The sequence below is a fragment of the Thamnophis sirtalis genome, unplaced genomic scaffold (genome assembly GCF_051295495.1).
Source record: "Thamnophis sirtalis isolate CommonGarterSnake01/CBP01778 unplaced genomic scaffold, rThaSir2_p1.2 scaffold_4, whole genome shotgun sequence".
Taxonomy (NCBI): Eukaryota; Metazoa; Chordata; class Lepidosauria; order Squamata; family Natricidae; genus Thamnophis; species Thamnophis sirtalis.
In genome coordinates, this window is record NW_028261384.1 from 65,948,237 (window position 1) to 66,524,952 (window position 576,716).

A 576,716-nucleotide genomic window follows, 5' to 3' on the forward strand; every position below is an offset into this window, starting at 1 on the left:
CCGCCCAGGCCTTAAGCTCCGCCCACCACCCTCAGACTAATGGGGCTTGTGAGAGGACTAATTCTGTTCTGGGGCAATATTTACGTTGTTTCATCAACTACCAGCAAGATGATTGGGTGGACTTGTTACCGCATGCGGAGGTGGCTTATAATAATTCTGTGCATAGCAGCACTGGCTTCACCCCTTTCCGGGTGGTCTCTGGACAGGATTTTGTTCCTATTCCCGAAGTTCCTCAGGAGCAGCCGCAGGTTTCGTCGATCTCTGAGTGGAGTGATCGTCTTCAACGTGTTTGGCCTTTAGCACTTTGGACTTTAGACGCTACGCATCGCGCACATGAGAAACAGGCAGATAAGAAACGCGCTCAGCCTTCTGATTACAAAGTGGGTGATCAGGTTTATCTGACCACGAAGTTCCTACAAACTACGCAGAAAATCCAAAAAGTTAGGGCCTAAGTATGTTGGCCCGTTTCCTATTGTCAAGGTCATCAATCCTGTTTCAGTTTGCTTGCAGCTGCCTAAGCACCTCAACCGTGTGTATCCTGTTTTCCATGTTAATCTCATTAAACCTCTATGATTTTCGTCTTTACGTCCGCCGGTAGATCCGCCTCCTGCCCCCGTTCATTGATGGTGAACAACATTTTGAGCTTCGGGAAATTTTGGACGGCGGAATCGTGGTTCAGTACCTGGTGGCTTGGAAGCATTTTCCCCCGTCTCATGCCGAGTGGGTGGACAAATCGCATGTCCGGGCCCCTGAACTGCTCCGCCGATTCTATTCTGCTTATCCTGACAAGCCTTAGTTTTTCCACGTATCCTGACTTTTTCTCTCTCCCCCCCCCCCCGTTTTCACTTTCCGTTTCTTGTTGTCCATCTGTTTGTTTGTGCTTTGTCATTTTTCCAGGTCTGACTGCCTTTTTCCGGAGGAGGGCCAGATGTCAGCCTCTGCTTTGCTGCTGCTTTGGCTGCCATTGAAACGGGGAGGGAGGCATGGTATTTGGGAGGGGACTAACTGTTGTGCTGGAGGAAGATTCTGGAGTTTGAACTGTCCACCTTACTGCGCATGCGGAGGAGGGTTCCTGCCAAGGCCAACGGCACCGGCATTCCATCCTGGTGATGCCTTTCGAAGTTATCTCACACCTGACACTTGGGAGAATTATGATTGGACTGTAATTGGGATGCCAAGGGGAGGGGAATGAATTATCCAATATATTTTTCGCTTTCGCGCCTAAATAATCAGACTTCGCTTTGCTACGTTTCTGCTCATTTATAATTAGTAAAAGTACACTTGATTTCTATCAATGGAGTCTTGTGGTTTTCTTTCCTGATTATCTAATGAAGAAGTGCTGACATAATGCCTCTAACCAAAAAATTGTATAACCGACTATATGCCATTAACACCCCCCCCCTTTTTCCTTTATCTAAAGAAACAAAGTGTACTCACATTGGAACTCCTCACAACTCTGTGAAAGCTTTCTCTGCTGATTTCCCGCACCACCACCCTTTCTGTTGGTAGAGAGCGCAACTTGGTCGCGGTACGATTTGAAAATGATACAGTAATGAGAACGAGACAGTTTTTTCGCAGGCAAAAAAAAAATCCTTACTGCAGGTCCCCGATATTTTTCTTTCAATATTTCTCCGCCCGAATTTATTAAGATTTGGACGGATCTCAGATCCAAAAAGAAAATAAAAAGTCAAAAGACGTGGCTAGGGCAGCCGGGCGAAGCTGAAGCTGCGAGTTTTGACTTTTCCTCCAGACAACACAACAATTGCTAACAGCTCCAAGTGCCGGCGCCTTTCCCCGTTCTCCTACTCTCTCCCTCAAAGGGACTGATGGTTCGCGGCTCACCAATGTCTGGCCAGAAGGTTGCGGCGCTGGTTACAGTCGGAGCAGAACAGTCAGCGGCGGTAGCAGCAGGAAGCTCCTGTCAGCACACTAGGCAGGGGTCCCTCATGCGGCAGGCAAAGGCAGGCAGGCAGGCAGGAAAGCAGACGGTCGGCCCCGCCCAGCCTGGCGTCTCCCCCACCCTCCCCGCCCACCCATATCCCATCCAGGAGGGGTCGGTGAGCAGGAGAGCGGTTCAAAGCTCGGCCCGAAAACGGCGGCAGGAGCAGCACCGCGAGAAACCCTCCCACCAGCTCTTAATCCCGCTCTGTTTCCCCGCTTCTCTGCATTCCCAGCAACAACTTCCTGGCCGGATCGCTACCGCCGTGATCCTGCAATCGCCTCACGCTCTCCCGAGCTCTAGGTCACTAAAGAACCCGAGCTCTGAGGACGATGCTCTGGCTCTTGTGCAGCTCCTGGGCGGCGGCTTCCTTGCTCAGCTCTCCAGGGCTAGTTTTTGTCGGCTGGCTGTGGCTGCACCACCTTGGACTCCCCGTGACGCTAGCGTCTTCCTTCCTGACAGGTAAGGAAAACATCAGGGATACCGGGGGAAAGCGGGAAGCCGCACGCGCTTTCCACCCAAGCCTGCAAATGTTGCGCGCAAAGAAATTATGTGAGGCACTGATTTTCAGTCCGAGGGGCAACGAGGTTGTATACACTCATGGAGACGAGCATGTGTAGCAATAGACAGGTTTATGATTAGTAGCGGTTTTCTGATATGAATAAATTAATGTTCTAAAAAAGACAAACTGTTTACTAAGGTTGTCTCTTGATTTTTTTAAACCCTGTTATTAAACAAGTATGATTGTAATCAGCTAACCCGATTTGGAGGTAATCCTCTTTTAAATGTCAAATGTGCTTTTGGTGCCAAGCATCATGGAGTCACTTGGTGACTCTGCCACATGTGCATGGAATCTAGAGTGTTGATCATCAGCCTACTTGGCTAAAATTGCATTGGGAGGAATGTGTTGCTTTCCTAGCATCCTGAAAACTTGCACCAGCAGAGTTTATGAATTTAAAGATTACACATTGCATGTCAGAAAAACTGCACACTATGTTAAATAACATTTTGTTCAAGCAGGTGACAGATTTAAGATGCACACATGCCTGCTCGTGTGTGCACACACGCTGCCCTGAAGCATACATTTGCCTGATACTTGGTGCAAAAACATTCCAGTTCTAGACATTATGAAAAGTAGAGCGCTGCATTTGCCAAAATAGCAGTTGGCATTTTTTAAAATTTGGGAATGTGCATTTATATATAACTTGCTAATCAAATTAATTTGATTAGTTTAATATATTGGCAAAGAAAGACTAGCATATCATGTTCTGCTCCAAATTAGATAAGATGTTCATCTATTTATGTCCATAGAAATATCTGATCTACAGTTTTCCTAAATTATATTTAGAATTTTTGAGTTTTAAAATGCAGAGCTAGCAAAGCCTTTGTGGGAATAAAAACATATCTCATTAGACACATATTTATCATCATTTAATTTAAAAGTGCTTGTTGGTTATGGAAAAATAGTTATCTCTACTGTGCTGTTGGTGTCTTTAAATTTTTAGGACAGGTACGTTGTTCATCTTGAAATAACATTAAAAGTGCTGTAGTAGCTTAACCAACATATACTGTTGATATAAGTAAAGGAATAATATAATGAATAAGAAGTAATTCCTGCTCATTTCAGTAGGGCCTATTTCCATAATTATATGACTGCAGCATTTGTTGCAGTCTTGTGCACTGATGGTTTTTTGGCAAAGTGCAGATGGCTGCTGGACAGGCAAAGCGAGGAAGTAATATTGATTTTTAAATTTTTCCATACAGGTTCTGTTGCAAAATGTGAGAAAGAGGGAGAAATTATACAGATCCCATCTATTACAGACAACCCTTGCATAATGTGCATTTGCTTGGTAAGTGTGGATTTTTATGATAAGATGAAACAAAAATAACTGCTGTAATCGTATATGGCTTATCATTTTTCTTTGGACAGCCAGAGGTTATCTCACCTTCTGCACTGGCTGAAAAACTTTCCAGTTCCATAATCTTAGAATCATATCCTTGACTTTAGTATAGACATACATCTTTCAGCTGACTTTGCTCATGATATTGTAAAGGTGCCTAAATGTTTTGTTTACGGAATATATTTGTGTTTAATGCTATTTCTTCTACACAACCGCATCACATGCCTGCTACAGCGTTTATATATTTTTAATTTATAATGAATCTTTCTGCTAATCAAGAGAATGAAAACTCTGATATCTGAAACTGTACATATTTCAAGCCAAATTCTAAAAAAAGAGCTCACGAAGGCAAAATAGTCCTGGTGAGTTGGATGCCCCAATTTGCTTTCAAAATAATCATGGACGGTTTGATCCTACTTTCTTGGCTAGTCATACTGTCACAAAGAGACAATGCTGTACACATAATATTTCTGTAAAACATTTACACTCTGATGATGACTCTGGCTCTTGTTTGAGAGGTTCAGATTCCTTATTATTTAACTATGAGTCCAGTTTGTATTCAATAGTAAAGAAAATAATTCTATCTTTTGTGGACAACCCTAGTTTCATAACAAAAATACAGTCTGTGTAGATCAGACTCTGGGAATCATAAAAAAAAAGTATTCATGACAGTCAGAAAACGTATTTTAAAATAATGTTTAATCAATGATTATATAGGAACCACAGTGGAAAGTTGCATTTATAGATTTTGAAAAGTGATTTGATAGACTTTGGATTTTTTAATATTTATTTATGTATGCCAATCAAATGATGGTCCTGCATCTATTAGGTCAGAAAGAGAGACAAGTATTTCAGATTACTGCAACTTTTAAAGTTTTGTTATTAAGATAATAGCTCTGTAATTTATCATTCAATAATGGAAGAAAATGATGTAGGTGAGAAAACTAGAATATATTAATAGAGGTTTTGTTTATAGTTATAGATGTCTACAATCAGTTGTTTAATATGTATGTACAGTGTCTATGTACTTTACATACTGTATTAACAATTAACTTAAATTGTTCATATAAAATCCTGTTTAGTATCTTATTTAGTTTTCCAGCTTTGATTTGTACAAAATAAGGAAATATGATTTTAAAGTTATTTCTCATAACATTTATATTATGTTTACTGCAGAAATCAGATACTATTTCTATTTTTCTCAATCAAGGTGGTGTTGCTTCTCTATTATTATGTGAGTTTTTTTCCATTTTAATGTTTTTTTAAAAGAATCTTTCTTCCAGTAAATTAATCGACTAACTGACTTTCACCAAAAAAATACTATTAAGCATTGTGAACATTTATGTATGTTTAGCACTGGATTGCTTCTATTGAGTTTACTTGCAAACTAAATGCATATTAAGATCTATTTTCTGGATCTGGGTAGGATCCCTGAAAATATGTTGCATCCTTACACCCATAAGGTTGTGAAACAGGCACAAAGAACTTTACTGACTGGAGTCCCAAAGCAAAAGTTCAAGTACTTGTGAGGTGCACTTACACAATGCTTCTTTAAACTGGACCTCTGCCCTTTCCCTTCTTCTAGCCTCTGGTTTGGGATCTAATAGAGACTCCCATGACAATCTTTTTGCATATTTAACTGTAAAGTTTGCATATCCAACCATGCTTACAAAACCAACAGTATAAAGTTAGTTCACCGTCAAACTAGGAAAAAGCCTTATAAGAAGACGATTTCCAAAGAAGTCACTACGTAAAGTAAAATTAAACAGCCTAGCTGCACCTTTTATTCCATGAAATCAAACCTTAAAATACTATCAAAGATATTATAACTAATCATTCTCTTAATTGTGTATCATCTGGGTTGTCAAGAGTTAATTAAAAATAGATGCACAAAAACAAAAAAAAGTGAAATATCTCCCTTTATTTCTGGTTGTGAAGAAACTGAAGAATGCTTTGCTTTATGTATGAAAATACTTTAAACATCATTTTCCCACCTTCTAAGATATTTATTATTTCTCTGATTGTGTTTAATAGAATATTAATATCTACACAAGCTTCTTCTGAAAGTATAACACTCATTATAGCTTGAAACTCATTATTCATTATAGATTGACCATCTGTCAAAATGATTCTGAAATAAATAAACTTAAAAGGCAATATTGTTGTGGGCCATATTTTTCACCCAAAATTGCTTAAAACAGTAATTTCTGAAGATACATGAATTGTCACAGTCCATACTAGACTTTGCTGAAATGAGGTTAGGTGAAGTTTAGACTATTGTGGGAAAATCCAGCTGTTTTACTAAGATATATATGAATACTACTATTAATCAGACAGCACCAGCTTTATAAAATTCTTTAGGTGATTTATACTTTAGTAGAAAATTTAACTAAACACTTCAAATTACTATATAAGCACAAGTGCATAAAACCTGCTTATATTTTTTTGTTTGAATGAGATATTATTGGTACAGGATGATGGGGTTTTTTTTAATTGCCTCACAAAAATGCAAAGCAGGGAATAAAATTTTAATCTATTATCCTTTTAGCACACTTATTCTGATAGAGAAGGTTGGATCAGAAATTATATACATTGTATTTCCACACTGAAATCTGTGAGCAAGTTAACTGAACTCTGTCAATTTCAACTTAGTAAGAGAGAATTGAATTCAAAACATTTGATCTTAGTGGAATTACTTAGAAATAAATATTCAGAGTGCCACAGTGATAATTCTCAGTTCCTCCTCCTATTTCTTGTTTGCTTTCTACAATACTTTCTTCTTTGATGTTGCATAGCAATCTATATTTGCTTTTTAATCATTACTATGTGAATAAATCAGAGGACAGAAATATTTATCTTAAACACTCATGACATTTTTAAAATTTTGTTGTGCTTGTCAAGGTGGAACATAGGACTCCTCAGCCCATATGTTATATTTACAGAGGTGATTTGCAACTTCTATCTTTAGAATGATCACATGTATTACGCTTATAGTTCTCACTATGTAAGTGGATTTTATGCAAGCCAGACACAAAGAGGTATGATTTCCTATTAAAATTGTGGTCTCTGCTTGTGTAGATAAATATTGACACAAACTTTATGTTTCTACTCAGATATATTCTGATGTTTCAATCTATTTTGGATCATCTGTAAAGTATCTTCATTTATTTATTATATAGGATATTTAGTCTTTCCTAATCAGGTGTCTTCAGTGTATTGCTCTTTGGTTTTCATAATTTCTAACCTAAAAAAGATTAACAGAAACGTAACGCATGGAGGGCATTAATTTACAGTGAAACATGTTCTAAATCTTCAAAACTCTAAATACTAGTAAAGATAGCAATTTTTTCTAGAAGTGTTTTTTTTTCTTCATAGTAATTTATTTTTAGTTAGAAATAGCTTTGTCCATGAATTCTGCCATGAGATTTGGAAAACTTTCCCTATTCCACATAGTATGTCATAGTATAGCAAATTTGAGAATAAATAAATTATTTCCAAAATACAAAACCATGCCAAAATTGTGATAAGTTAGCAGTCATCATTATCATTAAAAAAAAAAGAGGTGTAACTTTTCAAATCCTATCCTTTCATTTTCTTCTTTCTCTGGTCTTCATTTGATCTCAGACAAAAACTGGTTTGGCCAGGATGCTAATGTAATCCATTTCAGTCAGCTCTGCCCAGATTAGTTTGGCTCTGCTTTCTCAGTCCTAACCCTAACCCTCTTCAGTTTACAGAATCATTTTCTATATACTAATCACAACACATGCCTAACTGACTACCATAATGATCCTGCATCTTAAACTGATCAAACTGATTTTAATGTTGGCTAGATTTTTTGGATACCCTTAGCTGGCAGTATGGCTACTGCTTCCTTTAATCTTTAAGTTCCACACAGTGGCATCATAATAAAACCCCATGAATAGAGCTGATTCTATGAGGCTTCCCCATGATATCATTGCCTAATCTCCCAACAAAAGGTCATGGCAGGAGAATAATCAACACAGCTTGCCATACCACATGATTCTTTTGCATATGTTGTACACTGTACAGTAGTATCTTAACCATTACCATGCCAGATCCTCCATGTTTCTTACATATACACAATTAATATTTCTTCTATACACCCACACAGAATTCAAAACTTTATCTCATATCTCAGGTAACTTAACTAATAATTGAAATTCAGAATTTAATATTTATTGGGCTTACTGAACTTTAAATAAAAAAACTACATAACCTTGAGCTTCTTTTCATAAAAAGCCTGAGTTTGGATCAGAGTTTGTATATCAGTTTAGGAAATCAGACTTGAACAAAACTGGCATGAATAAATAGAGCATTACCCTGTTAATTCTAGAGACATGTATGTTCATGGAAAATCTAATTATCCATCAGAATCAGTTTCTACATTTCGCTGTCAGACATCAGTTATTCAGGGTCTGATGGAGTGATGGTTATAACAAATAAAATAAAATAAATTAAAATTAACAATCAAAATAAGATATATATTTTTTGCTATCCAGCCTTCTGCAAGTGAGCAGGCCTTAGATTTGGGACACTAGGAATGAAATGAAATGTCTGATATTACATAATGTTGCCGAACATAATAAGAAAAGTAGATTAGGGATTTATTTTGTATGGAGGCTCTGGTATAACAAGAAAGGCATATAGGAAAAGAAGTATTTTAATGTAAACACTGGTCTAAGCACAATAAACTACCACATTTAGCTGAGTTTGGTTAAGCCTGGAAATAGATCACATTGCATATTGCAACATTTCATGTAAAATATGCTATATTTTGGTGTTATTTTTAAAAGTACAAACTTACTATAATGTAAAAAAAAAACCAACCCCAGTGAAATGAGATCTTGTCCATAATTATAGGATTAAAAACACTTGAGAATCCTCCACAAAAATCAACCTAGACTGGATTATTATTATTACTATTATATTTTTTTGAGTTTTTAGTGCTGGAGTATGATTATGGCCATGAGGATTATGGCTTGGGTGATGGTGGGAGAAACATGTAATTTAATTTGATGTGTCACTGACTACATAAAGCTGGAGCATTTTACCAGATTGCACTAGGATCCAAGAATAACCTTACCATAAGCTATTTCTGGATTTTGCTTTTTAAAATAAAACCAGATGGGGAAAATTAAACATCCTATTCAATGCAATGGGAGATAAAGAATGTTTGAACTCATTTGCACAAGATGAGGGTATCTGTGCACATACTATTTTTTATTGTTTCACAGTTAGCATGGACAACTTTTTCAGTGGTAGGTTTCAATTTATTTTACTACCTTTTCGCTCGTGTGCACAAGGCTTCTGCGCATGCGCAGAAGTGTCCGAACACATGGACGGAGTCTCCTGCCAGCACCACTATTGGTTTGCCCAATCCGACCCACCTCTGAACTGTTTGCTGATCTGGTCCAATCAATTGGAATGCTCTAAAAGTATGTTTTCATCAACTTTCAATCTAGGTTCCATCCAGAAAGATTGGCATAGGTCTTGAAGCGACAGAGTGTTATAGAAAAAGTGAGCAATGTATCTGAACCATAGCTGGGTTTGATGGTTAAATAAATACAGGTAGTCTTTAATTTACAACCATAATTGAGCCCAACATTTCTGTTGCTAAGCAAAACATTTATTAAGTGAATTTGCCCCATTTTACAACCTTTTTTACCATAGTTGTTAAATGAATCACTGCAATTGTTGAGTTAATAATACAATTGTTAAATAAATCTGGTTTTCCCATTGACTTAGTTTATAAGAAGGTCACAAAAGGAGATCACGTGACCCCAGGATACTGCAACTGTTATAAATATGAGTCAGTTGCCAGGTGTCTGGATTTTGATCACATGACCATGGGGACGCTGCAATGGTCATAAGTGTGAAAAATGATCATAAGTCACTTGTTTCAGTTCTAGTCTAACTTTGAACAGTCACTAAATGAATTGCTGTAAATCGAGGACTATCTGTACACCAAGCCAAGGGAGGGGAGAGAAATCCAAGGGACACATTGTATTTCAAGGTTAGAAGAATCTCTGCCTTTCTTTTCTTAGATTCCTCATCCTTAGGCCTACTTTTCATTAGAACAAGTTAGCCTATGTTGGATTTGTCACACCATGTGGGTGCTCAGTGAGTTGGTATCAATCTTCCATAAATGTCATGGAAAGATTTCAATATCTGGATTATATGACTCAAAAGTGATTATTGTTCAGTGACAGGGCATTCAGTCATTTCAATTCCTCCCAAAACAAGAACAGATTTATTATTTCTATGAGAATTAGGATTTAGTTAGCTTTCAAAAAGAGGGAAGTGGCTGTGCTATAATACACCCTTGCCATATCTTGGACCTATAGCCATAAATTGAAGAAAAGTTATAACAATCAATATTAAGAAAATAAAGTTAATTTATCATTTTCTAATTCTCACATTGGGGGCAGGATGGCTCAGCATTTCAATATGCTGACCTTGTCAGCTGGAAAGCTGACAGTGCAGTTTCAAGCCCCAAGCACTGTGCAATGAGGTGAGCTCCTGTTAATTGCCCTGGCTCCTGCCCACCTAGCAATGCAGGGACTAAAGCAGGCACCTACAAATAGATAAATAGATAGGCACTACTTTGGTGGGAAGGTAACAGTGTTCTGTGTGCCTCGGCATATACTTATGCTGGCCATATGATTACAAAAGTGTCTTCCCACAATGCTGGCTCCTCAGATAAGAAATAGGGATGAGCACTGAGTCCTAAAGTTGGGCATGACTGGACAGGAGAAATCTTTACTGTGAACTTTTAATTCTCCCATTAAAACAGTTTATGCAGTAAACAGAGTTTAACACATGTAGATGCATTGATTTATTTCTGACCTGTTTGTTGATTTGTTTGTTTGCTACAGACTTTTTTGTTGTAATACATAATGGTGCTATAACTACTTAGCCAAGCCAAAACACCTTGAAAGGTGACATCTATCTCAATTTTTACCCCAGCAACTTAATCTACCTTAATCAACCATCACTGTCTTGTCATTCCCAATTTTTTATCATCCCAACCTAGATGTTAACAAAACAAAACAAGTATGAAGCAAAATCTATAACCTGATCTTGGGACCATAAAATCACTTATGGGCAGCATTTAGGAAATGAGAAATTGGCACTATGTTGGCATGAGTTTAATTCAGAATGAAAAGATCATTCTGTAATTTAAATTTCTATATGTATCTATATTTGAATCTACGATGCAGAATTTGGTATTGCAGTTATAAAACTAATGTGAGACTCATATTACAGCGTTATAAAAACATATGCTTTCCCTAGCTGTATACTTGTAATACATGTATGACAAAAACACTGTTAATTTTTCAAAATTAACATTAGACTACTCCAAGTCCCCCAAATCCACAATGTAACATTAATTATCTCTTGATCCCAAATATTCTTAAATTCTTTGAATACTCTGAACATACTTAATAAACCCACTTTTTTTGCACAAACCTGTCATATGTCATCAATCAAAACAACAATCTTAGCACATCAGGATCCAATTTTAGTATTACAGGGTATAATGGGGTCCAGATAAAATAGTACATATTGAAAGAAATTCATGAAGTATACTTTCAAACTCAAACCCATTTTATTTGATAAAATATACATCATCTCACTTTTTCCAGAATTGAAATTGTTCTTACTTTAAGTGCAGAGGTGGGTTGCTCCCGGTTCGGTTGAACCGGTAGTGGAATTCAGGCCTTGGTCACAGGACTAACAGTGACCTAGGCCTGCCACGCTCTGGAACCAGTTCCTTTTCTGCCACTGGGCCATTTTGGTTTTTAGTGAGTGTGTGTGTGCAGTTCACTGAATGCATGAAGAACAGTTTACAATGAACAGCGCATGTGCAGCGAGCGTTGTGAGCATTGCACGTGGGTTGCAGACCGGTAGTAAAACCAGCAGCAACCCACCCCTGAAAGTCTTTCTTACTATAAAAAGTATACAATTTATTCTGCTAGATATCTCCAGTAGTTACTAATAGTGTTTACTGCTTCATACTGCTTTCCATCCTGGCCCATTTGACTCCTGTGCCAGCTCTGTGGGGCTTTGGGCTTTGAAGCAGTCCATTGCCTTCCCACCTGGCCACATGCCTGCTCTCTTTGCAAGCCTTGCACAGTAAAGAAAAAGTTCCCAAGAATGTGAGAATTTGTTAATTGCCTCGCACTCACCTTTAAAGCCGTGCCTAGTCATGGCTTTAAAAGGTTCTGGGCAGCGGGAAAAAGGAGCTGGCCCCATCAAACCTCATATGCCCATCCCGGGTGTCAGACTTGGAGAAAGGCCTCACTGTCAGATGATCTCCCTCTATCTCTCTATGGCTCTCTCTCTATGTGTGTATCTATCTCCTTCTCATGACTCCCTGGCTGGCTGTGGCAGGGTGGGAGGGTGCGCATGCACAGGGAGACCCCTCTTAAGCGAGCGCCAAAGGGCATCAAAGACGCAAATGGGGTGGCCATTTGCTCACTTAGCAGGATGCAAAAGAACGCGGCTTCTCTCCTGCACTAAGGCCCCAGCCACTGCCTTGCCGTGTCCCCCAACAGCTCCTCAGCCAGGTGCAGAGGACTCCAGCTCCAGCCCAAAGCAGCAGGAAGCTAAGACTGCCTTATGCACAAATGTGGCATGAAGGCACAGCCCTGGCATAATGATCATTTCTCCTCTAGTCGCTGAACTGACTGTGTCCTTTTGTGTGTGCATGCACGTTTTTTCATGTGCATAAGTATGCCTTTGCTGGAAGGGGGAAGGGAAGCCTTTTATCTGTTTTGGCTCCTGCAGTTGCCAAGTGAGGGGAAGCGAACTGAGCTACAGTCCTAAATGACTTCTAAAGTGCATGAAGTGGCAGGGTGGCTTTCTTATTCCCTGAGCAGAGCGCAGAAGCTCTGGTGACAGAGCGAGGAGTGATAGACTCCCCCAAATGCTCGATGTCACAGGCCAGCAGGCTAATCCTGCTGCACCATCACGCCCCTTGAGTGAAAAGGATGGCAGAAAAACAAAGTTGAGGGGAGGGGGCAAAGCCGAGGGGAGCGGGCTTGTGTGGGCTTTGCTTGTAAACTGCCTCTAAAGTTAAAAAATGAAGTAAGGGGAAAAAAGGTGATCTGTCAGGGCAAGCCAAAAGCTGCCATTTGGATGCTTTTGCTTCCCTCCAGTTAAAGCTCGCGCCTCAGGAAAGAGGAGAGCGGAAAGTCTGAATCTCTCCAGGTGCCGCAAGAGGAATGGCAAGCTTGTGGGGAAGGGGGATAGAAGAGAGTGTGACTGCAACAAGAGGGGGGGGAGGAAGGGGCAGTTGGTGCTCAGGGCCGTGATGTCAAACCCCTTCCTGTGCCAGGGAAGTGGATGGCTCTGTCCTCTATCAGGCTTGTGCAGACACATGCACATACACACACATGAAAGAGAGGGAGGGAGAAAGAACACAGAGAGATGGAGAAAGAAAGAATGAGAGAGGGGGGAGAAAGAGAAATGAGAGAGATGGAGAAAGAGAGAGGGGGGAGAAAGAGAGAACAGAGAGAGAGAGAGATGGAGAAAAGGAGAATGAGAGCGAGAAAGAGAGAGAGGGAGAGAGACCTGTTTAAGTGAACCTTATGGTCATTAAGCGAACACTTTGGTTGTTAAACAAGTCCATTTTCCCCAATGGGCATTTTTAACCGGAAACCAGAAGGAATTTTTGGAAACTGGCAAAAAACATAGAAAACCTCAGTCACATGACTGTGTGGGATGTTGTAACTGGTCATAAATTTTTTGTGTGTGTACATACACATACAGTATATATAGTACTGTAGATAATGTATCTATGGGTGAGCCTATACACACTTTATACTATATAATGTATGTACACATATGGCATATATACATAGGATTAAATAGTATATTTTGGATGTTTAGAAGTAGTAAATAAATAGACAGAGAAATTGTATCTCGTTGAGGCCTTTGAGGTGAGGTGAGGCCAGGCAAGGCACTCCTTGATTGAGTGATGTCAAGTTGGCCACCCCCAGTCACATGACCAACCAGCTACGCCCACCCAGTCACATGACCATGAAGCCACGCCTGCACAGTCACATGGCCAACAAGCCATTTAAATTATGTAACCACAGTCATGTTAGACATTATTTCTTCTATTATTAGGGAAGTTTGGGCTTAGAACTATCACTTGACTATAGTAATATTAGTGATCTTTAGCTAAAAATAAAATAAAATTCCAACAAATATTTTGTTTCAATTAGATGCTGCTTATACCTTCCATTAATGTATTATAGTTACTTGAGGCATAATTATTGAACAGTATTTTGTGTACAAGAGGGTTGGTTCAATAAAGTTGTGCTTCTCCAAACTGAATCCTCAATCTTAAAATAAACATGACAAAAATCAAGAACTGAAGAATGCACTGATAAAGCAGTGTCTCTGGAATTGTTGTAACAGAAACAGCAGAACTTGCTCGTGTACTGTACATATGAAAGAAATCACTGGAAATTGAGATTGAGCAGCTAATAGTTACATGTATAAAGTAATGTAATGACTAGATTGGTTAGCTTGGTTGAGAAATATTTATCGAACAACCTTTTTATAATTGTTAACAAATTGTGATGAGAAACATAAGAAGAAGAGCTATCTATTACTATTTATGACTATTACAAATGGATTTTTAAAAAACCAAATGATTGAATTCCATTGTGCAAAGAGTTGTGTGATACTTTTTATTCTTTCCAATCTGGCAGAATAAGGACCAGTGCTTAGGTCCTTCTATCTGTTTACCAGAAAGGTAGCTTGCCAAAATTAGAATAGGTGATGCCCAAATAGATCGTGGCATGGGGGAGCAAAAATTAACGAAATGATTGAGTTCACAAATGGACTAGATCAGAGTGGAGCCTGCAAGAAAAAAAATTAAGCCAAACAAATTCTCCAATGCATTGGAGGCAGTTAGGCAATGGCTTGCCTTTTTCCTAGTGACATGACTTAGAATGGAACTGTTGGAAGAAATTTCCTGAGTTCATTTCCCAGCTGGGAAGCAGTCACTGTGTCAGCGTTCCAAGTATCATGTAGAATTAAATCAGAGTCCAAGGCAAAATGATCCTTAAAGTTCCAATTTAATAAAGCAGACATCTTAGCACATCTGTGTTAATCCCAATTCTGGAAATGACATCAGAATTCCACTCAGTTAAAAGTTCATGATCTTGTCCCCACACCCACAATCCATCACATGGTTCAATCTTCTTCCACATCAGCCCCCACGACCAACTGCTTCCGGTCAGGTGCAAAGGTACGGAGACAAAAAATGACCTTGAGCTTCTAGAAAGGAATTTTTTATTTTTAAAACAACACATTCTACCCCTTGCTATTCCCCCCCCTTTAATGAGAGTGTGGCAGGTCAAAAATTCTTAAAGGGACCACTGCAGGCCTGACACACTGATGCTGAGAAGAAATGGACACAGAAGCCAGCTGCCAGAAAAGGGATCCTTTAATTCAGGAAGGCAAGAAAAGTAGTGATACCGCTCAAGCATTCCTGGCTTGCAAGCAGAGTGGCATGATAAGTTTATGGATTTTTATACCCATTTTCCTTTTGAAGTTTGTGTGGTTTGATGAGATTTTTTGTGTGCCTTTAGTTAAGGTGATTGCGCTGAGTTCTGTCTTCCAGCCGTAATTGGGTTAATTCTGTTCCAGGGGCTTTGCCTTTCCTATCCTGGGGGTTAATTCTGCCAGGAAAAAGGAGTTCCAGGTGTTATTTATGTTATGCCAAGATGGCGCCACCATTATTTATGTTATGTTATTCATGTTATTTATGACGTATTGGCATAACATATCCAGGGACGTGCAGTCACTAGAGGCAAGGGAGGCGAAGCCTCACCAGTCTCCTCAGGAAAAAGAAAGAAATTTAAATATATTTTTTTAAATAATTAAAGCCAAAATAGTTGCTACCAGATTCCAGGTCACAGTGGCTTGGTGTCTGCTTAGTGTTAACCAAAGCAGGAGGCGAGAGAACTCGGGGCCTCTTTTCCATAAGGAATTTTTTGCCTTCTAAAAGTTAAGAAAGAGTTAAAAGGCAAAGAAGTTCAGATGGAAAAGAGGCACTAATTCTCCCGCCTCCTGATCTGCAAGCAGCGAATCATGTCTTCTTGAGCACGCTTACGTTGGGCGGGGCGTGCTTCAGAGGAGAGAGGAGTGGGCGAGAAGGAGGAGGCTGGCTGTTTGTTGCAGACCTGGGCGCTTGGCGGCTCCTGCGATGCAAAGTGCCCCGCCGCCCCGGCCTGCTTCTCCAGGCTCCGCCGCTGGAAGTCCCGGATCGCCTCTGGGGGAAGGCTGGGTGAGAAGCGGAGCAAAGCTTCTCTGCGGCTTCCCGGCGCTACGCAGAGGCTCTCGCAGGAGTGTGTGCCAGCGGCCGGCGGCCCGGAGCGGCCCCGGCTGCGAGACCGCCGGCCGCTGGCACGCGCTCCTGCGAGAGCCTCTGCGCAGCGCCGGGAGGCCGTGGAGAAAATTCGCTCCGCTTCTCACCCAGCCTTCCCCCAGAGACGATCCGGGACTTCCAGCGGCGGAGCCTGGAGAAGCAGGCCGGGGCAGCGGGTGGGTGGCAGCATCGGAGGCTGCGAGGCACTTTGCATCGCGGGAGCTGCCAAGCGCCTTTGCTGCAGACCCGGGTGCTTGGCTGCTCCCGCGATGCAAATTCCCCCCCCCCGCCGAGGCCGACCGCTGCCCTGCTGAGCTGCTTCACAAAAGGATGCCCAGCTGAGCCTCACCAGGTATAAACCTCACCGCACATCACTGAACATATCTATATTTATGTTATGCCAAGTTATGCCAAGATGGCCCCGCCGACAGCAGCCTGCTCTCTGATAGTTTTTCTGTTTTTTATCATTCTCTGTGATTCACTACGGATTTCATATTCAAGAGATCAACTGCTAAGCATCAAGCAATGTTTCTTTGATTGACAGTTTTCTGTGACTTCACCCTCCCATTTTTACAAATGCAGAAGTATTTCTAACACAGAAAAAAGCAACTTCCTCTGAACAGTAGATAAACAAAAACAAATTCGAGGAGATGCCAGAGGTGAAGAAGGGGTAAGCGAGTGGGAATTTTGATAAGACTAAGGGAAAGTGAGATAACCCCCCATCCACACCTTCACTCTTTCTGAATAATTTATGTTCACTCGCTAATTCACCTCTCAGCGGCTTTCGATACCATCGACCATGGTATCCTTCTGCGACGACTGCGGGAGATAGGGGTGGGCGGCACTGTTTTGCAGTGGTTCGCCTATCTCTCGGACAGGTCGCAGTCGGTGTTGGTAGGGGGGCAGAGATCGTCCCTGAGGCCCCTACCTTATGGGGTGCCGCAGGGGTCGGTCCTATCCCCCCTACTATTTAACATTTACATGAAACCGCTGGGCGAGATCATTTGGAGGCACGGGATAAAATACCACCAATATGCGGACGATACACAGTTGTATCTGTCCGCCCCGTGCCAACTCAATGAAGCGGTGGACGTGATGAACCGGGGTCTTGAGGCCGTTAAAGACTGGATGAGAGCAAACAAGCTGATACTCAACCCAGACAAGACCGAGTGGCTGTTGTGTTTTCCTCCCAAAAATTTGACCAACATACCATCACTCAGGCTGGGGGGACAAAACTTACACCCCTCAGAAAGGGCCCGCAACTTGGGAGTCCTCCTGGACCCACAGCTGACTTTTGACCACCATCTTTCAGCTGTGACCAGGGGGGCATTTGCCCAGGTTCGCCTGGTGCGCCAGTTGCGGCCCTACCTGAATCGGGAGGCCCTCACAACAGTCACTCGAGCCCTTGTGATCTCCAGGCTGGAATACTGCAATGTGCTCTACATGGGGCTGCCCTTGAAGAGCATCCGGAGACTTCAGCTAGTCCAGAATGCGGCCGCGCGAGTCATTGTGGGCGCACCACGGTTCGCCCACATAACACCGATCCTCCATGAGCTGCACTGGCTACCTGTTGATCTCCGGGTGCACTTCAAGGTCCTACTCACCACCTATAAAGCGCTCCATGGTAGTGGATCTGGCTATTTGAGAGACCGCCTTCTGCCAATTACCTCCCTACGTCCCATCAGATCGCATAGAGTTGGCCTCCTCCGTATTCCATCCGCCAGTCAGTGCCGACTGGCGACTACTCGGAGGAGAGCCTTCTCTGTTGTGGCACTGACACTATGGAACAATCTCCCCATGGAGATTCGTACCCTCACCACCGTCCAGGCCTTCCGCACAGCCCTCAAGAACTGGCTAGCCCGTCAGGCCTGGGGATAAGTCTACTTTCGCCCCTCCCGAATGTTGAGTGAATGTTGAGTTTTACTGTTTAATTTACTTTTGTTCACACCTCTTTTTGTATTGTCCTACACTCCCTTTCCCTTTTGATTGTAAGCCGCCCTGAGTCCCCTCAGGGAAAAGGGCGGCCTATAAATGTGCAATAAATACCAAAATAAAATAAAATAAAATAATAAGATGGATGAAATATTCTTTTAAATAGATACAATTCTGATTTTTACAACTCAGCAGCTCTCTGCACTGAAATCTGGCTAAATGAGTCAATTGATGATGGCAGCCTGCATATCCCTGGTTTTCAGCTACAAAGTGCAGACAGAATTGCAGAAACATCTGGTAAAAAGAAGGGAGAAGGCTTATGTTTATATATTAACAACTGCTGGTCCCAAGATATAACTATACTAAGAAATTCTGTGATGTGGACTTAAGAGATATTAATTGCAAACCATTCTATTCTCCACAAGAGTTCTCCTCATTTCTCCTAATTACTGTATATGTTTTCCCACAAACTTGTATAAACAATGCATTACGAACCAGATTATGTGGGCTGAAGTTAACTATACAGATTCACTTCCCATTATTTTAGGAGATTTTAACAAAGCCAACTTAAGGAAAGAGCTACCAAAATATTTTCAGCATGTCAATTGTCTCATTAGAGGCAAGACTACTTTACACCATTGTTGCACAACATTAAAAGATGCTTATCAGGCTTTACCATGAGCAACTGTGGAACACTAATCATTGCATGGTTCACATTGTACCTGCTTACAAACGAAGACTTAAAACCATGAAACCAACAATTAAATCAGTGAAGACCTTGGACTGAGGAACTACAAGCTTGTCTTGACTGCACTGATTGGAATGTTTTCGAAGATACCTCTGCAGACTTGGATGAATTCACAGATACTGTAACATCATATATCAGTTTTTGTGAAGACCTATGTGTGCCTACCAGAAACCTGCAAATATACAGTAACAATAAACCTTGGTTCACAGCTAAACTTAAGCAGCTACATTGTACCAAAGAGAAAGCCTACAGAAAAGGTGATTGAGTAATGTAGAATAAGGCCAGAAACATATTAACAAGGGAGGTCAGAGCAACAAAAGGAAGCCACACTGAAAAGCTAAGGAATCAGTTTTCAAAAAATGAACCAGCAATCATGTGGAAAACTGTTAAAAATATCACTGGTTATAGCAAACTTCCTGTCAGGTATGCCTCCTTCAACATCCAAGAAAGGAAACCCAACTCCATTGATTTAGAGAAAAGGTACTTTTACTGGATATGAAATGAAATCTTGGAGCAGGGCATGAAATGCACTTGCTTGGAGAACAAATCAGTGATCACACAAATGACAGCATTTCCATTATTTTCTGGTAGCTTGACAATAAAGTCCTTCTAAGGGGCACGTTTTGGAGTAGTCCTTGAGGTTTTCCTGGTGGTCTCTTTGCCGCAGCACAAACAGGCAAACTAGCAATGTAGGATTCTATGTCTTTTTTCAGAGAAGGCCACCAAAACTGTCTTTTAACCAAATGTAAGGTCTTCACAAATCCAAAATGTTCAGCCGGTTTTGAATCATGGGCCTGTTGGAGGACAATGCTCCTTAGACTTGAAGGCACATACAACTTGGCTCCCACCCATGCAAGGACATCCTGCATGGCACGATCATTTGAGTGGGACTTGAACCATTCATCATATGCTAGCGCCTCCATCAGTCATTTTGTTAGTTCATTGGGCATGTCTAGGTCCACTTTCCCTTGGCTCCTGGTGACTACTGGGGCTGCTAGCTGCTTGGATGGAATGACTGGATGAATCACCTCCGATCTGGCACTGTTATACTAGGGTAGCTTGGATAAGGCATCTGCCATAAAATTCTTTCCTCCTGAGTGGTATTTCAGTGTAAAACTGAACTGATTAAAATGTGCCCAACAAACTTGTTTGGGTAACAATTTCCGTGGGGTTTTTAACGCCTCAAGGTTTTTATGATCAGTCCAACCTCAAACAGGTGCTTGGCACCTTCGAGGAAATGCTGCCAGGTTAATAGGGCCCTCCGGACTGCAAAAGCTTATTTCTCCCAAATTGCCCATCTCCTTTCTGCCTCAGTCAATTTTTGGGAGGTGTAGGTGCAAGATTGTAGGTTCCCCATCAGCATTTGTTTGAAGTAGCAATGCTCCTACCATCATGTCACGTGTGTCCGCTTGGATCACAAATGGTATATTCCATGTTGAGGTGTTTTAAAACCTGTTCAGCTGCAAAAAGTCATTTCAATTTCTCAAATGCTGCTTGGCATTCCATTGTCCACTTCAGGGGCTGACTAAGTCTTGGCTTTGCTTCTCCATTTAATTTTAAGAGATTCGTAATTGGCAAAGCAATACCAGCAAACGAAGGGATGAACTGGCGGTAAAAATGGGCAAATCCTACAAAAACTTTGTAGCTGTTTGCGGGTGCGAGGTGATGCCCATTCTGTAACAGCCCTGACTTTCTCTAGGTCCATTTCAATACCCTCATGAGAAATGTGGTACCCCAAATAGTCAATTTTTTCCTGGTGGAATTCACACTTAAACAATTTGACATAAAGTTCAGCAGTTCAGAGTTTTTTCAGGACTAAGTGCATGAGTTTCACATGTTCCTCTAGAGTTTCCATGCAAATGGTGCTAAGATTTTTATAATTAACACATAAGTGAAGAGAACCATCTTTCTTCTCTCGAAATAACACTGGCACGGCTACCTATGGCCTACCTGGCTAGATGAGCACCCTCTTTAGGTTTTTATCAATGAAGTTACGTAACTCCTCCAATTCGCATGGAGTTATCGAGTAAATCTGTGGCTTCGGGAGTTTCACCCCGGGGAGGATTTCTTTGCTGCAATCAGTAGGGTGGTGGGGTGGGAGCTCATCAGAAGTCCTTTCGCTAAATGCCTCTATGAGTTCTCAATATTCCTTTGGAATTTTCTCCTCCCCCTCCATTGTTTCACGCATGAATGCTGCCAATTCTTTGGCTATGCAGGAAGTTTTCCCTATTCCCTTTTCCAGTTGAGCAGAGCAGATGCATAGCAGTCCCTTCCTCCAATTCACCTGTGAGTTCCACTTCCATAGCCAAGGTAATCGCAGTATGAGCGGCCATTCCACCCCTGGGGTGATGATGAAACTCTTGGTGGTTCCCCATCCACATTTCTACCAGTTCGGATACAAAATGGGCCACCACTCCATAGCAACTGACCCATCCAACTTTCAAAAAGCAATAGGTACTTTCATTGTTCTCAGTCTCAGTCCCATTTTCTCCACCACTTTTGGGCTAATAACACACCTGATGCAACCAGAGTCTAAAAGGGCTAGCATCTTCCCCTGCGTGCCAGTTGAGGGTACCCTTAATTCTTCTGGGATGGTCATGGGACCCACATGAGGACTTACCAGGGGGTCATTATCAGAGTCAGTTTCACTTTCCCCTTAAGTGGCTGGGGTTCCCATCTCCTCTGGGCCTGGAGGAAGAAAATCAATGACTTCCACACCTTTCAAGGCTGTTTCATGATGTTTCACTGGCTGCTTGTTGGCTTTTTTCCCTCCAGCCGAGGTCAGTTTATGGCTAGGCTTAGAGTAGCAGTCGGCAGCCCGGTGCCCCTCCTTCCCATATCTGAAGCCTGCCAATGATCTGGGCTTGGTTGCTGGCCCCCCTTTCATTGCTCTAGGGGTCTCTCTCGATGCAGGGGGTCGGTTTTTGCTCCAAGTATTGCCCCCATGGTGTTGATTTCTAGCCAGGTCAGTTTCCGCATCATCAGCCAGCACATACTGTACCAATGCTGAAGGTCTCAAGGAACGTGACCCGACAAAAGGGCGAACGTCAAAACCATGCCTGACTAAACCGCGTCGCTAAAACCGCGATGTCATCAACGCGGCGACAACAGCGCGGAGACAACAGCACGGAGACAGAAGGGCGCTTTACAATAGCGTGGAGACAGAAAGTTTGCAAAAACGCCCCATTCCATGCCTTCAATCCTGCAATCCTGGATAATGTGAAGGATCGGAATGGGGCATTTTTGCAAACTGCTTGAAAATGGGGAGGGGGCATTTTGTCTCTTATCCTGTTTTCAGTCTGTGCTGACCTTCAGAACAGGGTGAGAGGCAGGAATATCCTCCTCCACATTTTCAAGCTGTTTGCAAAAATGCCCCATTTCGAGCCTTCAGTGTGAATATGTAGGTGAGAAGCCACCTCTTATAGGCATGAAAATTCCTACACTTGGGACATTGGAAGAAGCCCTGCGAGAAGATGCTCTGCCAAAGTGCAGGAAATCTCCCCCCCCCCTGCAGATCGTCCTTTCAAAGAGGAGTTTCAGTGGTTCCCCAAAGAAAGTCAAAGACAAAAGGCTCTTTTTGCACCATTGAGGAAGCCAGTCAAATGACTCAAATCCCGAGTTCCTCACAGGCTCCTTCTGACATCCCCCCCCCCCCGGCATCCTTTTGTTTAATAGCGATTCCTTTCCCCGATGAACTAATTGTGAAGTGTTACCAAGTGGATAATCAGTGCACCTGTTTTTAAACTGGGATGCCTCGTAAACCTTAACACTCATATGATATCCGCGCACACACGCATCAGTTTTCACCCGCAAGTCGTTTAAAGTAAACAAGATACCACCAATAGCCCCAGCCAGCCAGCCCACCCAGCCCATTCCTCCCCCACATGGTGAGCTCTGGCGGGCTGGACACGGGTGCGAGGGGCCTGGCAAAAGAAAGAAAGTGCCAGCCCGCCAGCAGAGGTGGGTAAAAGACCCGCCTCTACTGGCGGGCTGTCCCTCTCTTCTCAAACGAGCTGCCCTCCCTGCTTTTCCCCCTTTTCTTTCTTCTCAAACAAACTCTCTCTCAAGAGAGTTTGTTTGAGTGAAGTAAAGAAACAAACACACACAAAAAATACTTACAAATTACAATAATTTTGAATTCCTCCCCCCCCCTCCGACCCACATACCTTTTCCAGCTGTTTCACAGAGGATTTCAACTCTTCTTTTGTCTGCCATGATGAAAATGTAAAACAGGTAAAAAGAAAAAGGCAAGAGCTGCTGAAGCAAGGCTGGGTTAGCTGCTGCCAGAGTCCCCAATGGATGACTCTGCTTAACTGTTTAAAAAAAGCCTCTAAAAAAGTGCTCTCTACAGGAGGAGGCGAGAGAACCACGTGCCTCATCTACATAAGGAATTTTTCACCTTTTAACCCTTGCTTAACTCTGCTCAAGTAATCATAAAGATAAACTAAATGAGGCACGTGGTTCTCTCACCTCCTCCTGCAGAGGGCACTTTTTAGAGGCTTTTTAAAACAGTTTAGCACTAAGCAGAGTCATCCACTGTGACTCTGGCAGCAACTACCTCAGCCTTTTTCCTTTTAATTTTTTTTCTTTTCATGATGACAGTGGTGAGGCCCTGCCTCCCCTGACTGCATGTCCCTGAAAAAAAGACAAACACAAACTTTAACAGATAATCAGAACTGCAGAAAAAACAATTGCTACTAACCTGTCTTCCATTGAGGACCTGTATACTGCACAAGTCAAAAAGAGGGCTGTGAAAATATCTACAGATCCCTCACATCCTGGGCATAAATTGTTTCAACTTCTCCTTTCAAAATGACACTATAAGTCACTGCACACCAAAACAACTAGACACAAGGACAATTTCCCCCCGAATGCCATCACTCTCTAGACAACTAATTCCCATAACACTGTCAAATTATTTACTAAGACTGTATTACTATTATTTTTCTCATTCTTCCTAGTACCCATGTCATCCCACTTATGACTATAATCATTGCCTGTATCTTTACAATTTTATTGTTTTATTTGTTTCCTAGTATGATTTGATTATTTATTAGTAACCTATGACTATCCCTAAGTGTTGTATCTTATGATTCTTGATGAATGTATTTTATTTTTCTTTATGTATACTGAGAGCATATGCATAAAAGACAAATTCCTTGTGTGTCAAATCACACTTGGCCAATAAAGTATTCTATTCTATTCTATTGAATTCTATTCTATTCTATTCTATTCTATTCTATTCTATTTTTAATTGGTTTGAGTACTTTCAGAATCTGCCTCATAGTGCAGTTTTTTGTTATTCCTAGTACTAGCCTTTGGCAGTAGCCCAGACTTTCAATCAACTTGGACTGGGATTTTTTGCTTTAGGCTTTCTTAAAGGGGAAGGTCTGGCTTGAATCTTTCGGCACTGTTTTGTGAGGTTTCTGACACTATCCTTTTTTTGGGTTCACTTCAGAGGTGGGTTCCTACTGGTTTGATCAGTAGGAAAATATTGCAACACAGCAGAGCCATGAGGTGACTATGCTTGCTGCCTCCTGTACCTCAAAAATAGTAAGACCTCCCCAAAAATAAAGCACTTATTTGGGGGGGGTCAAAAGAAAATAAGACCCTGTCTTATTTTCGGGGAAACATGGTATGATAGAACTGTTGGGAAGAAATCAGCTTGGTCCTTAGCTGAGAGAAATGGTATACAACAGAAGAAAGAAGAGTGAAGCCAGCAGCTCGATAAGAAAATTTAATGGAGGCAGAAGCAAAAATAGTGTTTGATTCTGGGACAGCTGATCAATTGGTTTTTTCCTACAGCATTTTGTAATTTATTTATTTTTTTAATTATTTTTTTTATTTTTTTGTTACATAAACAACAGATACCCACAACAGTGGGGAAAAGAAAAATCAAAACAAAAAAGAACAAAAAACAAAACAGAGAAAAAAGAAAAAAAGAAAAAACACAACATGTATATGTTATAAAAAAGTATATCAGCTGGTTACAACAAGTTTTTGTGCATCTCTTCCATTAATTCATATTAATTCAAATATCTTAACTCAAATGTTTACCATATTAACATCACCATACGTCCACTTTTAATTGACTACAGTTGTTTAAACACCCTTCATCCTTAAATATACCAAAGATTTAATCCATAACCACATGCTAGCATTTCATTTACTTGTTTATAAAATCCTCCATTAACATCAAATCCTCATATCCTGTTTTGGCTAAACATATTGTATTTGTATTTGTATTTATTTGTCTTGTATGCCGCCCACTCCCGAAGGACTCCGGGTGGCTCACAATAGACAAGGGAAGAGGGATAAATAGACAAAGACAACACTTTAAAAACACAACATTCACAATTTCCGTGGGGCTGGATGTTTCACAAGCCCCTCGGCCTGCTGGAGCAGCCAGGACTTGGTGGCTTTGCGGAAGGCCGGGAGGGTAGTAAGGGTCCGGATTTCCACGGGGAGGTCATTCCAGAGGGCTGGAGCTGCAACAGAGAAGGCTCTTCTCCGGGGAGTCGCCAGCCGACATTGGCTGGCAGATGGAATCTGGAGGAGACCTAACCTGTGAGATCTAATCGGTCTGAGGGAGGTAATCGGCAGGAGGCGGTTTCTCAGGTACCCAGGTCCGATGCAATGTAGGGCTTTATCGGTTACGACCAGCACCTTGAAGTGGGTCTGGAGACTAATGGGTAGCCAGTGCAGCTCGCGGAGGATAGGTGTGACGTGGGTGTACCTAGGTGCACCCACAATCGCTCGCGCGGCTGCATTCTGGACTAACTGAAGTCTTCGAACACTCTTCAAGGGCAGCCCCATGTAGAGCGCGTTACAGTAATCCAGTCTTGAGGTCACAAGGGCGTGAGTGACTGTCTGAAGGGCCTCCCGATCCAGGTAGGGTCGCAATTGGTGCACCAGGAGAACCTGGGCAAAGGTCCCCCTGGTCACAGCCGACAAATGGTGTTCTAAAGTCAGCTGAGGATCCAGGAGGACTCCCAAATTGCGGACCCTCTCTAAGGGGCGTATAATTTCACCCCCCAGCCTGAGAGATGGAATAGTTGGCCAATCTTTGGGAGGGAACATCAGAAGCCACTCGGTCGACTTCCTGGGCGAGACCTTGCTGATGGTGGCAGTTTAACAGTGCTGCCCCCAGGTTTCTGGTTGCGTTATCTGCCTAGACATCTGGCAGATACCTCACTCTTCAGGCAAAGAAGAGCGGGAGAGAGATCCAGCTGGTAAGAGCTTTTCCTTTGAAGTTTGCAGCTTTTTTGGCTGTGAAGAGAAGGGGGGCCAGCCGAGGCTGAATCATTATCTCCGTGCCGGAAATCCCTAGCTGTTTTTATCACAGCTCAAAGTAAGATACCTCCACTTAGGACAATATTTGAACTATTTATCTGAATTTAATACAAGCAGAGTCCGTATCTGAGAACCTTATCTGCTTTTTTTTAAAAAAATCCTAGCTTCATTTTTTACAAGAGCTTCCTTCGTGTACTTGGTTTTTTTTCCCTTAAAAAATAAGCTCTTAAAATGGTGATGGTGCATTCTCCGTAACAATGCCACATTCCTAATTCTTCTGCAAAGAACAGTGATAAAAAAGCTCAAAGGGAGGAACAGCCGGCCAGCAGTTTCTTACTAATTAGTTTCACTTCTCTGAAGAGTTTACAAGACTTTCTTCTTATCAACTTTGTTAATATATATTTCTGATATAAAGAAGTCAAAATGGCGCTGAATATGCCGAGGTGCTTCGTTACAATATCTTTTTTGAAATCCTTTGAAAAATTCTAAAGAGCTAATAAAGGGGTGACTTAATACCCATTTTTTTCCGTAAGCTGCATAGCGAGCTAGTAGAGTTTGATTAATTGCTTGAAGATAAGACTAATAATGGCATCAAAATTAAATCCGGGGGGAAAACTTCCTCCTCCTCCTAGAAGCACATCCCCAATACCTGGCACAAAGTTGCCCCCTACTGGAGATGTGCTAATGAAAGAACTTTTTTTGGAAACCTTCAGACAATTCAAAGAGGAGATAAGGGACGATATAAAAGAGTTTAAGATGGATTTATATGATAAACTTGATACTAGGATTGCCAAAATAAATGATGATATGCTGGGACTTGTAACTGTATTGACAGAACATGTTTCTGGAATTGAAGATAACCTAGAGGTTCTTAATGAAGCTAATACCAATTTGACATCCAAAACTGAGGTGGTGCAACAAAAAGTTGAAAACGCTGAAAAACAAATTATTATGATACAGTACAGGCAGATGGAGCTCGTATTAAGAGTCGGGGTTGCGTGAGGATAAACAGGAGAACTTGAAACAGATTTTTTCAGAGGCTTTTGACCGTCTGGCGGGAAGACCGGGGTCCAACTGAGTGGCAGATTGATAAAATTTATCGTGTTAACTCTTGGGCGGCAAAGCAGAAGCAACTCCCCTGAGATGTAGTCATATACTTCGCTACAAGAGAGTTCAGAAACATGATACTACAAGAGTCCTATAACGCCAGGCTTCAAATTGGCGGCCAGGATTTGATTGTCTTGAAAGAAATACCACCTCAAATGCTAAGAGCCAGGAGAGACTATGCCTTTCTAGTGGAAGAACTCAGAAACCGTCAGATACAGTATAGATGGGATGTGCCATTTGGTATTATAATTACATTTGACAGGCAAAGATATTGTCTCAACTCTGTATGGAAAGCTCGAGATTTCTATCACAATATTCTGAAGGTGGGACATCCTGCATCATCTGGATCTGGAGAAAGACCACGAGAAGGACAAGATAGACAGCAAACCACACAACTACCAGACAAGACGGACCATTTCCCCCTCCCGGAAGGGCAAGGTGTCATGGAACAAAGACCTAGCCGTATGACTACCAGATGAATGGAAAAACAAGCTACAATGCAACAACCTCAACAATCACCGGCCATTGATCAAGAAGTTACAGCAACAAGCTCAGAAGCCATGGGAGGAGCTAGGCCAAAGGTTAAACAGGCCATGCAGGAGGCTCTAAAAAAGCTTCAGGCAACCAAAAATGACAACTAAGATTTTGACATGGAATGTCAATGGACTGAACTCTCCACAGAAGAAAAAGAAAATATTTCACTATCTGAAACAGTTCAAGAATGATATAATTTGTCTGCAAGAAACTCATATCAAATCAACTGATCAAAAATATTTGTTTAACCCCAAACTTGGTCAACATTTTGTGACCTCTGCTACGGAAAAGAAAAATGGTATAGTTGTATACTTAAGAAAAGACATTAAGGCTGAACTAATTGAAGCAGATCCCTTTGGAAGATATATCGCGCTAGACTTAATCTTAGAAGGGAAAAAGACATTACTTTTGGGAATTTATGCTCCTAATCAACAGCAAGACGGATTCTATAGAAATCTTCATGCTAAATTAGTACAGTGGGACTATAAGTCTTGTATACTATTGGGTGACTGGAACGGCGTGATTGACAGTAAAAGAGATAAGAAGACCTCTCGCCCAAATAATAAAATCCGAGCTAAGTTACCCAAACCTTTTTTTGACATGATGGACGACTTTGAATTGAGAGATATTTGGCGAGAAAGAAACGCAGAGGAATATGATTTCACCTTCTTTTCTGATAGACATCAATCCTTTTCAAGGATTGATTTTATATTAATCACTAATGATTTACTTTCTAGGGTAAAGAAGACAAAGATTGCGGCGAGGGTTCTCTCGGATCATAACCCAGTTTGGATGGAATTGGGAAGGGTAGTGCAGGCAAGAAGGTCTTGGAGGCTGAATGAAAACTTATTCAGATATGAAAAGTACATTAATGATTGTAAAAAATTGTTATCTGAATACTTTGTTCTGAATATGAATAAGGGTACACCCATGGAATTTGTATGGGATGCAAGCAAAGCGTATATGAGAGGAGTGCTGATGAATATAAACAAAATACATAGACATAAACAAGGGCAAAAACGAAAAGAATTGGAAGGGGAAATTAAAGGGAAAGAGTTGGAGTTAACATTGAATCCAGGCGATACAAAGGTTAAGGAAGCAATTATCATATTAAAATCCCAATTTGATATGTTGATCTCTGACCAGGTAGCCACTAGTTTATTATATGCAAAACACAACACTTTTTGTAACGCAAATAAACCGGGGAGATGGTTAGCTTATCAGATTAGGAAAAAAAGGAAAATTCGAAATGTAACCAAATTGATTTATAGAGGGAAGGAGGTGTTTCAACAGGAGGAGATTCAAAAGGCATTTCGGGATTTTTTTACAGAATTGTATAAAGGGGACAAAATTAAGGGTTTAGATATAGACAAATACTTAGATATAGAGAAAAAGAGAAAATGCCCCTAGTTAGAGAAGAGTACAGGCAAAAGTTGAACCAACCAATAACCTCAGGGGAAATCTTGCAGGTAATCAAACAACTAAAGTTAGGGAAAGCGCCAGGCACAGATGGCTTGACAGTGGTTTACTATAAAAACTTACAGTTAGAAATGGTAGAACCTCTTAGAGAACTATTTAATAAAATTCAAACGGAAGGTAAAGTGCGCCCATCTTGGAAGACAGCGTTTATATCTTTGATACCCAAAGAAGATCAAGATACTACCCAACCAAAAAATTATAGACCTATCTCATTACTTAATGTAGATTATAAAATTTGTACTAAAATACTAGCAAATAGGTTAATGGTGGTCATTCAACAATTGATACATACCGACCAAACAGGTTTTATACAGGGGAGACAGATGAAGAGTAATGTTAGACTAATCATTAATGTTCGCAGTGGTCCCCAACCTTTTTATCTCCGCGGACCAGTCAGCCTTTGATAATTTTACCGTGGCCCGCTGAGCGCGCGCAGGGGTGGGGTGGGGGGCGTTGTTCACGACGACACATTGATTGTCGTGGGGGAAATAGGGGGTAGGAGTATTAGGTATCTTTACTACCATATATAAAAGGAGATAGAAGAAAAAAGATTCCATGTGCTCAACTAATTTTTTTAAAAATCATCACTATATTATGGACTACAGACACATATATATATATATATATATATATATATATATATATATATATATATATATATATATATATATATATATATATATATATATATATATATATATATATATATATATAATATGTATTATATATTATATATATATATTTGTTATATTTATGCTGATAAATAAATAAAGGGAGACTAGTATAGATCTATTTCAAGCTAGCCACACCCTTACTGGGAATCGAACCTGTGCTCTATTGCCTCTAAGGCAGATGTGTTAACCATTGAGCTACAGGGCTCGACTCCTTATCAGCGAGGCCAGGGTGAAAGGTATATATTTAAAGTCACAACCCCTGGTATGCCCAAATATGGGAGGAAGGTCACACTTCCACTCTATGCATATATACATACCGTACGTATGTACGTACGTATATATATAATGTCCAAATAACAGGAAAAGCGCTTCAAGGACCAAAGTATATTCCTTTTTTGCAGCCTTAAGAGAACTCTCGTTTTTTGAGGCTCAGAACCAGGCATTCTCGTGGGCTGCAAAAAGGAAACGCGACCCGGGAGCGCAGCCTCCAAGAGTCCGTATCGCCAATAACTACGCGTGGGGGGAAAGGAAATGTGTTTTGTGAGGAAGAGAAAGAGCGCGCTTCACCGATGCCTGTTGGCGAAATTTTGGAAGAGGCAAGAGACTTCAGGCACTGAGCCCCCACCCCTGGCTGCGGCAACTGGAGCGGGCGGGAGGCAGGGAAGGGGTGGGCAAGACCGCCGCTTTTCCACCGTGCGCTGCCCCCATCTCCCCTCAAAAGACCCCCCCCCGCCCTCGGCTGCCCGACGTTCGCTCTCTCTCTCTCTACCTCTCCCGCCATTCCTTCTCACAAGCCAAGGCCGGGCGGGGAAGCCGCCAGGGCCTCCAAGGGCTCCGCTTCCAGCGCATGGTCCGCCCCCTCCTCGCCTCGCTTCCAGGCGAGCCGACTGAGGCGAGAAAGGAGAAAGAGGCGGAGGCGTTCACTGAGGGGACGGCTGACTCGGGGAGATGGCGGAGGTGGTGTAGTAGCGGGGGATTCTTCCTCCTCGCCTCACTTGCTCCTGTGCTTCCGCGCAGCTCCCCCCCTCCAGCGACGGCGCTGCATGATTGAAGAGTCGGCCGTTGCATGGCCCCCGGCCGCTGCAGTGATCATGGCCCCCAGCCGCTGCGCGGCCCGGTGTCAGGTACTCCACGGCCCGGCACCGGTCCGCGGACCGGGGGTTGGGGACCACTGCATTAGAATATTTGGGAAAGAACAACCAAATCCCTGCTGTGTTCATATTTCTGGATGCTGAGAAGGCCTTCGATCGAGTTAATTGGCAATTTCTGTTGAAGATATTGCAAAAAATGCAGATAGGAGATAGCTTTTTAAGGTCAATTAAAGCAATATACCAACAGCAAACAGCTCAAATCATAATCAACGGAAGTTTAACAGACCCTTTCCAAATCGGAAAAGGTACAAGACAGGGCTGTCCTTTGTCCCCACTATTGTTCATTATAACTTTGGAAGTATTGTTGAATAAGATACGGGGCTTGGATGGTCTAAAAGGGATCAAGATTAGGCAGCAAGAATACAGAGTCCGCGCTTTTGCGGATGATTTGGTCATAATATTGGAACAACCGCAGGAATCTAGTATGGTTTTAATGAATACGATTAATCAATATGGTCAAGTGTCTGGTTTTAAAATAAATTTAGGAAAAACCAAAATATTAGCTATAAATATGAATACTAAACAAAAGGAAGAACTAGGAGGGATGCTAGGATGTGAGGTAGTTAAAAAAGTCAAATATCTTGGGGTCAATATTTTAGCCTCAAACGGGAAATTATCTAAGCACAATTATGAACCACTTTGGCGGAGTATACAGATAGAGATATAAAAATGGGAGAAATTGCATTTATCTTTGCTGGGTAGGATAGCGGCAGTGAAAATGAACATTTTACCAAAATTTTTATTTCTTTTTCAAATGTTACCTATACTTAAAAAAGATGCGAATCTTTTAGAATGGCAGAAGGGTATCAACAAATTTGTATGGGCCGGAAAGAAGCCGAGGGTAAAGATGAAAATAATGCAAGATGTACGCGAGAGAGGAGGCTTGAAATTACCTAACCTAAAATTATATTATGATGCAGTGGCGATATCCGCAATTAGTGATTGGACCCATTTAACGAACGATAGAATACTGAATATCGAGGGACACGATCTGGTATATGGTTGGCATGCTTACTTGTTATTCAACAAAAAATTGGATAAGAATTTTAAAAGTCATATCTTAAGAAATGCTTTACTGCGGGTCTGGAAAAAATATCAATATAAATTAAATGATAAGTTACCCATGTGGGCAATTCCTAGACATGCAATTGAAAATATGAATATAGCACAAAAACAGGATAGAACCACCTACAGACAACTTCTCACCTTGGAAAGGGGGGTTCTACAACCAAAATCTTTAGAGGTATTGAAAGAGGAGAAGGTAGTTCAAACATGGTTCCAGTATGGCCAATTACAGGCCAGGTGGAAAATAAACCAAAAAACTGGTTTTATCCAAGTTGAGGATAATTTGTTTAAACAAATAAGAGATCAAAGTTTAATGCATATAAAGAGGATATATAATGTACTAATACAGATGGATTCGGAAATGGAATTGGTTAAAGATTGTATGATAAAGTGGGCTCAGAATATTGAAGAACCAATAATGTTGGACATGTGGGAAAGAATATGGGTAAGAAATGTGAAATTTACACAAGCACAAAACCTGAGAGAAAATTTTTATGAGATGTTTTATAGATGGCATTTAGATCCTAAAAAGCTGGCTTCTATGTATCCGAATGTACAGCCTAAATGTTGGAGATGTGGTTCTCTCGATGCTACATATTTTCATATATGGTGGACTTGTCAAAAGGTTAAGGCATTTTGGATAAAAATGTGGTGGATCATGCAAAATATCTTTAAAAGAAGGATAAAGTTTACTCCTCAGTTATTTTTACTAGGTATATGTACTGACTTTACAGCGGTAGAGACTAACTTGGTTCTGCACCTAATAACGGCAGCAAGACTGTTGGTGGCGCAATACTGGAAGAAGGAAGACTTGCCTACAACTCAAGAATGGACATTGAAAGTTACAAACTTAGCCGAGATGGCTAAAATATCGGCATATCTTAAAGACCATTCAAATGAGAGATATAAACGAGACTGGAAAAAATGGATTGACTATACACAAAACAAATACGGGACTAAGAAATTCCAGATAGCCTATGTTTAAGATTAGGAATAATCTAAACTGCTCAAAGTTAGTGCAATAGGAAGAAGCTGAGTTCAACGCAGAGATGTTATTGACTTCTTTTTTTATTTCCTTTGTCTTAATATATTTTAGACTGTTTGTTAAAAATCTATACCGTGTACCGGCTCTGGGAAGTCGAGGGGGGAAGGGAGGTGAGGTCTCAGGGGGGAGGGGGGATATATAGTATGTGTCAGATTTCAAAGTAATGCGATTGCACTTGTATACTGTTGCTCTTTAATTCCAGTGTAAAAATAGGACAAGCTGAATATATTAATAGATAGTAGAAATACACCGAAGGGAGGAGTAGAGGGATAGAAGAAAGAGGGGTAGAGAGGGTGGGAGAGAGGATTGGAGGGAGGGTGAGAAGGAAGGGAGGGAGTGTATCGGGAGAGAGGAGTGGTAGAGGGGGAGGTGAAGTAGGGTAGAGGGGAATGATGGAGGGAAAATGGAAAGTTGCAGGGGGGCAAAAGAAAGGGTGTATGGAGGGTCAAAGAGGTACATTGGGTTTCTATTTTGGGGGGTATTATTGACAAGAGGAATGGCTGTGTTTATTGTTTAATGTTATATGGCCCCGGTTGTGCACAGTATATATGTGACTGTACGAAAATGAAAATGGAAAATAAAAACACATTTACAAGAAAAAAGAAGCCACTCGGTCTTGTCTGGATTGAGTACCAACTTGTTTGCTCCCATCCAGACCCTAATAAACTCCAGGCACTGGCACATCACTTCTACTGCTTCGCTGAGTTGGCACGGGGCGGACAGATACAGCTGTGTATCGTCCGCGTATTGGTGGTACTTAATCCCGTGCCGGTGCATGATCTCACCCAGCGGCTTCATGTAGATGTTAAATAGGAGGGGGGACAGGACCGAGCCCTGCGGCACCCCATAATTGAGGGGCCTTGGGGTCGACCTCTGCCCTCCAACCAACACCGACTGTGACCTGTCCGAGAGGTAGGAGAACCACCGAAGAACTGTGCCTCCCACTCCCACCACTCGCAACCGTCGCTGAAGGATACCATGGTCGATGGTATCGAAGGCCACTGAGAGGTCAAGGAGCACAAGGATAGAGGGGTGACCCCTATCCTTGGCTTGCCAGAGATCATTGATCAGCGCGACCAAAGCAGTTTCCGTGCTGTAACCAGGCCTGAAACCCGACTGATAGGAATCTAGATAATCGGTTTCATCCAAGGACCGTTGGAGTTGAGAGGCCACCACTTTCTCAACAACCTTCCCAACAAAGGGAAGGTTGGAGATTGGATGATAGTTGCTCAAAATGACTGGGTCCAGAGACGGTTTCTTCAGGAGGGGTCTCACTACCGCATCCTTTAGGAGGAACGGGAAAATTCCCTCCCAGAGAGAGGTGTTAACAATCGTCCGGATCCAGCCACGTGTCACGTGTTGAAACTGAATCCATAAAGTATGCTCAAGACCTTCCCCCGGTACCTTGGCTGGTACCGTGCTATTGGAGTCTAGCTCTGTCCGAATCAGAGCGACTTTATCCGTTAAATATTGAACAAATTCCTCAGCTCTACCTTGTAAAGGCTCATCCGCATCCCTCCCTTTCAAGAGGGAGCGGGTTATTGTAAACAAGGCGGCTGGGCGCGATTCATCGGATGCAATAAGGGCGGCAAAAGGTGAGCATTTCGCCGCCCGTATTGCCACGAGATAGGCTCTGATAAAGGCTCTCATCAGTGCTCGGTCTGACTCAGATTTACTGGCCCTCCAGTGGCGCTCTAGGCATCTCTTTTGGTGCTTCATCTCCCAGAGTTCCTCGTTAAACCAAGGGGCCCTCCTGGATCCGCTGCCTCGGAGAGGTTGCAAAGGCGCAATCCGGTTTAGAGCCCCCGCCGCTGCTGTATTCCAGGCAGCAACTAAGGACTCCACCGGGTTGTGGACGATAGTGTCAGGTATTTCTCCAAGCGCCGTCTGAAATCCCATAGGGTCCATCAGGCGCCTGTGGCGGAACCACCTAATCGGTTCCCCCTCCCTACAGTGGGGGATTGGTTTTTGAAAGTCAAGCCTCAGTTGGAAGTGATCAGACCATGACAAGGGCAAGGTTTTAATGCCCTTCAACTCTAGATCACACCTCCACTGCTCCAAAAGGAATACGAAGTCAAGCGTGTGACCCGCTGAATGAGTTGAACCCCGAATTACTTGGGTCAAGTCCATGGCTGCCATAGAAGCCATGAACTCCTGTGCCCCGTCAGCACGTTCACCAAGTGTACGCAGGTTGAAATCCCCCAGAACCATAAGCCTGGGGAACTCTACCGCCAACTCGGCTACTGACTCGAGGAGCGAGGGGAAGGCTGTTGCAACGCTGTTGGGAGGTAGGTATGTTAGCAACAAACCCACTTCACCACCAAGGTCCAACTTCATCAACAGATTCACACCCGACAAGCTCCGGAGCAGGGATCCTACGAGGGACTAAAGACCTTCGGACAATGACAGCCACTCCCCCACCCCTTCCTTAGGGTCGCGGCTGATGAAGCACCTGAAATCCTGGGTATATTTCAGTGAGGGGGACTCCTCCCTCCGGGCCCAGCCAGGTTTCAGTAATACATACCAGGTCTACCCCCTTGTCTAAAATTAGGTCCCGGACAAGGGGAGCTTTATGAACCACAGACCTGGCATTTAGCAACAACAGCCTGAGACCAGGGCCCTGACAGTTCTCGCCATCTGGCCCTGGAATGAAACTAACAGTGCCGGAAGGAGGGATCTCTGTGACGTAGCGAATCCTCCTTCCCCGGTAATGGCTAGCCCTAAAGTTCCCGTCGTACCTGCCTCTCCCCATAGTGACCGTAATCCTCTGGCCCACCCCCGCACCTGTAGACCCCATATCCCCTCCCACAGCCTCTGCACCATCCAGCAGGCGATTCTTGTTACTCATTCTGGGACAGGAGGTAGGCCTGGGCCCCCTACCACTTCTGCAAAAGCACTCAGTGGAGGAGGCACCAAAGTGCACTCTCAATCCTCTCACACATACACAGCCACTCATCCATACATTCCCCACGTAAGTCAATGAAAACAAAAAATACAACAATAATGAAGTTAAAAAATGGGTACAATCATCAGCCAGGCATACCATTCACACCGCATACAAAAGAAAAATTGCGCAGCTGTTAAAGAATGTGCAAGTTCGAATAAAGTTTGTAGGTGGGTTCGCAAAAAGTCCAGTCCGGTGGGGTTCGCAGAGATATAAAGGGGGAAGAGGATTTTGTCTTCTCTCTTCCTTGCGTGATAGATGGTTCAGATGGTATTGGGATGGAGGGGTCCAAAAAGTTCCAGGGGGGCTGAGATGGAATCCCTTGACATCGACGGGCGGCAATGGTCGTACCAACCGGGACCAGATCACAAGTCCAATGTCCAGCAACCGTGAGCAGGGAGCGGAAAATAAAGTCCTGTATGAGTAAAAGCAAACCGAGGGCCAGGGAGGAAGAGGAGAGGCCGCACTGTAGAAAAGGCCTAGGGGGTGGACTAAAGGGCTGTGGCAACGGCCGCAAGGCCAACTGCCAGATCTTATACCGCCCCATATCAAACCAACCACCCCTCTATAAAGCCAGCCCACAGAGTCCAAAAAGATTCTCAAAGAGACAGGGGCACAGATGACGAAAAATGCCAGGGGCGTCCAGTGAAGTGATCCGCCGGAGCAGAGGAGGAGGGGGGCGCCTAAAGAGACTACGGCAGCCGAAGAATAGGCCAGCTGCCTTGTCTCGTCCAGCGCCGTTCGAGTCACCCACCTCCTTCAATAACAGTAGTCCTCCAGAAAACAGATAGGCACCAGGACTCCTCCCAATTGATGAGGGAAATAGGCTAAAGCTAGGACCATAAGCGCCATAGAATGTTCTTAGGTAATTGAAACGCTGAAAGCTTGAAATGGCGAAGCGAAGCCTTCAGCGCAGCGCCGCCATTTCCCACCAGCCTTGTCGAGTGCTCCGAAGAACACTCGGGGCTGCCACATGGGCCAGAGGACGTCTGGGAGCGTTGACCTTCCAAAAAGTCATTTATTTAAGTCCCCTGGATCTCACCCGGTTGCGGAGACCCCTTTTTTCAAGGCTCCGACCCAAACCTCTGCTTTATTTTGGGGGTTTTTCTGTTCCACTGGACGGAGCGAAGGAAGCCAGCGGCCATCCCACCTCGCACATGCGCAGAAAAATCCATAATATTTAATACCAAAAATTCCATCCTTCATGTATATAATTTATTATCATTCTCCTTTCTTTATTTAATTATATCGTATGTCATAGCATTTTCCTCATATTAGTTAAGATTTAACTGTATATAGTTTTATTTTATTTTTTATAATAATAATTATTGTGATTAATATATATATAGTCCAAGAATATTTCTAACCTTCCCTTCTCATATCCAATTATTATTTATCATAGCAACTCAACATAATATACATTACTATCATTATCAATTATTATTCAACTATATCTATTACAAATGAATTTAACTAGGTTTAGCTTGTTTTAAATTGTACTCTTCCATCTATCAGCCTGTGTCTCTCCAGAAACAGAACCGCCTTAATCCTGTTGCCATTCGTGGGTCGAATTCTCCAAACATCTTTATGAGCAAGTCCATACAAAAAAATCTTTGCACCTTTTTGCTTATGGTGCCTCTCATATAATGCTGCCGTCCTCCACTTATTTCCTTTATCAGTTTGTCTTTAATTCTCAGTGGTGGTATCAAAAGTTTTGCAGATGGTATTTCATAAAGTATAAATTCTTTAATGCTTCTCACTCCTCCTGCGCCCTGTCTTTCAAAGTAAATCTTCTGTGTGGCTGCTCCCTTCAGACATTCCATCTTTTTCTCCCTCAGAGGTAAATCAGTTGCCCTGAATATCAGCAAATTGAAAATCTTTATCTCTGACATCCTTAGTTTGTATTTGAAGAACATTCAAACGTTCAACATTCTCATTTTTCCCCTCATATTTTGTTGCTAGAAACAGCAGATAATCGAGTTTCCTCTCAATTCTATCATGTGTGGCAGATAATTTTTGTAGTGCCGAAGAAATCATTTGAATATAGGCTTGAATAGACGCCATATTTGTACGCAGTTAGTATTCTGAGGTATTTGCAAGTAAAAACAAGCTGGTAACTGTAGAATCTTATCTGATCTTAGCCCAATCCAGCCAAGCAATAAAAGTGTCAAGTTGTAAGGAGCCAAATTATAGTGAATTGGTTTACAGCCCACTTGCAGAGGATCAGAGGAGATGTTGGAGTAATCTATCCTTTGTCCGTGTAAATAGCATTTAAAACATTTAAAAAATAGGGTAACCACCATCCATAAACCAATAAAGAGATAGAAATTGCTGCTAGATTCTTTTGTTCTTTAATTTAAATTAGCTTGAATTTTTAGGCGGACTGTCTTTCTCTGAGTAATAAAATCACCTTACCAGCTGAAAACACTTTCGCCATTCTTTGGAGCTATCTGCAGTTTCAGTTAGCTTTGTGGCTAATCTGGAAGTCACTGGCAAAGGAGGTTAAATTCCAAGCCCCCAGAGACTTTGCGAACGTCTCTGGGGCCACTGGATCTCCTCCTACCTTTCACTGTCTCTCCGGGACAGCTTGGGTCCAAAAAAGGACCGTCCAAGTGCTTCGGAATAGGGGAATTTCAGGAATAGCCTGAAAATCCAACTTCTCACTGCTAAGCCCCGCTTTCTTCCTCAGCATTTTGTAATTTAGAGGTTTGTTTTGCATATTTTGTTATTTGATTTTAATTAGTTTGTCTTCGAAAGGCGGTATTCAAAGTTTGGGAGGGGTTCCTTTGGGGAAGTTGTGTCTTTTCTTACAATTTCCCACTTTAGGCCAAAAAAAAGAGGGCGTGGCCCACATCCCTTTTATTGATTGGCCCAAGATTGGGGATCAATTTTATATTTCTTGTCAATTTGACACATCATCAAGGAGACCTGGTGAGTGTTTCTGTGGAGGTTTTAAGATGCGGGAAGGCAGATTTTTAGGTTGTTTATGCAAAGTAGGAGGCACTGATAGAAACAACAGAAAAGGATCCCCAAACTTGTGAGCACAACAATTCCCACAAAAAAGTTGTTTTTAACCAATGTAGATAATATAACCAGGACAGGGGGCCAGACAGATTGAAAGGAAAATTTTCATATCCAATCCCTTGTTAGTTTTTTATTTGTTTGATGTCACTTTCTATGAATTGAGATTCATCAGAGAGATTAAAGTAACATAATCCTTTGAATTCTTCACAGCCATGATTATGTTGCAGTAGCAGATAGTCAGTGACAGTGACATCAGTGACAACAGAATCTCTGTTATAGAGCTGCAAGATAAGAAGAAATAACCGCATTCCCACCCTTACTAGACTTAGACTTGGTTAGTAGGGTGTGTGCTATTTATACTAACCTCAGGTTCCTGATCATTTATTGACTGGGATTTTTCTGGGTCTGAAAGCTCAGCCCAGCAATAACAATATGATAACTGAGAGGTTTTAGCCTAGGTCTTAGTGTTTTTAAGATTTCTAGTAGCGAGTTCTGGCCAGATTGTTTTCCCTGCCTCATCTTTGAGTAAAGACCACTCTTCACATAATACACTCACACACTTCTTCATTCCTGCCTGGATAGATCAAATTCTTTTTTTGATCCCAGACTTTTAGCAAGACCTTGAAACAAGAGTTTCCCATATTTTTAGGTGAGACTGTGACCCTTGTTCCTGTTACACACAGTGAGATTCCTTTCTTGACTCTCCTACATATATAGAGTGACTATTCTTTGGAGTCCTTCATCCCTTGGTAAGGAAGTCTTTCAGCCTTTACCCATGTGCCCCAGTTTCAGACCACAAAGGGGTCTGGGAGGACTTTCCCTTCTCAGAGTATGAGGAGGGTCCCTCCTAGAAGAGTGGAGCTTTGCTCAAGGGTTTTGATCAATTGCCCAAATGTGAAACCCTTCACACATCTTGATTCTCTTTCACATGACTTTCCTTTTTCCTGAAAGAAGGTCCCACACTCTGGCTAGTTCTCCTTGCTTTCCAGAATTTTGCTGGCCTCAGTTCAGTGGGACTCACAACAAACCTAGGGGCAGCTGGGTGGGCAGATGGGACGAGCGAGCATCAAGTAGGTGGGTGGGGTGAGTGAGCATTGAGCAGGCAGGGTGAATGAGCATCGAACAGTCAAGTGAGCGATCACTGGACAATTGGTTTGGGGGTGTAGTCGATTATTTACTGATTATTTCAATAATTTCATTCATGTAATAAATAAGTTGCAATCACAGTTTTATAATTATGAAAATTAATGAAAGTTTGATCTGAAGATAATGTAATACATACAAAGTGCTGCTGACAGCATTTAAGTTCGTACATAAAACTGTGTTTATAGGAAAAAGTTATTATGTTCTGCATAGAGATTGTACTTCTGAATTGGAAAGAACATTTATCCCATTGCTACTTGATGAAGATACTGGATTTTAAACCAGTGTTGTTGAAGAATAACAGCTTCTAAAAATTAGTCCATGAAGGATGTCATGTGAGTTGAGTGCAGTAGGTTTAAGCTTGCAATACAGCAATGAGATTATTGATGAGCTGTTTTTCATAAAGCTGTGGAAGGCTGAGAATTAATACATAGATTTGTTAGTATTTGAAATTGTGTGGAGAAGGAGAGTAACTTTCCAACTCATTCTAGAAGTGAAAGTGATTTAAATATTTATGAAAAAAATAATTTGCGATGCTCCATTGCTTAACCATCTTTTCATCAAAATATTCTTCTTCCTTTTCCTATAATCCCCCCTCTTCTGTCTATTAGGTTGTACAGACAATAAGATTTTACCATAGTTTACATAGTTTTAATAGCTTTACAAAACATTTTCACTCAATGAGTTTAGGAAACTCAGTCAGTCCGAAAAGTTGGAATATACTGTAAAGTCAATTCTGGCAGACCTGTGTACATTTTGGGGTTTTCAGGAAACTCCAAAAGTACACACTGCATTCACAACTTTGTTTAAAACAGGTCTCCCAGAGTTATTTTCTCTTTTTCCTATTGCTTACTACTATATACCACAGGCAAGATCATAAAAGAAAATAAAATCAAGCTCAGCTCTTCTTCTGGTTACAAGTACTTTCAAGAAACAGTGGCCATGGGCCTCTTGTTTAGATAATGTTGTAATAGAAAACAGATTGCGGCTACTTTCTTTAAGCAACTATTTTTATTTTGCTTTTGCTTTTCCAACCTCTTTAGACAGAGTTTCAACATTTATACAGAGGTAACAAATAACACCCTAATATGTTTTTCTGGGGCCTTGTACCATTTTTGTCATGGAACATTTCAAGATTTTAAGGTTAGAATGCACAAGATGTACAAGAAGAATAATCCTCGACAACAAGAAGACCATGTTTTTAAATGTCCTACTCCCTTCCATTGTAAAACTTCAAGGAGCATGAAAGAAAAGGGAATAAAGTATTCCCTGTGGTGTCTATGATATCCTTACGAATACAGCATCATGAAAACACTGTTGATTAGTAATACAGTGGGGTCATAGAACTCTAGAAGACCATTTTGTTCAAGAATATAAGCAATAAAAGACATTATTTCAGCCAGACAGATCAGCAGGGGATTTTGCTTACTTACTTACATTCCCTTTAATGTGACTCTGTTTTTGTGTTACATAGAACTGAATTTCTTCATGGGATATGATTTGTTGCAAAATAATCTGGGAAGCCCAGTGGGCTTTGTAACCCCTTTTGAAAATGAGCAGCTTCAAGGGCTGCTTTGTTTGGAACTTTGAGTACAAGCTCCGGCCATGAAAAAGCTCAACAAGGTAATATTGTCATAGATAAATTCTCCAGTGTAAAGATGTCTAAATAGACCTTTGATTTATAGGAGAGAGGAGGGAGAGAGAGGGAGAGGGGGAGGGGAGGGAGGGAGGGAGGGAGGGAGAGAGAGAGATCGCAGTCAAAACGGCTATAGCCATTACAATATTGAGATGAATAAATGCCATCATTCAGGTGAAACATAATATTAATTTAATATTGCTACAAAATATGCCAAATGAAACCTCAATCTTGTTTAATTGATAAAACACTGGCAGTTCTGTAGTTGAAGAGAATATTTGCGTGACTGTTAAGTATCGGAATTAGCAATTCTTGGCTATTTCAGCCATTTTAGTACTCTTTGTTACTCTGCTTGAAGACACAGTTGTCATCCTATAAGTATTGTTAGGGATAGACATAAGATACCGTATTTTTAGGAGCAGCAACAATTTTATTTTTATGAAGTTGGTATTGTATATTTTGATATAGTTGACATGTACAAGCATCTGTTTATTAGAATTTTGTTACGCTTACCAGCTGGATTCTCTTTCTTTAAAAAGTCTGCTTTATTTCCACACTAGATTTAAGCTACAGGGTCTCCCCTCCCCCCAAGCATAATCTTTATACTTTATTTCTGTGGAAAATATTTTGCATCACAGAACTCTATTAAACTTATGTTTAATCTCATTTAATTTTCTTTGGATGAAGTCTTACCTAGGATGATATCAAATCAATGTATCTTTGCAATAGTTTAATTTAAAAACACCTTGGTCTGTGGTCAAGCTTGTTGTACAGCTTTTTATACAATTTTTCAAGCTGTATGTTGAAAATTTCCAAAATAGCCACCAAAAATGTAACTCACATAAAGAGTTGTCTTAAACTGCTGAAAGAGAAGGCACACATAAATGGCTGTAATGGTAATAAATGACTGACAAAACAGTACAGTTTCTTTAGAGCAAATGGAAGGTTAATTTGCTTGGCTGAAACTTGACACATTTGGAGGGGGGCGGGTTGAACACTCTTGGCAAGTTTCAAGTGGAGAGAGGAAGAATAGCAAGAATATTGGGTGTTCTTGAAAACCTGAATGACTCAGAAACCAGCAAGCTGGGCAACTAATTAGATAGCAAGGTGTGTGTTTGTGTTTGTGTCTCTCTCTCTCTCTGTGTGTGTGTGTTTTGGAGACTGTCCTGGGTGCCTTAGGGCCTTGCCAATGACTGCTGTGCATTTTTTTTTTGATGTTGACAATTGCACTATAAGGAAATGAATACAATAACATGGAGAAGGCTGGGCATTCAGACAACTAAGAAAGTAAAATATTTAGGAATTTGGTTAACGGCAAGATGTGCAACCATTAAAAAGATAATTATTTTAAATTAATACAACAAATAAAGTTAGACCTGGAAAAATGGAAAAACTTAACAGTTGTCAATGGTTGGAAGAATAGCTACAATAAAAAGGAAATTTTTGCCAAAGTTATTATTTCTTTTTTTATATATATAAAGTTTTTTATTTATTCATTTTCATAACATATAACCACATGTATACTATTACATAACCAACATCGTATTATATTATTAAATGTTTACATCAATTTATCTTACCATCAACTCCCAAAAACAATTATTGGCTCTTCTGCTCTCCATACATTATATTTGTACCTTATCCATCACTTTCTTCTCCCTCCCTCCTCCTTCTCCCTCCCTCCTTTCTTTTCTCTATCATCCTTCTCTTCTTTACTTACCCTTCCTCCCCCCTTCTCTTCTCTCCCCTTTCCACTTTTTTTCTCTCTCCTCCTCTTCATCCTCCCTACCCTCTATCCTATCCCTCTCTTCTTCCCCTACCTCTCTTCTCTACTTCACACTCTTCATCTCATTTACTTGGTGTATTTCAGGCTCTGAGTGAGCTCCATTTTAAGTTGATGGCATTTATACTTCCATTTCAATATACATTTTTAATTTTAACATATATCTTCCTCCTCCTTTTTTAAAAGAGAAAAAAAGTATACATATATAGTAATTGTATTTTTAAAACCACCACCCCAGCCTATTTTTGCCCAAGATGTAGACCTGGTTACAATTCCCAGCTATTCTCATCATTATATTTATATAATTATGCATCCTTAAATGCCCCAAATTTGTGATTCTGTCTTTATAATCTCAATAATTTCCCATTGTAAGTATATTTCATGTTCCCTCTCCATATCTTGGCTTAAGTTACCCTTAATTGTCTTTATATAACAATCCTTACTGTTCAATGTTCATTACAATCCCCTTGATCTACTATATAGAATAACCAGCAGTACACATCTCACTTTGTTCATCATCTTAGGAGTTCTATATGTGTCATATATTTTAACCCATACTTAATTCTCCTTCCATTGTCATATTCAATCAATTAGCAACTCAGCTTAATTATCTTGTATAAAAGTGAATCATATACCTCTGCTTTACATTCTCCCCATAACAGTTTTATATTTGTCCATATTCCATATATTTTAACCTTTATTTAATTATTTTTCCATTATAATATTCCATCAGTTAGCAACTCGATTTTATTATCATGTATAGGAGTAAACCACATATATCAGCTTTATATTTCTCCATATAACAATTTCTAATTGTCTGATTTTTTCCTAGTAAGTCTTTTGTCCCACTTCTCTATTCCTGTCTTCTCCATTTTCTTTGTTTTGACATGTCCACCCTCTTCAATTTTCCCCAAGCCATTATCAAACCAATGAAATCTTTTGTATTTTCCTTTGTTGGGGCATAACCCCCCATCTTCAGTTTTCCCTTTGCCACTGTCAACCTCAGTAAGATCTTTTGTCTGCTTTTTATTTCCTTTTGTTGGGACACATCCCCCTTTTTCAATTTTCCCTATACCACTGTCAAACCCAATGAAGTTTTTTGTCTGCTTCCCCCCCTGTTTCTACTCCTTCATTATTCCTTCCCTTCTTCCTTCTCTTCTTCCTTCAGTTCCTGCTTCTCTGAGTACAAAATTCTATTTACACTTGATTTTAATGATTTGTGCATATTTTTATAATTTCACGTAGTTCTTCAAATTCCCACCTTTCCATAATGTCTAGTTCCAAAGTTGCAGTTAGTTATACTGTTCTTATTTCAAAGTTCTGGTCCACCTTAAATTTAGCTAATTCAGCTGATGTGGAGAGGAAGAAAGGCAGGAGCCATTTTGATCCTTTGTTTTTCCTTAATGTCCAGTTCTGAAGTTGCAGTTAGTTATACAGTTCTTATTTCAAAGTTCTGGTCCACTTTAAATTTAGCTAATTCAGCTAATGTGAAAAGGAGGAGAAGTGATCTTTTACTCTTGATCTTTTACAGAGAAAAAAAAACTTTGTATTTTCCCAGTTCTTGATTTTATTATTTTTTCCCCTTGTTGCCTTCCATCTCTCGTTGGTTATAGTTGCTCAAAATATATTAATTGGAACAAACTTGCATACAGCCAAATTCCGGTATGTTTCTCTTTGCCTCCTGCTTTTCCAGGTTCTGATTTATGGCAATTGGTTAACCCTAACCCTAACCCAAGAGTTTTGCATTCCATTCACCACACAGGCAAGATTAAGTTATCAATGAGAAAATAGTGCTTTTTTCTTGTTTTTTTTTCTTTATTACATTTCACCTCTCATTAATTGGAGTTGCTTAAGATTTGTTAGTTAGAAGAAATTTAAATGGAGCAAATCTCTTCGGTGTGTTTTGATTTTCATTTCAATCTCCTAGCCTCTTTTAAAAATACAATCTTTTCAAATCCAAAACCAAATTTAGAGTTTGTATTTGAGTGGGTTTGTCGCTTCTCTACTTTCTCCTTTTCTGTCCAAATTGTTTCAAACAAATGGCTCTTTTTGGGCTAGTGATTCAACCCTCCATTTCCCCCCTTCTTTCTTTTTGCCAAAATCCAGATCTGTCCATTAATATTATTTATACTCTCAAGGTTCTTTGCCTTTTCCAAGTTCTTATTTATAGCTGTGGGTTAATTAGATCATCTTACCAGGCTTTCATCTCATCCTGCACACTCCTGCTCAGTAGCTTTGGCTTCTTCTGCAGCCATGTTGCCATGCTGCCATCTCAATTCCGATTCAGCGAACAAATATCCAACCTATGGGGGACCTGTTGCACTCCCTCTAGGTCTGATGAGATGCTGCCTCTTCTTCACACCCCCAGGGGGGTTCTGATCCAAAAAGGATCTAGGAATTGGTTTGTCAGACAGAGTTCACATGAGATTCTTCAGAGCTCACACACCCCTTGTCCAGCTGGAAAACTTCCCGTTCTATCCTCCCAAAGTTATTATTTCTGTTTCAAACAATTCTGATAAAATTAGAAAAGAAGTTTTTTGAGTATTTAAATAAATTGATTTTAAAGTTTATTTGGCATGGGTAAAAAAGCAAGAATAAAATTAAAAATGCTACTAAAAATAAGGAGGGATTTGGTTTACCTGATTGGGAGTTGTACTATCACCCTCAGTGGGTGAAAGAATGGGTTAGTTTGAGGAACAAAAGAATATTAACTTTAGAAGGACATGATTTACAATTGGGATGGCATGCATTTATGTTGTATGGGAAAAATAAAATACATAAATATTTTCAAAGATATTATACTAGAAATGCTCTGCTTTTCGCATGAGAAAGAATAAAAGAGAAACATTACATGAAAATACTGGTCTGGCTATCCACAATGGAAGCACTAATACATCCAAATGTTCTTGGGCTGGAAAAAATTACAAGATATAAAGATATCCTAAATGAACAAGGAAAATTAAAATTGAAACAAAAACTGAAAAATCAAGGAATTGATTTGTCTTGGTGGCCACTTATGCAAATACAATCAAGATACAAGAAAGATGCAGAAATGTACAGATTTTACAAACCTTTAGAATTAGATATTTTTAGGGATGAATGATAATATATATATTCATATTCCAAAAATTTTGGGTACATTATAGAATTAGATAGGTGGCAAAAACTCTGGGAAATAAACTAAATTGACGATGTCAACAGCCTGCAAAGAAAATCTCTACAAAATGTTTTATAGGTGGCATCTGCCACCAGCAAGAATGGCAAAGATGTTCCAAAATATATGTCCTAGAAGCTGGAAATGCAAACAGATACCGGGTTATTACTATCATATGTGGTGGACTTGCCATATGGTAAAAAAACGTTGGTTAAAAATAAAAATGTGACTGGAAGTAATGATGAAACAACAAATAGAACTAAAACCAGAGATGTTCTTGTTGGGTAGCCTACAGGAGAAATATAATAAAAGAAATATATTTTTAATTTTACATGTGGTAACTGCAGCGAGAATTTTGTATGCACAAAATTGGAAAAATGAAAATATATCTATAGAGGAAAACGTAATAAAGAAAATACTAGACTGTACTGAAATGATAGATTAACACTAAAAATAAAGGATAAGGAGAAAACATTTTTTTAAACTTGGGAAATATTCTATCAATGGTTAAAAAAAGAAGCAGAAGTTAGAAATTTAGAATCAAGGAAGATATGAAAATAAAAATGAGGTAAATCTGCAATTAAATAATGAATATTGTATAATGAGGATAAGTAAACATTTTGATTAATGGATTTGGATGATAATGGTTATAAATGTGATGGTTATATGATATTTATAATGGTTGATATTATTAACTAATGATAGATAAAACTGAATAGAGTGTTTAATTGAATAACGGAAAATGTTTAATAAGGATATGTGAAGAATATGATGAATAGATTTTGAGAATAATAGTGATAGCTACTATATGTATGAGTTATTTGTATTTAAAAGAGATTATACCCAATCAGTACACTGCCATTGTGGATATGGAAATTTTATGTATAACAAAGAAAAGTGTAGAATAAAAATAATATTTTAAAAAATAACATGGAGAAATGCTTTAAAGGTGGATTTTTTTTAAAGTAAAAAAACCCAGAAGTTTCCCCAAGAGAGAAACTAGAAAGCTAGTTCACCATTGATGAAATAACATTAGGGGAATGCCATGGCAATTAATAAAAATAAAGAAAAGCAGATTATTGTTTACCCTAAAGATGCTCTTAAGTGCAGTTGTTATAAATTTCTGAATTTGAAAAGCTTGATATTTGATGACCTGTAGCAAATATTTTTCACAGGGATGTTTCTGTGGGAGAACTAAGAGGAGGAAGCATTATGGACACTGCCTTCAGAGGTGGGTTCCTACCAGTTTGGACGGGTTTGGCTGAACTGGTAGTGGTTTGCTGGCCTGCGTTGCCGGAACCGACATTGATCCAGGCCTGCCATGCCTCTAAACCAATTCCCCGGTTGGCACGGCATGTTTTTTTAATGTACTGCGCATGCGCAGACCTATTTATGGGCAAATGCACACACATGCGGAGCGAATTGCACGTGCCCCGAACTGGCAGTAATGCTGGCAGCAACTCACCCCTGATTGCCTTGATTGCTTTGACTGTTTGAATAAAAGCCATGTAGTTATCTGATAGACAAAAATAATATTGTCATTAAGATATTGTTATATGGGATGACACTCCAATTTTGAGTCAAGAATGTTCTGTAAGATATTGTATTTTAAAATAACATGGTGATAACTTGCAGTGGTGGGATTCAAAAATTTTTACTAGCAGTTCTGTGCATGGCTTGGTGGGCATGGTATGGCTTGGTAGGTGTGGCAGGGGAAGGACACTGCAAAATCCCTATTCTCTCCTCACTCCTGGGGGACGGATATTGCAAAATCTCAATTCCCACCCCATCCCACTAACCTGCTTTCCAGCTCCGTTCTCCTGTGCAGAGCAACAAAAGAAGATCCAGCCAAACAGCTAGCACTCGGGAGGCAGCGAATAGATAGAGGTGGGGCCAGCCAGAGGTGGTATTTGCTGGTTCTCCAAACTACTCAAAATTTCTGCGTTTTCTGGCAAACAGGTCAGAACTGGTTGAATACCACCTCTGGTGATAAGAAAATGTTAGCAAAATTATTGGATTATTGATTGTTTTCTCAGATATTCTTTCATCTGCAAGCACACTTAACTCTGAATATGTAGCCTTTTAATTGAGCTTTCTCAACTTTTGCTTAAGACTGTTGATTTGATTTCATGAAAATCTGAACTTTTTAAGAAAGCTGAAAACTGCTGGAATAATTCTGACATGTTTTTCTCCATTTAGCTCTATGAAAGGATCAATTAGATCAGCACTTCATGCCTTTTGTAATTTTACATTTAAAATAGTTTTTAATGAAAACTTTTTAAAAATTGGAATGGAAGTCAGGTAACACTCAAGAGTCATGCAGGCTTTATCTGTCTGATATAACCCAGGCTTTAAACTGGTCTCATTGCTTTATTACTAGGACGTGGAAACTTAGCTGGGGTAACACACTATTCATAGTTAATAATCATAAGGCCGAGTTTATAGCATCTAGGGTTAATCATATTCCAAGTAGTAGCAAGGGTTTACAATGGAACAGCTGTCCCCTAGCCATAGTAGATATTGTACCTGGGTTTATTCTATGTTTGATTTTGTTTAACTAAAGTTTCTCTGTATACATATCTGACTGCTTAAAGAAAATTCAGCCTAATATCACAGACTCCATTAACATAACTCTGTTTTAACAGGGAAATGGATCTATGTACATACATCTGTTTCTCTTACCCACCCAGAGTATGCATACACAAAAATTCAAGCACACATCACCTTTGCTTAATTCAACTGTACCAAGGCAGTTCCCTGCTAAACTCAGATGTGCAACTGAGCACAAGAGAAATTTTGTTTAAGCATTAGTCACACTGTAGGAAGTGATTATTTGGCCTTTAGAGAGTGTTGTGAACTGCTTAAACAACTTGGTGGCAGGATGAAAATTTGCAGTGAAATGGAAGGTCTTTGTGCAGGCATAAACCTTTGCTTTTATTAATGTGTCCTTTGGGTCAAAGTGGAATGCCAAGGGGAATAATTGTCGTTGGCAGAGATTCCTTGTAGACAGATCTGTAATACCAAGCACCGTTACCTAGGATAAACAGTACCCTGCTGATCTGGACACTGGTCCTTTCGACCCGATTCAGGGCTTACTGTCAAATTCTTATAGGAGGGCTTTTGGAGTCATTCCAGCAGAGGTGTAAAAATGAAAAGAAATTGTGGCTCGGTGTATTTAATATACCTTCTACACAGAACATTTGAACCTGAGTCTAATTGAGTGTAATTTTCATCTGAGCAGGTCTTGATGGGAAAGATGTTTAATGAAGTGCTATGGCAAATGCTTCTGCATATTTATGGTTGTAGTTCATTTTGATGGAAAAAAATGTTTTGGGGAACAAAAAAAAAAGCAATTTTGGAAAGCAAATCATGGATAGGCATGGAGTTTTTTCTGCACTTGGCTTAGCTATGAGATGGCTAAAGGAAGCATGTGTTCTATCTTCCTTTATCTTTTTTAACAGATTATTAGAGTTGGAAGGGACCTTGTAGGTCATCTAGTCCAACCCCTCCCAAGCAGGAGACCCTATACTAGGGGTGTCAAACCCGTGGTCCTCAGGCCAGATGTATCACATGCTGGCCATGCCCACCCCCATTTTAGCAAATGGAAAAAAAATCACGATGCATCACCTGATGATAACATGACGCTGTGAGATGTCCCACACCATTTTTTAAAAAATATTTTTTATTTTTAAATATATATATAAGTATTGAATACATGAACACTGTGGCATCTGAGTATCATTAGTTTTGATACACAATGATAATATTGATAGTGTTATTCACATTAATCATACAGACATAATTCTAATAATTATTCTAAATATTAAAATTAAAGTTGTTGACATGTTGGTATTTGCTCCACCCTGTATATAATCCTTCATCATTTAATTATTCAATATTTTAATACACAGTACTAATAACCATAGTAGCATAATAGGAGCAGCTTTCAACTTCTAATTTTTACATCTACATATTAATTTTAAAGTATTATATAGAAATATGCACAATAATATTTTCTCCCTTTCTAGTTTCTACCTCTATAATTCTTAATAAAACAGATTTTACATTAAGAAGTATTATTTTTGTAACCATTCTCTTGCCCATTTTAGTATTTCAATTCTTATTGATTTTTGGCATACTTCCTATACTCCTCCTTTGGGATTTTGTATTTCCAAGCATCATTCATATTTAGTCTAAGTATTTCCTCCATCTCTACCAGAAGATATCTGCACGGTGCTCAAAGAACAACTTACATCTAAATACGTAAGACAAAGGAGATGGTGCTAGATTTCTGGAAGCACAGAGAGGAACCTGCCTCACTGTATATCGAGGGGGGCTGTGTGGAGAGGGTTTCCTCTTTTAAATTATTGGGAGTGCTTATTAGTCAAGATCTCACCTGGAAAACAACACATCCCTGTGATTGGCAAGGTCCAACAGAGACTTCATTTCCTTACAGTCCTGTGAAAAAATCAGGTGAAACAATGGCTGATGACCTCTTTCTATCAGCCCACGATAGAAAGTGTCCTCACATACTGCATTACAGTATGGCATGCTGGTTTAACTGCTGCAGACAGGAAGGCACTACAGAGAGTGATCAATTTGGCACAAGAAACCATTGGTTGCCCTCTAACACCACTGGATGACATCACCATGTCTCGCTTCTTTAGCAGAGTAAGGAAGATACTCAGATGATTCGTACCTTGGTCAGTGTCTTTGCACACTTCTACCATTGGGCAGAAGACATTAAAGCCTAGCCAGCCAAACAAATAGGTTTAAAATAGTTTCTATCCTTGGGCTGTCAGACTCTTAAACACAACCACAATCACTCCACACATACAAGGAAATGTATGACTAGTTTTTCTTTTTCTTTCTTTTCCTGATTACTTGCATAGGGATTATTTTTATACTATTTATGTTGTTTGTATTTTTGTCATGGATTGCACCTGTGAGGCTAAAGCCAATTTCATTGTATACATGATGTATACAATAAAGGCTAGGCTAGGCTAGGCTAAGCTATACTATACTAATACTAATACTAATACTAATACTATGCTATGCTATGCTATGCTATGCTATGCTATGCTATGCTATGCTATGCTATACTATACTTTCTCTCACTGCCAGACCTTCAATATATCTATCTGTTCCACCCTCACATCAGGGATGTCTTCCTGTTTATCCTATGTTATTGTTTGATCTCTTAATACCATGATGGTGAACCTATGGCATGAATTCTTGTGTGTTTGCAGTGGCCTGGCAGGCCCTTAATTGGTTTATATGGCATTTTCACACCATTCTGTCCTCTAACTCTATTTCATAGGAACAGGAGCCTGTGATACTTATGACTCTACCCCGTACTCACAAAGAGTGGCTGTTATAATTCCTGGTGTAGTCCGGGGTGTCTATGGCAAAACCCCTAAGTTGTCCGCTAGATTCAAGAGGCCTCTCCGGTGCATACTCCGGATGGAGGCGGTCTAAGGTTGTTCTAATTTTATGGCCCATTAATAGTTCTGCTGGACTTATATTTGTTTCTGGGCATGGAGTGGCATGCTGCCATAGCAAGAATTTATTGATATTCTCCTACCAATTTTTGGCCCCCATTCCTCCTAAAGCCTCTTTCGTCGTGCGAACTGCCCACTCGGCCAGGCTGTTGGCTGCAGGGTTAAAGGGAGCTACAAACAAGTGGCAGATTTCCAGCTTGGCAAGGAACCTGGCAAACAGGGTGGCTGTTAACTGGGGCCCATTATCTGATGCCAACAAATCTGGTAACCCATGCATCATGAAGAGCTTCCTTAGGGCTTGGATGATGGCTTGGGATGTGGTAGACACCATTAACACTACCTCGACCCATTTAGAAAATGCATCTACGGCAATTAGAAATGTTTGTCCCTTGTATGGCCCTGAGAAGTCTATGTGGACCCTTGACCACAGGGCTTTCAGTTGCTCCCAGGTTTGTACAGGAGCTTTGGGAGCCACAGGCCTGGACTCCTGACATGGCAGGCACCCTGAGACCCACTGAACAATGTCACTGTCCATTCCTGGCCACCAGTCATAGCTGCGGCCTAGTGCCTTCATCCGCCCTATGCTCGGGTGACCCTCAGGCAGGGTGTATAGCACAGAGTCCTGTAGTGGAAGTGGAATGACCACTTTGCTTCCCCAGAGCAGGTACCCCTTCTGCATTGACAATTTGTATTGCCACAGGCTAAATGGGTGAAATTCAGCCCCTAGTTGGCCACTAGGCCACCCCCTTCTCACCCAATCTAAAACCTTGGACAGTGTCTTATCCTGCATGTGGTCTCTGTCCACATTAGCTGCAGTAATCGGAAAACTGAGGTTCTCGATAAGCAGGATAGCAGATGCTGGGCCCAGGTCTTCAACGGTGATGGGCAAAGGGTAACAACTCAGGGCATCGACATGGCAGAGGTGTTTCCCTGGCCTATGGTGCAATGTATAATTATAGGCAGCCAGGAACACAGTCCATCTGGTGAACCTTGGCAATAGTATTTGTGGAGTTTGTCTATCTCCCGCAATCAATCCAAGGAGGGGCTTGTGATCAGTCACTAAGTGGAAATGGTGGCCATACAGATAAGCATGAAACAGTATAATGCCTGCCACTATATCCAGAGCCTCCTTATTGAGCTGGCTATAATTTCTCTCTGAAGGAGACAGAGTCCATGAAAAGAAGGCAATAGGGGCTTCTAACCCAGAGGGTAGCTGATGGCTAAGGACTGCCCCTAGCCCATACGGGGAGGCATCACAGGCCAATACAAGTGGTAGTAATTCATCATACTGTAGGAGCATGCTGTCAGATGTGAGCAAGTCCTTGACAGCTTGGAACGCTGTGGCTTTCGCCTTTCCCCACATCCATTTAGCTGATCTGTTCAATAGGCAGTGCAAGGGCTTGACTGTGTGGCAAAAAAATGTTATAAAAATTAAAAATCCAAGGAAAGCCTGCAACTCAGGCTTGCTAGAGGGAGGTGGTGCTTGCTGGATTGCCCGGATTTTCTCAGGAGTCAGATACAAACCCTTGGCATCCACTAAGATATCTAGGAATTCCACTTCTGGGAAATCTATGTGGTATTTAGCTGTCTTTATCTACAGACCAATGCTACAGAACCAGTAAAGTATGGTCCGGAGGTAAGATAGCGGATACTAGGACATCGTCAAAATAAAGGACGACACCTGGTATGCCCTGGAGTAATCATTCCATAAAATTTTGGAATAAGCTGGGAGCAATGTTAACTCTAAATTGGAGCTTGCGGCATTTAAAAGCCTCCCTGTGAGTGATAATGGTCTGGACTTCAGCAGTAGCCTCATCGACAGCACTAGCCCCATTGACAGCCTCATCTGCTGCAATGCTTCATTCAGCATACACTTATAATCAGCTCAGAGACGTACAGAGCCATCCCCCTTAATTGGGGTAACTATAGAGGTCTCCCAGTGGGCATGATCGGTTGGTTCTAATACCCCCTGTGCTATCAATTTATCAATTTCCGCATCCACCTTAGCTTTCAATGTGAATAGAACCCTATGCGGTTTGAGGTGTCTGGAGCCACTTGGGGGTCCAAGTTAAAAGATATTGGTGTCCCTGTATACTTCCCTAAGCCTTTGCTAAATACCTTGGGGAACTCCTTGGCCAATAACTCTAAATAGGAGTTATGTTGAACTTGGTCAGTGCCAGTAACTCTGAATCATAGGACCTCAAACCATTCCAGCCCAAGTAAACTGGGACGAGGTAATTATCAGCAGTAATTTTTTTAAGGAACTGTTTGAGTTGCACCCTAAAGTGATAGCTTCCTAATACGTGAATAGAATTCCCTTGAAAATCTCTCAACTTCAATAAACAGGGCTTCAAACATTTTTTAGATAGGCTTGGAATGAGCCATTTAGCTCATTTAGCTCATGACACTATGGAAACTGCATAACTACCTTCATGGGGCAGGGATTTCCTTGTATCAGTACTGTAATAAATTTCCCCCCCTTTGGTTTGTAAGCAATCTGGTCAACAATAGCATCCTGCCCATCCTTGGGAAATCCATAGAAAACCTAGATTGCTTCCTAGGATAAGGGTTAGGACCTTACTCTAAATTATTAGGAGAATTGGCAGCCAGAAATGCTGCTTTACAAACTTTGGCTAAGTGACCACATTTGCCACATTGCAAACAGACTGTGTTGTTAAAATGGCAGTCTGCTCTAGCATGTTTCCCCACACACCCGAAGCAGTTAGTCTGGACAAACAAGGACTTACCCTGCTGACATTTCACCTGACCGGACTTGAACCGGTGCACCTCATCGTCTTCTTCAGTTGCTTCATCAAGGCTGGTTTCTTCATAATGCACCTTAAGAGGTCTACCAGCGGCTGCAGATCTGTTTTTCCTTGGATTTATTCAGTTGATCTAGTTGACATTTCCATCACTCTGGCTTCATCTAGAGCAGTCTGTAAATTTAGTTCAGGTCTGGCCAGGAGGCGGCGTTGCAGGTGGAGGTCTCAAACACCACAGATGATCTGGTCCAGAGGGACATCGTCGAGATCCCGGAAGTCGCAGTACAAGGTGACCGCCCTCAGTGCTGCCATATATTCATTAACCGATTCTCCCTCGTGCTGTTTCCTTATGTGGAAAGCATGTCTACAGGCATGTCGGGACGGTGTTGGAGCATAATGACTTTTTAACTTGGCCATCAACACATCCCATGGCACAGTGTGTATGGACTGAGGAGCCACTAGTGTCCCCACAATATTAAACATTTCTGTGCCACATAAATTCAGAAAACATGCTATTTTCCTACTTTCTGACAAATTAGTATAATCATTGGCTTCTAAGAAGCACTCAAAGCATGCTATATATGAGTTCCAGGTTTCTGTAGCAACATTAAACATCACTAGCATATTCATCGATGCCATTTTGAGGTAAACTAATTGGCAGCAGTTGGCCCGATAGGTCTTCTGTGACTTTTTTACTCAACCTCTCATCAACTAACCTCCTCTGAGAGGAATTTCAGCTCTGAGTGACTTTGGCTCTGTAATAGTAACCCTTGCCCGCTCTTGCCTGGAGCTCTACCTCAGAATCCTACTTTCATCACCAGTTTTCTAGTTAGGGAGAACACTGGGTGGAAATAACTGAGGCGAGCCAGGTTCTAAATTGCTAACAGGTTTAATGCTACAAGGTTGCCAACACGGCAATTTACAATGCACATGTCTCAGCTAATGACAACAGTTGAGACTCTGTTTGACAGCTCTTTATATATACTGGCTGTCAAACAGGTAGCCAATCAGGAGCGATTACAGTGCCCCCTCGGTAACCGGACTGGAGGGAGAACTAGCATACACAGCAGATTCTTGAACTCATTCTATTTTTCAGCTTCCAAATACTCTTTGCTACCCTTATCTAAATATCTAGTATCTTCCTCTCTGTTCCTAAATCCTATATAAAATTTTCCTTTTCCCACAGCATCTGAACTATCTCTCTATGCTTTCAACCACCTATTACTGATTACCTTTTTAAACAAATCCTTGAATACAAGTACAACATAATTAAGTGGTCTGTCAGACTCCTGAATGCAACGTAACATCATAAGTATGTAGTATGATAGACTTGCAGGGCTGGTGCAACATGCAACATGCTCATATTGATGGAATATATTATAATGTAATGTTATGCAAACACACATATATATAGGATTGTGTGTTTGTTAGTATGATTTACTGGGTTAGGGATTTTCTTTCTTTCACTACGAGTTATTGAGATGTATTTGTGTTGGGGGGGTGCACTAAGGGAGGTTCAGCCAATCTCATTGTACACATGCTGTACATTGACAATAAAGTTTTGAATTTTAAGCCCAAAATTTTGGTTGCCAAGTGGCAGTTAGAACAATTAATCAGTGGAACAACGCCTCCAAAAGTTGTAAATGCTCCAACACTGGAAGTTTTTAAGAAGAGATTAACAACAACAGCAATTTATTATTAGTCTTAGACCAGCGACCAGAACAAATAAAAATCACTTAGTATATATACACTTAAAACTTCTAGTATAAAATAATAAATAACATCTAAAATCTATAATAAAATTTAGTGTCTATTGTACATGGCCTGACTATATGATAATTGCAATCCCTAAACTATATGGCCTGTTGTAGGTTCAATGCTAAAAGGGAAGTGACTAAGCAATGCAAAGGTTTGCCACAATTGTTATATAACTGTGATGGGGAAAGTGGGGAAAAATAGTTTCCTTTGCTATATTTCCAGTCTAAATTAGACCATGGAAGGGTCCCTACAGAAGAGCTCTTTTAAGGATCATTATGTAAATAGAAAAGCAACTAACTTAGCTCTATTCTTAACTGCTAAAGCTGTTGCACATAAAAAACAGATGATCTCTGATCAATTATCAGAGCCATCATTTTGACAGTTTTGCTGTACTGTAGTCTGTCCCCATGAAATGCAAGCATGGAATAAGCTGAGACTGGGCATTGATACTTACTTGATATGCTCATTCTCATAGCAGGTGAAGACAGCAGTCACGTAGGGTTCACTCTGTCCAGTAACCAATAGGGCTGAGTCTACAGATTATAAAGCCTTCCTCAATGCTCTTCCCCAGCTTTTAGATGAAGACATGATGTAGACTGATGTGTAGTTGATATGGAGAAGGAGAATAAAGGGAAGCCAAGAAAAGGAAAAAAAGGACCGACCTAATCCTAATGAAGGAAAATCTTGACTGGAACAGGGCGGGGGTGACTGCTGTCTCCATCTGCTGTGAGAATGAGCATATCAGGTAAGTACCAATGCCCATGATTGGTGGAGACAGCAATCACGTAGGGACATACCCAAGCTAGTCCCTAATTAAGGGAGGAATCCGGTCCCCGTGGAAGAGGAGTCCAGAGAATGGACTTACTGTAAAACTCTCCTTCCAAAGGCCACTTCAGCTGAAGCAAACCGGTCTATCTGGTAAAGACCGATAAAGGGAATGGGAGAAGTCCAAGTGGCTGCCCTACAAATTTCCTCCACTGATGCCTGAGTAGCCCAGGCAGCTGATGTGGCCGCACTACAAATTTCCTCCACTGATGCCTGAGTAGCCCAGGCAGCTGAAGTGGCCGCATGTGGAATGAGCGATTATACCCTGTGGAGGAATGAGATCATTGGCTCTGTAAGCTTTAGAGATACAGGCTCTAAGCCAGCAACCTATGGTGGAAGAGGAGACTTTAGAACCCAGGGAAGCTGGCTGAAAAGAAACTAGCAAGGCTTCAGAACTCCTGAACGTAGCTGAACATTTGATATAGGTACATAAATCCCTGCAAACGTCTAGGGAATGCCACTTTTTTTCTAGCCCATGAGAAGGATTGGGACAAAAATTAGGGAGAATCAGTTCCTGAACCTTATGAAAGGCTGAGTTAACTTTGGGCATAAATGTCGGATCTAGATGGAGAACGACCCTATCTGCATGAAATATACAAAGGTTGCTTCTAATTGACAGAGCTGCGATTTCGGAGATTTGTCTTGCTGACATCACTGCGATCAGGAAACAGACCTTGAGTGTGAGATGTTGAAGTGATATGGTCCGCAATGGCTCAAACGGAGCCCTGGTCAGAAAGTCTAAAACTTAGGTTAAGTCCCAGGTTAGGTATCTGTGGACAGTCGGAGGATGAATATTGGTTGCTCCACAGAGAAACTGACGTATATGTGGCAGATGCGAGATGGGCTCACCTGTTGGTAGAGTCAAGACTGTAGAGAGGGCCGCCACCTTGATGTCTTAACGTGTTTGGCGAAAGACCTTTGGTGAGGCCCTGTTGGAGAAAGTCTAACACATTAGCCAGAGAGGCAGACAAGGGAAGAATGTCAGATGAAGAACACCACTTGGTAAACGGTGTCCAGGTTGCATTGTATATTTGAGTTGTGGAGGGGTGGCATGAGGCTTGAATGGTTTGAATGATACTGTCCGACAGCCCATCTGCTCTCAGCACTTGCCGCTCAACCTCCACACATTTAGATGTAACAAACATGCGTCTGGATGCTGGATTGAGCCTTGTGAGAGGGACAGTCTGTGTAGCGGAATGCGCCAAGGAGGTGTTACAGATTTCATTTCATTCATTTCATTTCATTTTATTTGTCTTGTATGCCGCCCACTCCCGGAGGACTCCGGGCAGCTCACAACAGACAAGGGAAGGGGGATAAATAGACAAAGACAACACTTTAAAAAAGACGCGGGGAAGAAGGCGGGTCTTAGCAGTCAGAAGACGGAGTTTCAGGCTATTCCTGAATTTCCCCTATTCCGAAGGAATTTTGGACGGGTCGTCGGACCCTAGCTGTCCCGAAGAGACAGTGAAAGGTGCGGGGAGATCCAGTGACCTCAGAGACGTTCGCAAAGTCTCTGGGGGGCTTGGAATTAACCCCTCCTGCCAACTCCTTTCTGGATTAGCTGTATGCTAACCGAAACTGCAGGTTGCCCCTAAGAATGGTGGAAGTGGATTCAACTGGTAAGCTGATTTTATTACTCAAAGAGAGACGGTCCGCACTAAAATTTAAGTTAATTGAAACCAAAGAACAGAAGAATCTAGCGGCGAATTGGTTTTTTTAAAATGGATTTTATGGCCGGTGGTTACCCTATTTATTAAACGCTTCAAGGAATTCTTCAACATTCCCCCCTGACTCTTTCTAAGTGGGTTGTAAAACTAACAAATTGGCTTTTTACGATCTGACACTTTTATTGCTTGGCTGTGTTGGTCTAAGAGATAAGATCACACAGCTCCCAGCGTGTTTTTACTTGCAAATATCTTAGAGCCTCTAACTGCGTCACAACATGGCGTCGATTTATATTCCCAAGGGCTCGTTTCAAATACTTTTTTCTGCATTTCAAAATGTTTGATTCATATCAAAGATTTGAAAAAAAATTGGATTATTTGACATTAAAATATGAAGAAAAGAACGTTGAATGTTTGAATGTTCCTGAAATACAAATGAAGAATGTGAGAAATGACGTCTGGTCTATCTCGGAGGAAGAAAGAAATGCAATGCTGGAAAGGGGGGCAGCTATACAGAAGATTCATTTTAAGAGACAGAGCGCAGGAGGAATGAGAAGTATTAAAGAATCTACACTTTATGAAACATCATTGGCAGATTTCTTAATTCCACCCTTGAGAATTAAAGTCAATTTGAAAAGTTTAACAAGCCTGGGACAACATTATTATCTCATCAGAGACATCCTGAGCAAAAAGGTGCGAAGATATCCCTGTTTGGATTTGCTTATAAAAACATTTGGTAAATCTATTCAACGAATGGCAATAGGACTGAGAAGGTTTTGTTATTGGAGAGACATAGGCTGATAGATGGAAGAATACAATTTAAAATTAGCTAAATCTAATTACTCTTATTTGTAATAGATATAGCTGAATAATAATTGATATTGATAGTAATGTATATAATGTGGAGTTGATATGATAAATAATAATTGGATATGAGAAAGGAAGGTTGGAAATACTTTTGGACTATATACAAAGGTTATTAATCACAATAATTATCACTATTAAAAAATAAAATAAAATATATACAGTTAAATGTTAATTAATATGGGGGAAATGTTATGATATATGATATAACTACATAAAGGAGAATGATAATAAACTATACTGCATGGAAGATGGAATTTTTGGTATTAAATATTATGGATGTTCAGCTAAAATAGGATATGAGGATTTGATGTTAATAGAGGATTTTACAAACAAGTAAATGAAATGTCAGCATGTGGTTATGGATTAATTATTTGGCATAGTTAAGGTTGAAGGATGTTTAAATAACTGTAGTTAACTAAAAGTGGAGGTATAATGATGTCAATATGGTAAACATTTGAGTTAAGATATTTGAATTAATATGAATTAATGGAAGAGATGCACCAAAACATGTTGTAACCAGCTGATATACTTTTTTTTTAATAATATATACCTGTGTTCTTTTTTTTTTTCCTTCCCTGCCTTGTCTTTTGTTTTTCTTGGCTTTTTTTTTTTCTTTTCCCACTGGTGTGGGCATGTATTGTTTAACATTATTATTATCATCAATATTTTTAAATAATAATTACAGTCAAATGAAAATGGATATATGATGATGTATGAATATTTGAGTTAAAATGCTTGAGTTAACATGAGTTATGTTTGTTGACTGTGGAGGAGATGTACGAAAGTTTATTTGTGACCGACTGATACACTTTCTATAGCATGTAAAGAAAGATGCTGTACTTGTTTTAAATTAAAAAATTTTAATAAAATTTTAATAAAATAATAATAATAATAAAAAAAAAGACGCAACATTCACAATTTCCATGGGGCTGGATGTTTCACAAGCCCCCCGGCCTGCTGGAGCAGCCAGGACTTGGTGGCTTTGGGAAAGGCCGGGAGGGTAGTAAGGGTCCGGATCTCCATGGGGAGGTCATTCCAGAGGGCTGGAGCTGCAACAGAGAAGGCTCTCCCCCGGGGAGTCGCCAGCCGGCATTGGCTGGCAGATGGAATCCGGAGGAGACCTAACCTGTGAGATTTAATCAGTCTCTGGAAGATAATCGGCAGGAGGCAGTCTCTCAGGTACCTAGGTCCGATGCCATGTAGGGCTTTATAGGTAACGACCAGCACCTTGAAGCGGGTCCGGAGACTAATGGGTAGCCAGTGCAGCTCGCGGAGGATAGGTGTGACGTGGGTGTACCTGGGTGCACCCACAATCGCTCGCGCGGCTGCATTCTGGATTAACTGAAGTCTTCGAACACTCTTCAAGGGCAGCCCCATGTAGAGCGCGTTACAGTAGTCCAGTCTTGAGGTCACAAGGGCGTGAGTGACTGTCTGAAGGGCCTCCCGATCCAGGTAGGGTCGCAATTGGTGCACCAGGCGAACCTGGGCAAAGGTCCCCCTGGTCACAGCCGACAAATGGTGTTCTAAAGTCAGCTGAGGATCCAGGAGGACTCCCAAATTGCGGACCCTCTCTGAGGGGCGTATAATTTCACCCCCCAGCCTGAGAGATGGAATAGTTGGCCAATCTTTGGGAGGGAACATCAGAAGCCACTCGGTCTTGTCTGGATTGAGTACCAACTTGTTTGCTCCCATCCAGACCCTAACAGCCTCCAGGCACTGGCACATCACTTCTACTGCTTCACTGAGTTGGCACGGGGCGGACAGATACAGCTGCGTATCGTCCGCGTATTGGTGGCACTTAAACCCGTGCCGACGTATGATCTCACCCAGTGGCTTCATGTAGATGTTAAATAGGAGGGGGGAAAAGACCGAGCCCTGCGGCACCCCATAGTTGAGGGGCCTTGGGGTCGACCTCTGCTCTCCGACCAACACCGACTGCGACCTGCCTGAGAGGTAGGAGGAGAACCACCGGAGAACGGTGCCTCCCACTCCCACCTCTCGCAACCGTCGCAGAAGGATACCATGGTCGATGGTATCGAAGGCCGCTGAGAGGTCAAGGAGCACAAGGATAGAGGGGTGATCCCTATCCCTGGCTCGCCAGAGATCATCGATCAGCACAACCAAAGCAGTTTCCGTGCTGTAACCAGGCCTGAAACCCAACTGATAGGAATCTAGATAATCGGTTTCATCCAAGGACCGTCGAAGTTGAGAGGCCACCACTTTCTCAACAACCTTCCCAACAAAGGGCAGGTTGGAGACTGGACGATAGTTGCTCAAAATGGCTGGGTCCAGAGACGGTTTCTTCAGGAGGGGTCTCACCACCGCATCCTTTAGGAGGGGCAGGAAGATTCCCTCCCGGAGAGAGGTGTTAACTATCGTCCAGATCCAGCCACGTGTCACCTCTCTGCTGGTCGAGACCAGCCAGGAGGGGCACGGGTCCAGTATACAAGTGGAGGCACTCACCGCTCCCATGGCCTTGTCCACTTCCTCAGGAGAAGCAAGTTGAAACTGAATCCATAAAGTATGCTCAAGACCTTCCCCCGGTACCTCGGCTGGTACCATGCAATTGAAGTCCAGCTCTGTCTGAATCCAAGCGAATTCCTCAGCTCTACCTTATAAAGGGTCATCCGCATCCCTCCCTTTCAAGAGGGAGCGGGTTATTCTAAACAAGGCGGCTGGGCGCGATTCAGCGGATGCAATAAGCGAGCATTTCGCCGTCCGTATTGCCACGAGATAGGCTCTGATAAAGGCTCTCATCACTGCTCCGTCTGACTCAGGTTTACTGGCCCTCCAGTGGCGCTCTAGGCGTCTCTTTTGGCGCTTCATCTCCCGGAGTTCCTCGGTAAACCAAGGGGCCCTCCTGGATCCGCTGCCTTGGAGAGGTCGCAAAGGCGCAATCCGGTTTAGAGCCCCCACCGCCGTTGTATTCCAGGCAGCGACTAAGGACTCCATCGGATTGTGGACGAGTGTCAGGTATTTCTCCAAGCGCCATCTGAAATCCCGTAGGGTCCATCTCTAATCTTGCACATAACGTCATTAAGTCCACGAACTATGGCTGGCGGGCCCAATGTGGTGCCAAAAGGAGAATTTCTGCCTCCTTGTCTAGCATTTTCTGTACCACCCTCTGTATTAGTGGCAGAGGAGGGAACGTGTACAGAAGGTCCGGGGGCCACGGGCACTGCAAAGTGTCCACCCCCTCTGCTCCCGGGGACACATACATGGTGGAAGTACCGTGGGAGAAGGGCGTTTTCCCTTGAGGCAAAGAGGTCGAGTACCGGTCTCCCGTATCTGTGGGATATCTCCTGGAAGAGGCTACATGAGATGCTCCACTCACCCTGGTTGACTTGAGTGCGACTTAGCCAGTCGGCCTGAACGTTGTCGATGCCCGAGATGTGGTCCGCCCTGAGGGAGAGAAGTTGGGCTTCCGCCAAAAGCCCCAACAACCACGTTTCCCTCATTAGCGGTTCAGACCTGGTGCCCTCTTGCTGATTTACGTGTGTCTTTGTGGTGATGTTGTCCGTGAGGATTGAGACATGGGTGTTGTGCACCGTGTTTTGGAACCTCTGAAGGGCTAGATGAAAGGCCCGCAGTTCTAGCCAATTGATCATGTTGGCAAGATCAGCCTGTGACCACAGTCCCTGAGTCATCCCTCACCAAGGTGGGCCCTCCACCCCATCAGGCTGGTGTCAGTGGTGATAGTTAGATGAACTGGCTCTCGAAAGAGAGTCAGTTGAGTCAATGCTGGGGAAAGCCACCACCCCAGGGACTTCCTCATGCGTGCGGAGGTGCAAACCTGTTGCAGAGAACAGCTGATGTCCTTCTTCTGGTACGGTAACAGGTACCACTGCAGGCAATGACTGTGGAGGCGTGCCCATGGTATGATGGAGAAGCAGGACACCATTTTCCCCAAGAGACGAGACAACTGGAGAAGTTGGGCTCTGTGATGCTGCCGGATTGTCTTGGCCAGTTCCTGCAGGCTGTTCCGCCAATCTGTTGAGAGGAACATTTTGCCCTGCACAGTGTCTTTTAGAGCTCCCAGATGAAGGATGCGGGTGTCTGGACTTAGAGAGCTCTTTGCCAGATTTATGGAGAAGCCTAGCCCTTAGAGAACTTGAATGGTAGTTCAAATGTCCCTGTGACCCTGTCTGATGGAGTGGGACAGCAGGAGAATGTTGTCTAGATATACTTGAATTCTGACTAATCTTGGGTGGAGGTGGGCAGCCACCACTACTAGCACTTTTGTGAATACCCTTGGGGCTGATGACAGCCAGAAGGGGAGGGCCCGGTACTGGTAATGATTTCCCCTGTACTTAAATCGAAGGAACTGCCTGTGTTCGCGGAGGATGGGAATATGAAGATATGCGTCGATGAGGTCCACCGAGGAGAGGAAGTTGCCCTTGTGGATGCTCTCCAGGATGGATTGCGGGGAGTGCATCTTGAACCATCGATAAAAGACATGTTGGTTCAAGATTTTCAGATCCAGAATTGGTCTCCATCCCCACAAGGCCTTTGGAACCACAAACAGCCGGGAGTAAAACCCCTGACATTTCTGGCCCTTGGGAACAGCCTGGATGGCCCTGATCTGAAGAAGATGGCAAACGGCCTATTCTACCAACTGTCTCTTGAGACTCTCCTGAGACACTGGGCAAGGGACAAAATGACTCAGGGGAGTGGAGAGAAACTCCAGGATCAGATCCTATATGATGGTCTGCAAGACCCAAACATCTGTTGTAATGTCCTCCCATTGGTACGCAAACACTGTCAGTCAGCCCCCTATTGGAAAATCCTTCAGACAGTCACTTCTGATGTCTGTAGGATCGATTGAAGCCCCCCCCTAAAGGATTTCCTAGGAGGATATCATTGGAAGGTCCTATTGGACCTATTCTACTGTTGGTTTGATCCCTGCATATAGAGTGACTGATGCTACGGACATGAGTTGGAGAAACCCCCATCCTGTTCTTGAAAGGGCTGGCGTCTAAAAAGTAGAGGAATTTTTATTGTCTGCCTTGCGGAAAGTCGATTGGAGGACCTTACATTTGTTCTTTGACTCCACTAATAACGGTTCCAAAGGGACCCTAAACAGATTACCCCCAAAAAAGGGAGATGAAGCCAGACGCCACTTGTGTCTGGCATCGGCTTACCAATTTTTTAGCCACAGTAGTCGCTTAGAGGTGACCATAGAAGCAATGGCTTTGGAGGCAAAGCGAGCTGCGTTAAGCGCAGCATCTGCAGAAAACTCGAGAGCTGTTTTTAATTTGTTTAAATCCCTGTGGGTCTTGTGTCTTTATTTGGAATCCTGCTCTGAAGTTGCTTTAGCCAAAGGAGGGCAGATCTGCTAAAAAATGAGGAAGAAGTGGAAGCCCTAATAGCCCAGGCAGAGGCCTGGTGACCTTTGACAAATGTTTGTTCTAAACGCTTGTCTTCAGCTTTAAGCGAATCCTCAGGAGCACTGGCAGCTGCATTAGGAGAGGCCAGAGCTACCACAGGCAGGTCGATGGCTGGAAGGTCTAGAGCCTTAACTAAGGCAGATCCCACATTATACCAGCACTTATCAAGAGAATTAGGTAGAGGACTGGTGCCAGGAAGGGCCCATTGTCTTTGCACCACGTTTATAAAACTCCTAAGAGAAGGAACCACCTACTTCTCAATGGTAGGTTCTAGGAAAAGAGGATCCTCAGAATCCCCAGTGTCAGAGGCTGCAGGCTTAGGATCCGGGGTAGGCTTAAAATCAGCAATCTTCTTTGCCTTAAACAGCAAGGACTGGAAAAGAGCCGGTTTGAACAATCCCACAAAGGCTGGTTAGTCAGGGGCCAGATCCTCGTCCTCTGTGGTGGTCTCTCATGAGGAATAAGACACGCAGGCAAGATGTCTCAGGATGAGAGCTCAGAACAGACTCTGAAACCCCCTTTTATTCTTATTACACTCATTAGCATACAATGTTATCACTTAGGGCCAGAGCTTGCCTGTGGCCAGTTACTTTTATGAGTCATTTATCCTGTTTTCCACATTCCCATGCGCTTTCATTGTTTCGTGTACACTATGGGACATCCTGTGGGAACAGGTCTCTGCAATTATTCCCACAGTCCTCAGAGAGGTCAGAATCTTTGGGGGGCTGCTGATCCTCATCGTCTGCTGTGGGAGACCTAGAAGTTGAAGGATTAGCAGAATGCTTACTAGAAGAGTGTTTCTTTTTACTCTTGGATTAGACCCCCTCCAATTTAGATTTAGAACTGTGGCCAGAGGATCTCTTACATTTGAGGCCCGCAGCTATCCCCTTTTCAATGGCAGAAGAGATGATGGCAGCTACATGAGGGGCAATAGCAGGAGTAGTAGCAGGGGTTGGTTCAAACCCCAAAAATCTCAGGGAAGAGGAAGCCTGAACTGCCACTGGAGAAGGGCCTGCATCCTCTAAGGAGTCATCCTCACTTTGAGGAGAATCAAAAACCCCTGTACCATCCCCTATCTGAGAAGGAGAACCAGGTTCAGAAATGGAATCCTCTGAATCAGAAGAAAGACCCACAGGAGGAGGGCTATCAGGAGATATAGGGATCACCTGGAAAGGGTGAGGGCTCTCTCTGCCATTCTGTGTGCGCTTGCTGGGAGCTGTCTTGTGCGATGCGGACTTGAGCTGCTCCTTTCCCCCTTTTTTGCTGTCCTAGGAGCCTTTGCAGGGAGCTCCTCAGCTGCCTCCCTTTTTCTAGAAGTCTGAGCTGATGAAGAGCCAGCAGTAGGGCTCTCTGATGGAGAGGGCTTGGGAGAGATTACTGCCCCATCTCCTGTGCTGGAAGCCATCATTAGAAGTCAAGCAGAAACAGCCACCCTCAAGGTAAACGCTGTAAAGGAGCCCTGTTATCGACCGTTGGCTTTAAAATGGCGCTCACTGCTCTTTGCACCAAAATCAACTGTCACACACTCTCTGCTGGCTTGAAACCGCACCTGCTGGACTTCCGGGGGAGGAGCCTGTCGCCGTCGGGAGCTCAACGGAGCTCTCCTCAGAGTTCTGGTCTGTATATCTAAAAGATCTATAGATATCTCCCCTTTCAGACAAGAAAGGGGCAGGGAGGAACTCAGTCATTAGAATTCTCTTTGTTGTTCACAGAGCACCTATGGAGGTCCGATAAATCCGAATCGAACCAAGCAATCCTAACAACTAGCACCAAGGAGTACATCAGGGCACTTAGGGCAGCAAAAAGATCTCATATTGCCACCTTGGTTGCGTCCGCTGAGTCCCGCCCAGCCGCCCTGTTTAGGATAACCCGCTCCCTCCTAAATAGGAGGGATACGGGGGAACCCTTGCAGGGTAGAGCTGAGGATTATGCCCAATTCTTAGCGGACAAAATTGCTCGGTTTCGGTCGGATTTGGACTCCATCCCTACAGTTCCAGCCGAGGCACAAGAGGATGAATTGGTAGACCACTTCTGGGTTGAGTTTCAGGATGTTGCCCCTGGGGATGTGGACAAGGCCCTGAGAGCTGTGAGTGCCTCCACCTGTGTACTGGACCCGTGTCCCTCATGGCTGGTTGCCAACAGCAGTGAGGTGACACGAGGCTGGATCCAGGCGGTTGTTACCGCCTCTCTTCGGGAGGGGCACTTCCCCGCCGCACTTAAAGCGGCGGTGGTGAGACCCCTCCTGAAGAAGCCATCTTTGGATCCAGCTGCCCTTAACAACTACCGTCCAGTCTCCAACCTCCCTTTTGTTGGGAAGGTTGTCGAGAAGGTGGTGGCCTTCCAGCTTCAACGGTCCTTGGAGGAAGCAAGTTATCTCGACCCCTTCCAGTCGGGCTTCAGACCCGGTTGCAGCACAGAAACCGCTTTGGTCGCATTGACCGATGATCTCTGGAGAGCCAGAGATGGAGACCATGCCTCCATCCTGGTTCTCCTCGACCTCTCGGCGGCTTTCGATACCATCGACCATGGTATCCTTCTGCGACGACTGAGGGAGGTGGGGGTGGGATGCACTGTTTTACAGTGGTTCTCCTCCTACCTCTCGGACAGGTCGCAGTCGGTGTTAGTGGGGGGGCAGAGATCGACCCCTAGGCCCCTAACATATGGGGTGCCGCAGGGTTCGGTCTTATCCCCCCTACTATTTAACATCTACATGAAACTGCTGGGTGAGATCATTCGGAGGCACGGGATAAGATACCATCAATATGCGGACGATACTCAGTTGTATCTGTCCGCCCCGTGCCAACTCAATGAAGCGGTGGACGTGATGAACCGGGGTCTTGAGGCCGTTATGGACTGGATGAGGGCTAACAAGCTTGTACTCAACCCGGAGAAGACCTAGTGGCTGTTGTGTTTTCCTCCCAATAATTCGATCAGTGTTCCATCGCTCAGGCTGGGGGGTCAAATTTTATACCCCTCAGAGAGGGTTCGCAACTTGGGAGCCCTCCTGGATCCACAGCTGACTTTCGACCACCATTTGACGGCTGTGACCAGGGGGGCATTTGCCCAGGTTCGCCTGGTGCGCCAGTTGCGACCCTACCTGAACCGGGAGGCCCTCACAACAGTCACTCGGGCCCTTGTGACCTCTAGGCTGGAATACTGCAATGTGCTCTACATGGGGCTGCCCTTGAAGAGCATCCGGCGACTTCAGCTAGTCCAGAACACGGCCGCGCGAGTGATTGTGGGTGCACCTCGGTTCGCCCACATAACACCTATCCTCCGCGAGCTGCGCTGGCTACCTGTTGATCTCCGGATGCGCTTCAAGGTGCTACTTGTCACTCATAAAGCCCTCCATGGTAGTGGATCTGCGTACTTGAGAGACTGCCTCCTGCCAATTACCTCCCTGCGACCAATTAGATCGCATAGATTAGGCCTCCTCCGAGTTCCATCTGCCAGTCAGTGCCGACTGGCAACTACACGGAGGAGAGCCTTTTCAGTAGTAGCTCCGACCCTTTGGAACGATCTCCCCGTGGAGATTCGTACCCTCACCACCGTCCAGACCTTCCGCACAGCCCTTAAGACCTGGCTAGCCCGTCAGGCCTGGGGATAAAGCTAATTTGTCCCCACCCGAATGATGAATGAATGTTGCTTACTATTTTACTTCTATGTATTGTTTCTGTCTATTGTCTGTACCCTCCCTTCCTTATTTTATGTAAGCCGCCCTGAGTCCCCTCAGGGAAAAGGGCGGCCTATAAATACTAATAAAATCCAAATCCAAATCCTTTTGTTTTTCGCTGTGAACGGAAAGGAGGTTCAACATCAAAGCTGAGTTTTTTTTTTTACTCCAGCCAGATCTTCTCAGCTGTTTTTTTTTCAGCTCAAGGCAGGTTGCCCCCCCTCAGGACAAAACTAAGCTATTTAAATTCTACACGAGCAGCGACCATTCCTGAGAACCCTTTGGTTTATTATTATTCAAAATACCAGCTTCAATTTTACAAAAGACTCCTTTGTTTAACTGCTTTTCAAAATGGCGATTTCATAGCCTTCGCAGTTGATATATGATATACTTAACTAGCCCCGTTTCCCTGAAGACTTCTCTTTGCTAACTGCCAAAAGTCTACTGAAAGTACTTTATTTTAAATCAAGGTGAGCAGAGACTTTGTTTGTTTGTTTTACTCTTTTATTATGGCTCCTAAGTCAAAGCAACCGAAATGTTTCTTCAATAATACATCGCAAGCAATTGCCATAAAGCCACAGCCTTTGCCTTCTACGCCCTCTACTGGAGATTTGTTAACGAAAGAATTTCTTTTTGAAATTCTTAATGAATTTAGAGCGGAAATGAAGCAATTTGTTTCGGAATTATGTGATAAACTTGATGCTAAGATTGCTCAAACAAAGGAGAATATGATCGAGGTTATAACTGTAATGACAGATTATATTGCAGGAATGGAAGATAAACTGGAACTTTTGGAAGAAACTAATTTTAATCTGACATTTAAAATTGAAAAGTTGCAACAGGAAATTGAAAAGTCAGAGACACAACTTGTTATGACAAATTATAAAAAGACTGCGTTTGCAATAAGAGTTAGGGGATTGCGTGAAAAGGAACAGGAGAATTTGAAACAGACCTTTTCGGAGGCTTTCAGTCGTTTGGTGGGAAGTCCGGGACTCAACTTTGATTGGCAGATTCAAAAAATTTACCGCCATAATTCGTGGACAGCAAAACAGAGACAGCTTCCGAGAGATATAATTATATACTTTGCTACAAAAGAATCCAGAAACGCGATACTACAAAAGTTTTACAATAACAGGCTGCGAATTGATGGACAGGATTTGATCGTCTTTAAAGAAATACCATCTCAAATGTTAAGATCCAGAAGAGATTATGCTTTCCTAACCAAAGAACTCAGAAATAATCAAATAGAGTACAGATGGGAGGTGCCATTTGGTATTATGGTTACACTTGATAACCAGAAACATCGCCTTAACTCTGTTTGGGAAGCCCGAGATTTCTACTACAAGATCCTGAAGGCGGGACTTCCTGAACCACCCGGACATGGAGAAAGACAAGGAGAAGCAGAAGAGAAACAATTAAACACACAATTACAAGGCGGGAGGTATCGTTTTCCCCCTCCGGAAGGGCAGAAGAGCAGAGAACAAGGATTTAGTTTTGCTTCCAAAATATTTGCTTAATGCTGATCCCCTCGGAAAATATACTGTATGGGACTTAAAAATGACTTGATGGATAACTTTGAACTTTTATATAAATTGCTTATGATTTATTTTCTAGGGTGAGGAGGGCGGAGATTGTGATGTTTCTGGATTGCGGCTTAGGTTGAATGGAGTTGGGAAGGGTGGTGCAGACGGGAGGGTAGTGAAGGTTCAATTAGAGCTTATTCGAAGCCAGAAAGTAAGGTGATTTTTATAGAAATTGTTATTGCTATTTGAATATAATGCTTGGAAGGATATATTCAGGGATTTTGAAGGAAGGCGGAGCAAATATGAGAGGAGTACGGATGATATAAAATATATATATGGACACGGGTAGAGGCAGGATGAGAGGAGTTAGAATGGAAACCGTGAGAAACATTTGAGATGTCTAAATTGCTTTATAGAGAAGGAGGTAAAAGGGACAAATTAAAGGTTTGGAAACGGACACATACCTAGATAAAGAGATAAGGTCCTGGCTACAGTAGAATTTTATTTGATTAACTCACTTGGTTTCAATATAGTTTGAAATCCTGCAAGTAATAAATTAATTGAGTTTAGGAATGATGCAAATTGCTTAAGTTTTAATAATGATGGGAAGCTGAGCTTAATGTAGAGAGTTTATTGATTTTTCCCTTTTTTTCCTTTTTTTGGTTCTTTTTTTTTATTTCTTTCTTTTTTCCCTTATTTTTAATCCTTTAATTCTTAATCTATTTGGTTTTAATATACTCCAGACTGTGCTTGATAAAGAGTCATGCCGGGAATGGGATCTGGGAAGTCGGAAGGAGGCTAGGGAGGGGGGTTCACGGGGGGGAGGGGGGGAGGGTGGAGAGATAGTTTCAATTTTCAAAACAATAAGAATGCACTTGTATACTGTTGCTCTTTTTTCCTTTTTTTTTCTTTTCCTTTTATTTCCCCTTTTTTTTCTCTTTTCTTTTAATTTTAGTGTAAAATACAAATTGAATAGATTAATGAATAGTAGGAATACACCGAAGTGAGGAGTAGAGGGAAAGAAGAGGGAGGAGTTAAGAGGGAGTGAGAGGGGAATGTAAGGAGGGTGAGATGGAGGGAAGGGGAGAAAGGAATGTTTGAGGGGGAGGGGAAGTAGAAGAGGGGAATGCTGGAGGGGAGAAATGAAAGTTGGAGGGGGAGAAGAAAAAGTGTATGGAGGATCGAAGTGTTATACTGGTTTTTCATGATGGAATAGAAGACAAGTTGTGTTTATTGCTTTTTTTAATTGCACAGTATATAAGTGATTGTACAAAAAGGAAAATGAAAATGAAATAAATTTAACATAGAAATTATGCTCTGAAACCGCACCTGCTGCAATCCCTGAGAGAAACAGTGATCTTCCTGAGAACTTTGCAGCCCCAGCACTGTGTTCTTAACAACAACCGCAGGGTTACCACCCTTGGGCTTGTCACCTGGGCAACCTCCAGCAATCAGCTCGAAAGGGAAGCATCGGAGCCTCTCTGCTGCTTAATGCAAGCTTCCGACGATCATTGACAGGAAAAAAGCCTCCGTCATTTTAAAATGGGTGCCCCAGCCGCACTTCTAGCTCTGCGGCGAGGGACAAAGCTCCTTGCTTAATAGAAGCACTCCCCCTGCCTGCAAGATCTTAAGAATAGCAGGGGTTGAAGTATGAAATTTTTAGAAATAGCCAATTTGTAAGAAAGAACAATATAATCAGAGAAATACAACTACACATCCAGCCCAGAACTGGGTGAGTAAAAAAGCTGGGGAAGAGCAGCAAGGAGGAAGCCTTTATAATCTGTAGACTCAGCCCTATTGGTTACTGGACAGAGTGAACCCTATGTGACTGCTGTCTCCACCAATCGTTCTGTTTGTTCTGTCTTTTAAGTGGCCACAAACTACTAGCAAAAGTGGCTTTTGATCACAAGGCAAGGAATGTTTCCCTTTTTGCATTTGAGCATCCAAGAAGGGAAAGGAAAGACAAAGAAAAAGAAGGAAAGAGGGGAAGAGAGCAAGAAAGCAAAAAGAAGGAAAGAGGGAAAGGAAGAAGAAAGTATGAAGATGGAAGGAAGGAGATTATAAAGAGAGAGAGTGAGGGTGTGAGGTAAATCATACCTTAGCACTTGATCACCAGGAGCCCTGCTGCCTTTTGTTCCCTCCTGACCTCCTCTTCCTGACCTCTCCTGATGATCTCCCATCCTATCACTGAGAATGCTTTGCTTACAAAACTAGGTCTTGTAAGGAGAGTGAGTGGGCCTCCCTCTGAACCACATACTTTGCTCTCCTGCATAAACCATGGACAACCAAGGAGAGCGAGCATAGCAGCAATGGGAGCTGGCCATGCCCACCATGGCCACGCCCCCCATGCACTCCAAAGCCAACCACAATGGGGCCCTCTTTGAAATTGAGTTTGACACCCCTGGACTAACAGACAGCCTGAGTGCTGCATGTGTTGCTCTGAAACTTACAAAGTATGAGCCAAGGTTATCAAAATTATCAGCGTGCACACAACAGCAAAAGTCATATTAATCAAAAGCATGCCAAATGCAAATGTTTACCTTTCAATAAAAAGAGGTTTGTATCATTGAAAATGCTGTCATTGTGGGTTTTTTTTCAGAGAAAAGACGTTAATTAGGTATGAGTTGTTTTTCTAAACTAAAATCTCATTATTCAGGTTAAATTGCCATGTTGGCACTCCGAAATAAATAAGTAGGTTTTGGGTTGCAGTTTGGGGACTCAGTTTCTAAAAGGTTTGCCATCACTGTTATATAACATTGCTATGGTGGAGAAGACACGTGTTTGCAACAAATCCCCAGTGCTGCTGCGCAGAATCTGGCTACCTGTGCTGTACTTATGGACCGTTCATCTTTAAGCAGCCACTAGAGATAGGTAGTGTCGAAACGGCCAGGATACCTAGCAGTTATTGGCAGAATATATTTTGTCCTAATCCCCGTATAAAAGGAACATATAAGGAGCATGTGGCCCATGGTCTCCACTTCTCCTGAGCCACAGGGACAGTGTCTTTCTGTAAATGGCATCCTTTTATACTTGTCATACAGGACGGCCGATGGAAGCACATGGCACCATGCAAGTGCAAATGCTTTCCGGAGGTTTGCTGACTCCAACTGACTAAGAACTGGCAGGAGCAACAACACATTTAATGGCATCTGGAGTCAGAAACTGTGGAGCTTTCCCTAAGTCCGTCTGCCTCTTGATGTCCTCCATCCTTTGTTGCAAGGTTTGTCTTGCTAGATTATGGTCCATCTTGAGTATTAATGCTGGGGAGAAGCCTAGTTTGGCAAGGTTGGACTTGACAGCCTTGATCCATGATGAAGAGAATTTGTCTTGGAGAATTAACAAATCAAGACCTTGCAGAAAGAAGTTATACCGATGCGGTATAAATTTTTTATTTGTTTCTTTCACCATATTGTATGGGTTGGCAGGTTTTTTTTATGGGACCAGTTGTCAACCTGGCCCCAACCCTCATCCTTTCACATCCGGGCTTGGGACTGGCAACGGCGGAGTTGTTTTTTTGTTGTTGTTGTTTTTGTTGTTGTTGTTGTTGTTGTTGTTATTATTATTATACAATTGTATCACAGCGGCCAGTTGTTTCGCCGGATTTGGCATTGGTTACTAGTCGGGCCCCACCCAGGGGCCTAGGACGTTGTAACGTATTTTCGTAATATGCGTGCAGATCCAAGCAGTGCGGCTTTTTGCATTTGACTGATGGTGATTTTGTCAATTTTTAACTGTTTTAAATGTAATTCCAGTGCTTTTGGAATAGCACCCAGTGTGCCAATTACCACTGGAATTACCACTGCTGGTTTGTGCCATAGTCGTTGAATTTCAATTTTTAAGTCCTGGTATCTTGCGATTTTTTCATGTTCCTTCTCAGCGACCCTGCTATCACCTGGTATTGCGATGTCTATGATTGTGACCTTATTTTTCTCAACCAATGTGATGTCTGGTGTATTGTGCGCCATTATTATTATTATTATTATTATTATTATTATTATTATTATTATTATTATTATTATTATCCTTTATGTATAATCCAAAGGGATTGCTAATCTTTCTTACATGGATACCATTCAATATTCATAGCCAATTATACTCATCATAACACTACACATTGTATACATTAGTAACATTATCAATTATTTAGTTAAGCTATATCCATAAATTTCACTAGGTTTAACTAGTTTTAAATTATATTCTTCCATCTATCAACCTGTATCTTTCCAATAACAAAACGATTTTATATCTTCTGCCATTTGTGGCACCAATCTTCTAATCTTCTTGATCAGCTTTGTATGGACTTCTCGTAGCAACTCCTTCCTTGTAAGATCTCTCATATAATCTTGATGCCCTCTTTCTGTTTCCTTATTCAGCTTGTCTTTGATTGTCAGCAGTGTTATCAATACTTCTTTCTTTCTTTGAGTCCATAAATCCTTTAATTTTTTCTTCTTCTATATCCTGCCCTCTGGAATAGATTTCCTCTCCATTTACTTCCTCTTTCAGTTGAATGAGAACTTTTGAAGATGCATCTCACATGACACCTTAGGGAGGTGAAGATTGGTTATTGGGTTGGGGTGACTGGGTAAAAATTTGATATATACTTGTTCACGTCTTTTTGGCTCAGATCTTGCTTTTCTATCGCTGCTATCTTTTCATAACCAGTAAAAGTATCTTTAATTCCATAAGCAATGGAGTTGAGAGTTTTCTTTCTTGGTTATTGATGGAGGCACGCCTGACACATGGATACATATAGCACTCCTAAGATGATGAACAAAGTGAGAGGTGTACTGCTTGTTCTTCTACATAGTAGATTAAGGGAATTGTAATGAACATTGAGCAGTAAGGATTGTTATTGAAAGACAATTAAGGGTAACCTAAGCCAAGATATGGAAAAATGGAGAGGGAATATGAAATATACCTATAATGGGAAATTATTGAGTTTACAAATTTGGGGCCTGTAAGAATGCATAATTATATAAATATAATGATGAGAATAGCTGTGAATTGTAACCAGGTCGACATCTCATCCCAAAATAGGCTGGAAGGAAGTTTAAAAATATAATTATTATATATGTATACTTCTTTTTTCTTTTTTTTTTAAAAAAGAGGAAGATATATGTTAAAATTAAATATGTATATTGAAAAGGAATTATAAATACCATCAACATAAAATAGAGCTCACTCAGAGGCTGAAATACACCAAGTAAATGAGATGAAGAGTGTAAAGTAGAGGAGAGAGGTAAGGGAAGAAGAAGGGATAGGAGAGAGGGTGGCGGGGAGAGGAGGAGAAAAAGAAGGAGTGGAAAGGGGAGAGAAGAGAAGGAGAGAGGAAGGGGAAGTAGAGAAGAGAAGGACAACAGAGGGAAGAAAAGAGGTAGGGAGGAGGAGAGAGGGAGAAGAAAGTGATGGATAAGCTACAAATATGGTATATGGAGAACAGAAGAGTCAATAATTGTTTTTGGAAGTTGATGGTAAGATGAATTGATGTAAACATTTAATAATATAATACAACGTTGGTTATGTAATAGTATACATGTGGCTATATGTTATGAAAATGAAAAAATAAAAACTTTATATACATACATACAGACATACATGTTCTGACCCCCCCCCCCAGACCACAGATTTGGCTGTTTGCCCCAGAATAAACCAGACCACAGATTTGGCTGTTTGCCACTATTTAATGAATGCGATAACCAATCCTTTGGCTGAAGGCCCAGGCAAACTCACGTTCAAGATAATCTGTTGGCAGCAACCCAGAAGCTCCAAGAAAGCAACTCAGATAATTCCACAAGACATGACTAGAATACAGATTTCTTCACTAAAAATTCAACTGGTTGTTTCCTGCAAATCCCCCCCCACCACGCCCTTCCTTATAAACCCTCTTGGAAGGGGCCCAGGCACAACCACCTGTGTGTAATTATCATCTATGAGACTGCCTACGAAGTTGCTGCTTCCGTTTCTCAGCTCTATGCACTCTAGCATCTGATCTTCTCCACTGCTCCATGCCTCAGGCACCTCCTGATGGCCAACCAGTCTCTCTGGTCCCTGCTCCGAATCTGAACCCTGCCCAGGGTCCTCCATATCTTCCATGGCAGTCTCCATATCTTCCATGGTTCCTCGCTATCCGAGTCCATCAGCAGCTCAACGGATCCTGCTGGGCCACAACACATTCATATATAATAAGGACTGAAGAGAGATGGTTACCTAATCTGACCCTCTGAGAGCAGCCAGACATGAAATCTATAATCCAAAGGCAGATTGAATAAGAAAGTCCAGAGCCATAAGTTTAGACACTAGTCTATGTGGAAGTAATGTGTTAAATGTAGAGATAAAATCTACAAAAAGCATCCTCACATAGCCCTCCCCCCTTGCTGTTTCAAATGAGTCAGAACAGTGTGAAGAGTGATGGCTATAGATCTATTTCTTCTGTATGCAAACTGGTATTTATCAAATGTATCTTGGAAGACCGGAAATGATTTGCCGGCAGATCAATTTCTCAAAGCACTTCATGATGATAGGAGTGAATGCCACTGATCTGTAATTGTTGAGGTTATTGAACTTCTTTGTCAGCGTTACAAAGGTGGAAGCCTTCAAACAAGATGGAATAGGAAAAAATACCAATGGAAGATTCTGATAAAGACTCCAGCCAACTGATCAGCACAATCTTTAAGCACTTGGCCAGAGATACTGCTTACCATCCACTATACCTATTTTATTTTACCACCACTCTACTTTTCCTTCCTTTTCTCCCTTTCTCCCTCCCTTCTCTACTTTCTTCTTTCCTCCTCTCCTTTCCCTTTCCTTTTTCCCCTTCCTCTCCCCTACTTCTCTCTTCCTCTTCCCTTTCATACCCTCTCTCCTCTTCTTCCTATCCCTCCCAGTCTTCCTCTCCTTTCCTCTTTCTTCTCTCCTTCTCCTTTCCTCTCTTCAACTCTCCTCTCTTTCTTTCCTCTTCTCTTGTTGTGGTTGTCTATTTTTCTCTTCTGTCTGGTGTATTTTCGGGCTCATATTCCAGCAAACCTGGTTCAAACTTTATATTTATCATTTTACATTCCCTTTTCCAATCTGTTTTTTACCTACCATATTTTTGGAGCATAAGACGCACCTGAGTATAAGATGTACCAAGATTTTGAAGAGGTGAATTAAAAAAAAAGCTTTTACACTCTGCAGACCTCACAAACCCTCTGCACATTCATTTTTGTGAAGGGGGCAGGGTTTTAGGAGGCCAAAAATGCTGTATTCATTAAGATGCACCCAGATTTTCACCCTCTTTTTTTGTGGGGGGGAAGGTGCATCTTATACTCTGAAAAATATGGTATATCTCATATATTAATGTTCAATTAAATTTGGAACATTGACAGATTTTGGCTGGATAGAACAGGAGCATAATGTTGCGTGATTGAACTTTCGATAATACAACACTTTTGCTTATGTAATTGGAAGCAATCACATTTAGCATCAGTAATTTTGTGAAAAGTGTGGACAGGCCTCAATTAATTCATCCCTTAGAAGTGGTAATATATAAGTAATTACAGTGAACTTTGGTTTAAAAAAAAAATATAGAGCCGAGGTGGCGCGGTGGTTAAATGCAGCACTGCAGGCTACTTCAGCTGCCTGCTAGATCAGCAGTTCAGCGGTTCAAATCTCAGGTTGACTCAGCCTTCCATCCTTCCGAGGTGGGTAAAATGAGGACCTGGATTGTTGTTGGGGGCAATATGCTGACTCTGTAAACCGCTTAGAGAGGGCTGAAAGCCCTATGAAGCGGTATATAAGTCTACTGCTATTGCTATAACTTTGGTTTACTTTAAGAATACATTTACAAAATGTAGATGATAAGAGTTGCAAAGAAATAAATAAAAATGGCAGCAATCAGTTCTAAAGAGTTTGCTTTTTCACACAGTAAGTCTAAATACATAGCTGTAAGGAATTTTCAAGGGTAGTGATCTAGCTCTCAAGCCATCATCAAGCATACATTGGGAGAATTCAATTCATAATAAAGGCCTGGCTTGTAACTGTAATTTGGAATATGGTTGCACCAATATGACCACCCGTTGACTACAAACTGTGACATTAGTGGTGCTGAAATTTAAAACAAACACAGAAATATCTTGACTCGGGCATATTTAATGCAGCATGGCAGCTTGCAGGCTGTAGGTCTGGACATCCATCCACCTTTTTTTAATGGTTATGGAATGAATATATACCATAATTTTTGGAGTAGAAGACGCATCGGAGCATAAGATGCACCAAGGTTTTGAAGAGGCAATTTTTTTTTAAAAAAGTATGTATGTAGATAAAGGGATAGAGAGAGAGACAAAGAGAGAGAGAGAGAAATACAGTAGATAGGGAGAGAGAGTAGGTAGGTTGGTAGGTAGAGGGATAGAGAGAGAGAAATAGAGAGAGAGGGAGAGAAACAGTAGATAGATAGGGGGAGAGAGAGGGTAGGTAGGTAGGTAGATGACTAGCACACATGTGCATGCTGGAAACTGGAAATTCAGAGAAAGGTGCCCAGTCTACATCATCCCCTGGCCACCATTCTGGGAAGGCAAACTCCAGGAGGACAAATAATCTAAAGCACCCTCAAGGGCTTCCGAATCCCAGGACCCGTCCTCCAGAAAACCCTCAACTGCCTCTGATAGGGACTCAAACAGATGCCAAAGAGTGTTAAAAAAGCAGTTTGCCAAGGCGCAGAGGGCCTCACTGGGGGAAGCGGACATTTCCAGCCCATCACAACCTGAATCTTCCCCTCAGACTAGAGAGAGGCAGGATTGGTCACTAGATGGCACCTCTGAGCCTCCAGTACTGCAGGCCACTTGTTTTGAAGAGAAATTTACTCCCTTTGCCACCTTATCAGCACCAGATGCAGACATCTCAGAGGCTCCAGAGGTTTCTGCTCCTTCGGCAACCTTCATCCTGACAGTTGCAGGGCTTTGCCCAGTGGAAAACTCGCCATCAAACCTGACACTAGAAATACATAACTACATTTCCGAGGCAATTGTCCAAGGTGTGGAGGCATCGCTCCAACATAGAAGCTGTCTTCTCCCTAATCAGTCTGGCCTATTTCCTACTACAGGCAGTCAGGTTCAAATGGCCTGTCATCTCTACTTGATCCACATTCCCCCAGACCATCCTTTCGTAGCAATGACTTCGTTCTAGAGGAAGGGGAGGTTGCTGATCAGGAACTATCAGAGGACAAAGGTTTAATCCCAGATAGACTGGCCTTCACCAGCTTATTCAGTCCTACACTCTTTAAATATCTCCTGTATAAGGCCAAAGCCATGACCAATATGGGAGTGGCTGGCGGTTCTACCGAACCAGCCAAAGGGTCTCAGGACCCAGGTGAAAGATTGTCCATAGAATATATGGCAGAACAGGACATTATTCTGCCCTGTCAATTGTTCATGGACTTGGTGCAACCTCAATGGACCTACCAGGTTCTGTCGCGGCTCCTAGCGGCTCCTAGCCGAAGCAATAGGCAACTTTACTCAGTAAAATCAACTCTAGAAGAACTTCTCCAACGGCCTAAGGTAGATGTTCCTGTAGCCGCTCTGACATCCTTATCCCTCATCCATTCAGATCTGATGGAGAGCATCAGTGGTGGGTTATGACCGGTATGCCCCAGTACGGGCATACCGATGCCTGCCGGGAGCACCAGGTACTGTTCCGGTATGGTGCTCTGGAAGGCCCACCCGCCTGCCCATGCTGCTTACCGGTATTTGAGATTTTTGGGCCTTCTGCGCATGTGCATGGAGCATATGGCACCTGCGCTACACTCCACTGAGCTGGAGTGCCGTGGCGGTAAGTATGCATGCATGTGCTGCACACGTTCATGTGGTGGACGCCTGGCCCTGTTGCACTGTTCTGGTTGCACCGGGATCCGGAACCCACCACTGGAGGGCATGAAGGTGGAGGATAAGAAGGCAGAGACCTCTTTCCATAAGACTCACCAGGCTTCCACTTGGGCCATCAAAGCTGCTACAGCAGCTTCCTTCTTCAATAGGACCTCCTCCTTTGGCTCCGTTAGCTGCTACCCAGGGTTCCCCCTGGCTATGAGACTAGACTTCACCAGGATATAAACAATTTAGCAGCAGCTACTGAATACTCTGCAGATGCCACTCTTAACGCAGCCAAATTTGCCTCATTAGCATTGGCACCTAATGTGACATCTCATTGCCTCTCATGGCTCTGCCACTGGCAGGCCGACATGAGATCAAAATGGTGTCTGGCATCTGCTCCTTTCCAGGGAAGTAATCTTTTTGGGTAGTCCCTGGACCCTGTATTAGTGGAAACTAAGGACAAGAAGAAGGTCTTACCTTCTAGCTACCGGAGAGCAGATAACAGGCCCTCGCTCTACTTCACAGACAGCCATTTTGGCCCACTGACACTGGATTCCCCCCCCCCCAGTTTCAGCAAAGTTACTCTCAGGAAACTGACTGTCCCCAGGACAGACATTCTTTTCAGAATGGATAGGCCACAACCCCACCCCAGGAAGCCTTTCTGAGTGTCTGGCAATAGACCCTTCCATAGGTCTAAGTAACTCTCCACACAACCCTCCTATTGGTGGTCATCTGCAGTTGTTCATGGATCAGTGGGAAAACACCACTATGGATGCGTGGGTTCTGCAGATAGTGAGGTTGGGCCTCTCACTAGAATTTGTCTCCCCTCCTCAGCATTTCATCCAATGATCCATCCCAGATGCCTCTCCAAGAAGAAACTCATAGAGACCAGGATTCGCCACCTACTGGACATCAGAGCGGTTGAACAGGTCCCAATAGGTCACGAGGGTTTAAGGTTCTACTCCATCCTCTTTCTTGTTCCAAAGAACTTGGGAGCTGGAGAGTGATCCTAGACCTAAAGAGGCTCAATGTACATGTGGCATACAAATGCTTCAAAATGCAATCTCTTCAATCCATCCTGAGTTGCATTCAAGAGGGAGATCTTCTTAACTTCCATAGATCTCAAGGAGGCCTATCTTCATGTTCTCATCCACCCATCCCACAGATGGTTCCTGAGGTTCTATTATGCAGGACACCACTATCAGTACTGGGCCCTGCCATTTGGCCTGTCATTGGCTCCCAGAATTTTCACCAAACTCTTGGCAGCAATCACAGCTCATCTCAGATCAAGGCCAGTGTGCATTCAATATTACCTGGATGGCATTCTCATCCAATCGTCGTCTCTTCTCCAAGCATACCAGGACCTTCACATCATGATCCAGGTATTACAAACACACAGATTCTTGGTGAATGTAGAAAAGAGCTATCTGGTGCCCAGCACCAGCCTCCTTCACTTGGGACCAGTGATAGACACCCTCTCCTGCATGGTGTCTCTCTCTGGGACTATCTTGTCAGCATAAGAGTACTGGTCAACCTCATTCGATCTCAACAAACAGTACCACTAATCCTCCTTTCCCGACAATTGAGAAAAATTATCTCCTGCATCGTGCTTGTTCCGTGAGTACGTTTGCACACCCGACCATTGCAATGGTTCCTCCTGCCACATCAATGATCCGACAGAAGCATCTGCAACTCCCAAGGTTCAGGTGCCGCCAAGAGCACTTCAATCCCTCCTCTGGTGGACCTCTTCAGCCATGAAGAAGGGTTGTCTCTTCAAGGAACCCAGCCATATGACTATAACCTCGGATGCCAGTCTTTTCAGTTGGGGTGCCCATCTCCGTCCCAAATAACTCAAGGATGGTGGTTGCAGGAGGAGCTGAAGAACAACATCAATTGGTTGGAACTCAGAGCAGCACATCTGGTCTTACGTTGGTTCCAGGGAAGGATATCCAGTTGTCATGTTCTCCTGCTGACAGACAATGTGTGGCTACCAAGGCACATGTCAACCATCAGGGGGGCACACATTCCAGAGCCTTGATGCAGGAGGTGGAGTCACACCCTCTCCATATAGGCAGAACACATATCCGGCACATGCAATGTTCAGGCAGATTGGCTGAACAGGACCACTGTCATCACTCAGAGTGGTGACTGCATCCAGACTTATTCCAGCACATCTCCCAGAGGTTTGGCCACCTGACAGTAAACCTATTTGCCACACCAGGGAATACACATCTACCGAGATTCTTTTCCAGGTTCCTGAGACCAGAAGCAGAAAGCGTTGATGCCCTTCTCAGCTCTTGGCCACAGGGTCTCCTATACATCTTCCCATCTCTCCCCCTCATCCCAAGGGTGTTCAAGAAGGTGATCACAGAAGGGGCGATGGTTCTCCTTGTCACTGTTCACTGGCCCAGATGCCCCTAGTTCACAGCTTTGGTCAGTCTATCCATGTCATGCCCCTGAAGAATACCCCAAGACAAGATCTCCCTCAGTCAGGAGGTGCTAGTACACTCGGAATCTTAGTGGCTCCAGTTAACAATCTGGCACTTGAAAGGGACATTCTGAGAAGAGGTAGTTTCCCCAGGAAGGTTATCCAGACCATCCAAGCCTCCAGATGGGCATTTACCAATCACATTTAAAACGCAACCTGTGCCGCATCCAAGGGGCTAATTGAACCAACTTCAGCATCTATACCTCAGATTCTAGATTTCCTACAACACGGACTTGACAATAGACTCGTTCCCATCACTTTCCAGAGACAGGTGGCCTTCCTAGCCACTATTCTGACAAACGAGGAGCACTCCCTTTCTCAACATCCAAGGGTGTGCAGTTTTCTCAAAGGAGCAGTGAATCTGAGGCCACCGATTGTACACTGGTACCCCACATGGGAGCTCTCTATCATTTTACGGGCTCTTACTTCACCTCCGTTCAAGCCACTGAAAGCTGCAAGTCTCAGACTTCTGATCTTCATAGTTACCTTCCTCATGGCCGTTACCTCAGCCAGGAGGATTTTGGAACTAGTGGCACTATCGGTACCTGAGGACCTGTGTATCATCTGGCCGGACAGGATCATTCTGAGATGAGATCCTTCCTTTATTCCGAAAGTGAATTCCTGGTTTCACAGGTCCCAGGAGGTCATTTTGCCAGATTTTTGCTCAAGGACCAACCATCCTACTGATAGCCGATTGCGCAAACTGGATGTCAGTAGGGTGATTCATTGATACACTAAAAGGACAGTGCCATTTCAGCACACTGAATTGTTCTTAGTTTCCTTTCAGCCCGCTTCCATGGGCAAGAAGATATCCTCTTCCATGATTGGTCGCTGGCTAAAAGCCTGTGATGGCTTGCGAACACCACACCAGGCAAGTATATAGCAATATATATATATATATAGCAATATAGCAGTAGACTTATATACCGCTTCATAGGCCTTTCAGGCCTCTCTAAGCGGTTTACAGAGAGTCAGCATATTGCCCCCAACAATCTGGGTCCTCATTTTACCCACCTCGGAAGGATGGAAGGCTGAGTCAACCCTGAGCCGGTGAGATTTGAACCGCTGACCTGCTGATCTAGCAGTAGCCTGCAGTGCTGCATTTAACCACTGCGCCACCTTGGCTCTATACCAGGTCGTATAACTGTTCATTTGACCAGAAGTGCTGCGACAACCACCATATGGGCCACACCAGCACTGCTGGAGGAAATCTGCAGAGCAGCAACCTGGGTTTCACCATCACTATTCATCAGGCACTATGAACTGGATTCATTTGCCTCAGCCGAGACGTCTTTTGGACAATGGGTTGTTCAGAGGGTTCATTCAGCAGAGTGAACCAATCTGTCGCATGCCCTTTAGACTCTAAGCTTGGGTATATCCCATGCTTGGATTCTCCAAGCAGCGCACAGGAGAAAGTCCGTTGGCCTTACCTCAACAGTAGTTCTCTGTGCGCTGCAGGATAATCCAACCCCACTCAAAAAGCCTGGGTCCAGTGTCCAACTATGACTGATATCCACAACATGGCAAGTCTTCTTCAGTTCTATGCCTTCATTGAGAAACTGGAAGCAGTTGAGCCAAAGAGGCATGTCTAAGGTTTCAAAACTCAGTCTTTGGCAGATAGAAGTTAAACCCATGCTTGGATTCTCCTGCAGTCCAGTTGCCTTCTGAAAAAAAAGCACCTTTGGAATCTGCATGTCATAGGTGTATAATTGCTCTGCATAGGAAAAAGGCAAAGTTCTCAAGTACTTTTAACCACTATGCTGTTGTCTTGGAACTGTTAAATAGCTATTTATTCCAAATTACTTGGATTTTTGAAGCTAAAAAAGAGATTGAAGTCAGACTAAATATTTATACATGGTTGAAACCTCTGCTCTAAATATTCTCCATGGTCAAATGAGGCAATGAGACTTTAGCAGTGAAAATGTAATGTAGGTACTCAAGTAGAACAGTTGCACTGGTAGGAAATTATTATGAAGAATGGAGTAAAAATTATTTGAATAATTGCGGTGCCATGAGAAGAAACATTGCAGGTGCCATGACAAAAAATTAGTAGTTGTCAAAATCAGGAATGTTTATAAGTTTGATAACAATTTAAAAATGTCTATAAAGCTGAACCCAGAAGGGACAAAAACAGAACACTTAATAGATAAGTCAAGAGAATGAAACAGAACTTGTAGGTAGATTCCTGTTATTTGAACAAAACAAAGTTAACTGTATTGTATCAACATAGGTGATAATACCTAACGTACCTTGTTTGAACTTCTAAATATCCTAAAGAGAGTCATTCCTTGTTAAATTTATATGGGGGACTTATTGTAAGTCCCAGAGGTCCAAGCTAAACGGGAAAGTTAAAAAAAAGTATGCTACAGGAAGATCCTGGGAAGCTACTTCCACACTGTTACAAAAAAAATGGAAAATTGAAGAAGCTATCAAAAGTTGAAAATGCTGACTTCTGGCTGACGACATGGTGATTACAGACATGAAGAGTGGGTCTCCGCACTCCCATGCCGAGTTCTCCATGAATGCTCCGAAAGGAGCTAAAGCCGGTGAAGAAAAAAGGGGCACCCTACAAGTCATGGAGAATCACAATCTCTTTTGCTTGTTCCAGGGTTTTTTCTCCCTCTCCTTCATGATGAGGAGAAGTGGCAGCCCAAAATAAAGCTGGTACAGCTTCAAAAATAACGCTGGGAAAGTGCAGGAGTGAACAGTGAATGGAACTGGGTGAGATGATTCCTTTCTCCTGTGTGCTGCTCCAGGAATCCAATCATGGGTTAACTTAGCCCTTTAGCCTTGAGACTGAGTATGTAAATTTCTAAACCACGCCTCCTCTGGCTGGACTGTTTCAGTTTCTTTACTCAGTCCAAGCCTACGAGACGTCTTTCAATTCTCTCTTGACTAATTGACAAACTTCTCAGGATTATTGGATTTAGTATTTGTACTTCTTCTGTGGATTTCTTTCCATTATTGGGGTGGAGGTGGCAGTTTCTGCCAGCCCGATTCTTCATCATTGCTGCTTCCCCTGTAAGGGATGTCTGGTTTCTGCAGCTGGAGCGTAAGACGATCTTGCCGGCTTCGCAAGCGGCTTTACTGTCTGTCCTCCCTTTATTTTTGGCGCGTTGGGACAGTGAGTCTCCCAGCGCCGCTTTTCTCGTGCCGGATAGCACCTGCCTGCGGGCGCGGTCGGATCCGAGGCTGTGACCTGACGGGGCTATTCCCCCCCCCTCTCTCTCCGCCTACCTCCCTCGTCCTCTCGCTGGAGTGGCTGCCGGGAGGGCTGCATGGATCGGCTGTTGGGTTTTCTCCCTGCCGTTCGCATTTGAATTTCGCGCCCTTGATGCCGGTCGCCATATTTGGGAGCGATTTCACGCATGCGTGGTAATGCCCAGGGATGAGAAGGCAGATTTGGTTTGCGCGCTGGAGTCTGCGCACTTCTGCCGACCCTCCCTTTTCCCTCACTCGAGGCTGCTAATTCAGGGAGGAGGTCGCTTGTCTCTGTCTCTGCTTTCACGTGGCGTTTTTGGCAAGTGGTGCGCAATTTGGATTCCTTTGTTTCAGTGATTGAGCTCTTTCAAATTTCTCATACCATGGCTGATCAATCAGTAGTTAAAGGTACTGTAGAGCCAGTTTCTGAGCCCCGTTCCCCTGGCGAAGGGGGGGCTAGCCCTAGGCCTGGCAGGGCCGCAACCAGGGCTTCCAGTAGTAGGCCTCGAGCCTCATCCGCTGCCCGGGACAAGTCGCATAAGCGCAAAGACAAGGCCAAAGTTCCCCCAAAGACATCTGGGGCCCCCATTTGTCCACCTCCGGTTCTGATTCCGCAAAATGCCTCTCCGGTGCGTGTTACTGAGCAGGGTTGGTCTCCTGATATTCAGCTTCCCCAGGCTCCTCTTCCTGAGGCGGGGGTGTTTGGGCCTCGCTCCCCCCCAATTATTTCTGAAGCTAGTGGGGCTTCTCTTCGCTCGCCCACACGTGCTGGGCCTTCTGCCACATTCACGCCCACAGCTGCAGGCCTCAGGCCTCTGGAGGGCCAGGATTTGGGCCTTCCTACTGATTTATACCTCATGATCTCCGAGGCTATTTCTAGAGGGGTGGATGCAGAGTTAATGCGTAGATCCCAGGCCCCTAGGCCCGCTGCGGCCCACTCAGGCCTAGCTCCCCAGGCGCTGCAAGGGGATTCTTCCATTCTGCAAACGGATCCTCCTTCGCCCTTACCCTCGGTGTTCAGTGCGGAATCTGCCTTAGTGGAGGAAGGTGAACTCCTGGATAGGGAATTTTCCGATGACGAAGGCCTCCCTAGAGATCAGCCTACTGCCCCTGGGCTATTCAGGCATGCTCTTTTCAAATCCTTACTGTATAAGGCCAAGACCACCACCCACATGGGGGAGGCGGCTTCTAAAGAGAGTGCAGCTGTAGGTCTGGATGCCACTGAGCGTCTCTTTGCTGAGCAGGTGGCTTTGCAGGATGTTATTCCATCTCCCAAGCTTTTCCTTGATTTGATCCAGAAGCAGTGGGATCAACCGACTGCGATTAATCCTCCTGGGTCAGGGGATAGGAAGTTATACACGTCTACTCCAGAATTGGAAAGTCTCCTTCAGTTTCCCATTGTGGATGCCCCTATTGCTGCTCTTGCTTCGCCGGCATTAATCCCTTCTGAGATTTCAGAAGGATTAAAGGCCGAGGACCGCAAGGCCGAGACGGTCATCCGCAAGACTCATCAGGCTGCGGCTTGGGCCTTACGCTCAGCTACTGCAGCTTCCTTTTTTAATAGAACTTCCTTAGTTTGGCTTAAGCAATTGCAGGATAGACTGGACCCGGAGGAAATGCGCCTTCACCAGGATATCACCAAACTGATGGCGGCATTGGAATTTTCTGCGGATGCCACCCTTAGCGCAGAAAAGTTTGCATCCCGGGCCGTAGTTTCTAATGTGGCTTCTCGACGTTTGCTCTGGCTTTGTCATTGGCAGGCTGATGTCAAGTCCAAGTGGCGCCTAGCGTCTACGCCCTTCAAGGGCGGAGCCTTGTTCGGTTCAGTGCTGGATCCCATTCTCATTGAGACACGGGATAAACGCAAGGTCCTTCCCTCTACCAGTGCTCGTATTAACAGAAGGCAGCAGTCTTACAATAGGCGGCAGCCCTTTCGGACCGGGGACTCGGGGTTTGCTCCCGCTCCCTATGTCCCCAACTACACCAGGGTTTTTTCCCAGGCACAGGATCGTGGCCAGGACCACGCTGGAACCAGAGATAGGGGTCGCCAGCAGGGTCAGGCGCAGTCCCAGAATAGGAGGTCCTTCCGAGGAGCAAGCAACCAGTCCTTTCGAAGGTACCGGTGACTCGCAGGAGGTAGGGCCCATAGGGGGGCATCTTCTGGCCTTCGCTCATCAGTGGGCGGAGCTCACATCAGACGCCTGGGCCCTTCAGGTCGTGAGCTTGGGACTCACTCTAGAATTTCTATCCATCCCCCAGAGAAGGTTCATCAGGTGCCCCGTGCCCAGATGCCCATCGAAGTGGCGCCTTATGGACGCCGAGATACGCCATCTTCTCACCATCAGGGCCATAGAACAAGTACCCAAAGGGCAGGAAGGCCTAGGGTTCTATTCCATCTTGTTCCTAGTACCAAAGAACTCCGGGGGATGGAGGGCAATCCTAGATTTGAAACGGCTCAATCATTATATCAAATACCAAAAATTCAAAATGCAGTCTCTCAAGACCATGTCGGTGTTAGTGGGGGGCAGAGATCGTCCCCTAGGCCCCTAAATTATGGGGTGCCTCAGGGCTCGGTCTTATCCCCCCTACTATTCAACATCTACATGAAACCGCTGGGAGAGATCATCCGCAGGCACGGGATTAGATACCATCAATATGCGGACGATACTCAATTGTATCTGTCCGCCCCGTGCCAACTCAATGAAGCGGTAGACGTGATGAGCCGGGGCCTTGAGGCCGTTATGGACTGGATGAGGGTTAACAAGCTTGTGCTCAACCCAGAAAAGACCGAGTGGCTGTTGTGTTTTCCTCCCAAAGATTTGACTAATATTCCACCACTCAGGCTGGGGGGTCAAATTTTATACCCCTCAGAGAGGGTTCGCAACTTGGGAGTCCTCCTGGATCCACAGCTGTCATTTGACCACCACCTAACGGCTGTGACCAGGGGGGCATTCGCCCAGGTTCGCCTGGTGCGCCAGTTGCGACCCTACCTGAATCGGGAGGCTCTCACAACAGTCACTCGGGCCCTTGTGACCTCTAGGCTGGAATACTGCAATGTGCTCTACATGGGGCTGCCCTTGAAGAGCATCCGGCGACTTCAGCTAGTGCAGAACGCAGCCGCGCGAGTGATTGCGGGTACACCTCGATTCACCCGCATAACACCTATCCTCCGCGAGCTGCGCTGGCTACCTGTTGATCTCCGGATGCGCTTCAAGGTGCTATTAATCACCCATAAAGCCCTACATGGCAGTGGATCTGGATACTTGAGAGACCGCCTTCTGCCAATTACCTCCCTGCGACCAATAAGATCCCATAGATTAGGCCTCCTCCGCATCCCATCGGCCAGCCAGTGTCGGCTGGCAACTACAAGGAGGAGGGCCTTCTCAGCAGTAGCCCCGACCCTTTGGAACGAGCTCCCCGTGGAGATTCGTACCCTCTCCACCGTCCAAGCCTTCCGCATAGCCTTGAAGAACTGGCTCGCCCGTCAGGCCTGGGGACAATGATAGTTACCCCTCCCGAATGATGAATGTATGTTGCTCACTATTTTATTATATGTTTCTATCTTAATGTCTGTATTCCCCCTTCCCGGTTTTGTGTGAGCCGCCCTGAGTCCCCTCAGGGAAAAGGGCGGCCTACAAATACTAATAAAACTCTAAAAAACTCTAAAGAGCATATTGGCTTCCATCCACCAAGGCGACATGATGACTTCAATAGACATCAAAGAAGCGTACCTCCATGTGCCCATTCATCCGGTGCATTGGAAGTTCCTGCGGTTTCACTTCAACGGCCACCATTTTCAGTACTGGGCCTTACCCTTTGGCCTCTCCTCAGCTCTGCGCACGTTCACCAAACTCTTGGCCGTGCTAGCAGCCTCCCTTCGCTCGATCCCAATTGCATCAATTGTTATTTAGACGACATGTTGGTGCTGTCGCCCTCTCGGGACCAGGCCCTGCAAGACCTGCAGGTCACGATGGACTCATTACGCAATCATGGTTTTGTCCTCAACTTGCCCAAAAGCCACTTGCGCCTGACCACGTCCCTACTTCATCTGGGGACCACCATCAATTCTGTGACGTGCGAAGTTTTCCTGTCTCCGGAGAGGAGACAGAGCATACACCACCTGGCGCATCATGTGCTGTCTCAGAGGCGAGTACCGTTGGTGACATTGTCCAAACTGTTGGGGAAGATGATCTCCTGCATCGGCGTAGTTCCCTGGGCCAGGTTCCATGCGCGTCCGCTCCAGTGGTTTCTTCTGCCCTTCCAGAGAGCGCATACCAGTCATTCCCAGATCAAAGTGCGGCTTCCGAGCAGAGCCCGACGGTCCCTGTGTTGGTGGATGTCCTCCAGGCTTCTCCGGGGATGCCCATTCAAGGAACCGGACCGCATCCAGGTCACGACGGACGCCAGTCTGTTCGGATGGGGAGCCCACGCCCTGGACAGGGTGGCTCAGGGACGCTGGTCGGATCAAGAGCTGACGAACAGCATAAACTGGCTAGAGCTACGGGCCATCCGTCTAGCCCTTCTGGAGTTTCGGAACATTGTATCTCACAACCATGTGTTGGTCTTGACCGACAATGTGGCCTCCAAAGCCCACATCAACTGCCAAGGGGGCACCCAGTCCAGGGCTCTGATGCTGGAGGCGGAAAAGTTGTTCCATTGGGCGGAGTCCAGACTCTCATCGATTTGAGCGGAGCACATCTCGGGCGTGGACAACACACAGGCGGATTGGCTGAGCAGGGCCACTGTGGATCAAGGGGAGTGGCAACTCCACCCCATTCTTTTCCAGGAGCCCTCTCGCCGATTCGGCCAACCCGAGGTGGATCTGTTTGCACACCCGCACAACGCGCAACTCCCCCGCTTTTACTCCAGATGCCAGACCCCGGGAGCGGAGAGGGTAGATGCTCTGCGCAGTCCGTGGCCGGCTGGCCTTCTTTATGCCTTTCCTCCTCTCCCGATCCTTCCGTCGGTCATTCAGAAGATCTTGACAGAGCAGGCGGAAGTGCTGCTGGTCGCTCCGATGTGGTCCAGACGACCCTGGTACGCAGATCTCGTCCATCTGTCCATTTCGCGCCCTTGGAGGATTCCGGACGATCGGATTCAGCTCAACCAGGGGGCTCTCATACACCCGAACCCCCAACTGTTACAGTTAGCCGTGTGGCACGTGAGTGGGCTATTCTAGCGGCTCTTCACTATTCTGACGAAGTCATCGCCACTATTCAAGCGGCCCGTCGCCCGTTGACTACCCGTATTTACGAGGCCACTTGGCAGGCCTTCTGTCGATGGGGTCGACCCCATCAAGGCCTCGGTGCCTCAAGTTTTGGACTTCTTACAATCCGGTCTCAACAAAGGTCTGGCACCAAACACACTTCGCCGGCAGGTCACAGCCTTGTCTACGGTAATTGGGGGAGGTCAAGGCCGCTCCTTATCTCAGCACTCGCAGGTCCGAACCTTCTTGAAGGGTGCTTCCAACTTACGACCGCCGACCATGCACCGTTATCCCACGTGGGACTTGCCCTTGGTTCTCAGAGCTCTCACAGCTGCTCCCTTTGAACCGATCCACTCCATCAGTCTTCGGTTGTTGACGCTCAAGACTGTGTTTCTAGTGGCCATCACATCGGCCAGGAGAGTGTCGGAGCTGGCAGCGCTCTCTGTTCGCGTGGATCTTTGCATCTTCCATCCGAACAGAGTGGTGCTTCGTTTGGACCCGACCTTCCTTCCTAAGATAAACTCGCTATTTCACAGGGCACAGGAACTCGTCCTGCCGGACTTTTGCCCGCATCCCTCCCATCCTCAGGAGCGCCAGTGGCACCATCTGGATGTTTGCCGGGCTCTCCGCCACTATGTGAAGCGCACGGCTTCATTCAGGAGGTCGGAAGCACTGTTCGTTTCCTTCCAGCCTTCGTCAATGGGACAAAAAGTATCTTCCCATACCATCGGCCGATGGTTGAAGGCATGTATTGCGTTGGCGTACGACAGTCACTCACGACCGGTTCCCAGGCGGATCACCCCTCATTCCACCAGGAGTGCGGCCACCACAGCAGCCTGGGCTACGCAAGCGTCTGTAGAGGAAATATGCAGGGCGGCCACCTGGGCGTCGCCCTCACCCTTTATTTGACACTACAAGATTGATGTCTATGCCTTAGCTGAGGCGTCCTTCGGGCGGAGAGTGTTGCAAAGGGTCCTTCATTCTGCGGAGGAGGCTGACCAGCCTATCTCCCGCCCTGGGAATTAATTGCTTTGGCATATCCCATGATTGGATTCCCGGAGCAACACACAGGAGAATGACCGTTGTCTTACCTGAACGGTCCTTCTATGGGTGCTGCGAAGGGAATCCAAACCTGCCCGCAGTTTCGGCTGGCCAGGGCTCCACCTTGATTGTGACTCTGTGACTATCTTCATCTCTGACTGGACTTTGACTGTTCTTTAGTACCAGGATTGCCTACGGCTTGATTGACATTGACATACTTATTCTTCGGTGGACTTCGTGCGAAACTGAAACAGTCCAGCCAGAGGAGGCGTGATTTAGAAATTTACATACTCAGTCTCAAGGCTAAAGGGCTAAGTTAACCCATGATTGGATTCCCTTCGCAGCACCCATAGAAGGACCGTTCAGGTAAGACAACGGTCATTTTACTCAACATCTAACCTTAAAAAGAAAAGAGGGGGGGAAGAAGGCGGAGCTTAGCAGTGAGAAGATGGATTTTCAGGCTACTCCTGAAATTCCTCTATTCCGAAGCATTTGGACGGTCCCTTTTTGGACCCAAGCTGTCCCGGAGAGACAGTGAAAGGTAGGAGGAGATCCAGTGGCCCCGGAGACGTTCGCAAAGTCTCTGGGGACTTGGAAATTAACCTCCTTTGCCAGTGACTTCAGGATTAGCCATAAGGCTAACTGAAACTGCAGATAGCCCCAAAGAATGGTGAAAGTGTTTCCAGCTGGTAAGATGATTTTATTACTCAGAGAAAGACAGTCTGCCTAAAAATTCAAGCTAATTTAAATTAAAGAACAGAAGAATCTAGCGGCGATTTTGATCTCTTTATTGGTTTATGGACGGTGGTTATCCTACTTTTTAAATGTTTTAAATGCTACTCACATGGACAAAGGATAGATTACTCCAGCATCTCCTCTGATCCTCTGCAAGCGGGCTGTAAACCAATTCACTATAATTTGGCTGCTTACAACTTGATAGTTTTATTGCTTGGCTGTATTGGTCTAAGATCTGATAAGATTCTACAGTTACCAGCTTGTTTTTACTTGCAAATACCTCAGAGCTCTCAAGAAAAAATACTAACTGCATACAAATATGGCATCTATTCAAGCCTCTATTCAAATGTTTTTTTCGGCACTACAGAAATTATCTGCCACACATGATAGCATTGAGAGAAAATTGGATTATCTGGTGTTTCTAGCAACAAAATACGAGGAAAAAAATGAGAATGTTGAATGTTTGAATGTTCTTCAAATACAAACTAAGGATGTCAGAGATAAAGATTCTCAATTTGCTGATATTCGGGGTAACTGGTTTACCTCTGAGGGAGAAAAAGATGGAATGTCTGAAGGGGGAGCAGCCACACAGAAGATTTACTTTGAAAGACAGGGCGCAGGAGGAGTGAGAAGCATTAAAGAATTCATACTTTATGAAATACCATCTGCAAAGCATTCGATACCACCACTGAGAATTAAAGACAAGCTGATAAAGGAAATAAAAAGAGGGCAGCAGCATTATATGAGAGGCACCATAAGCAAAAAGGTGCAAAGATTTCTTCGTATGGGCTTGCTCATAAAGATGTTTGGAGAACTGGACCCACGAATAGCAACAGATTTAAGGCTGTTTTGTTACTGGAGAGACACAGGCTGATAGATGGAGGAGTATAATTTAAAATTAGCTAAACCTAGTTAAATTTATTTGTAATAGATATGGTTGAATAATAATTGATAATGATAGTAATGTATATAATATTGAGTTGCTATGATAAATAATTGGCTAGGAGAAGGGAAGGTTAGAAATATCTTTGGACTATATATAAAGGCTATTAATCATCATAATAATTATTATAAAAAATAAAATAAATCTATATCTATATACAGTTAAATCTTAACTAATAGGGGGAAAATGCTATGATATAGGATATAACTAAATAAAGAAAGGAGAATGATAATAAATTATATACATGGAGGATGAAATTCTTGGTATTAAATATTATGGATGTTTAGCTAAAACAGGATATGAGGATTTGATGTTAATGGAGGATTTTATAAATAAGTAAATGAAATACCAGCATGTGGTTATGGATTAAATCTTTGGTAGAGTTAAGGATGAAGGATGTTTAAATATCTGTGGTCAATTAAAAGTGGAGGTATGATGATATTAATATAGTAAACATTTCAGTTAAGATATTTGAATTAATATGAATTAATGGAAGAGATGCACAAAAACTTGTAACCAGCTGATATACTTTTTTATAACATATATTTGTTTTTTTTTGTTTTTTTTCCTTTTTGCTGTGAGTCTGTGTTTTTCTTTTTTAATTGTTGTGTATATACAAAGTATGTCTGTGGGGGGAAATATAGTTAGGATAAACTAGTAAAGGTAAGGGAATACCTATTAAATGAAATAATAAATGTATAAGAATGATAAATGCTAAAACGCTTGTAACCAAATGACATGCTACATGTGATGATGTTTTTTTTTCTCTTCTCTGTTTTGTCTCTTGTTTTTTTTCTTTGCTTTGTTTTTTTTCTTTCCCCACTGTTGTGGGTATGTGTTGTTTATGTAACAAAAAAAATAAAATAATTTTTAAAAAAAAGAAAAGAGGGGAAAAATCCAAAAGATACTCTTAACTATTTATTAAAGTGGTGAATAATCACAAAGAGAAAAGCTACAGACCTAAAGAAAAAACTAAGACAGGAAAAGTTAAAAATTTCAAAGCACAGAAAATTGGCTGGCTAAATTGAGGAAGGCATTACAAAGGCATTTCATAATGCTGGATCTATCTACTTTAATAATTGACTTTGCTTTTATAAATTGCATTTAAATTGGATTTAATAGCTATTAGAACTGAGACAACGCTGAAACCTAAGCTGATGAAGGAAAATATACCATACTCTATAACCCTGGGAAAAGTTTTGAATAGAAAGATAAACATTTATTTGGAGAACTGTGGTGATATTTACTGTTCTATACTTATCTACCTTATGACTATGGGAGTTCAACGATGAGAACAAGGAAGATACCTAAGTAAAACAATTTTGGAATGCTATTAAACTTTTAGAGGGGACATAAGAAGATATTTGGAGAGTTTCATGGACTACCTGAACATCTGATTGAATAACCCTGGGATATAAAAGAACTGTGACTATAGTGTTCTTTGAAGAGCAACATTAGGCCTGAACATACTTTTGTTGAACTATTGAGTAAAAGTGGATCTTATTAAAATAAAACAAGATGTTCCATATGGGGGAAATGAGTGGAAGTTCAAAATAAATATTGTTGATGTTCAAAAGCATTAAGGACTCTATGACAAAGAACTTTAGGGAGCTAAACAATTCAATGCAAAACATAGATGGGAAAATAGAAAATATTCTACAAGGGACAATGAATAAAGACCAAGATGCCCAGGAGAGGGAGAAGACAATGGAAAGAATAGAGGAAAAGACAGAACAGATAAATCAACAAGCAAAACAAGAGAAGATAATAAAGACCATAATGATTAATGAAACAAATGAGGGGGAAAATATCTTAAGAGATTTAAAAATGAAATGGGAAGATACAGTTGAAAAAGAGATAGGGGTTTGGGCAGATATCCTGGATGCTTGGCAGCACAAGAAGATAGAGATGGGAGGAATACTTAGACTAAACAGTAAAAATGTAGAGACAAAGAGACGAGTATGGGAGGTATGCCAAAAAACAAATAAGAATTGAAATATTAAAACGGTAAGAGATGATGGACAGAAAGGAAATATTATTTCTTAGTTTCCTCCTCCTTTCTTTAATATAAAGGGGGCCTGATTAAAAGTTACAATAGAAGAGTGTGTGTGTGTCTGTATTATAAAAGTAATAAATAGACAGAAGATTAGAGGTTGAAAGATGAATTTAATATGTATGTTTAATTAATATCGTGATTGTTGTCAGGATGGAATAAGGGAATTAGATTTTAATACAATATATGTACTATGCTAGGATTAGTAAGGATGGCCTGATTAAATAGAATAAATTAAAGAATTAAATGGAAAGATTAGAGGTTGAAAGATAGTATTATTATGCATGCTTAAACATGTTGTATTTGGCATTAGAATAATACATTGAAATATTGAATAATTAAACAATGAAGGTTTATTTTAATACAAATGTAGTATTTATACTAAGAGTATGTGAGGTTAATTAATGTAAGAAATATTATTGATATTAGTATTGTTATTTCTATCACAATGAATGAACCCAAGTGCCATACTGTTCATAAATTGATGTTGATGTATATATAAAAATAAAATAAAAACATATTAAAATATATTTAAAAAGTTGAAAAAGACATTACTCAAGAGTTTTGACATATAGAAAGTTATTAGAATATTGTTCCTGAAATATATTGGAATGTGATCTCTGGTGGGGATGTGCATACTTCAGGATTTAGTTGTTTCACTAAGGATGTCTCTTGACTAATGAACACCTAATACACCAGGCACCTAAATGATAGAGAGATAACATACAAATCAATGAAGGAAGAACTTAAACCACCTTGAGATATGAGAAGTTAGGATGGTTAGAAATGTTGTAATAGTAATAAAGTAAATAAATAGTAATAAAGTCCTTTTAACCCATCTAGAATAAAGTAATAAAGTCCTTTTAAGCCATCTAGAATTCTTTTATATATATATATTTTAATTAAACACAAATTAAAACATTGGACACAGTGTAACCATCCTGGCAAAATCTATGCCATACATGCTAAGATATAAAGTTATACATTGTAACCACCTACTTTTAAACATTTGATCTATTCCGTATTTACAAATATGGAAATATCCTATTTCCAACCATGTTGCTTTGTGTTTATCTTATACATTTTCACTGTTATAGTTTCCTACATAATTCTAGTCTCCATTCCATGAATCTTAGCCATTTCCTATTTTGGGTCTTTCCATTTTTGTTCCACAATCGATAAAATTTATCCCTGATCTTACAATATTCTGATTTGTCTTTATTCTTTAATTCCCATGTCAATTTATCCATTTCAGCACAGGTCAGAATTTTCCTAATTATTTCTCCTTCTTGTGGAGTTTCCCTATTTTTCCAATTTTGGGCAAAGCCTATTGTTGGTGCCATAATAATATGTATTATTGAGTAAATTACCCCCTTGTTATATTTATCATTTAGAATTCCAAAAAGAAATAGTTTTGGTGTGAATTCTATTTCCTCTTCAGTTATCTCTATCAGCCACTTTTGGATTTTCTGCCAATATTCTTTTCTTTTTTGGCACGACCACCACATGTGATTCATGGTCACATATCCAGCATTTGGTACTGAATTTCTAAACATTTTGGCAATTCTCTTTATATATATTTTATTATGTTTTCATTCTATACAATCACATATTCACTGTGTTTAATCAGGGCATATAACATTGAATATAGAAAATGCCCTCTACAATACAAACCCAGTATACCACCTTGGCCCGCCATACACCCTCTTTCAACCCCCTCCAACTTTCATTCTTCCTTCTCACACACCCCTCTACGCCTACTTCCCCTCCCCTTCTTTCTAACCTTAACCCTATCACTCCCTCTCCATTCCCTCCCTCCCTTCTCCTCCTCCTCTCTCTCACCCTCTCCACCCTCCTTCTTCTTTCACTCGACTCTTTCCTTCGGTATCTATTACCTTCCAGTATATTCGGTTTGTTCTATTTTCGCACTAACATTGAAAAGCCACAGTATACAAATACAATCATGGAATTTAACACATATTGTATTTCCCCCCTCCCCCTCCCCCTAAATCCCCACCTCCCTTCCCTCCCCCCCGACTTCCCAAAGACCATACGTGGTATAACTTTTGAACAATCACAGTCTAAAATATCTCTACATTGAACTCAGCTTCTTACTGTTACCCAAATTTTAAACAATTTAAATTATTACTGATACTAAGCATAAGCTATCTGGAGTTTCTTAGTCCCATATTTACTCTTTATGTAATCAATCCATTTTTTCCAGTCTCGTTTATATCTCTCGTTTGAATGTTCTTTGAGATATGCTGAGATTTTGGCCATTTCGGCTAAGTTCATAACTTTCAAAGTCCATTCTTGAATTGTAGGTAAATCTTTCTTCTTCCAATACTGTGCCACCAAGAGTCTTGCTGCCGTTATTAAATACAGAACCAAATTAGTCTCTGCTGCTGTAAAATCAATACATATACCCAGTAAAAACAACTGGGGGGTAAATTTTATCCTTCTTTTAAAGATGTTTTGCAGGATCCACCATATTTTTATCCAAAATGCCTTAACATTACGACATGTCCACCATATATGAAAATATGTAGCATCACAAGAACCACATCTCCAACATTTAGGTTGAACATTTGGATACATAGAGGCAAGCTTTTTAGGATCTAGGTGCCATCTATAAAACATCTTATAAAAATTTTCTCTCAAGTTTTGTGCTTGTGTAAATTTCACATTTCTTACCCAGATTCTTTCCCATGTTTCAAGCATTATTGGTTCCTCGATATTCTGAGCCCATTTTATCATACAATCCTTAATCAGTTCCGTTTCAGAATCCATCTGTACTAATACATTATATATCCTCTTTATATGCATTGAGCTTTGATCTCTTATTTGTTTAAACAAATTATCCTCAACTTTTACAAAGCCAATTTTTTGATCTGTTTTCCACCTAGCCTGTAGTTGACCATACTGAAACCACGTTTGAACTACCTTCTCTTCTTTAAGTACCTCTAAAGATTTTAGTTCCATCACCCCTCTTTCTGAGATAAGAAGTTGTCTATAGGTGGTTCTATCGTGTTTTTGTTCTACATTCATATTTTCAATTGCATGTCTAGGAATTGCCCACATGGGCACTTTATCATTTAATTTATGTTGATATTTTTTCCAAACCCGCAATAAAGCATTTCTTAAGATGTGATTTTTAAATTTCTTATCCGTTTTTTTGTTAAATAACAAGTAAGCATGCCAACCATATAACAAGTCATATCCCTCGATATTCAAAATTCTGTCATTAGTTAGATGAATCCAATCACTAATTGCAGATAATGCCACTGCGTCATAGTATAATTTTAAGTTAGGTAATTTCAATCCTCCTCTTTCACGTGCATCTTGCATTATTTTCATCTTTACCCTCGGCTTCTTTCCTGCCCACACAAATTTGTTGATACCCTTCTGCCATTCTAAAAGATTCGCATCTCTTTTAAGTATTGGTAACATTTGAAAAAGAAATAAAAATTTTGGTAAAATGTTCATTTTTACTGCCGCTATTCTACCCAGCAAGGACAAATGCAGTTTTTCCCACCTTTTCAACTCCAACTGTGTACTATGCCAAAGTGATTCATAATTATACTTGTATAATTTCCCATTTGAGATTAAAATATTAACTCCAAGATATTTAACTTTTTTAACTACCTCACATCTTAGCATCGCCCCCAGTTCTTCCTTCTGTTTGATAGTCATATTTATAGCTAATATTTTGGTTTTTCCTAGATTTATTTTAAATCCCGAGACTTGACCATATTGATTGATCGTATTCAATAATACCCTACTAGTTTCCTGCGGTTGTTCCAATATTATAACCAGATCATCCGCAAATGCACGGACTCTATATTCTTGCTGTCTAATTTTAATCCCTTTTAGACCGCCTAGGCCCCGTATCTTATTCAACAGTATTTCCAAAGTTATAATAAACAATAATGGGGACAGAGGACAGCCCTGTCTTGTACCTTTTTCAATTTGAAAGGAGTCTGTCAAACTTCCATTGACAATGATCTGGGCTGTTTGCTGCTGATATATTGCACCAATTGACCGTAAAAAGCCATCTCCTATCTGCATTTTTTGCAATGTCTTCAGCAGGAATTGCCAATTAACTCGATCAAAGGCTTTCTCCGCATCCAAAAATATGAATGCGGCCGGGATTTGATTGTTCTTTCCCAGGTATTCTAAAGCGTTGATAATTAATCTAACGTTGTCCTTCATCTGTCTGCCCTGTATAAAACCAGTTTGATCGGTATGTATCAGTTGTTGAATTACCCCCATTAGCCTATTTGCTAATATTTTAGTAAAAATTTTATAATCTACATTGAGTAATGAAATAGGTCTGTAATTTTTTGGTTGGGTAAGGTCTTGGTCTTCTTTGGGTATCAACGATATGAACGCAGTCTTCCACGAAGGAGGCACTTTCCCTCCCGATTGAATTTTATTGAATAGTTCTCTGAGTGGTTCTACCATTTCTAACTGTAGATTTTTATAATAAACAGCTGTTAAACCATCTGTGCCTGGTGCTTTCCCTAACTTTAATTGTTTAATTGCCTGCAAAATTTCCCCAGAGGTTATAGGTTGATTCAGCTTATGCCTATGTTCTTCTCTAACTAGGGGGATTTTCTCTTTATCTAGGTATTTGTCTATATCTCCGTCCTTAATTTTATCCCCTTTATACAACTCTGTAAAAAATTCCCGAAATACCTTTTGAATCTCTTCCTGTTGAAACACTTCCTTCCCTCTGTAACACAATTTGGATACATTTCGAGCTTTCCTTTTTTTTCTAATCTGATAAGCCAACCACCTACCGGGTTTATTTGCATTGCAGAAAGTATTATGTTTAGCATATAATAAACTAGTAGCTACCTGGTCAGAGATCAGCATATCAAACTGAGATTTTAATATAGCAATTGTTTCCCTAATCTTTGTATCTCCTGGATTCAATGTTAATTCTGACTCTTTCCCTTTAATTTCCTCTTCCAATTCTTTTCGTTTTTGCCCTTGTTTGTGTCTATGTATTTTGTTTATATTCATTAATACTCCTCTCATATACGCTTTGCTTGCATCCCATACATATTCCAAAGATGTACCCTTGTTCATATTGAGAACAAAATATTCCGATAGCAATTTTTTACAATCATTAACATACTTTTCATATCTAAATAAATTTTCATTCAACCTCCAGGACCTTCTTGCCTGGGCTACCCTTCCCAATTCCATCCAGACTGGATTATGGTCTGAAAGAACTCTCGCCATAATCTTTGTCTTCTTCACCCTACAAAGTAAATCATTTGTAATTAGTATAAAATCAATCCTTGAAAGAGATTGATGTCTATTGGAAAAAAAGGTAAAGTCATATTCTTCTGCATGCCTCTCGCGCCAAGCGTCTCGCAATTCAAAATCGTCCAGCATGTCAAAAAAGGGTTTGGGTAACTTAGCTCGAAATTTGGTGTTCGGGCGAGCTGTCTTCTTATCTCTTTTGGTGTCAATCACGCCATTCCAGTCACCCAACAATATACAAGACTCAAAGTCCCACTGTACTAATTTAGCGTGAAGATTTCTATAAAATCCATCTTGTTGTTGATTAGGAGCATAAATTCCCAAAAGTAACATCTTTTTCCCTTCTAAGATTAAATCTAATGCAATATATCTTCCAAAGGGATCTGCTTCAATTAGCTCAGCTTTAATGTCTTTTCTTAAATATACTACTATGCCATTTTTCTTTTCCATGGCTGAGGTCACAAAATGTTGGCCCAGTTTGGGGTTAAACAAATATTTTTGATCGGTTGATTTGATATGAGTTTCTTGCAAGCAAATTATGTCATTCTTAAACTGTTTGAGATAATGAAATATTTTCTTTCTTTTCTGTGGAGAGTTCAGTCCGTTAACATTCCATGTCAAAATCTTAGTTGTCATTTTTGGTTGCCTGAAGCTTTTTTAGAGCCTCCCGCAAGGCCTGTCTCACCTTTGGTTTGGCTCCTCCCACAGCTTCTGAGCTTGTTGCAGTAGCTCCTTGATCAATGGCCAACGATTGTTGAGATTGTTGCATAGTAGCTTGTTTATCCGTTTGTCTGGTGGTCTTACGGTTGGATCTTTTTTCCTTGACTCCTTGCCCTTCCGGGAGAGGGAGATGATACATTTTATCTGATGGTTGTGTGGTTTGCTGTTTATCTTGTTCGTCTCGTGGTTTTTCACCATATCCCGAAGGTTCAGGGTATCCCATCTTCAGAATCCTATGATAGAAATCACGAGCTTTCCATACAGAGCTGAGACGATATCTTTGTTTGTCCATTGTAACTATAATACCGAATGGGGCATCCCATCTGTACTGTATCTGACGCTTTCTGAGCTCTTCCACCAGAAAAGCATAATCTCTTCTGGCTCTTAGCATCTGAGGTGGTATTTCTTTCAAAACAATCAGGTCCTGTCCACCAATTTGAAGCTTAGTATTGTAAGACTCTTGTAGTATTATATTTCTAGATTCTCTTGTAACAAAGTATATTACCACGTCTCGGGGAAGTTGCCTTTGTTTTGCCGCCCATGAGTTAACACGAAAAATCCTGTCAATCTGCCAATCAAAATTGGATCCCGGTTTTCCCACCAGACGGTCAAAAGCTTCAGAAAACATTTGCTTTAAGTTCTCCTGCTTTTCTTCACGCAGCCCCCTCACTCTTAATGCAAGCTCCATCTGCTTATACTGTATCATAATAATTTGTTTTTCAGCATTATCAATTTTTTGTTCCACCACTTCAGTTTTGGATATCAGGTTAGTTTTAGCTTCATTGAGAGTTTCTAAATTATCTTCCATTCCAGAAATATATTCTGTTATCACATTTACAATTCCCATCATATTATCATTCATTTTAGTGACCCTGGTATCGAATTTGTCATATAGAACTTCCATCTCATTCCTTATTTCAACTTTGAAATCTTTAAGCATTTCTAGATTCTGTTCTCTGAATTCTTTAAACATTTCTAAGTTCTGTTCTCTGGATTCTTTGAACATTTCCAGAAAAAATTCTTTTGTTAGTACATCTCCACTAGGGGGCATAGATGGTGGGGGCTGCAACTTTGTACCAGGTATGGGAGACGTTTTCGGAGGTAATTTGACAGAGGTTAATTTGGATGCCATTATATTTTGGTTTTAATTATTTATTCTAAATTACTAATCCACTGTGCTATGTGGAGAAAAAGAAATTCCTCCCCCCCCTTTTTTTTTTTTCAAGGGGTTTTACGGAGGATTTCAAAAGAGAAAGTCCGTTTGGAATGTTTGGAATGTCTCTTTATCAACAACAAAGAGTCTTGAAAGCTTTAAGGGAGTAGCTCTAATTAAATTATAAGAAATTGTTTCTTTGATTCTGTAGCAGGAAGCCGGAGATAACAAATGCAGAAGCTGTAAACGCCATTTTGAAGACAATTAAACAAAAGAGGTTTTTATAACATTGAAGCTGGTATTTCAGATAGAGAAAGGTTTTAAAGTTCACAAGTTGGTCTTTGCTCGTATTGATTTTTAATAGTCTCTTTTCTAAAGATTGTCCTAAGGGGGAGGGGTCCTGTCTTGTGCTGTGAATAACAGCTGCGAAGTTCAGGTCGGAGTTGAATGACTCAGCTTTGGGTTGATCCTCCCCCTCCGTCCACAGCTCACAAAAAAACAAACTGTGAACTTCAGAGAAGATTCTTACCAGCTGAGATTCCTCACTGCTTTTTTCTTGTCTGAAAAAAGAGTTATCTTCTTGATATTGAGTAGATAACGAACCTGAATTCTGGGGGCAGCTCTGTTAAGCTGCCGACCGGCGACAGGCCACTCCCCGGAAGCCTACATTTTGGCAATTCTCATAGGTGGAAGGTGCCACCTATAAAACATTTTATATAGGTTTTCATTATACGGTATTGACAATGTTATTTTTCTATTCTTTTCCCACAGTTCTTGCCATCTATCCAAGTGTATATTATCTTTTACCGCCCATGCAACCATTATCTCCTTAATCTGCTCTTCTTCCATCTTGTATTCCAATAAAAATTTGTACATCTTCTTTATCAATTTATGATTTGTCCCCAAAAGTATCTTGTCTATTGCCATCAACTTTCCATTAATGCCCCACTCTTTCATATCTTTCGAGTAACATGATTGGATTTGGAGTTAAGACCACCATTCCAGATCTATCCCTTGTTCTTTTAGCTCTTGCCTCGATCTTACAATACAATACAATAGCAGAGTTGGAAAGGACCTTGGAGGTCTTCTAGTCCAACCCCTTGCCTAGACAGGAAACCCTATACCATTTCAGACAAATGGCTATCCAATATCTTCTTAAAGACTTCCAGTGTTGGGGCATTCACAACTTCTGGAGGCAAGCTGTTCCACTGATTAATTGTTGTAACTGTCAGAAAATTTCTCCTTAGTTCTAAGTTGCTTCTCTCCTTGATTAGTTTCCACTCATTGCTTCTTGTTCTACCCTCAGGTGCCTTGGAAAATAGTTTGACTCCCTCTTCTTTGTGGCAACCCCTGAGATATTGGAACATTGCTATCATGTCTCCCCTCATCCTTCTTTCTATTAAACTAGACATACCCAGTTCCTGCAACCATTCTTCATATATTTTAGTCTCCAGTCCCCTAATCATATTTGTTGCACTTCTCTGCACTCTTTCTAGAGTCTCCACATCTTTTCTACATTGTGGCAATCAAAACTGAATGCAGTATTCCAAGTGTTGCCTTACCAAGGCATTATAAAGTGGTATTAACACTTCACGTGGTCTTGATTCTATCCCTGTGTTTATGTATCCTAGGACTGTGTTGGCTTTTTTGGCAGCTGCTGCACACTGCTGGCTCATATTTAAATGGTTGTCCACTAGGACTCCAAGATCCCTTTCACAGTTACTACTGTTGAGCAAGGTACCACCTATACTGTACCTGTGCATTTTGTTTTTGTTGCCTAAATGTACTCTTTTCACCATTGAATTTCATTTTATTAGATAGTGCCCAACATTCAAGTTTGTCAAGATCCTTCTATATCTTTAGCCAATCTTCTGGAGTGTTGGCTATTCCTGCCAGCTTGGTGTCATCTGCAAATTTGATGAGTTCCCCATTTATTCCCCCATCCAAATCATTGATGAAGATGTTGAAGAGTACTGGGCCCAAAACATAATCTTGGGGTACTCCACTGCATACTTCCCTCCATGAAGATGCAGTTTCATTGAGGACTACACATTGAGTGTGGTTGGTCAGCCAGTTACAAATCCATCTGATGGTGATGCTGTCTAACCCACATTCTTCTACTTTATCTAGTAGTAGGTTATGGTCTGTTTACCTTATCAAATGCCTTACTGAAGTCCAAGTAAACTATATCGACGGCATTCCTCTGGTCCACTAATTTTGTCACATTATCGAAGAATGCAATAAGATTAGTCTGGCATAGTCTTGACAAACCCATGTTGGCTTTTGGCTATTACTTTGTTTGCTTCTAGGTGTTCACTAATTTGCTGCTTGATTATCTTTTCCAGAATCTTTCCTGGTATTGAGGTCAGGCTGATAGGTCTGTAGTTTCCTGGATTTCCCCCCCCCCCCTTTTTTGAAGATGGGAACCACATCAGCTCTTTTCCAGTCCTCTGGTAGTTCCGCGGTGCTCCAGGATCTCTGAAAGATATAGTTCAGTGGTTCTGCGATCCCGTCTGCCAGTTCCTTCAGAACCCTGGGGTGTAATCCATCCGGTCCAGGTGATTTGAACTAGGGTAAGCAGGTGTTCACTTACCATTTTCTTCCCTATTTTAACTTGTGTTCCTAATCTGTTTTTTGTTGTGCTGTTTTTGATAGGTTGGACTGTTTTATCCCTTTGTGTAAAGACAGATGGAAAGCATGAGTTAAATAGTTTCTCCCAGCAATGGACCAATTATTTCCTTAACTTTTTTCTTGTTTTTAACATGTTGGAAGAAGCCTTTTTTGTTATTTTTTACTTTTGTGGCAAGCCTTTCTTCATTGTGAGCCTTAGCTTTCCTTACTTCATCTTTACATGCTCGGGCTATTTGCTGATATTCTGCCTTAGTTATGTCCCCCCCTTTCCACTTTTTATACTTTTCTTTTTTGTCTTTCAATTTGTCAGAGAGTTCTTTATGCAGCCATGCTGGTTTCTTTTGGGAGCTGTTATTTTTCTTCTTCATTGGTATTGTGCTAGACTGGGCTTTTGTAATCTTATTTTTCAAAATTTCCCAAGCTTTTTGAGTTGTTTTCCCCTTGAGGATTCTCATCCATGGAATTTTTCCCAAGCTCTCTCTAAGTTTATTGAAATTAGTTCTCTTAAAGTCCAAGACTCTAGTTTCACTTTCTTCTACTACTTGTGTTTGCATAATGTTGAATTCCCATATTGCATTGTCACTTGCCCCAATCTTCTTTGGCCATGCTGGCATCTCCACCCAGCTGGTCAGGTGCAGAGGTGTGGAGACAAAAGTGACCTTGGGCGTCTAGAAAAGAATGACAACAACACATTGCACAATTTTACTCCTTTCTATTCCCCCCTCCCAACTACTACACTAATGAAACAGAATAATGAAATATTAGAAAGTGTGGTAAGCCAAAGATCCTAAAAGGAACATAACTACAGGCCTGACAATGCTTTTCTGGATTTTAAACATTTTGGTCACCTCTCCATTCACTATTACTTTAGCTGAAACATTCTTAAAAATTTATTGCCAAATTCCATATATTTCAATTGTTGTAATATAAATTCCCAATTAATGTTGTCAAAAGCTTTTTGCGCATCTAGAAATAAGAATGCCACCTGTGTTCCATTATGTCTCTCAAAATATTCTAAGATGTCTAACATTATTCTTATATTATTTTTCATTAGTCGTTTTGATCATTTTGAGCTGTGTGTATAAACTTGTCTAGAAATCTTTTTAAATGTTCAGCTACTATTGATGTGAATAACTTGTATTCTGTATTTAATAAGGATATGGGTCTATAGTTCTTAATTAGCATCTTGTTCAAAAAATTTTTTGGTATCAGAGCAATGTTTGCCTCCACCCATGATTGTGATATCTTTGCTTCTTCCAACACTGTATTATATACTTCAAGTAAAATTTATCCTAGGCTATCTTGCAATTCTTTATATATTTCTATTGGTAATACATCGGGACCTGGTGTTATTATTTTTTTGTTTTTGGATCACGTCTGTTAGTTCCTTCACCCTTATTTCTTTGTTTAACATATTTTTAATTTCTTCCAGGATTTTTGGCAGTTCCACTTTCTCAAGACACTGTATTATTTCCCCTTCTTCCTGGCAATCAATTTCTTTATATAATTGCTCATAAAACTTCTGTGCTGTCTTTTTCTTCTCATTTTTTTTTGAAAGAAATTTTTATTTTTATTAAACAAACAACACACAAAAAATCATCATCTTACATTACATCTTATAGAAAGTGTGTCAATTGGTTACAATTGGCTTTCGTGCATCTCTTCCACAGTCATTACTTATATTTATATCAGACGTCAAAGATTCTTAATGAGTCTTACTATCAACATAGCATAGTTCTCATTTGACTGAAGTTTTTTTTAGTGTCCTTTTGCCTAAAATAATCCATAGTTAAAAACACAACCACCTGGTGGCATTTCATTAGTTATTACAAAAATCATCCAATAACCTTAAGCCTTTATAACATATTCTAAATAAAAATTACTTGACAGTTTCTAAGCCTTTTTTTTCCAAGTCACTGTTTACAATTTGTGTCCAGGTTCCTTTTGTTATGATAGTACATATCATTATATAGTATATATCATTAACTGTATCCCTTATCATTATCATTCCATTATTAGTTGTTATAATTAATATTGGTTAACAGAAGATCCTTTACTGTTTATATCCATTTTCTTCTCATCAAATCAACACATATGTGTACCTTATTGCCATTATCGATTATTCATTTAACCTAACAATCTAAAAGTTACTAAATTACTACTTACTAATTATAAAACTTAGTTAATTTTTTGTTATCAACTTTCATATAGCCAATAACATTACACCTTTATAACATATTCAAAATAAGGATTAATTAACAAAATTTCTAAGCCTTTTTTTCCCAAGTCACTGTTTGCAATTTATATCCAAATTCCTTATATTAAACCAGTACATAGTCGTTAACTATATCTCTTATCATTTCATTATTATTGTTATCATTAATATTTGTTAACAAAATCATTTAATACTTATATCCAACTTCCTCACCTCCAGCCAACATAAATATGTACCTTGTTACCGTTATCAACTATTTATTTAATAAAGCAATCTAAAAATTATTAAATTCCTACTTACTAATCACCAAACTTAGCTACTTTTTTATTTTCAACTTTCATATATCAACCTGTATCCTTCCAGAAGGCATATAGTCTTATTTCTTTTGCCATTTGTGGAGTTAATCTTCTGTTTATTTCCTTAGTAAAGTTTTTATGGACATCTCTCTGCACCTTGTTACTTGTTGCATCTCTCAGGTAATCTCGGCACCCTCCATTTGCTACTTTAATTAATTTATCTTTGATTGTCGATTGTGCTTCTGGTAAGGTTTCTCTCCTTAAAACCATCATTTTTCACTTTCCTCTTCTTCTGTGTCTTGAAATTTGGGGTAGAGCTCCAGTCCATCAAATTCCCTTTTCCATACTCCCATTTTTTCGCTTTCAACCACTTTCACTCTGCAAATCAAATCATTAGTTTTCTTATCTTTGTATTCATATTCTCTTCAATTTTTGAGGCTCCATCTCCATCATGTTTTTCTAGTATAAGCTCTATCTTCTTCTCAATTCTCCCAGTTACCTCCAATACATTTTGAATTCTATCCCCAAATCTTTTGCAAAGTTAAAGTTTCCTCTTCTGAAAATTGATCCATATTTCCAAATTGTAAATTATTGCCACTCTAACTTTCCATACATTATATACCACCAAATAGCTGCTAAGACTGCCAGCAGCTGGAAAAAGCTGCCAGCTGCCACCCCTGGGAAGCACCGTTGCTGCCACTACATGCCGTCACCACTCCTCAGCGCTCCTGCCTCATTGGACCACTGCTGCTGCTCCTCTCAGCCTCTGCAGCCTCCCCGCAGGGCCTTTGATGTCTTCATTCGTTCTGCGGCCTCGGCTACCTCGTGGTGCCCGGCCCATAGGCTCTGTAGCCTCAGCGATTATTTTGTTTTGGCATGAAGCTCTCCGGCAGCCATTTTGAGAGTTTTCAACGAGTCGTGAGTATAGACCATGGCCTCTTCTCCTGGCCCTGAGCCACAAATGCCTCTACCCACCAATAAGATCCCTTCTGCTGGGACCCACAAATGCAAACTGGCCCCACAAGCATCCGCATGGAGCCCTCTCCCAAGACCCCCAGGGAGTCACAAAGGGGTATAGCCAAGCCACAGGCTAAGGACAGTACCACCCAGGCTCCTCCCAGGAAGGCCAAGGCCAAGAGTAACCACACTGAATCTCATCTATTTCAGGCCCAAAGGTCTTCTCAGCCCACTCCTCCTCCTGACTTATCCTCTGATTCGGAGGATGACCTCTCTCCACTTTAAGGCCAAGAGAATAGCTGGTATCCCTTCTAAAGCACCTCAAAGGACAGAAGTGGATAAGGCAGATACTACTGACCCCCTCTTCATCCAGCCCAAGGTCGAAAAGGAGATGATTCTGTCTCCCAGACCTTCCATAGACGTGGTCCAGAACCAATGGGCATCATCAGGTACAGGTCCTCTCCCCAATACCTTGATCAAGCGCCTGTATAACGTGGGACCAAAACTCACCAAGGCCATAGAGGTACCTTCTATCGACTTAACTATAATTGGCCTTTCTTCTCCCAACGCAGCCTCAGCAGCTCCTGAGGAGGCTCTTCGTCCCGAAGACAAGAGAATAGAACAAATTCAAGAGTCAAGAGTCACCAGGCCTCAGCTTGGGCCGTTAGGGCGGGTACCTCTGCTTCTTTCTTTAGTCGCTCTGCCCTCTTATGGCTGAGGCAACTCCAGGCTAGGCTTCCGGCCAGGGATTCTAGGGCTCGCAGGGATATTAACAAGATAAAGGCGGCCCTAGAATACACAGCAGATGCTTCCCTGGACACGGCCCGTTTTGCATCCAAGGCCATAGCACCCTCCATCTCTACCCGTTGCCTGCTTTGGCTAAAGCAGTGGCAGGCGGAAGCCGAGGCCAAGTGGAGGCTTGCCTCCTCTCCCTATTCTTCATCCCTTTTCTTTGGGGCCCCATTGGATCCTCTATTAGTAGAGTCCAAGGATAAGCGGAAGGTCTTGCAACCAGCAACTAAGAAACAAGAAGGCTGCAGTCAATCCTTTTATCGCAGACAGCCCTTTCGGGGTCAGGACGGGGTTCCTCCAGCTCCCATCTGCAACGCAAGGATCCCCCCAGATAGGGTACCTCCTTTTCTAACAGGTCAGGGACAATTCCAACCGATCCTACAAGAGGCAGAAGCGACTGCCTGGAGAATCTCCCCATAGGGGGACGTCTGTCGACCTTTACAGATCGTTGGGACAAAATCTCCAATGACGTGTGGGTCAGGTCCACAATCAGATTCAGCCTTCTCTTGGATTTGCGCTCCAGCCCTCCGAACTACTTTGTCCCGTGTCCCATTTCCAGGGACCCTCAAAAGAGATTCCTAGTGGAGCAGACCATCCATCATCTGCTCCTCATACGGGCCATTCAACCTGTGCCTCCAGGCCAGGTAGGATGGGGGTTCTACTCTCGTCTCTTTATCATGCCAAAGTCTTCGGAGGGCTGGAGAGTGATCCTTAATCTCAAATCTTAAATCGATTCATCAGGTACAGGAGGTTCAAAATGCACTCTCTCTTGTCAATTCTAGAGAGTGTGCGCAAACACGATCTAACATCAGTAGACCTTACAGAAGCTTACCTCCATGTACCCATTCACAAGCAAACAGACAGTTCCTCCAATTTGTCTATGCGGGCTGTCACTTTCAGTATCAGGCCCTTCCCTTCAGGCTATCATCAGCCCCAAGGGTCTTCACCAAGCTCCTGTCAGTCGTGGCAGCTCACTTACATGCCAGACCCATTCAGATCTTTTGCTACCTAGACGACATCCTCCTGTTGTCCAGGTCATGCAACCAGGCCCTGCGGGATCTGCAAGACACCTTGCAGGTACTTCAGGAGGTGGGAAATCGACTCCGATTTTTCCCACAGTATGAATTGGCTAGACTTGAGGGCCATCCATTTAGCTCTCCTTCAGTTCCAATCTTCAATCCGCAACACACATGTGCTAATTCGGACAGACAACACAACAGCCAAGGTGCATGTCAACCGCTGAGGGGGATGAAAGCAGTATCCCTCATAGAGTCTGCCTTTCACCTAGGGATCTGGGCAGAAGCCAACCTTCTCCTCTCCACACTGAAAACACCTCGGGCTCCAACAACACCAGAGCAGGCTGGTTGAGCCGCACAACAATCTACCCTGCAGAGTGAACCCTCAACAGTAGCATCTTCAAAGCTATTGATCAGTTACGGGACCCCTGTCCTAGATTTCTTCGCAACAGCATTCAACAAGCAGCTGCCTAGGTATTTCTCTTGCTACACGACGCCAGGCGTGGAAGGGACAGATGCCTTGAGGTGCAGGTGGCCCCATGTTCTCCTGTACGCCTTCCCTCCCTTCCCCCTGATACAGAAGGTCATTCAGAAAATGATAGAGGAAGAGGAAGAGCTCATCCTACTCGCCCCCCATTGGCCGCACCACCTATGGTTCGCGGACCTAGTCAACCTCTCAGTGGGCTCAGAGTGGCGTATCCCCCTGATACCGTCCCTTCTTCACCAAGGATCCATCTATCACCCTGACCTATCTTGGCTCCGCCTAACCGCATGGAAGCTGAGCGGGAGGTCTTGAGGGCAGCAAACCTTTCCGAGACGGTAATCCACACCATTCAGGCTTCTCGATGCCCGGCCACTAATAGAATCTACGAATCAACGTGGCAGACTTTCAGCACATGGTGTCTCTCTAGAGAGGTCTCGCCCCTGGACACTTCGGTTCCCCAGGTTTTGGAGTTCCTGCAACAGGGACTAGATAAAAGACTTACGCCTAACACCTTATAGAGCCAGGTGTCGGCTCTCTCTTCAGTTCTCTCTCTTCATCAAAATGAGCCTCTCTCCTTGCATCCTCATGTGCACTGCTTCATTAAGGGCGCGTCTAACCTCTGCCCTTCTGTCATTCGCCGCTTTTCCTTGTGGGATCTCACCAAGGTTCTTGACTCTCTCACTGAATCATCTTTCGAGCCTCTCAGGTCTGCCTCCCTGCATCACCTCACATTGAAGACAACCTTTCTGGTGGCTATCACGTCTGCATGATGCATCTCAGAATTGGCAGCCCTTTCCATCCGTTCCAACTTGTGTATCTTTCACTCAGACCGTGTGATCCTTCGACTTGATCCCACCTTTGTCCCAAAGATCAATTCAGCTTTTCATCGGTCTCTGGACCTCACCCTACCAAACTTTTGCCCTAATCCCTCTCACAGTCTTGAGCGCAAATGGCACAAGTTGGACATCAGAAGGACTCTAAAGATCTATATTGCCAAGACGGCTGTCTTCAGACGCACTGAGGCACTCTTTGTTTCCATCCCACAAACAAGGGTCTGAAGGCCTATGGTGGAGCGCTGGATCCAGTCAACCATAACTAGAGCTTATGTGGCAAACCACCTCTCACCTCCATCCAACATCACGGTGCATTCCACACACAGCGCGGCTACTTCAGCAGCATGGACAAGGCAGGCCTCGGTGGAAGAGATCTGCAAGATGGCCACCTGGGAGACCCCCCCAATTCCTTCATCTGCTATTATCCTCCAGGATTGGGTGGCCCATAAATCTATTAAATACAATACAATACAATTATAAGATGGACAGATAAACATCAACAGATGCGGCATTTGGATGGCGAGTCCTCCAACAAGTTCTTCCTTCTTCAAGCTCCTAGCCCAGTCTCATTCCCACCCGGGGACATGCCCAGCTTTGGTACGTCTCATGCATAACCGCTGTCTCCACAACATTGGAGAATGGGGCATTGGTTCTTACCTGATACGCCCCTTCTTGAGGCAGGTGGAGACAGCGGTCATCCCCGCCCTTGGTTCCTGGCCTAGTTGCAGTGGGAGTTATGGAGTTATGGAGCTAGTTTTGAGTTTCGGGGTATTGAAAGCAGTCGACTAATGCACAGCAGTCTACTTATCTCCTTCATCACAAAAGCGGGAGGACACTCCTCTGAGTGATGACATCACTTTGGTAGACTCAATTCTATTGGTTATTGACTGAGTTAACCCATGCATGACCGCTATCTCCACATGCCTTGAGAAGGGGCGTATCAGGTAAGAACCAACACCCCATTCTTCTCATTTTGGTAACATATCCTCATCCTCCTCATCTTGTAATTTGTTAATTCATCTTTCCCCTGTTTGCATTTTCAATTTATATGCTAGCCATCAGTGATGTGCGGTGAGGATTACAGTTGGTGAAGCAAGAGAGTGGCAGCAGTGAGAAGCAACGTCCCCACCATTGTGTCCGACAGGCGTCTTGTGTTTATGTCTGCCATAGATGTGAGACGCCTCTGTCAGACACAGCAGCGGGGACGAAGGAGGCGGGGGGCAAGGTGGCAGACCATGGCGGTGGTGAGAAGCAGCGAGAAGGGAGCAGGTAGGAGGCGTGGTTGGCAGACGCCGATGCTGGAGACGCTGCTGTGACTCTGCGAGATGTGCGCCATCTCCCGCCCAACTTCCGGGACTCACCCAGCCCGGCATGTGGCACTTTAAAGTGCCAGCATGACTTCCGGCCATTCAGCAGGTCCCGCTGAATGGCCGGCAGCATGCACTTTAAGCTGCCAGCGCACCTTCCATCTATAAAGCAGGATATCTTTCGCTCTACGGCGGGGCACGGCAGCATACACTTTAAAGTGCCAGCGTGCCTTCCGGCCATTCAGCAGGTCCCAGCACGCCTCCTGGCCATAAAGCAGGATGTGTTTTGCTCTATGGTGAGGCCTGAAGGCACGCCGGCACTTTAAAGTACATGCCGCTGCGCCCCGCCATAGAGCAAAACATATCCTGCTTTATGGCCAGGAGGCGCGTTGGCACTTTAAAGTGCATGCTGCCGCCCCGGCCATTCAGCGGGACCTGCTGAATGGCCAGAAGGCACATCGGCACTTTAAAGTGCATGCCGCCGCACCTTGCCATAGAGCGAAACATGTCCTGCTTTATGGCCAGGAGGCGCGCTGGCACTTTAAAGTGCATGCCGTTGCCCTGGCAACGGGCTCGGGGTGGCAGCATACACTTTAAAGTGCCAGCGCGCCTCCTGGCCATAAAGCAGGACGTGTTTCGCTCTATGGCAAGGCGCGGCGGCATGGCTTTAAAAAATAAAAAAGTGCCAGCCTGCTGGCGCAGAGGCGGGTAGAACACACACACACACACACACACACACACACACAAATTACTTATAATAAAACAAATTACAATTACTTACAAATAATTTTGAATTCCTCCCCCCTGCCCCCTCCCTCTGACCCACATACCTTTTCCAGCTGTGTTAGAGGATTTCTTGTCCACCATGATGACAATGTAAAAAGAAAAAGGCAAGAGCTGCTCTAGCCAGGCTAGGATAGTTGCTGCTAGAGTCACCATGTAGATGACTCTGCTTAACTGTTTAAAAAAAGCCTCTAAACAAAGTGCCCTCTGCAGGAGGAGGCGAGAGAACCACGTGCCTCCTTTGCATAAGGTATTTTTTGCCTTTTAACCCTTGCTTAACTCTGCTCAAGTAATCATAAAGCTAGAGTAAAGGAGGCCCGTGATTCTCTCGCCTCCCCCTGCAGTTAAGCACTAACCAGAGTCATCCACTGTGACTCTGGCAGCAACTTATCTCTGCCTTTTTTCTTTTTAATTTTGTTTTTCTTTTCATCATGACAGTGGTGAGGCCCTGCCTCCCCTGACTGCATGTCCTTGCTAGCCATCTGCCTGTTAGCATTCTCAAAAGTATTTTGGTTTGTCTTTTTTATCTGTAGTGCCAAATCCTTCTTTACTATTTATGTCTAATTAAGTCTATTTGTTGTTTTATATTGTATTCTTTTTCCAAAGCGTTCTTTCTTTGCTTTTTAAATTTATTTTCTTTTGCCATGTAAGATATAACAACTCCCCTCATGTATGCCTTTGTATCCCATAGATTTTGTACAGATGTGTCTTCTTTTTTATTTTCTTTAAAGAAGAGATACAATTTATTAGTCATCATCAGTTTAAATTCCTCATCTTTTACAATCGATCTTTTCAGTGTCCATCTTGTCATTCTCTTTTTCCCTATCAAATTTATTTTCATGGGATTATGATCTGCCCAGAGATTCGTGCCAATTTCAACTGCTTCACTTCTGATTGCAATTCTATTGAGGTCCAGAGCATATCAATTCTGGACCATGATTGGTGTCTATTCAAGTAATATGTATATTGGTTTATGTTCTGACCCCCCTTTTCCGCTCATTAACAGACGACAGTCAGATAGACTTAAAAGGAAAGAACTTTATCAGCCTCGGCTCAGGCTAGCTGCGAGCCCAAAAATAAACATAAATAAAGTCTCTGGCAAGAAGATAACAGAATGCAAAAACAAAGTTCTCTTACAAAGCAAATCACTTCTCCAAGTGTCTCCTTGAGTCAGGGTTACAGAAAGCAAATCACTTATCCAAGTGTTTCTCACCATGACCCGTCAAAGCCGCGCTCGACTAAGCCGCGCCCGGTTAAACCGCGTCGCTGACGTCATCAATAGGGCGACAACAGCCAGCGTGGAGAAAGGGCGCTTTAAATAGCGCTTTGAAAGCAAGCCGATTCAACTTAAGGTAAGGGTTAGGTTTAGGGTTAGCTTTAGGGTTAGGTTTAGGATTAGGTTAAGGGTTAGGGTTAGGTTTAGGGTTAGATTAAGGGTTAGGGTTAGGGTTAGGGTTAGGGTTAGGGTTAGGGTTAGGTTAAGGGTTAGGATTAGGTTTAGGGTTAGGTTAAGGGTTAGGTTTAGGGTTAGGTTTAGGATTAGGTTTAGGGGGGTTAGGTTTAGGTTTAGGGTTAATTTTAGGTTTAGGGTTTACAGCATGCTTCTGTCTCCGCGCTGTTGTCGCCCTGTTGATGACGTCAGCGACGCAGTTTAGTCGGGCGCGGTTTAGTCGAGCGCGGTTTTGTGGTGGAACCATTTCTCACAAACAAACCACGACCGATGAATGATGAACGTTGACTTCTGCAACCAGGGCGTCACACCATCAGTCCTTTTATCTTCAGAAGACCACACTAACGAGCCCCAGCTGCATTGTTATTCCTGCATCCCGACTCAACTCACAGCAAACTTCTGCTGAGTCACAACAGGTTTATATCCTGGTTTCTCTCTCTCCAAACATCTTTTATTTTCAATTCCTCTGCCATTTTGAAAAAAGGATTTTGGTAACATTCTTCTCTTCCTTTTTTTCTTTTTGTCACTTTTATAATATAATTTTTTAATCAATTATTGCATTATGATCTCCCAGGATGCAGATGTTATCATGCGATGTATCACATTGTGTAGTTTCCTATAAAATTGCTTTTGTGCTCCATTTGGTGCATAAATCTCTACTAATAAGATTTTATTCTGATTTATTTCTATCTCTACTATGAAGATCCTTCCTTCATCATCCTTGTAAATTTGTTTGACCGAAATCACCTCTTTAATATTTAAGACTATTACTCTTTTTGTTTGTGCTAATGAAGCGTATACAATCCCTACTTTAGGGTATTCTAGCTTTTGTTTTTCTTTTATATGGACTTGTTGTATTGCTATAATATCCAAATTTTACTTCTTTAATCTGTTAAATATTTTCTTTCTTTTGGTAGGTGAATTTAATCCGTTGATGTTAAGTGATAGGATTTTTATCTCTTCTTGCATTTTTCTATCGGTACCTTGGTTTTGTGCTTCTTGTTGTTCTGACTTCTTTTGTTTCCTGGTGTCTTCTCTCATAGTTCTCCATCTTTTCTTCCTTTCCTTCACCCCTCTCTTTGGTTTGTAACACACACTTTTCTTTTTCCGTTAGTCCCGAGTCGCTTCCTTCCAAATCTTCCTTTTTTTCCACTTCTTTTTCATTGCTGATACATTGACTGTAGAATTCCTCTGCCTTGTCACAGTGTCTATTCTGTGTCTTTTATCCTGCCACATGACTATAATGCTTTGCAGAATCAGCCACCTAAAGTGGATATTACATTTGGTTATGTGGAAGTCAGGAATTGGTAAGGTCTTCACAGTTCTCTGACCCTTCTTGGTACTTGCATCAAGACTGTTAATTGTTTTCTTCTATATTATATTGGTTCATCTCTCGTTCTGTGTAATATTTCATCTGGGATTGATTTCTTCACCAGTCTAATGTGTATTTCCTTTGGTAAATTGTGTCTCCTTGCATAGTTTGTCTTTACTCTATAGTAGTCTAATCCAATTCTGTCAGCATCTCTTCCTTCTCAATTCCAAGTGCTTTCATTAATAATTCTCCCATGATTTCCAGCAGGTCTCCTCTCTCCACTCTAACATTTTGGAAGCGTAGATAATGCACCAATTTTTCAGACTCTAAAAAAAAGTCTGTATTTTGAGCTCCCTATTGGCCTGAATTAATTTTTCACTAATTTCATCTATTCTTTTTTCTTCTTTCTCCGTTCTCATTTCCATTTCTTGCAATCTTTGCTCATTTTTCGTAAATTGTTGTTGGAAGGATTCAAATTTTTCATCCATCATCTGCATCTTTTCCTTTAGTTCTCTTGTATCACTCCTTACTTCTCCAATCTCTTTCCTTAGTTACCTATGGTTTCATTTCATCCTTTCTTGCATACCTTGTAGTATGACCTGAAAGTCTTTAAATGAATTTAACCTCTCCCTCCGAAATATTTCCTCCATGGATCATTGGCCTGAGGGGCTCGGGGCTGCCTCTGTTAATTGAGTACCTTGCTTTCTCCCTGTCCCAATCTTCATTAAATTGGTAATACTCATCATTTTAACAGCCTCCTCCCAAAAATAACCTTTTATCAAGTTCTCCCACTTTTTCTTCCCACCAATATAAGCCTCCACCTCTCTAGATACTATAAGCTATTATAAGCTATTAATATTCTATTTTGTTATCATATATAGATAATTATAAAACATACACAATTATCTTATATGAGAGTATATTGAAGTGTATCAAGGCTAGATATCACAATTTTAGGTCACTATTGAAGATTCTTAATATAGTTCAGCTAAAGTTCAACTAAAGTCTGTTATAATAAGTTATAAGTAAGACTCTCTATGTGATGTTCTTTTTGCTCCCCCCCAATTAATAGTCAGTTAATAGTCAGTAGTCAATAGTACTTCAAAAGGCCAAAACGCCAAAATAGTCCCTTTTTTCAGCTTCCCTTACATATATATCTCATCAGTGTTTTCTCTCTTTGACCAGTAGATGTCACCCTATCTCATTTTATGTTTTGAAAAAAAGCACTGTCACCGTTTCAAAAGGAAACCATTAATCACCAAACTTTCACACTGTCCTGCTCTCCCATTGGTGCTGCTCCAAACTTCTTCTCCAATCTTACATTAAATCCAAAACTCCAATAATCTCCTTTGCCTAAACACATTGGTAAATGAAGAAGATAGAAAAAAAAAATGGAGTATTCCTATTGTTCCAGCCAATCCGTATTATTCTCCTTGATCTCCTATCTTTACCCTGCCAACTCTTGCTGTTCTTTCCTGTTCGGGTGAGGTTGCCTCCCCCTCCTTTCAGTTATAATTGTGTCTTCCACCAGGGAAACTCCTCCAAATGATCTCTTTTAGTTTCAACGGTTGGAACTAAATTGCGGCCAGGAACTTTCCACCATTGTTCCATTTAATTCATGCTTACTTCATCCAGCTGTCAGTCGTTCAGGTCAGCCATTACTGGTTGTCTTCTCCCCATCTGATCTCCAAGAGATTTCTCCTGCTTCACTCCATCTGGAATTCTGATATTCAGGTCTCTGACTTTGCTCCCATTTTTTTTGAAAAAAAAAAAAAAATTTTGGGGTTCAAATAATGTCGATAAAATCTAAAACCATCATAATAAATGAAAAATCTCAAGTATATCTAGAAGAACATATGTGTAAATCATTTTGAGAACAACACTAGTCTGATAAGCAGCTCTATGTTGAATTTCAGTTTGTTAGATAGGACCCAGTGTTCAAGTCTGTCAAGATCCATCTGGCTCTTGAGCCTATCTTCTAGGATGTTGGCTATTCCTGCCACTTAGTATCATCTGCAAATTTGGTACCGTATTTTTCAGAATATAAGATGCACCGGATATTAGACGCACCAAGATTTTAAAGTGATAATCTGTTTAAAAAAAAAGGTTTTGCACCCTGCAGACATCCCAAACCCTCTGCACCCCTAATTTTTTTGTGAAAAAATGGGGCATGCAGAGAGTTTGAGAAGCCTGCAAAGTGCTCCTGGGGGCTTGGGGAAGCAAAAATGAGCAAAAAATGGCCCATTTCCACTTATTTTTGCCCTCTCCAGCCCCTAGGAGCACTTTGCAGACCTCCCAAACCCTCTGCAGTTCTATTTTTGTGAAGGGGGTGTGGTTTGGGGAGGCCAAAAATTCTGTATTCAGTGTATAAGACGGCCAGATTTCACCCTCTTTTGGGGGAAAAGGTTGTGTCTTATATTCCAAAAAATATGGTAAATTTCCCTTCTATTTCCTCATCTAAGTCATTTATGAAGATATTGAAGAGTTTTGGCTCTAAGCGGAACCTTGTGGTACCCCACTGGTCTCCCTGTAGACTTAGACCCATTAAGGACTACTCATTGAGTATGGTTTGTCAACCAGTTATGAATCCATCTGGTGGTGATGCTATTTATCCCAATTTTTCTAGTTTACCAAGAAGTAGGTTGAATTCCTTGCTGAAGTCTAAGTATATTATGTCCACAGTATTTTGCTGGTCTATTAATTTAATCACTATGTTGAAGAATGAAATAAGATTAGTTTGGCATGATCTGTTTTTAACAAATCCATGCTGACTGCTAGTTATTACTTTACTTGTTTCTAGATGTTGACAGATCTGGTTTTTAATTATTTTTTCCAGTATCTTCCTGGGTATTGATGTTAGCCTGATTGGTCTGTAGTTTCTTGGGTCTGATTTATTTTCCTTTTTTGAAGATGGGAACTCTTTTCCAGTCCTCTGGTAGTTCCCTGGTGCACCAGGATTTTTGAAAGATGTGATACAATGCAGGGGTGGATTTCATCTTTTTTACTACCTGTTCTGTGGGTGTGGCTAGGTAGGGGGGCATGTGATTGAGTGGGCATGGCCTACTTGATGTCACTTTACACACGGACACTCAGTTGAGAGGCTGGCAAAGAAGCCTCGGTTTCTCAGAGGAAGGAAGCAGGGATGATGGCCTGGTGCTCACTTCCCTTACTTCTCACTGCCACTCTCCCCCTTGCACTTTCCCTGCCAATCGCCCAGCTAAGCAGGGCAGGCAGGGCCTGGGATGCAGCCAGTGGGGAGGGAGCAGTAATGCTCCATCCTGCAGGGGTGGCGGTGGCGAGTGGTAAGGGAAGTGAGCCTAGTGCCATGGAATGGCCAGCCTCCCCTCGCCTTCCACACAGCCTCTCCCAGCAGGGCGCCTCCCATTTTGCCCTGTGTGCACCCCCTCCCCCCCGCTGCTGTTTTTACAGTGCCGAATGGTCAGTGCTTCGCCCCACATGTCCCTCAAAGCCAACGTAGATGTTCCTTTGGACAAGCTATTGAAGCTTCTTTTGTTTCACCTCCCCTTCTGATCTGTCTCATCCAGCCCCCCTTACACATTCACACCACTTGCTGCTGCTTCTGCAGTGCCGAATGGTCTGTGCCCTCCCCCCCACATGTCCCTCAAAACCAACATAGATGTTCCTTTGGGCAATCTATTGAAGCTTGTCTCTTTTGTTCCACCTCCCCTTCTGATCTTTCTCATCCTCCCCCCACCCCCTTACACAAACATACACACCCTCCACTTGCCATCAGGGAGAAATCAGGAGAGGGAGAAGAAGGCCTTTCCCTCCCCCTGATTTCTCCAAGGTTGGCTGTTGTGAAGAAATGCTGCACCTGCTTCATTCTCTTTGAGAGCCACCTTGCAAAATGGGGAATTTTCTGACATTTTGCAAGGCAGTTCTTAAAAAGAATGAAGTGGGCATGGCATTTCTTCACAACAGAAGAGGCCAGTGCCATGTTGCACCTTCCTCCAGCCTCAGTTGTTACAAAGAAGCGCCACACCCACTTCATTCTCTTTGAGAGTCGCCTTGCTTCGCACCACACGAGGCAAGTGCAGCCAGGGAAAAATTGGGGGGAGGAGAAGATTTCTCCCTAGCAGAAGCTCAGCCTTCTCCTCCCCCTCCCTCTGATTTCTCCCTGGCCATGCTTGCCTCGCGCCGCGGCAAGCAAACAGATCAGAAGGCAAGGTGGAATGAAAGAGCCAAGCTTCAATAGCTTGCCCAAAAGAACATCTACGTTGGCTTTCAGGGACATGGGGGGGGGGAGGTCCTGAAACCAGTCCCCCTCAATGTCCACTGAAATGCTAAAGGGGTGGTGGGCCACCTTGCATCTGCGTGAATGATCCCAAGCCTAATGCCAAGGCCAGAGCCACTCAGGGTACGACTGGAATGGGGCCACAAATGCACCACCCACACATCACGGAAGGCCCTCCAAGCTGCAGAGTTCCCTCCCCACCCAGACGAAGGGGGGATGACACCAGGCAACAACAACCAATAATCAGAATTCTATGACAGTGACAACAAGGGCAAAAACACCCTGATGGTGCGAGGACCAATCTGTCCTTTTCTTTTTCCAATGTGCCTCACAGCCCCAAAAACAGGAAGCCAGGGGGATTTTCAAGCCCCAATAGACTCAGGCTGCACTAGATGCTTGATCAACTGACCACAGCCTTGAAACTGGGGATCAGAGCAAAAAGACTGGCCCACCCAATCTGGTTCAAACAGGTCAACAGGTCCCTGATGGTGGAAGCCTATGCCACCCACCTGACTGAACCAGTGAGACTAGAGCTAGTGGATCACTGGGAAGTAATTGGATTCATAATAGCCCCCCAAATGACAGATGCAGTCATACTGGGACTCTCCTGGCTAGACAAGTGGGGGCCAACCATCTGGTGGCAAGGAGGTACCCACAGACGTAGGATAGAAAAGGGCCCCCAACCCCTTCCATCCCAGCAAGCAGAAACACCACCCAAACACTGAACCCCCCCCCAAGAGCCCACCAGAACATCTGGCAGCTACATCCGACGAAACCCCAGAGATCAAACAGATCCCATGGGAATATCAGGACCTTGCAGAAGTATTCAGAGAGACTGAGTACAACATTCTGTTCCGCCCATCATGAGGTAGATTGTACCATCGAAATAATCCCCAGAGCAAAACTACCCAAACTCAAACTATACACCTGGGATGCCCTGGGAAATGCAAGAAATGCGCAAACACTTAGACAAAAACCTAGCATGAGGGTTCATCGAGCTAGCCAAGCCACAGATCGCAGCACCAGTCTTCTTCAAAGAAAAAAGAGATGGAACTATGAGACTGTGTGTGGACTTTAAAGGAATCAATGCAGTGTGCGTACACAACCTATACACACTCCCTCTCATGAAGGATATGCTTTCTCACTTGGCCAAGGGAAAAGTCTTCACCAAACTAGACCTCAGAGAAGCATACTACCGAGTATGGATCAGGGAAGGAGATGAATGGAAAACAGTGTTCAACTGCCTCCTAGGGAGCTTCCAATTCAAAATGATGCCTTTCGGACTGCAGGGAGCCCAGCAGTGTTCATGTAGTTAATAAATGAAGTGCTGCATGAGCACCTCTACAAGGGGGTCTTTGTCTACCTGGGTGACATCCTCATCTACATGGAGACCATGAACGACCACATACCCCTGGTCCAACAGGTACTGGAAAAACCTCTGGCAGCCAACCTGTATGTCAAGCTATCAAAATGTGAATTCCACCATGCATGGCTAGACTACCTGGGCTACCGAGTGTCAAATGAGGGAATAGAGATGGACCCAGCCAAAGTACAAGCTGTCCTAGGCTGACAACCCCCTCGCACCTGCAGACAGCTACAAAACTTCCTAGGGTTTGTGAAATTCTTTAGGCAATTCATCCCCTCCTTTGTGAAGATTGCCAAACCCATGACAGACTTCTTAAAGATAGGGAGCCCAGGAACAAAACCTCGCCCGGGACAACCTCTACAGTGGGACCTAACTTGCCAAAAGGCATTTGAAACACTAAAAGAAATGTTTGCAAAGGAACTGGTGCTGAAGCATCCTGACCCCCAAGCAACCCTTCGTGATCCCAGTAGATGCCAGTGACACGGCAGTGGAAGTGGTGCTACTCCAAAGAAACAACCGAGGAAATTTACAACCCTGTTCCTACACTTTCCGCAAGCTCACAGGGACAGAGAGATGATGGGCTGCATGAGAAAAGGAGGCTTTTGCGGTGAGATGGAGACACCTGTTGGAAGGGGGCCAGAAACAGTTCAAAGTCTGGATTGACTCCTGGAGGCTCTCAGGACCCTGCAGAAACTATCACCCAAACAAGTCCGACAGGCTCAGTACTTCAACTGCTTTGACCGTACTAAAGCATATTCCGGGGGGGGGGGGGATTTTCTAGCTGACTCCACTCTCCTGCATGCCCCAGTATAAATGCGATCGGGAGCAGGTGGTGGACGCCATCATTCCCTCTACCCAAATAGCTGCCCAAGTGACCACCAGATGACAATGTTGTGACTAGCAAGACCAACCAGCAAGCAACGTAACCATGAGACTTAAAATCGAACTGCTAGCAGACCCCTGGTTACGAAACAACCAACACATCTTGACAAAAAGAGATGACCTCGCATGGAAGGGGATGAAACTCTTATGTCCTAGAATTCCTACGCACCCTAATTCTCCAGAGGAGCCACAATGCCAAACCGGCAGGCCACTTTGGATTTTGAAAGACGTTACACTTAGCCTGGAGGCAGTTCTGGTGGCCTGGCATAAAGAAAGATGTGGACAGTTACATGAAAAGTTGCACCATCTGCTCTACAATGAAGAGACAACTGGGAAAAAACCCCAGACTGCTGCAACCAGTAGCAGAGGCAACGAGGCCTTGGGAGGAGATTGCAATGGACTTTATAGTAGAGTTGCCAAGAAGTGGGGGAAACACGGTGATTTGGACTATAATAGACTTATTCTCCAAACAGGCACACTTCATACCCTGCAGCAGACTATCCTCAGCTCACAAGCTGGCCAAACTGTTCTGAAGCACATTACTGTCTGCATGGAGTACCTCAAAGAATTATCACAGACAGAGGGGTCCAGTACATGGCTAAGTTCTGGAGGGAGTTTCTATGGTCCATTGGGTCATCCCAGGCCCTTAGCTCAGCTTTTCACCCGAGCACCAATGGGGGGCAGAGAGACTGAATGCTATGGTAGAGCAGTTCCTGACGTGCTAGGTGAACTATCAGCAGTCCAATTGGGCAAACCTTCTGTCTTTTGCTGAGGTCACATACAATAATGCCATTCACAGTAGCATAGGACCAACACCGTTCAAAGTAGTGAGTGGCATGGATTTTGTTCCAATGCCTGAGTATCCAAGGGATCCCCCTTCCTTAGTTAGCTTGACTGGTTGGATGTCAGTGCTAAAAGCAACCTGGGAGAATGTCAAAAAAGCACTGGCTAAAGCAGCACAAACCTATAAGAAACAGACAGATAAACACCGAGCTCCACAATGACCATTATTGGTGGGAGAGAAGGTTTACCTTTCCACAAAATATTTGAGGTTAGGACTTCTTAGCAAGAAACTGGGACCAAAGTTTGTGGGACCATTCCCCATAGTAAAGATCATCAACCAAATCACAGTGCAATTGAAACTGTCCTGACTGCTAGGGAAAATACACCTGGTATTCCATAGTAGCCTCCTAAAACCCATGGTCAGATCCACTCTGAGACCACTACCCCAGGAGCCTCCAGGCTCCGTGGTCATAGGGGGCCAAACCTATTATGAGGTGCAATGAATCCTTGATTTGAGGTGACAACTCTAGTAATTAATCAAGTGGAAGGGCTACCCCTTGTCAGAGGCATCTTGGGTAAAGAGTAGAAATATCCAGGCTGATTGCCTTATAGAAAGATTCCATGAAAAAAATCCAAACAAACCTGGGGGGAGGATGTAGCCTTGAATCCTATACTTGTATTCAAATTGTTTTTGCTTCGCGCAGATTGCTTTTGGAAACTGAGGGGAGCCGAATGTCAACTCTCAATGTTGTCATGGGGACAGAATGAGGGGGAGTGCATTCCACATATACTGTTGTCTGGAGTCAGATTTCAGATTACTGCAGCTGGTTTGGGAGGAGTGCATCTTATAGGGACATGCAAACCTATGGCATGTGTACCACAGGTAGCACACGGAGCCATATTGAGTGGTACACCAGCCGTCAGCTCCGATGTGCATGGGAGTGCTGGCTAGCTGGTTTTTCATATTTCTGGATGCCCGGGGGGGGGGGCTTTCCACTCCTGAACCAGTTACCTGGTCACCACTTGCTTGTCCTGTCCCACCCAGTCTCTACTCTGCAGCTTGCCTGCTTGAAGTGCTGCGCCCCTGCTAGGTAAGACTGTGAGTCATGCCTTAGCTAGCTACCCCTTCCCCAAGGCCCTGCCATGCTTCCCTGTCTTCCACATGGTTTTACTGGCAGATCCCCATGCCCGCTAGCCTTCTGAGATCAGCATCCAGCCCGTCCAGTGGGCGGCCCTTGGTGAAAATGCAGACACTGTGATGGGGCTGAGAGAGCCAGCAGCGATGCTGCGGCCCGGGGCTACTGCACATGCACCCGCTCTGTTTCTGCAAAGGCAGAGCCCCTGCCCCCACTGCAGGAAGATGCTGCCTTCCACTCGGGCCCGCATGCCTCTCATGCCAGCTCCATGGGGTTTCAGGCTCCAAAGCAGCCCATTGGCTTCCCACCCAGCCACCTGCCTGCTCCTTGTCCGTGGTGCTGCTTACCGCTGCCGAGGAAGCAGAGCAAGAGGCAGAAGCCGCGGATGGATGGGGGGAGCCCTACGTGTGGAGTGGGCCGTGGTGCAGTTTCCTTCCCCTGGAACTCCAGACTCCACAGGCTGAATTCCCTGAGTAGCGCTGAGTAGTGCTGGTGGTCCATTCCTTCTCTTTGAGAGCTGCCTTGCAAAATGTCAGAAAATACCCCATTTTGCAAGGTGGCTTTCAAAGAGAAGGAAGCGGCCATGGCGCTTCTTCAGAGGAGCCGAGGCTGGAGGGGAGTTTAACATGGCTCGCCTAATCTCCCCCTCCCCACCGACCAACGTCTCCAAAGCCACCGCCATTGCAGCTCCGAGGGGCACATGGGCAGCCTGGCAAGCTGAGCACGTGAAAAATGCCCAGAGCGACCCATGTGCACCTGAAGGCTGCTGGGGAGAAATCAGGAGGAGAAGGAGAGGGAGATGCTGGAAAAGAAGCCTTGGATTCCCTGTTGCAGCAGCTCTCAGGGGAAGGAGGCAGGGATATTTGCTGGTGCTCGCTTCCCAAGTCTTCTTTCCTAGCCTCCCTTGCACACACACACACACACACACACACACACACACATCGCTTGCTGCTAGGTGAGGTGAGCGCCGGCCAATATCCCTGCCTCCTTCCCCTGAGAGCTGCTGCAATGGGGAATCCAAGGCTTCTTTGCTAGCCTCTCCCTCTCCCTCGTGCGGCACTGTGTGTGTGTGTGTGTGTGTGTGTGTGTGTGTGTGTGTGTGTGTAAAGGAGGCTAGCAAAGAAACCTTGGGAAGCGAGCGCCAGCCAGTATCCCTGCCTCCTTCCACTGAGAGCTGTGGCAGTGGGAAAACCAAGGCTTCTTTGCCAGCCAATGTCAGCCTCTGCTTTGCTGCTGCTTCGGCTGCCATTGAAACGGGGGAGGGGGGCATGGTATTTGAGAGGGGAATACTGATTGTGCTGGAGGAGGATCCTGGAGTTTGCTGCCTCTCTTGCTGCGCATGCGGAGGAGGTTTCCCGCCAAGCCCAACGGCACCGACATTCCATCTGGGTGATGCCTTTCGAAGTTATCTCACACCTGACACTTGGGAGAATTATGATTGGACTGTAACTGGGATGCCAAGGGGTGGGGAATGGGTTATTCTATATATCAATCGCTTTCGCGCCTAAATAATCAGTCTTTCGCTTTGCTACGCTTCTAATCATTTATAATTAGTAAAAGTACACTTGATTTCTATCAATGGAGTCTCGTGGTTTTCTTTCCTAATTATTCAATGGAGGAGTGCTGACAGTAAGCGAAAGACTCATTCACACCCCACCAGGAGTTTTCAACCTACCGTGGGGGGTGTACTCACAAGAAGGACGGAGAAATGTCATTGCAAGCAGGCAATGATGAGGAGATTGAAAGAGAAACTGCAGAACCAACTTTACCTGAAAGGCTAGCTGGCCTGAGGATAGAGAAGCCTGCGGTTCAGCCCCGATGGACTTTGGGAGTGGGGCAAAAAGAGGATTATGAGGATTATGAGAATTTGGATGCAGGAGTCACCAGACGGAAACAAAGGAAAACCCCAGCAGACTGGAAAGAAACTATGACCGAGGAGGTCCCGGGAGAGAGAAATGGAAAGAGAGCAAACGGAAGAATCTGCACAAAGGTACTCCTTGCATAAATTTAGGGAGGGTGAAGAGGCCGAGGGGGGATGGGAGCAAGCAAACCCAGAAACAGTCTTCCCCCCCCCAGCCAGGGCTGTTGCCAGAGTAGGGGGGTCCCCCAGAAGACGCAGAAGTGCAAAAGTCCCTCCCTTACCAGTAAAATATAACGGTGATACAAAGAGGTTAGGTCCTTTCGTCATGCAGATTTGCAACTATATGGAAAAATATGGCCAAGTTTTAGAGTCAGATGAGATGAAAGTGCGAATAGTTTCACTTTCTTTGGAAGAAAAAGCGGCCGTTTGGATGGTGAGCTTATACCAATGTAATTCCCCTGTCCTGAGGAATTTTAATAGCTTTATGACTGCACTAAAAAGGAGGTTTGATGACCCACTGATTGAGAGACGAGGGAAGGTGAATTTTATGGCCCTAAAACAGGGAAATAAGCCAGTGGCTTAAGAGGTTCAGGACCAATTTGCATTGGGATTAAATGAGGACATTTACCAACAATGCGTTAACAGACACCTTCCTAAGCGAATTGTTGCTGGCTATGAAAATACAGCGGATATTGAACTAGATTAGAATTCAACGTGTGAAAGGGGAAAAAGCAGAGAGATCACCCCCCCCCCAGCTCAAAGGGCCCCATTCCACATCAGGGTGAAGGGAATGGAAGCTCCACCGGCAAAGACAAGCCTTTCATGTGCCTCCGTTGTGGAAAAGGAGGCCATAGCGCCATGAATTGACGCGTTAAACTTCCTCCGCCTGCCCAAACCCCTACCAAGAGGAAAGGAAAGGCAAGCAAGGCCCTGAGGAAGGAGAAGGGAGCTGCGCTCGCTGCTGAAAATACCCCCCAGTGTTTCCAGCCGGAGATGGAGGAGGGAGCGGATGTGACCACCAGCTCCTCGGATGACTCCGATGACGACGGCTCGCCTCAATGCGTGAGTTCACATAAAGGCCCCATGTTGATCCCAATTGAGTTAAGGGTGCCACCTGCTGGGGAGACAGAGTGGCTTTCCGCCCTCCTTGATTCGGGCTGTTCGAGATGTATGATTAACCCTGCAATGGTTGAAAAACTGGGCTTGAAATTAAGGACTTTGAAAACCCCTATTGTTTTTTGCCAAATCGATGGATCCATTGCAGTGGGAGGCCCGGCCCATTTCTACACTGAACCTCTAGAGATGAAAATGGGCACCCATGTGGAATTGATCTCTTTTATTGTGGCACCTGGGATGGACAGACCCCTTATTTTGGGACTCCCCTGGCTTCCTAAATGGAACCCTCGCATTAATTGGAGGGAGGGGTGGCTGCGCATCCGGACCAGCACAGCCCCAGATGGGGATGCCAACGCCCCTGAGGCTGATAAGAAACGTTCTCAACCTTATCAGTACAAAGTGGGTGACCAAGTTTATCTCTCCACGAAGTTCCTTCAAACTACACAGAAATCAAAAAAGTTGGGGCCTAAGTATGTTGGCCCATTTCCCATAATCAAGGTCATCAATCCTGTTTCGGTTCGCTTACAGCTACCCAAGCACCTCAACCGTGTATATCCTGTTTTCCACATTAATCTCATTAAACCTGTTCGTTTTTCATCTTTGCGTCCACCAGTGGACCCGCCACCTGCCCCCCTATTGATTGATGGTGAGCAGCATTTTGAGGTTCGGGAAATCTTGGACTCTCGTAGACGGCGGAACTGCCTTCAGTACCTGGTGGCTTGGAAGCATTTTCCTCAGTCTCATGCCGAGTGGGTGGACAAGTCCCATCTCCGGGCCCCCCAACTGCTTCGCCAGTTCTATTCTGCTTATCCGGACAAGCCCTAGCAGACTCTTGTTCCTGTCTTTCTCTCACCCCCTTATTTTTCTTTTTCTGTTTTTTGTTGTTTGTCTGTTTGTTTCTGTTTTGTCGTTTTCCAGGCCTGACCGCCTTTTTCCGGAGGAGGGCAGGATGTCAGCCTCTGCTTTGCTGCTGCTTCAGCTGCCATTGAAACGGGGGAGGGGGGCATGGTATTTGAGAGGGGAATACTGATTGTGCTGGAGGAGGATCCTGGAGTTTGCTGCCTCTCTTGCTGCGCATGCGGAGGAGGTTTCCCGCCAAGCCCAACGGCACCGACATTCCATCTGAGTGATGCCTTTCGAAGTTATCTCACACCTGACACTTGGGAGAATTATGATTGGACTGTAACTGGGATGCCAAGGGGTGGGGAATGAGTTATTCTATATATCAATCGCTTTCGCACCTAAATAATCAGTCTTTCGCTTTGCTACGCTTCTAATCATTTATAATTAGTAAAAGTACACTTGATTTCTATCAATGGAGTCTTGTGGTTTTCTTTCCTAATTATTCAATGGAGGAGTGCTGACAGCCTTACTTACTTACACACACACACACACACACACACACACACACACACACACAATTTGCTGCCGCGCGGCCTCTCGGAGGAAGGAGACAAGGATACTGGCTCACTTCCCTTACTATTCATTGTAAAAAGCACCCGCACCCACTTCATGGGGTATTTTCTGACATTTTGCAAGGCGGCTCTCAAAGAGAAGTAACGGACCGCCAGCTCTACTCAGGGAAGTCGGCCTGAGGAGTCATTTGCAACCGGAGCCAGCCTTGTGCCCTGTGCACATAGTTGCCCAGGAGCCCCAAGGCTTACAACCACCGTCTCCTGAAGCAAAAACGGCCTGCTCCAGCCCTCCAGAACTCTGAAATGGCTTCAGGAAAGCCTCCAAAGGCTGGAGAGGGCAAAAAATGGCCCCAACTGGAAGTTTGGAACCGATTCATTTCTGACTTCCAGAGGGCCTCTAGGAGGGCAGGGGAGGCTGTTTTTGCCTTCCCCAGGCTTCAGGAAAGCCTCTGTAGCCTGGGGAGTGGTTGCATGTGCATGCACAGGGGTCATGTGTGCATGCACAGTTGGGTGGGAAATTGAATTGAATTCTGGCACGCTGTACAAAAAGGTTTTGCCATCACTGTTATAGGGTAATGTGATTTATGACAAAGACTGAGGGGAGGGAAGGAACAGGGCTAAAGTTCAGAGATAAATCAAACAAAGCATAGGCTTGGCTGCGAATAGATCTTGCCTAGATTGTGCTACTAATAAATGACTGGTTTTGTTTTGAAAACTTGACTCATTACTTATGAATCAATTAGGGCATTTTTAGGAAATCTGACATGACTTGTTTTAAATACCATAGTTAAGCTTAGTATGTAGACAAAACGAATATACTAAAATATATTTCCAAAACTGAAACAAACTCCCATCCTTCCATTTTGAGAATGGAGAAAATCCTTCTTCAATTTCAAAATATTCTGAAGATCATTCTTCAATTTAAAATCCCAAAACACTGTATTTAAGTTTTACTTTGGAAACAATAGTGCTTCTTGTTCCTGGTGTTGATTGGATTGTCTCCTTAAATTGCAGTGTATTTGTTTTAAATTTCGTGTTCTGTTAGCAAAATGGAGTTTACAAAAACGACCATTCTCTTTATTGGTGTGTGTGTGTGTGTGTGTGTGTGTGTGTGTGTGTGTGTGTGTATTTTAACTTGCCTGTGCAGCATATCTGGATTGCTTGCCCCCCCCCCCCCCACACTTCTGCCACTCTTTGCTGCTTGGAAAGGTAATCAATTCACCTGAATTGCACAAGCCGTGCAGTCCCAGAATGTGCTGACAAAGGGGCCGGCAAGCTGCAGCTGCTGCCAGACATCAGCCCTGCTCATTTGCTGCCTTTCGTGTGTGCACTGGGGTTGGCTGGAGCACCCAACAGGCTGATCACCCTGAAATTGTGTTTCCCTGAAAATAAACCCTAGTGCTTATTTTGGAACCCCCCAAAATATACGTTCGGGTCTTATTTTAAGGGAAACATGGGTATATATTTAGGTTGGTTTTTTCAAATTGCCGTTGCTTTCTTTCTCTTCCTGATTTTCCAGCTTGTTGTATGTGTGATACAAAAAAAAGTAAGCAGTGCCAGTTATTTGCATAAAGGGAATAATCATGTTTTCTCTCTGTGTCCCAAATTGGCAGAAAACAGACAGTAACATTAGATTCTTTTATTGATACATATATTGCTTTCTATTTTCGCACTTGACAGAACAAGGAAGTGACATGCAAACGTGAGAAGTGCCCTGTACTTTCGAAGACATGTGCTCTGGTTATTAAGCAAAGAGGAACATGCTGTGAGAGATGTAAAGGTGTAGTGTTTTCTCATTTTTTAATTAATGCTAATTTTATGATATCATCTTTAATAATGGCTAATAAAAAGACATTATGTATGAATGGTTACCATTTAATATTTGTAGTCCAGAAAATCAAGATGAATCTATTATGATAATTGTAAAATAGGATTAAAAACAAAAAATCTTGGTTTTTATAATAGTTGTGTTAAGTGGACAGCAAGTGTCTATTGGAAGGAGTACTGTATTCTTCTAGTAAAGTGAAGCCGGGCATACAAGTGTTATCCTTTAGGCTGATCTCCTTCTTGTAATACCAGGTGGTCAGTAGATATTTTACCAAAGGTATCATTGACTGTAAAAGTATAGGAAACTGTCTTTGTTCTCATCATTATTAGTATGATAATATGGAGAGGATGTGCAGATTATTTGATACTTATAATGTCTACTCTATAAGGTCACTTCATCAGCAAGATAATCTGGTTCTTTTCCAGGTGTATTTTTTCTGTGTTGATGAACTGTTCAGTGAACAGTTGAAGTTTTTTATTTTCTATGTAAAAGTTGAAAGATGTTTTTGAAAAAAAAGTGGGATAATAAGGCAAGAAATTGTTTAATAATTAAACATTATTAGGAATATATTATTGATAAATATGTACGAACCTTAGAAAAATGCTATAATATTTTCACAGTAAACATTGCAAGCCAGGGGTCAACAAACTCATTTGACTTTCCCATAAGGTTAAACTTTTTTTAAAAAGTTTTTTATTTTTTCATTTTCATAACATATAGTCACTTTTATATTATTACATAACCAACATTATAGTATATTGTTAAATGTTGACATCAGTTCATCTTACCATCAACCTCCCAAAATGATCCTCTTCTGCTCTTCAAATGCCATATTTATACCCTATCCACCACTTTCTTCTCCCTCGCTACTCCTCCCAACCTCCTTTCTTCCCTCTGTCATCCTTCTCTACTTCCCCTTCTTCTCTCCTTTTCCTCTCTCCCCTTTCCACTCCTTCTTTCTCTCCTCCTCTTCCCCCTCCCTACCCTCTCTCCTATCCCTTTCTTCTTCCCTTACCTCTCTCCTCTACTCCACACTCTTCATCTCATTTACTTGGTGTATTTCAGTCTCTGAGCTAACTCAATTTCATGTTGATGGTATTTATACTTATGTTTCAATATACATCTTTAATTTTAATATATATCCTCCTCCTTTTTTGAAAGAAAAAAAATATACATATATAATAATTATATTGTTTTTTTTAAAAAAACAGCCTATTTTTAGCTGGGATGTCGACCTGGTTACAATTCCTAGCTATTCTCATCATTATATTTATATAGTTATACATCATTATGCACCTCAAATTTGTAGTTCTGTCTTTATAATCTCAATAATTTTTCATTATAAGTATATTTCATGTCCCCCCTCCATTTTTCCATATCTTGACTTAGCTTACCCTTAATTGTCTTTAAATAACAATCCTTGCTGTTCAATGTTCATTACAATTCCATTAATCTACTATATAGAATAACAAGCGGTACACACCTCACTTTGTTCATCACCTTAAGAGTTCCATATGTGTCCATATTTCATAAATTTTAACCTATACTTAATTGTCCATCCATTGTCATATTCAATCAATTAACAAAGTTTAATTATCATGTATAAAATTCAATCACATATCTCTACTTTGTATTCTTCACACAACAGTTTCATATTAGTCCATATTCCATATATTTTAAACTTTATTTAATTATCTTTCTGTTATCATATTCAATCAGTTTGCAACTCAGTTTAATTATCATATATAGGAGTAAACCACATATCTCAGCTTTATATTTCCCATATAATTATTTCTAATCTGATTTTTTCCTAGTAAGTCTTTTGTCTCACTTCTCTATTCCTGTCTTCTCCATTTTCTTTGTTTTGACATGTCCACCCTCTTCAATTTTCTGCAAGCCACTGTCAAACCAATGAAATCTTTTGTAGTTCCCTTTGTTGGGGCATAACCCCCCTCTTCAGTTTTCCTTATGCCACTGTCAAAGTCAGTGAAATCTTTTGTCTGCTTTTTATTTCCTTTTGTTGGGACACATCCCCCTTTTCAATTTTCCCTATACCACTGTCAAACCCAATGAAGTTTTTTGTCTGTTTTTTTATTTTCCACCATTTCTACCACTTCATTATCTCCCATTCTTCTTCCTTCACTTCTTTAATATCTAACTTCAAGATTCTATTTAGACTTGATTTTAATGATTTATGCATATTTTTATAATTTCACATAGTTCTTTGAATTCCCACCTTTCCATAATGTCCAGTTTCAAAATTAGTTATACAGTTCTGATTTCAGAGTTCTGGTCCACTTTAAATTGGGAGGAAGAAGAGAGGGAAACATCTTGATCCTTTGTTCTCACTCCAGCAAAACAAATTCTATTTTCCCAGTTCTTGATTTTATTATTTTTCCCCTTGTTGCCTTCCATTTCTTGTTGGTTAGAGTTGCTTAAAATATATTATTTAGAATGAACTTGAACACAGCAAGTCTCCTTGGTATGTTTCTTTTTGCCTCCTGCTTTTTCCAAATTCTGATTTATGACAATTAGTTAATTAAAACTTCCTGCTCAAGGTTTCACATTCCATTTGTTGCAGCAGACAAGATTAGGTTCTAAGTGAAAAAATAGTGCTTTTTTCTTGATATTTTTCTCTTTGTTACATTCCACCTCTCATTAATTAGAGTTGCTTAAGATATGTTAGTTAGAAGAAGGTCGAGCGAAGTCTCCTAATCTCTTTTAAAGACACAGTCTTTTCAAATCCAAATCCAAATTCCAAGCTTATGTTTGAATGTGTTTGTCACTTCTCTGCTTTCTCCTTTCTGTCTTCAAGTTGTTTAAGGCCAGTAGTTCTTTTTGGACTTGTGGTTTAGCCCTCCATTTCCCCTCTTCTTTCTTTCTTTCTTTCTGCCAAAATCCCGATCTGTCCATCAATATTATTTACACTCTCAAGGTTCTTTGCCTTTTCTAAATTCTGATTTATGTCTGTTGGTTAATCAAATCTTTTTACTAGGCTTTTCAACCCATCTCCTACAGGTTCCTGCTCATGCTTTGGCCAGAAGCCAGCAGCTTCTTGTGCAGTCATGTTGCCATGGTGCGTCTCCCGATGCCGATTCAGAGGGCGAATCTCTGACCTATGAGGGACCTGTTGTACTTCCTCTGGATCTGATGAGATGCTGTCCCTTCTTCACCGCCCCCCCAGGGAGGTTCTGATCCAAAATGATCTTGGTATTGGTTTGTCAGACAGAGCCTCATATGAACTCTGTCTGACAAAGAGTTCATATGAGGCTCTTTGGAGCCCATATCTCCCCCATCTGTCTTGCTGAGAAACTTCTGGTCGAATCCCTGTAAGGCTAAACTTATAATGCCACTCTGTCTCCTGGTCTGATACGCTTATTATTAGCATTTATATCCAAATATGTAAACTCTTTGTAAATGTCTTCAAACCACTACAGTGTACTCTATGTATGAATAAGTCTGGAAAAATGAAGAACAGAGGACAAAAATAGTTTTCTAACTCCAAATCAAATGAAAAATAATCCCAACATAATGGGCAGAAGTGTGACAGCAGAACTCACAGTATTTCTGATAAAATCATTGCATGACATGATTTCATCTTTATATCTTTATTTGACATGGAGCCTTCAGTTTTCTAAAAGTATGCTGTGAAATCAGCAGAATCGACCAGTTTATATTAAAGACTGGCTTTAAAACAAATGAGAAAGTACTTTTCTAAATTACTGTGAATTGAGTTCATTCAAAAATTATTTTCTCGAGAGGAGGAGCCAATGTTGTGACAATACAACATGTGGTCTTAACTGTCCGAGACCGCCGTTGACACTTTTGCCACTGGACGGTCTAGCAGGACCTAAACCGCCCCAGAGAGACAGTGATCGGGAATTCAAAGTTTTGCTGGTCTCAGGGACACCGCAAAATCCCTGATTGATCCAAGGGAAGCGCTTCAAGCTGGTGGCAGACAGGCAGCCCCCAGGCTGACAAAGTCGGAGACAGCTCCGGAAGGAAGGAAGTGAAAGTGAGTCCATCGGGTGATTTTTTTTTACTCTGAGAAAGATTGCCCAAAGAAACTTAAAAAAAAAAGATAATTAGTCCTCTAAGTAAAAGAATAAACCAGCAAATTTAATTCTTATTGGACTGCCTTGGAAAGTTTTTATTCTTTCTTGTAACGATATCTTGTGGATTGAAGTAATTGTAACATTTCCTGTTTCCCCACTTGAAGTGATTGGATTGATCTTTTCCCCTCTATTTTTTACCATCTTATTTTTTGGCTTAAATTAAAACTCTCTTTTTTATTTTAACAAATTCTAGATACTATTTGTTATTAATTTCCACCAAAGACAACTAAAGATTTTTGCTTTCTATAGGATTGAGAAAAGTATGAAAAAGTTGAATCTGCCATTCGGAAGCCAGAGTCTAAAGTTCTTTCTTTGAAACAATATATCCTTTGTTCATTCTTATTTGATCTTACTGACTTTGTAACTGAAGGGTTTGCAACTTGCTTACAAAACCTGATAAAGAATCAAGGACATGAATTGCTTTTTGTAGGTGCTCTTGAAAAATATTTTGGCAAGAGAAGGAAAAGGAAAGAAAAAGATAAGAACCCTTCTCCTTTGAAGAGTACAAAAGAACTTGTGCTTAAGACATACACACACACACATACACAAGAAGCTTGGAAGGCTAGAGTGGCAGTGGCTATCAGATTCCTTTTTTCTACTTCATTTTTTTTGGAAAAATGGATCAATATCCAGATGAGGAAACCTTAAAATTTTGAAACATCCTGGCTGGAATTCAAAATATTTTAGAAGGATTTTGGAGATTTGAGAAGAAGTTGGATAGACTATTGTTTATCACAGCAAAAGATTAAAGAAGAGAATGAAAATATAGAAGGTAAAGACAAGACAATGGATGAACTTATTAATGGAGCAAATATGGGTGAAAGTGGAAAGAAGAGAAGATGGAAAAGTGAACTTGACAATTTGGAGCTTTATCCTAGATTTCAAGACACAGGAGAAAAAAAAGGGTGATAATGATGGAGTTAAGAAGAGAAACCTATTCAGAAATAAGTTTGACAACCAAAGACAAGCTAATGTTAATAACAATTCAAGGGCAACGAAACTATTTGAGAGATCTTTTAAGCAATAAAGTGCAGAGAGAAGTCTATAAAAACTTTATAAAGGAGCTGAAAAGAGAATTGACACAACAACTGGCAAGAGAGATAAGATTGTTTTGCTACTGGAAAGATACAGGTTGATAATGAAAGTTGACGATAAAAAGTTAGCTAATTTTTGGTGATTAATAAGTAGGGATTATAGTATTTTGTAGACTGTTTTAGATTATCATTGAATGTTTATTCATTAACATATAATTAACTACGACAACAAGAATGAAATGATAACCTTAATTAGTACAAGTAACCTGGCTATAAATTGTAAATTGGGACTTGGTGAAAAGACCTATAAATTTTATTAATAAATTTCTGTTTAGATCTTGTTATAAAGGTATAACTAATCTGGGTCTGAAGAGAGGAGATGTGATATAAATAGAAAATATTTTTTTTTTGTTAACCACAATAATATCAAGGAAATGTTAATGGATATTTTTGGTGATTAATAAGTAGAAATGTTAGCATTTTGTAGATTGTTTTAGATTCTTATTAAATGCTCATTTTGTTAACATATAATTAACTATGATAATAATAATGAAATGATAATCTTAATTAGTAAAAATAACTTTGATATAAATTGTAATTTGGGACTTAGGGAAAAGACCCATAAATTTTATTAATAAACTTTTGTTTAGAGCTTGCTATAAACAATTTCTTTTGGGCCTGATGAGAGGAGATGTGATATAAATAGTAAATTGTTCTGACCCCCCTCCTTGCTTGTTCACAAACGACAGCCAGACAGAACTTCAAAGAAAATATCTTTATCAGTCCTGGCTCAAGCTGGCTGCGAGCCCAAAATAAACATAGATAAAGTCTCTGGCAAAAAGTTGCACAGCAAATGCAAAAACAAAACTCTTACAGCAAACCAGGTTTACAGAAAGCAAATCACTTATCCAAGTGCCTCTTTGAATCACTAACTCGAACAGGAATGGAACTGAACTCACGAACAAAAGAACGACGAACGACGTTGACTTCTGCCACTAAGGCGTGGCACCATCAGTCTTTTATCTGCAGGAGAAGACCCTAACGAGCCACAGCTGCTCATTATCCTGCATCCTGAAACAACTCAGGTTTCTGCTGAATCACAACACTATCCCCCACCGCAGAGCCCTTCCCCTGGGTCTGACGGTTCGTATGCGGCCGGAATGGATTGTCCATAAGATGCCCCACACTCATTTCCTGTGTTTCCTCCTATGTTATTCCCAAATACCTGCAGGGACATTCCCCTTGATCCAATGCTCCCCAGGTATCCAGTGGCCACTACGTCTCCTCCCGTCCTGCACGGCGTTGACACCCCATCCAGGGTTCTCCACCCTCTCCAAGGCCGACCCACCAGCCCCCTTGCTGTTGGAGACTGGCGGCAGCTGTAACAGCTCTGGCCGAGCCCTAACACCCTGTCCAGGGGTCTCCACCCTCTCCAAGGCTGACCCACCAGCCCCCGTACTGTCGGAGTCTGGCGGCGGCTCTAACAGCTCCGGCTGAGCCCTAACACCCTGTCCAGGGTCCTCCACCTCCTCCAAGGCCAACTCATAAGACCCCTCGCTGTCGGAGTCTGGCGGCAGCTCCACCAACTCCTGCCGGGCCACCACGCTATCCCCCACTGCAGGGCCCTTCCCCCAGTTCCAACGCTCAGGGTGCGGCCCGGAAGGGTTGGTGACGGCCTCCACGGAACACAGTCCCAGACACTGGTACCCCGCCGGGATCCTAGAAACGAAGTCCTGTGCTGCGGGGACCGGGGTTGGCAAGGGCTGGAATCTTGGCGAAGCCCTCCTCGCAGACTTGGCCCATTGGCACTGGACACACGACTCCACGCACTTCCGCACGTCATTTTCCAATTTCCAATTCCAATTTTAATAGATTTGTATGCCTCCAAATCCCGAAGGACTCCGGGCGGCTTACATAAAAACAGTTTAAAAGCATTTTAAAAAGTTAAAAATACAGGACAGAAACGAGTTAAAAGAGGGACACAACATGCACTCGATCTTAATGGGGCTGAAGGTCAATCTAGATCAACAGCCCCAGGCCTGTCGGAACAGCCAGGTCTTAACAGACTTACGGAAGGCCGAGAGATTGGGGAGGGTCCGGATCTCAGGGGGTAGATTGTTCCAGAGGGCCGGTGCAGCTACAGAGAAGGCTCTCCCCCAAGGAGCCGTCAGACGACACTGCATAGTCGACAGTACTCGGAGAAGGCCCGCCCTGTGCGATCTTATTGGGCGCTGGGAGGTATGTTGCAGGAGGCAGTCACGGAGATATCCAGGTCCTAGGCCATGTAGGGCTTTAAAGGTAATAACCAGCACCTTGAAGCGTGTTCGGAGACCAATAGGGAGCCAGTGCAGCTCACGGAGGATAGGTGTAATGTGGGTGTACCTAGGTACATCCAATATCGCTCACGCGGCTGCATTCTGGACCAATTGTAGTCTCCAAACACTCTTCAGGGGCAGCCCCATGTAGAGCGTGTTGCAGTAGTCGAGCCTTGAGGTGACGAGGGCATGAGTGATCATTTGGAGTGCCTCCCGGTTCAGGTAGGGCTGCAACTGGTGCACCAAGCGAACCTGGGCAAAAGCTCCCCTGGTCACAGCTGACAAATGATGTTCTAATGTCAGCTGCGGGTCCAGGAGAACACCCAAGTTTCAGGCCCTCTCTGAGGGGTGTAAGATTTCACCCCACAGGTTTAAAGGTGGAATATCTGGACTATTTTTGGGAGGCAGCATCCAAAGCCACTCAGTATTGTCAGGGTTGAGTGCAAGCTTGTTCATTCCCATCCAGACCCTGACAGCTTCCAGGCACTGGCACATTACTTCTACCGCTTCACTGAGTTGGCACGGGGCAGACAGATACAGCTGGGTATCATCCGCATACTGGTGATATTTAATCCCGTACTGACGAATGATCTCACCCAGCGTTTTCATGTAGATGTTAAATAGGAGGGGGGACAGGACCGAGCCCTGCAGCATCCCATATTCCAGGGGCCTAGGGGTTGACCTCTGTCCTCCGACCAACACCGACTGCGACTTGCCAGAGAGGTAAGAGGAGAACCACCGTAAAATGGTGCCTCCCACTCCCACCTCTTCCAGCCGCCGCAGAAGGATACCATGGTCGATGGTATCGAAGGCCACTGAGAGGTCAAGAAGCACCAGGATAGAGGAATGTCCTCTATCCCTGGCTCACCAGAGATCATCGGTCAGTGCGACCAAAGTGGTTTCGGTGCAGTAGCCAGGCCTGAAACCAGACTGAAAGAGATCGAGATAATCCACTTCGTCCAAGGTCCGCTGGAGTTGGGAGGCCACCACCTTCTCAACAACCTTCCCCAAGAATGGGAGGTTGGAGACTGGATGGTAGTTGTTAAGGATAGCTGGGTCCAGAGCAGGCTTCAGGAGAGGTCTCAACACCGCTTCCTTCAAAGGTTGTGGGAAAGATCCCTCCTGAAGCGAGGTGTTTACAATCCTCTGGATCCAGACTCGTGTCACCTCTCTGCTGGTCGAAACCAACCAGCAGGGACAAGGATCCAGTAGACGGGTGGCAGTACTCATCGCTCCAATGGCCTTGTCCACTTCCTCAGGAGTGGCAAGCTGGAACTCACTCCACAAAATTTGATCAAGGCTCTCCCTCAGCATCTCTGCTGGCACTGTCCAAATGGAGTCCAGGTCCATCCGAATCTGAGTGACTTTGTCCAACAGAAACTGAACGAATTCCTCAGCTCTTCCCTGTAAGGGTTCACTCGCATCCCTCCCTTTCAGGAGGGAGCGAGTTATCCTAAACAGGGCGACCGGGCAAGATTTCTTAAACGGGGCCACCAAAACTGACGAGATGCCAGGCGCAATGTCTGGAAAAAACCCCAATGTCTCGCTGCAGAAGTGCCATGAACCTGAGAGAGCACCCCTCTAGGGATGTGTCCTGCGGGAACATAGAGCCAGCCCAGATACTTCAAAAGATCCCCTTCCAAAGTCCATGAGGAAGCCGGCCCTACTTCCGCCTTTCGTTGCTCCACCCATTCGTCACCCCGCTGCGCATCCCATATCAGAGACTATATGCTCACGGGCTGATAAACTGCAGCGCAGGATGCAACGGGTAGAACAGTCCGAGGTGGAAGCGAGTTCGCAGGGTCAGAGTTCTCCGATTTCCTAGGCAGGGCATCTGCCCTGGGATTCCACACCCGACGAATGCATGCTACATTGTGCGAACGGGGTATCAAAGCCGCACAAACGTGCCAGTTGTCTGACATGATAATTTGTTGCTGAGGGACGGCCGCACTCCACACAACCCTTCTATTCTTCTTGGGGCAACTCCCCGCCAGGTGTCCAAGATCCCCACAGTAGAAGCACAATCCCTCAGCACGTCTGTCCATCTCTGTACGTGACACTCGAGGTCTGACAGCACCCAATTCCATGGGCTCCTCCCAGTCCACTGCAGTCTCTTGATGAACCGGCATGCTTGTGGTCTCCTGGAATGCACGGCAAGGCCTTCGCCTCTGGAGCCGGGCGTCTATCCGGAGGCACAAGTGGACCAATGCGTCGAACGTCGGTGGCCTGTCCACCCTCACCAGTTTATCTTGCAAGGCATCAGACAAACCATCTTGGAAAGTGTCCATCAGAGCTGGTTCATTCCACCTTGAATCCTGGCTACGCAGTCTGAATTCACTGACAGTCTTGCAATGAACCACTCCCCTGCTGCAGTGACTTCAGACATCTAGTTGATGTTTCCCCCTTAATAGGATCCTCAAACATCTGTTTAAAGTATTGACAAAAACCCTGGAAGTCATCCAACAAAGGGCTCGGCTGAGTTAACAAGGGGGTAGCCCAACGGGCAGCTGTGCTTGAGAGCAAACTGATAATGAATCCCACCTTCGTCCGGTCAGTGGGAAAGTCCTCCGCTCTCAAACTCAGGACCAGCTGGCATTGTCCCAGAAATGTGGCAAACATGGCCTGATTCCCATCAAATTTATCCGGCATGGCTACTGGGCACTTCCTCCTTGGCTGGGGGCAGGGGGGTTGCAGCTTTCTGCAGCTGAGCAATTTGGTCAGCCAATACGGCTATTTGCTGAGTCAGTCTGGCATTTTCAGCGTAAAGCTGCTCCATATTTTTATGAATGGAGGTTTGTCGGGGCAGAAGTCAAACTGTTCTGACCCCCCTCCTTGCTTGTTCACAAACGACAGCCAGACAGAACTTCAAATAAAATATCTTTATCAGTCCCGGCTCAAGCTGGCTGTGAGCCCAAAATAAACATAGATAAAGTCTCTGGCAAAAAGTTACACAGCAAATGCAAAACAAAACTCTTACAGCAAACCAGGTTTACAGAAAGCAAATCACTTATCCAAGTGCCTCTTTGAATCACTAACTTGAACAGGAACAGAACTGAACTCACAAACAAACAAACGATGAACAATGTTGACTTCTGCCACGAAGGCATGGCACCATCTGCAGGAGAAGACCCTAATGAGCCACAGCTGCTCATTATCCTGCATCCTGAAACAACTCACAGGTTTCTGCTGAGTCACAACAGTAAATAATTTTTAGTTAACTACAATAATATCAAGGAAATGTTAATGGATAATGTTTAATGATATATGTGTGTGTGTGTGTTGTACTAGTAAAAGCAAATTGGATATAAGCTTTAAATTGTGAGTTGGGGAAAAAAAGGGGGGGAATACTTAGATATCATTAACTGATTTTTTTTCAGAATATATTATAAAGGCGTAATGTTATTGGAGGTTTATTGAAATTGCGAATGAATGCCATTGGTGGTTGTCTCTTTAAATACAAATGATTTTAGATAAAAGCACGTTTAAATAATTGTAATCAAATGAGAATTATGGTACAGTGATAGTAAAATACATATTTTTTTAAATTTAAGATGTACAATTCAATTTGAATGAAGTATATGTAATGATTGTGGAAGAAACGCATGGAAGGTATTTGTAACCAGTCGACACGCTTTCTACAAGATGTAACGAAAGATGATTCTTTTTTTGTGTTTTTGTTTAATTAAAACAATAAAACTTTTCAAAAAAATATATTTTCTCATTTGATTTTTCCCATGAGATCCTTGTCACTTCTTACTTGGTCACTAAGTGGAATACATGTGGCATTTGATGCTTGCAATTTATCAGCTAGGCTCTGAAAACAATTTAAAAGATAAGCATCTTACTGAATAGACAAATGCAGATGGCCTTCTTTCTTCATTTCTTAAATTATTTATTTAAATTGTTTATCTGAGGTTATTTATGTGCTCCAAAGCAGTGTGTTTTGATGATGTCTGTTGTTGAAGGTTTTATTTGCTTGACCACTTACTTTATACAATAACTTTAGAAAACTGTTTTCGTTTTTAGTGTAGATGTAAAGATTCTAGAATATGAAGCATTTGTTCCCTGAAAAGCATATGCCAGGAAGTGCTGATCTAGACTTTGGGAAGGGCAGCCGCAGAATTTAGAACACCTGATGCAGATGGAATAACGATAGTCATGGATGCTATGTACAAGCTGTCTTGTATTTATTATTCATTGCAGCAGATAGCCATGATGACTAAATAAGCCATACTTATTCAGGATTTGGGATGTCTTTCAAATAAAGGTGTACAATTTGATGCTTTCTGATTCCCAGAAGCCCTGGGTGTGGTCCATAGAATCCTTCCTCAGACTGCTGAATTCATCAGATATTTCTTTGTATAGAAGGAGAGGGTTAATTACTAAAGACACAGGGAGAAATACAGTATATTATCTATATTTTATAAAAATTGAGGACTTTGAAAACCCCTATTGTTTTTTGCCAAATTGATGGTTCTATTGCAGGAGAGGGTCCTGCTCATTTTTCTACTGAGCCCTTAGAGATGAAAATGGGGACCCATCAAGAATTAATCACTTTTATTGTGGCACCTGGAATGGATCGGCCCCTTATTTTGGGGCTCCCCTAGCTTCGTAAGTGGAACCCTCACATTAACTGGAGAAATGGGTAGTTACGTATTTGCACTAACACATCCCCTGAACGGGAGGTTGAGACTCCAGATCCTGCTGATTCTAACCCCACACTGGCAGCCAGGGGGCAGGAGAGGATAGAAGGGGAGGAGAAAATTCCGAAAGAATATTGGGATCTAAAGGGAGTTTTTAGTGAGAAATCTTCTGATAAACTCCCCCCCCCCACAGACCCACTGATTGCAACATTGATATTTTGCCGGGGGTGAAGCTTCTCAAGCCCCAAATATATTCAATGTCCCCTAGGGAAATGAAGGAAATGAGAAGATTCATTGATAAAAATTTGGAAAGGGGTTTTATTGAACCGGCTAGGCCCAAGGTGGCAGCTCTTGTGCTATTCAGAGAAAAGAAAGATGGCTCCCTCAGATTATGTGCGAATTTCAAAAACTTGAACTGCATCTCAGCTCAGAACCTGTACCCATTACCACTGATGAAGGACATGCTGGCCCAACTGGGGAAGGGCCACATTTTCACTAAACTGGACTTGAGGGAAGCATACTATAGAGTCCGTATTAAAGAGGGAGATGAGTGGAAAACAGCTTTCAACTGCCCCCTTGGCTGCTTCCAGTTTCGTGTAATGCCGTTTGGCCTACAGGGGGCGCCTGCGGTCTTCATGCAATTAATTAATGAGGTGTTACATGTCCATCTTTACAAAAGCATTATCGTATATTTAGATGATATCCTTATTTACATGGAAACACGTGAGGAACACGTAAAGCTGGTTCGTACCATGCTGAAGAAACTTCGGGCCGCGGAGCTTTACGCCAAATTGTCCAAATGTGAATTCCATCAGGAGAAGGTTGACTACCTGGGCTATTGTATCTCTCACGCAGGTGTTGAGATGGATCCTGCTAAAGTCAAAGCAGTCACTAAGTGGGAGGCCCCTTGTACACGCAGGGAATTGCAAAAAAATTTGAGGTTTGCCAATTTCTATTGCCAGTTCATCCCCTCTTTTGCTAAGATAGCTCTTCCCATAACTAACCTTTTGAAGTCCAAAGGTGGGGCAAAACCCAAGGCTAGCAAGCCGTTGGATTGGACCATGGAATGTCAAGCTGCCTTTGAGAAGTTAAAACGGCTTTTTGCCGAGGAACCTGTCCTCAAATACCCGGACATGGACGCACCTTTTGTGGTTCAAGCTGATGCCAGCGACGTGGCAGTGGGAGCCGTATTGCTTCAGGCCAACGCTCTAAAGTGGAGGTGTCCCAGGACTTTCTTTCTGTTCTCAAGAAAGCCCTCCCTGATGATGATTGGTTCCAGCAGCACGTGACTGAATGTATTATGAGGGATGGGTTGCCCTGGATTGGGGCAAAGTTTTACATTCCTGCATCTCTTTGATTAATTGTTCTTCAGCGAGCTCATGATTCCCGAATGGCAGGGCATTTTGGTTTCGTTGAAACGCTCCATCTCATCAAAAGACATTTTTGGTGGCCTCCTTTAAAAAAGGACATTGAACGTTATGTTGCCAGTTGTCCCATTTGTGCTGCTGCTAAACGCCTGCCGGGGAAACCACAAGGACTGCTCCAGGCTGTAGCTCGCCCTGTCGCCCCTTGGAAGGAGATCTCTATGGACTTCATCGTCGAACTTCCTGAGAGTCAGGGTCACACTGTTATCTGGGTTGTTACCGACTTGTTCTCCAAGCAAGTCCATTTCATCCCTTGCTCCAAGATTCTTTCTGCTAAGACTCTTGCTAAGATGTTCATCTCCCACATTTACCGTTTACATGGGGTGCCCAATCGCATCATTTCAGATAGAGGTGTACAGTTCACCTCCATTTTCTGGAAGGAGTTTCTGAAGCGGATTGGCTCCGCCCAGGGCTTAAGCTCTGCCCACCACCCTCAGACTAATGGGGCTTGTGAGAGGACTAATTCTGTACTAGAGCAATATTTACGTTGTTTCATCAACTACCAGCAAGATGATTGGGTGGATTTGTTGCTGCACGCGGAGGTGGCTTATAATAATTCTGTGCATAGCAGCACTGGGTTCACCCCTTTCCGTGTGGTGTTGGACGCTGCGCACTTTGGACGCTGCGCATCACGCCCATAAGAAACAGGCTGATAAGAAGTGGACTAAGCCGTATGATTACAAAGTTGGTGATCAAGTTTATTTTTCCACCAAGTTTCTTCAGTCTACACAAAAGTCGAAGACGTTGGGGCCTAAATATGTTGGCCCATTTCCCATTGTCAAGATCATCAATCCTGTTTCTGTTTGCCTGCAGCTGCCTAAGCACCTCAACCGGGTTTACCCGGTTTTTCATGTTAACCTCATAAAGCCTGTCCGCATTTCGTCGTTTCGTTCACCTGCTCCTCCACCTCCCGCTTCGCTTTTTTTCGACAGTGAACAACATTTCAAGGTTGAATATCTCATTTAAAATGAAGGAACAATAGTGATAGTTAAATAAATGTGGTACAATGATAATAAGGTATATAAAAATATTTGACTTGATAATATGCGATTTCATATAAATTGTAAGTGATGACTATGAAAAGGATGCACAAAAACCTTGTAACCAATCAACACACTGTATGTAATTGAAGATGGTTTTATGTTTGACTATGTTTGTCTAAAAATAAAAACTTTAAAATAAAATAAAAAGCCCCAGGGGTTCGAACCAATTGAGCCCTAGGAGGCTTGGCAGCCAACCTTCTACTACAATAAAAGGCAACTGGCCATTAAAACCCCTATATTTGACTCTAAATTTTCCTTGACCCACAATAGAAATCTGATTCCCTTGATAGTCTCGTAAGGATAAGCCACAGTTTCATAGATGTTTCTTCACTAGCCTTGGCATCATTCGCTTTGCGGTGCTCCAGGAAATAATGGAAATGATGGACCCTGTGTCCACTTCCATTTCACATTCCACACCTTCTAACTGCACTGTTACTCTTATTTTTTATGGAGGGTTCATGCTTTGAATCACATCCCCAAGCTGGCAAACTTCCTATAAATATCATTGCTATTGTCCTCCAATCGCGGTGTTTTTGGTTGCTGTCTACTGTTAAACTGCTACTTTTGGTTTTGGCCAACTGCTGGCTATGAAGCCCTGCAGACTTTCACTAAGTGGCCCCTCCGACCGCAGCATCTGCAAATGACACTTTTAAAATTGCGTATTGATTGGGGTGGCTTCCACCACAACCCAAATACACCCCTAGCAACGTTTTCCAGCCATCGGGCCAACTTTTCTTTTTCTCCTCATTAAGATGATTAACTTTATTATCAGACTCGTCTCCAGGACTTACTTCACTTTGATGAACAGCCATACTCGCAGAGCTCATAGGCTTCAACGACTCAAGAGGAACTTGGTTTTGTATGACAGGTAATGACAGGATTGACATGTCAGCCACTCGAGCTTCATCCAGCACTGAATGGAATGTGATGTCTGGTTTAGCAAGCAGCCGGCGTTGCAGATGAAGGTCCCTCATGCCACACCCAAGACTATCAAGAAGAGCATTGTTAAGATCTTTAAATTTGCAGTGCAAGGCGGATGACCTTAAGGTGGCCACATAGTGATTAATTGATTCCCCCTCCACCTGGTTCCTATGGTAGAATGCGTGGCGCCTGGTGATTTTGGAGGGGGAAGGAGCATAATGACTTTTTAATCTAGTCAAGAGCATGTCCCAAGGTATCTCATGAATTGACATAGGTGCTGTGAAGGCACAGCTTGTGTCAAAAATCTCAATTCCGCATATTGTCAGGAAGTAGGTGAATTTTCTGTCACTTGACATATCAGTAAGGGCATTTCCCCTGAGGAAACATTCAAAACTCTGTACATAATGCTCCCACATCTCTGTGGTGGGGCTGAATGGGAAAAACATGGTGAGGCCTGCCATTTCTTAAGATATAATATGTTTTCACGTCTGCTGAAGAACTTCAGTACTCTGCTACAGTTTCCACAAATATGCTACTTAGCACTTCCTAATTGTTGCTACACTGTTGCCTCAGAGACACCCCACATTCCTTGTCAATTGTTCAATACTCAGAACATGTGTGGGTGTCTCAAACAGGTAGACAGTTATCTTTGCAACAATCTTTATTCACAACTGCAACAATATAACTAATATGATGCCCTGACTCAACACTAACAGTAATGGAATTAACTGCCTCCGCCTGACAGTTCCCCTTTTATAGCCTGCTGTCAGACGGTCAGCCAATCAGGAGCCGGCTCCGTCCTAATGGCGGGAACGGACCTGGCTAGCTTCAGTACGCAGCAAATACGCTAAGTCTAAGTGCTATTGCTATTACAATAAAATTGTAATTGCTATTCAATAAAAAGATTTCATTGAAACATAAATTAAGCTTAGTATAACATGGTTTGTTTTATATCAATCCATGATATCGGCATTGTTTTCAAATGCTTCCAACTTCATTGTGGTGACTATGATTGCCCTGGTTATTATTGGGATTGACTTATTTGTTTGATTTTAGGACATTTTGATACCAATATATAGGAAAGAATCAGTGCATCAGAATGAAGATAGGAAATTCAAATAATGGTATGAGAATAACAACTCAGACCAAGAATAAGTCAGAGAAGTGTGCTGAAATAATTCTGAGGCAGACATATAATGCTTTAAACAAAGATATTATCACCCTTGAAAACATAAAACAATTAGATCAGTGGTGCATTACAATTTATTTTAGTACCGGTTCGCTCATGTGCACTCGCACGTGCGATTGTGCAACACTTCTGCACAGGCGGGTAGGCAGAGCCTCTCATTGCTACCATTACTGGTTTGCCCAATCCAGGGCAAACCGGCAGCATCCCACCTCTGAATTAGATGAAATAAAGACCAGAGAAAACAATATCCTCTGCCTGGACTCAGACTTGGTCTAATGGCTAATCCAATAACTTCAATTTTTGATTGATTAATAGCTGCTAGTGATTCTATAAAAGAGAGATGAAATCTTGTTGTCTAATATGTAGAAAACAGTCATTATCAAGAAAGCTTTGCAGGAAATTTTATGTAAATTCTATTATTGTTATTTACTTACCCTTTTGTATGTTAGTTAGTGTAATGGTAGGTGGTAGGAAAAACTTTAGGGAACAAGGTGATGAGATGCTGCCTAGGACATGGCCAGGTAAGAAGCAGAGTAATCTGTAGCTGCATAATGGGTGTGGGAAGAGATTCAAAAAGAAACATTTCTTGGGTTGTAAGGGAGACAGATAGCGGGAAAATTATGCTTTCAGTCTTTCAAGATTCTGCAATAAAGTAGAATTGGTATATCTGATTGTATTTCCTGTCTGGTATATAGAGTAAGGCTGATAGCATTTGACTGGATTAAAGTTTAATCTTTTGCCATAGGTGACTGTAGGGAGGGCAATATGGAGATGATTGAAGTCCACCTCTTTTTAATGTGTAGCTTTAAAAAAGAGGCAGAAGTTCTATGTATGTATGTCATTTTGTCATTTGTCATTTTGACTTCTTTAAAGTTCCCTTGATTGTCAGTCTGTCTGTCTAATTTTCTGCAGCTATCAATCATTCTTGTTATGTTAACTTATCCTAAGTGCATCATTTCTCTTCCAGTGATCCCTGCCTTTCATTAATGATAAATGATTGTCTGTTGGCATATTTTCAAATATATTTTCTAACCCACGAGAATTAGCTGTTTGTATTTTAAGAGCTCAGATCATGCCTTTGATAATTGATACTTTATAAGACCATTGGAATCAGAGCTTTAAAACTAAACAACTTTGAGTTCATGTAATATTTTTGTAAGTGTGTAGATTACTAAACTGTTCTATTTATTTCTGTTTTATCCTAGGTTGCAGTTTTGAAGGAAGTTCATATAACAGCTCAGAGTTATGGCAGAGTCCAAATAAACCCTGTTTTACACTACAATGTCAGGTAAGAACAAGTATTTATTTGTTTGTTCGTTTGTATCCTGCCTTTATATATCCTCTCGAGCTCAGCCTTGCCATCAGGTGGGACTTGAACTCATAGTCTCTTGCTTTCTAGATTGTTGTCTTAAACACTAGATTAAACATTGAATTTTTGATATTCATAAAGCATAAGAAAGAAAGAAAAAGTGATCTGTCATTTCATATAGTGAAACTGATCTTGAGTTGGGATTTGCATAAAGAATATTGAAGTTAGTGATGAATGGATGGGCCTGTTGTCAGAGTATTGCTGTATATATATTTTGCTCTGAGACTTGCCTATGAAAATAGCAGGAAAATAAAGATTTCCCTGAGGAAACATACACCCCCACCCCTGCACCTCAGGGTCCCTGCAACCAGGCCACTGCCTGCTTGGTGACTTAGATTCAAATATAAATGATAGATGATAGATGAAAGATATATATTTCCCCACCCATTCAGTGACTTCCCCCACCTCTTCCCTTTCACTCCCCTCCCAAACCAGAGACTGCCATGTGACGGAGGATGGGTTGGTGGCTCAGTCTCCATACCCGGTCCCCCTCCACTGTTTCAGAGCCACGAGGGATTGATGGTGAAAGGCCTCTGCTGCCACTGCACATGAACTGCATCAGCCGCTGGTCCCCCCGGGGCAGCCCTTCAGATAACCTGACTGTTGGCTGCCACCTCCTCTTCCACCTGCCACTTCCATCCTGTAGTGCCACCTCACACTGCCTGGTCTCTGGTTGCTATTTCAAAGGCGGCAGGTTTGGAAGCCTGAAACTCTGCTGTCATGTTTCAGTAGATTCCGGCTTTGCCTTGAGATGGGCCTGGAGCCCTTTGGGGATGTTGCCTTTGTTACATCCTAATGTAAGTCCTCGACTTGTGACCGGCCGCAAGTCCTCGATTTATGACTGGCTGCATGTCCTCGACTTACGAATGACAGCTGGCTCCAGCTGAGCCATGCCTGATTGGCTAAGGTGCGATTGGCTGAGCGCAAGCTGTTTACACCATTCCTATTGGTTGCCCTGCTTGACAGCTCCTGTATAAATAGCTGTCAAGCAGGGGAGGTGCTGAATTCTGTATATAGTTACCTGTTAACTGAATCTGTTAAGTAAAGCTGTTCTTCATTACCTCAGCCGTTCCATGTCTCTTCAATCAGCTCAGTCTTCAATACTGACGACGAAGGTGGGATGCTGAAGGTTCCTCCCTAGAACAGCCAAAGGAGAAGGGAACAATTATTTCCTCTTATCTTCAAGGAAAAGATTTTTTTTACCTCAGTGCTACTTATCGCTATGGCTTCGCTCCCTCAATTTGCGCCTTTTGGCTTGCCAAATGAATCGTGGGCTGGTTTCCTCGAGTAGTCCAGTATTTTCTAATTGCTAATAATAATCATCAGCTACCAAATGACTGAAAATGCAGTTTTTTCCTCAGTTCGTGTAGACCTGACATGTTTAACTGAACTGACTTGGGACACTTTGATTGCTAAGCTTAAAAACCACTATGCTCCAATGCCCTCTCACATAGACCGCTGCTATGCTTTCCGGCAGTGTGTTCAAAAAGACTCAGAGACTGTAAGCCAATTCTTACAGTCTCTCCAAACGGCGGCCATCCAGTGTAAGTTTATCAACTTGGATGACTCCCTGGTTGAGCATTTTGTGTGTGGGCTTCGTGATTGCTCAAGCGGCGACTGCTAGCATGAGCCGATATTATCTTACAGAAGGCGATGGACGAAGCCAGAGCTGCCGAACTGTCAGATAGGTCTACGGTCAAGATTCAATGGTGCCAGCAGCTGATTACACCCCCCCCCCCAAAGAGCCTGACGAGTTGGCTCCCTTAGACGACCTTGATGAGGATCAGGTCAACTGCCTCTGAGCAAAACCGAGAAGACTTCAACCACCTGCTATTGCCCGTTCCCCAGCGGCCAGTTGCATGGGCTGCGGTGGCAATCATGCCTGCACAACTTGCCCCTTTAAAGCAGCTACCTGCCGCCGTTTCAATAAAAAGGGCCACCTCGCTCATGTCTGCCCTGCTGTTTTGCCACCGGTGCCTCAAACCGACTACCAATCAATGCCTGCCTGCCAACAATGCCAGCAACAGACCCAGAGGAATAACTGTTATGCCATCAACAAGAAGATGCCAGAGGGCCCTGCCGCATCGGTCAGCAAGGCTTCAGCTGACGCGAAAAAGATCACGGTCTCTTTGATGATCGAAGGGGCTCCTTACCTCATGGAGGTGGACTTGGGGTCCTCCCGCTCCCTCCTCTCCTGGAGTACCCTCTCTAAGATGTGCCCATCTATCTCGCGGAACCAGCTGATGCAAGCTGATACCACCCTAAAGGACTACCAGGGGACTCAAATTCCAACCCTGGGCAGTTATGAGTTTTGGGTGGACTATGGGGACTTCCACAGGAAACTCCCCATCTTAGTGGTTGGGAAGTCCCTGCCGGCCCTGTTGGGCCTGGACTGGTTTCCCTCAGTAGGCTTGTCACTCCTGGGGGTGCATCAAATATCCGCCATGGCACCTACTGTTGAAGATGTCATCTCCAAGTTCACTGACATCTTCGTCGGGACATTAGGTGAATATAGGAGTTTCCCAATCTCCCTGAACTTAGACTCCCTATACGACTTAAGGCTCACAGAGTACCATTTGCCTTGAGGACCAAGGTTGATGCGTAGCTCGACAAATTGTTGGCACAAGGGGTCCTGGAACCAATTGACCACTCCAAATAGGAGACCCCCATAGTGGTCCCTGTTAAGGTCGACGGCTCTATCAGGATCTGCGCCTATTTTAAGTTGACCATTAATCTTGCCCTCCAGGCAAATGCATATCCAGTTCCGGTTGTGCAGCACCTGCTCCACTCTTTGTGGCAGGGCTGCATATTTGTCAAGCTTGATATATGCCAAGCCTATCAGCAGCTCCCAGTGGATGATAAGGCCACCACTGCCCAGACAATCATCACCCACCGGGGCGCTTTCCGCTGCCACCATTTACAATTTGGCATCTCCGTTGCCCCAAGGATCTTCCATAGCCTCATGGAGCGTTTGCTCCATGGGCTCTCTGGCATGGTTCCCTACTTCGATGATGTCTGATTGCTGCCTGCAGTCGCTCAGGGCTCATTGAAGTTCTTCGGAAGGACCTCAACCATTTTAGGGGTACGGGCTTAAAATTAAAGCAAAGCAAATGCTCCTTTGCTGTGCCACAGGTGGAATTCCTGGGCTTCCTTGTGGATGCCCAGGGCATTCACCCCACTCCCTCCAAACTGGAAGCCGTCAGGAACGCCCCCACTCCTACCAAAAGGCGGAGCTGCAGGTGTTCAGCCTCTTGAACTTCTACGCACCATTTTTACCTCACAAGGCATCACTAGCCGAGCCGCTTCATCGGTTGCTCAACTGATCAGTGGCCTGGCCCTGGGGCAGCCATGAAGCGCATGCATTCATGGTTGTCAAAGCCAAGCTTACGTCAACAGCTGTCTTAGTTCAATATAGTGACGAGCTACCACTGATGTTAGCATGTGATGCCTCCCCTTTAGGTGTGGGGGCCATTCTGAGCCATGCCCTCCCAAATGGCTCCAAAGCTCCCATAGCTTTTTTATTCCCGGACACTCTCCTCTGCTGAGAAGAACTACAGCCAGATCAACAAGAAGGCTCTGGCTGCTGTGTCTGGGATTAAAAAGTTCCATGACTATCTTTACGGATGACATTTCACCTTGTTCAGCCTCTCCTTGGGCTTCTGGCTGGTGACTGTCCTACCCCACCCATCCACTCTCCCCGCATGTCTCACTGGATGTACTCTTATATGCTGCAGTACCGTCCGGGCAAGCATATGGGGCACGCTGCTGCCCTCAGCCATTGCCCACTCCCTGTCACTGACCCTGCACCCATCCCATCTTCCTCTATCCTGTCCATTGCTACTTTGGATCTACCCCTGTCTTCGTCAGATGTGGCAGCCCACTCCCTTGCTAACGACATACTGTCCCAAATGTTCACTTGGGTACAGATGGGGTGGCCTTTGGACAGGGTTGCCGACCACTTCCGCCCTTTCAAGACCCACCAGCTGGAGCTCTCCCTCCACAACAGATGCTTGCTTTGGGGAGACAGGGTAATTATTCCTCCCTCCTTGTGCCACCAGGTGCTGGACCACCTCCATCAGGGCCACCCAGGCATAGCTTGCATGAAAGCTTTGGCTCGCAGCTATGTCTGGCGGCCCAAAATGGATGATGAGATAGCTACTTGGGTCGGCCACTACACTCCCTGCCAACAGTCCCGTCCCGCACCTCCAGCAGTTCCTGTTAGGGACTGGGAGCTTCCTAGAGGCCCCTGGTCTCTAGGACTTCACTGGACCCTTCCATGGTCAGAATTTCCTGGTGATCATGGACGCTTACTCCCATTGGGTGGAACTCCTGCTCATGGCATCTACCACTGCGGAGTCCATTGAGGCGCCTGTTCGCGGCTCATGAGTTGCCGGACACAATCATGACTGACAATATGTCATTTCCATAACATATAATCTCATGTATATAGTTACATAGACAATATCATGTTGTAAGAGAAGACAACATACATGTGCAATCATACTACTTTAAAATCAAACCTGGAATAGTTCCCCCCGAGCCCCCGAGCCCCCACAACCTACCCTCCCCCATTTCCCAGAACCCGTACACGGTATAGATATTTAACAACCACAGTCTAAGATATATTGATAAAAAATAAATGTAAGAAATTAATAACCTCTTTATATTAAACTTAGCTCCTCCTTGCTAAATTAACTTTAAACAGTTCAAATCATTCCTAGTCCTAAGCATAGGCTATCTGGAATTTCTTAGTTCCATATTTATTTTGTATATAATTGATCCATTTTTTCCAGTCTCGTTTGTATCTCTCATTTGAATGGTCTTTAAGATATGCAGATATTTTCACCATCTCAGCTAAATTTGTGACTTTCAGTGTCCATTCTTGGATTGTATGCAAATCTTCCTTCTTCCAGTATTGCGCCACCAACAGTCTTGCTGCCGTTATTAAATGCAAAATCAGATTAACCTCTACCACTGTACAATCAGTAATTACACCTAACAAAAATAACTGAGGAGTAAATTTTATCCTTTTTTAAACAATATTTTGTATAATCCACCATATTTTTATCCAAAATGCATTAACCTTTTGGCAAGTCCACCATATATGAAAATATGTAGCATCAAGAGAACCACATCTCCAACATTTGGGTTGTAAATTCGAATACATCGAGGCCAATTTTTTAGGATCTAAATGCCATCTATAGAATATCTTGTAGAAATTTTCTCTCAAGTTTTGGGCTTGTGTGAATTTCACATTTCTTACCCAAATTCTTTCCCACGTATCCAACATTATTGGTTCTTCAATATTTTGAGCCCACTTTATCATGCAGTCTTTAACTAATTCTGTTTCCGAATCCATCTGTATTAATACATTATATATCCTCTTTATATGCATTAAACTTTGATCTCTTATTTGTTTAAATAGATTATCCTCAACTTGGATAAAACCAATTTTTTGATCTATTTTCCACCTGGCCTGTAATTGCCCATACTGGAACCATGTTTGAACTGCCTTCTCCTCTTTTAATACCTCTAAAGATTTTAGTTGTAGTACCCCCCTTTCCAGGATGAGAAGCTGTCTGTAAGTAATTCTATCCTGTATTTGTGCTATATTCATATTTTCAGTTGCATGTCTAGGAATTACCCACATGGGTATCTTGTCATTTAGTTTATGTTGATATTTTTTCCAGACCCGCAATAAAGCATTTCTTAAAATATGACTTTTAAATTTTTTGTCCAATTTTTTGTTAAATAACAGGTAAGCATGCCAACCATATACCAAGTCATGCCCCTCAATATTCAGTATCCTATCATTGGTTAAATCGATCCAATCACTGATTACGGATAATACCACTGCATCATAATATAGTTTTAGATTGGGTAGTTTCAAATCTCCCCTCTCACGTACATCTTGCATTATTTTCAGCTTTACTCTCGGCTTCTTTCCTGCCCATACAAATTTATTGATACCCTTCTGCCATTCTAAAAGATTTGCATCTTTTTAAAGTATAAGTAACATTTGGAAAAGAAATAAAAATTTTGGTAAGATATTCATTTTCACTGCCGCTATTCTTCCCAACAAAGATAAGTGCAATTTATCCCATTTTTTCATCTCTATCTGTATACTATGCCAGAGTGGTTCATAATTATACTTATATAATTTCCCATTTGAGATTAAGATATTAACTCCGAGATATTTGACTTTTTTGACTATCTCATATCCTAACATTCCTCCTACTTCCTTTTGTTTAGTATTCATATTTATGGCTAATATTTTTGTTTTCCCTAAATTTATTTTAAAACCAGACACTTGACCATATTGATTAATCGTATTCATTAGGATCATACTAGATTCCTGCGGTTGATCCAATATTATAACCAGCTCATCCGCAAAAGCACGCACTCTGTATTTTTGCTGCCTAATCTTAATTCCTTTTAGACCATCCAAGCCCCGTATTTTATTCAACAATACTTCCAAAGTTATAATAAACAACAATGGGGACAAGGGACAGCCCTGTCTTGTACCTTTTCCAATTTGAAAAGAGTCTGTTAAACTTCCATTGACTATGATTTGAGCTGTTTGCTGTTGATATATTGCTTTGATTGATTGTAAAAACTTTCTCCTATTTGCATTTTTTGCAATGTCTTCAACAGGAATTGCCAATTAACTCGATCAAAGGCTTTCTCAGCATCCAGAAATATGAACGCAGCAGGAATTTGATTGTTCTTTCCCAAATATTCTAATGCATTAATAATTAATCTTACATTACTTTTCATTTGTCTCCCTTGAATAAAACCTGTTTGGTTGAATTGTTGAATAACCAACATTAACCTGTTTGCTATAATTTTAGTAAAGATTTTATAATCTACATTAAGTAATGAGATAGGTCTATAGTTTTTTGATTGAGTAATATCTTGATCTTCTTTGGATATCAGAGATATAAAAGCTGTCTTCCAAGATGGAGGCACCTTACCTTCCGTTTTAATCTTATTAAATAATTCTGTTTTATTTAATTCTATGTTTTATTTTTTTAATCCATTAAATCTTACATAGCTTCTGTCAAATATCTGTCTGTGTGATGTTGTTTAGATTGAGATAAGAAGAATGTGAAAGGTATGGATGAATGATCTGTGTGTGGGGGGGGTGTAGATGTTGATATACTTTTGATTTTTCGTGGATAATAATTGGACCTTCTTATGTTATTTTGCAGGAAGGAGTGATAACAGAGTCTGAGATTCAGTGTATTGTTCATTGTACAAATCCTTACAAGGAACCAGGGATATGTTGCCCCATATGTCCAGGTAAGAAGTAAAAGAGATTAGCTTGTATGCCTGAAAAACAGGAAAGTTGATTTTTTTCTTTTAATATTTAAGATGTATAGCTATATTTGTTTGACCAAGATAATTTTGCTTGTACTGCTTGTTGTACTTCAGACTTTTTCAGTTTCCATTTCTCACCCCTATAATCGTTGTCTTTGTTCTGATACTATGGTGTCTGCATTATTTAGTCTATTTGTGTGTGACCAATGAAAAAGACTCATACTGAAGAAAAGTTGATATTTTTGGGTCTATTCCATGTCCTTCTCTTCATTTCTGTTTTCTTTCTGGCTGGTATTCCCTGAATGTCATTCACTTGCTACATTGATTTTGCTGGTGCTCTTTGTGTTGTTGCAGCATGATGCTTTCCTATCTTCCATATCATTTGCCTATATTCCCTCTACAAACCCTTTCTCATCTTTGTTGTCTTCTGACTGTTGACAGCCCTTTTGAAATGGATTGACAAAATTAAAGATGCTGCTTTAGTTTTGACAAAACTAAAGATACTAAAAACTAATTGAATTCTTGGGGGGGGGGGATCTCTTCTGCTGTGGGAAATTTACCAAAACCTTTATCCAGTTGCTTTTGTTGGAGAGCAAAATAAATATTGTGGCTGAATGAATTTCTTGCTTTGGTTTAAAAATTCTCATTACACATTGCCTCAGTGCTCAGCTTCTCAAAAATAGCAGACATAGTACCCTTCTCATCCATTGTTTGTGAAAAATATTTTGCATGATTGTCACCGAGCACCTGATATTGCATTACATTTAAAATATCAATCAATCTATACCAATATTGCCTATTTTAATTAATTGATAACATTTTCTCATGTGAAATACACACATATTACATCTCTACCTACCGTATATAGGTGTGCAATACATTATTTTACATAAAAGTATAAAATATTTGTTTTCCCCCAGGTTGCACACTTGAAGGTAGACATTTCTCTGAAGGTGGGAAATTTCATCCTGATGGGAACAAATGCATCACATGTACTTGTATTGTAAGTCTTTAGTATTGAATCAATTCATGTGATTTTAAAAAAGATGATAACAATAATGATGTGGCTAATGATGATGGAAAACCTGGAGAATCAATAATCAGTATAAAAGAATATGCATATTTATGCAGTAGAGAGATAAGCCATGCATTCAATACTGTAATACATGATGATGTTCATCAATTTAAACAATTTCAAATTCATAAAAGATTAATAATAATAGCCATATGATATTTTTAAAAAATCCATGCAGGAAAATAAAGAGCAGTTTTGACTTTCTTTCCTATTTGAAATTGACCACTTGTGACACAGAAAGCTGTATTAGATGAGCTTGCTGGCCCCCCAGAATCCTCTAATGTTTTTATATTTGTTGTGAGGTCTTAACATTTAAAAGTAATGTTTAACTATTTGCAAGTAATCTATTTTGAAATAATATTTTAATATAAGTATCATTTGATAAATGTTTTTCTTTAATTCTTCAGTTTTTTTGAATGGTCACAAATTATGCTGACAGTCTCAGAGATGAATATCAAGTTGATATGGTTAACATTCACTTTAACTATTTGATTGGTTGATTGATTGATTCAGTGGGATTCACAGCAGCCTAAATGTCTATATTTGTTTTAAATTTAGTATGATATGTGAATTCAGTCATAATGGTTTAAAATTTTGTGTGGTTTTGCTAATATCACTAGTTTATGACCTTTATCTTTTATAGACTCTAGCTTTATTTTTTCTATATGAATGCATTTAATATGAGATAGTTTTACTCTACTATCTTTTATCTTTTTTTGAGTATTAAGAGTTCTCCTGCTACTTAAATCTTATTTCTTTCATGTGCTCAAATGCTGTAACAAGTATAATCAAGAGCGTTATCCCTAATGAATAATTAACAGAAACTACATGAAAAGGCCAACTACATGAAAAGGACAATTGTCTGTTGGCAATTCTGTACATGAAATAGTGAAGCTGTGTAACTTTAAGGATCTATCCCCTGATGATTAATCATTCAATGCAAATTTAATATACTACAAGCTAGAGCAGTAAATGTACATTTGCTTTTGCCTGGGGTAAATTTGGCTGTTTATCTTCTGTACCATGACTGTAGCTTCATCAAACAGGATTTTTGTGTTGATACAATGATTAATAAGTTGCCAGTTGTCAGCATCCCTTCCATTCCTTCCTACATAAAAGTGGCAGACTGTTATAAGTTTTAAATGAACCGAAAAAGAGTGTCCTCCCCTTTCTTTTCCTTTTCTTTACTGCATTCTACACTCTGTCAAATATTTTTCTTCAGATTAAGATCACATTTCTGCTTCAGAATTTAGGTTAAACATCAATTTGGAGCAATTATAAAAAGTCATAGAATAATTTTCCTTCTGGTGACTCACTTGTTTTGTCAGATAGAAAGAGAGAGTTGTGTATGCAACAGCAAATCTCTTATCAGACAAGTAGGGCAAATGTGTTCTTTCAAATATCTGTCTGGTCATGAGGTGGTATAGGAACTGGCTTGTAAATGATGCAACATGTGAAGACTTCAATAGACGAAAGGTGTTTTCCTTACCACTAATTAGATTTCCATTGTGTTTTAAGATTATGGTAATTGAGGAGGATCTTCTAAGGAAGAAAGAAACGCATTGGAAGAGGAGAGAAAGAATGACTACTGAAAAATAATATTTCTAAGATGCCTAATATGAGCAATAGGATGATAAATGGAAAAGTAGAACTGTTTCCATCCAATTAAAAATGGAATATCTGTCTCTTAAACCCTGAATATCATAGTAATCTGTAGGCAGTTTTGTTCCTCCCTAGACAGGATTTCAATTTCTTAGGAATATATGAAGTATAACTCCTCATGTTTGTTTTTTAGTGCTGTCTCTGCGCTATTAAATTTCTCAATACAGGAAGGGAGTGTTGTTTGAGGAGAAGCATATATAGTATGTTGTATATATGTTACAAACTAACATGTAAATACATGCATCATATCTAGATGCATACATCCATGTTTTTCATTCTGGGTTTGATAGTCAGCCCAAATTTCTGCCAATCCAGAGCAGAAAATAGGAAAACGCCTTTTGCAAAGGCAGCCCATTTCATTCAGTCTGTTTTAGCTGTTTTGAAAGTCACTCTTTCTCAGGCCAACTCACCTCATAGGGATGTTGTTGTGGGGAAAATAGATGAAGGAAGTTATGTTGGATGTTTTTTGCCACTTTGAATGATTTGTAAAATAATAAAGACAGGACATAAACAAACTAACAAACAATAAATGGTTGTGTTCTTACTTGTCACCAGGAGTATTCAGAGAAGTAACCCCAAATTACTTTAAGAGAGAATTGACTTCTTGGGGCTGATTCTCTCACTTTATCAAATCTGTATTATTTATGTTTTTTTATCCTTATTTAAGCCTTTAGCAATAGCAAACTTGACAATATTTGCCTTGGTCTGATCAATCAAAAATAAAGATGCTTACTTGTAGAATGATGATATTTTGGTTGGGGCTGATAAAAAAATGTAAATCAAATTACCGAGGACAGGATTTTAGTTGAAGAAACTAGATCCTGAAAATGTCCAGGTGTTCATTCTGCTAGAAAAACATAGATGTCCATATGGGGTTGAATGCGGGGGGGGGGGGGGGGGGAGGAATGATGAAATATATGTGATGATACGGTATCATTGTGTGAATGTTGTCAATCACATCCATGCACCATATTCCAATATCAAGCTGTATGAAAGGCAGATTGCTTAATCAAAAGCAAGGCTTTATAGCATGATTTTTATTAGCTTCATTTCCTGATCTTGTTCAATAGATTGGTGGAGATATAATTTTCCAATTTTCCAATCTGGCTTCCTTTCCAGATACTATATTGCAGATGGGATTTAGAGCCTATATCAGATTTTTCTTTTTGTTTATTTATTTGTAGGAAATGTTTGAGAAAGAAGAGAGCTTTGAAATTCTTTCATGATAGCCGTTGACATCTAATGAAACATATTTTTGTAGTTATTAATTTACCCATGAACTTCATTCTTCTATTAATTGCTTGAATCACTTTGTGTGAATAAGCATTCTGGTGAATTGTGTGTTATGTTAATAGGGGAGGCAATGGTTGTGCTTTTATTCTGCTTCTATATCCATTTTTTAATTAATTAATATTTAAGTAATTCTACTTTCCATATTCCTTACTTATTATTCTTTCATTTATTCACTGTTGCTCAATGGAAGTTGAAGTAAAAGAATTGTGCTTTATTGTACAATAATTAATTATATATCTGACTGTTGAGTGCAAATTATTGACCATTAGTTCTCCAGATGGAGGTATCCATTCATACTTGAAACACTCTACTATTTACACTTTCCTGAATAGTTTAGTCCTTGGGGTGACAAGCTTTTCCTGGTGTATATGAAAAGTTGTAGTAACCACCGCCTTTCATATATATTGCCTTTCAGTCAGTAGGCTTTAAGTGGCTAGATTTCTCAGGGGAAGTAAATTTATGTGTGAAAGAAAGGCAGGGTTATGGGGATTATTTACTGTAACCAGCTGTCCTGCTGTAATTGAGGCATCTTGTTAATAGCTCTTGGTCTTATGGAATCAATGGAAGTTGGGAATAAACTTTGACTTTTCTTTCTTCCCTTTTTCTGTTTTTATGCATCCTCTTAAATGGTGGCCTGGTGACATTAATCATGTGTATATTTTTTAGAAACCACATTTTGGGGAGTGAGAGAAAAAGAGGGAGCGCTTGCCTTGCTGGATAAGGAAAAGGAGTGTTAGAACTTGCACCCCTATATTATATTAATCTGAGGTATTACTTTTTTCCTTCTGTGGTATCATTTAAAAAAAAATATAAACAGCCATGGCAAGCTGCTCTCATGTGAAGTGGTAACCATAGCAAAGCTTAGTGTTAAGTACAAGTATTCTATACCCATCATTGAGCCTTTTTAATTGCAGCCTCCCACATATGCATGTTATCGAGACTATAATCTTCATGAGTGCTAGCATGTGAGTTATATAGATATTTAACTGTGCTGTGAGTTGGGCTATTGAATAGTTTCAGAAGAGGACTGTTGTAGTCTTAGTCTCCTGTCGAAAATAGGGAGCAAGGCTATGAAATAGATTTATGTATTAAGTGATGAGATGCATACATTGCTAAATTGATGAGATGTTATAACCAAAATAACTAAATAAGGACAAATATGAAGCTATCACATAGTTAAATATGGATTAAAAAAGGTTCAGGCATATCTGAGTTTCCTGATTCAGTCGTTATAAAAAAGGAAGCAGGTTGAGACTCAATGAAACACAACTAAGACTATGTGAATTTTATATCTGTTATTGACAGCAGTGGAAATATCAAATATAGGGAGATGTATGCTATCTGATAAAAGTTGTCAGTGTCCCAACTTTTTCTAAGAAACTGTCAGCTGCGACTTCATTTAATAATCAGGAAAAAACGACTCAACTCCATCTGTTTGAAATTAAGTGTACTTTTACTAATTACAAATGAACAGTAGCAAAGCTCAGTTGAATCTGGTTAATTAGGTGCGAAAGCAAAGAATATCATGTATAATTCAATCCCCTCCCCTTTGCCCCCCTGTCCATAGTCCAATTATAATTCACCCAACTGTCAGGTGGGAGATATCTTCAAAAAATATCACCAGGACGGAATGCTGGACAGTTAACCTTGGCGGGAAACTCCCTTCCTCCACATGCGCAGTGAGATGGTCAGGTCAGCGTCTAGAATCTTCCTCCAGCACATAACGATTCCCTTCCCAAATACCATGCCCCCCCTCCCCGTTTCAATGGCAGCCGAAGCAGCAGCAAAGCAGAGGCTGACAGAAACATTTCTACCTAAATCTCACTTGTGTTCCCATTTTATTTATATTAGGAAAGCATTGGGCATTATGGATTGTTGTGTAATAGTAGTGAGGGACTAGATGCTGCATATCAGATTTAAATAAGGCAGAATGATTGGTTGCAGATTTGGTTTGATCTTGCTTGGTGGGTTATATATTTTGAGTAAATATAAATTTGAGGTGCTCATTAAAGGTGGGATAAGACTTGTTTCCTAATTTCTTATTACATACCCTGTCCATAGGTTTCATACTTCATATCTCAGTAATGAATGTAAATTGTTGTCTGTCATTTAAAAATAATTAGAATTTGCCCATTTATTCAAATAGTGCTTCCTGATTTTTGCTAAGGTAGAATATTATTCTGAAGCAGTAGAAAGAAATCCGGGGAAGCTATGAATTTAAAAATACAACTCTGTTCTTGGAGACTTTTGTGGAAGAATATCTAGTAGGCAATAAGAGAATAATTTACTAAGATATTTTTTTCTGTTTTCTTTGGGGGAAGAAAAAAAGGAGAATCAAATGGATCTTTAATATGGTTGTGTTTATACATAATGCAAAATAAAAACAAGCCAGAATTAGTCTTGTGAGTGAGCAGTTTAATCATTGTTTGGTTGCTGATTTGCTTTCCCTATTTGTTTAGCTTTGCCTTTCTTCAGATTGGAATACAATCTGAAATAAATCAAGAAAAAAAAGTCAAGAAATCTACAAACGATTGTTTCTTTTTTTCACTTAGTATTATTTCAAATTTAGTAAGCAAAGCACAAATCTATTATTGTGATATAAACTTTAGAGGATTTGGAAAATGGTTTTTTGTACCTAATAATTTGTGTAGGTTTTAAGAGGCCTGAAAAGTAGTCTCAATCTTAGCTGAGGAAACAGTTTTAAGTAGATTTCTGTTTTGCCCGTATTTATCTTGATTGTAAAATAATCTTTTTGGATTGAATAAACCAATCTCTCTACTTCTTAAAACATTCATTCATCTGTAATATTATTTTCAGTGCAAAGAAAATTCCTTATTCTATGAAATGAACCTTTAGTAGAAGATATGATACTTTTCTTTTTATGGATCTGACATTACTTTTACAATCAAAATGGAATAGTGGGTAGTTTTAAAACAGTGACATAAAAAGCAGCACTGATTTTATTAATTTAATTAAAGATTATAAATAACTTGATCGCCATATCAAACATATGATTTTTAAAATGTCCTACATGGGTTTTTTATAATTTTGCAGACCATTTCAAAATAGTAAAAAGGACAGTAAAACAGTGGCCAAAGTAGATACAATTATTTTTATTAATATTATATAATATTACACTGAAAAGCACTTTTGAGTGATCTTACTTGGTACAGTCAATCAGCAGGTAAGGTATTGAACAGAAATCTGGGGGAACAGCAATAATATCATGTGCAATAGATCATAATAATGTCAGAATTGATTTTCTTATATAACTTCCATAATAGAATGAGCCACCACAAATTACCTATTCTTGCTCAGATCCCAATACTTTCATATATTTATGTAGCCAGACATGCTCTAGATTAAACAATGAAAATGAAATGTCATTATCCTAGAAACAACCTGTCACTGAACTTTTTTGTTCCCTAACTCATACAGAATTTCTAAATGAATACCAACTGCTAATTTACCTATTCATATAAGCTAGGTTTGATAGAGACAGAAGAGTGAAGTAGATGGGTCATTAATATGACATTATAGACTCTGCTTTATGGCTGTTTACAATATTTGCTGAGCAAGGCCCATTTATATTTCCTACTTTCCAGAATTTACACACTGGAGATTATTTACTAAAAACATGGATTTACACTGAGAATTCCCTGTTTATAAGACCACTCTAATTACAAGCAAGAATCGACTGCTTCCACTGACAAGGAAGAACTTAGATTTAAAATGTTCAAGCCATAAATGTGGGCTATAAATAGACTGAGAAAAGCCTAAATTTTGTTGGTTTGACGCTTCATTGGGGTTTATAAATTTGTTATTTAAAGGAGCACTCTGAAAATGTGAAAGGTTTCCCATGAAAGGACAAAAGACCGAAGAGAAAAACAAAGCCTCTTGAAAATAAATGAATAATAACCCCTGATAACCACGAGGAAATAAGACCACTGTACATTACTGCAGACATGTTCACGGAACACAGTGGATTAATGTTCAGCTGCTGAAATACTTTTTATAAATTGCATTCACATGGAATTTGTGTAGTATCTCATGAGGCTACGTCTATGAAAAATTGATTTTGGTCTAGAAGATTCCCATAACTTGTAGTAGAACGCATTAAAAGCAATAGTAAGTCAATGAATAGAGACTTTGTTTGCAAAATGTTTTCTAAGGGTTCAAGGAAATATTCTGGCTTGCTGACTCTAGTTTTTGAGACATTTTTTAAGGACAGGTCACATGAAAAGGTAAATGCAAAAATAGAAATTCATTTTTATTATTATTATATTTTTATTTTTATTATTTATTATTATATATGGTTAATAGAAATAATAGTGTTTATCATATTTACTCTATTTGCCACTTTGAGATAAAACATATTTTGCATATAAATTTCATTGCTGTGACAGACATGCGAAAGTCATATCTCTATATAATGGATTCCCAGGCTGAACAAGTGCAGAATTGGCCTGGGAATATGTGACATATGCTGCAGCTCCATAACTGGCTGATACATATGGTAAATATAATAGACACTCAGGCAAATTCTATTTATTATTTTTACTTCATACGGCAATTCATAATGTTTTTCAGTCTGATAAGCTATGTGCCACATAGAGATTGTGGTGGCTGAATTACTGTATTTTTTTGGAGACAAAAAAATCTGGAAGCAGTTTTTATTTAGCATGGAATAATTAATTGTTATGTAAACGTAACTGTTCTGTATGGAGAACGAGGCAGGCAGAAACTGAGGCAAGGTAGGTTGAAGCTAACACAACCTTTATTAACAGTTTAACAAGGCAAAACACAAGGCAAACCTTGAACTGGCAAACAGCAACATTGGCAAGGTAGGTTGAAGCTAACACAACCTTTATTAACAGTTTAACAAGGCAAAACACAAGGCAAACCTTGAACTGGCAAACAGCAACATTTGACAGCTGACAGCCTTTTTATACCGGAGCTGTCAGACACTGAACCAATAGAATGGCTGCATTCTCCCGCCAGCTAGCTCCTCGCATCTTAACCAATCAGGAGCCGGCAATGATAGTCAATGGCATCGTAGCCTCAAGGACTTAACACCCCTCTCCTCCCAGTTAGCACATGCGTAGTCAGCCAAGTACGCCAGCTGGCATCGGCTCTGCCCGATCATCTTAGTTCAGGGGCGGTGGCCAAAGGAAGAGAAGCTGGTGGAGAGTTCTGTGGAACATCAGGAGACTGCGCAGCGGAGTCGGCTGGAAACTTGACTGCCGCGGGACTGACCGGATTCTCAGGTAAGCCTGGCAACGAGAACACATCAGTGGAGGATGTTATGTGCGATTCTGGTTGCACTGGAGCAGCCTCTGTTGGTATTAGTTCCCCGGGGCAGGATTGGGCCTGTACCGGGTGCTGGTCTGCTGCGCTGGTGGCTCGCCATCTGAGCTGGTTGATGTGTCAGCGCCACATTCGCCCATTGCTGATCTGCACCCTATAAGAGTTGGGTCCAGTTAATTGCGTGATTTGCCTGGGAAGCCACCTTGGTTTGGCCCCATAGTTTTGGCCGTAGACTGGGTGTCCCACATTAAAGACACATGTAGAGTCACCTGGAGGGGGCTTTTCTCTGCTGCATTACTGTGTGTAGTCGGTCCAGGTTTGTCTGGAGCCAACGACCCATAAGCCGTTCTGCGGGACTTTACTTGATGATTGGGCACAGGGTTGTATGCTGTGCCAGGAGGTATTGGGATAGCTTGTCGTGCCAGTTCCCTTGCCCCAGGCAGCCCAATGCCTCTTGAACTGACTGGATGGTTCGTTCTGCCAGGCCATTTCCAGCAGGGTGGAATGGGGCCATCGGGGCGTGTCATATGCCATGCTGGCCTAAAAACATCTGGAAGGGTGCCGACGTGAACTGGGGCCCATTGAGAGTCACCACCACGTCGGGCAACCCATGGGTCGCAAATAGCCTCCCCAGCACCCTAATTATGACCTCCAAAGTGGTGGAGGGCATAAGTGCCAACTCTACCCACTTTGACTAGGCATCTACGAGGACCAAGAAGTTCTGTCCCAAGAATGGGCTGGCGAAGTCCAAATGGACTTATGCCCATGGAGCCCAGGACATGTCCCATTCCCTGATGGGCACAGAAGGGGGAGCCGGTCTAGATTGCTGGCACTGCTGGCAGGTGGCTACTCAGCTTTCTATTTCCTGGTCAATCTTTGGCCACCACACGTAGCTTCGGCCCAAAGCCTTCATGCGCACAATGCCCGGGTGAGCAGTGTGCAGGCAACTTAAAATTGGTGACCTAAGCTTTGGGGAGGCTACCACCCTATTGCCCCATAACAGGCGTCCGTTAAGGATGGACAGCTGATGCTGCCATATATAATAGGGGTGAAACTCAGGATCGATTAGCCCTTGCGGCCACCCCCTGCACACCCAGTCCAAAACTTGGGCCAGTATGGGGTCTGAGGAAGAGAGCCTGGCAATATCCCAGGCAGATATTGGCATGGCCAACTCCTCAATTAAGAGGAGGAGCAGGGTCCAAAACTGGTGCTGGCAGAGGGCAACGACTGAGGGGATCAGCATGCCCCAAGTTTTTTCCTGGTCTATATTGCAGCTGATAATTATAGGCAGCTAGAAAGACTGTCCATCTGGACATCCTTGGAGACAAAATCTGAGGAGTCTGGCGATCCCCCACCAGAAGATTTAAGAGGGGTTTATGGTCGGTCACTACATTAAAAAAACGGCCATAAACGTAATCATGAAACCGCTTTACCCCTGCTACAGCAGCTAGGGCCTCTTTATCCAGCTGACTGTAATTTCTTTCAGCAGTGTGAGAGTGTGCACGAATAATGCACTTGGGGCTTCTGAGTCATTAGCTAGAATGTGATTCAGAATGGCCCCAATGCCATAAGGCGATGCATCGCACGCCAATGTTAATGGTAGGCGGTTACTGTACTGAACTAATAAAGACTTGGATGTAAGGATATCCTTAACTGCCCTAAAGGCTTGGGCTTCTTTAGACCCCCAATGCCAGGGCATTTTGGAGTCCAGGAGCCTATGAAGAGGCTCTGCCAAAGACGCCTTATGGGGTAAAAAAATGGAATAAAAATTAAGCAGCCCCAGAAAGGCTTGCAGCTCAGCCTTAAAAGAGGGAGTGGGGGCTTTCTTAATTGCCTCTACCTTGGATGGAGTAGGGTGGATACCTTTGAAATCAACTAGATACTCCAAAAATTCTACACTGGGAATCTTTATCCAACATTTCTCTTGTTTGATCTTCAGTGCCGCTTGGTGGAAATGGGTCAGGACTGCTTTTAATTTATTGACGAGCTCAGCTTGATCCAAAGCGGAGATAAGCACATCGTCAAAATAGGGTACCACCCCTGGCAGCCCCTGGAGCATCCGCTCCATTAGGCTCTGGAAAATACCCGGGACTACACTAACATCAAATTGCAGACATTTACATTTGAAAGCTCCCTGTTGCATTACGATGGTTTGAGCCATGGCAGTGGCTTCGTGTACCGGGACCTGCTGGTACGCTTGTGCCAAGTCTAGCTTGGCAAAAATGTTTCCCTGGCTTAATGAATGGAGCAGATGTTGAACCACTGGTACTGGGTAAGGGTTGGCTTGCAACCCTTTATTAATTGTTGCATTTAAAATCCCTGCAAATTCTAATACTACCATACTGCTTAATAGATATTACTATGGGGGTCTCCCAGGGGGAGTGGTCTACTGATTCAAGCACTACTTGTGCTATTAATTCATCTAGCTCTAAATCTACCTTGGGGTGAAGAACAAAAGGTACTCTCTTGGGTTTTAGACATATTGGTGCCACCTGGGGTTCCAAGTTAAAAGAAATGGGGGTCCCATTATATTTATCAAGCTTGTTGTCAAATACGTCCATGAACTCGCTGGCCAGCGCGGCAAAGAAACCTGGAACAATGGAGTGGATGCCGGAGATGTTGAGCCCCAATGCAGAGAACCAGTCAAGCCCCAGGAGGCTGGGCAGATGGCCATCTACAATTATGAGGGGAAGAGGCCCCAGGAAGTTCTTGCTGGCTATGGTGAATGTGCCACAACCCACAATGGGTATTGGCTGCCCTTGATAATCTCTGAGGCGAAGTGGGCATTGTCTGAGTTGAGCTTTTGTCAGGCTGGGCACTATCTGTTTGATCATAGCCCAAGAGACCAGAGATTTGGAAGAGCCGGTGTCCACTTCTATCTTGCAGGGCTCTCCCTCTATGTGCACGGTCAGGTAGATCTTATGGGTAGGCTTGGTCAGGGAAGCATGGCTGATAGCCAATTCAGGGTGCTCCTGGTCACCTGCGATGGCAAAGCAGTCTTTGTGGCGTTTGGGCAGTCTTTTTTTGTATTGTTTAGACAAGGCACGCTCGGGAGGTGGTTCAGAGATAGGCATGACCATGCTGCAGACCTTGACTAAATGTCCTTTCCTGTTACAACGACGGCATATTGCGGCTTTGAACCTGCAAACTGACCTTGCATGGTTCCCGCCACAACTCAGGCAGCCCGCCTGAGGTAAAAAATCAGCCTGAGTCCATTTTTTTCTGGTGGCTAGTTTGAGGTGGCTAATCTCTTTTTCCTCGTCAGAGAAGTCTTTTTCATTGTCTTCTTCGTAATGGACAGCATGGCCTCTGGTGGCATGGGTGGCCAGTGGCAGAAATCTCTGAATTTCTGCGATGGATTTGTCTGATATTTCATATGCCGTGGCTTCATCCACGGCTGCCTGAAGGCTCAGCCCTTTTCATGCCAGCAAGCATCGCTGAAGTCTGAGGTCTTTGATACCACAAATCAGCTGTTCTAACAGGGCATCGTCCAGTACAGGAAAGTCACAGCGCAGGGCCGCTGTTCTGAGGGAAGCCATGTAGTCGCTCACAGATTCCCCTTCTCTCTGGATTCTCTGCCTAAAAGCATAACGTCTGGCTATGCGTGAGGGAGTTGGAGAGTAATGTTTTTTAAGTTTCTCCAAAAGAGGCTCCCAAGGCATTGAATGGATGGATTGAGGGGCTGCTAAAGCCCTAGCCATTCCAAACATCTCGTGTCCACATGCGCTGAGGAAATATCCTCTTTTACGGCCACTGGACAAACCGGTGCAGTCGTTTGCCTCCAGGAAACACTCAAACTGCTCGAGGTAGGCGTCTCATGTTTCAGTGGCTGGGCTGAATGCCGTGAATGCCAGTAGACTAGCTATCCTTAGAAGGACAGAAACTGAGGAGTTAGCCTTGGAGTGACGTCTCGTCGCCTATGACTTGAGGCAACTCTTATTAGTGACTTTGCTTTTCCTTTACCTCAGACCTGATCACCAGTGTTCTGTATGGAGAACGAGGTAGGCAGGAACTGAGGCAAGGCAGATTGAAGCTAACACAACCTTTATTAACAGTTTAGCAAGGCAAAATGTAAGGCAAACCTCGAACTGGCAAACCGCAACATTTGTCAGGTGACAGCCCTTTTATACCAGAGCTGTCAGACGCTGAACCAATAGAATGGCTGCATTCTCCTGCCAGGTGGCTGCTCGCATCTTAACCACTCAGGAGCTGGCAATGATAGTCCATGGCGTCGTAGCCTTGAGGACTTAACAATAACAGTCACTTCTAATTTAACAATAACTTAAAGAGGAACAGATGCAAAGAAGGGGCAAAGCCTTAAGTTCAAACTATAGAAGTCAGACATGAAATATGAAGATGATTGTTAAGGGCCAAAATATGAAGATGATTGCTAAGGCCACAGGCAACAAATATTCATGGGCCTCACCTATGTCTTCAATATGGGAGCGTGAGGAAGAGGGCAAAAAAAAAGTGTTGAAATCAATTACCATACCACCTAATTCAGATTTGCTTTGCTATACACCAGAGGTGGGTTGCTCCCAGTTTGGCCCGGATTGGGTGAACTGGTAGTAATGGAGGCTCTGCCCACTCACCCAGATGCTTCTGCGCATGTGCAGAAGCATTGTGCATGAGTGTGCCCAAATCAATAGTAAAAAAAACCACCACTGCTATACACTATTCCAGTTCTTTATGTCTGATATGTTTTATCAAATTAAATAAAAGCATGGGACAAGATACAGGCTAATTTGAAAGTACTTTGTTCCTTAGCCTGGAATGAAAAGGCGGCACTATGATCAGAATTGGACATCTAATCAAGCTAGGGTTTTCTGTTAGGTTATATATAGAGAGGTCTTGATATATTTTTTTGATTAAAGTTTTCTATTTTTCCATTTTCATAACATATAATCACATGTATACTATTACATAACCAACATCATATTGTATTATTAAATGTTTACATCAATTCATCTTGCCAACAACTCCCAAAAACCAATTATTGGCTCTTCTGCTCTCCATACACCATATTCGTGCTTTATCCATCACTTTCTTCTCCCTCTCTCCTCCCCCTCCCTACCTCTTTTCTTCCCACTGTCCTTCTTTTCTCAACTTCCTCTCTCCTTCTCCTCCCTTCCCTTACCACTCCTCATTTCTCGCCTACTCTTCCCCCCTTTACCCTCTCTCCTATCCCTCTCTTCTTCCCTTACCTTTCTCCTCGACTTCCCACTCTTCATCTCATTTACTTCATGTATCTCAGCTTCTGAGAAAGCTCCCTTTTAGGTTGATGGTATTTATAATTCTTTTTCAATATGCATATTTAATTTTTCTCCTTTTTTTAAATAAAAAAGTGATATAATAGAAAAGTATACATATATAGTCATTGTGCTTTTAACCCCTCCCCCAACCTAATTTTGGTTGAGATGTTACAGTTCCCAGCTATTCTCATCATTATCTTTATATAGTTATACATTCTTACATGCCCCCAATTTGTGATTCTGTCTTTTTATCACAATAGTTTCCCATTGTAGGTATATTTCATATTCCCTCTCTATTTTTCTATATCTTGAATTAGATTACCCTTAGTTATCTCTAAATGACAATCTTCACTGTTCAGTGTTCATTACACTTCCCTTAGTGTATTATATAAAGTAACAAGCGGTTAACATCTCACTTTATTCATCATCTTAAAGATTCTATATATGTCCATGCTACATAGATTTTGACCCATGCTTAGTTGTCCTTCTATTGTTATATTCACTCAATTTGCAACTCAATTTCATTATCATGTTAAAAAGGTAAATCACAAACTTCTGCTTTACAAACTCCCCGTATCAGTTTATATTTATCCATATTCCATATATTTTAACTTTTATTTAGTTATCTTTCCATTATCATGTTCAACCAGATAGCAATTCCATTTTATTATCATATTTAGGAATAAAGTCCTTAGCTTTATATTTTCCCATATAGTAGTTTCTAATTATCTGGTTTTTTCTTGGTAAGTCATTTGTCCCACTTCTCTGTTCCTGTCTTCTCCAAAGACGTCCTGACATCTTATTGCTATACAATATTTTACATTTTGATTCTGAAGTATAAACAATTAAATGCACCTGTATTTTTAGTATATTCAGCTCACCTTGTCATGAGGTATATTATTTTGCCATGTTATTGAAGCTTTATGTGCATTGGAGGAAGGTCAAAAATCTTTCTGGTTACCATGGTGACACTGGACTTAATCCCTTTTTAATAACAATACTGTGATAACAAAAGGAGAACACATTTACTTCTGTACTTGGGGAAATTGCCTTTAAGAAAAAATTGAGGAAAGAAAAAAGAATGCCATTTGCCCTCAGCCAATTCAAGACATCATAGCATGCATATATAATTCCTAACTATTGATCTACTGTGTTAATAGGATTTGTCAGCGGCAGGAATGGCCCTTTTGATTTCCAGGTTATCAAATGCTCATTTTTATCTTGTAGTTAGTGTGTATAGTTAGGTTCCAATAGCATAGAGCCATTCCCTTGTACACAATTCATATTGTGCATAACTAGCTAGAAATATTATTGGAAAAGCAAGCTGTGTTCATTAAATCCCTCATATTTATTTTCCTTTTTAAAGAAAAGCAATGGTAGTGGAGATTTTGAAGCAGATATGTAAATTTAGTCTTCTCAATATTTTCAGTTTCATCATTCTAGATCACACACTCAAATACAATTCCAAATTTTTGCCTTACTTGTTCCTCTTAGGGTAAACATGAATCAAATGGAAAAATTTGAAAAAATGCATTTGATCTAACATGGGTTTGTCAAAACAGATCATGCCAGACTAATCTTATTGCATTCTTTGACAAAGTGACAAAATTAGTGGTCCAGAGGAATGTTGTTGATATAGTTTACTTGGACTTCAGTAAGGTGTTTGATAAGGTAGACCATAACCTACTACTAGATAAAGTAGAAGAATGTGGGTTAGACAGCATCACCACCAGATGGATTCATAACTGGCTGACCAACCACACTCAACACATAGTCCTCAATGGAACTGCATCTACATGGAGAGAAGTATGCAGTGGAGTACCCCAAGGCTCTGTTTTAGGCCCAGTACTCTTCAACATTTTCATCAATGATTTGGATGAGGGAACAAATGGGGAACTCATCAAATTTGCAGATGTCACCAAGCTGGCAGGAATAGCCAACACTCCAGAAGATAGGCTTAAGATACAGAAGGATCTTGACAAACTTGAACATTGGGCACTATCTAATAAAATGAAATTCAAGGGTGAAAAGAGTAAGGTTCTACATTTAGGCAAGAAAAATGAAATGCACAGGTACAGTATAGATGGTACCTTGCTCAATAGTAGTAACTGTGAGAGGGACCTTGGAGTCCTTGTGGATAACCATTTAAATATGAGCTAGCACTGTGCTGCAGCTGCCAAAAAAGCTAACACAGTTCTAGGCTACATAAACAGAGGGATAAAATCAAGATCGCGTGAAGAGTGGCTTCTGATGTTCCCTCCCAAATATTGGCCAACTATTCCATCTCTCAGGCTGGGGGGTGAAATTATACGCCCCTCAGAGAGGGTCCACAATCTGGGAGTCTTCCTGGATCCTCAGCTGACTTTAGAACACCATTTGTTGGCTGTGACCAGGGGGACCTTTGCCCAGGTTCGCCTGGTACACCAATTGCGACCCTACCTGGATCGGGAGGCCCTTCAGACAGTCACTCACGCCCTTGTGACCTCAAGACTGGATTACTGTAACACGCTCTATATGGGGCTGCCCTTAAAGAGTGTTCAAAGACTTCAGTTAGTCCAGAATGCAGTCGCGCGAGCGATTATGGGTGCACCTAGATACACCCATGTCACACCTATCCTCCGCGAGCTGCACTGGGTACCCATTAGTCTCCGGACCCGCTTCAAGGTGCTGGTCATTACCTATAAAGCCCTACATGGCATCGGACCTGGGTACCTGAGAGACCGCCTCCTGCCAATTACCTCCCTTAGACCGATTAGATCTCACAGGTTAGGTCTCCTCCGGATTCCATCTGCCAGCCAATGTCGGCTGGCGACTCCCCAGGGGAGAGCCTTCTCTGTTGCAGCTCCAGCCCTCTGGAATGACCTCCCCGTGGAGATCCGGACCCTTACTACGCTCCCGGCCTTCCGCAAAGCCACCAAGTCCTGGCTGCTCCAGCAGGCCGGGGGGCTTGTGAAACATCCAGCCCCATGGAAATTGTGAATGTTGCATTTTTAAAGTGTTGTCTTTGTGTTGTCTTTGTCTATTTATCCCCCTTCCCTTGTCTATTGTGAGCCGCCCAGAGTCCTTCGGAAGTGGGCGGCATACAAGACAAATAAACTAAACTAAACTAAACTAAACTAAGTGTTAATACCACTTTATAATGCCTTGGTAAGGCCACACTTGGAATACTGCATTCAGTTTTTGTCGCCACGATGTAGAAAAGATGTGGAGACTCTAGAAAGAGTGCAGAGAAGAGCAACAAAGATGATTATGGGACTGGAGACTAAAACATATGAAGAACGGTTGCAGGAACTGGGTATGTCTAGTTTAATAAAAATAAGAACTAGGGGAGACATGATAGCAGTGTTCCAATATCTCAGGGGTTGCCACAAAAAGAGGGAGTCAAACTATTCTCCAAGGTACCTTAGTGTAGAACAAGAAGCAATGGGTGGAAACTAATCAAGGAGAGAAGCAATTTAGAACTGAGAAGAAATTTCCTGACAGTTAGAACAATTAATCATTGGAACAGCTTGCCTCCAGAAGTTGTGAATGCCCCAACACTGGAAGTCTATAAGAAGATGTTGGATAGCCATTTGTCTGAAACTGTATAGGATTTCCTGCCTAGGCAGGGGGTTGGACTGCTTGGGGGAGTGTATGAGTATGCGTGATTCGGAGGACCTGCCGGGAGTTGCGGGGGCCACGGGGGTGGTTGAGGGGACCAGAGACACGGGAGAGGGTCGGGGTATTGCGGTCGTAACAGGGAGGGGCAGATACGGCGGGGACTTTAGGGCAGGCCATTACCGGGGAAGGAGGGTTCGCTACATTACAGGGATCCCTCCTTCCGGCCCTAGGAGTCCCACTCCAAGACCAGATGGCGCAAGTAGTCAGGACCCTGGTCTCAGGCTGTTGTCGCTAAATGCCAGGTCTGTTGTTAATAAACTCCTCTCGTCCAGGACTTAATTTTAGACGAGAGGGCAGACCTGGCATGTATTACTGAAACCTGGCTGGGCCCAGAGGGAGGAGTCCCCCTTGTAGAGCTGTGCCCAGAAGGATTTCAGGTGTTGCATCAGCCGAGAGCCCAGGGAAGGGGTGGGGGTGTGGCCGCTGTTATCCGGGAGTCGTTAGTTCCTCATAGGGTCCCTGCTCCGGAGATTGTCGGGTGTGAGTCTTTGCTGTTAAAGTTGGACCTCAAGGGTCAAGTGGGTTTGCTGCTAACGTACCTGCCTCCCAACAGCGTTGCAGCGGCCCTCCCCTCGCTCCTCGAGTCGGTAGCCGAGCTGGCAATTGAGTTCCCTAGGTTGATGGTCCTGGGGGACTTTAATTTGCCGTCGCTCGGTGAAAACTCTGATGGGGCGCAGGAGTTCATGGCTTCCATGACAGCCATGGGCTTGACCCAAGTAATTCGAGGCCCAACCCATTCAGCGGGACACACGCTTGACCTCGTATTTCTCTCGGAGCAGTGGATTTGTGATCTTGGTCTGAGGGGGAGTGACATCATACCCCTGTCGTGGTCAGACCACTGCCTACTGAGGCTCGACTTCCGGAGGCCAAACCCCCACTGTAGGGAGGAGGAGCCGACCAGGTGGTTCCGCCCCAGGCGTCTTATGGAGCCGTCAAGGTTCCAGACAGAGCTTGGGGTTATTCCTGACACTTTCGCCCACAGTCCGGTGGAGACTCTGGCTGCTGCGTGGCACTCAGCAGCGTCGGAGGCCCTCGACCGGATTGCGCCACTGCGGCTCCTCCGAGGCGGCGGATCCCGGAGACCCCCTTGGTTCACCGAGGAGCTCCGGGAGATGAAGCGCCGGAGGAGATGCCTAGAGCACCGTTGGAGGTCCGATAAGTCCGAATCGAACCGAGCAATGGTAACCACCTGCATCAGGGAATACACCAGAGCACTTAGGGCAGCAAAAAGATCACACATAGCCACCCTGGTTGCATCCGCTGAGTCTCGCCCAGCCGCCCTGTTTAGGATAACCCGCTCCCTATTGAACAAAAGGGAGGCGGGGGAACCCTTGCAGGGCAGAGCTGAAGAATATGCCCAATTCTTAGCGGACAAAATTGCTCGGTTTCGGTCGGACTTGGACTCCACACCCGCAGTTCCAGCCGAGGCACAGGGGGACCAAGTAGAACAGCTCTGGGTTTCGTTTCAGGATGTTACCCCCGGGGATGTGGACAAGGCCATGAGAGCTGTAAGTACCTCCACCTGTGTTCTGGATCCGTGTCCCTCATGGCTGGTTACTAACTGCAGTGAGGTGACACGAGGCTGGATCCAGGCGGTAGTAACCGCCTCCCTTCGGGAGGGGAACTTCCCCGCCGCACTGAAAGCGGCGGTGGTGAGACCCCTCCTGAAGAAACCATCCTTGGATCCAGCTGTTCTTAATAGCTATCGTCCAGTCTCCAACCTTCCCTTTCTGGGGAAGGTTGTTGAGAAGGTGGTGGCCTTCCAGCTCCAACGGTCCTTGGAGGAAGCAAACTACCTAGACCCCTTCCAGTCGGGCTTCAGACCCGGTTACAGCACAGAAACCGCTTTGGTCGCATTGACTGATGATCTCTGGAGAGCCAGGGATGAAGGACATTCCTCCATCCTGGTCCTCCTTGACCTCTCAGCGGCTTTCGATACCATCGACCATGGTATCCTTCTGCGACGACTGCGGGAGGTGGGAGTGGGAGGCACCGTCCTACGGTGGTTCTCCTCCTACCTCTCGGACAGGTCGCAGTCGGTGTTAGTGGGGGGGCAGAGGTCGTCCCCTAGGCCCCTAAATTTTGGGGTGCCTCAGGGTTCGGTCTTATCCCCCCTACTATTCAACATCTACATGAAACCGCTGGGAGAGATCATCCGCAGGCACGGGATTAGATACCATCAATATGCGGACGATACTCAATTGTATCTGTCCGCCCCGTGCCAACTCAATGAAGCGGTAGACGTGATGAGCCGGGGTCTTGAGGCCGTTATGGACTGGATGAGGGTTAACAAGCTTGTGCTCAACCCGGAAAAGACCGAGTGGCTGTTGTGTTTTCCTCCCAAAGATTTGACTAGTATTCCACCACTCAGGCTGGGGGGTCAAATTTTATACCCCTCAGAGAGGGTTCGCAACTTGGGAGTCCTCCTGGATCCACAGCTGACATTCGACCACCACTTAACAGCTGTGACCAGGGGGGCATTCGCCCAGGTTCGCCTGGTGCGCCAGTTGCGACCCTACCTGAATCGGGAGGCTCTCACAACAGTCACTCGGGCCCTTGTGACCTCTAGGCTGGAATACTGCAATGTGCTCTACATGGGGCTGCCCTTGAAGAGCATCCGGCGACTTCAGCTAGTGCAGAACGCAGCCGCGCGAGTGATTGCGGGTGCACCTCGATTCACCCGCATAACACCTATCCTCCGCGAGCTGCGCTGGCTACCTGTCGATCTCCGGATGCGCTTCAAGGTGCTATTAGTCACCCATAAAGCCCTACATGGCAGTGGATCTGGATACTTGAGAGACCGCCTTCTGCCAATTACATCCCTGTGACCAATAAGATCCCATAGATTAGGCCTCCTCCGCATTCCATCAGCCAGCCAGTGTCGGCTGGCAACTACAAGGAGGAGGGCCTTCTCAGCAGTTGCCCCGACCCTTTGGAACGAGCTCCCCGTGGAGATTCGTACCCTCTCCACCGTCCAAGCCTTCCGCATAGCCTTGAAGAACTGGCTCGCCCGTCAGGCCTGGGGATAAGGATAGCTACCCCTCCCGAATGATGAATGTATGTTGCCTACTATTTTATTATATGTTGTATCTTAATGTCTGTATTCCCCCTTCCCGGTTTCGTGTGAGCCGCCCTGAGTCCCCTCAGGGAAAAGGGCGGCCTACAAATTCTAATAAAACCAAAAACCAAAAACCAAACCAAGACCTCCAAGGTTCCTTCCAACTCTGCTATTGTATGGTATGGTATGGAATGGTATGGTATGGTATGGTATGGTATTGTATTGTATTGTATTGTATTGTATTATATGAGGAAAAAGTAGAAATTATTTTCTTCTGTGATAACTTGTGCTGATATAAGACCTGGTTGAGTTTCTTGAGTACTCACCAAACATATCTGATACTACACATAGTTTCAGTATTTGTCATAATATTCTCATTTACAACTACATCTGATCCACCTGCTGGTCTTTTTGAAAATTGAACTATGATTCATTTTACTAATATCAAATTATTTGTGAGACTTTGAAAATATATTTTGCAATGTAATAGTACTATTATTCCTCATTTTCAATTGAAATTTGCATAGTAAATTATAGTTATCTAGATAGGCAATGCACAATCGAATTCAGGTGTGTGTGTGTTTGTTTGTTTGTTGCTTAGAAAACAATTTTCTAAGTACAGATCAGAATCTCACACAATGTTTAATAACTCATTGTTTGCTAAAACTAAGAACTCTTGAATACAAGAATTAGAAAACATCCTGAGTAGAATTCCGTGATGATATACAGTGCTTTTTCCTCAAGGTTATTTCATCATGATCAAATTCTACTAGCAAAAATATTTATGAAGCAGCCACAGACCAGGATTTCTATTTAACGCAAGCTTTTCTTAAAAGGTTTTACATAATAAAACACATTTTTGGTACATTCAACATTCATTTTAGTCAATATTATATACCTGGAAAATAACATCATCAATTACATAAAACCACTAAACATAATCAAAACATAGAACTCATCCCGAGGAATGGAAAATAGCTGTTACGTTTTATTCATTATTAAAATGTTCCCACTACAATTCTTTGTGCTGACGAAACAGTTATTAGAACTGATTTGAAGTTTGGTAAAACAAGGAAATAGAGACCAAAATTAATCCATTGGAGATGTTAATATTGATGGACCCATATAAGAATTTCTCATCTGGGATTCTAGTATAGAAATTCTAATTCAGTTTAAACAAGGAATTTGAACATAAATAACATTCTTTCATATCTAGCTGAAGGCTTTGTGGCAATAAAATGGCAGGACAATGAAAATGTAGATTCAAAATCAGAAACAGTCCTACAAAAACAAAAGTGGGCAGTTCAGACCCATATAAGAGTGATTTCTAATCCATGTCTTTTTAGAGAGTCACACAAATATTTACCGCTATTGGAATAGGTCATACAAAAGAGTAAAATGTATGATTAGAATGTTTTGAAACCATGGATTAAATATTAGAATTTCTAATGGAATAGGTCCTTCAATAGGATAGATTCTTTGTAGATGCTTTCATAATATACTTGTAAAAAATCCCACATGGCTGAAAAAGGAAAAGATTATCCATCATTAAATCCATAATCAAAACCAGCCAGATATGTAGAACCTATTTAAAATAGCATACATCACATATCTTGTAACAGAACAGGTTGAATCTAGTATAATCCTAAGGATCCAGATTTTTAAAAAAGCTTCAAATATTCAGAAGATATGTAAAAACTGACAAAAATTGCTAGATTCCTGTGAGAACTCTTCTTAGCTATGCTTGCATTTCTACAGGATTTACAGTTGACTATCAAAAACAGCAGCTTGAGATGCTTGGAAAGAAAACACATTGCAAATGGTTCTGGTGTGCAATATTCCTGCTTGTTATCTTCCAGGGCGAAAGTATTCTGTTCTCAGTGCTCTTTCTAAAGGCAATACTTAATACATTGCTCGCTTGCAAGAAATATTGGCTGGGTAGTTTGCTTTCAAAGTCATCCTCTTTTAATTTGCTTTTTATGCTCAGTTTCTTTTTGTTTCATATATTTTCAGTTCTTAGATGTGGATCCAACAAGTTTTTTCAGCTTACCAAAAAGAAATGTTGAGTTTCATTAAACACTACATCTCAACTTTGTGATCCTTTCAACTCAAAAGCATTCAAATCATCAAGATTTAGAAGATAAGCATTGAGTTTATAGAGTAAATACTAGGTTTAAAAACATCAAACCTTAAAGCCTTCTCAGTATGTCAGCCTCCCAATGGTGGCACTAGAGAGCAGTTTTTGTCTTAATCATCTAGAGAAGTTATCTGGAGAAGGCTGATTTGCAATTATATAAAATATTATTTATCCTACAATGAACGGCTATGCAGTAGGTAAATATGACAACCTCCTTCCTCAATATTTGTCTGAAAAAGAATACATTTGTGCTTATGAAGCATATACCTGATTGCACTGTATTGGTGCTCTACTGTGCATTGGCAGCATAAAATAAAGCAAGCAATGTGCCTGGGCCAGGTGTGAGAAGGATTATTAAAATCCTCTATTTTAAAGTGTGGATTTCCATTCTTAAAGAGTGGAAAACCCTGGGATTTTCTCACCTTTGGGGGAATGTATGGGGAGTAAGGGCCATGTGCATTGTATCATTCTGAAGCCGGCAGAAGATAACTCACTGGTAAGTGACCCAATCGAAGCATTCACCATACCTTTTTTATCAGGGGTGAAATTCGACTAGTTCGGACCAGTTCAGTAGGAATGATTTGCATCAGTTCCCCGAACTGAAGCACCACAGTCCGTCCCTGGAGGAAACGGCTTCTCCAGGGCGGCACCTGGGCACAACAATCAAGGGGGGTCACCCACGAAGCCAATCCTAGAAAGAACTTGAGGACACGAGATCTCTCTGGGTGAAATGACAGTTTATTGTGTAGCAAAGCTGAATATATAAACTCTCATACGCAAATGAGGTTTCCAAATATTACAAATGTCATTGGTGACAATTTATGCATCTAGACAAATAACAGAATTGATAACTGCGTGCTTCCTAAGTTTCACGTGTGCCCTACTTTAGCGTTTTCAAGCAAGTACAAAACAAGCAAATTCTACAGGTGTCAAGAACAATTTGTGGTCGGCTATATCCGTCCTGTGTGGCTAGATGTGCAGACTCTGCAAGTCCTGCCTAGCTACCTGTCTAAACCATTTCCTCTAGAAGGTTTGCTGCCAGGTGCAGCCTAGCAAAGGCCTACTAACAGCAAATATAATGGAGGCATGCACAGAAAGGCATTCTCAGAGTAATAGGATAGCGACATCTCCTCCTTTCCTTTTTATTAGGCGGAGTCACTGTCCAGAAACTGCGGTGGAAGTTTCATGGGAAACTCTGGGATATCTAAGGAGCTCGAGGCCCCCTCCTCAATGTCCGTTTGATCAAGTACCTGCAAGTTTAATGCTTGTTTCCTCATAGAAGCCTCCACAACACTTTGAATCATAGAGCGTAATAGAGGTATAATACATGGTAACATCATGAAACCTAGCAATACAACACCAAGCATAAGCAAAGCTTGTTTCCAATTTCGGAAGAGTCCACCCAGAAACCCTCCTTCATCCATTATTCCTGTCCATTTTTGAACCGGGACATGGGCCAATTTCATCATCCGGTCGGTTATGCTTTCTATGACCTTTCCATTGTCATCGATCTGCAGACAACAATCAGACAGGTTAAATTTCCCACAGACCCCGCCCTCTGCTGCCAACAGATAGTCAAGAGCCAGACAGTTTTGATAGACAGCATTCCGGAGCTTTGTCTGCGTGGCAGAGAGAACAAGCAAGGCGGCTCGATTCTCCCTGGTTAGCAGCTCAACCACTGCCTGCAAACGGATGATGCGATTAAGCATGTAAATAGGGGTCTGGTACCCCCACATCCCATCATTTGCCCAAACGGCAGGACCATAATATTGAATGATACGTTCCGGGGGCCAGTCCTCACCCACATACTGCCCGCCCCAATCCCCAATCTTGAAGGTCCCACTGTCTGGAAGGGAGGGAGCCTGTCGACGAGTTCTCTTTGCATACAAGGGGTAGGACAATCTCTGGCCATCAGTCAAGGGGATCAAAAAGAAGGATGGCCTGACATCGCCCAGGGCACAAGAACCAGTCCACTTAGCTGGCAAGGCAGAGTATGCTCGTCTGCCACATATCCAATAAAGACCGGGGGGGGGGCGGGCCAAGTGCCTGCGTATCTGCTACTGATGTTCACGGCGGATGGAATTCCCTTAGGCCACCCCAGTTGGGCTCCCAAGGCTTCGTCAGGCCACCCATCAGGGAGTTTGGTTCCGTGGGAGAAAGTGTGCGGGGTGGTAGGAGGGAAAGAGATATTGAGGATTAACTGTCGTTGACATAGACTATTGCCCACAGAAGGGGAATTCAGCTGCCAGCGAAAAATGCAAAATTCAAATATAGGCAAGTCCCTGAGTTCCCACACACTGTTGTTAACGTGTTGTGGTTTGTCGGTGGCATTATAAAAGGTAGACATGTTCCAAGCAGAGGCTTGCCAGGGCCATTGATCACCCATGTCAGTTCCCCCACAGGGGGAACTAATTACTAAACAATTAGTAACATCCAAGGATCCAGCGATAACCTCAGCAAGCTGAATAAACAAGTTGCGGGCTAACTGCGGGATCTCAAAGGGCTTGGACATTTCTTGCCAGAACCCTTGATAATAGGACATATGATATGTGTGTGCTGCTTCTCGGAACTGATATTCTTGCAAGGTGAGGACAATTCCAGGGTCGGTGCCTCCGGCGTAGGCGCGAACCCCGATGGTTACATGCATGGTTGTCGAGGTCTCTGCCCATTTTTTGCGGAATTGAGGCCAGTTACTGACAGTGATATTGAAGAGAGCACATTTGTTCAGGGGGCAGTTGGTGGGGACTGGAAGTCTGCGAAGTCGAAGGTCGGTGTTAGAATGGCCCCAGTTTGAGTTGGAGGCCCATTGGACACAACCCCATTGAGTACAGTAGGCATCTCCGGCCCGGCAGGTGGTGCCTATAGATGAGGTCTGCTGGTGCTCTGGGCAGGCGTACAGGTCGTCCCTAGCGTAGGCGCGGTGTTGCTGGGCCGTGTCACCACATCCCAGCCCCCGCAAAGAGTGTTGGCAAAAATCAGCGGTCAGCGTGACTGGTCGACCGGGCCAGTAACGAACCTCCTGGATCACGGTTTTTCCTGAGATGCCTCCTGAGCGCAGACGGATCCTAGTCTGAACGGGGCTGGGCTTTGGATTAAAACACTTTTTAGAAGAGGGGCAGTAAGAGTAGGTGAGGTTATAGAAAGCACAGGTAATAGGTTTGACAGTACAGGAATGATAGGATTGATACACAAGGGTTTCCTTTTCCTTTGTGCCTTCCCGTACCTTAGTGACACACTGTGCACAAGCAGTTGGCAGAGAAGAGCGCCGGATACGAGGACGGAGCGAAGGCAACGTGTAAGTTGGAGAAGAGCGAGGCAGATGGGTAATCAAGGGACTAACAGGAATTGGGGCAAAGGCTGCAGGGGCTGATGGTTTAGATTCACAAAATCCAATCCAAGCAATGAAGAATAGAGAGAGGCAAAGGAGGAAAAAAAAGGGTAAAGTGCATACAGGACACGGGATACAGAGTACCATCAAAAGGAGGGGAATGAATTCCAGGAAGCAAGGTGCGCATAATAGGGCAAAGGGCAGGAGGTCTATAGGAAGGGGGAGGAGACGTGCTGGGAGGGAGAGAAGGAGAAAGGGAATGGACGTCGTCTAGGTCATCGAGTTCGTCAGGATCATCCATTGCAGGGGCTCGCAGCGTTGGCAGCGGAGGTATCGGGGGGGTTGGCAACATCCTGAGACTTGGATGTGCGAGGAAGGTACGGACGGACGTGGCGGCCAGGTACCCACAGGACACGATCCTCGAGCTGAATAGCGGCGTAACCTCGGCCCCAGGTGACCAAATCGGCAGGGCCTCTCCAGGTCAGATCCGGAAGCAACCTGTAATAAACGGGGGGGGGGGCGGGGAGGCAAAGAATCACGCGCAGCGAAGTGGCACTGTGCGGCAGTAGTAGATGGAGAAGATCCGGTGATATTCAAAAAATTAAGGGTGAAAAGCACCCGATTGAGTTGGTTTTGCAAGGATGGGAGTCCAGGAGGGAATTTCTCCTTTTGGATTTTTTCAAGTGCCCGTTTGACGGTTAAGTTAGCTCGTTCCACAATCGCCTGACCTTGGGAGTTCCAAGGAATTCCGAATTTATGGACAATACCCCAGGTATTGCAGAATTGCGCAAAGGCAGAACTAATATAAGCAGGCCCATTATCAGTTTTTAATTCTTTGGGGCGTCCCATCACTGCAAAGGTACGAATACAATGGTTAATGACATGTTTAGTGGCCTCTCCCCTCTGTGGGGAGGGCATAATGAAGCCCGAATAAGTGTCAACGGAAACATGTAGATATTTCCAGGGCGCAAAAGGAGGATGCTGAGTAACATCCATTTGCCAAATTTGTGAAGCCTCAAGACCGCGCGGGTTAACCCCCATGGGAATGGAGTTAGCCTGCTGACTGCAAGTAGGACACTGCTGAATAATGGCCGAGGCTTCGGTTTTGGAAATGCCAAATTGTTTAACTAGAGCCTTAGCATTTTGATGAAAATAAGAGTGACTCTCCCATGGGGAGGGAGAGGTCAGGGTTAAAACCGCAGGGAGCCTGGCAGCTTGATCGGCGATATTATTGCCTTCAGTTAGCATGCCTGGGAAAGGCTGGTGACTGCGAATATGAGCAACAAAAAATGGAACGTCCCGAGACATGACAAGCTGTTGGAGGGTTAAAAACAAGGCCATGAGCGGGGCATCAATGGCCGGGGATAAATAAGCATCAAAAATATTTGTAATAATTTGGGAGACATACAATGAGTCCACAATAAGATTGAAAGGCTTAGTGGGCAATTTTTGAAAGGCCAATATGGAAGCGGCCAATTCAGATCGTTGAGCAGAGGATTGGGCTGGCGTATGGTGAATCACCCATTGGCCATTAATTTGGAAAGCACATGCTCCACGGGTCTTGGTGCCATCAGCAAAAACCGTGAGAGCTTGGGGAATGGGCTGAGATCGCAGGCATGTATTAAACTGCACCGGAATGAGGTGCAGGAGCTGAATGCGAACATCCTGGGGAAAATGATACAAAATCTGGCCAGGCCAGTCGATCAAGGCCATCTGAAATTCCAAAGATTGAGAGTATAAATTTTCCCAGGTAGGAAGAGGGAAGGGAACATATATAGAAATGGGTTCAAGACCCACAACAGTCAAGCAGCGGCGACGGCCGCGAATAATTAGCAAGGAAAGTAACGAAAAGCGAGAAGAAATAGTCTTCCTGGGAGTATGCGGAAGGTGGATCCATTCAATGATCAACAAGGAAGAGGGAAGGACTTGAACAAGGCAAGCGGTAGGGATAAAAGGGGTATTTAACAACAAGAGGGATAACGGGATATTCTCGTGGCATCTATCCACCCATTTAGTGCGTAGGGCATCGTTTACCTGAGCTACAATGTCCAGCTGCTCAGGGGATAGATGAATAACATCCGAAGGTGAAGAAGCGCCAGACAAGGCAGAGAAGAGAGGGGTTAGTTGAGATGTAGTAAAGCCCAGATAGGGACGGGCCCAATTGAGAGAGCCTAAATATTGTTGGAGCTGAACAAGAGTGACAGAAGAAGGCAAGGCTAGAGAAGGAGTAACTGGTAAAGAGCGGGATTGGAAAATTTTGTGGCCTAAGTACAGAAAGGGTTCTGTTTGCTGAACCTTTTCTGGGGCGATGACCATGCCATGGAGTGTTAGATGTTCAATAAGTAAATGCAGGATGTGTTGAAAGGTTGGAAGAGGTATGTCAGCGGCAAGCAAAATATCATCCATGTAGTGGTATAGCAGGACACGGGGATGATCAAGGCGAAAGGGTTCCAGCAAGGAATGCACAACATATTGACACATGGTGGGGCTATTAAGCATACCTTGAGGTAAAACCTTCCATTGATAGCGTGACGTGGGGTGAGAGTGGTTAGTCACAGGGAGCGTAAATGCAAAAAGCAAGCGATCAGTTTGAGAGAGGGGAATGGAAAAGAAAGCATCCTTGAGATCAATGACAGCCAATTTAAAATTCCTCGGTACAAGGTTAGGATTTGGTAGCCCACACTGTAAGGAGCCCATGGGCCGAATGACCTTGTTCACGATTCTAAGATCTTGTAGGAATCGCCAGCGGCCACTTTTCTTTTTTTTTTTCAGAGTCAATAATTTATTATTATTAATGTCTTTGACACATATGGATGAGATTATAAAAGCATGTTGAAATGCTTGCTTGTCTTGGAAAAAAAAAACACAAACATGTCATCATTTGTCAATCATGGCCACTTTTCTTTTTAATTACAAATACAGGGGTGTTATAGGGACTATTAGAGGGTTCCAACCGCCCCAAGGTAAGTTGTTCCTTGATTAATTCCCTAAGGGCGGCTAATTTCTCCGTTGGAAGCGGCCATTGATCAGCCCAAACAGGGGTGGGGTCAAGCAATTGCAAAGAGAGAAGAGGGTCCGGCATAGCTAGTCAAAAGAGAGGAAGGCGTTAAACTGGGAGAGGAGGTCACGTCCCCAAAGATTAACATGCAAGGGCAACACAACAGGGCGAATACATGCCTTGATCTTTGAGGAAGGGGTAGTGACCTCAATCCAAGTAGTACTGGTCTGAGCGGTCTGAACACCTCCAACCCCTTTAACGGCAGGTGAAGATTGCAGTGGCCACTTGGCGGGCCAATGAGAAAGGTTTTTTTTTTTTTTTCAAATATATTTTATTCATTTTCACATTCCATTTTACAGTCACTTATATACTGGATATTTGCTATAAGAAAAGAAATAAAACAAAATAAAAAAAACACAACTCATCATTCACAACCCCACCTGACACTTCCATCCTCCATACACCCCATCTTCCCCCTCCAACTTTCCTTTCCTCCCTCTAACACTCCCCTCCTACTTCCCTTTCCCCTCAAACCTTCCTTCTCCCCTTGCTCCCAGCATTCCCCTTACGCCCTCCTTACATTCCCCTTACTCCTTCCTTACTCCTCCCTCTTCTTTCCCTCTACCTCTCCCCTTGGTGTATTCCTTTATTCAACTGTTGTTTATTAATATAATATGATAAAAAATAAAATAAACCAAGGAAAAAAAAATAAAGAAAGAAAAGAAAAAAAAAAGAACAACCGTATACAAGTGCATTCTTTTTCTTATTGAGACTATATTAACACCCACCCACCCACCCCCCATAAATCCCCATCCCTAATCCTCCCGACTTCCCAGGGCCCACACCTGGCACTGCCCTCTGTCTAAAGTATCTTATGATCGTATGGATTAAAAATAAAAGTAATATATAAAAAAAATAGATAGAAAGAAAATACAAATTATATAAAGGAAAAGAAAAAAAAAGAAAAGAAAAAAAGAAAAAAAGAACTCTTTGTATTAAGCTCAGCCCCCCATCTTTATTTATGTTTAAATAGTGTAAATCATTCTATATGTATTTTATTCTCGTCTCTTGCTTCTTTGTTATTTACCCCAACCTCCTGTAGACTCTCCAGTTCATCTTCCTTAACCTTATATTCAGATAAACATTTATACAAATTTGTGTAGACATCAGTATACAATCTAGCTCAAAATAATCTCACCAAACTTTCCCTTCTAGTAAAATTTAAGCAGCGTGGATCATTCCACATATTCAAATATTACTTTACAGAAGAATCAGTTTGCATTCTATCTTAAAATAATCTCATCAAACTTTCCCTTCTAATAGGATTTAAACAACGTAAATCATTCCGCATGCATTTTACCCTCGTCCCTTGCTTCTCTAATATTTACCACTATTTCCCATAGTCCCTCCAAATAATCTTTCTTAACCTTATTTTCAAACAGTAATTCACACAGGAGTCAAAATTTATACAAATTTGTGCAGACATCAGTTTACAATCTAGCTCAAAATAATCTCACCAAACTTTCCCTTCTAGTAAAATTTAAGCAGCGTGGATCAAATATTACTTTACACAAAAATCAGTTTGCATTCTATCTTAAAATGATCCCATCAAGCTTTCCCTTCTAATAGGATTTAAACAACGTAAATCATTCCGCATGCATTTTACCCTCATCCCTTGCTTCTCTGATATTTACCACTATCAAATTTATGCAGACATTAGTTTACAATCTAGCTCAAAATAATCTCACCAAGCTTTCCCTTCTAATAAAAATTAAGTAGCATGGATCATTCCACATATTCAAATAATACTTTAAACAAGAATCAGTTTACCTTCTATTTTAAAATAATCTCATCAAACTTTCCCTTCTAACAGGATTTAAACAGTGTAAATCATTCCGCATGCATTTTACAAATATACATTCAGCATCACCCCACCAATATCCGATTCCGCTTTTTCTACCGGAGAGAGGTCGCAAACCCCCATTCAATCCACAACTTTGACGAATATTTTAGAATGTCTAAATCCTCGATCTCCGCTTTTCTGCTTCTCCGAGAGAGGGAGAGCTACCCCCTCCATCTTGCAGCCATGTGGTCTGCTGCTTGCCTTCTCCTTCGGCTTGTCTTTCCTCTTTTCCAAGTGAATCAGGAAGTCCCGCCTTCAAAGTCTTGTAATAGAAATCTCGAGCCTCCGAAACAGAATTGAGACGAAGTCTTTGATTCTCAAATGTGACCGTAATGCCGGCTGGGGCCTCCCATTTATATTGAATCTGATGATTTCTAAGCTCTTTAGTTAAGAAAGTATAGTCTCTTCTTGCTTTTAACATCTGGGATGGTATTTCTTTGAAGACAATCAAATCCTGGCCATCAACTCGCAACCTGTTATTGTAAAACTTTTGCATGATCGCGTTTCTGGATTCTTTTGTGGAGAAATATATAATTATGTCCCTCGGGAGCTGTCGCTGTTCCGCTACCAACGAATTCTGGTGATAGATTTTCCGAATCTGCCAATCAAAATTAAGTCCCGGGCTTCCCACCGCATGGCTGAAGGCTTCAACAAAGGTCTGTTTCAGATTCTCTCGCTCCTTTTCGCGGAATCCTCTGACTCTTATTGCAAATGCCTTCTTGTTAAAGTTTATCATAACGAGCTGTTCTTGAGTATCTCTAATTTTTTGTTGTAATGTTTGGATATTAGTAGTCAAATTAGAGTTAGTCTCCTCCAAACTTTCCAATTTATTCTCCATTTCAGCAGTATAATCTGTCAGAGTAGATACAGCTGCAAACGTATTCGTCTCCATTTGGGCAATCTTAGACTTTAAATTATCATATAGCTCCAATACAAATTCTTTAATTTCCTGTTTAAAATCGTTAAGCATTTGGAAGAAAAATTCCTGTGTTAAGAATTCTCCAGTAGAGGGCGTAGGAGACAAGGGCTGCGATTTCATAGTAGGTTCTTTAAGGACATTCGTAGAAAAACGCTTCGGTTTTGATCTGGGAGCCATTATAAATAGACAAATAAACAGCGCTCTCGCTCCCCTCTGTTTCCAAAAAAAAAGTTATTTTGTTTGTAGATTTTAGATAGTTAATAAGGAGTGGTCTGCAGGAAGGTGAAGCCGGCTAAGTACGTCCCCTATCAATCACCAACAGAAAAAAGTCGCCATTTTGAAGTGCGTTTAAACAAAGAAGCCTCTAGGACAAATGAGGCTGGTGTTTAAGATAGTAGTAAAAGCAAAAATCTCTCAGGGGTGGGACCCGCTCGTATTAATCATAGCTTCAAACAACTTTGCTTTGTCCTGAGGGGGGGGGGTCACCTGTCTAGGGCTGCAAAAAAAGCAGCTGAGAAGAACTGGCTGGAGATAAGAGCTCAGCTTACGCTGGATCTAATCTCCGTCCACAGCCAAAAAAAAAGAAAAAGGCTGTGAACTACGAATAGACCCTAGCACCGAGCTACTCCCTGCCCCTTTCTAGCCAAAAAGGGGTGATATCTATGATCTTATTTAGATATACAGACCAGATCTGTGAGAGGAGCTCCGTTGAGCCCTCTTCGGCGACAGGCTCCGCCCCCAGGAAGTCCGCCAATGAGAAAGTTGAATGACAGTGATGTCAGCCCCGGTATCTAAAATACCAGAAAAGGGAACACCATTTAAATGGAAAACCAAAAGGGACTTCGCAGAAGAGACAGGAGAAGAGTAAAGCACATCCTTCCACGGAATCTCCGCATGGGGGGAAAGTTCATCATACTTAGGGATATCTATTTCCAATGGAACGGGAATTACAATAGCAGCATCAGATCCCTGTTGTATGGTGAGAGGATTATCAGGGATGCAAACAAGAGCCAAGGAATCCATTTCATGGGCAGATAAAAGAAAAGGTGAGGCGAGCACCCCTTGCGAGATAAGATCTCGGTGGGGGTATAATATTAAGGGTGCCGAAGGAGGCAGCTTAAGATTTGTAACATTGAGAGGGAGAAAATAAACAAGACCAGGTGTTAACATGGGAACAGTTTCAGAAGCCTGCACAATGAGGGATTGTAAAATGCTGGTGGACTTTGCGGCACAAGGGTCGATCACCCCTACCGGAAATGTAAAAATGCCAATAGGCTGGCCGTCCCCTGGGCGATCCACACCCAGGTGAATAGGGTCATTCTCAGGAGGTAAGGAAAGGGCAAAATGGGAGGTGGCCTTGAAAGCGGGGCTAGCCACCCGCCCCAGTTCTAGTTTCCCGACTGGGAATGAGAATAAGGCATGGCAGGGGCCGGGTTGGGGTTGCGGCCGGAGCGGCACTCCCGAGCCCAATGACCCATATGACCGCACCTTGGACAGGGTGTTTTGGGGCGAGCACCCGTGGTCTGTGTGGCAGCACCCCCGCCGGGGGCGCGGCACTGGTTGCGAAAATGGCCAGACTTGCCGCAATTGAAACAATTGCCAGAATGGGGCTTGACACCCCCCACATGTAAGGTGGAGAGGGCGGTGGCCATGAGTTCGGCTTGATAGGTGAGAGACCCTACGCGGGCAGCCTTTTGGAGGAAATCAGCCAAGGTCTTAGAGGAGTCACCATGGAGGGGTTCAAGAACCTTGCGACAGTCCTCATTGGCATTCTCAAATGCCAAGCGCATCAAAATCTCCTGAAGCGCCTCAGAGTTATTAATGTCACGTTTGAGGGCCTTCTGGAGACGTTCGATGAAGGCATCGTAGGGCTCAGTGGGACCTTGGCAGATGGTAGTAAAAGAGGAGGCTGATTTGGAGGATGGCTCATCAAGCTTAGAAAAGGCATAAAGAGCACATTCACTAATCAGGTCAAGACCAGCCACAGGAGTGGTAAGTTGCCGTGCCTGTGTGGCAAAGGCATCTACCCCTTTTAATTGGGCGGCGGTATATTGAGGAAATTGTGCACTTTTTAGTACGCATTGTTGGTCGTACAAGGAGCGCCAAACAACAAATTGAGTGGATGTTAAGATACATTTGGCGATGGTGACCCAATCACAGGGGAGAAGGTGATAAGTCTGACTAAGGTTCTCAAGGACAGATTGGAAATAAGAGGACGTAATGCCACTTTGAGACACGGCACATCTGAGATTTTTCAGCACTCTAAAAGGGAGGGCTTCATAGACGGGAGCAGCAGCGCCCGTTATGTCAACGGGAAAAGCAGAAAGAAGTTCCAGATCATCTGGGGTAAGAGAAGGATCGGCTCGGGCAGAAGCCAAACCACGGGCCACAGCACTGCCAGCCATAGTAGGGAGAGAGAGAGAGGATGCAAAATAAACGCCGGCAGGACCAGAAGAAGAAGGGGGAGATGATGTGAGCGAAATGTCGGAAACAGAAGGAGAGGGAGGGGGGGAAACAGAGGGAGAGGAGACAGACGGGACAAAATTTGAAGGGCGATCTAAATAAGGAGGCGGGGGAGTAAGATCAGGGGGTTCTATGGGAAAATCAGGAGAAGGGTCAGAATAATGGAGTCTAAGAGCAGCAAGTGTGACTTTCCAAGTCAGGAGCATCAGAGTAGGAGCACGAGGTTCCTGATGGAGATATGTGCCTATTTTCACCCATGGTCCAGGTTTAAGGGAGCCATGGTGAGGATAGGAGGGGCAGTTTTGCCAAATGTGTATTAACAGTTGGCGTAATTCAGATTTGGTAGGAAAGACAAATTTCTTTGTTAATTGACTTTTAGAAGCTCTGAGAATCTGGCCAAGTTCTTTTACATGAGCTATCTGCTCCTTGGACAGATCCGCCCCCATACTTACGAGCGATGGGGTCTCAGGCACGCGGCGGCGAGGCTGCGTCGGTCCGGCGGAAAAAATCACGTCGGGGTCACCACTTGAAGCACCACAGTCCGTCCCTGGAGGAAACGGCTTCTCCAGGGCGGCACCTGGGCACAACAATCAAGGGGGGTCACCCACGAAGCCAATCCTAGAAAGAACTTGAGGACACGAGATCTCCCTGGGTGAAATGACAGTTTATTGTGTAGCAAAGCTGAATATATAAACTCTCATACGCAAATGAGGTTTCCAAATATTACAAATGTCATTGGTGACAATTTATGCATCTAGACCAATAACAGAATTGATAACTGCGTGCTTCCTAAGTTTCACGTGTGCCCTACTTTAGCATTTTCAAGCAAGTACAAAACAAGCAAATTCTACAGGTGTCAAGAACAATTTGTGGTCGGCTATATCCGTCCTGTGTGGCTAGATGTGCAGACTCTGCAAGTCCTGCCTAGCTACCTGTCTAAACCATTTCCTCTAGAAGGTTTGCTGCCAGGTGCAGCCTAGCAAAGGCCTACTAACAGCAAATATAATGGAGGCATGCACAGAAAGGCATTCTCAGAGTAATAGGATAGCGACACCGAACTGATAGAAATCACCCCTGGTTGACCTCACCCACACCCACTCACCACTCATCTCTTCCAGCTTGCTCGCTGCTTCTTGCCATTCACTGCTGCCCGCTGCTCAGCCCGCCCACCCACCCATCCTACCCTATATTTTACCTTTGCCATGCAGCCCAGCTACTTGCTTCACTGACACCCGCTCTGCTCAGCGTCTTGCTCAGTTGCCTTGTTGATGCCTGCTCAAAAGTAAACATGTGCCCCCCATCCCTAGGCCCGCCTGGTTGGTAAAACCAAGTCAGCTCCATCCCAGGTGGGCCTAGCTAACTAACACACTCCCCCCAGCCTCCAGCTTGCTTACCTTCGCTCTTTGGACTGAATCCCGAGCCACTGGTCGCAGACATGCCTGCCTTGCTTCACCTGCTACAATCCCACAGCTGCATCCTGCATCCTTCTCATCGGTGAGCAACTGAATCTGCCTGCCTGCCTTCAATTGGGTAAGTAAGTGAGTTATTTTAAAAAAATAGTTAATTGGTTTCTTAGGAAATTTTATTGGTTTTTTTTAGGAAATAGCCATATAAACTTTAAGAAATTTTTCTGCATTTATATTTTTAGATCACACTCACTACACAAACATGCAAAATCTCACAAAGGTGTATGTGACATTTATGTGTAAAGTGTGATAGTTTGTTTTTGAGTTCTCTGTGACTCTGTGAGGTTCCTGCTTGTTGCAGGGGCCATTTTGTGTGAAGTCCAGCTGCTTTTGCATTGTGTGTGAGTCAGTTATGTAGTTTGTATGACTTTTTGTGTAAAGTGTGATAGTTTGTTTTTGAGCTCTCTATGACTCTGTGAGGTTCCTGCTTGTTGGACCCCAGTCACATCCTGAAAAGACTGTACATTGTTGGGTGAAAACAGAGATCCCTTCCCTTAACACTAATCCTTTTTCTTTTGCAGTAGTTGCTTTTAACAGGAAGGATGAAAATACTTTGGGCAGTTTCTTCACCAAGAAACCAAAACTGGCACAACAACCATCAGAATTGGCCTTGGAAGATCCAAAACCATCACAAGCACCACCACTTCCACCACTTGAACTTGGAGAAAGCAGCAAGTCAAGTATTGAGTCACCCGAGTCTGAAATTAATCTTCCTGACTGCTGGACTTTGCAACAGCTGAGAAACTTTCAAGAGAAGTAGGAGGGACTGGAAGTTTCAAACAAGAAATGAGGTTGCAAGTACTGTGCAAAACATGACTTCACAATGGAAGAATTTTAAGATTCAGGCATCTGGGAAAAATAATGAATTGCAGCAGGCATCTCTGCAGAAGAAAATGAGAGAACATTTTACATCAAAAGCTCACACCATTTGTAGAGACAATGTAAAACAAGAGGAGCAGGATGCCATAAGAAAAGCAATAGACAAGGTGTCTGAAAAACATTTAGGCACCATCACTTGTAAAATGTTCAAAACTGTTTACATCCTGGCAAAAGCATGTAGACCAATTTCAAGCATACAAGAATTGATAGAATTGCAAACTGAAAATGGAGTACATCTGGGAATAGGATTGCATTCACGACCAACAGTTGTGAAAATGGTTGAGTGCATTGCAAATAAAATAAAAACCAAAATGTTCACCAGCATTATTGGACAGAATATGAAAATATGTTTGATCATTGATGAAGCCTCGGTGGTATCCTGCAAACCAGTTGTGATAGTTTTCATAAAAGCTGAGAATTTAGAGAACCCACCAACAATTTTGTCACGCTTGTTAAATTGAAGAAAAAAGATGCAGAGACAATATGTTCTTCAGTTCTGGAAAGTTTACATAAGGCTGGGATTACCCAGAACTACCTACAAAAAATGTAATAGCATCTTGCTCTGATGGTGCCAGCGTTATGCTTGGGAGAAAATCTGGAGTGAGCACTAGAATAGCAAGAGTTTCCAAGCATCCATCATATGTCACTTCTTGGACCATTGCCTCTAACTTGCTTTAGATGACTCCATAAAGGAAATAAAGCAAGTAAATCATTTTAAAATATATATTGATTAGATATGCTCTATTTTTCATCAATTGAATAAGGACCTAATTGAACTTGACAAAATATCCAAACTTGAAATTGACATCATAAAGATTGGTAGAGTTTTTGGATCAAGATGATCCAAAAACTGTAGTTTAAGGGCAACCATAGCTGTGTGGCGTGCTTGTAGTTTAAGGGCAACCATAGCTGTGTGGCGTGCTTATCCAGTGCTACATCAGTATTTTCTTGCCAATGCAAAAGTTGAGCGACTAATTACTTCAGAAACCTTCAAAAATATAAAATTTGTACAAACTCATTGATTGTTGGACTTCATTTGGAAAGACTTTTAGAAAGCATCATAACAAATTTGCAGAAAAGACTAATGGACTGTGAACATTAAAAAACAGATAGCCGATTGCAAGACACCACAAATAAATTATAATTTCTATTTTTTTTTGGTATTGCGGAAGTAGTAGTTCCATGAATAGCAGCTGAGGAACAACTATGCACATTTGGTGACAATGCACATTTTCAATTACAACATTAACTCAATGACTACAGAGATTTTGTGGAGAATGTGTTAAAAGATTTGAAGAACTATGCAATTCCTGACAGTATTAAAAAAGCTAAAATATTGTCAGAACAATTGCTGTAAGTTATGCAAAGCGGAAAGTGGTTTTTCAAAAATGAACATCTTATGTTCAGAGAGCAGAAGTCGCCTAACATTTTTAAGTTAACCAACCTCATGACTATCAATATTACTGGACTCTTCCAAAATGGGACCCTATTCCTGCAGTGAAACAGTGGTTAAGAGCACACCATCACATAGCCAATGATCCGAGAATCAAGATCAAGAAGAGTGGAAGTGAGGAGAGTACCAATGAAAAAATGATGTGAAAAAATCTTAAAGTTAAAGACTACTGGCACTTTTATGTAAGTATTTGTGTACCTTTGTTACTGTTTTGCATACTTCTTTTATTCTTATTTAAGTATTAAATGTTTAAATTGGTATATCTTGGTATATCTTCTTTTTGTAGGTCATTATTATCATTGGTGCAAAGAAGTGAGGTTGAGACAACACTTTTATTGCTTTTATGTAAGTAATTGTGTACCTCTTATTGTTTTGTGCATTTCATTTATTCTTATTTAAGTATTAAATGCATGAAATAATTGGTATATTTTCTTTTTATAGGTCATAAGGGCAAAGAAGTGATGTCAACTTGGCCACACCCACCTGGTCACAGGACCATCAAGCCATGCCCACCCAGTCACATGACCACCAAGCTACCCACCAAGCCACGCCTACAGAACTGGTAGGGAACATTTTTTAATTTCACCACTGCTTTTCATCCCCAGTCGAGAAGGAAAAGTAAAAATCTTGGCATTACTAGACTCAGCATGCACTCTAATTAGCGTGACGTTGGTGGGGAAAACTGGGGGTTCATCTTAGGAAGCTAAAAAACCCCACTGCATTCTGCCAGCTAGATGGATCAGTAGCGGGAGGGAGCCTGCCATCTTTGCCACAGAGCCCCTACAGATAGCATGGAAAACCATGATAAAATGCTCATGTTCATAGTGGCATCCAGCATGTAGTGTCCACTAGTGCTGTGACTCACACGGTTGAGGAAGTGGAACCCCAAAGTAAACTGGAAGGGACCATAAGATTCCAAGGACACATAACTTTTGCTTAATGGGGAAAACCCAGAAAAGCGCAAACAGAGAAACAGCAATGCCCAGTTGGACCATACCAGGAAATCCCAAAAGAGTACAAAGACTTAGCCGAGGTATTCAGCAAAAAAAGCTCCAATGAATTCCCCCCCCCCATCACTTCACAGATTGTGCCATTAAAATTTTACCAGGGGCAAAACTCCCAAAGCCAAAAATGTATAGCATGCCCCTGCCCCAAGAACTAGATGAACTGAGAGTTTTCATTGGCAAAAATCTAGAAAAGAAAGTCATTGAAACTACTGCCCAAAAATCACCGCCCCGATATTGTTCCATGAGAAAAAAAACTGCATTCTGCGTTGACTATTGTGACACAGCAGAAGTCTCCTGTGAATCTTTTCGGGATTCAAGATTAACAATGCAGCTGGGGCTCGTTAGTGGCGTCTTCTGATGATAAAAGGACAGATGGTGCCACGTCCTGGTTGCAGGAGTCAACGTTCATTCAGCATTCATCGGTCATGGTTTGTTTATGAGAGACACTTGGAGAAGTGATTTGCTTTCTGTAACCCTGATTCAAGGAGACACTTGGAGAAATGAATTGTTTTGTAAGAGTTTTGTTTTGCATTCTGTTATCTCCTCATCAGAGACTTTATTTATGTTTATTTTTGGGCTCGCAGCCAGTCTGAGCCGAGAACTGATAAGTTCTTCCCTTTTATGTTTGGGTGCCTGTTGTCTGTTAACGAGCGGAGAAGGGGGGACAGAACAGATTGACTCCTGCCTGACAAGCCTCCATTTGATTGATTATGGAGCAATTAATTTCTGAAAATAGGCAAATGGCACAACAAATCGTGGTTTTGGCGGACCAAATTACGCAGTTGCAGAGAGCTGCAAACCCTCCCCTCAGCCAAGGAGGAAGTGCCCAGTAGCCATGCCAGATAAATATGATGGGAGTCTGGCCATGTTTGCTGTGTTTCTGGGACAATGCCAGCTGTTCCTGAGTTTGAGAGCGGAGGACTTTCCCACTGACCAGATGAAGGTGGGATTCATTATCAGTTTGCTCTCAGGCACAGCTGCCCGTTGGGCTACCCCCTTGTTAACTCAGCTGAGCCCTTTGTTGGACGACTTCCAGGGCTTTTGTCAGTACTTCAAACGGATGTTTGAAGATCCTATCAAGGGGGAAACATCAGCTAGAAGTCTGAAGTCACTGCAGCAGGGGAGTGGTTCATTGCAGGACTATGTTAGTGAATTCAGGCTGCGTAGCCAGGATTCCACGTGGAATGAACCAGCTCTGATGGACACGTTCCAGGATGGATTGTCTGAGGCCTTGCAGGATGAACTGGCGAGGGTGGACAGGCCACCGACGTTCGATGCGTTGGTCCACCTCTGCCTCTGGATAGACGCCCGGCTGCAGAGGCGAAGGCCTCGCCGTGCATTCCAGGAGACCACCAGCATGCCGGTTCAGCAAGGGACTGCAATGGACTGGGAGGAGCCCATGGAGTTGGGTGCTGTCAGACCTTGAGTGTCACGGACAGAGATGGACAGACGATGTGCTGAGGGATTGTGCTTCTACTGTGGGGATCTTGGACACTTGGCAGGGAGTTGCCCCAAGAAGAACAGAAGGGTTGCGTGGACTGCAGCCGTCCCTCAGCAACGCACTATCATGTCGGACAACCAGCACGTTTATGCAGCCGTGATACCCCGTTCGCACAAGGTAGCATGCATTCGGGGTGTGTGGAGTCCCAAGGCGGATGCCCTGCCAAGTAAAGTAGAGAACTCTGACCCTGCGAACTCACTTCCACCTCGGACTGTTCTACCTGTTGCATCCTGCGCTGCCATTTGTCATCCCGTGAGCAAGCAGTCTCTGATGCGGGATGCGCAGCGGGGTGACGATTGGGTGGAGCGATGAAAGGCAGAAGTGGGGCCGGCGTCCCCATGGACTTTGGAAGGGGATCTTTTGAAGTGTCGGGGCAAGCCCTACGTTCCCGCAGGGTACATCCGTCGACAGGTGCTCTCGTAGGTTCATTGCGCGTCTGCACCAAGACATTGGGTTTTTTTCAGACGTTGCGCCTGGCCTCCCGTCAATTTTGGTGGCCCCATCTGAAAAATGACGTGTGGAGGTGCGTGGAGTCATGTGCCCAGTGCCAATGGGCCAGGTCTGCAAGGAGAATTCTGCCAAGATTCCAGCCTTTGTCGACTCCGGTCCCCGCAGCACATTGTATGAACAATAAGAAACAATAAAGAATTCTTACACCTTTCCTGTTTTGGAAACAAAGTGAGCAAATTGCAAGTAGAGTATATGAATCCTGAGCTCTCCATTTTTCCTTGCTTAAGTGAGTTGAGAAGAAATCAGAAGAAAGTAGGGCAGTTTTTCTGTTCTGAAGAATTCCTACTCAACTGTTTACCCTGCCACTTTTTCATATTACAGTATTGTTGTGTAGGGAGGGGGTGTTTGTATTTGTATTTGTATTTGTTTATTTGTATTTGTTTATTTGTTTATTATTGTTTATTTGTTTATTATTTATAGGCCGCCCTTTTCCCTGAGGGGACTCAGGGCGGCTTACACTTACATTTACAAATATTGATTCTAATATTTTTTTTAAAAAAAAAGATGGTAAGGGTGTTATGAGTTGGTCCGGGGGTCCTCAAACCTTTTGAACAGGGGGCCAATTCACGGTTTCTCACACTGTTGGGGGGCGAGACCAGCTGGGTGAGCATGGCTAGGTGGTCATGTGACTGGGTGGGCATGGCTAATTTAGCAGTCTATTTTGCTTTTGTCTTTGCTGTACTTGCTCAACCAAAGGAATCTATTTACTTAAGAACCCCCCCCTCCAAGGGAGAAAGAGCACAAACTTTCTTGCCACTTGCCTAACTTCATTACAATAGCAGCTTCAGGCTCCTTAAAATAGGCCATTAAAAAAGAATAAAACAAACAGGATTTTCTTCAAAATAACTCCTGATCATATGTTTCAGATAACCATACAATAAACCAGATTGAGAACTGCACCAATTAAAAGTGCAACTAAAAATCCCAAGATGGGCATTGAGAGACATTGGAAGCAGGTGGAAGAAGGTGAGAATCAACACACACACACACACACACACACACACACAACCTCCAATGGCGAATTAAGGAGGGATAATAGTCCCCCAGAATGTTGGGGGGGGGCAGACTATAGTTTGAAAAAAACATGAACAAATTTCTATGAACACTGCACATATCTTTATTTGAAGTGCAAAAAACCATTAAATAATACAATATTTAAAATGAAGAAAATTTTAACCAACATAAATATACTACTAATTCAATGGGAAATGTGAGCTTGCTGAGCCTGTAGTTCACCCTTACACAAATTGAAAAAAAGGCCTGACAGGTCTTAGGTTAATTTGGTCAAAATACAGTTAAAGTACTGGACTTGGACTTCCATGGTTCACTGGATAACACATGGTCAACAACTTTCCCTCTCTCTAGTTTAACTCAGGGATTTTGTGGAGGAAAAATGAAGCCAGCCAGATGAATAAATTATCTTAAACTGCTGAAAGAAAGATGGGATATAAATGTAACCACATTCAACAACAAAATATCAGGAAGGACATATATGGATATATGACCAGTTTAAAACACCATAGGAGTTTCAGATACTGAACAGAATAGTCAACAGTATAGTCATAGTTTTGCAAAGTTGTTTTCAAACTTTCTTAAAATAATATTTTACAATAACTTTCTGCTTATGAATATGTTCTTAAATTCCTCTTCAAAATGATAAGATTAGCCTGTTATGTTTTGTCCTTCCCATACACAACCTTTTCATAAAATTCTATGTTATGGAGCTCATCCACTTTTACTAATCTCACTGAAGACTCCAAAGAGATTTGGTATATAAATAGTTTCAGACATATTTGCTACTCAAATTCTTATGCAATGTACTTGGAAATCTGTCAGATCCCTGAAAGTGATACTGCCATTCAATTGGGAGGAGGGGAGCCTCAGAGTTAAATCATTAGCTACATCTGAAACAACTGAGTTTTACAACTCTACAACAGGTTTCCTGCCACCAGGAGACTGAAGGCCCCAACATCTCTGGAGGGATGTTTATGATAGCCATGTGGGATACATAACTTTGATGTCTAACTAGAGATAGCCATGAGAACGTGTCCTTTATTAACTCCCAGGGCAGAAGAGTTAAGGAAGCATCTTCACACTTGTATATTGGTCAGAATCTGCATTTGGACAAAGGGGAGGGGTCATTATCAGCTTAATCCCATTTGCATGGCCTAAAGGTTTTCAGATGCTACTTTGTTTCTAATAGTTTCCATCCTGACTGATTAAAGGTTCCTTTTGAAATAATCCGTTTCAAGAGTCTTTACTTTCTCAAGTTAGGAAAGGAGCTATTACAAAGCCACTGATCTGGCAGGAAGAATATTTGACTGATATATTCATAGTGTATGATAGAAATACTAGCCAAAGTAAATAATAGTTCTAATACATGCACTGATTAAAATAAAGTATTTTCAAAAAGAAATGCAGACAATGTTATAGATGATTCGGGAAGCAATTGCCTCAAAAAAAAAGAAGAGTAATCAACACAAGATGGAAGAAAAAATAGACAAAGTAAATGAACAGATTCTCAACATAAATTCCCAGCTAGAAAACTTTCAACAAAGGGTTACAAAGAATGAACAAAGAATTCAGAAATGGAAAATAAAACAAAAGAAATGGAAAACATGATGGAAGAAATAAAAGGGGAAGGAACCAAAGATTGGCACAGGCAAATAAAAATCTGGAAGATACAGTAGCAACACTGGAGATGGAGAAACCCTCATATATATTTAGATTTCAGAATATACCTGAAGACAAGGAGGAAAACTTAACAGAACTGATTGCAAATGTACTGGCGGAAGCACTGCAAACTCAGAATATAAAGAAAGGAACAAGACAAGTTGTTATCTGCTATTACCTTTATTATTTATATTAACTTTGGAAGTCTTGAACAAGAATATCAGACAAAATCCAGAAATTAAAGATAAGAGAGGAAAGGTATAAATTACAAGCATTTGCAGATAATTTGGAATGTATTGTAGAAGAATCGCTAGAGACAATTCTGAAACTATTAGAAGAGATAGAGGGGGTTGGAGAGGAGCAGAAAACAGAAAAAACTAAAGTTATAGTTAAAAACCTTACAGAGAAACAAAAAGAAAATCTGGCAGAAAAAGTGGACTATCAAATAGTTAAGAAATTTAAAGAAATTTAAATTTCCCTTTTGGAAAGCTCTTTAACTGAATTAGAATTAGATTGATCAAGTGCTGTGCCAGCAGAAACAAAGTCTTAGGTGCTGCAGATTGTCATAGATTTCCTTCTCCAGCACATGGATAAATACACCTGGAAACATCTACATATCTACCTACTTTCTCTCCCTACCTACCTACTGAATTTCTCTCTCTATATATATCTCCCTACCTACTTACCTACTCTCTCTCTCCCTACCTAACTACTGTATTTCTCTCTCTCTCTTTCCCCCTCTATCTACCTACGTACCAGGGGTGGGCTCTTGCTGGTTGTAACTGGTTCGCTAGAAGAGGTTCCACAAATCTAGCGTGCCGTTTAGAACCAGTTCCACTGGTGGAACTCCCCCTCGCTCACTCACCCCGCCCCCCCCATCCAGTTGCCGCTCGTCCATTCGCTCCCCTTGCCCATCCACACCACACTTCTAAGAGCCCTATAGAGAGCCCTTGGCTCTCTATTGCTGCCTGCCGAGTGGGTAAAAAACGCTGAGATCGGTACGCTTGGGGCTGCTGCTGCGATGTCCAGGGAGGCTAAACTAAGCCGCACACCTCTCCCAGTTACTTTCATGGCTTCCCGAAGCGCCGAGAACCTTCACGCTCTTCTCCACAGTCTCCTTGGCTCCTCGTGACCAATGTTCCCTCTAATTTTTTTTCAGTGTGAGCAGAAAAGTATAGTGTTTGAGCAGCACATTTTCATGCCTGAGCACCTGAATTTTTTTTCACAGATGTCACCTAAGACAACAACAAAATCAGTATTATTTGAAACTCAAAAGTTATGTTTATTCAAGGTACCCGCTTAATTAAAAGTGTTATATAATATCAGTATCACTTAACAACGCTCCTGCTTAGCAACCGAAATGTTTGTTCAGAAAGTCTGGCATTTGAAGCACGCAAGTCTTAAAGCTGTTGTTACAAGACCCTTGCACCCCTAACCCTTTAGGAAAAAAAATCCCAGGGGTCTTCAAACCTGACAGCTTTAACACTTGTGGACTTCAACTCCCAGAATTCCTCCTCCAGTCATGTTGGCTCAGAAACTCTGGCATTGAAGCATGCAAGTCTTAAAGCTGTCAAGTTACAAGATCCTTGCACCCATAACCCTTTAAGAAAAAAAAAAAACCCAGGGGTCTTCAAACCTGACAGCTTTAACACTTGTGGACTTCATCTCCCAGAATTCCTCCTCCAGTCATGTTGGCTCAGAAACTCTGGCATTGAAGCATGCAAGTCTTAAAGCTGTCAAGTTACAAGATCCTTGCACCCCTAACCCTTTAGGGAAAAAAATCCCAGGGGTCTTCAAACCTGACAGCTTTAACACTTGTGGACTTCATCTCCCAGAATTCCTCCTCCAGTCATGTTGGCTCAGAAACTCTGGCATTGAAGCATGCAAGTCTTAAAGCTGTCAAGTTACAAGATCCTTGCACCCATAACCCTTTAAGAAAAAAAAACCCAGGGGTCTTCAAACCTGACAGCTTTAACACTTGTGGACTTCAACTCCAAGAACTCCTCCTCCAGTCATGTTGACGTCATCTGCGTGGATCTGCTCCATCTTCAGTTTTTTTCACAGGGGGCAGGGCTGCAGTTGAAGATGCCGACAAGCCCCCGCCGCCGCTAGAATAACTGCTGCCGCCGCCTCGTCCTCCTCCAACAGCACCGCTGCCGCTGCCATGGGTGGGGGCACCAGCGGGAGCTTTAGCGGCTTCACCTCAGCTGCAGCGCTGGGCAGCAAATGTGGTGGTGCTGTTGGAGGAGGAGGAGGAGGCGGCAGCAGATATTCTGCTGGCGACGGGGGCTTTGGGGATTCATTTCAGGCACAGTGCCAGGCTTGGATTGGCCGTCCACAAAGGACCTCCCCGGGCTTGCTTTGCTGAACACAGGGCGACTGATGCTAGTTTGAGCGGCTGCGGCCGGCGCAAACTACCATCAGTCACTCCATGCTCATCGAAACAAGTCTGGGGAGGTCCTTTGTGGGCGGCCAGTTCTAGCTGCCTGCAAAGGACTTCCCCACGTTTGCTTTGACAGAAATCACTGCACGGCAGTTAGAAACTGCTGCATGGGATTTTCTTGCCACGTGCGCGGCCACGCATCCATGCACCTTAAAGGGAACAGTGCTCGTGACTGCAATAGACATCCAGAAAAGGCTTGTGTTTCCAGCCCCCGTCACTTCTCCACTAGTGCAAGGCCCATCCAGGAAGACAAGGAATGCAAGGGGATCCCTCCCCCTTGCGCTCCTCATCTTCCCAGATGGGCTGGTAAGGAGATAGAAAAGATTTTTCTCCAGTCCCAGATTTCAGCTTCCTGGCTTCAGTATCTCTTTCCAGTTTCTTCTGTTGATCCTGCAATTAAGGTTCTTTTTTATGTCTTAGGAAAGATCGCCTGGTTAAAAAGAAGGACGAGGCTCCGCTGATCTGGAGGCCATCCGCTGGTTGGGAGGGGAGGGAGAGACAGACAGACAGAGGGACACAGACACACACACACACACACACACACACAGAGAGAGAGAGAAAGAGAAAGGAAGAAAAAAGAAAAAGAAAAGAAAGTGGGAAGATGAAAGAAAGAAAGAGAAAGAAAGAGAACTTATGACCACAATTGAGCCCATAATTTGGTTGCTAAGCAAGAGCATCGTTAAGTGAGTTTCACCACATTTTCCAAGTTGGCCACGCCCACAAGACCACTGAACCACTCCCACAAAACAGGCTACATGATATTTCGCTGATGATAAGGTAATTCTAATAGGGGAACAAACGAAAACTGGTATATATAGGCAGCGATGCCTTGTTGAACAATGAAGGAATAAGATCTCTGTTTGAAGGTATGAAATGCAAGATTAACAATGAATAGAAGTATATTTTCTGGGGGAAAACAATGCTAATGTTAACTGAATATATATGGTAGAAGGAAAATGAGACCTTTAGTTACATTAGAGGAAATATCTGAGATGGTAAACATTATTTGAAGATGTAGATGTTAAAACAACCGTAATCAAATGACATGCTGTATGTGATGATGTTTTTTTTTCTTTTTTTTTCTTTTTCTTTTTGTTTTTTTCCCCCTTTCCCTCTTGGACCTTTTTTTGTCCTTTTTGGCCTCCCCCCCCTCCCCCCACCCTCTTTTTTTTCTTTCCCCCTTCCTTCTTGAACCTATTTTCTGTCCTTTTTGGCCTGCCCCCCTTCCCCCACCCTTTTTTTTTCTTCCTCTCTCCCTTGTTTTATTTTCTTGTTTTTTGTTTTTTAAACCCTAGCTTATTGTGGTGCTTATTAAATATACAATAGAGAGATACGGGATGTATAAACTTAGTAGGGATGCACCTGTGATTAAACGACATATTGTATGTGAAGATGGGTTTTCCCTCCCCCCCCTTTTTTTTCTCTCCACCCTCTCCCTTTCCCATTGTTGTACATGTAACAAAAAATAAAAATAATTTATAAAAAAAAAAAACAGGCTACATCTACAGAATAGGTTCTAAAAAATTTTGAAACCCACCACTGCTACGTGCCTAACTACTCTCCCTCCCTCCCTATCTACTCTATTTCACTCTATTTTTCTCTACCTACCTACCTACCTACTTATCTACTGTATTTCTCTCTCTTTCTCTCCCTCTCTATCCCTCTATCTATCTACCTACTTACTTTTTTAAAATTTGCCTCTTCAAACCTTGGTGTGTCTTATATTTCAGTGCGTCTTATACTCTGAAAAATATGATAGATGTAAAAAAATGGAAAAACCTACATTTATCAATGTTTGGAAGGATTGTCACGATAAAAATGAATATCTTACCAAAACTGCTTTTCCTATTCCAAACAGTACCTATAAAAATTGAAAAGAAATGCTTTGATGATTTGAATAAATTGATTTTGAAATTTATTTGGCAAGGAAAAAAAAGCCAGAATAAAATTGAAAATGTTACAAGAATCTAAAGAAAATAGAGGGTTTGGATTACCAGACTGGTTTTTATATTACCAAACACATGTGATAACATCGTTAAAAGAATGGATAACCCTCAAGCACAAAAGTCTGTTATATTTAGAAGGACATGAGTTACAATTAGGATGGCATGCCTTCTTATGAGAAAAATAAAATCCATAAATACTTTCAAAATCACTATATAAGAAATTCACTAATATCTGAATGGGAAAAAATAAAACCTAAAATATACTTGAAAATTCCAGAATGGCTGTCAATGCTTGAAGCCTTCACATACCCAAATCTGGTGAAATTTGAAAAAAATTATAACATACAAAGACATTTTGGACACTGAAGGGAAATTAAAATCGAAGCAAGAGCTTGGACACCAGGGCATTATACTATCATGGTGGCCTCAATTCCAAATAGATATGAAAAAGTGTGGCTTTTATAAAGGACACATTTTGATAAGACGCCATTGAACTCTGATGAAAAATTAATTATGAAGGTATATAACTTCTTACTAAATTTAAAATGGGGAATGGACAAAGAGATACATGGTACAATGGGAAATTTGGGGGGGGGGGGCTATAACATAGAACTAGTGTCAGATCCCAGTTCTTTCTACAGGGACACTGGCATTTTGATGGTAGGAAGGTGGAAGGAATGGAATGATCTCTATATGTAAATATATTCCCCCTCTTTTTTTCCATTTTCAAGATTATACATATTACAGCTGTAATATATTTGTGCAGCTTGTTCAGTTCTTGGATAGATTATATTACAGGTAGTCCTCATTCAATTGAGATTGGAATTTCCATCATTAACTGCAGCATCATATGACTATGCTGCTTAATGATAGAAATTCCAGCACTCCTGTTTGCTATCATTATGCAAATAATCATAGGTTATTAAGTGAGGATATTATGTGACCTCCATTTGCTGCTTCCTACCAACCTCACCACTGGTTTTGCTTGGTGGAAGCAAAGATCTGCAGATGGTGACCATGTGACCACAGAGACATTGTAACCTATTTAAGTACAAGGACTGATCATAACTACAACTCATTCAACCCCATTATGAATGAGTGATTGTTGAATGACAACCACTTGTATTCTTGATCATTTAGGCATACAGTCAATTGTGTTTGGAAATGAAGCCACCTAGTGTAGGACTTCTTTTTCCATTTCCTTTCCCCAAAATATCCTCCTGCAACATTCATTATATTCTTAGTTTTATTTCCCTGATTATAGAAAAGAGGGTTTCCTTGTAATTCATGTATTATGCTAACATGCAATTTTGTGTATTGTTAAACCTGGTTTTTGACTTAGAAACCTCTCTTGGAAGCACCTTAACTGCTAGACCATACTGGTTCTCTTTTTGAATGAGAATATGCAAAATATTGTTTCAGTTCAAAAATATTTTGCATATTCTCATTCAAAAAGAGCCAATGTAGTCTAGCAATTAAAGTGCTGGTTTAGAAACCAAGAGTCTATGAGCTCAAATCTGGCATTAATTATGAAAGTCAACTGGGTGATTTTGGACCAGTCACTCTCTTAGTCCAACCTACTACACAGGGTTGTTGTTGGGAGGAGAATAGGAGGAAGGAGTATTAGGTGTGTTCTTCGCCTCAAATTTTAAAAAAGGTCAGATAAAAAAACCCTATAAAGATCTGATTAGAGTCAGATTTTGCCATATTTATTTCTTGGCATCTTAAATTAAAAAGAAATATGATATGAAGGAGCTTGGAAAGCCACTGCCAATCAAAATGAAGGGCATAAGTCTTATTAGTCAGTTTTGCCTGATAGACTAATTCTTCTAGAAACCTTGGGCCTATAAGAGATATTGTGTTTTGATGAGAGAAGGTGGTTTGATACAAATGGAGAAATAAATGCTTAGAGATTTGAAGTGGAGCTTCACCTTTATTTGTTCCTCATGAAATGACCATTGCTTGAAGTTGTTTGGATAGCACTGTGCTCTATGGACTTTGTCTAAATATGATGAAATTTTAGTGAATCTTCTTCCTTTTGCATAATCCCAGGCCATCACTCATTATCTAGTGAAGCATTTATTATTCACGGATCTTGTAGCAATACTAAGAATTTAATAATTCTTTACTATGTTGAACTTCAATTTCTTAAATGCTTTTTTGGGTTGAAGCATAATATAGAGTAGCATAGACCAGTGTTTTTCAACCTTTTTTGTGCAAAGGCACACTTTTTTCATGAAAAAAATCACGAGGCACACCACCATTAGAAAATGTTAAAAATTTTTAACTCTGTGCCTATATTGACTATAGGCAGCAATGTTCCCTCTAATTTTTTTCATAGATGTTTCACAGAGCAATTGATTTATAGGATCTGAATTGGAATGGAGAAAAATGGTTTTGTGCATGAGTGTGTATGTGTGCGTGTGTGTATGTGGGTTTGAGTGAGCGATGGTTCCGGTAAGGGAACTGTGCCTTTTTAGAAAAGAAGGTAAATTATTGCAAACATGATATATGTTTCTAGAGAGAGAGAGGGAGGGAGGGAGGGAGGGAGGGAGGGAGGGAGGGAGAGAGAGAGAGAGAGAGAGAGAGAGAGAGAGAGAGAGAGAGAGAGAGAGAGAGAGAGAGAGAGAGAGAGAGAGAGAGAGAGTGAGTATCCCTCCTTCCTTCAGCCCAACACACTCTCGCTGGCATCCCGGCCAGACGAGAGGGACTGCAGAGGGTCTCCCTGAGTTTAGGGCAGCGAGTCAGGGCTGGGCCAGCTTGGGCACCACAGAAAAGCAGCGGCAGCCAAAAGGGGAAGGGCAGGAACAGCCTGAAGCCACCCCCACACCAGCTAGAGGGGGTGCTGTGGGCTGCAGGCAGCGGCGAACAGGAAGGGAAGCGAATGGCAGCCAGCATCCCTGCCTTCTTCCTCCCAGAGCCGCTTCTTTGCCAGCCTCTCAGCTGATCGGTGCCAGGCAGCCCCCGCGGGGCGAGCGCTGCTGGGGGGAGATCTGGGGGAGAGGAGGGAAAAGGCGTCCCGAACAGAAGTTTCCCTTCTCCTCCCCCTCCCGCTGACTTCTCCCCAGCAGCGCTCGTCTCCAGCCGCAGCAACCCTGGCGGCCCCCAGGGAGACTGAAAGGGGCGCAGCGCTCTCCCAACCACCGAGGAAGGCAGAGGAGCCGGCCCTGGGCTTTTGGGAGAAGCGCCCTAACCCTCCCTTCCCTTTGTGTGTGTGTGTGTCGCATGCGCAGTTGGGTAGGGAATGGAGTGGACATGTGGGGGACCAATGGGAATTCTCCCTTCTGCAGCGTCATCGGTCTCCGGGCAGAGTTTTCCTTGATTTCACCAATCAGAAATCAGAGTTCAGAAAGGAGGGAAGGGGGATATTTCCAGTCACATTTAAAGACATTCAAAAACACTGCGCTGCACTTTGAAACTTGTGCGCGGTGTTTCTTTGTTACCTGCGCGACCGCTCACGCGCGCAGCTTAGAGGGAACGCTGATAGGCAGGTGTTTTTCCCACGGCACACCTTACACTATGCCACGGCACACTAGTGTGCCGCGGCACAGTGGTTGAAAAACACTGGCATAGACAACTGCTACTGTATATTACATATAGTTTAAGACATTTGTTTTCAGGAATGAATTGGAATTCTAATGCATGCAGGAAACAATTTATTGAAAATAAGGGTTAATGAATGAGAACAATTTTTTTCCACCCTCTTTTTCACTTATACTGTTTAATTTAGTTGGGGAAAAATAATAAAAAGAATCAGCTGTAGTTTCATTTAATTAGAGTGGCATCTTAAACAGGTCCATGGAAAATTTTGGCCTGTGCGGAAGCATATAGGCTCATCCTGGAATTAAAAAATAAAGGGGAGTCGGAATATTATGAAGTTTGGAACAGTTGTTATTATTGGTATAAGACCTAATGACAAGACTGGAACAAGTTGTAAATAATGTGATTGGATAGAAGGATAGATAACGTATTAAGTAGGCTGACAGCTAATGGATGAGATTATCTGTATATACTGTGATTGTATGGCCTTAACGGCTTTGCTGTGCTGCACTATTTTAAATATAAAAACAATAAAAATAAAAAAGAACAACAGGTCCATGGAATATATTGGAAACATCTCAAGATTCCTAATGAGAATTTCTTGCAGTATAAATTTTATATTAGAAGTTATAGTTTAAGAAGTTTTCATTATACTTGTCAGGGAAATACTTTAAGAAGTCAGCAATGATATAAGGCAGGAAATGAGTTAGCAGGGTTATATAACTTAACACTTTAAGAGGATGTGTGCATATATGTGTGTGTGTGTGTATGTGTATGTATTATGTATATACACACACACACACACACAAACACACACAAACGCAAGATGCCCTGTGAGGGCATCCTCTCCATGTGTGCTTCCGTACTGTAGTTGATGATTGATTGCCTCACTTTGCCTAGTACGTGTATGTATATATTCCTTGTAGATAATGATGTTCGTCCATCATGTTCGAAGAGGTACTTGACATCTAACAGATTGGGAGCTGTCCATGATGTGTCTGCAGGTCGCTGGTAAGGCCTATAGGGGCATGAAATGTTCTGCCACATGTCGGACGGTGTGGGTACTGTTGTTGCAGCATTTGTAGCTGTAGCTTTGCAGAGTGTTCGCTTCTCTTATGCTATGGTTGTTCTTCTATCTTCAAATGTCTGGCATCCTTGGTGGATCAGCGTAGATAAACCTTGTAGATAAAACCTCTGTTTACTGTATTTTGCTCCTGGGTTGTCTCAAAATAGTCACATTGTGCACACTCTGATAGGTTATGGGCCCAGTCCAGAGAAAAAGCCAGAGTGACTAGAGAAACCAGAGAGAAGAAAAACCCAGTAAGAGCTTGCACCAGAGCCAGAAGGGCTGTGCATCATGGTTTGTTAGTGGTTAGTGCTTGCTATGAAAACAGGCAACATCAGCGTAATGGGAGGAGGTTTTGTGGTGTCTCAGCTGAATGAGACAAACTACTTCTCCTGGAGTATAAAGATGGAGATGTACCTGCGAAGGGAATAGTTGTGGATGATAGTTACTAATCCACCAGCAGTCCTGGATGATGGGGACCGGAGAAGAAATGAAAAGGCATTAGCCATCATTATTCTGGCTATAGGCGACAGTCAGCTGATACATGTGAGGGGTCTCCAATCTGCAAAAGAGTGCTGGGAGGCATTGCACAGTGTGTATGTTAGAGAGACTGCAGGCTGTAAAGTGTTGCTGACAAGGAGACTGTATAAAGCACAACTGAAGCTGGGGAGAGCATGTCCACACATCTGCGGGCTATGAGAAATACATTTCTAGAATTAGAGGAAAGAGGAATGACGTTTACTGAGGCACACAAGGTGTATGTAGTACTCAGTTCATTGGATGCTTCATGGGATGTTCTTGTAACTAGCTTAGAGTTCATGGAAGAGGGACTTAACCATGACCTATTTGATGGCTGATTGTTGAAGGAAGAACAGAATGTCTGGAGAGGGGGGAGATAATGCTCAGCACAAAGACGTTGCCCTGAGAGGAGAAACAGGAGCAGTGAGACAAGGGCATAGGCTTACTCAACACATGAGGAGTGGTTCTTCATTATCATTTTCCCTGGGAGCAACAGAGTTTGAAAACACCAGGAACACATGTGTGTTGGACAGTGGGGTAAGTCAGCAGGTTGCAAATGACCCACAAACGTTTTCTGGCTTGAGACCAGCTAAGAAAACATTTGTTAGTTTGGCTAATTGTCAATGATCTGCTATTAAAGGGGAAAATAAAGTCTATGTAACTGAGATAGGAGAAACATTAGACAATTCCTTACATGTATCTGACCCAGATCATAATCTGGTGAGTATTTCCAGGTTAGATAATCAAGGTTATGAAATACTGTTTGTAGGAGACAATACTCCATTAGGAAAGGTGGAAGAATTCATGCATGAGAAATTAAGAAGGGTGCTCTGTATATACTAGGAAGGCAAGAGAATAGTTGTGCATGAACACTTACAAACACTCCCACATATGACAATTGTGTACATTTATTGCACAGGAGATTGGGGCATGCAAGTTTTAGAGTATTGCAGAAGATGCCAGACCTAGCTGAGGGACTTAGGATACATAAATGCAATGTGTATTTAGATTGTGCTGTTTATAAGGAGGCAAAATCCAGGGTGTATCCTGTGAGTAGAAAAAACTCAAGGCAAACAAACACAGTTATACCTAGAAGACCTGAAAGGTGTAATAAAGGTATACCTCCTGAGTGGTTCACTGCAAGTTGGGTTAGAGTAGGTAGTATTCGTAATGACCCCCATAAGTACCAAGAAATATGGGCATTACCTAAGAAAAACAAGATAAATGGAGTAAGTTAAAGAGAATGTCAGGCAGACAGAGAAACCAAACTGAGGAAACTGAGTTAGTGAAAAGTGAAGGTATTCAGCCAAGACATGGCGAGCATGATGTAATGAAAAATAATGAGACAAAATGTATAGAGCCATTAGAAAATGAAATTAGGAGCAGTTCCAGCAGCAGTAACAATAATGGTACTAGTAGAAACCGAAGCAGGAGGCAAGGACATAATAAAAATATGTTAAAACATTCAGCTGTTCAGCTTTAAAGGGGTGGAGTGTCAGGGAAATACTTTAAGAGCTGATCAGCTACTACAATGATATATGAGTCCACAGGGTTATTTAACTGTTAACACTTTAAGAGGCTGTATATATAAGAGAGGCCCTGTGAGGGTGTCCTCTCTCTCCATGTGTGCTTCTGTGCTGTAGTTGATGATTGATTGCCAGACTTTTTTTCCTGAATTTTTTTTAATTTTCATACATATAATCACAAGTATACCCTTACATCCAAACAATTAATTTGAATGGTGTATTTCAGCATCTGAGCACATTTCATTTAATATTGCTGGTATTGATAATTACATTCCAATAAGCATCTTTCCTATTAATAATTCTACATACATCCTCCTTTTAAGAGTATCCCACCCACCCCCAGCCTACTTTTTGGCCAAAGTGTGAGCTGGCTTCAAATTTCCAGCTAACCTCATGCTAATATTACATAATTATATATTGTTAAGCACCCCAAATTTTAACGAGTCTCTCGTTAAAGATTCAGTTACTTATCTTCATTGGGTGTATTTTCAAATTTCCCCTCCCTCCCCTCGAGTACATTTTCTCATTTAGTATTTGTACTTGATAAGCAGTAACTTACATCTCCCTTATGTTCTCCACCTAAAAGAGTTCTTCATGTAAATGTCTTCATATGTTAACACTGTATTTAATTACATACATATTATTTTTCTATAACCAAATAATCATTTCTTATTCCTCTGTTACTACATATCATATCATATCACATAGCAATTATATCAGTCTACATTTAATTGTCTTTTACTTGAAGTTCTTGCTGTGGAGTACCTATTGCAATTCAATTTGATTGTTACATGAGATAAAACAGGTAACATACACCTCACTTGTATTTTAATAAATTCTGCATGTAAAATCTTCCTAATACCATCATCCCTGATTTGTTGACTTGCATTTGATTATTATTCAATTAAGATCTTTACTATTGAAACCTAATTTACTAATCCATTAAACTTTTATCTACACAAATTCCATACATCTCAGATATATTCTCCATTTAAAGAAAAAAGAAAAAGAACAAAAAAAGATTCTATCTGTTCCATTAACCACAATTATTCCTGTAAATATCATAACTAATATTATATATTTTCTTCTCTCCCATCAATTTTCTTTCTTTCCTTATCCTTTCTATTTATTTCTAGTGAGCCTTTTATCCCAGTCTCTAAGCTTTTTCTTTTTCGTCTTACTATTTTTGTATCTTTCTTTCCAGATCTTTTTTATCACTCTTTGTTGTGCCATTCTGTGTGCCCTCATCAGTGTTGTCTTTTGTCTCCTCACCCTATTTCCCCTTTTTCTTTTATTATTGTGCTTTTTTCCTGTGGTATGCTTCCTTTCTTCTTTCTTCTCTATGCCTTCTTGATCATTTTTCTTCCTTTCTTTCTTACCCCCCATCCTTTCTTTGTTGGGACATGCTCCTCTTTTTCCATTTTCCCTGTACCTCAATCAAATCCTGTGAAATCATTTGTCTGTTTTTTATTTTCCTTTCCTTTTAATATTTCTTCTATCTTATCATCTCTTTTCAACTTAAATGATTCATGCATGTTTTTATAATCTCACATATTTCTTCAAATTCCCAACACTCCATAATTCCAAATTTACAATTTACAGTTTCCCCCCTTTAAATTTATATCTCAGTTCATTATAATTTAAAGTCCACAATTTCTTCTTATACATCAATTCTAGTCCAATTCAAATGTATCAGTTCCACTCCAACAAAAAAGAAAAATTCCCCCCTTTCTTCTACATCTGCAAAGTGACAAAACCAAACAGCCTGATCAAAACAAACCCTCCTTAAGAAGAGCTCTTGCCATTCTGCTTCACATCAAAGACCGGAATTTCACTTTCTCCATTTCTCTGTTTCTACAAAGTTACACTTCCTTCCTTCCAGAAAATGGCTCCGCTACTCAAATCTTCACTCCAGTGTATTTCCAAAAAGTACACTTTTCAAATCCAAAAAGTAAAAATAATATCCAAGGAGAGACAAAAACTTTTTCTTCAATTTTCCTTTTCTTATTTATCCACTTCCAAATTTAATTGTGACTAATACATTGAGACAAGTCAAATCCCCTTGATCATGGTACTTTACTGTATTTCCCCCCACAGCTCTTTCCATGAGATTTGTGATTGCCAGATTAGTCGCTATTAAAAAAACAAATCTTTCCAGCTTCCAAATTCATATTTTTTATGCCAATGGGTTATCTGCTCCTTTTCTCATTTCCACTTCCAAAATATTTAAAAGAAACAGTTCTCTTTGGGGTTTGATAATTTAAACCACCATTTTTTCTGTTCCCTTTCCACGAAATTCCTAGTTTTATTTGTTAACACTGTTTTCAACAGACAAAATTCTTTCCTAGTTCCCAATTCCAGACTATTGTATCAGTAGGTTTTTAACTCTTCTCACCTGGTCTCGTCACTTCATCCAGACACCACTCCTGCACCAATGCTTAGTCCGGTTGCCCTGACTTTGTGGCGGACATTTTGCAGTGTTTGCCACCCCTGCTGCCGATTCAGAGAGCTAGTCTCTGGCCTGCGAGGAACCAGTTTTATTCCTCTTGGCCGCTTAAGATACAGCTCCTTCTTCACTGACCCTCAGGGACATGCAGTCACTAGAGGCAAGGGAGGCGGAGCCTCACCAGTCTCCTCAGGAAAAAGAAAGAAATTTAAATATATTTTTTTAAATAATTAAAGCCAAGATAGTTGCTACCAGATTCCAGGTCACAGTGGCTTGGTGTCTGCTTAGTGTTAACCAAAGCAGGAGGCGAGAGAACTCGGGGCCTCTTTTCCATAAGGAATTTTTCGCCTTCTAAAAGTTAATAAAGAGTTAAAAGGCAAAGAAGTTCAGATGGAAAAGAGGCACTAATTCTCCCACCTCCTGATCTGCAAGCATCCAATCATGTCTTCTTGAGCACGCTTACGTTGGGCGGGGCGTGCTTCAGAGGAGAGAGGAGTGGCAGAGAAGGAGGAGGCTGGCTCTTTGCTGCAGACCTGGGCGCTTGGCGGCTCCCGCGATGCAAAGTGCCCCACCATCCCCGCTGCTGCCGCCCGCTGCCCCGGCCTGCTTCTCCAGGCTCCGCTGCTGGAAGTCCTGGATCGCCTCTGGGGGAAGGCTGGGTGAGAAGTGGAGCGAAGCTTCTCTGCGGCCTCCCGGCGCTGCGCAGAGGCTCTTGCAGGAGCACATGTCAGCGGCCGGTGGCCTGGAGCGGCCCCGGCTGCGAGACAAGGGAGCGCTTAAAGCAGCCGCTGCAGCCGCCACCGCCCCTCCTTCGCCTGGTGGGGCGGTGGCGGCGGCAGCGGCTACTTTAAGCGCTCCCTTGTCTCACAGCCAGGGCCGCTCCGGGCCACCGGCCGCTGGCACGCGCTCCTGTGAGAGCCTCTGCGTAGTGCCGGGAGGCCGCAGAGAAGCTTCGCTCCGTTTCTCACTCAGCCTTCCCCCAGAGGCGATCCGGGACTTCCAGCGGTGGAGCTTGGAGAAGCAGCAGACGCAGGCCGGGACAGCGAGGGGGGGCAGCGGGGCACTTTGCATTGCGGGAGCCACCAAGCGCCTTTGCTGCAGACCCGGGCGCTTGGTTGCTCCCGCGATGCAAATTCCCCCCCCCTGCCGAGGCCGACCGCTGCCCTGCTGAGCTGTTTCGCAAAAGGATGCCCAGCTGAGCCTCACCAGGTATAAACCTCACCGCACGTCACTGCTGATCCTACAAGATGGTTCCAGTCCAAAGAACCCTCGACAGCGATTTGTTAGCCCTGGATTTCGCCGAACTCATCAGAGCCTGTTATGTCCAGTCTGTCTCACTACGGCATTTCTGGTCATCTCCTATTGATTGCCTGACTTTGCCTAGTATGTGTATGTATATATTCTTTGTAGATAAACCACTATTTGACAATAGACAGACTTCTGTTTACTGTATTTTGCTCCTGGGTTGTCTCAAAATAGTCATACTATGCGTACTCTGACAGTACTGATCTATTGGGGGTTTGCAGGGTGGTTTTTTTTAAAATCCAGACTTTACAAGCTTTCATCACAGCTTGGAAGAAGGAAGAAAACACCTACTAATAAGACTATTTAAGACGTTTCTTGAGTTAATGGGAATGTTATGAGGTAGAACAATTTCTGTAAGGTGTGCCCAAATAAAAATGAACCATGTAAAAACCATTATGAAAGATACACAGGGAAATGCAAAATCTCACAAGAAATGTTATTAATTGCATTAGATTTCTCAAGATCACTTAAGTGCTTGGTGGCTGAACACAGTTGCTCAAATTTTGTGGTAGTAATAATTTAAGGATGTGAAGGTCTTTTGAATCTTTGGGATTTTGTGATATGTCTCATCATAAAAGGAAATCTCATATTCACTTAAAATGTCACTTTTCAGTGTTGTTCTTTGATATATCAAGAAATGGATCAACCAAAATTGGTAAAACCCTCTTCCCCCCCTCCCAATCTTCAGTTTGACTGAAATAGTATTACTGGGATTGAGGTTATTGCTTAGGTTTAATCCATTGGTCTAGAAATGGGGGAATAAAAAGTAATAATTAAAGGCAAAATAATAAAGAAATTCAAAGGCACAAACAAAGTGAATATATATATTTTACTGTGTAACCTCATTCCTCTTCATCAACAGAGTTTCATAGAAGACACTGTGGTTTAATAGAAAGTCCACTTGATCTGAAAAAGAGATGATTAATTAAATGGTTTTGACTGAGTTAAAGTGTTTTCTATTCTGTTTTATGAGTATGAAAATACAGGTGGAAACCTTGAGGGGGAAAAACAAACTTGACTTTTTAGGCCACGTGAAAACCACAGCTGCCTTGCAGCAATTGACCCATATTTGTATGTAGACCTGTAATACCAAGTGCAGTAACTCAGTGGCATCATGATAAAACTGTCAGGCATCTGTATAAGTAATTTGCACCAGCATTTTAAGATTTTCTGCAGACACATGCAGCTCTTTAGAGTTGAAAAATGAGGTGTGATTTTGTAAGGCTTGGCTGAACAAATGCTGACATCTTTTAGAGTTATTTTTTTCCCTTAAAAACACATCTGTCATCAGCCTCCACTTAGAAGAGGAGTGAAGCACATATCTAAATAAACATGGCACTTGGTTCCAACACCAAACCTGCTTTTTACATAGCAGCAGCTATTATTTTGTCATTGTGTGTGGAAGGTTTTTCAGCAGTTAACCAGTGGTTTAGAGTTACAATTTGATCACACAATTATGCTGCAGTTCTGAAACTATTTCATATTACATCTTTGCATATTGTTAAAAGATGGGCTGACATTGTCAGACTAGAATTACTGTAAAGTTGCTTGATAAAGTCTGTCCATTTATATAACTGAAAATACTGTGTACTGGAAGAAGAGATAAATTGGTTTCTTATGGGTGAGGGTTCATTAATTTGAGAAAATGGGCGTCTCCTCTCCCCTCCCCAACTTTCTAAACTTTGTTAAGGGATGAATTCACAGCACCTTTTTCCATCCTAAGAAAATAAAAAGGTAGATATTGTCATTTATGGTTGCTCTAATTTATCAGATTATCACTTTCTGGAATATAGATAAACAAGGAAATACTCAGTATTTTCCAATCTAAGGCAATAGTAAATGTATTTTCTGATGCTAGATATTTACTTTGGTTCTTTGGTTCTGATTGAAAGAAAAGGGTGGGGAAAATTAAGCAACAAAGCAACAGAGTGGAGGCATCAGTGGAAATTGTAACATATACATAAATGCAAATATGATAAAGCTTACCTATTTTGAGATAGAATCAAACTGAGTGTGGACTTAAGTCCCATTAATATGTGTTATGTCTCAGAGATAATGAAGTTATCTAGATCAGCCTTGTTGACATTTATTTATTGAATGTAACATTTGTTTGGGGGATTTAAACCAGGAAAGAGAGAAAAATTCATAGAAAATAATCTGGGACAATTTTATTCTATACTATATTGATATCAATTTCTTTAAATTGAAAACAAAGCTGATAATGCTGTTTAATCTTACATTTTTTGGCATAGTTGTATAAGAATGCGAAACACTCTTGTGACTGGGTGGGAGCTTCAATATCTCATGAAATATTTACTGTTTCACAAGACATCTCATAAGAATTTAGGATGAGGTTCCGGAAATGTGGCCCAGTCAGCAATATTATATGATTTTTTTCATGCCAACCCCATATTACCAGTCTGCTCTAGCTGTTTGAACAAGTTGAAATATGGTGGAAGATTGAGGTGGGCAACTATTAGGGAAAACAGAGCTGGTAATTGACATGAATGCCACATTCTACTCCATTGTGCTTTAGTCCAGTGCAAAGTCTTCACACCCTCAGAGCCCTTAAGTTTCTGTTAATGCAGAATTTATTTGTAATAAGATTTACCTCATCCTTGATTTTATTATGAATGAAAGGAACATCTTTGAACACATTACTGAAATGCAATGCTTGAGCACAGAAGGAGAATTTCATGATTGGAAGTGTGCCTATCTAGATTTTGTTTCATGGTAAGGCTGTTATTATTTAAAAATTTCTTGGATTGGTGGCTGCCAGATGCAACAGCATGGAAAAGCCTATTTGATTTATTTATTTTTTTTATTTTTTTTTTTATTGGAAATTTATATGCCGCCCTTTTCCCTGAGGGGACTCAGGGTGGCTTACAACAATGAAGGGAAGGGAGTGCAAGACAAGACTTAAAAAGAAAAGAATCGTGATTAAAAGAAAATTGATCGTAAAAACACAACATTCACTCAACATTCGGGCGGGGTTAGAGTAATCCTATCCCCAGGCCTGACGGGATAGCCAGTTCTTAAGGGATGTGCGGAAGGCCTGGACTGTGGTGAGGGTACGGATCTCCACGGGGAGGTTGTTCCATAATGTCGGAGCTGCAACTGAGAAGGCTCTCCTCCGCGTAGTCGCCAGTCGGCACTGGCTGGCGGATGGAATTCGGAGGAGGCCTACTCTGTGCGATCTGATGGGACGCAGGGAGGTAATTGGCAGGAGGCGGTCTCTCAAATAGTCAGATCCACTACCATGGAGCGCTTTATAGGTGGTAAGTAAGACCTTGAAGTGCACCCGACGATCAACAGGTAGCCAGCGCAGCTCACGGAGGATTGGTGTTATATGGGCGAACCGTGGTGCGCCCATGATCACTCGCGCGGCCGCGTTCTGGACTAGCTGAAGTCGCCGGATGCTCTTCAAGGGCAGCCCCATGTAGAGCACATTGCAGTATTCCAGCCTAGAGATCACAAGGGCTCGAGTGACTGTTGTGAGAGCCTCCCGGTTCAGGTAGGGCCGCAACTGGCGCACCAGGCGAACCTGGGCAAATGCCCCCCTGGTCACAGCCGACAAGTGGTGGTCAAAACTCAGCTGTGGATCCAGGAGGACTCCCAAGTTGCGGACCCTATCTGAGGGGAATAAATTTTGCCCCCCCAGCCTGATTGATGGAACGTTAGCCAAATTTTTGGGAGGAAAACACAACAGCCATTCGGTCTTTTTCGGGTTGAGTACCAGTTTGTTAGCTCTCATCCAGTCTTTAACAGCCTCAAGGCCCCGGTTCATCACGTCCACCGCTTCATTGAGTTGGCACGGGGCGGACAGATACAACTGCGTATCGTCCGCATATTGATGGTACTTAATCCCGTGCCTCCGAATGATCTCGCCCAGCGGTTTCATGTATATGTTAAATAGCAGGGGGGACAGAACCGAGCCCTGCGGCACCCCATAGGTTAGGGGCCTCGGGGACGATCTCTCCCTCCCCACCAACACCGACTGCGACCTGTCCGAGAGGTAGGAGGAGAACCACTGTAAAACAGTGCCGCCCACCCCCACCTCCCGCAGTCGTCGCAGAAGGATACCATGGTCGATGGTATCGAAAGCCGCTGAGAGGTCGAGGAGAACCAGGATGGACGCATAGCCTCCATCTCTGGCTCTCCAGAGATCATCGGTCAATGCGACCAAAGCGGTTTCAGTGCTGTAACCGGGCCTGAAGCCAGACTGGAAGGGGTCAAGGTAGTTAGCTTCCTCCAAGGTACGCTGAAGCTGTAAGGCCACCACCTTCTCAACAACCTTCCCCAGAAAGGGGAGGTTGGAGACTGGACGATAGTTGTTAAGAACTGCTGGATCCAAGGACGGTTTCTTCAGGAGGGGCCTCACCACCGCCGCCTTAAGCGCGGTGGGGAGGTGTCCCTCCCGAAGAGAGGCGGTAACAACCGCCTGGATCCAGCCTCGTGTCACCTCTCTGCTGTTGGCAGTCAGCCAAGAGGGACACGGGTCCAGTATGCAGGTGAAGGAACTCACAGCTCGCATAGCCTTGTCCACATCCCCAGAGGCAACATCCTGAAACTCAACCCAGAGATGGTCTACCAAGTTATTCCCCTGTGTCCCGGCTGGATCTGCAGGGGTGGAGTCCAGTTCCGATCGAAACCGAGCAATTTTGTCCGCCAAGAACTGACTATATTCCTCAGCCTTACCCTGCAGGGGGTTCCCCGTCTCCCTCCTATTTAGGAGGGAGCGGGTTATCCTGAACAGGGCGGCTGGGCGAGACTCGGCGGACGCTACCAAGGAGGCAATGTGTGATCTTTTGGCGGTTCTCAATGCCCAAATATACTCCTTGGTGCAAGCTGTCAACAGTGCTCGGTTCGATACGGACCTGTCGGATCTCCACCGGTGCTCTAGGCGTCTCCTCCGGCGCTTTATCTCGCGGAGCTCCTCGGTGAACCAAGGGGGTCTCCGCGAGCCGCTGACCCGGAGGGGCCGTAGTGGCGCAATTCGGTCTAGAGACTCTGATGCCGCCGAGTGCCAGGCCGCAGCAATAGTCTCCGCCGAACTGTGGGCGAGAGCATCTGGAATGACCCCAAGCTCCGTCTGGAACCTAACAGGGTCCATCAGTCGCCTGGGGCGGAACCACCTGGTCGGTTCCTCCTCCCTACGGTGGGGGTTTGGCCTCCGGAAGTCTAGCCTCAGTAGGTAGTGGTCTGACCACGACAGGGGAATGATCTCATTTCCCCTCAGACCAAGATCATAACTCCACTGCTCCGAGAGGAATACGAGGTCGAGTGTATGTCCTGCCAAGTGGGTAGGGCCTCGAATTACCTGGGTCAGGCCCATGGCTGTCATGGAGGCCATGAACTCCTGCGCTCCATCTGAGTGTTCACCGAGCGAAGGCAAATTGAAGTCCCCCAGAACCATTAGTCTAGGGAACTCAATTGCTAGCTCGGCTATTGACTCGAGGAGCGCAGGGAGGGCCGCTGCAACGCAGTTGGGAGGCAGGTACGTTAGCAGCAAACCCGCTTGACCCTTGAGGTCCAACTTCACTAGCAGGGACTCACACCCGACAAGCTCCGGAGCAGGGATCCTACGAGGAGCTAAAGACTCCCGGACTACAATAGCCACACCCCCACCCCTTCCCTGGGCTCTCGGCTGATGAAGCACCTGAAACCCATCTGGGCACAGCTCTACGAGGGGGACTCCTCCCTCCGTGCCCAGCCATGTTTCAGTAATACATGCCAGGTCTGCCCCCTCGTCTACAATCAAGTCCCGGACGAGGGGAGCCTTATGGATAACAGACCTGGCATTTAGCGACAGCAGCCTGAGACCAGGGTCCTGATCGCTCACGTCATCTGACCTTGGAGTGGGACTCATAGGGCCGGAAGGAGGGATCTCTGCAATATAGCGAACCCTCCTTCCCCTATAATGGCCAGCCCTAAAGTCCCCGCCATATCTGCCTCTCCCTGTTATGACCGCAATGCTCCGACTCTCTCCCGTGGGCATAATTCCCCCAACCACCCCAATGGCCCCCGCTTGCCCCGCCAGGTCCTCCGAATCAGGCATACTCAGACACTCACACAGGCAGTCCCCACAATATAATTAAAACACAAAAAGAATACAGCAATAATAGTGCTAAAAGTGGGTCTTTCATACTAACTCATTCAGTCCCACGCACTCACATTCACACCATCCCAGACAATCTCATGCACTCAACAAACCAATTTAAAAATTAAAATTTGTCCAACTGAAGCACCTGATAGTCCTTGTTAAGTTTCAAAAGAAATGAGATTGTGCATAAGGTCTGTTGCATGGTTTGACTGATGTTTTAGTCAGTTATCAAAAGAGAGGGTGATTTGTGCTTAGATTGTGCCCATTTGGACTGTCTGTATCCAGACTCTGGTAAAAATCAGAGTGCTCTGGTTTTCAGAGGAACTTTGGGAAATGAATGAAAAGTTCTCTTTGTCCTCTTCATAATATAAAATAAAACTCACTCATGTTTTTTTGGAACTGTCAAAGTTCTCATTTTGATTCGTAGATGTGCGTGGACATTGGCTAAATATAAGCTAACTGCCTTTCTTTCAGAGCTACCTTGTGCTTCACTTCCTAAAACTTGATGACAGATAGTTAAAATAAGCTGACTGACAACTCTTCAGGTTCAAGCATATGATTTTTCAGAACAATCTGCATACTTTACCAAGGAGAGATTAGCTGTGAACATTTTTTCAAAGTAGTGATTTAGCCAACAAGATACTAATTGGGTGTAAAATTCTTGATTCCCATCTAGCTTCCACATTAAAACGCAATGCTGGTCTATATAGAAGAGTATTAGATTGCTTTTATTGTAATCTGGAACAAGGAAAAGAGAAGGAGAGAAGAAAATATAATCAAGCATTTGTGAGGAACAGTATAAGTCAATATGCTTGATCTTTAACTCAGCCCTCGTTGTGGAAGTCTCTTTAAAGATTGGTAATGAAAACTTCCCAATCTCTATTTGGAGTTCTTCTGTTCCTGGTTTTTCCAGTATAGGTTGGTATATTTTGTTAATGCCTTGTTATGATCCATGTGAATATCTTTATTATTACAAAAATAATTTAGAGTCCCTATGGAACAATAAAGCCTAACAAATTGTGGCAGAAGCAAATGTCTATGATATTATAAGAAATGAAGATTTCAAGGTCACATACATTTCATTAACAAGTGTTTACTAACTCCAGAAGCTTGTGGTTTAGAGTAACTGGTTTCATAATCCTAAAAGGGATTTAGATCTCAAAAGATATTAGACATAGATCATACACACGTTATCATAAAGAATGCAGAACTGATACTAGGCCTAGGATTTTGAATGCTAATTGGTTTTAAAAAAGGGTATGAAGATTCTGATTTTGCAAATATGCACTGGTTTGTGCAAAGTTCCCATGTTTGTTATTAAGTTTTTACTCAAACACTGAATTAGGTATAATATTTCTGGTCTCCAGTGTCGGCATTTCAAAGAACAAGTGTAATTAATGGCCAAGGTATATTTTGATAACTCTGCTGATGGCCGTTAAAGGTATGAAATGTATTAGTATTTCTGAAGTTGATATACGTGATAAGTATGGATTGCCAATCTTCTTTAAGAGGAAAGAGTCTGTTGCATAGACATGTCTGCCGCCTATTAGAATTAGTAGTTGTTCATTAAAAGAATATTACTACAGTGCATTGTGAGAACAACCCTACAATCCTTACCTATTTGGTAATGGAGAAATCCCTGGGATTTCCATCCAGTAGCTCAGTTTTCTTACTTCAAAATACTTTTTTTATTTTCCATTTTCATAACATATAATCACATGTATACTATTACATAGCCAATATCATATTGTATTAAGTAGTAATTACATCAGTACCTCTTGCCATCAACTCCCAGAAAGATAAAAACCCATTATTAGCTCTTCTGCTCTCCATACACCTCTTTCTTTTGCCTCTCTCCCACCTTCTTTCTTCCCTCCATCATCCTTTTCTACTCTACTTCTCCTTCCTTTCTCCTTTTCTTTTCTCTTCATTCCACTCCTCCTTATTCTTCTCATCTTCCCCCTACCCTCTCTCCTATCCCTCTCTTTCTATCTTTCTCCTCTCCTTCCCAGTCTTCCTCTCATTCACTTGGTGTATTTCAGCTTCTGAGCAAACTCCATTCTGTGTTGATGGTATTTATGCTTCCATATCAATATACTTAACATATCTTAGTTTTAAAGAAAACATAAGAGAAGACAGTACACATGTGCAATCATATTACTTTAAAATCTAACACCCCTCGTCAAACCTAATATATTTTCCTCTTTTAATTCATCCAAGGATTTTAGTTGTAATATACCCCTTTCTAGGGTAAGAAGCTGTCTGTAAGTAATTATATCCTGTTTTTATACTATGTTCATATTTTCTATTGCATGTCTAGGAATTGCCCACATGGGTATCTTATCATTTAATTTGTATAGATATTTTTTCCAGACCTGCAGTAAAGCATTCCTTAAAATATGACTTTTAAAATTCTTGTCCACTTTTTTGTTATATAGCAGGTAAGCATGCCAGCCACATACCAGATCATACCCCTCGATATTAAGTATTCTATCATTCATTAAATTAATCCAGTCACTAATTACAGATAAAGCCACTGCATCATAGTATAGTTTTAAATTGAATAATTTCAAACCTCCCCTCTCACGCGCATCTTGCATTATTTTTAGTTTTACTCTCGGCTTCATCCCTGCCCATACAAATTTATTAATACCCTTCTGCCATTCTAACAGGTTCACATTTTTTTAAGTATAGGTAGCATTTGGAAAAGAAATAAAAATTTAGGTAAAATATTCATTTTCACTGCTGCTATTCTTCCCAGCAAAGATAACTGTAACTTGTCCCATTTTTTTCATCTCTGTCTGTATACTATGCCAAAGTGGTTCATAATTATACTTATATAACTTCCCGTTTGAGGTTGAAATATGAACTCCTAAATATTTGACCTTTTTAACTATTTCACATCCTATCATTCCTTCTAGTTCTTCCTTTTATTTAGTATTCATATTTGTAGCTAATATTTTTGTTTTCCCTAAATTTATTTTAAATCCTGACACTTGACCATATTGATTAATCATATTCATTAAGATCTTACTAGATTCCTGCAGTTGGGTTAATATTATAACCAGATCATCTGCAAAAGCATGTACTCTATATTCTTGCTGCCTAATCTTAATTCCCTTTAGGACCTCCAAGTCCCGTATTTTGTTCATCAATATTTCCAAAGTTATAACAAACAATAATGGGAACAAGGGACAACCCTGTCTTGTACCTTTTTCAATTTGAAAAGAATCTGTTAAACTTCCATTAACTATAATTTGAGCTGTTTGCTGTTGATATATTGCTTTAATTGACTGTAAGAAACGTTCTCCTATTTGCATTTTTTTGCAGTGTTTTCAACAGGAATTGCCAGTTAACTCGATCAAAGGCTTTCTTAGCATCCAGAAATATGAACGCAGCAGGAATTTGGTTATTCTTTCCCAAATATTCTAGTGCATTAACAATTAATCTTATGTTACTTCTCATTTGTCTCCCTTGAATAAAACTCGTTTGATCATTATGAATCAATTGTTGAATAACCAACATTAACCTATTTGCTAGTATTTTAGTAAAGATTTTATAATCTACATTAAGTAGTGATATAGGTCTGTAGTTTTTTGGTTGAGTAATATCTTGGTCTTCTTTGGGTATCAGGGTATAAAAGCTGTCTTTCAAGATGGAGGTACCTTACCTTCCGTTTGAATCTTATTAAATAATTCATTAAGAGGTTCTACCATTTCTAATTGTAGATTTTTATAGTAAGCCGCTGTCAAGCCATCTGTACCAGGTGCCTTCCCTGCCTTTAATTGCTTAATTACCTGTAGAATTTCCCCCGAAGTTATTGGTTGATTCAATCTTTTCCTCTGCTTTTCTTTAACTATGGGTATTTTTTCTTTATCCAAGTATCTCTCTATATCTAGACCTTTAATTTTGTCACCCTTGTACAATGCTGTAAAGAATTCACGGAAGACCTTTTGAATCTCACCCTGTTGATACACTTCTTTCCCTCTGTAGTGCAATTTGGCTATGTTACAAAATTTTTGTTTTTTCCTAATCTGATATGCTAACCATCTACCAGATTTATTTGCATTACAGAAAGTGTTATGTTTTGCATATAACAGACTAGTGGCTACCTGGTCTGAGATCAGCATATTAAATTGGTCTTTTAATAAGGTAATTGCTTCTTTAATCTTTATATCTCCTGGTTTTAAATTTAACTCTTGCTCTTTCTTCCTAATTTCATCTTCCAGTTCTGTTCGCTTTCCCCCATGTTTACGTCTATGTAATCTATTTAGATTTATCAAAGCTCCTCTCATATACGCTTTACTTGCATCCCATACAATTTCTATAGATGTACCCTTATTCATATTAAAAACAAAGTATTATGTTAACAATTTTTTACATTCATTAGTATATTACTCATATCTAAATAAATGTTCATTCAATCTCCAAGACCTTGCTTGCGTCACCCCTCCCAACTCCATTCAAACTGGATTATGATCTGATAAAACTCTGGCACATATCTTTGTCTTCTTCACCCTAGAAAGCAAATCATTGGTAGTTAGTATGAAATCAATTCTGGAAAAGGATTGATGTCTATCAGAAAAGAAGGTAAAATCGTATTCTTCTGTATTTCTTTCTCGCCAAATATCTCTCAGTTCAAAATCATCTATCATATCGAAAAAGGATTTAGGTAGTTTCGTTTGCATTTGAGTATTTGACCGAGAAGCCTTCTTATCTTTCTTAGTGTCAATAACACCGTTCCAGTCACCCAATAGTATGCAGGACCTATAATCCCACTGTACTAATTTGGCATGAAGCTTTCTATAAAATCAATTTTGTTGTTAATTGGGAGCATATATTCCCAGTAGCAATGTCCTTTTCCCTTCTAATACCAAGTCTATTGCGATATATCTTCCGTGGGGATCTGCTTCGATTAATTCAGCTTTCATATCCTTCCTTAAGTATATAACTATACCATTTTTCTTCTCTGAAGCAGAAGCTATAAAATGTTGTCCAAATCTTGTATTAATCAGATATTTTTTTCAGTTGATCTAATGTGAGTTTCTTGCAAACAAATTATATCATTCTTGAACTGTTTAAGATAGTGATTTATTTTCTTTCTTTTCTGTGGAGAGTTTAATCCATTTACATTCCATGTTAGGAACTTAGTTGTCATCTTTGGCTCCCTGAAGCCTTTTTAGAGCCATCTGAACATCCTGGAATTTAACCTTTGGTCTGGCTCCTCCCACTGCTTCTAAGCTGGTACCTGTAGAATCTCTCGGAGCAGTGGACTTGTGATCTTGGTCTGAGGGGTAGTGAGATCGTACCCCTGTTGTGGTCAGACCACTACCTACTGAGGCTTGACTTTCGGAGACCACACCCCCACTGTAGGGAGGAGGAACCGACCAGGTGGTTCCGCCCCAGGCGACTTATGGACCCTCTGAGGTTCCAGACGGAGCTTGGGGTTATTCCTGATACCCTCGCCCGCAGTCTGGCGGAGACTCTGGTTGCTGCTTGGAACTCGGCAGCGACGGAGTCTCTTAACCGGATTGCGCCTCTACGGCCGCTCCGAGGCAGTGGATCCAGGAGGGCTCCTTGGTTTACTGAGGAACTCCGGGAGAGGAAGCGTCGGAAGAGACGCCTAGAGCACCAATGGAGATCCAATAAATCCGAATCGAACCGAGCACTTTTAACATCTTGCATCAGAGAATACATCCGGGCAATCAGGACGTCTAAAAGAACTTACATTGCCACTCTGATTGCTTCCGCTGAGTCTCACCCAGCCGCCCTGTTCAGGATAACCCGCTCCCTCCTAAATAGGAGGGATACGGAGGATCCTTTGCAGGGCCGGGCTGAGGATTACGTCCTGTTTCTCGCGGACAAAGTTGCTCGGTTTCGGACGGACTTGGACTCCAACTCTGCAGAACCAGCCGAGGCACTAAGGGATAATCTGGTAGGCCATCGCTGGGTTGAGTTTCAGGCTGTTGCCCCTGAGGACGTGGACAAGGCCATGAGAGCTGTAAGTGCCTCCACATGTGTACTGGACCCGTGCCCCTCCTGGCTGGTTGTTAACAGCAGGGAGGTGACATGGGGCTGGATCCAGGCGGTTGTTACCGCCTCCCTCCGGGAGGGGGTCTTTCCCCCCGCTCTTAAGGCGGCGGTGGTGAGACCCCTCCTGAAGAAACCATCCTTGGATCCAGCCATACTAAACAACTATCGTCCAGTCTCCAACCTCCCCTTTGTGGGGAAGGTTGTTGAGAAGGTGGTGGCCTTTCAGCTCCAGCGGTCCTTGGAGGAAGCTAACTATCTCGATCCATTCCAGTCTGGCTTCAGGCCCGGCTACAGCACAGAAACCGCTTTGGTCGCATTGACCGATGATCTCTGGAGAGCCAGGGATGGAGGCCATGCCTCCATCCTGGTACTCCTTGACCTCTCAGCGGCTTTCGATACCATCGACCATGGTATCCTTCTGCGACGACTGCGGGAGGTGGGGGTGGGAGGCACTGTTTTACGGTGGTTCTCCTCTTACCTCTCGGACAGGTCGCAGTCGGTGTTAGTCGGAGGGCAGAGATCGACCCCTAGGCCCCTAACATATGGGGTGCCGCAGGGTTCGGTCCTGTCCCCCCTACTTTTTAATATCTACATGAAACCGCTGGGTGAGATCATTTGGCGGCACGGGATAAAATACCACCAGTATGCAGACGATACACAGTTGTATTTGTCCACCCCATGCCAACTCAATGAAGCGGTGGACGTGATGAGCCAGGGCCTTGAGGCTGTTAGAGACTGGATGAGGGTTAACAAGCTTGTGCTCAATCCAGATAAGACCGAATGGCTGTTGTGCTTCCCTCCCACTAATTTGCCAAGTGTTCCATCTCTCAGGCTGGGGGGTCAAATACTACGCCCCTCAGACAGGGTCCGCAACTTGGGAGTCCTCCTGGACCCACAGCTGACTTTTGAACACCATTTGTCAGTTGTGACCAGGGGGGCATTTACCCAGGTTCGCCTGGTACACCAGTTGCGCCCCTACCTGAACCGGGAGGCTCTCACAACAGTCACCCGTGCCCTTGCGACCTCTAGGCTGGAGTACTGCAATGTGCTCTACATGGGGCTGCCCTTGAAGAGTATTCGGCGACTTCAGCTAGTTCAGAATGCGGCCGCGCGAGCGATCATGGGTGCACCTCGTTTCACCCACATAACACCTATCCTCCGTGAGCTGAACTGGCTACCTGTCGGTCTCCGGGTACGCTTCAAGGTGCTACTTGTTACCTACAAAGCCCTCCATGGTAATGGATCTGGGTATTTGAGAGACCGCCTACTGCCAATTACCTCCTCTCGACCAATTAGATCCCATAGATTAGGCCTCCTCCGAGTTCCATCAGCCGGTCAGTGTCGACTGGCAACCACGCGGAGGAGAGCCTTCTCGGTGGCAGCTCCGACCCTATGGAACAATCTCCCCGTGGAGATTCGTACCCTCACCACCCTTCAGACCTTCCGCATAGCCCTCAAAACCTGGCTGTCCCGACAGGCCTGGGACTAAAGACCTCAACCCACCCGAATTGTATGAATGTTGCATTTTTTAACGATGTACTGTCTCATGTGTTTAATTTGTATGTCCTCCCTTCCTTTTGAACTGTAAGCCGCTCTGAGTCCCCCCAGGGAAAAGGGCGGCATATAAATAAAACTACCTAAACCTAAACCTAAACCTAAACAGGTGTTTGTTGTGATTGTTGCTTTTTAAATTGTTGGTCCATTCGTCTGGTAATCACATGGGTTTGTCTTTGTTCCTTGGCTCCTTGTGCTTCTGAGAGAGAAAGATGATCCATCCTTGTTGATAATTTTGTAGTTTGCTGTCTATCGTCCTTCTTGTTCTCTTTCTCTAGGTCCAGGTGGACGGGGTGTCCGGCCTTCAAGATATTATGGTAAAAATCTCGGACCTTCCATACTGAATTAAGACAGTATCTTTGCCCCTGAAAAATGAGTGCTAGTCCAACTGGTACATCCCATCTGAACTGTAGCTGATGATTTTTAAGCTCTTTGACTAAAAAAGCGTAGTCTTTCCTAGATCTTAGCATTTGAGGTGGTATCTCTTTCAAAACAGTCACTTCCTGACCCCCAATTTGAAGCTTGGTTTTATATGACTCTTGCAATATCATATTCCTCATGTCTCTTGTGGTGAAGTAAACCACAATGTCCCTTGGAAGTTGCTTCTGTCTAGCAAACCAGGAGTTAACACGATAGACCTTATCAATTTGCCAATCAATATTCCCCCCTGGCCTTCCCATCAGACTATCGAAAGCTTCTGAAAGAATCTGTTTCAGATTTTCCTGGTTATTTTCATGCAAACCTCTTATTCTTAGTGCAAGTTCCATTCGTCTATACTGTAACATAATAATTTCTTTTTCAGCATCTCCGACTTTTTGTTGAACCACGTCTATTTTGGATACCAAATTAATATTAGAGTCATTAAGATCTTCTAATCTGCTTTCAATTCTGGACACATAATCTGAAAACGAATTAAGAACCCCTAACATATCATCCCTGATCTTCTGAACCCGGGTCTCAAGTTTATCAGACAGTTCTTTATGAGCAACGGATATCTCCTCCTTAATTTTTGTTTCCATCATAACTACATGATTTTTAAAGGCTTCAGCCAGTTCCTTCTGAAAAGTTTCTTTTGTTAACAGCTCCCCTATGGGGGGAGGAAGTAATGACTGTAGTTTCATGCCGGGGGCGGAGGAACTGCCCGCACTTTTTGAAATGGGGGGGAACCTTTTTTTTTTTTTTTTTGCTTAGGGTTTTGCTTAGGGTTTTGCTTAGAAGCCATTCCAAGTTTTAATCTTCTTCAGCCAATTAATAAGTCTCTGATGGTCAATTGTGCAGCAATTGCTGTTTAATTTAGTAATAAATCACTCCTTTTTTTTGAAGTTTTAAACTCCGTAGAAATTCAAAGCCCAATCAGTGTTACGAAGCTGCTCGGCGCCATTTTGAATATCTCTTTAGCAAGTAAGATATCAGAAGGAATTCTTGTAAAAATGAAGCTAAGGATTAATACAAACAATTAAAAGTTCATGTGTATAGGCTCTGCTCGTCTTGAATTCAGTAGATCAATTTTTTGTTCTGAGGGTGGGTGGTTTGCTTTGTGCTGCTAACAAACAGCAGAAATTCCTGGCACAGAGACAATTCTGCTCTCAGGTGCCCTTCTTCCCCTCCCAGAGTTGGTCTGAGAAAGTTAGTTGGCGCAGCACAATTAGCTCACCTTATCTCCTTAGCCTGAAGAAAAGGTAAACAAGCTGTCAAACGGCTGATGGATTGCTGTTCAGACAGTTTAACGCAACCAGGATTCTGGAGCTATTAACGACCAGCTCCCACCGGCAAGCGCCCCCCCCCCACTGGAAGTCTCTAGCTCAGTTTTCTTTAGTACGATGCCCAACCAGATGTGTTGGACTACAACTGCTGTAATTTCCATTTTTAATGAGAAATTGTGTATTAATCTATGGCTATAAAACTACATGGTTTAGGTATTATGATGACTATATCTGGAGAGTTGTTTTTCTGCAACTACTTAAAAAACTCAGGAGGCTTTCCATATCCTGTTTGAAATCAGCCATCTCAGCGACTGTAATCTAAAGAGTCAGCATTCCACACATCCAGTCTTTCCTAGAAATAGGTTTAAGGCATTGTAATATTAGACCAAATACCCAGGAATATCTAATATGTTTGACAGCATGCAAATTCTTTGGTTTCCCTGATTAGTCTGCAGACAAATTTTGAGTCCAGATCTCACAATTGTGGATTAGAAAATGAGATCTGAACCAAATTTGCTTTAAGTAGCCAGACAGCCTCTACTTATCTTAGTTTCTCTTCCAGGTTTAAAAAGATTAATTTGTCTCTTACGTTTTTATAGCATACAATGAAACAATTTGCTGTGTAACTGGGGGAAAAAAATAAAGCCACCCAATTTTCTACCTCAACCTTTTGGCTATGTTAAGAGTAAACAACTGGAACTATGGAAATGGTTCATTGATTGAGTGATCCATTATGTGCCTTCAAATTGAGGTCAACCCTTTTGTCCAGGACTATTTGGAAATCTGGTCCTTCAGTTCTTGCAACAGTCTATCTGTCACATTTGCAGTTGATCCGCCTCCTCTTTCATTCTACTTTCTCAATGCATTCTCCAGTTTCAGAGCACAGCTCTAGCTTTAAAGGTTTTCACATGTGTCTGGAGTAGGATCATTTGAGCCTGGTCACTTATATTTCAGATAGGATTTGTTTGATATTCCATTTATTTGTTTCTTGGCCATCCATGGGATAGTCTTCTCTTAACACCAAAGTTCCAAAGCATCAGTGCATGTGTGCATGCGCACACCTAACCACACAAATGTTTACTTCCATTTGTATTCTTCCACATTTGGGATTGCACTGTAATATAGGTAAGTGTAGCTAGTTGTCTAGTTTAACTACTGGAGACTAAGGCTAGTGGGTTTCTTTGCAAGGCTGCTGTTCGATTTCCAGGCTATTTTTAGAAAAATCTTTAATATGTAGCTAATTATGAATGTAGGAAGTAATCTCTTCAGTATTATTTCCTCATATATGCTACTCCAAATAATAAAAAGGATCTTTCCTGTTATTATTCTCCTGTTTTTATGTTTCTGGTTACTTTGTTATACATACTGAATTGTAATATTTTGCTGTATCACATATTTGTTACAAAAGCTACAAGAATACATCTGGTTTGCTTTCTTCATGTCCTCAACTTCAATGTTCTATGATGAAACTTTAATCAGTATCTCCGTTTCCTTTCTCACATTGTTCTCATCAAAATGTGGTTTGTTTGCTGCTTATATTTGGACATATTACAGACATTATGCAAGATTCAATTTCCCTGGCTCTTCTCTCCTTTTCCTTCATTCTTTTTTTAAAAAAAGTTTTATATATTTTTATTTTTAAATGTTCATAAGTATTGAATACATGAACAGTATGGCATCTGGGTATCGTTAGTTTTGGTAGATGATAGTGATAATATTAATAGTGTTAGTTACTTTAAACATAAAATTCTAATAATCATTCTAAATATTAAAATTAATGTTGTTGACATGTTAGTGTTTGCTCCATGCTGTATATAATCCTTCATCATTTAATTATTCAATATTTTAATACACAATACTACTAATCATAATAGTATTATTTAAGTATATGTAATAGGAACCTCTTTCAACCTCTAATACAATATAATAGCAGAGTTGGAAGGGACCTTGGAGATCTTCTAGTCCAACCCCCTGTCTAGGCAGGAAACCCTATACCGTTTCAGACAAATGGCTATCCAACATCCTAAAGACTTCCAGTGTTGGGGCATTCACAACTTTTGGTGGCAAGCTGTTCCACTGATTAATTGTTCTAACTGTCGAGAAATTTCTCCTCAGTTCTAAATTGCTTCTCTTCTTGATTAGTTTCCACCCATTGCTTCTTGTTCTGCCTTGGAGAATAGTTTGATTCCCTCTTCTTTGTGGCAACCCCTGAGATATTGGAACACTGCTATCATGTCTCCCCTAGTCCTTATTTTCATTAAACTACAAACCCAGTTCCTGCAACCGTTCTTCATGTTTTAGTGTCCAGTCCCCTAATCATCTTTGTTACTCTTCCCTGCACTCTTTCTAGAGTCTTCACATCTTTTCTACATTGTGGCGACCAAAACTGAATGCAATATTCCAAGTATGGCCTTACCAAGGCATTATAAAGTGGTATTAACACTTCATGTGGTCTTGATTCTATCCCTGTGTTTATGTATCCTAGAACAGTGTTGGCTTTTTTGGCAGCTGCTGCACACTGCTGACTCATATTTAAATGGTTGTCCATTAGGACTCCAAGATCCCTCTCACAGTTACTACTATTGAGCAAGGTACCACATATACTGTACCTTTGCATTTCATTTTTTCTTGCCTAAATGTAGAACCTTACTCCTTTCACCATTGAATTTCATTTTATTAGATAGTGCCCAATGTTCAAGTTTGTCAAGATCCTTCTATATCTTAAGCCTATCTTCTGGAGTGTTGGCTATTCCTGCCAGCTTGGTGTCATCTGCAAATTTGATGAATTCCCCATTTATACCCTCATCCAAATCATTGATGAAGATGTTGAAGAGTACTGGGCCTAAAACAGAGCCTTGATCTATACATCTACATATTAATTTTAATGTGTTATATAGAAATATGTACAATAATTCTTTCCCCCTTTCTAGTTTCCACCTCTATTTTAATTCTAAATAGAACAGATCTTATATTAATAGGTATTTTATTTCTGTCCGTCATCTATTGCCAATTTTAGTATTTCAATTCTTATTGATTTTTTTGTCATGCTTCCCGTACTCCTCTTTTGTAATTTTATATCTCCAAGCATCGTTCATATTTAATCTAAATATTTCCTCCATCTCTATATCTATATTTCACTACCAGTCCTTCAATGCACCTATCTGTGCCATACTCACATCAGGAATGTCTTTTTGTTTATCCTATTTTATTTTTTGATCTCTTATTATATAATCTGTTTAATCTATTCCATAGATACAATTTATTATTCCATTCTTTTCCTTGTCTTCCTGTTGCATTTGTTGTTGTTTTTACTAATTTTTATTGAATGTTTTACTCTTTAAAAACAGAAAGAAAAACACCACAAGAAAAAACAGAACACAAAACATACATAACAATATAAAGTAATTATACAGCCTTCTGTATCGGCTTTCCTGTTTAGTCTTTATAATTCTCCATTCTGCATTGCCTTCCTATTGCTTTTTTTTTTTTTTAAACAGAACTTTTTTATTTTTTCTTTAAAAAAAAAACACAAATATGTCATCATTTGTCAATCATTAAGACATTGAAGTACAATTTTTTTTGTTGTGTGTACCCCTCCCTCCCTCCACCCCCCCACCCCCCTTCCTCCTTCCCCCCCCCCCGACTTCCCAGAACCCGTACCCGGTATGGATTTTTAACTAACACAGTCTAAAATCTATTGAGAAAAAAAGAAATAAAGAAATTAATGACATTCTAGATTGACCTTAGCTTCTTCTTACTGAACTGACTTTTAACAGTTTAAATCATTTCTGATCTTAAGCATAGGCTAACTGGAATTTCTTAGTCCTGTATTTATTTTGTATATAGTCAATCCATTTTTTCCAGTCTCGTTTATATCTTTGAATGATCTTTGAGATATGCCGATATTTTAGCCATTTCAGCTAAGTTTGTTACTTTCAATGTCCATTCTTGGATTGTAGGCAAGTCTTCCTTCTTCCAATATTGCGCCACCAACAGTCTTGCTGCAGTTATCAGGTGCAGAATCAAATTGGTCTCTACCACTGTAAAGTCAGTACATATACCTAGTAAAAATAACTGAGGACTAAACTTTATCCTTCTTTTAAAAACATTTTGCATGACCCACCATATTTTTATCCAAAATGCCTTAACCTTTTGGCAGGTCCACCATATATGATAATATGTAGCATCGAGAGAACCACACCTCCAACATTTAGGCTGTACATTCGGATACATAGAAGCCAACTTTTTAGGATCTAAATGCCATCTATAGAACATCTTGTAAAAATTTTCTCTCAGATTTTGAGCTTGTGTAAATTTCACATTTCTTACCCAAATTCTTTCCCATGTATCCAACATTATTGGTTCCTCAATATTTTGAGCCCATTTTATCATACAATCTTTAACTAATTCTGTTTCCGAATCCATCTGTATTAATACATTATATATCTTCTTTATATGCATTAAGCTTTGATCTCTTATTTGTTTAAACAGATTATCCTCAACTTGAATAAAACCAATTTTTTGATCTATTTTCCACCTAGCCTGTAATTGCCCATACTGGAACCATGTTTGAACTACCTTCTCCTCTTTTAATACCTCTAAAGATTTTAATTGTAATACCCCCCTTTCCGAGGTAAGAAGCTGTCTGTAGGTAATTCTGTCCTGTTTTTGTGCTGTATTCATATTTTCAATTGCGTGTCTAGGAATTGCCCACATGGGTATCTTGTCATTTAATTTATATTGGTATTTCTTCCAGACCCGCAATAAAGCATTTCTTAAAATATGACTTTTAAAATTCTTATCCAATTTTTTGTTGAATAACAGGTAAGCATGCCAACCAAATAGCAGATCGTGTCCCTCAATGTTCAATATTCTATCATTGGTTAAGTGAATCCAATCACTAATTACAGATAATGCCACTGCATCATAATATAGTTTTAAATTAGGTAGTTTCAATCCTCCTCTCTCACGTACATCTTGCATTATTTTCATCTTTACCCTCGGCTTCTTTCCTGCCCACACAAATTTGTTGATACCCTTCTGCCATTCTAAAAGGTTCGCATCTTTTTTTAGTATAGGTAACATTTGGAAGAGAAATAAAAATTTTGGTAGAATGTTCATTTTCACTGCCGCTATCCTACCCAGCAAAGATAGGTGCAATTTCTCCCATTTTTTCATCTCTGTCTGTATGCTATGCCAAAGTGGTTCATAATTATGCTTATATAATTTCCCATTTGAAGTTAAAATGTTAACTCCAAGATATTTGACTTTTTTAACTACCTCACATCCTAGCATCACTCCTAATTCTTCCTTTTGTTTAATATTCATATTTATAGCTAATATTTTGGTTTTTCCTAAGTTTATTTTAAAGCCCGACACTTGACCATATTGATTAATCATATTCATTAAAACCATACTGGATTCCTGCGGTTGTTCCAATATTATGACCAAATCATCCGCAAAAGCGCGGACTCTATATTCTTGCTGCCTAATCTTGATCCCTTTTAAACCATCCAAGCCCCGTATTTTATTCAACAATACTTCCAAAGTTATAATAAACAATAATGGGGACAAAGGACAGCCCTGTCTTGTACCTTTTCCAATTTGAAAAGAGTCTGTTAGACTTCCATTGACTATGATTTGTGCTGTTTGCTGTTGGTATATTGCTTTAATTGACTGTAAAAAATTATCTCCTATCTGCATTTTTTGCAGTATCTTCAACAGAAATTGCCAGTTAACTCGATCAAAGGCCTTCTCAGCATCCAAAAATATAAACGCAGCAGGGATCTGGTTGTTTTTCCCAAATATTCTAATGCATTAATAATTAATCTGACATTACTTTTCATCTGTCTCCCTTGTATAAAACCTGTTTGGTCCGTATGTATCAATTGTTGAGTGACCAGCATTAACCTATTTGCTAATATTTTAGTAAAAATTTTATAATCTACATTCAGTAATGAAATAGGTCTATAATTTTTGGGTTGAGTAGTATCTTGATCTTCTTTGGGTATCAAAGATATAAACGCTGTCTTCCAAGATGGAGGGACTTTACCTTCCGTTTGAATCATATTAAATAATTCTCTAAGAGGTTCTACCATTTCTAACTGTAAGTTTTTATAGTAAACCGCTGTCAAGCCATCTGTACCTGGTGCTTTCCCTGACTTTAATTGTTTAATTACCTGCAGGATTTCCCCCGAGGTTATTGGTTGATTCAATTTTTGCCTGTGTTCTTCTCTAACTGAAGGTATTTTCTCTTTGTCTAAATATTTGTCTATGTCTAAACCATTAATTTTATCCCCTTTATACAGTTCTGTAAAAAATTCCCAGAAAGCCTTTTGAATCTCTTCCTGTTGAAACACCTCCTTCCCTCTGTAAATCAGTTTAGATATATTTCGAGTTTTCCTTTTTTTCCTAATCTGATAAGCTAACCATCTGCCAGGTTTGTTTGCATTACAAAAAGTATTGTGTTTTGCATATAATAGATTAGTAGCCACCTGGTCAGAGATCAACATGTCAAATTGAGATTTTAATATGTTAATAGCTTCCTTAACCTTTGTATCGTCTGGGTTCATTGTTAACTCCAGCTCTTTTCTCTTAATTTCCTCTTCCAGTTCTGTTCGTTTTAACCCTTGCTTATTTCTATGTGTTTTATTTATATTCATCAAAACTCCTCTCATATACGCTTTGCTTGCGTCCCATACAAATTCCATAGATGTACCCTTATTCATATTCAAAACAAAATATTCAGATAGTAATTTTTTACAATCATTAATATACTTTTCATATCTAAATAAGTTTTCATTCAATCTCCAAGACCTTCTTGCCTGCACTACCCTTCCCAACTCCATCCAAACTGGGTTATGATCCGAAAGGATCCTAGCTGCAATCTTTGTTTTCTTGACCCTAGAAAGCAAATCATTAGTGGTTAGAATAAAATCAATCCTTGAGAGGGATTGATGCCTGTCCGAGAAGAAAGTGAAGTCACATTCCTCTGCATTTCTTTCTCGCCAAATATCTCTCAATTCAAAATCATCCATAATGTCAAAGAAAGATTTGGGTAACTTTGCTCGCATCTTGGTATTTAGGCGGGAAATCTTCTTATCTTTCTTAGTGTCTATCACTCCATTCCAGTCACCCAATAGTATACAAGAACTATAGTCCCATTGTACTAATTTAGCATGAAGATTTCTATAGAATCTATCTTGCTGTTGATTGGGAGCATAAATTCCCAAAAGTAATGTCTTTTTCCCTTCTAAGATTAAGTCTAAAGCAATATATCTTCCGAAGGGATCTACTTCTATTAATTCAGCTTTCATGTCTTTTCTTAAGTATACAACTATACCATTCTTCTTTTCCATAGCAGAAGCTACAAAATGTTGACCAAGTTTTGAGTTGATCAAATATTTTTGATCAGTTGACTTGATATGAGTTTCTTGCAAACAAATTACATCGTTCTTAAACTGTTTGAGATAATGAAATATTTTCTTCCTCTTCTGTGGAGAGTTCAGTCCGTTAACATTCCATGTTAAAATCTTAGTTGTCATCTTTGGTTGGTTGAAGCATTTTTAGAGCTTCCTGCACGGCCTGTTTAACCTTAGGTCTAGCTCCTCCCATTGCTTCCAGATTTGTTGTTGTAGATCCTTGATCGATGGCCGATGATTGTTGATGCTGTTGCTTTTTAGCTTGTTTCTCCATACGTCTAGTAGTCATGCGGCTAGGTCTTGGTTCCATAGCACCTTGCACTTCTAGAGAAGAGAGATGCTCCATCTTGTCTGGTGGTTGTGTAGTTTGCTGTCTATCCTGTCCTTCTTGTGGTCTTTCTCTAGGTCCAGATGGTGCAGGGTGTCCGGCCTTCAATATATTATAATAAAAATCTCGGGCTTTCCATACAGAGTTGAGGCGGTATCTTTGCTTATCAAATGTAAATATGATGCCAAATGGTGCATCCCATCTATACTGTATCTGACGATTTCTGAGTTCTTCGACCAAAAAAGCGTAGTCTCTCCTGGCTTTTAACATTTGAGGTGGTATCTCTTTCAAAACAGCCAAGTCTTGACCGCCAATTTGAAGCTTAGTGTTATAAGATGCTTGCAGTACCATATTTCTAAACTCTCTTGTAGTAAAATATATAATGATGTCTCGAGGAAGCTGCTTCTGCTTTGCCAGCCAGGAGTTAACGCGGTAAGCTTTGTCAATTCGCCAGTCTTGATTGGTCCCTGGTCTTCCCATCAGGCGGTCAAAAGCTTCCGATAGGATCTGTTTCAGGTTCTCCTGTTTCTCCTCACGCAGCCCCCTTACTCTTAATGCGAACTCCGTTTGTCGGTACTGTATCATAATAATTTCTTTTTCAGCATTTTCCACTTTTTGTTCCACCACCTCTGTTTTCAATGTCAAGTTAGCATTGGCATCATTAAGAACCTCTAGAGTATCTTCCATTCCAGAAATATGTTCTGTTAATACAGTTACAAGACTCAGCATGTCGTCTCTAATTTTATCAACCTTAGCCTCAAATTTCTCATACAGCTCCTGTTTAAGTCCTTTTATTTCACTTTTAATTTCTTCTTTCATTTCTTTTATTTCCTCTTTTCTCTCCTCTCTATTATCTCTAAATTTATCTTCCATTTTAATTGTCTGTGCATTAAGAGCCTTGCTTAGATTACTCAGGAAAAATTCTTTCGTTAGCACATCCCCAGCAGGGGGCGTAGGAAGCGGAGGCTGCAGCTTTGTGCCAGGCACTGAGGATGTGCCCCTGGAAGTAGAGGGTGACGACTTCAAGTTAATATTTGGTTTTGAGGCCATTTCAAAATTTATCTGCCTGCAGTTAATAAAACTCTATTGCCTGAATATGCAGCTTTAAGTAAAGAGGCTTTTATTTTGAAGTTTAAGGCTTGGCAAAACTTTCAGTGAGTAAACATTGTAACAAGACCATTCAGCAGATTCATCACCATTTAACTTCCAAATAAGCAAGGTTAATGAAGGAGTAAAATTCTTCTATTGTGAAACCAAAACAAGTGATAAGCAATCTCTTTTGTTTTGAATTCTTGTGAGGATTAGCAAAAAGTGTTCGTTATTACCGGAGAAACCAGCCTGCTCGGCGCCATTTTAGAAGCCTCTGAGTAAATAATTTTTCGGAGGAGAAAAAGAAAAGAAGCTAAAATGTTGATAAGCAATTATTGTCCACAGTAAACGGATCCAGCTCGTGATAAGAATAAATCAAACAAAACTTTGAGCAGAGTGGGAGAGACCTACTTTGTCCTGCACAAGGCAGTTTGAAGTTCCCAGCACGGACAGCCGTTCTGCCTTGGGCTAGCCCCCCTTTCCTTGCAAGCACAAAAGCTGCAAAAATCGAAGAGCATTTGCCAGCAAAACAGTTTCTTCTTTCCTTCTTGCCTGAAGGATAAGAAAACCTGATAAGACGTCAGATGGAAGATCCTCTAAACAGGTACGTAGCCAGGAATTCGGAGGCAGCTGATTTTTTGCTGCCCCCACCAGTAGACTCCTCCCAGGAAGCCCCCCTTCCTATTGCTTTAACCTTGGCCTATAATATAACAGTAGTGCTAACACTTATAATAATTATGATTATTTATATCACCATATATTTACATTCTTTATTTTCTGTTTTGGCTTCTGTTTTCTAGCCACTTATAAATTTTATTCCATATTTTATAGAAATATGTTTGTACTCTTTCCTTTAGTTCTATTGTCCTTTTGTCCATCTCTGCACATTCGAGTACTTTTCTCATTATTGTTTCATCTGCAGGTGTATTGATTTTTTTCCAGTTTTGTGCGAAAGCAATCCTGGCTACAATGAGTATGTGTATGATTATGTATTGAGATTATTTATCCAATTTTTGGTCTAATAGACCTAATAAGAATGCTTCCGTTTTCAGTTCTGTTTTCGCTGATGATGATGATGTAATTTCTTCCAACCATTTCCAAATTTTGCACCAGTATTTCCTTGTGATGGGGCACGTCCACCACATATGGTAGAATGTTCCAGACTTGTGGCTACATCTCCAACATTTGGGGGATAAATTTGGGTACATTTTGGCCAATCTCACTGGAGGCAAATGCCATCTATAAAACATTTTATAGAGGTTTTCTTTGTAAGCTACTGCCATTGTAAATTTATAATTTCTTTCCCATAATTTATCCCATTTTTCTAACTCTATATTATGGCCAAAATGTCTTCTCCAGATAATCATTGTCTCTTTTACCATCTCTTCCTCCATTTTATATCTTAAATCTTGTTTTAATTTGTAAATAGGGCCACCATTCCATTACCATTTTGCTAAGATCTATAGTATTTGGATATGTCATTGCCTCCATCGTTGATAACCAGATTGGGATTTTCACCTGGGTTTTTCCCCTCAGACCTTAAACTAGGCATCCCTTACTATGTGTCTCTGGAAGTAGGAATGAGATTTATTCTTTCCCTCCCAGAGGAAGCCATGCCAGCCTAGTTGGAGATCATGGCCTTCTAGCATAGGAATTCTTTTATTTTTTTAGTTGAATCCAGTCCTTGAGCCATGTCAGGACTGCCACCTGATAGCAAATCTCCCAGTCTGGGAGGCCAAAGCCCACTTTGTTTCTATCTTGTAGAAGTTTGTATTTTATTTTTTGCCCTCCCCAGCCCCCAGCAGCATTCTATGAGCCTCCATAAGGCTATGCATGCAATTCTTTTGACAAAAATGGGCCTGTTTTTGCAAAAAACGGGCTGTTTTTTGCTCACTTTTGATGCCCCCCAGGAGTACTTTGCAAGCCTCCCCCCAAGGTTATTCATGCCTTTCTTTGAAAAAAACAGGCCCGTTTTCAGGAGGTTTGCAGAGTGCAGAAACTTTTTTTTCCCTTTGGAAAGCTCTTTAATTGATTGATGAGAATTAGATTGATCAAGTGATGTGCCAGCAGAAATAAAGTCTTAGGTGCTGCAGATTGTCATAGATTTCCTTCTCCAGCACATGGATAAATACACCTGGAAACATCTACCTACTTACCTACCTACTCTCTCTCCCTACCTACCTACTGTATTTCTCTCTCTCTCTCTCTATTTCTCTCTCTCTATCCCTTTATCTACCTACCTACTTTTTTTTTTAAAAAAAAGTCTTTTCAAAACCTTGGTGCGTCTTATACTCCGGTGCATCTTATACTCTGAAAAATACAGTATGTCCAAATCCTAGTATGGTATGATTATTTTTTTCAGACTAATCTAACTTCAGAGCTCTAACTTCAGAGATAGGTTTACACACCAATTGATGGACATATATATATATTCTATATATTAAGAAAAACTGACAAGGAGATTATGAGCAACAAAAGGCATTTATTATATCTCTTGCACAAGTGGATTCTCAAAGAGAATGATCAATCAGGCTAAATGCAGAGTTTAAATACATTATTTGTGGGTGTCTTCGATTACATAAAGGTGTTTCATAATACAGTTATATAATTGTACTTGGCTATCATTACAATAGTTTGGCTATCATTACAATAGTTATGCAAAAAGCCAAAAAAAACCATCATTTCAGTTCCCATTCCCAAGATTTCAGTTCCTGTTCCCATGTGTGACAAGTTTCCAGTTCATAGATATTACAAATTCCCATTATAGGACAATAACAAGACAATTAATCAATCTATATCAGGTTCTTGGGTCAGGCTCTTGAGAACGAATCTACACCAACATCCCCTAGTACATCCAAGTTCTACCCAGTTCCTCTTAGCTGAGTTTCCCAGCTGGGATGCTGGAAATCCCCTAGCAGTTTGTTAAATGTGACAAAATTCAAAGTGACCTCTTAAAAATGCTGGTTCCAGCTAAATAGAAATGCTAAGCTAAATAACAAAATGCTTGAATAATATCTGGCTGTAGCTAAAATGTAAAATGAAGTTTATTCAAAATGGAATCTGTCAGGTTCCTTCTCTTTTTACATGAATAACCAAATTTTATTTCTCTCAATAGATAATTGTCTGGAGTTGACTAAAATCTGGTTGACTATAGGGCAATTCAGAGATAGACTTCTTACCAGCAAAAAAAAAACAAAAAAACCCAGAAGACTTCCATCTTTCTCATTGTTTCATATGTTGTGGGGGGGGGGGTGTCTCAGTAAAAAAAAGCTGGGCAAAAACAATGCAAATTATGATGATGAGAAAGAATAACATGTAAATCACAGTATAACTCCCAGGCTTTTGTAGTTGTTTTTTTGACATAAACTGCAAGTCAATATGACTATGTTTGTGGAGAGGCATACATTCCATCATGTTCCCCTTATAGATACTGTTGGAGAGGGAAAGTTGTTTGGTTTTAAGAAGCGTGCAAGTGATGTGGTGAAGCGCCATAGCATGTTGACTTCATTGGTGGGATGGAAAGGAGACAAAGAGCCAGTATATAGGAAGAGAGTTTCCCTCAAAAGGAGAGATTGCCTATCTTGCAGCTTCAGCTGTCAACAACGTTCATATACTCATGTTACTCCACTTTAACTAATTAGAATCTTTATTATCAAGTTTCAATATTAAGCCCTATCTCATTAAGTATAGGATGAAACCTAAAATTCCTGATTTTATTTATGTGGAAAAAGTTTATTAACATAATCTACCAAGAAAAAATGGAGTACCACAAACTCAAAACAGTTTCTAATCAGCTAGCAAACAGAAACTAAATATGACTGAAGCTGATTTTTATTTCATGGTTTATGCTAACCTTGGTTTAGTTCATGGGTTAAGAACCCACAATTATGGTTGATGCAACAAGCATATGGCACTTCTATAGCATAAATTATAAGCAGGGACTAATGTATATATGTGTATATGTGTGTATGTGTGTATGTATGTATGTATGTATGTATGTATGTATGTATGTATGTTTCTAAGTCTAAAACTCAGGAAATGTGTTAGTATAATTAGTGGATTAAAATATTCAGCTTAATAAGTTAAAATAAATAAAAGTGTATTCATTGAATAAAATCAGATTTCTGTGATATAGGTTTAATATAGTTTCTTTACTAAGAAGTATTCCACTGAAATCATTACAATGCATTCTGCGGTAAGACACTGAAGTTTGCTCTTGTGTTCTCTGGAAGCACAACTCTTGGACGTTAGAATACATGACAAATAGCAATATGATTTTAACCTGCATCATGTTTCAATATGTTTGCCATTTGTGGAGAAGAATGGTTGTAATTCAGTGGCTTCCTTTTGATCTAAATTGCTAGCTGATAGATATCATACAAAAAAGTTGTTGCAGCTGGATGCCACCACATTAAAAATGTTATTTCCAAAAGAGGACTACTGTTGTAATTACATGGAATTTTAATATTAAAAAAATATTAAATTGTATGGTATGCAAATCAGGAGTTTTTTTTAACAGATAACCAAATAGATCAGGCTTTCCCCACAATTTTAATAGATTGCCTCCCAGGATTATTTAATAATATTCACATTATTAAATACTATCTTTAATATTTAAGATGTAAAAATTTATAAAGGATTATTTAACATTTATAAGCTGTTAATATTTTTAACATATCATATACCACCAAAATGTAGCACACAATGAATAAATCAATGAAGCTCATTTCCCTCCCCCCAAATGGCACATTATATTAAGCTAAACAAACAATTATATTGAAGCTAGTTTAAGAAGGCATTTTCATTATTATTTAGAGATTTCTAGATATATGAATAGTAAAGATAGTTAAATAATTTTTACTAGTTACTAATTTTACTATTTACTAATGTTATAATAATAGAATCTTGAACACACACAAAACCTGGTTTTCACCTTGATAAGCTTTTTACGTGTTTATTCAACTGAATAAAGATGGCCTTCCCTAAGTAAAGGAGAACCCTGAACAAACACACTTTGACACTGATTTGGCAAAATTTTTCAGGCACGAAACCAGTAGTAATGCTGGCAGGAACCCTCCCCTGGGCAGCAGGGCTGCTGGTGGCCAAGTGCTAAGGCAGGACTTCCCTTAGACTTTCTCTCCCTCTCATAATCTCCCTCCCTCCTTCTTTCTTTTCTTCCTTCTTCTTCCCCTCTTCCCCCTTCTCCTTCTTCCTTCTCTCTTCCTTCTCCCTCACTCCTTTATTCCTCTTATCTCTACCCCTTTTCCTTCTTCCTTCCTTTCTCTTCCTTCCCTCCTTCTCCTTTTTCTTCTTTTTCCTTCCTTCTTCCTTCTTCCTCTCCTTTCCCCTCTTCCCTTCTTTTTCCTTTCTTGCTCTCTTCCCCTTTTATTCTTTTTCTTTGTCTTTCCTCTTTCCCTTTCGCCTTTCCTGTACCCTTTTGGATTCTTAAGTGCAAAAAAAGAAACATTTCTTGATGCCTCCTTGCCTTGTGATCAAATGCCACTTTTGCTAGTAGTTTGTGGTCACTTAAAAGACTGAGAACAAACCAGGCTCAGTTTACCCTGTGCTTTTGTCAGAGCCTTTGCAGCATGACTTCTATTAGGAGACGACACAAGAGCAAAAGACAGCGCACAGAGACTTAGATGTTTAACAGTGGTTTATATACAACATATACAGAAATATACATAATAGCAAATACCTGATAAGTAATCAGTCTTCTTATCTCTACATGGAGAATGTAACAATGGATACCGGACACAAAGAGAGAGAAATATGCCCTCTCCTGGCTGCTTCATATAAACACCTCCTAAAGACTTTGTGGACCCCTTCACAGTCTTCAACTGGCTATACCAATGCTGATTCATCTTGATTGCATTTCATCATCTTTACAGTTGAATCAGTTTTACAGCTGGTCAGCTCTTAAATCTCAATATCTTAACAGCTTGCATTTAGTCGGGGACAACAGGATAGCAAAACTGTTAAAATGGGGGCTGTGATAGTTAATCAGAGCTCCTGTTTTTTATGTGCAACAGCTTTAGCGTTTAAGAACAGAGGTAAGTTAATTGCTTTTTTATTAATAGAATTTCTATTAATACATAATCCTTAAAAGGGCTCTCCTGTAGGGACCCTGCCATGGTCTAATTCAGACTGGAAATATAGCAAAGGAAAATATTTTCCCCCATTCTGTTTTGTCCTGTTTTCCCCATTGGAAATAGCTATTTGCAATCCCAAGAGTCGGCAAGAGGGAAAATCTGAAGACAAGTATAATTAATTTCCAAGAAAGGATCTTGGTAGCTAGGGCTCTAAGCAAAAAATAATCAATTTTATTAGCTGGCACTGTGTAACAAATCCAAGTATCAGCATCTTTGATCCCTGTCTGAGTTCTAGCTGTTTTTTTTCCTCCAGAAGGTAATTCATTAATAACCATCTCTCTTTTTTATTCCCAAGATCTTTATTATATCTCAGTGTAACTTCAATACAACCTCAAAGCTAGGTAGATTTGAATGATTAATTTTCTCCAAATCTGCCCTGGCACATTGCAGATGGAATGATTTTGTTTTTAGCTTTTTCTTTTCCCCACCATAGGAACATTCATAGTAGCATTTGTCAGCTTTAGGCACCTTAGGCACTTCTTCTTCTTCCTCTTCCCCCTCCCCCCTCCCCCCTCCACTTCCTTTTATGACTTAAGTGAATATTGGTGAACCCTTTTGGCACCAAGTGCTGAAACGGGAGCATGCGTGCAAACAGCAGCTCCTCTTCTGGTTTCCGGCACGTGCATGCATGCTGGCCACTTGGTCTTTCAGTTTCTGGTGCACACGTGTATGCACCAGGAAGATGATCTGCCAGCTGGTCTTCATGCACACATGTGCACCAGAAACTGAAAGACCAGGTTTCTGGCACTCATGTGTGCACCAGAAATCAGAAGAGCAGCTGCCCTGCACACACATGTGCACTGGGCAACTGCTATTCCAGTTTCCGGTGCTCCTGCACATGTGAAGACCAGCTGGCTGATGCACCGGAACACGGAAGAGCAATGGCCCAGAAAGATAGCTCTGTGTGCCACTTCCGGCACATGTGCCATAGGTTCACCATCACAGGCTTAAGCTCTTTAGTTTCCTCTCAGCCTACTCTCAATATAGTTTTATAAAAAATAATGAGAATGGCTGATCTTATAACACTAAACATATTCATTTGGGTTTTTTTTACATAACCCTTTTTGCTGTTCAGATCCAAAATCTTCACTATATAACAGTGATATAATGAAGCATCCTATATTAAATCCATGAACTAATTTTAAATTATCTACAAATCTAAAAAACTGAAAGCGCTAATTAACAAAAGTGTAGAATTAAGCACAAACAATAATAATGTGACCTCCAAATTTTGAAAATTTATAGAAAAGGGCTCATCTAAAAACTCCAGACATCCAATGAGGGGTGGGATAGATGTATTTCTATGGAAAGAAATTCCATCCGTGGTGAGTCTGAAGACATTATAATGTATAATTATTGCTCAATGTTACCTGAAAAACTGTCTTCTCTATTCACTCTACCTTCTATAATTTTAGGAAAAAGATTGAACACATGCAACTCTACAAAAGCACAGAATATTATATTGTGGGTGTGGAATTCAATTAAATTTCATTCATTTGGAAAGATCCTAAAATATGCTTTTAAAAGTGCAATCCCACATCAGATATAGTGATGATGAAGTTAGATTTCTAGTAATTTCATCTGAGGTTTTGTTATTTTGTCTTACCTGAATTCAGTTTTTATGTAATCCTGAAAACCTGAACATCATGCAATTGAGTTCTATTATTTTCTTAACTGTTAATGTGTATTTGATGAAATATTAAATCAGTCTATACCATAGCATGCATTTGTTTTCTAAATATCCTTTGGGGTTTGTATTTTTTAGGATGGAAGGACACATTGTATACAGGAAGTGTGTCCCATTCTTTCATGTCCTCAACATCTCAGTCACACACCTTCTGGCCAGTGTTGCCCAAAATGTGTAGGTGAGTACTTTCATAGGAATATTGCATTTACAATGAACATCTCTCACAATCCATAACATTTTAGAAAATATGTTGCTAATTCAATAAATTGCATTGTATTGTCAAAACAGAGTGGTGAACAGGTTGATTCTGTAAAACATGGACTGCAATTATTGAAAATAATATATTGCATAATTTTTATATTATGTTATATTATATTTATATTAAGGCTATGCTGTGTTTAGCTAAATCTCTAAAGTGCTTGTTGCTTTACATTTTACTTTCATGTTTCCATTTGCTCTGAACCATTTAGACTAAATTTAGAGCACTATAGATCCTAATTTATTTTCGTTATTTATTAAGCTTAAGAAATAAGCATAGATCTTGATTGTGTATTTATAGTTAGAGGGACATACCATAATTTTGGAGAATTTTGGTTCCAATTGTTTATATAAACAGAAAGAAAACTCAATTCCTTTCTAGTACTGAAGATGTTACCTAGTCAGGTAACAAAATACAGTATCTGCAAGAAAACAACCAAGCTCAGTGGTGCCAAGGACTCTACAGTACTATTCTTTGTACCAATGGAAAAGTGTTTTTGCCATTACACTTTTTTTGTGGTATGGCATGACTCTGAAATGGACATATAAAATATATTAAAAATCATGATAATATTTCCCCAAAAATCAATATTAATATTCTCACTGCAGTAGAAAATTAATACTTTCAATAGTTCTACTCCATATAACAGGATATGTTATCAGACTATATTTGTTTCAAACCAGTTTGTGGCATAAAAAATTTAGTGCTATGAATTTAGGTAATACCTTCCAAACACTTTGTTGTTTGGGATACCAAATAAAGGCCAGTGAGTCTCAAACTTTTCTTCACCACAGACCCCCTTAATAGTAATAGCATTTAGACTTATATACTGCTTCACAGCCCTCTCTAAGCAATTTAAAAAGTCAGCATATTGCCCCCAACAATCTGAGTCCTTATTTTACCAACCTTGGAAGGATGGAATGTTGATTCAACCTTGAAGTACCTTCAGTGGCCTTGGAGCATGACGAGAGACCCCCAAGACTTAAGATTTAAATCATAACATTTCTTCAAGCTTTTACAGACATCCAGTGCAGGCATTGTGGCCTCCAGGGATTCACGGACCACAGATTGAGAACCATAGAACTAGGCAACATAGTTTTGTTCCTAGCATTATAATACAAACTTTCATGCAATGTATATCATGTCTAAGGTTGTGTTATCTACAATGTATGAACTTCTGATTATCCTGAACTAATATTTAGAGGACAGTGTTGATGTTGATTGAGATTTTTCATCTCTAGCTAGACTTGACTGGCAGGCCATAAAAGTTCTACTAAATTATCTTTTGGAACAGAATGTATCATCACTAGGTAATTACTAGTTTCTATCACCAATCTTTACATCAAATGTATTATTTTGCAGGATGTCCTGAATCATTTTAAGGTTGTGTATTACAGTATTATTTTCAACTTACCACATTTTTCGGAGTATAAGACACTCCGAAGTATAAGACGCACCTAGCTTTTGGGGAGGAAAACAAGGGGGGGGGGGAGAATCTGCTTCTCCCTCTCAGAAATTTTCCTCCTTACAACAAACAGCAAACTGTACAGAAGATATACACTGTTTGTGGTATTACATTTCAGACTATACTTGTACAGATGCTATAAAAATTGATGTGGCTTTCTGCAAGTGTACATTATTCTCTGCTATTTAAAAGAAGATACAATAGCACTGGGCCTCTTCAGATCAAGCATTTATTTTAAAAGCTTCTTCATTTTGTTAAGTTGTCTAGAACAATAATAAAGCAGTCTTTAAAAATAAGTCTAATAATATGAACATTCTATAGGCATTTATAGTTATTGACTTACCTCCTTGCAGCAAATAGTCTGATTAGCACAAGAAAAAAAATCTGCCTCTGCCTTCCAGCAATTTACCTAGTGGAGCAAATAGCAAGTTTCACTTTCAATTTGGCCTCTCGATCATCAACGTTTCAGGCTGCAGGGATTGCCATAACTTGTTTTCAGCTCCGTAAGCCCCATTTTCTCCATTTGCTGCAAAAAGATAAATTGCTAGGAGGAAGATGCCAAAGGGTGGGGGATGGTGGGTGGGCAGGGCTACATTCTGTATATAAGACACACCTACATTTTCATCCTCTTTTAGGGGGGGGAAGGTGCGTCTTTTACTCCAAAAAATATAGTAATCATTGCAGGATAGAATCACTGCAGTTTGCTCACCAACAGAAGAAATTTGACACACTATGAAAGACACATGATCTGTTTGTCTTCCTAATTGTTTCGAGTTGATCTGCATTCATAGAAGCCATCAATTCTGAAACCTTCTTCCCCAGTCTTTCATGCATTTAAAAGTTATCTTTCCAAGAATCTCCAGTATCATTTCTCTCTCAAATTTTTCCACTTCTGTTTTCGCCTCCTTTTTTTCTCCTTGTGAGAAACCAGAGAACTAAATGCATGATCTTTCTTTAGAAATTGATTTTATTAGATTTCGCTTAGGTAATTAGGTCCATAACAAAAACATGGATGTGTGTCAGCCTCTGTTTTGTTGCTTGCTTTTCGGCTGCCATTGAAGTGGGGAGGGAGGGCATGGTATTTGGGTGGGGGAAATGATCTGTGCAGGAGGACTGTTATTTGGGAGTTGTTCTCACCATTCGTTTGTGCATGTGGAAGGAGGGGAGTTTCCCGCCAAGGCCCACTGTCCAGCATTTCAACCTGATGATGATGTTTGAAGATGTTTCCCACCTGACAGTTGTGGCGATATATGATTGGACTGCAGACTGGGGTACCAAGGGGAGGGGAATGAGTCATGTATTGATATCTATTGCTTTCGCACTCTTTTACTCAGATCCAGCTTTGCTTCGCTTCTCATCGGTTATAATCAGTAAAAGTACACTTAATTCTGAAACATGAAGTTGAGTGGTTTCTTTCTTGGTTATTAAGTGAAGGGGCTGTGACATTAAGCTGGATCTCACTTCGCACCCATCCCGGAGCTAACACCTTCTGAGGAGGGTGCACCCAATGCTGAAAAATGTCCCTCCATGGCAGTGATCAAGAGGAAGACATGGGAGTGGCTGCAGTTCCTTTGGTGATGGAAATGTTGGCCGACCTACAAGTAGAGGAACAATCTGTTCGACCCAGGTGGACTTGGGGAGTGGGACAGAAAGAGGAATCAGAAGAACTGTTAACTGGGATTACGGTGAGGAGACCCAGAAACCCAGCAGCTGACTGGCGAGGCCCTGAAGAGGAAAATCTCATGATGTACCAAGCCATGAAGTTTCTCGAAGGAGCGTGGGAAAAACACCAAACTCGAAAGAGTGGTATGGACAGAGGACTTGAGGAGGAAACAGAGAGAAGGTATACTTTGCCTAGTTTGAGAGAGGCTGGGGGGGGGGGGGCGAAGGGGAAATTGCACAAGATGACCCAGCGCTGACCCCAATCCCTGTGGCTAGAGACATTCCAAGAGTGGGGTGGGGCCCTCGCAGACGCCGAATGGCTAAAGTCCCTCCTTTAAGTGTGAAATACAGGGGAGACCTTAAAGAACTCAGGTTATTTCTAATTCAGGTGTGGAATTATACGCAAATGTATGGCCAAGATCTGGGGTCTGATGAAGCTAAAGTGAGAATTGTATTAATGGCTTTGGAGAAGAAAGCAGTGGACTGGATGGTGGGGCTGCATAATAATGACTCCCCTCTTTTAAGAGACTTTAACGGATTTATAGCAGCTTTGAGGAAGCATTTTGATGACCCCCTCACTGAGCGCAGAGCAAGAATTAAATTTACAACCCTTAGACAGAGAACAAGATTAGTGGCTGAGTATGTGCAAGAATTTCAGGAGCTGTCAGCTTATATGAGGGGTTGGTCTGAAGAAGCCTTGCTAGACCATTTTGCTGATGGATTAAACAAAGAGGTTTACCAGCAATGTGTGAACAGGAGACACCCCCCCCCCCGAAAATTGCAGCCCTGGTATGAGGCAGCCGCTGATGTGTAAATTGACCTAGCCAGACTTTATTACAAAGGAGAAGGGGAGAGCGAGGAATCCCCTCCCCCTGCAAACACCCCCTCCCAAGAATGCCGAAAGGGGGAAGGGTGGATTTACAGGCAAACCCAAGCCTCCCGTGTGCTTCCTCTGTGGAAAGGAGGGGTATTGTGCCATAAACTGCAGAGTCAAGATCAGCCAAAGCGCCCCACCCCCTCGGAAAGAGAAAAAGCTAGAGAAGCCTCCCAGCAGAAGGAAAGAACTTGACAGGGGAGGATCCTTCTCGGCGTTTCGACCCAGAGGAAGGAGAAAATGAAACCTCCAGCTCGTCCGATGACAGTGACTCTGATGAAGCAGAACGCTGGGTAAGTTTCCGTTCAGGGCCCATGACTGTCCCAGTTGAGCTTAGAGTGCCCTCTTCTGGCACACAAGAGAAAATTCTAGCTCTTTTGGATTCCAGTTGTTCACGATGCATTATGAGCCTGGAAATAGTAGAAAAATGGGGATTAAGACTAAAAACTTTGAAAATCCCAATTGCATTTTGCCAATTAGATGGCTCTATTGCGGGAGGAAGCCCTGCTCATTTTGTTACTGAACCTATTGATGGATGGTGGATGGGAACCCACCAAGGGAACCTTGGTGGATGGGAACCCACCAAGAAATGATGTTTTATTGTAGCTCCAGGGATGGACCGACTCCTTATATTGGGATTACCCTGGCTACATAAGTGGAACCCATGCATAAATTGGAGGAAAGGTTAGCTACGCATTTGGTCTGCTACACCCCCTGAAGGGGAGGAGGGGGGTCCAGAACTGAATGAGACAGGCCCCAAACTAGTGGCCAGAGGGCAGGAGAAGATTGAAGGGGAGGAGAAAATTCCAAGAGAATACTGGGACCTGAAAGATGTTTTCAGTGAGAAATCTTCTGATAAGTTGCCCTCTCACAGGCCCCAAACTAGCGGCCAGAGGGCAGGAGAAGATTGAAGGAGAGGAGAAAATCCCAAGAGAATACTGGGACCTGAAAGATGTTTTCAGTGAGAAATCTTCTGATAAGTTGCCCTCTCCGAGACGGCGGATCCCGGAGACCTCCTTGGTTCACCGAGGAACTCCGGGAGATGAAGCGCCGGAGGAGATGCCTAGAGCACCGATGGAGGTCCGATAAGTCCGAATCGAACCGAGCAATGGTAACCACCAGCACCAAGGAATACACCAGGGCACTTAGGGCAGCGAAAAGATCTTATATAGCCACCTTGGTTGCGTCCGCTGAGTCCCGCCCAGCCGCCCTGTTTAGGATAACCCGCTCCCTACTAAATAAGAGGGAAGCGGGGGAACCCTTGCAGGGCAGAGCTGAGGATTATGCCCAATTCTTAGCGGACAAAATTGCTCGGTTTCGGTCGGACTTGGACTCCATCTCTGCAGTTCCAGCCGAGGCACAAGAGGATCGAGTAGACCATCTCTGGGTTGAGTTTCAGGATGTTGCCCCCGGGGATATGGACAAGGCCATGAGGGCTGTAAGTGCCTCCACCTGTGTACTGGACCCGTGTCCCTCATGGCTGGTTACTAACAGCAGTGAGGTGACACGAGGCTGGATCCAGGCGGTTGTTACCGCCTCTCTTCGGGAGGGGAACTTCCCCGCCGCATTAAAAGCGGCTGTGGTGAGACCCCTCCTGAAGAAGCCATCTCTGGATCCAGCTGTTCTTAATAACTATCGCCCAGTCTCCAACCTTCCCTTTCTTGGGAAGGTTGTTGAGAAGGTGGTGGCCTTCCAGCTCCAGCGGTCCTTGGAGGAAGCAAGCTATCTCGACCCCTTCCAGTCAGGCTTCAGACCCGGTTACAGCACAGAAACCGCTTTGGTCGCATTGACCGATGATCTTTGGAGAGCCAGAGATGGAGGACATCCCTCCATCCTGGTTCTCCTTGACCTCTCAGCGGCTTTCGATACCATTGACCATGGTATCCTTCTGCGACGACTGCGGGAGGTGGGAGTGGGAGGCACCGTGTTGCGGTGGTTCTCCTCCTACCTCTCGGACAGGTCGCAGTCGGTGTTAGTGGGGGGGCAGAGATCGACCCCTAGGCCCCTAACATATGGGGTGCCTCAGGGTTCGGTCTTATCCCCCCTACTATTCAACATCTACATGAAACCGCTGGGAGAGATCATCCGCAGGCACGGGATAAGATACCATCAATATGCGGACGATACCCAGTTGTATCTGTCCGCCCCGTGCCAACTCAATGAAGCGGCAGACGTGATGAACCGAGGCCTTGAGGCCGTTATGGACTGGATGAGGGCTAACAAACTTGTACTCAACCCAGAAAAGACCGAGTGGCTGTTGTGCTTCCCTCCCAAAGATTCGACCAATATTCCATCACTCAGGCTGGGGGGTCAAATTTTACACCCCTCAGAGAGAGTTCGCAACTTGGGAGTCCTCCTGGATCCACAGCTATCTTTTGACCACCACCTGACGGCTGTGACCAGGGGGGCATTTGCCCAGGTTCGCCTGGTGCGCCAGTTGCGACTCTACCTGAATCGGGAGGCTCTCACAACAGTCACTCGGGCCCTTGTGACCTCTAGGCTGGAATACTGCAATGTGCTCTACATGGGGCTGCCCTTGAAGAGCATCCAGCGACTTCAGCTAGTCCAGAACGCGGCCGCGCGAGTGATTGTGGGTGCACCTCGGTTCACCCACATAACACCTATCCTCCGCGAGCTGCGCTGGCTACCTGTCGATCTCCAGGTGCGCTTCAAGGTGCTACTAGTCACCTATAAAGCCCTGCATGGTAGTGGATCTGCGTACTTGAGAGACCGCCTTCTGCCAATTACCTCCCTGCGACCAATTAGATCTCATAGATTGGGCCTCCTCCGAATTCCATCGGCCAGCCAGTGCCGGCTGGCAACTACAAGGAGGAGGGCCTTTTCAGTAGTAGCTCCGACCCTTTGGAACGAGCTCCCCGTGGAGATTCGTACTCTCACCACCGTCCAGGCCTTCCGCACAGCCCTTAAGATCTGGCTAGCCCGTCAGGCCTGGGGACAAAGATAGCCGCCCCTCCCGAATGATGAATGAATGTTGCTTATTATTTTTACTTATATGTGTCTACGTCATTGTTTGTATTCCCCTTCCTGATTTTATGTGAGCCGCCCTGAGTCCCCTCAGGGAAAAGGGCGGCCTATAAATGTTAATAAACTATTTTAAAAAAAACTATTTTTTTTTAAAAACTCTCACATGCCCCCAGATTGCAGCATTGATATTCTACCTGGAGTAAAACTCTGTGGGAATAATTTCAGAGACCTGCTCCCAGAGGATGTGCCATAGTGTACACAAAACAATGAAAGCGCATGGGAATGTGGAAAACAGGATGAATGAATCCTAAAAATAACTGGCCATAGGCAATTCTGGCCCTAAGTGATAACATTGTATGCTAATGAGTGTAATAAGAATAAAAGGGGGCTTCAGAGTCTGTTCTGAACACTCTCATCCCGAGACATCTTGCCTGCGTGTCTTATTCCTCATGAGAGACCACCACACGTGGTGACCCGACGTGATCCTGTGCCGACGGATACGTTCCTGCTAACCCTCTGCTTACCGCCTGGAATAGGCTCGGTGCACCCGACGACATCTCTGGCGACTGACTCTAATTCGTAAGTATGGGGGGTGGAATGTATGCAGCTCAGAAAGTTCATGTTGAAGAGCTTAGGCAATTAGGCAGGAAGAAATATTTAAGCACCCAAGACAGAAAAACTACCAAGCCTCTCTCTAAATCAGAGGCTGTCAAATTGCTTGCTTATGTTTGGGCTAACTGTCCATCTTATCCGGAACATGGCTCCTTAAAAGCCGACACATGGAGGAAAATTGGCGCAGTCCTCCACCAAGTTCCGAGGGCTCCCCCAGATGTTCTTTGTCTGTGGAAAATTGCCTATACATTGATTCAGACACATGCTGAATCCCCTCTTCAGCTGTTGTTGAATCCACCTCCTTATTCAACAACGTTTGTTATGTTAACAACTCCTGCTCCAGACATACGGGTTTGCCAACCCACGGCTCCTGAGGGTCTTTCCCAACCCGCGTGCTGTCAGACTACTGCTGACAGCCCCTCTGGCCAAGCCCAACAGCCAGGTATTATTAGAGGAGCTTATCAAAAAGCAATAAAAGAAGGAGCTCTAGATGCCTCCGATCTGCAGGACATTGAGCTATTTCCAGTCATATACTGGACTACACCAGCAGGCATTGTTTTTGAATGGGAACCTGTGCCTCTGGTAATGATTAAAGAATTAAAAAATGCAGTAAAGGATTATGGAATTACCAGCCACTACTCCAGAGGACTTCTTAATTCTCTAGCGGGTGCCTATCAACTGCTACCACAGGATTGGAAAGACTTGGCTCGGATGTTGCTTAATGGAACCCAATATGTGGTGTTTGAGTCCGAGTACAAAAGGAAAGCCATGAATAGGGCGACACGGCCGGGAGCCCAGTGGACCATGGAACAATTATTTAGGGAGGGTGCCTTTGCCACACTCCTCACCCAGGCGCAGGCCTTAACACCCCTTGCTTTTTTGTTTGTCAACGAATGTGTAATGGCTGCCTTGTCCCATGTAGATGAATCTGGTACCCCGATTCAATCCTTGTCTGCCATAAAACAAACTGCAACGGAATCTTATTCCAATTTTATTAACCGCCTACAAAAGGCAGTGGAGAGACAAATTTCTAACAAGGAAGCAGCTGCTGAAATTCTTGTGAAATTGGCATTTGAACATGCAAACGCGGACTGCCAGTCTGTCCTTAAACCTTTGGCATCCTGCCTGGCGCCAACCCTTGCTGATTATCTCAAGGCTTGTTGTATTGTCGGAACTAACGCCTTCCAAATGGATACATTGGCAGCCACGCTGCAAAAGGGAAATCAACCCCAGGGCACCTGCTTTAATTGCGGGAAGCCTGGACATTTTAAAAAGCAGTGTCGGGCCCCCGGAGGGGGGGTTGCGCGCCCCGCAAAAAACATAGGGACGAAACCTAATACAGTTTGCCCAAAATGTAAGAAGGGCTATCATTGGGCAAATCAATACCGATCAAACCAATCCAACCAGGGAAACTAGATAGGGGGTGTGCGGCTAACCCCCTCCCCAAGGCTGCTTCCTCTCCGCCAGAAGAACGAATGCCCATTAGGGGCCAGTCCCGAATTGATCTACAATTTGTAAATGCGGTTTCAGTAGATTTTCCTAATTTGCTCACAATGGCTGAAACCCATATTCATGGCCCCCTGCCCCCTGGCATGGTGGGAATAATATTCCCTTATTGTTTGGCTCAGAAGAAGAGGACATCGGTCATCCCTACTATGGTCGATTCGGACTCTACCGCCCCTGTTCAAATTCAATTTTATACAAATGTCCCAATTGAGTTTCAAAAGGAGGATTCCATTGCCCAACTTGTATTAATCCCCTGTGCGGAAGTGTCACTATCTTGTGGCGATCCCTCCATGTCCCTTTTTGATGGCTCTCCTGAATTATTGGCTTTGACACAAAAAAATCACACCCAATAAGCCTATGATGCCACTATTAATTCATGGCACCCTATTTTCTGGTCTTGTAGACTCCGGTGCTGACGTTTCTGTCATAAGGACCGCCGAATGGCCTTCCTCATGGCCGTTGGAGGCCTCACCGGCACTTAGGGGAATAGGAGGGACCCGACCTGCAAAAGTTAGTCGAGATTGGCTTACAGCACAACGTGTTACGAAAGGCATCTCGGCGAAATTCAAACCAGTGGTTTTGCCGCTTCATACTAACTTGTGGGGTAGGGACCTACTTTTTCAATTTGATGCTAAATTAATATTGGAGGATTAATAATGCCACACTTGCTGAAATTGACTTTTGTCTTCAACCCCTGTTTGGGTTGATCAATGACCTTTAACAAAAGAAAAATTACAGGCTTTAGATAATTTGGTAAAAGAACAATTGGCATTGGGTAATGTGGAACTCACCACTAGCCCATATAATACTCCTGTTTTTGTGGTAAAGAAAAAATCAGGAAAGTGGAGATTGATTCATGACCTCCGAGCTGTGAATAATGTTATTAAACCTATGGGCCCCCTCCAATGTGGAATGCCAAATCCAAATTTAATTCCTTGTAATTATGATCTTCTTGTAATTGATCTTAAGGGTTGTTTTTTTACCATTCCCCTCCACAGCGAGGATAAACAACTTTTTGCATTTTCTTTGCCCCAGTTTAATATATCCCGTCCCACTCCTCGCTATCAGTGGACAGTTCTTCCACAGGGAATGCTTAATAGCCCTACTATGTGTCAGGCTTTTGTGGATTTTGCATTACAATCTTTCCGTAAATCTCATCCTACCTTTCTTTTCCTTTTTTTAATTTTTATTGAAGGTTATAAAAAAAGGCAAGATTTACAAAATACAAAAAAAGAAAAAAGAAATAAAACTCATTCTATATTTACAGCGCAAACGGCAAAAATTCATACATATGTATACATAGTTCATCTCACCTTGCCTAGTATAAAACTAGGTTACTAATTCTATGCAGGTATTCATAACGGATTTTTCCTATCAGATCATCTAAGTTTTTTCAACACTGTAGCCTATTGATATTACTTGTAGGTGAATTCTCACCTCTAATACATTTCTTATCTCATTTGTTACTTAGTCTTTGTATATTGTATATTTAGATTGTTACTTAAGTTATTTTAAGTTAATAAAATATCACATTTATATATCTTAATTCTCATTGTCTTTCTTATCAAACCATTTGTATAATTTCTCCCAGACTTTGTAGAAGTCTGTGTCTTCTTTTTCGTTAATCAGCATTGATTAATCAGCAATCTATTCATTTCTGCTATTTCTAAAATTTTATTCATAACCATTGCACTAGTGGGGGCATTTTCTTTCTTCCAGCACTGCGCATATGCGATTCTTGCCGCCGTCAATATATGGACGAGTAAATATTGATTAGTTTTAATTATTTTTGGATCTATTATCCCTAATAGAAACATTTCCGGATTGAGGTTTAATTTAGTTGACATAATTTCATTTAGCCACCTTAGTATTCACTTCCAATATGTCTTAGCCACCGGACACGTCCACCACATATGGTAGTATGTGCCCAGTGTTATTTTGCATTTCCAGCATTTGGCCGATGATTTTGTGGAAATTTTTGCCAGTCTTGTCGGAGAGAGATGCCAGCGGTAAAACATTTTATATACATTTTCTTTGTAGGCCATCAACATCGTTAATTTCAGGTTCCACTCCCATACCCTTTCCCAATCATCTAACTTAATTGTGTGGCCAATATTCTGGGCCCAGGTTACCATAACTTCTTTCACTCTTTCTGCTTCCATTTTTCAAATTAGCAAACAGTTATATATTTTTGAGATTAATTTCTCGTCTGGTCTGGTCCTATTAAAATTTTATCCAATTCCTGGTCCCTGTCCTGAAAGCCAAATTGTGCTAGATCTGATTTATACTTATTTTGTATTTGAAAGTATGGCCACCAATCAATATTTATTCCCATTTCAGCCAAGTTTTCCCTGGAGTTTAATCTATTTTGGTTGTCTAACAATTGTTTATAAATAACATTTTTGTCGAAGTTTATCAGATTTGGGTATATCAGGGCTTCCGTCGGGGATATCCATTTGGGTAGTTGGATATAGAATTTCCTTCTAATTTCAAGCCAATCATTTATCAGTACCCCTCTTAGATGATGTCTTTTAAAGTAGTTGTGGACTTTGTTTCCCTAAATAATTGTGCCACCCCCATTGCAAGTCGTAACCTTCTATAGTTAGGATTCTTTTATTGGTTAATATTATCCACTCCTTTATCCACATTGTTGTTGCTGCTTGGTGGTATGTCTTCCATTCTGGTAGACTCATTCCACCTTGTGTTCTTTTATCTTGGAGATATTTATATTTAATTCTAGGCTTTTTGCCGTTCCACACAAAGTTTCGTACCATTTTATCCAAGTCATTATAAAATTTTTCTCCTAATTTAACCGGTGCCGTTTGAAATAAATAAAGTATTTTTGGCAAAACATTCATCTTAATTACTGAGATTCTTCCCATCAACGATATTTGTAACTTCGACCAATTTTTTAAATCTTTTTGAATGTTTCATAATAATTTATTTTCTCAAATATGTTTTATTTTCATTTTCATTTTCATTACATACGGGCACATATATACTGTGCATGACCGGGGCCATATAACGTTGAGCAATAAACACAGCCATCTTTGTCAAAAATACTCCCCAAAATACAAACCCAATATACCACTTCAACCCTCCATACACCCTTTCTTTCACCCCCCTCCAACTTTCCTTTCTCCCCTCCAACATTCCCCTCTCCTACCTCCCCTCCCCCTCTATCACTCCTTTCTCCCAATACACTCCCTCCCTTCCATCTCACCCTCCTTCCGATCCTCTCTCCCACCCTCTCTACCCCTCTTTCTTCTTTCCCTCTGCTCCTCCCTTCGGTGTATTTCTACTATCTTTCAATATATTCAGCTTCTTATTTTTACACTAGAATTTAAAAAGCAACAGTATACAAGTGCAATCATGTTACTTTAAAATCTGGCACATACTATATTTCCCCCTCCCCCCCTCCCCCTATGACCCCACCTCCCTTCCCTCCCCGACTTCCCAGAGCCCGTACACGGTATAGCTTTTTATCAAACACAGTCTAAGATATATTAAAACCAAGGAAATTTTAAAAAAAGAAAAGAAAAGAAAAGAAAAAAGAAAAAAGAAAGAGAAAAAAAGTCAGTAAAATCTCTGCGTTGAACTCAGCTTCTTGCCATTACACAAACTTTAAGCAGTTTACATTGTTCCTAATCTTAGTTGTTTGATTACCTGCAGGATTTCCCCAGAAATTATTTGTTGGTTCAACTTTTGCCTGTACTCTTCTCTAACTAGGGGCATTATCTCTTTATCTAAGTATCTGTCTATATCTAAACCCTTAATTTTGTCCCCTTTGTACCTCCTTCCCTCTATAACACATGCCTTTTAAATCGCCTCCTGTTGAAACACCTCCTTCCGTCTATAACACAATTTGGATACATTTCAAATTTTTCTTTTAATTTCCTCTTCCAATTCTTTTCGTTTTTGCCCTTGTTTATGTCTATGTATTTTGTTTATATTCATCAGTACTCCTCTCATATACGCTTTACTTGCATCCCCTACAAATTCCATGAATGTACCCTTATTCGTATTCAGAACAAAGTATTCAGATAGCAATTTTTTACAATCATTAATATACTTTTCATATCTAAATAAACTCTCATTCGACCTCCAAGACCTTCTTGCCTGCACTACCCTTCCCAATTCCGTCCAGACTGGGTTATGATCCAAGAGGACCCTCACCGCAATCTTTGTCTTCTTCACCCTAGAAAATAAATCATTAGTGATTTGTATAAAATCAATCCTTGAAAGGGTTTGATGTCCATCAGAAAAAAGGGGTGAAGTCATATGCCTCTGCGTTTCTTTCTCGCCAAACATTTCTCAATTCGAAGTTGTCCATCAAGTCTTTTTCCCTTCTAGAATTAGGTCTAATGCGATATATCTTCCAAAGGGATCTACTTCAATTAACTCAGCCTTAATGTCTTTTCTTAAGCATACAACTATACCATTTTTCTTTTCCGTAGCAGAGGTCACAAAATATTGACCAAGTTCGGGGTTGAACAGGTATTTTTGATCAGTTGATTTGATATGAATTTCTTGCAGACAAATTATATCGTTCTTGAACTGTTTGAGATAGTGAAATATTTTCTTTCTCTTCTGTAAAGAGTTCAGACCATAACTCCTTGATCAATGGCCGATGATTATTGAGGTTGTTGCAAAATGCCTTGTTTTCCCATTCGTCTGGTAGTCATACGGCTAGATCTTTGTTTTCTGGTCCCTTGCCCTTCCGGAAGGAGGAAATGGTGCTTTTTGTCTGGTAGTTGTGTGATTTGCTGTTTATCTTGTCCTTCTCGTAGTCTTTTTCCAGATCCAGATAATTCAGGGTGTCCCACCTTCAGGGTCTTGTGATAAAAATCTCGGGCTTCCCATACAGAGTTGAGACGATATTTTTGCTTATCAAATGTAATTATGATACCAAATGGTACATCCCATCTATACTATATCTGACGGTTTCTGAGTTCTTCCACTAGAAAAGCATAATCTCTCCTGGCTCTTAGCTCCTGGCTCTTAGAAATACCAGGGTGGTATCTCTCCTGGCTCTTAGAAATACCAGGGTGGTATTTCTTTCAAAACAATCAAATCCTGTCCGCCAATTTGAAGCCTGGTATTATAAGACTCTTGGAGTATCATTTTTCTAAACTCTCTTGTAGTAAAGTATATAATTACATCTCGGGGGAGTTGCCTCTGTTTTGCCACCCAAGAGTTAGCTCGAAAATTTTTTTCGATCTGCCAGTCAAAGTTGGACCCCGGTCTTTCCACCAGACGGTTAAAAGCCTCTGAGAAAATCTGCTTCAAGTTCTCCTGTTTGTTTTCACGCAGCCCCCTGACTCTTAATGCAAGCTCCATCTGTTTGTAGTGTAGCATAACTATTTGTTTTTCAGCGTTTTCAACTTTTTGTTGCACCACTTCAATTTTGGATGTCAAGTTAGTGTTGGCTTCATCAAGAACCTCTAGCTTATCTTCCATTCCAGAAACATATTCTGTCAATACAGTTACAAGTCCCACCATATTGTCCTTTGTTTTGGCAATCCTAGTATCAAGCTTATCATATAAGTTTGCATTAAATTTCTTTATCTCCTCTCTGAATTCTCTGAGAGTTTCTAAATTCTGCTCTCTAAATTCTCTAAGAGTCTCAAAAAAAAGTTCTTTCATTAGCAAATCTCCAGTAGAGGGTGGAAGCTGCAACTTTGTGCCAAGTGCGTGAGATGTATTCCTAAAAAGAGGTCTCCCCGACTTTAATTTTGATGCCATTATATCTTTTCTTCAAACAATTATTCAACAATTATTCAAACTCTGCTGGCCCGTTGTGTAGCTTACGAAAGAAGAAAGTATTAAGTCCCCCCTTTATTTGTTCTTAGAGGTTTTTCAAAAGGTTTCAGAAAAGAGCATTGTAACAAAGCAGGTTTCAAAAGATTAGCATTGTAACGAAACAGTTCATATTCATCTCTGTTTGGAATGTCTCTATATTAACAAGGAGTCTTTGAAAGCTTTTAAAAGTTGATAAGAAAAAAGTTTTGTAAGCTCTTCAGAGAAACGAAGCTAATTAGTAAGAGAATGCTATCTGGCTGTTCCTTTGATCTTTTTCTCTGCTGGACAGTTAAGAATGTGGCACCCGCCATTTTAGGAGCTTATTTTTTTAGAAACCAAATGCACAAAGAAAGCTCTTTAAAAAAAAAAAGGCAGATAAGGTTCTCGGGTACGGACTCTGCTTGTATTAATCTCAAATAAATATATCAAAAATTGTCCTAAGCGGGGGTTCCTTACTTTGCGCCATAATAATTACAGCAAAAGTTCCTGGCACGGAGATGTGATTCAGCCTTCGGTCGACCCCCCTTCCATTCGCAGCAAAAAAAAAAAGCTGCAAACTTCAAAGAAAAGCTCTTACCAGCTGGATCTCTCTCTCTCACTCTTCTTTGCCTGAAGAGTGAGGCATCTACCAGGTATTTAGGCAGATAACGCGGCCAGGAACCCGGGGGCAACTCGATAAGCTGCCGCAATCAGCAAGGTCCCACCCCGGAATCGTAATAATTTATTATAGTTATCTTCTTTTATAGAACATTTCGCAGATAGCCAAATCCCTAAGTATTTGACCTTTTTGGTTACCTTAATTTCCATTGCTTTTTCTAGTTCTTCTATCTGTTCTTTGGGAAAGTTTTTTATAATCATTTTTGTTTTTTCCTTATTTATTTTTAGTCCGGCCACACGCCCAAAGTCCTCAATGTCTTTCATTAATTTCGGTCCTGAGGTTAGAGGGTCTTCAACAATAAAGGCCATGTTGTCCGTGAAGGCCTGTGTTTTATTTTGTTCTTTTTTTATGGTCAAACCCCTAATTTCCTGATTTAATCTTATCTGGTTTAGGAGTATCTCTAACGACATAATAAATAATAATGGGGAAAGCGGACAACCTTGTCTGACACCCTTTCCGATCTGTACCCTCTCTGTTAATTCTCCATTAATTATAATATTTGCCAATTGCTGTAAGTATATGGTTTCTATAATCTTAATAAATTTGTCACCGAATTTCATCATTTTTAGTTGTGTGATTAAAAAATTCCAGTCTAAATTATCGAATGCTTTCTGCGCATCGACAAAAATTAACGCTAATTGTTTCTCAGATCTTGTTTCATAAAATTCCAGAGTATTAATTATTATTCTTGTGTTATTCCGAATGTGTCTTTTAGGGAGAAAACCATTTTGATCCGAATGAATGTTTTGATTTAATATTATTTTTAATCTTTCCGCCAAAATTGATATAAAAATTTTGTAATCCGCGTTTAGCAAGGATATAGGTCTGTAGTTTTGAATTTTACTGTTATTCACCTCTTCTTTTGGTATTAGGGTAATGAAAGCTTCCCCCCCGGATTTTGGGACCTTACCTTTTTGTAGTACCTCATTAAATAATTCTAATAGTTTGTCTTCTAAAGTGTTTTGGAATTTTTTATAGATTTCCGACGGAAGCCCATCTGGACCGGGTGTTTTATTGTTTTTTTGTTTTTGGATGGCCTTTTTCAATTCCTCTTGTGTAATTTCCTTATCAAGCATCTCTCTCATCTCCGACAAGGCTGGAAGTTCTATTAAGTATTTTCTAATGTCTCGTTCACTAATTTCATCCGGTTCATATAGTTTCTTGTACTAATTCTGTGCGATCTTTTTCTTTTCCCCTATTTCTTGTTTCAAATTCCCCTCCTCGTCCCTCAGTTGTTTAATAGTTTTTTTTGCATTGTCTTTTCTTATTTTGTGAGCCAGCCATCTCCCAGTTTTATTTGCATGTTCAAAGTAGTTCTGCTTCATTCTCTTAATGTTTCGGGCTACTTCTTGAGATATCAGATTTATTTGATGTTTAATTAAATCTCCTTTTTCCCTGTATTTGATATTGTCTGGTTCTTTCTGAATCAACAGTTCTATCTCTCTCAATTCTTTGTTCAATGTGTTGAGTTTTTCCCTATGCATTTTGTTTCTTCTTGCTATATAAGCTATTGATGTTCCCCTCACGACTGCCTTCATCGTATCCCAGACATTTTGTGTTGATGTCTGCTCTTTACAGTTTTCTTGGAAAAAGTAACCCAATTCTTTTTCTATTGATTGTACAAATTGTTTCTCTTGTAATATATTCTGATTTAACGTCCACCTAGATTTTATCTTTGTCTTTCCTTTCCATTGCCATAGAACTGGATGATGGTCAGCCCACTTGTTTGTTAATATTTCAATATTTACTGTATCCATAAGTAGTACTGGGCTTGACCAAACCATATCAATACGTGACCAAGAATTATGTGGTTGAGAGTAAAACGTGTACTGTTGTATCTTATCATTCATTGTTCACCAGACATCATAGAGGTCTAATTCCTTCACCATATTTGTATAGGCGGTCGGTAATTTCCTTCTGGTGCTTTTCTTATGTGTACCCTTATAATCAATTTTACTGTCTACTACTGCATTAAAGTCCCCTAAAATACATATATTTTGCCAATTTATTTCATTTATCCTCTTATGTAAATTTACATAAAATCTTTCTTGTTTTTGGTTTGGGGCATAAATTCCTACTAGTAAGATTTTTTCCCCACCATTCGTTATCTCCACCATTAATATTCTACCCTCTTTATCTACATATTTTAATTTTGGGTTTAACCATTCTTTTATATACATCACAATTCCTCTTTTGCTTGTTTGTGCTGACGAACAGAATACTTTTCCTAATTTTGGGCATTTCAATAAATTATTGTATTTCTCTTTTATGTGGGTTTCCTGAAGACAGATTACATCTAACTTTTGTTTTAATAAGTCCAACAGTACACATTTTCTTTTTAATATTATGTTAAGACCATTTATATTTGCTGATAGTATATTTGTTTCCCATTCCTCAGATTCTTTACTTGTTGTTTGCTTTAAGGGCACCTTTAGATCTTGTCTCAATTGGCGACCTTGATCTTGATTCTTCTCTGCCATATCTCTCTCGTTCTCTGACCTCTCTCGTCTCTCACTCCTCCAGTTGGGATTCAGTTATAATGTCTTCTTGTCTTCTACTTGAGGTTTCTTCTTTATTAAACCTCTCTTCGTCTGCAGTTAAGAGTTCCTGAAATTCTTGAGCTTTCTCCAAAGTATCTATCTGGTATTTCTTTTCCCTCCATGTTACTAGCATTCCTTCCGGAAGGAGCCATCAAAACGGGATTCTATGTCTATTTAATTGTGAAGAGAGAAAGTTATATTTTTTTCTTTTCTCTCTAACTCTCCGGGGGATCTGCTTCAGAATAAGAATTTCTTTGCTTTTATATGTTAATGAATCCCCTCTTATTGTGTTTAAGATATCTTCTCTCAATTGTCTTCTTAGAACCCTCACATGTATCTCCCTTGGGAGTCAACGTCTCGCGAAGCTTGTGTTAATTCTGTAAACTTCGTCCAATTCATTGATGATCTCGTTTTTAGGTCTGTCAAGTACTAGTCCCAAGCTTGTGTTAATTCTTAAACTTCGTCCAATTCATTGATGATCTTGTTTTTAGGTCTGTCAAGTACTAGTCCCAAGATTTCTGCAATCAGTTCCCATAGATTTTCATCTCTCGCTTCTTCTACATTTTGTAGTCTCAGATAAAACGCTGATCTCTCCAATTCTAAGTGGATGATAGCCTCCTCCAGATTTTTATTTATGGATTCCAGTCTGTCCTCTGTCTTATCTATTCTTTTTTCTGTTATTTCCGTTCTCTTCTTAACTTCTTTCATTTCCTGTTCATTTCTTGACAAAGCTGCTTGGATAGCCCCTACTCGCTCTTCAATCCTCCCCATATTGTTTTTTACTTCACTCATTTCGTTTTTTACTCCCTCCAGGCCTTTGGTGATGTTTTCATTCATCTTCAAAATTGCTTCCTGTAGAGAGTCCATCGTTACCTCCTGGCCTTGTGAGGTTGAGGCTGTCTTATCTTCCATCAGCCTGCTCTCAGGCGACCTTTCCCTCACCGGAGTGGATAGAAAAGTTTGTTTTTTGCTTCCTTTAGTTAAGGTTGCTATTCTTGTTGCCATTAGTATTAATTTAATTAAGCTATCGCCCTTTGATCTGTAGTTCCAGTACCTTCTAATTGCTGCTAAAGTATTTATACAATTCTATTACATTAATCTATAATCTTTTTAAATAACTTATACTTAATTAATTAATTAATCAATGAGTTAAATATCTAGTCAATAGTGTTAATAATATATCAGTTACCCAAATCTCAATATATTGTTCAACAATTAATCAAGCAATCAGTTGAAATTTGATCTACCAGAGAATAATCAGTTATTAATCCATTAATCAAATTGATCCGCTATGATGAACACCCAAGAAAAAAAAGATAGTTAATTTAGAGCAGTACTATACAGTAGAACAGTTCTATAGTATCTTAGAGGAGTCCACTAGGGAGGGAGAGTACATTTCAATGTGGAGAGCCAAAAGACAGGAGAGGTCAGAGCTCAAGATAGTTGTTTCAAAGCTCACCCATCAATCACTTCTTGTTGTCAGTGAAATAAAGAAAGAGGCAGGGAGAAAGATGACTCCCCCCCCCACCGCTCAGTTTTCGCTTTCAAGATGTCGCCCCTCTGTTGTCTCTATCAGTATGTCTCGACATCCGCCTCACCAGAGTTTTAAAGATAATTCAAACCCTCGTGACTCGAAAGTCTTCTTCCCCTTTTTTTCCACGAGGAGGGCAAATCCAACCGTCTTTCTTTCTCTTCACTGTCTCGCCCACTGTTAATCCTCCAAACTTATTCAAAGACGCAGTCCTTCTCTGTCCGATCTGCCGATCAGCTCTCTTAAATCTTTCCCTGTCAGTCTTTATTCGCCGCTTCAACCCAATGTACCCACTTACGTATCCAAGCTCAGATTGTTTAGTTTATTCAAATTTAGTCTCTTAAATCAAAGTCTTTTGTTTACCGTCTTCCACAATCCTATATGTTTCCTGCAGTTGTCTTTCCCTTCCTTGTTAAGGGCTGGCAGTCACGTCCTCTGGTCAGCCATTAATCAGCCAACCTCCTTTGCACTCGATCTAAGGGAGCCTCTTGCTTCGTGGGGGGATCGCATTTCTCCCTCCACTGCTCCGATGCTTCCCCTCTCCACTGGTCCTCATACCTCAAAAAGACCTTGCCTGCTACGGCCACGATCATGCAAAAGGCTGGGCGAACCGAGCAGAGGATCTGTCAGCAGCTCGCACCGGCGTGACGCCAAACCGGAAGCCGCCTTTTTGGTTTACCATTGTATGGATGACATTTTGGTTGCAGCCCCTGGCCCAAAGGGTACAGTACAACTTGTGCTATCGGAGCTTGTTACATTATTGGCCACATTTGGTCTTCAAGTAGCCCCAGACAAGATTCAGACCCATGAACCTTTTTCCTACTTAGGCCATAAGGTTTTGGCCTCGTATTCATCTCCGGTAGTACCCTCCATCAAAATACCCTCGCCTTTGACTTTGGTTGCCTTGCAGCAAATTTTAGGCACCATAAATTTTGTAAGACCCTTTTTGGCTCTTACCACCACACAATTAGCCCCGTTATTTATGGCATTAAAGGGACCTTTAAGCCCCTCTTCTATTGTAATTCTTACTCCGCCCCAGGAACAAATGTTTAGTTTAATAAATGAGGCAATGACCACCCGTTGGGTGGATTGAGCTCTACCAGACCACCCACTCTCATTGGCAATTTTTGCTACTCCTCCGTTACTCACTGGGGCGCTTATACAATGCCATGACAAAAAAGTTTACATTGTAGAATGGTTACACCTCCCTCATACCCCATGTAAGTCCATCAGTTCCCAGTCTCATTTAATGGCTCTTTTAATAAATAAGGCTCACTTTCGAGCTAAATGCCTTATTGGTTTTGATCTTGCTGGTTTGTATGTCCCCATTTCTCTTACTGTGTGGGAACCCCTCTTGGCCACATCTGATGTCTTACAACTTTCCTTAGTCAGGTTTTGTGTCTTGTCATTTACCTTCTGATCCCCGTTTTCAACTTTTCCTTAACGTTCCCCTTTCCCTGTCTACTTCCTTGGTAACCTCCCCTCTCTCAGATACGTTGACGCTTTTTGTGGATGGGGGAAAAACATATGGTTCCTGTGTGTGGCAACAGGATGGATCCTGGCACACAAAAATCACCCCGCCTCAATCCTCTGCTCAACATGCTGAACTTGCCGCTACGATTTTGGCTTTTCAGACTTTTCCCCATTTACCCTTTAATTTGATTTTGGATAGCCTTTATGTGTATCATGTTCTTATTTCTTTGCCTAATTCCTATGTTTCTCCCTCTTTGGATGACTCTCTCCTGAGCCTTTTTCTTACCCTCCAACTCCTTTTGCAACGTCGTGTTTGTCCCTTCTTCCCCGCCCATATTCGTAGCCACTTGCCTTTTCCGGGCATGCTTCAAGAGGGCAATGCCCGGGCGGATGGAGCTGCTTCTGCAGCCTCCTCCATTTTAGTCCTTTCCCCGGTTACTCCATGGGATAGTCATGCTTATTTTCATCAGAATAAAAAAGCTCTTATGAAACAATTTTCTCTTTCAGCTCAGGAGGCATCAGGTATTCTTCAACAATGTCCTACCTGTAGCCTTCAAGCACATGCAGTTCCCCAAGGTGTCAACCCTCGGGGGACGCAAAGTTGTCAATTGTGGCAAATGGACGTGACTCAATATTTGCCATTTGCCCCTTGGAAATATTTACATGTTTCCATTGACACCCATTCAGGCTTTATTATGGCCACCCCTCAACGGGGTGAGACCACCAAACATGTTATTAATCATTGCATTCGGACTTTCTGTATTTTGGGTAACTCAACAGAGTTGAAAACTGATAATGGCCCGGCTTACACTAGTTCCGCCTTTGCGGCATTTTGCCATCGCTGGTCCATTATCCATAAATTTGGTATTCCTTATAACTCCACTGGTCAAGCCATTGTGGAACGAACTAATCAAACTTTGAAAACTGCTCTTGCTGCACACTCCAAAAATAAAGGGGAAAATAACCCTGGCTTACCTGGAATATAAAATGTTTTAAATCTTACTCTTTACACTCTCAACTTTCTTAATGTTACCGGCACCCCGGGTCTTACGGCCGCCAGCAGGCATTTTTCTGCTTCTCCCGCAGACACTCCACGTCCACAAGTGTACTACCGACGTCTGCCGGACCCGTCCTGGAAAGGTCCTGTCTCCCTCATTACTTGGGGACATGGTTATGCTGCAGTTGAAGACTATGGTGAAATTATCTGGACACCTGCTCGCTGTGTTCGGCCTTACATGGTGCCTGCTGATGTTCCCTCGGTGTAGTACACATGACTTGGGGGCTTGGGGTCCCAATTCTTATTTACAGGACTTGAAGAAGGTTTCACACCTTTTTGATTTAACTAATTGTTGGATTTGCTTACATATCCTGCCTGATAGCAAAGGTGGCATGGTGTTACACGCTATTCCCTTTAATAAAACAGGATGGAAACAAGCTACCTGGCCTAGAACACAAAATTTTCTCGACATCACATATGCTGTAGCCACCCGTGTGCAGGAACCTGCTCACGGCCGATGGAGGAATGCAACATATCTTGGCAACTACACTAATTGTAAGACTCTGATTCCGTGGAATGGATTGGCTACTTGTTGTAATGCCATCAATACAACAGCACCAGATGGAGTCAATAAATACTGAGCTTGTAGTCAAATGCAGGCCATGGTACAGTTTGCCAACTCCTTGAAAAAAGGAACTTATGACATACCTAATATGTGGCTCATATGTGGTAGAAGTGCTTACCGACAGACTCCATGATATTGGCAAGGCGTATGTACGTTGGGATTGGTGGCCCCGGCTATATATGCTATGAAAGAATTACCTAGTGGAAGAATTCGAAATAAACGAGACACCTTCTCCGAATCCCCCCTGACGTTGGGAGGATCATCCTGGACTCAATTTTCTAGAGGTGTTCTCCCTCCACTAGGTGTTGCAATGAATTATAGAGATTTGCATTTGTTAAATAATTGGATTGTTGTTATGTTTAATGAAACTATTACTGCTCTAAAATTAATTAATCAGGAACTGGGGGAAATACATAGTGTAACATTGCAGAATCGTTTTGCTTTGGATATTATTTTGGCTGCAAGGTGGTGTTTGTGCTTTGATTCATTCACATTGTTGCATGTACATTCATGATAATCAACCTAATATTTCTGCCACAGTGGAAAAAATGGATTCCTTGGTACGTAACAACCCCCTGCATAGTGATGGCTCTGGTACCATTGACTTATGGGGGGCTTTGTGGTCCTGGCTACCTGATGGCTCCTGGTTGAGATCATTGATCCCTGTGGTAATAACCATCATTGTATTGCTGGTGTTACTCTGTTGTTGTATCCAATGCCTCCCATCCCTACTACAAGTGTGCAAAATCCTCCTTCCCTCTAATAGGGCAGACACTCTGGCCATGGAAATCAAGGTCCGTCTGAACTTAGAGGAGGTCTCCGTTGATAATATAAAAAAGGAGGAGATGTGGGAATAATTTCAGAGACCTGCTCCCAGAGGATGTGCCATAGTGTACACGAAACAATGAAAGCGCATGGGAATGTGGAAAACAGGATGAATGAATCCTAAAAATAACTGGCCATAGGCAATTCTGGCCCTAAGTGATAACATTGTATGCTAATGAGTGTAATAAGAATAAAAGGGGGCTTTAGAGTCTGTTCTGAACGCTCTCATCCCGAGACATCTTGCCTGTGTGTCTTATTCCTCATGAGAGACCACCACAAAACTCCCTAAGCCCCAAATTTATTCAATGACCCCTAGAGGAATGGATGAATTAAGAAAATTCATTGACAAAAATTTGCAGAGGGGATTCATTGGACCGCTACGCCCCGAGTGGCTGCTCCAGTCTTGTTTAGAGAAAAGAAAGATGGCTCCTTCCGTCTCTGTGTGAATTTTAAAAACCTTAATGGAATTTGTGCCCAAAATGTCTACCCTTACCACTGATGAAGGACCTGCTAGCCCAATTGGGGAAGGGGAAAATTTTTCACAAAGTTAGATTTGCGAGAAGCATACTATCGAGTCAAAATTAAGGAAGGGGATGAGTGGAAAACTGCGTTTAATTGCCCTCTTGGCTGTTTCCAATTTTGAGTTATGCCGTTTGGACTGCAGGGGGCGCCAGCTGTTTTCATGCAAGTGATAAATGAGGTTTTATATGACCACATTTACAAAGGCGTGATGGTCTATTTGAATGACATCCTTATTTACACAGAAACATGTGAAGAACACGTGAAACTGTTTCGCACTGTGCTCAAGAAACTTCGCGCAGCAGAACTGTACGCTAAATTGTCCAAATGCGAATTTCATCAGGAAAAGATGGACTACCTGGGGTATCGCATCCCCCACAAGGGGATAGAAATGGACCCAGCAAAAGTCAAAGCAGTCACCAAATGGGCAGCCCCCCGCACACGTAAGCAGTTACAAAGCTTCTTAGGTTTTGCAAATTTCTATCATCAATTCATTCCTTCTTTTGTCAAGATTGCCCTACCAATTACAAACCTCTTGAAATCAAAGGGGGGAGGGGCAACTCCCAGATCAAGTAAACCCTTGAACTGGACTATGGAATGTCAGGCTGCCTTCGAGAAATTAAAACGTCTGTTTGCAGCTGAACCAGTCCTCAAACACCCAGACATGGATTCATCTTTTGTGGTTCAAGTGGATGCTAGTGATGTTGCTTCATGCGAATGCACAAGGGAAGTTACAACCCTGTGCTTATACCTCTCGTAAGCTTACAGAAACAGAGAGGCGATGGGCTATTTGGGAAAAAGAAGCTTTTGCTGTCCGGTGGGCTTTAATGACCTGGCATCATTTTTTGGAAGGGACGAAACACCCTTTTGAGGTATGGACTGATCACAAAAACTTGGAGGTGTTGAAAACCCCCAGGAAACAAATGCGATGGGCACAACACTTCAATAGATTTAATTTCACTTTGAAATATATCCCAGGAGGGAAGAACTTTGTCCAGACTTCCTCAATATAACAGTTCAAAGCTGAGTGTTGTCCAACCTGTCATGCCAACGAGAAGCCTGGCCATTCCTGTCACCAGAAGCCAGGCCAATACCGATTTGGAAGTCACACATGACCTCGTTACAAAACTCAAAGTTTTGCAGATGATGACTGGTTTTGCCAACATACGGATGAATGCACCATGAAGGATGGCCTAGCTTGGATTGGGGCTAAATTGTACGTTCCCGCGACCATTAGAGCCATGGTCCTTCAGCGTGCTCATGACTCTTGCATGGCCGGTCACTTTGGTTTTGTGAAAACCCTACATCTCGTCAAGAGGCAATTTTGGTGGTCCTCATTGAAAAAAGACATTGAATCTTATGTGGCTAGTTGCCCCACTTGTGCTGCAAAGCATCCACCAGGGAAGGCTCAAGGGTTGTTCCAGGCGGTAGCCCGCCCTGAGGCAGTGTGGAAGGAGATCTCCATGGACTTCATTGTTGAATTGCCAGAAAGTCAAGGAAATACAGTGATCTGGGTTGTTACTGACTTGTTCTCCAAACAAGTTCATTTTGTTCCTTGTTCCAAGATCCCGTCTGCTAAATCCCTGGCTAAATTGTTTATTATGCATATTTATCATCTGCATGGGGTGCCAGACCACATCATCTCGGATAGAGGAGTCCAATTCACCTCCTTGTTTTGGAAGGAGTTTCTGAAGTTAATTGGCTCTGCCCACGGCTTAAGCTCCACCCACCACCCTCAAACTAATGGTGCTTGTGAGAGGACTAATTCTGTACTGGAACAATATCTCCGTTGTTTCATCAATTACCAGCAAGATAATTGGGTGGAGTTGTTGCCTCATGCTGAGGTAGCATATAACAACTTGGTTCACAGCAGCACAGGATTTATGCCCTTCAGGGTGGTGTACAGACATGATTTTGTGCCTATCCCCGAGATTCCTCGCGAAAAACCGCAGTTAGTATCCCTTTCCGAGTGGAGTGATCGCCTCCGGGAGATGTGGCCTTTGGCTTACTGGGCACTGGATGCTGCACATCAGGCACACAAGAAACAGGCAGATAAGAAGAGGGCAAAGCCAAAGGAATATAAAGTTGGTGATCGTGTATATTTATCCACAATATAGACCTCTCAAAAGTCTAAGAAATTGGGCCCTAAGTATGTTGGCCCATTCCCGATTATAAAAGTCATCAACCCTGTCTCCGTACGTCTTGAACTGCCTAAATATCTTAACCGCGTCTATCCTGTGTTTCATGTTAACCTCCTAAAGCCGGAACACTCTCTGTTGAGGACTCCCTTACCGGATCCACCTGCCCCACTCATGGTTGAGGCTGAGCAACATTTTGAAATTAAGGAAATTTTGGACTCTCGAAAACGTAGAAATCGTGTTCAATATCTTGTAGTGTGGAAGCATTTTCCTCCCTCTCATGCTGAATGGGTCAATAAGTCCCATGTACGGGCCGCTCGACTTCTTTGTAAATTCTACTCTGCCTACCCAGACAAGCCTTGACCTCCATTGATTTCTTTTTTTTCCCTTTCCCTTTTTCTTCTGTGTTATGTTGTTCATTTGTCTGTCTGTGTTTTTTCGTTTCTGCAGGCGTGATCGTCCCTTTTCTGGAGGAGGGCCGGATGTCAGCCTCTGTTTTGCTGCTTGCTTTTCGGCTGCCATTGAAATGGGGAGGGAGGGCATGGTATTTGGGTGGGGGAAATGATCTGTGCAGGAGGACTGTTATTTGGGAGTTGTTCTCACCATTCATTTGTGCATGTGGAAGGAGGGGAGTTTCCCGCCAAGGCCAACTGTCCAGCATTCCAACCTGATGATGATGTTTGAAAATGTTTCCCACCTGACAGTTGTGGCTATATATGATTGGACTGTGGACTGGGGTACCAAGTGGAGGGGAATGAGTCATGTATTGATATCTATTGCTTTCACGCTCTTTTACGCAGATCCAGCTTTGCTTCACTTCTCATCGGTTATAATCAGTAAAAGTACACTTAATTCTGAAACATGGAGTTGAGTGGTTTCTTTCTTGGTTATTAAGTGAAGGGGCTGTGACAATGTGTTTCTCCATAGAATGTCCAATTAATGTTCAAATTCAGTATTACAGATATAATAAAGTCTGCCAGTTTAGCCCTTTTTAAAAGATGGGATTAAGACACTTTACCAGGAAGAAAGCTACCATATTCATATGTCTTGTTGCAGGAGATATTTTTATTTATTTATGATTTATTTATTTATATTCTGTTATTATTTTTATAAGGAATTCAAGGCAGCAAACATATCTAATACTCCTTCCTCTGATTGTCCCCAGAACAACAACCCTTGGAGATGGGTTGGGCTTAGAGAGAGTGGCTGGCCCAAAATATAAACTTCCTTGGACTAAAAATGTAGAATTATGCCTTGAATTTCTCTAATTGACTTTATCCTGCTTTCTACACTTTTTGAATAAACCATATGATTATACTGGGTATTTATTGGGTAAATGAAGTTGAAAAATATTCTTAGTTATATAGCTGCATTTTTCTGTGCATTTGAGAATTAGGTAAAATACTGAAAACCTGCTTTGCCAAAACAAGCTGTAAAACAAAGTTTGTAGATACATATCTCTCTCACACAGACTATTTCAGAATATGACGGTAGCCTATGCTTCCTGGGAAGCTTATTCAGATAATAGTCTATATTATTTCCCATTATGGTGGAACAACAGATGTTTACTATGCAGCAGATATTTACCATGACTTTGTAAGATTGTGGGAAGAAAATGAAATCTGAAAATCATTTTTGGAAAGCAGGTTCTCAACTGCTCTTAGTGGCTACCTTATTTATCACACTTGCCCTATTGCAGTGGTTATTCTGTAGAAGAAAATCTATACTGAATACTGAGATTAGAGAGAGATTACTGAATGCCTGTGGAGTTTTTGTGGAGTGACATTGCTCAAGTAGCTGGGCGACACTGAACCATCTTGCGAATTTTGCTGTGCCATCTGTGGCGAAAGGCGGGCTGGGACTACCTGACCACCGGGACCGAGGGGACCTGCTGGAGCCTGGAAGAGCTGGCTGAGACTGTCTTGGCTACCGTGGAGACGGCTATCGGAGACTGTTTTGGGTGGACCCGACCCCCTTGGCTGTCTGACGCCTCCATCCGCTGTCTGTGCTGCTGCAGGGTCAGGCTAGGGACAGGGTAGGTTAGATTAGAATTATAGGGTGGGGTTAGTTTAGTTTAAGATTAGGATTAAGGTGAGGGTGGGAGTGGGGTTGCTAGCCTGACAGCCTACCGGCTGGCTGCCTCCACTGGGAGTGTTACGGTACAGCTGGGAGCGGGGCTTTTTCCTCCCCCCTTTATCGTGGGGTTTCCCTGGCTCCCGTGTGTCCTTTTGTTCCCGGGGGAAGGGGTGTTGCTGGCCTGCCGTCGCCTATGGCTGGCTCCACAACTTTCGCTATTATATTCACCGCCTGTGGCCTACTTGCCTCCCAGACATTTCCTGGCCTTTCTCTCTGGACCATCGTTGGGGAGCAAATTGGGGCCTATGATTTTACTGCCATGCTGGGCTGCCTATTCATCCCCCCACTGACTTTCTACAGTAATGAGAGCGAGGACTGGAAGTGGGACTCTCTCTTTATTATTATCATCGTATGTCTCTTTTATTACTTCCTGGACCTTGGGTGCTCATGTGGGAGGTCTTGGATACTACTCCCTCCTCGGCTTTTTCGGACTATATTCAATCAATTGCTATATTGCGCGATTTTTATAATTTTTATAAATTTGTAATTTTTGTAATTTTTAATTGTATGGAGAGTGTGTGGTATGACTGTGGTTGACTGAATGTTCCCACTTTTACTATGATATTGTTGTTTCCCTTGTTTTAACTTGTTTGTGGGGATTGATTGATTGTATGTGTGTGTGTGTATGGTGGGCCGGGAGCATAGCTGGGTACCTCCTGCACTGAGTGCTTTGGCAGAAGTGTTAGGGGGCCCAGGCTTAATTCCGGCCCTTGGATGTGTGTGTCCAAGGGCTGGCTGGTGAATCTGGCGGCCTGGGGAGAGGGTGGAGGAACCATAGATGCGGGAGTGGGCCGGAACATTGGGGTCATATTGGGGAGGGGCAGATATGGCGGGAACTTCAGGGCGAGCCATTACCGGGGAAGGAAGGTTCCCTACATCAGAGGGATCCCTCCTTCCGGCCCTGTTAGTTCCACTCCAAAGCCAGATGGCGCGAGCAGTCAGGACCCTGGTCTCAGGTTGTTGTTGCTAAACGCCAGGTCTGTGGTTCACAAGGCTCCCCTCGTCCAGGACCTAATTTTAAACGAGGGGGCAGACCTGGCATGTATTACTGAAACCTGGCTGGGCCTGGAGGAAGGAGTCCCCCTCACTGAAATGTGCCCAGAGGGTTTTCAGGTGCTTCATCAACCACGACTTCAGAAAAGGGGTGGGGGAGTGGCCATTGTTATCCGAAAGTCCTTAGTTCCTCGTAGGATCCCTGCTCCGGAGCTTGTCGGGTGTGAGTCCTTGCTGATGAAGATGGACCTTGTGGGTCAAGTGGGCTGCTTGTTAACATACCTGCCTCCCAACGGCGTGACGACAGCCCTCCCCTCGCTCCTCGAGTCAGTAGCTGAGCTGGCAGTTGAGTTCCCCAGACTTATGATACTGGGGAACTTCAATCTGCCTTCGCTCGGCGAACACTCTGATGGAGCGCAGGAGTTCATGGCTTCCATGACAGCCATGGGCTTGACCCAAGTAATCCAGGGCCTGACTCACTCAGCGGGTCACACACTCGACCTCGTATTTCTCTCAGAGCAGTGGAGTTGTGATCTTGGTTTGAGGGGCAGTGAGATCTTGCCCCTGTCATGGTCGGACCACTTCCTACTGAGGCTCGACTTTCAGAGACCAATCCCCCGCTGTAGGGAGGAGGAACCAATTAGGTGGTTCCACCCCAGGCGTCTTATGGATCCTCAGGGTTTCCAGACGGCGCTTGGTGTTATGCCTGATACTCTCGCCCGCAGTCCGGTGGAGACCTTAGTTGCTGCTTGGAACTCAGCAGCGTCTGAGGCTCTCCACCAGATTGTGCCTTTACGGCCGATCTGTGGCAGTGGATCCAGGAGGGCTCCTTGGTTTACCGAGGACCTCCGGGAAATGAAGCACCAAAAGAGACGCCTAGAGCGCCGCTGGAGGTCCAGTAAATCCAAGTCAGACCGAGCACTCTTAAAAGCTTGCATCGGAGCATATTTTTCGGCAATACAGACAGCTAAGAACACCTATATTGCCGCTCTGATAGTGTCCGCTGAGTCGCGCCCTGCCGCCTTGTTTAGGGTAACCCGCTCCCTCCTGAATGGGAGGGTTGCGGATAATCCCTTACGAGGTAGAGCGGAGGATTGTGTCCAGTTCCTCGCGGACAAAGTTGCTTGGCTTCGGATGGACCTGGACTCCAATTGCGCAGAGCCAGCCGGAGTACCGGGGGAGGGTCTTGAGCGACATCTCTGGACTGACTTTCAACCTGTTACTCCTGATGAAGTGGACAAGGCCATGGGAGCGGTGAGTGCCGCCACGTGTGCACTGGACCCGTGCCCCTCCTGGCTGGTCGCGAACAGCAAGGAGGTGACGCGGGGCTGGATCCAGGCGATCGTGAATGCCTCCCTTTGGGAGGGCTTCTTTCCTCCAGCATTGAAGACAGCAGTGGTGAGACCCCTCCTGAAGAAGCCATCTCTGGATCCAGCCATTTTGAATAACTACGGTCCAGTCTCCAACCTCCCCTTTGTTGCGAAGGTTGTTGAGAAAGTGGTAGCCTTTCAGCTCCGACAGTCCTTGGATGAAGCCGATTATCTGGATCCCTTTCAGTCTGGATTCAGGCCTGGCTTCAGCACGGAAACCGCTTTGGTCGCACTGACCGATGATCTCTGGAGAGCTAGGGATGGAGGTCATTCCTCCATCCTAGTGCTTCTTGACCTCTCAGCGGCCTTTGATACCATCGACCATGGTATTCTTCTGCGACGGTTACAAGAGGTGGGGGTGGGAGGCACCGTTTTTCAGTGGTTCTCCTCCTACCTCTCGGACAGATCGCAGTCGGTGTTGGTCGGGGGGCAGAGGTCGACCCCTAGGCCCCTGAAATATGGGGTCCCACAGGGTTCGGTCCTGTCCCCCCTCCTGTTTAACATCTACATGAAGCCGTTGGGTGAGATCATTCGGCTGCACGGGATAAAATACCATCAGTACGCGGACGATACCCAGTTGTATCTGTCCGCCCCGTGCCAACTCAGTGAAGTGGTTGACGTGATGTGCCAGTGCCTGGAGGCTGTCAGGGTCTGGATGAGAGTTAACAGGCTTGCGCTCAATCCAGACAAGACTGAGTGGCTGTTGTGTTTTCCTCCCAAAAGGAAATTGGTCTCCAGATACGCTTCAAGGTGCTAGTCGTCACTTATAAAGCCCTTCATGGTATTGGACCTGGATACTTGAGAGACCGCCTGCTGCCAATACCTCCCAAAGACCCATTAGATCACACAGAGTAGGCGTCCTCCGGGTTCCGTCTACCAGCCAATGTCATCTGGCTACTACCCGGGGGAGGGCCTTCTCTGTGGCAGCTCCGGCCCTTTGGAACGAACTCCCCGCAGAGATTCGGACCCTCACCTCTCTCCAGGCCTTCCAAAAAGCCCTTAAAACCTGGCTGTGTTGGCAGGCCTGGGGTCGATGAGTTCCCTTCCCCTCTCGAATCGTGTGGCAGTTGGTTGTTTTTTAAATGCCCTGTACTTTTGTAGTTTTTGTGTTTTTTCCCTTCCCCTCCTTCGGATTTGTGCGCCGCCCTATAGGGAATAGGGCGGCATATAAATAAAATGAAACTTAAACTCAAATAAAATGAAACTATTCATTTTTTTCCCTTTTTGCTGTCTGTGCCATGTCTTATAACAATACAATGTCTGCTATTTCAATTTTGAAATGTCAACAATTGTCAGAAATAGTGACAAAATTAAATTAATATGGGGATAAAAATTATAGCAGTCTTCCCCAATTTGGTGCTGTCCAGTTTTTTAAGGGAGTGCAATTTCTTGAATAACTAATTTAAAAAATAACAACATAAAATCTTACTTTTCATTCAGTTAAGACTACTGTTTCTGGGATGCAAAATTGTGGACAACCATCTGAAGGCAAAGAAAAAATTTAGCCATTGCTATCCTCAAGGGGTTCAGATTTTGCTACAATGCACTTTCTTTTTAACTGCATTCTCTTTCTCTTATTTATATGCAGGGCAGAGGAAAGTATTTGATCTCCTGTTTGGAAGCTGTCTCTTTCATAGTGAAGTTTATGACAATGGAGCCTCCTTTATGTATGACAACTGTACTACGTGTACATGTAGGGTAAGACATTAATAATTCTTTTTTCCATAGTAATGGAATTTTTATATGATAAATTTCATATACTTTGAGACTAAGGAACTTGCTGCCATTTGTAATATGAGAGTTATATCTCATAAGTCACAGTGGATTAGGTAAATTCAAGAACTAAAATCTTGGAGGGAGGGAGAAGCCAATGTCGCAACGATATGGACGTGCGGTCTAGATGCTCCGAGACCGCAGCCAATACTTTTGCCACTGGGTGGTCCAATCGGACCTAAACTGTCCCAAAGATATGGTGAACAGGAAGAATACATCTTGCTGACCTCAGGGACATCGCAAAGTCCCTGAAAGAGGCAAGAGAAGTTCTTCAAGCCGGAAACAAAAAATCCAGCCAAGGCTGACAAAGTCAGGGCAGCTCCAAAACAGAAGGATACGGAAAGAGAAAGTGTTTCCAGCTGGTTAGGAACTTTTACTGTTTTAAAAAGAGACTGCCTATAAAAAAATTACAATTAATCTAAATTGGAGAACAGAAGAATCAAGCGGCGGAATTAAATTTAGAATGGTTTTGGACAGTGGTTATCTAACTTTTTAAATGCTATCTTCATGGATGGAATTTATGCAAGCCTTTTGAAATGGATGGATTAAGTTTTCTTCTTCCATTTTTTCTTTTATTGTTCTTTGTAACCTATGGACTAAAGTTTTCCTCTTTCATTGCTGTGGGTATTTTTCTAACTCATTTAAAGATTGGACTCTTTTTTCTAACTTGAAATACAAAAAAGATACAAAAGAAATTAGATTTGCAATGGTATCACTGCTGCTCGGAGGCTGGGAGGGTTTGTGGATTGGAGTTTGTGTATTGAAAATGGAACACTTTTTTTCTCCACTGATTGTTTTGACTTGACTCTACAAGGTTTCACTGCTTGGCTACAGAGAGTGATAAGAAGGGAAGCACACAGATGTCCCTTTGAAGTATATCTTTAATCAGAGAAAAGTGAAAACAAACATTTTTGTTAATCTATATTTTAATTTTATTAACCTTCCAAGCTAGAGCAGCTGTGTTTGTTAGCTGGGAAAATGGCACAATTTCTAAAGAAAACAGAAATCTCAAGCTTGCAAAAGATACTTTCAGAAGTACAGAATTATCAAATATATATGAAAGGATAGAGAAGAAACTGGAAGACTTAGAGCATATAACAGCAAAATATAATGAAGAAATTGAGGATGTCTATCAAATGCAAAATGTGGTGGTTAAAACTCAAAAAATCAAAGTGGAAAATGAATATAAAGAGATTAAACCTGTTAATATTTATGATGATTGGTTTGTCTCTGAAAATGGAAAGAATGGAATACTGAACGAGTAATTAAATGGAGAGGAAATTTATTCCAGAGGGCAAGATATAGAAGAAGAAGAAAAATAAAAATCTATGGATTTAAAGAGAAAAATTATATTAGCAAAAGCATTGATAACACTGCTGACAATCAAAGATAAGCTGAATAAGAAAACAGAAAGTGGGCATCAAGATTATATGAGAGATCCTATAAGCAAGGAATTGCTAAGAGGAGTCTATACAAAGCTGATCAAGAAGATGATTAGAGGACTGGCACCACAAATGGCAGAAGATAAGAGACTGTTTTGTTATTGGAAAGATACAGGTTGATAGATGGAAGAATATAATTTAAAACTAGTTAAACTTAGTGAAATTTATTGACAATAGATATAGCTTAAATAAATAACTGATAATGTTACTAATGTATACAATGTGTAGTGTTATGATGAGTATAATAGGTTATGAATATTGAATGGTACCCATGTAAGGAATATTAGCAATCCCTTTGGATTATACATAAAGGTTAATAATAATAATAATAATAATAATAATAACAACAACAACAACAACAACAACAACAACAACTCCGCCGTTGCCGGTCCCAAGCCCGGATGAGAAAGGAGGAGGGTTGGGGTCAGGTTGGCATCTGGTCCTGTAAAAAAAAAAACCCGCCAACCCATACAATATGGTGAAAAAAACAAATAAGAATTCCATACCGCATCGGTCGTCGCGCGGGTTAACAAGGGCCGCAGCGGATGTTGGGGTCCCTGGACATCCGTCGACAAGTGGGCTACAAGTGGACCAGCCAACAAAACGACAAAAATATATTGCAGTAACCGTGCCATAATGGCCTGTTACTACAACTCAGAGCCAGAAAAAAGAGGCTATTTAAAGCGAATGTATGAATTATGGAAACAACAATATCCAGATTCAAATGTTAGTGAACAACGACTAGCAGATCAAAGGCGATTTATTATACGGAATAAAGTGTTTAGTGAAGTTGAACATGAGGAAATTCAGGCAAATTGCAAAACCCAAAAAACAATATCACAAGCAGAAATAACTGATATTCAAAACACAACTAAAGACATTATAGTAGAACTCCCAGAAGAAGCTCTCGGGGAGGAAATAACATCACCACCACTAGAACCAGTTATCACTGAACCAAATGATGAACTAACTCAAAAACAAAAAGAATTGAAGGATAAGATCATGGAGCATTTTCTGCTTAATGAGGAAAGGCAACGTTTACCATCACTAAAAACTGTGCCTAAGAAAATTTTGGCCCCTATGATGAAAATGGTTAATGCAGTGTTTTCAACAATTGAACCGGGATCCATCTTGGAAACAAACCAGTTAATGTACAGCGCAGCTGTAATAGTCACTAATGAACTAGGCATTAAAATTAAAGTACCTAGTCACACAACAGAAAAAGCATCAAAGCCAAAGTGGAAAATCCGTTTAGAACAAAAAATCAAAAAATTAAGGGCAGATGCTAGTAACTTAAAGAACATGCATGAGCAACGGCTTAAAAAACAACAAAATCATAGATCAGCTAATCAGAAGATATAGATTGGATACAAGAAACATCAATGAAGCTGTAGAGATTGTAAAACAGCAGATAACAGCAACAGCTAGAAAAAATGAAAGATATGAGGCACGAATCATCCAATATAAACAAAATCAGCAATTTCGATCAGACCAACGGCGTTTTTATCAAAGTCTTAATGTGAATGGTGACACCAAAAGTGAAAAACCAGAAAAACAGGCCACAGTTGAATTCTGGAAAGAATTGTGGGAAAATGCAAAGGACTACAGCAAGGAAGCAAAGTGGATACATGACTTTGAGAAAAGCATTGGCAACAAACAAATGCAAGTATTAGAAATAACAACTGAGATGGTCAAAAATCGAGTTAAAAAGGTAAAGAATTGGACATCACCTGGAAAGGACCAATTACATGGTTTCTGGCTCAAATATCTGACCAGTTTACATGCAATATTGGCCAGGCAACTGAATGAAATTTTACAAAAGGGCCAAATTGATGAATGGTTGACAACTGGAAAAACATACTTGATTCAGAAAGATGCAACTAAAGGAACAACACCTGAAAACTACAGACCAATAACATGCTTGCCAACAACCTTCAAATTACTCACAGGCATTATTGCAGATAACATGGTGGATTATTTGGAAACAAACAACATCTTGCCAGTAGAGCAAAAAGGCAACAAAAGAAGGAGCAGGGGCACAAAAGATCAGCTCTTAATTGATAAGATGATATTAGAAAATTGTAAGAACAGAAAAACGAACTTGAATATGGTCTGGATTGATTACAAAAAGGCATTCGACTCACTGCCACATAGTTGGATCATAAAATGCTTAGAAACAACTGGCATTAGCAAAAGTATTACATCCTTTACTGAAAAGGCGATGAAATAATGGAGAACTGAGTTGGCAGTAGGGAATGAGATCTACGGAATAGTTAATATCAAGCGAGGAATTTTCCAGGGTGATTCACTTTCACCTCTTCTCTTCATCATCGCAATGATCCCACTATCAGTAATCTTAAAAAATTGAAATTAGGCTACCAAACAGCCAAAGAAGCTGAAAAAATTTCGCATTTACTATATATGGATGATTTGAAACTCTATGGAAAGTCAGAAATAGAAATCCAATCATTGACAAACACAGTCCGAGTATTCAGCACCGATATTTCAATGCAGTTTGGCATGGAAAAATGTGCCACTTTATCCATAAAAAGAGGCAAAATCACTGCATGTGAGGGAATTGAAATGCCCAATGGCCAATTAATTAAATGCAAAGAAAATGAAGCCTACAAATACTTAGGCATTCTGCAGTTGGATAACATCAAGCATGGAGAAGTAAAAACTATTGTCAGATGAGAGTACACCAACAGAGTTAGGAAAATTTTGAAATCTAAATTGAATGGTGGAAATACAATCAAGGCCATAAACACCTGGGCAATACCAGTTATAAGATACACAGCTGGTATAGTTAACTGGACACAAGCTGATTTGGACATTTTGGACCGAAAAACCAGGAAACTAATGACAATGCACTAGAGTTTACATCCACGTGGTGATACTGATAGACTGTACCTGCCCCGAAAATCAGGTGGCAGAGGATTATTACAAGTGAAGCAAACAGTTGAAGAAGAAAAACATGCACTGGCTGATTATTTAAAAGAAAGTCAAGAACATCTATTAATCGAAGTAAAGAACAAAAATCTACTGAAGGCCCAACAGACGAAACAAGAATACAGAAAAGATGTGATAAAATCAAGAATGGAAAGTTGGCAGAACAAAGCACTGCATGGCCAATTTCTGGAAAAAATAAAAGATAAAGTGGACAGTGGACATCGCAATACCAGGTGATAGCAGGGTCGCTGAGAAGGAACATGAAACAATCGCAAAATACCAGGACTTAAAAATTGAAATTCAACGACTATGGCACAAACCAGCAGTGGTAATTCCAGTGGTAATTGGCACACTGGGTGCTATTCCAAAAGCACTGGAATTACATTTAAAACAGTTAAAAATTGACAAAATCACCATCAGTCAAATGCAAAAAGCTGCACTGCTTGGATCTGCACGCATATTACGAAAATACGTTACAACGTCCTAGGCCCCTGGGTGGGGCCCGACTAGTAACCAATGCCAAATCCGGCGAAACAACTGGCCGCTGTGATACGATTGTATAATAATAATAATAAAATAAAAGCCGCACTGCTTGGATCTGCACGCATATTACGAAAATACGTTACAACGTCCTAGGCCCCTGGGTGGGGCCCAACTAGTAACCAATGCCAAATCCGGCAAAACAACTGGCTGCTGTGATACAATTGAATAATAATAATAATAATAATAATAATAATAATAATAATAATAATAATAATAATAATAATAATAATAATAATAAGCTCTTGGGGAGGAAATAACATCACCACCACTAGAACCAGTTATCACTGAACCAACTGATGAACTAACTCAAAAACAAAAAGAATTGAAGGATAAGATCATGGAGCATTTTCTGCTTAATGAGGAAAGGCAACGTTTACCATCACTAAAAACTGTGCCGAAGAAAATTTTGGCCCCTATGATGAAAATGGTTAATGCAGTGTTTTCAACAATTGAACCGGGATCCATCTTGGAAACAAACCAGTTAATGTACAGCGCAGCTGTAATAGTCACTAATGAACTAGGCATTAAAATTAAAGTACCTAGTCATACAACAGTAAAAGCATCAAAGCCAAAGTGGAAAATCCGTTTAGAACAAAAAATAAAAAAATTAAGGGCAGATGCAAGTAACTTAAAGAACATGCATGAGCAACGGCTTAAAAACAACAAAATCATAGATCGGCTAATCAGGAGATATAGATTGGATACAAGAAACATCAATGAAGCTGTAGAGATTGTAAAACAGCAGATAACAGCAACAGCTAGAAAAACTGAAAGATATGAGGCACGAATCATCCAATATAAACAAAATCAGCAATTTCGATCAGACCAACGGCGTTTTTATCAAAGTCTTAATGTAAATGGTGACACCAAAAGTGAAAAACCAGAAAAACAGGCCACAGTTGAATTCTGGAAAGAATTGTGGGAAAATGCAAAGGACTACAACAAGGAAGCAAAGTGGATACATGACTTTGAGAAAAGCATTGGCAACAAACAAATGCAAGTATTAGAAATAACAACTGAGATGGTCAAAAATCGAGTTAAAAAGGTAAAGAATTGGACATCACCTGGAAAGGACCAATTACATGGTTTCTGGCTCAAATATCTGACCAGTTTACATGCAATATTGGCCAGGCAACTGAATGAAATTTTACAAAAGGGCCAAATTGATGAATGGTTGACAACTGGAAAAACATACTTGATTCAGAAAGATGCAACTAAAGGAACAACACCTGAAAACTACAGACCAATAACATGCTTGCCAACAACCTTCAAATTACTCACAGGCATTGTTGCAGATAACATGGTGGATTATTTGGAAACAAACAACATCTTGCCAGTAGAGCAAAAAGGCAACAAAAGAAGGAGCAGGGGCACAAAAGATCAGCTTCTAATTGATAAAATGATATTAGAAAATTGTAAGAACAGAAAAACGAACTTGAATATGGTCTGGATTGATTACAAAAAGGCATTTGACTCACTGCCACATAGTTGGATCATAAAATGCTTAGAAACAACTGGCATTAGCAAAAGTATTACATCCTTTACTGAAAAGGCAATGAAACAATGGAGAACTGAGTTGGCAGTAGGGAATGAGAGCTACAGAATGGTTAATATCAAGCGAGGAATTTTCCAGGGTGATTCACTTTCACCTCTTCTCTTCATCATCGCAATGATCCCACTATCAGTAATCTTAAAAAAAATGAAATTAGGCTACCAAACAGCCAAAAAAGCTGAAAAAATTTCGCATTTACTATATATGGATGATTTGAAACTCTACGGAAAGTCAGAAATAGAAATCCAATCATTGACAAATACAGTCCGAGTATTCAGCAACGATATTTCAATGCAGTTTGGCATGGAAAAATGTGCCACTGTATCCATAAAAAGAGGCAAAATCACTGCATCTGAGGGAATTGAAATGCCCAATGGCCAACTAATTAAATGCAAAGAAAATGAAGCCTACAAATACTTAGGCATTCTGCAGTTGGATAACATCAAGCATGGAGAAGTAAAAACTATTGTCAGATGAGAGTACACCAACAGAGTTAGGAAAATTTTGAAATCTAAATTGAATGGTGGAAATACAATCAAGGCCATAAATACCTGGGCAATACCAGTTATAAGATACACAGCTGGCATAGTTAACTGGACACAAGCTGATTTGGACCTTTTGGACCGAAAAACCAGGAAACTAATGACAATGCACTACAGTTTACATCCACGTGGTGATACTGATAGACTATATCTGCCCCGAAAATCAGGTGGCAGAGGATTATTACAAGTGAAGCAAACAGTTGAAGAAGAAAAACATGCACTGGCTGATTATTTAAAAGAAAGTCAAGAACATCTATTAATCAAAGTAAAGAACAAAAATCTACTGAAGGCCCAACAGACAAAACAAGAATACAGAAAAGATGTGATAAAATCAAGAATGGAGAGTTGGCAGAACAAAGCACTGCATGGTCAATTTCTGGAAAAAATAAAAGATAAAGTGGACAGGGAACAAACTTGGTTATGGTTAAAAACAGGTACATTAAAGAAAGAAACAGAGTCACTAATCCTGGCTGCGCAAGAACAAGCTATCCGCACAAATGCCATTAAGGCCAAAATTCAAAAATCCTCTGATGATGCCAAATGCAGACTTTGCAAAGAAGCTGACGAAACTGTTGATCACATACTCAGCTGCTGTAAAAAAATCGCGCAGACTGATTATAAATTGCAGCACAATTCAGTAGCACAAATGATCCATTGGAATTTGTGCAAAAATTATAATATTAAAACAGCAACAAACTGGTGGGAACATCAGCCTGAAAAAGTCACAGAAAATCAGATGGTCAAGATCTTGTGGGATTTCCGTATACAAACCGACAAAATACTGGCGCATAATACACCAGACATCACACTGGTTGAGAAAAATAAGGTCACAATCATAGACATCGCAATACCAGGTGATAGCAGGGTCGCCGAGAAGGAACATGAAAAAATCGCAAGATACCAGGACTTAAAAATCGAAATTCAACGACTATGGCACAAACCAGCAGTGGTAATTCCAGTGGTAATTGGCACACTGGGTGCTATTCCAAAAGCACTGGAATTACATTTAAAACAGTTAAAAATTGACAAAATCACCATCAGTCAAATGCAAAAAGCCGCACTGCTTGGATCTCCACGCATATTACGAAAATACGTTACGATGTCCTAGGCCCCTGGGTGCGGCCCGACTAGTAACCAATGCCAAATCCGGCGAAACAACTGGCCGCTGTGATACAATTGTATAATAATAATAATAATAATAATAATAATAATAATAATAATAATAATAATAAGTAGTAGTAGTAGTAGTAGTAGTAGTAGTAGTAGTAGTAGTAGTAGTAGTAGTAGTAGTAGTTGTTGTTGTTAACTGGACACAAGCTGATTTGGACATTTTGGACCGAAAAACCAGGAAACTAATGACAATGCACTAAAGTTTACATCCACATGGTGATACTGATAGACTACACCTGCCCCGAAAATCAGGTGGCAGAGGATTATTACAAGTGAAGCAAACAGTTGAAGAAGAAAAACATGCACTGGCTGATTATTTAAAAGAAAGTCAAGAACATCTATTAATCAAAGTAAAGAACAAAAATCTACTGAAGGACCAAGACAAAACAAGAATACAGAAAAGATATGATAAAATCAAGAATAGAGAGTTGGGAAAACTTCCTGGGTGGAGCCTGCTGGTGGTGGCAGCAAAAAACCAGCTGCCTCCGAATTCCTGGCTACATACCTGTTTAGAGGATCTTCCATCTGACGTCTTATCAGGTTTTCTTATCCTTCAGGCAAGAAGGAAAGAAGAAATTGTTTTGCTGGCAAATGCTCTTCGATTTTTGCAGCTTTTGTGCTTGCAGGGAGAGGGGGCTAGCCCAAGGCAGAACGGCTGTCCGTGCTGGGAACTTCAAACTGCCTTGTGCGGGACAAAGTAGGTCTCCCCCACTCAGTTCAAAGTTTTGATTGATTTAATCTTATCACGAGCTGGATTCGTATTACGTGGGCAATAATTGTTTATCAAGATTTTAGCTTCTTTTCTTTTTCTCTCCGAAAAACTATTTACTTAGAGGCTTTTAAAATGGCGCCGAGCAGGCTGGTTTCTCCGGTAATAACGAACACTTTTTGTTAATTGTTACAAGAATTCAAAACAAAGGAGATTGCTTATCATTTGTTTTGTTTCACAATCGGCCAGCAGAAGCTTTTTAATTAGTTTCATTTCTACAATACTCTCACTCCCTCATTAATCTTGCTTATCTGGAAGTTAAATGGTGATGAATCTGCTGAACTGTCTTGTTACAATATTTACTCACTGAAAGTTTTGCCAAGCCTTAAACTTCAAAGTAAAAGGGGAACTCAGCTTCTTTACTTAAAGCTGCATATTCAGCCAACAGAGTTTTATTAATTGCAGGCAGATAAATTTTGAAATGGCTTCAAAACTAAATATTAACTTGAAGTCGTCATCCTCTACTTCCAGGGGCACATCCCCAGTGCCTGGCACAAAGCTGCAGCCTCCGCTTCCTACGCCCCCTGCTGGGGATGTGTTAACGAAAGAATTTTTCCTGAGCAAACTAAGCGAGGCTCTTAATGCACTGACAATTAAAATGGAAGATAAGTTTAGAGATAATAGAGAGGTGATAAAGCAGGAGAGAAAAGAGGAAATAAAAGAAATGAAAGAAGAAATCAAAAGTGAAATAAAAGGACTTAAACAGGAGCTGTATGAGAAAATCGACACTAAGGTTGTTAAAATTAGAGATGAAATGCTGAGACTTGTAACTGTATTAACAGAACATACTTCTGGAATGGAAGATACTCTAGAGGTTTTAATGATGCCAATACTAACTTGACATTGAAAACAGAGGTGGTGGAACAAAAAGTGGAAAATGCTGAAAAAGAAATTATTATGATACAGTACTGACAAATGGAGTTTGCATTAAGAGTAAAGGGGCTTCGTTAGGAGAAACAGGAGAACCTGAAACAGATCCTATCGGAAGCTTTTGACCGCCTGATGGGAAGACCAGGGACCAACCTTGACTGGCAAATTGACAAAGCTTACCGCGTTAATTCTTGGCTGGCAAAGCAGAAGCAGCTTCCTCGAGACATCGTTATATATTTTACTACAAGAGAGCTTAGAAATATGGTACTGCAAGCGTCTTATAACACTAAGCTTCAAATTGGCGGTCAAGACCTGACTGTTTTGAAAGAGATACCACCTCAAATGTTAAGAGCCAGGAGAGACTACGCTTTTTTGGTCAAAGAACTCAGAAATCGTCAGATACAGTATAGATGGGATGCACCATTTGGCATTATATTTACATTTGATAAGCGAAGGTATCGCCTCAACTCTGTATGGAAAGCCCTAGATTTTTATTATAATATATTGAAGGCCGGATACCCTGCACCATCTGGACCTAGAGAAAGACCACAAGAAGGACAGGATAGACAGCAAACTACACAACCACCAGACAAGATGGAGCATCTCTCTTTTCTAGAAGTGCAAGGTGTTATGGAACCAAGACCTAGCCGCATGACTACTAGACGAATGGAGAAACAAGCTAAAAAGCAACAGCATCAACAATCATCGGCCATCGATCAAGGAACTACAATAACAAGTCTGGAAGCAGTGGGAGGAGCTAGACCTAAGGTTAAACAGGCCATGCAGGAAGCTCTAAAAATGCTTCAGCCAACCAAAGATGACAACTAAGATTTTAACATGGAATGTCAACGGACTGAATTCTCCACAGAAGAGGAAGAAAATATTTCATTATCTCAAATAGTTTAAGAATGATGTAATTGGTTTGCAAGAAACTCATATCAAGTCAACTGATCAAAAATATTTGATCAACTCAAAACTTGGTCAACATTTTGCAGCTTCTGCTATGGAAAAGAAGAATGGTATAGTTGTATACTTAAGAAAAGATATGAAAGCTGAATTAATAGAAGCAGATCCCTTTGGAAGATATATTGCTTTAGACTTAATCCTAGAAGGGAAAAAGACATTACGTTTGGGAATTTATGCTCCCAATCAACAGCAAGATAGATTCTATAGAAATCTTCATGCTAAATTAGTACAGTGGGACTATAGTTCCTGTATACTATTGGGTGACTGGAATGGAGTGATAGACACTAAGAGAGATAAGAAGACTTCCCGCCTAAATACTAAGATGCGAGCAAAGTTACCCAAACCTTTCTTTGACATTATGGATGACTTTGAATTGAGAGATATTTGGCGAGAAAGAAATGCAGAGGAATGTGACTTCACTTTCTTCTCGGACAGGCATCAATCCCTTTCAAGGATTGATTTTATACTAACCACTAATGATTTGCTTTCTAGGGTCAAGAAGACAAAGATTGCGGCTAGGGTCCTTTCGGACCATAACCCGGTTTGGATGGAGTTGGGAAGGGTAGTGCAGGCAAGAAGGTCTTGGAGATTGAATGAAAACTTATTTAGATATGAAAAGTATATTAATGATTGTAAAAAATTACTATCTGAATATTTTGTTTTGAATATGAATAAGGGTACATCTATGGAATTTGTATGGGATGCAAGCAAAGCGTATATGAGAGGAGTGCTGATGAATATAAATAAAACACATAGAAATAAACAAGGGTTAAAACGAACAGAACTGGAAGAGGAAATTAAGAGAAAAGAGTTGGAGTTAACAATGAACCCAGACGATACAAAGGTTAAGGAAGCTATTAACATATTAAAATCTCAATTTGACATGTTGATCTCTGACCAGGTAGCCACTAATTTATTATATGCAAAACACAATACTTTTTGTAATGCAAACAAACCTGGCAGATGGTTAGCTTATCAGATTAGGAAAAAAAGGAAAACTCGAAATATATCTAAACTGATTTACAGAGGGAAGGAAGTGTTTCAACAGGAAGAGATTCAAAAGGCTTTTCGGGAATTTTTTACAGAACTGTATAAAGGGGATAAAATTAATGGTTTAGACATAGAGAAATATTTAGATAAAGAGAAAATACCTTCAGTTAGAGAAGAGCACAGGCAAAAATTGAATCAACCAATAACCTCGGGGGAAATCTTGTAGGTAATTAAGCAATTAAAGTCAGGAAAAGCACCAGGTACAGATGGCTTGACAGCGGTTTACTATAAAAACTTACAGTTAGAAATGGTAGAACCTCTTAGAGAATTATTTAATATGATTCAAAAGGAAGGTAAAGTGCCTCCATCTTGGAAGACAGCGTTTATATCTTTGATACCCAAAGAAGATCAAGATACTACTCAACCCAAAAATTATAGACCTATTTCATTACTGAATGTAGTTTACAAAATTTTTACTAAAATATTAGCAAATAGGTTAATGTTGGTTATTCAACAATTGATACACACGGACCAAACAGGTTTTATACAGGGGAGACAGATGAAAAGTAATGTCAGATTAATTATTAATGCATTAGAATATTTGGGAAAGAACAACCAGATCCCTGCTGCGTTTATATTTTTGGATGCTGAGAAGGCCTTTGATCGAGTTAACTGGCAATTTCTGCTGAAGATATTACAAAAAATGCAGATAGGAGATAATTTTTTACAGTCAATTAAAGCAATATACCAACAGCAAACAGCACAAATCATAGTCAATGGAAGTTTAACAGACTCTTTTCAAATTGGAAAAGGTACAAGACAGGGCTGTCCTTTGTCCCCATTATTGTTTATTATAACTTTGGAAGTATTGTTGAATAAAATACGGGGATTGGATGGTTTAAAAGGGATCAAGTTTAGGCAGCAAGAATATAGAGTCCGCGCTTTTGCGGATGATTTGGTCATAATATTGGAACAACCGCAGGAATCCAGTATGGTTTTAATGAATACGATTAATCAATATGGTCAAGTGTCTGGCTTTAAAATAAATTTAGGAAAAACCAAAATATTAGCTATAAATATGAATATTAAACAAAAGGAAGAATTAGGAGTGATGCTAGGATGTGAGGTAGTTTAAAAAGTCAAATATCTTGGAGTTAACATTTTAACTTCAAATGGGAAATTATATAAGCATAATTATGAACCACTTTGGCATAGTATACAGACGGAGATGAAAAAATGGGAGAAATTGCACTTATCTTTGCTGGGTAGGATAGCGGCAGTGAAAATGAACATTTTACCAAAATTTTTATTTCTTTTCCAAATGTTACCTATACTTAAAAAAGATGCGAACCTTTTAGAATGGCAGAAGGGTATCAACAAATTTGTATGGGCAGGAAAGAAGCCGAGGGTAAAGATGAAAATAATGCAAGATGTACGTGAGAGAGGAGGATTGAAACTACCTAATTTAAAACTATATTATGATGCAGTGGCATTATCTGTAATTAGTGTTTGGACTCATTTAACCAATGATAGAATATTGAATATTGAGGGACACGATCTGGTATTTGGTTGGCATGCTTACCTGTTATTCAACAAAAAATTGGATAAGAATTTTAAAAGTCATATTTTAAGAAATGCTTTACTGCGGGTTTGGAAAAAATACCAATATAAATTAAATGACAAGATACCCATGTGGGCAATTCCTAGACACGCAATTGAAAATATGAATATAGCACAAAAACAGGACAGAATTACTTACAGACAGCTTCTTACCTCGGAAAGGGGGGTATTACAATTAAAATCTTTAGAGGTATTAAAAGAGGAGATGGTAGTTCAAACATGGTTCCAGTATGGGCAATTACAGGCTAGGTGGAAAATAGATTAAAAAATTGGTTTTATCCAAGTTGAGGATAACTTGTTTAAACAAATAAGAGATCAAAGCTTAATGCATATAAAGAGGATATATAATGTATTAATACAGATGGATTCGGAAACAGAATGAGTTAAAGATTGTATGATAAAATGGGCTCAAAATATTGAAGAACCAATAATGTTGGATACATGGGAAAGAATCTGGGTAAGAAATGTGAAATTTACACACGCTCAAAATCTGAGAGAAAATTTTTACAAGATCTTCTATAGATGGCATTTAGATCCTAAAAAGTTGGCTTCTATGTGTCCGAATGTACAGCCTAAATGTTGGAAGTGTGGTTCTCTCGATGCTACATATTATCATATATGGTGGACCTGCCAAAAGGTTAAGGCATTCTGGATTAAAATATGGTGGGTTATGCAAAATATTTTTAAAAGAAGGATAAAGTTTACTCCTCAGTTATTTTTACTAGGTATATGTACTGACTTTACAATGGTAGAGACTAACTTGATTCTGCACCTAATAACTGCAGCAAGACTGTTGGTGGCGCAATACTGGAAGAAGGAAGACTTGCCTACAATCCAAGAATGGACATTGAAAGTCACAAACTTAGCCGAGATGGCTAAAATATCGGCATATCTTAAAGATCACTCAAATGAGAGATATAAACGAGACTGGAAAAAATGGATTGACTATATACAAAATAAATACGGGACCAAATAATTCCAGTTAGCCTATGCTTAAGATCAGAAATGATTTAAATTGTTTAAAGTTAGTTCAGTAAGAAGAAGCTAAGGTCAATGTAGAATGTCATTAATTTCTTTATTTCTTTTTTCTCAATAGATTTTAGACTGTGTTAGTTAAAAATCCATACCGTGTACGGGTTCTGGGAAGTCGGGGGGGGAAGGAGGAGGGGGTTGGGGGGTGGAGGGAGGGAGGGGCATACAAAAAAAATTGTACTTCAATGTTTTAATGATTGACGAATGATGAAATATTTGTGTTTTTCAAAAGAAATAAAACCTTTTAAAAAAAAGAATAGCGAGTTGGCAGAACAAAGCACTGCATGGCCAATTTCTGGAAAAAATAAAAGATAAAGTGGACAGTGAACAAACTTGGTTATGGTTAACAACAGGTACATTAAAGAAAGAAACAGAGTCACTAATCCTGGCTGCGCAAGAACAAGCTATCCGCACAAATGCCATTAAGGCCAAAATCGAAAAATCCTCTGATGATGCCAAATGCAGACTTTGCAAAGAAGCTGATGAAACTGTTGATCACATACTCAGCTGCTGTAAAAAAATCACGCAGACTGATTATAAATTGCGGAACAATTCAGTAGCACAAATGATCCATTGGAATTTGTGCAAAAATTATAATATTAAAACAGCAACAAACTGGTGGGAACATCAGCCTGAAAAAGTCACCGAAAATCAGATGGTCAAGATCTTGTGGGATTTCCGTATACAAACCGACAAAATGCTGGTGCATAATACACCAGACATCACACTGGTTGAGAAAAATAAGGTCACAATCATAGACATCGCAATACCAGGTGATAGCAGGGTCGCTAAGAAGGAACATGAAAAAATCGCAAAATACCAGGACTTAAAAATCGAAATTCAACGACTATGGCACAAACCAGCAGTGGTAATTCCAGTGGTAATTGGCACACTGGGTGCTATTCCAAAAGCACTGGAATTACATTTAAAACAGTTAAAAATTGACAAAATCACCATCAGTCAAATGCAAAAAGCCGCACTGCTTGGATCTCCACGCATATTACGAAAATATGTTACGATGTCCTAGGCCCCTGGGTGGCGCCCGACTAGTAACCAATGCCAAATCCGGTGAAACAATTGGCCGCTGTGATACAATTGTATAATAATAATAACTAAGTTAGATACAGTTAAAGTTTTGATTATTGGAAGGAAATGTTATGATATAGGATATAGTCAAAAGAGGGATAAGAATAACAACATATAGATAGATAGATAGATAGATAGATAGATAGATAGATAGATAGATAGATAGATAGATAGATAGATAGATAGATAGATAGATATGGGTATAACATAAGGAAACTGGATTTAAACTTTAGTGATTTGGAAAGGAGGATTAGAAAACTTTGTTATTAAATATTATGGATGTTTAGCTAGAATAGGACATAAGGATTTAGTGTTAGTGGAGGATTTTAGAAATAGTAATTGAAAGGCCAGTATGTGGTTATGTATTAAATCTTGTTATATTTCATGATGGATGCTTAAATAATTATAGTCAAATGAAAATGGAGATATGATGATGGTAACATGTATGAATATTTGAGTTAAAATACTTAAGTTAATATGAATTATGTTTGTTGACTGTGGAAGAGATGCACGAAAGTTTTTTTTTGTAACCAACTGATACCCTTTCTATAGCATGTAAAGAAGGATGATGTATTTGTTTTAAATTAAAAAATTAAAAAATATTAAAAAAGAACTGAAATATTGGAAACATGCATTATTTCTATATAAATATTTGATTCCTGTTTTAAAATACTTTACATATTGGGACCAATATATATATAGCTTGCCTGTACATGCTGTTGTCTTTGGATGCAGGCAAACAGTCACTCAAGGCAGCTGTGAAAGAGTTAGAATGTGGACAACTCTCTTCATTTGCAGAGATGGGGTTGCTGTTTGCTTGGTTATCAACAGAAACTGCTGTTATAGCCAAATTATTCCATCTTTCTTCTGCCAACTCACTCTGATTATGTGCCAGTAATTTATTTATTTATCACATTTATATGCCACCTATCTCACTCTGAAGTCTGACTCTGGGCAGCTGTCATAAATGTTCTGGAAGAAAATGTTCAAACCAAAGAACCAATCAAATAACTATTAGTATGTCAAGTTAGCAAAGGGCGATTTGGTGGATTGAGAGTCCTGAGCAATCAGAAGAAATATTTTGTGAATTCCCTTGAGTTATTGTTGACTCCTGGTTACTACCTAGATTAGTCCCTAAAGTTTTATGGCAACATTTCAAAAGTGGTTTGCCCTTACCTTTTCTTAGGCCTGAAAGTTAATTACCCATTTTGTTACTCAGTTAACCTACAGTATATAAATCATTAGTGACAAATATAAGGCAGATCTACCTAAAAAATACAATGTATTATCCATTGCCTTGTTCCTTCCAGGCTGATACTGGTACTAAAAGTCTCATGGGCAGAGATTCAAAAACATAGCTTTTGATAAAGTAGTTTTTATTTCAGCTACTAGAAAAACCATTACCACAAAGAAAATCAAAACTGTCAACTGGAAGACCGAAATTTATATATGGAGCAGATTAAAACGTGTCTTAACAGGCCAAGTTAAGATGTGCATTGTTATCATGATGGATCCCACTCAGACTTTTTGCTTTTGACTTTGCCTGACTAACCTTTGGCCTCATGTGTAAGCCTGCCATGAGAAAGGTGCTTCTGGATTTTTGGTATGAATAGCAAGATCCACACTAGAGATTCATGCTGGTTGAAAGAGAGCCACTGAAGTCCATTCCAGAGGTGGCATTTCAGATACCTGCTAATTCAAGCATAGCACTCTTCAAGTGATTATGTCACTAGGACTCATTGTAGAAAACAACTGCAAATATTAGTGATAATCTCCAGCTTCCAGGCTGAAAAGTCTGGTTGAGAATGCCTCTGGGCCTCTAAAATCCTAAAACCAACACCAGGAAGCCACTAAAAGACCCCAAGAACACACAAAAGCTAATGCTGAAAAGGAAGCCCAGCACGACTTCATTCGTGATACAAATTAAAGAAACGAGCCTATTCTAGTGTGTTCTAATGAAGGTGCTTGTGTAATGTAGTGGCTAAGCCATTCTGTAGTAGCATAAACTATAATCTCTAAATATATTCAGGTTTAACTAACTGAATCCTAATGGTGAGAATCAATTTGTTACTTGTCTGGAGTCTCATTTCTTTTTATTTCCATGCAGGATTCCACTGTGGTATGTAAGAAAAAATGCTCTCCTCCCAGAGGTTGTATCAAAGCCAGAGGAGAGTGCTGCAAAGAGTGCCTCTTATATGTGTCTCCTGAGGAAACGAAAGTGTGCAAGTTTGGAAATAAAATCTTCCAGGTAGACATTCTTAAATTATGTGTCAGGATCACTTCACTAGACCATTTGATTTCTTAACAAGTTGTAGTACATTCAAAATCATGCTCTTATTATATTTTTGGCTATTGTTTTAGCCAAATGAACAAAATGTAAAAATGCAGTAAAACTGAACAAATTATGAAATTAGCTAGTCCTTTGGTAGAGTATGCTGATGCATTTTCCCCAGGCAGATGGCCAATCAACTATCTCTTTAAATGGAATGCTATGAATCTGCATAGAATGCTCTGCATTCTAGGCTTTGTGTTTTACATAAAATGCACAATTGTTTTCTTCAGCATTCTGTACTTCTAATGGTGTTGGAAGGAGAATTTCTGTACATTTTGTAGGAATCAATCTAGCCAAAGACCTCTTTTTCCCACTCCAACTTCAAGTGAGCCAATAAGAGCTTAGCTGATGTTTCTGGACAGTATTCAGGGCTTACAGTGCTTCATGCATTGGCATATTATTGGGACAGCAGATTATTACAATATATCATTGGGACATATTGGAATAATTTGCTTCTGCTCTCCTATCCAAGATCCTTCCAAAAAGATTACATTTGGAGATTTCCTCCAAATGTTTCCAATGTTTTTGGATTCCTGTGCTTTTAAGAGGTACAAGATATTTTCTCTATTTCCACCCCTATCCTTAATTATTTATTGAACTTGTATAATTGTGAAGACCATCTTTGTGTTGCGAGAGTCTAAAATCAGATAAGAAGCGAAATCTCTTACTAACTTATCTACTGTAACTAATCCCTCTTTTAATTAATTGGTTTTTTCATTTGCACAAATCCACAGTGTAAAAATGTCATTTGCAGTAAGGGATTTTCTTTGTTTAGTTAACAGTCTTAGACAAAATAATTCATCAATTGTCTTTTTATTTTCTCTTTTGGATATGGGGTGGGTAAATAGAAATTTAAAGTTATATAGACATAGATTGAAGTGTAAAATATCAAAAAAAGAGGAGATACATCAGGAAAAAAAGAGAAACATCTCACAAAATAATTTTATGTGTATCCACACACTTTTAGTTTTGTTTTTTAAATAGCTAACTCACACTTATTAGTTTCAAGGGAAGTAAAGCTTAAGATAGAAGTCATGAAACAAAAGAAAAAAAAATCTAAACTACTCAAAACAAATGTAACACAACTTTAGGTTAATTTCTCTATAGAACAGAAAACAATATTTTCAGAAATCAATATTTTGGAGACATTGACTTTTTACACCAATCATGTATAACCCAATTTCTTAAAGTAGCTGTCTTAAGGAAGTAGATAATAATAAGGACATGAATGAATAATCCACAACAACCTTGTTGAAAGCTCCAACAAGGTTATTTCTGTGTAATTAATATGGATAGCATGATATCTATATTCTCATGTTACTCTGCAGTTGTCTTTCCAGGTTTTCTTTTAAAATGATACTTAGTTTATACAATCATTTCAAACCTAGGATTACCAATGTAAATGGAATCAGTTGTAAAGTGTGATGTTACATGATTGCATCAACTTGCAGCAGTCCTTGTTGCCATCATTAGGTGAATCCCATGCAGTTGCATGATTCCCATTTGTGACCTCCTGCTGGCTTCTTCACTGATCTGCTTGTCAGAAGTCAGCAGTGAAGATCAGAAATTATGTTCATATGATCTCTAGACACTGTGACATTGTAATTGAGAACAGGTTGTCAAATGCTTGATGTGTGATCATGTGACTGTAGGAGCACTGCAAACAGCTGCAACCATGAAATCCAGTCATAGGTTCCCTTTATTAACTGCTATCATACGATTGAACAGTTGCTAAAGAAGTGGCCTTATCACTCTAACTTATGTACAGTAACTACTGTAATTTATTTAGAGGATTACTTATAATAAAGAAACTAATAGTGGTGGAAACATTTTTTATCAAATAAGTAATCAAAAGCTTTTATATGATGGCCATTAAAGGGCTAGTTCAGGGGTCCACTGCCCACTGCATTCTCAGCCCCTTGTGCAGCAAAGTGAAATTTAGCGTGCTTTACAATGGGGGAGACAGGGTCCCCTCCTCCTTCTCCTGGAGCCCATTACCATGCGGAGCCACAATGCGATCCTGCCCCACTTGCTTCTGTCAACAGCAGCAGCAGAGAGACAGAGAGAGACAAGACACACACACACACACACAGAGTGAGAGAGAGAGAGACAGACAGACACACAGAGAGAAACACACACAGACACAGAAAAACAGAGAGAGATGAATGAGAGTTAGAGAGAAAGAGAGAGACAGAAAGAGAGAGACAGAGAAAGAAGAAAAGAAAAAAGAAAAAGGGAGACAGATAGAAACAGAGAGAGGGAGAAATAGAGAGATAGAGAAAGAGAAAGAAAGAGACACATACAGAGACAGAGACACAGCAATAGAGAGCGAGAAAGAGACAGAGACACACACAGAGAGAAAGGGAGACAGAGAGAGATAGAGACACCCCCAGAGACAGAGAGAGAGAGACACAGAGAGACACAGAGAGAATGATAGAGGCACAAAGTGAGACAGAGTGAGACACTCACACATACACAGAGGTAGGTAGGTAGGTGAACAATACACCCGAGGCCAGGTGTGGCAAAAAGTAGCTGGGACGGGTGAGATGTGGCCCGGCGTGGCAAATAATTTAACAACAAGTTCTCTGCCTAATGACTGGCTGGATAGGCATGGCTGCGGGGTATCATGTGACTGGGTAGGAATGACTGATGTTGAGTTGGCCATGCCTACCCAGTCACACTGGTTGTTAAATTATTGGCTCCAGGTGTTTTCTTTTCTGTGGGAAATGGGTCCAAATGATTCTTTGCAGACCCCTGGACTAGGTCTATGCCATCAATTGATGAAGGAATGCCTTGGGGACTTCATTTAACATATGTAAAACCATAAGAAACTGAGCCAGTGCATTATTTTAGCAACACGTTGGAATCATAGTGTCATAGAGAGGGGGAATGGGAGGTGGGAAGAAGTCAAATGTATCTGTACCTGCTAGAACATAGGTAATTTCATCTTTGTATTTTCTAAATGTTTTCAGATGTTTAGTAGATCAGATATCTTGCCTTTAGCACCGTAAGTAATTCAATATTAGCAATATTTCTGGCTTAAAGCAGAATGAGGCTACTTCTGGGAATACATTTTCTGTCTTAATGGAACAATCAAATATTTTTATGTGCAATAACTTAACATGCCAATCATAGTGGTTACATTGAATCAGACTTTTCTATTTATCTCATCCCAAATGAGACAATCAAGATACAGGATAACCACAAATTGAACAGTTTTCTTTTGTAAGAAAGAAATATAGCTAATCCAGTGATTTATAGAAAATTCGATTGTGTCTTCATTAAGTCTGGAGTTACACTTCTCTATGTGGAAGAACCCAACTGAAAAATTATCCTGATAGCTTGCCAATCCAGACAGTTGGAATGGACACCTGATAATTGATTTAGACTAAACAATGACATAATTCCAACATGGAGAATTTTGCTTTTTCTTTGTATAACAGGACAAAAAAATCACTGGAATAGCTTCTTCCTGCTATCCCAGGTGATAGATGTATTGTTTTTTCTTTTCTTTTTGCAGGATGGAGAGATATGGCCCTCTATTAACTGTACCATCTGTGCCTGTGTGAAAGGCAAGACAGAATGTCGCAAGAAGCAATGTATTCCAGTCAGCAGCTGCCCTCATGTGAGTGTAACAATAAATTATTTAGAAGGAGTTGAGCTGTTTATAAATGGTAGGAATTTTGGTAGAATTTTTTAACATCCTTGATACATGCAGACTAAAGAGCCCTTCAGACAGAAAACAACTCAATATAGAGAATAAGCTTATGTTAACTTTTTAAATAGTGAATGGAAAGGTAAGGTGCAGAACCACCCAGTTCTTAGATTTAGTGGAGAACACTCTTAGTGTTCTCATTCTTACTTGACTGAAGCCAGATCTGTGTTAGAAAAGCAGCAGGAGATATTGAGACCCAGAATTGCATTCATGCCATGTGAATTATTTGATTCCCAAGAGGATCTAGAATTCGCAAAAGAAAGTAAATCATTTCAATTTTCTCTGGACCAATTTTCATATCCATGCTGTTTATCAAAATGTCCTGTAATAATAGTAGGCATAAAAAATATTCACCAAGAGCCTACAATAGGCTTTGTACATTCTATATTTTGTTTGCTACCCCCTCCTTTGCAATATACATTGCAAAAATACATTTTGAACCTATGAACTTGAAGTGAGCTTCAGATTTATTCAGGGCATGCTGCTCAATGCCTAGCATAGGTTTTTATACACATCTGCTATTTTAATAAATAAACAAAAAATAAATGTGGCTGGTCATATATCCTTGCCAAATGAGGAAAAACCAAGAGTAGCTGCTTTTATTGTATAACTTTCCCCCAAAATCTTAATTAGTTTTGCTTTTTTAAATTCATATATAGAAAAAACAAACTATGGATAGAAATCTAGATTATTAAAAAGAAGAAAGCAGCACTCAAAGATTGCCAGATAGGAACTGCTTATAAATATTCATGGAGAAAAATGGCCCATTTCTAAGTAATCCCTCAATTGATTAATAATACCTACCACATATGTTATCAATAATATATGGCTTTCTTTTACAAGATAAAAGCAGAATCCTGTGCAGTGGTAGGATTCAAATAATTAACAACCAGTTTTCTGTTCTGACTGGCTTAGAAGGGGCATGGTTGGGGTGTGTGACTGGGTGGGTGTGGCCATCTCACCATCACTCATGTCAAGGGGCACCTCATCTGGCCTCTCCCCTCCCAGCTCTCCAACCTCTCTCTGTGTGTGGGGAGGCAGTGGCAGGGGCTTCTGAGCAGCATAATCCCCCCTCCCCAGTCCCACCTCACCTACTCCCTGAGTCTTTCCATTCTCCTCAACACCCCCCCCCCACACACACACACATTCAAGCAGCGGCAGGCTTTGTGGGACAATAGGGCCTCTCATTTTTCCCATGGCACAGCATACACTTGCTACCTTTGCTTGTCTGCTTGCAAGCAGTGATCTCTGCTTCTCTCGGGACACTGGTGCACCATGCATTGCTTCTCAGGGCTGAGCAGAGAAGTTGCTGTCATGCCACTCCCCTTCGCTTCCCAGTAAAGAGCTGTGTGGCTAACAATGCCCCACACAGCATTGGCCAGCTGCCGGTGGGGATGAGCTGCCAGCCCAGCTTGGGCTGGCTGGTTGGAGCAGCACTGCAGCTGAAGCCACCATGCTGCAGCTGAAACAGAAGGCGCCTTGCAAGCAGATCCTCACATTGGAAGCAATGAATTGGCTGGTCATGGTGGTGGAGTACGTGGTGTGGGGGCCCATCATCCTGAAAGCAGGTGAGATTGAAAAGGAGCTGCAGAAGGATATCAAAAAGCCTTTCACAGAATTCATTAAGGCCAACATTGGTGATTCGCAGTGAGCACAACTTTAGTCAGGCCATTCAAGCTGCCACTGTAGGGTCAGCCGCCTGGTGCAAAACCTCATGGTTTTTCTCCTCCTCAGCATCATCTTCCCTGCTCAAGCAGTGGCAGGTCCACGGGAATCATTCCTGCCCTGGCCAGCGAACTCCAGAAGGCTGAACGAAGTTTTCAACTGAGTGAGGAAGCACTGCGGAGCCAGGCCCTTCACACCCACATCCAGCCTGCCAACATTTGCTCTCAGGATGACGGGCTCCTGTACCACATACCCCACTGCCTTGACCTGCCAGTTCATAGATTCCAATGTGAGGATCTTCTCACATGGCACCTTCTCTTTCAGCTGCACACTCCCAAATTACAGCAAAAATGAGGGACAGGGAACCCTGCCGTGCCTGGTGAGGGGCGGGGGGGAGAGAAGAGGCAGCAAGAGGAGCTCTGTGTCATCCCAATGAAAGGCAGCAGCAGCCTGGCCACTTCCCTACCCCATTCTCTCTGGCGCTGGAAGCCAAGTGTCAGCAACACGCTCAGTTGCCCATGCAGAGATCAGGTAGGCTGCCGCAAAGGCAGGCAAGCAGCCTGGGCTGTGTGGGAGGCAGCTAAGGTGGGAAGACTCACCAGGCAGAGATCAGCTGGACTGTGGGGGCTGTAGTCGAGGTGACAGAAGGAACTAGAGAGCAGCAACAGCTATGCCACAGGCTTGAGCAAGGAGTTAACTCACTTCCTGCTGAGTTGATGTTTGTTGAATTAAGGGAGAAGGAGTTATATCCTGTTTAAAAGGATCAGAAGGTGTTTTATGGCATCATGTGAACTTTTTATTTTTGTTGTGTCCTAAACTCAGATAAAAAAATACAATGATAAATTTAGACTTTATTCTATGTAGATAGACATTATCTCATTTGTATTTCTATCATATTTCACTGCTAGCATTGCATATATACAATACTACATTTTCTCCTCTATTTTCCTTCCTCCTACTTAAGGTACAACATTTGATTTTCTCCTGTGAAGGAGATTAGAGTGAAGGTGGAGTCCAAGATAAAATGTGTTTGCGTACTGTTCTGACGTGCTCTTCTGCCTATGAAGGCAGCTTAACAGAATAACAGAGTTGGATGGGACCTTGGAGGTCTTTTAATCCAACACACTGCTCAAAAAAGAAACCCTTAACAGGTGCTTTGGAAAATAGCTTGACCCCCTCTTCTCTGGGGCAGCCACTCAAATATTGGAACACTGCTATCATGTCTCCCCTGGTTCTTCTCTTCATTGGACGAGCCATGCCCAGTTCTTGCAACAGTTTGTCATATGTTTTAGCCACCAGTCCCCTAATCTTTGTTGCTGTTCTCTGCACTTTTTCTACAGTCTCAACATCTTTTTTATAGTGTGATGACCAAAACTAGATGCAGTATTCTAGGTGTGGTGTTACTAAGGGTTCATAGAGTGAGTACCTCACTTGATATTGATTGCATTCCTCTGTTAATGCAACTTAGGATTTCATTAACTGTTTTGACCATTGCTGCACTCTGTTGGCTCATATGCAATTGTCCACTAAGACTCCAAGATCCTTCTCAGTTACTGCTGTTAAGCCTGATTTCATCCAGTCTATATGTGTACTTTTGGGTTTTCTTGCCTAAGTGTAAGACTTTATTTTTCTCTACATTGAATTTCATTTTGTTAGATAGGGCCCAGTGTTCAAGTTTGTCAAGATCCATCTGAATCTTGAGCCTATCATCTAGGGATTGGCAATTCCTGCCAGCTTAGTATTATCTGCAAATTTAATAAATTCCCCTTCTATTCCCTCATCTAAGTCATTTATGAAGATATTGAAGAGTACTGGCCCTAAAACGAATCTTGTGGTACCCCACTACTTATTTCCCTCCATGTAGATGTAGTACCATTAAATACTACTTGTTGAGTATGGTTTGTCAGTGAGTTACAAATCCATCTGATGGTGATGCTATCTATCCTGTTTTTTTCTAGTTTACTAAGAAATAGGTTGTGGTTTATTTTGTCAAATGCCTTGCTGAAGTCTAAGTATATTATGTCGACAGTATTTCATTGGTCTAGTAATTAGTTACTGTGTTGAAGAATGAAATAAGATTGGTTTGGCATGATTTGTTTTTAACAGACTTGTGCTGACTTCTAGTTATTACTCCATATCTAGATGTTGGCAGATCTGTTTTTATCGTCTTTTCCAGTATCTTCCTGGGTATTGATGTTAGGCTGATTGATATGTAGTTCCCTGGGTCTGTTTTTTCCCCTTTTTTGAAGATAGGAACCATATCAGCTCTTTTCCAGTCCTCTGGTAGTTCCCCTAGTTTTCCAGGATTTTTGAAAGATGTTGTCAGGTCTCATAGATTCCTATATGGATGCTGTCATTCTGGTGGGAGGGAGGAGGTTGGGGGAATCTCAGTATGGGGTTTCTGTTTCTATTTCTTGCTTTACCTTGCTGTAACTTTTGGGACCTTGGAAGTAGCTGCTGCCATGATGAGCAGACCCCTACTGGGCATCCCCAGGGAGTACTGAGAGTTAAGTGATGTATTTAGCAAAACAGTTTCAGATGAACTTCCTTCTCATAGACCAACAGACTGTGCCATCAAGATTCTACTGGGTGCCAAACTACTTAAACCAAAACATTATGCCATGGTCCCCCCCCCCCGGAAGCTGGATGAACTGCGCCAATTCATAGACAAAATCCTCAATTTTTTATCAATCTGCTAGGCGCAACTTGCCCACCCCCATTGTTCCAGGAAAAAAAAGATGGCTCATTACGCCTATGCATGGACTATGGAAATTTGAATGCTATTTGCAAGGAAAACCTGTATCCGCTGCCTCTGATGAGGAACTGGCCCATTTGGCAAAGGGGAGGATTTTTTCCAAGCTAGATATAAGGGAGTCTTATTAATGGCTCCAGATTTGGGAGGGGGATAAATGGAAGCCCATTGTGATGTTTTCAGTTCAAGATCTTGCCATTTGGACTCCAAGGTGTAACTGCTGTTTTCATGCACTTGATTAATGAAGTGTTGCATGAGCACTTGTACAAGGCGGTTTTGGTTTATCTTGTTCATATATTGATTCACACTGAAACTAAGGCTGAACATGTTAAGTTAGTATAGGTGATCTTGAAAAAGCTAAGGGCAGCTACATTGTTTGCTAAACTTTTCAAGTGTGAATTTCACCAGGACAAAATAGATTACTTGGGCTACCAAATCTCCCACCGAGGAGTGGAAATGGATCCTGCAAAAATCAGGATGGTGCTTGAGTACCCCTCGCACCCTCAAGCAAGTTTTGTCTTACACATGTAGATCAGAATGGATTTTTGTCAGGCAGATTAAAGACAACATGAGAATGATTTTAAACACATTGGAGTATTATAAAAAACATCCTGGAAAACAAATGGCATTGATTTTTCCCCATTACTATTTATACTGACTTTGGAAATGTTGACCAGAAATATTAGACAAGATGAAGAAATAAAAGGAATGGAAATTTTAAAAAGAGAAATATAAGCTACAGGCGTTTGTAGATGATTTGGTTTTTATACTAGAAGATCCGCTAGAAAGAATAAGATACATAGCTATTTTCAAAGACACTATATTAGAAATGCATTGTTATCTGCATGGTTTAAAATGAAAGAACAACTTTATCTGAAAATACCAGTCTGGCTTTCCACAAAGGAAGCATTGATACATCCTAATGTTATTAACATGGAAAATTGTAAGATGTAAAGATATTCTGAATGAAAAGGGGGAACTAAAAACTAAAAAAGAACTTAGTAGTCAAGGAATGGACATAGCATGGTGGCCACAAAGGCAGATACAATCTCAGTATGAGAAAGATCTAAAATGTATGGTTTTAATAAAGAATTGACAGAATTGGACCAGAAATTAACTGGAAAGGGAAAAAAACTGATAAAGAAAATATATAGCTACTTATTATATCAAACTGGGAAGTGAGCAGGTAAAAAAAGACAATGATAGTTTGAGTTAAAAATTTTGAATTTACAATAGAATTGGATAAATGGTAGAAATTGTGGATAGAAATGTTAAATGTTAACTTCATATAAAGAAAATGTATACAAAATGTTTTAGAGATGGCATTTTGCACCAACGAGACTGGCAAAAATGTTTAAAGATAGATCAGCTAAATGTTGGGTACAACCAGCTACCTGATTCCTATTACCATATGTGGTGGACATGCCCAAAAGCTAAAAGATATTGGATGAAAATACATATCGTATTTTTCAGAGTATAAGACTTTTCCCTCAAAAAAGAGGCTGAGAATCTGGGTGCATCTTATACACTGAATACAGCATTTTTGCCTCCCAAAACTCTGCCCCTTCACCAAAATGGCCAGGGATAGTTTTTAGAAGGCTTTCAGAGAGCTCCTGGGGGCTGGGGAGGGCCGAAATGAGTGAAAAACGGCCCATTTTTGCCTAGCAGCACTCTATAAGCTTCCTAAAGGCTATTCATGCCCTTTTTTGGACAAAAAATGGGCCTGTTTTTGTGAAAAATGGGCCATTTCTTGCTCACCCCCCCCTGCAGGAGCATTCTACAAGTGTCCTAAGGGCTATTCATGCCCCTTTTTTGAAAAAAAACCAAGCCCACTTTCCCCAAAAATGGGCTATTTTGGGGAGGTTTGCAGAGTGCAAAAACTTTTTTTTTTTAAATTTCCTCTTTAAAACTTCTTATACTCTGGTGCATCTTATACTCCAAAAAGTACTTGATTGGAAAAAATGATAAAGCAGCATATAGACTTGAAACCAGAAATATTTTTATTGGACATCTGATTAAAAAAAATATATATTTGATTTTAAATGTATTAACTGCAGCCAGAATTGGCTTTCCACACAACAATGGAAAAATGACGAGATCCTGACAAATGAGAGTGTAATTAAGAAAATATTAGAATATGCAAAGATGGATAGATTACAATTAAGGAAAAAAAAGAAACTAAATATTTCTTGATATGAGACTTATTTTACCAATGATTAGATCATAAAAACAGAAGTTAGAAATATGGGGATATAAAAAAGGATAAATGTTATATAGGAGATTTGTTAAAATAAATAAGTTAAATATTATTGTTATTATAGTAATATTATTGAGATGAATACTACTAATTAGTAGTATATCTTGATCATGATTGCCTAAAAACAATTGTACTCAGACAACACACTGTTTGATTGAAATTGAATCTTTTCATGCTATATAAACAAAATGAATAAACCAATAATGAAGAACAACAAAAAGAAGCACTGCATTGAATTCTTTTCCCATCCCATATTCTTTCTCCTTATTTCACTTAGGGAAAGATCCTCAACCGAAAAGGATGCTGCCCCATTTGCACTGAAAGTAAGTTCATTTATTTACTGCTTTCCCCCAATACTTTTCTTGAGAGCAAAATAAGGATAAATTATTTTGTGTTATTCCTCATTTTGTTCAAGAAAGTAAATAATTGCAATAGGATTGAATTCATGAGAAATGTTGAAGAGCAAATAAATACATCAATATAAATCTCGATAATACTCTTTTTTGCTTATGTCCAAACTATTTCCTTGCTAATAAAAATCATGAAGCCTATAATGAGGAACTTAAAAGCTTGGTGTCATTACAGAGTTCTCCCAAAACAATCTATATTTATCTTAAGATGAAATAAATTCATTTAAAATATAATTGAAATAATATTCAGTGCCATGAAAAAAATTAAAAATATATACAAATTCCAATGAAATTAATAATAGCATGGAATTTGCTACTGGGAATTGCTAGGAATTTTGCTGGAAATTTCTAGTCATGCTACTGTTTGTATAACATAATAAATGTTTTTTATAAGTAATATCCTTAATGAAAAACAGGGTAGCCCAGATTTATAATTGCAAATATAATAAATCTTTATTATAGCATTCAGTTTTAATTTTTAAAGCAAGAGCCATGAATTTGAAGTTCTAACTAAAGAACACTTCACATATTAGTTTTAAATAAGTCTACCTTTTCATCCTCATCTTTCTGTTTTTTGACACTTGGAAAAATCCTGCCCTGAATTGTCTGCCTTTGAAAGACAAACTGACTCAGTAATGCAGTATTCATATATTCACTTGGACTGCCCAGGTGTTTCACCCTTCATTTCCCAGTTGTTTTTTATACAGAAAACAACATTGAATTTCAGGGCTTTCCACCTGAGACAGGATCATCATCGGAAAGCAGTTTTTTTTTAAATTCTCTGTTATAGTGTGTGGGATAGTAAATACCACAAAAGCAGTCCAAAAACTTTTAGAATTCCTTCCAGTATGTTAATGTATCCATTCATCAAGCCTAGTCTTCAAGACCAGAGATAATCAACTGTATGATTTGCTTACATTTCTGATAGAGAATACTATCGTTCGGCAAGTAGACAGAATGCCTTCAGGCCTGAGGACCTGTTTTATTCTGGAAAATGATGTCTGTTTAGTAGAGCTATAGGAAATCCATGCTTAGAAGCTATTCTGACAGCAAAGCAAGGATAAAAATGTTTTAAGCTGTATTTCATTTCAGCAAGTGATTAATTCCCATTTAAATCAACAAGAATTGAAAGAGATTAACTTTGGTGGAAATGTTCTGTTTAGCATTTGCAATTGAGTTCTATTGAGTTTTTGTCTCTCAAGTTTTCTGCTTGTCTAAGTCCTTCCCAGTCTGGAATAATTTAAAATGCAGTAATGCAGCAAATTATGTACCTCTGCAGCTAAACAGTGACCTTGATAGCTTTCCAAGATAAGTCTAGATTCAGCTGCTAAGATTTCCATGGCATGTTTGATGGACTTGAGATATATAGTCTTTTAGACCTTCATATTTTATCCTATAAAATAAATATTTTTCCTTGTTCCTAAATTTTTATAGGGCAAATATATCTGTAGCAGCCACATCCCATTGCTATTCTTCAAATGTGTTAAATTAAACTGTAGGCAAAGTCACTGGGAATTCTAGGAATTGCAGTCTAAAGTGTATGAAAAGCAGCAGCATAGATATGGCAGGTCTGCTGAATGCAAGGTGATTTTCAAGATATGGCTAAAAAGAAAAGAAAAGAAAATGAAAATGGTAATGCAAAAACAGATGGAACTTCAACCATCCCATTGCAATTGCCATCTTAACTTCTTTGACCACATCCTTCATATCCCCTTGGCTGGATGTTTAACAATGTGGGTATGAGACCATTGTAATTTCTGCTCTATCATGAACTGTGTAGTTATGAGGACACTAAGAGAAACACCTGACCAACAGCATCAAAATAGTTGATCAATTGCCTGCAACCAGTCTAAATACATAGTAAAAATACTTACATTTTAAAAGTCTTAAACACTAAGCTGATATTATTTTCTAGAAGTTCTATTGAATTGGTTTTGTTTTAATGACTTTTGATCATCCTTTGTATTTTGATTTTGGTGATCTGGATCAGTTCTGTAGATGAGATGTTACAAGCTATTTGTTTCTTAATAGATGTTACAATTATTAATGAAGAATTCTTTAGGCTAAATCCAGTTCACAATTAAATATGTATATGAATTTACATTTACTTTAATGACCTCTTATTGTCTCCTCTTGTATTCCCCTTATAATTTAATAAGAATAAATATTTATCCAGGCTGCATCTAACTTGCAGTTAATCTATCCTTTTTTTAATTTATGGGGCAATTGTGTTTGGAAGACTAAACAAATGAGGGTTCTGTTTAGCAGACCAAACAAACCTCAGGGTTTTCTCTGGTTCCAATCAAATGCTGTTTCCACTGCAGGATCCTTAATTGTTGAAAGTTTTATTGGTCTATGGCTATTGTGAATTCCTTAGTTTTTCTTTTTAAGTCTCCTATTTTAAGTGCATTAAAATATTATTGGCATAAGCAGCACAGATGGATAAGTTTGAAAATGTTGAACAAGTACCAGAATATAAAACTAAACAACAGTCAATATTATACTTCTAATACCTATGACCAAAATCTCAACAGTGAGGCAGTGTATTAACCATATTATCAGCCCAGCTATAGAACAAGTAGTACTTTTACTCTACAGTTTACTTGTCAATAATGCTTGATGTGTGGGTCTCAGGAAGCAGGCCACTGTGATCTGGCCAGAGATCAATATCTACACCATGGACCTGGCAGAATAGGGGAATATTATGATTCAGGAAGGTCTGATCTATCACCTGACTTTTTGATGAGGTTGACTCTGGCATTCTGTATAAAGGCTACCTTGTAGAACAAGGCAGTGAAAAAAGAAGGCTCCAGCAGGTCCTGTGGTTGTGATCTCCAAGTCTGAGGGGGGGGGGAGCAAAAATCATCACCTTCTCCCCCTGCCTTCATTATAATTAGAGAACTAGTAACCCCCAAATTACAAACATGTCCTGTAACTACTCTTAAAAATAAGCAATGCATTTGCTCACTCAAGGGAGCTCAGGACTTATACTTGAAGTTTAATTGGTCATCCATAGCATCTTATAACTGCTTCTATGTTGTGTCGCTGTACACAATAGCATCAGACCTGAGATAGAGAAGCTTCAGCTTAATTTTCCATTTAGCCAGGGAAGATTATCATTAATAATCTTTAATTAGTTATTTGAATATTACCCAATATTGAGTGAGTCTTCCTTGACTCACCATGAAGGGTGATTGTGGATGCAAATTAGTGAGAAAAATTGTATATATTCCTCTTGGCTTCTTCCAACAAGGATAAAGGTAAAGAATATAAAGAATACATTATTATTAGGAGTGATGGTGTTACTGTCCTTAGACATTCCTAATAAGATCAAGGCATATCTACAGCCTTTAAGAGGAATAGTAAACATTTTTCAGTAAAAAAATATTTACAATGGTACAATAGTAAACATTTTTCAGTACTTCCTCTGTATATTTGATAGTAAATCTCACTATGCACACTGAGCTCACTATGCTCAACAAATTTGCTACTAAATTAAATTGTATATTTTATATTTTAAGCGCATGGGAGATTGCAGCACCAGAACCCTTCCTGTGTGTTTCCCCAAGCTGGCCTGGTCTGCGAGGGAAGCATATGGGATATCGCAGTACCAGAGCCCTTCCTGTGTGTTTCCTCTAGCTGGCCTGGTCTGCGAGGGAAGTGTGCAAGAGATCATGGCACTGGAGCCCTTCCCATGTGTTTTCCTCAGCTGGCCTGGCCTACAAGGGAAGCATGTGGAAATTACTCGTGAGCACCATTGGTCGGGGGAGGCAGGGAGAAAGGCCAATGGTGCTCACAGGTAAACTGCAGATTAGAGGCAGCTGGCTGACTTACTTGCTCAGCTGCTTGCTGCCTGGAGCTTGCAGGCAGTGAATGAAACCACCACCTCCTGCCTCCACACATTGAAGAGGCCAAGCAGCAGTGGGAAGAGCATGGACCTCCTGAACTACAGGAAGCAGCTGCCAGAGATGCCCTCAGGCCACCCATCTGACACCCACCAAGCCTCCTCCCACTGCGCTTGTCTTCCTCCTCATCAGAAGCACTCACAAGCAACAAGAGAGGGAGACTGCAGGATTGCCCCCATCTTGTCTTCAGTATGTGGCTCATCGGCCTCTGGATGTCAGATTCCCACCACCCAGCAACAGTTCATAGGTTCTTTCCCCCCTAGTATGGAGAGAGGGGGGGAGGGAAAGAGAGAGAGAAACAAGAGAGAGGGAGAAGAGAAAGAAAGACAAGAGACACAGAGGGAGGGGAGGGAAAGAGAGACAAAAGATACATAGAGGGAAAGAGATGAGTGAGAGGAGATGAGAGAGAGAAAGAGAGAGGGGGAGATGAGAAAGAGAAATAGGGAGAAAGAAAAACAGATGAGAGAAAGAGAGAGAGAAGTTGAGAGAGAGGGGGGAGAAAGAGATGAGAGAGACGGAGAAAAGAGAGAGACACACACAGAGAGATACTTTTTAAAAGAAAATAGAAAAATGGTTCTTTGAGTGTTTAAGGTTGCAGACCCCTGGGTAAAGCAAACACCATGGTCATTAAGTGAACCTTGTGGTCATTAAGCAAACACTGAAGTTGTTAAACAAGCCCATTTTCCCCATGGGCATTTTTAACCAGAAACCAGAAGGAATTGTTGGAAACTGGCAAAGACCTCAGTCACATTACTGTATGGGATGTTGTAACTCGTCGTGTGTGTATGCACGCGCATGACTGTCAAAACTCCCAAAACAGATCAAGTAGCTCTGGGGAGGTCAGTCGTGAATTAGAACACTTGCTAAATAACTGGCCATTAAGTGAGGACCACTGTATTTGGTTCGCTGTAAAGGCTCAGAGCTGTATGGAATCTGATTTCCTTTGACTACTTGGGGAATTACAAAAGGTCCGGATGGAGAAATCCTTGTAGGGGGAACTAGGATTGTGACTACCTAGCCATGCCCTCCCAGTCACATGACTACCTAGCCACATCAACCAGTCACACGACCACCTAGCCACACCCACCAATCACATGACCATGGGATAATACATCCCAACATCCATAATACATCCCAAACGTCAAATTTGATGCTTTTATATACCGTACAGGGACAGTTCATTTAACGACCGTTCCGAGTTTACAACGGTGAAAAAATGTGCTTTAGGATGGCTGCTTCGCAGTTACGATCCTTGAAACATCGCGGGATCCAAATTCGAAGGCTTGCAAAGGGACTCGGGTTTACGACCGGGGGGGGGTGGTAGCGTCCCCGGGTTCATGACACAATCCCCTTTTTTGCGACCTTTGGACGAGCAACGGGGAAGACGGATTCGCTTAACGACCGTGTGGCGGATTTAATCCCTGCCGCGATTCGCTTAGTGGCGAGAAGCGTCGTAAAGTGAGGCAAAATCCACCTAGCCAGGCCCACACAACTGGTAGTCATTTTTTTTTTATTACCGGTTGAATCCAATGTATACTTTTTTTCAAGTTTTTTATTTTTTATTTTTTTTAATCAAGGTATCAAATCAATGTATGAAAAAGAGAAACAGCTAATATGGCTTTTCAGGTGAATGTACCAATATGGCTTTGATGTTGCCAGACACATATCTTTCATATATTATTTATTTTAGATGTCTCCTGTAACTCAAAATATAAGTTATGAAGTTTGCCTTCATATTGGAAGTTCCTTTACAACACTCTAATACCTATATTTCCAAATTCTGAAATTGGTTTTGATGCTGCTTTTGTTTCTCACTCTCCTGCAGAGCCTGGAGTTTGCACTGTATTTGGAGACCCCCACTACAACACTTTTGATGGGCGGACATTTAACTTTCAGGGAACATGTCAGTATGTTTTGACAAAAGACTGCTCTTCCACCACCTCACCTTTCCAGGTGCTGGTAAAGAATGATGCCCGAAGGACTCGTTCTTTTTCCTGGACAAAATCTGTAGACCTTATGCTGGGCAGCAGCACTGTCAGCCTCCACCAGCATCTCACAGTGAAGTGGAATAGAACTCGCATTTCTCTACCATATGAGACACCACATTTTCACATTGACTTGGAAGGATATCTGTTGAAAGTGACAACCAAAGCAGGTGGGAGTATAATATGTGGTACTAAATTCTCCATGACAGGACCACGATGATGTATAAAAAAATTAAGTTTCTACATTTTGCAGTAAGGTCACCTTGATTTAGTAAAATGATGGGAATTCTAGTTTTCAATTACTGCATTTTTCCCAATATGGGACCCTATAGATGGAATTCTAGCTCCTAGAATTATCCTATAATGGAGGAAGATTCTATTCCAATATATTTGGAGGGGCTCAGAATAGCTCAGAATTCAGAATAGCTAACATCAATAAGTAATCCAATAAAAACAATATGTGAAACCTAAAAAAAGTAAAAATGTTTTGTTTCTAGGGTATTGATGAAACAAATCAGATGAAGAAGAATCCTGGTATTTGATGGTTTTTTAAAATATATTTATTTGGGATAAAGCAGCTCTGAAAATGCAGATTTGTTTCTGCTGAACATGGTTAATTGAATTCACTTTGTTTTTCATTCTTGTGTTGGAATATAAATACATCAGAGTTGTGAAGCATTTGCCAGATTATATACATGGCTGATTGACTAAATTTAGCTTAGTAAATCACAAGCTCTAGAGATCAGTATATGGATTATTCATTTTTCTAGGCTGCCTAGGTCTAAAGCATATATAATGCTTCCTAATTGTATTGTATTAAAACCTCTCATAAGCTATGAGCAGAATAATCCTTGAGTAAGTAGACTGGATGAGCTGATGACTGATTATTACCAAAATAACTGCACCTGGTGCCAAATATCATTTTTAAATTAACTGTCTAAAGCCTTAAGTAGTTTTATATTTAATATTTTAAAACACATTAAAATATATATCTACAACTGCTTCTATTTTCATTATTAGTAGGATACAGAATAACAAAATTTAAGTTTATGTAGTCCTTGTTTAGCAATTAGCAAGTTTAGTGACCATTTACAATTACAGTGGTGATGAAAAAGTAAGTTTGCAACCAATCCCCATATTTACAATGTTCAAAAGTCTCCAAAGAAATTGAAAACTGAAGTAAGATCATAAGCACAATTGCAGTTTTACTTAGCAACCACCTCATTTAATGAACAAGTTGCCAATTCTAATGTGGTTGCTAAACAAGGACTATTCTGTATATGCAACACGTCTCTGTCTATCATCTCTATTTCTATATCTCAATCATCTCTATTTCTATATCTCAATCATCCCTATCTCTATATCATATCTTTCTATTATCTTTATCTCTGTCTCTATTATCTCTATATCTCTATCTTTGTACATTACAGAACGTTACAATTAACAGAGTATTAGATAAACCAGATAAATTCTTTTTCTCATTGCTTGGTTAAAGTCCAGTGCCAAGTAGAGCTAAAAAACAAAACAAAACAAAAAAGAAAGATTCAAAAGTATTTTATTCCAAGATTTTATTATACTAATGTATAATAAAATTGGGATGAATGCAGAAATACTTACTTCAATTAATTTCTTTCTTATATTAAAAAAACTAAATCTATTTGGACTGGGGGGGAAACTATTCATCAATAGTTCCACCTGAACCACCTGAAAAAGTTTATCAGACCATATTTTAAAAGATTACTAGAGGCAGGGCTTGTGAAACAGTTCAGGGAAGCTTTTACAAACTTGAGATTTCCATTTCATGTCAAATGAAACATGTTTTGCAATATAAGAAAAGATAGAATTTCTATTTGATGTCTCTCCACCTGGCAACAGGACGTATTACATTTAAACTGGGAATCTGAAAGCCTCTGAGTCTTTGATTACGCAGATAACAAGCATGAAAAATACACACAGAATTTAGAGAATTTAGAGTGTTGCTAAAGGCAAATCTTTCTTGCTTTTCTAATCTGGCAAGCAAGAGTTTTGTCCTTATGACAAGATTGTTATAACAACCTTATGGCTCTCCAAAAAAGGCTTTGATTGCTAGTTTTCCAAGGTATCAATAAAGTGAAAGGAAAGTTCTGGAATAAGTAAGCATCATTCTACAAGAATGATGCTGGGGAACCACAATGTCATCACATGGGATCTGCAAAAACTTGAAGAAATGTTAAGATTTAAATCTTGAATTAAGTCTTGGGGCAGTTTGTGGCCAAAATAGGGGTCTGTGGTGAAGAAAAGATTGAGAAATGCTGCAGATTTTAACGGGTTCATAAGGCAAAGAAATCGACATGAATGTTCTTTGGTGAATCCAAATTGGGTGGGATCCTAGCTCCTAAATGTAAAGAAACTGTTTGCTGTATTCCCTGATGTGTAATAGTAAATATGTAATATGTCTGGATTATTTTTTTCTCCTGAAATAATTTACTTCTGTGTTTCTGCTTAGTCTATTTTGCATTGTAAAATATGATTTAACAGGAAATTGATAGGTAATTGTAGCTATAGCTAAGGAACAGATTAATAACTCCACAGGCATCTGAAAGTTGCTGAATCCTGAAAATTATATTGGTGATCAGTAGACATAATGATAGAGGTTTCATTAGTTTGTTTAATAGTGTTGTCTATGGTATCAATTTTATATGAATTGAACCTTGCAAGTCCATTTGTCAACCATCAAATGCTGAGAAATCTCACTACAAAGAACAATTCTGACTTTATTTATTCATGAGGAGGACGATTGAACTAGAGGTTCTGTCCAGATGGTCCAGTTAGTTTATTGCAGCCACTTTTAAAGTCATTCATAACCAGTACAAATACGTCTGAGAAGCTGTTGCTTCCTGTCTTTACCTATATGTTTTCTGTTCTCTTTATCTGATGGGAAAAAGGTCCAGAGAATCATCTCTTCTAACTTCTTTCCACTTCCCTCCCTAGTGTGGACAAAGGAGTTTGGGATTGTGCGTTTAAGTAGCGGTTGGTATGTGTTTTTTTCTGGTAGATGGTATATCCTAAGGAGCCATTGGGTTTTTTGTAGATTAGGATGTCCAGAAAGGGAAGTTGTTTGTTTGCTTCTATTTCCTTAGTGAATTGTATTTTGGGGTGTAGGCTGTTGAGATTTGTGAGGAAGTTGTCCAGTTTTTCTTTCCCGTGTGGCCAAATCACAAAAGTGTCATCAATATATCTAAGCCAGAGTTAGGGTTTGTGTTCACATTTATCTAAGGCGTTAGTTTCAAAATGTTCCATGTATAAGTTTGCGATGATGGGTAGGAGGGGTGATCCCAAGGGTGCTCCTTCTATCTGTTCGTATCTTTGTCCATTATGGATGGAGTATGTGTTGGTTAGGCAGTGGTTGGTCAAGTTCAGGATGTGCTTAGGGGGATTGTGTTTGTTCTGGATAGCTGTCAAGGCTTCTTTTATAGGCACTTGGGTGAAGAGGGATATGACATCGAAACTCACGAGTAGGTTGCTGGGTTGTAGGTTTTGTTTCTTTATTCTTTCTATGAAGTTGAGTGAGTTTTGTACGTGTGAGGTGATGGATTCTGCGAGGAATTTGGCAATATTGTGTAGAGATGAACCTATGGAGGTACTATGGGTCTGAAGGGTGTTCCTTCTTTGTATATTTTGGGGAGGCCATAGAATTTGGGGCATCTGGAAGATTTCTCTCTGGGGATGATTCTTTGCTGGATCTTTTCACTGATGGGAGAGGCTTTTATTTTGGATTTGGTGGGGTAGGTAGTGGGGTCTGTGTTTAGAGGTTTGTAAGCGGGGTCTTGGAGTAGGTTGGATAGTTTGGCCTGGTAGTGAGACATGTTCATCACCACTGTGGCGTTACCTTTGTCAGCCCTAGTCAACAAACGAGCTCCACCCACCACCCAGGCCATTACAACAATGTACACACAGCCAGCACCAATCAGCAACAATCTACCAATCATGATACAACCACACAACCAATCACTCCACTTACTGAAAAAAAGCCAGCACTTCACACCCACCCACCAAGATTTATAGAAAGACGGCAGCTCCGATCACACTTTAAGCCCAAAACCCAGCCTGAAGATGGTGAGTGAGACCTCGCTGAAACGTTGCCAAGACAATCTCAATCTTTCACGGGAAAAGACCCGAATACAACAAGACTAGCATGTATGTATGTATGTATGTATGTATGTATGTATGTATGTATGTATGGTTTTTTTATTTTTTCATTTTCATAACATATAACCACATGTGTACTATTACATAATCAACATCAACTCCCCAAAACAATTATTGGTTCTTCTGCTCTCCATACACCCTATTTGTACCTTATCCATCACTTTCTTCTCCCTCTCTCCTCCTCCTTCCTACCTCCTTTCTTCCCTCTGTTGTCCTTCTCTTCTCTACTTCCCCTTCCTCTCTCCTTCCCCTCTCTTCCCTTTCCACTTCTTCTTTGTTTTGTTTTTTGTTTGTTTTATTAAACATTTATAGGCCGCCCTTTTCCCTGAGGGGACTCAGGGCGGCTTACAATAATAGGGGAGGGGAGTGCAGGACAAAACACAAAAAGAAAATGTGAGTAAAAATAATTAGCGGTAAAAACACAACATTCATTCAACATTCGGGAGGGGCGAGAGTAAAGTCTTATCCCCAGGCCTGACGGGATAGCCAGATCTTGAGGGCTGTGCGGAAGGCCTGGACGGTGGTGAGGGTGCGGATCTCCACGGGGAGATTGTTCCATAGCGTCGGAGCTGCAACTGAGAAGGCTCTCCTCCGCGTAGTCGCCAGTCGGCACTGACTGGCGGATGGAATTCGGAGGAGGCCTACTCTATGCGATCTGATGGGACGGAGGGAGGTAATTGGCAGAAGGCGGTCTTCTTTCTCTCCTCCTCTTCCTCCCCTGCCCTCTCTCCTATCCCTCTCTTCTTCCCTTACCTCTGTCCTCTACTTCACACTCTTCATCTCATTTACTTGGTGTATTTCAGCCTCTGAGCAAGCTCCATTTTATATTGATGCTATTTATAATTCCTTTTCAATATACATATTTAATTTTAACATATATCTTTTTCCTTTTTTATAAGAGAAAAAAGTACACATATATAGTAATTATATATATATATATTTAAAAACCAGCCTATTTTTAGTCAAGATGTAGATCTGGTTACAATTCCCAGCTATTCTCATCATTATATTTATATAATTATGCATCCTTACAGGCCTCAAATTTGTGATTGTCTTTATAATCTCAATAACTTTCCATTGTAAATATATTTCATGTTCCCTCTCCATTTTTCCATATCTTGACTTAATTACCCTTAATTGTCTTTAAATAACAATCCTTACTATTCAATGTTCATTACAATTCCCTTAATCTCCTATATAGAATAACAAGCAGTATACATCTCACTTTGTTCATCATCTTAGGAGTTCTATATTTGTCCATGTTTCATATATTTTAACCTTTATTTAATTATCTTTCCATTATCATATTCAATCAGTTAGCAACTCAATTTTATTATCATGCATAGGAGTAAACCACATATCTCAGTTTTATATTTCCCCATATAACAATTTCTAATTGTCTGACTTTTTCCTAGTAAGTCTTTTGTCTCTATTCCTGTCTTCTCCCTTTTCATTTTTTTTGACAAAATCCAGATCTGTCCATTAATATTATTTATACTCTCAAGGTTCTTTGCCTTTTCCAAGTTCTGATTTATGACTGTGGGTTAATTAGATCTTCTTATCAGGTTTTCATCTCATCCTGCATACTCCTGCTCAGTTGCTTTGGCTGTGCAGCCATGTTTCCATGCTGCCGCCCTGACTCCAATTCAGAGAACAAATCTCCGACCTGTTGCACTCTCTCTGGGACTGATGCTTCCCCTTCTTCACACCCCTGAGGGGTTCTGATCCAAAAAGGATCTCGGAATTGATTTGCCAGACAGAGTTCACATGAGACTCTTCAGAGCTCACACACCACTTGTCTGTCCAGCTGGAGAACTTCTGTTCGAATCCTATCAAATGCCTTTTGTGCATCAAGGAAGATCAATGCCATTTGCTTCTCTGAGTGTGCTTCATAGTATGCCAGCATATTTAAAATTATGCTCATATTGTCTTTTATTTGTTTCTTTGGTAGAAAGCCATTCTGATCTGTATGTATAAATTGACTGAAAAATCTTTCAAGTATTTCTGCTATTATTGAAGCAAAAATCTTATAGTCTGCATTCAATAATGATGTTGGCTTATAGTTTTTTATCCATTGCAGGTCTGCTTCTTCTTTCGGTATGAGTGTAATATATGCTTCCATCCAGGAGTTTGGTATTTTTGCCTCTGACAGTAGTTAATTGAATACTTCCAACATTTAATTACCTATAGTATCTTGTAGTGTTTGTATGGTTCTGCTGGTAGTCCTTCCAGATCTAGTGTTTTGTTATTCTTTTGTCTTTTAATTGCTTCTGTTAATTCCATCATTGTTATTCTTTCTTCTAGTACTATTTTAACTGTTTCTGGTACTGTGGGTAACTCCACATTTTCTAAATATTGTTTTATTTTTTTTCTTCTGGAATTGTTTCCTTGTATAATTTTTCATACAAATCATGAATTATTTTCTTTTTAATCATCATTTTGATAGAAAGAGATTCCTTCCTCATCTGTTAATTGATAAATCAGTTTCTTTTCTTTCTTCTTTTCTAGTCTATATGCCAGCCATCTTCCTGGTTTATTAACATTTTCAAAAAAAAATTGTTTAGAGCTTTTAATTTTTTGCAACTCTTCATTTATCAAGTTCAATTTATGTTTTTTTAAATCCATTTGATTTTTTTATATTCTTTTGGAGGGGGGATATTTTTGTAATTCCATCTCTAATCTTTTATATTCCTCTTCTAAATTATTTTGTGCTTGTCTCCCCCCCGCACATATGTTATCCCCCTCTAATATATGCCTTTGGTGTATCCCACACATTTTGCAGTGAAGTTTCTTCTTTTCTGTTCTCAAAAAAAAAAGTCCAGCTCTCTCTCCATAAATTGCATAAATTCCTTTCTTTCAATATTGTCTGGTTCATTGTCCATCTTAACTTCTTTTTTTGTCCCTTCCATACAACTTTTATTAGATTGTGATCCACCCAGGTACTCATTTCAATATTTATTTCTTGTATATTAGATATTAACTCAGTTGACATCCATATCATATCTATTCTGGATCAAGACATGTATCTATTTGTGCAGAATGTGAATTGATTTTTCTTGGGGTAAGTTCCTTGCCAAGCAACTTGCATAACTAATTCTTCCACCATTAAAAAAAAAGCTTTTGGGGAGTGTTTTCCTCATTTTTTTCCTAGTTTTATAATCCAAGTCTGCATCTATAATTGCATTAAATCTCCTACCATATATATGTTTTCCTACTCCATTTCTATTATTTTCTTTTGCAATTTACCATAGAAATCTTCTTGGTTGTTATTTGGTGCATATATTGCATATATTACTAAGAGTAATATTTTATAGTTCATTATTATCTCCACCATTAGGCTCTATTCCTTTCTTCCTCATCCACAACTATTTGTTCAGCCTTTACTGTATCTTTAATATAGAGTGCTATGCCCCTCTTACTTTACTATAGAAGGGAAGCATATAAGTTTCTAATTTTTGGGTATTCCAGCATTTTTTGTGTTGCTTTTTAATATGTACTTCCTGTATGGATGTATACAGGAAGTACATATTACTTCCTGTATACATTCATATTGTATGCATGTCCAATTTTAATTTTTCTAATTTATTAAATATTTTTTCCTTTTTATTGCCAAATTCAGTCCATTTATGTTAATTGACATTAACTTTATTTGTTCTTCCATAATGTTTACTTATAGATGGGTCGCTCTTATCTCTCTTCTTTTACCCTTGCATATTGCTGTTTCTTCCCATTCTCTTGCATCTTCCTTTTGTTATATTTCTCTTTCCTCAGTGATTTCTTCTTGACGTCTAAATTCTCTTTCCTCTCTTAGTTTCTCTTTCTCTAATGCTCCGAAATACCGGTCATAAAATTGTTCCACTTTCTCTATTGAATCCAATCTGTGCCTTTGCTCATGCCAAATCACCAAAATTCCTTCTGGTATCGGCCACCTATAGTTCACTCCTGTTTTGATTAGACACTTTGTCAAAAATTGGTATCTTCTTCAATCTCTAACTCTTCTCAGGATTTGTTTTAACACTTCTATTTCTTTCCCTTTATATTTCAAAGGATCATCTCTCACTGTCTGCAAGATTTCTGTTTTTGTTGCTTTCTTTGTAAATCTGGGGCTGCCATTGAAGAGCACCCAGAGGTTCAACTGGTCCAGAATGCGGCTGCACAGGTTATCATGGGGGCACCTAGGTGCTACCATGTTGCACCCCTTTTAGGTGGCCTGCACTTGTTGCCAGTTGTGTTCCGGGTGCGAGTCAAGGTACTAATTATGACCTTTAAAGCGCTCCATGGCTTAGGCCCAGGATACCTGCGAGACCACCTACTGCCACCGGTAGCCTCCCACCGTTCAGTGTGATCCCACAGAGTTGGCCTCCTCAGGGTGCCGTTGGCCAGACAGTGTCGGCTAGTGACCCCCAGGGGGAGAGCCTTCTCTGTGGGAGTGCCTTCCTTCTGGAAGGAGCTGCCCCGGAGCTTTGTATAATCCCCAACCTCCGGTTCTTCCGATGTGCCCTAAAAAGTTGGCTTTTTCAGCAAGCCAGCCTGGCCTGAACAAAACAAAATAAATTGTTGATTATTGTTAATTTTAATCAATTTTTTAAAAAAATGTTATTTTGAATCTTTTTTTTAATTTTTATTTTATACACATAAACACATCAACAGAACACATCAACACATTAACAAAAATAACCACATAACTTAAAAACAACATAGGAACAATAAGTTCCATCGTATATCATACAGCAGTTCCAAATCGGTTTCTTTGCAATTAGTGTTTTCCCTTCTATACCTTTCTATCGTGCGTTCATAATCTCGTTATTCATTATCCATTTTTATATACATTTCTTTATTTATTTATACTTAGCTACTTATGATCAAGTATTGTTTACCTATATTGTGCTTTATATTTTTACTGTCATTTATTCTCTTACATACAATTCTAGGTATACATTCACATAGTTATTCTTTTTCTTTGCCATTCTTATATTATTATTATTCCATTTAAAAGGATATAAGGTATAATTTGGAATGTATTGTTTACCATCCTTCACACCTGCTATGACACCACCTTATTTTCTCTTTCTTTTCTTTTCTCCCTCCCTTCCTTCTCTACTTCCTTCTTTCCTCCTCTCCTTCCCCTTCTTCCCTCCCTTACTTCTCCTCTACTCTTACCCTCTGTCTTCTCCTTCCTACCCTCTCTCCTTCTCTTTTTCTCTCTTCCTCCCTCCTCTCCTTCTCTTTCTCTCCCTCCCACCCACCTCTCCTTACCTCTTTCTTCTTCCCCTACCTCTCCTCCACATCTCACATTATTTTCTCTTTCTTTTCTTTTCTCCCTCCCTTCCTTCTCTGCTTCCTTCCTTCCTCCTCTCCTTCCCCTTCTTCCTTCCCTTACTTCTCCCCTACTTCTACCCTCTTTCTTATCCTTCCTACCCTCCCTCCTTCTCTTTTTCTCTCTTCCTCCCTCCTCTCCTTCTCTTTCTCTCCCTTCCACCCACCTCTCCTTACTTCTCTCTTCTTCCCCTATCTCTCCTCCACATTTCTTCTTCCTCTCCTACTATCTCTACTTCTCTCTCTCTTCCACCCTCCACTTCTTTCCTTTCCTTCGTCCCTCCATTCCCTACTTCCTTCCTCCCCTCCTTTCCTTCCTTCTTCCCTTCCTTTCTTTTTTTTTTTGTAATATTTTTTTTAATTTTTTTTGTTACATAAACAACACATGCCCACAACAGTGGGGGGGAAAAATCAAAACACAAAAAAACAAAAAACAAGGCAGAGAGAAAAAAAACACACAACAAGTATATGTTATAAAAAAGTATATCAGCTGGTTGCAACAAGTTTTTGTGCATCTCTTCCATTAATTCATATTAATTCAAATATCTTAACTCAAATGTTTACCATATTAACATCATCATACCTCCACTTTTAGTTGACTATAGTTGTTTAAACATCCTTCATCCTTAACTATGCCAAAGATTTAATCCATAACCACATGCTAGCATTTCATTTACTTGTTTATAAAATCCTCCATTAACATCAAATCCTCATATCCTGTTTTAGCTAAACATCCATAGTATTTAGTACCAAAAATTCCATCCTCCATGTATATAGTTTATTATCATTCTCCTTTCTTTATATAATTATATCGTATATCATAGCATTTTCCTCATATTAGTTAAGATTTAACTGTATATAGTTTTATTTTATTTTTTAATAGTAATAATTATTGTGATTAATAACCTTTATATATGGTCCAAAGATATTTCTAACCTTCCCTTCTCATATCCAATTATTATTTATCATATCAACTCAACATTATATACATTACTATCATTATCAATTATTATTCAACTATATCTATTACAAATGAATTTAATTAGGTTTAGCTAGTTTTGAATTGTATTCTTCCATCTATCAGCCTGTGTCTCTCCAGTAACAAAACCTCCTTAATCCTGTTGCCATTTGTGGGTCGAGTTCTCCAAACATCTTTATGAGAAAGTCCATACAAAAAAATCTTTGCACCTTTTTGCTTATGGTGCCTCTCATATAATGCTGCCGTCCTCCGTTTGTTTCCTTTATCAGCTTGTCTTTAATTCTCAGTAGTGGTTTCAAAAGTTTTGCAGATGATATTTCATAAAGTATAAATTCTTTAATGCTTCTCACTCCTCCTATGCTCTGTCTTTCGAAGTAAATCTTCTGTGTGGCTGCCCCCCCTTCAGACATCCCATCTTTTTCTCCCTCAGAGGTAAACCGGTTGCCCGGAATATCAGCAAGTTGAAAATCTTCATCTCTGACATCCTTCGTTTGTATTTCAAGAACATTCAAACGTTCAACATTCTCATTTTTTTCTTCATATTTTGTTGCTAGAAACAACAGATAATCCAGTTTCCTCTCAAATCTATCATATGTGGCAGATAATTTTTGTAGTGCGGAAGAAATCATTTGAATAGAGACTTGAATAGACGCCATATTTGTACGCAGTTAGTATTTTTCTTTTGGAAACTCTGAGGTATTTGCAAGTAAAAACAAGATGGGAACTGTACAATCTTATCTGATCTTAGACCAATCCAGCCAAGCAGTAAAAGTGTCAAGTTGTAAGGAGCCAAATTATAGTGAATTGGTTTACAGCCCACTTACAGAGAATCAGAGGAGATGTTGGAGTAATCTTTCCTTTGTGCATGTAAATAGCATTTAAAACATTTAAAAAATAGGGTAACCACCGTCCATAAACCAATAAAGAGATCGAAATCGCCGCTAGATTCTTCTGTTCTTTGGTTTCAATTAGCTTAAATTTTTATGCGGACTGTCTTTCTCTGAGTAATAAAATCACCTTACCAGCTGGAAAACACTTTTGCCATTCTTTGGACCTATCTGCAGTTTCGGTTAGCCTTATGGCTAATCCAGAAGTCACTGGCAAAGGAGGTTAAATTCCAAGCCCCCAGAGACTTTGCCAACGTCTCTGGGGTCACTGGATCTCCTCCTACCTTTCACTGTCTCTCCGGGACAGCTTGGGTTCAAAATGAACCGTCCAATTGCTTCGGAATAGGGGAATTTCAGGAATAGCCTGAAAATCCGTCTTCTCACTGCTAAGCCCCGCATTCTTCCTCCCTTCCTTTCTTTTTCTATTGTTATAGGTGTTTCTTTCAAATCCGGTTTATGTTTTCTTGAGGGTGTTATTTCCACAGGTCCATTTTTTATATCATTTCCTTTTTTCTCTATCATTGTACAGTCTATATGTCAGTTATCATCCTGATTTGATTTCACCAATCATGACCCCCTTGTTTTACTCATAATTATTATTTTTGAGAGTTGTTCTATTCTTTCATTGCTTTTTATTTCTTTGCTCCATCTATCTATACCAATTAACCCATATCTGGTCTACTTTCAATTTCTTAGGAATATTAAACATCTGGGCTCTTTTTTTTTAGTGCGTTCAGTCCATTCAAGTTTATCAACATAATTGTTATTTCTTGATCCATCTTTAGTTGAGATTGTTTCTTTTACTTCTAGTTTGTATCTGACTTTTCCCTCTCGCGCCTTCCTTCTCTGCTCTCTCTCTTTCTTGCCTCTGTTCTTCTCTCCTGCTTCTTCCGCTGTCTTCTAATGTTTCTTCCTCTTGACCTCTACATTCTAGTTCCTCTTTGCTTCCTTGTTCTCTTTCCCTATTGCAGTGTTCTTCATAGAATTTGTGTGCTTCTTCTAAATTCTCTATCTTATATCTTTTTCCTTGCCAAGATACCAGAACCCCTTCTGGTACCAACCATCTGTACATTATTCTGTTTTTATTTAACTCGTTTGTTAAGAATTGGTATTGCCTACGTTGTTCCCGAATTCTCCATGGGATCTGTTTAAGCGTGGTCAGCTCTTTTCCCTGTAGAATAATTGTCTCTTCTCTAGTTTTTTTGTACACTTCATCTCTGGCAGTTTTCTTAGCGAACCTTACATGCACTTCTCTCGGGAGTCTATTTCTTCTGGCGTAGTTAGTATTCACCCTGTAAGCCTCATCCATATTCCCTCTCACATCCTGTTCTTTTTTTTGCAGAAATTCAGTGAGGTTATTAATCATTTTTTCTTTCAGGTCTTCCTCCTTCTCTTCCAGTATGTTTTGAAATCTTAGGTAGAATGCCGCTTTTTTGTTTTCAAGTCGGATTATTGATATTTCTAATTCCTTATTAAGTTGTTTATATTCTATTTCCATCTTTCCCATCTTCTGATCTGAGTGTTGTATTTTTTCTTCCATACATTGAATTTTCTGTTCATTGATTGCTAAGGCATTCTGTATCGTTTCGACTTTATCATCTACATTCTTGATAGTTCCTTTCAATTCTCCCATTTCATTTTTTAATTCTTTATGATTCTTCCTTGACTCTTCTTGGCTTTTTGCCAAAGTCTCCTGTATCAATTGGAGCAGCGATTGCATGTTCTGCATCGTTGGTGCTGGTCCCGCTGATTCTACCATCTTTTCAGCTTTCTCCAACCCCCACGCACTCTCGATTGACCTTTGGTTTGAGGAAGGGGGTGTTGCTGAACTCACATTGGGTATGGTCTTTTTCCCTAATTTTACTGAGGTTGCCATTTTTAACCCCCTATTTGTCCTTGCCCACAATTGGCTATAACTTTAACTTTGTTTATACTTTATCAGTAATATCAATAATATAAATAATTGTATAATCCACTATTCAGCAACAATTCAACTATTAACCTTCCTTGGTATCACCTTTCAATACTTAAACATTCCTATGTAGTATTCTATTTAATTAATTTGATTAATATATATTATAAATTTATATATCACACTCTTATCTTTTATCAATAAATGTTTCTCAATTTTATTGGTTATACAAGTATTCACTTTTGATAATTAGTCTCTCTATGTTCTTTTACGACAACCTTCATCATTCAAATTTACAGTCCATTAGGTATCACTCTCTCCTTAGAATCACTGTTAATATCCACGAAGCAAAAGTCTATTTCCAGGCAGATCTCTGTTCCAAGCTCCTAGTCAAATAAATATCAAATGCTTAAAATGTTTAAATGTTCAACACAGCAGCAGAAGGACTGGTGAGCAGAAAGAAAAGGGAACTCCATTTACCAAACCGCCTATTAAGCAGTCACTTCTTTGAACCTTCCAACTCTTTTCAGCAACTTTTATCTTTTGGAGTCCATGTCGGGTTTTTGTCCTTACTGTGGCTGATCTTTAGGCTCTTCCGGCTGTCCCTTCCTGTCCGTTCTAACACAGCATTTCTGCTCCGCTCCTTCTCAGCAAAATTGTACTGTAAACACATCCTCTCTCCCGGCTACTTCTTATTGTGAATCTTAATTGGGTTTGTTTTTTGGATATTCTATCTATTTTTTTTTAACTTTTGTAATATGTGTTTTTTTTAATATTGTACACCGCCCTGGGTCCTTGGGAGAAGGGCGGCATATAAATCCAATAAACCAAACTAAACCAAACCAATCTGACATGAACTTCTCTAGGAATTTTTCTCATCTCATATCTAGTGTGCACTCTAAATATTTTTCTCATCTCATATCTAGTGTGCACTCTAAATATTTCATCAATATTGGCTAGAATTTTTTTCTTAGGCTCTTCCAGTGCCCCTGCCATTATCTCTGCTAAGTTTTCTTCCTTCTCTTCTTCCATGTTGTAAAATTTCAAATAATAATCTGCTTGATCCATTTCCAGAGATATTATTGTTTTTTTCTTTATTTTGGTCTGCCACTGTAAGTCTGTAATCAAGCTCTCCTACTCTTTTTTCTGTTATTTCCACTTTCTCTTCTACTTTTTGTATGCGTTGTTCATTTTTCTCCATTATTTGTTGTAGGTTCTCTAATTTATTTTCTACTTTTTCAATTTTCTCTTCTACTTTTCCTATTCTTTCCTTCAGATCCTCATGGAGGGTTTGTAACATAGCTTTTAATTCTGCTGCATTATTATTTTCTTGTTGATGCATAACTTCCAATGTTCTTGAGCCAGCTGGGCTAAAGAGGATGCAGAGGATGATGGTGACATTGTTTTCTTCATGTTTGCATATTTAAATATTTTAATATTTGTAATCCACTAGTGATGTAATTAAATTGTAATCCCAGGGAAAGATAAAAATATTATTTATAATCCAAATCCAGTTTCTTAAAATATCTTCAGGTTCTTCAAACCCTAATCCAAATATATCTTGCTGGGGTAAATGCCACCTATAAAACATTTTGTAGATATTTTCCTTCTATGCAACGTCAATTTATAATCCCCCCCCCATTTTTCCCATTGCTCCAATTGTATGTTATATCCAATTTTTTAGTCCAAATAACCATTATTTCTTTCATAGTTATCTCTTCCATTTTGAATTTTATACGTTTTTGTGATCATTTTTCTTCCGTCCCTGTTACTATTTGGCCAATTCTTATTGCTCATTTTGAAACCTGTACTGTGCTAAATCCTTTTTGCACCTTGTATGTATGGCCACCAGTCTATTTCAATTCCTTACAATGTTTTGAATTTTTTTAAACAAACAAACATAAAACATAAAAACCATCCTTCAGTTACATACAGTGTGTCAATTGGTTACAAAACTTTTGTGTTCCCTCACCACAGTCTTCACTTACAATTTATATAGAATCTCATATTATCAAACTAATATATATGCATACAATTATTATCATTATTAAATATTTATTTGACTACAACCATTATTACTTCCTCTTATGTGAGGTATTCTAAGTTTAGAATAAATTTACATTATGGCATTTAATCACATCATCCCAAAACCATCCAGTATAATTACATCTTTATATTGTATTCTGTATAAAATTGTTTTATCTTTGGTTACAAAACTTTTATGCATTCTCTCCATAGTCCTCACTTACAATTTATATAAAATTTCATATTATCAATCTAGTATATATACAGTATATACATTATTATCATTGTTAATCATTTATATGACTATGACTATTATTACTTCATTTGATGCGTAATATTCTAAGTTTAACTAAATTTAAATTAATTTTTATTATAGCATTTCATTACATCATCCTGTATCCATCCAATAGTAGTACAATCTTATATCTCTTGCCATTTGTAGTATTTGTGTTCTAATTGTTTTCTTGGTAGATCTTATATGGACTTCTCTTGGCAACTTGTTTTTCACTGCATATCTTGTAAAGACTCGAAACTCCTTGTTTGTTCCTTCCATCAACTTCCCTTTGGTTATTACTGATGCTTCTGACAGAATTTCTATCATTACTTCTGCCAAATTTTCTCCCTTTTCTTCTTCTATATTCTGGAATATTACATAAAATTCTGATCTGTCGGGCCCCCATTCCAAAATTCCACTCTTATCTTTTCCAACCATGCTCAATCTGCTTCAAAATCTCCAATTTTCTTATCTCTTTGTTCATTTTTTTCTTCATTTTTTAAAAAATCTGTCCTCATATTTCATCCATGTTTGGTAAATATTCTCAATTTTTCCATCTATTTTTCCTGTTCTATGTTCAATATTCTCCATTCTCTTTTCAGTGATCTCTTTCTTACTTGTATTATTGAATTCCTTGGATAATCATCTGCAATGTCACGTCCTTTTCTTTTTCGTGTTGCAACATCATATGTATTAATCTTTTCCTCCAGATAGTAAACACTGCCACTATATAAAATCCAAGGCTTTTTTATTAAGTTCCAAACAAGTTCACTGCAATCTCTTTCAAGTCAAGCTTTCTTTTCACTCCAGTCCAGCTACTGATAGTACCCCGGAGGAGCACCTGTATAAACAATCCGTGCTCATCCTGCTATCATTTTCAATAAACAAGCTCAGAGACCTTGAAGTGTAGATCAAATTCTCAAAGGGAAAAAAAGAAAAACAATGTTCCAAGCCTCTAGATGGCAGTGTTACTTCTTTTCCTCTACTTTTACTTCCCTCTTTATATTCCAAACTTAAGGAAAAAAGAAAAATTCTTAAAAAGAAAATGCAATAAAGCATTGAAAAAAGAAAAAGAAAGTCTTAATCAATAAGTATTGAAAAGAGAGAAATAGAAGAAAAAAACCAGTTCAGTTTAAAAAATAAGAAGCATTTGTAAAAATTCCATCAATAAAAAGATTAAAGAAAAATAACACACTAAATTTGACTCAGGCTTAATCTCGCCGCTTAACCTCTTCTCCCTTCAATTTTAACTTTACTTTTGATCTTTTAGGGTGTTCTCTCATTTAATAATAAAATTGATCTCACCAATTTGACACACTTTCTCTTCCACTTTCCTTCCATTCTGGAGCTGTCGCAACTTTCAGCAGCTTTAATGGCTACTTGTTTGCCACCAGAAAAAAGAGCTTCTCCTGGATCTACCAGGGACTTTGCAATGTCCCTGGGATCAGCAGGATGTGCCCTTCTCTATCACCGTCTCTATGGGATGGTTTAGGTCCAAAGGACCATCCAATGGCCGAGATATTGATGGCAATCTTGGAACTTCAAGATTGCACATTGTATTGTCGTGATGTCAGCTCCGCCTCTCCAATTCCCTACAATTTTAACTCTTGGTTCGATTTTAGTTTTCCTTGCCCATCCAATAATTCTTTGTAAGTCAGAATCCTATTCAAATTTATTATGCTGGGGTAAATCATTGCTTCCATGGTTGATATCCACCTAGGAATTTTAGTATAGAAATTTCTTTTAATCCAAATCTCTAATAAATTATCTCTCCCCTGGTGTCTCTGAAAGTATTTATGGGCTTTGTTCTTTCCCTCCCAGATAAAGGTGTGCCAGTTCAGCTGTAAATCATGTCCTTCTATCATCACTATTCAACTATCCCCTCTCTAGCCATGTTATAGCTGCTGCCTGATAGTAGAGTTCCCAATCTGGGAGGCCAAACCCTCCTTTGATTCTAGAGTCCTGCAGGAGCTTTAGTTTTATTCTAGCTTTCCCCCCAAACAAAAGGAATTTTAAAATTATTTTATTTAATCCTACAAAAAAAATCCTTAATTTTATTGGTACAGTTTGAAATAAAAATACATTTTTGGTAAAATATTCATTTTTATGGTTGCAATTCTTCCAATCAATTATATTTGTAATTTAGCCAAATTTTCTAAAACTTTTTGTATTTGTTATAATCATTTTTAGTTATCTTCTTTTATAGTAGAACATTTAGCCATCAGCCAAAGACCAAGATGTTTTACTTTTTGTACTATTTGTATTTCCAATAACCTCTCTAACTCCTCATTTTGCCTTTGTGTAAGATTTTTGGTAATTATCTTGGTTTTGTTTTTATTTAGTTTTAGCCCTGCAACCTTTCCAAATTCCCCTATTTCCTGAATTAATATTTTCCCTGTTTCAAGGGGGTCTTCTATTATAAAAATGATGTCATCTGTGTTTTATATTCTTCCTTTTTTATATTTAACTCTTTTTTTCCTCTAATCTATGTTAATAAGACCTCCAACAAGAGAATAAATAAAAGAGGAGATAGTGAGCATCCTTGCGTAGCCCCTTTATTTATAGTAACTTTCTCTGTTAGTTCTCCATTTACTATTATTTTGCCTGTTTGTTTTGAATATATTGCTTTAATCAATCTAATAAATTTTTCTCCAAATTTCATAATAGTTAATTGTGTAATTAGAAATAGAAACTGCCAATTTAAATTATCAAAAGCTTTTTCTGCGTCTACCAATACTAATGCTAATTGTTTCTCTGGATGTGCTTCGTAGTACTCTAGTATGTTCATTGTAATTCTTGTATTATTTCTTAATTGTCTTTTGAGTAAAAATCTGTTTTGGTCTGAATGAATAATTTTATTTAGTATTTTTTGAGTTTTTCTGTGATAATCATAGTAAATATTTTTTAGTCAACATTTAGCAGCGAGATTGGCCTATAATTCTTAATCAATTGATTATCTGCATCTTCTTTTGGGATTAGTGTTATAAATGCCTCGGTCCACCAATTTGGCATTCTAGCATGCACTAGTACGTCATTATATTTCTAACAAAATTTCCACAGAGGTCTCCTGAAACTTTTTATATCTTCATACATAGCCCCATACATAGGCTTTAGTAGTGTCTCGTAAGTTTTGTAATGTTGTTTGTTCTTTCCTGTTTTCTTTGAAAAAAATATCCAATTCCTTATCATTTGTTTTTGGTTTTTTAAAATATTTTTTTATTTGACATTTTCCAAACATTAAAATCACAATTACACTTTCACAGCTTTCTGTTATCAGTATTTCTTTTTTCTGATTTTGGGTTTTTCATTTTCCATTCTATTATTTTATACATATTCTTCTTTGTTTACTTTGTTTACTTTCTCATTTTTCATATATATATAATGGCCTTTTCTGTTTCTTTGTTTACCACTATCATTTTACTTTCTGATTTATCTAGTTTCTTTTCTGTTTGTTTCGTTCTAGTTTCTACTATTTTTATTTTTTGCTCATTTTGTATTAACTTTTCCTGCATTGTACTAGTTTGCATATCTCTCCTTTCACCTTCCCCATATCACTCTTAAGTTCTTTAAGAATTTTTGTCACTACCTCCTGCATCTTTATTATTGTCTCCTGAATTGAGGTTAGGGTTCATTGCACGTTCTGTAGATTTATAATGGAGCCTGATTTCTCACCTCCTTGCATGCTTTCCACTGAACGTGGTCCTGATGGGGATGCTATCGTCACAGTTGTTTTCTCCCTATTTTGGTGACTGTGGTGGTTGTACTCATCATTTTAATGTTTTTAAAACAGTTTTTCCACAGTACCATATATTCCTGTTTTTTCCTTTATCTCTCTTTTTTGTCTTTTTAAAATTTCCATCATTAAAAATTTTCTTTTTCACTGAGTATTTTCCTCAGATTTAACCAATCTTTTATGTATACAGCAATCCCCCTTTTCTTATTTTGTGCTTATACCAGGTGCAGTTTTCCTACATTTAGAGCATTCTGAAATATTGCCATGTTTTTCTTTAATATGAATATCCTGTAGGCAAACAATATCCATATTTTGTTTTTTGAGTCTTGTTAATGTTTGTTTTTGTTTTGCAAGTTAATTGATGCCATTGATATTCAGAGATAGCATCTTTATTTCAACTTCCATCTTATTTGTATGTAGGTTTTGGTCCTTTTCTCATTCTTGTCTCCATTTGTGTTCTTGTCCTGGCTCCCTCTCTCTCCTGTCCTTCTGTTTCCCTTCATTCCCTTATGTCTTGTTCCAAGAGTTTTTCCTCCAATGTCTGTTCTTACTGACTCTTATTTTCTGCTTCTTCTCTACTATCTTGCTCTTTCTCTCCAATTATATAGTGGTCACAGAACTCTTGAGCTTTCTCCAGGGAGTCAATTTTTTTTCTCCTGCCAGGAATGAGCCATCTGAACATGACTCTGTATTTAAGCAGTTGGGTATATAAAAAATGGTAACTTCTTTGTTCTCTTATTCATTTTGGTATCTGTTTTAATGTTATAATTTCTTTTCCTTTGTAAACCAGAGGTTCTTGTTTTGCTGTAGACTTGTTTTTTCCCTTGTAAACCTTACATGTATGTTTCTTGGGAGTTTTATGTCTACATGTGGATCCTATACACTTCATCTATCTCATTTTCCACCTCTTGTTAATTTTTTTTGTAGGGGTTCAGCCAAACATTTTGCCATTAATTTTGGAAGTTCTCCCTCCCTACTTTACACTATATTTTGGAATTGAAGGTAAAATGTTGATTTCTTCCTCTCTAAATTTATTATGGCCTCTTCCAGTTCTTCATTTACCACCATAATTCTACTTTCTGTTACATCCAGTTTCTTTCCCACTTGTTCTGTTCTAGCTTCCACTGTTTTTATTTTTTGTTCATTTTATGTTATCATTTTCAGCATTGTGCCAATTCTATCATCTAATTTATGTATCTCTCCTTTCACTTCTCCTATATCACTCTTGATTTATTCATGATTTTTTGTCATCACCTCCTGCGTCTTCATCATCGTCTCCTGAATTAACCTTAGAGTTGTTTGCATATTCTGTAAATTCATAGTCGAGCCTGATTTCTCTCCTTCCAGCATGCTTTCCAGTGAATGTCTTCCTGATGGGGAGGCTATCATCGAAGTTGTTTTCTTCCCTCCTATTTTGTGCTCCTGCTGCTTTCTCCCAGAGCTCTGGCAGGCCCGCCGAGGAGGAGCCTGGACGAGGCTAAAGCAAGAGCCGCGTAGGCGAAAGGCTGGCCACTCGGGGCTTGGAAGGGGGAACGGAATGCGGGTCCTCTGCTCTTGGAAAACCTGGGGAGGGAAGCAAGGCTGGCCCGTTTCCTCCCGGGACTGCTTGGAGACAGAACCGGGGCTGTGGAGACTCGCCCGCGGCCGGCTTCTCTGGAGCGGAGGGGGGGGGCGATAGAAGCTGAATTGAGCCTCTTGCCACTGCGGGCCTGACTTGCAGAGTGCAAAAAGAGGAGGGGGCCTCTTGGAACACCCCCCCACCCCTCTTTGCCTTTCACCTCTGCGGCGCTCTCTCCAGCCTCGTCCGGGCTCCTCATTTGAAGAAGTCAGTTTCTTTTTACCACTTTAAATATTCTTCAGGGAACTATTTCTGTTTCAAATGGTGAACCAAATAATACATACATGTTGCAGTGAATTTTGGGAAGTGTTCAAGAATAACTATAATTTTCTATAGGAAACTGACCATTTCAAAATGATGTCCCATATTACTACACTTATACACTCGGTCAAACATCAAATATCACTTTATAGCTGCATATTATAGGGGATGGATGATTGGAATTTTGAATTCCTCCCCCCTGCCCCCTCCCTCGGACACACCTTTTCCAGCTGTGTCAGAGGATTATTTCAACTCTCCTCTTGTCCGCCATGATGAAAATGTAAAAAGAAAAAGGCAACTTAGGCAAGACCTTCTGCTCCCAGACCAGGAGGCAGAGGACCACGTGCCTCCTTTACATAAGGAATTTTTTGCCTTTTAACCCTTGCTTAACTCGGAGGAAGGGTTAAAACGCGAAAAATTCCTTATGCAAAGGAGGCCCGTAGTTCTCTCGCCTCCCCCTGCAGTTAGCACTAAGCAGAGTCATTCTGGCAGCAACTACCTTAGCCTTTTTCCTTTTAATTTTTATTTTCTTTTCCTCATGACACTGGTGAGGCCCCACCTCCCATGACTGCAGGTCCCTGATATTTATCAATAAATGCCTAAGTACTTTAAATAATATGATATGCATATAATAAATATTACATATGTATGTATGTATGTATGTATGTATATACCGTGTGTGTGTGTGTGTGTGTGTGTGTGTGTGTGTGTGTGTTATATTTGTGCTGATAAATAAATAAATAAAGGGAGACTAATATAAATCTATTTCAACCTATTTAGCTCTAATCAGCTCGCCATACCCTTATTGGGATTCGAACCTGTGCTGTGTTACATCTTAGGCAGATGTGTTAACCACTGAACCACAAGGTCCTCCTCCTTATCAGCTGAAGCCAGGGAGGAAGGTATATATTTAGTGTCACAACCCCTGGTATGCCCCAATTATGGGAGGAAGCTAACAGCTTCCATTATCTGTCAATCGGCTCGTCACAAGAGTCCTTCACGACAGAAACCCAATATTTTTACTGTTGCCTTGGTTATATTTGTGTTATATTTGTGCTGATAAATAAATAAATAAAGGGAGACTAGTATAGATCTATTTCAAGCTATTTAGCTCTCATCAGCTAGCCATACCCTTATTGGGATCCAAAACTGTGCTGTGTTAAATCTTAGGCAGATGTGTTAACCACTGAGCCACAAGGTCCTCCTCCTTATCAGCTGAAGCCAGGGAGGAAGGTATATTTCAATGTCACATCCCCTGGTATGCCCCAATTATGGGAGGAAGCTAACAGCTTCCATTATCTGTCAATCGGCTCATCACAAGAGTCCAACACGACAGAAACCAGACAGAAACTGTCGCCTTTCTTATATTTGTGTTATATTTGTGCTGATAAATTAATAAATAAAGGGAGACTAGTATAGATCTATTTCAAGCTATTTAGCTCTCATCAGCTAGCCATACCCTTATTGGGATTCGAACATGTGCTGCGTTACATCTTAGGCAGATGTGTTAACCACTGAGCCACAAGGTCTTCCTACTTATCAGCTGAAGCCAGGGAGGAAGGTATATATATAGTGACACAACCCCTGGTATGCCCCAATTATGGGAGGAAGCTAACAGCTTCCATTATCTGTCAATCGGCTCGTCACAAGAGTCCATCACGACAGAAACCCCATATTTTTACTGTTGCCTTCGTTATATTTGTGTTTTATTTGTGCTGATAAATAAATAAATAAAGGGAGACTAGTATAGATCTATTTCAAGCTATTTAGCTGCAAATCAGCTAGCCATACCCTTATTGGGATTCGAACATGTGCTGTGTTACATCTTAGGCAGATGTGTTCACCACTGAGCCACAAGGTCCTCCTCCTTATCAGCTGAAGCCAGGAAGGAAGGTATATATTTAGTGTCACAACCCCTGGTATGCCCCAATTATGGGAGGAAGCTAACAGCTTCCATTATCAGTCAATCGGCTCGTCACAAGAGTCCATCACGACAGAAGCCCAATATTTTTACTGTTGCCTTTGTTATATTTCTTTTATATTTGTGCTGATAAATAAATAAAGGGAGACTAGTATAGATCTATTTCAAGCTATTTAGCTCTCATCAGCTAGCCATACCCTTATTGGGATTCGAACCTGTGCTGTGTTACATCGTAGGCAGATGTGTTAACCACTGAGCCACAAGGTCCTCCTCCTTATCAGCTGAAGCCAGGGAGGAAGGTATATATTTAGTGTCACCACCCCTGGTATGCCCCAATTATGGGAGGAAGCTAACAGCTTCCATTATCTGTCAATCGGCTCGTCACAAGAGTCCATCACGACAGAAACCCAATATTTTTACTGTTGCCTTTGTTATATTTGTGTTATATTTGTGCTGATAAATAAGTAAAGGGGGACTAGTATAGATCTATTTCAAGCTATTTAGCTGTCATCAGCTAGCCATACCCTTATTGAGATTCGAACCTGTGCTGTGTTACATGGTAGGCAGATGTGTTAACCACTGAGCCACAAGGTCCTCCTCCTTATCAGCTGAAGCCAGGGAGGAAGGTATATATTTAGTGTCACAACCCCTGGCATGCCCCAATTATGGGAGGAAGCTAACATCTTCCATTATCTGTCAATCGGCTCGTCACAAGAGTCCATCACGACAGAAACCCAATCTTTTTACTGTTGCCTTTGTTATATTTGTTTTATATTTGTGCTGATAAATAAATAAAGGGAGACTAGTATAGATCTATTTCAAGCTATTTAGCTCTCATCAGCTAGCCATACCCTTATTGGGATTGGAACCTGTGCTGTGTTACATCTTAGGCAGATGTGTTAACCACTGAGCCACAAGGTCCTCCTCCTTATCAGCTGAAGCCAGGGAGGTAGGTATATATTTAGTGTCACATCCCCTGGTATGCCCCAATTATGGGAGGAAGCTAACAGCTTCCATTATCTGTCAATCGGCTCGTCACAAGAGTCCAACACGAGAGATACCCAATATTTTAATGTTGCCTTTGTTATATTTGTGTTATATTTGTGCTGATAAATAAATAAATAAAGGGAGACTAGTATAGATCTATTTCAAGCTATTTAGCTCTCATCAGCTAGCCATACCCTTATTGGGTTTCTGTCGTGATGGACTCTTGTGACGTGCCAATTGACAGATAATGGAAGCTGTTAGCTTCCTCCCATAATTGGGGCATACCAGGGGTTGTGACTATATATATATATATAGTGTGTGTGTGTATGTATATATGTATGTATATATACACTATATTGCCAAAAGTATTTACTCACCCATCCAAAGAATCAGGATCAGGTGTTCCAATCACTTCTATGGCCACAGGTGTATAAAATCAAGTACCTAGGCATGCATACTGTTTTTACAAACTTTGGTGAAAGAATGGGTCACTTTCAGGAGTTCAGTGAATTCCAGCGTGGACCTGTGATAGGATGCAACCTGTGCAACAAATCCGGTCATGAAATTCCTCACTCCTAAATATTTTACAGTCAACTGTCAGCTGTATTATAAGAATGTGGAAGTATTTGGGAATGACAGTAAGTCGGCCACAAAGTGGTTGGCCATGTAAACTGACGGAGCAGGATCAGTGGATGCTGAGGTGCCTAGTGCGAAGAGGTCGCCAACTTTCTGCAGAATCAATTGCTACAAACCTCCAAATGTCATGTGGCCTTCAGGTTAGCTCAAGAACAGTGCTCAGGGTTCCCATGGCCGAGCAACTGCATCCAAGCCATACATCACCAAGTGCAATGCAAAGCATCGGATGCAGTGGTGTAAAGCACGCTGCCACTGGACTCTAGAGCAGTGGAGATACATTCGCTGGAGTGACAAATCGTGCTTCTCCATCTGGAAATCTGATGGACGAGTCTTGGTTTGGTGGTTGCCAGGGGAATGGTACCTGTATGACTTCATTGTGCCAAGTGTAAAGTTTGGTGGAGGGGGGATTATGGTGTGGGGTTGTTTTTCAGGTGCTGGGCTTGGCACCTTAGTTCCAGTGAAAGGAACTCTGAATGCTTCAGCATACCAAAACATTTTGGACAATTCCATGCTCCCAACTTTGTGGGAACAGTTTGGAGCTGGCTCCTTCCTCTTCCAACATGACTGTGCACCAGTGCACAAAGCAAGATCCGTAAAGACATGGATGACAGAGTCTTGTGTGGATGGACTTGACTGGCCTGCACAGAGTCCTGACCTAGATAGAACACCTTTGGGATGAATTAGAGTGGAGACTGAGAGCCAGGCCTTCTCGTCCAACATCAGTTTGTGACCTCACAAATGCACTTCTGGAAGAATGGTAAAAAATTCCAATAAACACACTCCTAAACCTTGTGGACTGCCTTCCCAGAAGAGTTGAAGCTGTTATAGCTGCCAAGCTTGGACGGATGTCATATTGAACCCTATGGATTAGGAATGGGATGTCACTTACAGTAAGTTCATATGCAAATAAAGGCAGGTGAGCGAATACTTTTGGCAATATTGTGTGTGTGTGTGTGTGTGTTTGTGTTTGTGTGTGTGTGTATATATATATATGCGGTTGAGTTCCCCAGACTTATGGCACTGGGGGACTTCAATTTGCCTTCGCTTGGCGAACGCTCTGATGGAGCACAGGAGTTCATGGCTTCCATGACAGCCATAGGCTTGACCCAAGTAATCCAGGGTCCGACTCACTCAGCGGGCCACACACTCGACCTCGTATTTCTCTCAGAGCAGTGGAGTTGTGATCTTGGTTTGAGGGGCAGTGAGATCTTGCCCCTGTCATGGTCCGACCACTTCCTACTGAGGCTCGACTTTCGGAGACCAATCCCCTGCTGTAGGGAGGAGGAACCAATTAGGTGGTTCCACCCCAGGCGTCTTATGGATCCCCAGGGTTTCCAGACGGCGTTTGGCGTTATGCCTGATACTCTCGCCCGCAGTTCGGTGGAGACCTTAGTCACTCCTTGGAACTTGGTAGCGTCTGAGGCTCTCCACCGAATTGCGCCTTTACAGCCGATCCGCAGCAGTGGATCCAGGAGGGCTCCTTGGTTTACCGAGTACCTCTGGGAGATGAAGCACCAAAAGAAACGCCTAGAGCGCCGCTGGAGGACCAGTAAATCCGAGTCAGACCGAGCACTCTTAAAAGCCTGCATCGGAGCATATCTATCGGCATTACGGACAGCCAAGAACAACCACATTGCCGTTCTGATTGCGTCCTCTGAGTCCTGTCCTGACGCCTTGTTTAGGGTGACCCGCTCCCCCTTAAACACGAGGGTTGTGGGGAACCCTTTACATGGTAGAGCAGAGGAATATGTCCAGTTCCTCGCGGACAAAGTTGCTGGGCTTCGGATGGACCTGGACTCCAATTGCGCAGAGCCAGCCGAGGTACCGGGGGAAGGTCTTGAACGACACCTCTGGACTGATTTTCAACCTGTTGCTCCTGATGAAGTGGACAAGGCCATGGGAGCGGTGAGTGCCTCCACATGTGTACTGGACCCGTGCCCCTCCTGGCTGGTCGCGAACAGCAGGGAGGTGACGCGGGGCTGGATCCAGGCAATGGTGAATGCCTCTCTTCGGGAGGGTTTCTTTCCACCGGCATTGAATGTAGCTGTGGTGAGACCCCTCCTGAAGAAGCCATCACTGGACCCAGCCAGTTTGAACAACTACCGTCCAGTCTCCAACCTCCCCTTCATTGGGAAGGTTGTTGAGAAAGTGGTGGCTTCGCAACTCCGGCGGTCCTTGGATGAAGCCGATTATCTAGACTCCTTTCAGTCTGGTTTCAGGCCTGGCTACAGCACGGAAACCGCTTTGGTCGCACTGACCGATGATCTCTGGAGAGCCAGGGATGGAGGTCATTCCTCCATCCTAGTGCTCCTTGACCTCTCAGCGGCCTTCGATACCATCGACCATGGTATCCTTCTGCGCTGGTTGCGAGAGGTGGGGGTGGGAGGCACCATTTTTCGGTGGTTCTCCTCCTACCTCTCGGACAGGTCGCAGTCGGTGTTAGTTGGGGAGGAGAGGTCGACCCCTAGGCCCCTGAAATACGGGGTTCCTCAGGGTTCGGTCCTGTCCCCCCTGCTATTTAATATCTACATGAAGCCATTGGGTGAGATCATTCGACGGCACGGGATAAAACACCATCAATATGCGGACGATACACAGTTGTATCTGTCTACCCTGTGCCAACTCAGTAAAGCGGTTGACATGATGTGCCAGTGCCTGGAGGCTGTTAGGTCTGGATGGGGGTTAACAAGCTTGTACTCAATCCAGACAAGACTGAGTGGCTGTTGTGTTTTCCTCCCAAAATCCTGGTCAATATTCCATCACTCAGGCTGGGTGGTGAAAACCTACGCCCCTCAGACAGGGCTCGCAACTTGGGGGTCCTCCTGGATCCACAGCTGACTTTAGAACACCATTTGTCGGCTGTGACCAGGGGGGCATTTGCCCAGGTTCGCCTGGTGCACCAGTTGCGTCCCTACCTGGACCGGGAGGCACTCGCAACAGTCACTCACGCCCTCGTGACCTTAAGACTGGACTACTGCAATGCGCTCTACATGGGGCAGCCCTTGAAGAGTATTCGGAGACTTCAACTCGTCCAGAACGCAGCCACGCGAGCGATTGTGGGTGCACCGCGGTACACCCACGTTACACCTATCCTCTGCGAGCTGCACTGGTTACCGATCAGTCTCCGGATATGCTTCAAGGTGCTAGTCGTAACTTGTAAAGCCCTTCATGGTATTGGATCTGGGTACTTGAGAGACCGCCTGCTGCCAATTACCTCCCACAGACCCATTAGATCTCACAGGGTTGGCCTCCTCCGGGTGCCATCTACCAGCCAATGCCACCTGGCTATTACCTGGGGAGGGCCTTCTCTGTGGCAGCTCCGGCCCTTTGGAATGAACTCCCCGCAGGGATTCGGACCCTCACCTCTCTCCAGGCCTTCCGAAAAGCCGTCAAAACCTGGCTTTGCTGGCAGGCCTGGGGGTGATGAGTTCCCTCCCCTCTCGACATGTATGGTTGTGCGACTGTTGTCTACTTTTATTATTTGTATTTTGTCTTTTATGTTCCCCCTTTTTTCCCCCCTTGAATTGTTCACTGCCCTGAGTCCTCCCGGAGAAGGGCGGCATACAAATAATACAATACAATACATATACATATACATATACATATACATATACATATACATATACATATACATATTTATTTATTTATTTATTTATTTATTTATTGCTGGTCACCACTCCACACACTCCACCAAGTTTTATAGAAAGACGACAGCTCCGATCACACCTTACTCGCACAAGCGAAAATTCCCTCTCCATCGCCGATCCCTCTGAGATCAACTTTGTCCCGGGTGGGGGGGGGCTCAAAAAGAACGAAAAATCGAGTGAAATAGAGCAGAGTCTTGTCTGTTCCCTTGCTGCAGTGGGATGCCGGAAGTCTCCCACCTCCTCTTTTTGAGTCCTTGTCTCTTCTGTTGTTCCCTAGGGGGCTATTTCTTTTTTTTAAAAAAAAAAACTTTAAAAGTGTCTCACCCAGATGAATCCCATCTTCATTCCATCTTCTCACTCTTCCAGGGGCTACCCTAGCTTTGTAGCAGCTCACAATGACTGCTTTCCCATCTGTCAGTTTGGGGAGCTTTCTCCAGATCAATCAGGGAGTTTGTGGACTCCCTGAAATCAGCAGAGTGTGCTCCCCTCAATTACCACCTCTACAGGGTGGTTTAGATCCAATTAGGATTCCCTGAGATCTGGGATATTGATGGTCCCACAGAGCTTCCCATGGGATGGGTCATTTCGCAGTGACATCAATCATGCCCCTAGTGTGCTTCTGAGAAGGGAGAGGGAGTGGGAAGGGAGGGAGGGAGGGAGGAGGGAGAGATGAAGAAACAAATTGGGAGGATCAGGGAGAAAGGAACCCCCATGCACCCTTTCTGACCCACATTCCCTAATGCACACCTCTGACCTGCATGGCACCTTTTTGTTCACCCAATATAATTCCTGGCCTACGTACATTGCACCTCTGTGTGCTGCCCTGACTTACTCCCAAGCAGCCCCAGGCACCTTTTCCAACCCACACTTCTCTCCCACACTTTCCCTAATTCATACAGCACTTCTTGCACTTCCCTCAAACATTTATGCACCCTTCTCAACCCTTGCCATCCTTGTGTGCAACCCAAGTGGCATCTCTTGGATATCCCAGTACTCCACGTTGCCCCACCCAGCAAATGATCTTGAACTTGCAGCAATCTCTGTCCTCCTGCTGACTTCTTCATTGACTTCACAAGCTTCCCACAAGCAAAGTAATGGGGAAACTGTCAGAAATTCGAGTGAGGGATGGAGGAAGGGAAGGAGAGAGGGAAGTGGAAAGAAGGAAGGAACAGTGATGAATGAATGAATGAATGAAGGAAGGAAGGAAGGAAGGAAGGAAGGAAGGAATTTCTAATGCTTCCTATCATCTTGTCACAAGGAAATTCAATGGGAAAACTGGCAGGAAGTCAGAAGTTGCTCATCATGTTTCCACTGCTTTTTTGCCCATCCATAATCATTTTGTTTCTCTCTTTGGTAAGGAAATATGTCTGCAACAATGACCCAATGGCACATGGGTTGCCTAGTTGCCATTAAAACTGGCTCCTTTACAACTAAATGGAGAAATGTGAGAAGCAAAGTTAATAAAGTTCTGTTCATACTCAGAACTAAAACATCTAAAAACATAAAAATGAAAGTATGACTGGAATAGAAGACAAGAAAATGATACGTAACAAAATCTCTCTTGATTTGCAGGATAGATTGTTATAATGAGCTTTCTGTAGTTAAATGAGCTTTGGGGGAAGAGGCAAACACACAGTATAAGGATTTCCTTGCTGGATAAAGCATAAAAACATTGAATATCTTAAAGATTCTTCCATGCATTCCATCATGCAGTGAAACAGTATTGGAAATTCTATGTTCTCCAATTGTTGAAGTACATTGATTTGAGTGTTAGGTCCTTGTCCCACTCAGGGAATATCCTTCCTTGACAATTTCTTCTGCTTACATGTGCTGAATCAAGGATCATCATTCATCCTTTTACAAATATGTTAGAATATTTATCTAGGTGCCTAATGGACCAAAAAGCAGGATATAGATTGAAATAACACACAGTCCTATCTTTCCATATAAAGAAGATTAACTACTAGTTATTCATTTTCCCCACTTATTGTGTTTGTAATAGATCTTCCTTTTATGCTGACCTAATAAATAATCTTATTGTTTTGTGGATGTTTTGGACTTTAAAAAAAGTTATTAGCTTTAAACTCCCAGAAGAGCATAAAAATGTTTCTATTTTTTGACAAAATCAAAAATGCAGATACATATACTGGTAGATATACATGCTTAAAATTCATAATCACAAATAAAAAAAATCCATCTTCTGTGATTTTTTCTTCCATTGCTATTTATTTAGATAGAAAATGTCTTTTGGAAACCTTGGTAGAGAAATGACTGGAAACAATGCAGGATTCCAATAATTTAACCACTGGTTCTCTGTTCTAATGACTAGCTGGGTAGGTGTGGCTGAGTGGTCATGTGACTGAGTGGGTGTGATCAACTCAACATCAGTCACGTTGAGGGGTGCCTTGCCATAACTGGCCCTGCCTCACCCCTCCCCTCCCTTTCCCTCCCAGCCACTCCTTGTTACACCTCTCTTCAACCTACAACCACAATTGAGCCCAAAATGTATGTTGCTAAGTGTGAAATTTATTAAGTGATTTTTCCCCCATTTCATAACTTTTCTTACCATATTTGTTAAGTGAATCACTAATAGTTGTTAAGTTAGTAACGTGACTGTTAAGTGAATCTGGCTTCCCTGTTGACTTTGCTTGTCAGAAGATTGCAAAGGGAGATCACATAACCCTCAGAGACTACAACCATCATAAATGTGAGACAGTTGTCAATCATCTGAATTTTTATCACGTGACTGTGGGGGTACTGCATTGGTCATAAATGTGAAAAATGGTCATGTCACTTTTTCAGTGCCATTCAGTGCCATAGTGACTTTGAATGGTCACTAAATGAACTGTTGTGAGTCAAGGATTACGTGTACAAAAATACAAATAATTTCTTTGCTTGCAAAAACCTGCCCTAAATACCAATCATTAGATTAGAAATGGGGGAATATACACTGAAGATCAATGAGTCACAGCCATCATGGAAACCTAAACTATTCTGTCAGAATACTTTCCTTTTCATCAGCAATACCTGCAACCCAGAGTTACAAATCAGGCAGGGTGCCAGAGCACCTTGAGGAATTAAAATAGTTAAAATGCAATGATAAATACCAGCAGCCAACTCTTGTTCATAAAGTGAAGCCCTTTAGCAGAGCGGTCATTTAAGCTCTTCAGAAAGTGTGCATACTTGGCCTACAAATTGCTGAACTAAAAAGACAAATTAACAAAGTATACAGGAGACCCAAGTTCAAATCTCTGCCCTCCCAAGCTTGTCAGGATCACAATAAAATTAATACATGCCCCAGGTATTTAAATAAATTTCTAATTACTAAGCCTTATTATCATGAGAGAAAACTAAAATGAATTGGAGGGAGGATCCACCCCCCAGCTCCTTTAAAAAAAATATATCTTACTATCAGTGAGCAATCATGTGCCTTGGCACCTCTGAAGCAATGTAAGAGACTCCTATCTCAAATGTGCTTTTTCAAGAGGCAAGTGGACTTTCTGGAAACCAAGAAAATCCAGTTGCCTCTTGAAAAAAGCACCTTTGGGACAACCATGACCTGGATGACTGGAGAATCCGCATACACAAGAGACTCCTGTGCTTAGTGAACTGACAATGCACCATTTTCCACCCAGAGAAGCAATCCTTTTTGTTATTGTGTTTGCAACTTCCCCCAGCTCATTAAACTAGAAAAAAATTGTACAAAATAGAAGGGGCAAGCATGGTCACTATTAGTGCTCTCTATTAAAGAGTAGCTGCATCATATTACATTCAGATAATTTCCCCATGAACTTGAAATATTACTGTCTAAATTAATGCAGCCTAACATACAGGTTATGCAGGTTGCATAAGAAGATGAATTAATTGGTCACCTGAACTACTTATATCGTAGGTGGGTTCCTACCAGTTTGGCCTGGTTCAGCTGAGTAGATAGTAACTTGGCCGGCTACACCTCTGAACCGGTTCTATTGGTGGCACTACTGCCACCTGGCAGTAGAAAAAGCTAGAACCCACCCCAGACATATATCTTTGAATTGCCTTAATGCTTATAATAAATAAAATAATAAAAAGCAACAGCTATGGCATTTCAAATTCATGATGTTATTACAGTACCATTGTAGAAAGATCTTATGTGCAGAATTAATAAGATAAAAGCTCCATTTATAAAATATTTAAAATATGAAGAAAAAGCCATATCTAACTCAGAGCACCATGCTGTTTTATCTATTGAAATTCACCTCTTTTTTCAACTTTACTGACTTTATTTTAATTGTTGATATTAGAATTCTTTTAGTATTTTGTGCAAACGAAATGGATCTTTTCCCGCATAAACAATTCCCAGTGAAAATTTGTACTGTTCAAGTAAAAGTAAAGCCATATAATAGCTGTAGATTTCTTACATATTACTTAGAATAGCAATAGCAATAGCAGTAGACTTATATACCGCTTCATAGGGCTTTCAGCCCTCTCTAAGCGGTTTACAGAGAGTCAGCATATTGCCCCCAACAATCTGGGTCCTCATTTTACCCACCTCGGAAGGATGGAAGGCTGAGTCAACCCTGAGCCGGTGAGATTTGAACCGCTGAACTGCTGATCTAGCAGTAGCCTGCAGTGCTGCATTTAACCACTGCGCCACCTCAGCTCTAGAAGATTTGGACGGTGAGATCATTACTATATTATTGTTTATTAAATGTATTTAAAATATGTCAATTCAAAGTAGCACAAGAAGTCAACCAATCAAACAAATCTTTATTATAGTCAAAGGCCAGCATATTGACTATTCACCAGGTCTCTCAGTTCTGAGAGTATATCCAGCAAATGATTTTTTTTAGCTTAGAATTGCTGTCTAGGGCTGTTCACAGAACTAAATGTATTTTTCAAATATATATGTCTCCCACTTCCAATTGGTTCTAAGCAGCCTCCAAAAGTACAAAAATAATTGAATCCACACCATAAGAAAACTGCAAAAGCTACTTTTTAGCTAACATGAAGGGAGTACTTCATGTACACTTGCAGTTTCTTTCACAAAAAGGTCATCACATAGAGTGAATCTGGGGTGTTCTATCTAAGCCAGGGGTTACCAACCTTTCAGACCTCAGGGACCACTAAATTCATAATTTTAAATCCTTCAGTTCTCCTTGACTGCCCAAACAATTCTGAGAATATAATATTACCAAGTTATCATTCTAGAACAATAATTTCCAGTTAGATGTCTTTTTTTAGTTGTAATTCATAATGGACTTCTCAAAGTCTGAATAGAATAATACTTTTCATAATATGAAACAGAGGTCATCAACCTTTCGGACATCAGGGTCCAAAATTTTAAATTCCATGGACCAATAATATGAACCCAGTGCTCGCTCCCTCTCTCCCTCCCTCTCTCTCCCCCTCTCTCTCTCATAGATGATAGATAGATAGATAGATAGATAGATAGATAGATAGATAGATAGATAGATAGATAGATAGATGTATATATGTATATATATATGTGTGTGTGTGTGTGTGTGTATATATGTATATGTATATGTATATGTCTGTCTTTCTGTCTCTTCTCTTTCTATCTCTCTCTCTGTCTTTCTCTCTCTCTGTCTTTCTATCTGTGTATGTCTCCCCCCCCTCTCTCATATCTTTCTCTCTCTTATTCTGATTCTCCTTGTGGGCTCTTCTTCAAGTCTTTATTGGTGCTGGACACACCTCTTTCGCTCAGTGAGACACACTCACCACCCTTCAGGCTTTTCCGCAAAGCTATCAAGACCTGGCTGTTCCGGCAGGCCTGGGGCTGATAAGTTCCCAGCCCCACTTGAATTGTTGCGACTGTTGTGTTGATTTTAAGCCGTTTTTTGTATTTGTTTTTGTCTTTGTTTGTTTTTGTATTTCCCCCTCCCCACCTTGTTTGTTAGCCGCCCTGAGTCCCTCAGGAATAGGGCGGCATACAAGTGTAATAAACATACATACAACACACAACCTGCTCTCTGACCTGAGACACTCACCTGACCCTGCTGCAGCCGATGCGCTGCATTGTAATGGCTCCAGGAGGAGGAGGGGATCCAGTCCCCCCCCCCATTGTGTTGCATGCTAAAATTAACTAAATTTAATTTTAAATTTAAATTTAGCTAGGCAAGGAGCTACAAGAGCAGTGGGCAGGCCATGGAGGCACCAACAGCAGCAGTGGAGAGAACCAGCTGGGCCGGGCCAGGCCAGTGTCTAAGAGTAGAGAGGAAGTTGTGTGTCTCCCTGAGTGACTGATGTGCACGCAGCACCAAAAAGGGGTGGAAGAAGTACCTACAAGGCCCAGCAAGAGATGAAGCAAGTACAGGGGTGCTTTGCTCCCACTCTGGAATATGGAGTGAGTCTCCATCCCCTGCCCTTAACTTCTCAGGCCAGGTGAGGAGTGACTGTGAGGGGAGGAAGAGGGGCAGAGCCAGCCATGGTGGGTTCAGCCAACAGGGAGCCACAGCAGGGGGATGAAGGAGTTGTGAGTTGCTGACACCTGTTGCTTCAGCCTGCCTGCATGCCACTCCCCCTTGCTACAACAGCACCATTACCTCGTTTCAGCCAGAGAAGGCTGCTCTACTTCTTACACATTGCACTACCTGCAAAGTTGCACATTGCACCTACCAACTTTATGGATTTCCAGCCCTGCCACGAGCTGCCTGGCCCATCCCTTATTCCAGAACTGTAAGTCACAGGACTGGCCCATAGATCATCCCTCCACCCGGGTGCACTGCAGACCATCAAAATTTTCTCACGGACCACCAGTTGCTGACCACTGGTCTAAACCATACACATATTTTACATATTTAGTAAACTATGTACTTATGAAAGCTTTCTCTATCTCTAGAACAGTCATAACAGAATTCCAACATAATTAGGCCTTAAATGTGAAGGAAATATGCATTTAAAAGCCACAACCAGTCATTTGATGTTTCTGATTTATACTTGATATTACATTTCCTCAAGAGAAAAATCTAATAAAAACTCTATGCTTTAAGGACTATCCCTGTGATATAACCTCTCTTGTTAATGTATCTTTGGGGAAAATATTTATTGGGGAAGTGCTGCAAGCTGAGATGGAAATAGTTTCACAAGATCGTATTACAAGATACCTACTTATGTTCCAATAGATTTGTTCCTATGCAGACTAGCATACTCCTTGATATATAACAAAGCTATGACAAAGTTTGTAAAGTAAATTAGTCAAAGAAACATGGTATTCTGAGCCAGACTTCTCACCTCTTTTAAACATTCCTTTTGACCTCACATCAAGTTACTGAATAGCAGTCAATATATGCTTCTATATGAAACAGTAAATGTTAATAGTTTTGAAACCAGAAGTCAGAAATGGCAAATAATTCTGGAAAGGTATGGTTTTGTAATATACTGTACTTGTAAATATATTGCACTTGTCAAGGATGTCCCTCAGTTTTGCCCTAACCTGGAAGATTGTCTTTTTGTGTCAATTCTACAATTATTAGTTAAATATTGACTAGAATTGTTGTTGACGTTAGAGCTTTGGACTTGGATTCTCCATATTTCTTGAAACTTTTGTATATGCCTTTTATTTGGAAGAAAACTGCAGAAGAATTGGAAACTCCTGGTATATAAATTTGGGCTGTATTCCAAATTCATCACATTGGATTTTGCCATTTTAGAAACTAATAATGGATTGATTAACTATTATCCAAAAAAAGAAGGATACAGGAAAATGTTATAAAGGAATGCTCTTATTATGCATATCACCAGATAGAATGGATGTAAGACTCCTCCTCCTCCTCTTCTTCTTGTGTTGTTGTAGAGAGTCTCTCCCTTCGGGGTCTTTTTGTGTGGGTTGAAGGGGGGGCAGAAATTCCAACTCGGGGTTGGCTTCGGCCTCCTGGTGCGGGGCTTTTGGCGAAGGCTGGATGGAAGTGCTGCTGGTGGTGAAGAGCTGGAGGACCTAGTTCCAATGGGACTGCATCATGGCCTGGAATTGGCTGACCATCTCAACCCAGTGAGCCTACAGGCACTGGTACCTGGCCTTGCACTCCCGCATGTCTTCTCTTTGCTTGGAAAGCCTATGCTTGTAGTCCTCAGTGAGGTGCTTCTACGAGCCTCCTCAGTCAGATCCAATTTGAACTGCGTTGTTTTGCCAACTCTGTCTCATGGTGCATGCTTAGCTCCAACAACTGCTTTCTGTTGGGACCCTAAGGAGCCCAGGCGGTGAGGCAAGGAGTGACTTTGAGGGGAGGGGCAAGTAGAGGGTGGCAAGGCACTCCTCAATGTGAATGACATTGAATTGGCCATGGTCACCCAGTCACATGACCATATAGCCATGCCCACCAGCTGATCAATTATTAAATTATGAATTTAGTGTCCCTGAGAGCCAAAATGTTGGTGACCCCTGATCTAACTGATACCCATCTGCTAAAGACTTTTCTAAAAAAAAATCTCTTCCATTGAATCACTACATTTATTGCAGCTCTGAATGACTGCCACATGAATAAATTAATTTACTAGATATGCATAGATAAAAAGACAAGGCATATAATGCAATTGAAATAATGTAAACAAGGCAATTATAACCCTGAATAATACTAAGTAGTTATAATCCTCACTCAGCTTTTCAAAAAAAAAAATTAAAAACACAACCCTATATTTAATTGGTTTTGAATTGAGTTTTGGGTTTAGAAGAATTGTCCTTTAATACCTCATTTATATACTTCAGAGTATAAGATGCTCCGAAGTATAAGATGCACCTAGCTTTTGGGAAGGAAAACAAGGGAGAAAAATCTGCCTCTGCCTCCTTGCAATTTGCCTCCTTGCAGCAAACAGCAAACAGAATAGACAATATACACTGTTTGTGGTGTTACATTTCAGACTATACTTGTACAGATGCTGTTAAAATTGATATGGCTTTCTGGAAGTATACATTATTCTCTACTATTTAAAAGAAGATAAAATAGCAATGGGCCTCTTCAGATCAAGCATTTATTTAAAAAGCTTCTTCATTTTGTAAGTTGTCTAGAACAATAATCTGGCTCTGCCTTCCAGCAATTTGCCCCTTTCAGCAAATAGCAAACTGCCCGTTTCACTTTCAATTTAAGTTTCAACATGGGCCTCCTGATGATTAGCTGTTTCAGGCTGTTAGCCTATTTCCACCTCTGCAAGCCCCATCTTCCCGTTTGCTGCAAAGAGGTAAATTGCTGGAAGGTAGAGGCCAAAGGGTGGGGGCCAGTGAGTGGGCAGGGCTACATTTGGTGTATAAGACATACCCAAATTTTCACCCTCAATTGGGGGGAAGATGCATCTTATACTCCAAAAATACGTTAAATTAATAACATACATGAGTTGCTTCATGTTGGTTTATTCTTTCTGAAGAATCAAATTTAATATGCAATGGTAGAATGCAATACTGAATTCTATTAAACAAGTTTCTTCTTATTGCATGGGAAATTAAAATATTTTTCCAATTTGAGATAAATGATGTTATAAATACATTTAAAAAAACAACAACCCCGGTAGGTAAAGAGTGATGTTAGCTGATGTTTTTCCTAGATTATCTATTATGGCCTAACCTTTAATGAATGTGGCTCTTCTCTGAAGATTAAAATCACCTAAAAACAATGTGGATAGAAGTAATTTGGAACCTTTTATTGGGGAGGTAGTGATATGGAAGATGAGTGATAGATTGGTCATACATAACTAGGGTGACCAGACGTCCCGCATTTGGCGGGACAGGCACGATTTTTCATCATTTTTCCCGCATCCTGCCCGCTTCTCAAAAAAAAACCCTTTATTTTGGCGCTCGCTGGCTCTCCCGCCCATCATCAGCTGCCGCTAGCTCGCTCATTCCTTTCCCCCATCTATTCCATTCTACACTAAAAATCTAAGCCAGCCCAGCCTGCCGCTCACTGATTGGCCTGGACTCCAGCCAATCAGTGAGCTGGCTGGGATGGAAAACTTTAAGCACGCGTGTCAACACCTCTCCATTAATTAATTAGGAAAGAAAGACCACAAGACTCCATGTGTGGAAATCAAGTGTACTTTTACTAATTAAGAATGATTAAAGGCATAGCGAAGCGAAGTCTGATTATTTAGGCGCGAAAGCAATTGATATATAGAATAGCCCATTCCCCACCCCTTGGCATCACAGTTCCAGTCCAATCATAATTCTTCCAAGTGTCAGGTGTGAGATAACTTCAAAAGGCATCACAAAGATGGAATGTTGGTGCCGTTAGTCCTGGAGGGAAACACCCACGCATGCGTAGTCCGATCAGCCGGTGAACTCCAGAACCTTCCTCCAGCACAATGAGTAACCCCTCCCAAATACCATGCCCTCCCTCCCCGTTTCATGGCGGCCGAAGCGATAGCAAAGCAGAGGCTGACAACGCGGCATCCCAGCCAGCTCACTGATTGGCTGGAGTCCGCTTAAGCACGCCGCACTTTTCCATTTCATTTCGCCTTCGCCATTTGCTTTTGCTTTTGCTGCTTCACTGGTGAGTAACCGGTGGGAATCGGGAGGCTTTGCCGCTTCGGGTGGGCGGTGGCAGCCTTTAGCAAGGGAAGGCCTTCCCTAGGGAGTCTGGCTTCCCCCCCTGCCCGGCCTCCTCCACTAGCCTTTGTCCCTCCACAGGGCGACTGGGGGGAGAAGACAGCCCTCCTCTCCTTCTCCCCCTTTGCGGAGTTGGGCGGGCGGGCCGTCTCCTCCCCCCAGCCACCCTACTGTGGAGGGACAAAGGCTAGTGGAGGAGGTGAGGTGAGGTGGGGGGGAGCCAGACCGCGGCAGCTACTGCCAGCCCGTGGCCTCCCTACCCTGAGAGAGAAACCTGGGAGAAGATGCGGGGGGGGAATTCGCATGAAGCGGGCTGCAAGAGAGAGGGAGTGAGTCTGGGGCGGGTGGATGGCAGTGAGATCGCCGCCCGGGAGCTGCCAGAAGCCTCCCCCCCCCTTTCCTTCCCTCGGCTGCGAAAAGGATGAGTGGGGGGCGGAGCTGCAGAGGGTCTGGGCCGAGACGGGCTGCGCTGAGGTGGGGAGATGGATAAGGCAGAGCTCCAAGCCGTGAGTTTCCTTCTGTGGCCTCCACCTCCACACCACCCAACAATAGCAGGCCCCGAGTCGCGTCGTGGGAGGATGCACCAAAGGTACCGGGAAGGGGCGGCCTTTGTGGCGTAGGTTAGCTCAGGATCGGTCCCCAGCCCCACCGCTTTTAGGGGCTGGAGGAGCGGGCAGTGGTGGGGATAAAGTTGAAGAGCGCTGGCGGAGAGCCTGAGGAAGGGGTTACTTGGGGGGGGCTTAAAAGGAGACGGCCGGGTGGGAAGAGGGCGAGCGCTTTGGAAAATCTCTGAAAATGGAGCGCTAGCTGGGGAAGCCACCGCTGCAGCAGCAGCAGGAGCCCTTCAAGGGAGCCCCTGAGCTGCGAGGGGAGGGAGAGATGCCCCGACTTGGGAGCCATGTAGTTTGAAAGAGAAGCAGCAGCTGCACGTTTCCAAAAAGCTCTCCCGGAGCCGGCAAGGGACGTGTGGACTGAGGAGCGTCGGGCGCATGTAGGATTTGCTGGAGAGGAGGACTTGGTGCTGGGTAGGCTCGGAAGGGCTGTAGAGAGCTTTGTGGGGCGGGGGGAGGGAGCGACGGGAGGATGCACCAAAGGTACCGGGGAGGGGCGGCCTTCGTGGCGTAGGTTAGCTCAGGATCAGTCCCCAGCCCCACCGCTTTTAGGGGCTGGAGAAGCAGGCAGTGATGGGGATGAAGTTGAAGAGCGCTGGCGGAGAGCCTGAGGAAGGGGTTACTTGGGGGGGGCTTAAAAGGAGACGGCTGGGTGGGAAGAGGGCGAGCGCTTTGGAAAATCTCTGAAAACGGAGCGCTAGCTGGGGGAGCTGCCGCTGCAGCAGCAGCAGGAGCCCTTCAAGGGAGCCCCTGAGCTGCGAGGGGAGGGAGAGATGCCCCGTCTTGGGAGCCGTGTAGTTTGAAAGAGAAGCAGCAGCTGCGCGTTTCCAAAAAGCTCTCCCGGAGCCGGCAAGGGACGTGTGGACTGAGGAGCGTCGGGTGCGTGTAGGATTTGCTGGAGAGGAGGACTTGGTGCTGGGTAGGCTCAGAAGGGCTGTAGAGAGCTTTGCGGGGCGGGGGGAGGGAGCGGCGGGGAAATACGGTCTTCGGGGTGGGGAGAAGAAGCAGTTAGTCTCTCGACGGGTCATCCCGAAACTGGGTTTTGGGTTGTGAAGTTCCGCTGTTGGGACGCGATGAATCTGTAGCGGAGGAGCGGGATCCCGAGGGAGGCTGTTGTAGAAGGGCGAAATCTGAGATTTCTTCGCTTCTGCGGCAGCATAATGTTTGTTCTTTAGAGGAAGGGGGGGAGAGACCACTACAGTTGCATTTCTTTTCTTGCTGGGGATTTAGAAGTCTTATGCTCACTTTTATTCCCGGGAAAAAAAACAAACCCGAGCCTCCGCCGTTGTCCAACCCTCGCATTTCCTGGCAAGAAATCCATCCCCCATTATGATGAGGTACGCCGGCTTTCGATTGGTTAAGGCATCCTCGGCATCCCCCGGGTGATCTCCAGGCCCCCGGCTTCCCCATCTCCTCTTCTATGGGGAGATGTGCATCATAATGTGGTAAGCCGCCCGGAGTTACCTGTGTGTGAGGTGGGCTGCCCTATGCATTTGTGTTTGTGCGCTGGAGAGAGAGTGAAAAAGAGAGGGAGAAATAATTATATTAATTAGAAGCAGCGGTGGCAGACATCAGACATCGGCAGCGACTGTAACGACTGCTCGGGCGAGGTGCGGAGGTAGAACGGAAGGTCCCTCCCGCCCACGACGACGGCTCCAGCCATGGATGAGCAGGCTGGCCCCAACAACAACAACGCACTGCTCTTGCCGCCACCTCCGGATGGAAAGCAACCACGCCTGTGCGGCCCCTGTGCTGTGGTGGGAAGCGAGTCTGCAAGGTGTGGTTGCTTCCCACCCGGAGGGGGCGGCAAGAGCAGCGCGTTGTTGTTGTTGTTGAAGAAGATGCCGGGGCCAGCCTGCTCATCCATGGCTGGAGCCGTTGTCACGGGTAGGAGGGACCTTCTGTTCTTCCTCCGCACCTCGCCCGTGCGGTCATTACAGTCGCTGCCAACGTCCGCCACCACCGCTTCCCTCGTCCGTCTCGATCCCTGGAAGCAGGCGTCCGCTCCGCTGTCAACGCCTTGACAGCCACCCCAGCCGGCGGCTACCGGGCCTCGCTGGAGTCAATTGCAAAACCGCGTTCAGCGCTTTGAGGACCTGAGGCATCTTGGGAAATACAGTTCCCTATCGGAAAGAATGGAGTAGCTGCGAATTTGTAACAACAACAGAAGATAATAACTTGGTGCTTCGCAGGTTACGAAAATCTCAAGTTTGATTTGCACACTGTTTTTTAAAAGTTAGATAAAGAAATTATGCTGTGAAAGTGACTAGAAAGCCTCCCCTCCCCTTCCTGTGTGTGAGAAAGGAAAGGAGAGGAAGGAAGGAGGGAGGGGGGAAGGAAAAGAAGAAGGGAGGGGGGGAGAAGATGGAAGGAGAAAAGATGGATGGAAGGAGAAAGAATGGGAGAAGGAGGAAGATGGAAGAAGAAAAGAAGAAAAAGAAGGGAGGGAGAAAAGAGGGAAGGGGGTAGGAAGAAAAGGGGAAGAGAGGGAAAGAGCAGAAAGATAAAGAGGATGAAGTTGATAGGCAAGAGGAAAGGAAGGAAGGAAAAAAGAAAAAGGGAGGGAGAGAGGAAAGAAGAAAAGATGGAACTAGAAAGGAAAGAAGGGAGGGAGGGAGGAAAGGGGAAGACAGGGAAAGAGCAGAAAGTCAGAGAAGGTGAAGGTAGATAGGCAGAAGGAAGGAAGAAGGAAGAAATAGGAAAGGAGGGAAGGAGGAAGGAACAGAAGCGAAGAGGAAGAGAGAAATGGAAAGAGCAGAAAGACAGAAGGTAGATAGGCAGAAGGAAGGAAGAAGGAAGAAATAGGAAAGGAGGGAAGGAGGAAGGAACAGAAGCGAAGAGGAAGAGAGAAATGGAAAGAGCAGAAAGACAGAGAAGGTAGATAGGCAAAAGAAATGAAGCTGAAAGAATGGAAGGAGGAAGGAAGAGAAAAGGAGGAAGGGAGTGAGTGAGGAAAGAAGAGAGGATGGAAGGAGAAAGGAAGGAAGAGAGGGAAAGAGCAGAAGACGGATAAGGTGAAGGTAGATAAGCAAGAGGAATGAAGGAAGAAGTGAGGTGTCTCAGGGAGGGGGAAAACATTTAGTGACCAAAGTTACAATGGCATTGAAAAAAGTGACTGATGACCATTTTTCACACTTAGCGACCGTTGCGACCATTTTTCACACTTAGCGACCATTGCAGCATCTTCATGGTCACGTGATCAAAATTTTGTTTGGCAACAGATTCGTATTTATGCTGGTTTCAGTGTCCTGGGGTGACCTTTTGACAAAAAATTAAATTTTTAATCAAGCCCCCACCCCCCTGGTCAATGGTGTCCCTCTTTACCAATCTGAAAATCTGGTCACCTTATACATAACTGATCTGGGATCTCCTATTGTCAAGTTATTGATAACTTAAGTAATAAGGTGTATCTGCTTATGTTTTAATCTTTTGCTAAGAAGGATTGGGATCAGCCCACTTCTTTTATCAGTTTTTATCAAGCTCTGCATTTGTATTGTATTTGTTAACTAAGTTGGTAAAGCTTTTGTTCATGGTGGTTTTTTAAAATAAATCAAAATTTTCATATAATTTCCTGAATACTTTTGGCACATCTATTGGAAGTAGTCCCTAATATTATCACTCCGCTATTAAAAATTGTATAACTTCCATTGCATTTGTTTTAACCTGTTGATAATACTTTTAAATAAACCTCCCTTTTAATGTTTTAATTTCAGAAATTCTAAGCTGATATCTTACTATTTGTGGTTCAAATTAGTTCAATCCATTCTACTGTATCATTTTTTTTACAGGAGGTAGAAGATTCAGTTATAGGTGAAGTCCTACTTGTAACTCATTAGATCAAGCAACTGAATACCAAGGGGAGAAGAACAGTGCTAGATAACTCTTTGCTAGAAACAGTTTTCTTTGGGCACCTGCTTTCCACTCTGTCATCTCATTTCCATTATGTATCATGGCCCATAGCTCAGAAATGGAGTATAAAACTAGGCATTTCTAGTCAAGGAGTTGAAGTATTAGGATGGGGAAGTATCTTTGCTAAGAGATCTGAAAAACTTCTACCACCAAATGGAGAGATCAAATGGAGTAGTAATCAGACTCAAATAGTAGGAAACGTGATCAAAATATGCTGTTAAAATCCTTCTTTCTTTGCCTTTTTCATTAGGACTAGAAATCTCTTGGGATGGAGACAGTTTTGTTGAAGTTATGGCTGCCCCGCATCTTAAAGGTCGGCTTTGTGGTCTGTGTGGCAACTATAATGGACATAAGAGAGATGATCTGATTGGTGGTGATGGTCATTTTAAGTTTGATGTGGATGACTTTGCTGAGTCCTGGCGTGTGGAATCAAATGAATTCTGTACTCGTCCTCCAAGGAAGCAATTTCCTGAATTGTGCCAAGGAACTGTGAGAATAAAACTCCGTGTTCATCGGGAATGCCAAAAGCTCAAAGCATGGGATTTTCAGATTTGCCACTCAACTGTGGACTACACTGTGTTTTATCGGTAAGTGTTTCCTTTTGATGAGCAGAATGCAAATAAAAGTGAACTGTTGTAAAACTGTTCCCAGGGTCTAGGAAAGAGCATGATGGTTTGCCAAATAGTACAGAACTGGAACATCTGCACATTCCTCCTGAATCAACAGAGCAAATGGCCACCTCCACACTCCTTCAACAGGCAGGCAACAAAAACTCAAAAAATCATCATCCTAATGGATTTATTGATAAATAGGGTGTTAAAGTTTATAGTTTCCATGATTCTGTAACCTAATCCTAAATCTGTTTAATAAGACTCTGCAAGAGTCTAGACTTGATAGCGAAAAACTGCTAGGCCTTGTCATTAATCTTGGAGACTGATGTGTATACTTTAGCACTTAAGTGCTTAAGTGTTATAGTTTGCAGCAATCCAATTATTGCTTTATAATTGTTTGTGTAAATTATATTTACACAAGTAAATAATTCAACAGGATTTATTTATATAAGACACTTCTTTATATACAATACCATACAGCAGAAGCCAGAACCAAAATTCAGAATCTAGAAGTACAGAATCACAAAAAAATATAATACAGAAACAGGAACACACACACCAGTGACGTATGGTGAAGTTTATGGCTGGTGCAGCAGTCCTCTCCCCTGGCGCCCCACTGATTAAAGTGCTTTCTTTCGCCTGCAGCAGAGCTCAGGCAGGCAAAAGGAAGCACTTTAATCAGTGGGGTGCATGCCAGGAGAGAGGAGAGAATGCTCAGGCTGAGCTCTGCTCAGGTGGGTGAAAGAAAGCACTTTAATCAGTGGGGTATGTGCCGGGAGAGAGGAGAAAATGCCTGGGCATTCTCTCCTCTCTCCCGGCATGCACCTCACTGATTAAAGCGCTTCCTTTCACCCGCCTGAGCTCTGCTGTGGGCAAAAGAAAGCGCAGCTCAGGCGGGCGAAAGGAAGCGCTTTAGTCAGTGGGGTGCGTGCCAGGAGAGAGAAGCAATCTCTCCTCTCTCCCAGCATGCACCCCACTGATTAAAGCGCTTTTTTTCACCTGCCTGAGCAGAGCTGAGCCTGAGCATTCTCTCCTCTCTCCCAGCACGCACCTCACTGATTAAAGCACGTTCTTTTGCCCGCAGCAGAGCTTTCAAGAGCTTTCAAGAGGCAAAAGCCGCCCTGTCACTCCGGCGCTGTGTCCGCCATTGCTTCAAAGAATCAATGCTGGATGGAACCAAAGCCGCCCCACCACCCCAGCACTAGAGGTAAAAGCCGCCCTGCTGCTATGTCCAAAAGCCCTGGCCTGCTGCTATGTCCAAAAGCCCTGCTGCTATGTCCAAAAGCCCTGCTGGCCACTATGTCCCATGTAAAAAGTAAAGTGCCAGCCTGCGTGCCAGCAGTGGCGGGTAAAACACACACACACACACATACACACATACACACACACACACAAATTACTTACAATAATACAATTACTTACAAATTACATTAATTTTGAATTCCTCCCCCCTCCCTCTGACCCACATACCTTTTCCAGCTGTGTCACAAAGGATTTCAACTCTGCTCTTGTCTGCCATGATGAAAATGTAAAAATGTAAAAAGAAAAAGGCAAGATCTGCTGAAGTCAGGCTGGGTTAGCTGCTGCCAGAGTCTCCAATGGATGACTCTGCTAACTGTTAAAAAAAAGCCTCTTAAAAAAGTGCCCTCTACAGGAGGAGGCGAGAGAACCACGTGCCTCATCTACATAAGGAATTTTTTGGCTTTTAACCCTTGCTTAACTCTGCTCAAGTGATCATAAAGATAGACTAAATGAGGCACGTGGTTCTCTCGCCTCCTCCTGTAGAGGGCACTTTTTAAAGAGGCTTTTTTAAACAGTTAAGCACTAAGCAGAGTCATCCACTGTGACTCTGGCAGCAACTACCTCAGCCTTTTTCCTTTTATTTTTTTTCTTTTCATGATGACAATGGTGAGGCCGTGCCTCCCTTGACTGCACCCCCCCCTCTCTCTCTCACACGCACACACACATCAGTTGGCTAAGCCACACCCAGGCTCTGAGCCATCTGGGTCACCAAACAGTCCCCCATTGCCTGACCTGTTGTTATGGCTATCCCAGCTCCCACACTGACACTCCTCCCTTTATGACTGGAATAGACATAAAACCGAATAACTTAATATTCTTCTTATGATGCACTCCACCCAATGGCTTGGTCATTATATCTGCCAGATTGTTCTTTGAAGAACAGTGAAGCAAGCTAATTAATTAATATTTGATGGCTTCTCTTACATTGCAATATTTAATATCCACATGCCTCCTTCTATTCTTCACTCTGTCACCTGTTGCCATTTTAATGCAAGCAGCATTATCCTCAACACCATTACAGCTTCAGTTACTTTTATGTTTAGATCCCGGCAAACTGGCAGCAATCCACCTCTGCTCCAAACAATACTACAATCCCAGAATTAGACTTTCTAGTTTTTACATCATTGGCATAACCACTGTCAACATAACATTTTAATTTCAATTCTTCAAAGACCTGTATTTGAAGACACAAGTTCACAGTTCCCTTCAAATGCCTGAGAATCCTTTTTATACCCATCCAATTCAATTGCGCTGGTGTATATATCTCTTGAGACATATCTCTTGATCACAAACTTCACTTTTGTCCTCACCCAAATTGTTGTGAAAATGTGTATTCATAGGTGTTGAAAGAAATATCCATCTGGGTTCAGTTCCAAGTGGGGAGAAAGATACTGGAAACATGGAAGCTGCTTGGAAAGATGGGCAAAAGAAAAAAAGCACATTGAGTGGAAAGAGGGATATATTTATACACTCTCTTGGGCCCTGTCTTAAACTTTCTTGTTCTTGTACAAGAAATGTATCCCATTGGCTGCCAGACTCCCAAGGAGCAAGGATCTTAGCTAACTTTGTAGGCTGTCTGTGTCCCAGGCGTGGTTGAGCCTTGCTGGGTGATTTAATCTTTTTAGGTGCCATGTGGTGAGATGGGTAGAGGGCTAATCCCATCATGTCCTGAGGGCCATGTCTTAATCCCATCACCCTGGAGCTGAAGGGGGAAAGGGAGCTGCAGGAAGCTGCTTTGTGTTTAAAAACATGTTTGTCATTTTCTTATCCAGGGAAATATAATATTCTGTCTTTCTAATATTCCCTAGAATATTTCATTCTTCTAGGAAGGTGGTGGAGCACAATTACAATCCTTCATGTTGTATCTCTCCAACAGCTGTTCAATTTTCCTTTTTTGATTGAGAATATAACCACCCTTCTCAGTTTTTTGTATCTCTACACCAAGATAATTTTGTATTTCATCCAAATCTTTTAATTCAATTTTTTCTCTAATTGATTAGAAAATTCTTTTACTCATTTGCAGTGAAACAGAGATCATCCACAAATGCTAATAATTGACAATCCCCACCTTGTATCTTTCCAGTATATATATGTAACCATCAGTCTTACAACTCTTCAGTTCAGTTCAGTTTATTTAGCTTGTATGCCGCTCTACTCACGGAAGACTCAGGGCGGCTAACAATAAGAAGGGAAGAGGGATACAAAAATAAAAACAACAAATTAAAGATTCAGCAACAGACATAACATCGGATGGGGCTGGATAATTCAACAGCCCCAGGCCTGCCGGAACAGCCAGGTCTTAATTGCTTTGCGGAAGGCCGGAAGGGTAGTAAGGGTCCGGATCTCAACGGGGAGATCGTTCCATAGGGCCGGAGCAGCCACAGAGAAGGCCCTCCCCCGGGGGGGTCACCAGCTGACATTGGCCGGCAGATGGAATCCGGAGGAGGCCTAGTCTGTGGGATCTAATAGGTCTTTGGGAGGTGACTGGCAGGAGGCAGTCTCTCAGGTAACCAGGTCCGATACCAAGTAGGGCTTTAAAAGTAACGACTAGCACCTTGAAGCGTGTCCGGAGACCAATGGGAAGCCAGTGCAGCTCGCGGAGGATAGGTGTGACCTAGGTGCACCCACAATCGCGCGCGTGGCTGCATTCTGGACTAGCTGAAGTCTTCGAACACTCTTCAAGGGTAGCCCCATGTAGAGCGCGTTACAGTAATCCAGTCTTGAGGTCACGAGGGCATGAGTGACTATCCGAAGGGCCTCCCGGTCCAGGTAGGGTCGCAATTGGTGCACCAGACGAACCTGGGCAAAGGCCCCCTGGTCACAGCCGACAGATGATGTTCTAGAGTCAGCTGCGGATCCAGGAGGACTCCCAAATTGCGAACCCTCTCTGAGGGGCGTATAATTTCACCCCCCAGCTGAGAGATGGAATAGCTGCACCATCTTTGGGAGGGAGCATCAATAGCCACTCGGTCTTGTCGGGATTGAGCGCAAGCTTGTTTCTTTCCCATCCGGACCCTGACAATCTCCAGGCACTGGCACATCACTTCTACTGCTTCACTGAGTTGGCACAGGGCGGACAGATACAGTTGTGTATCGTCCACATATTGATGATATTTAATCTCATGCCGGCGTATGATCTCACCCAGCAGCTTCATGTAGATGTTAAATAGGAGGGGGGACAGGACCAAACCCTGCGGCACCCCGTAATTGAGGGGCCTAGGGGTCAATCTCTGCCCTCTGACCAACACTGACTGTGACCTGTCCGAGAGGTAGGAGGAGAACCACCGAAGAACGGTGCCTCCCACTCCCACCTCCCACAACCGTCGCAGAAGGATACCATGGTTGATGGTATCGAAGGCCGCTGAGAGGTCAAGAAGCACAAGGATAGAGGAGTGACCCCTATCCCTGGCTCACCAGAGATCATCGATCAGCGTGACCAAAGCAGTTTCCGTTCTGTAATCAGGCCTGAAACCCGACTGAAAGGAATCCAGATAATCGGTTTCATCCAAGGACTGTCGTAGTTGAAAGGCCACCACTTTCTCAACAACCTTCCCTACAAAGGGGAGGTTGGAGACTGGACGATAGTTACTCAAAATGGCTGGATCCAGAGAAGGTTTCTTCAGGAGGGGTCTCACCACTGCATCCTTTAGGAGGTGTGGGAAGGACCCCTCCCGGAGAGAGGTGTTAACTATCGTCTGGATCCAGCCACGTGTCACCTCCCTGCTGGTCGAGACCAGCTAGGAGGGACATGGGTCCAGTATACAGGTGGAGGCACTCACTGCTCCCATGACCTTTTCCACTTCCTCAGGAGCGACAAGTTGAAACTCGCTCCATAAAATCCGCTCAAGACCTTCCCCCGGTACCTCGGCTTGTACCGTGCAATTGGAGTCCAGATCTGTCCGAATCCGAGCAACTTTATCCGTTAGAAACTGAACAAATTCCTCAGCTCTACCCTGTAAAGGGTCGTCCGCATCCCTCCCTTTCAAGAGGGAGCGGGCTATTCTAAATAAGGTGGCTGGGCGTGATTCAGCGGATGCAATAAGAGCGGCAAAATGCACACATTTCGCCGCCCATATTGCCACGAGATAGGTCCTGATAAAGGCTCTCATCAGTGCTCGGTCTGACTCAGAGTTACTGGCCCTCCAGCGGCGCTCTAGGCGTCTCTTTTGGTGCTTCATCTCCCGGAGTTCCTCGGTGAACCAAGGAGCTCTCCTGGATCCACTCCCTCAGAGAGGCCGTAAAGGCGCAATCCGGTTTAGGGCCCCCGCCGCCGCTGTATTCCAAGCAGTGACTAGGGATTCCACCGGATTGTGGACGAGAGCATCAGGTATTTCTCCAAGCACCATCTGAAATCCCATAGGGTCCATCAGGCGCCTGGGGTGGAACCACCTAGTCGGTTCCTCCTCCCTACAGTGGGGGATTGGTCTCCGAAAGTCAAGCCTCAGTAGGAAGTGATCAGACCATGATAAGGGCAAGATCTTAATGCCCCTCAAATCTAGATCACGTCTCCACTGCTCCGAGAGGAATACGAGGTCAAGCGTATGACCCGCTGAGTGAGTCGGACCCTGGATTACTTGGGTCAAGTCCATGGCTGTCATGGAAGCCATGAACTCCTGCGCCCCATCAGAGTATTCACCGAGCGAAGGCAGGTTGAAATCCCCCAGCACCATAAGCCTGGGGAATTCTACCGCCAGCTTGGCTACTGACTCGAGGAGCGAGGGGAGGGCTGTTGCAATGCTGTTGGGAGGAAGGTACGTTGACAACAAGCCCACTTGACCCTCAAGGTCCAATTTCACCAACAAGGACTCACACCCGACAAGCTCCGGAGCAGGGATCCTACAAGGAACTAATGACCCTCGGATGATGACAGCCACTCCCCCACCCCTTCCCTAGGGTCACGGCTGATGGAGCACTTGAAACCCTTCTGGGCACATTTCAGTGAGGGGGACTCCTCCCTCCAGGCCCAGCCAGGTTTCAGTAATACATGCCAGGTCTGCCCCCTCATCTAATGTTAGGTCCTGGATGAGGGGAGCTTTGTGAACCACAGACCTGGCATTTAGCAACAACAACCTGAGACCAGGGCCCTGAAAACTCTTGCCATCTGGTCCTGGAGTGGAACCAACAGGGCTGGAAGGAGGGATCGCTGTGATGTAGCAAACCCTCCTTCCCCGGTAATGGCTAGCCCTGAAGTTCCCACCGTATGTGCCCCTCCCCGTCATGACCATAATGCTCCGGCCCACCCCCGCACCCGTAGACCCCATTCCCCTTCCCGTAGCTTCCGCTCTCTCCAGCAGGCCATTTAAATGAATCATTCTAGGACGGGAGGTAGGCCTGGGCCCCCTACCACGTCTGCAATAGCACTCAGTGGAGGAGGCACCAGGCTGTACTCCCAGTCCTATCATCAATACACATCCACTCACCCAAACAATCCCCACGTAGCAGTTAAAAAACACAAAATACAATGATAATAAGGTTAATAAAATGTGGGATCATTCACTCAATCACATATATATCACATACACTCCCCATACCAGTTAAAAAGTGTGCAGCTGTGCCAAGTTCGTACAAAGTTTGTATGAAAAGAGTGAAGATTGTACTAATGTGAGAGAGGGAGTCTTTATGTTCTTAATCTTCTCCTCTGCGGAGTCCAGTAAAAAGGGCAAGGTCCAAAAGTTTGAAGTGACTAGAGGGTTGATGTCGGTTGGAGGGAGGTGGGGGGCAGGCTCCCTACCCGCATCCTCTTCATCTCCTGTTTTCTCTTTCTGCGAAGATTGTAGGCGCAGAGTAGTATGCGGGACTCTCGGCGAGGCCAGAGGTAGACTCAAGTATCCCAACTCCCTCCAAAATGGTGGTCCTGAGAGCGACGGCAGGGGCGGGGACAGTCAGAAGGTGAAAACAATCAGGTGTCTGAAAGAGGCACACCTAAAGTAACTGCGGATGGCAGCGGCAACAGCAACGGGAGCCGGGAGGCCGGCCATGACAACCAAGAAGCCGGGAAGTGATAGTCCTAGGGACGAAAGCGAGGGTGGGAGTGATTGAGATGTGGAAACAGTTCGGTGGGGGCAGTGTCATCTGGGGAAGGCAAGCCAGAAGCAATCGCGGGTGGTAACAGCAATGGTAGTAAAGTCAGAGGCGGAAGTCAGCCACGGTGAACACAAGCCGAGATTGCAGCAGCCAGACCATAGCAATGATGGCTGAAGTCAGAAAGGGCCGCAATGAAAGGGGGGAGCGCGCTAGGGTCAGCAGCGGCGACGGCAAGAAGCCAGTCGCCAGATCTCTAGCGCAGCAGTGTTAACCACTCACCAACCCCCTGGGGTGTCTCATCGGCAAAAGGAGGGCTGTCGCATTCCAAATTCAAGCTAATTCGGCTAAGAAAACTGGCCTGTATAAGAATATGATGGAAACTTGTTTTTTAAAGGCATCTTTGGTTTGCGTTAAAACAACTTCAACACACGCAATGTTCTGATTGCACCACAAACGCAGTAGTCATCCTTACCTTTCACAGAGGCACTGAGTTTTATAAATATGAGCATGATAGTGTAGAATAATCATATCCAAGGACCAGTGGTGGGTTTCAAAATTTTTTGGAACCTCTTCTGTAGGTGTGGTCTGCTTTCTGGGTCCACTGGTGGAACCTCTTCTAACCGGTTCGGTAGATTTGATGAACCGGTTCTACCGAATAGGTGCGAACTGGTAGGAACCCACCTCTGCTTTAAGGGCATCCATTCGTAAGACCTGTTCTGGTTTGCACTCAAAAACAGCTGAAACAATTTTCCATGTTTCATCAAGACTATTAAACACCAATAGTACCTTCTGAGATTCAGGAATATGCATTTGATGCTGTTCCAACTCAATAAATAAAGTTTGCATTCGCAGCAAATGCTTCTCCGCATTCTCATGTGGTAACAGTGTGGCTCTGTACAATTGTCTCGATAATTGCACAATATTGCATGTTAATGCACTCACATGTACACTTGTTAATTTCAGCCAAACCTCTTTCACAGTTTTTAAATTATCTACATTCAAGAATGTTCATCTTCTAAACTTAAGATAATGTAAGCTAGAGTTTTATCATGCTGCTTTTGATCTGTTGCTGCTAATGCTGTCTGGGGTGGATTAATAACAATATCTCAGAGCTCCTTAGTCTTCAGGAAGCATTCCAATTTTGCAGCCCAAATGATATAATTCTTCTGTCCCAATTGAGTCAGAGAGCTCTCCTGGATATCAACAGCCATCCTGCAAGCCTTTTAACACAGGCAGTCCTTCAGCTTAATTACAGTTCAGTCTTACTGTGTCTGGTATGCTCTAGGCCCATAACCTGTTAGAGTTTGCAGCAATCCAACCAGCACATAAGTAAATAATTTAGCAGGATTCATTTATATAAGAAACATCTTTATATACAATACTATGCAGCAGAAGCCAGAGCCAGAGTCAAAATCCAGAAGTACAGAAGCAATATTTACAGAAGCAATATAATACAGAGGTATTCATTGGCTGACTTGTTGTTATGGCTATCCCAGCTCATAATTTCTCACACACTGACAGTAAATTTGTTAAGCTGTATATTTGTTGGCTTTCTTGCTAATTGCTTCCTGAAGTAGAATAGAATAGAATAGAATAGAATAGAATAGAATAGAATAGAATGACAGAGTTGGAAACGACCTTGGAGGTCTTCTAGTCCAATCCCCTGCCTAGGCAGGAAATCCTACACCACTTCAGACAAATGATTATCCAACATCTTCTTTAAAAATTTCCAGTGTTGGAGCATTTACAATTTCTGGAGGCAAGTTATTCCACTGATTAATTGTTCTAACTGTCAGGATATTTTTCCTCAGTTCTAAGTTGCTTCTCTCCTTGATTAGTTTCCACCCATTGCTTCTTGTTCTACCTTCAAGTGCTTTGGAGAATAGTTTAACTCCCTCTTCTTTGTCGCAATCCCTGAGATATTGGAACACTGCTATCATGTCTGCACTAGTTCTTTTTTTTCATTAAACTAGACATACCCAGTTCCTGCAACCATTCTTCATATGTTTTAGCCTTCAGTCCCCTAATCATCTTTGTTGCTCTTCTCTGCACTGTTCCTAGAGTCTCCACATCTTTTTACATTGTGGCAACCCACAATTGAAGGCAGTATTCCTGTTCTGCCCAAGCGAACCAGATGGCCCGGGGCATGCAGTTAACTCCATGTGTAGGAATCTTTTTTCAGACCATGTTTATTATCAGGCATCCTTAATAGCAAAACTTACAGTTCACTGTTAAGATTCTTCTGACTTTCTATGATCTATCCCATCGCGTGGTGTAAAAAGACATTAATTTCCTCTAACCCATGCTGCTGGCACAAAGCTGCTCTTCTGGTAGAACAAAAGGTGATCCAGCGAGTGGCCAGTAATATATCACTTTTCCCAGGCAGAGTACCCCACTGCCCAATCAGGGAACACAGATGTGGTCACATGTTATGGAACTACACTTCCCACAAGGCAGTTCTGCCTACATTTCCAATAAGGTAGATTCTTAAAGGAGACAGCTCTTAATTCCTACATTAGCTATATACTGTTGGCACAGCACACTCCCCACCTGGAATTATAAATTCCACTACTTACTAACTTTTAACTAAAGACAAACAAACCCATGTTATAAACAATGCAAACTTGACTATCTAATTAACTGAATTACACAAAGGCATAGCATGACTATCTAATTAACTAAGATAAACAAAGGCATAACATCAAACATGTAACTAACTGACTAATTAACTGAGCATGCAAATCTACCTAATTAACTGGGTTACACAAGGCATAGCATCAAACAGTGCAAACAATCATGTAAACACAAAGCATGCAAAGCTTGAGGTTCAATCTTCTAGTTCAGTCTTTCGTAACAGCAGTTCTGGGTCACTGATTGGTCTGGTGTAGAGCTTCTTGGTGTAAGTCTGCTTTGCGACCTGAGCTTCCATCTGGCAAACTAGTTCATCATTACTAGGTAGGGCGTGGTGCACAAGTCCCATAGGCCGTGAGTTCCAGTGGACACAAGTCCCTTAGGCCATAAGTTCCAATACAAGTCTTTGGGAACAAACTTCCCTGCTGGCGCTGCCAGTCACCTGTCTTCTGGGTCAGCAAGGTTGCTGGGGTGAGGACAGTTGGTTTTTCAGGATCCAAAAACTCTGGAACCAAGACTTGAGAGTTGATGATGGCTGCCCCCTCTACCACGAGGTTGGTGAAGACGATCACTGCTAAGCCCAACATGAGAGGCTTCCGTCTGGAGAGTTGTTTGAAGCGTGTTGGTACTTGGGACTGGTTGACGGGTAGTTGTGGTGCTAGTTTCACCATTCCCATGATGAGACTGATGTGAACGTTGTTCTCCCTGTTGTAGACGATGTGAGCACTGTTCTCCCCGCCGTAGATGATGTGAACATTGTTCTCCCTGCCGTAGATGATGTGAATGTTGTTCTCCCTGCCATAGACCTTGATGTATCCTACGGCTCTTATTACCTTCTGTCAGCCTCTGCTTTGCTGCTGCTTCGGCTGCCATTGAAACGGGGTGGGGGGGCATGGTATTTGGGAGGGGAATCATTATCTGCTGGAGGAAGATTCTAGACGCTGGCCTGACCACCTCATTGCGCATGTGGAGGAAGGGAGTTTCCTGCCCCAGGGGTTGCTCCAGGCGGTGGCTTGCCCAGTCGCCCCATGGAAGGAGATCTCCATGGATTTCATTGTTGAACTTCCGGAAAGTCAAGGAAACACAGTAATCTGGGTCGTTACTGACTTATTCTCCAAGCAAGTTCATTTCATCCCTTGCTCCAAGATCCCTTCCGCTAAGTCTCTCGCTAAGATGTTCATCTCACACATATACCGCTTACATGGGGTACCCGACCGCATCATTTCGGACAGTTCACCTCCCTATTCTGGAAAGAATTCCTGAAGCAGATTGGCTCCGCCCAGGGGTTAAGCTCCTCCCACCACCCTCAAACTAATGGGACCTGTGAGAGGACTAATTCTGTGCTGGAGCAATATTTACATTGTTTCATCAACTACCAACAAGATGATTGGGTGGAATTGTTGCCTCATGCTGAGGTGGCTTACAACAATTCTGTGCACAGCAGCACTGGCTTTACCCCTTTTCATGTGGTGTACGGCCAAGATTTTGTGCCCATTCCTGAGATTCCTCACGAGCAGCCGCAGGTGTCTTCGCTGTCTGAGTGAGTGATCGCCTTCGTGACATCTGGCCTTTGGCACTCCGGACTCTAGATGCTGCGCACCACGCTCATAAGAAACAGGCTGATAAAAAACGGACTAAACCCCATGAATATAAAGTTGGTGATCAAGTTTATTTATCCACTAAATTTCTTCAAACGACACAGAAGTTGAAGAAGTTGGGCCCCAAGTATGTTGTCCCGTTTCCAATTGTCAAGATCATCAACCCTGTTTCCGTCTGTCTCCAGTTACCTAAGCATCTCAACTGAGTTTACCCTGTTTTTCATGTTAATCTCCTGAAGCCTCAGCTTACTTCTTCCTTGAGAGTACCTCTTCCTCCTCCATCTGCCCCACTTTTTGTAGAGGGAGAGCAGCATTTTGAAATCTGTGAGATTTTGGACTCTCATAAGCGGCGGAACCGTGTCCAGTACCTGGTGGCTTGGAAGCATTTCCCCCCATCTCACGCTGAATGGGTTGACAAGTCCCATGTTCGAGCTCCTCGTCTGCTCCGCAAGTTCTACTCTGCCTATCCTGACAAGCCCTGATTCTTGCACAGTCTGCTAATTTTCCTTTTTTTGTTGTTTTTTTCTCCCTTCCCCTTTCTCTCTTTTGTGTCTTGTTGTCTGTCTGTTTGTTTGTGTTCTTTTTGTTTCTGCAGGTCTGACCACCCTTTTCTGGAGAAGGGCCAGATGTCAGCCTCTGCTTTGCTGCTGCTTCGGCTTCCATTGAAACGGGGAGGGGGGGCATGGTATTTGGGAGGGGAATCATTATGTGCTGGAGGAAGGGAGTTTCCCGCCAAGGTTAACTGTCCAGCATTCCACCCTGGTGATTTTTTTTGAAGATATCTCCCACCTGACAGTTGGCTGAATTATAATTGGACTATGGACTGGGGTGCCAAGGGGAGGGGATTGAACTATGCATGATATTCTTTGCTTTCCCGCCTAATTAACCAGATTCAGCTTAGCTTCGCTACTATTCGTTTGTAATTAGTAAAAGTACACTTAATTTCAAACAAATGATTATTAAATGAAGCAGCATCTGACACCTTCGTTGTAGCGATAGGCAAGATGGGAACGTACTTGCACTGGACAGGAACGCCTTGGAGACAACTCAGGGATTCTCACCATATTGGCTGTTCTTGCTTCTGTTGGTTGTGCTGTTCGTCACTGGACCATATGAAACATAGATAGCTTTGATGGTCTTCTCCAACAAGGAATAAGTAGAACATCTGCTGGATGTTCTCTAGGATGGCTATGGCTTCCTTTTTGAAGTGGTGGAGCATGTTGAGCAGACTGATGGTGAGGTCAGGACTTTTGAAAAGCACTTTGTTCAGAGAGGGGCCTTGGGATTGCACGCTGATATCGAGAACTGCTCGAATCTGGTCTGGCTCTTGTGGCTGGCACTTTCTAAAGGATGGCAGGTGCCAGCATTCCTCATTAATTTTCAGAGGTGGAGTAAGTTCTGCGTGTCTGTTCTGAACCATCTGATCTAGGAACTCCACAAAATGAGCTTTCATGTTTATGATTTGTCTCAAATTGAAGATGCAAGAGAGAGGTTGCTCATAGTTATTTGAAAACCGTTGCCTTGGTATGCGAAAGGGTATTGGAGCCATCCAATTCTTGGTGGCCTCTTGTTGGAAGTCCTTGACCATGAGCCTCAGAAATTCTTTGTTCTCTATCGACAAGGTCAAGTCGTTGTCTTCTTTGTTGGTCTGGAACACTGTTGTTCCTAGAACTGGTTTGACTGACGAAGTCGAGAAGTGTCCTTGATACGGTCTTGAGTGGGGAGTTCTCCCATTGCTGAGAGTGGAAGTTGTGAAGACATTCACCTGGGTTGAATCCTATCGACACACACTGTTCCAAAGATGCCCCAAATTCTGCCTTGAGGACGAATGGGGAGCCCTTTGGACCTTTGACCATTTCTTGAGGGGGTGAAGGTGTCTGCTCCAGGCAAGAGCAAGGTTTCGGCTTTGGGATCTAGAGCAGGAGAGTGATTACTCATGTGCTTCAGGTGAGGTGTGGTGCTTGCTACCTCTGGTGTTGCAATCTGACTGAGATCATCTGGTGGGTTGTCCAATTCTAGTAATGGCAGCAGTGGGAACTGTGCATTCTCATCTAATACTTCTATGCAGAGTCTATCCACTTTCCTCCACGCCATGCACTGGGACCCGGTGCACGTCAATGTCATGAAGTGTGTTTCTTTACTTTGGATGTTGATGAAGCTGTCGAGTGCTGAACTGGCTGATGTGCTGTTACTTGGCATATCTACTATTTCAGGCATCTTTCCGTCTATGCTCGAGTCCCTTTGAAGGTCTGCCAAGAATTCCTTCACCTCCACATTGAGGCTGTGAACCATGGCTGCTTGTGTGCTTGCCTGCAGAAGATCCTTCACTTTTGCTGATGGACTACCCTGGTCACCTCGTGCTTCTTGGTTTGTCAGGGTAGGCTCTCCAATTTTAAGGGAGGGGTCGAGTTCCGACACTTGAGATTCCCCTCCTTGTTCCTGTTGAACCATATGTTGGCTGTTTATGTAGGCTTTGACACATGTGTCTGGGTTTTCCACTTCTTCCTAAGACTAGAGTTGAAGGAGGCTGTCAGCCTCGGCCTGCAGAACTTTGGCCCGTACTAGTCTTTCTTTCGCTTCCCACATGCGCTAAAGATATTCTAGTTGAGCTTGAGCTTTGGCTTCTGCAGCTGTTCTCTCTGCTTCTGCAGCTGCTCCCTCTGCCTGAGCTTGGCTTCTGCAGCTGCTACATCTGCCTGAGCTTTGGCTTCTGTAGCTGCCTTCTCTGCTTCTATGGTCACCATCTTTTCCTTCAGCAGCTGCTCTTCATTTGCGGTCTCTAGATCCACCTTGGCCATCTCGACTTGTGCTTCTGCAGTTGTGGATATCCATGACCTTTGGCTGTAGTGGGAAGATCACTACAAGATGCTGGTTCCTGCTCATGATCGAATGGTCAGAAAGATGAGGCTACTTTGGAGACGTAGGAGGGGGTAGCGTATGACTGCTGAAATATTGCATATGAACAATTAGATACTTTGAAGTTGGCCTTCTTGTCCAGTGCAGTCTCCCTCTTCAGATAGGTTTGGATAACATCTTTGCTGTATTGAAACTTCTTGTTACATTCTATGTTTAACTTCTGAATGCGCAGCATCTCCCTTTGAATATTTTCATCATCATTTAGTTGTTGCTGGATGTCATTGAGTGGCCTTCATAAATTGTCCATTGCCTGTAGAAGTAATTCATGTCCTCATCCAATAAGTGGAGGCACATGGGGGTTAGATGTTCTTTAGGTTGGTCACAGAGATGCTGTAACTCCTTCCAGAGACTCTCATGCCTTCGATATTCCTCCAAGAGATTTGCCTGTATAATCTGCATAGGCTTTCTTAGGTCATTGGCTATTTGATGTGTTTCTGCCTTTTCTGATAGTTGGACATCCAATTCTGAGCTTTGGTTGACCAATTCTGAGTCTATGGTGGGTTTGGCATGTCTGACCCTTCTGCCATGGCTTCAAAGCTTCTGTGACTAGGAGTAGCTCAGAAAATTTCTTTAATGTGTTATGAACTCTTTAAGTTCAATTCCCTTTTTGCCCACTAGGGTACGTTACAAGACTTTGAAGATGTAGCCGCAGTTCACTTCTTGGCCACTAGGGTGCGTTGCAAGACTTTGAAGACATAGCCACAGTTCACTTAACGGCCACTAGGGTGGGTTGCAAGGCTTCAAAGATGTACCGCAGTTCACTTGTCAGCCACTAGGGTGCATTGCAAAACTTTGAAGATGTAGCCACAGTTCACTTGTCGGCCACTAGGGTTCATTACTTGACTTTGGTGATGTAGGCGCACTACACGTTGGCCTCTAGGGTGTATTGCTTGACTGATATTACTACCAATGATTTTAAAATTTAGAAGTGCCAGTGTGACAGAATTGATTATATTGCAGCTTCTTATTTATTATTTTTTCAGCATCTTCTGTTTGATTGGATACAATAATTGTGAAGATTATAAAGACTTTAAGGTTCTGTTTATCCCCATCCACCCACCTTCCCCCGCATGAAAAAAGCAGATCTCAGGAATCTTTTGCCTTAGAGGAATATCCTTCTCCTAAACCCTTCCTCAATTTTCATGTTTGTGGCTATTGCAGCTGTAAACCATTGAAATGATGCCAGAAAATTCACAGATGTCTTTTTTCCTGCTAAAGTACTAGGAGATAGACTTTGAGAGGGTGAGTGTGGACAATATCTAATACTGAATAGATATTGCTTTCTCTCTTGTGGGATTCTGATTTGCTTCAATCCAATATAAGAATGATGTGTTTTCCCTTTGACCCTTCTTTATACTTCCCCTGAATACAAAGCTAATGATTTTTGTTGCTATAAGGAAACCAGATGAAGAAATATTATTTGTTTCTTTTTGTAATTAGAACAATTTCCTCTTGGTTTAAAAAAAATGGCCTTGCAGGATCCCCCCCCTCTTTTGGGAGGGGGATTTGGGTTTCTCTTAATTTTACCACTTCAGCATTTGATTTGGCATAGTTTCTGACAGGAATGGAGGGGAGAATGATTAATTTGTTTTATTAGTTACATCTCTTTTTTGCATTCTGAATTGTTCTTTTTTTTATCCAGTGGAAATAATTTGGCTTTTAGCTCAGTACAGACATCAGTATTATCTGAGCCAGATAATCAGTATTATCTGAGCCAGATAATTGTGATCTATTGCTCCTCGCTGTCTGAGGAATGTGTCTGAGATTCATAAAGTCATTGGGGATTGGTAATTGTTTTAAAAGTTTTGAATTTAGGGAAAAGGGCAGATGTTTCTTTAAACTTCTCAAATAATCTCTCCGAAACCCAGATTTAAACCCACAGTAGACTGTGGCCTTATAGGCACAACAGCTTTGGATCAGATCTACTACTTTCCTTAAGATTGCCTCTTAGAAAAGTATTCTTTTAAGAAAAAGCCCAGTCAAGTCCATATGTTTCTCTCTAGCAAATCTCATGTCACATGGACAAGGACAATAGGGCAATGTAAATCCATTCCAGAGAAGATGGCCATTGTGGTTGAACTGAAGCCATGACAGCTGAAACGGAAGAGAAGAAAGGAAAGATCCTGTAACAGTGTGCTCAGTCTGGGTAAGACCTTTTTAACTTTTGCTGTGGAATTTCCCCTAAAAAACACCCTCTTTGGAAAGTGGGATTCAATTGAAGTGAATAGAGGTGACTAAGACCAGGAGCTACTGTCAGATTTGGAAAAGAAAACAAATTTCAGACATAATCAACCTTAAAGATAAAGGATAGACTGGATTGGCTAGTTTTTTTAGCAATTTAAATTGTTTCAAAATATTGGATTATACTTTTATTGGTACCTTGATTTGAAGGACTTGGAGATACTTTATTCACAGCAAAAGTGGAGAAAAAGGGTAACAGTGACACCTACTGGCTGGGGAAGACATCATAGAGCTGATAAAAGTGGAAGGAGGAGTGAAAGTTGTTTGGTCTATAAATTAGCTTTAATACACTAAACATCACCTGTAAATTGATTGTACTTGGTGTTTGGAGACAAACTGTGAAAACATTCAAATCTTAGAACCTTGAGGATTACAAATATGCTGGACAGTGTAAGAGTGGGAAATAACTTGTCATGCCCCTGTCAGAGTCTGAATCTGTGAGGGAAGATGAGATGGAACAAGAACTGACAGAGTGAGAGGGCAGCTCCATTGGCCTTGGAAGAATTGGGGAAAGGAAGAGTTAGTCCAGGCAAGTCTTTTTGGAAGTAGGAAGATCTGCAGGCAGGGAGGAACAGAGCTCAGCTAAGGAGCAAGAACCACCCCCTCCTGATGCAAGGGCTTGGAGAGTGCAGAAGAAGCAGGATCAGCTCAGACAGAGGAGGCAACTCATGAGGAGAGTGCCCTGCCCAGCTTCACCAGGCACACCTGGGGAATGAGACTTAAGGAGTTGCTTAAGAGGCATTTTTCAGGAACAAATGCTGAGTTCCTGGAGTGTTGTGTGCCGATGTTTGAACTTGCCAAGAATCCTTGCATTCCTGTGTGGTGTTATTTGGATCTTTTGCTCCCTGAACTCATTGCTTTATTCTTGTTTTGTTAAATAAAATTGGGACTTATTGCCATGCCGCCTTGGTGCAGACAGCACTGGACTGGATTAATTATGACTAGAGGCTGTTTGAGGCTTGTTTGGGGGAAAGTACTAAATAACTGCCAGCTTTTTGTGTTATCTCTGTGCCATGCCCTAGGTCATCACACAGCTTGGATTTGTTTTGTTTTGAAACTAATTAAAGGTTGCTAATGGACTATTTAAGGGAGTAATTTTGTGAACTGCTCTAATATTGGCATTCTTGGTGTGATGAATAATTGGGACATTGGGATCTGAATAGATTACTGAGTAACTTTTTAATTCATTAAAATGGTACAACAGGGGAAAATATATATATATATATATATATATATATATATATATATATATATATATATATATATATATATATATATATATATATATATATATATATATATATATATATATATATATATATATAAGATTTTATTGGTAAAACGAAAATACAACATCCATAACTTGTAAAAAACAATACAACTACATTTCGAGATATTCCCATATTATCAAATCATATAAACATCAAAGGTTAGGTATCTTATTCCTTCCCTCCCTCTTCTCTTCCCTCATTTCTTTCCTTTCCATACCCTTTTCTTCCCTACCCCCCTTACTTCCTTCTCCCCTGCCTTCCCTCCTTTCTTTTCTCCTTTCCTCCTTTCCTTCCCCCTCCTTTCCCTCCCTCGATCCCCCCTCCTTCTCACATACCTTCCCTCCTTCCCTTCCTCTTTCCCTCCTCCTTTCTTTTCTCTTAATCTCCCTCCTTTCCTCCCTCCTTCCTTCCTTCCTTTCAACACTCCTTCTCTCTTTCTTTCCCTCCCTCTTTCCCTCTTTACTACCCTCTCCTCTCCTCTTCCCTCCCTCCTTCCTCCCCCAGTTTCTTCTCTTTCTTCTCTCCTTCTTTCTTCCCACCTTTCCCTTCTCTTCTTTCTCTTCCTCCTCTTTATCCTTCCCCCCTTCTTCTGCCTTTCCTATTCCTCTCCTTTCTCCTCTCCATCCTGACTTCCCTACTGTCCTCCTTCCCTCCCCTCTAACCTTTGTTACATTTACATATTTTCCTCTGCTGAGGACAACCTGGTTCTCTTTTCCTTTCCTTGCTTAAAGAGGCAAGGATTATAAATCCTCTCGCCTCATCTAAAATGAAGTTTAATCGCTAATTTCATGCAGGTAATTATAGCGGATTTCCTATCAGCTTTTTTAAGTTTTCCCAACATTGTAGTGTAACAAAATTGCTCGACGGTGGGTTCTCACCCCTAATACATTTCTCCTTTCGCTTATCTCTCAGTTGTTGTATATTGTTCATTTGAGTTAATGGTTTAATCGTATTAGGTTAGTCAGCTATCTCTTTTTGTGTCTAAGTCTTCACTGACTCATCAAGCCATTTGTATAGCTTCTCCCAGACTGTATAAAAGTCTGTATCTTCTTTGTCATTAATTCGCATCATCAATCTGTTCATTTCTGCTAGTTCTAAAATTTTATTCATCACCATAGTGTTGGTGGGGGCATTTTCACTCTTCCAGCACTGTGCGTAAACAATCCTTGACGCTGTCAGAATATGGACTAGGAGGTATTGGTTAGATTTGCATATTTTTTGATCTATTATCCCTAATAAGAAAGTTTCTGGCTTAAGACATAGTTTAATTGACAAGATTCCATTCAGCCATCCTAGTATTTGCTTCCAATATGCTTTGGCTACCGGACACGTCCACCACATATGGTAGTACGTGCCCAGCACTGTTTTACATTTCCAGCATATGGCCGAAACTTTTGAAGACATTTTCGCCAGTCTTGTCGGTGGAAGATGCCAGCGGTAGAACATTTTATATATATTTTCTTTATAGGCCGTCGATTTTGTCAATTTTAGGTTCCATTCCCAGACTCTTTCCCAGTCGTCTAGGTCTATTGTGTGGCCGATGTTTTGGGCCCAGGTTACCATGACTTCTTTTACTCTTTCTGCTTCCGTTTTTCGAATCAGTAAGCAGTTGTATATTTTTGAAATTAATTTCTCATCTGGTCCAATTAAAATTTTATCTAATTCCTGGTTCTTGTTCTGGAAGCCGGGTTGTGCTAGATCGAATTTGTGTTTGTTTTGAATTTGAAGATATGGCCACCAATCGATGTTTATTCCCTTATCAGCCAAATTTTCCCTGGGGTTTAGTTTGTTTTGGTCGTCTAGCAACTGTTGGTAGGTAACAATTTTATCCAAATTTATCAAATTCGGGTATATCAGGGCTTCCGTCGGAGATATCCATTTAGGTAGTTGCGTGTAGTATCTCCTTCTAATTTCCAGCCAGTCCTTAATTAATACCCCCCTTAAATGGTGACTACTAAAATAATTGTGGATTTTATTTCCCTCGCACCATAAGTAGTTGTGCCACCCGTATTGCAGGTCGTGGCCCTCTATTGTTAAGATTCTTTTATTAGCTAACATTACCCATTCTTTTATCCACATAGTTGTTGCTGCTTGATGATATGTTTTCCATTCCGGTAAGCCCATTCCCCCTTGAGTTCTTTTATCCTGCAGGTGCATATATTTTATTCTGGGCTTTTTACCATTCCATATAAAGTTTCGAATCATTTTGTCCAAATCATTATAAAATTTTTCCCCTAACTTGACCGGTGCCGTTTGAAATAGGTAGAGGATTTTTGGCAAAACATTCATTTTAATTACTGCGACTCTTCCCATCAGTGATAGTTGTAGTTTTGACCAAGTTTTTAAGTCCTTTTGAGTATTCTGTAACAACTTATCATAGTTGTCTTCTTTTATGGAAGAGCATTTCGCAGACAGCCAAATCCCTAAATACTTAATTTTTTTAGTTACCTTTAATTCCATTGTTTTCTCTAGTTCTCCAATCTGGTTTTTGGGAAAAAAATTTATAATCATTTTTGTTTTTTCCTTGTTTATTTTTAAACCGGCCACACACCCAAAGTTCTCAATGTCCTTCATCAAATTCGGTCCTGAAAGTAAGGGGTCTTCCACGATAAAGACCATGTCATCCACGAAGGCCTGTACTTTATATTGTTCTTTTTTTATGGTCAAGCCCCTAATTTCCTGATTTGATCTTATCCGATTTAAAAGCACCTCTAGTGACATAATAAATAGTAGTGGGGAGAGCGGGCACCCTTGTCTAACACCCTTTCCAATTTGTATCCTCTCCATTAGTTCCCCGTTGACTATGATATTTGCAGATTGCCGTGGATATATAGATTCTATAATCTTAATGAATTTGTCGCCAAATTTCATCATTTTTAGTTGAGTGATTAGAAAGTTCCAATCTAGGTTATCGAAGGCTTTGTGGGCGTCGACAAAGATTAATGCGAGTTGTTTCTCGGATCTTGTTTGATAGAATTCCAGGGTATCAATTATTATTCTTGTATTGTTTCTAATATGTCTTTTTGGGAGAAAGCCGTTTTGATCTGAATGGATACTTTGATTTAATATTATATTTAGTCTTTCCGCCAATATTGATACAAAATTTTTGTAATCTGCATTTAACAGGGATATGGGTCTATAATTTTGGACCTTGCTACTGTCCGCCTCTTCCTTTGGTATTAGGGTGATGTAAGCTTCCCCCCATGATTTTGGGACCCTACCATTTTGTAGTGCCTCATTACATAGTTCTAATAATTTGTCTTCCATGGTATTTTGAAGTTTTTTATATATTTCCGACGGAAGCCCATCCGGCCCAGGTGTTTTATTGTTTTTTTGTTTTTGAATGGCCTTTTTCAGTTCTTCTTGTGTGATTTCTTTATCGAGCATCTCTCTCATCTCCTCCGACAAGACTGGAAGCTTCTGCTTTATAAGGTATTTTCTAATGTCTTGTTCATTAATTTCGTCTTGTTTATATAGTTTCCTATAATAGTTCTGTACTATCTTTTTCTTTTCTCCTATTTCTTGTTTCAAATTCCCCTCCTCGTCACACAATTGTTTAATAATTCTTTTGACCTTCTCCTTTCTTATTTTGTGGGCCAACCATCTCCCAGTTTTATTTGCATGTTCGAAATAAATATATTATTAAAAGAAATAATATTGTTGCTCCAAGGTATGCAGGAAATGATAGCAAAAAATCATAAGGAGATAAAGGAATTATTACATGACATAGTTGTAAGACCAAAAAAATATGAGCAACTGACACTGAATAATGAATATGAAACCTAGGAAGAAGAGGAGAAAATAGAAAGAACAGAGGAAAGGACAGGGAAGGAAAAATAACAAAGGATACAAAGAGAAAAAGAAGAGATAGTAAAGCTGATGAAATAGAAAGTGTAAATTACACTTTAAGAGATCAAAAAAGAGAAGAGGATACATGGAAAGACACCTCTTGTGAGGAAAGGATCATTGAAAGGTCTACTGAAGGTTCAACAGAGTGAAAAGTGATAAAAAGAGATACAATATGTGGATTAAACATGAATGATATAAGAAGATATAAAACCTGGAGGAGGAGCCAACGATACGGACGTGCGGTCTTGATGCTGCGATACTTTTGCCGCTGGGTGGTCCAATCGGACCTAAACCGTCCCGCAGAGATGGTGAACAGGAAGAATACTGTTCTTGCTGATCTCAGGGACGTTGCAAAGTCTCTGATCGATCCAAGAGAAGTTCTTCAAGCCAGCGGCAAAAAGTCCAGCCACCAGGCTGATGAAGTCGGGGTAGCTCCAAAATGGAAGGATACGGAAAGAGAAAGTATTTCCAGCTGGTGAGGACTTTTTACTGACTCTGACAGCGAGGGGTCTTATGGAGGAGGTGCTGATTAAGATCTTTTCCTGAGTATAAAAGAGACTGTTTGTGCCACGCCCTGGTTGCAGGAGTCAACATTCTCATTCACATTCACGAATTAAGAGAAACCAACTTGGAGAAGTAGGTTTGCTGGAAGAAGCCTGTTTGCAGGGCTGTGTTTGTTTATAGGACTTTTTGCTACAGTGATTATCTATTTGTTTATTTTGGGCTTGCAGCCAACAAGAGTCTGAACTGATTAAAACATTCTATCTTATGTCTGTTTTGGCTTTCGTTCCTGGACAGAGAAGGAGGAGGGTCAGAACAGAGAGTGATAAGAAGAAAAGCATACAGATGTTCCTTTGAAGTATATCTTTAACCAGAGAAAAGTGAATATATTGTGAATTTATGCTTAATTTTGTAAAAACCTTCCAAGCCAGAGCAGCAGTGTTTGTCAGCTGTCAGCTGTCAATAATAATGGCACAATCTCAATAGAAGAAAGAAACTTTAAGTTTGCAAAAGATATTGTTAGAAATTCAGAAATTATCAAACACATTTGAGAGGATGGAGAAGAAGTTGGAAAATCGGGAGCATCTAACAGTAAAATATGATGAAGAAGTTGGAGATGTTTATCAAGTGGAAAAAGTGGAGGTTAGAGTCTTTAAAACCAAAGAGAAAAATGACTACAAAAAAAATAAATCCACTGATATCTATGGTGATTGGTTTGTGCTGGAAATGGAAAGAGTGGAATATGGAAAGAGGAATTAAATGGAGGGGAACTCTACCCCAGATGGCAAGATACCGAAGAAGAAAAAATAAAAGAATTTATGGATTTAAAAAGATAAATTTTGTTAGCAACATCATTGAAAACACCACTGACAATTAAAGATAAACTGATTAAGAAAACAGAAGAAGGGCATCGAAATTACATGAGGGACTTAATAAGCAATGAGTTGCAAAGAGGAGTCCATACAAATTTGATTAAGCAGATGATTAGAGGACTGATACCACAAATAGCAGAAGACCTGAGATTGTTGATAGATGAAAGGGTATAATCTAAAACTAGTTAAACTTAGTGAAATTTAGTGACAATAGATATAGTTAAATAAATAATTGATAATGATAATAATGTATACATATGTATTGCTATGATAAGTAATAATTGGATATGAATATTGAATTGTACCTATGAAAGGAAGATTAGAATTTTTTTGGGGTCATATATAAAGGTTAATAAAAAGAACTGTTAAATTTAGTTAAGTTTTGTTTATTAGGGGGGAAATGATATAGGACACAGTCAAATAAAGGAGGGATAATGATAACAACATATATATGTATATGCATGGGTACAATATAAGGAAAGTGGATGTAAACTGTAAACAGATTTGGAAAGGAGGATTAGATATTTTTGTTACTAAATATTATGGATGTTTAGCCAGAATAGGCCATAAGGATTCAGTGTTATTGGAGGATATTAGAAATAGCAAATGAAATGCCAGTATGTGGTTATGTTTAAATCTTGATATATTTTATGATGAAGAATGTTTAAACAATTATAGTCAAATGAAAATGGAGGTATGATGATGGTAATATGTATAAATATATCTGAGTTAAAATACTTGAGTTAATATGAATTATGGTTGATGACTGTGGAAGAGATGCACGAAAGTCTTTTGTAACCAACTGATACACTTTCTACAGTATGTAAAGAAGGAGGATTCTTTGTGTTGTGTAATTTTATGTATGTATGTATGTATGTATGTATGTATGTATGTATGTATGTATGTATGTATTGTGTCACAACCCCTGGTATGCCCAAATATGGGAGGGAGCATACTGCTTTCCTTTTCTGTCTATCGGCTTACTCTGGGAACCATCCAGGCAGAAAGCCATTTTTTATGTTGCCTTGTTACATTTGTGTTGCATTTGTGCTGATAAATAAATAAAGGGAGACTAGTATAGATCTATTTCAAGCTATTTAGCTGTCATCCAGCTAGCCATAGTTCGATTCCCAGTAAGGGTATGGCTAGCTGATGACAGCTAAATAGCTTGAAATAGATCTATACTAGTCTCCCTTTATTTATTTATCAGCACAAATGCAACACACACACACACACACACACATGATATAAAACCCCAAGGGAGGTGTATGGGAGATGTGCCAAGAAGTCAATAAGAGATGAGATATGAAAATAGACAAGAGATGAGGGATAGATGTAGAATACAGTCTAATATAGAAGTTGTTCTATTAAAAATTAGTATAGAGGTAAAAACTAGAAATGGGGAAAATGTCAGGGTTCCAAATAGCATCCAAAAGTAAATCTAAGGCAAAGTATTGCTCAAAGTTCCAATTTATTAAGAGAGCATGTTGGCACATCTGGGAAAACTTGAACCTGAAAGCTTCCAGGTTTTCCCCACCTAGTTGAAAGTTCAAGATCTTGCCCCACCCTCCCAATCCATCACATGGTCCAATCTCCCACTGCCATGCCGGCAATTCCACCCACCCAGTTCCGGTCAGGTGCAGAGGTGTAGAGACAAAGGATGACCTTGGTTTTCTAGAAGGAATTTTGTTTTGGCTACATAGCACAACCCCCCCACCCATTTTCCTACAATAGAAAAAGGCATAGTAGAATAACAGAAAGGCCAAAGATCCAAGAGAAATATGGCTATAGGTCTGACAGGTGGCCTCTCCTCAGAAGAAAAGCATATCCTGAAAAAAGAATGTGGGGGTTAACATAAGGATAACTAACCACCTGTCCCCACCCCCAGGGGGCCCCTTTGGCTTATCTAGAAATTTATCATTAATTGTGACAATGGGTCAACGGTCTTAGGTTGGACCTAATCACAGGTTTCAGCAAGCTACAATGAAAGATTGGGTGAATTTTCCCTAGAATTTTGGACAGACTGAGCTGAACCGCAACTGAATTAATTATTTTCACTATTGGGAAGGGAACTAGAAATTTCAGCCTTAATTTCTTGTTAGACAGTCTTAACTTTATGTATTTGGTAGACAAAAAAACTTTATCCCCCACACAGAAGGGGGGTTGGAGCGAACAGTGCTTATCAGCTTGTTTCTTGTACTCTTCTGCTGCTTTCGCCAGAGCTTTTTTCATATTTTCCCACCCCTTTTTAAGAGAGTCCATCCATTCAGTTAGAGACATGGAGAAGGATGGCTTTCTGGGTAGTTCAGGCATGGGAACAAATTCCATGCCGCTGGTAACTTGAAAAGGAGTTAATACAGTGCTGCTGTGGACAGCTTTGTTATATGCAACTTTGGCGAATGGTAGCAAATCCAATCAGTTGTCCTGTTGGTAATCCACATAACAATGGATGTATTGCTCCACCATTGTCTTTCCTGCTACTCCATTCGTGCTCGGATGAAAAGCCAAGCTAAGTCCTTGCATGGACCCAATGGACCTCAGGAACTCCCTCCAGAACTTGGTGGTGAATGGAACTCTGCGGTCCCAGATGATTCTGTTGGGTACTCCATAAAGGCACTAAATGTATTTAACAAACATCTTTGTTTGCTTCTTTGCAGACAGTAATCCTGAGCAAGCGATGAAATGAGCTTGCTTGGAAAATAAGTCAATGTCAAATTACTTTATTCCCGCCACTGTCTGGGAGCTCTATGATGAAATCCATTGCAATCTCTTCCCATGGTCAGCTAGGGATGGCCACCTGTTGAAGTAAGCCAGAGGGCTTGCCTGGCTGTATTTTCATGGTTGTGCAAGTGGCACAGTTTTCACATAGTCTTCCACTTCCACTTCCATTTTTGGCCACCAAAATTGACATCTGGCGAGATGGAGCGTTTTTCGGAATCCAAAGTGGCCTCCCAATTTAGCATGGTGGCTTCGCTGTAGTACTTCCAGCCTCAAATTCGCAGGAATATACAATTTGGATCCTTTCCAGGCTAAGCCATCTCTCATAGTCAGGATTTCTTTGTTGTCATTGAGCCAGGGGTCATTTGGCAGCACCAATTTCATTGCTGTGGTCAGCTTGCCATGGCTGAGGGTAGGCTGTTGGTTGGTCTGGCCTCTGGTGGTGACTTGAGCCACCTTTTGGTGGGGCGGGGAGATGATGGGGTGAATCACTTCTTCCCTCTTACTGTCATATTGCAGTTTTCTCAATAAAGCATCTGCCAGCAAGTTCTTTCCTGCAGGGATGTACTTCATTTCGAATTTAAACCTTATGAAGTATTGTGCCCAATGGACTTGCTTTGGAGACAGTCTCTGGGGGCTTTTGAGGGCTTTGAGGTTTTTATGGGTCAATCCAGCCTTCTAATGGCACATCCCCCCCTCTAGAAAACTCACCTCTCCAGGTGAGTAGGGCCCACCAGACTGCATAGGCTTCTTTCTCCCAAATGGACCATCTTCTTTCCGTGGTGGTGAGTTTTTGGGAGACATAAGTGCATGGCAAGAGTTGTCCCTCTTTGTTGTTTTGCAACAGCACTGCTGCTACAGTCACATCACCGGCATCTGCCTGGATTATGAATTGCTGTTCTGGGTCAGGGAATTGCAAAATGGGCTCTTTGGCAAAGAGCCGTTTTAATTTTTGCAACACTTTTTGACAGTCTGTTGTCCACCCAATAGGTTGATTTGGCTTTGTCTTTGTCTGGGATGGCCCTGTTTTTAGCAGTTTGGTCAAGGGCAGGGCGACTTCTGCAACAGCCTGGATGAATTTCCTATAAAAGTTAGCAAATCCCAAGAAGCTTTGTAGCTGTATGTGGGTGCGTAAGGGTTGCCAGTCTAACACTGCTTTCACTTTTTCTGGGTCCATCTCTATCCCCTCACTGGATATATGATAGCTGAGGTAATCCAATGAGGTTTTGTGGAATTTCTACTTTGATAGTTTATTGTAGAGCTTGGCAGCTAGAAGTTTTTGCAGGACCTGCCACATTAGCTTTACATGCTCTTCTAGGGTGTCAGAAAAGACAAAGATGTCATCAAGGTAAATGAGCATCTTTTTATACAGGTGCTCATGCAAACACTTCATTAATGAACTTCAGGAAGACTGCAGGGGCCTCTTGTAAGCCAAATGGCATGACTTTGAATTGGAAACTACCAAGGGGGCAGTTAAAGACAGTCTTCCATTCATCTCCCTGTCTAATACATATGCAGTAATATGCCTATCTCAAGTCCAGCTGGGTGAACACTGCCTTTAGCCAAGTGATTCAACATGTCTTTGATCAGGGGGAAAAGGGTAGGTTTTTTTTTTGTGTGTGTGTGTGTGCATACGGCATTGATCCCACAGAAGTCGACACAGAGCCTTACCCCCTGTATTTCCTCTCTTTAAAAAGCATGGGGACTGCTACTTCTGACTTAGCTGGTTGGATAAAACCCCGCTTCAAATTGGTATCAATATATTTCCTTAATTCTGCCATCTGTTTAGGAGCCATGAAGTACATTTTTGGTTTTGGTAGGGTTGCCCCAGGCATGAATTCTATTGCGCAATTGGTGGGTTGGTGAAGGGGAAGATAATTGCAGTCTTCCTCACTGAAAACTCCTGCCAAATCCCAGTATTCTTTTGGTATTTGCTGGATGCCTGGGAGTTTAGTGTATGCTGCAGGGTCTGCAGGCTCTGGACAATCTGCTTTAAGGGGTTCAATGGTCCCTGGCCTTCTGGCTTTGCAGGGGATAGTGGCCCAATTCCTAGAGTCAATTTTCAAATGCCATCCTCCCATTTTATAGTAAGTGCCCATTTGTCCAACCATGCAAGCCCCAAGATAATTGATTCATTCACTTTTGGAGCTATGAGAAGTTCATAGTGATGCCCTATCTGCAACTTCACCGTCAGTAATTAGCTTGGCAGGGAACCCTCCAATTAGCTTCCCATCCACTTGCTCAAACCGAATGGGATTGGCTAGGGGGCTTGTGTGTTTGTCCAGTTGCTCCACGATGGACATGCTGTTTAAGTACTGGGTGCAGCCTGTGTTCACAATCATCATCTACTAGCCAGGCACTTAGAGATCTGGACATTACCATGTCAACCCTGAGGGCCCATGGTTTTTTAATCAATCTGGCCAAGAGCCATCTGCAACCTACCACAAGGTTAATTCACCTAGGTGCCTTGATGTGTCAGGTACAGTTTTTCTGTCACCTGAGAGACAGCAAACCCTCAGGGAGTTGGCCTCCCAAGTCACCAGGGAGAGACAGGTGTTCCTAGCTATGTTATCCAAACTGCTAGGTACTATGGTGTCCACATAGGCATTGTCCCTTGGGCACACCTGCATACCAGAGACCTTCAATGGTTTCTTTTACCATTTCAGTGAAGGCTCATGAGCTGCTCCCTGTCCAGGATCATCTTACTGGTGGAGGTATCCCGTTCACTAATATGGTATGCCTCAACTTCCCCTTCTACCCCCATCTCAGGCAACTATGAGTTTGGCTTTGATGGCAAAGGGGCGAATGGGTGCACTTGCCATTGGGTCATCTTCACTGCTTTTTTCCTCCTGTGAACTGGGAGGTGTTTCCCCATTTGGCTGAGTCTCTGTCTCCTCAGGCTGGGGATCAGATCCTTCCATTTGTTGGGCAAGATGATTTCTTTTGGGTGGTTTTCAGGGGGCATTTTTTATCCCACTAGTGGCTTGGGTGTGCAATTGTGGGATTGGGACTGGGGCCAACCATTCTGATGATCTGTGCCCATGTTGACTGCACCAGTAACATTTTATTGCTCCTGCAGACTTGTGGGGAGGCATTTCGGCTTGCTTCATTTGTGTTTGGTGGCCCAAAGGTCTTCTAGCCAGCTTTTCGGCAGTAGGCTTTCAATGGGGGTGAAGTTCATGATCCAGAATGACTGCGGTATTGTACCAATTCTGGATCCGTTCTGGATCCCTTTATGCTGCATGCCTTTCTCAGTTTGGGATCTAGGACATCTTTGAATGTGTGCACCAGGAGTTTTTCTGGCCAGTCCCTTAATTTCTGGCCACCCTTCTAAACTCCCAAACTAATTCCTTCACAGAATGGCCAGCCTGTCACAATCCTTGGATCTGCTCTTCTGCTTCCACTTGTTGGGCCCTATTGCTAAATTAGATTCGCATCAGCTGAACGAACTAATCTGCATCTTCTAATTCAGGAGCCACCTCGTCGTGGAGCTCTGCTACCTAGTCAGCTGCTTCCCCTTCATTCATCCCATCAATTATTGCTGAAATCAGCTCTCAATCAGAAGGGTATTGATCCCCAAATTGATCAATATAAGCCCAGATTTGATTTAGGAAGTAAACTAGCTTACCAGTGGTCCCATCAAACATTGCCCGAAATTGAGGGTGTGTGGAGCTGGCAGGGCTGGTGCCTAGATTTGAGTGGGTGCTTGGGTGGACACTTGGGGCTGAAGCCCCCCTTGCGGGGCTTCCCCATGTGGCTGAGGTTGGGTAGGAGCCTATTGGGGCATTGCGGCTGGGGGCTGCCCCTGCAGTGGCAGTTGGGCTGGAGCTGGTTGAGGGTCAGTCCCTGGGTTTGTCCTGGGCCAATTATCTGAAATGGTGCCATCTGCTGAGGAGGGGCAGGCATCCATTGGTATTGCACACATCTGTGGCCCGGGAAGAAAGCCCACCCTACTGGGACTTGGTTTGCAGGGTGCAACCCAAACATTGGTGGCTGGCTGGGGGCAAAATCCTCCTGTCAGGCCTGCATTTATATTCCTTTTAGAATTTTGGCCTGCCACACTTTCTCCTATTTCATTATGCTGTATTCTTTAAGTATAGTCAATGGGAGGGGGGATTAGAAGGAGTAGGATTTTGGAATGTATTGTTTTTCATTCTTTGCTAGAAGTCAAGGTCATCCTTTGTCTCTGCACTTTCACACCTGACCGGAAGAAGCTGGGCATGGACGCCAGCATGGAAGGAGAAGATTGGACCATGTGATGAACTGTGGGTGTGGGGACAAGATCATGAACTTTTAACTGGGTGGCATTCTGATGTAACTTCCAGAGTTGGGATCCCCACAGGTACGTGCCAACATGCCTGCTTTATTAAATTGGAACTTTAAGCATAGTTTTGCCTTCGATTCTGATTTGATTCTACATGGTATTTGGAACGCTGACATCATCCCAACTCTCCCTTCAAAATAAATCACCAGCACCCCTCCCTTGCAGGGGGGCGCTGGTGAGGTTTGCTGTTTCTCCAATGCTGAACCACATCGGTCAGCATAAAACATCAGCGAACAATTAGGAGAAAGCCTTTTGAGATAAGAAGCTGAAAAGAGACGTTCCTCTGCAAATCTGCAAAGGTAAAAGCAGTTTTGCTTTTAAAAATTTATTGCCATTGGCAAAAAGCCCAGCCTGTGCGGGATGCAAAGAAGTGGAATGGAGGACCTTATTCTCAACGCAGATATGATGAATGGAGATTCCAGCCACCCTCATGCAGTCAACTCCGATGGAGATCCCGGACCATTCCGGGCAACTAAATATGAGTCCATTCTACCCCTCCTTCCCCCCAGCCAAGGCTTGGGAAAAACCCTGGAGTGGAGATTTTGACTCCTTCCAAATGGGGATATTTGAAATGAGCCAATGCCCTGTAACTGAGTTGAAGACAGAATCCCTAGCAAGATGGGATTTTCAACCCAGTCAGCAAGAAGAGATTTGGCAAGCATCTTCCACTTACCAGCCACCACTAAATTGAGCTTTCTTCCCAGAGTATGGATGGTTAAGATTCCAGTGGGTAACTCCTGGACCATCAACATGGGAAAGTCTCCCAAGCCAATAGAGGAGGCCTTGGCACATAAACCCCACTAACCAGCCATCAATGGGTGAACTGCAACCTGTGAATCAAGCACCCTGGGGATGGGTCTTAATCCCAGGTCATGGATTGAAGGGTTTCCAATTGGTAGCTGCCCTTCCTCAGCAGATGGCACCATGGCAGTGGCCAACCGAGGGATTGACCTCCCCACCGGTTCCAGTCTCCCCTGCAATGCCCCAAAAGGTTCTTGTCCAACCTTCCTACAGAGAAAGGTTCTCAACAATGGAAGAAGGGATTACCAAGGGGCTAGCTACAGAATGGATGGTGGAAAAATGTGATGAGGAGGTTCCTAAGTTTAAAGATGCAACTATGTCCCTTTTCTCGTGGGGCCCAACAAAATGCCACCTTTGCTGTCAACTTGGCCACAAAGCGTCAGAGTGCTTGGTTCCAGCCCCATTGCCACAAATGTGCGCAACAACTGCCACGGCGCAAAAGAGAAGGCCTCAGATGCCACCACAAAAAAGTCATCAACAACCTCTAGAAGAGGATCCCCAACTTAAGGTGATGAAGAGTCCTACCAAGGGGGAGGCCTCGGAGGAGGAAAAGGGTCAACAACCTCTGGAAGAGGATCCCCAACTTAAGGTGACAAAGAGTCCTACCAAGGGGGAAGCCTTGGAGGAGGAAATTGCTGAAGATGATCCAATGCACCCATCTGCCTTTTCGCCTTCCAAGTCAACCTCCAAGTGCCTAAGATGGGGTTGGAGGGGGAAGTTGAAGCAGTTGTGAGCACCAGTTGCACTCGATGTTAGTCAGCACGTCAATTGTCAAGCAACTAGGCATAAGCACAAGACCTTTAACCTGTCCCATTTAAGGTGAACAGTAGATGGAATGCTAATTGGAGGGGCCCAACCCACGCTAGTAACTGAACTGGTGAAGTTACAAGTGGCCCGCTACTGCAAGCTTCTCAGATTCATTGTTGCTCCAGAGATGCCAGAGAAAATAATCTTGGGGCTTGCATGGCTTGACAAGTGGAAACCTACGATAAAATGGGAAGATGGTGGTAGGAAATTGATGATTGTGGATGAGCCAATACCACCAATGGAGGAAAAGGGCCAGCCAGGGATGATTGAATCCAAGAGCCCAGAACCTGCAGCAGAGACAAAAAACCCAGTTGTGCAACAAGAACCCCAAAACTTGTTGGGGGATGTTTTGTCGAGAAAACCACAGCATGATAGTAATGGAAGCCAGGATAAGCTGATGACAGCTATGAGATTGGCGCTCCCAACAGACCAGTCTGGACTGCTACAGCAAGTGGCCAGCCCTAACAGACCATGGGAAGAGGTTGCAATGGACTTCATCGTGCAACTCCCAGACAGCAGTGGGAACAGAGTAATCTGGACAGTTATGGACTTGTTTTCTAAGCAAGCACACTTCATCGCTTGCTCAGAGTTGCCGTCTGCAAAGAAATTAGCGAAAATGTTTGTGAAACACATTTATTGCCTGCATGGATTGCCCAAGAGGATCATTTCAGACCACGGAGTCCAGTTCACAGCCAAGTTCTGGAGTCAGGTCCTGAGATCCATTGATTCCACACAAGAACTGAGCTCAGAGGTTCTTCCCAGCATGAACTTCGCAACAGAGAGAGCCAATGCGGTAGTGGAACAATACATCCGGTGTTTTGTGGACTATCAGCAAGACAACTGGTCAGACTTGCTACCCTTCGCCGAAGTGGCGTACAATAATGCGGTTCACAACAGCACTGGATTTACTCCTTTCCAGATTACCAGTGGCATGGAATTTGTTCCCATGCCTGAGCTGCCTAGAGAACTTCCCTCCTCCATGTCTTTGAATGAATGAATGGACATGCTAAAGAAAGGATGGGAGAATACGAAGAAGGCTATAGCAGTTGCAGCAGAAGCCTACCAGAAGCAAGCTGAGAAACACTGCTCGCTCCAAAACCCCTTCCTTGTGGGAGACAAAGTTTTTGTGTCTACCAAATACTTAAGATTAGGAATGCCTAGCAAGGAATTTGGTCCAAAATTTCTAGGTCCATTCCCTATAGTGATGATAGTTAACCCATTTACAGTTCAGCTCAGTCTACCCAGAAGTCTAGGGAAATTTGGCCCGGAATTTCATTGTAGCTTGTTGAAACCAGTAAATGGGTCTAGCATAAGAGCATCCACCCAAACTTTCTCTCCTCCTTTAGCGATAGAAGGGGAAACACCATCTATAGTGATAGGACAGGAACCACAATCTGAGGTGGAAAAGATTGTAGACTCTAGGTTGAATAGAGGTCGCTTGCAGTATTTAGTGCAATGGAAGGGTTATCCTTTGTCTGAAGCCACTTGGGTAAAAAGTTGGAACTTAAAAGTGGAAAAGTTAGTAGAACAATTCCACGAGAAGTTTCCCGATAAGTCAAAGGGTCCCCTAGGGGTGGAACTAGGTGGTTAATTTTTTATATGTTAACTTTTATGTTGTTCTCTTTTCAGGAAACGTTTTTCTTCTGAGGAGAGGCCGCCCGTCAGGCCTGCATTTATATTCCTTTTATTGTCAGAAGGAATTCTTTAAAAAGATGAAGTTAGAGATTTATACATACAATTAGGAGTTCACAAGTATCAGTTCTGCCCGTTTGAAATCAATAATAAATCAGTCTTTGTACTGAGGGTGGGCGAAAGCCTTCATTCTGCAGCAAGAAGCAGAAGAAATTCTTGACGCGGAGAAATGCTGTGCAACTGGGCGCCTCCCACTCCCTTCCCAGATTTATGCTCTGGGGAGGGGGGTTAGTTGGAGCACTGCCAAAACATAGCTTGCTCGCTTCTTCTTCTAAGCCCGAAGAAGAGGTAATCAAACTGCTAAACAGTTGATGGATGCTGTTTAGACAGTTTAACGCAGCCAAGATTCCGGAGCTGTTAAAGATAACAACCCCTGTCAGGCCCCCGCCCACCGGAAGTCCGGGGTGTTTCTCTATTTCGATGGCTTCCATAATTATTCTCTTCTTGAAGTTTTCAGTTTTGGAGATTAATTTGGTTCGTTCAAAATCAATTTCATGTCCTGTTGCTTTAAGGTGCTGGAAAAGGGGCATTTTTTCTTCTTTTCTGACTGCGTTCTTGTGTTCTACGATAAATTCTCCTATTAGTTTGTCCAGTGTCTGTGGCTGGGCAGATTTTGTACGGCATTTCATAGACTCCTTGGTTTTCTAGCTGGATTTTATCTTTGGGGTTTCTTAAGATGTTGGCTATTTTTTGGTCAGTGCTGAAGGCTGTCTTGATATTGTGTTTGTGGAGAATTTTGCTAATTTTATCTGTGGTGCCTTTGATGTAAAGGAGGAGGGTGATGCTGTTGTCCTGTTCTGTATCTCGGTTGTTGGGGGGGGGGTCCTTTTGGATTAGTTTGGTAATTGTGTTTCTTTGGAATCCGTTGGAAATTAATATGTTTATGAAAGTGTGTAATTCAGTTTTCAGGTGATCTTTGTCGGCTAGGCGTTTGGTTCTGGAGATGAGGGTCTTGGCTACCGAGTTGATTTGTGCAGGGTAGTGATGGGATTGTGCGTTTAAGTAGCGGTTGGTGTGTGTGTTTTTTCCAGTAGATGGTGGGTCCTTGGGAGCCATTGGGTTTTTTTGTAGATTAGGACGTCCAGAAAGGGAAGTTGGTTGTTAGCTTCTATTTGCTTAGTAAATTGTATTTTAGGGTGTAGGCTGTTGAGATCTGTGAAGAAGTTGTCGAGTTTTTCTTCCAATGTGGCCAAATTACGAAAGTGTCATCTACATATCTAAGCCAGAGTTTGGGTTTGTGTTCAAATTTATCTAAGGCATTGGTTTCAAAATGTTCCATGTATAGGTTTGTGATGACGGGTGAGAGGGGTGATCCCATAGGTGCTCCTTCTAACTGTTTGTATCTTTGTCCATTGTGGATGAAGTATGTGTTGGTTAGGCAGTGGTTGGTCAGATCTAGGATGTGTTTAGGGGGATTGTATTTGTTTTGGATAGCTGTCAAGGCTTCTTTAATAGACACTTGTGTAAGAGGGATATGACATCGAAGCTCACGAGTAGGTCATTGGGTTGTAGGTTTTGTTTCTTTATTGTTTCTATGAAGTGGAGTGAGTTTTGTACATGTGATATGATGGATTCTGTGTAGGGCTGAAGTTGTTTGGCCAGAAATTTGGCAAGATTCAGCTAGAAAACCAAGGAGTGTATGAAATATCATGCAAAATCTGCCCTGCAACATACATAGGACAAACGAACAGGAGAATAAATGCCCGCATCGCAGAACACAAGGACGGAGTAAGAAAAAAAGAAAAAACTTCGTCCCTTTTCCAGCACCTTAAAGCTTAGCCTCCTCAATGGCTAAGGCATGCTGCCGGCTTGGCGGGAGAATCTGAGGCACGTTATTGGTTAATAGGCTGACAGCTTGAGGTATAAAAGAGCTGTCAGCCAACAGTTTGTGTTCTTATCGTTACTTGTTCTAGTTATAATAAACAGTTGATTAGCAGCTCTGGCTGGTCCCAGTAGTGCAGCATCTGTTGCACTCCTTGGGCTGGGGTCGAGGTGCAAGCTTTTTTAGGCCTCCTGAACTTTTATGCCATGTTTTTACCCCATAAGGCCTCCGTTGCGGAGCCCTTGCACCGCTTGTTGGACAGCTCGGCGTCATGGAGATGGAGCAGCCATGAAGTGCATGCATTCACGGCTGTCAAATCTCTGCTGACATCATCAGCTGTACTCATGCAATACTGTGAATCTCTTCCATTGGTTTTGGCATGCGATGCTTCGCCATTCGGCCTGAGGGCTGTTTTAAGCCACATTTGCCCAAATGGCCTTGAAGTTCATATCGCATATTACTTGTGCTCCTTGTCCAAGGCTGAACAAAATTACAGCCACTTGGACAAGGAGGCGTTAGCTGCTGTGGCAGGAATCAAGCGATTCCACCACTATCTCTATGACCGTCAATTCTGCCTAGTGACCGACCATAAGCCCCTATTGGGGCACTTGGTGGGGGATCGCCCCACCCCAGCTATAGTATCTCCTAGAATGTCCTGCTGGACAGGTTTCCTGGCAGTATATTCTTACTGCTTGGAATACCACCCAGGGAAACACATCTTCCCGCAGCGGCAGCAGGTTGCAGACTTGAACTTGCAGCTGGAGTGCAGGTGATTGCTGCCACAGCTGAGGCATTTATCTGAGGCGATTTGGCAGACATTCGAGACCTAGAGGCAGTTGACACTCTCAAGTGGTCAATGTCATCAGTCAGCTCCGCCAGTTCATCTAGGTCAAAAGCTTGCTGGTTGACCATAGTAGCCACAAGCAGGTACTCTTAGCAGTGTGGTACCTTTGGATTTCAGCAGCAGAACTAGCTGCCTGTTCTGCCGCCCTCTCCTCATCTACAGCTATCTGAAATGTCAATTCGGAGCAGGCTAGCAGCCTGCATTGTAATCTGGAATCATTGATCCCCCAAATCAATTGTTCTAGGAGAGCCTCATCCAGGTTCTAGAACTCACAATGAATGGCTGCATTCCTGAGGCAAGCCTAGTACTGACTGAGCATTTCTCTGTCTTTTTGAGCGCATTGGCGAAAAGCGTAATGCTTTGCAAAATGAGATGGAGCAGGGGCATAATGCCCCTTTAGCTTGGCAACTAATATCTCCCATGGCAAGGAATGGACAGCTGTGGGGGCTGCCAGGGCACAAGCAGTGCAAAACATATCCGGCTCGCAGGAACTTAAAAAATAGCCCAATTTGCGGTCATTAGAAAGCTCTGCAAAATCGTGAGTTAACATAAAGCAGTCAAAACGCTCCATAAATGTGTCCCAGGACTCCCTCTCAGGGGAGAATGGGGAGAATGCAGGCATTGTTGTCATAATGATTATCTGCCTCTGTCAGAAAGGGTTCTTACTATTAAAAAAAATGTCCTCTACCTCATCGCCAGTGCTCAAGCCTGAGCCCTGAGGAAAAACGCAGAGGCAGAGCTGCTAATCAACTGTTTATTATAATTAGAACAAGTAATGATAAGAACACAAACTGTTGGCTGACAGCTCTTTTATACCTCGAGCTGTCAGCCTATTAACCAATGACGTGCCTCAGATTCTCCCGCCAAGCCGGCAGCGCGCCTTAGCCATTGAGGAGGCTTCCTGTTGACAAGCATCGGAAGGTCATAGGCACGAGGACTTAGCATTTAATGTATGTTTAATCAGTTCCATTTGATTTCTTAAGTCTATCTTGTGTGATTCCCTTTGTAACTCTAATTCAAGTCCCTTATATTTTTCTTCCAATCCTTTTGATCCTGTTTCTTTTTCTTATTTTTCTTTACTATATAAGTTGTGGCTAGTCCTCTGATCACTGCTTTTGCAGTATCCCACATGTTCCGTAGTGAGGTCTCTTCTTTTCTATTCTTTTTGAAAAAGAACCCATTTCTCTTTCCATCATCTATATGAATTATTTGTCTTTTGTTATAGATTGGTTTAAAGTCCAGCTTACTTTCCTCTTTTGTCCCTTCCAACTGATTTTAATTGGACTGTGGTCAGCCCATACATTTGTTTCTATTTTAATCTCTTGGACATTTCCAATCAATTCCGAGGTCATCCAAACCATGTCTCTTCTAGACCAAGATTGGTTCACATTAGAATAAAATGTACACTGTTTCTTCTCTTGGTTCATTTATCTCCAAGTATCTTGTATCGACAGTTCTTCTATCATTTTAGTAAGATTTTAGGTAGAGTCCTTCTTGTATTCTTATCTGTTTTACTACTTTTATAATCCAGATTTGTGTTGACTATTGTATTAAAATCTCCCATAATACAAATGCTTTCATATTCTGCTTGTAATATCTTTTTATGATTTTTTTTTTGTAGAATTCCTCTTCTCCTGAGTTTGGTGCATAGATAGCAACTAGGAGAATCCGTTTTTGATTTAAGGTCACCTCCAACATCAGAATTCTCCCTTCTTCATCTTGAAAAACCTGTTTGTTATTTATTGTCTCTTTAACAGAAAATACCACCCCTCTTCTTTCTGTTGTGCTAATGAATAAAATAGATTTCTCAATTTAGAATATTCCAACAGTTTATAGGTCTTTTTCGTAATATGTACTTCTTAAAGTGCTATTATGTCCAATTTTAATTTTTGTAGTTTTGAAAATATTTTCTTTATTTTCTTTTTGTGAGGGAGTTCAGACCATTAATATTAACTGATAGCATCTTTACTTTTTCTTGCATTGTTTTACTTATATCTAGGTCTTATAGTCCTGGTTGCTCTTACTTCTCTGGGTTCTTTTACTATTGCCCCTTCTTGTTCTGAAGGTTCTTTTTTCTCCTTTTCAATCTGATCTTGCTGTGGATATTTTTCTTCTGCCATTAATAGTTCTTTTTTTTAAATAATTTTTTTAATTAATTTTATTACAGGAAAAAACACAAAAAGAAAAGCATCATCTTTCATTACATCTTGTAGAAAGCGTATCCATTGGTCACAAGTACATTTTGTGTATTCTGTCCACAATCACATATATTCCATTCAGTTTAAATTGTATATGTTAAAAATTTATATATTTTACTATCACCATAGTAAATCACCAGTCAATCTGCCATATCTTTATATCTTTATAACATATTCTAAGAAAAAAAAGTCAATTAGTAGGACATCTAACTTTTCCTCTCTCTAACATATCTTTATTAATATTATAGTTAACTAGGGGTTATTTACATTTTTCTGTCCTCTTCTCTCCACAAACGCAAAAAGCAACAATCTCTAAATAACAATCAATTAATATGTGTTAACAAAATGACCATGTAAAGTCTAAGACAATCTAAAGGGAATGTTGACATTTCTAGTTAATAATCACCAAAGTATATGTTAACCTTCCCTTTCGTTTTTATAGTTGAAAGACAGAAAAAAAGGAACAATTGTTTGCCATTTCTAATCCAAATTAAAGTGTCTAGTTGATAATCTCCAAGATATGCATTAACATTCCCTTTTATTATTGTAATTAGAGAAAGGCAGAGAAGAAAAGAAAACAATTGTTTCCTATTTACGTCACATCACCTCTTATTCTAATCCAAATTATTTATAGCTTCATAACAAGGTCTGAAACACAAATTAATAGGCTTTATCATACCACCAAAACTCAGTTGCAATTTGTGGCCTGGTTATTTATCCTAATTAAGGTTACCCTTTCATTGTTAATATCATGATATATTATATGTTAGCAACTAAACATTCAATGATAATCTATAAGAGTCTACAAAATACTAAAATCCCTACTTATTAATCATAAAAAATTAGCTAATTTTTATCATCAATTGGCATTATCAGCCAGTGTCTTTCCAGTAGCAAAATAATCCTTTCTCTCTCACCAGCAGTTGTGTCATTTCAGTTATTAGAATCTTTTCAGAGTTTAACATTTTTCGCCGCACTCTGTAGCTTAAAGGATCTCTCATGTAGTTTCATTACTCTGTAATTGTTATTAACGTAGACTTAGCTTTGATTATCGAACTTGTTTCTGGATATATTTGTCTTCTTAATTCCATCTTTTTCACTCTTTTTTGCCCTCCTGCATCTTGAAGTTGAAGGAAAGGCTCCAAGTTGTCAAAAACACTTTTCCAGCTTCCCTTCTTTTCACTTTTGCTTGTATTCAATCCAAATGATATATTCATCTGACATCTTATCTTTATTTTTTATGTTTCCATTCTCTTCTTTGATCTCTGGGGCTCCAACCCCTTCCTCTTTAACTGTAGCACCCCATAAACTGTCCCATTTCTTGTCAAATCTCTCAAGCCTTCTGCAATATTTTGAAGTCCAGCCAGAATGTTTTGGATTATTAGATTTTCTTCCTCTGAATATTGATCCATTTTTCAAAATGCAAAGAAATATAAAGGAAAAAAAATAGGAAAAAGAATCTGCCACTCTAGCCTGTCAAAATTTTAGGAAATGTGTCTGTATTTATTTTGAATCTTAAACACCAGTTCTTTCAAAGTTTTTAAAATAGGAGGGTTTTTATTCTTGCTGTCTTTTCCTTCTCTTGCCAAAATATTTACCAGAAGCACTAACAAAAAACAGGTTTCGTGCTTTGAGTCTTATCAAGTATTATAAGCAAATTCCAAACCCTTCCATTGCAAGGTCAGTGAAACCAAGTGAAGCAGAACAAAGGATACATTGTATCCAAAACAGAAACAAAGTTCACGCTTTGGCTTCCAGGTGGCAGATTCAGTAATTAGTCAATTGTTATTTTTTTTGCTTTCCCTTAAATATCTTTCATATAGTTTTAACCAATAGAAAGAAAAAATTGTTGAAGTAGGAGAAGAAATTTAATTTAGCCAGCAAAAAAAAAATTAGGGTAGTAAAAAGGAAAAAATAGAAAAAAAAGATCAGTCCATAGACTACAAGCAGGGAGACAGGAAATGTTGCAATTACTTCAATCCACAAAACATCGTTACTAACTAGAGCAGGAAATCTTCTAGTAGCAGTCCAATAAGTGTCAAAATTGCCGCTTTATTCTTACTTTGGGGACTAGTTGTTATTATTATTTTTAAGAAAAAAAGTTTCTTAACACGGATCTTCTAAAAGTAAAAAAAGAAAAAAAAACCTCACCAGATGGAATGTTTTCGCTTCATCTCTTCCTTCAGGCGCCGTCTCCGACTATGCCAGCCTGGGGGCTGCTCTTTGTCCTCAGTTGGAAGCGCTACCCTTGGGTCAAACAGGAACTTTGTGATGTCCCTGTGACCAGCAAGGCTTTGGCTTCCCTGTCACTGTCTCTTCGGGACGGTTTAGGTCCTACCGGACCGTCCAAAGACAAAAGTTTCATCGACGGACCCGGACTGTCGGGTTCGTGCGATGTGTCGTCGCGACGTTGGCTCCTTCCTCCACCTGCCATTAATAGTTCTTGTCCCTTATGTATTATTTCACCTTTCCTGCTCTTTTTCTGTGTTGAAAAAATTATCATAAAAGCTTGTTGCTTTATCAAGTGAGTCCAATCGGTATCTTTTTTTCCTGCAAGGTAACTAAAATCCCTTCAGGTATCAGCCACCTGAAATTAACATTATGTCTAGTCAGCACTATAGTCAGAAAGTGATATTGTTTTCTAAGTTCCCCTACTCTCAAAAAATATGTAACGCTTCATGAATTTGCATGCCATTCTTAAGCAGGGGCCATGCTAATCTTCTCTGTATCATTCCAATTTTAGTATATGTGCTGCTGCTTGCATTCCGAGGTTGGGTTACGCATCCATCCCCATGAAGGGAGACATGCTCTTCAGAGCTGGGCTGGCCAGCAGATAGGTGGGCGGACATGGGAGGAGATACAGCCACTGGGCTGGGGCCTAGAGTGGTGGCAGCAGTGCTCCTGGAGGGTGGGAGGATGTTCCAGGGCTGCACATGCAGTGTGCATGTGCAGCAGCCCCGAAATATCCACCGACCTTCCTGGAGCACCGCCGCCACTCGCTTTCTTCCTTCTGCCACTGCCGCTGGGGCCAAGACTGCTGCTCCACTGCCATGTGCATGGGCAGCCCTGGGACATCTGCCCACCCACTTGGAGCACCGCTGTCGCTCACTTTCTTCCTTCTGCCACTGCTGGGGTAGAGACTGCTGCTCTGCTGCAGTGCACATGGGCAGCTCTGGGACATCCCGCTCATCCTCCCAGAGCACCACTGCTTACTTTCTTTCTTCTGCTGGTGCTGTTGTTCTGCAGCTCACTGGATCAGTTCATCCAAGCCATGCTTTGCTCCCTGGGGAAGGGCTCCATCATGAAGAGCTATGAGCCATAACAGGTGTGTGTGTATGTTTGTATGAGAGAGATAAGGGAAGGAGAGAGAGTGAGATATGGAGTTGTGGCTTATTTGGAGTGCATCTTGGAGAAGTATCAAGAGAAATGTTAAAAGAGCAATCAGTTTGGGATTAAATTCCCAATGAAATTGGGTCTTCAGGGTGACATGAAGAACGTTCAACTGCAGGTTTCTAAAAATCTTATTAAAATGAATGTCTTGAGGCAGCTCTTTAACTCGTAGCTATTTAGCTCAGGAATAACAGAGTTGAAAGGGACTTTAGAGGTCTTCTAGTCCCCTGTTCAGGCAGAAAAACTGAGGATGCCAAAATCTGAGTAAAGATTCTGAGAAAGGTGTCAGAATAACAGAATAACACTTAGAAGGGACCTTGGGGAGGAGAGGGGAACTATACCATTTCAGAGAAATGACTGTCCAGTCTTTTCTTAAAAATTTCCAGTGATTGAGCACTCAGAAATTCATGGAAACAAGCAGTTCCACTGGTTAATTGTTTTCACTGTCAGGAAGTTTCTCTTTAGTTTTAGGTTGCTTCTCTCTTTGTTCAGTTTCCATTCATTGCTTCTTGTTTTGCCTTCTGGTGCTTTGGAAAATACTTTGCCTCCCCGCCTTCTTTCTGGCAGCCCCTTAAAAGCCTGTTGCCTATCACACTCTTGGGCAAAGTATATGAGCCATTTCCTCCTTTCAGTGGTCCATGAAAGTACATCTATAGTATGTAGATAATAAAGTTAAAAAAAAGATGAACAACATTTTACGTTGAGGCTAGGTGTGACAAGGAAGGGCTGGGACCAGCAAGGCACCCCTTGGCGTGAGTGATATTGAATTAGCCATGCCCAACCAATCACATGACCACCAAGCCACGCCCTCACAGTCACATGACCACAAGGCCACACCCTCCCAGTCACATGACCATCAAGCCATGCCCAAAGAACCAGTAGTAAAAAATTTGAATCCTACCACAGAATAGAATAGAATAGAATAGAATAGAATAGAATAGAGCTGGAAGGGACCTTGGAGGTCTTCTAGTCCAGCCTCCTGCTCAAGCAGGAGAACCTATACAATCTCAGACAAGTAAAAACCTCCATTGATGGAGCGACCATGATTTCTTTTTTTTTTTATTATCAAATATTTATTTTATTTCTTTAAAAAACAAAAACAAATATTTCATCATTTGTCAATCATTAAGACATTGAAGTACAATTTTTGTGTGTGTGTGTGTGCCCCTCCCTCCCTCCACCCCCCAACCCCCCTCCTCCTTCCCCCCCCCCGACTTCCCAGAACCCGTACACGGTATGGATTTTTAACTAACACAGTCTAAAATCTATTGAGAAAAAAGAAATAAAGAAATTAATGACATTCTACATTGACCTTAGCTTCTTCTTACTGAACTAACTTTTAACAGTTTAAATCATTTCTGATCTTAAGCATAGGCTAACTGGAATTTCTTGGTCCCGTATTTATTTTGTATATAGTCAATCCATTTTTTCCAGTCTCGTTTATATCTCTCATTTGAATGATCTTTAAGATATGCCGATATTTTAGCCATCTCGGCTAAGTTTGTCACTTTCAATGTCCATTCTTGGATTGTAGGCAAGTCTTCCTTCTTCCAATATTGCGCCACCAACAGTCTTGCTGCAGTTATTAGGTGCAGAATCAAATTAGTCTCTACCACTGTAAAGTCAGTACATATACCTAGTAAAAATAACTGAGGAATAAACTTTATCCTTCTTTTAAAAATATTTTGCATGACCCACCATATTTTTATCCAGAATGCCTTAACCTTTTGGCAGGTCCACCATATATGATAATATGTAGCATCGAGAGAACCACACCTCCAACATTTAGGCTGTACATTCGGATACATAGAAGCCAACTTTTTAGGATCTAAATGCCATCTATAGAACATCTTGTAAAAATTTTCTCTCAGATTTTGAGCGTGTGTAAATTTCACATTTCTTACCCAGATTCTTTCCCATGTATCCAACATTATTGGTTCCTCAATATTTTGAGCCCATTTTATCATACAATCTTTAACTAATTCTGTTTCCGAATCCATTTGTATTAATACATTATATATCCTCTTTATATGCATTAAGCTTTGATCTCTTATTTGTTTAAACAGATTATCCTCAACTTGGATAAAACCAATTTTTTGATCTATTTTCCACCTAGCCTGTAATTGCCCATACTGGAACCATGTTTGAACTACCTTCTCCTCTTTTAATACCTCTAAAGATTTTAATTGTAATACCCCCCTTTTCGAGGTAAGAAGCTGTCTGTAAGTAATTCTGTCCTGTTTTTGTGCTGTATTCATATTTTCAATTGCGTGTCTAGGAATTGCCCACATGGGTATCTTGTCATTTAATTTATATTTGTATTTCTTCCAAACCCGCAGTAAAGCATTTCTTAAAATATGACTTTTAAAATTCTTATCCAATTTTTTGTTCAATAACAGGTAAGCATGCCAGCCAAATACCAGATCGTGTCCCTCAATATTCAATATTCTATCATTGGTTAAATGAGTCCAATCACTAATTACAGATAATGCCACTGCATCATAATATAGTTTTAAATTAGGTAGTTTCAATCCTCCTCTCTCACATACATCTTGCATTATTTTCATCTTTACCCTCGGCTTCTTTCCTGCCCACACAAATTTGTTGATACCCTTCTGCCATTCTAAAAGGTTCGCATCTTTTTAAAGTATAGGTAACATTTGGAAAAGAAATAAAAATTTTGGTAAAATGTTCATTTTCACTGCCGCTATCCTACCCAGCAAAGATAAGTGCAATTTCTCCCATTTTTTCATCTCTGTCTGTATGCTATGCCAAAGTGGTTCATAATTATGCTTATATAATTTCCCATTTGAAGTTAAAATGTTAACTCCAAGATATTTGACTTTTTTAACTACCTCACATCCTAGCATCACTCCCAATTCTTCCTTTTGTTTAATATTCATATTTATAGCTAATATTTTGGTTTTTCCTAAATTTATTTTAAAGCCAGACACTTGACCATATTGATTAATCGTATTCATTAAAACCATACTGGATTCCTGCGGTTGTTCCAATATTATGACCAAATCATCCGCAAAAGCGCAGACTCTATATTCTTGCTGCCTAATCTTGATCCCTTTTAAACCATCCAATCCCCGTATTTTATTCAACAATACTTCCAAAGTTATAATAAACAATAATGGGGACAAAGGACAGCCCTGTCTTGTACCTTTTCCAATTTGAAAAGAGTCTGTTAAACTTCCATTGACTATGATTTGTGCTGTTTGCTGTTGGTATATTGCTTTAATTGACTGTAAAAAATTATCTCCTATCTGCATTTTTTGCAATATCTTCAGCAGAAATTGCCAGTTAACTCGATCAAAGGCCTTCTCAGCATCCAAAAATATAAACGCAGCAGGGATCTGGTTGTTCTTTCCCAAATATTCTAATGCATTAATAATTAATCTGACATTACTTTTCATCTGTCTCCCTTGTATAAAATCTGTTTGGTCCGTATGTATCAATTGTTGAATAACCAACATTAACCTATTTGCTAATATTTTAGTAAAAATTTTATAATCTACATTCAGTAATGAAATAGGTCTATAATTTTTGGGTTGAGTAGTATCTTGATGTTCTTTGGGTATCAAAGATATAAACGCTGTCTTCCAAGATGGAGGGCCTTTACCTTCCGTTTGAATCATATTAAATAATTCTCTAAGAAGTTCTACCATTTCTAACTGTAAGTTTTTATAGTAAACCGCTGTCAAGCCATCTGTACCTGGTGCTTTTCCTGACTTTAATTGCTTAATTACCTGCAAGATTTCCCCCGAGGTTATTGGTTGATTCAATTTTTGCCTGTGCTCTTCTCTAACTGAAGGTATTTTCTCTTTATCTAAATATTTGTCTATGTCTAAACCATTAATTTTATCCCCTTTATACAGTTCTGTAAAAAATTCCCGAAAAGCCTTTTGAATCTCTTCCTGTTGAAACACCTCCTTCCCTCTGTAAATCAGTTTAGATATATTTCGAGTTTTCCTTTTTTTCCTAATCTGATAAGCTAACCATCTGCCAGGTTTGTTTGCATTACAAAAAGTATTGTGTTTTGCATATAATAAATTAGTGGCTACCTGGTCAGAGATCAACATGTCAAATTGAGATTTTAATATGTTAATAGCTTCCTTAACCTTTGTATCGTCTGGGTTCATTGTTAACTCCAACTCTTTTCTCTTAATTTCCTCTTCCAGTTCTGTTCGTTTTAACCCTTGTTTATTTCTATGTGTTTTATTTATATTCATCAGCACTCCTCTCATATACGCTTTGCTTGCATCCCATACAAATTCCATAGATGTACCCTTATTCATATTCAAAACAAAATATTCAGATAGTAATTTTTTACAATCATTAATATACTTTTCATATCTAAATAAGTTTTCATTCAATCTCCAAGACCTTCTTGCCTGCACTACCCTTCCCAACTCCATCCAAACTGGGTTATGGTCCGAAAGGACCCTAGCCGCAATCTTTGTCTTCTTGACCCTAGAAAGCAAATCATTAGTGGTTAGTATAAAATCAATCCTTGAAAGGGATTAATGCCTGTCCGAGAAGAAAGTGAAGTCATATTCCTCTGCATTTCTTTCTTGCCAAATATCTCTCAATTCAAAGTCATCCATAATGTCAAAGAAAGGTTTGGGTAACTTTGCTCGCATCTTAGTATTTAGGCGGGAAGTCTTCTTATCTCTCTTAGTGTCTATCACTCCATTCCAGTCACCCAATAGTATACAGGAACTATAGTTCCACTGTACTAATTTAGCATGAAGATTTCTATAGAATCTATCTTGCTGTTGATTGGGAGCATAAATTCCCAAACGTAATGTCTTTTTCCCTTCTAGGATTAAGTCTAAAGCAATATATCTTCCGAAGGGATCTGCTTCTATTAATTCAGCTTTCATATCTTTTCTTAAGTATACAACTATACCATTCTTCTTTTCCATAGCGGAAGCTGCAAAATGTTGACCAAGTTTTGAGTTGATCAAATATTTTTGATCAGTTGACTTGATATGAGTTTCTTGCAAACAAATTACATCGTTCTTAAACTGTTTGCGATAATGAAATATTTTCTTCCTCTTCTGTGGAGAATTCAGTCCGTTGACATTCCATGTTAAAATCTTAGTTGTCATCTTTGGATGGTTGAAGCATTTTTAGAGCTTCCTGCATGGCCTGTTTAACCTTAGGTCTAGCTCCTCCCACTGCTTCCAGATTCGTTATTGTAGTTCCTTGATCGATGGCCGATGATTGTTGATGCTGTTGCTTTTTAGCTTGTTTCTCCATACGTCTAGTAGTCATGCGGCTAGGTCTTGGTTCCATAGCATCTTGCACTTCTAGAGAAGAGAGATGCTCCATCTTGTCTGGTGGTTGTGTAGTTTGCTGTCTATCCTGTCCTTCTTGTGGTCTTTCTCTAGGTCCAGATGGTGCAGGGTATCCGGCCTTCAATATATTATAATAAAAATCTAGGGCTTTCCATACAGAGTTGAGGCGGTACCTTTGCTTATCAAATGTAAATATGATGCCAAATGGTGCATCCCATCTATACTGTATCTGACGATTTCTGAGTTCTTCGACCAAAAAAGCGTAGTCTCTCCTGGCTCTTAACATTTGAGGTGGTATCTCTTTCAAAACAGCCAGGTACCGCCAATTTGAAGCTTAGTGTTATAAGACGCTTGCAGTACCATATTTCTAAGCTCTCTTGTAGTAAAATATATAACGATGTCTCGAGGAAGCTGCTTCTGCTTTGCCAGCCAGGAGTTAATGCGGTAAGCTTTGTCAATTTGCCAGTCTAGGTTGGTCCCTGGTCTTCCCATCAGGCGGTCAAAAGCTTCCGATAGGATCTGTTTCAGGTTCTCCTGTTTCTCCTCACGCAGCCCCCTTACTCTTAATGCGAACTCCATTTGTCGGTACTGTATCATAATAATTTCTTTTTCAGCATTTTCCACTTTTTGTTCCACCACCTCTGTTTTCAATGTCAAGTTTGCATTGGCATCATTAAGAACCTCTAGAGTATCTTCCATTCCAGAAATATGTTCTGTTAATACAGTTACAAGTCTCAGCATTTCGTCTCTAATTTTACCAACCTTAGCGTCAAATTTCTCATACAGCTCCTGTTTAAGTCCTTTTATTTCACTTTTAATTTCTTCTTTCATTTCTTTTATTTCCTCTTTTCTCTCCTGCTTTACCACCTCTCTATTATCTCTAAACTTATCTTCCATTTTAATTGTCTGCACATTAAGAGCCTTGCTTAGATTACTCAGGAAAAATTCTTTCGTTAACACATCCCCAGCAGGGGGCGTAGGAAGCGGAGGCTGCAGCTTTGTACCAGGCACTGAGGATGTGCCCCTGGAAGTAGAGGGTGATGACTTCAAGTTAATATTTGGTTTTGAAGCCATTTCAAAATTTATCTGCCTGCAGTTAATAAAACTCTATTGCCTGAATATGCAGCTTTAAGTAAAGAGGCTGAGTTCCCCTTTTATTTTGAAGTTTAAGGCTTGGCTAAACTTTCAGTGAGTAAACATTGTAACCAGACCGTTCAGCAGATTCATCACCATTTAACTTCCAGATAAGCAAGATTAATGAAGGAGTAAAATTCTTGTAGAAATGAAACTAATTAAAAAGCTTCTGTTGGCCGATTGTGAAACCAAAACAAATGATAAGCAATCTCTTTTGTTTTGAATTCTTGTGAGAATTAACAAAAAGTGTTCGTTATTACTGGAGAAACCAGCCTGCTCGGCGCCATTTTAAAAGCCTCTAAGTAAATAATTTTTCGGAGGAGAAAAAGAAAAGAAGCTAAAATGTTGATAAACAATTATTGTCCACGCAAATGGATTCAGCTCGTGATAAGATTAAATCAAACAAAACTTTGAACTGAGTGGGGGAGACCTACTTTGTCCCGCACAAGGCAGTTTGAAGTTCCCAGCATGGACAGCCGTTCTGCCTTGGGCTAGCCCCCCTTTCCCTGCAAGCACAAAAGCTGCAAAAATCGAAGAGCATTTGCCAGCAAAACAATTTCTTCTTTCCTTCTTGCCTGAAGGATAAGAAAACCTGATAAGACGTCAGATGGAAGATCCTCTAAACAGGTACGTAGCCAGGAATTCGGAGGCAGCTGATTTTTTGCTGCCACCACCAGCAGACTCCTCCCAGGAAGTCCAAGCGACCATGATTTCTGAAGGCAAGCTGTTCTTTACTGTTAGGAAGTTTCTCCTTAATTCCAGGTTGTTTCTCTCTTTGATCAGTTTCCCACCATTGTTTCTTGTCCTCCCCTCTGGTGCTTTGGAAAATAATTTGACCCCCTCTTCTTTGTGGCAGTCCCTCAAATGCTAAAATGCTGCTTTCATGTCACTCCTAATTATTTTCTTTAGATTAACCATACCCAAGATCTGCAGCCGTTCTTCATATGTTTTAGTCTTTATACCTTTGATAATCTTAGTTGCTCTTCTCTATTTCAACTTCTTGTTTGTAGTATGGTGACCAAAATTGGTTGCAGTATTCCAGGTGTGGTCTTACCAGGGTTTTATAAAGTGGTACTAGTACTTCACGTGTTCTTGATTCTATGTCTCTGTTTCTACAACCAAGAATTGTATTAGCTTTTTTAGATGCTGCTGCATATTGCTGGTTCATATTCAAGTGATCAACCACTAAGACTCCAAGGTCCCTTTCACAGTTACTGTTTTAGAGCCAGGTTTAACCTAATCTGTACTTATACCTTTTTCCTTTCTAAATATAAAGCTTTCTTTTCTCCACATTAAAATTCATTTTGTTGGTAGGGGCCATAGTTCAACATTGTCAAGATCTTTTTGGATCCTGAGTTTGTCTTCTGGGGTGTTGGCTATTCCTGCCAGTTTAGTATCATCTACAAATTTGATGAGTTCCCCTTCTATTCCCTCATCTAAGTCATTTATAAAGATATTGAAGACTACTGAGATGGAGCCTCACTGTTTACTTCTTTCCATATGAATGTAATACCATTAAGGACTATTCATTAAGTATGGTTTGTCAGCCAGCTACAATACATTAAGACAGATACTTTACTATAATGTGTCATATAGACAAAGCTCCAAAAAGGATTTCAAGATGATTTGCCATAAATTTTGTAACTATAGGTTTTTATCCTACATGCTTTCCAATCAAGATTTTTCTATCAGGTGCTCATCTAAGAACATCTTTAATTCATCATGTGAAATTCTTCCCATTAGTATTGGACAGATGCTTCTCTCTCTCTTACTATCACCCTAAAATATTTGCACATGAATTGCTTCCTGGGCACTGGCATGTAGCTCCCTCCCTTCCCATTCCCTTTGCTCTTAGATTGTTGCCAAGGTTTCCTCCAGCTTTATATATTACAGAAGCCAACAGACTTTATTATTACAAGGAGATGCCTTTTAGTTTTTGTTGTTTTTGTATGTATCCTTACTGATAACCTATTTCAATTTAATTCCCAGATAAAGTCTCTTTCCATGTTGTATAGCTATTGTAGATGGAACAGGAATAAGATCCATAATCAAGATGGGGTCTGAAGGCAAACAGATGACTACTGAATATGGAAAAGTTTTTCCAGATGTAAAGGAAATTGGGAGATTGAAATTTTTCTTTATCCTTTATAATTGATGCCAATATGATATTAAATAATTTCTGGTTTTGGCTTATATGAAGATTTATTGACTTGAGAGCAAATATTGACAGAGATGGAAAAGGTTTGCTGGGACTTTAAGGCATGTACTATATATTCAGATGCTAACTGAAAGCAGAAGGTTGCATGTTAGAAATATTCTATGCAATCTGTTTATGGTACAGATAATGATTCTTCCAATAATATAAATAGCTATAAAACTTCCTCTGATAAACTACAAAGGACAAGTATTAAATGGAAAAAAGGAATTGTATTGAGTTCCCCATTCTTTTTTATACTGAAGGATTGGACAGAAAATAAAGATTAACAGAGTTGGAAGGGACTTTATAGTCATCTAGTCCACTCCCCTCAATTTCTTCAGTACATTGGGTGCATGAGTGGTGTCATATGGGGTCAATACTCAGACACAGCTTTTGTTACCCAGAGTCAATGAAAGGAAAGGGAGGAAATTATGATTATGTATTTTATTGCCATCCTAAAAACATCAAATATTTGATGGATATCACTGAATTGAATAGGTATCAATCACTACAACTAGGTATGTATAGAATGCTTTCATAAAGTCTAGAATCTGGCTTTTTACCAAAAAGCCAAGAAGGTGGCTTCATTCTGGCAATTTAAAGTTCGATCTAGAAATTAAAGAAGAAGAAGCTTCTGCTTTAAATGTAAAACAAAGAGTCCCATCACCAAGAAGCCACTCATTTTATATAGTCATTTATTGAGATGAAGACTAACAAATGATTATCTTTAGCAGAGTATATATGAATTCAGTTTTCTAAAGAAAAATATAAATCAGTATACGTATGCATATAATCCTATAAAATACTGTAGCTATTTGTTTCTAAATTGAATAATAACATAGTTTAGGAAAGTATAAATAGAGAACTGTCAACAAATCAATGATATTAGAGCCCTCTATTTCAATGTAATTAAGTACAGAGTTAATTTTTGAATTGGATGCCTCTGCATCTTTGATCATCAAAATTTTATGCCAAACCTCTATTATTTGTACTTTCGATGGCACCACTAACCATCATTTTGAACAAAACAAACTGTGGCTTTGAATTGGCATAAAAAGGGAAGCAGAATTGGAAGAACTGCAAAGGTTTACACAGAGCAAAGAAATCAAAGTTTTGCCAAAAGTAACTCAGAATGTAGGCAGAATTGGCAGTAGAGGAAGGGGGGAGTTGGCAATAGAGGAATCCAGCAGAGATATACATGTCAATTGTCTGGCTAGTGAACCCAAAAGAAGGAAACGCATTCAGGAACTTTGAATTTCCCAAAGTAAAACTTTATTGGGTACACAATAAAGTACATATTGGTACAGACCAAACAAAACCAGCTCTGGTTTTCCCATGCAAATACCTTGTTAAAAAAAATAGCTTCCTCTTCTCCCCACCCAAGTGATCACATTGTCCAAGTATGATATGTCATTTTGTTATAGGAAGAATCCATCTCTTTGTCTAGTACCTGCGGTGGTGATCTTGATGGTTGCCAAGGTTTCACAATCTCTGCATATATTCTCAGCATTCTATTTCTCCCTTTCCTGCCCCCAGTTCATTTGGAAACCAGGCACTCTGTCCTCTACTTCAGGAGGAACAAAGCCCTCTAACTACAGAGGGCCAAGGTGGCGCAGTGGTTAAATGCAGCACTGCAGGCTACTGCTAGATCCGCAGTTCAGCGGTTCAAATCTCACCGGCTCAGGGTTGACTCAGCCTTCCATCCTTCCGAGGTGGGTAAAATGAGGACCCAGATTGTTGGGGGCAATATGCTGACTCTCTGTAAACCGCTTAGAGAGGGCTGAAAGCCCTATGAAGCGGTATATAAGTCTACTGCTATTGCTATTGCTATTGCTACAGGAGTAAAACAATCAAAACAAATAATATCTGAGCATCTAGAACAGCACAATATCAGACTAAGGCTACCTCCATTGACGCTTATTCCATAGGAAAGCTAATACAAACATTCAAAGATGCAAATATTGAGACTTCGCTGATGTTGTGGTGAGATCAGACATGAAGAATGGGTCTCCACACTCCCACACTGAGTTATCCCAATTGAAGAGTTTCAAAAGGAGCTAAAGCCACCCTGCAGCAACTCTCCTGCTTGATCCAGGGCTTCTTCCCTCTCATCCACTACAAGGAGAAGAGATAGACATCATGGGTGCCATGAAGCTGGGACAGCCGAAGCAACAAAGAAATGTGCAGGAGTTGTGTAGATGAACAGGGATGAGCTGGGTGAGAAGATTCTTTTTTTATTTAGACCAGGGGTGTCAAACTCAAGGCCCAGGGGCTGGATCCAGCCCACAGGATGCTTAGATCTGGCCCACAGTGCCACCCTGGAAACAGCAAAGGACCAACCTGTAGTGCCTCTACTAGAACAGATTTATGTCTGTCCCCCCAAGCTCTGTTTTTATTGGCAGAGGGTTGTAGCAGGTGGCCAAAAATGGAGCCAAAAATGGAGCTCAGTAGTCTGTTATCGCTGGGAGAGCTCTCAGGCTACCACAGGTGCCTGACATGAGTGACATTGAGTTGGCCATGGCCAATCCTGGCCACATGCACCCCAGCCCCTAAAGGACAAACACAATCCTGATGTGGCCCTCAATGAAATTAAGTTTGAGACTCCTGATTTAGATCTTAATTTTCAAAGAAAAAAAGAAGAGAATCCAGGAAAAGAGACTCTTAAAACTATTGGCGAACAACCATAGAGAGAAAAATCCTAGACCTGAAAGAAAGAAAGTAAGGGGAGAAAAACTAAAGACCTTTTAAAACATAGAAAATTGGATTTTTAAACTAGGTAGGTGTTGTTTTGGAAAGGCATTATAAAATGCTGGAACTATCTACTTGAATAGCCGACTTTGCTTCCATGAATTGAACTAAAATTGGATTAATCAATTTATCAGACTTGAAACAATGCTGAAACCTAAGCTGAGGGCACCATCTACTGTTGGATGGAAAGTATACCACATACCTACATGCCTAGGAAAAATAAACAACATTCATCTGGAGGACTGTGGTGATACTTAGTGTTCTATAATTATTTACTTTATTATTACTGGAAACTCTATTGTAAGAATAAGGAAGACTCTTAAGTAAAGTAAAGTGACTTGATTTGTGGAAGCTGCCTGGACTATTTCTTCCCCCTCTCCTCTCCCCTTCTCTCTTTCCCTCCCCCTCTCCTCTTCCCCTCTCTTTCTCTCTTTCCACATTCTTCTCTCTCTTTCCCTCCCTCCCTCTTTCTCTTTCCCTCCCTCCCCTCTTTTTTTCTCTTCCCCCTTTCTCTTTTCCCCTTCTGTTACCTTGACATAAAAGTCATTGTGGATATCCAGCATTATAATTGCTGGATAATCGGGTGGTCTGGACAATTTTTTTTGTCTTTTCAGAGCTACTTAATAGTTATTCTACAGATGCTCCCTTGAGCATGCATTTGTGTCTTCTTTACATTTATGACATTCCAGAGCTATTTTTAAAATTATTTTTATTGGTTCAGGAAGTTGAAGCTTAAACAGCAGAAGCAATAAAAACATTCCCTCTGCTAGTATTATTGGATTCTTCACCTATTTATTTAGATTGCAGATGCCACATAGGCCTTGACTTCCCTCATCAATGGCAAACCCCTACCACGAAACGTCTGCAGATTGTTTCTGCTTCTGTGTTCCATTTCCTTTTGTAGTTTTCATTCCCACAGTAACTGATATATAGGACTCTTCCTCTCCTAAGAAGAAGATATGGCACATGGCATTTTCACAGTTCTGCTATAAATGTGTGGATGGTCTATCCAGATGGGCTCAAGAGTTTCTGGAATTCTGCTGTCTCTGTGTCTGGGCTGATATTTCGGGTCTGAAAAAGATTGCTAAAGAGTGTTCCTGGCTCATATCTTTTGCTCCATGAATATGAATATAGTAATGTGAATTGGAAAGTTAAGATTACAGTAAGCAAATTTCTAAAATCACATCATGGCAATGCTCATTGGTTAACCTACAATGTTGGCAAAATGCACATTTGTTTATTTTATTTATATTTATATCTTACTTATTCAACCAATGTTCCTGAAGTTAGCTTACAAATTGTAACAACTTTGTAAACCATAAAGCCATATAAAACCAAATATGGCACTTGAAAGAAGAATTAAAGTAGCAACAAGACAATTGCAAAATGCCCTGATCATATTGCAGTAGCTGGAAAGACAAATTTTAGCCACATATTTGTTTAATCCAACAATTTCCACAAAATGGCCTTGATTAATTTTTACACTGATCCTTACAACTTGTCCTGCCCTGTATTGCAATAGATGATACTTGCCTTGCTTTTCTTGTTTTTATGCAATTTATGTGCATTGGGAGTTGTTGACGCTAATCAACTGTTTAATTGCGCTCTCTCTGTGTACTATTAAGCAAGAAAGTAAGGTTGGTTGGTGATGAAAAGATACAGATAGTTAACTAACCTTGTGAAGTGCTATCTGTTACATACTGACAAACAGTATGGTAGTTTCCACCAAGGTCCTCTGTTCCGGCGGGAACAGTATTCAAATCTGATTAGTTGAAAGGTCTGACAGCTCCCTATAAAAGGGCTGCTGCCAGACAGAGATTTTGCTGGATTGTACATAGTTGTCACTTAATAAAGAGCTGTTTGTTGCTGAAGCCTGAGTCTGCCTCATCCATTCATCCTATCTAACACTGGCGATGAGGATGGGATTGGAAGGCAACTAGGCACCAAAAAGAGCAAATACAACCCAGCAATCCAGCCCGGAGCAAAGTGTGGCATCGAGCAGCCATCTTAAGCAGCTAATTCAAACATGCTTGCTGAAACAAGATGACTACGCACATCCCACCAGCTCCATACGACCCAACCACTGAACACTAGGACTCAAATATGATGAGGTTCGAATGCTTCTTTGAAGCCAACAACCTCCTGGGCCTGTCCAAAGGCCGGAAGAAAGCAATGTTCCTGAGCTACTGCACACCAGACGTGTTCGAGACAGCTAAAGACTTGTCCAAACCAATGCCGATCCAGTCGGTCATTTAGTCAGTCCTACAATAGATGCCGCAGACACACTATGCTCCCAGACCATCTAAATATGTGCGGAGGCACAATTTCAACCTCTGCAACCAGAAGGAATGCGAAACAATCAATCAATATGTTGCTGCACTTCTGAAGGCTATGGCCTACTGTGAGTTCAGGGATTTAGATGAACTCTTGCTGGACAGAATTATTTGTGGTGTTCGGGACATTAGTTTACAGAGGAAGTTGCTTGCCAAAATGAATCTCACTCTACAAATTGCCCTGGACGAAGCCAGAGCTAGCAAGTCTTTGACCAAGTTGACGGAGATGCTGCAGTGGCACAGCAGCCCAAAGAGTACGCACAAAACTGTGGAGGTGCATCACAAAATTATGGAGCCAGAAGCTTCAGACAGTGAGGATGACATCTACCGTATGCACACTGACATGCACCAGCTATGGAGGCAACCATCAGAGATCAGCTTGTTGCTTCCAGGATGCCATCTGCTAGTGTTGTAAACGAAAGGGGCACATCGCCAGAGTCTGCAGAAGAGAGTTCCCTGCAGCACCAAAGCAACTGAAGGGCCAACTTGCATGCCCGAAACCACCAAGAAGAGACTCATGGCAACCACAGCCAAAATAGCATGTGGCAGAATCTGGCACAACTTTTCAGACCACCATTGGTCAAGCATGCATGCCACGGGCTAAAAAGCTAAGGGTCACCATCCTCCTTAAGGAATCTCCATGCTCCACAACCACAGGGTCATCACTGACCATTATGTCCTGGGCTATGCTTAAGAAGGCTGTTCCCAACTTGAGGAGCACAAACTGAGGGTTCCAGACCTACGCCTGAGCATAGGGGAACCGAATCCTGGTTCTGAGCCAAGGCACTTTCCGAATGCAATTCAAGTCCTTTGATGAACTGTTTCCTGTGACAGTGGTTGGCGGAGCCCTGCAGAGCCTCCTAGGCTTAGATTGGTTCGAATCCCTGGGCCTGGGGGTGACCAGAATCAACGCTGTTGGTGATGAGAGCACCGAAGAACTCCTTAAGGAGTTCAAGGACGTCTTCAGCACTGGTCTAGGTAAGTATGTGGGGACTCCAATCTTGTTTAATTTGGACCCCAACGTAGCCCTTATTAAGCTTAAATCCAGAAGAGTCCCTTTTGCTCTCCGCCCCAAAATTGATCTCGAATTGGACAAATTAATTGGCCAGGGAATCCTAGAGCCGGTAGATCATGCACACTGGGAGACCCCTATAGTGACTCCGGTCAAGCCTGACAGGTCAGTCCGCATCTGCATAGATTACAAGTGCACAATAAATAAAGCTTTACAACAAAGCTCTTATCCTGTACCCATTATACAGCATTTACGACATTCACTAGGCCCCAGAAAAGTGTTCGCTAAATTGGACATGGTCATGCAGGCATACCAACAGTTGCCTGTAGATGGCGCCATGGCAGAGGGCCAAACCATTGTGATTCATAAGGGTGCCTTTAAATTCACCCAGCTGCAATTTGGCATTAGTATTGCCCCTGGACTGTTCCAAAGCATCATGGAACAACTTTTTCAGGGGATACCAGGAGTTGCCCCCTATTTTGATGACATATTGGTATCGGCTGCAAATAAGGAGCAACTTTTCAAACGACTTAGGGCTGTTTTGACCAGAATTACCTAAAAAGGTCTCGGTCTTAAAAAAGAAAAATGCCAAATTAATGTGCCAAGCTTTGAATTCCTAGGATACCTCATCAACAGCTGTGAGATTCACCCCACAAACAAAACAAATTGAAGCAATCCAGGACACCCTACATCTCGCAATCAGACCAAGCTCCAGGCATTCCTCAGACTCCTTAACTTCTAAGTGTCTTTCTTAAACAGAATGCCATGGTTGCTGAGCCTTTGCATCGGCTCCTCAGCAAGAAGGCGAAATGGACCTGGGGCAGAGCTGAAGCTGCCGCATTTGTCATGGTGAAAAGACTGCTGTCAGAAGTCCCATTCCTGGTCCAGTACAACCAGACTCTGCCACTTATGTTGACTTGTGGCGCTTCCCCGTTCGGCATCGGGGATGTCCTCAGCCACCACATGGCCAATGGAACCGAGGTGCCCATTGCCTACTACTCAAGAACCCTGTCAGCTGCCAAGTGGAACTACAGGCAACTAGACCGTGAGGCTCTGGCTGCAGTAGCAGTTGTAAAACAGTTCCATGAGTACTTGTATAGCCATGATTTTGAAATCATCATGGACCATAAACCACCTCTGGGCCTGCTGGCTGGGGACCAGCCTACCCAGGCATTGCTGTCACTGCAAATAACTCGTTGGACTATTTTCCTTGCGGCCTACAGCTACCGCCTCATTCATTGACCTGGCACCACATTGGGGCATGCTGATGCCCTCAGCCGGTGCCTTCTACCAGAACTGCTTGCCAATCCAACCCCTGTGACACCAGTCCAACACATAGACTGCCTTGAGGCTGGTCCTGTCTCCTCCAGTCAGGTTGCCCGCTAAAGACCAAACTCTGAAACAGGTTTTGAACTGGGTGTAAAGGGGGTGGCCCAAGGGGCTCTTTGGGCCAGAGCTTAAAATGATTTTTGCTAAAAGGGATGAACTGTCTGTTGTCAATGGTTGTTTACTGTGGGGGGACTGCGTCATTGTTTCAAACAAACTGTGAGTTGCAGTATTAGAGGCCTGGCACATAGGGCATCCGGGAATTATCCAGATGAAATCTTTGGCTAGGAGTTACGTGTGGTGGCCTAACATGGATAGGGAGATGAATGAGTGGCTACCGGCACACCATGCCAGGAATCCACACCAGCTCCCCTAGAGGCACCCGCTAAAGAATGGGAGTTACCTCAGTCAGCCTGGTCTAGGGTGCACATTGACTTTGCCGGCCCAGTTCACGGCCAAGTATTCATGGTAGTTGTGGACGCTTACTCGAAATGGTTAGAGATAATCCTCATGGCCACTACAACGGCAGAAGTGGTCATCAAGGCACGACAGAGACTTTTCTCCACTCATGGCCTGCCTGACATCCTAGTCTCTGACAACGGGCCCCAATTTACAGCCATGCAATTTGAGACTTCGAGACTGCAATTCGGAATCAGGCATGCCCTGGTCATTCCATTCCATCCAGCCAGTAATGGACAGGCGGAGAGAATGGTGTGATCCATTAAAGAAGCCCTATTTAAGATGGGGCCGGGAGATTGGCAAACATGGGTTGATCAATTCCTCCTCATTCAGCACATCACACCAAGTGCTACCACCAGAAGAAGCCCCTCTGAGCTTCTAATGGGTCATCAGCTAAAATCGCCCTTAGAACGGCTACATCCAAACTACTCTGCTGTGATGCATCCAGATTTGACTGGAAAAATTAGACACTTTGGCATAGGGGATCGAGTTTAGGCCCACAACTACGCTGGGGGGGGGGGCCTCTGGATTCCTGCAACGGTTACAGGAATTATCAGACCTCGCTCGTATCAATTGGAGCTCGAGGACAGTAGAACTTGGAGGTGGCACATTGACCAACTCTGTGGCCACTTCTCCCAATCCAACCTTAAACAACCAGAGGTAATTCCTGCATGAGTATTTTTCAGAGTATAAAATGGACCCTTTTTCCTCAGAAAAGAGGCTGAAAATCTGGGTGCATCTTATACATTGAATACAACATATTTTTGCCTCCCGAAGCCCCGCACCTTCACCAAAATGGCCGTACATACCATTATGGGGGCTTTAAGAGTGCTTCTGGGGGCTGGGGAGGGCAGAAATGAGAAACATGAACCATTTTTGTCCCCCCAGCAGCACTCCAAAAGCTTCCATAAGGCTATGCATGCATATTTTTTTTGACAAAAATGGGCCCATTTTTGTGAAAAATTGGCCGTTTTTGCTCGTTTTGGGGGGGCCCATCCCCCAGGAGCACTCTGCAAGCTCCCCAAGGCTATTCATGCTGCCAGACAGAGATTTTGCTGGATTGTACATAGTTGTCACTTAATAAAGAGCTGTTTGTTGCTGAAGCCTGATTCTGCCTCATCCATTCACCCTATCTTAACACTATCAACAATATTAGGTTCCAAATATAGGTAAGATATTTCGAATTTGAATTTGATATTGATTGTACAAGACAAAATGATTTGCAAATATATTGACTGGGTTCAAATATATAGTTGGTGAAATTGATTTAGTACCTCCTGGAATTAATTGTCTATTCTTAGGAAGTAATTAGAACTCCTTGCCATTCTATTTTTTATCCTCTAAACATTTAATTTTTTAAAAAAGTATACACACACACACAGACACACAATTGTTTATATTTTGGTAATAACAATGGAACATACATCATCTTTAGCATGCAAGCTACAACAAATCTTGGAAAATATATTTTGAAAGCCTATGTTTAATATTTATTTACTTTTTAAAGGAAAGTTATATAAAATGTCCATGCTGGAGAAATCTGTTCTGGGATGTTTTGGTTTGCTAACTAAAGGTCCTATTTCTTTCCTGGTATGTGCCTAAATATGTGTTCTGGAGCAATTTGTACTGTGTCTTGATCATATTAGCTGTTTTTGGAAATAGACAAATCATTTCTAACATGCCTGTATTACATGCCAGAATAAAAACAGAATGTTCTAGGGCAATGATAGCAAACCTTTTAGAGACCGAGTGCCCAAACTGCAATCCAAAACCCACTTATTTATCTTGAAGTGCCAACACGGCAATATAACCTGAATAATGAGGTTTTAGTTTAGAAAAACAACTCATATGTTATTAACATCTTTTCTCTTTAAAAAACCCACAATAACAGCGCTTTCAATGATATAAATACCTTTTTATTGAAAGGTGAACATTTGCATTTCGCATGCTTTTGATTAATGTGACTTTTGCTGTTGTATGCATGCTAATAATTTTTCTAACCTTGGCTCATACTTGTAAGTTTGAGAGAAACACATGCAGCACTCATGTCATCTTTTAGTCCAGGGGTGTCAAACTCAATTTCAATGAGGGCCCCATTGTGGTTGACTTTGGGGGCCATTGTGGGCATGCCCATCGCCCACTGCTGCAGTGCTCCCTCTCCTTGGTTATCCATAGTGTGTGCAGGAGGGCAAAGTATGTGGCTCAGAGGGAGGCCCACTCCCTCTTCTTACGAGACCTAACTTTATAACCAAAGCATTCTCAGTGATAGGATGGGAGACCATCAGGAGAGGTCAGGAGTAGGGGACAAGGGGATGGTAAAAGGCAGCACAGCTGCTGGTGATCAAGTGCTAAAGCAGGATTTACCTCACACCCTCACTCTCCTATTATAATCTCCTTCCTTCCCTTCTTTTCCCTTCCCTCATCATTCTTTCTTCTTCATTCCCCTCTTTCTTTTTGCTTTCATTTTTAATAAAGTTTTTTTATTTTTTCATTTTCTTAACAAATAACCACATATATACTATTACGTAACCAACATTATATTATATTGTTAAATGTTTACATCAGTTCATCTTGCTATCAACTCAAAAATGATTATTGGCTCTTCTACTCTTCATACACTGTGTTTGCACCCTATCCATCACTTTCTTCTCCCTCTCTCCTCCTCCCTACCTCCTTTCTTCCCTCTGTCGTCCTTCTTTACTTCCCCTTCCTCCTTTCCCCTCTCCTTCTCCGCTCTCCCCTTTCTCTCCTCCTCTTCTCCCCTGTCTTCTCTCCTATCCCCCTCTTCTTCCCTTACCTCTCTCCTCTACTTCTCACTCTTTATCTCATTTACTTGGTGTATTTCAGCCTCTGAACAAGCTCCATTTTATTTTGATGGTATTTATATTTCCATTTCAATATACATTTTTAATTTTAAAATATATCATTTGAAAGAAAAAAAAGTGTATAGATAGATAGATATAGATAGATATAGATATATAGATACACACAGAGAGACACAGACACACACACACACACACACACACACACACACACACCAGCCTACTTTTGGCCGAGATGTAAATGATTCCCAGCTATTCTCATCATTATATTTATATAACTATGCATCCTTACATGCCCCAAATTTGTAGTACTGTCTTTATAATCTCAATAATTTTCCATTATGAATATATTTCATGTTCCCCCTCCATTTTTCCATATCTTGACTTAGCTTACTCTTAATTGTCTTTAAATAATCCTTACTGTTCAATGCTCATTACAATGCCATTAATCTACTATATAGAATAACAAGCGGTACACACCTCACTTTGTTCATCATCTTAAGAGTTCTATCTGTGTCCATATTTCATATATTTTAACCTATACTTAAATGTACTTCCATTGTCATATTCAATCAATTAGCAACTCAGTTTAATTATCATGTACAGTATAAAAGTGAACCACATACCTTTATTTTGCATTCTCCACATAACAGTTTCATATTTGTCCATATTCCATATATTTTAATCTTTATTTAATTATCTTTCCATTATCATATATAGGAATAAACCACATATCTCATCTTTATATTTCCCATATAACAATTTCTAATTGTTTGATTTTTTTCCTAGTAATTTTTAGTAAGTCTTTTGTCCAACTTCTCTATTCCAGTCTTCTCCCTTTTCTTTGTTTTGATATGTCAACCCCTTCAATTTTTCCCAAGGCACAGTCAAACCCAGTGAAATCTTTTGTATTTCCCTTTGTTGGGACATAACCCCTCCCTCTTCAGTTTTCCCTATGCCACTGTCAAACTGAGTGAGATCTTTTGTCTGCTTTTTATTTCCTTTTGTAGAGACACATCCCCCCTTTTCAATTTTCTCTATACCACTGTCAAATCCAATGGAGTTTTTCGTCTGCTTTTTATTTTCCACCATTTCTACCCCTTCATTATCCCCCCTCTTCTTCCTTTACTTCTTCCTTCACTTCCTGCTTCTCCTCAATATCTAACTTCAATATTCTATTTAGACTTGATTTTAATGATTTATGTATGTTTTTTTTATAATTTCACGTAGTTCCTCAAATTCCCACCTTTCCATAATGTCCAGTTCCAAAATTACAGTTAGTTATACAGTTCTTATTTCAGAGTTCTGGTCCACCTTAAATTTAGCTCAGTGGTTCCCAAAGTGGATGGTACCGCCACCTGGGGGATGGTGGGACAACTTAGGGGGGCACTAAGAGGCAAGGGGGGTGGCAAGGGGTGCTAAGAGACAAGGGAGGTGGCAGAGGAGTGCTGGAGGTGTTCTGCTGTACTGTACTGCCAACTCGCCTAGCTTAGCGCGCAGGTGCAGAAGGGAATGCAATGGGACTGAAAGCGAGAGTCCTTCCCTGCATGACTTGTGTGGAGGTGGCGGCTCAATCTCGCCTCAACAGGAACCGGCGATGGTGCACCTTGGGTCTCGCATGCGCCTTCAATGGCTGGAAGGGCTGGATTCTTCTTTGTCGTGCGAGACTGGTGGTTAAAACTGCTCCTCCAGCTGCGGGGGCATGAATCCCTAAACGTAGCAATGGAGTTGTCTTCCCTGCTTCTCACTGCTTTTGCCACCTTCCTTCTCCGTGGCCCGCTGTTATTTAACGAATAGGTGTGTGGCTGAACAGCTTCACAAGAGCCGAAGTTCCTGTCCCACCTGACATGAGCGCACGGAGATCCTCGGCCAGTCTGTCATGCTGTGTAGAAATTCAGCTGCTGCCTCCATAAAAAATTGCAGGGCAAACTGAAATTTTGGTATGTGATTCTAAGAGGAAGAGCGTCTACTCCACTTGAGTTACTTTCTTATGTAAATAAGGGTTGAACAGCATGCAAAAGAGGTTGTGGATTGTAATCCTTTCATGCTGGGGCAGGACGTGATTTTGCAGCTTCTTTATAGATGCACGTTTTTTTCTATAGTATTAATATTGTTAATAGGATTCTTTTTAAAATCATCTGGATTAATAAACAATCTTAATCTTGCCCACTGCTGGAAATACTCCAGAAAATGTGTTTTAAATTAGTAATAATTTTTATAGCATTAGCTGGCTGGCTGATCTGCTGAAAGAGGGAGACACGTTTTGTTCAGAATAGTTTGTGGAACTGAGACAAGTGGCTCTCAAGCTATTTAGTTAATTCAGCTAATGTGAAGAGGAAGAGAGGCAGGAGCCATCTTGATCCTTTGTTCTCCCTCTGGCAAAAAAAAAAACTCCTTCGTATTTTCCCAGCTCTTGATTTTATATATGTTTTCCCCTTGTTACCTTAATGTCCGGTTCCAAAATTACAGTTAGTTAGACAGTTCTTATTTCAGAGTTCTGGTGCACAAATTTAGCTAATTCAGCTAATGTGAAGAGGAAAAGAAGCAGGAGCCATCTTGGTCCTTTGTTCTCACTCTGGCAAAAAAATAAACTTCGTATTTTACCAGTTCTTGATTTTATTATTATTTTTCCCTTGTTACCTTCCACCTCTCATAGATTAGAGTTGCTTAAAATATATTAATTGGAGCAAACTCGAACATGGCAAGCCTCCTTGGTATGTTTCTCTTCGCCTCCTGCTTTTTCCAAATTCTGATTTATGATAATTGGTTAGTTAAAACTCTTTCTCAGAGTTTCACATTCCATTCACTGCACAGACAAGATTAGGTTATGTGAGAAAATAGTGCTTTTTTCTTGATTTTTCCCCTTGTTACATTCCACCTCTCATTAATTGAAGTTGCTTAAGATATGTTAGTTAGACGAAATTAAAACAAGGCAAATCTCCTATGTATGTTTTTGGTCTCCATTTCACTCTTCTAATCTCTTTTTTTTTAATAGTCTTTATTAGTTATACATTTTTATGGATAAAACATACAAATACAAATACAGTTTTAAACGTACAACACCCCCTCCCCCCGTGGTGACAATCATTCACAGCCCAACTTTTTTTTCCCCTTCCTCATTGTTTACTCTCTAAGCAACATCTTCTCGTTACAAAGTTCAGGGATCTCTTACAATACCCATTTTCACTTTTAGTTCCCATTGTTAACAACTGCTATTTAACTTTCCCCATTTTAAGTCCCTGCTGTTCTCCTTGTCGCCCACATATACCATAGGTTCCAGCTAAGATAATGTTCTGTTTCTCCTTTGTCCCTCAGCCAACCCATCATTCTGTCCATTTCTGCACATTCATAGATCTTTTTAATTATGGCATCTTCCGGCAGTATGGTAGTAGATTTCCAAAATTGTGCATAGGTTATTCTTGCAGCCACAATTATATGTAGGCTCAAATACCATATAGATTTACTCATGTTTTCTGGTTGTGTGCTTAGTAAAAAATTCTCGGGTTTCCATTCCATGCTTGCCCCAGTAACCTCTTTTAGCCATTTTTGAATCCTTCTCCAGTATTTCGTGGCCTCAGTACAAGACCACCAAATATGGTAGAATGTGCCATCTCTTCTTCCACATTTCCAACACAGTGGAGATAACCCAGGAAACATTTTGGCTAACCTCGTTGGGGGGAGGTGCCATCTATAAGCCATCTTGTATATGTTTTCTTTAAATACTGTAGATATTGTAAGTTTAATCGTCTTACTCCATAGATCCCACCATTTGCCCATTTCAATCTCATAACCAAAGTTTCTCTCCCATGTTATTAGAAGGCTTTTATCCATCTCTTCTTTAGCATCTTGACAGGTCAAAAACTGATAAATCTTCGATAACATTTTCTTATCTCCACCAAACAAAATCTTATCTAGCCCCTGGGGGTTTGGGTAGATTCCAAACTGTACCTTATCACTTTTAAACCTATTTCTAATCTGTAAATATTCCCACCATTCCAGATTCCTGCCCTGCTGCTCTAATTCCATCTTTGTTTTCATGTTGCCATCTTCTGTCATAATGTCTTTATATGTTATCTCTTCGCCTCCTGCTTTTTCCAAATTCTGATTTATGATAATTGGTTAGTTAAAACTCTTTCTCAGAGTTTCACATTCCATTCACTGCACAGACAAGATTAGGTTATAAGTGAGAAAATAGTGCTTTTTTCTTGATTTTTTTCCCCTTGTTACATTCCACCTCTCATTAATTGAAGTTGCTTAAGATATTTTAGTTAGACAAAATTAAAACAAAGCAAATCTCCTATGTGTGTTTTTGGTTTCCGTTTCACCGTTCTAATCTCTTTTAAAGACACAATCTTTTCAAATCCAAATTCAAAGTTTGTGTTTGAATGAGTTTGTTATGTCTCTGCTTTCTCCTTTCTGTCTCCAAGTTGTTTAAAGCAAATGGCTCTTTGGGGGCTAGTGATTTAACCCTCAATTTTTCCCCTTCTTTCTTTCTGCCAAAATCCCGATCTGTCCATCAATATTATTTATACTCTCAAGGTTCTTTGCCTTTTCCAAATTCTGATTTATGACTGTTGGTTAATTAGATCTTCTTACCAGGCTTTTCATCCCATCTCCTACACGCTCCTGCTTGGGGTTTTGGCCAGTAGCCAGCTTCTTCTGCACCCATGTTGCCATGCTGCCTGCCCTGACGTGGATTCAGAGAGCAAATCTCCAACCCACAAGGGACCTGTTGCACTCCCTCTGGGTCTGATGAGATGCTGCCCCTTCTTCACCCTCCTCCACAGGGAGGTTCTGATCCAAAAGGATTTCGGCATTGGTTTGTCAGACAGAGTTCATGTGAGGCTCTTCAGAGCTCACACCTCCCTCATCTGTCCAGCTGAAGAACTTCCAGTCAGATCCTTCTTTTTACTTTCTTGCTCTCTTCCCCTCTTTCCTTCTTTTTCTTTGTCTTTCCTGTCCTTTCTTGGATGCTCAAATGCAAAAGGGGAAACATTCCTTGCCTTGTGATCAAATGCCACTTTTGCTAGTAGTTTGTGGCCACTTAAAAGACAGAACAAACCAGGCTCAGTTTATTCTATGCTTGCATTTCATGGGGACAGACTACAGTACGGCAAAACTGTCAAAATGATGGCTCTGATAATTGATCAGAGCTCCTCTGTTTTTTATGTGCAACAGATTTAGCATTTAAAAGCAGAGCTAAGTTAGTTGCTTTTCTATTTACATAATGATCCTTAAAAGAGCTCTTCTGCCATGGTCTAATTCAGACTGGAAATATAGCAAAGGAAACTATTTTTTCCCACTTGCTTTGTCCTGTTTTCCCCACTGGAAATAGCTGTTTGCAACACATGAGGAGGGGATATTTTCATAAGAGCTCACAATTCAAACATACCAACATGGTATCTCAAGGTGGGGAAGGCCATGGGGGTCCTAGTGATAGAAAAGACCCTCAAGACTCCCCAACCCACTAAGATACCTCCTGCTTCTCCCTCCCTTCCTGCAACAAGGACTCACTTACTTTGCAAACATCTGTCTCCTCTCTTGTTTCTTTGCCTTTGAAGAAGGTAGAGGAGAGTTGGCTGGGAAATGCTTTTCATGCCGAGAAAGGGTGCTATAATATTGTGCAGATTCAGGCACCCATCCTGTGCTCTACATGGGGCAGCCTTTGAAGAGTATTCGGAGACTTCAACTCATCCAGAATGCAGCCGCGCGAGCGATTGTGGGTGCACCTCAGTACACCCACGTTACACCTATCCTCCGCGAGCTGCACTGGCTACCGATCGGTCTCCAGATACGCTTCAAAGTGCTAGTCGTAACTTATAAAGCCCTTCATGGTATTGGACCTGGGTACTTGAGAGACCACCTGCTGCCAATTACCTCCCAAAGACCCGTCTGATCACACAGGGTCGGCCTCCTCTAGGTTCCGTCCACTAGCCAATGCCATCTGGCTACTACCCGGGGGAGGGCCTTCTCTGTAGCAGCTCCGGCCCTTTGGAATGAACTCCCCGCGGAGATCCGGACTCTCACCTCTCTCCAGGCCTTCTGGAAAGCCGTCAAAACCTGGCTGTGCCGGCAGGCCTGGGGTTGATGAGTTCCCCTCCCCTCTCGACTGGTATGGCTGTGTGATTTTCGTGTATTTTAATTATGTGTACTGTTGTTTATGTTCCCTTTCCCCTTTGAGTTGTTCGCCGCCCTGAGTCCCTCCTGGAGAAGGGCGGCATACAAATAAACCTAAACTAAACTAAACTAAACTCTTTTACAGAGTCAGGGACCCAGAAACTTTCATTCTCCGTGTGAAAAGTGGTTGCCTGCTGGTCTCCTGCTCCTCCCTTCCCTCCAACTACTTTCCACTTAACTACTTAATGATGCTTCTTTGTCTCATGGAGCATGCTTGCATGCAAATGGGGAGAGACAGAGACAGCGAGAGCAATCCATACTTCAGCCAGGGTACCCAGGGTAATGGTATGGGTGACACCTGAGCAGCAAGGCAGGGGGGAGGGTTTGAATACTTTTATCCTCATCCTCCCCATTCAAGCAGGGCCTCTCATTTCTCCCCTAGCACAGTCGGGGCATGCAAGCTGCTAGTGACAGCAGCCACTTAAGCACCATGATTGCCCCCTCCTCAGCCAGCCAGCCCCACTTGACCTGCTCCCTGCTGGCTTCTGCAAAGCTTTGCCATTCTTCTCGTCTTCATCATTGTCCTCCTCGCCCAAGCTGCAGCAGGCTCCACAGGACATGGTCTCATTCCTGTCCTGGTGCACCTAACTCTGGCGGGCTGGACATGAGTGTAAATGGCCTGGCCCCACAGAGCTTCCTCGCGCAGTTGGAGGCTTCTTTCAGCCTTCAAACAGTTGCAGGGATTTTTTTTGCTTCGAGGTTGGTGCAGGGGGCTTTCCAGGCCCAAAATGGGGCATGGAAAGAGCGGGGTTTTTTTCCATTTTGGCCCTGGAAAGCCTCCTGCACCAACTGGAGGCAAAAAAAAACCTGCAACTGTTTGAAAGCTGAAGGAATCCTCCAACTGAGCGAGGAAGCACTGCAGGACCAGGCCATTCACATTCACATCCAACCTGCACAATGTGAGCACCCTCCTGCACATGCTCATGCATCCCCCACCCTGGCCCTCGGCATAGGCCCGAAAACCAGCTGGCCAGTGGGAGGTGCACCTGCATGTGCATGTTAATGGAGCATGCTGTGGGGCAGCTGGCGTGCCCATAGAGAGGGTTCTGCATGCCACCTGTGGTACAGGTGCCAAAGGTTCGCCATCGCAGTTCTAGAGTATATGGCAGGCCTGAAGTCCAAAAGATGCACAAAACAGTATAATTATTTCAATATAGAATTCTTATAGATTTACTATTTAATTGATATTTCCATTTACATCGGTGTTGTTTTGATTCCAGAAATCTAATCTATATTTATTTGAGAGAGAAAAACCTTTAGGGTTTTTTTATGTACAATAAAAGACTATTTTTGCTGACTTCTGAAACATTTCATATTCTCTGCATTTTACTGTGAATGTTCCCCTGTAGTACATAAGTTACTTTATTTTATTGAATCACATCATCCACCCATCTAACTTAGTCCTGAACAATCTGACAAGTAGTAGTTTTTAATGATCCCAAGTAGAGGTTGTTTTCAGCTGAGGTACTTTGCATACCTTTCATCTCTAGACATTAATGGATCATAAAAGCAATAGATTGATAGCCATTGATCATTGACTGCTTCTTAGATCTTGACCAAATAAGTAGGAGAATTTCCTGATGGCCTTCCCCCCAAAATTCCCTCTGATTGTTTTTGCTCAAGAAAAATACTTTTAATGCAAAATAATGGCCATGTGTTCAGGATCTATTCTAGCTAAAGTGTGTGCAAGAGAAGTATTCTGAGTCAGTGCTGCTATTAAGCTAAATGTATCCAGTGTTATTGATGTCTCAGGACTATGGCTAAGCTAAATTCAATGAACCACACAACTACTACAGGATATTGTCCCAGATGCCTTGACCTTGGCTTATGTTTGTTGTTAAGGCTGTCCAGATCTGGAAGTATTCTACCTTTGACTTTAGATAGGGTGCCACGTCCCTATTCAAGGGTGTTGCTCCTTCCTAGATCACTGGGTCTTTCAGATAGTTACTCATGCTCTGGTCATCTCACTACTTAATTACTGCAACTACATGGGGCTGCCTTTTAAGAGCACTAAGAAGTGCTAAGTGGTCCAGAATGCAGTGGCTCAGTTTTTGATGACAAGACTCAGTATGCTCATACCAATAATACCTTTGCTTAGTGAGCTGCACTCGTTGCCAATTTATTTCTAGGTGAGATTCAAGGTGCTAGTTATTACCTATAAAGTCTTATATAACATAGAACCGGAATACCTGAGGAACTTCCTGTCTCCCACAGTATCTTCCTGGCCATCTCTCTGGACCCTATAAGAGCACTTTCTCTGTAGCAGCATCTTCCCTCTGGAATGAGGGAACTTCAACAGTACTGTTTTATATCAAAAGCTGCATTGATGTTATCACTACCATTAGACAAGTACAAATGTTCCCTAACAAGTCCTGGATAAATAAAGAACTATGTCTTTTATTAAGAGTTAGAAATGCTGCTTTCCATTCTGGTGATGCGCTACAGTGTAGTGAGGCAAGAGCTAAATTGAAAAAGGATATCAGGGATGCTAAAGCTATGTACAGATGGAGGATTGAACATCTTTTTGAGAACTCGGACTCTTGTTGGGTATAGCAAAGTCTGTGACAAATCACGGGCCAGAGCAATAAAAATAGTTTGTTTAGCAGTAGTGATTCTTTGGCTGAGCAGCTAAATCAATTTTAAAACCGTTTCTAGGTGGAAACAGGAACAACGATCATTCCAGCATCTACCACTGATAGTACACCTCTAACATCTACCATTGATAGACAACCATTTCTACTGCAGATCTCTGATGTGAGATGTGCTTTTCAGAATGTTAACATCCAGCCTGATGGAATCATGGGATGAGTCGTTAGGGACAGTGCTGCAGAGTTATCTGGCGTGTTCACGGATATTTTCAATCTATCCCTGTTGCAGTGCTCTATCCCTACCTGCCTGAAGACATCCATTATAGTGCTAGTCCCTAAGCAGATAGTAGTGGTATCTCTTAATGATTATAGACCAGTAGCTTTACCATCTGTTGTCATGAAATGTTTTGAGAGGCTGGTGTTGAACCATATTAAGGCTAGTCTTCCATCTACTTTCGACCCGTATCAATTTGCATATAGGAGTAATAGATCAACTGATGATGCTATGTCTATTGTTGTCCATACTGTATTGAATCATTTGGAACAATGGGGAACATATGTAAGGCTATTATTTGTGGATTATAGCTCTGCCTTCAATACCATTCTACCCAATAGGCTGTTTCTTAAAATGTCCAATTTGGGTATAAATCAGAGGATTTGTTTGTGGATAAAGGATTTTCTGACATAGGCCACAGTCAGTAAGGATGGGATTTCACCATTCTTCTACTCTGATATTAAGCACAGGAGCCCCCCATGATTGTGTGCTAAGATCCTTCCTTTATTCTCTGTACACACATGACTGTACCCCATTGCATAACTCCAATGCAATTATTAAATTTCCGGATGACACGATAGTGGTGAGGGTCATAAATAAGAACAATGAGTCTGCTTATAGAAAGGAAGTACAATGGCTGACATTGTGGTGTAAAGAAAATAATCTTACACTTAATACCAAAAAAACTAAAGAACTTATAATTGACTTCAGGAGGAAGAGAGATGTACATGTACCATTGTACATAAATGGCAAGAAGGTAGAGAGGGTTGGTAGTTTTAAGCTTCTGGACATTTATATCTTGGAGGACCTCTCATGGACTCTGAATGCTAACATGCTTGTGAGGAAGGCATAGAAGAGGCTGTACTTCTTGAGAATGCTCAGGAAGATAAATCTATCTACTTCTGTCCTACTATTGCCACACCATTGAGAGTGTCCTGACATACGACATTTTTGCATGGTATGGGAGCAGCTCTGCAGCAGACAAAAAACCTCCACAGAGAATCATTAAAACTGCAAAGAATATCATCGGGCTCCAACTACCAGCCCTGGACGACATCTTCGCATCTTGCTGTTTGAGGAAGTTGCACAACATTCTCAGAGACTCTTCCCATCCTGCTTACAATCTTTTGGGACTATTCCCTTCTGACAGAAGATACAGAACAATTAAAACTCAGACCATACATCTTCTGAATAGTTTTTATCCCAGAACTATAATTGCACTCAACAATGAACTAAAGGGTCAACATCAATGAGCTCTTGGACAGAATTACTTGGTCTGTTGTGTGGATGCTTGGGTGGTTTAGGGGTGGGGAATTTTTGGAAGGTGGGGGTGTTTGGGGATTGTCATGTGTGTTGGGCCTCGTCTCTGGGTGTTATGTGAATTTCATTATATGGGTACACTCTGTATATACAATGACAATAAAGTAAATCTAAAAACATATATGAAGTTCCACCTGACATTTGAACAGTTTGTACCTTCAAACGGCCTTTCAAAAGTTGCCCTTCTGGAGTTTTTTTAATCTCTGCCATTATTGTTCTTTTTTCTTTGTTTTTTCTTCTTTAAAATATTTGTAATAATTTGAAAACTGTCCAGAGTTGTTGGGATTATATGTTTTATTGTGCCCAGAACCATTTAGTGGAGACCAACATATAACTGTAAAATGAAATAAAATGTGTACCGTTTGATGTGGCTACACAGTTATTTGACTTCAAAGGCAAAAGATCATCTAGACTACTAGTCCATGACCCATTAGGAACCAGGCAGCACAAACAAGTGGAACTTCTTCTGCATATGTGTGGGATCTGGGTAGTGCACAAAACTATGCCCCCACCAGTCCATGGAATCCCCCCCCCCCCGGAACTGATCCCTGGTGCCCAAAAGGTTAGAAGTTGTTACTTGTAGATATGATATGAAATGGCATCTGTCTGAAACTTAATTTGGGAAAATTATGCAGTAACAAGCTCTTCATGAGAGCTCTTAAGCAAAAATGTGCTTAAGAGTTCTGAAACCCCCTTTTGGTTTTTAATCAAAATTATGCACAGCTCTGCTTTTGACAGAATGCTCCTACTTCTGTGATATTAATGATCAGCCTGAATGACTTGGTTTCTTTCTCCCAACTGGAAAAAAAACCAACTTATAGACATTACTACTACTGATAAGAATGGAGACCGGAGGTATGAAATATATGAAATCTAGCCTTCTACTAACTTTTTGTTACTCCAAAAAAAAAACCAAAAAAAAACAGTCTAGTCTTGTTCATCTTGGAGGCTTTCAGCATATTAGACCTGCTGTTTGGATATTGTAGGTGTTGGTTACTGTCATCACTAGCTCACTAAATTTGAAAAGCATTAGTGAATTAGCATTTCCCCTTTCTCTATTAAGAGCTGAACAGCTTTTTAAAATGTCCTTGAGCCACTTTATTCGTTCAATTGTCTTTCCAGGGAGTGTGTTGCATACCATTTAGGAATGTAACACTTTCTCTGCAAGGGAGGGTGTTTATTTTTATATTGCAGGACCTCCCAGGAAATATATACAGTGAAACATCAAACAGAAACATTCAACTTTAGAAACTTCATTTGAGTTTACTATGGTTATATTTTCCAGTTTGTTGGATGGGATGTCTTTTCTCTAAGCATTTCTAAGTTATCTACTGATACTTTGGTCTGTTCTAAACTGGAGTTATAAGATGAATGTATGTGTTGTAGGAAATATGATTTCTGTTCTATTGTGGGCCCTATCTGCTTTGTTTTCTCCTGGTCCAATTTGTTCTCACTTCAATAAATTATGAGGTTTAGACTCTAATGTCAAGGAATATCTGATTTGTGCCTCTCCCAGTGCAACCACTGTATAGCCTTGGAAAGGATCATGGCACACTGCAAATATTTAGAAAGAAAGAAAGAGGAGGAGGAAGAAATGGTGGTGGTGGTATTGGTGATGATCAGATCATGAGCCGCACATGTCTTCAGTAGTAATAGGCCATTATTACATTTGCCAATACCATTTTTTTCAATGACAGCATCTCAGGCAGAGTGATTGGATCCTACTCTTGCATTGAAATTGTCAAATAGAGTCAGCCTGTCAGTGTGCTTCATGGATTAAAGTAGGGCATTGAGATCTTCATAAAACTTGCCCTTTACTTCATCCAGATTCATCATTGTGGGTGTGTAGGCACTGATCAGTGTGGGCTGTTTTCCTCTCAGTAGTGGGAGATGCAGTATCATGAGATAGTCATTTATGTCCTTGGGAAGAGTGGCAAGTTTGCGGACAAGTTGATTTTTAACCACAAAGCCAACTTCAGATTCACAGTGTTCATTACTGTTGCATCCATTCCAGAAAAATGTATAACCACGTCCTGTTTCTGTGCGCTGACCTTTGTTGGCTAGGTGGGTTTACTCAGGGCTGCAATATCAATGTCAAATCTTGCAAGATCTCTGGAGACGAGGGCTGTTGTTCTTTCTGGTCGATTTGCTAAGTGATTGTCTTGAAGCATCAGCCAGCTCCAAAAGCCCAAAACCAAGTGCCCACCATCACAGTGAAGGGACAAAAGCTGCAAGCAGTAGACTAATTTATATACCTTGGAAGCACCCTCTCCCATACAGTGACAATTGACATTGAAGTTAACTGTAGAATCACCAAGGCAAGCTCTGCATTTGGCAGATGACTGACCAACGTGTGGGACCAGCATAGAATAAGCCTTGCTACAAAGCTTAAAGTCTACTGAGCAGTAGTGGCAGGACAAGGTGCCAGACACAGAAGTCGTCTACAGAGCAGGCCTGCCATTAGTTCATATCCTGCTGATGAAAGCCCAGACACGCTGGACAGCCTTGTTGCAAGGATGCCAGACCATCGCATCCCTAAACCGCTGCTTTATAGTGAGCTGTCTAAAGAAAGCACAGGGGACAAAGGAAGCAATACAAAGACATGTTGAAAGCTTCTTTCAAATCCCTGGAAATTTGCACCACCTCCTGGAAAACCCTGGCATAATATCAATCAACATGGCACACATTGATACACTAAGGCTGCCAAACATCTGATGACAGAAGAACAACCATAGCACAAGAGAAGCGTGCACTCTGCAAAGCCAGAACTGCAAATGCTGCAACAGTGGTGCCCACACATGTCTGCCCAAAATGTGGCAGAACATTGCATGCCTGTATAGGCCTTAACAGTCACCTGCTGACAGCCCACAACCTGATAGATGTCAAGGTCCTCTTCTAACACAATGGGCGAACATCATCAACATAAGTGTACACTTCAAACCCAAGAATACACTAAGGCAGAAGTTTGTCCACCTCAAAGATAAAACACCTAGACATAAACTGAGTAACGTGGTATATACAGTACAATGCAACGAGCCATATGCACATCTGTACATTGAGGAAACAAAACAGCCACTTCATAAGCACATGGTACAACATAGGAGAACAAACAGATTAGGACTAGATTCAGCAGTTCATCTGCATTTACAAGACACAGACCACTTTTGAAGACAGCAAAGTCCACATTTTGGACACAGAAGACCACTGGTTTGAAAGAGCGGTCAAAGAAGCCATCTATGTTAACATTGAACAGCCTTCTCTCAAAAGTGGAGGAGGGATACAATATCTATCTCGAATCTACAACACAATAATTTCAACAGTTCAAAAAGGCTCCAAACCCATTTTAACCACTCAGGTGACCCTGATGATACAGATAAACCTCCAGATGATCTTAATGATGTGCTAAAAGAATGCAAATGACCAGCTGTCTGTAAGGAGTATAAATCCTTCCATTTCATTCACTGATCATTCAGTCAGAGCTGAAGAACCTTCTTGAATGAGAAGTGAAATGTCTTCAAAGAAAAAACAGAAAGTCCAATTGCCTCTTGAAAAAACACCTCTGGGACAACCATGACCTGGATGTCTGAGAATCTCTATAGATAGTATTACATATCATTGTTTCAGGAGAGTTGACTATTGTATTGATTGTTTAATTCTGATTTAGCTTTAGAAAAATGTTTTTTATTATATATTCAGTGAAACAATAAGTAACATATCCCGAAGAAGTAGTTAATAAGAAAATGAGCTCAAACTGGGTAGACATTTTTTAAAAAGAGGTACTAAAAGTGCATTTGAAAACAATTATAATAAAGAAAGGAGAAGGAAAGCAGAAATAAGTTGCTTAAATTTTAATTTCCAAAGCACTGACAAAAAATTGTAAATCATCTTTCCAAATTTTTATATAATATGTTGACAAATCTTGGAGAACAATTGAAATAATCAGATTTAATGACATCACATAATTCAGATTAGCTATTACTCGAGAAGACCAAATCAGAATTCAGAAGGCTCTTAACAGGTCAGAGAATTGGCTGAATAGCAATAGCAATAGCACTTAGATTTATATAGTGTTTCCTAGTGCTTTACAGTCCACTCTCAGCATATTTTCCCGAATCTGGGTCCTCATTTTACCAACCACAGAAGACTGAGTCAACTTTGAGCCCATCAGGATTGGAATACAGGCTGTGGGATGAATTTGCCTGCAATACTGCAATCTAATCACTGTGACACCAGGGCTCTTCCAAACAATAGAATAAAATTTAACAAAAATAAATACAAAGTTTTTACAGAAGTAAAATATTCTGATAATTATATAATAATTTTTGGGTTGGCAACAGTACTTTTGAGGAAGGTCTTGGAGTATTAATTACACAATGAAGTAATGTAACAAATAATGTAAAAAACTACCACACAGAGCACAAAGAGAAACTTAGAACAGGCCATACTTTCAGAATTTACATTACAGATTTTTCTAAAGCTTAAATAGACTTCTAAAAATTAGTCTCAGGAGGAAAAACTAATTAAATTAAGTGAATTATTTTATATTATATTTTGTACTGTGAAATAGTTTCAAGTTACAGTGGAGAAGATGAATGAAAATAGCATGAAAGAACAATATTGCTTTTTAAATAAATACACACGGCTATAGTGACAAGCTACAGTTACTCTTAAATAAAAATGTATGAGTAAAAATACAGATAATAAATTTCATTGGTTTTTTTTGGCATTTCTGATAGCTACCTTAGTAATATCCCTCTGGAAAAACTATTTTAGAAGAATTTTGATTTGTTGAACAGTCTACTTAATAGATTAATTAAGCACAGATGTTCCTAAGATATTTCCTATTGCTTCTTCCATCTTTTCTTTGTTTGTAGTTGTTACTTGAAGTACACATTTTGCACATTCTTTAATATAATATATCAACATTATTTTATATTATAGTTGAGTGAGTTTGTGCATCTTTTTCTGTGTATATAAAAACTATGTGGCTTTTGTAGAAGACTGAAATAATTATTCTCATGAGAACTAGTCTGGAAAAAGCAAGATTCACATGCCTTTAGAATGAATGAAGAAAGCATTTAACTATAAACTGTGGGTTTCAATGTGGTTAATTATAACAAAGCACTCAATTTGCTTTGTTACTCTTCATGACTGTGATGTTATTTTCTTTATTGTGTTAATTTTAAACATGTTGACTTGATTTCCCACCTTAAAATATTTCAGAGTAGTTTAGGTAAAATTAAATTTTCTTGTTTTTCCTAGGTCATAGGTTTTTTTTCATTTTATTAACTTTTATTGTAAGATTAAAAAAAGAAATAAAAGTTACAAAAGTGAAAGAAAAAGTGTAAAGAAAGAAAAAAAAGTAGTGTCTTCCAACTTTTTCAGTGCAATAAAATACTAAAAAAATATACAACCTCAATATTTTGCTTTACATTTCCTAGCATTTTAAGTATTTTCAATAATAACAAGATCATTTTATTTATCTAATTATCAAAACATATCAAAATTTCATTTTTTCAGATTTTGACTAAAAGTTCAGAAGTGGTTTCCAAGTAGAAATAAAACTAGATACACTACTTTTTATATTAAAACAATCAATTTCACCATCTCTGATGACTCATTTCTTTATCATTCATTTTTCCATTGTGGAAATTATTGTGCCTTTTCATCTTTGGACATTTAAGATGTCAATATATATAACCACAACTGTCAGTATATATATATAACAACAAAGTTCCAAAATTTCTATCAAGCTCTTTGTCCATCAAATCTAAAAGTAAAACTTTTAAGATCAATTTTATATTTTAAGAATCTTCTGATCTAAAATTAGTTAGTTTACTTTATTGATGAGCCCTTGAGCCATATCAAAGTGCTAAGTTCCAGACACAAATTATTACTAAAATCTGATAAAAACTATTTAAAATGGAATTGGAATTAAAAAATAGTTTAAAATGAAATTGGAATAAAATACAATAATATAATAATATATTGATAAATAAAATATGATAAAATTATATTTTGGTATCACCCCTATAATCTACCTCAATCAGTCCTACATATACCAATCTCAATTGAATGATTTTGCTTACGTACTGTGCTGTGTTAAATGTTATTTTCAGATTCTGACTGCACCAGTGGTGGGTTTCAAAAAATTTTTAGAACCTATTCTGTAGGGATGGCCTGTTTTGTGGAAATGGCTCAGCGGTCATGTGACCGGGGTGGGAATGGCTCAGTAAGCATGTGACATGGTGGGAGTGGCTTGGCAATCATGTGACCAGGTGGGAGTGGCCAACTTGATGTCACTCACAGGAGATGTCATGAATTGGGTAAGCTCACTTAACAACGCTCTTGTTAGCAATCAAAATTTTGGGCTCAATTGTAGTCATAAATCAAGGACTATCTCTGCTTTCCTCTGCATGGTAACCTTGTCCTAGTAAACTCTTTCTCTCTGGCAATTTTCCTCTCTGTTAAAGGGACCAAAATAATCCATACAATGTAAGGTTTCCTGCTGCAGCAGGGGTTGGACTAGATGACCTTTGAGTAGACTTCTAGCCCTAAATTGCAGTGCTGCTTTTCTTTCTTTCTGCTAACAAAGAAACCTGCCTGAGGCTCTTTCCATATTCCTGCCAGATAGAGATAATGAGATAATGACACTAGAGAAAGTTTGGCTCACAAGCAGGGAATCATCCAAATTCTTTTAGAAACACAAAGCCCATATTGCACAAACCCCCAAACTTCAAAAACATAAAACATAACATATAACCAATTAGTTATTTCCTGCACCTTTCAATTTAAAGCTTCAATTTAAAGATATAAGTATTAGGACTTGTGGACTTCAATTCCCAGAATTCCACAGCCGGGCATGCTCGGTTCCAATTTAAAGTGACAGCATTTGTTTTTCTCCTTTGTGAAAGAAGTTTCCTTCTTTCTCTTTCTTTCTCCCTTTCCTTCCTTCTTCCCTCTCTCCCTCCCTCCTCCCTCTCTCACCCTCTCAAACAGACACACACACATAAGTTGGTTTGGATATCTCTCCCAATGGCTTGAAAGAAGCTCCTCTGTCATCCCCCCCTTCCCCAAACACGTCCCCCATTGCAAATGCAGCATGCTGTCCAGGTGGGAAATGCCTGGAACGCAATAAAGCCCACCCATTTACCTCCTGCTGGCAGGCTGGGGTGAGAGGAGAGGCAGAGAAGCTGGAGGGGAGCCGATCATAGCTTTCTGAAAGAAAGGGGCTGAGGGAAAGAGTGTGTGCTACAACATGGCCCTTTACCTGGATTCCTGATTCCTCCTGTGGTCTTCTAAGTGCTCGCTCGTGCTCTCTCTCCCCAAGTGTAGTTTGATTGCAGGCGGAGCCATGTTGCCTTTTCAAACCTGTAGTCAGTGAAGCTGCATTTTTGCCTAGCTTTATCCAGCTGTCGGGGGAGGGGACTAGTTTGATATGCTCTTTCATCGTCTTGGTGAAGATGAGAATGTCATCCAGGTAAACCTGGACTCCTTATACAAATGCTCATGCAGTACCTCATTGATCAGCTGCATTAACACTACCAGGGCCCCTTATAGTCCAAATGGCATCATTTTGAACTGGAAACCTCCCAGAGGGCAGTTAAATGCCAGTTTCCATTCATCTCCCTCTCTGATTCTAATGCGATAACATACTTCCCTCAAATCTAACTTAGAAAATATCTTCTCCTTGGCTAGGTGGGCCAGCATGTCCTTCATGAGGGAGAGGGGGGTACATATTCTCCATGCACACCCCATTGATCCCCCTAAAGTCTATGTATCATCTCATCATCCCATCCTTCTTTTCCTTAAACATGCCTGGGGCCACTATTTGAGATTTAGCCAGCTGGATGAAGCCCCTGACTAGGTTCTTGTCAATGTACTCCCTCAGCTCCTTCATCTCCTTGAGGATCATAGAATACATCTTGGGCTTGGGTAGTTTTGCCCCTGGAAATATCTCAATCATGCAGTCTGTGGACTTGTGAGGGGTTGCACTCCTCTTCCCCAAACACCTCTGCCAGGTCCTGGTAATCTCTGTGGATGGTCTGGTTCCCTGGTGGCTGATTTGACCCAATCTTTTTTTTTTTTTTTTGCATAATATTTTTTATTTCCATTTCATTCTATACAATCACATGTTTACTGTGCATAACCGGGGCATATAACATTGAGTAATAAACACAGCCCTCACTTGTATAGAAAATGCCCCCTACAATACAAACCGCATATACCACCTTGACCCACCATACACCCTCTTTCAACCCCCTCCAACTTTCATTCTTCCTTCTCACATACCCCTCTACACCTACTTCCCCTCCCCCTCTATCTAACCCTAACCCTATCACTCCCTCTCTTAATCCATTCCCTCCCTTCCTTCTCCTCCTCCTCTCTCTCACTCTCTCCACCCTCCTTCTTCTTTCACTCAGCTCCTCCCTTCGGTATACTTCTATTACCTTCCAATATATTCGGTTTGTTCTGTTTTAACACTAACATTAAAAAGCCACAGTATACAAGTGCAATCATGTACTTTAAAATTTAACACATATTATGTTTCCCCCCTCCCCCTCCCCCTAGATCCCCACCTCCCTTCCCTCCCCCCAACTTCCCAGAGCCCATACATGGTATAACTTTTTGACAATCACAGTCTAAAATATCTCTACATTGATCTCAGCTTCTTACTGTTACCCAAATTTTAAACCGTTTAAGTTATTACTGATACTAAGCATAAGCTATCTGGAGTTTCTTAATCCCATATTTACTTTGTGTATAATCAATCCATTTTTTCCAGTCTCGTTTATATCTCTCATTTGAGTGTTCTTTGAGATATGCTGAAATTTTTGCCATTTCGGCTAAGTTTATAACTTTTAAAGTCCATTCTTGAATTGTAGGCAAGTCTTTCTTCTTCCAATATTGCGCCACCAAGAGTCTTGCTGCCGTTATTAAGTACAGAACCAAATTAGTCTCTGCTGCCGTAAAGTTAATACATATACCTAGTAAAAACAGCTGGGGGGTGAATTTTATCCTTCTTTTGAAGATATTTTGCAGGATCCACCATATTTTTATCCAAAATGCCTTAACATTACGACATGTCCACCATATATGAAAATATGTAGCATCAAGAGAACCACATCTCCAACATTTAGGCTGAACATTCGGATACATAGAAGCAAGCTTTTTGGGATCTAAGTGCCATCTATAAAACATCTTATAAAAATTTTCTCTCAGATTTTGTGCTTGTGTAAATTTCACATTTCTTACCCAAATTCTTTCCCATGTGTCCAGCATTATTGGTTCCTCAATATTCTGAGCCCATTTTATCATACAGTCCTTAATCAGTTCCGTTTCAGAATCCATCTGTATTAATACATTGTATATCCTCTTTATATGCATTGAGCTTTGATCTCTTATTTGTTTAAACAAATTATCCTCAACTTTTACAAAGCCAATTTTTTGATCTGTTTTCCACCTGGCCTGTAGTTGACCATACTGAAACCACGTTTGAACTACCTTCTCTTCTTTAAGTACCTCTAAAGATTTCAATTGCAACACCCCTCTTTCTAAAATAAGAAGTTGTCTATAGGTGGTTCTATCGTGTTTTTGTTCTGTATTCATATTTTCAATTGCATGTCTAGGAATTGCCCACATGGGCAATTTATCATTTAGTTTGTGTTGGTATTTTTTCCAGACCCACAATAAAGCATTTCTTAAAATATGATTTTTAAAATTCTTATCCAGTTTTTTGTTAAATAACAAGTAAGCATGCCAACCATATACCAAGTCGTGTCCCTCGATATTCAATATTCTATCATTGGTTAAATGAGTCCAATCACTAATTGCAGATAATGCCACTGCATCATAGTATAATTTTAAATTAGGTAATTTCAATCCTCCTCTTTCACGTGTATCTTGCATTATTTTCATCTTTACCCTCGGCTTCTTTCCTGCCCATACAAATTTGTTGATACCCTTCTGCCATTCTAAAAGATTCACATCTCTTTTAAGTATTGGTAACATTTGAAAAAGAAATAAAAATTTTGGTAAAATGTTCATTTTCACTGCCACTATCCTACCCAGCAAAGACAAATGCAGTTTCTCCCACCTTTTCAACTCCAACTGTATACTATGCCAAAGTGGTTCATAATTATGCTTATATAATTTCCCATTTGAGGTTAAAATATTAACTCCAAGATATTTAACTTTTTTAACTACCTCACATCTTAGCATCGCTCCCAGTTCTTCCTTCTGCTTGATATTCATATTTATAGCTAATATTTTGATTTTTCCTAAATTTATTTTAAATCCCGAGACTTGACCATATTGATTGATCGTATTCATTAAGACCCTACTGGATTCCTGCGGTTGTTCCAATATTATAACCAGGTCATCCGCAAATGCGCGAACTCTGTATTCTTGCTGTCTAATCTTAATCCCTTTTAAACCGCCCAAGCCCCGTATCTTATTCAACAATACTTCCAAGGTTATAATAAACAATAATGGGGACAGAGGACAACCCTGTCTTGTACCTTTTTCAATTTGAAAGGAGTCTGTTAGACTTCCATTGACTATGATCTGGGCTGTTTGCTGCTGATATATTGCACCAATTGACCGTAAAAAGCCATCTCTTATCTGCATTTTTTGCAATATCTTCAGCAGGAATTGCCAATTAACTCGATCAAAGGCTTTCTCAGCATCCAAAAATATAAATGCGGCCGGGATTTGATTGTTCTTTCCCAGGTATTCTAAAGCGTTAATGATTAATCTAACATTGCTCTTCATCTGTCTGCCCTGTATAAAACCAGTTTGATCGGTATGTATCAATTGTTGAATAACCACCATTAGCCTATTTGCTAATATTTTAGTAAAAATTTTATAATCTACATTGAGTAGTGAAATGGGTCTATAATTTTTTGGCTGAGTAAGATCTTGATCTTCTTTGGGTATCAACGATATGAACGCTGTCTTCCACGAAGGGGGCACTTTCCCTCCCGATTGAATTTTATTGAATAATTATCTGAGAGGTTCTACCATTTCTAACTGTAGGTTTTTATAGTAAACAGCTGTTAAACCATCTGTACCTGGTGCTTTCCCTAACTTTAATTGTTTGATTGCCTGCAGGATTTCCCCAGAGGTTATTGGTTGATTCAGCTTGTGCCTATGTTCTTCTCTAACTTAGATAAAGAGAGGATTTTCTCTTTATCTAAGTATTTATCTATGTCTACGTCCCTAATTTTATCCCCTTTGTACAACTCTGTAAAAAATTCTCGAAATGCCTTTTGGATCTCTTCCTGTTGAAAAACTTCCTTCCCTCTGACTGTAACACAATTTGGATACATTTCGAGCTTTCCTTTTTTTCCTAATCTGATAAGCCAACCACCTACCGGGTTTATTTGCGTTGCAAAAAGTATTATGTTTGGCATATAATAAACTGGTGGCTACCTGGTCAGAGATCAGCATATCAAACTGGGATTTTAATATAGAAATTGCTTCCTTAATCTTTATATCACCTGGGTTCAATGTTAATTCCGACTCTTTCCCTTTAATTTCCTCTTCCAATTCTTTTTGTTTTTGCCCTTGTTTGTGTCTATGTATTTTGTTTATGTTCATTAGTACTCCTCTCATATACGCTTTGCTTGCATCCCATACATATTCCATAGATGTACCCTTATTCATATTAAGAACAAAATATTCAGATAACAATTTTTTACAATCCTTAATATACTTTTCATATCTAAATAAATTTTCATTCAACCTCCAAGACCTTCTTGCCTGGACTACCCTTCCCAATTCCATCCAAACTGGGTTATGATCCGAAAGAACTCTCGCCATAATCTTTGTCTTCTTCACCCTAGAAAGTAAATCATTAGTAATTAGTATAAAATCAATCCTTGAAAGAGATTGATGTCTATCAGAAAAGAAGGTAAAGTCATATTCTTCTGCATGCCTTTCACGCCAAACATCTCGCAATTCGAAGTCGTCCATCATGTCAAAAAAGGATTTGGGTAACTTAGCTCGAAGTTTGGTGTTCGGGCGAGATGTCTTCTTATCTCTTTTGGTATCAATCACTCCATTCCAGTCACCCAATAGTATACAAGATTCGAAGTCCCACTGTACTAATTTAGCATGGAGATTTCTATAAAATCCATCTTGTTGTTGATTAGGAGCATAAATTCCCAAAAGTAATGTCTTGATTTGACCCAATCTTTGAGTGTTCTGGTCCCTCACCTCCCATCCTCTGAGGGGAGGATTGCATGACGCGGTCACGTAGGGGAGGGAAGGGGCCTGTTTCCAACCTCAATTTCCTGTTTCCCCCTTTCCCACTATATTGTCTAACCCCACTTGTCCAAACAGGATAGTCTTAGGATCACAGCTTCTGTCATTTTTGGGTTGATTATGAACCATATCATCTCCCAGTGCTGACCCACCTGCAGCTTCATGAGTTTGGTCAAGTGAATTACTGGGGCCCCTCCTATTAGTGAACCATCAACTTGTCCATGGATAGCTCTTCACCTGGATTCCCAGACTCAGTACTGTGGGCAGTCTTATTGGACATCACGTACAGCCTGAGTCTATGAAGGCTTCAAAATCTCCCTGAATGCCTGATTTGAGTGCCACAATTCTCACAGGGATTGTGTGTCAGAGTTTTGGCAGTGTGACTAGTATTATGAAATAAACCCAGGAGCAAAACAGAGCACACAGTACACAAAGTCTTTATATAATTAATAGTGGTTTATTTACAAATATATACAGACATTTACATGGAGACAAATTCCTTACTACTCAGCTATGGACACACAGAGAAAAAATGAGATACACGATGAGAGAAACACCTTCTAATGGCTATATATGTATGTATGTATGTATGTATGTATGTATGTATGTATGTATATATGTATATATGTATACATACATACATACATACACACATACATACATACATACATACACACCTCATTGCATCAGCTCACAAACCTTACATCACCTGGGAACTAATAAATCCTCATTACCTGACATCACGAAAGGGTGGATGGCTCTATTCACCATCAGGTCTCTTTATCCTTCATCCTCGCTGTCATTTGAGGCAGATGACTGGCCTCCTTTGGCCAGAGTTCTCTTTCGCTTGGGCAGAGAAGAAGGGACCTCAATGGACTGGCATCCCAAGCTGGTCATGTTAGCCAACCACTCCTCCTATTTAAAGCTGTACAGCTGATAATCCAAACACTTTGACATAGTCTTTATGCTTTTCCACAGATACAGGTTTTGTTAACATATCAGCTATAATACAATTGCTAGAACAATGCTGTAATCTGATTAGTTTGTCCTTTACAGCTTCTCTCATGTTACTATATTTAATGGCTACATGTTTAAATTATATTATATAAACATTTACATCTTTTAGTAATTGTTTTTGTAGATTTTCATGGGTACATGTATGCAGGTCTTGGCATATTCGGGTCTTTTCCCATGTAAGATTGAGGGTATCTTGGCAACATTTCGACGAAGTCCCACTTGCCATCTTCAGGCTGGTGCCTTTGGCTTCGTGCTTGTGTGAGCAAAGCATGATTGGAGCTGCCATCTTTCTATAAATATTGGTGTGTGTGTGTGGAGTGCTGGCTTTGTTGTTGTAAGCGGGTTGGTTGGCTGTGTTGTTACATCTTAATTAGTTGATGGAGTTGATGTATGCAGATTAGTCGGCTGTTTTGTAACATCCTGTGTGGCTGAGGTATTAGCTGTGTGCCCATTAGTCTTTTGTGTTGTAACAACCTGGGTATTGGGCTGTGTGATGACATCCTTAGCTCTAGTGTAGTGATATCCTGAGTTCTATGCTGCAACATCCTTTTAGTAATTGTATATACATTGTGTATTACCAACATTTCCTGGTAATTTTGAGGTTCATGTCTAACACTGTATTATCTGACTTCACTCACAGTAAACCGTTCATTATGTCCTCACCTCCTTCTTCAGTTACTATTCTCCCTGCTACAAATGCTACTAGTACCATTACTACTATTGCTGCAGGTACTAATCCTACATTCCTAATCTACTGCTTCTGTACATTCTGTCTCATTAATCTCCATTACATCCTGTTTACCATCTCTTGGCTGGATACCTTTACTTTCTCTTTTCACTAGCCCATTTTCTTTGGTTTGGTTTATCTGCCTTTGCCTGTTTGCCTTTCTCTTTAACTTCAGTGTCCTCCATTTATCTCGTTGTTCCTTAGGCAATGACCATGACCATAACTCTTGATGATTACAGGGTCCATTATGAATACCATCTACTCTAACTCTACTTGCAGTGAACTGCTCAGGAATTATACCTTTATTACACCATTCAGGTCTCCTAGGTATAACACACCATTCAGGTCTCCTAGGTATAACACTGTTTGCTTGCCTTGCGTTTTTCCTTTTCACAGGATATACCTTACATTGTTCCTCCTTACAAACAGCACACTCTAAATACCTTTTGCATTGCTTTGGCTTTGGCTTTGGCTTTGGCTTTGGCTTTGGCTTATGCCACCTGGCTGGGTCTGGCATCTTTTACATTAAAACTTGCATGCACCAATCTTCTATGTAACAGGTATATACAATTGTCACGTGTAAGAGTATTCTTAAGTAGAAGTGCACAATTATGTTATTGCATTCCCAGAACGTAGAGACCATCCTTTTTAACCCTTTATGCACATGCCTGTCCATGTTTCTTAATGATATATAGTCCCCCAGTAAATACTATTTCATAACCCTGCCTATTTAACATGGATATACTCAACAAATTGTGCTCTAAAGCAGGTACATATAACACATTGTACAATGTAGCATCCTATTTCTGGTACATACACATTACCTTCCCCTTTTACAGCAGCTCTCTGCCTATCAAACAGACTAACCCATGGTTGCCTTGCTGATTTCAAACCAGAAAACACATGTGGATCATTAACAATATGCTGGCTTGCCCCACTGTCCAACAACCACATGTTCCTGGTGTGTTCAGTTGTTGACGCTGCCAGGGAAAACGATGCTGGAGATTGTCTCCACATTTGCTGATTAGATCTGCACCCTTGACTTTCTGCTCCTCTGTTCCTCCTCTCAGGATGACGTCTCTGGAGATGCTCAGTAGAACCACATGTGTAGCATCTCTTCACAAAGTTAACTCTCTCAGTTACTCTGACAGCATCCTGGACTGTTGCAGATGCTGGTCTGTGCTGAATGCTCTCTCCTCCTTTTCCTGGTCTCCTCTCCAGCCATTTCTGTTCTTTCTTCAACAACTGACCAGTTAAATATCCTATGATTAAATCCTGTTCTTGCATGGACTCTAGACTAGTCACAAGAATATCCCATGAACTGTCCAAAGAACTAAGCACCACATAGACCTTGTGTGCTTCAGTAAAGTCATTCCCCTTTCTTCCAACTTGAGGAATGTCTATCTCATATTCTGCAAATGTATGGACATACATTCTCATTGTTTCAGCTGTGCCTTATACAGTTTCTTAGTTAGCAACACTTTACTGCCAGCAGTCTCACATACATACTACACAACGCCTCCCAGCAATCTTTTGCAAATTCTTACGTGTAGCAGCTGACTGTCTTCTAAACCAAGAATTATGTTGGCTAATGCTTTTTCATTTCTTCTCTGGTCACCATCATCCAGGACTGCTGGTGGATTAGTAACAATTGTCTATAACTCCTCCCTTCATAAATACATCTCCATCTTCACATTCAGCCAAGACACCAGGAAACCTCCTCCCATTATGCCAACAGAGGCCATGCTGCCTGCTAATCATTATATAAGTCACTTACGTAATTGTATCTATCTGCCCCATGCCAGCTCAGTGTAGCGGCGGACGTGATGTGCCGATGCCTGGAAGCTGTCAGGATCTGGATGGGGATGAACAAATTGGTGCTCAATCCCAATAAGACTGAGTGGCTATGGATGTTACCCCCGAAGGACAGTTCAGACAGTCTGTCCTTGATCCTGGGGGGCGAAGACTTACACCCCTCAGAGAGAGCTCGCAATTTGGGGTCCTCCTGGATTCACAGCTGACACTGGAACACCATCTGTCGGCTGTGACCAGGGAGGACTTTGCCCAGGTTCGCCTGCTACACCAATTGTGGTCCTACTTGGATGGGGGGCACTTCAAACGGTCACTCATGCCCTTGTCACCTCAAGTCTAGATTATTGCAATGCGCTCTACATGGGGCTACCCTTGAAAAGCGTTCGGAGACTACAGCTAGTCCAGAATACAGCCGCGCGAGCGATTTTGGATGTATCGAGATACACTCATATTACACCTGTCCTCCGCGAGCTGGCTGCCAATTGGTCTCCAGACGCAATTCAAGGTGTTGGTTATCACCTTTAAAGCCCTACATAGCTCAGGACCAGCATATCTGCGAGACCGCCTACTGCCACACACCTCTCAACGGCCGATAAGATGCCACAGGGTTGGCCTCCTTCAGATGCCATCAGCCGGACAGTGTCGGCTGGCGGGCCCCCGGAGGAGAGCCTTCTCTGTGGCTGCTCTGACCCTGTGGAATCAGCTACCCCCAGAGGTCCGGACCTTACCCACTCTCATGGCCTTCAGAAAAGCTGTTAAAACCTGGCTGTTCCGGCAGACCTGGGGCTGTTGACCTTATTGTAAAGGTCCAGCCCCAATTAGAAATGTATGCGTGTTGGGAATTTTTAAATTATTCTCTTTTTTTGCTTTTCTTTTTTCTTTCTTTGTAAGCTGCCCGGAGTCCTCCGGGATTGGGCAGCCTAGAAATTTAACAAATAAATAAATAAAATAAATTACTCTGGTGCAAGCTCACACTGGGTTGCTCCTCTCTCAACTCTCCAGTCACTGTGACCCTCTCTGCACTGGGCCTTTAACCTTTCAGAGTTTTGGCAGTATGAGTAGTATTATGAGATAAACCTAGGAGCAAAACAGAGCACACAGCACTCAGAGTCTTTATACAATTAATAGTGGTTTATATAAAAATATATACGAAATACTGTATACATGGAGATAAATTCCTTACCATTCAGCTATGGACACAAGGAGAGAAAATGAGATACATGACAAGAGAGAGAAACACCCTCTAATGGCCACCTATATATATATAGACACCTCCTTTCATCTTCCTCTTTGCATCAGCTTACAAATTACAGCTTACAACCTTACATCAGCAGGCAGCTATTAAATCCTCATTACCTGATATCATAAAAGGGCGGATGGCTCTACTCACCATCAGGTCTCTTTCTCTCTCATCCTTTCTGTCATATGAGGCAGATGACTGGCTTTCTTTGGCTGGAGTTCCATTTCGCTTGGGTGGGGAAGAAGGGACATCAATGGCCTGGCATCCTAAGCTGGATTTCTCTGATGGCTTCCATGGTGATTTTTGGTGGTGTTGCCAGCACCATCGGCCCTGCTTTTGGTTTGTGCATGGCCACCAAGCATTCAGCTGCTCTGTGCCTCAGCTGACCGCATTGGAAGCACTGGATATGGGTTTGGGCTGGTCTTGTAGGAGCGCTGGTGGCCATAGCTGAGGCTAATTGCCTCCCAGCCAGTTGGCTCTCTTGGCTCTTCCTCACTTCAGTATCGCTCTTCAGCCTGCAGGTCCGCAGTTTTACATCCACTCTTGTGGTGGCCAGAACCACTCTTGTAGCTAATTGGGTAGGCCTCGGTATGCACAAGCTTGTCATAAGCTTCTGCCAAGGCCCTCTTTGAAGTGAAAGACAAGCTTCCATTCTGGCCAGTGCTACAGCCTCCCTGCGACCCTCCAGAATTCTCAAATGTATTCCTTCACTGTCTGTCCCCTCTGATTTAACTCCCATATCTCCCTCTGCCTGTGGGCTTTTGCCTCATCTTTGAATCTCGCCCTCAGCTTCCCCAGGAAACTGATTGTTCCTGGTGGCTGCTGGGGTCATATAAGGACTGTATAAGTTTCACATATAGTTTTGCTGTATAGCAAGTATTAGTTATGTGATGATTTGCATACAACTTACTAGCCATTTTCTTGGTTGAAAATATTCTACTTTGAAATACTTTTTGATAGAACCTCAAGTATCTGTTTCTTGATATTTTATCTTTTGAACACCAGAGGAAGCCAATTTCTTATATTTTCTTTGTTATAAAATCAGATGCCATTTTATTTTGAAATATAGGGAAAGAGGTATTTTAATGGCCTCAGGAAAGAAATTAAACACCCCCAAAGTGGGGGCTAAATGCACAAATCGCACCATTAAGGAAAAGATAACCGAGGTGTGTCATGAAACCCACCTTAAATGGGTAGATGCTTTACCCTTGGCTCTCTGATCTGTGAGATGTACTCCACGTAAAGGACTTAAATTATTTCCTTTTGAAATGATGTTTGGACAGTCACCGGTTATAAGCTCTAATTTGAAAAATCATATAGGAGACCTAGGACAGCTGGGGACCTCATGGGTGAATCAAATGGTGGGAGAATTAAATAAGCAAATACAAGAAATCCAACAGTACTGTGTTTCTCTCACCCCACCATTTCTGACCACTTCTAGTCATAATATTCAGGTGAGGGATAGAGTTTGGGTGAAACACTGGAAAGGGGAAGATCTATAACCTAGATGGAAGGGCTCGTATACTGTAGTTATGTGTTCTTTGCTTGCAATAAAGGTATTAGAATCCAAATCTTGGATTCACTGGACATGAGTTAAGTCAGCTGCTGAGGAGTACTGGGAACCTAACTGGGACAAAGCCCTTCCTCTAGTGATATGCTTAAAGAAGCACCCCCTATAACTGTCCTACTGGCAACGGTCAGAATAAGAACAGGGCAGAAGAACCCCTACTGAAATCACCTTGGAAGCTGACTGTCAGATCCCTTATGTGATACTGCCATTCAATTGGGGGGAGGGGGACCTCGGAGTTAAATCACTAGCAATACCTGTAACAACTGAGATTTACAACTTTTACAACTGGTTTCCTGTTGCCAGAAGACTGGAGGTCCCAGCACCTCTGGAGGGATGTTTATGATGGCCATGTGGGATATCTTACTTTAATGTCTAACTAGAGACAGCCATGGGAACGTTAGTTTTATTTGACTCTCAGGGCAGAAGAGTTAAGGAAACATCTTCACACTTGTGTATTGGCCAGAATCTGCATTCTGACAAAAGGGAGGAGTCATTATCAGTTTAATCCCACTTGCATTGCCTAAAGGGTTTCAGATGCTGCTTTGCCTCTAATGGTTTCCATCCTGCTTAATTAAAGGTTCCTTTTGAAATAATCCATTTCAAGAGTCTTTACTTTCTTAAGTTAAGAGAGGAGCCATCACACTGACTTCTCTACGTACGGCTGAAGATTTGAAGGAGGAAGAGAACGTTCCAGTTCTTAGATATAAGAAGAACTAGAAAGTTTGAGCACCTGTCAGGGTATAGCAGTTCAAGCCTTTATGGCACTATCTCTTGTTTTAGTAAGTGTGCTTACCCTTATTTTGATTTGTTATATTGGGTATTCATTCTTCGGGAATTGCCCCCTCCTGAAAAAGACAGGTGCTGAGGCTAAAGTCATTAATTGTGATCAAGAGGGAAACAAATCATCTAATGATACTTATGTTTGAGGAACTGTGGGAATGGGTTCTTTGCAGTATAATAGGAGTTTTCAGATTGTGGGTGATACGTTTAGCAAATAAGATTTTTGTAAGGTTTTGTGGATCGCCCAAAGCTGATATTGCCCCTCCTCAAACTATATATAACCCCTGCCTTCTTTCTGACGATTCAGTAGGCTAAAAGAATTGTGTTAGGATAAGTTTTGCATGAGGGACAATTATGAGCTTTTTGTGGCTCTGGTTGTTATTGGCAAAAGGCTTGCTAAGTGATAACGTCCTGAATAGCCATTCCCAATGTTGCAAAAATACCCGAGCAACCCCCCTTGCTCTTGAAGAAAGATCCGAGGATAAGATACCCATGTGGGCAATTCCCAGACATGCAATAGAAAATATGAACATAGTACAAAAACAGGATATAATTACTTACAGACAGCTTCTTACCCTAGAAAGAGGTGTACTACAACTAAAACCCTTGGATGAATTAAAAGAGGAAAAGGTAATCCAAACATGGTTTCAGTACGGGCAGCTACAGGCCAGATGGAAAATAGATCAAAAAATTGGTTTTATGCAAGTCGAGGATAATTTACTTAAACAAATAAGAGATCAAAGTCCAATGCATATAAAGAGATTATATAATGTATTAATAGAGATGGACTCAGAAACAGAATTAATTAAAACTGTATGATAAAGTGGGCCCAAAATATTGAAGAACCAATAATGTTGGATACATGGGAAAGGATTTGGGTAAGAAATGTAAAATATATACAGGCCCAAAACTTGAGAGAAAACTTTTATAAGATGTTTTATAGGTGGCATTTAGATCCTAAAAAGTTGGCTTCTATGTATCCAAATTTACAACCTAAATGCTAGAGATGTGACTCTGTGGATGCTACATATTTTCATATATGGTGGACTTGCAAAAAGGTTAAGGCATTTTGGATAAAAATATGGTGGATTATGCAAAATGTTCTTAAAAAAAGGATAAAGTTTACCCCCCAGTTATTTTTGTTAGGTATAATTACTGATTGTACAGCTGTAGAGATTAATTTGATTTTGCACTTAATAACTGCAGCTAGATTGTTAGTGGCGCAATACTGGAAGAAGGAAGATTTGCCTGCTATCCAAGAATGGACATTGAAAGTCACAAACCTAGCCAAGATAGCTAATATATCTGCATATCTTAAGGACTATTCAAACAAGAGATATAAACGAGACTGGAAAAAATGGATTGATTATACTCAAAATAAATATGGGACTAAGAAATTCCAGATAGCTTATGATTAAGATCAGGAATGATATAAATTGTTTAGAGTTAGCCTAGCAAGGAGGAGCTAAGTTCAATTTAAAGACGTTATTAATTTTCTACTCTCTTTTCAAATATATTTTAGACTGTTTTTGTTAAAGACTTATACCGTGTATTAGTTCTAGGAAGTCAGGGGAGGGAAGGTTGGGGGGTTGGGGGGGAGGGGGGCACTGTTCCCTCTAAGGTGCGCGCGTGCGCGGCCGCGCACGTCGCTAGAAACCTCCGTGCAGAGATTTCTAACTGCCGCGCAGAGCTTTCTACCAAAGCAAACGTGGGGAAGTCCTTTGCAGGCAGCTAGAACTGGCCGCCTGCAAAGGACCTCCCCAGACTTGTTTTGATGAGCCGCCCGTGGCAGTGGTGCCTCTCTCTCCACGTGGAGCTGGCCCCCGCGTTATCCCTCCCCCTTCCTCCTCTGCCGTGCTTTTGAGGCTGCGGGAGCTAGTAGGAAAGCGGTGGAGGTGGAGGCGATGGCAGGGATAACCCAGAGCCCAGCTGAGGTGCTCCGAGCAGAGGGGGAGGCACCACCGCCACTGCTTTGCCGGTGAAGGAGAAGGAGCAAGAGGACTGGCGGCTTTGAAATGGTCCCGCCGGCTGCAGATTTGATTCAGCTTAAGCAGGGGCCGCCGAACACATGCTGAGCCGACTTTGCGCAGTGAGGCGGAGTAATTCAAACCCCCCCCAAAGAACGTGTGTGTGTGTGTGTGTGTGTGTGTGTGTGTGTGTGTGTGTGTGTGAGAGAGAGAGAGAGAGAGAGAGAGAGAGAGAGAGAGAGAGAGAGAGAGAGAGAGAGAGAGAGAGAGAGAGAGTGTTGGATCAAAATTGGTGGCCAAAGGAAAGGAAGGAAGGAAGGAAGAAAGGAAGCCCTGCCCCCTGTGAAAAAAACTGAAGATGGAGCAGTGAATGAATAAGCCATAAAAGCAACAAACAGTTAATGCGTAAGTAATCTGAGGAGGAAGTTCTCAACTAAGGAAGCAATATTAGAAAGAAATATAAAAAGCTCAATATGCCAAAACACTTATTTTAGTCTTCATTTAATTACTTGTATTGTAGTCTGATGTAACATCTTTTTAAAGTTAACGTTAGTTAGAAAAGATAGGGTACAAAACTTTTTTTTAAATTTTTAAAAAAGATTTTATTGGTAAAAAGAAAATACAACATCCATAACTTGTAAAAAACAATACAACTACATTTCGAGATATTCCCATACTATCAAATCATTATAAACATCAAAGGTTAGGTATCTTATTCCTTCCCTCCCTCTTCTCTTCCCTCATTTCTTCTTTTCCATACCCTTTTCTTCCCTCCCCCCTTACTTCCTTCTCCCCTGCCTTCCCTCCTTTCTTTTCTCCTTTCCTCCTTTCCTTCCCCCTCCTTTCCCTCCCTCGGTCCCCCCTCCTTCTCACATACCTTTCCTCCTTCCCTTCCTCTTTCCCTCCTCCTTCCTTTTCTCTTAATCACCCTCCTTTCCTCCCTCCCTCCTTCCTTCCTTCCTTTCAACTCTCCTCTCTTTCTTTCCCTCCCTCTTTCCCTCTTTACTACCCTCTCCTCTTCCCTCCCTCCTTCCTCCCCCGGTTTCTTCTCTTTCTTCTCTCCTTCTTTCTTCCCACCTTCTTTCCCTTCTCTTCTTTCTCTTCCTCCACCTTATCCTTCCCCCCTTCTTCTGCCTTTCCTGTTCCTCTCCTTTCTCCTCTCCATCCTGACTTCCCTACTATCCTCCTCCCCTCCCCTCTAACCTTTGTTACATTTACATATTTTCCTCTGCTGAGGACAACATGGTTCTCTTTTCCTTTCCTTGCTTAAGGAGGCAAGGATTATAAATCCTCTCGCCTCATCTAAAATGAAGTTTAATTGCTAATTCCAAGCAGGTAGTTATAGCGGATTTCCTATCAGCTTTTTAAAGTTTTCCCAACATTGTGGTCTAACCAAATTGCTCGACAGTGGGTTCTCACCCCTAATACATTTCTCCTTTCGCTTATCTCTCAGTTGTTGTATATTGTTCATTTGAGTTATTGGTTTAATCGTATTAGGTTAGTCAGCTATCTCTTTTTGTGTCTAAGTCTTCAAAACTTAAATAATAATAAAAATTCTACATTCATTTTGAAAAATAAATGCAATACTTGATTAATTTCATATCTTTATTTAAAATAGTTTTGGCATGGCATATCATTTTATTGACTCAGTTGGAAATGATGTGGATGTTGTATCTGATTCTGAGGCATATATATTCTTAAGTAACATAACATATAGCATATTGTCCAAACTTGCTAGACTATTTAATTGATCTTATTACTTTAAAGGGGGAGAGTTTCATGATAAATTATTTTATTACATTTATGTTGTATTTATATATTATATTTATTACATTTATATTCCACATTATATATTTGTATTGTTATTTTAGTGTTTATTGTCAATTTTGATAGATATATTGATATATCAATACTGATTTTAATCATACTAAATAACAATTACTGCTATTATTTATCAGCATTAAATATTTACATTTTTAATATTGAGTTAGTCATATTTTAGAATAATAGGATTATCTTTTAATAGGATAATTGGCAAAATCTAATTCAAATGTGATGGGTTGCATTCCAAAGGAATGTGAGAGGACAGGTTGCCTGCAAAATGCCAGGACCCAGGACCTGTTGGTGCCATGTCTCTCTCTAGCCAGTCTAATGATCTAAAAGCTGAGCAGAAGTCTTTTTTTTTCAGGGTGAGCGGAAAAGTATAGTGTTTGAGTAGCACATTTTCATGCCTGGCATTCATCAGGCTGAAACCTCGCTCACAATTGGTGCTTGGCACTTGGAATGTTGCGCAAATGTCCAGCAGACGAGACAGAAGTTCAAACTGTTGCTCTCTTAGGTGCTCAGGCATGAAACTGTGCTGCTCAAACACTATACTTTGAAAAAAAATTAGAGGGAACATTGGAGGGGGGGAGGGAGGGAAGTATATTAGCCTTGAGGAGGGGTGTTAGGTTTTAAAGTAATATGATTGTACATGTATACTGTCTTCTGTTATTTTTAAAAAACAAAGATATGTTATGTATATTGAAATGGAAGTATAAATACCATCAACATAGAATGGAGTTTGCTCAGAAGCTGAAATACACCAAGTGAATGAGAGGAAGAGTGGGAAGCAGAGGAGAGAAGAAAGATAGGAAGAGAGGGATAGGAGAGAGGGCAAGGGGGGGGGGAAGATGAGGAGAATAAGGAAGAGTGGAAAGGGGAGAGAGGAGAAGGAGAAAGGAAGGAGAAGTAGAGTAGAAAAGGATGATGGAGGGAAGAAAGGAGGTAGGGAGGGGGAGGAAAGAGGCAGAAGAAAGTGTTGGATAAGGCATAAATATGGTGTATGGAGAGCGGAAGAGCCAATAATTGGTTTTTCTTTTTATTTATTTTTTTTTCCGGTAGTTGATGGCAAGATGAACTGATGTAATTATTAATTAACACAACATGATATTGGCTATGTAATAGTATACATGTGATTATATGTTATGAAAATGGAAAATAAAAATAAAAATAAAAAAATAAGAAAGATCCGAGGATTTAAAAATCCCAGAGAACAGGGTAGAATCAAGTTACAGGATGTGGAACAGGTCTGCTCCCGCCAACAGCGCATCATTTATGCTTGGGGACGGAACCGTAAGCCAATCCCAGTCAATTATCTGACAATCCTTATAAGAAAAAGAGCTGAGCATAGGGAAAACGGGCCCCTGCAACAATTGAGAAAAGGGAACTATATGTTAAGAGTGCTGGAGCTTCAAAGCTTAATCAATCAGTCTGACCCTGCCCTGGGTCAAAAATGCTGGTTGTGTTTATCTGCTGGGCCTTCATCTTATCATGCTGTACCAGTTGAGCCAGATGTTTGGGGGAAAAACAAAGCTATGATAGTTATTGATTAGGGAGGTAGATGGGGAATCAAAATGGCAGAAGCCCAGCTGCAAAGTGATTTGTATAAGGCACTCAAAAGGCTGGGGATGAGCCGTCTCCCCACCATTGGCCTCATAGCTGTTGGTGTAGAAATTATAGGGCACCCTCCTTGTGCATCAAACATTACCAGGAACCTGGCATTCCTGTGGGGTCACTGACAGAGGAACAGTGCCCATCTGAAATGCACTTTGCCCCTAGGAAGACACTCATGAATGTGAAATTAACTCGCAGCATGTCTCCCTCTGCTCACAATCTCCTCCAACAGAAGGTCACTTTCTCGCTTCCGCTCCCACTCACTTTAACTGTTGGGAGGGGAATTTGACTACTGGAAGATGCCCAAGGCCATTTCAGCCACCCCGATTCCCTGTTTAGCTTTTGATTCAATCCACTATAGGATTTTGTGTTTACTTTCCCCCTGAAAACACCAGTTCCCAATATCTCTTTGAAGGTCCAGTCCTAAGGGATAAGCTAATGGACCCTAACCAAGAAGTTCCATTACAGCCCCTGACTGGTATGTTCCTAGCAGGAATCTTACAGGTCTGGACTAATGAAAGGAACCTCTGAGTCTATGCCTTCTCCATGAACATAGGTATATGTGTAGGAGAAAATGGAGTTTTCTTTCTATGTGGGAAAAATGCATATCTATGCTTACTTTCCAACTAGACTGGCACATGCACCCTAATACACCTCCTCCCTAAAATGGGAGTGGTAAATGGGGAACAGACTCTCCCTGTACCTCTAATGGGACATGTCCAGAAAAGGGTGCCGCTCCTAATCCCACTGTTAGCGATCCTGGGAATAGGGACAGCAGTTGGAACAGGTGTGGGTGGAATGACCCATTCCATCACACAGTTTAGGCAGCTGTCAGAGGAATTCCAAGAAAGCCTAAACCAAATTGCTGACACCCTGGTTGAGGTCCAAGATCAAATAGACTCCTTGGCAGCAGTGGTTTTACAAAACCAACGTGCCATAGATCTCTTAACTGCTGAAAAGGGTGGGCTATGTATATTCCTGGGAGAAGACTGCTGTTTCTTTATGAATAGATCAGGTGTGGTCTGAGGGGTAGTCAAAGAACTGCGGGACAGAGCATCCTCAATTGGGCAAAGACTGCAAGGGACAGATGCATGGTTTTCTTGGTTACCGGGATCAGGTTGGATTAAACAAATGCTGTTTCTTCTGCTATGTGGGATTGCAAGCTTAGCCCTTCTTCCTTGCATAATACCCCTACACAAGCAACTCGTTATGAGGTCCATAAGGGAAATATGCGTTGAAAAGGAATTAATTCTGATGGAAAGCCTTATTGACCATAGGATTGCCCCACATTCCTATGATGAAGATGAAATTTCAGATACTGGCACGTATGTTCAACTTGCACTCTTGGAAGTGGAGAAAGTGCCTCTGGAAGATAATCCCTAAGATGTGTATTACTTGTTTCTTTTCTCTCCCGCTGATGTGTATTCTGTATGCTTGTATTGTTAATCAAAAACTCTGTAATAGGCTAGACTCAATTGTGACTATTAATAGAGTCTAGAAGGGGGGATAAATTAGGATAAAATGAATTAAAATATAAAAGTCAGGCATGGCAGAAGGGAGAGATAAAAGCCTGCTTGTAAGGTATGTACAAAAATAGGAAAATGTCATAAGCCCTAAACCACAGAAGTCCAGTAAAAGTTCCAGTAAAAGTTATTATGTCAAATGTCCAAAACCGCAGAGTTCAGCTAAAGTTCAACTAAAGAGACATGTAGTCAGTACCTATGGCCCAAGACAAAAGGAGAAGTAAGACAATATCTACTTATAAGGCTTCTTTCCTCAATAAGAAATGAGTTAAGTGTCTCCATGTTATGCTGCCTTTGAGAATGTATAAGAATGTGTGCTTCAATGATGAAGGTTGTTCAGAACTTGCAATACTAGCCTTTGACTAGTTTTCTGAACCTGGCTGCCAATAAACTTCACCATGAATCCCGAGACATCTAAGTACTGTCATTTTCTGCAACAATTCCAGCTCTGCATTGGTTATCAGTATTCTTCTGGGTGTCATGCATGATGCTGGCAGTCATCTGTAAAGCCCTTCAAGGCATGGGACTTTGTAATTTGCAGAACCCTTATTCCCTTGATTATTTGATTCATTCCAGCAGAGGAGACAAGTATGGATCCTGTCATTCAAAGAGTATGATTTGGCAGGACCCAGGAAACCAGCTTTTTCTGTCATGGCACTTGCCCTTTGGGAACATTATTCCCTGGAAATTAGAATGACCCCAGCCCTGCTGTCCTTCTACAACACCTCTGTCTCTTTGTGTTCCTGGGTATGGAAGTTGGATGGTCAGAGCCTATGAAAGGATGATTTTAATTGTCATTGTATGGTTTTTTACCTTGGCTGTGGGTTATGTATTTCATTTTATTTTACTATTGTTTGTGGTTTTTAACTGCTATTAGCTGCCCAGAGTCATCATGTTGAGTGGGGTGGCCAATTTAATAAAATAAAAATAGTATTATTTTTATTGAGAAAATTTGAATGTAGAGGTTTATAGCCTTAATTATTTCTGAGATCACATGTTCTGTTAGATTATGGATTCACTGGGTAGTTTTGATAAATAAAATAAATCAGTACCACTACTACGAGGGTTCTATTACCATTCTATTTATAAAACATTTATAGAGGCAACATTAATGTCTATGAATGCAGGAATTCATATTCCTGCTGTGACCATTTGTATACATTTCTAAAAATTAGACTCTGAGAGATCCCGCTCACTCCCTTCTTTCTTGCAGATCCTGTGTGACAGATATGTGTGAGTGCCCAGTTCATAAACACTGCTATTGTGAGTCATTTCTAGCTTATGCTAGAGCTTGTCAGAGAGAAGGTCTGAAGGTCCATTGGAAACCTGAAGAAAATTGTGCTGGTAAGTAATTCACCATTTCATGCATTGCAGCATGAAGGGTAAAGGGAGTTTGCAAAACCCTGCTTTTGCTCTGCTTCCCCTTTCTTTACTTCATATTGTATGCACACCATATCTGTTTAAGTCTGTTGAAGGGAGCAGTGGTTAGTGGAAAGACCACAAAGTTGCAGACCGGAATTATTCTGGCTAATTAATAACATCTTCTGCTCTGCCTCTAGCTCATATAGAAATGTAACTAATAAAATCTGCCTTCATTGGATGGGAAAAAGGAAAGGGGAATAAATAAGCAAATCAATAATTGCCTAGAATACTGATCCTGCTAACAATTTAAGTTCAAGTGTTTGTAGTTATGCTGAGAGGTACAACATTGCTTTTAAAACCCTGGATAGGGTGCAAAAAGCACTTATTTTATGCTTGCCCAAATGTTATGTTATGCTTGACAAGGTTAATTGTAACAAATCCAAGCATCCATAGAGAAGCTAAACTAACACAGCTATATGTTCATAGCTCTGCTTCTGCCCTTGAGCTTACTAAAATAATTCACACACGCGCGCGCGCACACACACACACACATTTAAAAATGGTATTGAAAAAACTCACCTTTTAAACTTCTGATTTCATGCTAATATTTAAAGCAAAGGAGTGGAAGCAATAAAACAAATGACTCTATAATATTTGAAGTGGGAAACAGAAGACAGATGCATATGAGAAGAAAAAGTCTGGTTTTAGTCTTGGATGAATTGCTAAATTTATCTCTTTGTTATTGACCGTAGTCTTAAAAAACAAAGAATCAAAAGGTGAACTAAACAGGAATACTGGAACAGCAAAGTTCAGAATAATTACCTAAGCCTAGAAGGAAAGACAGATGCAAAGGACAATAAAACATATGCATTTATAAAAATTAAAATATTTTCTTTTGGAAGATCTTAGAATTGAGCAAAAGAAATAAAGATGAATGAAAAGAAAGTTCTGTGAGCCTACCATATGGGAAGTAAACTTGATTTTGTAAAGGAATAGAAGGATAGCTATGTTATTAATCTTCTACAGCAAAAAGAAATCAGTCTTAAGACTTACAGTACTAGAAACATTTGTGGCTCAGATATAGGTGAATACTTCATGCATTCAACTAATAGGAATGTTTGAGTAGCCCCTAAGAGGAACATAAATAAATATAGATCAGATTAAGTATAAATATAACATTTGTGATAAATAAGTGAGGGGCTGCCACAGAGAGGAAGGGACAAGCTATTTTCCAAGGCACTGAAGGCTAGACAAGGAATAATGGATGGAAACTGAACAAGGAGAGATACAACCTAGAAATAAGGAGAAATGTTCTGACAGTGAGAACAATCAACCAATGGAACAGCTTGCCTTCAGAAATTGTGGGAGCTTCATCACTAGAGGCTTTCAAAAAGAAATTGGACTGTCATTTATCACAAATGGTGTATGGTCTCCTGCTTGGGCGGTGGGTTGAACCAGATTACTTACAAGGTCCCTTCCAACTCTGTTATTGGAAGAAGAATCTAATAAGCAGGAAGAAATGGACAGTGAGAAAAACTCCCCAAAAAGACTTTTTCAGGCTCAGCTATTCCTCTGGCTCATTTGTCTTCTTTAGAAATTGCTATCACTCAGAATTCAAAGTTCTTGTTAGAGTCCCAGATTTTTGGCATCCACCTGTTAAGCTCCTCCTTCCTTAAGTTTCTTTTAACAACTCTTATCAGTTTTCACTAAAGTGATATCCAAGAACAATAATTTCAATGACATAGCTATTAAAAGAAATAGATTTGTTTGGTTGTGTGGGTTGGAGGAAATAAAAGAGAAGAATAGGAAAATAAATGCACAAATATTTCAACAAATCAATTTCTATGTCAAGAGAAAGAGTTGCATTTGGTGTGAAGAGACCTTTTCAACAATTGAGGAAAACCTTTTTCAATGCCCCCCCCACACACTCACCACTTGGTCCATTAAGCTACATGTAAATCTTTCTAGAGAAAGGCAGGATTGATAAGGGGATGATTTCAGGGGACCATAATTTAGAAACAACAGCTTGTTCAATGTTGAAATCTACATTAAGTGGTATGGCAATGTTATGATTATAAAGCAGTTTGGGTGAGTCAGGATTTGGCCTCTGGTTGCTGTTTATTCCTTAGTTTCAAAAACTGCTTTTTAAATAATGTTCATTGGTTCAATGTATCTTTTATATCCAATTTTCACTGCATAAAAGTATAATAAACATCTGCATAAAAATATAATCAACAACATATCCAATGCCTTTTGAATGGTGGGCTTTTTGGCAAGTGCGGAGCTTAATATGCAGGTGAGTTGGATTGAGAATTTGTCTGTAACAAGGAAAACATTATTTCCTTTCAGAGATCATGTTTGAGAGACAGAAAGCAATACTTGTTTTACACACCTCAACCTTATTCCAACATAGGTTATTGTAAAATAAAAATTTAAAAATCCCACTATTGCTTATATATTTCACCGTTGCCACTCTTGTTTATCATCTGTTCTTGGAATTCTAGACTCAAGCTTCCAAAAGCTGCCATCTGGACTTAATATTTAGCAGACCGTTCCTATTGGCAGAGCTGTAAAAGAGGCATTTTTAATTATTTTTTCTCCCTGTGCAATCCCTTCTCCCACTCTGAAATGCAGAGGAATAGGAGAGCCTTAAAGACAGCTTGAATGTTATGGATTTTGTAGGCTGTATGAGACTTCGGAGATTTCTCTCTTCTGAGACAGAATTCAACCCAGCATTTTAAGAATGCAATACTTTCTCTCCTTGTTCCAGTGATACTTTTTAATTCTTTTGTGAAGAATACTCTGTAATGTTTCCAAAAAGAAAGTTGGAGATTAATAGAAGATGCTGTAATAATATTTATCATGTGTATAACATAATCAGCACCAGGAAAATAAAGAAGGCAGTTGATACTGAGACATATTCAAATCTTAACACTGTAAGTTATCATCAAGATTGTGAGGTTGTCATATTCTATGAAAAAAATCCTTTTGGATATTTTAAAAATGTCATCTTTTCTTTTATTATTCTACTAATAATTGTAATGATTAGCTATAGCATCTATGACTGTGATTCCCATGGATCTGTTTTAAGGATGACTAATTGTAGATCCAATCAAGTAAATGCTGTGAAATTCATATCTTTGAAATGTCTTCCAGGAACCCAATGTAAATATGGTGCAGTTTATAACATGTGCGGTCCTGGTTGTGTGAAGACTTGTGCCAATTGGAATGAGATTGGTCCCTGCAATAAACCCTGTGTTTCAGGATGCCATTGTCCTGCCAACTTAGTCCACCACCAAGGAAGATGCATCAAACCCACTCTCTGTCCACAGCGGTGACATTCGCTGTCACTCCAAGGACACTGAACTTGATATCTTGAGTCCATTTTGAAGCTCATAGCCATTAAGGACTGCAGAGTTTGTTGGCAGATCTTACAAAACTCTCTTCCAAAGAGAAAAGGAAATGTCTGTGCCTATGAATGTATATCTATATGGAAATTTACATCAATACAAGCATATGTGCAGTTCTATATATACTGTGTATATGTGAGACTGAGAATATATGTGTGTGTATGTATGTGTGCACACATGCAAAAAGAGTAGATATAAAATTGCCATATCCATTAGCATCAATGAACTAAATGAAATCGTATCCATCCACATTGTGTGAAGCACCATGCACTGAAGTCCAAAAGCCATTGTTAAATCTAGTTGGCATAGCATAACCTTACTATGTGGTCATTCTATGCCACTTCAGCAAGAGGTTATCCCTCTTTTCTCTGGGTTTTTGCATCATTTATATCAATCATAGGAATGTGTGTGTGTGTGTGTGTGTATTAGTATTTATCTACTTCTAGGCTGTAGCCCATGTGTATCTTTTGTGTAACTCAATCGGACATTCAGTGACAAGAAAGAACCTGCTGGAGAACCCAATTTTTTTCAAGTCTATTCATGTCCCAATCTAAGTTTTGGCTAAAGATTAGATTGATCCAGGACTTACTAATATGTTCCTCTGCAGATGTTTTGGATAATAGTTGAAGTATCTTAATAAAGTAAACTGAACGATGCATAATATGCTTCATCACCTCATTTCAATGTGTATATGTAGCCTTTATAAATTGGGCTTGTAGAGTCTATGTAGAGGGGGGGTAGTGTATTGTACTAATGTTTTATTTTGAATTCTGGGGAATTCACTTCTCAATTGTAACAACAATGGATCATAAAGATATTTAATTTTTTCACATATGAAATTTCATTTTTTAAGCTGTCCCTTATTAACAGGATGCTAATGCATACAATTTTTTTGAATTGAAACTGAAACTGAAAGATACATTATTATTCAAACACTGATTCTCTTAGTGAAAGCAAACCCATTGTAATGACTTTTCTTTCAAAATGTCATTCAAGTAAAAGTGAATTACTTCCACACTGTATTCACTGGTTGTAAAGGGTCCTATGGTAAAGGTAGAGTATAAGATGGACTTTTTTCCCCTCAAAAAAGAGGCTGAAAATCTGGGTGCATCTTATACGCTGAATACAGCATTTTGTGCCTCCCAAAACTCCACTCCCTTCACCAAAATGGCTGGGCATAGCCTTTAGGAGGCTTTCAGAGTGCTTCTGGTGGCTTGGGAGGGCAGAAATGAGCAAAAAATGGGCCATTTTTTGATCAATTTTGCCCCCCTCCCCAGGAGCGCTCTATATGCCTTCTAAACGCTATGCGTGCACTTTTTCTGACAAACAATGGGCCTGTTTTTGCAAAAAATGGGCCATTTTTTGCTCATTTTTGGGGGGGGGGTACCCCCCAGGAGCACTCTACAAGACTTCTAGAGGCTATTCATCCTTTTTTTAAAAAAAACCACCAGGCCCATTTTCACAAAAAATGGACTCTTTTGGGGAGGTCTGCAGAGTACAAAAACATTTTTTAATTTGCCTCTTCAAAATCTTGGTGCATCTTATACTCTGGTGTGTCTTATACTCTGGTGAGTCTTATACTCTGAAAAATATGGTAATTTTTTAAAAATGTTTTAAAAATTATTTAGTAGGAAGTATCATCTGAAGATTGATTAGAGCTACTTCTTTTGTTTCATCAACTTTTCAAAATGGCTTTAATTCAAATATGCTGTGCCAATATAACTGTTTTGAATTCTCTTTCAAAAAACTTTAACAAAAAAAATCAAGGAAACAGTCAGTCCACTAAAGAGAAAAGACGGCAAGCAATTAACAGGCAGCAAAGAGAAAGCAGAACTGCTTAATGCATTCTTTGCATCAGTCTTCACGCAAAAAGAAACTATAGTCCAACCTACCAAAAACAATAAAAGACAGACTAGAAATAAAGGTTAAAATAAGCAAAAAATTGGTAAGAGAATGCCTGGCTGATCTTAATAAATATGAATCACTGGGACCAGACAAATTATACTCCAGAGTTCTAAAGGAGCTGGCAGATGTCATCTCAGAACCACTGTACTACATCTGTCAAAAATCCTGGAGCGCCAGGGAACTACCAGAGGACTGGAAAAGAGATAATGTGGTTTCCATCTTCAAAAATAGGAAAAAAACAGACTCAGGAAACTACAGACCAATCAGCCTAACATCAATACCTGGGAAGATACTGGAAAAGATAATAATAAAAAAAACAGATCTGCTAACATTTAGAAATTAGTAAAGTAATAACTAGAAGTCAGTATGGGTTTGTTAAAAACAGATCATGTCAAACTAATCTTATTTCATTCTTCAACATAGTGACTAAATGAGTAGACCAGCGAAATACTGCGGACATAATATACTTAGACTTCAGCAATGCATTCAACAAAGTAGGCTAAAACCTACTTGTTGGTAAAACAACTACAAAAAAAGTGGGATAGATAGCATCACCACCAGATGGATTTGTAACTGGCTGACAAACTGTACTCCATGAGTACCACATCCTTAATGGTACTACATTTACATGGAGAGAAGTAAACAGTGGGATACCACAAGGTTCTGTCTTATGCCCAGTACTCTTCAATATCTTCATAAATGACTTAGATGAGGGAATAGAAGGGGAACTTACAAATTTGTGGATAATACAAAGCTGGCAAGAATAGCCAACACTCTAGATCAGTGATGGCAAACCTTTTTGTGGCTGTGCCCAAACCGCAACCCAAAACCCACGTTTTTATCTCAGAGTGCCAATATGGCAATTTAACCTGAATAATGAGATTTTAGTTTAGAAAAAACAACTCATATATGATTAACGTCTTTTCTCTGGAAAAAACCTCCACAATAACAGTGCTTTCAATGAAACAAACTTTTTATTGAAATGTAAAACTTTGCCTTTGGCATACTTTTTATTAATGTGACTTTTGCTGTTGAATGGACACTGATAATTTTTCTAACCTTGACTCATACTTCGTACGTTTGAGAGCAACACCTACAGCACTCAGGTCATCTGAAAGTCTGTTTCTGGTGTCAGATTTGATATAATTCAAAACTGAAAACAGCTGCTCACAAGCATAAGATGACCCAAACAAAGCAAGGAAAGCAATCCCAATTGATTTAAAATTATTTGGAAGAGAATTCCACACTTTAAGAATTTTGATTTCAGAAGTACAAGTAACTGTGTCAGAACTAACTCTGCTGTCCCTTTCTATCTTCTCAAATGTTTCACCCAGGTCACATAATTTATTTTTCCACATGGAGCTTTCTTGAAATTCCAATAGCTCCATTTCCAGATTTCCTAAATCTAACCAGTCTAAGCAGGAAATATCAAGTTCTTTAAATTTGGCTTCATCTGAAGAAGTAAGAAAACACAGGGCTGTCTCCATCTTACGGAAATATGTTACCAAAATTTACCATTGCAGCTGCTACAATGCTAGAAAATTCCTTATAGATTTCCTGATGGTTTGTTGGATTGTCTGCAAATGTTGTAGAATTTTCAAAATGCATTTTTAGATTTGGAAAATATTTCAGCTCCCACTTTCAAGGTCTCTTTCAAAAACTTCCAATTTTCTCTCAAATGTTTTGATATCACAAAACATCCTTTCTGCTGTTTTCCCAAAACCTTGTAATTGTTTGTTCAGTACATTGAAGTGTACTGTAAAATCTATAAAAAATATGAGGTCGGTAACCCAGGCCATATCAGTGAGCTGTGGATATTCCTGCCCTTTTTTATCCATAAACAGCCTAATTTCATCCAAACAGGCTAAAAATCTCTCCAGGACTCATCCTCTGCTCAGCCAACAGACATATAAGTAAACAATTATACTGTGCCTGAACTTCCTCAAGAAGTGCTTTAAACTGTCAATAATTCAGAGCACGAACCATGATGAAATTCACCATTTTTTGTGACATCTTTGAGGACATCTTCAAATTTTTTGCTCCTTTCCCTGGCACAAAGTGCTTCTTGGTGTACAATGGAACGGAATGACTTTATGCTTTTTTTCTTTAACAAACAACTGTATGAAACCAGATGTTCCCCCCACCATAGAAGGTACCCTATCACTAGTAATTGAAACCACTTTTTCTGGTCTTATGTCTTGTGACAAAAAAGCCTCTATCACAGCATTGTAGGTACCTATCCCTTACGTTCTTTCAGGCAAAAAGCCAGTTTCACCAGCTCTTCTCTCATGATGTCACCAACAGCATAATTAACATTACTGCTAGCCTTGCATGATTATTTACATCGCTGCTTTCATCCAAGCTCATGGAGTAACAGGCTGCCTTTTGTAGGTCAGTGATGAGCTGCTGAGTAACATCAGTTGCTGTGTGCTGGATTCGATCTTTAACAATATTTCTGCTAAGTGGAACGTGAGAGATATGCTACATAATTTTATCCATGTTTGGGAAATCGTGAAAAAGGAAATCACTTCCAGATAACATGGTCATTTTGATAATATCCCATCAGAAAGGTTTTGCTACGCACAGTGAAATTTGAAAACTGGCAGCTGTCAGATGATTTGTTCTGGACAGGTAGTTGGAATAACTAAGATTCTGGGAATGAGAGTTCCTCACTTTTCCTTCAATAAACTCTTTTCTTTCAGCTGCACCAAGTTCAGCAACATTTTTGTGGTTGGTGTCAAAGTGCCATCTGACACTTGATGTACAACACACAACACTTTCATTGCAAAAAGTACATAATGCTTTTCCACTTCATTCAATCACTCCAAATGACTCTGTCCAGGCCTCTTGGAATGATCTTCCACTATCTGATTTTGCTTTTTTTTTCTACACTCACTTTCAGATATTCAAGACTTGGAGTCTACAAGAACACTTTTTTTTAAAGGCATCCAATAGAAATCTATCCTTGTACCAAAAATAGCTAACACTATTAGTTAACACTAGAGAAATTGCCTGAATTAACCAAACTACAGCAGTGATTCTCAGCTGGGGGTTCTTTTGAATTTGGTGACCACCAGTGAGTGGGAGAAAGCAATTTCACAGAAGGGGATGGAGAGGGCTATGGATGGTTTGTCTGGGGAAATTCACACCCACTCCCAGACCCTTTTGGGATCAACCAGGACACCTGCAGCCCTCCCCTGCCTCCTCAGGTATTGGAGCGTGGGGGAGGGGATGCTTTTCAAAGAGCCACAAGGGGGCTGAGAGCTGATTTCTGTCCCACAAGTAAGATTTGGTCCAACATGAAGGTTTTTTATTCTTTGTACTCCTTGTCTTTGCATTTTTACCAGCCTTTTAATTCCAGAAGTCAGGCTCTGGATTAAATGATACTCCATACAAAGGATGGAGAAGAGTATCTTGCTTTTAGAAATGATAATAGCTGTCTGCTGTGCCTGTCTGCAGCTCCTTTGTGGGAAGGGAAAGAGGAAAGAGAAGCCAAGACAGGGATGAGATGACCAGGAAAGGGAGACCACAGGAGACAGAAAGGCTGGGAGGAGGGAGGGAGGGCCAAAGGCAAGGGTGGGTTCCTACTGGTCCTTGCGGACCGGTTGGTCAGTGAACCCAGAAGTAATTAACTTCCGGAAATGTCGGCAATGTTCCCTCTAAGGTGTGCGGCTGCGCACGTGGAAAGAAAACACAGCGCAGCAGTTTCTAACTGCTGCACAGTGATTTCTCTCACATGCTCCGGAAGCTGAGGGGCCTCAGAAAATCTAGGGTTAGCTGGGGCGTGGGGACAGCAGCAGGAGCTTACATTGTACAGACAGTCTCCTAGGACCTCCTAGGCACCAGCTGTGCTGCTCATTACTGTCAGTCGCTCCGTTTTCAGCAAAGCAAGCGCAGGGAAGTCCTTTGCAGGCAGCTAGAACTGACCACTTGCAAAGGACCTCCCCAGACTTGTTTTGTTGAGCACTGGGTGACTGATGGTAGTTTGCGCCAGCCGCGTCCACTCAAACTAGCATCAGCCGCCCCCGTGTTCAGCAAAGCAAGCCTAGGGAGGTCCTCTGTAGGTGGCCAGTCCTAGCCGCTTGTGCCCGGCGCTGTGGCTGAAGTGAACCAAAGCCCCTGCTGCTACCGGAATATCTGCTGTCACCTCCACCTCCTCCAACAGCACTGCCGGATTTGCCACCCGACACTGCGGCTGAGGTGAAATCGCCAAAGCTCCCGCTGGCACCCACCCCTGTGGCAGTGGTGCCCCCCCTCCGCTTGGAGCACCTCAGCTGGGCCTTCCCCCCACCAGTCAATGACCCCCTAGAGGAACAACGGAGAAGCCTCCTGGGAGGTTTCCACCAGCCGGTGAGGAGGGGAGCTCCCAGCCTTCTTGCCTTCAGGCAAAGCTGATTTCCCTCATGCCTCTTGCAGCTGCTGGCTGCTCAAGGCTTCATCTGGTGCCACCAGAGCAGCGTGCGGAGCCTGTCTTCCTGGGGCTTTTCCTTTAGATGGGGCCCTGCCATCTAAAGGAAAAGCCCCAGGAAGACAGGAGAGAGAAGCCACTTTGGCCACTCTCTTCCAGAAGCCCTGCTGGGACCAAAAAGGTGACCTTTTGGCCAAGAGGGTATTGGCTGCGGACATGGAATTGTGAGATCTTTTCAAGTGTATAAGCTGAATAGAAGGAATGGCCCTTCCCCAAAGCTGGTCTCACCCACTCCAGACCAACTTGTGTAAGACAAGACAGGCAGGCCGGTGGGCATATGACTCTGCCTGTGAAAATGTAGAAGGCTCGGAATCAGCTCTGCCTGAGGGCGAAAAGGCTTGGAGCTCCCCACGCATGGCTGCTACATTTTCCTGGCCAGAGTAACGCGCCCGCCCATCTTGTCTTACACAAGATTGCCAACCGAAGTCTCTTATTCCCTGAGCAGCCGGGGGCTGCAAGAGGCATGAGGGGAATCAGCTCTGCCTGAAGGTGAAAAGGCTTGGAGCTCCCCACGCATGCGTGCCAGCCAAAACCTCCTGGGAGACTTCTGCTGGCAGTTGAGCAGGTGGAGGGGAGCTCCGAGCCTTCTCATCTTCAGGCAGAACTGATTCCATGCTTCCACATTTTCCCAGGCAGAGTCACATGCCCACCCACCTCCCTGCCTGCCTCGTCTTACACACCTCCTGTCTTCCCTGAGCATCCGGCAGCTGCAAGAGGCTCAAAGGGGAGACAGACATGCCATGGCTTGAGGCCTGATTTGCCCCACAGAGGCAAAATGCAGGGTTGCAAAGGTGAGAGGCGCTTGCCCACCTTTACTTGGCTTCATGCAGGGGCACCCGGTGAGCCAAACAATTAAGTATGAATGGCTGGGCTCCTCCCTTTCCCACTGCATTGGCTGCAGATGTGAGGGAGTTGCTGTCGGTGGACTTGAGCCTTGCTCAGCTGAGAAGAGTTGGCTGTAAACCTAGATGTGCAGGGCTGGGGGAGGAACAGGAGAGGCCCAGAGACAGTCACTCCTCTGGGCTGTCTCTCAGCTTAGAGCACCCATGTTAATATTCACAAACGAGCCCCATAGGCACCCTTCAGCCTTCCCTCCTCCCAGCCTTTCTCTCTCCTGCTCTCTTTTCTGGTCATCTCCCTGTCCTGGCTACTCCCTCCTCTTTCCTTTGCCCTGGAGGAGCTGCTGGCAGACAGGCACGGCACTCCTCTTGTGGTCTCTTGGGCTGTTTGTTCAGCCTGGCCCAGCCTTCGCAGCTGCAAGGGGAAAAAACACACTCCCTTGGCCTTTGGGGCGAGACGCAACCATGAGCTCCGGGAGCCCCAAGGCTTCACATCCATTGCCTCCTCCAGCTCGGCTGCAGCCAGCCCTCCCTCCTGCGCTAGCCTATCTAATCTGGGCAACTTACAGTCAAGAGAGATGATATGGAGCAGGAAGCAGGAGAAGAGGATCCAGAGAGTTCAGCTTTGCGCACAATGTAAAAGGAGCTCAATTAACTTTTGGTTTCTGTCCGCATGCACATGGCCGCATGTTAATGCATGAGCAACAATCAGCTGGCTGCTTTTTGGAAGCTGATTGTTGTGCAAGCATTAACACCAGAAACCAGGAAGACAATTGGGTGCCAGGCGACATGGCTCCGTGTGCCACCTGTGGTATGAGTGCCATAAGTTCGCCATCAAGGCCCTAGATGATAGGCTCAAGATCAATGGTGAGATCCCAAAAAATTTACTACCGGTTCTGTGGGCATGACTTGGTGGGCATGGGGAAGGATACTGTAAAATCTCCATTCCATTCCACTCCAGGGGAAGGATGCAATGCAATATCAGAGTTGGAAGGGACCTTGGAAGTCTTCTAGTCTTACCTCCTGTCTATGCAGGAAACCCTACACCATTTCAGGCAAATGGCTATCCAACATCATCTTAAAGACTGCCAGTGTTGGGACATTCACAATGTCAACTCCCTGTGTTGACATTCCATGCAGAATGTCGGTGGAGCCAGATCTCAGATTACACAGGTCTGTGACTAAAAAGCTGTTTGATTATTTTAATCTAATTTCCATGTATTTTGATGTGCTGAAAACAAATAAAATATTGAAAAAACTCCTAGATGTCATGATTTGCCACAACATGCAAAATTGTCTTCAAATTTATCATTTTTTTTAATTTTTGGTATCTTTTTTATATTATGGGTTTTTAACCAAATTTAAAGTCCAAATTACTATTAGTTAATTCACATAAGTGCATTTAAGATATAAAATGCCAAAAAAAAACTTAAAGGGTTTGTCTGAGTTATGTAAAAAAAATATAGCACTGTCAGCAATATATACATAAGATAAGCAAGTTTTAAGTCTGTACTTCTAATGGTAGAAGGGGTTAATCTTTCCTGAAGAATCCACTGGGAGGGAGACACAGGGCAGATAGCAGCATCTCCAGTCAGTGCAGGGGCATGGCCAGCACTGTGATATCTCATGTACAGAAACAGAGCTGCTCTCTCCTGCATGCCACACTTGTGCACGAATCATCATCAGGTTCTTGGTTCTACGCTGTTCACACTTTTTCATCACAATTCATGTTAGCTCGTCATTCTTCAACCGTTATGTTATGGCTCCATAAAAGTATATTAATTCACCAGACAGTTTCTGTTTCATCTGTGGTGAATATACAGTGTTGAAGCAACAGCAGAATATTGCAGACTTTATGAAAAAGTATACTTTGCATACTTTGGTCTAAAAATTTGAGATCAAGATAAAGTTTGGGCGCCTCATAAAGTGTGCAAATGGTGTGTTGAGGACCTCCAAAACTGGTTTAAGGGTAAGAAAAAATATTTCTGTTATGGGATTCCTATGGTATGGCGAGAGCAAAAGAACCATAGTGATGGACTTCCGGGGGAGGAGCTGCCGTCGCCGGGGCTCAAAGGAGCTGCCCTCAGAGTTCTGGTCTGTATATCTAAAAAATCTATAGATATCTCCCCTTTCAGGCAAGAAAGGGGCAGGGGGGAACTCAGTCGTTAGAATCTCTTTGTAGTTCACAGCCTTTTGTTTTTCGCTGTGAATGGAAAAGAGGTTCAACAAAAGCTGAGGTTTTTTTTTACTCCAGCCAGATCTTCTCAGCTGTTTTTTTTCAGCTCAAGGCAGGTTGGCCCCCCCCTCAGGACAAATCTAAGCTATTTAAAATCGATCCGAGCAGCGACCATTTCTGAGAATCTTTTTGTTTATTATTATTCAAAATACCAGCTTCAACTTTACAAAAAACTCCTTTGTTTAACTGCTTTTCAAAATGGCGATTTTACAGCCTTCGCATTTGATATATGATATACTTAACTAGCCCCGTTTCCCTGAAGACTTCTCTTTACTAACTGCCAAAAGTTTGCTGAAAGTATTTTATCTTAAATCAAGGTGAGCAGAGATTTTGTTTGTTTTCTTTTTTTCTTTTATAATGGCTCCTAAGTCAAAGCAACCGAAACGTTTTTTCAACAATACATCCCAAGCAATTGCTATAAAGCCGCAGCCTTTGCCTTCTACGCCCTCTACTGGAGATTTGTTAACGAAAGAATTTCTTTTTGAAACTCTTAAAGAATTTAGAGCGGAAATGAAGCAATTTGTTTCGGAACTATGTGATAAACTTGATGCTAAGATTGCTCAAACAAAGGAGAATATGATCGAGGTTATAACTGTAATGACAGATTATATTGCAGGAATGGAAGATAAACTGGAACTTTTGGAAGAAACTAATTCTAATCTGACATCTAAAATTGAAATGTTGCAACAGGAAGTTGAAAATGCAGAAAGACAACTTGTTATGACAAATTATAAAAAGACTGCGTTTGCAATAAGAGTAAGGGGATTGCGTGAAAATGAACAGGAGAATTTGAAACAGACTTTTTCTGAGGCTTTCAGTTGTTTGGTGGGAAGTCCGGGACTCAACTTTGATTGGCAGATCCAAAAAATTTACCGCCATAATTCGTGGACAGCAAAACAGAGACAGCTTCCGAGAGATATAATTATATATTTTGCTACAAAAGAATCCAGAAACGTGATACTACAAGAGTTTTACAATAACAGGCTGCGAATTGATGAACAGGATTTGATCATCTTCAAAGAAATACCACCCCAAATGTTAAGATCCAGGAGAGACTATGCTTTTCTAACCAAAGAACTCAGAAATAATCAAATAGAGTACAGATGGGAGGTGCCATTTGGTATTACGGTTACATTTGATGACCAGAAACATCGCCTCAACTCTGTTTGGGAAGCCCGAGATTTTTACTACAAGATCCTGAAGGCGGGACTTCCTGAATCACCCGGACACGGAGCAAGACAAGGAGAAGTAGAAGAGAAACAACCAAACACACAACTACAAGGCAGGAGGTATCGTTTTTCCCCTCCGGAAGGGCAGAAGAGCAGAGAACAAGGATTTAGTTTTGCTTCCAAAACATTTGCTTAATTTTAAGTTGAATAATACTTTGTGACTTCTGTCTTTCAGTAAATGATTAGAAGCGAAGCTAAGCGAAGTCTGGTTATTTAGGCGCGAAAGCAAATAATATATTGTATATTTCATTCCCCTCCTCTTGGCATCCCGTACACAGTCCAATCATAAAACTCCCAAATGTCAGGTGTGAGATAACTTTGAAAGGCATCACCAGGATAGAATGCTGCTCCGTTGGCCTTGGCGGGAAACCTTCTCCTCCACATGCGCAGTAAGGTGGACAGTTCAAAATCCAGAATCTTCCTCCAGCACAACAATGAATCCCCTCCCAAATACCATGCCCCCCCTCCCCGTTTCAATGGCAGCCGAAGCAGCAGCAAAGCAGGGACTGACAATTGTTTTCTTTCAAAGGCTCAAGAAAGTGACTGGCTGAAGGTCACTTAGTTGGTTGTGCCTTAAAATGAAGCTATAACTCATGGTCTTCCAATTTCTAATCTAGTTCCTTAACTACTGTATCAAATTGGGTCTTCTTTAGGGCTTTCTGTCCATTAGAAAAATAATATAAATAGACTTCTGAATCAGCCAATCTTCAATATGTGTTTGACAATCTTTATATCTAGTACAACAATAACAATTTAAAATAAAGCAATCAAATGGACAATCATAAAATAGAGACAAAATGATTAGGATTAATAATTAATCCAAAAAGAAAGGACAATAAGTGAAGAAAGTCTGATCTCTAGCAGATATTAGCAGTAGATTCTGTGCTTTGTGAGAGGGGGTGGGGCAGTCTCCTCCCTTGTAGCCAGCTCAATCTGCCTTGTTCTTGCCTTCTCTCTTCTCTTTGTGGTCTAGGATCAAGAGAGGGTAGTCCTTGCTCATCATCTAAGCTCTGCCTCTCCTGTCCATCTTGACCCTCCCTGTCTACAAGCTGTTCTAATCCTAAAATGCCTTGGCCTGACTGGCCCTTCCCCATTTTCCACTGCAGCCAAGGAAGCCGCCCCCTTAATTTGTCAGCTCAGGTTCCAGTTGGTCTTCCCCTGCAGATTCAGTCTCCAACAGGAGCATAAGACTTCAGTTTTGTTTCTCTCAGTCTGTGGATATGATCTGATATCATACAATATGTCCCAATAGCATCCATCTATTTATAGATATACAGGAAATCAAAGTGCAACATTTAACATCAATTATTTGCCTCTTCCTAGTCATACATAAGAAGGGACACAGTGGCTCAGTGGCTAAGCTGTGCTTGTTGATCAAAAAGTTCGGCAGTTCGAATCCCTAGCACCGCGTAACGGAGTGAGCTTCTGTTACTTGTCCCAGCTTCTGCCAATCTAGCAGTTCAAAAACATGTAAAAATGCAAGTAGAAAAATAGGAGCCACCTTTGGTGGGAAGGTAACAGCATCCTGTGCACCTTTGGTGTTTAGTCATGACCAGGGAGATGTCTTTGGACAGTGCTGGCTCTTCAGTTTTGAACGGACTCAATGGGAAGACTAGGTTAACATTTAGCTAGTCAGGCTAGCCCATCTCTGCTCCGGCTAGGTGGACGGAAAAACACAGGAAACATCACCGAGCCTAGTCGGAACAGGTGCGAGAGGGAATCCCAAAGGTAGAGGGGGATTCGGGGGTTATGAATAAGTGGCTGTCGGAGGGTTGCGGCTCTCCGAACGGCCCCCAGGCTGTACGACCGCCCCTGGTAGCCCTCCGACTCTCCAACGACAGAGGAAATGGCGGCACGCTGACGGCGCTTCTCCCTGGCGGTTTCCAACGCACCCAGCGTCTTTTGACTCTGCTACAAAGCTCTCGACCGGGAGAAGCCCCGAAATTGGATTTTTGGCGGACAGTGGTGCTAGAGAGGGGGTGGCTGAAATCGGATGGCACTGAGGAGCCTGTGTGGCTGGCTGCGTTCGTTCTGCCCGCCGCCACTGCCGCGGCGTTCCTCCCAGAGGCCCCCCCCCCTATCGCCTTACCAGCTGGCGACGATTAGGATACATCTCAGCCTTTTCCTCGCCTTTTCCAAGTTTTCGGTTTTGCTATCCATGACTGAGAGGAGCCTGAAGGAGCCCCTGGACTTTCTACAAGCTTACCTTTTAAGGTCTGAATTGAACTGGGAGTTAAAGTGGGAACTGTCGTGTCAGAGAGAGGGTAGCAGCCTTGGATACCAACAGAGGGGACTGTTTAGTAGGCTTTGGTGCCGCTATTACGCCCCCCCCCCCAGGTACCTACCCCTCTTTTATACCATCCTAACGAGTATGGAGATTACTCCCTTTATTCGGTCATCCTTACCATCTGACTCTCCCCTGGTGCTCTTTTGCTGGACACCTGGTATTTCCCTATTGAGGCACTCTGTCATCTGCCGCCTCTAACTGTGGACTTTGGACCTTTCGGCCTGTTGGTACAGCTGTTTCTGATTATTACTCTCCATCATTGTCTTGGGGGCTCTATCTGGAATACAACTTATAGAAAAAGTCACCTATCTGCTCCCAATTACCTTGGATCTTTTTGGCCATTAAGAGGAGGACCCAACTTACCCCCCCGAACACCCCGCCTGGGTTATAGCTGGACCTCAGCCATCGTGAACATTAAGACCTATCAAGCCTTGGCAGGCTTCGCACCTGAATTTTAATCTTAGCGCAATTTTTCTTCTACTCTTTTTCTTCTCTTGTCTTCCTTCCTCCTTTGTTTGGGATATGTTTGGTAGATACGTATGATTGTGTGAATGCGCCCACTTTTATTGCCTTATATTTGCTGTATTCTGTGTTTTAACTATCACGTGGGGATTGATTGAGCGAACGAATGAGTGTGTCTGATTCGGAGGGCCTGGCATGGAATGCGGGAACTACAGGTGTGGTTGAGGGGACCACAGACACGGGAGTGGGTCGGAGCATTACGGTCGTAACGGGGAGGGGCAGATATGGCGGGGACTTTAGGGCTGGCCATTACCGGGGAAGGAGGGATCGCTACGTAATAGAGATCCCTCCTTCCGGCCCTATGAGTCCCACTCCGAGACCAGATGGCGCGAGTAATAAGGACCCTGGTCTCCGGCTGCTGTCGCTAAACGCCAGGTCTGTTGTCCACAAAGCTCCCCTCGTCCGGGACTTAATTTTAGACGAGGGGGCAGACCTGGCGTGTATTACTGAAACCTGGCTGGGCCCGGAGGGAGGAGTCCCCCTCGTAGAGATGTGCCCAGAAGGATTTCAGGTGCTTCATCAGCCGAGAGCCCAGGGAAGGGGTGGCGGTGTGGCTATTGTTATTCGGGAGTCTTTAGTTCCTCGTAGGATCCCTGCTCTGGAGCTTGTCGGGTGTGAGTCCCTGCTGCTGAAGTTGGACCTCAAGGGTCAAGTGGGCCTGCTGTTAACGTACCTGCCTCCCAACAGCGTTGCAGCAGCCCTCCCCTCGCTCCTCGAGTCGGTAGCCGAGCTGGCAGTTGAGTTCCCTAGGCTTATGGTCCTGGGGGACTTCAACTTGCCTACGCTCGGTGAACACTCTGATGAGGCGCAGGAGTTCATGGCTTCCATGACAGCCATGGGCTTGACCCAGGTAATTCGGGGCCCAACCCACTCAGCGGGTCACACACTCGACCTCGTATTTCTCTCGGAGCAGTGGATTTGTGATCTTGGTCTGAGGGGTAATGAGATCATACCCCTGTCGTGGTCAGACCACTGCCTACTGAGGCTTGACTTCCGGAGACCAAACCCCCACTGTAGGGAGGAGGAACCGACCAAGTGGTTCCGCCCCAGGCGACTTATGGACCCCTTGAGGTTCCAGACGGAGCTTGGGGTTATTCCTGATACTCTAGCCCACAATCCGGTAGAGACTCTGGTTGCTGCCTGGCACTCGGCAGCATCGGAGTCCCTCGACCGGATTGCGCCACTACGGCCACTCCGAGGTGGTGGATCCCGGAGGCCTCCTTGGTTCACCGAGGAACTCCGGGAGAGGAAACGCCGAAGGAGACGCCTAGAGCACCTGTGGAGGTCCGATAGATCCGAATCGAACCGAGCACTTTTAACAACCTGCACCAAGGAATACATCAGGGCACTTAGGGCAACAAAAAGAGCATACATTGCCTCCTTGGTTGCATCCGCCGAGTCCCGTCCAGCCGCCCTGTTTAGGATAACCCGTTCCCTCTTAAACAAGAGGGATACGGGGGACCCCTTGCAGGGTAGGGCTGAAGAATATGCCCAGTTCTTGGCGGACAAAGTTGCTCGGTTTCGGTCGGATCTGGACTCCACCCTTGCAGATCCAGCCGAGGCACGAGTGGACGATTTGGTAGACCATCGCTGGGTTGAGTTTCAGGACGTTACCCCCGGGGACGTGGACAAGGCCATGAGGGCTGTGAGTGCCTCCACCTGTGTACTGGACCCGTGTCCCTCCTGGCTGGTTGCTAACAGCAGGGAGGTGACACGGAGCTGGATCCAAGCGGTTATTACCGCCTCGCTTCGGGAGGGGCACTTCCCCGCCGCACTTAAAACGGCGGTGGTGAGACCCCTCCTGAAGAAACCATCTTTGGATCCAGCTGTACTTAACAACTACCATCCAGTCTCCAACCTCCCCTTTATTGGGAAGGTTGTTGAGAAGGTGGTGGCCTACCAGCTTCAGTGGTCCTTGGAGGAAGCCGACTACCTGGACCCCTTCCAGTCCGGCTTCAGACCTGGTTACAGCACAGAAACTGCTTTGGTCGCATTGACCGATGATCTCTGGAGAGCCAGGGATGGAGGCCATCCCTCCATCTTGGTTCTTCTTGACCTCTCGGCGGCTTTCGATACCATCGACCATGGTATCCTTCTGCGACGACTGCGGGAGGTGGGGGTGGGAGGCACTGTTTTGCAGTGGTTCTCCTCCTACCTCTTGGACAGGTCGCAGTCAGTGTTGGTCGGGGGACACAGATCGACCACGAGGCCCCTAACATATGGGGTGCCGCAGGGGTCGGTCCTGTCCCCCGTACTATTCAACATCGATATGAAACCGCTGGGCGAGATCATTCGGAGGCACGGGATAAGATACCATCAATATGCGGACGATACACAGCTGTATCTGTCCGCCCCGTGCCAACTCAATGAAGCGGTGGACGTGATGAACCAGGGTCTTGAGGCCATTAGAGACTGGATGCGGGCTAACAAGCTTGTACTCAACCCGGAAAAGACTGAGTGGCTGTTGTGTTTCCCTCCCAACAATTTGGCTAGCGTTCCATCTCTCAGGCTGGGGGGCCAAATTTTACACCCCTCAGACAGGGTTCGCAACTTGGGAGTCCTCCTGGATCCACAGCTGACCTTTGATCACCACCTGTCGGCTGTGACCAGGGGGGCATTCGCCCAGGTTCACCTGGTGCGCCAGTTGCGACCCTACCTGAATCGGGAGGCACTCACAACAGTCACTCGCGCCCTCGTGACCTCTAGGCTGGAATACTGCAACGTGCTCTACATGGGGCTGCCCTTGAAGAGCATCCGGCGACTTCAGCTAGTCCAGAATGCGGCCGCGAGAGTGATTGTGGGTGTACCTCGGTTCACCCACATAACACCTATCCTCCGCGAGCTGCGCTGGCTACCTGTTGATCTCCGTATGCGCTTCAAGGTGCTTCTTACCACCTATAAAGCCCTCCATGGTAGTGGATCTGGGTACTTGGGAGACCGCCTCCTGCCGATTACCTCCTCGAGACCGATTAGATCTCATAGATTAGGCCTCCTCCGAGTGCCATCTGCCAGCCAGTGCCGGCTGGCTACTACGCGGAGGAGGGCCTTTTCAGTGGCAGCTCCAACCCTCTGGAACGATCTCCCCGTGGAGATTCGTACCCTCACCACCCTTCAGACCTTCCGCGCAGCCCTCAAGAACTGGCTATCCTGCCAGGCCTGGGGGTAAAGATCTGATTCGCCCCCACCCGAATGTTGGATGAATGTTGTTTACTTTTTAATTATGTGTTATGTTATATGTTACTGTCTGTATCCCCCTCCCTATAAGTTGTTAGCCGCCCTGAGTCCCCTCAGGGAAAAGGGCAGCCTATAAATAAACCTATTCAATTCAATTCAAACAGAGATGAGCACTGCCCTCTAGAGTCGGGAATGACTAGTACATATGTTTGAGGAAAACCTTTACCTTTACTCATATATAAATAAAGCATCTTGTCCAATGTACTTGTCAGCATTTTATTTAATACTGGAATGCATTGCATTTGACAGAACGTGGTATTAGTGTTAATATCATAGAAAACCTATACAATTGTACTTCTTATAAAACTAAAAAAGAGTGCTGTAAAATAGCCTCTTTCTACAATTACACGTCCCACTATCTCGGGAAATATACATTTTCTACTATTCTCATGGTAGAGGCGTTACGTTCCCTTCTTTAGTAACTTTCTGTCCTAATATGTTTATTATTTGACAATGCATTTTATTGACAAAGCCAGTATTTGAGAGTGGATTGAAAAATCACTTCAATATCTGCTAGAGATCAGACTTTCTACTGCTACTGCTAGATATTTCAGTAGAAAGTTGTAAATCGGATGTTACTATTTCTGGAGAAGAGTTAGCTGAATTGTTGTGTGTGTGTCCAATACAGTATCAACCAGGACCACAGCCTGGACAACAGATTGCTGAATGGGAAGGTTTGCCATTTCAGATTTTAAGGGAGTTAAAAAAGGCTATTTCTGATTATGGAATTACTGGAAATTTTACTAGAAGTCCTTTGGAAGGAATTAAGAATGGTTATTCTGTGATACCTCAAGATTGGAAGCAATTCAGAAAGGAAAAGAAAGCCTTTAGGGAATTGTTTTTAGGGAATTGTTTCAAGTGTGGAAAATCAGGTCATTTTCAGAAAGATTGTCATTCACCGCCATCTAGTGATGGTTGACTACCATTGTACAGAATTTCCTAAGTGCAAAAGTAACTTTTAGCCTGTTCTTTCTTATTAAACAGGATGTGTTTGTTTTAATTTTCCTTTACAGTTACAGGATAAAGAAAAAAGAGGTAACATGGTTTTACTTACTGTCTTTTCTCTCTATTAAAAGGTTTCAAGTATCCTGGAGATTTAGTTTCGCTTACTGTTTTGCAAAAGAAATATCTCCAGGACATTCTAAATAAACTTAAATTGAGATATGTTGATAGAATTGTTTCTATAGCTAAGAAAGTATGGTTAGCAATTCTTCCTACTTCACCTTTACCAGTGGTTGTCTTTATTCTATTTTGGATGAAAAAGTGACTCATATTCATGAATGGTTGAATTTGTCTGCTTCTCCTCCTAGAAATATTTTTCCTTATCAACAGGCTTTAGAAGAATTGATTATGAATTGATCACCTACTCGTGGAGTTGTGGTTTGGACAGATGGTCAACAATGGTTTTCTAAATTCACTTCTGTTCAGACATCCGTCCAACGTTCTGAGTTGGCAGCTGTTATCTTGGCTTTGAGATTATTTTCTGATCAGCCTATTAACTTGATTGTTGATACCAAATATGTTTTTCTTGCAATGCAATCTCTTCCTTATGCTTATTGTCCTGTTTCTCTTGACGTTAATCTTTTGTCTTTATTTTTATCTTTAAAACATGTTTTGGAAGAACGTGTCTTTCCTTTATATGTTGAGCACATTAGGAGCCATTCTCCTTTTCAAAATCCTTTGACAGAAGGAAATAGACAAGCTGATGAGACTCTCAAAGAAGTCACAACTCTTTTTTCAGATCCTATTGCTAGTCATTCATATTTTCATCAAAATGTTAAATCTTTGGCTAAACAATTTTCTGTTCCTATGTCTCAGGCTCGTGACATTGTTCAAGGATGTACTTCTTGTCAACAATTTGCTGTTCCTTTTCCTTTGAGAGTAAATCCTAGAGGAACAAAAGCTAATCAAATTTGGCAAATGGATGTCACACAAATTGCTACCTTTAAACCATACACTTATTTACATGCATTCATTGATACATATTCTCACTTTTTATGGGTCACTGCTGCTAGACATGAGCGCACTTTTGATGCAATGTCTCATTGTCTTTCTGCTTTTTCCGTAATGGGCCGACCAATTCAATTAAAAACTGACAATGGTCCTGCGTATACTAGTAAGGACTTTAATTCTTTTTGTCAACAATGGAACATTCAATTGATACATGGAATTCCTTACAATTCTCAAGGGCAAGCTATAATTGAGTGAGCTCATCGTACATTCAAAGTTACATTAACTAAATTAGTAAAAACTGAATCTGGTCCATTCAATTTGAGAAAGATTCAAAATTTGATCTCTACTGCTCTTTATGCTCTTTATGCACTTAACTTTTTTAGATTCCTTTTCAGATATTCCAGTCAAATTTCATTTTCAGGATCCTGTTCCATGTCCCCAGGTTATAAGTTGGTCGTGGTTACACTGCAATTGGGATGTGATTACACTGCAATTGAAGATTTGCAAACAAAGCAAGCTGTGTGGATTCCAGGCCAGTGTGTTCGTCCTTATCATGGAAAAACAAATGAAAGATCCAAGGATGCAATGTCCTCCAATCTTGCCTTGGAATCACATTGAAGATCAACCTCAATTTAAATTTTTTTTTTCTTATGTATTGTTTTCTCTTTTGCTTTTCCTTTCCAGTTTCTACTAACTCGGAGACAACCTGCTTTTTCTCTTAGTCCTAATCTTTGGATTCGTCATGTTCAATATATGTTTTTGATTCATAGTCATACTTTATATTATGAACCTCCTATGGCTCTTGTTCAAGTTGCTTTTATTCCTAATCTAATTAATTCTTCTGCTTTCATTGTTTCGCAACTTCAATATATTTCTTCTTCTTGGTTATTTTCTACTCCTCCACATGAATTAAATTTAGTTAGATGGAATTATATTCGGATTAACCAATTTACTAGAGGCTTATGTTTTTGTTGTTATGCTTGTCATAATTGGCTTAATCAATAGTTTTATTACCCAAAAGCTAAACATATTTTAGATAAAGTAGGGAATTATAGTTATTGTACTCAGAAATATTGGTTATGGGGTACTATTAAAACATCACAAGGTTATAACACCATACCTGATACGTATCCTGAAAATTTTCCTATTTTTCAAACTGACTCTTCTAATATTGGAACAGGTGGAACAATCTGTGCTGGATGGCAATTGAAAGATCCTGCAATGTGATTTTTTCTTTGACAAATATGCAACTAACGTTCACCCTCAGAACTATCAATGTGCTGCCATTGGATATTTGTCTTTACCTGTCCAAGTGGGTGTTTCCGGAAGTTTATCAACTCAAAAAAGATGTGCAGCCTTGGGATCAAAATGTTCTGATGAAGTTATTATTGATACTCAATTTTCTTCATTGCCTACTTTTGGACGTGCATTAGTTGGAGCCATAACTGGAACTATTACTTTGGGAGCATACCCAGGAATAATAGCTCAAGAAAATAGACATTCTATTCTAGGTCTCACATGTCGATTGGAGAAATCTATTAATGCTACTGCTGCAATTATTAGAGATTTGCAAAATGAAATTGAAGAACTTAATCAAGATTTGCTTCAACAACGCTTTGCTATAGACTATTTGCTAGCTCGTCAAGGTGGATTTTGCAGCTTAGTTGGTCAACGTGCTTGTGCTGTGCATTTTCATTCACTTAGTAAAACTATTGAAGATGAATTAGCTAATTTACAAGCTTCTATAAAAAATAATGTACATGATGAATTTTCTCCTTATGCTTGGTTAACTAATTGGTTACCTGATATTTCTTGGTTAAAACAATTGTTTTTCTATGGTGTGAACATAATTGCATTACTTATACTTTGCTGTTGCTGTATGCAATGTGTTCCTTCATTTTTTGCCATGTTTTGTAAGTCTCCTGCACTTACTTTGAATGTGATTCAAATGCATGCTCTTGAAAAATCTATTTTTTCATCATTAAAAACAAAAAGCGAGGAAATGTAGGGTTTTTACAGTGAATCATCTGAATGGTCCTTAGAACTGAGGTTACACGTGTAAGTACAAACTGCAGCAATCTGCAGAAAATATTTGCTTGTCAGCTATTCTTTGCTTGCAGTGTGTTCTCAGGCATCAAGGGCACGGGATGATGAAACAAAGTATAACCTGCAACATTTTATTCACTCATTTGATAACACTTGATTTATTCAGCTATAACAACATGCATATTCTCACGAACACCAATGATGTAAGGACTAACCAATTATTGTGCCTTGGAGACTTGTTAGCCAATAATGATATTACACGTAAAGTAGGTAGAGCTAAAGAAGCTGCAAACACTATAAGAATGATGTTTCATGATTAATAATTTTGCTGTTGATTCTGCTCTTGATTCTGCCATCCATGGCTTGATTCTGCTTCATGCTGTTGATTCTGCTATCTATGGAATGCTTTGTTCAATAAACTTTGGTTGATTTAGCTATCCATGGGTGGATTACTTTCTTTCATCTTCAGCCTCGGGACCCTAAATGCTACAGTTAGCCCTATTCCTTAGCTGAGGTCCACCTGGAATGTTATGGATACCTTTACTCATCCACCAGAGCCATAGTGAATACTATCGCAGAGGGACTAAAGGGAGAAGCAAGGGAATGGCTAGCAGCCCTCCACAAGAGGAGAGAACTGCAAGACGTATATGACTTCCTATGACTGCTAGAGACCAGATTTGAGGAGGTGGACGAGGACCTGTATGCAGAAGATGAACTCAGAGAACTAAAGCAAAGGGCCACCCCATCAAAGAGCACATCCACAAATTTAGGAGAGTCATTGGAAGTCTACCCCCTTTACCAGAGCGTCTGTTAGTGTATTTTTTCAGAACAAGTCTGGACCAGCAGATTGCCCAAGTAACTGCCTACCATGACATTCCAAACCAACTCTCTGAGTGGTTCCGAGTAGCAATAAAAGTCAACAGCGGGCTGCATACCAACAACATGAGAAAGCAACAGGAGACAAAAGAGAGAAGTCAACCTGACCTGAAACCACCCAACCATCGGCGAACCACAACACCACAGCGGGCCCTGAGACCAGCCCTCCTTCAAAGTCCGCTGAAATGCTACAGATGTGAGGGGATGGGCCATATGGCATCCATGTGCATGACCGCAACCCCAATGCCAAGGCCAGAGCTACTACCCAGGGCACGACAGGAACACGGCCACAAATGGGCTACCCATGCATCCCGGAAGGCTTTCCAGGCTCCAGAGTTCCCTCTCCAGCCAGATGAAGGGGGGAACCCAAGGCAACAATGACCAGTCACCAGAATCCTATGACAGTGATGACGAGGGCGAAAACGACCCAATGGTGAGAGGACCAATTCGCCCTTTCCTTTTTCCAATACACCTCACAGCCCAAAGACAGGAAGCCAGGGGGATTTTCAAGCCTAATAGACTCAGGCTGCACTAGATGCTTGATCAACCTGACCACAGTCCGGCAAATCCTTTATCTGCAACATGCGCAGTAGATGGTGAGAACACCTCCCTTTATTCAGTCACTCCTGTGCTGACACTTCTCCACCCATATACAATCCCCCCTCCCAGTTTCAATGGGAGCCAAAAGGAAGCAGCAAAACAGAGGCTGACATCTGGCCCTCTGTCAGGAAAGGAAATCATCCCTGAAGAAAAAGAACAAACAAACACACAAACAACAGAATACAGGAACAAGGGAAGGTGAAAATGTCCACATCAATTCAGGTCATGGCTTGTCTGGGTAGGTAGAGTAGAACTTCCACAAAAGTCAAGGAGCCTTCATGTAGGACTTATCAACCCATTCAGCATGAGAGGGGGGAAAAATGTTTCCAGGATATGAGATACTGAACCCGATTTCTATGTTTCCGAGAGTCCAAAATCTCCTTAACCTCAAAATGTTGCTCTCCCTCAATGAGAAGAGGGGCAGGTGGTGCAGGCAGAGGAACTTGCAGAGAGGAAGTGTGTTCCAGCTTCAAAAGGTTGACATGAAACACTGGGTAAACATGGTTAAGGTATTTTGGCACTTCCAGTCGCACCAATACAGGGTTAATAATCTTTACAATAGGAAATGGACCAACGTACTTAGGACCGAGTTTTTTAGACTTCTGGGTGGTTTGGACAAATTTGGTAGACAAAAACACATGATCTCCAACCTTGTATTCTCTTTGCTTAGTTCTCTTCTTGTCAGCCTGTTTCTTGTGGGCTTGATGAGCAGCATCCAATGCCTTGTATGCCAAAGGCCAGATTTTGCAGAGTTGGTCACTCCATTCTGAAAGGACAGGACTTGCGTTTTTTCCCGTGATACCTCCGGAATAGGTACAAAATCATGGCCAAACACTACTTTAAATGGTGTAAAACCTGTACTGCTGCGGGTTGTTGTAGGCCACTTCAGCATGAGGTAACAACTCAACCCAATTATCTTGCTGATAATTAATAAAACACTGGAGGTACTATTCCAAAACAGAATTAGTCCTTTCACAAGCTCCGTTAGTCTGTGGATGGTGGGCGGAGCTTAGTCCATGGGCAGAGCCAATCAACTTCAAAAACTCCTTCCAAAATAAGGAGGTGAATTGGACCCCCCTATCGGAGATAATGCGGTCTGGTTCCCCCTGCAGGCGATATACATGTGTAGTAAATAATTTTGCTAAGGATTTAGCCGATGGGATTTTGGAACACGGAACAAAATGAACCTGCTTGGAAAGGGCTATCCCGTCAGGCCTGGGGTTAAAGATTATAATCCGTCCCCACCCGAATGATGAATGTTGCTTCTATTTTTAATTATGTATTGTTTTTATATGTCATTGTGTGTATTCCCTTCCCCATAAGTTGTAAGCCGCCCTGAGTCCCCTCAGGGAAAAGGGCGGCCTATAAATAAACGTATATACATCTACATCTACAAAATAAGTCTGTAATGACCCAATGAAATCCATAGATATTTCTTTCCACTGTGCCTCTGGATGGGCCACACTTTGGAGCAGGCCCTGGGGTTTCCCTGGAGGGCGCTTCGCAGCAGCACATGTGGGCCAACTGGCCACATAGGACTCAATGTCCTTCTTCAATGATGGCTGCCAAAATTGCCTTTTAATGAGATGCAGAGTTTTCAGAAATCCAAAATGGCCTGCCATGCGTGAATCATGGGCCCGTTGTAGAACTAAAGTTCTAATGGCAGCAGGAACATATAATTTAGCCCCTATCCAAGGTAGATCGTCTTTCATGGTACACTCATTGGAATGCTGTTTAAACCACTCATCAGACCTCAAGGCCCTCATTGAGTTTGGAGACAAGGTCCTTTGTGACCTCAAAATTAGAGCTACTCTGGCTTCTGGTGACCACTGGAGCAGCGAGATTCTTCGCTGGGATGACTTGGTGAACCATGCTAAGCTTTGAGCTGTTGTATTGAGGGAGTCTAGATAGAGCATCTGCCATAAAGTTCTTCCCCCCTGGGATATACTTTAAAGTGAAATTGAACCTGTTAAAGTGTTGTGCCCATCTCATCTGTTTGGGGGATAATTTTCATGGAGTTTTTAACACCTCCAAGTTCAGTCAGTCCACACCTCAAAAGGGTGTTTAGCCCCCTCCAAGAAATGTTGCCAGGTCATTAAAGCCCACTTGACTGCAAAAGCCTCCTTTTCCCATATTGCCCATCATCTCTCTGTCTCAGTCAGTTTTCGAGAGGTTTAAGTGCAAGGTTGTAGTTTTCCATCAGCATTTGCTTGTAGCAATACCGCCCACATTGCAACATCACTTGCATCCGCCTGGACCACAAATGGCAAATCCATGTGTGGGTGTTTCAAAACTGGTTCAGCTGCAAACAGTCGTTTTAGTTTTTAAAATGTGGCCTGACACACCATAGTCCAATTTAAGGGCTTTCTTGGTCTAGGTTTGGCCTCCCCCTTTGATTTCAGGAGGTTCGTAATAGGGAGGGCGATGCTGGCGAACAAGGGAATAAATTGACGATAAAAATTCGCAAATCCCAAAAAACTTTGTAACTGTTTGCAGGTGCAGGGGGGTGCCCACTCAGTGACAACTTGGACCTTTGCTAGTCCATCTCGATGCCATCATGGGACATGCAATACCCAAGGTAGTCAATTTTCTCCTGATAAAATTCACACCTAGACAATTTCCGCTGCCTGGAGTTTTTTTAGCATTGAGTGGACCAGTTTCACGTGTTCTTCACGTGTTTCCATGTAAATAATGATGTCATCAAGATAGACCATCATGCCTTTATAGAGGTGGTCAGGCAAAACGTCATTAATTAATTGCATGGAAACAGCTGGCGCCCCCTGTAGGCCAAATGGCAGTACCCGGAATTGAAAACAACCAAGAGGGCAGTTGAACGTAGTTTTCCACTCATCACCCTTCTTAATTCTAACTCTGTAATAGGCCTCCCGCAGGTCTAATTTCGTGAAAAAAAATTCCTTTACCCAACTGAGCCAGCATGTCCTTCATTAACGGCAACGGGTAGAGATTCTGAAGAGAGATAATGTTCAGATTTTTATAATTTACCACTAAGTGGAAGGAGCCATCTTTCTTTTCTCTGAACATAACTGGGGCAGCCATCTGGGGCCTAGCAGGCTCTGTCAGCCTCTGCTTTGCTGCTGCTTCGGCTGCCATTGAAACCGGGGAGGGGGGCATGGTATTTGGGAGGGGAATACTAATTGTGCTGGAGGAGGATCCTGGAGTTTGCTGCCTCTCTTGCTGCGCATGCGAAGGAGGTTTCCCGCCAAGGCCAACGGCACCGACATTCCATATGGGTGATGCCTTTCCAAGTTATCTCACACCTGACATTTCGGAGAATTATGATTGGACTGTAACTGGGATGCCAAGGGGTGGGGAATGGGTTATTCTATATATCAATCGCTTTCGCGCCTAAATAATCAGTCTTTCGCTTTGCTATGCTTCTAATCATTTATAGTTAGTAAAAGTACACTTGATTTCTATCAATGGAGTCTCGTGGTTTTCTTTCCTAATTATTTCAATGGAGGAGTGCTGACAGTCTCAATGAAACCCCTCTGCAAATTTTTGTCAATAAACTTCCTTAATTCATCCATTTCACAGGGGGTCATTGAATAAATCTGAGGTTTCAGAAGTTTTACTCTGGGAAGAATATCAGTGCTGCAATCAGTGGCATGATGTGAGGATAATTTATCAGATGACTTCTCACTGAAAACATCTTTCAGGTCCCAATATTCCTTTGGGATTTTCTCCTCCCCCTCAATTTTTTCTTGCCTCCTGGCTGCTAGGTTGGGGTCACTGTTACTCCACTTGGGAGCCTCCCCCTCTCCTTTACTCCGCTTGGGAGCCTCCCCCTTTCCTTCAGGGGATGCAGCAGATTGGATGCGTATCCACCCGTTCCTCCAATTGATGTGTGGATTCCATTTACGCAACCAGGGTAAGCCTAATATAAGAGGCCGATCCATTCTTGGGGCCACAATAAAACTTATTGATTCTTGGTGAGTTCCCATCCACATGTCTATTGGCTCAGTCACAAAATGGGCCGGACTCCCTCCAGCTATCGAGCTGTCCAACTGGCAAAAAGCAATTGGGACCTTCAAAGTTTTTAGTCTTAGGCCCAATTTTTCCACTACTTCGGGGCTAACAATGCAACATGTGCAACCCGAATCTAAAAGAGCCAACATATTTTCTTGTGCTCCAATAGAGGGCACTTTAAATTTCACTGGGATAGTCATGGACCCCGATCGGGAGCTCATTAGACGATCATCATCAGCTCCGGTTTCACTTTCCTCCGATGAGGAGGGTGATTCCTCTTCCCCTGGGGCAGGGTGGATTTGTGGATGAACTTCTAATGCCTTCATGGTGGTCTCCCTCCTCCTCCTGGGGGGTTTCTCTGGCCTCCTCTCCCCCCTAATAGAGGGCCTTGGGTTCAGTTTGGGGATGAGAAATCTGGGTTTGCTTGCAGAGCCACTTTTCCTTTCATTTGGAGCTCCTTGAGGGGGAGGGGTTGGGGGTAGCCTTCTTTCTCCCACTATCTTTGCTATAATTGTCATGGACTAAATCACTTCCCATCTCCACAGCCAGTTCATAACAGAGCTGCAATTTGGGGGGGGGGGTCCCTTGTTTACACAGTTCTTGTTTCCCTGGGTAAGGGATTTAATTTTAGCTTTTGTTTGTAGCTCCGTGAGCGAATCATCAAGGTATTTATTCAAAGCAGCCATAAATCTTTTATAGTCCCTCGGTGGGGGGGGGCAGCATCATGCGGGGCCTCCATCCCAATGGCTGCCTTACTTCCCAAAGGCATAGCAATTTTTCTTACCTTGGCTTCTTCAATAAAAAATACATCTCCGAACTGTTGCATGTAATTCCACAGCTGCCTGAGGGAGAACCATAAATCTTTTTATTGTCCCCAGCTTCTCTCAAGCAGAGCAATCTCTTTACAGACACCTCCTCTGTTCCATAGAGGTCTGCTTCTTTTCCAGGGTCACAACTGGAATGTTTCTTTTTCCAAGCCTCAGCAAATTGTTTCATGAGGCTCTCCTCATTCTCCCCCTGGTCACTGCCTTGCTGGGACATGTTCAAGGGGGGGGGTGTAGGAATTGGGTGCACTCCCCTCGGAAATTATCAGTTCCGGGATGAGTGCGTGTCTGTGACCTTGCTTAATGTCAGGGCTGCTTCACTCAGTAACCAAGAAAGAAACCACTCATCTCCATTTTGCAGAATTAAGAGTACTTTTACTGGTCATGAGTAGATAGTAGCTAGGCAAAGCAAGGTCTGAGGCAAAAGCATGCACAAGCATAGATATCAATATGTGACCCAACCCCCTCCCCCTGGTAACCTCAGCCCATAGTCCAATCAGCCAACCCCACAGGTGTCATGTGGGAGACATCTTAAAAAAGCATCATGAGGCTGGTATGCCGGACAGTTGCCTCGGCAGCAAATCTTTTATCTGCAACATGCGCAGTAGATGGTGAGAACACCTCCCTTTATACAGTCACTCCTGTGCTGACACTTCCCCACCCACATACAATGCCCCCCCCCCAGTTTCAATGGCAGCTGAAAGCAAGCAGCAAAACAGAGGCTGACACTCAAGCTGCATGTCATGACACCCTGGAAAATGCTAGAAATGCCCAAATACATAGACAAAAAACTAGCATGAGGGTTTGTCGAGCCACCAAGCCACAGGTTGCAGCACCAGTCCTCTTCAAAGAGAAGAAATGGAACTATGAGACTGTGTGTGGACTTTTGAGGGTTAAATGCCATGTGCGTATACAACCTATACGCACTCCCCCTCATGAAAGATATGCTATCTCACTTGGCCAAGGGAAGAGACTTCACCAAATTAGACCTCAGAGAGACATACTACCAAATACGGATCAGGGAAGGAGATGAGTGGAAAGCAACATTCAATTGCCCTCTAGGGAGCTTCCAATTCAAAGTGATGCCTTTTGGACTACAGGGAGCCCCAGCAGTGTTGATGCAGTTAATAAATGAGGTGTTGCATGAGCACCTCTACAAGAGGGTCCTCATCTACCTGAGTGACATCCTCATCTACACTAAGACCATGGACAGCCACATACCCCTGGTCCGCCAAGTTCTGGAAAAACTTCTGGCAGCCAACCTGTATGTCAAGCTATCAAAATGTGAATTCCACCATGAGCGACTAGACTTCTTAGTCTATCGAGTGTCAAATGAGGGAATAGAGATGGACCCAGCCAAAGTGTAAGCTGTCCTAAGCTGGCAACCCCCGCACACCTGCAGACAGCTACAGAGCTTCCTAGGGTTCATGAACTTCTATAGGCAATTCATCCCCTCCTTTGTGAAGATTGGCAAACCCCTGACAGACCTCCTGAAGACAGGGAGCCCAGGAACAAAACCTTGCCCGGGACAACGTTTACAGTGGGACCTAACCTACCAAAAGGCATTCAAGACACTAAAACAAATGTTTGCAAAGGAACTTGTGCTGAACATCCTGACCCCAAGCAACCCTTTGTGATCCAAGCAGATGCCAGCAACATGGCAGTGGAAATGCGCTACTCGAAAGAAACAACCAAGGAAACCTACAACCCTGCGCCTACACCTCCCGTAAGCTCACAGTCACAGAGAGACAATGAGCTGCATGGGAAAAGGAGGCTTTCGCAGTGAGATGGGCCCTGCTAACCTGGAGACACATGTTGGAAGGGGGCCAGAAACCATTTGAAGTCTGGACTGACCATAAGAATATGGAGGCTCTTAGGACCTCATGGAAACTATCACCGAAACAAGTCTGATGGGCTTAATATTTCAACTACTTTGACTTCGTACTAAAGCACATTCCAGGGCAGAGGAACTTTTTAGCTGATGCCCTCTCCTGCATGCCGCAGTACAAATGCGAACGGGAGCAAGTGGTGGACGCCATCATTCCCTCTATCCAAATAGCTGCCAAAGTGACCACCAGATGACAACGCCATGACTGGCATGACCAACCAGCAGGTGACCTAACCACGAGACTCAAAACTGAACTGCTAGCAGACTCTTGGTTCCAAAACAACCAACATATCTTGACAAAAAGAGATGACCTTGCATAGAAGGGGATGAAACTCTATGTCCTGGAATCCCTACGCACACTAATTCTCCAGAAAAGCTATGACGCCAAACCAGCAGGCCACTTTGGATTCCTAAAGACATTACATTTAGCCCAGAGGCAGTTCTGGTGGCCCAAAATAAAGAAAGATGTGGACATTTATGTGAAAAGTTGCACCATCTGCACCACAATGAAGAGGCAACCAGGAAAAAAACCTGGATTACTGCAGCCAGTAGCAGAGCCAACAAGGCCCTGGGAGGAGATCACAATGGACTTTATAGTAGAGTTGCCGAAAAGTGGAGGATGATTTGGACTGTAATAGATCTGTTCTCCAAACAGACACACTTCTTACCCTGCAGTGGACTACCCTCAGCTCACAAGCTGGCCAACTGTTCCTGAAGCATATCTACCACCTGCATGGAGTACCTCGAAGAATTATCTCAGACAGAGGGGTCCAGTTCATTGCTAAGTTCTGGAAGGACTTCCTGTGGTCCATTGGGTCATCCCAGGGCCTTAGCTCTGATTTTCACTTGAGCACCAATGGGGGGGGCAGAGAGACTGAATGCTATAGTAGAGCAGTACCTGAGGTGCTACGTGAACTATCAGCAGTTCAATTGGGCAAACCTTCTGACCTTCTCTGAGGTTGTGTACAATAATGCTGTTCATAGCAGCACAGGACTAACACCATTCAAAGTAGTGAGCGGCATGGAGTTTATCCCAATGCCTGAGTATCCAAGGGATCCTCCTTCCTCAGTCAGCTTGACTGACTGGATGTCAATGCTAAAAGCAGTCTGGGAGAATGTCAAAAAAAGTGCTAGCTAAAACAGCACAAACCTATAAGAAACAGACGGATAAACACCAAGCTCCACAATGAACATTCATGGTGGGAGAGAAGGTTTACCTCTCCACAAAATATTTGAAGTTAAGACTCCCTAGCAAGAAATTGGGACCAAAGTTTGTGGGACCATTCCCCATAGTAAAGATCATCAACCCAGTCTCAGTACAATTGAAACTGCCCTGACTGCTAGGGAATTCCATGCTGTATTCCATAGTAGTCTCTTAAAACCCGTGATCAGATCCACTCTGAGACCACTGCCCCAGGAGCCCCCAGGCCCTGTTAGCTTAGGGGGCCAAACCCATTATGAGGTGCAATGCATCCTTGATTCGAGGTGGCACAGGAGGCAACTCCAGTACTTAATTAAGTGAAAGAGCTATCCCTTGTCAGAGGCATCTTGGGTAAAGAGTAGAAATATCTAGGCTGATCGCCTTATAGAGAGATTCCATGAAAAAATCCAAACAAGCCTGGGGGGAGGACATAGCCTTGAATCCCATACTGGTACTCTAATTGTTTTTGCTTGCACATATTGCCTTTGAAAAGTGAGGGGAGCCGGAGGTCAACTCTCTGTGTTGACATTCCATGCAGAGTGTCGGTGGAGCCAGATCTCAGATTACAGTAGCTGGGTTGAGATGAATGAAGCTATTGGATAACATGATTTATGACAAGACTGAAGGGAGGACAGAAACATGGGCAAACTTCAAAAGCAGATAAAGAAAGCAAAAAAGATGGCTGCCAATAAGAAATGCCTAATGAAGACTGCCTAATGAAGCTGTTAATAAATCACTGCTTTTTGTATTACAATATCAATTTGCTTATTATGAAGCAGGCATCGTTAGGGTGCTTTACACAGAACTTCTGGAGGCAAGCTGTTCCACTGATTAATTGTTCTGTCAGGAAATTTCTCTTCAGTTTTAAGTTGCTTCTCTCCTTGATTAGTTTCCACCCATTGTTTCTTGTTCTACCCTCAGGTGCCTTGGAGAATAGTTTGACTCCCTCTTCTTTGTGGCAACCTCTGAGGTATTGGAACACTGCTATCATGTCTCCCCTAGTCTTTCTTTTCATTAAACTAGACATACCCAGTTCCTGCAACCATTCTTCATATGTTATTAGTCATATGCTTCATATGCTATTAGTCTCCAGTCCTCTAATCATCTTTGTTGCTCTTCTCTGCACTCTTTCCAGAGTCTCCACATCTTTTTTACATCGTGGCGACCAAAACTGAATGCAATATTCCAAGTGTGGCCTTACCAAGGCATTATAAAGTGGTATTAACACTTCCTGTGATCTTGATTCTATCCCTCTGTTTATGTAGCCTAGAACTGTGTTAGATTTTTTGGCAGCTGCTGCACACTGCTGGCTCATATTTAAATGGTTATCCACTAGGATTCCAAGATCCCTCTCACAGTTACTACTGTTGAGCAAGGTACTATCTATACTGTACCTGTGCATTTCGTTTTTCTACTCTTTTCACCATTGAATTTCATTTTAGTAGATAGCGCCCAATGTTCAAATTTGTCAAGATCCTTCTGTATCTTAAGCCTGGAATGTTGCAATGGAACATTAAAATGGAACATTACAATGATGGTAGATAACTGTTGGATGCTTCAGAGAGACATTCCAGATGCTACTCACAAGAGGAGCCTCATAAGGAAGAAGAATCAAGCTTAGTGTGTGTAGGTGAGCTCATTTCAGTTCAAAAAAGGATTTTCATGAAAATATTGTAATAAAACTTTAATTTTATACGTCTATTTCCATTTATTTTGAGGCATTGCCTTATTTAACATAGTTACCTAACTATGCCTATATACACTCTATACTATGTAATGAACACATATGGCATTTTTACATAGGATTAAATAGTACATTTTGGATGTTTAGTAGTAAATAAATAGACAGAGAAATTGTATATCATTGAAGCCTTTGAGGTGAAGAGAGGCCAGGCAAGGCACTCTTTGACATGAGTGACACCAAGTTGGCCACACCCACCCAGTCACATGACCAACTAGCTACACCCACCCAATCATATGACCCACCAGTTGCATTACCCACCAGTTACATGACCATGAAACCATGCCTACCATCACATGACTATCAAGCCACAGCCACCAAACAAGCTACACCCACAGAACTGGTAGTAAAAAAAATTGCAACCCACCCCTGATTATGTGAATATGTACTGAGACAAACTAATGAGACTTACTGATTCCTTTAATTTATTTACTTAATTATGCTATTAATGTATTCTTTATGACAGCTAATAAGATTTTCTTGCCAGTCTTATACCAGAGTATGTTCATGTTTATATGGATTGGTTGTAAGATGGTTTTTATGCATTTGATGCTGCAAAGCAAGTATGATAGCAATATCTACCTTTGAAAGAGCATTTGGAATCTTACCCTTCTAGCTTATTTTTCAGAATAAAAATCATGTTTAAAAAAAAGTGAAATTCTGATTCAATACACAACTGCACATACATTTTCCTTTCCTTTATTTACATTGTTTTTCTCTAATAAGTCAGGCTAGTTTTATATATTTTGTGGTCAGTCAGCAAAACAAAATAATCCCCAAACTTTAAGAGTAGTGTAAAGGTGCATCTTTGTTTGTGTACACACAAACGCACACACATTCATGCATGCATACTGAAAAATTATGCATTCTAAAGCATGTATATGTAAATCATTAATCATAATAAATGAGTGGTAACCAATTATTCCAATATGGGTAGTTCCTTTTCAGTTGTACTGTGCTGAAATTAAGTGTGTCAGCTTCTGCTTTGCTGTTGCTTCAGCTGCCATGAAACGGGGAGGGAGGGCATGGTATTTGGGTGGGGTTACTTGATGTGCTGGAGGAATGTTCTGGAGTTCTCTGGATGGTCGAACTACGCATGCGTGGGTGTTTCCCGCCTGGACTAACGGCACCGACATTCCATCTTCGTGATGCCTTTTGAAGTTATCTCACACCTGACACTTGAAGGACTTATGATTGGACTAAGCCTATGATGCCAGGGTGTGTGGAATGGGCTATTCTATATATCAACTGCTTTCGCGCCTAATTAATCAGACTTCGCTATGCAACCGCTCTTTAACCATTTTTAATTAGTAAAAGTACATTTGATTTTCCACGTATGGAGTCTCATGGTCTTTCTTTCCTAATTATTAAATGGAGAGGTGCTGACAAGTAGCGAAGTCTGAAAATCACCTTTCCAGGAGATCACCATCTACCGTGGAGGGTGCAAATGTCTTCGCCAGCCAGCGGAGAAAAGGAGGGAGAACTCCCCGCCGAACTCTTGCTTCATGAAGAATTGACTCAGCTGCAGATATCAAGCCCGGCTGATCCACCTCCCCCCCCCGGTGGTCCACCTCGGTAGGACAAAGAGAGGAGGGGGCAAGCTGGGATGCGGGGGTTACCCGAAGAAGACACCAGGAAAGACCGCTGGAGGCGGGAGCCGAAAGAAGACCCCAGGGGGGAGATCAACCTGATTACTTGGAACAAAGGTACTTTGGGCAAATATGTGGGGAAGACGAAGAAGTCAGGAGGGGCTGGGAGCGAGAAAACCCACGCGCTGATTCACCCCCCCTCGAGCTGATTCACCCCCTCCTGCTGAGCCTTTTGCCAGACTAGGGGGGCCACCTCCAAGAAGATGCAGAATGGCTAAAATTCCCCCCTTGCCTGTGAGATATGATGGAAACCCTGCGAAACTGGGGTCTTTTATCATGCAAGTTTATAACTACATGGAGATCTACGGCCCAGATTTTGAATCAGATACCATGAAAATAAGGATGATTTTACTATCATTAGACGGAGAAGCTTCTGACTGGAGTACTGGTTTACATCAATCGACTTCCCCACTCCTGAGGAATTTCAATAGGTTTATGGAGGCTTTCAAAAGACGCTTTGATGACCCCCTTACTGAGAAACGAAGCAAATTAAAATTTATAACCCTCGAGCAAGACGACAGACTGATTGCTCCATTGACATTCTACCCGGGGTTAAACTACCAAAACCCCAAATATATTCCATGTCACCCAGAGAGATGGAAGAAATGCGGAGTTTCATAGATAAAAATTTGGAACGGGGATTCATTGAACCTGCTCGCCCCAAAGTTGCTGCCCCTGTACTGTTCCGTGAAAAGAAAGATGGCTCTCTCAGATTATGTGTTAATTTTAAAAATTTGAACGGGATATCGGCCCAAAATGTATACCCACTTCCATTGATGAAGGACATGTTGGCCCAGCTGGGGAAGGGCCACATTTTCACTAAATTGGACCTCAGGGAAGCTTATTATAGGGTCCGCATAAAGGAGGGAGATGAATGGAAGACTGCTTTCAACTGCCCTCTTGGTTGTTTCCAGTTCCGGGTGATGCCTTTTGGCCTGCAGGGGGCCCCTGCAGTTTTCATGCAATTAATCAATGAGATCTTGCATGACCACCTCTACAAAGGAGTTATCGTATATTTGGACGATATCCTTATCTATACTCGCTCCTATGACGAACATGTCGTGCTTGTGCGCACTGTTTTGAAAAAACTCAGAGCTGCTGATCTTTATGCCAAATTATCCAAGTGTGAGTTTCACCAAACTAAGATTGACTACCTTGGATATCGCATTTCTCCAGCCGGCATTGAAATGGACCCTGAAAAGGTGAGGGCGGTCACTGAGTGGGACGCGCCTAGAACTCGTAGACAATTGCAAAAATTTTTGGGTTTTGCTAATTTCTACCGTCAATTCATTCCTTCTTTTGCCAAAATTGCGTTTCCTATAACTAATTTGCTGAAATCCGGAGGTGGCCCTAAACCTAAGCCTAGCAAGCCTCTTGACTGGACCATGGAATGCCAAGCGGCTTTCGAGAAACTGAAACGCCTTTTTGCTGCGGAGCCGGTGCTGAAGCATCCCGACATGGACAAGCCTTTCGTCGTCCAAGCTGATGCCAGCGACGTCGCCGTTGGGGCCGTCTTGCTGCAATCCAATGACCAAGGTAACCTGCAACCTTGCGCGTACACCTCCCGCAAGCTCACGGACACTGAGAGACGTTGGGCAGTTTGGGAGAAGGAGGCATTTGCGATGCGGTGGGCCCTGACCACGTGGCGCCATTTTCTGGAAGGCGCTAAGCACCCTTTCGAGGTGTGGACTGACCACAAGAATCTGGAGGCTTTGAGAACGCCGCGCCGTCTCTCCCCCAAACAAATGCGATGGGCCCAACATTTCAACCGGTTCAATTTCACACTCAAATACATCCCTGGTGGGAAGAATTTCATGGCGGATGCCTTGTCCAGACTCCCTCAATACAACTGCTCTAAACTGAGCATTGTGCAACCGGTGGTTCCCACTTCCAGCCTGGCGGCTCCGGTGGTTACTCGCCAACAGGCACGCGCAAAAGTGGACATGCCTCAAGATTTTCTTTCTGACCTCAAACTTGCCCTTCCCCAGGATGACTGGTTCCAGAAGCATCAAGATGAGTGCACAATGAAGGACGAATTGCCGTGGATCGGCGCCAAATTGTATGTCCCCGCCTCCCTTCGTCCCGTTGTCCTCCACCGTGCTCACGACTCCAAATTGGTGGGTCATTTTGGTTTTGTAAAAACTTTGCATTTAGTGAAGAGGCAATTTTGGTGGCCATCTTTGAAAAAGGACATTGAACTTTATGTTGCCAGTTGTCCCATTTGTGCGGCCGCGAAACGGCCTCCGGGTAAACCACAGGGGTTGCTCCAGTCTGTCGCCTGGCCTGTTGCCCCTTGGAAAGAAATCTCTATGGACTTTATTGTTGAGCTCCCCGAGAGCCAGGGGCACACCGTCATTTGGGTTGTTACGGATTTGTTTTCGAAACAAGTTCATTTCGTGCCCTGCCACAAAATTCCTTCCGCTAAGGCGCTGGCTAAACTCTTCATTTCCCACATTTACCATTTGCATGGGGTGCCTGATCGCATCATTTCCGATAGGGGTGTCCAGTTCACCTCAGTGTTCTGGAAAGAATTTCTCAAACGTATTGGCTCCGCCCAGGGCCTTAGCTCCGCCTACCATCCTCAGACTAATGGCGCTTGTGAGAGGACTAATTCTGTTCTTGAACAATATTTACGTTGTTTCATCAATTATCAACAAGATGATTGGGTGGACTTGTTGCCGCATGCTGAAGTGGCCTACAACAATTCTGTCCATTCCAGCACTGGTTTCATGCCTTTCCGGGTGGTGTATGGTCAAGATTTTGTTCCTATTCCTGAATTGCCTCGTGACCAGCCGCAAGTTCCGTCCGTCGCTGACTGGAGCGAACGTCTCAGCCGTATTTGGCCTTTGACCCTGGCGACTTTGGATGCTGCACATCGTGCCCATAAAAAACAGGCGGATAAAAGGCGTACACAGCCATATGAATACCGGGAGGGTGACTTGGTTTATTTGTCCACGAAGTTCCTTCACATCACGCAAAAGTCCAAAAAGTTGGGGCCGAAATATGTGGGTCCGTTCCCCATCGTGAAGGTCATCAATCCGGACAGCTAAGAACACCTATATTGCTGCTCTGATTGCGTCCGCTGAGTCGTGCCCAGCTGCCTTGTTTAGGGTAACCCGCTCCCTCCTGAATGGGAGGGATGCGGGCAATCCTTTATGAGGTAGAGCTGAGGAGTTTGTCCAATTCCTCGCGGACAAAGTTGCTCGGCTTCGGACAGACCTGGACTCCAATTGCACAGAGCCAGCCGAGGTACCGGGGGAGGGTCTTGAGCGACATCTTTGGATTTATTTTCAACTTGTTACTCCTGAGGAAGTGGACAAGGCCATGGGAGCGGTGAGCGCCTCCATGTGTGCACTGGACCCGTGCCCCTCCTGGCTGGTTGCGAACAGCAAGGAGGTGACACGGGGCTGGATCCAGGCGATAGTGAACGTCTCCCTTTGGGAGGGCTTCTTTCCCCCTCTATTAAAGACAGCGGTGGTGAGACCCCATCTCTAGATCCAGCCATTTTAAATAACTATTGTCCAGTCTCCAACCTTCCCTTTGTTGGGAAGGTTGTTGAGAAAGTGGTAGCCTTTCAGCTCCGACGGTCCTTGGATGAAACTGATTATCTGGATCCCTTTCAGTCTGGATTCAGGCCTGGCTACAGCACGGAAACTGCTTTGGTCGCACTGACCGATGATCTCTGGAGAGCCAGGGACGGAGGTTATGCCTCCGTCCTAGTGCTTCTTGACCTCTCAGCAGCCTTCGATACCATTGACCATGGTATCCTTCTGCGGTGGTTACGGGAGGTAGGGGTGGGAGGCACCGTTCTTCGGTGGTTCTCCTCCTACCTCTCAGACAGGTCGCAGTCGGTGTTGGTCGGGGGGCAGAGGTCGACCCCTAGGCCCCTGAAATACGAGGTGCATACAGGATTCGGTCCTGTCCCCCCCCCCTCCTGTTTAACATCTACATGAAGCCGCTGGATGAGATCATCCGATGGCACGGGATAAAATATCACCAGTATGCGGACAATACGCAGTTGTATTTGTCCGCCCCGTGCCAACTCAGTGAAGTGGTTAACGTGATGTGTCAGTGCCTGGAAGCTGTTAGGGTCTGGATGGGGGTAAACAAGCTTGCACTCAATCCTGACAAGACCGAGTGGCTTGTGTGTTTTCCTCCCAAAAATTGGCTAAGTATTCCATCGCTCAGGCTGGGGGGTGAAATTCTACGCCCCTCAGACAGGGTTCGCAATTTGGGAGTCCTCCTGGATCCACAGCGGACCTTAGAACATCATTTGTCGGCTGTGACCAGGGGGGCATTTGCCCAGGTTCGCCTGGTGCACCAATTGCATCCCTACCTGAACAGGGAGGCACTCGCAACAGTCACTCATGCCCTTGTGGCCTCAAGACTGGACTACTGCAATGCGCTCTACATGGGGCAGCCCTTGAAGAGCATTCGGAGACTTCAGCTCATCCAGAATGCAGCCGCGCGAGCGATTGTGGGTGCACCTTGGTACACCCACGTTATACCTATCCTCCGCGAGTTGCACTGGCTACCTATTGGTCTCCGGATATGCTTCAAGGTGCTAGTCGTCACTTATAAAGCCCTTCATGGTATTGGACCTGGGTACTTAAGAGACCGCCTGCTGCCAATTACCTCCCAAAGGCCCATTAGATCCCACAGATTAGGCCTCCTCCGGATTCCATCTACTGGCCAATGTCACCTGGCTACTACCCGGAAGAGGGCCTTCTCTGTGGCTGCTCCGGCCCTTTGGAACGAACTCCCTGTGGCGATTCGGACCCTCACCTCCCTCCAGGCTTTCTGTAAAGCCATTAAAACCTGGCTGTGCCGGCAGGCCTGGGGTTGACGAGTTCCCTTCCCCCACTCGAATTGTGTGACTATTGATTGTCTTTTTAAATTCTCTTTGTATTTCGTTTGTTGTATTACCTTCTTGTTTTACCCCCCCCCCCGGGTTTGTTAGCTGCCCTGAGTCCCTCAGGGAATAGGGCGGCATATAAATGAAATAAACCTTAAACCTTAAACTGAAAATCTTGTTACTTCCAATTTGAAGCCAACAACATTGTGTTCATTTTAGTCAAATGTAGTCATTTATTACAAAACAGAAAAATCAGGATTGTATGTAGAATACTGAGATAATATTGTCTGATATGGAAGGCTAGGAGAGAGAAAATATACACTGATAACTTTTGAGCTATATTTTTTCATCTTTTTGATATAAAGTAAAACACAAGATATCACTCATTAATCACTAAGAGGAAGATAAAATACCTTTGACATATATTTTGAGTCCAGATTAATTAATTACACTGTCGATTTGAAATCAATAGAAAAACTGGTCAGCATCATCACTAATTTAGCTGTATTAGTTACAAGAGGGTTACATAATTGCCAAGCATTTGAAATTAAACCCATAGACTTCATCTATAAATTATAAATACAGCATGTGGAATTTTTAAAAATGAACTGACATATTCATTCCTTACATAAAATAGTTCATTTGCTGCATAAATGAATCAAAGCAATGATTATAACTCAATTCTGCAATGCAAATCATATTTCTATAGATCTGTATAAACTTTGTTGCTACAGCAAAATACTATGATAGATATTTCAGTGTTTAGTATTCAATTTGCTTTAATGTGATCACAATAACTTTTCAGTAAATGGTTTTGGGAATTATTTCAGTATTGCATTTCCAAATTTTTCAATAGTTATATGTGTTGGAAGAAATGTCCTTCTGGGTTTGGCTCCAAGTGGGGGAAAAGACACTGAAGACATGGAGGCTGCTTGGAAAGATGGTTTTAATGGTGGACCAGACCACATGGCTTCAGTCCTGAACAGAAAAGGTGACCACATGTTTCAATGTTGGTGGAGAAAAAGAGAAGGGAAAAAAGGGAGGAAGAGAAGCTGAGTCCCTGGTTTTATGCCCTCTCTGGCCTTTGATCTTGAGCTTGTATTTGATTGGTTGTCAGATTCCTATGGGCCCATGCAGGGGCCACTCTCTAGGCTGCGTTTTGAATCCAGGTTTGGTTGAGTTCTCAGATGCCATGTGGCAAGTTGGATAAAGGATCAATATTATCATGCCTTAATCCCATCACTCTGGAACTGAAGGGGAGAACTCTTTATTATGTAAAGTGGACTAGCTCAGGCTTTAATGGCTCATTGACAAAGGGGGATGGGCAGGAAGCTGCAGGCAGCTATTCTGTCTTTTAAAACATGTTTCTTCCTTTTCACATACAGAGAAATATTCTGCCTTTTCAATATTTCCTAGGATATTTCATTTTTTCTGGGAGAGGGCTGGGTGATAACTTCCTACAATCCCTCCTTTTTTTTCAAAACATGTGAGTGTAATGCACATGTCCTTGACAAAAGATTAAAATTGGTCAGATCAGGGAGACTTAATTCTTCTGAGAGAAAATCATTGAGATAGCAGAGGGATCCCTTCAGTGGCTCCCAGAGACCTTTCAACCATGAAGGTCTAGCAACCAGGGCACAAATTCTGGAAAGAAATTTACAGTATCCAATTTTCAATACCAATTAATATCAGATTGGTATCACTTCTGTGAGCTTCCAGACAGGTTTCAAGCAAGCAGAAGTCCCAAAATTCTTCACAGCCATGCTTTTCCTTTAAGTTACAGGCTGCCCATTTCGAAGGATGGTTCTTGAAACTGCCCTAGCTCTTATTTTAGTGAGAGACCGCCTTCTGCCGATTACCTCCCTCCGACCGATTAGATCGCACAGACTGGGCCTCCTCCGAATTCCATCTGCCAGTCAATGTCGACTGGTGACTACACGGAGGAGAGCCTTTTCTGTTGCAGCTCCGACCCTGTGGAACGATCTCCCCGTCGAGATACGTACCCTCACCACCGTCCAGGCCTTCCGCGCAGCCCTCAAGACCTGGCTCTCCCAACAGGCCTGGGGATAAGTCCTTAATTTGCCCTACCCGAGTGTTGAATGTAGAATGCATGTTGTGTTTTTACTACTTATCTTGTTTTTATATCGTTTATTGTGTATTGTACCCCTTCCCTATTGGTTGTAAGCCGCCCTGAGTCCCCTCAGGGAAAAGGGCGGCCTATAAATTTTAATAAAATACCCTAAAAAAAAAATAGTGAGGCCAAATTGAGTTTAGCTAGTGTGCAATCCAGGCTATTTAGTATTTTTTTTTAAATTACACGCAATGAGCCCAGGGACTCCTACTCATGAGACCACCAGTGCAACATATCCTGCTTTACTGGGCAATGGAGCAGCATCATTTTTGAGTCAGTCAGGGCTCAGGTTTTGAAGATCCTTTCTGCTACTCCTCAAGTGGGGGAATTGTCTGAGAGGAATTGATCCTCCCCCATGGGATTAAAAGAAGATATCACTGCTTAGGCTTTTGTGCCAGGGCAAAAATCAACCTAGGAAAAGCCTTGCGTGGAGTTAAACCAAGGAGATAGTTTCAATCTAATTATGAATGGGGCCTCCTTCCCCCCCCTCTCTCTTTCTCTCCCTATCTTCATTTCTCTCTCTCTCTCCCTCTCTCTCTCTCTCTCTCTCTCCCTCCCCCCCACTCTCTCTCTGTGTCTGTGTGTAGCTGCTTCTACAATACAGAAAATGCAGACATTTTGGACAAACTTTCCCTCCCACTAGACAGAAATCTAAGGTGTTCAGAACTTGCTGTGCTAGCCATTCTCAAATACAATTCTTAATGAATACATTAAACTGATTACCATATAAATGAGACAAGAAAGAACACCTTACAATGAATTTCTGTGAAGGAAGCAAAGAAAGAAAACTTTACAATCAATTTCCACCTTCCCCCCTAGTCTTTACAGCTGTCTTCTGTGGATAGAAGAGAGTCTTTTGGTCTTTACTTTCCATTTCAATGTCCTTTCTTTCATATCTGCTGGGTGACATTAGGCTTGCTTGCTGGTAAGAGTGGTCAGTCAGGCTTGGTAGAGTCTGTCCCAGGCTTGGCTAAGTTTTTTCCTCATGTCAGGTTTTATCAGGATACAATCACCAGCAGCCAATTCAAGAGTTATGGTTTGAGCTAGCAGTCCTTTGTTTCTGAGGTGAAGAAAAAGAGGAGAGGCCAAGTATACAGTTCTTTACAGACATATCTTTAGTCTCATGTTGTGGAATTTTCCCCATTCTGTCTAAGTGTGGAAATCCAAACATTATTTCAGAAGGCAGATGATGTAAATTTCATGGAACATGACATTCCCACTGCCTCTATGATTGAAACACTTTTTGCAGTAAGATGAGTAAATTTCCAAAAGGGGCAACAACTTGTGTTGCAAACAAACAAACAAAATATTATAGGGTAGAGAGCCTTGACTCATAAGCTTTTAAAAACGCACTTAGGTGTAAAAGAGGGAGGGAAGAAGAACAGCTTCAAAAAAAATTGCAATTAAAAAAAAAGAGGTACTTTGAGTCAACACTCCAAAATATCAGATTCCATTCTGATGGAAGCAAATTCTCATTAAGTATGTTAAAATATTTACAAATGTAAGCAAAGTATCTCAAAATCATTTCTTTTTATAGGTTTAATTAAACATTTTAAACCTCAAAAATTTCCAGAAGAAAAAATCAAAATTGTATTGAGAGCAGAAAAAGAAATGTAACCGCATAACTTTTATATGCAGATGAAAAGATCACAACAATGGTAAAGGTGCAGGAGCAGGTCACCCATTTACTCCAAATTTCTCAGAATGATGCAGCATGCACCCACCAGTGGCTGGCCAGGTTAGGTGGTCTTAATAGAATGGACCTTATAAATTCATTTTAGTTTGGCTTTTATTCTAGTGCCCTGGAGTCCCAAAGTTGACTTTTAGCTGGAGTGAACTTTTCTCCCCAACTTCCTCATAAGTATTACAAATAGGGCTGAACAGTGTGGCAAGACTCTGTAAAGGAGGGGCACAGGAAGCCAGACGTGGGGGAGAGATAGAACAGAGAAGTTGCAGAAAACTGTTGGTACGAAATCAGCTTTCTTGTTTTTGATACTTTTGTATGAATATTTGCTTTTGTATTTTTCCAAGATGTACTTCCCTGTTCTGAACAGGGGCTTTTACATTTTGTATGAATACGCCTCTTTAAACGCCCTCTGATTGACGAAGTTTGATTAAAGGTATAAAATCACTGCCCTGGGCGTAGCCCAGACAGTTCAGATGTTGGTGTGTGAACACGCTGAACTCGATGCATCCAATAAACCTGTTTCTCTCACTTTCGTGGTCTCAAGTCCTGCTTTTTTGTAAGTAGATTACAAACCACAATCTGCTGCAACATTTTTGGCGAGCCAGCCAGGAGTTGAGGGGTCTTTGGGACCCTCTGGAACGTCCACCCTGGTGTCAGAGCTCATCTTGTCAGGGGGAACCTCCCTGGCGCCAACGGACCCTTGATCTGAGGGACTTCCCAGCGACAGAGGGCTCTGGCAGCAGCAGTTGGCGATTCCAAGAACCACCAGAGAAGGACCAGAGACCAGGCATCTAAAGGCATCAAAAGGCATCTAAAGGCTGGTCAGCATCGCAGGAGAGAAGCCAAGTACATGAGGCAAGTACTGTGGGAACCCTATTTAGGCCCGGACTCCTTGTTGAGCCGGAGGTGAGGCCTGATCTCCCTCACTAGGTGGAAGGTTTTGGGGAGGATTGTCTAGTGTATGTGTGTGTGTGTGATTGAGGGGGGGGGCTACTGCATTTCCCTACGATAGCCGTGTCCATCTGGTATCTGGGGTCAGAAGCCTGTATGGGGTGATTGTTAAATCTTTGTTGTCTGGTACCCTGGGAGGAGTTGGGGGGGCAGCAGTGTTCCCTTGACCCCCTTACAATGTATGTTAAATCATTTTAAAGAAGGATATGTGACTCAGGATTATGGCATTGAGTGGAGCAGGCATGAGCTTAAAAAGTTTTGTGAATCTGAATGGCCCACTTTTGGTTATGGGTGGCCCAACAAAGGCACTTTTGATCTCAACATAGCTTTGAATGTCCATAGGTTAGTGTTTGATCCTGATTTAGGACATCTGGATCAGACCCCGTATATTGATGTGTAGTACAATTTGTTGAGGAGACAGCTTGGCTAAAAAAAAAAAATGCAAAAGACCAACAGTGTATTCTTATGGCTGTTCGGGTTGCACACCCCAAATGTCCCAAGCAGAGACCACCAATCCTAGCTAGTGCCCCAGAAGAATTGCCAGAAGAGGAAGAGGATCACCATGACCCTCACCCCGACCATGCCAAGGGGGGCTACACCTAGTAGCTCAGGAGACTTGAGGGCATCAACAAGCCGAGCATCTGTGGAGTGGATAGAGTGAGGGCTGGACGTTGTGACCTCTATGATGTCAGAAGAAAGTCCTGTCAGAGGGACAGGGGATGGGGACCCTCTGAGCTCACCAGAATTTTGGGAGAAGAAGAGGAGATAGAGCAGTCTGAAGAGAGGGAGAAGATTAGAATTGCAGTTTCTAACATTCTAGAACTTGATGTCTCTGCCCACACCAATCTGGCTGACTTTACTGAGCAACGCTTCCCTTCAAGGGACCTGAGATGGAGCCCCTATGGCCCCCACCAGCTGACTCGGCTACGTGATCATCAACAGTTAATTGTAAGGGCTGTCCGGCTGGGAGGGAAGCCAGCCACCAAAATGTCTAAACTCTGCCGAAAGCCCCAAGGTTTTTTTTATGCTAACCACTAACCTTCCTGAAAATGCTCGGATGCTGGCTATGGCCTTTATTTCTCAGTCAGCCCCTGACATCCGACACAAGCTGCAGAAGCTGGAAGGGGCACTGGGGAAGCCCCTCAACGAGCTTATGGAAGTGGCTAGAAAAACTTTCGTCAATAGAGACTTGTTGGAGGAAAAGAAAAAAAAATCAAAAGATGCAGAAAAAAAGCAGAACTGCTTGTGGCAGCAGTTCCAGGAGGGAGAAGAAGAATTAGGGAGGGGGACAGGGCCCCACCCTTGGGACGGAACTGATGTGCCATCTGTTACGAACATGGCCACTGGAAAAGGGGAGTGCCCCAACTGGGATTGGGCTCCACCCCCTGAGGAAAGGGAAGATGACCGCCCTAGGATGCCAAGGGATCCCTCCCACCAAGCTGCCCCAGGAGATGTGAATCTTACAGGAGGCCCTTCAATGGCATGCAGAGGTGAAATGGTTTTCAGTCATTGATTCAAAGGATGCTTTCTTTGAAATCCCCATACATCAGAAAAGTCAGCATTTGTTTGCCTTCGAATGCCCAGTCACAGGCAGAAAGCAGCAATATGCTTGGACACGCTTGCATCAAGGCTTTGAAAAAACTCCCCCACCTTATTTGGAACTGCCTTAGCCATGGATTTGAAACTTTTAGACATTGCCCCACCTGATGTGGTTTTGCAAGACGTAGCTGACTTGTTGGTCACAGGCCAGACGGAGGAAGCCTGTCATGCCAATGCAGCAGCCCTACTGCTCCTCCTACAGGAGAAAGGCTACAAGGCCTCTCGGACCAAAGCCCAATTAGTCCAATTGGAGGTTAGATATTTGGGTTACGACATCCAACAGGGACAAAGAACTTTGGGCCATGAAAGGAAGGAGGCCATTTGCCAATTGCCAGCCCCACGAAATAGGAAGGAATTAAGGGGCTTTTTGGGGAGCAGCTGGATTTTGCCGCATTTGGATTCTCAATTTCGCATTGTTAACAAAGCCACTCTATGAAGCTACCAAGGGGAATGGAAAAGGAACCCTTGAGGTGGGAGGAAGAGGAACAGAACAGCTTTTTGGAATTGAAGCATGCTGTGACTCAGGCTCCTAGTTTCCTGACTTGACAGGCCTTTTCAGTTGTTTGTGGACACTAAGCAGAATATGGCCTTGGGGTACTGACCCAAAAGTTGGGAACATGGTATCGTCCGGTTGCATATTTGTCCAAACATCTGGATCAGGGGGCCAAAGGGTGGTCAGCCTGTCTCAAGGCTGTGACAGGAACTGCCCTACTTACCCAGGAAGCCAATAAGCTCACCAATAAGCTCACCTTTGGACAGCAATTAAATATCTACACCCCCCATGCTCTTCGGGCTGTCCTAGACCAGAAAGGTCATTTGTGGCTTACCAATCCATGAATGTTGAAATACACATAACCCCCTCATCAAGTTTGTCCAATCTATGCTTTGAATCCAGCAACCTTATTGCCTGAACCAGATTCTGAAATCACCAATGATTGTTTACGGACAATTGAAGAGACCTATGCCAGCCGCCCAGATTTGAAGGATAAACTCATCTCCCACCCAGATGCAACTCTTTTTACAGATGGAACCAGCTTTCTACATGAGGGCGTGCGAAAAGCAGCTTATGCTGTAGTCACCCTTGATGATGTGTGGGAAGCCATGCCCCTACCACCAGAAACCAGTGCCCACTTGGCAGAACTACATGCCCTCACAAAGGCTTTGGAATTGGCACGAGATCTACGAGTCATCATTTACACAGACTCCAAATAGGCCTTCCTAACCGTCCACGCCCATGGAGCTTTATATAAGGAAAGAGGCCTCATCACAGCTGGAGGAAAGGACATCAAATATGGCCCAAATTATGCGTTTGTTGGACAGTGTGTGGGCCCCCAAACAAGTTGCCATTATGCATGTATGGTGTCATCAGAAAGGGGTTTCAACAGCTGAAAGAGGAAACAAGAAAGCTGATCAAGTTGCCAGAGCAGCAGCCTTGGATCCCCCTTCTTTACAGGCCACATGCCTTACTCTGTGGACCCCGGCCCAAGAAGAACAACCCCCATCGTATAGTCACTCAGAACCCAGCAAGCTGAAGCAATAGGGGTGGAACTACTAGATGGGTGGTGGGTTCTGCCGGACAAAAAGGGTGTTTGTTTCCCAGCAGTTGGCATGGGATGCTGTCTCCTCCCTGCATAGGCATTTGCACTTAGGAAAAATGGTTTTACGTCAAGGTCCAGTTCAGGTGGGAGGGTCAAGAGGGCAGATCACACCATAAGGGATAAGTTGGCCAAAATTTGTCAGGAAACCCATCTCAAATGGCCGGATGATGCCCACAGCATGGCGTTGCTGGCAAAGAGGTGCGCTCCCACCAAGGAGTTGGGTGTCTAGTCATTTGAGTTGTTGTATGGGAGGATTCCGAATTTGCGTGGCCCACAGGTGTTGCCCACCCCCAAGTTGCAGACATGGTGAAGCTCAAACAGTTGCAAGCCCTGAATGCCATAGTCCACCAATTACAAAAATATGTTCCGTCTTGTCGTTCTCATGGAATTGTAACTCCAGTCCACAACTTCCACCCAGGACAAGAAGTCTGGGTGAAGGACTGGTAGAAGGAACTATTGGGCCCCAAATGGTGGGGGCCGTATACTGTTGTTGTTTTTTCCCCCCTTGTTGTTAAGGTAGCTGAAATTAGGCCTTGGATTCACTGGACCCATTATAAATTGGCTGCGAAAGCTCACTGGAAGGCCTCCAGTGACCACGCGGAGCCTCTGTGCCTCACATTCCAGAAGCACCAGGAGGAACGCCACCTCTTCTGCAGACACACAGGAAGCTGTCGCTTTACGAACAGGTGGTGAAGAACCAACGCCCTCTGCAGGTGTCGCTCCAGGTGCCGTCGACACCCATCGCACAGGCAACGTACCGCGTCTACCGTGGAAACTCCGCCCCGTCCAATGCCCAGGCACAACCATGGAGACTGACTAGCGCCTACGCCAAGCTGCGTGCATTAGGAGAGGCCTGATGCCAGCAGTTCTGATCATGGTTTTTTTCTCCTATTCATTTCTTTTCTCATTGATTCTCTTATCTCTATCAGGCAATCCTGGCCAGAGCAAAGGGTGAGGCCCCACTGGGGGTGTGGGAGGTTCCGACTGATTACGAGGACCCAACCCCCTCTCCTGCTCCATGAGGAATGAGGATAATGAGGGTACTCCCAACAACCGGAAGCTAGGCCCCTCACCTCTACAAATGACTCCCCTCCACTGGTAACTTCTGAGCCAATGCTAGAAGAAATGGGTTCAGGGCCTTTCCCCTTGGCAAAAACTGCTTTTATCAGGGTGAACAGGGACTGCATTTTGTGTATAATGAACGCTGGTTATTAAATTGCCATCCGGAGGAGGGGCAATCCCCCTGTTCAGAGGAGACAGGGAACTATTGGCAGTGTCGCATGAACCCCAATGTCGCAACTTCGGCACCAAACAAATGATACAATTTGACCATTAGGTGCCATCGCAAAAAGCCCATTCAGAGACCCTTCCCAGACCCCTTTCCAGAAAGGACGAGGGCTCAGGTGAAGCGGGCACCCCTTGATTTCAGCCTGAAAATGGAATATGACATAACTTATGACCAGATTCTCATAATAGTGGAGATAACTTGTCAGCTTATTGGGGATGTAGGGAATCAGTGGTTTCTACAATGGTGGTCAGAGGATGAGAATCTGTCAAGCATGATTGCACAAGATCTGAGTAAGTACTGGTGCATAGGTATAACGTGCAACACTAGTGCTAAAGCCAGTCGCCTGGAGGTCTGGATAACCCAATCCAACTACTTGGAAACATATCAATGCCATGTGGGGACACTTGACAAGACCCTCAGCAGAACAGCTATAGCCACCCTAAACACATAGGGAAAGGGAATGGTGGTTCTGGAGCCACTCCTACAACAGGGTAGGAACCCCCGTCCCACACGGACCCCTCAGGAGGGTGGGAGGGGCGGCCCACAAGGGAAGGAAAAGGGAGCCCCAAGGGAACCCAGGGCCACAAGGGAGGCCATTACCCCCTCTCCATTGGAATGCACTCAATGCCTGCAGGATCCACAGAAGGACAAAATGGGGAAAAAAGCCACAAACCCCATCTGGCACTTGGGAAGCCCCAGAGAACATGTATTGGATTTGTGGCACACTGGCCTATGAAATCCTTCCTGCAGATTGGTCAGAATCCTGTGTTCTTGGATGGATAAAACTTTTGTTCTTTCTGTTGCCCATCCAATCACGACAGGGGCTAGGGGTCCCAGTGTATGACTCAGTGGGCCCCATCTGTCAGAAGAGGAAGGTAGACACAGCCTTCTCTAACTTTCCTTGTAAGGAACTGGCTGAATACGAGAAATTCGACATGTGGAGCTCAGAGAGAATCGTATGCACATATGGGAGGGCCACTTGGGCTGAGGATGGGTCTTGGGGTTACCGCACCCCCATTTACATGATCAATCAATCATGCATTTGCAGGCAGTATTGGACTTGGCTGGGGAAATGATTGATAAATCTTTAAATATCCTCTCCACTGCCACTGACAAACTCTGTACTGCAGTGTACCAAAATTGATTGGCTCTTGACTACCTCCACGCAAGGGAAGGAGGGTCTGTGGGAAGTTCAACTTGTTTAATTGCTGCCTTCACATTGATGAGACTGGACGTGTCATTAAGCAGCTCACCACAGAAATGAGGCAACTCACTCATGTCCCAGGGCAGGAATGGAAAGGATTTGATTTAACCTCCACTTTTAACTCCTGGTTCCCAAAATTGCCAAGGTTGCAGGCCATCATTGCCTTGATTGGCCTGATCGCAGCAGGCTGTGTAATCATCCCCTGCCTTATGCCAATCTTTGTCCGCACTATCACAAACTCTTTATCCCTCTTGATGGAGAAATGGGCTACTGCAAAGGTCCTAGCCCTGGTGGGATGCTCAGAAGAAGGACGCTTGAGCAAATATGTTGGGCTCATGCTTCATGGAGAGGAACCTGCCATTTATGAAACTACACAGTAATCTTAGGATTGGGTGAAGTTTCAATAGGGGGGAATGATGTAGCATGCACCCACCAGTGGCTGGCCAGGTTAGGTGGTCTTAATAGAATGGACCTTATAAATTCATTTTAGTTTGGCTTTTATTCTAGTGCCCTGGAATCCCAAAGTTGACTTTTAGCTGGAGTGAACTTTTCTCCCCAACTTCCTCATAAGTATTACAAATAGGGCTGAACAGTGTGGCAAGACTCTGTAAAGGAGGGGCACAGGAAGCCAGACGTGGGGGAGAGATAGAACAGAGAAGTTGCAGAAAACAGAGAAGGTATGAAATCAGCTTTCCTGTTTTTGATACTTTTGTATGAATATCTGCTTTTGTATTTTTCCAAGATGTATTTCCCTGTTCTGAACAGGGGCTTTTACGTTTTGTATGAATACGCCTCTTTAAACACCCTCTGATTGACGAAGTTTGATTAAAGGTATAAAATCACTGCCCTGGGCGTAGCCCGGACAGTTCAGATGTTGGTGTGTGAACATGCTGAACTCGATGCATCCAATAAACCTGTTTCTCTCACTTTCGTGGTCTCAAGTCCTGCTTTTTCGTAAGTAGATTACAAACCACAATCTGCTGCAACAAGAAGAGAGAGAGAAAAAAGTAGTTAAAGTGATCAGAAAAACCTGCAGCCGCCTTTAATGACCCAAAAGGAAGGAGGGAACGAAGGGGGGGAATGCACAGAGGTATTCAAAGGTATCATTGAGTGCATCTCATGCACACACTCATGGTAAAAATGAGCAGATATTCACACTTCCCGCCTTTCCTGCTTCCTCCAAAGAATTACCCAGAAGGAAGAAGGGGAGGGGGGAATTCATGCAGGCAATCACAGGTCTCTGGATCCCTTCACTTATCACTCCCTGGGGCATCAGGGACACATACTCACATTCATACTGCAATCAGACCTTCATGCTTGCTCATGCCAACCAATCATAATAAGTATCTCAGGAAGCTTTTTTCTTTCCACAAGCCATCAAGCTTCATTTTCTTTTATTAGAGGATCTCACCCTCTACCTCCTCTTCAGGTTTGGAAATGATAACACACTTGCATACACACACATACCACTAAACAACCTTGCAACTTACTGTTTCTTTATATGAAAGGGAATCAAAGTACATTCACACCAACTTTTACCATCAACATACTCACATTTGCACTGCAATCAGACTGCTTATGTAAATTAATTTCACATACAAAAATCCCATTTAATTCTTTCTTCATGCAAAGCAGTTATTACAATTATTTCAGGGAGCTGTACATAAGCCAATGAGCTCCATTTTTTTTAAATTAAAGGATCTCAACTTCCCTCCAGGCCTGGAAATGATTACACACACACACATACATGCACAAATACCATGGAACAACACTTTCAGGCCTGGGGGAAGTTCTGTCCCTTTAAATCTTTAATTTTCTTTCCTTGGGGAACATGTAGCTCATTCTCCAAGCATGGGAAAACTCAGAGAGCAGTTTAAATCCTAACTACACTCCTGTTCCCCACAGCTTCAAGCCCAAGATGAGGAGCTTACTTATTTTGCCAGCTGGTCAAATATATCACAATCAATTCAATGCCATTCAATTCTACATGTTATTAGTATAGATACACATCTAAGAAATTTAACAGACATTACATCAAATTAATCAAGTCCAATTACCTAGGTCTTCCCATTCAGACAGGCTTTACCTTTTTATTACCTGCTAAATTTCTTACCTTTGCTCGAATGCCATTGTTCTATCTCCTTAAGCACTAGGTTGTTAATACCTGTCTCTGCCCTGGGGTGTTCGTTTCTGATTTGGATCTGCCAGCAGATGCTGGCTAATTTTTTTTTTTTATTGAAAACTTTTAGAAAAAAAACTTTTGCAAATGTTTACCTCCCCCCCTGCCCTCCCCACCGGAACCCCCCCAACCTCCCCCCTGACTTCTCAGAACAAATGCAGGGTATAAATCTAGAACAAAGATTATTCTAAAATAAACTTAAAGAAAGTTAGTATCATCTTTCATTTGAGCTTTAACTTCTCTTTGCTAGGCTAACTCTAAACAGATTATATCATTCCTTGTTTCTTCAGTCATAAACTATCTGGAATTTCTTAGTCCCGTATTTATTTTAAATATAGTCAATCCATCTTCTCCACTCCAGTTTATATCTCTCATTTGAGTGATCCTTGAGATATGTTGATATTTTAGCCATCTCTGATAGGTTTGTTACTTTTAATGTCCATTCTTGAATAGTAGGCAAATCTTCCTTCTTTCAATATTGCACCACCAACAGTCTTGCTGCCATTATTAAATACAAAATCAAGTTAGTCTCTATTACAGTACAATCAGTAGTTATATCTAACAAGAATAACTGAGGGGTAAACTTTATCCTTTTTTTAAGAACATTTTGCATAATCCACCAAAATGCTTTTACCTTTTTACAAGTCCACTATATATGGTAATATGTAGCATTGAGACAATCACATCTCCAGCATTTAGGTTGTAAATTTGGATACATACAGGCCAGTTTTTTAGGATCTAAATGCCATCTATAAAACATCTTATAAAAGTTTTCTCTCAAATTCTGGGCTTGTGTGAATTTTACATTTCTTACCCATATCTTTTCCCATGTATCCAACATTATTGGTTCTTCAAAATTTTGTGCCCACTTTATCATACAGTCTTTGACTAATTCTGTTTCCGAATCCATTTCTATTAATACATTATATAATCTTTTTATATGCATTTGACTTTGATCCCTAATTTGTTTTAGTAAATTATCCTCATTTTGCGTAAAACCAATTTTTTGATCTTTTTTCCATCTGGCCTGTAATTGCCCATACTGAAACCATGTTTGAATTACCTTTTCCTCTTTTAGTACATTCAAGGGTTTTAATTGTAATACACCTCTTTCTAAAGTGAGAAGCTGTATGTAGTTACATCCTGTTTTTGTACTATATTTATGTTCTCTATCGCATGTCTAGGAATTGCCCACATAGGTATCTTATCATTTAGTTTATATTGATTTTTTTTCCAGACCCTCAGTAGAGCTAATTTTTTAAAGATCCAAACTCTTCTACTTTGATCTCCCAGCACGCGCTGGCATATTTTAAAAGATCAAGTTGTATAGAGACAACGTATAGAGATGTTTGTCCACACATTGTTTGCATTGGCCAGGATTCTAGGTTGGATCTCCCAGCATGCGCAGGCATATTTTTAAAGATCCAGATGTATGGAAACTTTCATTAATACATCATTTGAATCTGGGTGGGGCTCTTGATTCATCTCATGGTGGCCAGAAATCAGCAATTTTGTTGACAAAATCTAAATCAAAACTGCCTTCTGGAGGCCAGGTTTCTACTTTAGGACCAATAGAGTAGGTTGGCCAGATAAATGTGCAGAGGGTTTTTACTCAGGTTGAAGGCAAACCTTTAGTAGGAATTTCCTTCATCTCATACATGCACACACAAGGCAACACTCTCCTCCTCCCCCCCAAAAGGAAAAAAAATATCTATACTCACCCGAAGAGTACAATCTTACAGGGCTGAAAGAGATGAGAACAAGGTGCCCTCCCCCACAGAAAAGGCATTGTTGGAGGATTAGAGGTAGGGGGAGGGGTAGATAGCTTGCAGGCAGAGTTTGAAAAATAAAACCATAGATAAATAGATAAACTGGTAACATTATGGGAATATCACAGATGAGAAATGGGGTCTGGATTCACATGCTTCAGGAAAGAAATGAACAGGTAAAATCATTTAAACACACAATAACTGCAAGGATGAAACTTTTCTTGTAAATGAACTTAAAACATTTCCTGGGTTGTTACTTTAAGGTACAGGGAAGGAAGGAAGGAAGAATATGCCTGTTGGCCAAATAAACACAAAGAGTCCCCTCCCCCTTCACTCAGTTTTCTGGACCCAACAAACTGAGCGAAGGGAATTTCTGCCAGTTTACTCCTTTCTTTCTTTGAACACTTTAAAATTCTTTTTGGATTGGAGACATTTTATAGTTACAGTTACCTCGAGGATGCACAAAAACGTAGACACATATTTACACGAGGACAAGGAGAAAATAAGATGGGGGGAGAGATCTCTCTGGTTTGCACACCCTAGTCATTCCTAGCACAAATCCATTAGGGAAGGCACAAATCTTAACAAACAAACCACGTGGTTGCATAGACATCAGAGAAAGAGACAAACATACAAGAGAAAGAAAGAAACCCCAACATTTCCCCTTTTCTTTTAAGTACCTTTATGTAGCCAAATTAGTTTTCCTGTATCATCTTTCAGCAAAGCCCATTTTTCTTTTTTTTCATTCTGGCCAGGACAGGCATCTGCTTTTCATCCCAGGCCCCCAACAGCTCCCCTAGGGGGGTTTCCGTGCCCGACGGTGAGCTACTGCTTCCCATGATCCTGCTCAGATATGGGGCTCACTTCGTCCTAGCCAGGCTTGCCGCTTTGTATTCCCCGCTTCAAATTCATGTCCTTATAGGACCTTTTCATGCCTTTTTAAAGGGACTTTTTCTCGCCCTTCGAAGGGACTCTTTTCGCACCCTTCGGAGGGACTTTTCGCGCCCTTCGGAGGGACTTTTCATGTTCCTCACAGCGGGAACCTTCTTTCGCGCCCTTGCTCGCAGGGACTTCTCAACAGTTTTCAAGTCTTGGGGAGAGACTCAGGAGGACCAGCCACACAGCTACACAGGAGGGGTCCTGTCATCAGCTGGTTTGCGCACTTTCTCTATTCCTCTCTCTTTACGCACAATGGGCATTTGCTTTTTGGCTTTAACAGGACAAAAATAGCAGCAACAATTAAAAAAATTCATTCACTTTTCCATCCATTTTCATACACACTGGTCACATACATGCAGGCATACACACATTTCCTATGCTTTAAAATTAAATTTTAGAGAATTAAAATTTAGAGGTACTCACCTTCTTTCCAGGCAGCCTTTGAGCTCAAACTCAAAACCCCTTTAAAACCTACATCCAAATGGTTAAGGCCAAGATAAAGTACAACCAAAGACTCAATGGGGTCTGTGCCGGCGTGGGAGGCTTACCTGGGCCATATCCATTGGTTAGGCTAGCTTGGAGTCCCATCTGGGTCGCCAATTGTTGGAAGAAATGTCCTTCTGGGTTCGGCTCCAAGTGGGGGGAAAGACACTGAAGACATGGAGGCTGCTTGGAAAGATGGTTTTAATGGTGGACCAGACCACATGGCTTCAGTCCTGAACAGAAAAGGTGATCACATGTTTCAATGTTGGTGGAGAAAAAGAGAAGGGAAAAATGGAGGAAGAGAAGCTGAGTCCCTGGTTTTATGCCCTCTCTGGCCTTTGATCTTGAGCTTGTATTTGATTGGTTGTCAGACTCCTATGGGCCCATGCAGGGGCAACTCTCTAGGCTGTGTTTTGAATCCAGGTTTGGTTGAGTTCTCAGATACCATGTGGCAAGTTGGATAAAGGATCAATATTATCATGCCTTAATCCCATCACTCTGGAACTGAAGGGGAGAACTCTTTATTATGTAAAGTGGACTAGCTCAGGCTTTAATGGCTCATTGACAAAGGGGGATGGGCAGGAAGCTGCAGGCAGCTATTCTGTCTTTTAAAACATGTTTCTTCCTTTTCACATACAGAGAAATATTCTGCCTTTTCAATATTTCCTAGGATATTTCATTTTTCCTGGGAGAGGGCTGGGTGATAGCTTCCTACATCAGAAAAAGTTTTTTTTAAAAAAAAATACAATAGTTTAGACTGCTTTAATTTTCAGCACCAAGAGAAGAAAATAGAGCATATTGGCTTGAGAGTGGGAGTTTCATTTTGTTTTAGATCGTGAACTTCATATAGGTTTTAGTTGATATAGGCTTTTTCCATGGAGAAAATGATTCATGATTATCTGATATTGTTTCTGTTTTTAACAATTCTAACACAGGAAGGAATTTTTTATATCAAATATCTGCGTTTGAGTAGGAAAGACTTAAATATCACAAGATATAATTAATATTTCATTTAGACTTTCCCCAGACTTTCTTCATTATATTCCTTATATTTGTTATTTTGAAATTTGTTTTTACCCTTGATTCATTGCTGGTTTAAACCAGAATGATTGACATAATTCACATTTATTTTCCATTTTGTTCATATAACAACGCTATCTTACAGTTTAAAACATGCAATATCTTGCCAAATTCTGTATCTTTTACAATGTTTAAAATATGATGAAACATTTTATAAAGGCAACTACCTGGTATTTTATTGTACAGATTGAAATGATATAGGGGCACTGGGCAGCCTGTGGGGGAAAATTGTTTTCACCTTGTGGTAGATAAACCTCAGACTCTGAAGACCATCTCACAGGAAGAATGGATGACACTTGTTTCATTTGAATTTCAGTGTTTGTCTGGACCATTTAAGGCTTTTTAAATATATAATTGCCATCCATTTCTTTCATTTGTGAGTCAGATACTGTAAGTGAGGCTGTTCACAATATTTGTAAATGTTCTTTTGTAATCCTTTCTTCACAAAAAGACGACAAACAGTAAGATTGGTTTCTTCTGTCTACAAACAATCTTGAATGTTGATGTTCTTCTGGATTATTGCCAGATTGATATTGTTAAGTTAAATGCTTCATTTTGTTCAGTGAAACTGGGTTGAGGAATTAAAATAATAAGTAGTTATTCCAGGAAATAGATTGATTTCTAAGAAACATAAATGTTGAAGAAAAGTTGACAATTCCAGGAAATAAGTTGAAGGCGTAATCCAATGAGTTGATTTTTCTGAGGTAGAAGGGAATCAGATATGGGCCAGAGATAAATTATCTTGCAATCAAGGATCCCAGCTTGTCCTGATTTTGCTTAGGGAAATTTTAGCGAGAATGTTGTAAGGCAAAGGCACATTTTTTGTAGGCAGCATAAAGCAAGAGAATGGCCCGCAGCATTTGTCGACACATGGCCATAGCCATGTGCACTTGTGGTCCATGGAGGCTATGGGGTCTGCGTTGCTGGGGACTTATCACTTGACAGAAGGCTGAGCGCTCAGAAACCCTCAATGAGCCAGTCCAGTGGGGAGGCTGTGCAGTCACTAGATGCCCAAAGACTGAGTCAAGCCCTATAAGCCTCACTGCCTGTGGTTTGTGCACAGACCTATTGCATGCCCTAGGTTCTCCTGCCAATTGGGAGGCTAATGGTTGCTTCATCCCAGTCTTAGCACTAGACTCCAGCACCAGACTCAGGCCCTGGAAGCAAAGTTGCACTTCCAAATCAGTGGCAGTGGCTGGGCTTTGCCCTCCCCTGAAAGGGTGTTTAGTGCTGCTGGGTCTGGGCACAGCCCCCCGCAGCCATTGCAGAGATTCATCCAATGGGGACCAGGGTGCCCACAGCTGGTATCCACTGGCCATGGTCAGCACTTCCTAGTTGCTGCTGGCCTGCTTTGCCCAGGATCCTGCAGCATGTTTCCTTTGCCTTGTGCCCTTGGCAACCTATTATGAGTAAGTACATACCTTGGAACATACATACTGAATCAGTGTTCCACTAGCTCCTCCTCCCAGTTCCAAAGAATGGTGTGCTGTTTTGAGTGTCTATAACCATTTGTTAGGATCCTGAGGCTACTTCTTAGAAATAAAGTCCTCAACCTGCAATAATAGAGGACTGGGGAAAAGGGAACTTGCATGGCTTTTGCCATCATTTGGCAGTCTTCTCTTTGCTAATCTGCCTAGAGGAATTATGAAACTATCCATAAGATACAGTGTTAGAACTGCAGATGAAAAGGCAAACTGGTAAAAATGTTTCTGCTTCCTGTGGGAACATAGTCAGTAAAAACATTATTCTTTCATGGTTAGGGAGGGGGGAGATCTAACACTTCTATATCTTAATCGCCAAACATAGCACATTTCTATTTCTGCGGGCATTGTAAGAAAAACAGAAACCTACAAATTGAAGGCATTTTCAGTCTGAATTTGCACATTCAGGCTCCTTGCTTACATTTTTAAATTTTAATTACTTATGTTGTCTTGTGCAAACTGATTCCTTTGAAAAACACTGTGCCCAGCAAGTTCACTTGAGTTAGTTCATCTTAATCTTTGCACCTGTTCAGATTCATTAAGGGCATTCAGGAAGACCCTTACACCAATGGAAGTCTTCCTAGATCCCTTATCGTAGTGGAATAGAAAAAATAAACTAGATTCATCTTATACAAAACCATATTTTGTTTAATCATGCTGACTGAATAATTCTAAATAATCAGAATTGGCTTGGTTTACACATTGTGCATTGAACCCATGATATATTTAAAAAAGGGATTTCTGATAAAAACATTTCTTTTTCATTTAGAAAGAGTAATTGTTTTAACAAAGAAAAATACCCTCAGTCTGTATTTTAACATATTCTTATAAAAATAAATATAGATTTATTTAATTTATAATATTTAATATTTGTGTGACATGTCAATATTTTTTCTATTTTAAATTTGAAAAGCTTTTTTGTCAAATGCTAAAAGAAAGCATTATATAACGTGGGTCGAAACATTTTTTTCTGAAACAAGTTAATGCATCTATAGAATTTGTTCTATTAAAAGATTATCTACTGGTGTTAGATCGATGCAGGAAGAAGAGACAGTAGGCTCAAGACAATTTCAGCACCTTTTATTTCCCTAGCTGCTGCAATACAAACTGCCAGCAGGCTGCCAGAGCTTTCCATTTATTGAGCACTGGCAGACTAGCCGGCCAATGACAGCGATTTAAAATTCCTGGGCTTTGGCAAACCAATCCACGGGGACAAGCAAATCTGTGTTATGTATGTCCATATGTAACACCCCTCCCCTCCTAGACTGAACAATGTCCAATCCATGGCTGACATACATGATGTAGTCCCGCAAGTAGGTGGGGCGTTTAGAGTTCCTACTGGATCTGCGCAGTTCAGTTGTTCCTGTGGCCTCAGCCAGTGCGATCAGGCCTGCTGTCTCTCTAGATTCCTGGAATGGAACCTCCTGGAACTACTTATGCCGTGAATCACGTTCTGGCCTGGTTCCCTCAACCTCCGCCTCCTGCTCCCTTCACTGGATGCCGGCGCTTTCAGATTAGTTCCCGCATCCCTCTCTTGGGTTTGAGCACTGGTTGCCATGTGTCTATTAGGTAGGGCCAGTTCCTGACCCCTGGCCTCCCTGTCAGCGGTTGTGTATGCTCTGCAGGGTGGAGACCCTGATTGTTCAGGATTCCATCTTAGGTCTGCTTGTGTGGCCCAGTCACCTTGGTTCCTTAAGTCAGAGTCCCCCAACCAGTTCTGGAGTTGGTCGGTGTGTCTTCTCCATGCCTGGCTGTCCTCTAGCTCCACTTGATATGACTTGATAGCCACTACCCAGGCACCCAGCCAGTTATAGTTATTGCTGAACACCTGGTCGTTAATGCTGAAGGATCTGGTTGGCCGGGTTGAGTCCAGAGGCATTTCAGGATGGTAGTTGGTCCAATTGAGACCTCAGCTTCCGGTCCATCAGATGTTCTGTCAGGCTCTTGTTAGTGGTCGCGCTGGGTGTGCCAATAGGAACTTGTCAATCTTCTCTTGCCAATTGCTGGGCCCCATCCTGGTGACGGTCTCCTTGGTCAGCCTCACCATCCATCCAGCCTGTCCGTTACTTGCTGACTTTAATTGGGCAATTAAAGTATGTCAAACACATTGCTCTGCAAGGAACAATTCCATGGCCTTGGTGGTTAATTGGGGCCCTTTGTTGGACACCAGGATGTCAGGTAACCCATGGGTGCAAATAGTCATTGTAGTGCTTGGATGGTGGTGTCTGTTGTGGTGGTTGGCATGGTCATGACTCCCAGCCACTTGGAGTAAGTGTCCATGACAATCAGGAAAGTCTGCCCCCCCAATGGTCCCACAAAATCTATATGTACCCTCGACCAAGGACCCTTGGGCACTTCCCACTCCTGGAAAGGGTGGTGGCGGCCATGTCTCCTGGTAAGGCCTGCAGGTGGTCACCCATTCTGTAATGTCTTTTTCCTTGTTGGGCTACCAAATATAGCTTGCTTCCTTAATCCTTGGGGTACTATCACTCTCTCCCCCCATAACAGACACCCTTTGATGATTAACAGTTCGGGTTGTTTGTTCTGGAAGTTTTTAAATTCTTCCCCGAACCTTCCTTGTGGCCACTCCCTCAACACCCAGTTCAAAACTTTGTGCAAGGTCTGGGTGTGTTCTGCAACATCGATGGCTGTGATTGGGCTAGTTGGGTCAATGTCTATCAGCAGAAGCTGGGAGGTAGAAGCTGGGTCTTCTACTAGTTCCAGTAGTGGACAATGGCTGAATGTGTCTGCATAGCTGATGTTCTTTCCTGGGTGGTGGATCAGCTTGTAGTACCCCTGCAGGAAAGTGGCCCATCTGGTCATCCTGGGTGACATGTAGGTCAGGGTATATTGGTCTCCAGTGATGAGCCCCAGTAGGGGCTTGTGATCAGTGATGAGTTCAAAACTTCTCCCATAGGCTTATTCATGGAAGCATTTGATGCCTGCCACTACGGCTAGAGCTTCCTTATCAATCTGGCTATAATTCCTCTCTGCCGGTGAGAGTGTCTTGGAATAGTATGCAATTGGGGCTTCTGAGCCATCTGGTAGATGGTGAATGACCAACTCCAAAGGGGGAGGCATCATAGGTTATCAGCAAGGGCAGGGTCTGGTTGTATTGAATGAGGATGCTGTCAGATGAAAGTGGTTCTTTCACTGCGGTAAAGGCTCGGTCCTCTTTTCATCCCCAGTCCCATGGTGTGGTCTTCTCCAGGAGCTTGTGGAGTGGTTCAGCAATGGTTGCCTTCTGTTTCAAAAAAATACTGTAGAGGTTCAGCAATCCCAGGAATGCCTGCAACTCTGTTTTGTTGGTTAGGGTGGGGCTTTTTTAATGGCTTTCATCTTGCTGTCTGTGGGGTGGATGCCAGATCCATCTATCAGGTAGCCTAGAAATTCTACACACTTTACTCTGATTTTGGAGCCTTGTGCGGTGTCCTGTGCCCCATTTTGGCTTCCAGGTTGGTGCAGGAGGCCTTCCAGGCCCAAAACGCCCCACACTGAAAGCCTCCTGCACCAACCTGGAAGCCAAAAATGGGTGAGGGGCCAAGGCACATGCCTAAGGTATTCTATTGTGAGCAGAGGAATGGAGTACTCTTCTCGTGAAATTCTTCTGGACTCACTCGATTGTATTAATGTCCAATATACAATGTGGATTCCAGGCAGATGAGCTATATTCGAAAACAGGTCTGGCAAAAGTTTTGTGTGCTCTAGTTTGCAGTATAATGTTATAGGAGAAGCTCCACAACATTAGGTTAACAATTCTTAATACTTTTTTGGCAATGCTAATACAGTGAACTCTGGGACTTAGATTGTTTGAGATGAGTACTCCTAGATCTTTGATTGAGTGTGGGTCATCTACGAGGGTCAACTACTACCACACAAGCATGAAGATACAAACAGTGATGTGAGATGAGGTTTATGCCTGGTGAGGCTCAGCTGGGTATCTCTTCAAAGACTCGCCAGCTCCAGCGGAGTTCCTCCCCAGACTTTGATGAAGCAGCTCAGCGGGGCAGTGGGTGGGTGGCGGTGGGGGGGAATTTGCATCACGGGAGCCACCAAGCGCCCGGGTCTGCAGCAAAGGCGCTTGGCAGCTCCCATGATGCAAACTGCCCCGCCGCCGCCACCAGCCCGCTGCCCCAGCCTGCAGCCGCTGCTTCTCCAGGATCCGCTGCTGGAAGTCCTGGATTGCCTCTGGGGGAACGCTGAGCGAGAAGCGGAGCGAAGCTTCTCCGCGGCCTCCCGGCGCTGCGCAGAGGTGCTCAAATGAGCGTGTGCCAGCGGCCGGCGGCCCGGAGCAGCCCCGGCTGTGAGACAAGGCAGCGCTTAAAGCAGCCACTGCCACCACCACCGCCACTCCTTCGCCCGGCGGGGCGTTCCTGCTGCCTTGGGCCGCTTTGCCGCATGGCAGCTGCTTCTGCAAGGAGGCGCTGGGCCAGGAACTGGAGAAGCTGGTGGATAGCTCGGACTGGAGCCTCCATGGAAAGGGCACGGCATGGCTTCCGAGTGATCCGCCGGCTTCTCCAGTTCCTGGCCCGCCTCCTCCAACGAACAATCCTGCTGCCCGGCCTGCAGCCAGCCAGCCTGACCTGCTCCCTGCCTGGACTCACCGCTCTTCTCCTCCTTCTCCTCCTCCTCCTTGTCCTCCCTGCTCGTCCTCCCTGCCCACCCAGCCCATTCCTCCCCCCGCCACCACTGTGTCCAACAGGCCAGGCATCTCGCGTTTATGGTGGACATAAATGCGAGATGCCTAGCCTGTTGGGACACAGCGGCGAGAACGTCCCTGCCGCCTCTGCGCTCCGCCGCCTCGCCCCCCTGCTTCCTCCGACCCCCCCCCCCGGACCGCTGTGAAGAAAGAAACACAAACACACACACATAAACTCCACAAAAAAATATTATATATTTAATTACAGTAAATTTGAATCCCCCCCTCCCTCCGTCCGATCCACATACCTTTTCCAGCTGTGGAAACTCTCTCAACTGTCCTCTTGTCCGCCCAACGTAAGCGTGCTCAACGTAAGCGTGCTCATAAGACATGATTCGCTGCTCCCCGATCAGGAGGCAGGAGAATCAGTGCCTCTTTTGCATATGGAATTTTTTGCTTTTTAACTCTTTCTTAACTTTTAAAAGGCGAAAAATTCCTTATGCAAAGGAGACCCCGAGTTCTCTGGCCTCCTCCTAGTTAATACTGAGAGCAGACACCAATCCACTGTGACTTGAAATCTGGTAGCAACTACCCTGGCTTTAATTATTTTTAAAAAAATATTTAAAACTCTTTCCTTTCCCTGAGGAGACTGGTGAGGCCCCGCCTCCCTTGCCTCTAGTGACTGCATGTCCCTGGATACAAATCAATTGTCTGATCATGTTGGAAAGTATCCAGCTTGGCAGGAAGGCAGGATTAAGCATAACCTGGAGTCACAGTACAACCTCAAAAAGATTAGAGCTGATACCTCTAAATCAGGGGTTACCTGATACCGTTTAAATCAATTTCATTGAGGGAAGCATCAGGGTTATGTTTTATCTCAGAGGGCTGGGGGTGCTGTAGTTGGGGGATAGATGTGGCCATGGTGGGCATTTGATGCATTGCCCCCCTTTCTTTCTTTCACAATTCTTTACTATAACCATTTTTCTATCTCTTCTACCAGATATTATTGACAAATATGAATTACTTACTCTTCATAATCCACTAAACTTTTTGTTTGTAAATTTATATCCTATTGTTTAATAGTAAATTGTTTTTCCAGGCAGAAAAGTATCTTTATTATTCAACTACTAATAAAAATCCAATAGCATAAATAACATGATGATACAAGATCTAACAGCATTAATAAATTTCCAGGATAGTACATACAAATGATTGTCAATGATAGATTGTTGATTGTACAGGGCGGGGCATAACCTTTTCCTAGGGGGTCACAGCAACACTTGTAATAACAACACAAATAATTCATACACCATTCGAAAGCCCATCAAAAACTGAGTTTATTGACACGATTTAATAGTCAGTATGACCACCATTAGCCCTTCGAACAGCATTCAAACGAGGTGGATAAGAACACAACAAATCTTCAAACAGTTCCGTTCGATTTTCCAGATTTTTCAACACAGTTTCCAAATTCATTCTCAAAGTTTCAACCGAATATCGATTTTCACCTTGCTCCTGAATCATCAGAGCTTCCACTTCATCCTTAATTATGGCCCCAATGTTCTCTGCCGGATTGAGATCTGGCGAATTTCCCGGCCAGACGTCATTGCCCCAAAATTCGACATTGTTTTCCTTTAACAATTGCTGAGTCGCATTTGCACGCATGCAAGGAGCTTTGTCATGAAGAAAGACAGCCTCACCAACCACCAAGACATTCTTAAAGCAAATTTAACATTTAATAGCTCATTCAATTCAGTTTTTTATGGGCTTTAAAATGAGGTGTCGCGGAAGTTGTAAACTGCTGTCGATCTTGCTGTGACCCCCTAGGAAAAGGTTATGCCCCGCCCTGTAGATTAAATGGACCTACAGTATGTAAAATCTGGCATTAAACTGTAGTATTAACATAGGATATTGCTTGTTTTCTACCTAGATCAGGCACTTACTTGAGGATACGTAATTGTAATTCAGTGCCAATCCAGTCCTCCTGCAGCACTCTGCCAGCTGAAAATGGGCCAAGCAGAGGCCCTGTGCAGCCCAGCACAGACCATTTTTGGCCAGCAGATTGCTGCTGGAAGCCAGGGACGCCAAAAACAAGCTACTCAGGGGTCTCACTAGGCATCTACACAGCCCGTTTTCAGTTGGTAGAGTGCTTATGGAGGCCTGGGATCCAAAAATGGGTCATGTGAAGACCACATGCACCTTCCCGTGGCCCCATTTTGGCTAGCAGAGGCATTGTGGGCCAGTCCTTTGGTATTTCGAGGCCAGCCACGTGGACCAGATTTAAGCACCCCGTGTCCCAGATCCAGCCCGCTGGCTTTGAATTTGACACTCATACTCTAAATTCTTTGGACCCTTATGTAATTGTTTCCAAGAGTCCGCTGCCAGACTGCAGAACTTTCTATATTATTATGCAGAACATAATAAAGTAGTTATTATTAAAGTAGCTTGAACTCTGAAGGTATGAACTTACTCATCACCAATTTTAACCATCTAATCAATTAGGGTGGTTCTTCCTAAATTTCTTCTTTTGACAGTTAAGTCCTTGGAGGCCTACCTTCTTTTGCCCAATTGTTTCCCTTTATTGGAAATGACTTCAGCCAACAAGAACTTAGATGAGTGAAAAGAAAGAAATTTTATTTAAAAGAAAATCATTATAGCAGTTTGCAAAGTGTGGAGAATCTCAGGCTACACCTTCAACATGAAGTTTTGAGCCAAGAGACACACCTTGGATCTCAAAAGCTTACATTATATCCTGTTTCATCCCAACTCCCTATTTCCCTCCTCCTCTGGATTTTTAACTAATCAGAAACACCTAAGGATACTAAATTATCTCTTTCCTTTGTTTGCTCAAATTATTTTCTACCAACACATCTTGTATCTATCTGTACCTGTTACACATTAACTCTTTAAGTATTTTGTCTACATAGCCTCTCCAAGTTTCCATGCTTTAAGGAATGTACACGAAAAGAGTGAAAGTTCTACATGAGAGATAGTGTACTTTTTTACAAAAGGATTATATAGAAGGATTTATAATGTATAAAGGTTACAATTGATTTCATACATATATTTTACAGAGATTTATGTGTTAAAATGTTTAACAATTAAATGCTTAAAAGGAAAAAAACTTTTATAACAGCATAATATATTTTACAAGGAAACAAATGTTTATAGCATAATAAGTTTTCATTCATTTATTACTATTCCCTTCATTATATTTTATTTTTGAATTCTCTTATTACTTACACCTTTTTTAAAGAAGTTTTTATTTATATGTAAATATTTTGAAGACAGTGTGTTGTCCAGGCACTTCATTTTAGAAAAAAATACAATCCAGATATACTGATAGTGATAATGATAATACACATGATGATTATAGCAGTATTTATAATTGTATTAGCTTATTTATGATCATATTAATTGTACTAGAACAATTACAATTATAGACAACATTCATATTTTACTTACACATAACAATAATCTTTCTCTGTCTAATTTCTGTCTCTTATCTCTAACCATTGATAAAACCTATTCCATGCTGTATAATCTCTTTTATCTTTTATTTTCAATGTCAATCTATCCATCTCTGCACAGTCCAATATTTTCCGGATTATATTTTCATCTGGTGGGGTGTTTCCATTTTTCCAATATTGTACAAATACAATTCTTGTTGCTCTCAATACATGTAACATTAAGTCCATTTATCATAACTTTCTGTATTATACCTAAGAAAAATATTTCTGGCTTTAAATCTATGCTGCTTAATCATCTTTTCCAGCCATGTATATATTTTTGTCCAATATTTTCTTGCTTTCATACATGTCCACCACATATGATAATAAGTACCTGGAGTCTGATTATATTTCCAACATTTGATAGACACATTTTTAAACATGTTTGCTAGCCTTCCAGTGGCAAATGCCACCTATAAAGCATTTTATAAAGATTTTCCTTATATACAGTAGCCATTGTCAGTTTGTAATTTCTTTCCCAAAGTTTTTGCCATTTATCTAGTTCTATAGTATACCCAAAAAAATTTACCCATACTATTATTGTCTCTAACTTGTTCATCTTCCATTTTAAAGCTTAATGGGTAATTATATAAGGGGCCCAGGAGTATGGTATCAAACCTTAAGTAGATTGACCTTATTTGCTTCTATCTCTGTTGTAATATTAGGAAAGTATTGGACTTCTTGCCAAATGTACTTGTACATTTACTGACCTATGTGCCATGATATGTTGTAACGCAAGGGTAAGACACATGAGGAATTCCCGAAACTAGCAGATGGTGGAAGATTTGTTAGCCCTAACCTTATACGGAATATACATTATAATATAATTTCTCCTTTTTGTATCCTCTTTTGATGTACTATATCTCGATGCGTGTAAAGGAAATGTATGTCACAGGGAAGCTATAATTGCAAAACTTATAAAAGATAAACTCTGGATGTTGCCCGGAATTCAGACTTTGTCAAATTATTGCTGTGAACCATTGCTAGCAATAAACCTGTGTTCTCCACTCTCGTGGTCCTGCGTCCTGACTTTGAGAAGCGGGTTTTCCCGCATCATTTCTGGTGACCACCTAGCGATGCAGGACCCCTGCAGCGCCGGCTGACACCTTCAAGAACCACTTGTGAGAGGGATGGAGACCAGGCCCAGTTCCAGCTAGCTGGAAGACGGGAGAACAAGGCTGCAGGCAAGTATTTGGGAAAAAGGAATAATCCCTCCCTGTAAACAGGGACAGGGGGAGAGTCCTGATCACCCTCTCTCTAAAGGTAAAGGTGGGAAGGTTGTTGAGTGTGATTGGCGTGCACATCCACTGCAGTTCCCAACAGTGACTGTTGAGTGTCCAGCGCCTTGGGCCAGTGTTTGGTGTCCGCAGTTCCCATTGGAGACTGTGAGTGTCCGGCTCCATGAGTCGGACTTGAGTGTGTGTGAAAACAGATTCCCTTGTGTTACCCCGAGAACGAAGGACCCCTTACCTTCTTCTCAACCCCTTTCCTCATTTGTTTTGTCTGATGCCCTGGGAGGAATATGAGAGGGGGAGGAAGTGTGCCCCTCACTCCTCTAGAATGTATGCTACAATACTTTAAGGTTGCTTATGTCAGTCAGGACTATGGTATTAAGTGGAGCAGGCATAAATTGAGGGTTTTTTGTGATATGGACTGGCCAGACTTTAAAGTCAGCTGGGCAGTTGCAGGCACATTTGACCCCTCTATAGCTGTCAGGGTACATCAGATGATATTCCATCCCATAGAAGGCCAACCAGATCAGGCTCTCTATATTGATATATGGCTTAACCTCATCCAAAAAAACCCTGTATGGATTCAGAAGTGTAAATTAGCCCAGTGCCGACTTTTGGTCTTGCGCACCTTACCGCCTAGGAAAGGCAAGAAACATGCCCCGGTCCTTCCAAGTTACCCAGAAGAGTTGCCTCAGCCATCTCCTTATGTCCCTCTGTTGCCTAGCCGTCCTTCAACTCATCAAACCTCCTCTCTGGGGGGAGGTGTGCATGGGTCATTTGGAGGGGGGTCATGGTGACAGGCTAGGTATCAGAATTTCTTCATTCAGTAATCAGGAAAGAAAACACTGGACTCCATTTGTTGAAATCAAGTGTACTTTTACTAATTATAAATGAACAGTTGCAAAGCTAAGCTAAGTCTGGTTAATTAGGCATGAAAGCGAATAATATATTGTATAATTCATTCCCCTCCCCTTGGCATCCCGTGCACAGTCCAATCATAATTCTCCCAAATGTCAGGTTGAGATAACTTCGAAAGGCATCACCAGGATGGAATGCTGGACCGTTGGCCTTGGCGGGAAACACTCCTCCACCACATGCGCAGTAAGGTGGTCAGTTCAGTGTCTAGAAACTTCCTCCAGCACAACAATGATTCCCCTCCCAAATACCATGCCCCCCTCCCTGTTTCAATGGCAGCTGAAGCAGTAGCAAAGCGGAGGCTGACACTAGGGTCGAGTCAATTTTGCAAGATTTAGATACCCTTGGGATTGGGGGGCCCCCATCAGCCATGGCAGACCAGGCCATTCAGACTAGCCACTTGTTGGTTAGCCCAGAGGCTAAGAAGGAAGAGGCGGAAGCCCCGAAGGAAGAAGACTTACTTGGGGCTATTGGAGGGGTAGCGGAGAAAGAAGCACCCATTGCCAACCGTACAAGGTCAAAAACTGAGGATCCAACCTTAATCACCCCCCTGAGAAGGGTGGATCAGCTGGTGGCCAGAGATGGAGCCACAGAGACATCTCAGTTGTTCCAACATGTCCCTTTTAATACCTCCAATCTCCTTAACTGGAAATTACACTTTAGTGAAAAGCCAACGGAGATCGCCGACTTGGTTAAAACAATTGTGGACATGCACAATCCGACCTGGTGGATCTCCTTTATCTTTTATTTTCAATGTCAATCTATCCATCTCTGCACAGTCCAATATTTTCCGGATTATATTTTCATCTGGTGGGGTGTTCCCATTTTCCCAATATTGTGCAAATACAATTCTCGTTGCTGTCAATACATGTAACATTAAATATATAGTCCATTTATCATAACTTTCTGGTATTATACCTAAGAAGAATATTTCTGGCTTTAAATCTATATGCTGCTTAATCATCTTTTCCAGCCATGTATGTATTTTTGTCCAATATTTTCTTGCTTTCATACATGTCCACCACATATGATAATAATAGCAATAGCAGTAAGATTTATATACCGCTTCATAGGGCTTTCAGCCCTCTCTAAGCGGTTTACAGAGTCAGCATATCGCCCCCACAGTCTGGGTCCTCATTTCACCCACCTCGGAAGGATGGAAGGCTGAGTCAATCTTGAGCTGGTGAGATTAGAACCGCTAAACTGCAGATAACAGTCAGCTGAAGTGGCCTGCAGTACTGCACCCTAACCACTGTGCCACCTCGGTTCTAATAAATACCTGGAGTCTGATTACATTTCCAACATTTGGTAGATATATTTTTAAACATGTTTGCTAGTCTTCCAGTGGCAAATGCCACCTATAAAACATTTTATGAAGATTTTCCTTATATACAGTAGCCATTGTCAGTTTGTAATTTCTATCCCAGAGTTTTTGCCATTTATTTAGTTCTATAGTATACCCAAAAAATTTTGCCCATACTATTATTGTCTCTTTTACTTGTTCATCTTCTATTTTAAAGCATAGTAGGTAATTATATAATTTTCTTATCAGTTTTTCATCTGTCCCTAATAATATCTTATCAAATGTTGTTGGTTCTTTATAGAAACCCCATGTTTTCGCATCTTTCTCATCTCGATTGTACTTGCAGATGTCGCCACCATGCTAAATTCACTCTTTAAATTTGTAGTTCCTATCTGGTTTTAAGTTCTCCTTTCTTATTTAAAATGTCTTTGTAGGATACAATTTTTTCCAAGTTAACAACGTTAGGCTGTATCAATACTTCCATTGTCCAAAATATTTCCTTTATATATTGTCTTTGGGCAGTAGTTGTCACCCTTACTCTCTTTCTCAGTTTCCACTGAGAGCTTTAAAAGTCAAAAAAGAGAGGAAAAACTTTCACTCATTGTAGCCAAAAGCAAAGAAAAATAACTTTTTAAAAATGCATATTATCTATCTCTCTATATCTTACGTAGTGCTTATCTTGTTAAAATAACCCGTCCAGTCTTTCTCTCCCATTTTAAAATTAATTTTCCATTTTCTTCTCTCTCTATTCCAGCAGTTTTGTAATCAGGTCAAAACTTTCACTTGCTGCTTTCCTTTGGAGGGGGAAAGACTCCCTCCTCCTTTCTGGTGTCCCACTTTCTTTTTAGAAGTATTTTGGGGAGATTAATTTAATTCTGGGTAAAAATTAGACAATCCTTACCCAGATCCAATGCACTGTTGTCCAATTGTTTCCTAAGTGGCATCTCTTTCTCTAATCCCCCAAGGAGATCCATACATTCCGTTACAGTTTCTTAGTGTACTAATGATAATTGAACCATACCCATAGATCATCCCAGAAATGTCATGTAAATAACAGAAGGGGAGATAGAACTTTGACCCTCCCCCAGGGGGGCATGGCTAGCATTGTGGCAAAATGATGCATCTCTTGGGGAGCTCTGAGGGACAGCGCGACATCCACATTGTTGGAACTGGATTCCATTAAGACTGGAATCTCCTTGGAGAGGTGGTTGAGGAAGACCACTCTAGTGATCATGGGGAGTCCACAAATGCCCTAATTGACCCAGAGAAGGCTCTCAAAGCCAATGAACTGGAAAAGACAGCCATTATAGGCTGGACCAAAGCTGGGACAGCCACAGGAAGGGACCTTTGAAGAGAGAGACTGTCAGTGTAATTGATTTGTGTGAGAAATTTCCATTTTTTTTTTCTAGAATTGGGGTGAAAGTCCCCTGGGAAAACAGCTGGTGCAAGTGGGGCTCCAAAAGGAGGAGGATTTGGTTTTTCTTTTTCTCTACCTTTTGCCATCTTGGAACAGGAGGTTAAAACTTTTAGAAAAAGAGTGAAAATATTCTGGACTTAAAAGCTGGATTGGGAGTCTCAAATATATTATTGGAATGTAGAGAAGCTTTAACTACCACAATATTTGGATAAATAGAGCTGCCTTTTTTGTATTTTTGTATTATTATTATTGTACAATTGTATCACAGCAGCCAGTTGTTTTGCCGGATTTGGCATTGATTACTAGTCGGGCCCCACCCAGGGGCCTAGGACGTCATAATGTACTTTCGTAATATGCGTGCAGATCCAAGCAGTGCGGCTTTTTGCATTTGACTGATGGTGATTTTGTCAATTTTTAACTGTTTCAAATGTAATTCCAGTGCTTTTGGAATAGCACCCAGTGTGCCAATTACCACTGGAATTACCACTGCTGGTTTGTGCCATAGTCGTTGAATTTCGATTTTTAAGTCCTGGTATTTTGCGAATTTTTCATGTTCCGTCTCGGCGACCCTGCTATCACCTGGTATTGCGATGTCTATGATTGTGACCTTATTTTTCTCAACCAGTGTGATGTCTGGTGTATTATGCGCCAGTATTTTGTCCGTTTGTATACGGAAATCCCACAAGATCTTGACCATTTGATTTTCGGTGACTTTTTCAGGCTGATGTTCCCACCAGTTTGTTGCTGTTTTAATATTATAATTTTTGCACAAATTCCAGTGGATCATTTGTGCTACTGAATTGTGCCGCAATTTATAATCAATGTGCGATTTTTTTACAGCAGCTGAGTATGCGATCAACAGTTTCATCAGCTTCTTTGCAAAGTCCCCCACTGTAGGGAGGGGGAACCGATTAGGTGGTTCCGCCCCAGGCGCCTGATGGGATTTCAGACGGCGCTTGGAGAAATACCTGACACTATCGTCCACAATCCGGTGGAGTCCTTGGTCGCTGCTTGGAATATACCGGCGGCAGGGGCTCTAAACCGGATTGTGCCTTTGTGACCTCTCCGAGGCAGCGGATCCAGGAGGGCTCCCTGGTTTACCGAGGAACTCCGGGAGATGAAGCGCCAAAAGAGACGCCTAGAGGGCCAGTAAATCTGAGTCAGACCGAGCACTGATGAGAGCCTTTATCAGAGCCTATCTCATGGCAATATGGGCGGCGAAATGTTCGCATTTTTCCGCCCTTATTGCATCCGCTGAATCGCGCCCAGCCGCCTTGTTTAGAATAACCCGCTCCCTCTTGAAAGGGAGGGATGCGGATGACCCTTTACAAGGAAGAGCTGAGGAATTTGCTCAGTATTTAACGGATAAAGTCGCTCAGATTTGGACAAAACTGGACTCCAATTGCATGATACCAGCCGAAGTACCGGGGGAAGGCCTTGAGCATACTTTATGGATTGAGTTTCTTTTTTTTTTTAATAAATGTTTTTTAATTTTAGTTTAAAACAGGTACACATCTTTCTTTACATCTGTAAAAAATATATCAATCAATTATAGATAAGTTTTGGTACATCTCCTCCACAGTCAACCAACATAACTCATATTAACTAAGGCATTATTATATATCCATTTTCATTTAACTGTAATTAGTTATTTAGCAATATTGATGAAAGTAATAATCTTGAACAATCCCTGCCCACACCGGTGGGAGAGGAAAAAAGAAAAAAAAAGAAGAAAAAAAAAAGGACAGATAAAAAATAAAAATAAAAATAAAAAATAAAAAAGAAAAATAATACAAAAAAAGACAAAAACGACAAGAGACAAGGCAGGAAAACGAAACAAAACACAGGTGTCTATCATGAGAAAAAAAAGAAGTATATCAACTGGTTACAACATGCTTTGGTGCTTCTCTTCCATTAACTCATATTAATTCAAATATCTTAACTCGAATATTTACCATATCAACATCATTATACCTCCAGTTTTAATTACCTATGGTTATTTAAACATCCTTCATCCTTAGCTGTGCATTACATAATTAATCCATAACACATGCTGACAATTCATTTACTTATTTATAAAATCCTCTATTATCATCAAATCCTCATATCCTATTTTAGCTGGACATCCATAATATTTAATTATATCATATATCATAACATTTTCCCAGTATTGATTAACATTTGATTGTATGTATTTTATTTAGTTTTTAATAATGATAATTATTGTAGTTAATACTCTTTATGTATAATCTTCCAATTGTTAGTTATCATATCAACTCCACATTATATACATTACTATCAATATCAATTATTATTCAACTATATCTGTTACAGGAAAAAGCAATTAGGTTTAACTAGTTTTCAATTGTGTTCTTTAATCTATCAGCCAGTTCCAAATTATATATATTACTATCCATATCAGTCATTATTCAGCTATATCTATTACACATTAAGGTAATCAGATTTAGCTAAATTTTAAATTACGTTCTTCCATCTATCAGCCAGTGTCTCTCCAATAGCAAGATCCTCTCCAGCCAATTGCCACGCGTTGGATAAATTTACCAAATGTTTTCATAATCAAATCCAGACAAAGATATTTTGGCACCTTTGGACTCTGAATGTCAGTGATGAAATAATAATAATGTTGTCCTGGGCTTGTAAAATTTTCCAAATTAACTTTAATTCTCAAGGGTGGATTTTCCATTCCTCCTGCACTCTGTCTTTTTAAATGAGTCTTCTTTATAGCTTCCCCCCTCCTTTCTTCCTCTGAGATAGACCAGACACCATTTCTCACATTTTCCGTTTGTATTTCAGGAGCATTTAAACATTCAACAATCTCAGTTTTTGCTTCATATTTCAAAATCAGATAATCCAATTTTCTTTCCAGTCTTTGATAAGAATCAAAGAGTCCTCTACATGCGGAAAAAAGTCTCTGAAATGAAATCTTAGAGGTATTTTGGGATGCCATGATGTGTGTCGCAGTTAAAAATTGCAAACTCTTTTTTTTTTCCACAGACTTCTTAGTCTCTCACAGGCTGTGATTGTAAACAAAGCCGAGTAGTAAAGTAATAAAAGTGTCGAATCGTGACGGGCTAATTAGTAGAAAATAAATTTTACGATCCACTTAAGGAGATTCAGAGGGGGGAGGGTGTCGAGGAGTTTCTTGAAGCATTTAAGAAGTAAAGTAACCACCAGCCATAAATCCATTAGAAAAAGCCAATTCGCCGCTAAATTTCCCTGTTCTTTGGTTTCAGTTATCTTAAGTTTTTAACGCGAACAGTCTCTCTTGGATAATAAAATCAGCTTACCAGATGACATCACTTCTAGCATTCTTAGGGGCAACCTGCAGTTTCAGTTAGCACGCAGCTAATCCAGAAAGGAATTGGCACGAGGAGTTAACCCCCCCCCCAGAGATTTGCGGGTATCTCTGAGGTCCTGGGTCTCTCCTCACCTTCACTGTCGTCTCCGGGTCAGCTAGGGTTCAAAGAACCCGTCCAAAAATCCTTCGGTATAGAGGAATTTCAGGAGTAGCCTGAAACTCCATCTTCTCACTGCTAAGCCCCGCCTTCTTCCATGGATTGAGTTTCAACGTGCTTCTCCTGAGGAAGTAGACAAGGCCATGGGAGCAGTGAGTGCCTCCACCTGTATACTGGACCCGTGTCCCTCCTGGCTGGTCTCGACCAGCAGGGAGGTGACACGCGGCTGGATCCAGACGATTGTTAACACCTCTCTTCGGGAGGGAACCTTCCCGCCCCTCCTAAAGGATGCGGTGGTGAGACCCCTCCTGAAGAAACCGTCTCTGGACCCAGCCATTTTGAGCAACTATCGCCCAGTCTCCAACCTTCCATTTGTTGGGAAAGTTGTTGAGAAAGTGGTGGCCTCTCAACTCCGATGGTCCTTGGATGAAGCCGATTATCTAGACTCCTTTCAGTCGGGCTTCAGGCCTGGCTACAGCACGGAAACTGCTTTGGTCGCGCTGATCGATGATCTCTGGAGGGCCAGGGATAGGGGTCACCCCTCTATCCTTGTGCTCCTTGACCTCTCAGTGGCCTTCGATACCATCGACCATGGTATCCTTCTGCGACGGTTGCGAGAGGTGGGAGTGGGAGGCACCGTCCTTCGGTGGTTCTCCTCCTACCTCTCCGACAGGTTGCAGTCGGTGTTGGTCGGAGGGCAGAGATCGACCCCAAGGCCCCTCAACTACGGGGTGCTGCAGGGTTTGGTCCTGTCCCCCCTCCTATTTAACATCTACATGAAGCCGCTGGGTGAGATCATACGCCGGCACGGGATTAAGTACCACCAATATGCAGACGATACGCAGTTGTATCTGTCCGCCCCGTGCCAATTCAGCGAAGCAGTAGAAGTGATGTGCCAGTGCCTGGAGGCTGTTAGGGTCTGGATGGGAGTAAACAAGTTGGCACTCAATGCAGACAAGACCGAGTGGCTTCTGATGTTTCCTCCCAAAGATTGGCCAACTATTCCATCTCTCAGGCTAGGGAGTGAAATTATACACCCCTCAGAGAGGGTTCGCAATTTGGGAGTCCTCCTGGATCCCCAGCTGACTTTAGAACACCATTTGTCAGCTGTGACCAGGTCCGCCTACCTACTTGCGACCCTACCTGGATCGGGAGGCCCTTCAGACAGTCACTCACGCCTTTGTGACCTCAAGACTGGATTATTGTAATGCGCTCTACATGGGGCTGCCCTTGAAGAGTGTTCGAAGACTTCAGTTAGTCCTGAACGCAGCCGCGCGAGCGATTGTGGGTGCACCCAGGTACACCCACGTCACACCTATCCTCCGTGAGCTGCACTGGCTACCCATTAATCTCCGAATCCGCTTCAAGGTTCTGGTCATTACCTATAAAGCTCTACATGGCATCGGACCTGGGTACCTGAGAGACCGCCTCCTGCCGATTACCTCCCATAGACCGATCAGATCTCACAGGTTAGGTCTCCTCCGGATTCCATCCGCCAGCCAATGTCGGCTGGCGACCCCCCCGGGGGAGAGCCTTCTCTGTTGCAGCTCCAGCCCTCTGGAATGATCTCCCTGTCGAGATCCGGACCCTTACGACCCTCCCGGCTTTCCGCAAAGCCACCAAGTCCTGGCTGCTCCAGCAGGCCGGGAGGCCTGTGAAACATCCAGCCCCGCGGAAATTGTGAATGTTGTGGTTTTGTTTTTAAAGTGTTGTCTTTGTCTAGTCTTCCCCCTTCCCTTGCCTATTGTGAGCTGCCCAGGGTCCTTTGAGAGTGGGCGGCATACAAGACAAATAAATACAATACAAATAAATACAATACAAAGTCTGCATTTGGCATCATCAGAGGATTTTTCAATTTTGGCCTTAATGGCATTTGCGCGGATAGCTTGTTCTTGCGCAGCCAGGATTAGTGACTCTGTTTCTTTCTTTAATGTACCTGTTGTTAACCATAACCAAGTTTGTTCACTGTCCACTTTATCTTTTATTTTTTCCAGAAATTGGCCATGCAGTGCTTTGTTCTGCCAACTCTCCATTCTTGATTTTATCACATCTTTTCTGTATTCTTGTTTTGTCTGTTGGGACTTCAGTAGATTTTTGTTCTTTACTTCAATTAATAGATGTTCTTGACTTTCTTCTAAATAATCAGCCAGTGCATGTTTTTCTTCTTCAACTGTTTGCTTCACTTGTTATATTCCTCTGCCACCTGATTTTCGGGGCAGGTATAATCTATCAGTATCACCATGTGGATGTAAACTGTAATGCGTTGTCATTAGTTTCCTGGTTTTTCAGTCCAAAATGTCCAAATCAGCTTGTGTCCAGTTAACTATACCAGCTGTGTATCTTATAACTGGTATTGCCCAGGTATTTATGGCCTTGATTGTATTTCCACCATTCAATTTAGATTTCAAAATTTTCCTAACTCTGTTGGTGTACTCTCGCCTGACAATAGTTTTTACTTCTCCATGCTTGATGTTATCCAACTGCAGAATGCCTAAGTATTTGTAGGCTTCATTTTCTTTGCATTTAATTAGTTGGCCATTGGGCATTTCAATTCCCTCACATGCAGTGATTTTGCCCCTTTTTATGGCTACAGTGGTGCATTTTTCCATGCCAAACTGCATTGAAATATCGGTGCTGAATACTTGGACTGTGTTTGTCAATGATTGGATTTCTATTTCTGACTTTCCATAGAGTTTCAAATCATCCATATATAGTAAATGCAAAAAAATTTCAGCTTCTTTGGCTGTTTGGTAGCCAAATTTCATTTTTTTTAAGATTACTGATAGTGGGATCATTGCGATGATGAAGAGAAGAGGTGAAAGTGAATCACCCTGGAAAGTGAATCACCATTCCGTAGATCTCATTCCCTACTGCCAACTCAGTGCTCCATTGTTTCATCGCCTTTTCTGTAAAGGATGTTATATTTTTGCTAATGCCAGTTGTTTCTAAGCATTTTATGATCCAACTATGTGGCAGTGAGTCAAATGCCTTTTTGTAATCAATCCAGACCATATTCAAGTTCGTTTTTCTGTTCTTACAATTTTCTAATATCATTTTATCAATTAGGAACTGATCTTTTGTGCCTCTGCTCCTTCTTTTGTTGCCTTTTTGCTCGACTGGCAAGATGTTGTTTGTTTCCAGATAATCCATCATGTTATCTGCAACAATGCCTGTGAGTAATTTGAAGGTTGTTGGCAAGCATGTTATTGGTCTGTAGTTTTCAGGTGTTGTTCCTTTAGTTGCATCTTTCTGGATCAAGTATGTTTTTCCAGTTGTCAACCATTCATCAATTTGGCCCTTTTGTAAAATTTCATTCAGTTGCCTGGCCAATACTGCATGTAAACTGGTCAGATATTTGAGCCAGAAACCATGTAATTGGTCCTTTCCAGGTGATGTCCAATTCTTTACCTTTTTTACTCGATTTTTGACCATCTCAGTTGTTATTTCTAATACTTGCATTTGTTTGTTGCCAATGCTTTTCTCAAAGTCATGTATCCACTTTGCTTCCTTATTGTAGTCCTTTGCATTTTCCCACATTCTTTCCAGAATTCAACTGTGGCCTGCTTTTCTGGTTTTTCACTTTTGGTGTCACCATTCACATTAAGACTTTTATAAAAACGTCGTTGGTCTGATCGAAATTGCTGATTTTGTTTATATTGGATGATTTGTGCCTCATATCTTTCAATTTTTCTAGCTGTTGCTGTTATCTGCTGTTTTACAATCTCTACAGCTTCATTGATGTTTTTTGTATCCAATATATATCTTCTGATTAGCCGATCTATGATTTTATTGTTTTTAAGCCATTGCTCATGCATGTTCTTTAAGTTACTAGCATCTGCCCTTAATTTTTTGACTTTTTGTTCTAATCGGATTTTCCACTTTGGCTTTGATGCTTTTTCTGTTGTGTGACTAGGTACTTTGATTTTAATGCCTAGTTCATTAGTGACTATTACAGCTGCACTGTACATTAACTGGTTCGTTTCCAAGATGGATCCCAATTCAATTGTTGAAAACACTGCATTAACCATTTTCATGATAGGGGCCAAAATTTTCTTAGGCACAGTTTTTAGTGATGGTAAATGTTGCCTTTCCTCATTAAGCAGAAAATGCTCCATGATCTTATCCTTCAATTCCTTTTGTTTTTGAGTTAGTTCATCAGGTGGTTCAGTGATAACTGGTTCTAGTGGTGGTGGTGTTATTTCCTCCCGAGCGCTTCTTCTGGGAGTTCTACTATAATATCTTTAGTTGTGTCTTGAATATCAGTTATTTCCGCTTGTGATATTGTTTTTTTGGTTTTGCAATTTGCCTGAATTTCCTCAAGTTCAACTTCACTAAACACTTTATTCCGTATAATAAATCGCCTTTGATCTGCTAGTCGTTGTTCACTAACATTTGAATCTGGATATTGTTGTTTCCATAATTCATACATTCGCTTTAAATAACCTCTTTTTTCTGGCTCTGAGTTGTAGTAACAGGCCATTATGGCACGATTTTCATCTGCACTATATTTTTGTCGTTTTGTTGGCTGGTCCACTTGTAGCCCACTTGTCGACGGATATCCAGGGACCCCAACATCCGCTGCGGCCCTTGTTAACCCGCATGACGACCGATACGGTATAAAATTTTTATTCGTTTCTTTCACCATATTGTATGGGTTGGCGGTTTTTTTTTAATAGGGCCAGGTTGCCAACGTGACCCCAACCCTCCTCCTTTCTCATCCGGGCTTGGGACCGGCAACGACGGAGTTGTTGTTGTTGTTGTTGTTATTATTATTATTATTATTATTATTATTATTATTATTATTATTATGTTAATCTTTGGTGAGATTCACATCCTTTGGGGCTGGTTAGTAGCTCAACAGCTTGAGTCCTAACCAAGGACCTAGAAATTGTTAAGGTAACGTGGGAGGATATAAGCTGTTCCAAGTAGGGTGGTTTTTTTTGTAGAATCAGAATGTTCAAATCTGATAAATTTAAAATTTCCAAATAGCGAGGTAGCCTTTTAGGTATTGCTCCAAGGGCTCCAATTACAATTGGGACAACAAACAATTTCTTTTTCCACAGTCGCTCAACTTCAATTTGCAAGTCCCAGTACTTTGTGATTTTTTTCTTGCTGTTTATCTTCAATTTGTGCATCTCCAGGTATTGCAGTCAATGAACCATACTTTTTTCTTTTCAACTATTGTTATGTCAGGTGTGTTGGCCAAGTGCCTGTCAGTCTGAATTCTGAAGTCCCATAAGATCTTGACTGTCTCATTATCTAAAACCTTCTGAACCTGATGTTCCCAGTGGTTTTTGCTGTACTCAAATCCAAACTTTTGGCACAATTTCCAGTGAATGATCTTAGCAACGCGGTCATGGCATTGTAGGTAGTCAGTTTATGAAATTTTGCTGCATCCACTGATCAAGTGGTCGACTTTCTCATCTTTCTCATTACAGAGGTGACATTTGCTGTTGGTGGTAACATTTTGCATTTAACATGTTCCTTTCAGGAACTCCCCTTTTCCCAGGGATGGCCTTCTTTCCTATCAAGACGCTTCCTTAATGATGGATCTTGGGATCCCAAGAGGTGGCATGCGAAGAAGAGACTTCTTAGGGTTTCTTTTTTTTTTATTAATTTTTTTTTAAATTTTAATTTGAAACAAGTACAACATCTTTCTTTACATCTATAGAAAGTGTATCAGTCAATCACAAATAAACTTTGGTACATCTCCTCCACAGTCAACAAACATAACTCATGTTAACTCAAGCATTTTAACTCAGATATTCATACATATCACCATCGTCATATATCCATTTTCATTTGACTGTAATTATTATTTAAAAATATTAATAAAGGTAATAATCTTGAACAATACATGCCCACACCAGTGGGAAAAGAAAAAAGCAAAAAGAAAAAGCAAAAAAAAAAGCAAAAAGAAGACAAAAAAGACAAAAAGGTCAAAAGACAAGGCAGGAAAGAAAAAACAAAAAACAAAAAACAAAAAAAAAGAAAAAAAAGAACACAGGTATCTATTATAAAAAAGAAAAAGTATATCAGCTGGTTACAACATGCTTTGGTGCATCTCTTCCATTAACTCATATTAATTCAAATATCTTAACTCAAATGTTTACCATATTAACATCATTATACCTCAACTTTTAGTTAACTATAGTTATTTAAACATCCTTCATCCTTAACTATGCCAAAGAATTAATCCATAACACATGCTGACATTTCATTTACTTGTTTGTAAAATCCTCTATTAACATCAAATCCTCATATCCTATTTTAGCTGAACATCCATAATATTTAGTTATATCATATATCATAACATTTTCCCCATATTAATTAACATTTAACTGTATATATTTTATTTAGTTTTTTAATAGTGATAATTATTGTAATTGATGCCCTTTATGTATAATCCAAAAATGTTTCCAACCTTCCTTTCTCATATCCAATTGTTATTTATCATATCAACTCCACATTATATACATTATCAATATAAATTATTATTCAGCTATATCTATTACAAATAAAAGTAGTTAGATTTAGCTAATTTTCAATTATATTCTTCAGTCTATCAGCCTATGTCTCTCCAATAGCAAAACTTCCTTAGTCCTCTTACCATTCCTAAAACAAATTCCCCAAACATTTTTATAAGCAAGTCCAAACAGAAATATCTTTGCACCTTTTGGCTTGGATGTCTCTGACATAATAATTTTGTCCTTGGCTTGTTCCAATCAATTTGTCTTTGACTTTCAAGGGTGGTGTTGAAAGTTCTGCAAGTAATGTTTCATAAAGTATAGATTCTTTAATGTTTCTCATTCCTCCTGGAATCTGTCTTTTAAGATAAATTTTCTGTATGGCCCCCCCTTTTTTCAAACGTTACATCTCTTTCTCTTTCTGCCTCCGAAGTAAAACAGACGCCTGGCATGTCAGCAAATTGAGAAACTTCCTTTCTGACATTCTTCATTTGGATTTCAGGAGCACTCAAACATTCAACGCTCTGATTCTTTCTTTCATAGTTTGATGTTAAAAACAAGAGATAATCCATTTTTTTCCAGATTTTTTTTCAGATTTTTCATAAATATCAAACAACTTCTGAAAAGCGGAGAAAATCTTTTGAAATGAATCACTTGAAGCAAGTACAAACGCCATGATGTGACGCAGATGAAATTGCAAATAGGAACACGTTGGGAGCTATGCAGTCTTCTGATCTTAGACCAACACAGCCAAGCAATAAAAGTGTCAAGTTATAAGAAGCCAAATTATAGTAAATTGGTTTACAGCCCACTTAAGGAGAGCCGTGAGGGAGTGTTGAAGTAAAATAAACTTTCCTAAACAGCATTCAAGACATTTAAGAGATAGAGTAACCACCAGCCATAAATCCATTAAAAAAAACAAATTCGCCGCTAGATTCTTCTGTTCTTTGGTTTCAATTAGCTTAAATTTTAGTGTGGACCGTCTCTCTCTTTGAGTAATAAAATCAGCTTACCAGTTGGAAACACTTCTACCATTCTTAGGGGCTGCCTGCAGTTTCGGTTAGCATAGAGCTAATCCAGGAAGGTATGGCAAAAAGGGGTTGAAATCCGAGCCCCCCCGAGACCTGCGGACGTCTCTGAGGTCACTGGATCTCCCCAAACCTTCACTGTCTCTTCGGGACAGCTAGGGTTGTAAATGACCCGTCCATTTCTTCCGGAATAGGGGAATTTCAGGAATGGCCTGAAACTCCGTCTTCTCACTGCAGAGACTTCTTAGGGTTTCTTACAGGGCTTTTTAAATCAAATTTTAAGGAGGGCGGGGGGGGTTGATTTTGATGGTTCAGACAGGCTTGGAGGGGGGAGTCTGCAGAGGGCACAGGCCAGAGCTAACTAATGGGCATGGGTCGGGAGTGCTGGGAAGGGTTGGGATTTTAGGGTAGACATTAAGCCATTCCATTGGGGGGTCCACCATCTCTACTGTTTGTGAGAGAGGCAGATATGGTAGGGGCTGAGGGCCAAATTATGTTCGGGGGATGAGGGTTCGCTGTTTAAGAGTGATCGCATGTTCCAACCCTCATTGCCCTTCTCACACCCCCAGGTGCTCAGGATTACAGGACCCTGGTCTCCGGCTGGTGTCACTTAACACCAGGTCTGTGGTACATAAGGCTCCCCTCATTTATGACCCCATACAAGAGGGTAGACCGGACCTGGTGTGTATTACGGAAACCTGGTTGGGCGATGAGGGGGGTGTTCCACTTAGTGAATTATGCCCACCAGGCTTCCGGGTGTTTCACCAGCTGAGAGCCCAGGGCAGGGGTAGGGGGTGGTGGGGTTATTAGGGAAAGTCTCAGACCTCAGCAGGTCACTGTGCCTCAGATAGGTGGGTGTGAGTCCCTTTTTGTGAAATGGGGCCTTGGAGTTCAGGTGGGCCTTTTTGTTACATACCTGTCTCCCTGCTATGTTTCATCGGCCCTGCTGGAGCTGCTGAATGTGTTAGCTGGATTGGCGGTTGATTTCCCCAGGCTTATGATTCTGGGGGATTTTAATCTGCCTTCCATTGGCAAGACATCCGAGTCAGTTTGGGAGTTCATGGCTTCCATGACGGCTATGGACCTAACTCAGTTAATTCAAGACCCCACCCATAATAGGGGACACACGCTCAACCTGATTTTTTTCTCTGGCAGTGGATGAATGATCTAGATTTAGGGGATATTTCTATCCAACCCTTGTCATGGTCGGATCATTTCCTCATCAGGCTTGACTTCCATACTGCTACCCCTTGCCGCAGGGAGGTGGAACCGACTAGATGGTTCCGCCCCAGGCTCCGCCTGATGGACCCTAAAAGGTTTCTGATGGAGCTTGGGACTTTTCCTGAATCCCTTGCTCACAACTCGACCGAAGCCCTAGTGGAACCTGGGAAAGGGCGGCCACTGGGGCCTTGGATTGTGTTGTGCCTCTGCAGCCTCTGACCCAGTGGCGATCCCAGGTAGCTCCCTGGTTTACCGAGGAGCTCTGGGAGATGAAATGCTGGAAAAGATGCCTAGAGAGTGGTTGGAGGCCAGCCATCCAAATCTGATAGAACACTAGTAAGAATTCATATTAAATCCTACTTAGTGGCGATAAAAGTGGCAAAACAGCAACATTCTTATCACGTCCGCAGATAACTGCCCAGCTGCCCTGTTTAAGGTGACCTGCTCCTTACTTAACCAAGGAACTGGGAAAGACCCCTTGCAGGGTAGGGCTGAAGAATTTGTTCAGTATCTGCAGGATAAAATCGCTCAGATCCAGACAGGCCTGGACTCTGACTGGGTAGATTTAGATGAGTCGACAGGGATGAATCTTGTGGAGACTATCTGGAATGAGTTTGACCCTGTGACACCCGAGGGCATGGACAGGGTTATGGGGAGACTCAGTGCTGCCACTTGTGTGCTGGACCCATGTCTCTCTTGGTTAGTTTCAGCTTCCCGGGAGGTGACACGAGGTTGGCTCCAGGCGATTATCCCACCACCTTGAAGGAGGCAATGGTGAGGCCCCTTCTTAAGAAGCCTTCCCTGGACCCAGCTTCTTTAGCCAACTATCATCCAGTCTCCAACCTTCGCTTTGTAGCGAAGGTTGTCGAGAGTATTCCCCAGTACCTGGATGAAGCTGTCTATCTGAATCCATTTCAGTCAGGTTTCAGGCCAGGTACAGCATGGAGATGGCATTGGTCGCATTGGTAGATGATCTCTGGTGGGCCCGGGACAGGGGCTGCTCCTCTGTCCTGGTCCTATTAGTCCTATCGGCGGCTCTTGATACCATCGACCATGGTATTCTACTGCGACAACTCGGGGGGTTGGGAGTGGAGGGCACTGTTTTATGGTGGTTCTCCTCCTTCCTGTTGGATCGATCACAGTTTGTGTTGACTGGAGGGCAGGGATCGACCCCGAGGCACATCACTTGTGGGGTGCCCCAGGGGCCAGTTCTCTCACTCCTCCTGTTCAACATATATATGAAGCTGCTGGGTGAGATCATCTGTGGTTTTGGGGTATGGTATCATCAATATGCTGATGATACCCAACTTTTCATCTCTACCCCAAACAACCCAAACAATGCTCTTGAAATGATGTCCTGATGCCTGGAGGCTGTGTGGATCTGGATGGGGAGGAACAGGCTCAAGCTCAATCCCTCCAAGACTGAGTGGCTGTGGTTTCCATCATCCTGATTTGTGCATCTTGTTCCATCTTTGATGATAGGGGGAGAAATTTTAGCCCCCTCAGAGAGGGCTCACAATATGGGAGTCCTCCTGGATATGTGGTTTAGTTTAGAAGAACACCTGATGGCCATGATCAGGGGGGCCTTTTACCAGGTTCGCCTGGTACATCAGTTGCGCCCCTTCCTGGATCAGGATGCTCTGTGCACAGTCACTCATGCCCATGTCCTTTCTCACCTGGACTACTATAATGCTCCCTACATGGGGCTGCCCTTGAAGATCACCCAGAGGCTTCAGCTGGTCCAGAATGCAGCTGCGTGGGTTATCATGGGGGTACTAGGTGCTCCTATGTTACGCCATTTTTAGGCAGCCTGCACTGGTTGCCGGTTGTCTTCTGGGTGTGATTCAAGGTACTAATTATGACCTTTAAAGCGCTCCATGGCTTAGGCCCAGGATACCTGCGAGACCACCTACTGCCACCAGTAGCCTCCCACCATCCAGTGCGATCACACAGAGTTGGCCTCCTCAGGGTGCCGTTGGCCAGACAGTGTCAGTTAGCGACCCCCAGGGGGAGAGCCTTCTCTGTGGGAGTGCCTTCCCTCTGGAACGAGCTTTGCATAATCTCCGACATGCCTAAAAAGTTGGCTTTTCCAGCAAGCCAGCCTGGCCTGAACAAAATAAAATAAATCATTGATTTAATTGTTAATTTTAATCTAAATTTTTAAATGTTATTGTTAATATTAATTGGGTTTGTTTTTGGATACTCTATCTAATTTCCTTTTTAACTTTTGTAATATGTGTTTTTTTTAATGTTGCATGCCGCCCTGAGTCCTTTGGGAGAAGGGTGGCATATGAATCCAATAAACAAACAAACAAGGGGGACAGCCCTATATATAAAAGAAACAATAAACACTAAACAGATTTTATGGATGAGGAAAGGAGAATTTTGATGATGGAAATAATGATGTATAACAAATGGATACTTCTGGTAGCAATATATGCATCAAATGTTAATCAAGAGGATTTTTAGGGAAAACTTCACAAAAAAAAACAGAATTGGAGTATGATAACATAGGTATCTTGGGAGATTTAAATGCAATTGTAGATAAGAAATGGACTATAAAACCAGAAAGGTAAGCAAAGAAGTAAGGAAAATACTCCATAAGACCTTCTTCAGAATGGCAGAAGAACTAGTCACCCAAGATATTTGTCGAGAAATGTATCCCAAAGAAAATCAATATTCATTTTATTCAAATAGACACATGTCCTGGTCAAGAATAGATATGATATGGATGATGGCAGAACTGAAAGCTAATGTTCAAGAAATAAGTATAGAAATAAGTAACTGGGTAGATCACAACCCAATAAAAGTTACACGGGAAGGGAAAAGAGACTACTGAGATGTACATTGAATTAAGAAATATTAAAAGGAAAAGGATGTATTCAATTCATGAAGAGAGAACTAGAGTTTTTTTTAAAGAGAATAGAAAAGAAGAAACATCACTACAAAATGTATAGGACACAGCTAACCCACATATTAGAGGGTTAGCTATAACATAAAGAGGAAAACTAAACAAAAAAGGAAACAAAATCAGAGGATGTTAGAAGAAGAGTATGAGACTAGAGATAGAACTACAAAAAGATCCACAAAAAAAGGATATAAAGAATCAAATGGACTTAATTAAATGTAAACTGAACTTGATGGATAAAGCAAGGGAAATTTAAAGTGCTAAACAAAACTTTTTTGAAAATGTGAATAAATTAGGAAGAAACTCAAAAAAGAGAAAGAAATTGATAGACAAGTTAATGGACAATGATGGGAAAACTTACTACCAAAATGAGGATAAGAAGAAAGTGATCCAAAGTTACTACAAGAATTTAGATGATCAGGAGTCAATATCAGAATAGAAAATAAAACAGTATTTAGAAAATGCAGAGCTATCTAAAATACCTGAATCAATCAAAGCAATGTTAGATGAACATATATCAATTATGGAATTAACAGAAGCAATAAAGAGGCAAAAGAATGGGAAGACACCTGGACCAGATGGCTTACCAGCAGAATTGTATAAATAACTGCAAGAAATTTTGTGTAATCCAATGTTGGAAGTATTAAATGAACTTTTGTTAGAGGCAAAAGTACTGAATTTATGGATAGAAGCATATGTCAGGCCTGCTGCGTATCCTTCTGTGACGGTTGGAGGAGATGGGAGTGAGAGGCACCGTTTTATGGTGGTTCTCCTCTTACCTCTCTGACAGGTCGCAGTAGGTGTTGGTCGGGGGACAAAGATCGACTTCTAGGCCCCTTAAATGTGGTGTGCCGCAGGGCTCGGTCTTGTCCCCCCTCCTATTTAACATCTACATGAAGCTGCTGGGTGAGATCATTCGACAGCACGTGGTTAAGTACCATCAGTATGTTGATGATACACAATTATATCTCTCTGCCCGGTGCCAGCTCAGTGTAGTGGCGGACGTAATGTGCCGATGCCTGGAAGCTGTCAGGATCTGGATGGAGGTAAACAAACTCATACTCAATCCCGACAAGACTGAGTGGCTGTGGATGTTGCCCCTGAAGGACAGTCCAGACAGTCCATCCTTGATCCTGGGGGGTGAAAACTTACACCCCTCAGAGAGGGCCTGCAATCTAGGGGTCCTCCTGGATTCACAGCTGACACTGGAACACCACTTGTCGGCTGTGACCAGGGGGGCCTTTGCCCAGGTTCACCTGGTGCATCAATTGTGGCCCTACTTGGATCAGGAGGCACTCCAAACGGTCACTCACACTCTAGTCACCTCAAGGCTGGATTACTGCAACGTGCTCTACATGGGGCTACCCTTGAAAAGTGTTCGGAGACTGCAACTAGTCCAGAATGCAGCTGCGTGAGCGATATTGGGTGTACCTAAGTACACCCATGTTACACCTATCCCCCGCGAGCTGCACTGGCTACCTATTGGTCTCTGGACGCAATTCAAGGTGTTGGTTATTACCTTTAAAGCCCTACATGCCTTAAGGCCAGCATACCTGTGAGACCGCCTACTGCCACATTCCTCCCAACGGCCGGTAAGATCCCACAGGGTGGGCCTCCTTCAGATGCCGTCAGACAGTCAATGTCGGCTGGTGGCTCCCCAGAGGAGAGCCTTCTCTGTGGCTGCTCCGACCCTTTGGAATGAGCTACCCCAGAAATCTGGACCTTACCCACTCTCATGGCCTTCAGAAAAGCTGTTAAAACCTGGCTATTCCGGCAGGCCTGGGGCTGTTGACCTCATTGTTGAGGTCCAACCCCGATCAAAACGAATGGATGTGTGTTGATTTTAATCTGTTTCATTTCATTTTTTACTATTTCTTTTTTCCCCCCTCGTTGTAAGCGGCCCAGAGTCCTCCGGGATTGGGCGGCCTATAAATCATATAAATAAATAAATAAATAAATAAATAAATAAATAAATAGATAGATAGATAGATAGATAGATAGATAGATAGATAGATAGATAGATAGATAGATAGATAGATAGATAGATAGATAGATAGATAGATAAATAAATAAATAAATAAATAAAACAAAACATAGGTTCGCGCCGGTAGCGGGGCAGCCGGGACAAGGGAGTGCAACTTACGTGGCTTGTTCAAACAGCAAAAGAAGGGACAGGAGAAGAGTTCGACTGTTTGAAAAGCCCCACTTGGAACTCCTCTCCTGTTCCTTCTTTTGCTGTTTCTACATGCAGTGCGGGTCGCACTCCCTTGTCTTTCATAGCCACCTCGTTTCCAATTGGGGTGGTGATCCATGGAGAGGGACGGAAAAAATCGATTTCTCCCCCCCTCCCCAAATTGGAAACGAGGTGGCTGTGAAAGAAAAGGGAGCACAACCCGCACGGCTTGTTCAAACAGCAAAAGAAGGGACAGGAGAAGAGTTCAGCTGTATGAAAAGCCCCGCTTGGAACTCCTCTCCTGTTCCTTCTTTTGCTGTTTCTACATGCCGAGTAGGCCACGCTGCCTTGCCTTACATAGCCACCTCATTTCCAATTGGGAAGGAGATCCATGGAGAGGGACAAAAAAGATCAATTTCTCCCCCCCCCATTGGAAATGAGGCGGCTTGAAAGACAAGGGAGTGTGACTTGGCTATGAAAGACAAGGCAGCACCACCAAAGGACCTTCCTGGAGTTGCTTTTCTGACCCGGGCATACAGGGCCGGGAGCAGGGCAGGCGCTCCTTAACTTACTTCCGGGTCCGTTGATCAACCGGTTCGCAAGGACCGGCAAGGACCAGCAGCAACCCACCTCTGGAGTGCATTCAGAGAAGCATTGTGACATTATTGTTGGAGAACACACAAACCAGCATACAGAGATACTGCAGTTTAAATAGGCTTTTACTTTTGTGGAAATAGAGATATTAGAGTCCATCAAACAGTCCAAGTCATACACAGATAAGACAGTCAGTCATCAATTTCTTTCAGTTAAGTGATAATCCAAATAACATAGTCCATAATCATACAAAGAGTCAGGTACACAAAGTTTGCTAGCAGTTGCAAAACTTGCAATAGCTCACTATGCAGCACTTCTAACAGCCAGCTTCCACACACTCAGATCAGATCAGCATCTAACAGTGATTCTGGCTCCATCTTATGGCCAATTGAGGAAACAGCAACCAATTACATTTACAGCATGATTTAAAGAAACAGGTACATGATTTATATATTGCCAATCCAACCGTTAGATTATATTCCTAACATTCTCCCCTTTGGGTAGGACATTATATAAATCTTACAATCTTAATCCGTATTCCTCGCAACAACATTTATGCTTTATATTACCTTGGTGTCAGCCTCTGTTTTGCTGCTTGCTTTCGGCTGCCATTGAAATGGGGAGGGGGGCATTGTATGTGGGTGAGGAAGTGTCAGCACAGGAGTGACTGTAAAAGGGAGGTGTTCTCACCATCTACTGCGCATGCGGCAGATAAAGGATTTGCCGCCAAGGCCAACTGTCCGGCATACCAGCCTGATTATGCTTTTTGCAGATGTCTCCCACATGACACCTGTGAGGTGTACTGATTGGACTATGGACTGAGGTTACCAGGGGGAGGGGGTTGGGTCACATATTGATATCTATGCTTGTGCATGCTTTTGCCTCAGACCTTGCTTTGCCTAGCTACTATCTACTCATGACCAGTAAAAGTACTCTTAATTCTGCAAAATGGAGTTGAGTGGTTTCTTTCTTGGTTACTGAGTGAAGTAGCCCTGACACTTGGCCTTAGTAAAATGATCTGCAATTTTATATTCAGACGTGCAGTTCGCCAGTGAAACTAATTTACCATTCACATTTTGCCTTACATTTAGATATCTTAGATCAGTGTGTTTTGACCTAGTTTTTACAGCAAGATTGGCTGCCATCTGAATTGCTGCTTGATTGTCTTCATAAACAACAATAGGCTCTCATATGTCAGTCCCCCATATCAAGTAGGAGTTGTTTATAATAAACCAAATCCGTACATAATAATGACAAACATGAGAATTCAGACTCCATAGTTGATAGACTTAAATGTTTTTGTCTAATAGACCGCCATCCAATTAGTGCTTTTCCCAGGAATACAACAAACCCTGATGTTGATTTCTGTGTAGACACATCTGTAGCAAAACTTACATCAGCATATGCAGTTAAACTCAGATCATCCTTAGGTTCTAAATATAATGCATAATGCATCGTTTGCTTAAGATATCTTAATATCCTCTTAGCAGCTTGCCAGTGCCTTTCAGTAGGTTCAGTATTAAACCTGGCTAATTGATTTACACTATATGCTATGTTGGGCCTTGACCAATTACTCAGTAATGAAAAGCTACCAATTAATGATTGATAAATACCTTTATCAAAAACAGGGCTTTGTATATTTTCATGGCTAAATTCTTGGCCATTGGAATTTTTGCTGGTTTTCACAGTTCCATCCTAAATGTTGTGAGTAGCTGGTTAATCTTCTCAGTTTGTGAGATTTTGTATCCTCCCCTAGTTTTATCTATTTGTAAACCAAGATATTGCCTAATTTCACCGAGATGTTTTATAGTGAACTGTGTCCCTAACAGTGTTATAATCCTCATAGCTTCTTGCTCAGTTTTAGTGATTAATGCTATGTCATCAGTGAATAATAGCAACAATGAAATCACACCATCACTTTTTTTCTTAAACAAACATGGATCAGCCATGCCAGCTTTAAAACCTATCTTAGTTAACTCTTTAACTATACATTGATTCCATTCATATCCTGATTGGTTCAACTTATAAAAACTCTTTTTCAACTTCCAACAATCAGTTTTACTATCAGTTTTGAATCCTGCAGGCTTCCGTAAATATATAGTATGTTGCAATGGTGCATAAAGATATGCTGTCTCTACATCTAAATTATTAACTATAAATTCATTCTTGGCTGCCCATACTAATGCTGCATATAATGTTGTAGCCTTTAAACTAGGTGCAAAGACCTCATCATAGTCATTGGCTGACTGAGCAAACCCTTGTGCAACTAACCTGGCTTTATAGGTTACAGTCCCATCTACACTATTTTAATTTTGAAAATCCATTTACAATCAATGGCATGTTTACCTGGTGGTAATTTTACATTTTCATATACTTCTAACTTTTGGAATGATTTTAATTCCTTTTCCATTGCATCTTTCCAAGTTTCTGTTCCTCAGTTGGATATAGAGTTAATTCTTGGTAATTAACAGGAACCTTATTTGCCTGACATGCTATAGACAGCTGATACCTGTCAGGTGGTCTCGTTACACGAGTTGAATGTCTAGGTATTTCAGGACTCACCAGTGGACTCTCCTGTATAACCTGCTCTTGTTTTCCTGGTTCGTCCTGTAAATGTAGTTCTTCCTTAATTTCTTTAATTACTGGTTTTACTACCTCATCATTAGGGACTACTTGGGTGCCGATAATTACATTATCATTTGTTTCTAATTTATTCCACCCCACGTGTTCTATAAACCTAGCACTAGCGCTACAGTAAATCTTAGCTGTACCCTTCTTCCAAAACCTAAATGATCTATGGTTAGCCTCCTTTTGGGGAAGAAGGCGGGGCTTAGCAGTGAGAAGACGGAGTTTCAGGCTATTCCTGAAATTCCCCTATTCCAAAGGAATTGGATGGGTTGTTTTCGATCCTAGCTGTCCCGAAGAGACAGTGAAGGTTTGGGGAGATCCAGTGACCTCAGAGACGTTCACAGGTCTCGGGGGGGGGGCTCGGAATTCAACCCCTTTTGCCAACTCCTTCTGGATTAGCTGTATGCTAACCAAAACTGCAGGTAGCCCCTAAGAATGGTAGAAGTGATTTCAACTGGTAAGCTGATTTTATTACTCAAAGAGAGATGGTCCGCACTAAAATCTAAGTTAATTGAAACCAAAGAACAGAAGAATCTAGCGGCGAATTGGTTTTTTTTAAATGGATTTATGGCCGGTGGTTACCCTATTTCTTAGATGTTTCAAAGATCTACTTTAATACTTTCTCTGACTCTCTTTAAGTGGGCTGTAAATTAACTTACTATAAATTGGCTTTTTACAATCTGACACTTTTATTGCTTGACTGTGTTGGTCTAAGATCAGATAAGATCGCACAGCTCCCAGAGTGTTTTTACTTGCAAATATTTTAGACTGCATCACAACATGGCATCGATACATACTCCGAAAAGTTCGTTTCAAATGTTTTTTTCTGCATTTCAAAAGTTGTTTGACTCATATGAAAGATTTGAAAAAAAATTGGACCATTTGATATTAAAATATGAAGAAAAAGGTGAGAACGTTGAATGTTTGAATGTTCCTGAAATACAAATGAAGAATGTGAGAAATGAAGCCTCTCAACTTGCTGACATGCAGGGCGTCTGGGTTATTTCGGAGGGAGAAAGAGATGCAGCCATACAGAAGATTTATTTTAAAAGACAGAGTGCAGGAGGAATGAGAAGCATTAAAGAATCTACACTTTATGAAACATCATTTGCAGAATTTTTAATTCCACCCTTGAGAATTAAAAACAAATTGAAAAGTTTAACAAGCCTGGGACAACGTTATTATTTCATCAGAGGCATCCTGAGTAAAAAGGTGCGAAGATATCCCTGTTTGGACTTGCTTATGAAAACATTTGGTAAATCTGTTCTACGAATGCCAATAGGATTGAGAAGGTTTTGTTATTGGAGAGACATAGGCTGATAGATGGAAGAATACAATTTGAAACTAGCTAAATCTAATTACTCTTATTTGTAATAGATATAGCTGAATAATAATTGATATTGATAGTAATGTATATAATGTGGAGTTGATATGATAATTAATAATTGGATATGAGAAGGGAAGGTTGGAAATATTTTTGGACCATATACAAAGGTTATTAATCACAATAATTGTTACTATTAAAAATAAAATAAAATATATACAGTTAAATGTTAACAAATATGGGGAAAATGTTACGATATACGATATAATTACATAAAGAAGGGAGAATGATAATAAACTACATTGCATGGAAGATGGAATTTTTGGTATTAAATATGGATGTTCAGCTAAAACAGGATATGAGGATTTGATGTTAATAGAGGATTTTACAAACAAGTAAATGAGATGTCAGCATGTGGTTATGGACTAAACCTTTGGCATAGTTAAGGATGAAGGATGTTTAAATAACTGTAGTCAATTAAAAGTGGAAGTATAATGATGTCAATATGGTAAACATATGAGTTAAGATATTTGAATTAATATGAATTATGATATGAATTAATTATAATATGAATTAATGGAAGAGATGCACCAAAACATGTTGTAACCAGCTGATATACTTTTTTTATATATATATACCTGTGTTACCTCTTTTTTTTTTAGTTTTTCTTTTGTTTTTTCTTTTGTTCTTTTTGTCTTTTTTGTTTTTTCTTTTTTTTTCTTTTTCTTCGATTTTTTCTTTCCCCACTGGTGTGGGCATGTATTGTTTAAGAAACAAAAATTATTATTACCATTATCTCTTTTTTTAAATAATAATTATAGTCAAATGAAAATGGATATATGATGATGGTGACATGTATGAATATTTGAGTTAAAATGCTCGAGCTAACATGAACTATGTTTCTTGACTGTGGAAGAGATGCGCAAAAGTCTATTTGTAACCAACTGATACACTTTCTATAGCATGTAAAGAAGGATGTTGTATTTGTTTTAAATTAAAAATTAAAAAACTTTAAAAAAATAATAATTCTTGAGCTCTATGTTGCCCTTTCAGTCTCACTTGTGATGGTATATGCACCCATGCTGGGGCTCCGAATGTATGTAGGTAACTCAAATCTGGTTTTCTGCCATGCTACCTAGTGAATAGCAATTCACCGGTTGTTGTATTCATCACATTATTTAAAACATGGTTACTACACATCATAGCTTCACCCCACAGTGTTTCTGGCAAACCTGAATCAGCTATCATAGCCCAAGCCATGGCTTGTAAAGTTTGCCCCCTTCGTCTACAAATGAATTATGTTGTGGCCTATAAGGAGCAGAACATTTGTGCTCGATTCCAGCTGTTTTTAACATTGTTTGGAATTTATAATTGGTAAACTCCATCCCATTATCAGTAACTACAGTAATAACCTTGGCTTTCATATTTCTTTCCGCAAATTCAGCCAATTAAAGAAATTCTGAAACGTTTCTGTTTTGTTTTTCATTAAGTAACAGAAACAGTATCGTGAATAATGATCCATGATACTCAAAACATAACAGGCACCTCCCAAACTGGGTTTCTTAGGTCCTATTATATCAGCAAAAACAATCTCCAGAGGTTCCTTTGTTTTAAAACCATTCAGTCTGTTTGCTGGAGTAACTTTGCTTTTCTCCTGATTGCAAACATTGCAGTTTAAATATTTTCTGCATAGTTTTATTTTTACTTCCTCTGCCAACTTAACAGTTTGTTGCAGCAACTTGAAATTAATGTGCCCCATGGGTCTATGAAGTAAATGTATACATTAATCATGGGGTTTAACATTATGATAAGCTGTGTTAGCCATCTGGCCATCTGGTATAACATACAAACCATTTTTTAAAGTAGCAGTAACCCTGTTACCCTTCTTTTCAATAGTACAGATATCTCCCCTAAAGGTTACCACATAGCCAATGTTAATCAGAGCCCTAACTGATAGTAAGTTGAATTTCAGGTTGGGTACATATAACATTGGTAATTGCTCATTTAGGAATGAACAATATGCATTACCTTCACCAGACGTCCTCACCTTCCATCCATTTGCCAAAAATACATGTTCCTTGCTCGTGGTCATTTTTATAAACCTTTTTCTATCTCTAGCAATGCACTGCGATGCACCACTATCAACAACCCACAAATCATGATTTACAGGTGCATTGCTAGACATAGCCTGTTGGAATCCATTCCGTGTGTGTGTGTGTGCAGGGCAGTTTCTGCTGTCTGAAACACACATACACAGGGATGCAAAAACATCGCACCAGAAACATCTTTCCAGCCTAAATGGCCAGGACTCACTATGCAGTCTCATGTAACATGAACTATGTGAGCCAGCTACTCCCACACATGCCCTTTCTCCCCCCTATGCTGTGCTGTAACTTTCTATTCCCCCTTTCCCCTCCCAATGCCATGCAGCTTGTTGTCACATAACTCCTTGTGTAGGTGTGGCGGTCACCCATGGCCCAGTGCATAACAGGGCATGCGCAGCCACACTGAACCACACAGGAGAAAACAAACTCCTAAAGAACAGAACATCCTGATAGTACTCCATAACATCCTGATATCCTGATAGTGCATAACATAACATCCTGATAGTTCACTCTAGATGTGCCTTATCCAACGACTCCAGGATTTGACCATATATAGACAGAACTTCCCTGAGCAGTAGATTAGAAATTGTAGTTTTATCCATAACCACATGCTGGATCATCCGGTGAGGAGAGTATGATATAAACTTGATGTAGTTCAGAAAAAAATAGTTCTTTTTCATGTAGTTCCTGGAAAACCCCTTTCATAAAGTTTAAATGAGCTAACATATCTCCACCTCTCAGAAGACGTGCCCTAAACAGTTTGTGTGTGAGATGAATGTGTGCACCTACAGTGTCACGTACATAAATCTTCAAATTCTCCCAACATCTTGCAGCAGAATTTTCTCCACAAATATGCACTAATTGTTGGTCATTCAGTGTTAGACCAATCATATACAACTCCCGTTCGTTGCATTGTTGAAAATCTGCTATCTTCTTGGCATCATCATCGTTATCTGGATTCCAAGCAGTTACATCCGGTGGATTCTGTACAGCATCCCATAAACCTTCCCTATGCAGGAGTAGACTGCACTTCATAGACCAGGAAACATAGTTTGTTCCATCCAACCGGGTTATCATCGATAGGCTTGTTGATGGGTTGCTCGCTATCTTCTCCAGGATAGTAACAATCACTAACGAAATAGCTGTCTGTATGCGGTGTTGCATATCAACACCAACTTTCCTTTAGCTACATCTGGTATAACCTGGGCCCATAACCAGTGTTAGGTAAGCTCCCCATTGGGAGAGTGAGGGACTTCAGAGAAGCGCTGTGAGATTGTTGTTGGAGAACACACAAACCAGCATACAGAGACACTGCAGTTGAAATAGGCTTTTACTTTCGTGAAAATAGAGGTATCAGAAACAGCATAGTAGTCCAAAGATCCAAAAGGAACATGGCTGCAGGCCTGACACACTCTTTACAACTTTTCTCCAGTATGCTTTACTCTTGCCTGCATCAGCAATTAATGCATCTTTCATTGTCTGTAATATACCATTCCTCCTTTCAGCCACTTCATTTTCCACCGGTGAATATGGATTCGTTTTTCTATGCTGTATCCCTAAACAACTTAACCACATTTGAAACCTCTCTGACATAAACTCTGTTCCCCTGTCTGTTTGCAGCTGGCATACTTTACATTCATGCTGTCATTGTACAAGTGTTACCCATTTCCTGAATTGTTGCAATACTTCAGCCTTATTTTTCAGTAAACAACAATTTCTATATCTACTGTAATTGTCTACTATGAGTAAGGCATATCTTGCTCCTCCTAAAGAGGATGTCATAGGACCAACCAGATCAGCATGAACTAATAGTAATTCTCTGCTTGCAGTTCTTGCACTTTTGTCACTTACAGGATACATTTTGGCTTTTGATTCCTTACATACAATACAGTCTAAATATACATTACATTTATTTAAGTTCAGTCCCTCAGCATCTTTTTCAATACTTTAAAACTTGTGTGTCCCAATCTTATATGTAACAGGTGTATACAATTGTCATGTGTAGGAGTATTCTTAAGTACACATGGATAACATGGATATGTTCAATAAATTGTACTCTAAAGCACATATAACACATTGTACAATGTAGCATCTATTTCTGGTACATACACATTACCTTCTCCTTTTACAGCAGCTCTCTGTCCATCAGCCAGACTAACCCATGTTTGCCTTCCTGCTTTCAAACGAGAAAATAGATGTGGATCATTAACAATATGCTGGCTCGCCCCACTGTCCAAGAACCATGTATTCCTGGTATGTTCAGTTGTTGACACTGCCAGAGAAATCGGCATTGGAAAATCCCTCCACATCTGCTGCTTAGATCCACACCCTTGTCTCGCTGCTCCTCTGTTCCTCCTCTCAGGACAGTGTTTCTGGAGATGCTCAGTAGAACCACACATGTAGCATCTCTTCACAAACTTAACTTTTTCAGTTACTCTGTTGGCATCCTGGATGTTGCAGATGCTGGTCTGTGCTGAACGCTCTTGCCTCCCTTTCTTGGTTTCCTCTACAGCCATTTCTGCTCCTCCACCAGCAACCGACCAGTTAAATATGCCATGGTTAAATCCTGTTCTTGCATGGATCTAGACTAATCACAAGAACGTCCCATGAACTTGGAATTTTGGCAGTGTAACTGTTATTATGATATAAACCCAGGAGCAAAAACACAGCACACAGAGCCTTTATACAATTAATAGTGGTTTATATACAAATATATAGACATGCACATGGAGATAAATCCCTTTCCACTCAGCTATGGACATAAAGAGAGAAATGAGATATATGATGAGAGAGAGAGAGAGAGAGAGAGAGAGAGAAACACTCGCTAATGGCCAACTATATGTAGAGATATCTTCTTGCATAATCCTCATTGAATCAGATCACAGATTACAGATTACAACCTTACATCAGCTGGCAGCTATTAAATCAGTACCTGATGTTCTTTAAAGTTTCCAGAGAAAGATATGGACCATCTGTAATGTGGCTGCAAGGAGAATAGATACTTTTGCATTCATTTGTATTGCACCAAAGTACTTTTATGACACTTTTAAAATGTGGATTGGATCCAGATTTAATCAGTAATCTCATACTGACTTCTGGAATTAAATCTTCATGTTTAGTGACATTTCAATAAGCAAGAAAGAATAATCCTGTACTAATGCAGCTGTTAACAGTGCTATTGAGAAACCAAACCCACTACCTCCAACTTCAAGAGTCAAAATAAAATTTAATTAAGTAGATAGACTAGTTTTGCACAGTCTTTATTTATTTTTACCTGTTGTTTCCTCTCTGCATGTTAAGAAAGAGAAGAAGGGAGGAAAAGAAGGGCAATGGTAAATAAGACAAGAAATATGTAATTCTTTCAATAATATGCTAATGTGGAGATAATAAGAAGATGATCTTATGCAAGAATAGAAGAGACAATTCAAGTATATAGAACAGCAAGAAAGTAAAGGTAGCAGTTCTTTAAAAAGGACAGAAAAAATCTGAATGAGAAAATGGTTTCATCTCTGTATGTGCATAGAGACTAAGGAAGATGGCTTTGATGGAAATGTACAAGAAGTCACCAAATCAAAGAAGACTAAACCATTTTAAAGTGAGGGGTTCTTGGTACTCTCTGAACTTGCTTGTTTTATTGCAGATGTTTCATTATTCTAACTAGGTAACATCATCAGCACGCTTGTAAGGAGTGCTGTTTTCTGTCAGTTTATATTCTGGTGTCTTGCTTGCCTGTGTAGGTGGGGGATGATATTTGATTGGGCTGTTTACCGATGACTCTGGCAGTTTCTTGATTGGGATATTGTTTACTTGATTGTTGGTCTGAAGTTAAACTTGGAGTTAATATTTGCTGATCCGAGTGCTGATTACTGGTGGAGAGGTGCTGGAGTCTTTTTGTAAGGTCCTGCCTTGCCAGTCTTCTCAAGAAAGCAGAACTCTTGAAATGAACAGCATTTCAAAAGGAAGTTTTATTGTAAGTAAGTGATCACATGCTAGAGTATTAAGTTAAACCACTCCTTTTGAGGCTCCTCCCAAAGTCCAGTTCATCTTTGAGCCAATCCCAAGGTGTAAAAATGTTGTGACAACTTTAGGCTGAGAAAGTGATAACAGGCAGTTCCCAGACACCACAATCTTGCTCTTCTGGTAGTGAGACAAAAAAGATGGCCCAAGGAACATTCTTTCTCCTTCCCAACATCCCAAAGGTACATCAAAACAGAGAAAAGAAACAAAGAAAACCCCATGCAAGCATAACCCAAATCCTCCCCCTCCCAACAGAATGACAAGGTCCCTGTAGAGATCAATAGGACCTAACATGTTGCCCCCCTAAGAAAAGAAAATGTCCACCTGGAGGCAAAGAAAATAATAAAAATGAAGACAATAATGTGTACCTACTTGTTTTGCGGTGTGGGGAGGTCTTTCCATACCACTAAGACCTGGTGCCCTCTTGAGTCTAGGATCTGTTTACTTTTGAAGGTTTTTTTGCCTTCTACCATAATGGGTATGAATTTTCAAGAAAATTGGAGATATAAAGGGACCGTTTCATGCAGAGATGGGCATGATAAAGGACCAAAATGGCAGAGATTAAGAAGAGGTGGCAAAATTACACAGAAGATCTATACAAGAACAAGCTTAAAGTCCCTAATAACCATGATGAAGTGGTCACTGACCTCGAGCCAGACATCCTAGAATGTGAAATCAAATGGGCCTTAGGAAATCTGAGCAACAACAAAGCTAATGGAGGGGCCAGTATTCCAGCTGAGCTGTTCAAAATCTTAAAAGACAATGCAGTAAAACTAATACACACAATTTGCCAGCAAATTTGGAAAACTCAACAGTGGCCACAGGATTGGAAAAGATCAGTTTAAATTCCAATTCCAAAGAAAGCCAATGCCAAAGAATGTTCAAACTATTGCACCATTACACTCATTTCACATGCTAGTAAAGTTATGCTCAAAATCCTACAAGCTAGGCTCCAGCAGTATGTGAATCGAGAACTACTAGAAGTACAGGCAGGATTTCGAAGTGGCAGAGGAACTAGAGATCAAATTGCCAACATACATTGGATCATGGAAAAAGCTAGGGAGTTCCAGAAAAACATCTACTTCTGCTTCATTGACTATGTTAAAGTCTTTGATTGTGTGGATCACAACAAATTGTGGCAAGTTCTTAAAGAGATGGGAGTACCAGACCATCGTATTTGTCTCTTGAGAAACTTATATGTGGGTCAAGAAGCAACAGTGAGAACTGGACATGGGACCACTGATCGGTTCAAAATTGGGAAAGGAATCTATTAAGGCTCTATACTGTCACCCTACCTATTTTAACTTATATGCAGAGCACATCATAAGGCGGGGCTAGATGAATCAAAAGTTGGAATTAAGATTGCCCGGAGAAATATCAACAACTTCAGATAGGTAGATGATACCACTCTAATAGCAGAAAGTGAAGAGGATCTAAACAGCTTCTTGATGCAGGTGAAGAAGGAGAGTGCAAAAGTTGGCTTGAAACTCAATATAAAGAAAACTAAGATCATGGCATCCACCCTCTCGATTCCTGGCAAATAGATGGGGAAGAAATGGAGGTAGTGACAGATTTTATTTCTTTTTGTTTCTTTATTGACAGATTTTATTTTCCTGGGCTCCAAGATCACTGCAGATGGGGACTGCAACCAAGAAATTAAAAGACACTTGCTCCTGGGGAGGAAAGCCATGGTAAATCTAGATAGCATACTAAAAAGCAAAAACATCACCCTGCCAACAAAAGTGCATATAGTCAAGGCTATGGTTTTCCCATTGCAATGTATGGCTGTGAAAGTTGGACCATAAGAAAGACTAAGCACCAAAGAATGGAGGCCTTTGAACTATGGTGCTGGAGAAGACTCCTGCAAGTCCCTTGGACTGCAAGGTGATCAAACTGGTCAGTCCTAGAGGAGATCAACCCTGACTGCTCTTTAGAAGGCCAGATCCTGAAGATGAAACTCAAATACTTTGGCCACCAAATGAGAAGGAAGGACTCACTGGAGAAGATTCTAATGGTGGGAAAGATTGAGGGCAAAAGAAGAAGGGAACAACAGAAAATGAAGTGGCTGGATGGAGTCACTGAAGCAGTAAGCATGAGCTTAAATGGACTCCAGAGGATGGTAGAGGACAGGAAGGCCTGGTGGAACATTGTCCATGGGGTGGTGATGTGTCAGACAGGACTTTGCAACTAACAACAAGAACACCATAATGGGTTGTTCTAAGGACAGAGGCATAGGTCATAAGACTGAGGTTATTTGGATGTTAAAAAGCTGCAATGGAAAACTGGGTGCACTTGCCGCAGTGACTTTGGTAAATGCAGTTCCACTATGAGTGGGTTAATAATGCAAGAAATGGGGAATGGTCCTACAAATTTTGGGTTACATTTTTAGATGGCTGTAAGGATTGTAGGAACTGAGTAGAAAGGTAGACTCAGTCTCTGATTTTAAATGGTTTAGGCTCCATTCTCTTCTTCTCTGCCTGAGCCTTGTAAGCTACTTTTGCTTCATCTAGGACTTTAGGAATCAAGGGCCAAGTGGTTTTTAGTTTAGAATAGAATAACAGAGTTAGAAGGGACCTTGGAGGTCTTCTAGTTCAACCCCCTGCCAAGGCAGGAAATCCTACAACCATACAAATGGTTATCCAACCATTGTTCCATTGTTGGAGCATTCACAACTTCTGGAGGGAAGTTGTTCCACTGATTAATTGTTCTAATTATCAGGAAATTTTTCCTCAGTTCTAAGTTACTTCTCCGCTTGATTAGTTTCCACCAATTGCTTCTTGTTCTACCCTCAGGTGCATTGGAGAATAGTTTGACTCCCTCTTCTTTGTGACAACCCCTGAGATATTGGAACTGCTATCATGTCTCCCCTAGTTCTTCTTTTCATTAAAGTAGACATACCCAGTTCCTGCAATCATTCTTCATATGTTTTATCCTCAAGTCCCCTAATCATCTTTGTTGCTTTTCTCTGCACTCTTTCTAGAGTCTCAACATCTTTTTACATCATAACGACCAAAACTGAATCCAAGTGTGACCTTACCAAGTCATTATAAAGTGGTATTAACACTTCATGTGATCTTGATTCTATTCTTCTGTTGGCTTTTTTTGGCAGCTGCTGCACACTGCTGGCTCATATTTAAATGGTTGTCCACTAAGGACTCCAAGATCCCTCCCACAGTTACTACTATTGAACAAGGCACCACATATACTGTACCTATGCATTTTGCTTTTCTTGCCTAAATGTAGAGCATTACTTTTTTTATCATTGAATTTCATTTTGTTAGATAACCCCCAATGTTCACATCTGTCAAGATTCTTCTGTATCTTGAGCCTAAGATTCTTCTGTATCTTGAGCCTATCTTCTGGAATGTTGGCTATTCCTGCCAGTTTGATGTCATCTGTAAATTTGATGAGTTCCCCATCTATCCCCTCATCCAAGTCATTGATGAAGATGTTGAAGAGTACTGGACCTAAAATAGAGCCTTGGGGTACTCCACTGCATACTTCCCTCCATGTAGATGCAGTTCCATTGAGGATTACAAGTTGAGTGCGATTGGCCATCTAGTTACAAATCCATCTGGTGGTGATGCTGTCTAACCCACATTTTTCTATTTTATCTAGTAATAGGTTATGGTCTACTTTATCAAATGTCTTACTGAAATCCAAGTAAATTATATTGACAGCATTCCTCTGATCCATTAATTTTGTCACCTTGTCAAAGAATGCAATAAGATTAGTCTGGTATGATCTGTTTTTGACAAACCTGTGTTGGCTTTTGGTTATTACTTTGTTGGCTTCTAGGTGTTTGCTGATTATCTTTTCCAGAATCTTTCCTGGTATTGAGGTCAGGTTGATAGGTCTGTGGTTTCCTGGATCTATTATTTCCTTATATGAAGATGGGAACTACATCAGCTCTTTTCCAGTCCCCTAGCAGTTCCATGGTGCTCCAGGATATTTGAAAGTTCAGTGGTTCTGAGATCTCGTCTGCCAGTTCCTTCCAAACTTTGGGAGTGTAATACATATAAATATAAATAAAATCAACATTCAACATTCAACAACATTCAACATCCAGTCTTGGTGATTTGAACTCATCTAGGGTAAACAGGTGTTTACTTATCATTTTCTTCCCTATTTTAACTTGTGTTCCTAGTCTGTTTTTTGTTGTGCTGTTTTTGATAGGTTGGACTGTTTTATCCCTTTGTGTAAAGACAGATGCAAACAGTAAGTTAAATAGTTCTGCTTTTTTCCTGTTGCTTGTCACCTTCTTGCCACTTTCTCCCAGCAATGGACCAATTGTTTCCTTGACTTTTTTCTTGTTTTTAACATGTTAGAAGAAGCTTTTTTGTTATTTTTTACTTTTGTCACAAGCCTTTATTCCTCACTTCATCTTTACAGGCTTGGGCTATTTGCTGATATTCTGCCTTAATTATGTACCCCTCTTTCCACTTTTTATACTTATCCTTTTTGTCTTTCAATTTGTCAGAGAGTTCTTTATGCAGCCATGCTGGTTTCTTTTGAAAGCTATTGTTTTTCTTCTTCATTGGTATTGTGTTATTTATAATCTCACTTTTCAAAATTTCCCAAGCTTCTTGAGTTGTTTCTCCTTGAGGATTCTCATCCATGAATCCTTCCCAAGCTCTCTCTAAGTTTATTGAAATTAGCTCTCTTAAAGCCCAAGACTCTAATTTGACTTTTTTCTACTACTTTTGCTTGCATAATGTTGAATTATAATATTGCATGATCACTTGCCTCCAAGGTTACTGTAGATTCAACACCTTCTATCATTTCCTTTCTTTTAGTGAGAATTAAGTCCAATATGCTGATCCCCTTGTTCCCTTCTCTATTTTTTGGGAGACAAAGTTGTCTGCTAGGTTTGTTGGGAACCTGTTGGATCTTCTACTTCGTGCAGAATTTGTCTCCAAGTTGATGTCAAGGTTTCGGGTTTCCCTCCCCCTTCATTTTTTTTTAAATTTTATTTTCAAAATAAACATACAAATCCTCCTTCTTTACATACTGTAGAAAGTGTATCAGTTGGTTACAAAAGGCTTTTGTGCATCTCTTCAATCACCATCAAATATAATTCATATTAATTCTAATATCTTAACTCGGATATTTATTATATTACCATCATCATACCTCCACTTTTATTTGACTATGATTATTTAAACATCATTCAACATCATACTGGCATTTCATTTACTTATTTATAAAATCCTCCATTAACATTAAATCCTCATATCCTGTTCTAGCTAAACATCCATAATATTTAATACCAAAATTTTCTAATCCTCCATGTATATAATTTATTATCATTATCCTTTCTTTATTTAACTATATCCTATATCATAACATTTTCCCCCTAATAATTAAAACTTAGCTGTGTCTAATTTTGTTCTTTTTTATTGTTATTGTTATTAATAACCTTTATATATAGTCCAGAAGTATTTCTAACCTTCCCTTCACGGGTAACATTCAATATTCATATCCAATTATTACTTATCATAACAGCTCACATTGTATACATTACTATCATTATCATTTTTTTTAACTATACCTATTATCACTAAATTTAACTAAGTTTAGCTAGTTTTAAATTATACTCTTCCATCTATCAACCTGTAACTCTCCAATAGCAAAACAATCTGATGTCTTCTGCAATTTGTGGATCCAGTCCTCCAAACATCCTCTTGATCAAATCTGTATGGACTCCTCTTAGCAACTCCTTGTTTGTAATATCTCTCATGTAATATTGACGCCCTCTTTCTGTTTCCTTGTTCAGTTTGTCTTTAATTATCAGCAGTGTTATCAAATATTTTGCAAATAGTATTTCATAATCCATAAATTATTTAATGTTTTCTCCTTCTTCTATGTCCTGTCCTTTGAAATAAATTTTCTCTCCATTTAATTCCTCTTCCAATATTCCATTCCTTCCTCCCTCAGAAATAAACCAATTGCCACGAATATCAACAGGCTCAATCTCTTTATATTCGTCTTCCATTTCAGTTTTTTGAATTTCAATCTTCTTATTTTGTGTTTGAAGAACATCCTAAGTTTTTTCATCATATTTCATTGTTAAATGCACCAAATATTCCAATTTTCTCTCAGTTCTTTCCTCTGTCTCCAATACTCTCTGCAGCACTAAAAGTACTCCTTGGAGATTCAAAAGCTCTGTGGACGCAATTTTCATACGCAGTTATATTTTTTCTTAGAAGATCAGCAAGAGTAAAACACACACTCACAAACTCTCTGTAAATGAAAACAAACTTCAAAGGGACAGCTGTAAAATCTTATGAGATCTTAAGCCAAACAGCCAAGCAATAAAAGCTTAGAATGTTGAAGTCAAAACAATCCATCTGTAGCTTACAGAAAGTCACAAAGAAATGTTAGAAGAAGAATCCATCCATTTGAAAAGGTTTTGTTTAGATTCAATCCATGTAAATAGCATTTAGAAAGTAAGATAATCACTGTCCAGAACCATTACAAAAATCAGATTCGCCCCTAAGTTCTTCTATTCTTTGATTTAAATTAGTTTTTAGATTTTATAGGCAGTCTGTTTTTTTTTAAAAAAAAAACACTAAATGTTTCTCACCAGGTAGAAACACTTTCTCTTTCCACATTGTTCCATTCCATTCTGAGGCCGCCCTGACTTTGTCAGTCTTGACAGACTGGAATTTTTATTACCAGCAGAAGACTTTTCCTTGCTTCTCTCGGAGATTTTGCTAGATCCCCGAGATCAGCAAGATGTAATCTTCCTGTTCACCATCTCTTCAGGATGATTTAGGTCCGCTGGGACCTCCCAGCAATAAAAGTGTCAACTGCGATCTCAGAGCTTTGAGATTGCACGTCGTCTCGTCATGGTTTCGGACATGCCCTCCCCCCTCTGGAGAGTTTCCTTGGGGTCTTTAGGGCTTCAAAATTTTTATGATCTGTCCAGACTTCGAAAGGAATCTTATTCCCCTCTAGGAAATGTCTCCAAGTTATAAGAGCCCATCGAATTGCATAAGCCTCTTTCTCCCAAATGGCCCACCTTTGCTCAGATTCATTCAATTTTTTGGATGTGTAAGCACATGGTTGTAATTGGTCTTTCTCATTTTTCTGAAGCAGGACCGCTCCTATCGCCACATCGCTAGCATCTGCTTGTATGACAAACGGTTTCTCTGTGTCCGGGTGCTTTAGGATTGGTTCTGCTGAAAACAGCCGTTTAAGTTTTTCAAATGCCACTTGGCATTCCATTGTCCAATTCAAAGGCTGCTTCAGTTTCAGGTTACCCTCCCCCTTCATTTTTAAGAGCTTGGTGATGGGGAGAGCAATTTGGGCGAAAGCAGGGATAAACTGCCGGTAAAAGTTTGCAAATCTCAGGAAGCTTTGCAACTATTTGCGTGTTCTGGGTGGTTCTCAGTGAAGTACCGATTGTACTTTCAAAGGATCTATTTCTATGCCCTGGTGTGAAATGCGGTATCCTAAGTAATCAATTTTTTCTTGGTGGAATTCACATTTTGAGAATTTAGCATAAGGTTTTGCAGAACAAAGTTTGTTCAGAATCGCCCGGACTAGTTTTGCCTTGGTCTCACAATATAATAAAATGTCATCAATATAGACTATGCAGCCCTTGTATAAATGCTCCTTCAACACTTCATTTATTAATTGCATAAATACTGCAAGTCCCCTTGTAGCCCAAATGGTAGCACTTTGAATTGATAGCATCCAAGAGGGGTGTTAAATGCCATTTTTCATTCATCTCCCTCCTTAATTCTGATACGGTAGTAAGCCTCCCTTAAATCCAACTTTGAAAAAATTCTCTCTTTAGCTAGGTGTGCTAGCATATCCTTCATGAGTGGGAGGGGATATATATTTTTCATACTGATCGAATTCAAATTTTGAAAATCGACACATAGGCGTTCCAATTCACCTCAAAATTTTGGGGGGCATTCTTAAACTTACTGGGCCCCACCCAAGGACTGATCTCCAGTCACCATCCATGCACCAATGGTCAAACTGAAAATCAGAACATGGTTCTAGAACAATACCTAAGATGTTTTATTAATTTTCAACAGGATAACTGGATTGATCTTTTACCTTTTGCAGAAGTGGTCTTCAATAACGCTGTGCACTCAAGCGCTGGTTTCACCCCTTTTAGAGTAGCAACATGCCAGGATTTCAACCCCATGTCTGAACTACCCACAGAGGAACCCATCCCCTCACTAAAAGAATGGATAGACAACCTACGAAACACATGGCAAGTGTTTAGATTAGCGTTACAGGAAGCTAGAGAGGCTTTCAAAACTCAAGCTAACAAAAAAAGAGTAGATCTCAAACCCTTCCATGCTGGAGATAGAGTATTCCTATCGACAACATTCCTGAAGTCGTTGCAAACATCAAAGAAATTAGGTCCACATTTCATCGGACCTTTCCCAATCACCAAAGTTATCAACCAAGTAACAGTAGAATTACTCCTGCCAAAGACACTCAGGAAAGTCCATCCAGTGTTTCACATTAGTTTACTCAAATGAGAAATAATCTCACAACTCAGACCACATTCACCTACACCTCCTGTTCCTATCATGATAGAAGGTGAACAACATTTTGAAATTAAGGAAATCCTGGACTCTAGGACCCACAGGGGAAAAACCCAATGCTTAGTTGCTTGGAAACATTTACCTTCATCCCAAAATGAATGGGTAGAGAAACACCACATTAGGGCCCCTGCCCTATTGAAAAAATTTCACTCCCAATACCCTGACCAACCTTGTTAAAATACTATGATGCAATTTCTTTTCCTATTTTTTCACAGGTGAATCTCTCCTTTTTCTTAAAAAATGGCAGCATGTTGGATCCCTAAAAGTGATACTGCCATTCAATTGGGAGGAGGGGAGCCTCGGAGTTAAATCATTAGCTACATCTGAAGCAACTGAGTTTTACAACTTAACTGGTTTCCTGTCACCGGGAGACTGAAGGTCCCAATATCTCTGGATGGATGTTTATGATAGCCATGTGGGATATACAACTTTGATGTCTAACTAGAGATAGCCATGGGAACATGTGCTTTATTGACTCTCAGGGCAGAAGAGTTAAGGAAGCATCTTCACACTTGTGTATTGGTCAGAATCTGCATTCAGACAAAGGGGAGGAGTCATTATCAGCTTAATCCTATTTGCATGGCCTGAAGATTTTCAGATGCTGCTTTGCTTCTAATGGTTTCCATCCTGCTTGATTAAAGTTCCTTTTGAAATAATCCGTTTCAAGAGTCTTTATTTTCTCAAGTTAGGAGAGGAGCCATTACAGTATCACTTTTATGGATCTGATACCAGAAACATGTAACAAAGATTGGAAATATTTGGTTGTAAATGTTTTACTAGCAGCTAGAATTGTATTTACAAAAAGTTGAAAAAATGAGAAAATACCAATGCAGGAGGAAGTTATTCAAAAAATAATGGAATCCTGAAATGAGTAAATTGGCATTTGAAATTAGAGAACAAGGAGATGTACAATTTTATAAGGTATGGGATTTGTTTTATCAATGGCTAGATAAAAAAACATGGAAATGAAAAATGGAGAAGTTTTACATATTGTAAGAATAATAAAATAAGATAGGTGATACTATAAAGATATATTATTATTAAAGAAACTAATAATGATGTAATAGAATATTGGCATATACATGAATTGAATATCTAGAACATTTTGTTTAAAATGAAGGAGTAATAATTATAGTTGAATATATGATGTATAATGATAAAAATGTACCTATGCATACTTGATGGATAATTTATGATTCTATATATAATTGAAAGTAGTGATGAATAAATATAAAATATTGGAGAATTCTTTCATATTGCAAAAATAACATAATGAGATAGGTGATTCTATAAAGACATATTAAATAGATAAATAAGAATGCAATGGAATATTGATATATATGTGAATCTAGTTTCTAGAATATTTGCTTAAAATGAAAGAATATCAATTATAACTGAACAATATGATATACAATATCAATCATGTATCTATGTATGTATCTATGTATGCTTGATGGATAATCAGTGAGCCTATGCACAATTGAAAGTGATGATGCACAAATGCTTGTAACCTAACGACATGCTATATGTAATTGATGAGAGTTTTATGTTACATGTACTGTTTGTCTTTGTTTGTTTAAAAATAAAAAACTTTAAATAAAAAAATACACCTCTAGTCTCTGTTGGCAGTAGCACTGGCAGATGTCTTTCAAAACATCCACATCCTTTCCTAAATTTACATTCCTTACAATTGAATTACCAACCAGAAGGTGGCTTCTCTTTTTGGATACCTTGCTTTTCTTGTGTGACTGATGTGTAATACCTGCCCAGGTTCACCTGGTGCACCAATTGCGACCCTACCTGGATTGGGAGGCCCTTCAGACAGTCACTCACCCCCTTGTGACCTCAAGACTGGATTATTGTAACGCGCTCTACATGGGGCTGCCCTTGAAGAGTGTTCGAAGACTTCAGTTAGTCCAGAATGCAGCCGCACGAGCGATTGTGGGTGCACCCAGATACACCCACATCACACCTATCCTCCGCGAGCTGCACTGGCTACCCATTAGTCTCCGGACCCACTTCAAGGTGCTGGTCGTTACCTATAAAGCCCTACATGGCATCGGACCTGGGTACCTGAGAGACCGCCTCCTGCCGATTACCTCCCATAGACCGATTAGATCTCACAGGTTAGGTCTCCTCCGGATTCCATCAGCCAGCCAATGTCGGCTGGCGACTCCCCGGGGGAGAGCCTTCTCTGTTGCGGCTCTGGCCCTTTGGAACGACCTCCCCGTGGAGATCCGGACCCTCACTACCCTCCCGGCCTTCTGCAAAGCCACCAAGTCCTGGCTGCTCCAGCAGGCCGGAGGGCTTGTGAAATATCCAGCCCTGCAGAAACTGTAAATGTTGCGTATTTTTAAAGTGTTGTTTTGTCTATTTATCCCCCTCCCCTTGTTTATTGCCTTCGGGAGTGGGCGGCATACAAGACAAATAAACTAAACTAAACTAAACTACACACACACACACACACACACACACACACACACACACATATACACATACATACATACATATACATACACATACATACACATACATACATACGTACAAATACACATACATACATACATACATATATAAAAATATTTACATACATATATACATACATATATACATACATAAAATATTTAAAGATTGTGAGCTGTTTCACCATCTCTATGAACAGACTGTAACTCCCTACGTCCAAAGGCAGCATCAGCAGAAGCCAAAGAGTCTAATTTATAGTTCTTTATGAACAGTGAAGGGGATGCCCACGTAGCAGCCCTACAAATCTCAGTCAAAGAGGCTTGTGTAGCCCAGGCTGCTGAAGTAGCCGCAATTCTTGTGGAATGGGCTGTGATTGACCCTGGAACCTGACACCCCTGTGCTTGGTAAGCGATAGCAATACAGGCTCGCAACCATCTGCCTATGGTAGTAGATGTCACCTTATTCCCCAGGGGTCCCAGCTGGAAAGAAACAAATAATGCTTTAGTCTTTCTAGTTGACAAAGTTCTTTTGAGATAAATCCTCAGAGCCCTCCTCACCAGTGGTGGGTTTCAAAAATTGTTTGAACCTACTCTGTGGGTGTGGCCTCCTTTGTGGGAGTGGCTTGCCACCCATGTGACCGGGTATGAAGATGCCGACAACACTTGTCAGAACCACCTTAAATTACCTCACACACAGCACTGGCATGCATAAGAATATGATGTCAACTTGTTTTTTAAAAGGCATCTTTGGTTTGCGTTAAAACAACTTCAACACACAAAATGTTCTGATTGCACCACAAATCCAGTAGTCATCCTTACCTTTCACAGAGGCACTGAGTTTTATAAATATGAGCATGATAGTGTAGAATAATCATATCCAAGGACCAGTGGTGGCTTTCAAAAAAAATTGGAACCTCTTCTGTAGGTGTGGCCTGCTTTCCAGGTCCACTGGTGGAACCTTTTCTAACTGGTTCAGTAGATTTGACGAACTGGTTCTACCGAATAGGTGCGAACTGGTAGGAACCCACCTCTGCTCCTCACGTCCAAGGTATGCCATTTTTTCTCTAAGGGATGAGAAGGATCTGGACAGAAATTAGGCAAAATCAATTCCTGAGGTCTATGAAAGCAAGAGCACACCTGGGATATGAAGGAGGGGTCCAGCCTTAAAACCACCATGTCATGGTGAAATATACATAAATCATCCCTGGTAGACAATGCTTGTAGCTCAAATATCCGCCTGGCGGAGGTGATGGCCACCAAAAAGGCCACCTTGAGGGTCAGGAACCTGAGAGAAACCTTCCATAGTGGTTCAAAGGGAGCACCTGTTAGAGTGTCCAACACCTTATGTAAATCCCAAAAAGGGTATCTATGCACTGTGGGTGGTTTAAGATTAGAAGCACCCTTGAGAAACCACCTGACCATAGGGTGCTGAGTCAGTGTTTGTGACCTGCCACAAAGAAGCACAGAAGAGATTGCAGATACTTGTCTCCTGATGGTATTAGGAGCCAACCCTTTATCCAGGCCTGCTTGAAGAAAGTCCAAGACCTGGGGGACAGAGGCTCATACTGGGTCAAAGTTCTTACTGGTGCACCATGTGCAGAAGGCGCACCATGTAGCACTGTAGATGCGCTCCGTAGATGGTCTACGGGCAGCCTGAATTGTCTGTATGACCCTGGAGGAATATTTATCCTCCCTCAGGATGCTCTGCTCAAGCGCCAGGCGGTCAACTGGAGCCACTGAGGGTCCAGATGCTTCCCTGTCTGAGGGAAATAATTTCCTGAGGGATCCTCCAGGGTCTGTCCACCGAGCGTGATCGGAGGTCGGCAAACCAAGGCCGCCTGGGCCAATGTAGAGCAATCATCACCACCTCTGCCCATTCCTGCAAGATCTTTTGTATTACTCTGGGAATCAAAGGCAGAGGTGGAAAGGCATAAAGGAAGCCCTGGGGCCATCTGCAGTGGAGAGCATCCACCCCCTCTGCATTCCAATTTCATTGTATTTAAGTACAATGATAATAAAGATTTTACTTATTATACTTATTCTGTGATGGGAATTGGGAATAAAACCACGGGAGTGAGCATTGAGAGGGGTGGCAAACAGGTCAACTTCTGGGCAGCCAAAAAGGTCCACAAACGTCTGAAAGATTGCTGGCTGCAATCTTGTCCACTTCGATCTGGCTGAGCCAGTTGGCCCTGACATTGTCCACCCCTGCTATATGTTCCACAGTTATTGATAGCAAGTTTCTCTCAGTCCAAAGCTCCAGTCTCCTGGCCTCCAGCATGGGGGACTTTGACCTGGTCACTCCCTGTCTGTTTATATGAGCTTTGGTTGTCCATATTCATGTTGTCCATGAGGACCAGAATATGTCTGCCACTGACAGAATGGCAAAATTGTTTGAGAACCAGATGGACCGTCCTGAGTTCCAACCAGTTTATGTTGTGAGCTAGTTCCACCTGGCTCCATTGTCCCTGTGTCATCTGGGCCTGTACATAGGCACCCCATCCAAATAGACTGGCATCTGTAGTGACCGTCACTTGGTCTGGAGTCCTGAAGTATTCCCCCTTGGTGATAGCTGGGAACCTCCACCATATTAAGGATCAGGATACTTCTGCAGGTAGAAGGACCTTGATCTGGGAGCAGCTCATGAGCCTTCACTGAAATGGTAAAAGAAACAATTGAAGGTCTCTGGTGAGAAGGTGCGCCCAAGGGACAATGCCAATGGCTGACACCATGGTGCCTAACAACCTGGACAATGTAGTTAGGGACACCCTTCACTCCCTGATGATCTGGGAAGCCAATTCCCTGAGATTTTGCTGTCTCTCAGGCAACGGAAAGACTGTGCCTGACACTGTGTCCATCAAGGCCCCTATATGAATTAACCTTGTTAGGTAGGATGGAGATGGCTTTTGGACAGATTAACGGAGAATCCATGATCTCTCACGGTCGACATGGTAATGTCTAGCTCTCTTAGGGCTCCATTAACAGAAGATGATTGCAATAAGAAGTCATCTAAATAACATTGGAGTCATACAGGTACTTGTCTCAGGTATGCTGCCAATGCTGCCATCATCTTGGTGAAAACTCAAGGTGCAAATGACAACCCGAAGGGTAAGGCCCAGTACTGGAAATGGTGCCCTAATAGAACCTGAGATACTGGCCTCTGTAAGGTCTATGGAGGTGAGGAAGTTCCCCTGCCTTATACCTTCTAGGATGGAATGCAGCAAGTGCATTTTGAACCTCCAATAATGCACAAAGCGGTTCAGATGCTTCAGCTCAAGAATAGCTCTTCAGTCGCCCAAGGCTTTTGGGATCACAAAAAGAATGGAATAATAACCCTGACCCTGTTGTTCTGGAGGCACCATCTTGATAACCCTAATGTCCAATAGGTGTTGAATGGCCTCCTATATAAGTTGCCTCCCAGTTGAGTTATTTCAGACCAGAGAGATCCGGAAAGAATTCAGGGGGCTGGACAGAAATTTGATGGATCTAATGGTGGACTGAACCCACACATCAGAGGAAGATAAGTCCCAACAATCAGCGAAATATGACAGGCATCCCCTGATGGGGGGAGAGCTGAGCCTATGCCTAGTTTCTGCGGTAAGAGTGCCCACCTCCTTCTCCTCCTCTCGAAAGTGATGCTTTTGCTGCCTGCCCCTCTGCTATCGATCTAGCTGTTATTTTTTTCTGGGGGTATAGCTCCCCTGGTACTGCCTGAAACCTGAATACCCAAAATCAGACCTCTTAAAGGAAGACCCATAATCCTGACTCCGGAAGGAGGAGCCATAGTCTTGACCACAGAAGGTAGAACATCGGGGATAAGGCGCAGGCTGGAAATTGTCCTTTCTTGGAGCAATGGGAAGCATCTTCCGCTTGTCCTTATTTTTGATCAAGAAGGGGTCAAGAGCAGAACCAAACAGTGAGCCCCCCGTAAAAGGTGCTGACGCCAGACGCCACTTATGGCATATATCTGCTTGCCACTGCCATAGCCAGAGCAACCTGTGAGATGCTACAGAAGAGGCAAGTGTCCTAGAGGCTTACCTGGCTGCAGTCAAGGTGGCATTTGATGAGAATTGGATGGCTGCCACCAACTTATTGATGTCCTGGTGGAACCTGACATCTGCAATCGAGGTTCACTGCTGGAGATCCTGCAACCAAAGCAAAGAAGACCAGTTAAAGAAGGAGGCGGTCATGGCCACTCTCACTGCCCAGGCCACTGCCTGATGACCCCTTTGCAGGGTGAGGTCAGCCTTCCTGTCCTCCAGTTTCAAGGCATCCTTTGGTGCTCCAGGCATATTTGCAGGGGTATGCAAGCCAGTTACAAGTGCATCAATAGTAAGTTGCATCAGCACCTGGGCCATGTCCATGTCCACATTGAAGAATGTTTTATCATTTGAAGTGGGCAACTTTGGAGTGAATCCAGGAAGAGAGGGGGAGAGAGAGGCAGAAGAAGTGTGTATTCACAGGAGGGGGATTATGGAGGACGCCGGAGCTCCAAGGTATTAAACCATCTTTCCAGGAAACCCACCATTGCTTGGGATGTTATTGAATCCTGCAACTGTGGCTTATTTAAAAAACACAGCTTATTTCAATGACTAAATCCAGGGAGTCCGCCCCAATGGAGGCCCTGAAAAGGATTGGAGAAAAAGCTGGGCAGCAGACAAGGAAAAGGAGCAGATCTCCTGTTGACTTGGCTTTTCAACCTTTCTTGAAGCAATCTAATATTGAGGACTTTGTTTTGGCTTGGTCTTCTGGTCGGGGAGCTTCTGAGGGCATCACCCCCCGAGCTGAGAATGAAGACTTGCCTGAAACTGCGGCCCTTAACCACCCCTTGCATGATCCTACCCTTGTAGAACTTTGGCTCAGCAATGTTTTCTGGTTGCAGAAACTACAGCGAGCATTCAGCCCCAGCTTGATAGAATAGTAAGTACTTTAAACTACTTAGTTCTCCTGGACTACGAGTGGGTATTCTGGGATG

At 41.8% G+C, this 576,716-nt stretch overlaps 3 protein-coding genes, 1 non-coding gene and 1 pseudogene across 4 annotated transcripts; 3 read left to right on the plus strand and 2 right to left on the minus strand.

The window, feature by feature from the left end:
- The first annotated feature begins 2,116 nt into the window (after positions 1 to 2,116).
- On the plus strand, positions 2,117 to 463,638 carry BMPER (BMP binding endothelial regulator). Its single transcript, XM_014056655.2, has 15 exons — positions 2,117 to 2,401; positions 3,704 to 3,789; positions 132,145 to 132,244; positions 150,182 to 150,264; positions 157,557 to 157,647; positions 158,586 to 158,668; positions 249,149 to 249,248; positions 281,629 to 281,738; positions 299,452 to 299,592; positions 303,197 to 303,301; positions 310,343 to 310,388; positions 316,206 to 316,535; positions 360,051 to 360,387; positions 459,463 to 459,593; positions 462,768 to 463,638. The coding sequence occupies exons 1-15, from the start codon at positions 2,272 to 2,274 to the stop codon at positions 462,947 to 462,949; spliced, it is 2,055 nt and encodes a 684-aa protein (XP_013912130.2). The 5' UTR covers positions 2,117 to 2,271; the 3' UTR covers positions 462,950 to 463,638.
- On the plus strand, positions 192,882 to 195,526 carry LOC148045893 (E3 SUMO-protein ligase KIAA1586-like; annotated as a pseudogene).
- LOC148045894 (U6 spliceosomal RNA) lies at positions 401,483 to 401,586 on the minus strand. The gene has a single exon (XR_015696531.1). It is a non-coding gene; the product is annotated as a U6 spliceosomal RNA (small nuclear RNA).
- An 18,201-nt stretch (positions 463,639 to 481,839) lies between the features above and the next one.
- Positions 481,840 to 484,090, plus strand: LOC148045895 (uncharacterized). Its single transcript, XM_087714402.1, has 2 exons — positions 481,840 to 481,857; positions 482,908 to 484,090. Exons 1-2 carry the CDS (start codon positions 481,840 to 481,842, stop codon positions 483,700 to 483,702), a joined length of 813 nt encoding a protein of 270 aa, XP_087570528.1. The 3' UTR covers positions 483,703 to 484,090.
- A 34,328-nt stretch (positions 484,091 to 518,418) lies between these two features.
- LOC106543263 (FANCD2 opposite strand protein-like) lies at positions 518,419 to 519,630 on the minus strand. The gene has a single exon (XM_014059236.2). It carries the CDS (start codon positions 519,586 to 519,588, stop codon positions 519,058 to 519,060), a length of 531 nt encoding a protein of 176 aa, XP_013914711.1. The 5' UTR covers positions 519,589 to 519,630; the 3' UTR covers positions 518,419 to 519,057.
- Positions 519,631 to 576,716: the final 57,086 nt, after the last annotated feature.

Excerpts from the sequence above, each read along its gene's own strand:
- BMPER (XM_014056655.2), top strand. The coding sequence starts at position 2,272 with ATGCTCTGGCTCTTGTGCAGCTCCTGGGCGGCGGCTTCCTTGCTCAGC. Across the intron at positions 281,739-299,451 it reads GTACTACGTGTACATGTAGG|GATTCCACTGTGGTATGTAA; the intron begins GTAAGACATTAA and ends ATTTCCATGCAG. Across the intron at positions 303,302-310,342 it reads CAGTCAGCAGCTGCCCTCAT|GGAAAGATCCTCAACCGAAA; the intron begins GTGAGTGTAACA and ends TATTTCACTTAG.
- LOC106543263 (XM_014059236.2), bottom strand. The coding sequence starts at position 519,588 with ATGGCCAGTGGATACCAGCTGTGGGCACCCTGGTCCCCATTGGATGAA.